Source organism: Rhinolophus sinicus, chromosome X (genome assembly GCF_036562045.2).
Source record: "Rhinolophus sinicus isolate RSC01 chromosome X, ASM3656204v1, whole genome shotgun sequence".
Taxonomy (NCBI): Eukaryota; Metazoa; Chordata; class Mammalia; order Chiroptera; family Rhinolophidae; genus Rhinolophus; species Rhinolophus sinicus.
Window position 1 is genome coordinate 7,616,854 of NC_133768.1, and position 576,716 is coordinate 8,193,569.

General features: G+C 39.1%; 1 protein-coding gene and 2 pseudogenes across 6 annotated transcripts; all 3 read right to left on the reverse strand.

The window, feature by feature from the left end:
• Window positions 1-67,027: 67,027 nt before the first annotated feature.
• On the reverse strand, window positions 67,028-386,493 carry MID1 (midline 1). Of its 6 annotated transcripts, none has more exons than XM_074323499.1 (10): window positions 386,331-386,493; window positions 165,776-166,491; window positions 129,395-129,490; window positions 106,256-106,363; window positions 97,249-97,397; window positions 89,680-89,807; window positions 84,485-84,628; window positions 74,338-74,499; window positions 73,020-73,227; window positions 67,028-67,785 (listed from the first exon to the last, which is right to left on the reverse strand). In XM_074323499.1, the coding sequence occupies exons 2-10, from the start codon at window positions 166,433-166,435 to the stop codon at window positions 67,437-67,439; spliced, it is 2,004 nt and encodes a 667-aa protein (XP_074179600.1). In that variant the 5' UTR covers window positions 166,436-166,491; window positions 386,331-386,493; the 3' UTR covers window positions 67,028-67,436. The 6 variants fall into 6 exon arrangements, with proteins under 6 accessions (XP_074179600.1, XP_074179602.1, XP_019601894.1 ...); XM_074323501.1 differs by lacking the exon at window positions 386,331-386,493 and adding an exon at window positions 263,890-264,011; XM_019746335.2 differs by lacking the exon at window positions 386,331-386,493 and adding an exon at window positions 262,948-263,079.
• A 19,997-nt stretch (window positions 386,494-406,490) lies between these two features.
• LOC109455007 (eIF5-mimic protein 2) lies at window positions 406,491-408,153 on the reverse strand (annotated as a pseudogene).
• A 149,483-nt stretch (window positions 408,154-557,636) lies between these two features.
• LOC109455011 (large ribosomal subunit protein uL29m) lies at window positions 557,637-558,058 on the reverse strand (annotated as a pseudogene).
• Between the last annotated feature and the right edge of the window lie 18,658 nt (window positions 558,059-576,716).

Here is a 576,716-nt window from a genome sequence, read left to right on the forward strand (position 1 = left end):
AGAGCACTGATTCCCTCACCCATCCTGACATGTGTAGAACATTTCTTCTCCCTTTGTTTACTGAGCAAAGATTGGCATTTTTCAAAGGGAGGGAAAGAAACAGGGAAGGATGAGGGAGAGGCAGAGAGAATAAGAAGAACGGTCACCAGCACATATTTCTAATTTTAACTCAAAACCTGCCACATCAAGTTTTGGTTGTCACAAATTAAAGGAAAATTCCAGTTTCTTTCACCGACATCCAGGAGAAAAGTAGCTTAGGGTATATATACATCATATCAAAGTCTGAAAAATGAGGGTAGCATTTCCCTTATCTTAGGGCTCAGCAAACTTTTTCTATGAAGGGCCAGATAGTAAATATTTCGGCTTTGTGGCCATATTTTTTGTTAATTTCAAAACCTCATTGGGTTAGCATCAAAAACTTTCCAAATAAAATCCAACCTGACGTTTTGACAGTTCAGACAATTCAGACCTGGCATTTCCCAATGTTCATATCAGGAAAATACAAATGAAAGACTTGTACAGAATTCTTCCCCACTCAAAACCAAAGCTGCCATCTTAAGTTATTATACCGTTTGGTCTTCCCATTAACTTCACGCACATCTTCCTGACAACCTTAAGATGGTGTATCTTAGTTCTTCCCGTAGGAGACATTTTTATTTTATTTGCAAAAGTAACATACATACAGACATATTTACAATAAACTGTTTTTTATTTTTAATTCAGACAAAACAATGAATAGGAAACATACTGGAAAGCTTAAGCAAGCATATTGAAGGAAACATTTTGAAGGAGGCCCGTTTAAGATTCAAATTGTAGGCTTGCTTCCTGTGGTTTGAAGTTCCAAGGTAGAAAACTGAGGGCCTTCATGTTTTCACATGTCATGATTTCTCCATAAATATAAAAATGTATTATTGCATTAAAATAATAATAGAGAAAGTAAATCCTTTCTCCTGATACTGGAGCCCTGCCCATCTTGTTCCCATGGCACAGTCAGTAGTAAAGGTTGAAGAGATAAGGGAAGGATGGGGTGGCCGGTTAGCTCAGTTGGTTAGAGCGTGGTGCTGATATCACCACGGTTGCTGGTTCGATTCCCACATGGGCCACTGTGAACTGAGCCCTCCTTAAAGAAAAAAAAAGTTAAAAAAGAAGAGATAAGGGGAGGAAATTAGCCTGTCACTCCAAGAAAGCAAAGTCTATGGATACACAGAAAATGGCTAATATTCACATCTTTTCCAAAGAGTTTGCTTCAAAGAGTAACATCCATTGGGAAGGAAGGATGAAAGTGACTTCTACTGGAAGCCAACTTGATTTTGTTTCATCTATTTATAATGGAGAGGTGTTTCAAAGAGGAGATTTAAAAGAAAAAATGTAGTAAATTATTGAAAGAATAAGCTGAAAAGGAACTTTCTGAGGTTTTGCCAATTTCCTTAATTCAATTCACTCAGTTTGCGTCAATTCTATTCAATAAAGTCAACAAACATTCACCAAACATCTATAATGTATCAGCCCCAGGGTTTCAATGACAAGTAAGACCTAGTCTGCCATCAAATGTCTCAGTCCTCGTGTGAAGAAACTTAACCTGAAGATCTGAGGTGACTTACTTAAGGTCTACAACTCCTCAATGAAGAAAGCAGGATGAACACCCTTACCTAATGACTCTTGCCTCAGCAATCTGCCACTCAGACTATTTCCTCCCTATGCCAAATCTGAGATAAATGCCAAAGAACTCACCCAGGCATTCATATGCTTCATCTATGCAATGCTCAGAAGAAACAGCAAAATGATCTTTGAAGTACTAAATATGAGAGGTGAGAATTTATAGGAAGGGAAAATGGAAGAAGGACTAAGGGAATAATAATACCTTAGAAATTTTTGGTGATTTAGACATCGGAGTCAGTTATATCTGATACGGTGGTTTCCCGAAAATAAGACCTAATCGGACAATCAGCTCTAATGTGTCTTTTGGAGCAAAAATTAATATAAGACCCAGTCTTATTTTAATATAATATAAGACCAGGTGTAATATAATATAATGTAATATGATATAATACTGGGTTAATATAATACAATATAATACTGGGTCTTATATTAATTTTTGCTCCAAAAGACGCATTAGAGCTGATGGTCCGGCTGGGTCTTATTTTCGGGGAAACACAGTAATCACTGAATTTCCTGACTTGGAAGAATTGTGGGTCTCAATAATAGTTACAATAGTAATGACGGTAGCCAGAATGTGAGTAGATAACACTTTTTGAGTGCTTGCTGTGTACCAGTCAGTGTTCTAAGGGACATACTTGAAAAAACTCATTTAAGTCTAAAAATAAAACTATGAGGTAAGTATTATAATTATCTCCATGTAATCATTAGATCTTGCCACACTTACTGCTGTGTAACAAACCTTCCCAAAACTCAGTGCCTTATCGTAACCATCTATTATGGTTTTTGAGTGTATGGGTCAGCTGGTGGTTCTGCTGGTCTTGGCTGGGCACGCTCTTTCATGTACAGTTGGCTGCAGGTCACCTGGGCAGTAGATCTAGAATGGTCTCAGCTGGGTTGACTCCATTACATGCTGACCCTCTTCTACATGTCTTTACTTCCCTTGTGCAGGCTAGCTGAGGCATTTTTCCATGCTAGAGGCAGGGGTGCGTGTGAGCAATGAATAGGACAAGAAATATACAAGAGCTTTTTAAGCCTGCTTGCATCCTGCTTTCTGAAGTCAGGGGGAAAATTGTGACCATGATTACAAACATCTACCATAGAGGTTAAGTGACTTGTTCTTTCAGTTAGGATATGGGTTGTTAGCCTGTGTATAATGGAAGTAAAAAAAACAACAGCGAATTATTACTACTCCATGTAATTGTCCAAGGATAGGCAGTTCAGGTTTGTATGTTTGGTGTGCTCAAAGAGGCCTTCAGGTGTCTGGGTGCTTTTTATCTGGTTTCTCTGCCTTCCTCTCAAGTGGTGTACTGATTTGCATGGTCTGAAATTGGCCATTACTTCAAAGTAAAGATGGCTATCAGGGAGGGAAGAAAAATATGCCTCTCTTCCCTCTTAAGAATATGAGTGGAAATCTCTGGAATTCCACTTTTAGTAATATGAACCAATCCTCCCACAACTAAAAAAGGTGTATGGAATATTTTTAAAGCCTAAGAAGCATCCAAGAGCTAATAAGATACTGAGAAATTATTGGTCTGACAACATAGACAGGCTGAGAACTCACTTAGATTAAAGGTGATACTAAACTGCAAGCACTAGCCTCAGGCACCTACAGGGATAAACATAGCCAAGGAAATATCACCTTAGTATTCAAATTATTTCTATGAAGAATATTTCCAATATAATGTCAAGCATCTGATCAAAGTTAACTAGCCATGTTAGGAGACAAGACCAAATGGGCAAGAACCAAAAAAACAACAGACAACAGAAACAGCCCTGCAGACTACAATGACTGGAATGATCAGATTCAGACTGTAAAACAACAAAAATCATTATATTGGAGAATAGAAAAATGGAATTTGGCACGGAGCCAGAATATGTAAAAATTGACATAGCAATTTTGTCAAAGAGCCAAATAGAAACTCTAGATCTGAGAAATACAGCAATAGAAAATAACAAGGTTAACAGGCAGGTTGAGAATAAGCTCAAAGAAGTAGTCCAAAATGAAGCACAGAGAGCCAAAGGATGAAACTCAGATGAGAAGAGAGACAGAAGATACTGACAAAGCTTAATATATGTTTAAGAGGAGAGAGAAGGGGAGGGGAGTGAGATTGGAAGAGATGTAATTTTGAAGCAATGAAGGCTGAGTAACTTTCAGAAATGATGAAAGACATCAATACACAGAAGCTCACTGAATCCCAAGCAGGATAAAAAAGAATCCACATATAAACACATCTTATTAAATTTGGGAAAACAATTAATAAATTGTATAAGTTTTGTTCTCATTATCCAGATCTTGGTTAAATAGCTACAGCTACTTGCAGGAGAAGCTGAAAATGTGGTTTTTATTACGAGTTTATTACCATAAGAGAGAAGAGAAACATCAATGTTGACATTCACCTCTTTCCAAGGTCACACAGCTAGCAGGTGGCAGACCAGATAGTCGATTCAGCATGGCCTAGCTCCATAGCCTGTACTCTCAGTCACTATGCTGTACAAGCATAAGACTTTGGTCCAAGGTTCAGGTTTGCAACCATTGACCACAGGTCAACATAGTGCATTTATTAAACAAAAAGACTATTAATAGCACAGTGGAGCTAGGATAACTAGACCAGGATTATGCTCGCAAACAGCTAGCAGTTCTCAAACATTTCAATGTTGTTCATATTCACTAAGAATATGCTGCCCATGATACAAGGTCTAAAAATGCACAATAGGCTGCAAATACACTAACTTCAGGAGGGTTAAATTTACATTGATAACTTTAGGCATCTGCTTAATGATTATGAACACAAAGGACAGGATTTCAGTCCCTTCACAAGTTAATCCTTTGCGTCTCAAAATAAAAGTCCCAAGAATGCAAATAGTAAGAGCAGAGATGAAAAGTTGATTTTTGTGTTTCAGCATCCGAAGTCAATTTTTTCAAATGTGACCTTAGATATATACCCAATAGAGTTGTATATTTTGTTAAGTAGCTCTAAGCCAAGGTCCTTAGCAAACTATGGCTACGGGCCAAATCCCTCCAGCCATCTGTTTATGTTGGTAAAGTTTTATTGGTACACAACCACATCCCTTCATTTATGTATTGCCTGTGACTGCTTTTGCACCACTGTGGCAGAATTGAGTAGTTGTGACAGAAACCATGTGATTTGTAAAGCCTGAAATATTGATTATTGGGTCCGTTTCAGAGACAGTTGGCGGATCTCTGCTTTGACAATTTCATGATCCCAGGCAAAGCTAAAGTCATCTTCATATTCAGCATCATTATAAAGGAACATCTGGTGTCTTTATCTCCTCTTGGCCTTCCTTATTTTCAGGTGGGAGATTTTGGACTGTGTGAAACCTTCTCATGTTTCATGAACCCTATGAGTTTAAGATAACGATTTGGGATATGGTTTTCAATAAATAAGCATTCCGTAATTCTCAATTTCTGGTTTTGGGTGTTTTATTTCTGAATTTAACTGTTTTCAAAATTGAATTTGGTCAAGCAGTTTGATAAGTGTAGGCAAAATAAAACCTTCCTGTACAACAAGAACTCAATCCCCTAGAAGGACTGTTTGGTACAGGTTTCTCCAAAAAAAAAAAAAGGGCATTTTTCTCTACAATGGGTGATTGAAAACCAAAGACACATTTTTTTAAGGTCAGACCATAAGGAATCATAAAATCAATATTTTTAACATTTATGGATTTGCTCTCATTAGTTTTTGGCAATAGACGACTCCTTGATTTTTGAAAAAGGTACGAAATAGTGCAGAAAGCTTCTGGAACATGAATAAAATATATATGTATATATTTTTATAATTTTAGTGTAAACAAATTCCAAACATATGGATTACATTTCCTTTTAAAAATAAAGGTTTTAGCATTTAATGGGAAAAGCGATTTGCAAAATATGCTTTGGATTTTGCCAAAACCAAATCACTCAAAATGTACAATTAACTCTAAATGAAACCAAATTCAACTGTCTTTGCTTTAAATGACATCTCCCATTGTTGTTCATGCCTTTCAGTTCCCAAGCTGAGAAAGGGAAGTCAGAATGTGCTGTGAAATGAACTGTTCTTCGTAAAGTCATGCATCAAAATGTAGTTGAGCGGGAGAGTGTTTCTCAGGGGAATATATGTGACCTTCTCAAGTGTAAATCTATTTTGACTAGTTATGATGTTTAAGAGGAATTACAGAGAGGAACTGACGTGTTTCCTGGTAAGGGATCAAGTTGTTAATTTCCACCAGCTATTAAATGCTTATTTTTGTCCTGAGAGCTAAGTAATCTGACAAAAGTCTTCTACATTTTAATGACCTTTTATATTTGTAATGAGAGCAGTAGAGCGGTAATAAATGTACCATTAAAAAATACATTAGGTTTTTTAGGGTTTTCTCTTAGATCATGTTTATTTGTAGAAACAAACATTGCTGTTTTAAAATCAAGCAGGACTGACTGACTAATTGGTAGAGTGATACACCAAGGAGTACTTTCCTACTTGCAATTTCCAGTTATTCGTTCTCTTTTGTAGGAATCAAGCTGTCTGTGGAGTAGGCACAAACCCAAACCAGGAGCCCAAGGCCCCTGAGAACTCTTGTATCTACCAGTCTCTGCTCTTAAAATCGTACATGTGCCTCCTTTGAGGAAACATAAAATTATAAATTAGGAGTGGTTTGGAATACGCAAGTGATTCTCATGAGACTTTAAATGTTAAATGGAACTTATGGTAGGAGAAGATCTACAAGCTATTTGCAAAGAGTTGAAGATGGTAATAAAATTGAGAAGCACATTATAATGATGCAAATAAATTCTTGGTTCTGGACAGAATGGGGAAAACAGAGGGACACTATTTAAATATTGAAATCTAGGAGCATAAGTAGAACAGATGCAAAAAACACTAGATACACAGAAGAATAAACAAGTAGGAAAATTATGGGAAAATAAAAGGAGGGAAATAAATGAACACTTCCCTTCCAGCCTTGTATAGCATATTACAGCATTCATTTTATTGTCTCACAAAATCTTTCATTTCTCAACGAATTATCCAGTAAGGAGAGGAATTTTATGTTTTCATATACATTTCTCCAACTCTTGGATGCAACAGAAAGGACACAATAGCAAAAGAAAACATGTAAATATGCCATCTCGAAGGTCAATTTCCTTCATGTTCCAGTAACATATTCTTATTATATTGGCATTTTTAGCATTCACTGTGACTAACAATTCTTCACACTATACATCCATCTGTAAATTGCTCGTTTCTTACAAACATCACTGTGTCCATTAATATTTAGGTTTGCTATTTTCAGTTTCCACCTAAACTGATCTAAATGCAGAGCCTACACTGTTGACAGAACAGGGCTGCTCCTTGTGGATCAAATGTTTTTGCAGTTCAAGGGATTGGTCCCAGCAGTCACATCGTTATTTCTTGAGTTGCCCATTATGTGGTTAAAATTTACATAAATATTAGGTACACTCAGTCCCTCCCGTGGCTTTTCCAGAAGGACCACATTCCTGTATATTTATTAACCACTTTCAAAGCTTCTTGTTGTTATAACTTGCAGAAAGGAGAAAGTCAAAAATATAAAGCAGTCTTAGATTTGTATAAATCAGTGCTGTGTTCATAGAATCTTACGAAGATTTAAAAAGTAAATGTATAACTGAAATCTAGAAGGCATTGGGGCAAGAGTAGCCTTCTCCATCTCTCTTTCTGGAAACCATCCATGGCTCATTCCTCTCTCTCTCTGGTAATACACATTTCTTCCCTCGCCTTTATTTTTAGGAGTTACTTTCCCTCCTAATATATCACGCATAACTCCTTGGTACCTTCCTCCAGAACCCTTGGCCTCTCTAGCTTAGCTTCTTACTTTAAACTCCCTTCTTGTTTTCTCCCCCATTTGCATTTATGAGGACTTGCTATTTTCCTCTGCCTGGTTTTCTCTTCCATTTCTGGTGCTTGTGGAGGCATCAATGCAAGGTTCACGAAGTTGTTTCCATTTCCTTCAGGGCCCACAGGAAGACTCTTGCATTGAGTGAGCCATGAGATGAGGTACACATGAGGGATTGGGGGCAATGCTGATGTTTGCTCCTTCCAGGCCCGGACTCTTGAAAGTCCTGCAGAATATTCCACTTTCATCCTCCCTTTCTGGATTGGCCAGTTAGAGACAACTCAGCAGTGGTTCAAGTCTCTGGAGGTTTCTGAGGCTGTAGGTGTTGGTGGAAACCCCAAATGGAAGGAGCTGGTTGAAAAAGAGCTACCTGAAACAGTTGTGTGACGGGGCACACCTGCCCTGGACTTTGTGTCAGCACAAAAACTTCTATTGTGTTAAGCCACTGAGATTTGGGGCTTTTGTTATAGCAGTTTGCCTGTGTTGACTATGCCAGTAATCTTGTATGTGACCTTCGAGATTCAGCTCATTCATCATCTCCTCTATGGAATCTTCCCTCTAGGGGCTTCTAGAGCAACTTGGTTTGCTATAAGGGTGCACAGCTTATTCAATTCTATATTTTACCTCTGCCTCTTCTCTCTTGAAGACAGCAACTTTGTTTCTAATGCTTACTGCAGGGTCTGGCACAGAGCAGAAAGACACTTAATAAATCTTGGTAGACATCGCCTCTCCTTGAACAAAAGGCATCACAAATGGGAGAATTTCGGGCATTGTGCCCCTTGGGGATGGAGTAGAGTTGGTGATAATTGAAGGTGTGGGGGGAATCAGCAACGTGTCCTTCAACACCATCACCTACTCTGTTTATCACACAAGGAATGCTTTGTCATCATTCACTTCATAGGGAGTATAAATAAAGGCAAGTTTACATAATATAATGATCACACTTACATAATCATTCATTCAACAAGTACTTGTCTTTGCCTAAGTGTTGTTCTAGGTACCAGGGGAAAAGAGATGAACATGACAGATCAGGTCCCTGCCTTCACCAGTCTATTTTCTGAAATAACATAATGCCTACACTTAGCATGATGTTATTTCCGAAACTCTCCTTTGCGTGAATTCTAGGGGTGTTGATCCGTGTATAAAGCGTAGTGTATGAGCCTTTCTGGGCAAAACATAGAGACCGAGCAAACAGTAGAAGCCACTGGAATTATAGACACTATAAATAAGGTATTTATATAATTGCTTGTATCCTATCTTCTACTCTTCATTTGTAAGGACTTTATTATTTGATTATAAAGGTCACATATGACTTTTAATTTCTCCACTTACATTTATTTCTTCTTTTAAATGTTTGAGAGCTTCTTGAGGATGAAGACTAAGTCTTAAATTCAGTTCAACAAACATTTATTGAGCACAACGATCTATTTTTTTTTGGAAAAAACATGGCAGATTCCTCTAAATTCATTTTTACTACTTACAAATAATTCCTGTCAAGTACTGCTTGTTTTTTTGTTTTTTTTTTCTGCAGACATTTTTGGTCCCAGATTTCTTTTCCCCATCTTTTCTTCCATACTTATTTCCACGACATTCTTTGAGTCCATATTTTTTTGAAGAATTTATCATGCAATTAGTAAGTTAAATCAGATGTTGAATGTCCAAGGGCAAATTTCTATATAAAGAAATTGTATGAAGAATTCAATTCTGTAATAATTCCTATTTCTTGTAAAGCATAACTTTTTAAAAAACCAGCTTTGATGCAAATAGTAACATGTTTACGTTCAGTTTCAATTCACTTCATTTTCCTAAAGTGGGACTTTTCAGAATGAGGACTGTGATGGCTACCGCACACCCACTCTTCAGCTTTACACACTTTGAGTGGAAAGGGGGATTAAAAGATGTGTGGGAGTTGCTCAGGGGAGTGGTCTAGAGTGCTGCAAGAAGAGAGTTTGCACCCATCTTAGGAAGAGGAATTGGGAAGTAGAGGAAAAGAAGAGAAAAAGTCACCAGAAGGAGAAGGAACTCAGAGGCTCATATTTGATACTGCCCTGGATACACAGAAAATAGAGTTACCAGATTTGGCCAAGAAACAAACACAAAAAAACATCAAAAAATGACAATCACAGAAAGTAGGATACCCAATTAAATTTGAATTTCAAATAAACAAGGCATTTTTAAAAGATAAATATGTCTCAAATACGGCCTTATGACATTGCTGGGATCTTACAGTTGCATGAGACATACTTATACTAAAAAACTTTATTGTGTACCTGCAATTCCAGTTTAACTGGGACTCTATGTTACCTGGTGATTCTAACTGAAACAGCACTCAGTGAAAAAGTGAAGAAATATTTTGGACATCCTTTGTGTGTGTCCGTGACAGGCTTTCTGTCCAGAGATAGTGCATCCAAAGGCGCATTTATCCTAGATATTGTGAGCTAGATTAGACAGTTAAGTATAGCTCACATGTGCTCCTATCCTTTGCTCCCGTGCTAAGGCATGTGTTGGAGAAAGAATCAAGAAGCACCATGGAAAGAAAACATTGTTTGGCCTTACACGCCCTCTGTGGCAGGCTCCCATTTCTCCATCTATCTATTCCATTGTACTAGTCCCTTCAGAATTTCACTGGAATCTTATTTGGAGAAAGTATCATGGAAGTTCTGTTCCCACAGCTTCTAAGAATTGATGGGTGGATTTATAGGAAGAATCTTATTCAAGAACAGACTTATCAACATGAAGAAGAGGATGAGGACTTCCAGGGAAGCTTCATGCAGTGTGCGCAACAGTCCTGTGATGGCTCTGAGGTGGGGCAGACCCAGCAAGCTTCCCAGTGTACCGTGAAGGCCCCCAGCCTGTTCTACAAGCATATGGTTGGCAAGAGAGGGGACACTTGGAAGAAACTAGAAGTGGGGGCCAAAACTTGTATGATGTTTGTGGGCACAAGGGCCCAGGCTGAAGGGGCTGGAAAAGTCAGAGGAGATGGGGTGAGCTGAGAATGAGTTCCCATGGGTCAGAGGCCAGAGACAGGAAGTGGCCTCCATTGGGAGATGCCTGGGGGAGTTTGGTGTAGCAGATGGGCACCCTATTGAAGCTTTTTGCAACGTTAGCACTATTAACATTTTGGACAAGCTGATTGTTGTGGGGTTGTCCTGTGCATTGCAGGATGTTTCACATCATCCCAGGCCTGCAGCAGCCAGGAGAGCTTGGTTTTGCTGTAAGTCACTGTCACTCTTGTTTAGTCAACAGGAAGACAACAAACCAGAAAGAGAACATCCGTTCTCGCATTCTTGAGAAGATAATCAGGCCACTAAGGACTTAATCCCAAGCAACTGGAAGGAGGGCATGGCTGACTCACCCATTGAAGTTAGTAAGTTTTATTGTTGGGCCAAGTCTTATCTCCCAAATAGGTCAACAACATTTTGAAGTCTCATTTAAAGCAAGCAAGCAAACAAACAACATCCGTCAACTTCACCTCTCTGAAAGTTTTGTTTTTATAAAAAGGATATTTTATCATTCAGATGCATTTTATTCAATAGATGCTTTTCCCAGACTAGATGGGTCCCTTCCCCCCTCACCCCCCCCCCATTCCACCATTGTGGGCTAGAGACAAAAGAAGGCTGCTGACACAATGACCCACAGCAACCATGGGTTACTGCCTAGCATCTCTAGTCACAGGTGTTTCCACAGAGACAAGGTTTTTGATTTAAAAGCATCTTTGTTCCCAGATTTATCCTCCGGGCTCCTTTAGAGAAAGCCTGCTTTATGAAACAAAAAACAAAGGTAGAGGCAGATAAAAGTCTGATACCATCTCTACCACCACAAAGTGGTTAGAGTAGGAAAAATGGGATACGTTACTCTAATTGTCACCAAAGATTTTAAACTTTGGCTAAGAGACCTTCGTCTACCTTTCTAAGCAAACTTGGAGAAATCAAAGTCCCTTGGTTCTTACATTTCCACTGCTGCTGTTTGAAATGTTTCTTGTGAAGGATAATTCTCTCAGATAAATGATAAAGTGGCCTTTAGGTGGCTAAAACCCATGTGCTGAGATGGAGGCCAGGCTGGAGCAGAGGCGTCAATGACAAACATTCCATACACAATAAAATCCAAGCTAGTGTGGCATTCTTTTTGTGGAGGACTCAATTGAAAATGTTTTGTTACATTGTTGGCAGCAGGGATGGTGCTGGTTTTTCTGGGTATGGAATGAAATTCAGAGCTCTTTTTGGATAAATGTCTTCAATTTGCTCAAGGATAGACTAGGAAGTTTAAGAAGAGAGAGAGAATGAAAATCTACACATACAAAGAGCAGTAAAAACAAAACCAGTCATCTTAAAAAACTAATCTCTCGTTTCAGAGTTGGAGTCTATTTTATTTCCATTAACAAGACAAAAACCAAATTATTGGCAGACAATTAGTTTTTTTTCCTCTCAAAATAGCATAAAACAAAGTCAAAAGAGAACCTTTGTACTTGATATGGTAGAACTGACCTGGAATTTCCAAGGCTAGTGCATAAGAAGCCTCGCCCAGTTCTCTAAGAATGCTTACTCTGGTGAAAGCCTGCCACCATGATGTAAGGAAACCCAAGCTAGCCATCTGGAGAAGATGCATGGAGAGAGAGAGACGACTGACCACGTCCAACAATCCCAACCATCCCCGGCACCATACGTGTGAGCACAAAGCCTCCAGATGACCCCAGCCCCAACCTCCATCTGACCGCCACCACCCAAGATGAGATAAGACTCTGAGCAAGAACCATCAGCTGAGCCCGGTCCACCCACACAACCACAGAGACAATAATACATGTTTTTAAAGCCATAAGTGTTGGGTGGTTTGTTGTGTAGTAATAGATAATTGGAGCTGTCCCCCAAAATAACCTCCACTTGCAGATTTGGTGGTAACCAGAGAAAAAAGATACAGAGGTGGCTGAGAGCCACAGCTTTACTCGCAGGCTGCTGGGACTGACTCTGTGGGTTCAAATCCTGGCCCTAGCACCTTGGATAATTACTTGTTTTCTCAAAACCTCAGCTTCTTTTTTATAAAATATGGATGATGACAATAATAGTATCTCTGAATGGTGGTTGTAAGGTACAAATAAATTCATGTACAGTACTGAACAGACTGCTTGTCAAAGGGTACATGCTAAATAAATTTCATCTGTTTTTATTATTAAGTAAAATGGCCAGTAGAAACCCAAAGACTTTTGGGGAAAATAACCTGTTTACTTATTTAAATAAATGGTCTCTGCATTAGGATAATTGGTTCTACTCTTTCCAGTGGGCTGACCAACTCTTTGGAAAAGAATCATCTCTAAGACGGTAAACTTGGAAAAGGAGCAGGCACATGCAAAGACAGTTTTGGAGAAATGATGTTCTCTCTGTCTATATGGGTGAAAAACTCAATGTTTCTTCTAAAAACCCACCAATAGAGAAGCAAACACAGACATGAATTTTAAGGTGCCTGTGGCAAAGTTAACTCTGCTGGGCCCTGGGTAATGTATACTGTACATTCCAGGAATGACAGTGCCTTGGAAATTTATTATGTGTAACATTTAATAAAGGGAAGAGTTTAACAAAACACCCTGGAGACCTGCGTTCTAATTGAGTATCGACTTTGATGTCTTAGAGCAAGTCCTTGGGACTCTGTCTTTTATTTCCAGCTACTATAAAACAGGGTTATGAGCACAATCGGAGCACCTTCAGACACTGAAAACTTAAACGGGGACAGAGGACCTGAACACATGGAAACTTAAAGAGAATGGCCAGAAGATGTGCTTGTTAACTCTGTTTTCCTCAGGGCAGTCAGGAGTCCTGGGTTTCAGCAAGGGCAGACTGGAGAAAGAAGCACGATAATATCCAAGAGGCATGGACACCTTCCAGCCTGTTACTTATTGAGGCTGGAATGTTCAGAGACTATAAAGGACCACCTTATTATCTTCAAAATGAAGTGGTATATATATGATATGTATGCAATATACCATATGGTCCATATGCCACATATATGGTTTATATCATGTAGTCCATATACCGTGTCCAGCTATATGGACACTGGGGTATCATTTAGAAAACTCCAATTGAAATTATGCCCATGTGGCTTTAATCAAACACAAGCCTTTAAAAATCAGTGGAGCCTGTGGTTGACACCTTCAGTAGATCTTTGCAATTCACCCTATAAAAGTTAAGCAACGAGAATTTTCCAATGGACAGAAAGGGTATGTCTGTTGGATATAATAATGACAGGGTGTCAACTGCAGAGAGCACTAGTCACATTTCACTAGGAGGGACCCCTTCCATTTTGGGAGAGTTGCCACCCCAAAGCAATTATTGACAACTACTTGGCTTTTCTCTAGTATTTATATTGGGATTCCTACCTCCTATCTCTTGGCTAGGCCTAAATCACCTTTTTTAGCATTCTAATTCGTTCCAAATTTGGCACATTGTTTTGTAGTCTCAAAGTCATGTGTCCCCAAATCATATGTGAATTTAGAGGTCAACTGATAGGGAGGCTGGAGTAAGTAAAAAGAACTTCCACTTAAAGATCTTCTGGAGATGGTCATTGCAGCCACAATTGGACCCTGAGACTATTATAGAGATTCAGAGACTGGAAGGTCACTGAAGGCAGGGCCAGACACTTGTCTTGTTCACAGAAGAATCCCCATCCCCTAGGACAGTGCCCAGCATACAACAGGTGCTCCATAAATACCTGTTGAGAGGATGGTGACTTGAAGGCAGTGTTGGGCCAGAGATGCAGCTGTTTGGGGGCAGGTGGAGAGATGAAGAATGTGTGACCTTCATGGGATCTTGTTTCCGAAACAATCAAGGACCAAGGGAGACAAAACAGGAGCTTCTGTGGGGTCTCTGCTATGAGCTTTGGGCCAGGGAAGGGGGACTCTAAGAGAAATTGTGTTGACAGACTCCTGAGGGTCTGCTAGGTTAGGGTTCTGGTGTTTGTGAAGAGAGAGTTTCATCCTGAAGTTAAGAAATAAAGAGCATTGTTTCTTCTGGAACATGAGCAGCTCCGGAGTGACCTTGGGTGTGGGAGCTGATGACCACCGATGCCTGATGTATGTTACACTGAGCTTAGTGGAAATACAAGACCCTTCCAGATCTCCACACAGCAGTAAAGGAGTCTTTGTTTCCTAAATGGCCAAGGCAGAGTGGAAACTAGGGAGAGAGGGTATTTATAAGAGAAGAGAGGCAGAGGACTTTATCACTGGGCCACCATCTTGGTTTAGCCACCAAGATACCCATAGTTCTTGTAAGAAGAAATACATTATTTAACTATGGCAAAAAAAAACAAAAATCTCCTTCCTCTTTAGTAGATGTGAGGGGGCTGTTTGTAAAGGGCCAGATTGTAAATATTTTCAGCTTTGTGGGCTATATGTCTCTGCAGTGACTATTTAACTCTGCACTACGGCATGAAAGCAGCCACTGACAATACAAAAAAGAGTAAGTGAGGCTATGTTCCAGTAAAACTTTATTTATAAAAATAGGCAGTGGGCCAGATTTGGCCCACGGGCTTGAGTTTGCCAACCTTTGGCCTACACTCTTGCTAGTCAAAGTGACCTCCATGGGCCAGTGATGTCACCATTGCCAGGAGTTTCTTAGCAATACATAATCCTGGTTCTAGACCTCCTGAATCAGAATCTGCATTTTAGCAGGACCCAGGTGATACACAGGCACATTACAGAGTGAGCAGCACTGAGCTGAATGGCATAGAGTTTCCTAAGGGAATGATTCTATTTTCCTCCCATCACTGCCCCTAAAATCTACTGGGCTACATGTACCTTTCCCATCCCTGTCCCACCAGATCAAATCTCAGGCACAGGCCCTAGTTTTTTTGGCTTCTTCTGAGTATATTACAAGTGTCTCATTTTCAGCTATTAAGAAGTCTGGTCCAATCTACATTGATATTTTGATAGCAAATGCAATTCAAAGGTTCTCAGCTTTCCCATCCATCGTGCAGCCTGCCCAGCTTGGAAACCTTAGTGAAGAAAAGGGGCAGGGTCTCTTTTTCCTCACTTCCATCTTTAGCCTTTCCATTCTCCAGCTGCCTGAAGCTTCTGCCTCTTCTCTCCTTTCCAGCCAGAGGAGGGAGGAAGATCAGGGAGCGAAGCCTTCTTCTGGCCTGATACTCTCACAGGCTGGTGTGCGGGCCTGTTTGGGCAGTCATCCAGAAGCTGGCTCTTTCTCATGTGGGATGTGGGCTACCCTCCTCCTGCGGGACCTCAGACTCTTCCTGGGTCCCTGATGCCAGCCATTCTCTCTCTAGCTTGTCGCTGATCGTGCACCCCCTCACAGCCACCTTGGGGCCACCACACTCTGACAGGCATGTCCTTGCGTAGATTACTCTGGTTGCGGCTACCTGCAGCCTCACTCTCTCAGCCTCAGGATAACAGCCTCTTTCCCCACCGAGCTCTGGAGGTGTAGGCTGTGCCAAGACCAGCCTCTGACTTTTCATCTTGAAACTTGCCCAGAAATAGGAGGGTCTGGTGCCAGTCTCTGTGGCCCAAACGCTGGGACAGGGGGAAGAACAGAGGTCCCTGAGGCGAGACTGGCTTCCACCGTCGCAGGAGACAGAGAAAGCATCCTGACCATTCTTCCAAAGGGGAGGAGAGCAAACTCGTGGCCTTTTCCTGTCCTTCTGTGTGCAGCTCCCTTCTCTTAGTGCTTGGGCTCCCCTTGTGTGGTGAGCAATGATGGAGGGTCACAGGGTCAGTTCTGAGCCACTTGGCAAAGCCTTTATGGATACTCTAGCATCACCTATTGTGTTTGGATCTGGGCGCCAGCCAGAAGTCCAGACAGGGAAATTCCCACGCAACAGTCTGTTAAAGTGAGTTAATTTCAGTCACTTTACACAGAGGAGGACAGGGGCCCTTAGTGAAGTTAAGTGCCTGGCACAGCGTTCCTGTCTAACATCAGAGGAGCCAAACATCTACACTCTTGACTCCAAGACGGCTCTTCCCCTCCCAAAGAGACACTTTCTTCCAAGCCTTCATTTTACATAGAAACAAATGAGCCCAGAGGTGCAAGTGAAGTTGCTTGTTTTCCAGCTAAGAAACTTGCCATTACACCATTTCTCCATATTTTCTTTTCTCTTTCTTTTTTCTTTCTTTTTCTTTTTTTTTTTTTTTTTTTTGTGTGTGTGGAGTGGAAGATTCAGCAATCAGATAAATAAGGGGGAAATTTTTAATTGAATCACTTAAGAAAATTCTGCCTTTTATATATTTTATTTGTCAAGAAACCAGGAGTGAATAGACAGGGAAAATTTTTACTCTATGAAAAAAACAGGTCTCTGAACAGAATATATGAAATGATTCCAATTTTGTTTTAAAAATATACTCACATGCATATAAAAGTGCCTGGACTAATAATATTAGGTTGGTGCAAAAGGAACTGCGGTTTTTGCCATTTTTTAACCTTTTAAACCACAATTCCTTTTGTACCAACCTAATACATCACTGCACACTCAGTATCACATGGTACCACTCTGTTGGGGATTTATTCCAATGCTCACATTACTTTTATAAGAAGGCATAGGCACATATTTATTTCGACAAAATGTAGAAAGGAGGGCTGTTTGTTTTTCACTTTTGTTACTATTGATTTTCCATTCTCTCTCATTTCAGCGTCAACATAGAGGAGAGCAGTAACCAGCTTTCCGAATTTGGACAAGTTCTCTTACCTGGGATCCATAATCTATGTCATGTCAAAGAGACAACTGTGAATTTGATGAAATATGATTTTTAGGGACATGTATGATTTCAGGAACAGTGATTTACCAAAACATATACATATATATATATATCACTTCAGGAAGAAAAAAGCCCCAAGTATGCTTAGGTGAATGTGGTGTTTATGTCGATTCTGTGATTGACAGGGCCTGAGGATTGGAATCTTCTGTGTATATAATGAAGCCACCAGGGGCCTTATCAGCCTTCACCTTTGATTTGCAGGGGTCAAGGTTACAACTGGGAAGTTTGTTGTTTCTCCTGAAACATTGATTTTTTTGGGTTCCTGATGGCCAGTTTGAAAAATCACGAACTCAGTCCAAAACCCACCAACAGTTTAAATTGCTATACTGAACGCTTTTAGGTGACAATCCAACTTGGCCATATTAAGCTTGAGATGGGTGAGCCCCCATAATATTGAGGGACAAGGACACCCATCTCATGACCAAACCTGAGTGCTGTTCTGCATATGTCCCACCCCCTCCCCACATCCTGTTCACTTGAGCTTCCTCCCAGCTGGAGAAAATCCACCTCATTCACCACTTCCAGTTCCTCCTCCACTGGCACCGACAGCCGTACTTTCGACCTCCCATCCCTAGTAGGAAGCAGTCCATCCTTGTTTTGTGGGTCTTCACACTTGTGGCTGCTTATTTGCATGTCCTACCTCTCCTATGATGTATACTTTTTGAGTTTGGGGACTACCTGTTATTAATTATTGGGTTCCCCAAACAGTTTAGCACAGGGTCTGCACAAACTACACACTCAGTAGACTTCCTCTTGAAGTCTAATTATGATTTTTCTGCAAGTTATGCGTGCACGTACTTTTAAAAAAATTTTTTTTATTAGTTTCAGGTGCACAAAACAATGTAATAGTTAGACATTTATCATTTATATCCCTCACACTGTGACAACCCCCCTCCCCCCATCCACTACCCCTGTGACATCGCACACAGCCATTACATTTCCACTGTCTCTATTCCTAATGCTGTACTCCATTTCTGGTAAATATGTATATATATATATATATTTAATTGTAGTTGACATTCATTATTGTTCAGCTTCAGCTTCAGGTGTACAGTGCAGTGATCAGGCATCTACATCATCCCTGAGCTGGTCTCCCTAATGAGACAAGTGTCCATCGGATACCCTACAAAATCTTTACAACATTGTTGATTACATTCCCCAAATTAACTTTCGTATCCCCGTGGCAATCTTGGTGCACGTACTTTTAAAAGTTGTATACTTTCACTGGCTTGATTTGAAAAGCAGCACCCCTCCCCCTTCCTCACTTCTTATTTCCTAATTCCCAAGGCAACAGCCTTAACTGACTGCAAGTTGATCTTCCACGCCTCTAGGTTACACGCTTATGTCACCACTTCTTTAGGGTTCACTTTCTGCGGTATCCATTGGCTTCCCATTTTGGAGGTTGAAGATTGAGCTCTCGTTTATGTCACCAGCTTGTTGCCCCCGCCACATACATGCACAGCTCTTATCCTCCCATCCTGGAAATATAGCCATTTGGTAACTTGTCAGATCAAGATTCAGAGTTTGCATGACCTTCACGAGGTAATGCTATTGACAACTACACTGGCCCAACTGTTTCTTCTCTCTGGAGGTACAAATGGTCTTTTCATGTCTCTGGCTGGCTAGGTTTTTAGGCACATATCAGATGCATTCTCAAGCACTAACTTGATTTTACATCTTTCCTATCATTCCTCTCAGGAAGTCTATCCATTTCATCTTAGGAAATTCTCTCACAAAGCTTCTGTCTGCTTTGTCTCTCTACCACCCTAATGTCTCCCTTCCCCAGAATATTAAGGTTTCCCTCTGCCCCTTCCATGCCCCAGATGTTTTGTTTCCTCTGTCTTCTTTCTGATTTACTCTGCTCTGTGCTGGAGTGTATCCCTTGGTTGCTATCTGAGAATGGGTATCTGGGACATAAGTTTTTTGAGACATCGCATGGCTGAAAATGTCTTTGCCCTTTATTGATAGCTTTTTCTGGCTATGGAATTCCATGCCAGATGTCATTTTGCCTCAGCAATTTGAAGGGATTGCTTTAGTTTCTTTTAGCTTCTGGTGTTGCTGTCAAGAAGTTCAGTGCCATTCTGATTCCTGATCCTTTGTGTGAAAATTGTTCCTTTTACCTCCCTCTCTCTATATGCTTTGACCATCTTCTCTTCATGCTTAATCATCTTTTATTTCCTATGTGATGTCTTGACGTGAGTCTATCATCAAACATTGTGCTGGATACACTGGGGAACCTTTTCAAATGAGAAAATCAAGCCTCTCGCTTCTGGGAAATTTTGTTGAATTATTTATTTGATAATTTCCAACTTCCTGTTTTCATTCTCTACTTTATAACTCCTATTTTTTGAATTTTGTGTTTGTGGACATTTTGTGTACCCTCCCCTTCATTATTTTTTCTTTTTCCATTTTCTTTAACTTTGTCTTTTAAGGCAATTTTGTAGCAGATTTCCTCAATTTTCCTTTTAATACATAAAGTCCTCTACCCATTTTTAATTTGATTCTTTTTTAAATATTTTGTTGTATGAGTTCTTTATATATTTTGGACATTATCCTCTTATTGGATAAATCATTGGCAAATATCTCCTATTCAGTCGGTTGTCTCTTCATTTTGTTGATGGTTTCCTTTGCTGTGCAGAAGCTTTTTAGTTTAATATAGTTCTATTTGTTTATTTTTGCTTTTGTTGCCCAAGAAGACATATCCAAAACAAATATTGCTAAGACTGATGTCAAAAAGATTACTGCCTATTTTTCTTCTAGGATTTTTATGGTTTCAGATCTTACATTCAAGTCTTTAATCCACTTTGAGCTCATTCTTGTATACAGTGATCCAGTTTCATTCTTTTGAATGTAATTGTCCAGTTTTCCCAACACCACTTATTGAAGAATCTGCCTTTTCCCCATTGTGTATTCTTGCCTCCTTTGTCATAGACTAATTAACTGTGTGTTGAGTGTGTGTGTGTGTGTGTGTGTGTGTGTGTGTATGTGTATGTTTATTTCTGGACTCATTATCCTGTTCCATTGATCTCTGTGCGTGTTTTTGCGCCAGTACAATACTGCTTTGATCACTATGGCTTTGTAGTATAGTTTGATATCAGGGAGCGTGATACCTCCAGCTTTGTTCTTTCTCAATATTGCTCTTGGCTATTCAGGGTCGTTTTTTGGTTCTATACAAATTTTAGGATTGTTTGATCTAGCTCTGTGAAATAATGGTTCCACTAACCCTTCTATCCTTAGCTCCACATTTGCACTTTTTTGCTGCAGTATCTGAGCCAATCAATTTCCTGAGCCTTCGGGGGCAGGGGTCCATAATACTGGTTTTTCCCTTGGCTTTCTCCATTGCTGATTTAGGTTCCCACTTTCTTGGGCCTGCTAAATGAATTACCATATCCATCTGCTCACCAGCTGCTGAAATTTTGTTCCTATTATCTTCTCTCTTTTCTTTGTTGTCCTGGGTTTCTGCCTTTTGTTTTGTAAATGTATGTATAGTCATGGGAGTTAAGAAAGTGATTTCAGGAAGGGGAAGAAGTACACGAATACTATATTCTAGTTCACTGTCTTTGATACAAAGGTGAGTCAATCATTTTCAAGTTGTAGAAATGTGAGCTATAATATAAATTTTTTTTGGGGGGACACCGGTAAGGAGCTGCCTTATATGAAGATTGTAGGAAGGAGCAGTGGTTAATATGTCCATTCAGCCTACATGTTTAAGTGTTAGTGCCTACTCAATAGCTATATGTTGAATGAATGGATGGATGAATATTGGCTATTTTGCATCATACTTTTGTACTAGCTTGAGTGATTTAAAGTCAGCTCATTTAAGTACTCCCCAAGCCAACCAATATGTCATGTTTCCACCAAATTATGCTGTCAACACCCAAAGCACTTGAAACAAAGGTGGGTGTGGGGAAGAAGCCTATTAGTTGCCTCCCACCTAGACTCTATGATAGTACCTTTAATGGATGAGTTGCTCTTTCCTTTAGGGTGTGGCTAACAGTGGTGTGGTATTAATGCCCTCTCGTGTTCCATGGTTGCGTCATGAGGGTCTGTCCTCATCTTTCCTGTCTGAGAAAAGCAGAGAAGGAGAATTGGGTCTCAGGGAAACATGTGACTATGGTGGATGTAACGCCTCAATGCCAGTGGCCTTGGCTTCAGACCTTTGTCTGCTCTCCATGCCCCACCCCCACTCCTGTCTATTACAAAAAGGATGGGGTGGTTCTTCACTGGCCCCTCCCTTTCACAGCTTCAGATTTTGTCCTCTCATTGGTTTACTTTCTCCTCGGGCCCAGTCAGAGGAGTGGTGCAACTGCTCTAAATTAAGGACACAAATTCAGCAAATTATAGTTGTCTTCTGACTAGTTTATGCTGACTGGTACAAAGTTATCACTGGTGTGTAATACACTTTATGTCCAAATGTACTCACTGCCTGAATCCTAAATATGATTCTTAACCTTTCTTCTTCCAAAAATAGAAAAAAAAATTTTGTAGGAAAATTCCTTTACAGACTTTCCTCATCTTCTGAGATGATATAATCCCAAACAGAAGTTTAAGTAAATATTAATCTTTTTATAAAATATTTCTCACATTATTGTAGTTTAAGTAATACAAATACTATGGAGGTTATTCGTGCTGTCACAAATATTCTAATTCTCCTCTCTCTCCTGGACTGCCATAAGATTTCACTTCTCTGACTGCCATGAAGGTAGGTGTGGCCAAATGACTTGCATTGGTTCAAAAAATGGGAGGAGATGCTTTAAGAGTCAGTGTGTAATTTCCCATTTATCCTTTGCCTACCTTGTTTATTACAGAAGACTGTCCAGATGGAGCTTCCATCAGCCTGGCTCCCTGAGTGAGTGCAATAAACCTATGCAAAGTTATGTCAAACATATAACACGAGAAAGAATGAGGTTTTTGTTGGGTGAAGCACTGAGATTCGGAAGCTGTTTGGTACTGTAGTACAATTTAGTCTCTACTGACTGACACAAACTTGATACTTGATGGAGTTTGTACAAGTATAATTCAGAAAAGTTCAAAAAATTCTCTCTCTCTCTCTCTCTCTCTCTCCCCCTCTATCTCTCTCTTATGTAAGACAGATACAAAGAAGCAAAACTACTTTGTTTGAAGCTGGTTGGAAGAGTCTGGAGACTCAGCTTGGCCTCTCCTTCCCTCCCTGTGTACACCCAAAACACCTTCTTACAATCTCATCTGAAGACAGTTTGAAAAATATTATCAAAGACCCCAAAATGAATATCAAGAACATGATGAGTTTTATGCTTCCTTCTTATCCAGCAACGATGTAAAAAATCCACTCCATGCCCACTAAATAATAAACTAAATAAAACAAATTATAATCAGGCAAATGAAATAAAAACTAAAACAATGAGAGTCTTTTCCCAGCAAATGTATCGTAATCACATACACATGGGTTCAGCATGAAGACAGGGTTATGTGTTTGCATTTCCATACGCTGCAGAACTTTGAGAACAGGACTGAATATCAGTGTGGGAACTGGGAGGCGCTATGTTAGCTTGTCCTGTCTTGGCTCTGCTTTCGTCTTCTCCTCACCTGACTGACTCTTCATCTCCATGTCAGCTCTACTGTCAGCTTAGTGACTACATTTTGGTCAAAGCTAAAGGTCTCAATGCTTGCAAAGCATCCTTCAATGTTAATAGTGTTCTAGTCTTTTTGAGAATCTGAATTAAACCACGGAGTAGAGAAAAAATAAGTCACATCTATACACTTAATATATGCATCAAATTGCTGGAGTTTCAAGGCCTTCCTGAACCTCAGCTTACAAAACCCTGATCAAATGGTTCTCCATATTTACCCAGAAAGATTTTGGCCTCTTGAAGATGTGTATATTTCTGTATTTGGTCAAGATGTGTGTGAAATAGGAACACTATATACAATAGTTTCACATATTGGTTAATATTTCAAGAGCATCTCAAATGGCAGAATTCTTTAATTCCATTATCTTTTTTATTGTGGTAGAACATACATAACATAAAACTTTCCATTTTAAGTGTACAGTTTAGTGGCATTAAGTACATTCACATTGTTGTGTAACTATTACCACCATCCATCTCCAGAACTTGTTTTCGTCTTCCCAAACTGAACTCTGTATGCGTTAAATACTAACTCATTTCGCTCTCCCCCAGCCCCTGACAGCCACCATTCTACTTTCTATCTCTGTGAATATGACCACTCCAGGTACCGCATATAAGGGGAATCGCACAGTATTTGTCCTTTTGTGACTGGCTTATTTCGCTTATCATAATGTCTTTAAGGTTCATCCATGTTGGAGCCTGTGTCAGAATTTCCTTCCTTTTTAAGGCTGAATAATATTCCATCGAGTATATAAACTACATTTTGTTTGTCTGTATATCCGCTGATGGGCACTTGAGTTGCTTCCACCTTTTAGCTATTATGAAAAGTGCGGTTGTGAACATGGGTGTGCACACATCTAGTCAAGTCCCTGTTTTCAATTCTTTTGAATATATATCTAGAAGTGAACTTGCTGGAACATATGGTAATTCTATTTTTAATTTTTGAGAAACTGTCATACTGCTTTCCACAACAACTGCACCATTTTACATATCCACTAGCAGTGAGCAAGGGTTCCAATTTCTCCGTGTGCTAGGCAACACTTGTTTTGTTTTGTTTTTTAATCATGGCCATCCTAATGGGTAAGAAGTTGTCCGACGTCTGACAATTAAGTTCGTGAACATGTTGCAACGATGTTGCTATCCTTTTTTTTTTATCAGAGGGATTATTCATTATGAATTTGTACCAACTGGACAGACAGGTAACCAAGTTTACTATTTGGACGCTCTGAAAAGGCTGCGTGAAAAAGTTAGACGACCTGAACTTTTCACCAACAATTCATGGCTCTTGCATCACGACAATGCACCAGCTCACACAGCACTGTCTGTGAGGGAGTTTTTAGCCAGTAAACAAATAACTGTATTGGAACACCCTCCCTACTCACCTGATCTGGTCCCCAATGACTTCTTTCTTTACCTGAAGATAAAGGAAATAGTGAAAGGAAGACATTTGGATGACATTCAGGACATCTAATGGCCATTCCAGAAAGAGTTCCAAAATTGCTTTGAAGGGTGGACTAGGCACTGGCATCAGTGCATAGCTTCCCAAGGGGAGTACTTTGAAGGTGACTGTAGTGATATTCAGCAATGAGGTGTGTAGCACTTTTTCTAGGATGAGTTCGCGAACCTAATTATCATGGCTCATATGTCACTGTGGTTTTGATTTGCATTTTCTTAATGATTAGTGACATTGAGCATCTTTTCATATGTTTATTGGCCATTTGTATATCTTTGGGTAAGTACCTATTCAAGTCCTTTGCCAAATGTTTAATTGTTTTTTGTTGTTGAGTTGTAGAAGTTGTTCATGTATTCTGGATATTAACTCCTTATCAGAAGGTTTGCAAATATTTTCTCCCATTTTGTGGATTGCCTTCTCACTTTATTGATAATGTCCTTCAGTGTACGAAAGTTTTAAATTTTGATGTAGTTCAGTTTGTCTATTTTTTTCTTTTTTTGGTGTCATATCCAAAAAATCCTTGCCAATTTAATGTCATAAACTTTTCCTCCCATGTTTTCTTTTAAGAGCTTTATAGTTTTAGCTCTTATGTTTGTAAGTTTTTTTTTTATCTATTTTGAGTTAATTTTTGTATATAATGTAAGGTAAAGGTTCATCTTCATTCCTTTGTATACGAATATTCAGTTTTCCCAGCTCCACTTGTTGAAAAGACTGTCTTTTCCACATTGAATGGTCTTGTCACTCTTTTCAAAATTCATCTGATTATGTATGCAAGAGTTTATTTCTGGGCTTTCAATTCAATTCCATTGATCTATATGTCTGTCTTTATTCCAGTACCACAGTGTTTTTGATTAGTGTAGATTTGTAATAAGTTTTGAAATCACGAAGTGTGAGACTTCCAAATTTGTTCCTCTTTTTCAAGATTGTTTTGGCTACTTGAGGTCCCTTGAGATTCCATATTAATTTTAGGATGGATATTTCTATTCCTGCAAAAGACATTGGTGGGATTTTGATAGGGATTGCATTGAATCTGTAGATAAGTGTGGGTAGTGTGGACATTTTAACAATATTGGATCTTTCAGTCCATGAACACAGGATGTCTTTTCATTTATTTGTGTCTTCTTTAATTTCTTCCTTCAGTGTTTTATAGTTATCAGTGTAAAAGTCTTTCACTTTTAAGTTAAGCATTCTAGTGCTTTGAGAATCTGAATTAAACCACAGACTCCAGAATACTTATTCTTAAGTATTTTATTCTTTTTGATGCTATTATAAATGGAATTTTTAAAAATTTCCTTTTTGCATTGTTCATTGTTAGTGTATAGAAACACGACTGATTTTTACATGCTGATTTTATATTGGACAACTTTGCTGAATTCATTTATTTCTTCTAACAAAGTTTTGGGAATGTTTATGATTTTCTATATATAAGATCGTGTCATCTGTGAAGAAATCATTCTTTCTTCCTTTCCAATGGACGTCTTTTTATTTTATTTTGGATATCTTTTATTTCTTTCTTGCCTAATGGTTCTGGCTAGAACTTCTAGTACTATGTTGAATAGAAACGTTAAAGAACATCCTTGTCTTGTTTCTGATGTTAGAAGAAAAGTTTTAGTCTTTCACCATTAAGTATGATGTTAGCTGTGAGTTTTTTAATATGTGGCCTTTAATATGTTGAAATTGTTTCCCTCTAGTCCTACTTTTTAAAAGTGTTTTTATCATGAAAGTGTGTTGACTTTTTTCAAATGCTTTTTCTGCATCAGTAGAGATGATCATGTGGATTTTTTCATTAATTTAATGTGATGTTTTACATTGATTTCGTATCTTTTTAAAACATGGGTCAAAAATATTCTCAATTAAAATCCAAGCTAAAGAAAGCTTTAATGTGTCATCTCATTGATATCTGGACATGTAAATGAGGCCTCTCCACTCTTATTTCTAAGAAGTCCCTTTGATTTCCTAGGCTTCTATCTTTTGCTCCTTATTTGCCTTGTGGTCTCCTCATGACAGTATATTTTGCAAGTGTAGAAATATTTACCTCTTGAGAAAGATGCAAATCTACAACCCTAGAATCATAGATGGCTAAAACTGAAAATGACTTTGGAGTTTATTTTGTCTACTTGTCACAAGGACACAGAGCTTGCTTTTTTTTTTTTAATGTGCTATTGAAGTATATTTAAACAGTCCAGGTTTCATATCTCATTATGTGTTTAAGGCTTGGTACATACATGAGAACAGAGAGAAAAGTGCTTACCTATATAGGACTAGTTATGAGTTGATTCAAAACTATTTAACTTCAGCTAGAATATGTCTTCTTCCCAGTTTTACTTCTGTAAAAGCTATTTGATTATTTTTGTACATCAGTATGCTAATCAAAAAAGGATAATTTACCAAAAAAGTTTCACTTAAATTATCTCATTGAGTCCATAAACAACTCAGTGAGGTAGATATTATAATTCCCAATAGACACATACAAGTCAAAAGAGTGATTACAAGATAGTGGTCAAAAACACATGTGCAGAGTTCTACAGAGGAGAGATATGATTACAGTTTGGGAAAGGAGTTAGAAGTTTAAGTTGTTATGTTGTACAGAAAATAGGGGTTAAAAATTTAGATGAAAATGAAAGTTTAAAAAGCGATTTATTGGTACCATTAGCATTATAATGGAAATAACCATATGAAGTCATGACCTTAAATAGAAAAATCATTGTAGCTCTCTCACTAAAGTGTCCTGAACGCCAAATGCTATAGGTCCTTACTATGTACTCTGAATGTCCAGATTTGGGCTTTTGATCCTATTTTCCATTAAAAGAGCATTTTATGACTATCAGATTTTATATCTTGCTGGAGAGGAAAACAAGGTAAGAGTGAAATATTTGTTTTTAGCAGAAAGTTGAGTCTATGAAAGGCTATGAGCTCATGATGAATACATATAAAGTGCCCCAAAGGAAGTTATAATAAAAAAATAAAGATGACAAGAATGGGAAATATTCCATTCTGTATTGATTTTATTATATAAGGGAGTATTCATTTAAAAGGGTGTTCTGTACTTCTGTTAAGCATGTGCTTATTTATAAAGCATCATTTAAGTTTTCCCCCCTATCTTTAATGGAAAAGGTCAGATATAGGCAGCTCTAAGTAAGCTAAATATTTTCAGAAAAAGTTAGAACTAGATCAAGAAAGATGAACTGATTGGCTCTGGTGGCCACAGTCAATAACCAGATAAAAGAAGATATAAAAAACCCACCCATTCCCCAAAGTGAGAATCTAACGATGACCTCATGCTTATGAACCCCACCGCTACCCCCCAATTTAGAATCTAACACTGACCTCATGCTTATGAATGGGATTAGTCTTGATAATATGAGATGGTTTTTGAAGTATTTGAAATAATAGGAAATAATGTATTTTGCATTTAAAGGGTAACTATTATTACTGTAATTATGAAACTCACAGAACAAGCAGTCCCATTTGCTCTAAGAGAATCCCATTTGATGTTGAGGTCAGCTGTTAAATTTGATGCAGGTCCGGTCATCAAAATGGCGGCATGAGGTGAGCCTCTGTAAACCTCCCCTGGAATTTACAATGAATCGAACAACAAAAACTCCACAAAGAACTCCCTGCACAGCAGACAGGCAAGACGAAGAGACCCACTATTGAATTCACCTCAAGGTGGGCGAATCGCGCTAACGGGAAAGGAGGGAAGGGAGAAGTGCAGAGACAGAGCCGTGTGGGCGCAGGACGCAGACCTAGCTCAGTGCTCCGAGCTCGCTGCATCCCGACACTACTACAGCTGTGGGAGAGGGAAGAACTTGGACTGCTAGGGCTCCGCCAGGGCTCCACAGGGCTGAGGGGACAGCATATAACAAGGCTGAACCCAACGCTCACGGCAGAGATCTTGGAGAAAAGACTGAGGGAAGAAGGCTGAAAACGGTGGTTTACGCCCTCACTGCCGAGCAGAGAACAGAAGCCTTAGGCACTGAGACTAGCTGCCCCCTCTTGACCCTGCCAGAGCTCGCCCCACCCCCACCTGCCTGGTGCTAGAAGCAGAACAGTAGCAGTGTCGGATCAAAAGAACAGAATATTTGCTCTTCTGAGAACTGTGGTCCTCAGACACAGATTCACAGCCCAACTAGTTCCGGCAAAGTGGAGGGAGCTGTGGAAGCAGGACGGGATGTGGTGCTGGTCGCCACCATTGCTCTGGGCCACCTCTCACAACTCACACCGCCCCTGGCCCCACCTATCTGGGCGGAACCCTGCAGGAGTAACAGAACTGCTGAAACACACAGGCTCTGAATCTGGCGCAGGAAGAGCTTTGGAACTTCAAAAGCTCTCCGTATACCCACATGGACACTGCGCCCTGTGACCCAGGAGAACTATTAACAGAGGAGAAGCCCATCTCCCAGGGAATCCCCTATTGTGTGAGAAGTTGGAATAGTGCAGAGAAAACATAGCACTACTGTGTGAGAGAGAAAAAAAGGCTGCAGTCGGAGAGAAAATAAACCATTCTACCAACAAGTACTGGAAAACAAAAGAAAGACCTCTTCCTATCAACCTGTTGCAGAAGCCACTCCTGTAGATGTCTAGGAAGAGAAATAATAAATCAGTAATTGCCATGAATAACCAAGGCAACAAGACAGCTCAGAAAGAAAGTGAAAAGTCTCCAGAAAAGGAACTTAAAGATATGGAAATATGTGACTTAAATGACAGAGAATTCAAGATTGCAGTTCTGAAAAAACTCAATGAGATGCAAGAAAACACAGAAAGGCAGTTTAATGAACTCAGAAACACAATCAAAGAACAACATGAGCGTTTTACGAAAGACATGGAAATTTTTAAAAACAACCAAATAGAATTTCTGGAGATTAGGAAATCAATAGAAGAAATTAAGAATGAAATAACCAGCTTAGGTAGTAGAGTTGACCAGATGGAGGAAAGAATCAGTGACATTGAAGACAGAAACCTGGAAATTACACAGATGGAAGAAGAAAGAGACTTGAGACTTAAAATAAATGAAAGAACTCTATAAGAACTTTCTGACTCCATCAGAAAGAGCAATATAACAATAATGGGCATACCAGAAGGAGAAGAAAGAGAGAAGGGAACAGAGAATATATTCAAACAAATTGTGATGAGAACTTCCCAAACTTGTGGACAGAACTGGATCCTCGAATCCAAGAAGCAAATAGAACACCTAATTACCTCAATCCCAACAGGCCTTCTCCAAGGCACATTGTGTTGAAGCTGTCTAAAATCAACGACAAAGAAAGAATCCTCAAGGCAGCCAGGGAAAAGAAGATGGTAACCTACAAAGGAAAGCCCATTAGATTATCATCAGATTTTTCAGCAGAAACTCTACAAGCCAGGAAGGAGTGGAACCAAATATTCAAACTACTACTGAAAGAGAGAAATTATGAGCCAAGAATAATATATCCAGCAAAGATATCCTTTAGATATGAAGGAGGAATAAAGACCTTTCCAGACATACAGAAGCTGAGGGAATTTTCTAATACATGACCAGCACTACAAGAAATACTAAAGGAGGCTATTCGACCACCATCAACAGGGACAATTTGTGGCAACCAAAACTTAAAAAGGGGGAGAGTAAAGGCCTGAACCGGAATATGGGAATGGAGAAAGTAAGCGTGCTGAAGAAAATGGAATACTCTAAATATCAAACTTTCTTTTACATAAACTTAAGGGTAACCACTCAAAAAAATCCAGAACTGAAATATATACTGTAATAAAAGAAGAAACAGAGGGAAACATCATAGAATACCACCACACAGAAATAATAGACAACAACAAAAGGCAAAGAAACAATGGAGACACAGCCTTACCAGAAAACTAAAGATAGAATGACAGGAAATCCTCACATATCAATAATCACCCTAAATGTAAATGGACTGAACTCACCAATAAAAAGGCACAGAGTAGCAGATTGGATCAAAAACTAAACCCAACCATATGCTGTCTCCAAGAGACACATCTCAGCTACAAGGACAAGCATAGACTCAAAGTGAAAGGGTGGAAATTGACACTCCAAGCAAATGGTACCCAGAGAAAATCAGGTGTAGCCATAATGATATCAGATGAAACAGACTTCAGGTGAAAAAGATAACAAGAGACAAAAACGGACATTTCATCATGATAAAGGGGACTATACAACAAGAAGACATAACAGTCATTAATATTTATGCCCCCAATCAGGGAGCACCGAAATATACCAAGCAACTACTAACAGAACTAAAGGGAGAAACTGACCAAAACACAATTATACTAGGGGACTTAAATACATCATTGACAGCTATGGATAGATCATCCAAACAGAAAATAAATAACGAAATAGCAGCCCTAAATGACACATTAGATGAAATGGACATAATTGACATATATAGAGCACTTCATCCTAAAACATCAGACTATACATTCTTTTCTAGCGTACATGGAACATTCTCAAGGATAGACCATATATTGGGACATAAAATCAGCCTCAACAAATTTAAAAAGATTGAAATCGTACCATGCATATTCTCTGATCACAAGGCTTTGAAATTGGATATCAACTGCAAAAAGAAAGCGGGAAAAACACAAATACATGGAGATTAAACAACATACTTTTAAAGAAGGACTGGGTCAAAGAAGAAATTAGAGGAGAGATCAAAAGATACATAGAAACAAATGACAATGAAAATACATCCTACCAAAATTTTTGGGATGCAGCGAAAGCAGTTTTAAGAGGGAAATTTATATCATTACAGGCCTATCTCAAGAAACAAGAAAATCCCAAATAAATAACCTCATGTTACACCTTAAAGAACTAGAAAAAGAAGAACAAGTAAAACCCAAGGTCAGCAGAAGAAAGGAAATAACAAAAATCAGAGCAGAACTAAATGAAATAGAGAACAAAAAGACAATAGAAAAAATTAATGTGACAAAGAGCTGGTTCTTTGAAAAGATTAAAAAAATTGACAAACCCTTGGCTAGACTTTAAGATAAAAAGAGAGAAGACACTAATTAACAAAATCAGAAACATAAAAGGGGAAGTTATCACGGACACCACAGAAATACAAAGGATCATCCAAGAGTACTATGAAGGACTATATGCCACCAAATTCAATAACCTAGAAGAAATGGACAAGTTCTTAGAAACATATAGCCTTCCAAAGCTGAACCATGAAGAACTGGAAAATCTAAACAGACCGATCACCAGTAACTAAATCAAATCAGTCCTCCAAAACCTTCCCAAAAGCAAAAGTCCGGGACCACATATCTTCACTAGTGAATTCTTCCAAACCTTAAAAGAGGATCTAACACAAATTCCGCTCAAACTCTTCCAAAAATTCGACAAAGAGAGAGTACTCCCTAACTCATTTTATGAGGCCAACATTACCCTGATACCCAAACCTGGTAAGGACAACACAAAAAAAGAAAACTACAGCCCAATATCTCTGCTGAATACAGATGCAAAAATCCTGAACAAAATTCTAGCAAATCGAATACAGCAATGCATTAAAATGATTGTTCATCATGACCAAGTGGGGTTCATCCCCGGGGCACAAGGATGGTTCAACATCCGCAAATCCATCAATGTGATACATCACATAAAGAAAATAAAGGACAAAAATCTCATGATTATATCAATTGATGCAGAATAATCATGTGACAAGACACAACATTCATTTATGATTAAAACACTTAATAAGATAGGTATTGAAGAAATATACCTTAACATAATAAACGCCATTTATGACAAGCCCTCAGCTAATCTCATAATTAATGGTGAAAACTGAAGCCCTTTGCTCTATGTTCAGAAACATGACAGGGCTGTCCCCTATCACCTCTGTTTTTCAACATAGTGTTGAAAGTCCTTGCCAGAGCAATCAGGCAAGAGAAAGAAATAAAAGGCATCCAAATTGGGAATGAAGAAGTTAAATTATCACTCTTTGCAGATGACATGATGCTATATATAGAAAACCCTAAAGACTCCACCAAAAAGCTATTAGAAACAATCAACGAATACAGTAAAGTTGCTGGCTACAAAATCAACGCACAAAAGTCCATTGCCTTCCTATATACTAACAATGAAATCTCAGTACAAGAAATACAAAAACAATTCCTTTTGCAATTGCAGCAAAAAGAATAAAATACCTAGGAATAAACTTAACCAAGGATGTGAAAGACCTATATGCTGAAAACTATAAGACATTTTTGAAAGAAATTGAAGAAGACACAAAGAAATGGAAAGACATTCCATGCTCATGGATTGGAAGAATCAACATAGTTAAAATGGCCATATTACCCAAAGCAATATACAGATTTAATGCAATCCCCATCAAAATCCCAATGGCATTTCTTAAAGAAATAGAACATCAGATTTGTTTGGAACCACAGAAGACCCCGAATAGCCAAAGCAATCTTAAGGAAAAAGAACAATAATGGAGGTATCACACTCCCTAACTTTAGCTTGTACTACAGGTTTACAATAATCAAAACAGCATGGTATTGGCAGAAAAACAGACACACAGACCAATGGAATAGAATTGAGAACCCAGAAATAAAACCACATAAATATGGACAGACAATTTTTGACAAAGAAGCTAAAAACATACAATGGAGGAAAGACAGCCTCTTCAATAAATGGTGCTGGGAGAATTGGATAGCCACGTGCAAAAGAATGAAACTGGACTGCTATCTGTCACCATGTACCAAAATTAATTCAAAATGGATCAAAGACTTAAGCATAAGACCTGACACAATAAACTGCATAGAAGAAAACATAGGTACTAAACTTATGGACCTTGGGTTCAAAGAGCATTTTATGAATTTGACTCCAAAGGCAATGGAAGTAAAAGCTAAAATAAACGAATGGGACTATATGAAACTTAAAAGCTTCTGCACAGCAAAAGAAACCATCGACAAAATAAAGAGGCAACCAACTGAATGGGAGAAGATTTTTGCAAACAGTGCCTCCGATAAGGGGCTAATATCCAAAATATACAAGGAACTCATGCAACTCAACAACAAAAAACAAACAACCCAATTAAAAAATGGGCAGAGGACCTGAAGAGACATTTCTCCAAAGAGGACATACAAATGGCAAATCGATATATGAAAAAACGCTCAACATCACTTATCATCAGAGAAATGCAAATAAAAACCATAATGAGATATCACCTCACCCCAGTCAGAATGGCTATCATCAACAAGACAAATAGTAACAAGTGTTGGAGAGGCTGTGGAGAAAAAGGAACCTTCATACACTGTTGGTGGGAATGCAGACTGGTGCAGCCGTTATGGAAGGCAGTGTGGAGGTTCCTCAAAAAATTACAAATAGAATTACCATATGACCCAGCAATCCCTCTCCTGGGTATCTACCAAAAAAATCTGAAAACATTGATCCATAAAGACACGTGTGCTCTAATGTTCATTGCAGCTTTGTTTACCGTGGCCAAGACATGGAAACAACCAAAATGTCCTTTGATAAATGATTGGATAAAGAAGTGGTGGTATATATACACAATGGAATACTATTTGGTGGTAAGAAAAGATGATATAGGAACATTTGTGACAACATGGATGGATCTTGAGAGTATAATGCTAAACGAAGTAAGTCAGACAGAAAAAGCAGAGAACCATATGATGTCACTGATATGTGGTATATAAACCAAAAACAACAAAAGAACAAGACAAACAAATAAGAAACAAAAGCTGATAGACACAGACAATAGTTTAGTGGTTACCAGAGGGTAAGGGGGGTCGGGCGTGGTAGATGAGGGTAAAGTGGATCAAATAAATGGTGATGGAAGGAGAACTGAGTCTGGGTGGTGAACACACAATGGGATTTATAGATGATGTAATACAGAATTGTACACCTGAAATCTATATAATTTTACTAACAATTGTCACCCCAATAAATTAAAAAGAAATTGATGCAAAGAGGGTAGCCGGTTAACTCAGTTGGTTAAAGCACAGTGCTCGTAAGACCAGGGTTGCTAGTTCGATCTCCACATGGTCCAGTGTGAGCTGCACCCTCCGCAACTAAATGGAAACAACTACTTGACTTGGAGCTGATGGGTCCTGGAAAAACACACTTAAAATAAATAAAACTTAAAAAAAATAATAATAATAATTTGATGCAAAGAGGCTCCAGTACAGGAATGGGTCCACCCTGTCTGTGTTCAGGAGATCAAGAAATGTAAATCTCTGAGAGCAAAGCTAACAAAAATCAAAATGGAGAAAATTGAAACAAGAAGCCGAAGAGATGATTTCTAAATGAGCTGCTCATATACTGAGCTGCGGATATACTAGGGATTCCTCCTACTCTTATCAAGTAAATTCAAATAAATAGATTTTATTTATGGTGCCAGAGCCAGGATGATGTTGCCAGAACACAGAAGGGATGGGCTATGTGGAGGTTGTCTATTAAAAATGTCAGCATTTTGCTCATGTGTCATCAGTGCTGGCGGGAGGAGATAGTGTTCTTACCATCCATCAGAAATCCTACTTCAAGGAAGGTGAAGAACTAGACCTTGCTGTATGGCCGCCATCAAGTTGTGCATGCCTAGATACTTGGTCTGAGTTGCAAGCTGGCTTCTTTCCCTAAACCAAGGGTTCCCACCTTTCTTTAAGGGAATATCCACACACATCCCAAAGCAACAGGAATTTACTCTGGCAAGGGATCCCACCGGTAGCAGGAGAATTAGAATTTCCTGGAGACTTATTTACTGGGTAAATGCCTTCAAGTGACTCTGACCCCCTCCTACTTGGGAGGAGTTAACCTCTCCCGTTGAGAATCTCACTTCTCACCAACCTAATTGCAAGAGCTTCAACTTCTGCAACAGTCAAAGTACTACTCCATGAGGCAGCACAAAGGATCTGGTTTCCAAAAGGAATTTTTCATGGTAACTTAAAGAATTTAAAATAGGGACATTGTGATTTCAGTGATTATAGTGGACTAATTAAATCATCTTCCTGGCTTCACTCTGAAGTCCCTAGTTACTTGGTGTAGATAAAACAATTCCACAAAATTCAGTTAAACTACTGAAGGACATAACTATTGTCAATTAAAACAGCTTGAAGTTATTTTTCATTTTATGAATCTGGGAATTAAGTAAAATGTATGAAATGCCAGTGATTCAAAGCAGCAAACTTTAAATTTTTCCGTAATGTCCTAAGCTAGCGATGACAAATAAATTTTATGTCTTGTGTCAAATCCAGTTGATTTCCATAACTGTGTTGGGCAGGATGCAGAGCTGTACCCTCGCCCAGGGAAAGAGGCTATAAAATCAAACTAAGGGTGTCTGTCCTGGGCACCGACATGCATTCTCGCACCATGCTTGGGGTTCTTTTCTGTGAAGTGATTAGAAATTACACTCCCTATGCTTGAATTGCTTCCAATCTGGCTTGGGAATTGAGACACAAAAAGGTGAGGAAATAGAACATTTCTCAGGCAATATAGACACTTTCATAAAGCTCCCCTGTGCCCCTGTTGTGGGATTAATTGCTCCTTTTTTGTTACTCCATTAGCCTTTTATGGGCACTGTTCCCTGACTACAGCTTTTACTGTTGTTCTTCCATGATGATTGCTCCCTCGTTAGTTGGCAATGCCCTCGAGGGCAGTGACTGCACTCCATTGCCCTGGGAGCCCTAGATACCCTGGTCTGTGCTTCCTGATGAGAGATGAATGGGGTGTAAATACCAGGCTTTGCTCTCAGTTACCAGGCCCCTCTCCTTCCCCAGCCCCCTACGCCCTGGTTTTCTGGGTCTATTTCTACAGTTGTCCCATTGAGTCTATCAGCTGTACTTGCAACTTCCAGAGAAATTCTTCTCTTTAAGATCCTCGGAGTTCAGTTTCTGTTGCTTGAAACCAAGCACCTTCCCGGGGAAATTCCTCCACAAACATCTGGCTTCTTCTCCCTTTATGCCTTTGCTCCCATCACCTTCCTCTATGATGTGGGGCGACGGGAGTCACATAATCTAAGAGCCAATGAGAACTCCCAGAGCATGGGATTTTCAGCCAGTTAACCCTGCGATTCAATTCTAGCTCTGCTGCCTACTATTGGAGCTTGGGCAAGTGAACTCTCCTTCCCGACATCCAGCTACTGAGGATGAAGTGGACACAATGTCTACCTCAGGGAGTCGCTCTGAGGATCACAAGAGATCATATGTGCTAGGCATACAGCTCAACCAGCACCGGTTCCCAAGCTCCCTAGGCCCTTTACTCAGTGAGCAATAATTGAATCGTCGCCTGTGTATCTTGAATATTGTGATCACTTGAGTCCTTTTTTACCTTCTTAACTGCTGATGCCTTATTTCCCTCACTGCAGGGAAAACGTCTGGCACCCCCCACACACACACACACCTCAGCCTCTGTAGAGTGTCCTGTCCACAGTAGGTACTCAATCTACGCACATAGGTTGAATGCATATTCACTTGTGACGCATATTCACAGCCACACAGTGGGCTCATCTTGCTTTACTGCCTTAGCATTTGGTGCCTGTTGTTTGCGGTCCTACTGACCACTCAGATTTGCAGTCCCCCCTCCTGAAGGGGTTTCTAGGGTGAACAATGGACTGGTTTCAGGGTTTCCCTGATGCAGATGCTTGCACACTGACTCTGGACAGTGTCAGTGGCCTCCAGCCAAAGATCCCTAGGAACAAACAAGCTTGCAGTTGAACAAGTTGGATTCTCACTTGCAGAGAGGGAGAACACACAGTTTGGGGACGAGTGGGGGATCTCAGTAAGAGGGTGCTAGAAAAGATTTATGCAGAAAACAGTTAAGAAAGCAAACCAGAGACCGCTATCCCTGCAAAGGCCTGTTTGCAAGGCTGGCTTGGCTTTCATTTGGGAATCTGGACTCGGGGATGGTCTCACCATCCCCTAGCTGATAAGAGTGGCTCCCTGTGCTGAAAGTGTCTATGCCCACACTGTGGTTTATGCTGAGCACCCGCTTTTCTAATGGAAGTCTGGAATTTTGGTACGTGGTAGGCAAGGGGTGCCTGTGTAACTAGCCCCCAATAAAAACATTGGGCACTGAGTCTCTAACAAGCTTCCCTGGTGACAGCATTTCACATGTGTTGCTATAGCTCAATACTGGAGGAATTAAACACATCTTGTGTGACTCCACTGGGAGAGGACTCCGGAAACTTGTGCCTGGTTTCCTCTGGACTTCACTCATGCACCTTCTCCCTTTGATTTTGCTTCGTATCCCTTCTCTGTAATAAATCTTAGCCATGAACATGACTATATGCTGAGTTCTGTGAGTCCAATTGAATCACCAAACTTGGGAGTGGTCTTGGGGACCCCTGACACACTTATTATAGGATTTGAACTTATGTGACTTTGGGAAGGGTATAAGGAAGCAGGACGTGGCTCTGGATCACGTGATCGCAGGAAGTGGGGGTAATTCTGGGACTGGATATCACAATACATCTCATCTAGGGGGAGGGATGATTAGAGAAGGCCAAAAAACTGTAATTGACAAAGAAGTAGCAATCATGTATATTAGCCAGGAGAGGGGGAAGTTTTGTATTTTGTGACTTAGAGAATGGTCGTGTTTCATCTGTGTTTAGATATGATTCCAGAGGACTCTTGTTTTTTTCTTGATCCATCATGTTCAATAGGACAGCATCCAAGGCTGGCTGGGGGTGCCTGACAGCTCCTAATGTCAAGGGCTCCTTTTCTTTTTCTCAACAGTAATTCAGTCTGAAATTGTCTCATCTGTAATGCCACAGCTTTCGTTTATATGGAAATTTTTCTCCATAATAGTTTAGGTTTCTCAAGCCTTTGTAAATATAACAGACCTCTAATTTCCTGTACCCATTGAGTGAAAAACCCTACCAATGGAGACAATGTTATTGGGTGAATCTCGACTCATAGAATAGAGAGAAATTATTTTACTCTTGGTAAGAACTGCTAACCACTGCCCCGGGCAGTAGGCTCTCCGAATATTCAGTTCAATCTAATTTCATGACTTTTGTCACTTGCAGTTATTTCAGCAGTCTTGTGTTGGCTGAGACATACAGTCCTGTGCATTTGAAGGTAGCACTGTCCAAATCTATTCACAACCCTTCCTTCCTTGCAGCCCAAGGTTAAGGTTGTGGCTCTGGCCATCTCTGCAGGCAGTACTTGTAAGATCCAGCACATTTTGTCTCTCGCCTGAGGCTCCACAGACATTCATCTGGAGGCCGGGCACACCTCTTTGCTCTTTGCTCTGGGTAAGCCTGCAACCCTAATGCCAGTGAGTCTCTGGCAGCACCAGCTCTGGGGCTGGCAGGCATGGGTGGGGTCCATGCTGCAGACCTATCGAGGAGCTGCCCACCCCCTCTGTTCACTCGAATATTGCACCTCTCCCCAGAGCTGCTTTCATCACTCCGGTAAGCCTGGGGAAGACTGAAGGGCTAGTAGCTAGGAAAGTATTCCACCATGGAATGGAAATGTTCAGGTCCCCTCTTGCAGGTAGTTGTAAGAGGTTTTTGAGAGGGTGCTCCCCGTTGGTTTTGGGAAGGGATCTGGTCTAGGAGCTCGGCCTCTTCCTGGAGGGGGCAGCATCTTGTCTATAGATCTGCATCCTTCACAATGACCTTTGTGACATCATACGGGGTGGGGTTGTGTGCATTCTGTTGACAGGCCCTCTTAGAGCGTTCCCCAGAGACGTAGGTGGCTGCCAGCAATTGGTGGTTCTCTGAGCTTAGGGTATGGGAACCCGGCGCTCTTTCTCTTCAGTGGGTCCTAACTGCTAGTTCCGAGGAAGGACCCCATGCAGCACTTCACAGACGTAATTCTAACTTCTTCAATTAGCACAGTGGAGGACAAAATCTTAATGTTAGGAAAGTGGTTACAGTGGTGGCAAAGCTTCTCAATTTGCACTGTCCAAAACAGTGGCCACTCGCCCTTGTGGCTACTGAGCCCTTGAAATGTGACCAGTGCATTGAAAAGTACTGCATTTGTAAAACACATACTGGATTCCAACGAGTTCACATGAATCAGGAACGTAAAATAACTCATTAATAATTTCTATATTGATTACATGTTTGTGATAGTATTTTTTTTTATTAAATTTATTGGAGTGACAATTGTTAGTAAAATTACATAGATTTCAGGTGTACAATTCTGTATTACATCATCTATAAATCCCATTGTGTGTGATAGTATTTTTGATATATTGGGTTAAATAAAATATGTTATTGAAATTAATTTTATCAGTTTCCTTTTTATGTTTCCTAAAGGTGGCTACTAAAAATTGAACACTGCCCATGTGGCTGCCATTATATTTCTGTTGGGCAGGGCTGTTCTAGAACAGGTGTTGGCAGACCATGACCCAATATCCAAATTCAGCTCACCTCCCGTTTGTGTAGATAAAGTTGTATTGGAACACAGCCATGTCATTTGTCTCTGTATTGTACAACAGCAGAGTTGAGTAGTTGACCCAGAGATCATATGGCCTGTGAAGCCCCAAATATTGACTATTTGGTCTTTTACAGCCAAAGTTTGTCGAGCCCTGTTCTAAATTATCAAATGAAATGCATTTTCTATTTGTGGACTTTATTGAATTTTTAATTCCATATTAAATATGTGTTATAGTCTTGTATTTCACAGAAATTGATGCATTTAGACTAATCCTATGTTAAGCTGGGTAGTTAAATAACCATAACCGCCCACTGCTCAAATTGGTGGATAGCAGGGGGTTTGCTCTAGTAGTTTTGTCACACCAGTAGTCTTACGAGAATTTCTGCTCACTTTCTCATCGATTATCCCCACCACACAGTGAAATTGCTATACACTCTGTACCCGGGGAAAATCCAGCTTACCACTTTCATATAAGTCTGAGTGACTAGCAGGGATTCATATCAAGATAAGTGTTCAACTATAATTTAATGTATATATATAGTCATAGGATGTGGAGTGCAGCATAGGGAATAGATTCAATGGAATTGTAACAGCTATAGATGTCAGACAGTTAGTAGATTGGGGGAGAGGGGGAGTTATCACTTTGTGAGGGGTGTAAATGTCTAACTAGTACATTGTTTTGTACACCTGAAACTGAAAAAAAAAAAAAAGAAAAAAAAAAAGATAGGCGTCCACTGTGTGTGAGCCATGATGGTAAATGCAAGTGGCTGTCTCAACCTGAAATCACAGGCTCCACGTACACATTGAAAGTGCAGTTACACAGAACGCAGTGTCCTTTCAGAAGGGAGAATGGAACCTTCCGCGCTATCATAGAATCGTATATAACAACATGTGCTCTGTTTTCTTGAACTTGTGCAGCAGAGCCAGTTGTGGCAAATGATTATAGTCCTCATTTCCCTAGTGACCTCGCATCTTTTTTATTCTTGTCAGTTTTCCTTGTGAACTGTTACCATTTCGGTGGGTGTGTATGTCACGAAAGCACATTCTGCGTCGTACTATAAAGATTACGGCTGTGAAGCCTCCTTCCATTACGCTCTAGTAGTGTTTTCTTGGAAGTCATTATGAATTTTGGTTCTTCCTAACCTTTGCCACTGGGGATCACATAGCACAGCTCAACGTTTCCGTTGCTGCGTTTTACAATGGTGGTAATGTAAGAATTTACTGGGCACTTTATATACAAAGACAAAAGCATGCCACTTTATGAAGCTATTAAACACCATAGATTTTCCCACGTGAGAGATCAAGCTTATTGTATTTCCCAAGTCTCCCAGCAGTTCCCCTCACAGCACAGCTCCATTGTGTGGGACGGTGTAGTGTGCCCAGCTGTCCCGGAGCCCAAGGTTGTTAGCGTCTTAACTGCAACCCAGCAAGATCACCACGGCATGGTCGGCAGAGAGGACGCGCCACTCTATCACCAGGCTTGTTACTGCAGGACACCTGGCCCCTATACAGGAAAGGTTATTATATTTCCTTTTGACAATGAAAGCTTTCAAGGGCCAACAATGCATTTTTTTTATAGCAGAGATTAAAGTTAAAAACATGACAGGCAGAGAGCAGTGTGCTTTTGTGTGTGGATATCCAGACATTTTCAGCCAAAGACAGCAATAAGCTGCATGACAAAAATTCCAACTTAAAACTCCCAGGGTTCTCCAATTAGATGCTTATCTTTTCTTTTATTGGCAAGGCTTCGTTTAAAACAAAATTTCTAATGGGGAAAACATGGTTTAACTAGCAAAATGCATTTGCTATGGAAATGGTAGGCCGCTGAAATATACAAGACATTATTTACGTAAAAAAATCATCAAATAATATACTTTTATGTTCATAAGATCTTAAAATTCAGAACCATTTCCATTTAGAGGGAGCGGTGGTACTCATTAAGGTAATTTAGTTATTAAAATCAATTGTGCTTTATGGAAATGAACAAAACATTTTTTAGATTTGAAGGTTTGTGTTTAAAAAAAATTAAGAGTCTTCTGAATCTGGAGGTATTTATTGTGTGGTTTTAGTCACTGATATAACTCTAAAAATATGTGAAGCTGCCTAGGAGATATAAATCATCCGACCACCAAATGTCCTCGTTTCTTCTTCAATTAGAAGAAGAGGTAACTTTCTAATGGTGGGCTGGTCGATGGGCTGGTCGCTGTGCTGACATCAGGACATACACATGGAAACTGCAGCATGCAGTGGCAGCTAAGTAAATATAAAAAGTAAGATGGTAGTCGTGCCTGGGGAAATCGCTATTGGGCAGAGACTTCTGACCTGTGGATGGACAATTCACCAATGACATGGAGATTTTGCTTCTAATGCATCAAGGTTTTCAAAGTGTCAGAGTCCACTCAACGACCTCCACTGCATCGTGTGCTTTTCATTTACTTTCACAGTCCGCCTGAGACCTGGACCCATTCCACAGCGAGCCTGTAGGAAAAGCAATCACACACTGGGTGTATTCAACAGTTGTGATTTTGTAATCCTCATCCACGTAAGTTTTCCTTGGGACTCTGTTCACGGTCAAGTCCAATGGGAATGTCTCTGAGGCAGGGAAAATGAACGCAGTTCTGCTGGCGCTCAGAATTGGATGGAGTTACAGGACCTGCTGGGTAGAACGGGCTCCTATTGACTTGCATTTGCTGACAGGACACCGTCAGGGGAATCAAGGTGCTGTCGGAAGGACAGACTTGGTGAACGGGAAATACAAGATGTTTTAAGGTCCATCTCCTGAAAAAATAAACTTAAAAGCGAGTGAAATGACGAAGGACCTGGCCCGATCCCTCAGCACTATTCAGGCGGCACATATTTTCAGCATCTGTCATAAAAGCTCAGAGTGTTATGAGGGACTCTAAGTTTAATGGTGTGTAAATTTTTTTTTAACTCGTTGTTTCTTAGCTGTTGCCTGCAAATGTGGAAAAGCTTTTTTTTTTTTTTTTTTTTTTTTTTTTGCATTTAGTTTTAGAGGCACAAAGAAGAAAATACAAAGCCCTAAATGCCTTGAGTTAAATGCAGAGAATTTTGTGCTCAGAAAAACATCCAAATGATGCCAGCTCTCCTTGGCTTGTGGAAATTTCCAGACCCCAGGTGCCCAGGGCCCTGATATTAATTTTCTTTGGCAGCTCAGACCTCCCTGCCTGTACCTACCTATAGTCATCGAGGACCCCAAATCACTGACTCCCTCCCCCTCAAAACTCCCCAGGTATCTGGTCACTGTTCAGTGGGGGCGGTCAGCCCTCTCTTGCTCACGCAATCACTCACAGACTTGGGAATGTGGGAATTGAATTCAAGAAGAAACGAAAAAAAAATAATTTTTAATTTCAAAGAGAATCCGAGATATCTCCACACTGTGAATATATGAATACTGTACAATTTATGAGGTGCTGGAAAATATACTACATTACACAGTCCAATTTAATGCAATCCATGGAGCTCCAAATGCCCTTTAGAGTGTTTGAAGCCAACATTTACAAATACAATTTTAAATAGAGGATAACTAAATGGGTGTTATTATTCTGTTCTGAGCCTGCTAACGAATTCTCAAGAACGTAGCATGAACTGGTTGTCAAGGTAATGTCTGGGAAGGTGGCAGAAACTGTCACTAAGCCAAGTGGAAAAATTAAACCCTCTCACCGTCATATTCCAGGAATTCTCAAGTGAAAAGAAATTCCTAGACACCTCTTGGAGCCCTTTTGTGTTCTCTTCTCTTTCATCCCTCAATCCCCTTTTCCATTCCCCATAGATGACCAAACGAAATAGAATGTTCCCCAAGAAAACTCATTTAAAGAAGTTGAGCTCAGGGTCAGTTTTTTATTTTATTTATTTTTTTTCCATCTACGAGTCTTTCTTTTAGTTTATATCCTCTGGGCTGATTCAAATTAGAAGAGTATTTTGGACTCTCTACGGAGGACACATGGTGGAATAACCTAAATTGGAAATGCATGTTTCATGATAACAGACATTTCCACTCTTGCTGGGCATTTCCAATTGCTGGAAAGCACCTCTGTGACATGAACTAATCCACAGACCCTCTGGAGACTCGGCAGAGAAACTGAGGCCATGAAAGTGATTACAGGGCCATTAAGCATAAATGGTGGAAAAGAAATTACATTTGAATTTTTTTTCATGTTCTGCTTTCATATAAATTACATAAGACAATGGAAAGAAAAGACCATCTGGGTTTGGATTTCATAAAATGAGACTCACATCTGCTTTGGTATGTCACATAAATATTCCCTCATTAGAGAGTTCAGTCTACGAAACACTTTTGGTCAAAAAAAGCATTAAGAAAAAAGGGGGGGAGAGATTGCTTTTCATGGATGCTGATTATTTTTAAATCCTCAGTTTTAAATATTAACTGGTGAACACCTCAGAGGATTGTATATAACTTTATTTTTAGAAATTAAAATATCTTACACTGTGTCTACTTTGCCAAGTAATGAGCATCGCTTTTTTTTTTGTTAAACAGGAGATTCGGTGCTTTTCTCAACAACAACAACAAAAATTAAGAAAAATAAGGAGACTTTTGTGTTCAGCTCAGGTTTTTAAAAGGGCTAAGGATGGAAAGGTGTATGTTTATAGATACATCCTTTTGTCCCATCGACATGAGATGAACGTTTCTAGCCATATTAAATTATTTAGCTTTCCAGCAATCTCTTTTGCCTCCTTCTTTTCTCACCTTCCATTTCTTGCCTCCATCTACTTGATATTGTTCCACCTCTAACTTCATGTGGTAGCAAGATGGTGGCAGCTGGTCTAGAGTTTTGTACCCTCTTAGGTTCAAGCCCATGGAAAAGAGTGAAGGGTGCCTTTTCAGAATCTTATTAATGCTGAATGGGTGATGTGCCTATCCGGAACTAATCAGTAATCACAAAGCCTGAGAAATGCGGTGTTCTGATTGGCTGAGGCCCAATCACATGCCCCATTCTTCAATCAGGGAAGTTTTACCCACAACTTATGGGTCAAGAATGAAGGAAAGATGATCCCTGTAGTAGGCAGTTTCTAAGATGGCTCCCAATGATCCCTGCCTCCTGGTATTTATATCTTTGTGGATTCCTATCCCCTTGAGCAGAGCTGGGTCTAGTCACTCACTTCTAATCAGTAGAATACAGCAAACTGATGGGATGTCATTTCTGTGATTAGGTTACATATGATAGTGACTTCTGTCTCTTATCAGACTCTATTGCCTTCTGAGCTGGCACATTTTGATGAAGCAAGCCCCATGTTGGAGAGGCCCATATGGCAAAGAACTGAAGGTGACTTCCAGCCAGTAGCCATTGAGGTCCTTAGTCCAACCCCCCCTCCTGGAACCAAATCCTGCCCACAACCATGTGAACTTGGAAGCAGATGCTTCTCCAGTCCGGCCTTCAGATGATATCCTAGCTTTGGCTGGTCACTTAATTTTAGACTTGTGACGGACTGAAGGAGAGGGCCCAGATATGCCGTGCTTGAACTCCTGACCTAAAGAAACTATAATAATAAGTATGAGTTGTTTTCTGCTGCCAATTTTGTGGCGATTTGTAATGTAGCAATAGACAACCAATATAGTACCCCAGACAGAATTGGGAGTACAGGCACTGGAGAAGGACAGTGTGTTAAAATGTACCTGGGATTTGTTTTTATCAGGTATGGTAACACACATGGACACAGAAATGATTGTCATGAAGGAAGAGGTTTGAACTCACAGATCTCTAAAGACAAAAGTCACCACATGTCACAAAGGGCCACATGGGGAAGGATCAGAGTAGGTCAGGAGGCAGAGGGGCAAGGGGAAAGCATGACCAAAGCCTTTATTGTGGTTTTCACAGCAAAGAAGGGATACGGCAGGGTAGACGGACTTGGGATTGGCTAGTTTGAGGGATGTAGGGCCTGCCCCCCGTTGCCTGGTGGCTGGCCCTGGAGTGATGCAGGGGAATTCTCTCAGTAATTCAGGCTGCTATAACAAAATACCCTAGACTTGGTGATTTGTAAAGAACTGAAATTTGCTTTCCACAGTTCTGGAGGCTAGAAGTCTGAGATCAGAGTGCCAGCAGAGTTGGGTTCTAGTGAGTCCTCTTCTAGGTTGCAGCTTCTTGCTGTGTCCTCACATGGTGGAAAGAAGGCGAGAGGGCTCTCCGGGGTCTCAATGATAAGGGCACTGGTCCCACTGTGGGGCTCTACCCTCAGGACCTTACCACCTCCCCAAAGCCCCACGTCCTAATACATCATACTGGGGGTTAGGATTTCAACATAGGAATTTTGTGTGTGTGTGTGGGGGGGGCACAGACGTTCAGTCTCTCCAGGATCAGCAAGGCCCCAGATGTCAAATCATCAGAACACACAGAAAATAAACAACATAGTTAATACAAGTAGGTGAAATCTGGGCAGCCCAAACTATAGCTGTTCACAACAGTACATTATAGGCATGAGCTCATTAATTGTCTCAACTGCCCTATGAGATGGGTAAATATTGCTTTCCCCCATTTTTGTAAGGTGGGAAGACTAAAGCACAGAGAAACGAACCTGCTCAAAATCACACAGCGAGTCAATAGAGCACCATGTAAATGAGACTAGAGGGAGGAGAGCATGCTGTCCGCAGAGCACGTTTTAACCTTAAGTGGTGTGAAAGAAGAGTGCTTACTAGTCTCTGCATAGTTTATATTATACTCAGGGAATTTGGTTCAGATCTTAGAGATTGTAGGTGCTGCACTAAACAGGAAACTTCTCTATTCGAACTGCTAATCTGTGCCAAGCAGCCTCACAAGGGATCTCAAGAATCAACTAACCCTGTTGGCCCCATACTGGTAAGAATAACAGGTCATTGTCACCCATTGTCAGCCCTGCCTTCCCTCCCCAGCTTACCCTTCTCCCCCTCCCCTGCACCCCCACCCCCCTCGACTGCCACTCGATGTTCTTTCCTGAGCAGTTTCTGGACCCGTCCTGATCAGTACTAAGAGTGTCTCATCAATCTCAAGACTGCTGGTGATGGGATCTGGAACTGGTTTTGCTTTCCTTGTCCCAGGTTCTAGGGCTGGGCCATTAACACAATGTGACTCCTCTGTCCCAGCTATGTTAGCACAATGCGCTTGCCTGGCTAGTGCCTGGTTTCCCTGACGAGAACTGCATTTTCCTGACCCAGTAGGGTCCCTGGGATGTGGTACAGCTGCAAAGAAGGGGTAATGCCCCCTTTCAGGGAGGTAACAAAGCAATGCAGGCATAGGGCAGGGGCTGGCCTGGTCTGTCTTGGAAAGGGATAGCTCTGCATTTGTTCGCCTCGCTCTGTCTTATTCTATGGTAGTTCCCAGTCTTATTTAATCTCTCCTATGACGTTGTGACCTTTGTGAGGTCTGTGGCTTTATCTATGTGTCCTGCACATATTTTTAATGTTTTAAAAATGTAAAACATAGTCTCGATATTTCTTACTTTGGAGATGGTTTTAGGAAAAATGACATTCCAAAGAAAGATAAGTAATCTCAGGGAAAAACAATAGCCTTTTAATTTTAGAAAAACGTTTCTCTTTTATGTTGCTTTTTTATATTTACCCTACATGATTAGCTCAATGAGCACAGACTCCCAATGATCTGCACTGTGTCTAATGATGACAGAGGTTTTGTTTTATTTAAAAACAAACCCTCGCACACAAAAAGGCAAAGGTGTCCATGAATATTGCTGACTACTTCTAGCACTTTCTGGAGCTCCTAGCCAAGATTAGAGTTATATTGCTTAGTTTTATTTTTAATATAATGACTGAAATTTTTCATTTCACAATGGAATGACTCCAGATATTATTTCTTAACAAAGAGTGGGAGTTGGCAAACTACAGCCTCTAGGCCGAATCCAGCCGTCTGCTTATATTTGTAAATAAAGTTTTGTTGGAACACCACTATGCTCATTTGTTTACATATTGTCTATGGCTATTTTCGTACTACAATGGCAGCATTGAGTAGTTGTGACAGAGACTGTATGGCTGGCAAAGCCCAAAATATTTCCCTTTGCCCCTTTATAGAAGGTGTTTGCTGACACCACACCTTAACTTGAAGGGCCGTTAATTAATAAAGCTTAAGCTTTTATTTTGTTTTATTTTATTTTATTTTATTTTCTGGTGCTCATTTCTCATAGAGCGATGAGCAATTGGTGGCTTTTCAGTTCATTTATATCATACCTTCCTCGAAAGAATTGTAAGTCTGTTTGCTTATACATCTGATCCAAGGCTCCTGAGCTCTTTTGCCAGATTCAGAGAGGTTAGCTGTCTTCATAAAGTTGCCCATACAGATGATGGTGGGAGCCCAGAAGAGACCTCAGGTTTACAATTCCAGGCAGGCCCCTTGTGATGATCATTTGTGTTTCAAGTTGCTACTGTTACATTGCACCAAAACCAATGTCAAAGGAAAATATTTAGTCAACCAGCTGGTTCTCTGTGTACCAGTTAATGTACAATAAATGATACCATTACCAAAATGTGCATCGATACCAACAATCATACTTCTAGACAAATGCATCTTTCAAGAGGCAGTACAACTGTCATCTAGTCCATGATGTCTTTTCTAAGTGGCTAAGTTAGAATTACATTTCCACTTTATACCCCCAGCATGTCTCCCGTAGGCCCAGGGAACCCACCTCAGCCTCATGCTTTAAAGGTCCTCCTCTGTATACACGAGTCCAGGATTCCGTTGGGCTGAGTGGATGTGGAGCCCTCTTCTGGACTATGCCCCTATACTCGAGACCTAGGGATTCCCTGCCCAAATGCCCAAGCGCACTTCCAAGCCTGCCTGGATTCTTCCCAATGTCCTTCATGGATCCACGCGCAGAGAGCAGACTGTGCTGGTATGCACATCTCCAGGCTTGAGAGCAGCGAAAGGGGCAGCTGTTTGCGGAAATGTTCATGTGGCCCCCTTGGATGTCCAGGTTGGGGTGTCCACTCTCATATGCCTGAGGCCCTTCGTGGTTTGTAGTGGGGCTGGAGACGGGAAGAGGAGGGCCTGTGCTCTGGACAGGCCTCTGTTGGAAACCTTGCCTGGGCCCTGCAAACTCTTCATGTCATCTAAAACCCATCCTTGCACTAACTGGTTTACAAGCAGTCTCTCCCTGCTAAACTGTAAACTCCTGGGATGCAGGAGCCACCTGTCCTATGTTTCCACATCTCTGGTACCCACACAGTGGTTGGGACATCTGGGCTGCTCAGTAGATAGTTGAGGACTGGAAGAGCAACCCCATGATGACACTAAATTGACAACCAAGTGGAAAGTCAGTGTTCTGTTACTGTTGCTACATAGCAAACCACCCCAAGCTTAGTGTCATGAAACAACCATTTCATATGTTTACAACTCTGTGGGCCTGGAATCTGGATAAGGCAGAGAAAGATGTCTTGTGTCTGCTCTGCAATGTCTAGGGCCTCGACTGGGAAGACTCAAAATCTGGGGTGACTCAACAGCTGGGACTGGAATCATCTGGAGGCTCACTCACACGTCTGGCAGTTGATTCTGGAATACCACATATGGCCTCTTTCTGTGGCTGCACGGGCTTCCTCACAGCACGGTGTCTGGGTTCCAACAGTGAACGTCCCCAAATAACCAGGCTTGGAAGTCACTGCAGTCACAGGCTACATGAGGTTCTAAACTAGACTCATCCCTTTGACAGGAGGCTAGCCTGAGACACATTTTCAGAAGAAAGTGTGGGACAGGAAATAGGATTGTGGCCAATCTGCCACCGTTAGGTAGATATTCTTTAAAAAAAAAAAAAAAAAAAAAATGAACACATCTACCGACCTACGGAGAGGGGAAGCAAGATTTTCAAATAAAACAAAACAAGTAAAAAAAAAAATTTACTTTTCACCACTCTAGCGTTTAGAGATATTGTGAGGAACCTATTGTGGTTAAAAAATATGGCCTGCCTCTATGAGGTGAGAGGACTAAAATGTGCTCCATTTAAAATAATGATTAGTGGTTCGTAATGCTTTTTTTTTTCCCACTGAGTGGTTGATCGTTTCATTGCATTCACTATGTCCCAGTGGTATAGAGTTACTTTTATATGAAGTACTAAAATAGCTTTTCAAAAATAAGACAGGAAGTTTCATGCTCTAATGAACTAATATAGTAAAATGTCAATATCATTAACTGGAAAAAATAGCAGGCAAATGTTTGAGTTAAACTCAGCTATGAAAGTTCTTTTCTTTGGGAAAGTTCTTGTATTGAATAATGCTTAATTTGACATTACCAAAAATTTATAGTCATCACCATTAATGCAGCAAAAATGTATGACAAATAAGGAAACACTGCATGTGAAGATTTCATGAATTTGTTGTCCAAGTGGTTTAAGTTTGGGGCCCATGAACAAAATACAATGATTATATGAAGTCTTCAGAAATTTAAAAATGTATATAAATTTAAAGTAATAGTGTGAATTCAAACAGAAGGAAAAATCTGAATTGGTAGAGGCCACACTAACACACCATTGCAAAAACCCAAACAGGGTATCCCACAGTTTCTTAAATTTTCACATGCAATTTGCTTTTTTAGATTCTGAAAGTGGATCTCAAGAAACTAGAGACATGTGCTTCCAAGGCTGGGTCAGAAGTGATTGTGAATGGTGTTCTTTAGAGTCTCCCTAAAGCCTTTCTTTCTATACCTCATCCTTCTCCTCAGCCCTCTTCGAGGGTAAGGAAATCCCTGTTCCCATTTTGCGTGGGTCTCAGAAGGGGGCAATCTCTTACCTCCCAAACATCTAGCCCCTTCCAAAATGCCCTCTCCAAATGCAGCTTATGGGTCTTACGTAACAAGCACTGGCCTGCCAGAATCTCCAGAGACCAAATTTACCTTGGAGATGAAATGCACACAAAGATGAACAAAGAGTACCTTCCAGTTGTGTAGCCCAGTGGTTTTCAAGCCCATTCTGCAGCACATCTTTAGTGCTCACTCGTGGGAAGTAAAGGGGCCATGGCAGGTGGAATTCCTACCCAAACGTCCCACCCAAATATTAGTTTGATGGCTCTGGGTTCATCTGTCTTATGGATCAGACTTCCTTGCAAGTTTGCATTTGGAGAACTTTTCTAAGTTAGTGTAGCACTTTACTGTTTACGTTCGCTTCAGTTGGTCCTAACAAATACCGCTGTTACAGAATGGCTTCTGGGCATCTGTAAATAATTTAGAGAAAGCTCATTTCAGTTTTCCATCTCCCACCCACAGTTTAGCCTAGTTAGACACTTTTTAGCACCAAACACTAAAAAAAAAAAGAACCGAAAGAGGTCAGTTGTCATTGGAATCCTGGGCAAAGTAATGGTGCCAAATGCTTTGGTACCAAAGTAGAAGAGTCTCAGGATTTGAATAGTCTTTTTCTTTTTTAAGTTATTGAAAATTATTTAATTGTTTAATTATGAAAAACATATAGACTGATATATCCCAAGTTAATGACACACATTGACCATGACTTGGCCCACCTGGACTCTCATTATTTTGCTTGTTTTATGAGACAATTTAGGGAAAGGAAAAAGGGAGAAGCATTAAGAAGGTCACATCAAATCTCAAGTTTCAACTCAAGAAGATCTTGTCTCTCTGAACAAGAAGTATGTGCACTGTGGCAGTCCCATCCTTTTACTGGGACCTTGTCCTTTTATAGTACCTGCCCACTAAACAAACAAACAAACAAACAAATAAACAAACAAACCCTCTTGTTCAAGCTAGCTGGCTGCTTATTCCTCTACCTCAAGCTAATCACTTTATCATAAGGAGGGAGAGAGGGATTAATATTCCATTATTCAAACACTTTATGTTACTTAGTGAGGCGGGCTATCTCTAATATGGCCCCCAATGGCCCTCACTTCCTCATATCATGACTTGGTATAATCCTTTCCTTCTGAGTGTGGGCTGCCCTAGTGACTCGCTTCTAACCAATAAATATGGCAAAGGTGATGGAAAGTCACTTCTATGAGATGGTAACCTGCAACTTGCTAGCCAGATAGGGGTGGCTGGTGTATGTTATCTCATCTGGGGTTCAGGTTTATATTAGTTGGGGTAGATTAACCGCTGTAACAAAAGGTGCTAACATACACATTGGCTTTAATGTAATAGAAGTTCATTTCTTCATCATGAAATAGTACTGGGCAAGTGAACAGGTTGGCAAGATGTCCCTCCTGCCTCCACACAGTCATTCAGAGCCCCAGGGCAACAGAAACTCTGCTATGTTTAACACAAAACTTCTGAGGGCACACTGGGTTTGAGGGTCATCTTTACTCTAGCGAGCTGGAAGGGAAAGAGTGCGTGGAAAACTTCCATGTAAAAGATTTATAAGCCACACCTAAGAATGAGGCATGACCCTTCTGTTCACATTCCATTGTCCAAATGTCAGTCGCCTGGTCACACCTCACTGCAAATGGCCTTTGGCTCAGTGGTCATTTTCTAGTGACAACTCTATACTAAGGAGGGGGCCTGAGAATTTTTGGTGGACATTTACACTTTCTGACATACTGCTTCTGGGAAATTAAACACTTTGGAATGGTTTGGTCAGATTAGCATTCAAATATGACATGAAACTTTTAATGTTTTAGGCCCATTTGGCAAGATCTATTGTTTCCCACCAATCCCTCCATTCTTGCTTTTTCCACCCAAAGACCATCCAACCAGACCATTAGCCACCACCTATGATTCAATATGGAAACTAATTCAGGTCTTCTGTCTTCCCATCCCAGGAAAGGGCGGAAATGAGATGGCCTACTTGACTGTACATTGAGGGGATTTCTTTTCTCCAGTGTCCCTCAGGGCCATCTGTAACACCAAGCCAGTGTTGGCATATCCCTCATAGACCTGCCTCTGAAGTTTCCCTCATCAGAGTCACTTCCCATTCTTGAATCATTTCTTCCTTTGGTTTCCTTGGATATCACATTTCCCTCATTCCTCTGTCTTCTCTCCTTGGATGCTCAGGGATTTAAATTTTTCCTTATAGACTTACAACTTCCAGTTTTCTATCTTTAGCCTTAATATACCTCCTTTGAGGTAAAAACTGTGCACTTGATATTTCCAGGTCCATGTCAATGGGCAGTCCACATCTCACATGGCCTCCTCAGTGATGCCATTCTGACTACTAATTTATGTTAGCCAACCTCTCCCACTCCTTGTCAAATGTCCACTTTTATTGTCTTTGTAACACTTATCATTACTTGACGTTACTTGTTGATTTATTTGTGTGGTTGTTCATTATCTATCCTAGATATACACACTCCACTGGTGCTAAGACTTGGTCTACCTCATGCAGAGCCTAGCACAGTACCTAAAAATAAGAGTTGCTCCATAGACATTTGTCAAATAAATACATGAAGAGTTTGTTTGGGTGGCCAGATGGCTCAGTTGGTTAGAGTGCGAGCTCTGAACAACAGGGTTGCCGGTTCGATTCCCACATAGGATGGTGGGCTGCGCCCCCTGCAACTAAAGATTGAAAACAGTGACTGGACTCGGAGCTGGGCTGCTCCCTCCACAATTAGATTGAAGGACAATGACTTGGAGCTGACAGGCCCTGGAGAAACACATTCTTCCTCAATATTCCCCAATAAAAATTAAAAGAAGAAGAAGGAGGAGAAGGAGGAAGAAGGAGAAGAAGGAGGAGAAGGAGAAGAAGAAAGAAGAAGAAAGAAGAAGAAAGAATGTCTCAAAAAAAAAAAAAAAAGAATTCATTGTATGGAGGTCCCCCTGAAGACATAGGAAGTAGTGGACATATTGGCTGTGTGAGTTGAGAATTACTTTCCCAACAAGACCACTCACCACAGGGGAGATGTAATTTCCCATCAGGATACTGGAGTGCTATCCTATTGGGGGGTCAGTGGTGAGGCAGGTACTTAATTAGTAATTATTGCAGGGAAAAAAACAGTGTTGAGTCACTAGACCCCTAGATCAGGGTGGGTAAACATTTTTCTATAAGAGGCCAGATGATGAATATTTTGGGACTTGTGAGCCATATGGTCTTTGTTGAAACTACTTAACTCTGCCATTGTAGAATAAGAGTAGCCATAGACAATATGTAAGCAAATGGCTGTGGCTGTGTTCCAATAAAGCTTTCTTTATGGACACTGAAATTTGAATTTCGTGTAAATTTCACATGCCACCAAATTTTATTGTTTTGATTTTTTTCCCACTTAAAAATGTAAAAACCATTCTAAGCTCAAGGCCATAGAAAAACAGTCCCTTAATCTGGATGGTCAGATAACTCAGCTTTGTATACTCATATGTTGGGATGTTTTTTCCAGCTCTCATGGCTACTTTATAAATAATGTTTCATAAAACATTTTCATGTAATCCTTGGACTTGAGTCTCTAGGGGCGTTCTGGATTGGGAGGAGGGAATAGGAAAGAGTCTCCCAGGCCTAAATGGTTAACATTTATATTGCAACATAAATTATCCTTTGCTCCAGATTGCCTGGGCTATCCATGTAGAATGATTAATGTCAAGATGATAAAATGATGCAGTCTCTTGAATTTGATTCCAGCTGTTCCCATCTTTGATATGATTTGTGAATGACAGTTGTATTTTTCACTGGTGATTAGTTAATGCTGGGAAGGACAGCCAGATGATAGCTGTCTAGAATTCTAAAGCCAAAGATTTACTTGGCTGGAAAACTGTTCAACAGAATATCGTTACAACATTTACCACAGATTCATTTAGTATTTGTCATTAGAAGGTGTTTAGCATTGGGGAAGCAATCTAGAGCCTGAAGAATTTCTTAGGCCATTTGATTATACCGTGATTATAGAACAATGGTAATCAAAAGAAGGCTTCCAGCCACATGATGCATTGCTCTTGTTTAAAACCCAAATGAACTCTTAGAGAAAATTTTCCTTTTTTTTTGAGAGCCCTTTATTGACTTGTTCATAGCTAGAAGACAGACATATTAAGTGTGCATCACAGTTTGGAACCCAAGTGTCAAAAGTTACTGGGTTTAGCCCACAATAATAGCAGTGACCATTTACTGAGCCAATTACAATGTGACAGGCACTACACTATTTTACACTCATTTTATCATCACACCAGTGCTTTTAAACATTTTGTTACACTGTTAGAATATTTGTCCACCTCCCAAGTCATTGGAAGGGCAGGTAGTTTGGTCTCTTGTTCTCTTTGCATCTGTGTGGCCTCATGGATTGTGAGTCTCTGTGGATAAGAATGGGATGAGTTTAACTCAGAGTTCCTCAACCCCACCACTATGAACATCTGGGGCTGGATCATTTTTTGTGGGGGACTGTCCTGTGTTTAGCAGCGTCCCGGGTCTCTACCCACTAGATGCCGGTAGCATCCCATTGCTGGCTGTAACAGCTAAAAATGTCCTTAGTCGCTGCAGATGTCCCCTGGGGGACAAAATCATGCCAAGTTGAGAACCACTGGTTTAACTCAATGTCCCCAATGTAGCACTGAGCATATAAAATTGTCCTTGGGGCTCAGCCTGTATTTTCACATCCTGCATGAGAGGCCATCTTGTAATGAGTTTCTCTTTACTTCAGGAATTGAAATGGGATCTGTGTCTTATCTATCATGAGTTTTGATTTGTGGAAAATAGTTCAATATGATGTTGGCAACAGAGACTGGGTTCTCTACTCTGGATCCAAGTTAGTATAAAGGAGGTGTCAAATTTTTTGATAAGTGAAAAAAGCAGATAAAAAAGGAATCTATCATCTATCTATCTATCAATCATCTATCTATCTATCTATCTATCTATCTATCTATCTATCTATCATCTACCTATTTTTCCTTCATCTCTTCTGGATCAACATTTCCATGAACTTCAGGTAATTAAACCAGTGTTTTCTCTGCGTGTGTGTCATGGGCATATCTGTGTTTTTCCTTTGTGCTATCCTTCATTTTCAAAACTGTCTGCAATAAATATATGTCATTTTAAAAATCAGATAAAAATTCTTTTAAAAAAATGGAGTCGCTATTCTACACTTAGATTTCTAGCTGGTGTTAACAATTTCTTCGGACAATGTGAGACTTAGCTTTCTGATCAGAACACTATTACCACTATAGCTCCAATGAAAACACTTAGGGAGAACTTGATTGGCAGATATAGAAAAATAATATTGGGTACTTAATCGTGAAAATAAAATTAGGACAACATCCTAAAAATTTGAAATGCTAGGGACCTGAAAAAATAAACCTCCCATCGCCAGTTTTGAGTTATTTAATATATTTATTAAAGAACAATGGAGGGCAGGAACAGCAGTTGCTTTGAATTACATGCTATTTGGGATCAGCAACAGTGGATTAACAAGGTTTTACTATGTTTCAGATGTTTGTCAATGATTGATTGTCTGCATTCATATCTACATATGCTTACCAGGCTTTCAGGGCACAAGGTCTCTGAGACAGAGGTTATGTCTTTTATTGATTCTGCGCGAGTTCAGACCACACTGGAGAGCCCTAATACGTTGGCAGCATATTTTGACCATTGATAACAGCGTGCAGACTATTTAGCTCAGACTCCCAAGGCCAAGGTGGAAACAGCCTGGGAACAATGCTTGCAAAGGCTTTTTATGACTCAAACGCCCCAAGCAAGCATATAGCTTTCCCAATCAGCAGAGGTACTTGGCTCCAGCCTGTCATTAAAATGTGGGCATGGACCCAGCCCTTAGGTCCGGGAAAGCAGCCCCGCTACAGGTCCATGAGCAGGCATCCCTGAACAGAGCAGGAAGCCCTGGCTGCAGGCCCCCTGGAAGCCGAGAAGGCTTCTTGAGTGGCCTGGATGCCAGCTCCCACCTGGAGAAGTTGGAGAAGTGATGGCTTTCAGGCTGAGGCCTGCAGAAGCAGAATTCCCAAATTCCCAGCCAAAGAACATAATCCTGAAGTGGAAAAACAAATGAAATTCATACAAATTGAACCCAACAATCCCCTTTCCTCTTTGGAAAGGAAATGGTTGGGAGATGGTTGTGGATGAACACTACACAGGGGTCACACTCCTTCCTTCTTCTTATGGCAGAAGCCCAAGGAAACTCTGCTCAGAGTTAACGAGGTCAGAAGGTTCAATCCATCTGAAGGTCCCTCTGATTCGCGGCATCCTCCGTGAGCCTCTCCATGCCATCATGACGGATTTCCTTTGGTTCTTAATTTTTGTTTAGCTTCTGGTTCTTTGACCGAGTGAAGCAGTCGGATTTCTTAACCAGAATTAAATTGTTAAGTCCCTATTGCACAAGGGAGGAAACGTTCTCAAGTAATTTTCATTCAGATGAAATGGGAATAAACCGGTCTTGAAATAGAAGGAAAGAATTAAAATAGTAACTCTATTCCCAGGTATGTGTTTCTCCCGTAGGAAACAGTGGTTTAAAGTTTATGGAGCAGGTTAATGAGTTGGAGAACCTTGCCTTTTGGCCCATGTCCTAAAATAAGACTTTTAAACACACTTCAAAAATATACAACACTCCTCATTAATGGCGAATAAAGAATTGGGTCTTGAATCAGGATGTAAAGGCAGAATGATTCATATAGTAATATGTAGCAGAAATGGGGTTTTTCAGAAATGAAAAATTTCATTGATTAAATGATTCCTGGAACACCATGGGCATTTATTTTGCTTTGCTTTTTTACTTTGTGTTCTTTGATATTTTTCAAAATTTTCTTCAATAAATACATATTACTAGACTGGAGAAAACAGACTAACTTTGAGAGTTGAAAAATTGATGCAATAGAAAGAGGGCCTTTCAAGAAATGGAGTTGCCTTCAAAAATCTGTAGGAAAGGAAAAACAATTTTTTGACTTTGCTTGAAGGTCGTGGGATGGATTTGAGGACTTTTATGATGGTTTTCTATTCTAATTCTGTTTCTCTCTTATGGCTCCAAAGCAGAGAAGCCTTTGTCCTCTTTTCTAATATTAAGTTAATGAGAATGTATGTAACTTGAAAAGACGACCAGCTACTGACTTGTCATAGTTGCTTATTTTCTCTTGCTGTCAGTTTTCATTCAACTGCATCTCTTGAATCACCTAAACCAGCATATTGCTTCTCTGTTCGGCATGAGACGCTGAATGCCGGAAGCACTACTAATCTCTGGGTTATATGGCAACAAATGAGAGTGGGTTAGACTGTCAGTTGTATAAATTCTTTAGCTCTTGGAACAAATTTGAACTGAGTAATATATAAATCGAACATTGATATTCTCCCTCCCTCCCTTCCTCCTTTCTTTCCTTTCATTTTCTTTCCTCCCTTCCTCTATCCTTTCTTCGCTCCTTTCTCTCTCTGTCCCTCCGTCCCTTCCTTTCTTCCTCTCTCCCTTCCTTGCTCCTTCCTTTCTTCTTTTTTGTAGAACATATCCACTGAAGACATACAACAAACTAGGGACTGTATCAGGCACCAAAGATCTTAAAAAATAATAAGCACAACCCTTACCTTCAGGAAGCTTATGTTGTAATGGGGAAAAAAAGTCCCTCAGAAATGGGTGGATTCTTCCAAACTGTGTAGAGGAGAAAGAAAAAAAAAAAGGAAAGAGAAGATACAATAGTTATAATCTGGGGCCACTGTATTCTTTCAAAAAGCAGGTCCCCCCATATTCTATGTAGAGTATGTTTCCAGCTATTAGCAAAATAAACAAACAAACACTAACCTCTATTACCTCAAGTTAGCCTCGGGAAGAGAAGTTTAATTTCCTGACAGCAGAGCAACAATGTGGCCATGACCGCAGGCGATGTCTTACCTTCCTATCTTGAGGCCTAATTTGGAAGGTAAAAGTACCAGTATTTCCTGTGCTGCAAGAAAGTCCAGAAATAATCCGTTTTTGCAGTGCAAAGAAATACTTTGAGAACTTAAGTAAATTCCTTTTAGGTATTTTTAAAAACACACGTTGTAATCTCAATTTCTTTTTTTTTTTTTTGCGGTAATAATCATTTTTATAATATTATCAGCAAGTGTACCAAAATTTCTCTACCTGAATTCCACATATGCCTAGAGTCAAATAGCTTGGATATTTGCTCATTGGTAGCTTCCAGATCTAGGGAGAAGCTGGAGGTGTTTACTCTTCCCACTTCCTTGTCACCTTCTCTCCTGACTTTACTGATAGCATGCTGTATATGCCCGGAATGTTGAACCAGTGAGCTGGACAATGGCTGCATTATTAAGAAACACTCCACAAGTGACCCAGTGTCCTGGGAGCAGAGAGGAAGCGATAGAAAATTGGTAGGAAAGTGACAGGAGAAGATTCTATGGACAGAAGGAATGTTACAATGATGGAACATTGACATAACACTATGATGCTATAACATTGATATTATGATTGAAGTGTTCATCTAGGTCAGCAGTTCTCAAACAGGAGTGATTGTGCCCCCCCCAGGGGACATTGAATCATGTCTGGAGACGTTCTTGGTTGTCATAGTTGGGAGGGGGTACTACTAGCATCTGGTGGGTAGAGAGCAGGAATGCTGCTAAACATCCTCCGGTGCATGGGAAGGCCCCATACCTAGGAATGATCCAGCCCCAAATGGCCATAATGCTGAGGTGGAGAACTGCTTTAGGAAGGGACAGCTAGAGAAAAGACTGAACAAAGGTGAAAACAAGGCACCAGAGGACTTTATCCACAGAATAAGTGAGGTGAGGAGGAAGAAGGATTTATGGAAAATATATTCAACAGATACTGGCTTTCTTGACCTGTGTGTCCATGAGGGTAGAAGATTGTACTCAGTAATCTCTTTAGGCCCAAAATACATATGCAAACAAAGTTTGTAATATCCTGCCTAAATTGAAAATGAAAACTTGACACCCAGACTGTAATTAGGAAGAATGAACAACTTCCTCGTTTTTACCCAATTCACCAGGGCATTTTAACACTCAGTCATCTCATTTCCTTCCAGAGCTGTAAAGGTGTCATGATTTCAATCTCTGCAGTGGAATTTTTCTGCAACACGGGGCCTGGCCATTCCACTTTGGTGATGTTTTTGACGGCTGTGTCCGACAGCATTAAGGAAAATTGTTCGCATTTGTGTCTCGGATGCTGTCATGAGCTGTGTTGATTTTCCTCCAGTCAGAGCTGTCCCTGAGGACTTCCTTGTTTTAAGGGCAAAAACCTCAGGAACAATGAGCTGTCTTTGAAAGTCGGCTGCCTCTGCGTGTGCAGTCACTCTCTGAAGTCATTCAGACAGAAGCCCAGAGTGGTGCTTCTGTGTTGTTCCAGAAGAGTCTCCTTGGCCTTGCTCCCCACTGGGAGCGGGAGGCCTGTGGGGTTTCTCTGGGCTTGTCCTCCATGCCTGGGAGGTTTCCCACATGGTTACATGTGAGGACAATTGTGCTCTCATCCTTTGCTCAGCAAATGTTGGCACTGCTTGAACAATTCCACCAAGAAAAGATTGATTGACCTGGAAATTTAAAAAATACATGTATTGCAAGGCCTAGCAACCGAGCCCAGGAGGGAGCAGGCAGCCTTCTGTTTTTGGCACCAAATCCAGCGGCATTGCTTAATGAGAACTGCCTGTCTAGCGGGATCAAGGGCTTGGGCTCTGCAGGCTGGTTGGCCCCCTGAACTCTGGGGTTGAGGGTTCATGCCCTGGCACTTCTGCTTCCAGTCAATCATTTGAAGGTTTCAAACATACCCCCAACAGCAACCTTCTCCATTTCAGGATGTCCTGAATGCCAGGTCTGGAATGCAGGGAGGGAGCAAGAGGCAACTGATAACAGATGCTGCAATTTGGACACCCTCCCCTCCTTTCTCTGTGTGGACCAATTCCCCAGGGGCCAAAGGTCAGAAGCCTTGATTGGGCTCATTGTTCCACACTGATGGCTGGACATTTATTCTTGTCTGTGTCTCTTGCTGCTTCTGAACCTGGCCTCACCAAGATGGACTCACCCCAAGGCTTGACATGGGGATTTAAATCAACACTATTCATCTTTGTCATCGTCTACAGTAACTTATTTATTGGGTGCCAACAACAGACTCCAAAAATCAGTAGGCCCAACCAAAAGGCTGCATAGCCAACTCCATTTGGATAGGCCTCCTCCGAATTTTCCATCTCCAGACGCTGTTTTCCTCAACTGAGTCTGTCTGTGCTCTCACTCTCATTCTTTTGGGGATCAAAGCAAATGTGAATAGGAGAGAATTATGCTTTATTTATTACGTGAATTGACTCCCAGGAAATGTTCCTTATTTGGAAGTCTCCTTTGTCTGCTGTTAATATAGCTACTCGAGCTTTCTTTTTATTTTTAAAGATTTTACTGGGGAAGGGGACAGGACTTTATTGGGGAATAGTGTGTACTTCCAGGCCTTTTTTCCAAGTCAAGTTGTTGTCCTTTCAGTCTTAGTTGTGGAGGGCGCAGCTCAGCCCCAGGTCCAGTTGCCGTTGCTAGTTGCAGGGCGCACAGCCCACCATCCCTTGCGGGAGTCGAACTGGCAACCTTGTGGTTGAGAGGACGTGCTCCAACCAACTGAGCCATCCGGGAGCTCAGCGGCAGCTCAGCTCAAGGTGCCGTGTTCAATTTTAGTTGCAGGGGGCAGAGCCCACCATCCCTTGCGGGACTCGAGGAATTGAACTGGCAACTTTGTGTAAGTGTGTAAGAGCCCACTGGCCCATGTGGGAATCGAACCGGCAGCCTTCGGAGTTAGGAGCATGGAGCTCTAACCGCCTGAGCCACCGGGCTGGCCCTGGACATATTAAATTTGACGTGCCCTTTAGGGATCCAAAAGAAGTCAATATATGGAGCTGAGCTCAGTAGAAAAATTAGACTCAGAGATTTAAATTTGGGAGGCATCTGCACATTGTGAAGAAGGAGATTATATGGATGTTGTTGCCTAAGGAGAGATTAAAGAACTAAAGTGGTCAACATCTCAAACACTGCTATATGTCAAGAGGAGGCCAAACATCGATGGGAATATGGACTGACATGGACGCCGTTTTTGACATCAGTGAGAGAGGACTGTTTTGGTAGAGTGAAGACATTGAATGCCTGATGGAGTGTGGGGAGGTATAGTGAGAAGTAAGAAAACAGAAGCAGAACATCTGAACAGCCCTTTGAGAAGTTTGACAGAAAAGAGGAGGTGAGAGAGGGCAGAAGCTGAAGAGAGAATAAGAGTAGGGAAGGCGTGAGACAAGCTTTATTATCTGAAATACTTTGCTGAAATTGAAGTTTTGAATGACCATAATCAGAAATTGAGCTTTGAGAATAAACAGACCATGCAAAAGAACCAGCGTTCATGAAATCATCTTTCTATGTCTCTCCTTAATTGGTAATTGGTTTTCGGCTACGACATATTTGCTTGTCAATTGTTATACTTCCTTTTTAATCATGCTTTTTAAATTCTCTTAGAAGAACATGGCTGAAAAAGAGCCAAAGAAGACCTGAATTGCTATCAATAAATCACCCATATTATGACAGGACAACTATAAGAAAGCTTTTTCCATAAGTCCTCAACCCCATGTTTATTTTACATTTTTGAATGTGCGTCCTACAGTAAGAACAATACTCGTGGGAATAGGGTTTGGCATGTCTCCCTTTTTTATGCTCCTGCTATAATCACAAGGAACTACCTTCTTCAATGTATTTTACGTCTATATTTTTAGAAATAATAATTTAAAAAAGAAGGTAGGCTACTCTCTGGAGTGTATGACATGCCCTTCAAGTTGACTTTGAAAGGTGACTAATTACAGCAGTGTCTGTTCCGTTTCAAAAGTTCAAATTAAATGTACTTCAAAACTCTTATTAAAGGGAATTTATTGTACACACCTGTCACTTGTGAGAAGGGCTGATTCAAGTCAAAAATTATGAAGGAGGCAAAGCTAATTATTAGAACTGGCACACCCTACTTTGTTGAATGAAAGAATCTTCTAATAACCCTTGAGTGGCCCTGTCTCTGTACCTAATTCTCCATGAGTTCTGTAAGTTCAGGATTGATGTCATTCAAAGTTTAAAGGGACTTGAGAGCTCGCTGAGGCCCAGAGCTGTGAGGGCACCTGAAGTCCTAAGTGGGTGAAGGGATAGTGAGAGCCTACCCTGTGGGCTTCGGGCTGCCAGTCCAGTACTGTATCTGCTACAGCAGGAGTGGCTAAATGACAGCATGAGCCAAATGCAGCGCCATGCTTGTTTCGTAAATAAGGTTTCATTGAAACACAGCCTCAGCCTTTCATTTACATATCCTCTATGGCTGCTTTCACTCTACAGTTGCAGGGTTGAGTAGTTGCCAGAGACAGTGCGGCCTGCAAAGCCTACAGTCCTACCTGACCTTTATAGAAAAGGTGCTGAGCACTGTGAGTATAGCAGTGGCTGCCCATCTTGGCTGCACTTTAGACTCACTTCATAAGCAAGTACAGGGTGCTGGGCCCACATTCTAGACCTCATTCCCAGTCTTTCAGGATGGGACCCAGGGATCAGCATTTGTCAAAAAGGCGATTTTAATGCTCAGCGAGGTTAAGGAACGCTGCATTACGTCATGCTGCCTCTAAAGCACATTACCTTGAAAACACATTTCAGGCTCTGAGTGTATTTTTATATGGGATACGAGACTGGATAAAGTCCTCCAGAGCGGCGCTTCACAAACTTTTGCTAGTATCAAAACCCCCTGGAGGGCTTGTTAGAACTCTACTTGCCGGTTCTGCCTGCCGAGATTCTGACAAGTAGGTCTGGGGTAGGGCTGCAGAACTGGCGTTTCCAAGCTCGCAGGTGGTGCTGAGGCTGCAAACCCATGACCACACTGCAGAGCACTGACTTAGGTCAAAAGCTTGTCTCTAATGAAAGAAAGTCAAGTCCTGTGAGCCAGGGTCTGGGGTTGGGGAATAGATTTATGGACCAATTGCCGGGATTGTTCCAGACGGCCCTGTAAAGACCCCCACTCCTCTGCTCAAATCACCCGTCCTCCTCGTCTTCAGCCTGCCTAGCAGACTCAAAATCAAGCCATTCTTGTTCCAGGTATCCACTCCTGTATAGCTTTTGTTCTTAAAATCCCTGCGTACTATTTTGAGTCTTGTAAAGTAACTCTATGTTGAATGGAGAGAGGCAGGATGGTGGAGCTGAGAAAATTTCAGGCATCAAGGAAAATGGATTCTATGTCGCAAAGTAGCGCAAAAGAACAAAAGCTGCAAAAATATTTGTGGAAATCATAAATGCAAAAACACAAAACGACGAGCAGGCAACAGACACAGGCAGAGACAGAGAGCCTTGGAACCACAAAAATGATTTTATTTCGAACCAGAAAGCAACAGCAACGGAGAGAATAGTCTGAGCTGAGTGAGGGCTTGGCAGTGTGACTCAAGTACCAGGGATTGAATTCGTTTAGGTGAAAGGGGCAGCATAGAGAACTGACTTTTCATTTACAAATTCGGCAAATCACAACCAGATCTTCATAACACTTATCAGTGGATTCCCATTTACACTGGCTTGGATTGTTTTTCAGATTTTATAACGCTTTTGTAAATATTTTTGAAAGTGAAGGAGCCATTGCAGTGAAGGTTTTGGTGTCCCCTTCTTTTTTTGGAATGTCAGGATGGAATCAATTACAGGAAAAGTAAAAAAATATTTGTGAGAGTTTTGCTTTAAAACCCCCAAAGAACAAGAGTTTCTTATCTGTGGCACTACTGATATTTTGGGCCGGACAATTCTTTGTTGTGGGGAGCTGTCCTGTGCACTGTGGGATGTTAAACAGCGTCCCTGGGCTCCACCCATTAGATGCAGGCAGCACCCTCTCCCAAGTTGAGACAACCAAAGGTGACTGCAGACAATCCCGAATCGCCCCCTTGTTGAGCACTATTTTAAAAACATCCTCACAGCCCCTTTATCGTCTTTGTATTCATTTTAACATAAGGGTAGACCAGATAGATGATCAACTTCCCAACACCAAAAGCACATCTAAGTGAGCATATTATACATGTCTCTGCAGGCAATGCACGTGCCTGGAGCCAAAATGGAATTCCACGTTCACTGGAGGGCGCTGGTTTGGTTCCTCAGGAAGTTTAGGGTCAATATAGCAGTACTATAATAAAAATGCCTGTCTGTCATCTGGTCTTTTCCTCTTCTCCAGCAGAAACCATCATCAATAGTTGAAGTCAGTTTTTGAAGTCATTTTCCTTTAAAGCTGTAAAGAAAATCTTCACCCAGGCCCATTCTCATCTAAATCCATTTAGCTTCCTACTTGAATTGTATGGCCAGCCACTTTGGACACTGGATCCAGGTTTCTTCATTTGTATCCACCAGGAAGAGAAGTAACACATTTCTGAGTTTTGTTATGAGGACTGGCTGTGAAATCTGTGAGCCCCAGTGCCAAATGAAAATGCTGGCCCTTTGTTCAAAAAGTACTAAGAATTTCAAGATGGTGACTGCACTGTTCACACAACTGTGATGTTGTTGGCACGTTGGTTGGCACTGCATCAATTTTGTTGTATTACTTTAATCGGCACTGCCATCTCTTTCTCTCCCAAATCGCGTGCTTCCTGTGAAGTAAGGACCTCAAAAACAAAATATCATAACCCCAATCCATTCAAAGAATTGTACTGCAGCAAATGTATATAGTGTATATTTTTCAGACTTTCAAAAAAATCCACAAGGAAATCTTTTCTACATCATTAATGAAAGTAAACAATGTGGTCTTTCAGCATATACATATTTTCTTGTAAATATGACAACATGGACATAGTAACTGCTACTATCCACAGTGTTTTTAAGTTAGCAAAGAGTGAGATTTCCACAACAAAATTATAACATAATCCCTCTCGTCCTTATAAAAATAGTCAAAACGTAACCTAAACAGCTTGCAGTGAAAATTTGAGTAGTAACTGCTTTATATTGAAAAACATTATATTCACAGAAATATTGTCCTTCTGGTAAATGCTTTACACTAACATCATAAGGCAAACTGTAGCATTTATTGGTACCTGGAGACTATGATTTAAAAAAACTCAGAAGCTGAGTTTTAGACTCTTTTATTTAAAACCTGTTAATGTACAAAGTGCATTAAAATATCCATTACCCAGCTACCAAAAACAGTATGTAAAAATTACTGAGACAACCCTTTCAGTTTATTCAGGGAAGGCAAATACACATTGTTTTTATATTGTAAAAAAAAAAAAAAAAAATCCCATTAAGTTTCCAGAGAATGTTTTTTTCCCCCATTGAGGTGTCCATCTTTTAGATGTGAAATTGTCCTAAGTAGCTATCAAAATATTCATCTGGGTATAAATAATATAGTAAATATATAGACTCTATCTGTTAAGAAAAAGGAAAGCATCTGCCAGTGAAGAGGACAGAAGCACTGGGAAACTACCCATGAAGTCTAGACTCAAAATCACATAATGTGATGCGAGTCCATGGACGGATTTCAGGGGAACAATTGGTTGATCTGGTTAACAACAAAATCACTAAAAAACAATGCCTAAACCCACCAGTCCATTCAGTCAAAATGGCCAACCTAGTAGCCCAGATAAATATTGTAGCAAATGAAATGATTTATAGATGTCATGCCCTTCGTCAAGGTAGAACCCATGCCAGATTCCCGGTCCAAGGATTGCTTGAGAAAGCCTTACTTCGTGGACCATTCCGACGTGTCAGATCAGCATGCCAAGAATCTCATCTGATATTCTATTAGCAGGTTCTATTGGCAGGTTCCAACGTGAGAACAGCAAGTTTGATTTTTTTTTTTTTTGTCTTACAACTCTATGGTAAACTATTCTAGAATATACAGAGGGACTTCTACATCTTTCAAGATGTGTTGAGGTCTGTTTATAATAACTTTTGAGGCATGTATACTAGTGAATAGTACTTTATGCAATGCAACGTCCCTTGTTATTACCAACTCATAAATATTAAGGGGTTTTTCGGGTCTTATATTTGGACATGGTAGTGGCAGTTGGGGCCATGTGTTGATGTCCTGGAGAGCAAAATCAATCCATAGTGATGCTGTCATTTGTGACAGAAAATGTTTATTTCCTCAGCACCAGTGACAAAAGAAAAATGATTTGGGTGGGGGGAATAGGATGGCTATAAATGTAATGAAGAAATTTCACAAGCCTAAAGAAACTATTAAAAAGAAGAATGAGAGATTTATATCAGGAAATAGAATCCTACTTCTGATAAAACACAAATCAGCTTGAATTTTGGAATAACCAGTAGGATTCAAAGCGACTATTTTCAATTGCAATCTCATTCTTAATGTTCTCCCAGAATCCTTCATCCTGGGAAAAGCAGGGTGAAATATGGCCAAAGGTTTCAGAACTTTTCTTTCCAACATTATCCCACTAGCCATCAGAGGGAATTAAAGATTTAGCCATGGCAGATTCCAAGCTCCAAAGTCAATTCTTTCCATTCTTTTTCGCTCTCCATTTGAGTTGATCCAGTAAAAGCTTGTGACATCACAGTTAAAACACCTCAAAATAAACCAGAGTAAGAAAGCCCACTTACTTCCCTACGAGGTTCAAAGCTATGTTTTATTTTTAAAGTAGTTGTATATTCTATTTGCACTGTTACAGACTGTGAAGAAATAAAGGCTGCTAACCGTATGGGCCTCTTATTGTGCAAAACCAAAAAATTCCTAAGAGGTGTAATCCTGGTTATGTTTCTTTCATAAATAATCTATAAATTTTCCTGTAAATACAAAAAATTGAAGAAATTATTAAAGTCTGTACTTAACACAAAACACAGTAAAAGGGAGAGCGGGGAAATCGCCCATTTGAGTCCTATCTTAGCTGATTTCCGGACACTTTTTTGGCGAGATTTAATCACACTCTGGAAGCTTGTGCTTTCTTTGTCCCCTAAATGGTGGCCACGACCCTTTCTATTCCCCAGAAAGTAGCTCCACATGGCCAGGTGCTCACGGCAGCTGCTCTGTGCAGTCCAGATGGTCTGGGATGGGAAGACCAGTTATAATGGTCAAACATTTGTTCCACACGGTGAAGGTGGGGCACACAGGCTGCGAGAATGTGATGTCGAAGGTGTAGAGGTGCATGGAGTTCAAAGCATCGTAGAAAGCGATGGAGCCGTTATCATAGTCCAGCAGGATGCCGACGCGCCGGAGGTGCGGGGCTGGCTCGATGGGGATTTCCTTGCTGTTGTGTCTCACCACCCAGTTATTGTGACAGCGGCACAGTGCCCAGGAAGCAGAGTTCTTCCCAATCCACTCATGCTTCGGGGCTGATTTGTAAGCAAGGCCAATGGCATACCTGCAGAAACGAAACAGCAACAACGAAAACAGTGAGCACGTCGTACATGTATGTGAAATCTTTTCTCTGGTCCTCAGGGGTCACAAGAATGTGATCCTCTGTTGTCCTTGTTCATTCTCTTTCACTGAAAGCTTGGCAAGAGTCCTGACACGTGTTCCTTATCTTCTTGCCTTCTAAACATACTCCATGTTTCCCCAAAAATAACACCGGGTCTTACACCATTATTTCCCCACAAATAAGACCGGGTCTTATATTAATTTTTGCTCCCAAAGGTGTATTAGGGCGTATTTTCAGGGGAGGTCTTATTTTTTCATGTACAACAATCTACATTTATTCAAATACAGCCATGTCATCTTCTTCTGAAACATCGTCATAATGTACTAAATGTGTCCATCTGGCTGACCATCTTAACTGGGGCTCGTTTTAAGGGTAGGTCTTATTTTCGGGGAAACACAGCAGCGAGCGGAAAGGAGCCATTGTATTTACCCACATTCCTGTTTTCAGTTCTGACCATTACAAAAGAATTTGAACTTCGTGTTTTGCTGCCTTTTTTACCCTCATGAAGACCACACAATGAATTCTCTAGACCAGTGCCATCCAGTAGAACTTTCTAAATGTTCTTCTCTGTTCAATATGGTAGCTACGAGCCACATGTGGCTACTAGGCACTTGAACTGTGGCTGCTGAGAATAAGACACTGAATTTTAAATTTATTGAATTTTAATGAAGTTAAATTAATTAAATGGCTGCCTGTGGCCCATGGCTACATGAACAGCACCATCTTAGACTTTTTCTTTTGACCTTTGAATTTTTCAGCCGACGCCATGTCTGTCATTCTCTACTTTGCAAAAGGCAAATGTGGAGAATAATTTTCATTTATAGGGTAAGTTCCTTGTCATCCCTCGGCCTGTTTTTTCATCTATACCACAGAGATAACGGCAGCCTCCATCTTTGAGGAGTAAAGGAAAGAATACATGTAAAATTCTGGGCACGAGGCCTGACATGGAATATTCTGTAACTGTTATTTTATTATACTTGCCCAATGACACATTACTAATAAGTAACAGAATCAGAATTTAAACCTAGGATGACTCAAAAGGCCACAAACTGAAACAACACCCTCTAATGCCTTCCCTCACCAGAAATTGTGTAATTCATCATGGCCAAGAGCCCTTCTGATGATATTTCCTACTACACTTTTAAAAGTTCTCCATGTCTTTGAGCAGATAGATATCCTGGTTATTCTAACGTTATTTCAATGTCCTCTCACTGCTCAAAAAAATGTTAAGAATTCTTTCTACAGTTTTCTAAGTTTCTTAATCTCTTTTCACCTCACTAAGGTATGCCTCCATAATATTTGTAGTATAGTATTTCAGTTTTTTAGATAAGCAAAACCCATCATTCTGAATCAAGAGTGAATGATTTAACTTTTTAATGTTATCGCAGAAACTAGTATAACTAGATGTTGACATATGGTACCTTACTGAATTCAGAGAGAAAAACTTCATTGGTCTTTGATAAAACGTGATTCTTTTAAAAATCACATGTTGGGTTTAAAATATAATTAAGAGTATTGTGTTTTAAAAAATGAATATAACATGTCATCATTGAATTAAAAGAGAATGGAATTGATAATCCATTAAGCCCAGTGTGGCAATCTGTCTGCCATCAATTCAGTCTCCCCTCTTCCCTCTCATAAATCCTGCCCTACATCACAGGGAGAATCTGGGGCTGCATTTTCCAGAATCTTCTTTGCATTAGGAGTCTGGGTCAGGTTCCGCCATTGTGATGCCCTTGTGCAAGATCCAGAAGTTCTATGGGGAGGGGAAACACTCTTTTCCAGACAGCACACAGCAGTGGTGAGGTTTGTGGAAGCTTCTGGGTGAGCACCTGGGCACACTTGCCTCTGGGCTGTGGGTAGCCTTCCAGCACCCACAGCTCATCAAGGCTTCGTGGACTGGGGCAGTTGCCTCCCCAACTTGTACTCTCAGCCCTTCCTGGGCTCCAGTGAGCCTCTGGTTCTCTTCCTCCTTGGAGTACCTAGAGTGACTTCTGGTTTTCTGCCGAACCCTAACTGAGACATTTTGGAAAGGGGTTTTGTTTTGCGATTTTAAGTATTTTCCCCATAGATGTTCTCTATGCCCTGGTAGATAATTTGGAACCTGCGTTTGCATCACAAAATAGCTGTATGTCTGTATTGTTTCCTTTTTGTTGCTGCACACCACTTTTATGTTTTATTAAAGAACTTTGACGTTTATTTCCCATTTGAACCTTAACTGAAGCCCCTATGAAGTAGCTGCTGCAGATATGACTGACTTCATTTAGCAAATGGGAAAATACAGAGAAGGTTAAAATTAGGAGCAAAATCCAGGATCTTGCCCCCTTCCCCTTGACTTCTGGCCCAGTAATCTCTGGGTGAACCCATGTTTAGTTAACACAATTTTATAAAATACCAAGTGCACATTAACAGCATTAGAGAGTAAGAAAATAACTACGTGTGTAGTCCATTAAGCAAGGGAAAATACCATTATATTATCATTAATCTGTAAAACTAGGCACATGTTTCTACTGAACTTGAAAGGTGCAGGCAGAAGGTAATGTTCCATTAAGTTACACAGTGAGTCTCAGAGAATTAAAAGAGTATAAAAATTGTGTTCCTCTGAGCAATGTTAACATGCCCATTGCATGGATCATAACATACATGTTAATTTAAAGTCAAGACTATATTTCATGAGAAAATATATGTTGTCATTAGCTGTTGCAAATCAAAGCGTCACAGTCATTTGATCATATGGGTCACTCCTTCCTCGGTAACACCTCTGAGGAAATATTAAGCTACGTTCTACATGAGAATTTTTTCTGAAATTGACAAAATCAGGTTTATGAAAATCCAAAGTGTGGCAATTAATTTAAAAAATTTCCCCCCTCATGGGTTGGTTTTGACATCTGGAGGGTGTTTTCAAGGTAATGTTGATCTGTGTTTATATAACTGGTCTGGTGGAATTTCCCGCACCATTCATCAATGGGAATGAGATCATAACGATCAGGTATCATTTATCATAAATAATTATTAATGGGCTTGTAATTATTTAGACACTGGATTCCATCCCAGATTAATATAACATGTTAATTAACTAGAAATGTTTGCTCTTTTGCACCTGCAAAAATTAATTGTATTTTCCTTTGGGCTTTTATCTTGCCCCAGTGTAGCTAAAAACTGTAAATGCCAGTATGGCCCAGAGCCAAGTAGGGTGGAAGCATTTGTTCTCCATCCTCCAACAGGATTTTAGAACAGGGAAAGGTTCTGGCAAAGGAAATGTGAGGATCACAACAGAAGAAAGCCTACTTGGTTGGCCAATATAGGTACCACTGTTGGGAGAAATGAGATACCCAAACTTGTAATTTCACTTCTGAGATTTCAGTTGACTTGTACCAATACTAAAAGAAATGTAGATGCAATGTATTAGTTAACATAAATTTGAATTGAAACTTTTTTTTTAAATAACTAAGAAGTGTTTTAGCATCCTTATCTCAAAAGGAACACTGCTATAACATTCATCATCCTCAGGTTATACCGTTTTGAGGTGTTTTCTTTTTTTAAAGCAAGGATTAAGCTATCAAGTACACCCCTGTAAGCCCTAAGAGTAATTAGAATGTTTTGAAAATATAGCATGGTGGTTAAGAGCAAGGATCAGCAAACTATAACCCACAGGCTAAATCTGGCCCTCTGCTTATTTTTATAAATGAAGTTTTGTTGGAGCACAGCCGCACCCATTCGCGGATGTATGTATGGTCTATGGCTGCTTTCCTACTCTAAGTAGAGTTGAGTAGTGGCACCAAAAATCATCTGGCCTACAAAACCAGAAATATTGGCTCTCTGGCCCTTTGCAGACAACGTCTGCGGACCCTTGGTTAGGAGCTTGAACCCTGATTGCAGAGTTCCTAACTCCGCTACGTAACCTATGAGCTTTGTGACCTTGTGACCTTGGATGTGTGCTTCAGCCATCCCCTCTGTAAAATGGGATACTAGCTCCTACCTTCGTAGGGTTGTTCAGATGAATAAATGAGTTAACATTTGTAAAATACTTAGACTAGTGCCTGGCGCATAGTTGTGGCTAGATGAGGGCTGGTTAAATGAAAACAAAATAGCTCCCATTTGGAGCAACAGCAAACAGGTATTTGTGAGATAGTTGGCCAGAGCAAGGGGTGCAGTTCGTGGCTGTGCAATAGGCAAGGTCAGCTTTGTGAGGTTAACTTGGCAAGGTAAACTGATTCCAATGTAGACTGCACCCTGACCTTCGTCCTTAGGCTTAGAGAACTCACTGGGCTGCAGTTACTGGACTGGATCTACCAGACCTTTTGAAGTGATTCCCAGTCTATGAGCACTGCTTCTCCCCAGCCCTTTGCTCTCAGCCACTTGCAGCAATTGGCCCAGTCTAGAATCACAAAACATACAGGCAACAGAAATTAGTTTTTTTAAAATGATGACGAATAATATTTTAGAGTAGGTATCGGCAAACTTTTTCTTAAAGGGCCAGAGAGTTAATATCTCAGTTTTGTGGACCATTGGATTCTGTCTTAACTGCTCAGCTCTGCTGTGTGGCTCAAAGGCAGCTATAGACAAGATGGAAAAGAATGGGTGTCGCTCTGTCCCATAAACTCTCACTTACAAAAACAGATAGCCCGCCAGGTTTGGCCCAAGAGCTGGGGTTGGCTGCCCTGTGTTTTAAGGCATGAAAGAGTTGTGTTAGCATACTAGCTCTCCCAGGGATCAGGACTCTTATCATCTTAGCTGCAATTCTTGCCATAAATAAAAAATGGATGGACTTAAAACAAGTTATTTTTCTTATTGACTGAATGGTAGATTAGATGATTGCTTGGCCAATATTCACCCCCTCCTTTCACCTCTGTGGGAGGAATATACTTCCCCACACCACTGGCTTTGGGTTTGGCCATGGGACTAGCCAATGAGAAGTTAGTAGACATGATGCAAGCAGAGCCTTGAGGTGTGCTTACATAATTGGGCTTGTTTGGTGAGCAATAATAAATGGCTGTTGTTTGAAGCCACTGAGTTTTGGGGTGTTTGTTATGCAGGATTACTATAGCAAGAGCTGACTGATAAAGCTTTTCTGCATATTATTCTTCAAGATGGACCCTGGTATGGGTTGATGCTTTGACAAAGTACAGAATGAGATGTGCCTTTCTATAATCGGGACAATAGATATAATTGCCTACCATGTGCTTCCACTTATGACCACTTCCCAGTAATGCCGGCCACTATCAATGAACACGTTTCCAGCTACGCCATAGCTCCCTTGGCTGGTGAAGCGTTCAGGTGTGTGACTCTTTTTGGATGATGACTCATCGCGTTCTACTGTCAAGTTATCATGGGACACCTTTAGCTTTCGATGTGCAGATTTGGGGTCCAGTTTAAATGGTTGGCCTGGAAAAAAGTTTATAAAACAAAAAGAGGAAGAGGAAAAGGATGTTGATTTTAACATGACCAACAATATATATTCAGAATCAGATTTTAAAAACACAGTCATGACATGTCACAAAGTTATATGCTACAGAGTTGACTTCAGTGTGTGCATTTATTCATATTTTTCCTACTTAATGTCCAAAAACGTTTTCTTCTTTACCAGCAGAAACACTGACAGGAGAAATCAGCATAATGATTAAAAGTATGTGTCTTAAACAAGTATATCAGGAGTCAAATAAAGGATTTGGGTTAAATGAGAGTCCTCCTGAAAAACAGTTAATTGTTCCCACTGACTGGCTGGCTACCCTTATAACAAGGCACCATACTGACACAGTCCAATTTGCTTTCTCTTGGGAGGTCTTATGCAAAGAAATGCCATGTTATAGAACATGATATTTCTAGATCAAAAAGATGTAAAGAAAAAAGAAGATAAAACAAAACACATGTGGGAAGGGACAGAGAGAGACGACAGTGCTACAAGACGTGTGTATAAACCAGATCATTCTTTGTTGTGGGGCTGTCCTGCGTACTGTGGGACGTTTCCCATCATGCCTGGCCTCCACCCACTAGCTGCCAGTGGCATCCACCTCAGTTGTGACGACCCGAAATGTCTCCAGACACTGCTAAATGGCCTCCAGGGGGCAGAATCACCCACAATTGAGAACCACAGACCTAGGCAGATGTCAGGAGTAAAATAAAGAACTGAAGAGAGTTATTCATTTGCTAATCGGCTACAGAAAACAACATTATCTGCCATTTACAGAGCCCCAAGTATGTGTTAGATTTCATATATTGTAATTCTCACAAGCACTCCTCCAGGATTATTTATTCTAAAAATGAGAAGTCTGAAGTGCAGAGAGGTTAATGGTCTCCCGGTCCTTAAGGGGTAGAGTCAGTTTTGGAACCCAGAGGTATCTGATACAAAATCCACTACTCTCCACTGGTTCTGTATTTGCTTTTTGGGGGCTGTCGGCGATGTCTGACAGAAGACAGGAAAGGAAAGGGGGAACAGAGGCAGCTGAAAGGAGAGCAGATGAGAGACGACGGCTGTGCTGAGCTCACAGCACTCACTGTTTGTCTTTAACTTTCCGGGCTCGCTGCTGCGGCTGCCGGCCTGGTTGATGGCCTTGACGACGAAGATGTACTTGGTACCGCTCTGCAGACCGTGCACAGTGTAGTGGTTCTGCTTGATGTTGGGTACGATCATCCAGCTATCAGCCGAGTTACACAGACCTACAACGCAAAGCAGACATGGTGCAGTTCTTTGGCGCAAGCATGGGCAACGTGGACATAATTTTAGGCGCTTTGAACCATAAGTAGAGTGCTTTGTCACCTCTTAGGGAGGCAACCAATAAACTTGAGTGCTTGGTGTCCTGCCTCCAGTAGGAGGTCAATCTGTATTCATTATTAAATATTCGTATGTGTGCTCTACATGGAAAAACCACTTAAAATTCTTATATTGCAAATTCTGTTCAGTCTCTATAGGAGCAGCAAAGGTGGTTCTGTCCGGGATCTGAAGCATGGATTGTGTGCATAATACGTTATTAGGTGCTGTAGCGGATGAGAAGAAAGCAGCGAAGTAACCACTGATTCTTCCCCCTACACCCTCACCTCCATTCTCATTATGATAATCATTAAGTTTTGGGGTCTCACCAATTCTGAGACTCACAGAAGGTGAGAAGAGACCTGATTATGTACGAGAAGTTGACCTAACTAGTGTAGATACAGTAGATTGCATTTTTGCCTCTATTTCATCATCCCAACCTGGATCCAGGTCTAAGTGACTTGGCAGTTGCTTCCTCTAAAGAGATGGGATATATTCCCTTATCACATGGCTTTGAATGGCCATGTGACTTGCTTTAGCCAATAGGATGAGGCCAAAATGACAAGGTGCCAGTTGTAAGAGTAGGCATTACAAGGTCTTGAGAGCTCCTGTTGGCACCTTGTGCCTCTGCCATTGCCATGGGGAGAACATTCCCAGCGGGATAAGAGACACAGGGAACAGCTCTACTGCCCAGACAATGCCCAGTAAGTGAAGGAGTGAGACCAGCAGAGACTGGCCAATTCCAAGCCAACTTCAGACAGGGGAGCTAAGAAAATGATCATCGGTGTTGTTTGTGATCCAGTATTAGTATGACTGTAGTTATCCGATTTAGGAGACATATTCCAAAGAGAACCCTGAAACTGTGGCACCCACGGGCAGCTCAGGACCCAGCGTGGGTCTTAGAAAAGCATCAATAGGGATTTTGACCAGCTGCATCACTAGTATGGCTGGTTTCAGAGTAGAGTGGGGCTGCTACTCTGGCTGCATTCTGCAGGATGTGGGTTAGAGAGCAGGCTGAGAATTTATGATGCTTGGAAGAACATGCGGGAAGCCTGTTTTGTTTTGCAGCTGGCTGATGCTGAAAACATCTCTTTGGTATTGGGCTCAACTCTCTTCTCTTACCCATCAATCTCCACTCTAATAGAACCTTTCCCCAGCTCCCTGGTGACTGGGCTGTCATGAAGTTTCCTGACTCTGGTGAATTTCCTTCACCAGTTCTTGGTAGAGGCCGGGCCCTCCACTTCCGGAGCGGCTCTAAACTCACTTCCCCCTCCTTCCCTTTCAGTGGATTTGCAAGTCAAAGGGTTAGTTCTTTTGATCTTGAGGCAACTTATACCTTACCACACTCTCAAGCAGTCCCTTAATCTTTCTTTCCTCTCACCTCTTTGAGAATCTAATAAAACATTTCTGTAGAAAGAAGTTCACATATGCATATCCGTACCAACCCACAAATATTTGCATAGCATTTCAAGGTATTCACACCCCGTGAAGTCTGTCTTTGAATCCTACTAAATACTTTCTCCAACTTTTGAGTTGAACATTGTTCGTAGTAGTCTCACAGTTGATAAGAACTTAAAAGTATTTTGTCAATTGTGAAAATTCACCTCATAATATTTGTATCATCTTGGATGCACAGTATTTTCAGGCACACTTCCGTGAGTCTTTAAAGCATATATGACTTTGTGAATTTTCTGTCACCTCTTTACATTTCCACCCGGAAACATTTTCACCAGGAGGGCTGCCAGATGACAAAGCCAGCATAAAGCAAGGAAATAATGTGAGACTCACAGAAAAGGTTGTGTGTGTGTGTGTGTGTGTTCATGTTTGGAGATAGAGCAGGGCAGCTAAGGCACCAACCACCCCCCACCCTACCCCCAATTTCCCCAACTCTTAGCTTTCTGTTTTCCTACAAATTCTCACTTCTACGAGACCCAGGAAAACATCCACAAATCGTTTAGTAACATGGGGCTCTCCGTACTACATGTCACTTTCGGTAATTTCTCACCTTACCTTCTTCTTGAACATGGCTGTAATAAACTCGACTTCTGGATAGTGCCACAGCCAAATAGTAGATTGTGATTCAACCAAAGAAGGGTTATTTTGAACTCTGAGCTCTGGGCCTCAAGAATCCTGTAACTCACTTTAGATATTTAATAATATTACAATAGTAATGAAACAAAAGCAATGAGCTTTTCTATCACCTAGGATAATCCACTCGTATTCCTAGATTTGTCAACAAAGATCTAGGAATGAAAACAATAACAGCATTCAGTAGAATCAATGATAATCCGATCAATGTCACTGTGTTTACAGTGTTCCCGTTTAATTGCATATGTTACAGTAAAATGACTATTGTGGTCAAAGAAAGCAAACGTAAAAATGTTTCAATAAACTTTACATCACTGTACAACCCAAAAGCTGGGTTTAATGTGGTGGGGGAATGCTTTCAGCAACATCATAAAGCAGATGTCTGGAATTGCTGCAAACTACAACTTGGCCTCCAATCCAAAGTCTTAACCCAACAAAAAAGACTTAACGTTTCAGGAACATTTTCCAGACAAAAACGGGACCCTGACTATCCTGATTATTTTGAAGAGGTCACTAATTTTTTCCTTGAATATTAAAAGAAAATGTTTATGAAGTAGTAAAATTTCATTGGATGGCTTTACACAAGGACAATCTACTTTCATGAATACTAACAACTATTACTGTTTAGGCTTAACTTTATATTATTACTGTTGCCAGGGTAATAATTGAGGAGTTGATTAAAAATGCCAAGAAAGCAACATCAACCATTTTCTTTTGGGGGCTGGAGTAAGTGGGGTGCCTTGGAGTACATCATTATTGCGTTGCTAATGTTGGTCTTGCGCCAGCACCACTTAACTTCTTGCATATGGCGCCAAGCGCAGACTTTTCTGCCTCGATATCCCACTGTGTCGGGACTATTGACCAGGTTTTATTCATCTCTTTATGAAACACCCACTAACTATCCTGACTGAAACTTCACTTTTCTCCAAATTAGTTTTCAATCATCTCTGAGGGTAGTCCAATGTTCACCTTCTCCAGTTCAGCTTGAAGTATTAAAACAACAATGGAACTTGGAAGATAATTAGTCCATAATGAAACTTAATTTAGTTTTTCAATTTTGTACACTTTTTTCTCGTTCACAATGGGTCAGAAGCATTTCCCTACATAATGCTGCTCATTACAAGATCCTAATTACATTTGGGATTTCATGGCCTTGCATAACAACTGTCATCTTGCCGTAAAACATTATGTATAAAACATTATGCAACATGGACACCCTTTGGAGAGGCTGCACACCAGCTTCTAACATCCTTTGTCTAACAAATTGGCCAGGAGTGAACATTCTTTTCCTTCTTATTTATAAAAAAGTATATGTTTAATAACTTTCATGAATGTTTTCAAAATGACTAAAATAAATGAAATACAGATAACTTCTTTGCCATGAAGGCTTGAAAAAATGAATCTTTGGACTTTTGCTGATAATAAAAGTAGGCTGCTGGGAAAAGGTCCCAATTTAAGATTTTAAATGATGTGTTAAAGGTAGTTTCAGAAAGAAAAACATGAAAAACATTGTAAAATTAAATATATATCTATTTGTTAACAAGAAATTCATTAACATCTATAATCACAAGTGTTAATAAAAATGAAAAATAAAAAATTAGTAATGTCATTAATCTTGCATTTGAATGTATGAATTTGATTATTGGGAACATGTTTATAAGATTAAAAAGCTCTATAGATGTCACGTAATTCTCTCTCACTAAAGTCAGTTGAGGGCAATTAACTAGAATTTATTGTGACAAGTGAAGGAACCATGAACTGGAGACAGTAGATTTCCTAGTGGCATAAGGAGCGACAGCCAGTTTTTGAGCATTTCCTCTTCTAATGTGCAGTAGAGTTAAACTATTAGATCTTGTCCTTCAATATAAGATCTGCAAAGAATATTCCTCTAAATGATAGGACAGATGGACAAACACCATTCAAGGAAGGCCTTTCGCATGAAAACTGTGTAAAATGCTATCCTGTAGACAATCCTGGCAAATTACACAATTGACCTTTATCATACGACAAAAAATATCAGCCTTTACACAATGCAACAGGGTGGGTATAGTCTGTATTTATTTTTGTAAAAATAATAACTTTCAATATCTATGTGCTACCACTATGGCAAACAGAGCTAAAGCCTTTACTTCTGACATCTTAACTCTGTGAGGTTAAAACACTACCTCTTCTTACAGATGAGAAAATAGATTCAGAGGACATTAAATCATTTGCCCAAAATTATAGAGCTAGTGAAGTCCAAAGTTGGGATTCAAATCCAGGTCTCCCTCAGTCACTACAAATATGGATAATATTTAAGAAGAAAATAATTTGAAAATGCTTGCATCTCAGTTACCTTTTCATCTAAATTCTTTCCTTGTTGCAATTTGATCCTGTAGGTATCAGGACATGACTACATTGGTTTAATGGACATTAAAGAGATGAACAAATCCCGATACTAACAAGCTGATGAGAGCATCCCAGTTAGATGAGCACCTGCAGTTTTACTGTTTTCCATCCATCCTGGGAGAATGGGCCTTTCTGGCACCCGTGCATTAAATAAGGCAAGTCCATAATCTCCATTAAGCCATCTGCATTTATTTTCTTGTAGCAGCCGTTTTCTGAGAACAAAACACCTTCTCTGGAATCAGCCAGCATAAAGCTCTGAGTTCATTATGCTCAACAGTGTTGCTGTAGTTAGATTTCTGTAGGCATGGCTCTTTCTCATCTATTCCATTTTTGCGTCTTGTTTTGGTATTATTTTCCATGCCGACAGCATGGAAGTCAAGTTAGTCACAATTAGCCAGCTGAGAAACTGAAAGTTTCAAGGAATAGATATCTCTCTTTAGTTTTGGGGGTGGGGTGAAGAGCTGGTATTCGTTAGGGTTCTGGCTCCACTTCCTTACTCCTTCCTGTATCCACTCCCTTTGCCATGTAACCTTGTAGGCTCTCTCATTCTAACTGGGCTCACTCATGGACTTGCTTGGCCAATGGCATGTCAGCTAACATGACAAAGACAGGGGCTTAAAAAGCACGTGTGCAACGGGGCCTGCCCTTCCACCTTCACCTCTGCGGTCACCAGAACGTGCTTGCGCTTGATCGCAGGAGAGAGCTGTGTAGCAGTTGAGTTGCCCCAGTTATCAGCCTGATGTGTGAGGGAGCCTACTCAAGACCAGCAGGACCTCCTAGCAGACCCCGAGCTGATTCCACACGCACGAGCAATAAATATGTATTGTTCTATGTTACTTAGGTTCTGTGGTTGTTGGCTATTTGGCAAAAGCCAACCAATACAGGGCCCACCGGTCCTGTCCAAATGCCCATGATAATTTGATTCAAGAAATTTCAGGAGAGAGATAACCATATATGGTGGAAACACGCTTGGGTGGCCCCCATGATTCCCACTCCATACTGGTCATAACTTTGTGTAATCCCCTTTCTTTGAGTGTACAGGACCTCTAACAGAATATGGCAAAGGGCAAAAGTCTCATTACCTTTATCTTTCCTGTGATATTACATTATATGGCAAAAGTGAAGGGAGTATGCAGGTATAACTAAGTTCCCTAATCAGTTGACTTTGAGTTAATCAAAAGGGAGATTATTCTGGGTGGGTCTGACCTAATCGAATGAGCCCTTTAAAGGAGGGTTTAGAGGTGAAAGACTTGAAGAGTAAGCTGCCATGAATTTCACAACTATAATGAAATAAATTTTGACAGCAACCTGAGGGAGCTAGGAAGTGGATTCTTCATAAATTGGCCATCCAGATGAAAATGTGGCCCAGCCAATACCTTAACTTCAGCCTTATGGACCCTAAGAAGAGGACCCAGTTAAACTGCTCAAAATCCTGACCCTTGGAAACTGAAATAATAAATGGGTATTGTTTTAAGCGGCTAAGTTTTGGGAAATTTCCTACACAGCAACTGATAAAATTTTTTCCTGAATCAAGCAAAAATAATTTCAGAGAAACATAACATTCCTTATGTGGGCCAAGAAGCTTCCTTTAGGTATAAAATGACTCTAAATGTTTCTTTTTCTGATTACATTATTTACTCATCAACAGATGTTGCTTCTTTCAATCCTCTGTGTTTTCAGAAACCTCTGTTTTTTTTAGTCTGACGCAATGCTTATTGATCCCAGTTCACTTTTTGCAATGAATCATCCCTCCATTTTTTCTACCTGCTCTTCTCAGACCTTCATGCTCTCCTTTCCTCTGCCTTGGAATTTCTGACCATCTTTTGAATTTCATCTTTTGCAAATGAATGTTTGATAAAATCTGGTTCAGTTTATCCAATATGCTAGAAATATCCATCCCACAACATTGAGGTAGTAATTCCTTAAGTGAAGCAAAAATAAATTATACTTGCTTCTTTTTGTTGTATTTTTCCTTCCATGCTATATAGCATAGTACTGTGTGGGTTAGTATGTTCAATTATATTCTCAGTATTTAGAGTGTAATCATGTAAATGCGATTTGTTTAACCCTGCTTTAAATCAGGGTTTCTCAACCTCAGCACTAGTGACATTTTGGGGCAGATAATTCTGTTTTGTGTGTGTGTGTGTGGGATGTTCCTGTGCACTGTGGGATATTTCCCATCATCCCTAGTATCTACCCACTAAATGCTAGTAGCACCTCCTCCCCTAGGTTTTGAGAACCAAAAATGTCCACAGACATGATCAAATATTCTCTGGGGGCAAAATTGCTCTCAATTGAGAAAGAGTGACTATTTAGTATGATATTAGTGATTATAATTTGTATTTCAGCTTTGTGGTGAAGCATAATCTTTCTAGACTTTAATTTCATGTTAAGTTTATGGCATATGTATCCTAGATCTGTGAAATATAAGCTCATACACCTGAAAAAATGCATTTAAAAATCATGTCACATCTCTGAAGGGCAATTTGGCAATGTCAACCAAAATTAAAGTGCAAATAATCTCTGTCCTAACAATTCCATCTCCAGAGATCAATTTATAGATGTAATTCCCCATGTGTGAAATGAGAGTCATTCAAGTATATTAACTGAGGCATAGTGTATAAGGGCCAAAGACTGGAAACAAACTAAATACACATCAATAGAAGATGAGATAAATAAATTAGGGTACATTTTTACAATAGGATACTATGCTGCCTCAAAAAGGAATGAAGTAGTTCTTCATTTGTGCTAAAATAGAACAGTCTCTTGGTACAATATTTTGTGAAAAAAGGCAATGTAAAGAACTGTGCACGGCAATGCTACCTTTTGTGTTCCTAAAAATGTATATATGTGTGTGTGAGTGTATGTGTATCCTTGACTATAAATAGACTGTGTCAGGAAAGGTGCAGGAGAAATGGAATTGGTGCAGTGGGTAACTCTGGACCCTAGGTGGCTGGTATATTAAAAACATCCAATTTTCACTATACATTTTATATATCATTAGTGTTCATGCATTACTTACTAAGATGAAAGATTTCAGAGAATTACTACTTCTTCATGAGTTGTAGCAGGGCATGTAGAACTGGGGTAAGGAATGATACCAGAAGAATCCAAAATCCTGGAAGGAGGGCGAAATGATGCCTAACCATGGCTATCCCTTTGCGTCTCAGACTTGCCCCCTAAAGCACTTCAAATATCTGAGGACAGTAATGATGTTTCCTGGAAATATGGGCCAGAGGTAGAGAAGGCTTTCTGGAATTATCTTCTCCTTTCCTTCTCCATTCTAGTGCCATTTGCAGGTCCTGGCTATCTTGGCCTCTGTCAGTGACTACAAATCTCCTGGTTCATGTTTCTGCTTCTAGTCTTGCCCTGTACTACTCCATCCTCCACAGTACCGCCCGAGTCGGCTTCTAATTGTACATCTGGTCACACTACTGCTCTGCATGACTCCCAAGCCCACAGGGTAAAATCCAAACATGGTGTGGCCTGGGTGGACCTCCGTGGTCTAGCTCATCTGTGGGTTAGGATTAAGTGACTGATGATTAAGAACATGTGCCTTCTTGAACCAGAATGGGTTTGTATTTCTCTACCTTCATTTCTCACTGTCTCCCCTTCCTCACTCAACTCTCCAGCCAGGATTAACTAGATGAGATCTCCCAATATGCCCTACCATGTTGTCTCTAGAGGTTTGCTTACGATGACACAGCTGTGTGGTGCTATCCCTTTAACTTGCTGATATTTACCCACTCTCTTTCAAGACTTACTTTAATCATCACTTACCCCAAGACCTTTTTGTTGCACCCACCATTTCTGCCCCCCCTCTATATTTCCTACCTACTCAGGCAGCTTACCAAAGCTGTTCTCAACGTTTCATTTTTTTTCCTCCTTTCACTCCAAAATTACACGTTCTTGGAAAATGGTGAGATTTTAATAAAAGTTTCCAAGGCAGGGCAATTAGGGAGTAGAAGGGCAGGGGTTTAGGGAGGGGAAGCTGGGAAAAGGGGATATAAGGAAGGCAGGGGAAACCATTTGTTGGTATGGGTCATTTAAACTTTAGTTGCTTAGAAGTGGGGTCTTTCTGCACCTTTCTTTTAATTAATCCTAAATCAAATTTCTATTTTAAGTATCACATGCCTTAGATTTACTTGTGCTAGGAAAGAACAGTGTAGTTAAGAGATAAAAGGTTAATACAATAAAAGTGCATTAAGTTGATACGGATTTATTTAAAACATTTCTTTGTTGAGTGACTGTTATTCTATTCTGTTCTACTTTGACATATTTTTATTTGCTAAATAAGTTTCAAACTTGCTTCCTTGAAAAGCCATTTAATCTGGTCCTGTGCCATTTACTCAACTGAATTTAAAGAACTCTATGGATAGGGAGGAGTGCTTTCTCTGTTACCATCTCTCTAGACAGATACTGCTGCTATGTGAGATCATCGAATTGTCTCCGATACCAAATAGCTCATGGGCCCCAGTGAGAGAGGGATCTCTCTGTTTCAAGTAAGGTCTGAAATTGTTCCCCGACAGGGGCCAATTACTAACATTCTAAATGATGGGCCTGCTCATCTCCGAACGGAACCATGTATTTGGTGTTCTTTGTCTATTCATTTTATTAATCCTTTTTTAAAAAAATTGAAATAACACCCAGAAAAGTACAGAAAATTAAATGTATGACACAATGACTAAACCATGTAACTCCCACCCAAAAAGTGTTAACCCCACGAACCACCATATACTTCTTCCCATTGGTGCCACTCCCTGGCCATCTCAGAGGTACCCATCATCCTGACTTTTACTTATAGTTTTCACACCTATGTATGCATCTCTAAATGAAACAGTTTATTTTTATCTTTAAGTTATGAATATATAAATGGACTCATACAGTATACGGTGGTACCTCGGTTTTTGAACGTCTCCATTGACGAACATTTTGACTTACGAACACCATTAATTTTATGGATCTATGGTATCATTAGATAGTAAAATTCATGCTAAATTTGCAGTTTTAGGGGTTGATTTTAAACGTCTGGAATGGATTAATCCATTTTGTATTACTTTCTACGGGGAAACTGTGCCTGTTTTCGAACAGTTCAGAACTCGAACAGTCTTCTGGAACGGATTACATTAGAAAACCGAGGTACCACGGTATATTCTCTTGTTTCTGGCTTTTATCTCTTAGCAGTATTTGTAAGATTCGTGTCTCTGGTTTGCTAGAGATCATTCATTTTCATCATTATTTGGCCAGTTATTTTTACTAGTATAGTACAAGTAAGTATTATTATCTTCTTGGTTAGAAAGGACAAACCAATAAATATTACACATTCTTTCCTTCCTTGTCTTCTCTGATGTTTAAATTCAGACATGCCATCTGAAAACAGTCACCAGACAGAGAAATCGATAGGGGTGCCATACTCACTAACAACATTGGCTTGTCCGGTGAATATGGTGTACTGGAGCTCGTAGGACACCACACTGAATTCATCGTCGGAGGTCCAGTGGACAGTGATGGTGTCATAGGAAGCCGTGCAGAGCTCTTCTCTAATTGTGGGAGGGTTGGGAGCTGTGGGCATCAAGAATGTTCATCAACGAAGAAGCAGACACCTCTGGCATACATTTCAGAGATGTCTGACAGTCAAAGCAGGCCTTTCTAAACAGGTCCATGAGGACTACTATTCTAGAGGTGGTGATCCCAACCCAAACAACGTTTGGTTGGCTTGTTATCACTGTGATTTTTGACGGGTAGTGTGACTTCAGCCTGCGAGTACGGACTTATCTCTATTTATCCTGAAAGCATATTTAGGAGGTTAAACAAACAGTACTCTCTCTTCCATGAAAGAAAACATGTTAAACAAAAAATAAACAAGATAAACTTTTGTAATTTCATCCACATTGGGGGGATGGCAAACCTTTTAGGTAAACGGCTAGATGGTAAATATTTTGGGCTTTGTGGGCTCTGTTGCAACGACTTAACTCTGCTTTTGCATCATGAAAGCAGCCAGAGACAATTTGTACTCAAATGGACATGGCCAGGTTCCAGTCAAACCATATTTATGAAAACAAGTGAGGGCTAGATTTGGCCTGTGAGCCAAAGTTTGCCAACCTCTGAGCTACATGATGCCACATACTTTTATATTTGAAATTGTACCCAATTGGAAAAATACTGAAGCTTTTTTTATCCCATGACAAATCAGCCAAATAACTGTTTGAAAATTTTCTTTCATTAGATGTTTTGGTGCCTTATAAAAAATATTAGTGGGGCCTTATTTTCTTCTCATATTTCAATTTATAGGTAATATTTCAAATTAAGAACATGATTAACAATCCATCATATCTAAGAAGTACATTTTCCTTTCCCAAGGAAAACATGATTCCTTGGCATTTGGTTAACTTTATTGCTGGAGAAGGTTGCTGTTTTATGTCTTGAACACATTCAGGAGCAGAGAAGTCTAAATCCTACGAAAATAATGATTTTAAGTTGACTTCTACTGGATTGATTTCAGTAACTGGTTTTATGAGTAGAGTTTGTGAGCAAGAAAAAGATGAAGCAGTGATTGCTTTGCACTAGCAATAATATTTTAGATCAGAGGTTGGCAAACTATGGCTAAGGGCCAAATCTGGCCCACTGCCTGTTTTTGTAAATAAAGTTTTATTGGAATACAGCCAGGCTCATTCATTTATGTATTGTCTATGACTGCTTTTGCGCAACAGCAGAGTTGAGTGGTTGTGACCATATGTCCTGCACAGCCTAAAAATTTACCATCTGGCCCTTTAAAGTCAAAGTTTCCCGACCCCTGATTTAGAGAATCGATCCAGGCCTTCATTTCCACTTTCTGCACACCAGAACCTAACTTCAAGAGAAGAAACAAACCTGCGTTCTACAGGTTAGTAGCAACCTTTGCCTACACTATTGCAGAGCTCTTTCCTGCTCTAAACTTTGATTAGGATTCATGAGTCCTAACCAAACCCACAGAGGGGGAAAGTTTATGAAAATGGTAAACTTAAAACTGATTATTTTAGTATTCTTCACTTTGTTACCTGAAGACATATATGCAGGACAAATATCATACAAAGGAAGTAACTTTTATGTCTGCTGTATAAGGTCAATTAGCCCCACTTTGTCTATTGGTTATTGAATAGCTATATGTGGCAGGCACGGCATTAAAGTTGCGCATTACAATAGGGGGTGCTCTACAGAGCCTTTAGAGCATTCTTTCTGGAATATGTATTTATACGTCTGTCTCCCAAAGTAGCCACATGCAAGATTTAGTGTCATGTGCTGACTTGGATGTGGATCAATCAGTGACACCAATCAGGAGATGCATTCCACGGGGGAGGCCCAGCTGCTTCGTAAAACATGCTTATTTTCTGTGTGGTCCCTGTTAGTGTGGGGTCATCCCTGCATAGATCAGTGGAGAAATACTTATTCTCCCATAATCTAAATAGTTCGTTGAATTATTTCTCCATCAATCATTGTGGAAAGATTGTGTTCTTTCTGCATTGCAATATATTATTAAATATAAAGAAAACTTATGTTCAAATTAGGCAAGTAGCTGAGAGACACATGGCAGTAGCTGCAATCAGGGAAGAAATGTCACCTCTCCAGGTTATTAATTTGACATACCACTTAGAGACATGTCATAGGGGGGAAAAATCTTGTTTTTACAGCCAGGCAGGCTAACCCTGTTTTGATTATAAACCCAATGGGTTTGTCCTGAAAAGTCAATACACAATTTACTGTAAATGAGAACAGCAGCATGCTGCCAATTTCAATATTCATGGAATCAGTACCAGAATTGTTATTTTCTTGCCTCTATCATAAATAGGACACACAAATTGGTGGTCTAATACTCCACAAACACTTCATTTCCTGCTTACAAATGTCTGATAAACTATTTGGACTTGGCAGTATCAGCCAAGCATCGTATGTTATGGCCACGATCGATGTTATGTCTAGAAATGGGTCAAATTTGTATTTGAAGTTGACAGCTAAGAAGGCATAATAGCAGGTACCCCATATGGTCTATAGTTTGGCATAAACAGCCATCGGGATGATGTATGGTGTTCACATTACTAGTCAGTGCAAACTACTTTCACAATTTCCCCTTTATTCAGTACTTAACATTCACATGGAGATTAGAATGGACATACATCATCGAAATACCATTCAACAATTATTGGGAAATAGGGAGGACATAGTCTTGTCAACAAGACACCAATTTTGTACAGAATGGCCATGTGCCCCGTCAACATTTTTATCAGTCTTTTCTGCCCTTGGGCTTGACCTTGTGACATGGATCTGGCCCACAGGACACAAGTGGAAGATTGCTAGATGGGTCTTTGGAGCAAGCCTTTTGTTTCCCTGATAAACAAAGACAAACTTGGCTGACAGCTTTCTGTCATCATTTCCCCTCTGCCCCTCTCTTTTTGTCTATAACTAGAGTGTAATGTTTGCAGGTGGAGCAGTCAGGTTGTGATCATGTGGCCAAAAGGCAACACAGTGAATATGGCAGAGTAGAAAAAGAGAAAGCGCCTGGGGTCTGAGGTCATCGCTGACCCATTGCCCACGCCTGGATCACATGCCTCTGTTCTCCTGATTCATGAATGAATACTCCTTGATGGGTTTAGTCACTGCTAATTGGGTTTTCTGTTGTTGCAACCATTCTCATTCCCAAATGATATAAGGAAGAAGATTTTTAATAGGATACCATCACGAAAAACAGTTCAGTCGGAGAAAGTCTAGACCTGCACTGTCTAATACAGTAGCCACAAACTACATGTGGCTTTTTAAATTTCAAAGACATTTAATTAAAGTTAAATAAAAATAAAAACTCACTAGCCACATTTCAAGTTTTCTATAGCTGTATGTGGCTAGCAGCTACCATATGGGGAGTACAGATATAGAATGTTTGTATCATCACAGAAAGTGCTAGTGGATTGTGTTAATTTAGATAAATCTCAGAGTCAAAAGCTTAAAAAGGGAGGGCAGTATATTCATAAATATTTGAAACTAAGTTTGGTTCTTTATGGTAAGTGCTTTGTGAGTCGATTTCTTTCTTCCTTAATACTGTGTTTTCCCCGAAAATAAGACCTAGCTGGACCATCAGCTCTAATGTGTCTTTTGGTGTAAAAATTAATATAAGACCCGGTCTTATATTTATATTATATTATATTATTATATTATATTATATTATACTATATTATATTATATTATATTATAGACCGGGTGTTCTAGTAAAATAAGACTGGGTCTTATATTAATTTTTGCTCCAAAAGATGCATTAGAGCTGATGGTCCGGCTAGGTCTTATTTTCAGGGAAACATGGTAGGAGTTGTATGGCTTGGAAGAAGAATTACATAAGATAAGTTTGTGGGATGACTTGCCTCTCTTGTTAATACAGAAAGGCTAAAAATAGTATCTTGGGTCCTTGTAAAGAAAATAACTGAGCTTCTGGGTATACAGTGCTCCTTGAATATAGAACTCCTTACTTTTGTATCCACAAACTGTAAAAATAAACATCACACAATGCTCCCTCTCTCCTGCTCCACCTTTGCCAACCACTTTCCCACAAACACACACACACAAAGAATTTGAGTTGAGAAGCTGATGCTGTGCTCAGTTAGGGCTGTGGTCTCTTGAGGACTACATGTCCTAAGTTCAGTGCACATCTGGCTTCCCTGTATATATGGAGACTTCCTGAATCCATAGGCACCAGTGGCTTTGGCTACCACAAATAAGGTCATTGAAACAGTCCACATTCTACCAGCAAATCATTTTAGTTCCCACTTTAGAGGATATTAGCAAAGAAAAATTTGGAAGTATGGTTAGAAACAGGAGTAGCCTGAGGTTTCTTTTATCGTTGTTGTTTGTTAAGCTTGGAGCCCCCCCCCCAAAAAAAAAAAAAAAAAAAAAAAAAAGCCTATCAAAAAGCAGAAGATTGAAACATGGCACCGGGAATTCAAATGTGATTTTGGGGATGTTTGCCATGGTGACCTTTGCCAAGATGAAATTCAGTCTTTTACTAGAAAGAGCAGAGGTCTTTGGAGGCTGTACAGATCTGAGCTTGGGTCTGTACTTCTGCTACTCCCTAGCTATCTGACCTCTAGTAAGATGGATGACCTCCATTATTTACAAACTGAGGATTATAATACTTTACCTCAGTTTGATGTTGTGAAGATTAAACAAGGTTACAAATACAGATAGCTGGAGCAAGGTACACACCACGTCCAAGTTAGCTGCCATTGTTTTCTCTGCCAAGGCACTGTGAGACTCAGATGCTTTGGTGACATGAAATGGAAAAGAGCCACGCTACCCTATGTATCTCTTTGATGGCCAACAGAGCTATTATTTGTGTTACCCACATTCTGAGAGTGAGGGAAATAGTGGAAGTATGCTTTTAATGATCCAGATTCTCTTTTTTCCTGTGACCCCAATTTAGTTTTGGACTGTTACTTTGGTTGAAGAAAAAGAGTACCAAAAAATATTTTCAGGAATATTAGACTCCATTCCTAAATCAAAAGCCTACATCTCTGGCTTTTAGCAAATTGATCTGGTGGCAAAGTATTTGTACAACTGAATATACACAATAGCAAAGGAAACACAAAAGACAATACCTGTAAGATAATCCAGACATTCTAGCAATTTCTTCTCTCGGGAAAAATCTAAGGCAAAAGTATCAAATGTGTCGTTGAGGTTGATTTCAGGAATTAGGACCTGGGATGAAGCAGTTGCCATGGAGACTCTGTAATTTAAACAAAACAACTTTTTAGAAATGTCAAGATGGCTTTCACCATACCTGCATAGGAATGAAAAAATACGAAGAAAACAAGTATCACCAAAAAAATCAGTGCTGTTTTTCCACACGAGTTTAAAAAGAATGTCAGAATAGCACAACTCAGCAACACAATGCAAATGAATTCAAGCTTAAAGAAAAGGCAAAGGGATTGGAAAAAACAGCAGAATGGCTTCCCCCTTCCTTTTTACTATCGGAAAAAAATTCCCCACGGAGGTGAAAGAATATTCATATTTCATGTTGCTGTGTATTTAACAGCCTGGCCCCATCACATCTAACCCAAGCGAGAAGCACATAGCTTCAGGCGTTTCTTCACACATCTGTCTGGGAAACTGTTTGTTCCTTTCAGACTCGACCCTGCTCCACTTCAAAGAGGACTCTCCCAAACTTCGAACTGCATAAAAGGCAAAGTGAAGATGAAAAAAGAATGTTTCCAGATATTGGATTAGTTTAATCAATTACTAACCTCTCTCTAAAATAAACATTAAAAAAGGAGTTGTGTCTGGCTCGTTTTCATTCTCCTCGTATTCATTTTCTTATACCATATTCCCAGCAGATGCCATGGAAAATATTCATGAGCTTTCTCACAAATCCTCCCAATGGATGCACCATTTCTCCTCTTCATTTAGGGTTGCTAGCTAGAGTTGTCATTTATAAACCATAAAGCAAGGTACTGGTAAGGATCAAGCTCCTGCTAGAGACTCTCAAATTGATTTGAAAAGTTCAGTTATTAATAGCAGATCATTTTGACTAATTAAAAAATGCAAGTAATTCTCTTGAAAACAAGAAAATTGTGGCAGGATGCAAACCACTTCTGAAGATATCAAACTAGGCTAGACTCGTAATCTTGTTGATTTTGGTATTTTGTTAAGTTCAGTACACACTAGCAAGGCTCTACTATGTGTACGGTACTGAGTAGGGCACTGGGAATTTTTGAGCAAGGAAACAACTTTGGAATGATTTAGCTCTAAATCTAGTTACTTATTTTCTAGTTAAGGGCATTGATGCTCATTTATACAAGGCCACAAAGCTAGCTGGCAGCAACGAGGAGGGGAATGCTAGCTCTGCACGCTTCCATTCAATTTAGAAAAATGTCAAACCTGGTTATGCCAAGAGATATATCTCCCCTTGCACTTCTTAGGGCTCTTAAAACTTCTGATTTTATAAAGATAATCTATCTTGGCTACAAAAATTACCCTTGTGGGTATATCTATACAATGGAATATTATTCATCCATGAAAAAGAATGAAGCACTGAAGACACATGCTACGTGAATGAACCTTGAATGCCTTATGCTATGTGAAAGAAGACAGACATAAAAGGCCACACATTTTATGATCTATTTGTAGGAACTGCCCAGAATAGGCAAATTCCTAGAGACAAAAAACAGACTGGAGCTCGGGGAGGGGGCAATGGAGAGTGACTGCATAATGGGTGCAGGGTGATGAAAATCTTTTGGAACTAGACAGAGGTAGTAATCGCACAAAATTGTGAGTGTGCTGAATGCCACTGAGTTGTACACATTAAAATGGTTAATTTTATGTTATGCAAATTTTACCTCAATAAAAAACTTACACCTGTGAAATGCTCAAAATCCTTAAAGTTTCTATAATGGCCATTTCTGGCGCATTTTCAGTGCTGTATAGAAAAGAAAGTAGAGAGGATAATTAATAGTATGATAATCGGAATGATATTAGGATCTATAGATTAAAGTTTAAAGAGGCATAAAGTCTGGAAAGAAACGTTTCAAGTGTTTGAATGAGAGTGGAGAATCTCAATTCACCATCTGACCCTTCCCCAAGAAACAATGAATAGAAGAGTTGTGATTCTGTTGGCTAACTATTGCACCCCAAGGAATTGCGCTAATTATCGTCACTAACAACTGCTAATTTAAACCAATGGATTAAGGGATGGTTGCTAGGCATTTTTCACAGATGGTGAAACTGTACTTTAAAAATGCTTTCCTTATGATCCATAAATACAACAACTCCTTAAAACTCAGAAAGATCCTAGGATTATTCAACAAATATTTACTAAACCCTTAAAGTATGCCATGTACTGAAGAGTTTAAAATATTTGCATCAATGCAGAAAAGTTAAAAGAAATGCTATAGCGCCATGTGAATGCCTCAAATGAAAATTTCAAAGTGAAACTCCAATAAATTCTGTTCCATGACGTCCAGTAGGAGAATTGCAATGAGTTACTCTGGAACAGGAGCCTAATTTTCGATTGCATGTCTTTGCCATGCCCACGGCACAGACGATCTCGATTGCTCTGAACAGATAAGCTTGCTTTAGCACTTCCTGTTTAGTGGCAGAAGACTGTTCAGGCTCATCCAAAATAGACTGAATTCCCAAGTTTCTCCTGATTCAATGGTCCACCAACAATTAAATAAAACATGCTTTAGTCAAATGACACTGTTAAAAATGCCTGCCATTTTGATGGCGAGAACTTTGGAGTGGGAATGGAAAGGATGAAAGTGCCTAAGCCTGGGAGGCAAAGACTGACAGCAAGACTCTTTGGAGATTACTGCAGTTTTTAACACCAACACGTTTTTTGACAGAAAGATATTTATCTTTGGCTACAATTTCAAATTTTTAATTGGAGTGACAGGCAAGGGGAGATCGGCCAAATTCAACATTTTAGGCCATGTTTTTATTCTCCAAATCCTTGTTACCCATCTTCTGGCCTTTCAGATAAATTGCCAAAATCCACCTGGGCCATCAGTGTCATGACACCTTCTCAATTCCTTGCCTTCACACTCATACCTGTGCTCTGTGTGTGTGTGTGTGTGTGTGTGTGTGTGTGTGTGTGTGTGTATTAAGCTCTTAACATATCGGGGCAAATAAGGGCATTGTGTCCCAGCTTGATGCTCAAGAGGGTGGACTGCACATTACTCCCTCTTTCTGTTTCTAGTTTGACGTCCCTAATCTCCACGACAGTTGCTAGCAGCAAATGAGTTCAGTTTTCCAGAAAGTGGATTAAGTCTAGAGCTGCACTGCTCACAGAGTTTCTGCCAAACAGCCAACCCTTCCCGCCTAATATCCTCCCCCCATGCCTGACCCCTGACAATGGCACTTAAATGGGACTCTCAGGTGGGCAGTATATAGTGCACATCACCATGGGGGAACATGGTGAGGTCTCACAGAAACACGACGTGGTTTACTTTGGTCAGCTCAGGATTTTCTAAATGCGTTTGGCTCCGGAATCTTGTTATTTTAATACCAATTACCACCCTTCAGAGCACACCTCAAAAACCATTCAGTTGACTGTTGGAGTTCTTGGCTTTGTATACTAGGAAAGTCTGATAGATCCTTGAATTGCGTGTTTTGGTGAGGGACAGAGGGGTCACCTTGTAGAGTCTGAAAAATGGATCCTGTTCAGAAGGAATCTTCCTTTACCATCCTCTTGACACAGATAATTTGCTACTAAAAGGGATTTTAATTTTAGATTTCTCATAAGTAGTAGGTCAACTTTCTTATGCTTGAATTTAGTGAAGAGTTTTGCTTATTTAACGTAATTTTATAAACACACATATACAATCATACCAAAGACCTGTATATTAGTGTGGCTTGAGAATATTGTATGTTATCTAATCCATTTGCATCCATTTAGTGAGTGGGAAGAAATGGAATTAGCATTTGTTGTGTGTTCACCTTGACATGGGAAATGGGCTAATATTTTTACTACATTATTTCATTTTTATCCCTGCAATAACCATGTTAGGTAGGAATAATTGGCCCTGTTTTATAGATTCATTCACTCATTCATTCATATCAGGCAGTTTGCTATGTGCTAGGCTACAGTGATGAAAACAAGATGGCTGTGGGTCCTGCCTGCTGGGAGCTTATGAGCAGAATTAGACTCAAGAGTTAAGGAGCAGCCCCGATGCTATCCATAATTACTTCTGGATAAGAACACAGAGCCAAACACTTGATTCCAAAGCATATGCATCTCCTACAACGTAAAGCTTGCGTCCCTTTTTCCTTTTGTGTTTTTTTGATGTTACTAAATTGAAAAACTTTTTGCAGTTTGATTCAGCTTGTAGGCGAACATATCTACTATAGGTGATTTAATGATGCAGAAAAATTGCATCCAAGTCTCACTTTAGGAAGGCCTGCAGCATTAAAAGTTTGTTCTGGGCTTTCCACCATTGAATAGAATAACAAAGATGGTTTACAAGTGTACAGGTGCCAAAGCTCAAGGCAGACACAACAGGAAGCAGAGAACCATGAGGTCACGTCCTAGAGAAGAATGTTAAGTGTTGAAGAATAGAGGCAGGTAGATGGAGACCACCACTGGAATAAAGACATACAAGGAGGGGTCAAGCTGATATACTGAAATGTGAAAACACAAAGCCAACAAACATTATGGAATATCTGTGATACTTAAGGCCCATTCTTAGGATTCATCAGCAGTGTTACCACAACTACTGATAGAGGTAGCTATCATGAGCCGCATTTTCTAACTAGAAAATAATTCACAAATAAATCCAAAGAATCATAGTTAAAAAGTGGCAGCTCTGGGATTTGGACCCAGGTTTCCCAATTCCTAGTCCAAGCTCAGTGCCATTTTCTGCATTCCAGTTACTGGAAAAAGAGAAAGGCTCAGGAATCAACCAAGAGGACTGACATATAGAGACGGAGAGAGAAGGGATGCAGAAACAGAGGGACTTCTAGCAAATTTTTATAGGCATTATGTATTCACACTCGATGGCAGTTTAGACTTCTCATAAGCAGTAGGCCAACTTTCTTATGCCTGGATTTGGTGACTAGTTTTGCTTATTTAATGTAATTTTATAAAAATGTGCACACCATCACACCGAGAACTATAATTTAGTGAGGCTTGAGAACATAGTATATTATACAATTCATTTTTAGAAAGACAAATCGGTCATGTTTCCATTCTTGATGAGATGGGCTTGTTATAGGCAGGGGTGAATGGGACCAGATATGATCTGCTGTATCTGAGGGAGAGCACATGTGGGCGTTCATGTGCTTGTGTTATACTTCAAATGTAGGTCTTCTTGCAGAATGTTCTATCTTAACTGTTATGGGGCCACATTCTCTCCCCTTGCTAGGTGAGAATTTTTTCATGTTATACTTGATCGAATTTTTAGGGATTGATGAAAAAGGCAGCTCATAGTAGCCACTTCATCTGGACATCTCATGATTTATAGCTGGAGGAAAGTACTCTTGGATCCCAGTTGGAAAACATGACGTAAGTGTAAATGTTGTCTAGTAGAATGTCCTGGGTATACTGGGGTATTAGTGCTGTCTGTACTTTTTAACTTTCAGATGAATATAAAGCAATAGGATACAGTCCAGATGAGAGCAGCGAAGAAAATTAAATACTTGGAAACTAAGAGTCATGAGGAAAGAAAATGGCTTCTCTTAGAGCAGTGGGAAATCGTTTTAAGGATATAAAAGGGATGGTAACCAGCTCTTATCTATGTGCTTTGGAAGAGATAAGTATCTAACCAGTCACAGAAGGAAATTTTTTCAAATATAAGAACTAACACAATGAAGCTGGTTGGATACTAGACCAGAGTTGTAAAAATACTGTATACAGGTAACCCCCATATAACATGGCACTTCTATAACACAGTTTCACTCTAACATGGTTCGAGAGCTGGGGAAATCCTTGTACAACACGGCATCCTAGAACACGACTTCACTCTAACACGGTTGGAGAATTAGAGAAATCCCCAAACAACACAGAGCATAATAAGAGCTTTTAAGAGCGAAAGATATCTCATTTGACATTTTTCATTCGAGCATGGATGTCGTATCAGATTTGACTGCAGAATTTTAAAATGTATTAGAATTTTAAATCCATTTTGTTCATGGAGTATTAAGTTCAGAGGATGAAGATACCTTGTCAAAAAGAAAACACCCTCGGTTAATGGTGTTTAGTAGTGATGACGAAGAAAACATTATTTAATACGTAATAATGTTATACTTTTGGTGAAAATTGCTTTAATAAAGATATTTCTCTTGATTGTAAAAATATAATAGTACATTTAAAAAATTTTTGGAACCTAACCCTTTTTGTACTAGTTCTTTGTTTCGTTTAACATGGATTCGCATAACACGGCATTTTTAAGGAACCTAACAGCCATGTTATACGGGGGTTACCTGTACTCCTCTCATTCAAAGAATAGTGAAAATGAAAATATCAATGCCCACCTCTATGTGATATTTTGAAAATTAGCAGTGTCCAATACAAGCAAGCACTTAACAAATGTTAGTTTTCTTTCCCTTCCTTGACGAAATTCAAGTCCTAAGATGGTACTTTTTTTTCTTAGGCCAGGGGTTGGCAAAGTATGGCCCGCGGGCCAAATCTGGCCTGCTGCCTGTTTTTGCAAAGGGTTTTTCTGGAACACAACCATGTTCATGTGTTTCTGTATTATCTGTATAGGCTGTTGTAGAGCTACAATGGCAGAGTTGAGTAGTTGTGACCAAGACCTTACAATTGGCAAAGTTGAAAATATTTACTCTTTGGTCCTTTCCAGAAAAAGTTTCTAGGAGAAAGACCAGCATGAATGAGCTGTCTGGGTACTTCTAGTGATAGGCTTCTATTATTGCTTTGGATAAGGGGCAGCTGACGCTGAAGAATAAAAAGTCAAGGCCATTGGCACTGACTGGAGATGTCATTTAGGTGGTGTTAGGTGCTTATCTTTGGCTCCACTTGAATTGCTATAGGTGTTTGTATCAGTGAAGACCAGTAATTTGTATGCCAATCAAGTATGGGTACTAAAGGAACACTCAGCCTGCCAGTTTTACTGCTGAGCTGACCATTCAAATAACGTCATTTTTCTGTTCCCTATCCTGGAATAAAGGATATTTTAAAAGAAGGAGGTAGGAGATTGACAGTTTGGTCCTTTCTCTCCCACGTTAGTTGGCCTTGACCTTTCCAGGAAAGGTGAAGCTTCTCAACGAAATAAAAACAGGTCTGAAAGAGAACAACACCTGGACCATTTTTCTTTAGTAGATGAGCCTGAGATAGAAGAAAAGATTTCCTTTTATGTTTGTGCCTTCTTTTTGATTCTTTGCTATCAAGTGTATGATAAGATCAGGTCTGAGAGTCACAATACATGCTGTTTTTGTGTCATCATAAGCTTTTCTCCCCTAAAAGTAGGCTGATTTTATTCTTCCTAACTGGAGGACTCTTGTTTCAAAGGCCTTGAACTCCAGGCTGCTACTGAAAAGGCTCTGACATGTCAAAGGGAAGCATCTTCGGCTGGAACAAAGCAAGTCAAAGCATCTATTCTCTCTGGTACTCAGCCTTGAAAATGAAAACAAAAGCAAGGCAAGGGCAAGGCCAACCAATCACACCCCAGACACAGGAGCCCAGCAGATGAGAACTTCCCAGCAGCCTCTGCACTCACCTCTCGGTGATATTCTTAGCAGTCTGTAGAAACCGCGCATGGTCATTCTCCTTCAGAGAGTGTTCTGCTTGGGAGATGAGTGATGCCGACCGCTCAATGCATTGTTTGCAGTTTGCAATCTGCTGAGCCAGCTTGCGAAGCCTCATCACCTTGAACAAAAGCATGGAGATGGTTACACAGGTGGGCTCGCTTAGTGAAAATGCATCAGGCTGGACCTTTCTGATGTGTGCATTTTGTTGCACGTTAGTCATCCTTCAATAAAAGTTCAAAAAGTAGGCATAGAGAGATATCAAAATATGGAAATCCCAGTTATGAGACTCTTGTCTTAGGTATTTTTTGTCTCCTTGGAGAAGTGTTGCTAATTTGTTTTATGAGGAAACACTAAATTGCGAATTGCTTCCCTGCTGATGGGGGAAAAAGGTGTTGCCTAGTGGTAAGTTACAGAGGGTCATCAGACCTCTTCCCTTGACTATTACACACAATTACTGTAAGTCTGTAGGGAACCCTGGAACTTTATCTCAGTTTTTCAGCTGTGCCATCAAGAAAATAAAACATCTCTACAGGCACAAATGTGTGGCTTAAGTAAAACCCATTTTCTAAAGAGTTCTTTGCAATCCGTATAATAAAATTGTGATATAAAAACATTAGGTATTACTATTTCCCACACTATCTAAAACTCACGTGTTAAATTAACAGACAGGGAGCATTTTTTCCATTGATTAATATTTTTCCTGTTGAGCAGATGAGAGAAAGCCAAAAAAAGCACAGCTGGGCCATTTCCCCTCACTGGGAACGTCATTTCCAGGCACTTTGTGCTTACTTGATAACTAAGAACTATTTTGATAAGCATTTCCCAGTCGGGATAAAAACACATGTTTGGTTCCAACCTCCATTCCAATTCCTGATTCTGTCTTGCTCGCAAACGACCCTCAAATGTAATCGACCATAACCTCTAGGGCAGGCCAAGATAAGTCCATGGTAACCCACTTGACCGTTTGCTCTGGTGTTTGAAATGTGCTGTGAGATGAAGCCCTCTGGCCAGAAGCCAAGATAAAATTAGACTGCTAATTGGAATTGCCGTACGCCTAGTGCCCCCATCCACACAGCCTGGGACAGGTCTTGGCCAGCTTTCTGATCATTCTGGAATGGAAAACAGCCGTGGGTGAAAGGGTAGGGAGGAGGCCAGTTAATCTGTCTTACAGACAAGGCTGGCTCAGGCTCCCTCCAGAATTCCTGCTAACTCCAAGAAATTCCTTCTTTCTCCAGGTCATCATTATCATCCCCATGCAACTCTAATCGAAGAAAAGGAAGGAAGGAGATGTCAGAGCTTGAGGCCTCTAAGGAACATCCAATTCCAGCTATGTCGTACTATAGCAAACAAAGGAAATGAATGCTGAATCGACAGGCAGCAGCCACAAGATTTCAGCCAAGAGTGAGAAAAATTCTTGAAAGGAAAGTTAGAGAAGGAAGTGTCAAACTTTGGGGCAAGCAGTATGTGATCTTAAGCCTGTTAAAAGACTTAACTCATTGTAATTCCAGTGACCATCAGCCGCAGAGTAACTGTTCATTAGTTGAATAAAATAACACCTATTTTACACCAAACAGAACTTAGCGTCTAACATCATTACATTCAGAGGTAAAGCTAAGAAAGGTAGAGTCCAATTCAAGATATTCAAACACATTCATAAGAATTTGTCAGAGGAAGGGAAAATAACTTAGAATCCCTAGAACAAACCAAGTGAATGGAATAAGAATCACACCACATAAAGAATGCTTTAAATTACATGGCAGAATTGAAGACGTTTAATACAATTCTAACAAGAGAAAAACACGGTCAAAATATTCCGTTAGAATAACTTCATGTCAATCACTTATCCTTTCAGTATGCCCACTAGTGACCGCACTGATAACAAATGTCGCAATGCTTGAACTCCATTTTCTTCTTGCTTTTCTTCTATCACGATACTGGAAATTAAAAATGACATAAGAGGAAAAGAAAAGAAAAAAAGCCCTAAATCACACATAAATTGAAGCAAGCCAAAATGAGAGCCTGAGAGCCTCCTTTGAAAATGTGGGAATGTTTTACAGAAAATAATTGTTGGCATAAATTTAATTCTAGTTCAGTGTACAGTTCCATTCGCTACATCAGAGGAGCTTTTAAACCTGGCGTGCACAACAATCAGCTGGGGATCTTTTTAAAAGAGAAACTAGTCGTTTGGAGTCACTCTGCAATATCCTAGGTAAGGAGCTGTAACTGGTAGAGCAGCAGGGATCAGCGTTTTAATAAGCAATGAACGGTTTTTGATCTGTAGGTGATGAATCATTAGTATGGTTCAGGACTAACATTTGTAGAACAAAACGGGAGAGGAGAGGAGAGGAGAAAAGAGATTAGTAGAGTGCATTTCTAGTACAAAGGGCAAGTTATGTTTTGTAAGATTTCTTTCGTGTGTGTGTGTGTGTGTGTGTGTGTGTGTGTGTGTGTGCTGAATTTGCTGTCATATGTATTGCTTACTGTGGATTTCAATTAAAAAAGAAAATGAAAAACACTGCTCTAAGTTAGGTGTTCACAAACTATGGCCTGTGGGCCATATCCAGCACACAACCTGTTTGTGTAAATAAAGTTTTATTGGCACATTAGCCACATTCGTTTATGAATCATCTGTGGCTGTTTTCACACTACAACCTTGGGCAGAAGTGAGCTGTTGCAACAGAGACCATATGGCAAAGCCTAAAATATTTACTATCTGGCCCAGCCCTTCACAGAAGTTTCCTGACTTAAAAGATTCTGATCAGATGGCCCTGATTTGAACCAAACTCTGTGAAACACCAACCTACGTGGTACAACACTTCAGAATCAGACACTGAGCATTTAGCAAAATACTAATTTCTTCATTAGAAAACACTTTTTAATGTATTATTTTTAAAATCTGATGAGATGAATAAAATATAATTTTTAAAAAACAAATAAGTAGATACCAAAACATAAGAAGAGTTTCTATACTCATATATATGGTGCTACTGCTGCATGGGACATTTTTCCGAGTCGGCACTATTCTTTTGTCCTTTGTTTGGGGACTGTGATTGCCACATTGTAATTTTTGGAATTCACTCCATACTCATCATGAAAATATTCTGTCTGTTGAAATCTCCTTTTAGTGAGGACATAGGCCTATTTATATCATTTTATTTGCTGTTGACATATGCTTTTCAAAGTAGCCCTTTATTTTTCTTTAAATGCATTTTAAATGCTTGGATATAGATGTGGGATTCTCACTTCAAAATTGCTGTGTCCAAACAATTGATCCTCAATTAACGGAAGTATCTGAATGGACAATGAGGCCTAAACTCAGCATTTCTATAAGGGTATAGAAAAGCCTGCACATTTAGTCCAAGTTAACTACCGTGTATTTTGGAGATTTAGAGTACATAAAAGCAGTGAAGAGAAAGACGCTTTTTCTCATTAGCTGCGGCCCTTCTACCCTAGATCTGTCTGAACAGAAAATGCACAAATTTGTTTAATCTGGAGTTTGCCATCAGTTTCTCTTGTGTTGACATGAAATGTATCCCCTACTACTGAAGAAATAAGACAATTCTTTCCCAGGGAGACTCTGCAGTTCACCTAAGTATAAAGGCTGTTCAGCTATTTATTTCAAAGAATGCACAATGTTCTGAGAGCAGGAATGACCAGTATGTATTCATGTGTAATAGCATCGCCTGTAAGGCAACCTCCCCAGTGAGAGGATTTGAGGTGAGCTTGTTCCCACTGGGTCTAATGGCCTTGCGATTGGCACCAGAGATGGAAGGAGACAAAGTAGATGAAATTTTGTGAAGTGGATGAAATTCACCTTTGTGGTCTCCACGAGTACACCAGTCCTTCCTCCAGCTCCCTACTTCCAAGTGCTGGTCCAAAGGCCCCACTGTCGCTTCTCTGAATTCAGTGTCCTCAGACTGTCCAGCCACCACCCTGGCCATCCCCATTAGGCTCCAAGCCCATACTTGCCCTCCCTGCCCAGCATCTCAGATTCAGGGTGTGGGTACCCATGCTCTTCTTTTTTTCAAAATGCATCTCTGCCACCACATGTCCTGCCCAGGGACTCAGCCTCGGTGAATTCTGGGGTCTGGGATCAACTAATCCTAGGTCATGTGCCAAAGCAGTAACTCAAGAAAAAGCTGAAGTGGGCCCTCAATTTTTCCAAGTAACGTTGGCTTTCCAATATTGCCTTCGGAGAGAATGTCCCTGAGCAAACGTGCATCTTTCAAAAAGTGATACATTTCAAACAGGCAGTATTAAAAGTAATATTGTACCTCTACATAGTACCAGCTTTACCAAATCTCAATATTTTCACAATACTAGCATCAGAGTTTTCAAAACGAAATAAGATGTTATTGATAGCACTGAAGCCCTTGTGTGTCCCCCTTCCTAATTTCATTCATGTCCCTCTCCAGAGGAAAACACCCTCTTGAATTCAGGGTTGAATGGAACTACATCAAAATAAAAGGCTTCTGCAAATCAAAAGAACCATTAACAAAACAAAAAGACAACCAAGTGAATGGGGGAAGATATTTGCAAATGACACATAAGATAAGGGGCTACTATCCAAAATATATACAGCACTCATACAACTCAACAAACATCGATCTGACTGAAAAATGGGCAGAGGACCTGAACAGACACTTTTCCAAGGAAAACGTACAGATGGTCAACAGACCCAATGAAAAGATGCTCAACTTCACTAGCTATAAGGGAAATGCTAATGAAAACCACAATGAGATACCACCTCACACCTGTTAGAATGGCTATATCAAGTGTTGGAGAGGTTGTGGAGAAAAAGGAACCCTCATACACTGCTGGTGGGATTGTAAATTGATACAGATATTATGGAAAACAGTATGGAGGTTCCTTAAAAAATTAAGAATAGAGCTACCATATGACCCAGCAATCCCTCTTCTGGGTACCGTGTTTCCCCCAAAATAAGACCTAGCTGGACAATCAACTCTAATGAGTCTTTTGGAGCAAAAATTAACATAAGACCCAGTCTTATTTTATTATAATATAAGACTGGGTCTTATCTAATCGAATCGAATTGAATCTAATATAACATAATATAAATAATATAAAATAACATAATGTAATAAATACCGGATCTTATATTGATTTTTGCTCCAAAAGATGCATTAGAGCTGATTGTCCAGAGGTCTTATTTTTGGGGAAACAGGGTATCTTCCCCTCAAATTTGGAAACACTTATTTATAAAGATATATGTACCCCTATATTCATTGCAGCATTATTCAGTGGCCAAGACATGGAAACAACTTAAGTGTTCTTTGACAGATGACTGGATACAGAAGATGTGGTATATACATACAATGGAATATTACTCAGCCATGAAAAGATGAAGTATTGCCATTTTCAACAACATGGATGGATCTTGAAAGTGTTATGCTAAGTGAAATAAGTCAGACAGTAAAGGACAAGAACCATATGATTTCATTCATGTCTGGGATATAAAACAAAAAGGAACAAATGATATACACAATAGCCAAGACATGGAAACAACCGAAATGCCCATCGGTAGATGACTGGATTAAGAAACTGTGGTACATTGATACAATGGAGTATTACACAGCCATAAAGAAGAAAGAAATCTTACCATTTGCAATGATATGGATGGACCTAGAGAACATTATGTTAAGTGAAATAAGTCAGATAGAGAAAGATAAATACCATATGATCTCACTTATATGTGGAATCTAAAGAAAAGAATAAGTGAATGAACTAATCAGAAACAGTTTTGGAGACACAGAGGAAAAACTGAGGGTTGCTAGATGGGAGGGGGGGTGGGGATAAGGGGGAAGGTGAGGGGATTAGAAAACAGTCGGTAACCACAAGATGGCCACGGGGTTCTGAAAATTAATTTGGGGAATGTAATCAATAATGTTGTAAAGATTTTGTAGGGTATCCGATGGACACTTGTCCCATTTGGGAGACCACCTCAGGGATGATGTAGATGCCTGATCACTGCACTGTGCACCTGAAGCTGAACAATAATGAATGTCAACTATAATTTTATATATATATGTATATATATGTATATATATGTATATATATGTACGTATATACATACAAGAAGCGGAGTACAGCATTAGGAATAGAGGCAGTGGAAATGTAATGGCTGTGTGCGATCTCAGAGGGATAGTGGATGGGGGGAGGGGGTTCACACAGTGTGAGGGATATAAATGATAAACGTCTAAGTATTACTTTGTCTTGTGCACCTGAAACTAATGGGAAAAAAAAGAGGAACAAATGAAAAAACAAAACAAACAAACAAAAACCTCATAGACACAGACAACAGAATTGTGGTTACCAGCGGGAAAGGGGGTGGAGGGAAGGATGAAGAGAGTAAAAGGGGTCAAATATAAGATGATGGAAGGAGACTGGGCTTTGGGTGGTGAGCACACAATAAAGTAGACAGATGTTGTATTATAAAGTTGTACATCTGAAATTCATATGTTATTAACCAATGTTAATACATTTAATAAAAACAAACAAGAAGAACCAAAACACCATATATATATATATAACCTTACATGACAAAAGGGACTTTACAGATGTTATTAAGTTAAGGATCTTGAGATGGAAAGATTATCCTGGATTATCTGGGTGATCCCAATGTACTTATAAGGGTCCTTATTAGACAACCAGGAGAGTCTGTCAGAGAAAGAGATTTAAGGATGGATATAAAGGTCAGAGTGATGTGAGGAAGAAAACATGAGCCAAGGAATGTGGGTGGTGCCTAAAAGCCGGAAGAGGCAAGACATGGAGATAATGGCCTAAAGCCTCCAGAAAGAAACAGTACTGCCAAAATCTTGGCTTTAGCCCAGTGAGACTAATTTTGGACTTCTGACCTCTAGAAGGTCAGATAATATATCTGTGTTGTTTCAAGCCACCAAGTTTATGGTAATCTGTCACAGCAGTAATAAGAAACTAATATGAGTATTGAAAGCTGATAGCTGCACATGACCTTGTAAAAGCAACAAATTACCTTCCATATGCATATTAATAATGAATTGCAGGTGTATTTCAGGCAGTCATGTGTCCGAGAACCTGGAAGATGCCAGGTATTAAGAAATGAACACATGTGGTGCATGATGCTGGAAGAGGAATGATATCCTGGAAGGACTCTAGGCTGACACTCAGTGCTCTTCTAAGTTGTACAATTTGTATGTGGGGAAACAGAGCTTCTCGGAGTCAGTCCTTGGCCAGGGAATAATTCATATTAATTTGTTAATTTGCTGTAACAGCTTCAACAACTATTTGATTTGATTTGAACTTTTTTGATTACTATCACAATGTACATGTATAAATACTTTTCAATCTACATAGACAAAGTAATTTAAACATTGTACATTAGAAATACCTTCAAAATTTTATAGAAAACAGAAGAGCACATACATTAGCTATTGTAATCTCTGTACTACTTAATATTTGATAATTTGATTTAATTATACATATTTTATTAAAGTACAGTTATGATTGGTAAGAAAAGAAATTCATGAACTTGTTGCATCTTGAACGAATGTTTCTATTTATAAAATATTTACAAACTCATGCTTTGAGGGCAAAGAAATAGGTAAAATAAAATGGATCATAAATATTTCAATATAAATGGGACTAATTTAAAAATAGAACAAAGTGGTGGATTCTAAAGTGATCAAAAGTTTCTGAATGAATTTTGAATAAGAAAGTGGCCATAAAGAATATATAATACAAATTTGTGAATTGCTTTTTCAATATAGTTTACTGTAAAACCACAGGAAATTTAAATGTACAAACATTAGAAAAGAAGTACTATTAATATATCCACAAAGGGGTATATGATAGAATGAAACTAGGAGTTCTGCCACCATGAAATTATACATGTCTAAATTCCCTCATGGGCATGGGAAATCACTTCATAATTTCTATATATAAAGTCTGATTCATGTAAATATTTAATACTGTGTTTTCAAAAAATTACAAATAGAATTACCATACGACCCAGCAATCTCTCTCCTGGGTATCTACCCCAAAAATCTGAAAACATTTATCTGTAAAGATATTATGTGCTCCAATGTTCACTGCAGCTTTATTTACGGTGGCCAAGACATGGAAACAACCAAAATGTCCTTCGATAGATGAATAGATAAAGAAGATGTGGTATATATACAAAATGGAATACTATTCGGCGGTAGAAAAAGATGATATAGGAACATTTGTGACAACATGGATGGATCTTGAGATTATTATGCTAAGTGAAATAAGTCAGACAGAAAAAGCAGAGAACCATATGATTTCACTGATATGTGGTATATAAACCAAAAACAACAAAAGAACAAGATAAACAACTGAAAGAACAAAAACTCATAGACACAGACAATAGTTTAGTGGTTACCAGAGGGTAAGGGGGGAGGTGGGTCGTAGATGAGGGTAAAGGGGATCAAATATATGGTGATGGAAGGAGAACTGACTCTGGGTGGTAAACACACAATGGGATTTATAGATGATGTAATACAGAATTGTACACCTGAAATCTAGGTAACTTTACTGACAATTGTTGCCCCAATAAACTTTAATTTAAAGAAAAACAAATAATACTGTATCCATTGCTAGGGTATAGCAATAAATGTGCAATGAACTCTTCCTCTCTGGAACCCACCTTCTCATAGAGAAGAGACATGGAAAACAAGGCTATGACAGACCAAAGCTCCATGCTGCCTCCTGGAGCTGGGTAATGAAGCAGCCCTTGCGTTACAGATGTGCATAGGAGACCATGACAATACAAAGAAAAGGGTGGAGGAAAAAATGGCCAACCAAGGGGCTTTGAACTACATTTTTAAAACTGAGTAGGAGATTATAGAAAATATAGAAAATGGGGATACTCAATATTTCCTAAGCTATTGAAATGCACGGAAGTAGGATATTTTCTCCAGGTACAGAATATGACATCTTCTGCCCTGGGAATTGTACCTTCCCTTCTTTGATCTTGGTTCCAATAATTTGCCGTCTTTGCTGAATGATCTCAATGAGAAGATCACACTCCTCCATCAATTTGGCTTCTTGACGTGAGGCATTGACCTACAGGATAGATAAAATGGTAAGCATTCATTTGGCCTTTGTTTTCAGTTTAATGCTCTTTTTAATGTAGACTAGTATGTTTCTGGTAACATTTTAGATGTGAACTCTTCTTCCAATTCTGCAGGGATGGAAAATATAGAACTTATATGTGTACTCCCTGTCTTGCATTCCTGGAAAACATTATTATCCAATGATAGCAGTCTTTCTGCTGAGCCAGACTAAGCTTCAGAACCCTTAACACAACATGCACATAGCTATTACCAGTTAGTTGGAAAGTGACATTTGAAATCGATTTGCAATTCCTGTTTATATATTTTGAAAGAAAGTGCAATTTTGGCCTATTAAACATAAAAAGTAAGTTTTAAAAAAACCCAAATCTTCATTTATAGAGGACAGATTACTATCAATGTCTTTTGGACAAATTTTACAAGAGCAAGGTAGCAAGGTTATATCACCTTTATTTAACTTTTGTTTTAAATATAGACATCAACTTTGTATTTAATCAGTATAAAAATCAAAAAAGAAAAGGATAGTTAAATATTTTATTAATCGTATGACATAATTTAAAATTTTACTTCTGGTATACTTCTGAAAGACCAAGGTTTTACAATGAAAGCACACCACTCTCCTAGAAAGGTAGATTATGATAGAACGGCTTATATTTGAAGTTTTGAAGACTCATTGTATGCAAGGGAGGGTGGGAATTAGCTCATTCTTGGCAACTGGGCTTGGGAAATACTCCGAGCATACCATTTCCTCCACCTCATGACAATTCCGAAATGCTTATTCACAAACAGAGACCCAGAAATCACAGCTGTGGGAAATGGAGATAGCCTGCAAGAGTTTTATGATTTTAACACAGCACAGGAGGAGCTGCAGCATTACAAGGAACGACAGTAGCATTGATTACTCCAGCATATCTCAGGGAGGAGACATGGCCCAGGCGTTAAGCACTTTTGATTTGGGATACTTTATTTAACTGGACTTAATTTCATTCTCTTTGAATGAGACAAACTGGAAGTAGGGTCAGGAGTTCAGGATAAAAATCTATTGGTGGATTTTCAGAGAAATTATGTCCTGTTTCCAGAGGCTAGAATTCCTTGACTTTCATTCCTGATCATAAGACAGCAGAGAGACTACTCAAGACATCTTATTGAGAAGATGATGGTTACTGGACATTTGCAGCAAACCACGAGGTCATGTCCTATGTCAGATAAGCACACAGACGTATTTGCCAAATGTTTCATGAACAAAAGAAAACATTACAAATGCACTGATGGACCAGTACAGAATGTGGAACTCAGCTAATATTTCAAGGAAGTTAATCACTGGGCTCAATTTCCCTTACTATTATTACTTTTATGTCATCATTTTTAGTTCCCCTTAAGGCTTCCCAAATAAATTTTGCTATCTCTGGAAACATTTACCCGAAACTCCATTACTCTCAAGAAATTTCTTATCTTTCCTTTTGACCTCAAACTGAATTTAATAACTGACTACAACCGAGCTACGAAAAGGATGGGATCATATTGAAATCATGGGCACATGATGATGGAGAAAGTGAAATTTCTGGAAAATAGCACCCTGCACTTGGAAAGTGCTTCCTAGCATGAGTTCTAAGAACTAAGTTGTACTTGAGCATACAAGCAAGATAAATCTAATAGGAATGCAAGCTCCATAAGCGCAGGGACCTTTGGCTGCTGTATTAAATGAGGCATCTATCCCAAGCGCCCAGTGCCCTATCTGGCACAGAATAGGCATTCAAAAACTATTTCTTGAATGAATGGATAGTAAAATGACCTTCCAAGAAGAGAAAAGGTAAAATGTAATGAAGCAAGTAGCTATCATGATACACGGCAAGCACTCGATAGGCAGGTATTCGATTAATTAGTTTTCTAGGACTGTGTAGACACAAAATTATATCCTATGGATTTTTTTTGGGGGGAGGGGAAAGCGTTGCCTTTTTTTACAGCCTTATTGGATATGTGTATGTTTCACATATCATAAAATTCAGATATTTATAAAGTATATAGTTTTGTGGTTTTTTAGTGTATTCAGAGTTGTACAATCATCATCGCGATCTAATTTTAGAACATATTCAACATTCCCAAAAGAAACCCCATACCCATCTGCAGTAACTCCACATTCTCACTACCCCCCTGCCTTCAGCCGTAGGGAACCACTAACCTACGTTCTGTCTCTTTATGGATTTGCCTGTTCTGGACATTTCATATTAATGGAATCAAACAATATGTGGTCTTTTTTGTTTGGCTTATTCACTTAGCATAATGTTTTCAAGATTCCCCCGTGTTGTAGCCTGTGTCAGTACTTCATTCCTTTTTATGCCAAATAACATTCCATTTTAGAGATATACCACATTGTGTTTATCCATTCTTTAGTAGATGGACCTTTGAGTTATTTCTATTTTTTGGTTACTATAAATACTATTGCTATGAACATTCATGTATAAACTTTTGTGTGCACATATGTATTCATTCTTCTTGAGTCTAGGAGTGGAATTATTGGGTCACATGTCAATTCTATGCTTAACTTTTTGAGGAGCTTCCAAACTGTTTTCCAAAGTGGCTGCACCATTTTATATTCCAGCAAGTATATTAAGCTTCCAATTTCTCCACATCCCTGTCAACACTTGAAATTGTCTTTTTAAAAAAATTCGTCCTAATGGATATGAAGTGTTATCTCATTGTGGTTTTGATTTGCATTTCCCTGATGGTTAGAGACATTGAGCATCTTTTCATGTACTTAATGACCATTTGTACATCTACTTTGGAGATACAACTATCCAGATCCTTTGTTTATTTTGTAATTGTATCATTTGTCTTCTAATTATTGAATTGTATGGCTTCTTTATATATTCATCAAGTCTATTATTATCAGATGTGTGATTTGCACATACTTTCTCCCATTCTGTGGGTTGTCTTTTCATTTTCTTGTTGGTGCCCTTTGAAACACAAAAGCTTTTATCTTGGTAATGTCCAATTTCTCTATTTTTCTATTGTCAGTCATGGTTTTGGTGTCATAGCTAAGAAACCTCATCCGAGGTCATGAAGAGCTATGCCTGTTTTCCTCTAGAAGTTCTCTCTCTTACAGTTAGGTCTATGAGCCATTCTGAGTTACGTTTCAGTGTGATGTGAAGTAGGAGTCCAACTTTATTCTTTTACTTTGGATATCCAGTTGTCTAAACACCATTTATTGAAAAGACTATTCTTTCCTCCATTGAAGTATCTTAGCACCTCTGTCAAAAATCAATTGACCACATTGTGCGGTCCTCAGGTTTTGATGTTGCTAACCTATACTGTGCTTACAGCTATTCTGCTTCTGACTAAATCTGATGAGACCCCACTAGTAATCCTAGAGTAGGTGTCATCAAATGTGGAGTAGTTGTTCTACTCATAGGACGGTATTAGGGAAGTCAAGGAATATTCACATTTCTAAGTTTCCCATTTTGTAAAATGAGGTGACTAACAACTGCTCTTTTAGCCACGTAGATTATTGTGGTAAATACATGGAATAATATGTGAGGAAATATCTAACATTATGAAGCCAGGGACAAATCTGAGGTAGTACTGTCTGCATTGAGAAGTAGTTTCGTTAATAGACTGATTTGGGTTCTTCCATGGTAGGAAAAGTATCCCAGTTGCTATGGTAATATGCGTTCAAGTTAATCCAAATTCTGACTATTCAATATTTACAATGGATAGATTTGTTTTACAAAAAAAAGTGGACTGAGATCTACTTTGTGGAGCCAAATATGTTTTGAGAACGTTCATATCACAATCAACATCACCCCAAATTATAAATTCCCAGAAATTTGGAAACATGATCTGTTAATTTCAGGCCAACTATTTTCCTTAGATCTTTCAAATACAGAGTTGACTCTCCTTTGAAATCAGGAAAGTTGAATCTCTTTTTCTACTTTGATGAAGCTTCCAAATTTTTGTAATTCTAGCATTCTTATATTCCAAAAGGTACAATAAAATAAGTTGAATGCTATCCTATATTTCTAAAATTCTTTTACTACAAAGAAGTTTTCCACAGTTTTGCTGTTTTATATGTCACTTTAAAAAAAGTTAATGATTTGATTGGACTTAATTTCTTATATGGGCTATTAATTCAAATATAGCAGGGTTTATGGGTTACTTGCAGTGTGTTCAGGTGATTCTAGATGCCAGGTTTAGTTTGGAAGCTGGCAGCCCCTGGTTATGATTTTAGCTTTCATTTCTGATTCACGTGTTTTGATTCTGAAATCACTAAGGCTGAGGGAACGTGCTTTGAGTAGGGCCAATCTAAGGCTGCAAGAAACAACCCCTAAACCTACACTGACAGACCTACCCTTCCTTCCACCTTTGTGTCTTCAGTCTCCTTCTTGGTCCCTAACCTAAAAGCAAGAGTGGGATGGAGATAATTAGGAATGATGGCCAGTGCTAGGTGACTCTGTATGCCACCTCTGGATGACAGTGGAAATGGAGCACTTGTCCTTCAGGGCCCTTGACATGGCAGGACAAAAGACAGCTTGAAATTGAGCCCTTTTCCCATTCCAGGCTCCTCGCTGCTACTGTGTTTTCTCATTTCAATTATACTCCTGAGTAAATATCACTTCAGCCCCTCATGAGGAGAAACTCAGCCACGTTCCCCTCATCTCTGCTTTGGCTTCACCCATGCATGGAACACGCTTCTTCCCTATATCTGGTGGTACAGCTTCTTTTCTCATCTGGAAATGCCTCATTTTCTCCTCACCACTGTCTTCTAGTCCTCAGTACTAACTTCATCTCTTTGCAAAATACTCTAAATAAATTCTTGCAAAGTTATATCCCATTTCAATTCTTTTGGAATTTCTTTCTTCTTTCGGGAGTTACTGTCATCTTTTTAAGGCCCTAACACCTTATTGAGGCTGCAAGTGCCAGAGCCCATGTCATGGCTACTCTTAAAAAACACTTGCTGCCTTCACTTTGAAAGAGCTGATACAACCATCGATTCATTCATCTATCCACTCATGTGTTCATTGGAATAAAGAGCAACTAGGTTCCCACAGTGTAGCAGACAGCATTCCAAGTACTGACCATACAGTGGGCTCCGAGAGAGACCAAGTTCTCATGATCACAGAGTTTACATATAAGCCTAGAGGAACAGGCTGAACAACTCAAGGCATAAATAAAAATGTCAGATCATGACAAGTGATCAAGGAAATGAAAGAGGGTAATGTACCCTCTTAATGAACATGCCTGAGAGTAGGGTCCTTTTATTGGTGGTCAGACAAAAATTCTGACAAGTTTCTTGAGGGATAAAAAGGAACCAGCTAAAAGATGTGGAAAGGGTGTTTACAAGCACTCCTGACTCTGCTTTTAACAGGCTCTAGTTCCTCACAAACTATGGTCTATCCTCATCACTCACAGATTCTGTATTTGCGGATTTGCCAACCTGCTAAAATGTTTTGAAAATGAATTTGTAACCCCCAAATCAATACGGCCTTTCCACATGTACTTGCAGATATGCTCAGAGCATGGGAAAATCTGGGTCACCCTAGGAGCACCCAGCTGAGGTTAAACAAGGACGCACTCTGTCTGCTTGTTTCAGCTCTTCTATAACCAAAGGACGAAGACAATAAGTGCAAGCAGCACTGGCTCTGCGGCCAGTGGCACGGGGTTGGAGTCCCAGTTCCGTCACCTGTTAGTGGGGCGGCCTCAGGCAAGTCGCTTAACCCTTCAGAACCTCCTTTTATCTTTTACGAAATAAAGAAAATAGAATCTACCAGGATGACTTGCTTTTAGGGTTGGGGATTGAATGGGAAGGGAAATTACGTAACTAAGACACAGAAGATCAGTCTTGCTCAGTAGGGAATGGCTGGCTAACCCACCCTCTCCTATTCCTAGGGTCATTTTGCTGCTTTTTTTTTGACAGACCAACTTTCTCTTCCTGTTACAGCCTAATGAAAGAGAAATTAGAAAGTTGGATAATTTAGTGAGTGTAGAAGGTCAACACTCATGTCTTGCCCTCCTAACCCTGAGATCTAATTCAGCACCGAGGGCCACTGGGCCGCATTGACACTCATCTCAGATCCCAACGATCAGTTGCAGTCCTGTGTAAGTTGCCACTTGGTGTACAGTGTATCTGCCTTTCCTAGAAATCCAGTTACACGTACTCATTCCCCAGATTAGTTAATAACATAAATGGCTTGGCTGTTTTCTCCAGAGCGCTTGGTTAGCAATGCCCAGGAAAAAGTCCCACTGCTAAGTTTTATGGTATAATAGCGTTACAGTATTTCACAGAAGGGGTGAGGTGAAGCAGACAATTTATTATTTTGTTCTTGTCATATATGTACAAACATTAAAGGGATTTAATTGCATACACACACTAAAAAGTGGACTATGTGTCTGTGAAATGTTCTTTAGCAGTCTGTAAACAGTTTCTAAGTATTTCTAAAATCTTGCTCTTTTCATTTGACTTGTATTCAACTGCAAAGCGAGATGTTCCATGCAGAGTATAAACATCATTAGACTTGAGTCATGTGTGGCCCTAATGTCTTTAGAAACATTTTATGGAACTCTTAGAAGGAATCATCAATGGGGAAAAAATATCTGGCAGGTTCTCACAGTGAAACTGAGCTTATTAATAAGCATTTTAGAAATCCTCATTTTCTTATTTCACAACGCTTTGTTAAAATGAAGTAGCCATCCCTAGAGTTTCAGAATAAAACCTTTTCATTCCTTTTGTGAAAAGGATACAGTGACTTGACAGGTCACTTCCTATTCATATACAGATGAAAACACTGAAGTGAGCATAGGAGAAGATAACCCCGAAGTGTTGGAGAAAGGAAATGTTATTTTAGGGTGTTGACGAAAGAGGGGTGCTGGCATTGCACAATTCCAGAGGCCACCATTCACTATGAATTCCATGAGAATGGTGCCCCTGGACCTGTGCCATCCAGGAGAGGCCTCTACCACACTGGCCCACCATTACTGCGCTCTTGAAGTTGTACTGTCAGACTGCAAACCCTTTGGTTTAAGACCCTAAACCTTGCTAGCCCTTGAAATCATTACTAACACTGGGGTTTTGGAATGATGTGTACTTTACAAATTTGCCTAAAATTGGTCCTCACGGCAAAAAGCAAAGCTGTACCATGATTCAAATTAAGGCAACCTTGAGAAAGGTAAAAACTCTTTTTTTGTCTGATGCTATGTTGCTGCTGTTGTTATTGCTTAAATTCAACAGCACTTTATTAATAAGAATGTATAATTTTCAGTCTGCATACAATTATAAAGGGATTTGTGTTATTATATTTTAATAACACTATTATTTCATATTGTTATATGTTATAATGTCCACAACAATCCCATCTCACTCAAAAAGAAAAACATTGGACGACTTAATTCCAACTTGCCTGGGGCTGGAGCAACTGAAACACAGCTGAGCTATGGATAAGCTGGACATTTGGTCAGGAAGATGAGGGCGCAGGGAAAACCTGCATGCGAGGGAACCCTATGCCCTGCCTTGGACTGCTGACCAGGTGCGAAGAGAAATATGAGGATCTGACGGGTTTTATTGCCAAAGGCAGCTGTGATGAACATTCCAGACCCTGAGGCAGAAGTTAGAGCTGCCAGAAGGAACAATGAAAGGGACTCTAATACTTGAGTTTGTATATAAAACTGAGCCAAGCAGAACTGAGTAAGAGCAGAGCGTATTACTGTGATTCATCTAATATGTTTATATGTAATCTTCACCCTGAAACTCTCTCACACCAAAGTCAGATATTTGTGGACCTAGTTCAAGTAGATGAGAAAGTGAAGAATGGCCAAGTTTCCAGGGTCCCTGTCTGTGGAGGAGAAGCCGAAGTACAGAACAATGTTTTTGAATATTTACTATGTTGATTTAGTATTGAACATTTTTGACTTAAAGCTTTTTAAATCCCATGAATGGCATCTCAGGAAAATAAAACGCGGAATGCTCTCCTAAAGCGCTTTTGGTGAGAAGTAACTGTAGTAACGGTACGGACAGATGCTACGTGTAATTCAGCCTTTATCACACAGTGATAAAGTGTGATATGGTGAAAAACGATTTGACCCAGAGGACACCCAGTCTACATATCGATTAACTATCCAGACGGGCTTTTGTTATATTTCTGCTATGAGATCAAAAAACAGTTCTCAAGAACCTCACGATAAATCCTCTTTTCTTGAGATTCCTGAGATTGTGAAGTTTGAATGTTAGATAAGGAAGCGAGATGCTATTAAAAATGGCAACACACGGTGGTGAGCTGGGCAATAAAAGTCTTGTTATAAATGAAACACAACTGTAACAATACGATAAAAGTCTCCAACAAGAACGCCACTGCTAATACCTAAAACTTTGAAGCTTGGTGGACCATATGGTCTCTGTTGTAACCACTCCATGCTACTGTTGTAATAAGAAAGCAGCCATTGACATTATGTAATTAAATGGGTGTGGCTGTGTTCCAATAAAGCTGTGTTTACAAAAACAGGTGAGTCAGATTTGGCTCTAGGGTCATAATTTACCCACCTCTAGCACAGAGGAAAAGATCATGGACTTTGCAATCAAAAAGCAGCAGGTGTGAAAAACATGTTACATTCCTGTCAGAATGTTTCCTCATTTGCATACTTCCCATGAAAATATCTGTAAACTATCTGGCACATAGTAGGTACTTGATAAATATTAGTTTTCTTCCTTCAAGGCATGAAGACTTGTAATTACTGAATTCATAGGATTTCAGTCTGAAAATGAAAATATACTTGCAGTATGGTTTTTACTTTCCCTGTGGTGTCCTGCTGACTTCTGTGACAGTTGTAATAAATGCTGCTCTCCCCGGGATGTTTTTCTCAGAGTACACTCAACTGAGTTCAATCTTACATTCTTGGCATTAATGCCCCGGACTTTTCTTTTCGTGTTTAATGGTAACTCTGTTTAAAGCAGTTCCAAAAAGCAACAGCAGAATGGAAGGTGTTGCTCATAATTCATTTAAAAGCAATAAACTCCTCCCTTCCTTTCTCTTATTAATTACACACTTTATAAAACAAATGCTCCACACCCTTCCGTTTGGGTTGGGCACACACACAAAAATTAACCTGTCATGGGCACTTGTCTCTGTCATGGGCACTTGTCTCTATCAAGTCTTTTTCATAAAGTTTCTGAAAAGTGATACTTTGGATCAAGTAATTTTCAACAAATATATCTGGCAAAAATTTGCCTTTAGACATTGTGGTGAGAAGTTAAAAAATAACTTACAGAAGAGGAGGGAGGTGATGTGTTTCAGGGAAGGGAAGTCATTTCTAGTGGAAAGAGGAAGCTTTTATCCTATGACCTTCCATGAGTCATTTTCAATCTTACATACCATTTCTCATTAAGTGACATTCTTTTCAGTTGTTTGCCATGATTCCTGAATAGAGAGGTACTGGAAAAATACAAAGTTGGCCACCTATGCAGGCTTGAGTTACTCAAGTATAGATGCCATTTGCTCCCCTGCAAAGTTATGAAAAATGAGGACTGGATCCCTGCTCTTTGGTATTTTTACAGTGTGTGAAATATACTTGATTGATAAGACTCGCACTTGGAAGTATAACTGGAAAATGTCAAGCTCTCTTCTGTCTTTCTGATGCATCCACAAGTGACATCTATGAAATCTCTTGCTTGGTTGGCGTCACTCTAGGATACCAACAGAAGCCGGTAGACTGAGTTTTAACTATCTTTGATGCCCAGTGTTTAATATTCACATTCATTCAAGTACAGTGAAAGAGAGAAGAGTTTAGGGAAGTTAAACACGTGAGCCATGCTCACGCTGGGGGAAGGGGGTTTGTGCTTTCATTCCATTTCAGAGGAGGTCTGCGGATTCTGTTCTCGAAGCAGGGCATGAGACTAGGATGGAAGTACAAGTGGTTGCCAGGAAACACTAGTAGTGGGGTGGGGAAGTGAGATAAGGAAAGGTATGAAGCCAGTGAAGTGTGCCTTACCAAGACCACTGTGGGCAACTGGAGATAAATCCCAATGAGTAACTTTGGTAAATGGTGCAGAACACTCCAGCTGTAATATCTCCCATCAGTGGCTGGTTGGAGGCTGTTGGCGGTGGATGGGCATTAACTCTCCTCTGGAATTAACTGCGGCAGGCAGAAAAAGCCCCCAGGCAGAGTCATAGCCTGCTTGCTGCTGGGAGCTCTCAGGCCAGGGACGTACTGACTAGTGAGTGCACTGACAGTTACAGACAGGCACTTACCTTAGAGAGGACGACAATCTGGATATTTTTTAAGGGCTCTAGTAGAGGTCAGAGGGCACGGGGGTCACATCCGGCCAATGTGTTCTATAGCTCCAACGACTTACGACTAATTGCACAGCTGAACAGAGTTTGCATCTGACAGTGCGTTCTATCCTAACCTTGGTCACTCCTGATGGGGCCACAATCTACCCACAAACGTTCATTTGCAACTGACCACAAATGCGTCTAAATCTGAGCAATGGCAGGCAAAGTTGCCTGGAAAAGAAAACACATAAAGTCTAGGGAGTCTGACTAAAACATATACATTTCTTTATCTTACCGCTTTTCCATCACTTCAACTCATTGTGAAATTATTGTCTTTCTAAAACGATGGCCTTATAGATTTAAGCCTCAATATGTACAGTTTCTGCAGTAAAACTGAATTTAAAAAAACCCTTGAGTTCGGGATTATTCCATTATCTGAAAGGTCAACTATATTTCTCTGTACTAACCTGACAGATGTTGCCTTCTCACCTTTCTTCCTGGGAAACAGAATGCTCTCTTTACGACTGTCAGGATCAGGGGGTGGCAGGGAGCCGGCATCCTGCCAGGTAATGGAAACACTGCTTGCTTTAATTTTATTACCAAGAACAAAGGCTTCTTATTGTTTAATAGAACCTCTAACGGCTGGCCTCGTGGGCATAGTTCTAATTTTTTGGAGACCACAAACAAGAGGAATTCTTTAAGACCATTTCATGGAAAACAGAAGGGGGAAAAAATCCTTTATTCCGCAAAAATTAAAGCAAACCTTTGTTTAAGTAGCCGGGCCTGACTCCAGGTGAGCACTGGTATGTCTTCTTTACATGGGCATTTGTTGGCATTGTTTACCCAGGCACCCGTTCTTTCCTTAAGATTAGCTTGAGGCTATGTCAGACATGGGAAAGAAAGCACCTTCCTTTAGGACATCATCCGTTTGGCATCATTATTTTCGTAGCCCATGCTAAATGAAGAAACATTTTGCACCCAAAAGAAACAAGCCAACACTCTCCCCTTGCAAACCCTATTTATAAAACTGGGAACCACACAAATCTTAATTCCGTGCTTATTATGACTCTGCCAGAAAACTAAATTTCTGATGCAGTCCCTGCTTGTCAGTGTCAAGGTGGACTCCCTTCTCCACTCAAAGTACAGGTAGCTAAAGCTACTGGGTTCCAGAGCTCTTTGCAAAAGTCTTAGTAGCTATGGAATGAAAGTGAAAGGAAATGAGGATGCTCTTATTTCTTTATGAAGGAGGAGGATGTGTCATGCAGGGTGTCATGTGGGGTTTGCTGGTCCTGCTCCCCGCATAAGAACGCAGGATATGGTGAGGCCAAAAAGGAACACCCACGGAGCCATAGACAGGGGAGTCATATCACTATATTCTCACTGGCGGCTGGGCGAGAAACACGAAGTAGGATCCACATGATACACAATCCACCGTCCACTTCTCTGCCTGCCAACCAACAAACCAACCAATGGTGTCACGGCAGTTATATCAGTGGCCAATTGGCTCACTGGTAACAGCTGATGGCCAACTAGTCACAGCTGATGACCATTTACTACCCGAGCCAGCACCTTTCCACATGAGGCCGAGGGCCTGGAAATTGCTCTCTGGGACTCTGTCCCCACCGGATGTTACTGGTGTACTGGTGACAAAACTGGAAGCAATCCTAGAGACTTGTTGAGTGCCCACAATATGCAAAGCAGCACACTAGGGCCTGTGATAGAAATGGGACTTCGCCCTCTTGAGTAAATGACTTGACTAGAGAACAATTAACAAACATGCATGCCAAGTGCACGCATAATTAACTGCTAAACCATAGACTGCAGAAGTTCTAGACCTATGTGGTCCAACATGGCAGCCACAAGCCACTTGGGGATTAAACAGTTTTTTTAAATTATAGTTTGCATACAATATTATATTAGTTTCAGGTGTGCAACATCATGATTTGACATTTATATAACTTATGATGTGGTCACCACACTAAGTCCAGTAGCCATTTGTCATGGTGGAAAGTTATTATAATATCATTGACTATATCTCCATGGGGTGTGTGTGTGTGTGTGTGTGTGTGTGCCCAATGGAATATTACTCAGCGATAAAAAAGAATGAAATCTTGCCATTTGTGACAACATGGATGGTCCCAGAGGGTATTATGCTAAGTGAAATAAGTTAGAAAAAGACAAATACTATATAATTTCACTTATATGTAGAATCTAAAAAACAAACAAAAAAACCCCAAATGAACAAATAAGACAAAAGAAAAACAAACTCATAGAAACAGAACAAATTGATAGTCACCAGAGGGGAGGGGGTAGGAGTGGGTGAAAATGGTGAAGGGAAATAATTGGTACAAATTTCCAGTTATAAAATAAATAAACCACTTGTGGATTTTGAGCACTTGAAATGTGGCTAATCTGAATTGAGATGTGCTGTATGAAATGCATGCATTAGTCATTTTTGTATTGATTACATGTTGAAATTATAATGTTCTGAATGTATTGGGTCAAAAAATGTAGTAGTATAATTAATTTTACTTATTTGTTTTACTTTTTTAAAATGTGGTTACTTGGAAATTTTAAATTAGATATACGGTTTCCATTATTTTTTCATTAGACAGTGTGGTTCCAGAGGGTTTCAGAAATGGGGCAATTGGTGTGTGTGAGTAGCTGGGGAAGGTTTGCTGACAAATATGGAAGTAGGACTGGTGTTTTTTTTTTTTTTTGAGATCAGAGGAAGCAAGAAGGGAGTTGGGAAACCCAAGGGTGAGGAAGGTGAGAAAGGCACCAGAGCAGAGGAAAAAGAGAGCATGTCTATAGGACATCAGAGAATTACAACAATATGCAGGGTGTAGTGGGCATGTATCTTGAATTGGTCACCTGGGAGTGGAGACAGAAACATCAGAGCCAGTTATATCTTACTGTCTCTTGCGAAAAGCCCTGTTGGGGTCAACTGCAGAGAGCAGGCTATGGCTGATCTCACATAGAGCCCAGCTAAGGCAAAAAGGTGAATTGGGAGGCTTAACTTTGGAGGGGGGTAGTCTTTCCTTGACCTCACCTTCTTCTCATTGACTCCTTTTGTATCTTTGACCGAGTGGGCCTGCACCATCTCTCTTTGAAGCTATCCATGTTTACTTGCTCTCCTAGGGTTTTCTCCTAAAATTGTGGTGGTGGCACTGGTGAAAGTTACGAGGGCGGTGGGAGAGGGGATGGGAGGGAAGTTGGAGACCACTGTCACTGTACAAGATGGGTGTTGCCAAAAGGACAGTGAAAAGCGAATCTCGCCTGGTCTAGAAGAGAAAAGACTGTAGAATTAAGATATAAGTTGTTGATTTTGAGTGAGAGAGAGAGAGAGAGAGAGAGAGAGAGAGAGAGAGAGAGAGAGAGAATGTGTGTTTGGGGATCAAGAGAGTCTGCTATTGAAGCTGTCACCCTATAAGCTATCTTCAGACCTAGGTTGACTAGCCATCCTACACGTGTGGAAGCATTTAAAAATGGTTTCCCCAACTTGATTCAAAGTGTCTATTTGGTCATTTTTTCTTTTGTAAAGCAGAAGGGATAGAAAGGGTATCCCAGAGAATCAAAACGAAAAAAATAGGTTTACAATGAAGGGATGAGAAAGACCCACTGTGACCTCCCTTGAGGGCTTAGCAGTGACCCAATGGACAGCTCTCTCATCCTGACTTCCCTCGGTCAACCCCATCCTCTAAGCCCTCATCCAGTGACAGCACATTCATTCTGGGTGGAGCTCCCTGTGTGTATCACCCATCTGCAACTGCCTCCAGGGACCTGTGGCTGCTGAGATGTGCCATCACAGAAACCCTATCCTGTGTACAGTCTTCTCAAGGGGGGGTCCTTTCTGTCCTTCAGGATAAGAATTTATCTGACATGTTGATCCAAGGAAATGTGCTAGTGACAGAGGGAGGAAAGAAAGAGGCAGTTGGTCTCTCTGCCTCATCAATAGCCATATGCTGTGTGCTCAACACAGGAGATACTCGAGAAAGATACTGTCCTGCTTTTCAAGGAGTCCAACCAACAAGGAGAAGGAATAGACATGCAGTTAAAGACCATGAGGATTTTTGCCCAAGGACTGTATATCAACAAATCAGTATGTAATTTTCCTTAAGCTTTTAAGTTAAAATTATGAATCTCATTAATCTACTCATAAATCCAAGAAATTTTATAAAACCAAGAATAATCACTCTCAGGGGTCCTTGAATCAATGTTTGATTAACTCAAGTTGAACAGACTCAACTCTATTAAACAATCAGTTCCATTAGTTGGTTAAGTTCCTGTACTGATTTTTTATGTAGGTAAAATTTACATACAAAGGAATGCATAAATCTTAAGGGACAATTCAATAGATTTTGATAACCCACATAACCAACAGCTTAATTTTCAGCTTAATCTTCAGTTTAACCAAGATATAAAGTATTTCCATCACCCGAGAAAGTACCCTTGAGCCCGTCTTCCAGTCAATTCTCACCCCCATGGGTAATCATTATTCAGATTTTTATCACCAAATTCTTGTAATATTTTAAATTGCATTTACAAACGTAACATATTCAATTTACTTTGTAAGTACTTTAAATGCCTAATGGGATAAAAACAAAACCCTAACAAGGTAAACCTTCCCAAGTCCTTAAGTATTATAGCTCTTAGAAATCTAATAAATTAAATTTACAAATGTAGTGAAGCTCAAGTTCTCTTGAACATTACTATTTTGGTTTGAAACAATTTTATGCTTACAACTTAAAATCACAGAGCTAAATAAATTACTTGTTTCAGATTGGAATCTCAAAGCTAACCGGTCAAATGTCTGTAATATGTCATATTCCTTTAAATGCTACACATCCTTAAAATACAAACATGTCTTAGTCCTAAATTGTAACACAAAATATTGACTCTATGGCTATTATTTAGGTCTTTATCTTTATACATAATGCTCAAACTTCTTGGGGAGGAGGAAAAAAAGAACTTCATTTGCTAAAGGAATGAAACTGATCACCTCACAGAAGTTGAGGTTACCAGGTCAAGGATTAATGGCCAAAGATTTGAGAATAATCCACGAGACCTGAAGGCTTATTGGTTCAACTGGTACCACAGATCTGGGCTCTGTTATGATTGGTTGGACAGGATTTCCAGTTCCCCAGCACATGGGATTGTTTCCTGCCATGAGAGTGTCCCTAGGAATCTAACTTTTTAATCATCTCTTTCAACTCTATCACCCGATTTGAGCAGCTGATGCTCAGTAACCACTCCAGTTGGTTTACTACTTGATTGCATTCAATCCATTTCTTGACTGGCTCATTCCTGTTCTGTTGGGCTTCTAGTCACATTCCTATGATCATCTGAATGACATTTACCTCAATAGGCTATTCGGGTAATTAAATCAGGAAGTGATAGTAGGAGCTCGGTCATTGTTTTTTGTGTACTTTTACGTAAGTCCTACCACCTTTGCTTTCTCTACACGATAGGCTATACCTTGTTGTGGACCTGTAATCACTTGACACAGTAATCATCTCCTAACATCTGCAGGGATGGGTGAGCGAGGCACCATCTTCCCAACTTGTTTAAATAGATGGAAGCCTTCCTTGAACTTGATCATAGCCCAATAAGGAGCTTGCCTAGTCAGAGAATTAGGCTTCTATGATAGTTTTCATCACCTCATATATATGAACTTGATGCTATATCTAGTGAAAATACTTAAAAGCATAGTAAAAGCTCTATCATAAATTCCTAGGCTGGGAAGTTACCTCACATGGTTGTAAAAATCTTTATTTGTGCTGCTCCTCAGTGAAAGCCCTTTACATTCAGTGGTAGCCTCGGGCTTTTTAAATAGCTGAATTTAAAATTTCATCTTTCTGTTCCAAACAAAAATAACCAGTGCTACAATTGTGCTCTTGTTAACGAACATTTTATATGCATGACTCAATTATTTTGCTGGGGAATTTCAAAATTAGAACAAAGCTCTTCAGTTTTCCCTATAACATTCAGCAATTAAAAAGAGAAATCAGTTGGGGCAGCCCGATGGCTCAGTTGGTTGGACTGCGGGCTCTGAACAGGGTTGCCAGTTTGATTCCCCCATGGGCCACTGAGCTGCGCCCTCCACAACTAGACTGAAGACAATGAGCTGCTGCTGAGCTTCCGGAGGGGCGGCCGGATGGCTCAGTTGGTTAGCGTGAGCTCTCAACAACAAGGTTGCTGGTTCAATTCCTGCATGGGATGGTGGGCTGCGCCCCCTGCAATTAAAGGTTTGAAAACAGTGACTGGACTTGGAATTGAGCTGCGCCCTCCACTACTAGACTGAAGGACAATGACTTGGAGCTGATGGGCCCTGGAGAAACATACTGTTCCCCAATATTCCCCAATAAAAATTTTTTTAAAAAAGGAGAAGTCAATCAAATGAAGGTAAAAGATGATGTGGCTCCTTTCTCTCAGAATCTGTAACAAAGATAATTTCAGCTCTATTTCCACTACAAGCAATTTTATATTCGTTTATTGAGAACAATAATTTAAACTAGGTATTAAGAAACAAAAGAGGTCGGTTCACTAACAAAATGATGGATCATGCTAGTCTCTGAATGGCAAGCATAAGAGCAATAATGAGATCCAAGCTTCTATCTGACAGTCACCTTCTCATCTGGGATCGTTCCTCTTGCCCCTCTGACTTTCTCACCTGGATCTATCCAACTACCACCATCTCATGTGAAAGCCAAGTTAGAACTATGTACGATCGTCATTTAAAAAATTTGTTACAACACATTGTTATTGTTTATATCATGCCAGAAAAATTTCTGCTGCTCCAGCCAAGCATCTAAATGTTTCTAGGCAAGGAGGCTGTGTGTAGAATAGTGTAAGGGAGATGTGATGAAGAATTCCTGGGGAGATTATTATGGGGAGAAACCACATTAAAAGATACATCAGTAAAACCCTGTTTTCTCTCTTTATCCCTACTGCTCATCCACTGGGCCCCCGATTAAGGCCAATTATTTCCCATCTAAGTATTATTAGCCTTAGAAATCTGCATTACTAAATTCAAATATGTCAGAGGGACGGTCTTCACAGATATGTACATACAATCATACTCCAATACGGGCCTCCAGGGAGGATTCTGAATATAATATAATAGTTCCTCCCATCCAAACTGGACAGATTAGCAGATAATGAAGGGTTTGGACCATGTTTAAAAAAATGTTTCAAAGCTGAAACATGAAAATGTTATTCCGAAAGTAATATCAAACTAACTAAGCCGCCTTATACTCATTCATTCATAAAATGAATCTCTTATTCTAAAATACTGGAAGATTTTCTACTGATGTCGTCTCATTATTCCTCATGAACATACCTAAGAAGGTAACAGGATCCAATGCCCTTTGTGAATCAGTTGTTTTTAAAGGCAAGAGCATCAAATCTAAGGGGAAATATTCAAGTGTGTGTTACAGACGACTTCCATAAACAGGTCAATTTAATCTCCACCGAGAAAAACTAAATTTGTTCCGTGAGTTGTCAGTTTTAGCAAACTTGGAGTAAACTGGATATATAGTCATTATACATAGGCAGGAGTCAAAACATGAATCTTCTCCAGAGAAGATGAACTCCTGTGCAGCCCGAGAGTTCCTTTTCTGCTGTCCTGGGAATCCTAGGATCAGCCTTTAGCACAGCGGCTCATCATCATCCAGTCTCTGAATGCCACCATATTTGCACTACCACATTACCATCCTTCCAGAGCCATTTACACAGACAACCGTGGATGACTGTGGGTTGCCTGATGTCCTTTAATGAAGCCCAGAATCTGACTCTAATTATACCGTGAGAGCTTTCTCACAAGGTCTCAAATGGGTGGGAGTCTAACCCTTATCTACAAGTGACAACGAATTACTACTTTGGACATTCAAGTTGGCCCCTAGCAAGATACACATCATCCAAGATCAGACACCTGTTCAGAAGGTGTTTGGATGTTGGTCTCCATCCAGTGGCTCCAGATGAAGCAATTGCCAAGGTTTCCATAGAGAAAGCATACTTTGACATAAAACTGCATAACAAAATTAACTTAAACATTAAAGTACATCTCCCTTTCTAACCCAGCAATCTTTTCCTTATTTCAAAGTTGACAACTGAATGCCTTTAGAGATTGGTGAATGACTGAAAATGTTTTTTAGAGGCCCCATCTGTTTTCCTAAATCAATTTTTACCATTTCTTCCAAGCTACCATAACACATCACCCACTTCCCTCATAATTTACAGAGCCCAACATCTGAGCAAAAATTGAATTAAATGGCACTTAATTTACCCACAAGAGGTTTGTCCCTCCACAAGTCACCTAGCATTGGAAAAACTCAGAGAAAGCCAGTAAGACAGCAAACTTTCCATTAAAAGAAAAGAAAAAGAAATAGTTTAAAAACAGTGTGAAAAACAATAGCAAATGAATTTTTTTAAAAAGTGATTACAAACAAGGCAAGATAAGCCAAAGGGGCTGATGCCAGGACTTCCATGGGGTGCTGGCTTAGAGGGTACCCTTCTAGGATGAGCTTGGGCAAGGACGGTGAGGTCAGCTGAGCTCTTATTTTCTGCAAACTGCTATGGCAATCAGTCACCCTTTTGTAGTTTTTCTTTCCCATCTCACTGTGGATTTAGTCACTTGGTCACTGGTAACTGCCCAAATAAACATGTACTGTGTGTCCAGGTGTTGTTCTCAGAATGTATAATTTTATTCATATCAGTGATTCTAAGTATTTGCTTATCTAATAAACTAGGTCCTCTGATTTTTGAAAGAAAAGGAGGACGAGATGATGAAGAGAAATAGTCCATATCTGATGTAGAAATGCTAAGTTCTGCCGCTGATTTTGATCACTTCTCAGAGGCTTGTCCTATACCTCATGTATAACTAACTCCAAACTCATCCCAAGGGAATTTTCTACTGTCTTCTTCTCCTGGAGAAAACAAAACCCAGTGACTAAAAACCCACGAGGTTTTAGATTCCCAGCCACCAAATTACACCAACATTTCTTGGGATATTGCTTTCAATGCCTCTACCTCCTGAGTCCTAAACTACCTTTATACTCTCCATAGTCTAGTTTTAAAAAGATTTGGTAGTTAACCTCCAAAAGCCATTTCATTTGCTTGCCCTCATTTTAAAAACAAGTTATGAAAACAATGGGGGTGGGGGAGACCTTGAAACTCTTTTCATTCTAAAGAAAAGCAGAAGTGAATCCCAGGAAGGAGGTGTGGACTTAGAAGGATGTGACATTTCCTCAGAACTGCGTGGGAACTCATTGCTTTCATTCACAACAATTGAGAGTTGCCTCTGTGCTTTGAGTTTTTTAGCTTCAGCTGGCATTGGGGATTATTTTCCCCAGGAATGCTCAGACCAGAATACAAGGGTACCTTCAGGAAGAGGAAAAGGAAGAAATACAGTCTAGGAACATAGGATGTGAACCAGGAAATTCTTTTCCACTGCACAGATTTAAAAGACTATCATGCTGATTGGTGCATATCAAATTCCACTACCGTTTTGGAGTTTACTAGTGCTGCGACGTTTTCCCTTGGACATGTGATCATTTTGTACTAAGACATCCATATTATTTTCCCAATAGCCAAAAATACCATTTCCTGAAAACACTTAGGGATGCCAATTGTAACTGTGAAAATTACACAGGCCTTTGTTTTCCCTGAACCCTCACTAAACCGTCAAGACCAAATCAAGTTCAAACTCAGATGCAATACCAGGGGTGCCAAAAAAATGTATACATGTGACTTGTATTCATCTTTTGTTATCGGTATCCATTGAGTATTACAATTTTAATACAGTTTTTTGCCATTCTCTGTATTAAAGTCCATCCAGCTCTCATCTCTCCAAGGCCAGTTTCTACTTATCCCCCCTCACATACCTTCTGTTTCTATAGAATGACCTCCTCGCTTTGTGTCCACACATTCTTCATTTTTCTATCTCCATGCCTTGGTCTACCCTGTAAGCAGTGCCTCTCTCACCCCTGCATATGCCCAAATGTTACCGACCCTTGAAGGGTGAGCTGGCACCATCGCCCCCAGAGCCCAGCTGGAAGAAATGTCTCACTTCTCTGAGATTCCAAAGTATATAATCTACTCCTTCCTGACGGCAATTAGTTTTATATTTTGGATGTATCATAGTTGTTCTTTTGTCTTAGTCAAGATAATAAGCTCCCTGTGGGCAGGGTCCTTGGCACCTAGCACAGAGCAGTACACACACACACACACACACACACACACACACACACACACACACACACACAGTGGATGCTCTCTACACACTAATGGAATGAACAAACTAGCGTGACACTTTAACAAACCAAAGTAACAGACCACAGGCAAAAATTTACACCCTCACCCAGAAATATCTGTTTAGTGAGCACAGCTCATAGATCAACAGTGCCCAGAATGGGAAGAGCAGAGTCGTGTTAAGCTAAATTATCTAAAACTTGGAAATTGGGGAAAAACAAGGCTGTGAACCCTTTTTGTATCATTTCAGAGCATGCCCCATCATGCCAGCCTAAGCAAGTGTCATCTGACTCTCCGGGCTGGGATGTAACAGTTTGACTTTCTAGTCACTATTGATTGGGGCTTAGTTTCTGCGAAGGTAAACGCTAGCTTCCAGAACTCTGATGATATGCAACTTATTTTGTCCAAAGGTTATGACTTTATTGCCCTTCAGGTCACTAACTAGTTTTGAATCTAACTTAGCTCTCTTATTCTACAGTAGCATTCTTTTCCCCCTACTAACCCCCTCCCCCAATGTTTGTATGTATCAGTTTCTGATCTGTTCCTTTAAGCCAGCTTTATCATCTTGCTGGTTCCTTTACAATGAGTTCAATAAATCTTCAATGTAGACTCATTTAATTATTATATGAGAATTGGGTGCTTAATTTTTTGAAAGTTACACTTTGAGAATATTAATAGTTACAAATAAGGGAACGTAAAATAGATACTGCTAGTATCATTATTTTTCTTGTTATAATTAATTTTCTGTAATTTTTATCTAGAATAAATTTCCCAAATACCAAATTTACTGACTGACAAATATTTTCCATTCCAAAGGATTTACACAGAAATGACAAAAGTGAAAGGAATGAATATCCTTTACTCCTTGTCTAAAATAACTTTTTTTCAGTTGGTATGCAATTTTATCTGGTTATATGAGTTTCAAGTGTACAATATAGTGATTTGACATTTTTATACCTTACAGTGTGGTCACCCCACTAATCCTAGTAGTCATCTGTCACCGTGCAAACTTATCATGATATTCTAATGGCATGTATGTGTCTATTTGCAAGTCTGCTACAATCAATTTTAAAAGCCTGTATCTCAACCAAATATCTAATCTTTTCAAATAAAAATGAAATCTGCTTATAAATTTCTCGAATGACACATCTATCATTGGGAATTACTGAACATTATAGAATGTAATTTTACATGTTAGGATGGCTAGCATGTTGTAAATTCAAGCCATACTAATATTGCATTAGGAGCAAGAAAGTTGCTCTGAAATCACTACAGGCCATAATGGAAACCAGACACTAATGCTTTAAGAAGTAACTAGCTGAAATTGAATGAAATAATCACCCAACCCATAAAGCATTTGTAAGATTTCCCCATAAAACACAGGTAATGGTTTTTACTAAAGAGAAATAATTCTTTCTTATTGTCCTGAACATCAAATGCCATCACATCATAAAAATAAAAGATAGCACCTGCATCATTCCATTTTGTTCATTCACTTATTCCTGTAATACATATTCACTTTACCCTACAATAATGAAAACATTATGCTTGTTCACTATTCTTTACAATGTTGTTTAATCAACAAGGCTCAAAATGTTCCCTGGAGAGATCATTGCCAAAAGCGAATCCATTCTAAGCAGTGGGTTAGAAAGATCTGGGTTCTACAACTTGCCCTTGCTGTCATTGCTGCCTGTACACTCTCGATCCCAACATATTGTCAGTTTCATGGGGACATATCTGACAACCAAGATGCATTTAACATACACCAGTAGTGGGTTGAATTGTGTCCCCCAAAAAGATATGTCCAAGGCCTACCCCCAGTATCTGTGAATATGACCTTATTTGGAAATAGGATCTTTGCAGATGTCACCAAGTTAAAGTGAGTTCATACTGGAGTAGGGTGACCCCTAATCCAATGACTGGTGTCCTGGTAGGAAGAAGATATTTGAACAAAGACACAGAGACGCACAGGGAGAAGGCCATGTTAGGAAAGAGGATAAGACTGCTGCAGCTACAAGCCAAGGAACTCCAAAAATGTTCTGAAACCACTAGAAGGTAGGAAGAGGCATGGAAAGACCCTCTCCGAGAGCCTTTAGAGGAAGCACGGCCCTACCAACACCTTGATTTCAGACTTCTGGCCTCCAGAACTACGAGAGAATCAATGTCTGTTGCTTTACACTGTCCAAGTTTGTGGTTATTTGTTACGGCAGTCAATACAGTGCCTTTTAAATCGTGCTGTTTTTGACTGTTCTTTGTAAGGATGACTAAAACCTACAATGATAAGTAAAGCTGTGTCAGGGAGGGTTGGGGTGGGAGCAGGAGGCAGGACAAAGCAGTGAGTGGGAGGAGATTCTCTGAGGTTCCAGTTCCTTCTAATTTCATCCATCTTATGTATTTAGCTTCTGCAGAAAACCTAATTTTAGAAAGATTCCCATTTTAAAAATATAAAGGCTGAAGGTATAAAAACCCGTGATCTAGCAATTTTCATATGAAACATACCACACAGAGCTACTCACCTCAACATGCTGACAAGTTTGAATGAGTTTAGCCAAAAGGGTCTCCAGTTCTGTGTTCCTCTTGATAAGGTTGGTGAGGTTACTCTCTAAGTTTTGCTGTTCAAAAAAGAGAGAAAAATATTATTCTGCATACTTTAATACTTTACTATACACAGAATTACTCATACTCAGGAAAAACTGATACATTTTTCAGAAACCTCAAGGAAATCTATGTAGTTTCAAGTATTTATAGATTTAAGCTGGACTTTGAAAAGTCACATTTAAAAGAACCTTTTAAAAATGTTCACATTTCATTCTTTTTGTTCCTGCTTCTTGCACTAACTCAGGCTTATTTAACTGAATCATTAGTTGTAAATGACTTCTGGGTCATGAACTAGGGAGAAAGGTGGTAATTCAGTTTCTATTCCTTTACCTGCGTCAGAAATGGTACTAAGATAAAGAACACATTCCTATATCAAATCAATGACTATTGGATTTTTAGAATTTACCATCTTGTGGGTAGGCTGGGGTCAAAGCCTTGGAGGAAGGTATGAATTGTCCAGCTATTGCTCACATTATACCCATGTGTAGGCGTTTATAAGAAGTCCTCATCATACATGTTTACTCACTCATAGTACATTTTACTGTACATGCTTTTATTCTTTGCTTATCAATCTATTGATACCAGATCAAATTTCTTTAAATGCTACATTTTTCATATCACTATCCTGCTTAAGAATCTAGAATTATTCCCTATTCTTTTAAAACATCAAATTTAAAGTTCCCCACAGTGACTATTAAATCTTATTTTCAACCACAATAACCCTCTATTCTGGGTACAATTCATTAAGAGTTCTCATTGCTTCTCATTCTGTGTGCTCTTCGTTTATACTATTCATTCATTTATTTATCCATTCACACGGGTATGTAATGAGCTTGCACTATATGTCAGACTCTGAGAGAGATACTGGGGAAACAGAAATAAAAACATGTACTCCCTGTCACAGGCAGTGGCTATGCAACTGGGAGAGAGATGCTGTAAACAAGAGAAGGGAAAGAGTCAGGGCTGCCTGGAGAAGGTTTCCAAGAGGACACAGCCTTTCCGCTGAGGTTGGAAGGATGGACAGGGAGTTTTTGGCGAATGAGAGCGGGAATTTCTTGGGAAGATGGAATGGAAGTGCAGGTGAGCACAGGGAAGTGTATTCCACGGGCAGGGACTAGAACAGTGTCACATTCCAAGACCAGGGAGGTGTGAGAGGACAAAGCATTAGAGCACTTCTGTGTTTAACATATAGACAATTCCACAAATACAATGAAGATGTGGAATGAAAGTACATTTCATGGAAAAGAAAATAGGTCTAGGCTTTATAATGCCATCTGAGAGAAAGGATTTGGAAAGAGTATGAGGGGGATTTTGAAAATCAACAATTTCATAAAGGTGATAATAGTTCGTTAAGCTGTGAAATTTATTTCTGAAAATAGTTACACTTTTTACTTTCCTAAATTTTAGATTTAGAAAGGTATATTCAGGAAAAGAATCACTTTTATTTCACACTTAAAATGAATATGTCAGAAGCAGACATTTCTGGTCATTCTTAAACAAGTTATGCTTATTAATCTGGTGTTTGTCCTATTAACTAATTTTTTTTTAAATTTCAATGACCACATTTTTCATTTCCAGTAGGTTCTTTACCACATCTTGTTGAATTACTTTCTGTTCCTGTTCCCAGGATGCAATTCCCTCCTTCACAGAAGCACAGATCCTGGTTTGACTCAGTGTGCCTCTCCTTCCTCCCATGAGAGTTGTCTGGCTCCAATTCCAGAGAAGGTGGGACGTACCCTTTGAGCCCAGTTTATACACCGGGAGCCCAGGCTTCCAGGTATACAGCACAGTCTGAGGCTCCTGCCATGTGCAAGATATACTCCACCATGTTCCTCCGCTCTCAGGTCCTCGGTGCCCCATCTCATCTCCACTTCTTGTGAGCGGTTCAGCTTCAGCCTCCCCTCACCATTCTGCATTTTCTTTCATTTCTGTTCTTTGGAGACTTTCCACTTAGGTTTAAGCTTGGTTATTATTCTTTAAAATCCACTTTAAAATATTTTATCTGTAATTCTCATGTGTTCCGATTTCAGAGGGAGGTTTTGTGCATATTTTAGCTGGACTGGAAGACCAATAAGAAGTCTTCAATTCTGGCTTTGAAACACTCAAAGAGTCACAAATATAAATATTTTAAAGGAGAAAAATGACCATTTCTCAGTTAAAGGATGAGACACAACAAAAAGTTGGAGAATGAACCAGACAGAGTGATTTAGGTGCAACTTAATGAGCTCATGTTTGCATCAAAGAAAAGCTTGCTTTCAAAGCTCTGAACAACAACAAAAGCCAAAAGCTTTCCTACTCTTTAGATTAAATGAATTGCAACCACTAATCACTTTATGGTCAAAGACTAGAGTAGAGAGTAATTTTGAGGCATGCCATTATTCAGTGTCCTTGATTTAGATATGACTACTTTATGGGATATTTGTCAACTTCTCTTGGTATGTTAATCTTACGGAATCCTTTTACTTTTCTTTTTGGCTGACCCCTCAGAGCAGGAAATTTCTAGGGAAATACATCATCTAACTGTTTACAGTTCAATTGTCATAGGTATGACTTTTCTAAAGCTAGTCAGTAAAAGAGAGCCAAATAAATATAGTCTAACACATTTAGATTTTACAAACATCTGCTTGCTTTCCCCTCCCTTTATTAAGTATACATCATGTATAAAATCTGTTTTTAATCAACTAATATGTAGACTAAAGCCTGTGGTTTAAACATATTGACCTATCTAGATCCTTTGGGGTTATTCAAATTTAAATAGTACAAGTGTTACTGAAGTCTGCAAAGATTACCGAGTCAGTTAGAAGTGTAATAAAGGGAAATGAAGCTGGGAGAGAGACTCTTTCCAAGAGGTACCAAAGGGACTGACAACACTTTTGAAGAGAGCCCCGGTAATGGGAAGGTAACAAAATCCAGTCCTCAATGAACCATGCATCCATAAGCTTCCACTATAGGGACTTCTGTGGAGTTTTCTAGAATTTAACTGTATCACTAACATCCTGTGTGGCGGTCCGCAGGTCCTATAGCCTCTTGATTTTGGTTGTGCTTTGTGCAAACGAGAGATAATATTTTTTGGCATAAGAGTCTTAGAACTAAATGGATATAAGTATCTACTTCCCTATGGATAGCTAAGGAATCTTACAGAGTATCCCCCGAAAAGTTTTAGTTTCCTGTTCTCACCTCAAAAACGTCACTATATTTACAACTCCTTATGGAGCTGAGCTTTGTAGAAATGCAAGGAGTCAGACATGAGTGACCACACGTGGAGTGAGGACACTGGAGCTACCATCCCAGCTGAATTCTGGACAAATGAGTCTTGGGCTCAGTTTTCCCATCCATAATGTGTGGATAATGATCAATCTACAAGTACCTATCTGTGCTATTGCTAAGATCAGGGGAGAAAATGAATATACACACCAGGGACTATACAAATGTTTGTTAAAATCATGAATTGCAGGATAAAACATTCAGTTTGGGGTCAGTACCAGACACTGCCTCAGGCAGTCCCCGTTCTCAAGCTCGCTGATGGCTTTTTGCTGCAAGCACCTGCTCCTTTTGGCTCCAGAACTTTATCTGACCCCAGGCAGGGCAGGCTGGGGTGCTGAGGAGAACACAGGGAGGCTGATGCCCCTAAGAGCAGCCCTCAACCAGTGACTACTGGCAGTTGGTGGATGAACAGCCCAGATTCCTCCCCTCCTGGATGGGACCACTCTGAGTCATGTTCCATCAAATCTCCCAGAGAGCCCCACGGGGAGGAGCCCAGGTTCCCATAGCAACAACCTGCCCATGTCCACGGCCTCTTTCCTTCCCTCCTGTCCCGCTTCTCTCCTCCCTTACAGACACCTCCCAGATCACCTCCCAATTTGAATTCTGAGTCAGGGTCTTCTTCTGGGAGAACTCAACTAACATCCTAATGCATTATTTTTAAGTATTCCTTCTTATGAGGAATAGCCAAATTAATCGATGATTTCATTGCTTTTGAAAAGGTATCTGCAAATACAAGAGATTGTTTTCTCTCCCCCCATGTTCCTTTTCTAACTTTTTCTAGAGATCACATATCCTTCAAATTCCAGGCTCTAAAACAGAACTGTCACTAGAACTATAACGTGAGCCACAAATGCAAGTCACATTTTAAATTTTTTATTAGGTTGGTGCAAAAGTAATTGCGGTTTAAAAGGTTAAAAATAATTGCAAAAGCCGCAATTACTTTTGCACCAACCTAATAATAGTCACGTTAAAAAAAGTAAAAAGAAACAGGAAAACTGATTTTAACAATATATTTTACTTGACTCATCCGAAATATTATTATTTCAACATGTGATCAACATCTAAAATTTGATGAGCTATTTTTTGTCTATTGCCACTCTCTTTATTGTGAAACCAACTCCATCAAGATTAAAATTACGTTGAGATAAATACAATTCAATGTATTTATGCTTGCATTAGTTAGACAATTTCAGATTGCAGGGAAGTTGATATTCTTAGATTACCCTAGGTATTAATGACTTGTTTTATACATGTTATTTGACATTTGTCTTCCAGAGTGAATAGATCATATGGCACGTCTCGAAATCTAAAATCACTTCTAACACAGGTCAAATTAAAAAAAAAAATTTTTTTCTTATAAAATTGAGGTGCAACTTATATACCTGATGAGCGATTTTACTCTCTCTCTCGTCACTAAGTCTTTGGGATCTGGTATGTGTTTTACACATAACACATCTCAATTCCATCAGCTATACTTCCTACACTCAGCTGCTATATCCAGCTAGTGGCTATATTATTGGACAGCACAGCATTAGAGTCTAGAATGGGGTTCAGCAAACTTTCTGTAAGAGGCCAGGTAGTAAATATTTTAGGCTTTGTTGGCATATGCTCTCTATCACAGGTACTCAATTCTGCTGCTGTTCTAATAAGAAAACAGCCATAGATAATATGTAAATAGTTGGCAGGGCTATATCGCAATCAAACATTATTTATAAAAACAGATAGTAAGTGACATTTGGCTCATAGGCCAAGCTTCCTGGGCCACCCGCTCTTCCCTCTGGAATGCATCTGCTTTCCTCGCCCCTCCCATCACCGCCACCAAAGAGGAAGACAAATAATTCAAGATGGTCCTTCTAAAGGTAAAGATGAAAGAGGCAGATTTGGGTTCTTAATATTAAGCAAAAGACTGGGTACAAGTCAAATTTGTGAAAGACAAAGTTGTAAAACATGTCGCTTAAAAAAATGAGGCTCCTTGATAGACTATGACGAAAAGAGGATTAATTTTTCCTATAATTTGTGTTGTTAACGTGTACTCTTCTAATGCATTTCCATGGACTCACACTCCACCTCCTTCAAGTTACGCAGTTTTTAGTGAGGCTTGTTTGAGTTGATAATTTAACACTGCTTAGGAGGACAGCTGATTTTAGACCAATCTCAACACGAGCCTTTAAGGCATGAATATGGACACCAGCTGAGAATAGTAAATCCAACTTAACACATGAGCTTTGTACTTCTACATACGCTACTACCCAATCAAATAGCAAAGTAAGCAGACCAAAATACCCCTAATTTTAGCCTTTGGAGACCTGTACCTAAGAGTCAGGTTGCAGGGAGTTAACGACCTGTCATTGAGCACTACTATTAAAATGCATGCCTGAAACAGGAGATTTCAGTAATTCCTTTCGGGTTTGTCCAGGCCTTAAAGAATGTTTGCTCTTATTCCGAAGTCAATGCTTCAGAATGTCTTTAAAGTATAATATTAAGTCTGGATACCTTTCAAGGCAAACACAGATCTGGCTTGTTTCATTCCATAATATTCACAGAGACATTCAGGAACTGTGTTCATAGCCCTGACACCCAACACCTCCACCCCAGCACGGTCAGGATATGAACACGTTGAGTGCCACAATCCGTATATTTTCTTCTAAGAAACTCTAATCACAATCCTTAATATGAAAACACACCCGTATTAACACATGCCACCTGCATAAAAGCATAAATTCTTTATATGTAACTAAACTCTTAAGATGTTTTAATTACATTGCAGGGGTTTAAGGCTATCTTCAGGTTCAACTCGTGACAGACCGCAAAAATGTGTGATTTATGCTGGTTTTATTTTTTAATGCCTTTTTTCATTGGTTATGATAGTTAACATTTGCAAATGCCCTGGCAAGACAGGTCGCCAAGGGAACTTAAAAAACATAATAAAACCCAACCTGCATACAAATTTAAGTCTAGTGTTCCATGGACTACAATTTAAGCCATTTTGACATGTGATACTGTATTTACCTTGTCAGGTTTTATTTGATATTTCTATATTAACTCCACAGAATCTGCTCCATATATTTATAAGTTCTATCATCAGAAGTTCAGTGTTTATTATTTTAATCTTGTAGTCAATAATACACAGAATAATTTTTAAATATAATTTATGGTCTAGAAGAGCATTCAAATTTTAATGAAGGTAAATAGTGTAGTTATATTCATTTAGTTATAATTTTAGCAGCTCCAATGACAACTACTAACTTACAGGTATTAGAGACGTGAATGGCTTTCCTGTTCACTCCTCATCCCCGGCCCTATTTCTGCCTATTATCAGAGAGGTGAGCAACTGACCGATAAACACATTTGTCAGTTTTGAGAATCAACATTGAGTGAAGGAAGCGGAATTACTAGGAACCTTTGAAAATCTCTAACTTAGGAATAATGATCTCCATTGCAAAATTCGTGCCTGGAAAGAAACGTTTCAGAGAAAATGACTACAACTGTTATCAATGGAATACATAGGAAGCAGTTCATAAGATTACAGCATAGGTATGAGCCACGAAGGTCTAATTGGACAACTCCCCTGCTGCCTTTCTCTACTCATTTGCCCCTGTTCAGGTTCTTGAATCCTTCTCACCACAGCACTCTGGGCTGCCACAGCGTATCTATGGGGCTCACTCAAGAGAGGCAGCCAATTTGTCAGTCAAGAATTAGATGGTGAAAGGATAATGGGAATCTTAGAAAACAGACTAATAGAAGTATATTATTTCTGTTCAAATGAAAGCTTTCAAGTTGGGGAAATATTTAATCTCCTAAACCAGGGGTCTGCAGACTACAGCCCATAGGCCAAATCCTGCCCGCTGCCTGTTTTTTATATGGCTAGCCAGCGAGGAATGTTTTTTACATTTCTATATGATTTTTAAAAATCAAAAGTAGCATAAAATTTTGTGACACATGAAAAGTATATGACATTCAAATTTCTGTGTCTATAAAGTTTTATGGGAATACACTTTCATGCATTTATGGGTTGTCTGTTGCTGCTTCTGAGCTGCAAGAGACAGAAAATTGCTGTCTCCTTAAAAAAAAATAATAACATCTTTAAAAAAATAATCCAAACACTTTTTATTAATTAATACAGAATATTTTCCTTGTTGGTCCAAACCATTTTAAAATTTTGATATAATTCAATTCGCTTAATAGCTTCAACCCTTGCTATCTATGAGAATGTAGGAATATGCTTAAAATTTCAATCATTCGGGTACTTACAATTCTACAGGAGAAGACCCTTTTTGTCTCTTTTTAATGGCTACCACAATAATTAACTTATAAAAGGAAAAAACAGCATTAATAATGGGTGACATGCAAAGTCTGAATAAACTCTGTCACGTTTTGCTCAGAGAAGCAGAAGATTCAGACTGGGAAAGAGTAAGAAAGGATCTTAAATTGGATCAATGTCGCTATAGCAAGAACATAGTCAAGCGTAAGTAAAGGAGGCACAGCATGAGGATTAATTAGTCAGTTCTTTCCATTCTGTGTGTAAGTAGGAAGTGTTGGGTTGTAAGTGCACAGCAAATGTGGAATTACTCATTGATTGCTGTTTCCATCAATTCTATTTTCCTTTGTTCTTAATCATAAAATACACCTCAAAGGGGGGCTTAGAACACTAGATAATTAATGTCTATAAAATCCCCTGATATTGATGGATGTCATACCCGTTGTTTGTATATGTCACTTCAAGCTTTACTTCCTCCATCACTAAGAGATTGAATAATTTTGATCTTAGCCCTTTTCCTCCGTCTTAAGTAGATGATGACATTACCAGCTACTCATTAACGAACATGTTCTGGCCTTTCTACTTAAATAGGGTTTTAACTGACACCAGGAAACATTTTTACCAGACCTGAATGTCTCATGGTGGATGCTTATGGTAGATGGAAATACATTTTTGTTTTTAAAATACTGTGAGAAGACCAAATCTTTTTCTAAGCCAGTACTTCAACACTGTAGATGCTTCAGACTAGTTGAAGTAAATATATTGACTACATTTCAAGCTACAATAGCTGAGCCTTTGATCTAATAATTTCACAATGGTAACCATGATTTGCTTTGTTTCTATAGCAATATTCATCTCCAAATTTTTAGGTTTTAGAGGAATATGCCTTTTTCTCGACCGGCTGCTAAAAATGATTATTAAAATTCAATACATGGTCAGCTTTGTTCTTGAATTTGTGGCATTCCCAGAAAGGGTTCGCATTGTTCAGAAAATTCATATCCCCATCTGGGTGGTGCAAAAAGTATTAAAGCCAAGGGAGGTTACAGTCTTTGGCTGAAAAAAAAAAAAAAAAGATTAAAATTCCTTTCCATCCAAAGTGGGTCTGGTCTGTTAAGAATTTACAAAATCAATGTTATGTAAGAGAATTCCCCATTTGGAGCAGCCGAGCGAATCAAAGAAGAATATGAAAGCATGAATAACCATCAAAAACAGAACCTTCTTTGGGTTTTAGATGTTTGGATCTCAAATTCCTTGAATTCATTGCATCCTTCGTCCCTGACTTCACTACCTTTACTCAGCCATTTCCATCGCATGTAGTAGGACTGATGCTGTCTTTGCCCAATCAAGGTGATTTTGACGGAGTTGAAATGAAAGAAACACGAAAGTTTATGGAAGGAAAGAAGATAATGACTGTCCACAGGTGAGTGGTTCCCACACGGGCCTGCACACTTCAGTCACCTGGACAACTGTATAAATACCATACTTGGTCTACACCCACTTCCCGGCCAGACAGTCTGAATTACTTAGACTGGGGTGAGGTCCAGGGATTCGGATCTTTAAAATTCCTCGGGAGATTCTAACGTGCAGCCAAATGCGAGAACTATTGCTCAAAATTGAGGAATCAGGTTGCTAAATTGTTGGATGTGTGATATAGTGAATAAAAATTAGTAATTTATTCAATTTACTAGTTTTACACTTTAAGATTTATACAGAATAAAAGGAATATTTTTGTAATGTAGCATATATATATATATATACATATGTATGTGTATATATATATATACACATACATATGTATATATATATATATATAGTAAATAGAGGAATAAAATTATATATAGATGTAGCTAGAAGTGTGAATTTATCAGAGGAAATCCTAGGAACTTTACAAAACAGTGCTTTAGCAAGAAACACTGATTATTACTGTTAAGCAATGCAGAGGGCTTTTTGGATTTGAAAATACAGGGGAATGCTTTGTTGAATCACTCAAGTATTCCTAATGTCTAAAAAGAACTCCTGAATGGTCACCTCAACTTACACTTTGCAACAGTATTAGTTAGTATCATACAAATTTGGTCTGTTGATGTTAACAGTAATTGTTTTACCAGAAATGTAACAGAAGTATACTACAGATGTTTATAACTCAACAAGATTTTTGATACAACAATAAATCGAAGATTTAGGGGAAAAAAATTTAAGAACTCTGATAACAAAAGAATAGATTCACTGCCCTCCCCAGATTCTTTTAAAGGTCAACTCAGGGAACACAAGTGCCCTGAAGACAAGAAACTCCTCTGTAGTCTAAAAGGTAAAATGCAACGCTCTGCAATGATGGAAACTATAATAATAACATTTCATTCCTTCCATCTTTGTCCATAGTGTTCTGTTTCTTTGATGGATGACCACCTGTCTGCTAGAAAAAAAAAAATTCTGGACAGTTACTTATTTAATTCGTAGTGCTTTACAAAACATTATTAGGCTATTTTCCCAGAGTTGGCTTGTGTATACATGATTAAAGACAATTTAAGGGTTAACGTATTTTGGAAATGAACTAATTTTCATTTCTCTGGAATGTATTTTAGTTTACATATACAACGTTTTGCTAAAGAGGAAGTCAAAGAATAAATGTCGCTTAGAAAAATTTTTTTAAAGCCATTTGCTTTTAACGCAGTGAGAAAAAACTGTCCAATATTCAGAGAACTGGGAGGAGACTTTCCAGGTGTAACAATGATGAATTCCAAAGTCTCATCCTGTCCTGTCTGTAGAGTCTAGAACTGAAATTAGGAGTTCTCGAAATATAACATGGCCCAGCAGCAGCAAGCAGCCTGCTGGGGGAGCTGGTTGGAAAGGCTGAATCAGAAACTGTAGAGGTGGGGCCCAGCAACCTGTGATTTAATAAGCCCTCCAGGGGATTCTCATGAGTACTAAAGTTTAGGAACCACTTACTGAAATGTAACATCCTTCGATGTGTGTGAAGGTGGTTTAAAATTTTTAAAGAGAGGAGAAGCAAACTAGGGGGTGGGTAACTCATCTTGTGCTACTCTTTCCATCTTTCCTTTCTCATGGACACCTTTGGATCCTATTACTCAGTCTTTGTCATCAACCCTGATTCTCGAGCCTTTCCCTAGTTCCTTCAGTCTCCATAGGGGAACAGGCGGCATAATGGAAGTAAATGCTGGCCAAGGCACAGGGGAAACAAGGCAGAGTTGGAGAATTTGGGAGGTGGGAGGTTAGGACCAAATATCATGGCAGAGGGAAGCTCTGGGAATGGATGTGCACCTCCATCAACCATGCTTTTTACCCCCATCACCATTGGCTATTCCGAATTGTTTTTTTCTGATAAAAACATAGATAGAACTCATATATTTAGAATGTTCCAGAAAAAAAAAATCAGTCTTGGTGAAGTTGCCCTGGTGTATTCTCAATTATTTATAAAAACAATTTTAAAAAAAATTTAAGTGGTGTTGAAAGTAGGAGAGGGAAGTCAGCCAGCAGAAGACCTAAACTCATCTGTTTATGATGAAAAAATAATGCCCGCGCCCCACCCCCACCCCCACTGGTTGGACTCAACGCACCTCTTTAAGGTTTGGCCTGACACAAAATGCATAAAGCTGAAAGCAAACATCTTAAACTTTGCTCTCAGGACTCTTTAGTGTGACTTTTGTCATTTGATTTTCAAATGTCTGTGACTTTGGTGGACTACTACGATAGGACACTTCAGAGAGGCAAAATGTTAACATGACATCAGAGACAGCTCAATAATTAAATGACGATAGTAAATCATATAGTGGCCTTCCACTAACCATTGTCTTTCTATAATGTGTTACTTTTATTTGAATAAGTATCACTTACATAGCTAATACATTTTTTAATCAAACATATTTACTATAATTAAAGGCAGATTTCAGTACTGAATAATTTTGACTGCAAGTGAGTTTCTCACCGGAACATGTTCTTTCCATCTCCAATTATGACAAAACAGTGACTTCATATATACACATTCCCTCAGCAAACATGAACTTCAACTTTCTCCGCTGTCTTGATACTATTCAAATTTTGATCTCAGACCTCAACTCTGACCTAAACTTTGGTCTCTCATTCCCACCTCTATACCAACTTTTAACTTGGATGATCCCCTGTTATTTTAAACTCAACTTTCTTAAACTGCACCATCTGCCTCTTTGGAATTTCTTCCCACTTTCTAGTTTTTACAAAGGACACTACCATTCTTCAAGTTAGAACTGCAACTTAATCTTAGGCCCTGACCTCTCTGTCACGCCTTGTATTAATCACTCTCTAAGGTTGGTTGTTCACAAAAAGATCCTTTGGTTTCAGCCTATTTTTCCTCCCAAGGTTACCATGCTAACCATCTTCCATGAATTGCTGGTTTTCATTCTTTTAATTTTTGCCCAGCCAATTGGGTCCACAGGTGGCCACCAAAGTAATCTTCCCAGCAAGCTTGTGTTACTATACCATCACATTCTCAAAAGCCCAAAAGCTGTCCATTCTTAAAGGATCAAGTTCAAACGCCTGATTTGGCATGCAAAGTCCTCAAAAACTATAGTAGGTTTAGAATTTCCTTAGTAGAAGCCAGCTACAATTACCATCGCCCTGCAAAATGAACACTCAACTTAAATGACACTGGATTCCTATTGACCAATAACTGCCAAGTCAGTTTCTCCTGCGCCCTCGGCTGGGTGTCTTTCCACCAACCTAAAATTTGTTATTCTCCCACAGCATCTCAGAATCTAGCAGAAGGCTAGTTGTGTAAATAGAAGCACCAATAAGAGTAAATGAATAATAGTAATGCAACTAAAGACTTCCTGTCTATAATAGAAATCACATAAAGCCAAATCTTAATTCTATTTCAAAATTAAATAGGATTAAGTCATACCTTTCTGAAGACATCAATACATATTTGAGACATCAAGCCAGAGTTGACTATATTATAAAAACACTTTGATTAAATTAGTTTCAGAAATTGCTCTCCAGCCAAGGAGCTATCTACTACTCAATGGATCAGGCAATAAATCTTACACCAGAGGTGCTGACAGGTGTAAGATGATTTATTGAATTGTAAGACAAGGAATTGTGAAACATTACTAAGAAAATACACACTCTCTTCCAACGCAACATTATTTTACTTAACAAAAGCAATTTAGGAGGAAACTATACTATTAAAATAATAGCAAATGCTTCCCGTATACCTCTAATTCTATATATTAAAAATAATCCAGGAATGAAATCATTAGATTGTGTTGCTGGCTCTAGATCAGACAGATGACTTGAAATGATCCATCTCCCCAAAATAAAACTCATCTCTGTCTGGTAACAATCAGAGAATTTACACTACCTGTGACCTCCAATACTGCTTCAACCACGTTAAGCACTGTGACTTTTATTCTTTTCTCTGATTTTCCTTTGCAATGTTATTCTAGTTTACATAGTGATAACTAAAGAAACTGAGCCACATATTTAACTTTCTCTTCATGATTAAGATAATTATAATGGTTTCCTGAATTTTGTCATTTAACCAGTTTCTTGAAAATCAACACTATTTGCAGATACAGTTTCCCCAGAAACCAATCAAAAATTAAAAAACAAACACCTGTATCTATGGGGACTTTCATGTTGGTTTAATAAAAAGTGGCATCTTTGGTGCTCATACAAAGGTAACCCAACATGCCCTGGGAGAGGCTGATATGATTATGGCACAACATATATGTGGGCCAGCTTGGAGGTATACCAATCAGAAAGACATGTTTTGTTTTGTCAAGATGGAATGATATTGCTAGAGAATTTGATACTCCTGCTCTTGGTTTCCCGCTCCCAAAGAGTACTCTCATCCTACATAAAATCCTAGGTCTGGGAAAGATACCCCCTTACAAGCCCACTCTAGGATGGGATGCAAAAGAGTTTGATTTTGGCTACAGCCAGAACCTGGGGTGAGAGAGAGGCTGAAAGATGGTGGGTAGAGGGATTGCTGGCTCCTTTTGGAATCCAGATCTGTTGCATGAATCTGAATGACTATTTAGTCCCTGAGCCTTTACAGAAGAAATCAAGGCCAGCAGTTATCGGACACAGCAACACCAGAAGTGGCTCTCTTACACTCCTGTAGTATGGATGATAGAGCCATTAAGCCTCTGTCTACCACCATCATGCAAGTACTTTACTAGATGGGAATGGAAGGTCAGATAGAGGCAGATCCCTGCATGCTGCCTGAAGACCTTTAGAGAGCAGACCCATTTAGAGCACCTTTGCAAGTTTCCATGGTCTGAGAAATTCCCCAATTCTTCATAGCACCGAGTACTTATGATATCAGTGCAAAGAGTTATGCCTGTGACCTTATTCTCTTTCCTGGGCTGCTAGTATTCCACACCAGCAGTTCTAGCTGTTGTCTGCAGAATGCTCAGCAGTCCACAGAAAGATTCAGAGCCACACTAGCTCAATTATACAGTCTGATGCATTGCTAGAAAGTATGAGAATCAGTTTGAACTTCATCATCTGAGACTCAGTATCTCACCCTTGGAGTCACAGGTCATGAAGTTCTATTATTCCAATGTAGATAGTTCCATCCAAGTTGAATATATGGTGTGGGTAATGGAACCCCACCTAGATAGTCAATTTGGTGAACGTTAAGTCAGCCAGTGCCAATGTTGTCTAATAACACACACTGAGACTCTCCCCGCCTCTTCTTAGTTAGAGGACTTCAGGTAGAAAAGACTCACGAACCCCACTAAGGAAAAGCATCATTAGGACAAGACCCTGTCTCTCTTTTTTCCCATTGGATTTAAAGTATCCAATGCCATGCTTGCTACATAGTAGAGTCTCAACAATTATTTGCTAAAGAAATGGGCAGACAGGTGAATGAGTGAGTGGGGAGTGGGCAGATGAATTCAAGGGCAGGTGAATTAGGGCTCCTACAGAGTTTGGGGAAAATAATTTGGCACTTTAGTACCAAATCCTGAGAACGAATTTAGGGGATGCAGGATAGGTTCTCAGATTACAGAACTCCACTGGTATTGCTTGGGAGTTGCAAGTTTTTCCAGTCCTCTTAAATGGACACTTCTGATTCTATTGAGAGCTTTCTGGAAGGATCCAATTACTTGACATTCTGATACTCTATGGAAGACACCAAAGGCAACAGGCTTATTTGTCTCTTCTACCCCCAAACCCTAATTCTTTCCTGTACGTGTGCTGAAAACAAGGGCCTCATTCCCAGTCTATATCTACTCTTTACCTAGACAGTTGCTGTCCCACATTAGCAGATGAAATTAATCTGCAATCCCCTTGTTTGTGGATTATAGATACACAGAAAATACTGAGTTCAGGTGCTAGTAAGAGGTTTTCCTTCCAGTAATTTACAGCTGGTTATTACAGCTTCTCAGTATCTGAAATCACTAAGTTTAAAACTTGAATCTGAAGAAAGTATTCTCCTGTGTACTCTGAAGCAGGCGATGTGTCTACCATCCCGTTTGATAATCAATTACATATATCAAGACTAAAAAACAAGAAGTTGTCAACTGAGAAACATTTTCTTCCCTTTTGTCCTAAAGTACAATAAGGGTTTCAACATGAGGAAACTGAAGTAGTTTTACATATTTTGCATTTTGTACTATAACAAAATATCTCCTAAACACATAAGCCTGGAATTGTAGTTTAGTGTCCATTTCAAGAAGTATCCTAGAAATGTAAAAGGAAAATTGCGAAAAAGAGTTCAAATCACAAAACAAAAATCTGAAGCGTGAACTTTCTGAGCATAGGTAGAGTAAATGAAGAGTCGGATAGACAAATTCGGGAGGTGGGTGGGAGGGTGGGGGCTTTAGGGGAGAAACACCTTACTTCAAAGACTTTTGGGACCCTCTATAGCTAGGTATTTCCACTAGCTTTTCCAAGCCTAATCAGACTCCCCAGAACTGTGGTTCATTTATTTCCAGGCAGCCATTTTTACCATTTGGCTCAAGAGTCAAATCTATCAGGGGAGTTTTATCACCACTAATAGAATCTAGTATGGACAATGTTCTTATGACATAGAATGGAATTTGGCAAAAATCAATGGCCATTTAAAATAGTTAACAAACTTCTGGATCATATAAATCAAATCCTTCGTAGAATTTTCACCTAAATTAAACACTACAAATGTACAGCTGGAAGGCATGTTAAAAAAAAAAAGAAAAAAAACAAAAACCTCAACTGTATACATTACAACCATTAATGTGTTTTGCAGATTTTTTTAAAGGCTGGGATGAATCCAAATTGACCATGTGTATGCTGTCTTTGGCAATCACATGGTTTTCCAAAACAATTATAAAAATAAAAGAAACATTTGGTCATTGCTACTAGTGTATGCAATGTCTCCATAGGGCACTTTGTGCTGTTGGAATAAATACTCAAGACCTTTAAAAATGTTGTAGCTCATTATTTACCAATGTCTACCAGTTGTAAGAAATAAAAAAGTCATGATGAGGGCTGGGGTGGGGAACTTAAGAATTAATTACTGTGGTGATTAACATCAGAAACAGTGTGTACACAAAAAGCTGAAGAATAAAAGGATTGAGCCTGAACCTCTGCTCCTCTAAAGATTTTCTTCAATTATTATACAAGTTTATAATGAAAAGTAAAATTTAAAAAATGATCATAGATTAAATACAGCAGCTAGGTCTACTGGATAGTAACCTCTTTAATGATAAAGGTATCTCAGTGCTGATCTTAGGGTCTTCCCATTCGAATACGATCAATAAATGTTTGAATGGCACTGGAATATATAGGGACATTGGCAGTGGGAGTAGGGAAGTACTCCATTCCATTCTCCTGCAAATTCCAAACATTTCAAAGATGCTCCAACTAGGTGACATTGCAAGGCACAGTCATAAATAACTTTTGAGTTTTCTTTTGGATAAAAAGAAAATGACGAATTTTTAGTGCAATTCAATTCCAGCTCATTAAGTGGAAGTCTCAGTTCAACTACCATATACCAAACATAATAATTTCCCCCATATGACACGATAATATCCATACAACAAAGTGTGCATACTTCGAATCCATTTTGAAGTCTGTAAAGTATCTGTCAGCTTTGAAGGATCAAACATTGACTGTAAGAGAAATGGGAAATCTTTGACAATATTCAATCTTGGAAAAATAACTTTCACAGCCACCCAAACTCAGCAACGGGAATGTACTCATGTTCTCATATCCTCTATGGTTCTATCATTCTCCGTAAGTTACTCTTGAGTTTATCTGATTGCAAAGCACTTGGTCATTCTCCTATCCCGGCTAGTAAAGTGGGCTAGGATGAGGTAATAACGCAATTGTTTAGAACTGGAGGAGGTGATTCCTTTTTCCGCACAGCCCTCTGCACTCTATAGGAGTCATAATAGTAACAATAATAAGAGCAGTAGAGTAGTAGTGGTAGCAGCCATAAAAGCTGCCTGAAAGTAGTATAATAGTAGTAATGATTATAGCAGCTACCATTTATTGAACATATACTATGTGCCAAGTGTTTTGCATATTTTATCTCTCACCCTTTTAATAATGCTGAAAGAAATGTCTTATTACCCTAGTCTTTATTGACGGAGAAACGCACTCAGGCTCACTTTCCCAAGTTCACACAGCTAGTGTGAATGCTGCAGCATGGCCTCCAAGCCCAATTCCATTTGATTCCTAAGCCTGCTCTCTCCCTACACCATCTGACTTCTGGAGTAGACTTATGTCTTGATTCTTATGGCATTATTCTTGAAAAAGACACCTAATTTCATTCATTTTGTTTGCTCCCTTATAACGTCTCTAGAGCATGCCTGATATGAGTACAACATATTGCACTAGTTTTACAAATTGAGATGCCAAAGAGAGTCAGTGCTTCAAAGCGGAAGATTGGGATTTGCAAGGTTGCACTTAAGGGAGAAAAGCAAATAAGCATGATTCTTTACCTAAGTGACACTGGTTAGGACGTAGAGGATTTGAAACCTCAGTCAACACTAACTGCACCATGTGGAAGAACCTCTTCTGGGAAGAGACGTGCATGGGACTGCATGCCATGACTTAATTAAAAGACCTTAATTTGGAAAATGCTTTTCTACCATGAATTGAAATCTTTATCAGAAGACTTTTCAGAAGGGAAATATTGCTCCGTTTTAATGTCCAGCTCACTTGAATGAAATAAAACCAATCCTGGGCCACTGACCTAATTTAGAATTTTGTAAACAATAACAGGACTGAATCCAACTTAGGAGTAGAAAGATATATAGTATTTCCTGTCATCATCCCTTAATACCACGGGTTTCTCCCAGACTTTTACTATGGGTTAATTGTTATTTAGCTCTCTATCAATTATAGGGAGATCTACTTAGCCTGATGAAGGCTTGGATTCAAATTTGTAAGGAAAGGATAACAGATGAACTCAGACCAGGTGAAAAATGGTGCTGTCCCGTAGCAAAAATGCAACATAAGTATAAACTCTAATTTGTGAAATACAGGCTGTCCTTTCAATCATTACATATGTACACCTTGACTTCAGGATTTTAACAAGAAAATATATCTGGCTATAAATGTGTTTGAGAGACCCAAGGTAGAGAACATTACAGAACGTTTCAGCCCTCCTTTCAAAATGTGTTGTTGTGAGCCCAGATGAATGAGACTTTCAACACATAGTAAGTAGGCCATCATGATAGTGGCTGACAAACTCCGAAGGCAATTTTGGGAGCCTGTGTCTTAGATGATTGAAATAAGAAGGTAAAAATATTGTTCTTCAGCCTTTGCTCAATCTACAATCATAGAGAGGCTCATATTTTCCTTCAGTGCATCTACTAATCCTTTTATCTGCCAAAAGGATGAAAATCACACTACTCAGGTCACAAATTAAAAGGGAGGAAAAGGCCCCTGATAAACATCTTCAAAAAGGGAGGCCTACCTGTGGTGACATGATGGTTAATTATTTCTGGATGAAGGAGGAGGGGGAGAAAAGGAGGAAGAAGAGGAGGAAAAAAAACCACATCCTAAATAATGCCACTTTACTGCCCCAAACAATGCTGGGGTTGTTTTGTTACTTTTTAAAAACTTTTATTTACCACTTTACAGTAGTCAATGATTCTCCTACTTAGTTTTTCTGTATTATTTTTATTTTGTTCTATCTGGCAGTGTTGGCTACTGGAGTAAATAAGTAATATATTTGAATAAGCTTATAGTTTAGACATCCAGACTTTTTAAAGAATTTTATTAAAATATAACTAACATACAATATTATATTAGTTTCAGGTATACCATAGTTATTCAACATGTATAGACCTAAAGAAGTGATCACTACTGTAAGTCCAGCAACCATCTGACACTGTTACACGCTATCACAATATTACTGACTACATTCCCCATGCTGTACATTACATCCCCATGACACATTTGTTTTATACTAGTCAGAACTTTAAAAAAAAAATACTAATCACTGAAGCATTATTTACAATAGCCAAGATATGGAAGCAACATAAGTGTCTATCAGTAGATGAATGGATAAAGAAGATGTGGTACATATATGCAGTGGAGCATTATTGAGCCATAAAAAAGAATGAAATCTTGTCATCTGCAACAGGATGGATGGACCTAGAGGGTATTATGCTAAGTGAAATAAGTTAGACAGAGAAACACAAACACCCTATGATTTCACTTACGTGTGGAATCTAAAGAACAAAATAAACAAACAAAACAGAAACAAACTCATAGATAGAACATTTTGATGCTTGCCAGATGGGAGGGGGCTTGGGGTTTGTGTAAAGGGGGGTAAGGGATTAAAAAGTACAAATTGGTAGTTACAAAATGCTCATGGGGTGTGAAATATAGCATAGAGAAGATAATCAGTAATATTGTAATAACTATGTATAATGCCAGGTAGGTACTAGATTTTTCCAGGTGATCACTTCGTAAATTATATAAATGTCTAACCACTGTGCTGCATACCTGAAACTAATGTAATATTGTATGTCAACTGTAACTGAAAAATAGAAAAAAATATTTAAAAAAAGAAAAAAATACTGAATATTGACAATGTATTTTAAATGGAACTCCCAAACAATAGCACATCCTGCGAGGACTTGCAATGGTAGTTTAAGACTTTACAAGAAAAATAACCAGGCCCCTTGAGGTTACATCCTCCATTCTGCCACGATGCTTGGGGCTTGCCTGAAATGTGCTGGCATTACACTCTCTGCTTGTTGTCTTTTATTGCATGGAATTTATTACTTAGGAAAAAATGTTAAATGTTTTAGGATAATAATTATTCTTTAAGCAGTAATAGCAAAAAAACCCCCCACATGAACGAATATTTACAATGAGTAAAATGAAGAATAATTGCCTCAATTTGTGGGGAAAAAAACGTGTTCTGAAATGTGTTGGTTTTGTTTCACGAAAATTATTTGAATTTCAGCAATTTATACATCATCATTCAAGGGTTTAGTAGCATTTAATGACCACACTGTGTCTTCTTTACAGCTGTTGCTTCAATGATGGTGTGAAATAAACCTATTTTTACGACATTTTCCATGCCTACTGTCCATCCCACAAGGACAGCCTCAAGTGCAGAGCTTACCTGGATAAGGGTCAGTTCAACCATCAGCAGCTCTCTTATCACCTAACACTTCCTCGTCAGAAGAAACGCTTGGTATTAACTCATATCACTTATCTCCTAGAACACTCCTTTGGAACACTGTATTTCATAAAATCACTTAGGGCTATAGAACTCTCAACAGCAATGGAAAAATGACTCTTCCCCTGAGCCTTGAGAATCAAAGATTAAGGCAGCAGTGAAGTTTTACTAGGGTGGAGTGAGCAAAGTGAAGAAAGTAAACTTAGATACAGCTGTCCTCACATTTGGGGAGAAGGGATAAATTCATCCTCCAGTGTGCCCTTCCCTCTTGCATTTCTCCTAACCTTAGACACATCTGTGACGAAGCTGCAGCTTGCAGCGTAGGCTACGGTCTATCAAAGGGTAGAATAATAATCATAGCACTAAAGACAATTTAGCGCTGTTTATTGAAGGTTTCTGGAATACTAGGCAATCTATTCAGTCCTATAGAGACACAGTCTATGTACTCCTCACATAAGCCATGAGAGGCAGTTATTAATAGACCTGTTTTATAATTGGGAAACTCAGGTTTAGGGACGTTCAGAAGTCTTCTCAAGGGCAAACTTAATCTGAGGCAGAGAAAAAACTCAAAGTCGGTGGGGCTGCAAATCGCCTCTAACCAAATATGATTAAGGAAAATTTAATAATGCCATGAGAATTACCGTACAAAGACTCAGAGAAACCGTTCATCTCAACCAATTTCCAGTACCTTCTAAAACTTGTAAGCCAATGACCATGAAAATCATAGAAATAGGCAAGAAGGGCGAAAATAACATGACATAAGCATAAAATGATGAAAATGACCTATTGCTATTATGCATATTGTAATTAGTATAGGTAATCCTCATAAATTATAATCACTATTATTTGTGTGGTCAAATGGAGTATTGGATTACTTTAATCTCCCATGTCCCCTCTAGAAGGTCCTTCTCTGTGCTGATATTATCTATGTCTCTCTGTAAAATGTTTTTATCTGTGATGTCCTTGTATAATGCCCTTCTCTAGAATGCCCCTTCAAACCTAGTTCAATGATGGCATCGTAGGGGGAAGGGCATCATAAAGAAGGGGATCGCAGAGATGGATAAGGGACACTTCCTGTGGGAGACAAATTGCTTTTGTTTCACCTTCTCTGTGTTTACCAATTCGGAGAGATCACTGACAGAAAGTGATTTCATCCTTGTAAATATGACGGTGATTTTTTTCAGAACAGGAAGCAGTTTTATCAAATGTATGGTTTAGGCACAAAATGGAAGAGATAGTGTCATCTTCTCTGAACAATACATAAACGTAGGTAACTACCAAATATAGATAAGTCCATCTCCAAGGAAAACGACCCGATTGGATGGCTTTTTATACTTCCAAGAAACCTATTTTTGTGAGCGCATTTTGGAGGAAGGGCTACACAAACAGGGAATAAGAGCGAAATGCATAGCTCTCCGTATTAATTATGATGGCTTCATTTCCATCACCTTGGCCTTACACTCTAATCACGCCCAAGGACCCCGAGGAGGCATCTCTAGCTATTAGATATAATATTCAAATTTGCTCAGATTTATTGAAAAAATCTAGTAAAATATCCCTTCTATAAGTCATCAGCACAATGATAAAGAATTGGAAATTCACAGCTGATTCTTTCACTGGTTGAAAAGAAAATCAGATCCCATTTTCCTTAGCAGAATGTTTTGTGTCCCTTCTTGCTTTGGTATTCTGATCATATCATCTTATTTTCTGATTTTCCAGTTGAAAAAAATCTCTTGGACAGAAATATTATTGATTGGCTTATAACTTTAGTAGAACGGAGACATTGTGGTGATTATTATCTTAAATTTGATAAATATCTTTAAATGACGACATCCCGTAAGAACACAAATAATGAAAATTTCTGTGCTCCCGACTAAGAGTATCTACACTAAGATACATGTCTTAACTTACATAAAGGTATTTATTGAACTTCTACAGAAAGTGCGTATGTTATAGACACTGCCTCAAGCAGGAAGACTGGATCAAGTGGGAGAACATTTATGGAAGGTTGGTCTGTTTGTGGTCTAGCATATGGGTTTCCACTCACCAGTTTTGAGACCTAAACCAGGGATTGGCAAACTATGGCCCGTGGGCCAAATCAACCAGCCACCTGTTTTTATACAGTTTCATTGGCACCCTATAACACTCATTTGTTTATGTGATGTCTATGACTGCTTTCATGCTAGGGCAGAGTTGAACAGTTCTAATAGAAACTATACGGCCTGCAAAGCTGACAATTTTTAGTAGCTGGTTCTTACAATGTTTGCTGACTCCTGCCTTTATGAATTCATCTGGGCCTGTTTCCCCATTTGTAATCGAAAAGTTGCGTAAGATTCAAGTTTTCAACCAATTGTGCACGTAGAATCACTTGGGGAGCTTTGGGAAGATCCCAGGGCCTGAGCCGCGCCCCAGAGGATCATATTCCATTTGGGCCCTTGCTCAAAGTGGTCTATGTGCAGCCAGGGCAAGAACCACTGGACTGGAAGATGACAACTGCCCTTCCAGCTCAGGGCTATCACAACATGAACCTCTTTAGAAATATATAGTATCTGCCTGTAGGAACAAACACTTGGAAATTATGCCTAAACAACTTTGGCCTCGGCATTGAAGACACATTTGATTTATGCCATTCCAAGTCTTTGACATCGGGAGTTTAGAATCTAGTTTTGCACAGATAAAGATGCAGAGCTATATAAATATAAACGGTTCCTTTGGAAGACAGATTTTAAAATAGACTAAGAGATTTAATGAGGAACTTTTGATCTATGGAAATAATTCACTTTGAATATATCACAATTAAAACTATTATACATCAAATATAAGCTATTTGGGTGAACATCTCAGCTGCCAGCTGGTTCTCTGCAGACTTCCCACTTGGTAGAAAGCCCCAGGCTGTCTCTGCTAGAGACAGCTACACCTGGAAGGTAGTCCTGAACATGATCTGCAAGAACTAGGAAATCTGGGGGATAGCAGATAATATCAACTGCACCTAAACCATGTTTTGGGAAGGGATTAAAGAATATTTAATAAGCCTTTGGTGGTTTGAATATTGCTGAAACAGCCTGAAGGATGGCATGTGCGGGCCCAGACCGCTCAGGACGGGCTGGGTGCCTAGGGTGGAAGAAGACTGCAGTGCACAGAGCCCCGGGGCCGCTGCCAGCCTGCCACTCAGGGCGTCCACAGATGGCGGGAGGGGGATTCTGCAAATTCTGCAAGGGTTGAACTTTCTCCCTCTCAAAATAGATCTGGTTTTGGAGGTCACACAAACAAGTAAGTGCCACTGATTGTGAAGCTGAGCACATCCTTTTGTGTTGCCGGGAAAACTGCTTTGGTTCAGTTCAGGATGTCTCAGCTTTGGCACCACTGACATTTGGGGCAAAATGATTCTCTGCTATGGGGACTGTCCTGTGCCTTTAGGATGGTTAGCAGCATCCCTGGTCTTGATCCAGAAGATGCCAGTAGCAGCCCCCTTGACCCTCAACTTGTGATAATAAGGCAATTGTGTACTGCTAAGTTTACCCTAAGGTCTTCATGAGTTCTTACCATCCTGCCTCAAAGTAGGGTTAAAGATACACTCTGTTCTGAGGCAGCAAGTAACAAAATACATACATAAAAAGTATATATATGTATATGTATATATATGCATATACCAGGGGTCCCAAAAAAATGTATACAAATGGACACTTTGGTCAACGTTGCTCAAGCAGTAGTTCGCTGTAATCAGAAATGTCTGGACGCTGATGGGAACCACTCTGAGCACCTCTTGTCATTGCAGAAGTCACACGTGACTTGTATTCATCTTTCATTATTGGTATATATCGAGTATTACAATTTTAATACAGTTTTCCTTTCTTAAAATGTGCATACATTTTTTTGGCACCCTCTGTAGTACTATTTTATCTTGCCCCTTGTGAATGGCAAATGTTTCATCACCTCTGCCTGAACCAGTTTTAAAAAATCAAATGGTCACTTTACAATCATTGGGGAGCAATTTGTAGATTCAGAAATGAATGCAGAGACCTGAAAGGCAATATTTTGCTTGCTTATGTATTCAGAATTCCAAAGAACGGCTGGTGGGCTATGGGTTTTCTTTTTATCTGATGGGCAAATTCTACCGACATAGTAGACACTACAATCTGATTGAATTATTAGGGCTGTTTCATTTGTTTCTGCAAGTATTTACTACTGATAAAATACCTTACAGCTTTTTTAAATGCTCTACTCATTGAAAAATGAGTCATCAGCGACAAAAGAACTATAAAATACAGACACTGGGCTTGAAAAATGAACAAATGATTGGGGAGGGAAGGCTTGTGCCCCAAAAATGTTTATAAAATAATATGGAATGCTATAATTATAAAGGGAGTGGTAAAGATAATGTGGACTGTCTGAGTTTAGAGAATTTTCTTAAAGCTAAGCTAGAGTAGCTCTTGCGGAGCGTAGAGTTAATAAAATGAACAATCTGGAGTAAATAGAGGAAGGGATGGAAGGATTGAGAAGGGAGATTATTCACTTTTACTTATATAAACTTTAGATTGTCTGACATCTTAGAAGAAACTTTATTGTCTTCCAGTTTGGAATAAAGGCTCGGGGCGGGGGGGAGAAGAGATGGAAATCTTCAGGAAATAAAACAGGAATGGGGAGAGGAACCACTATTCTTCGTCCAGGGCTTCCCAGGGGTCAAGCATAGCAGGGTTTGATCCGGAATGATTACCCCGTTTTACTGATGAGGAAATGAGGTTTAGAGAAGTTGGTTTTGTTTTTTTCCTTAAGCTAAGTTCATACAACTCTAAAATGGCCAGGCCAGGGCACCAGTTGAAATCAGGCGGCAAGGCCATCTCAGTCCTGCGGAATCTGCATTTTATCAAGAACCCTGAGTGGTTCCTGTCTACATTTATGTTTCAAACATCCAGGTCTAAGAAACTCATTTAAACCTACCATTCTGAGTGATAAACAATCCCAGAAAGACGAATGTAAAACAGACCAAAAAGCTTAGTTATTGACTAACAGTGGGGCCATTTTTATTTGTATCGATGCTTTGCCAAGAATAACTAAATATGAATAAGAACTCATTTAGGTCTCTTAAGAGACTTGAAATGTCAGACTCATAGACCAAGTCTCTGAATTTACATTTTTAACCAGGGCAAATAAATAATCGCATTTCAAGTGATGAAATGAATTTAGGGAACATCAGAGATTCATTCATTCCTTCATTTAACACACTTACGTATAGAGTAGCTGATGAATATTAAATAACTCAACCTTACTGTAAGTAAATGAAAATTATTCCACATGGATTTCCGTATCTCAACTTTGTATTTTTACTTCTTTATTTATACTTGAACAGAAAATAAATCATCTTCAATCACAGTCACCACTTTAAAGGAAATTTCTTTGCTCAGTCCAGGGAGCCCTTGTGTCAAAAGTTAAGACAAAAGTATTTTGTCTCTCCATCACCCAAGCTCTTTTTCCTTCTCACTAATTTTTTGAAGTGTGGCATGTTTGAGCCATAGTTCCTTCTGCCTTAATCATAGGTGATGATTAGTTAGGGGCAAGATGGGGTCCCTGGGTCTGAGCTCCCAAATTTCAATTTCTCTAACCATAGTTATGCTATTTAATTTCCCGTGGCCTCATGTTCTGCATAGTTAAGAAGGTTCCTATTTACTGAGCTTCTCCCACCCACTAGACACTGGGCTAGACACTTGGACCTATATATTATCTCATTTAATCCTCCCAAGATCCCTAATGAGCAGGTATTATCATTCCCATATTTTTGCAGGGGATACATGGTTGTCCAAGGATCAAATAATACTTGAAAGTGCTTTGCAAACTGTCAATCTGGAGATTTACAAATGCTAGTTATTACTCTTGGTAATAGCTGGTTCTTGGTGTTGAATCCACAAATACCCTTGAACCACATCTCAAAACAACTTAAAGCAGCATCTTGAAAGATAAGTCCTCCTCCCTCTACTACCACCTAGCCCTGGCCTGCGTGACTTTTTTCTAGAAGTATGGCAGCAGCATGATGGCCCTGCCTAATATGTTTCCAGATGAATTTCCAGAATAAAAAAGAAACTGGAACCATTTTGCTGAACAAACTGAACACTATAAATGGGTGAGACCCTTGTTTATTGGGACCATCTAGAGCTTGAGTCAGCAATCCAGGGGCAGGAAAAGCATCTCCCTCCAAGCTCCTTGGGTGGGGTTTATACGAGTACCCTAGGTCTCCTACGCCTTCCAGAAGCAACAGGTCATACTAAGCATGAGTCTGAAAGCCTGTGCATTTCACACCTGTCAGCCTTAAATCTGACGACACCAAGTAAGAGCAACTGAGCTCTGGACAACCACGTCAAGGGTCAAAGGAAGGGGAAATAAACTTCTCTACCAGGCCCGGACAGTCAGCCTAATCCTTAAGTCAGTAAAAATTCCGTAACAGATGCAGCAAGCCCACCAGCTGGCTTGGAAACACAATAGCACTTCCTCTAGTTGCCTCTCACAACTCTTCCCAGAGATGGGTCCTTCAGGGTGGAAATGACAAACTGCTTCTGAGCCTGGATATTTACCTGACCTATTAGCCCTGTTCAGGAAGGAAACAGAGACCTCTGAGGAAAGCATGTGAGGAGGGCTAACAGTCCAGCCCATGAACAGTAGACCTTTTGTAATAAAGGGTCTAGCCCAGATTTGATCATGGATCGGAACCCTCATATTTTGCCCTAACCTGCCACTCCAAGGGCATGTACAGTGTAATGTCACCGTTTGTCTTCTCTGAACATTGCTTTTCACTGAAATGTGTTTTCACTTCAGCTTTTGGAATTAGGCAATTTCCAGATAGCAACACCTAAATCAGCAATTTTTTATTATTATTCATATTAAAATCTATCTCATGGATTGAGTTTCATGGAACTCTTTTCATAGCCCTTTGATATACTCTTATCACAAGTTATAATGATGTCTAGACCATGGAAGCAACGACTTATCTTTGTTATTCATTTCTGCGTTCTCAGAGTTTACCCAGTGCTTACGTCATTAGCTATACACAAACATTCCTTGGGTGAACAAATAAAGGTTCTTTTCTTTTCTTTTTTTTTTCTTAAAAAAAGCAGGATTTGATAAAGCAGACGGGAGAAAAGATCATTTATAAAGGCACAAAGGGGATAGAAGCTTTTCATACTTTCCATATTGTTTCAGTAGTAAGAACCTAGTCTATGCCAATTCAAATAATCAGCATTATTTTCCTGGGGTCTTTTTCCCCACTAAGCAGTCAAGGAGACATAAGGGAGGAGGCAGATGATAACACTGCTGTCCTATGCACTCTGTCCCAAAGGCACAGAAGCACATGGAGAACAAAACACCCCAGGGCCACTACAATGGAGTTTTCCTCCTCCCCAGCCCTAACCAATACCGAAACCCCACTTTATTCCTATTCTAAGGGACACAGCTGCTAACACACGGCCCAAGGCCAGCTTGCTCCATCACACACCAAAGGCGATCTACAACAAAAAATACAGCTGGACGACGGAGCTTGTGATTGGCCCAGGTTGCCTGCGTTATCATGTCACCTGTATTTGTCTCATCTGTCTGTATGTCTCTGAATGTGACAGTCATGGCATAAAGCCGAATGTCAGCTTCTCTTTCCTAGGAAACAGTTGTAGGTCCCCCATCAACACCTATGGTGTTGATTCCATCAGCTAAACCAGGAACATGAAAGACTAGCTCGTCCCCCTTTAACTTCAAAATGGTACTTGTTTTTAAAGCCATTTCTTTCAGTTCACCACTCACTGCATCTTAAAAGTTCATTTTACTACTTAGCTTGTTTTAGAAAGAAGGACAAATCAAAGTTTCCACCCAATTATAATTCCCCTGAGGGTTGTTCAAAGTCAGCCAGAAACACAAATCGACCTCATAACCACCGAGTAATTTATGATACTGTCAGGAAATTCACGATTAGATTACACCAATGAAGTCTTTATTGTAACAGTAAATGCCCAGATATAATAATACCTTGTGTTCATGGAACGCTTACTATGTGCCAATCACAATGCTAAACACTTTACAAGCATTTTCTTTTTTTTGATGAGAAATGCAAAAGTTATCCTCATGGGTATGCAAATACCTTAAGTATTGTGCCCCAAAGTCTAAAACATAAAGTGAATAAGTTTGAAGTGGATTTTGTAAACGCACTTTTATCAGATTTTTCCTGAATGTTCATGTCACATACTGAGAATAAATCAAATCTTTAGCCACATTCACTTTCTCAGGCCACTCGCATCCTTTTTATTACTTTACGGGTGTCAAAAACTTTACCAGTCTTTCTAAGAATGACCTAATTTATGGTTGGTCAATGACATAGAATGAAAGAGAATTTTGAATATCACTGCCTTAAAAAAGAAAATATTTAGTTAACGTAATTTCAGCAAATTATAGTAGCTTTAACTTTCTAACGGGTCAAGACGAATTGTGCTTTTTCAAAACTTTTCAACTTAAATTCCAAAGCCATGCACAAATAGATACTCCTCACTTATGTGTACTCACTTTAAATATATTTAAATGAAATTTAATAGTTATCTGTATATTAAGACATTCAGGAAAAATTATCCTAAGAGGGAAATTAGTGAGCCCATTTAAGCTGCAATTACGATTCATTTGTTTCCATATGAGCATCTCCTTTCCTCTGTGGTGTCCCTGAGGTCATCTGGGTCCATCTATGTGAACTCAGCTCCTGGCATGAGGTCTGGCCCTTCCAGACAACCCAGTCTATGCTGGCTAACCTGTAGAAAACATCGACACGGGGATATCTTAGGGTAGTTTTTTTGGTGAGCCTAGAGGGATCATCCTACATCCATGATGGCGGCCTATAGCCAAGCCAGGAATGTGTTTCAAAATCACATAAAAATCACTGAATTTAGTCTCAAAACCTCCCAAGAAAACTCAGAAGTGACAGGACCACTTGAAAGGCAATGGTGCCGTGCTGGCACTGTTGGCTCCAGTAGGAAGTAGCTGCAGAGACACAGAACAAATTGGGCAGCAGGGGAGCTGTGTTCCGGTCTTAGTTGTTATCTTGCTACGTGATTTGGGGTAAGTCCTTTTACCGCTCTCACCCTCCATTTCCTTGTCTGCAGAATTGGGAGGAAACAACAGAAGCTCCGAGGCTGCTTCTGGCTCGAAAACGTTACTTAGGTTTGTAGTAGCCATTCAGAGGTGTGAACAAGCACCCTCTTTATAGTGAATCAAAAAGCCAGAAGAAACAAGCACACCTCATTGCCAGTGTGTCGCTGTACTAGGAAAGCAGGAAAAGAATCACATTAATGCTGAATCCAAGAGCCAATCAGCAATAACACCTCCAATTTCTTCTTCGTTTTCATGGGCAAGACAGTGGATCTCACACCCTGGCATGTTGAGAGCGTGGTAGGTTTTGAACTATGACAGATATGATTCACTTTGCTCAAATAGAGACCACAAAATCTAAAGTCACGTGAATGTCTGTGCCCCCTTCTGTTTCTTCTGTGCACACAGTGACCCTAATCCTCCTGATATCCTCATCTGACCTTACCTTCAGAAAACACACATCAGTCTCTCTCAGAAACAAAATTACTTCGGTGTTACCCTACAGAGAAGAGTAAAAATGCCCCAAAGCCTTAACCTGCCATTCAGAGACTTTCCAGATCTTCTCCCAACAGTCTCTTTTGGCCCCTCCATCAGCAGCCTGTGCTCTAGCTAGCATTGTCTAGAATCCCTCCACTGTCTTGCAGATTCCTGCCAACACGTCTCTGCTGGCCTCACTCCTAAGAAACACCACACTCTCCTTCTTTGATGCATAATCCACCGATCTGTCATGGCAGCTAAATCCTACCACCCTGAAGCCCGGTTTCTCGTCTACTCAAAACCAGACTCATCTCTTCCTCCTCCGAATCTTGAAACTCTCCTCTACCCCGTCAGTTTTGCACATGCCCATCAACAAGTGTGTCTATTCATTGTTGCGCGTCTGCCTTTTGCCAGGTGCTTTGGAAACAAAACTACAAAACACACGAAAGCAACAACATGGGCCCTTGTCTCACACACATATATTACAAGCAGTGGTTAAAAAATAACTGGCAAGCAGTCTACCTCCAGAGTCCATACCTTAACCATCACACCATTCGACCTCCAGGTTGCTAACATACAATTGTCATGTTCTAACGCAACCTGCAGGCTTCCTCTGTGCCAGGCCCAGTGCTGAGGGTACACACGAAATATTTCATTTTGTTCTCCCAAGTTTTTATGCAAGTAAGTATTAGGTTGGTGCAAAACTTATTGCTGTTTTTGCAATTATTTTTAACCTTTTAAACCGCAATTACCCTGTTTTACAGATGAGTAAAATGGGGCACAGGAATTTTAAGCAACATGCCCAAGACTTACATTTGTTTACACAGCCACATGACTAAAAGGTACCTTGTGTACTTGTCTGTGCATTTTCCAGAACTCTCTGAGCTTATCAAAAATGATTTCAATAATAATAAATCATCAGGCAAGAATATATTTCTCTCCTCGGATGAAGGATGGAAGAGGGGGCTCATAGGGGGGAATAGACAGGTGAGATGGGTAGAGGGAAGGGTTGTGGCCTGGGGCTCACTGTTAAAGACATATCCCTGGAGATGTTTTCTTTTGCTCCGTATATCATAAATCATTTTGTAGCAAACTGAAAAACTTAAGATGTAGGCTTAACATATTTTACAAATATTTGGACACTATTTTCATCATATGGAAACTTTAAAAACGTATGTAGTGCAGACTAAAGAAATGCTCCCATGAAACAAGCACAAGCAGAATTGCATTTTGAAGAGGCCAGTTAGAACTGGTGAGACCCCAAATAACCAAAACATTCTAGAAGACAGCTGACTGACTTAGCCACATATCCCAGTGGCATCCTGTGGTGAAACATCATAAGGTACATCTATATTTTAGATTAAAATTTGGCCTGGAATTACTGTGAACTAGTTTGAAAAAATATATAGGGTTACATGAGGGATGTCATATGTGATAAACATAAAACAGAATGGCTGATAACAGGGAATTTATAGCTATCTAGTAATTCAACATTGGTTCTTTTAAATCCTAACCTCAATCAAGTATTTAACTGGGAATCACAAAATGGTTATTTTCTAATTCTGTTATCCTTCTATATTAGTTGGAATCTTTCTGTAAGGAAGAGTTTTACCTCATTGACTAGGGCTATTTGGTTATCCTGAAATACTAAAAAGACAGGATAAATTCTGAATTTCTTCCCTTTAATGATTAATTTTCAGACTAAGAATTTGGTGCAATAACAACATCTAATGGTGGCAAATTAGGATCGATTTGGGGTTTCGACATTGTTTTTTTAGTAAAAGGCTTGGAAATGCTAAGTGTAATGGTCCTTTTTCCGGGAAGCCTTTCTCCATCTCGTAGGTCTGGAGTTGGTGCCCCTACTTTGGGCACAGCATGCCTCCCTCTATCACCAACAGGGAAAATATTTACCTATCGGAATTCTCTACTAGACTATAAGCTCCATGAAGGAGGGAGACTGTGTCTGTTCATATTGCCTTCACTTATTAAGCATATATTAACTTACTTTTTCATTATCTCTCAAAAAAACCTATATGCCGGATATGGTGATGGGAGGATAAATTAAATAATAGGTATAATAGGATTATCAAGTGTCCATCACATATTAACATGAAAGAAATATGGACTGTTCTGCAAATATTTGAGATCTAGTTTATGAAAATTCATGTAGGGTTAATAGTTGATCATCAATGAAGCAGCTGACAAGTATTTCTTGAGGATTAACTATCTACAAGACCCTGTGTGGTGAGTCTTAGGTGAGAGATGGATCTGTGTGAGCTGAAGGTCTCTGCCTAACTTAAGGTGATTAAATCATTAATAGAGACGTGGCATATGTTCAATTGACTAGATAACTAGGTATACACTGGAGTAAGTGACTGTTATAGGTTGAATTGTGTCCTTCAAAACTCCTATGCTGAAGTCCTACTCCCCAATCCTTCTTTAGGAATAGGGTCACGGCAGATGTAATTAGTAGTTAGGCGAGGTCATACTGGAGTAGGGTGGGCCCGTAACCTAATATGACCGGTGTCCTTATAAAAAGGGGAAATCTGGACACGCAGACAAGCACACAGGGAGAGTGTCTTGCGAAGGGAGAAGACAGACACCTATAACACAAGGACAGAAGCCTGGGCCACAGCCTTCCCTTACAGTCCTCAGAAGGAATCAGCTATGCCGACACCTTGATTTTGGACTTCTGGCCTCCAGAGCTGAGAGAATCAATTTCTGTCATTTAGGCCACCTCGTTTGTCATCCCTTGTTATGGCAGCCCTAGCAAATTAATAGAGTGATAAACAGTAAATTCTTCTCATAGATGAGAGTCTCTCAACCTGGGCACCATTGACATTTGGGGCCAGATAATTCTATGTGGTGGAGGTCCAACCTTCACATTGTAAGGTGTAGCAGCATCCCTGGCCTCTAGCTGCTGCAGGCATCACACACACACACACACACACACACACACACACACACACACACACACCTTTCACTGGAACCTGCCCTATACCTACTACTGTTTTCAAAGAAGAAACAAGTTATAGAAATTCTGAGGAAAACTCAAAATAGTCTAGCTCAGTATCCACTTACAACTTTCCCAATTGCAAAGTACAAGACTTTTAAAAATACAGAACCTTACAATCTGTAAATGAAACCCAAGAGTGAAATCCCAAGTCTTCACCTCCAGATGAGAAGGGCTACATACATAGGAAAGCTAAGCTTTAGGTGGAACCTTTATCTAACTATTACAAAATTCCAATGGGATGATCCATTGAAACAGGCATTATACAAATACACTCCCTCAGCCAATTTTCAGAGTCAGAACAGCAAGACAAGGGTTTGGAACTTTAGCATCAGCTAACGTGAAGTGGGGCTATACTGAAATTGAAGGGCACAGAAAGGTCAATTTTTCTCAGTTTGTATATTTTTATAGGTGTAACTAGAGAAAAGAAACAAGAGCTCCAACATTGTATGTTGGAACAGAAGAAAAGGAATTACTGCATTGTAATTCCTTGAAAACTCTGGAATGCATTATATTAAATTCTGTTATATGTTATGTGGTTCACGAACCAAACTTTTAATCCAAGTTTGGAGGACTGAGAGGCTTCTCAAAATTCAATTAAAATGATGTAAAAAGGTCCACATTATGATATGGTCCATTTAGAGACACGCATTTGGCAGGAAGAGTTTTCTCTTTTTCTCTTAAAATAGAGTTCAGGAAATGCTGGTTTAATTTTCTCTTTGCTTCAATGTTTTATGAGTGCTTTCTAATGTGTAGTCTCTGAAAGCCTTAGATTCCTGACATGATGCTCTTTCACATGATGCGAAAGGTTTTATGCGCAAGAATTCTACATGTTGGAATTTTTATGGTTTTTTTTTTTTTAATGCCTAGAAAAAAACTGTAATGTACAAAAGTGTATTCCAATTCCTTGTATAAACACATGTATGCTGAGACCTGAGTAAAAATGTCCCCTAAAGTTTAGTGTTGTTACAAGAAATCAGTATGTTTCCTAATCACTGTAGAATTCCCCTCTTGAAATAATGGACTTTTATTAACAGAAGGACAAAACTATTTTCAGATAGGAGACATCTGAGTCCTCACATATCCAAATCAGTGAAGCAAATCTATCATCTTGTCAATGAAAGCATCCTCAAATTTCTCTATGCTGTGTTTGTATTTCCACATCATCACAAACCTGTTTTTGTATGAGACACTAAAGCCTCAGAAAAATAAACTTACAGAACACATTTACTTTTTCAGACCAAAGTAATAATTACCAAAACTACACTTCTTGGTTTTGGTCCTTTCGTGATGCCATTACTTCCTTCAAAAAGCGACGTTCATATTGTATTAGGTTTTTCAAAAAAACAAGGAAGTAAATACGTTTATAAATATGTGATAATTGGAATACCATAGACACTCAAGTGTCATATATGCTTATGATTTTTTTATTATAACCTAACTGGCATGTTTTAAAACAAACATGCTGTGCTGGCATGTTATTTGTTTAAATGCTCATAAGCACATTTTGTGAAATGGCTGTAAATAAATCCTCCTAAGCATATTTTGTTGAGTGGCTGTAAATGTGTTTTGGTGCGCGGGGTGCTGTTTATATGCTTTTACTTCTGTAATCAGAAAATAAGGTATACCACATCGTTGATCGTCAGGCCCTCCAGTGACAGTACCAATGACCGCTAACCCACTGGCTTGATTAGACAAATGTGTGGGGCTCAGAATTGAAGAGTTTCATTTCCATCACCAAAGGGCTAGATCATGAGAGTATCGCCTCATAAATTTGGAGATGTGATACAGATAATTAATAATTCCTCCGTGACAATATACAAGTAATGAGAAAAATTTGACTACCAGGTGTAAATATCAAATTTGGGAGTTGTTTGACTATCAAACATCATGGTCGCATTTTAACACACAATCATTAAAAGGAAGAATGAATCCAATCAAAGGAACATTTTTGATAAAGGAAAAAAGATCTGGCATATTTACATTTGGGAAAACAAAAACACCTATGTCCAATCATCCTAAACATTTTGTCGCCAGTCAAAACAGGACAGGGAAGAGATCATCTTAGTTTCTAAAATTTGACAGCCACATCAATTTTCTGAGGAATCTGTTTCAGAGGCACAATTCATACATGCATCGCCTTTGCTATTACTGACTTTTGAGGTGTGTTTTTAGCTACTGCTGTGCACTGCGCTAGAAAACCAGTCATACCATCTGTCTTCCCTTGTCTGTATCACTAAATCCTTGGGCTTAACTTCCTCTCCATGTTTAAAGATGGATTTGCACCAGTCGTCATTGGACACTTTAAGTGAGGCATGCTGCCCAGGTGATGTTTTTGTTCCCCAAGTGACATCTGGAAGCGGGGATTCACTTCAGCATGTCAACTTCCCTCAGCATATCAAGAAATGGCCAAACCAAATCACAGATGTGGTCTGTTAATCCCAGTGTCACAAAATAAACTACGAGGTCCCAGTCGACACAACCATCTATTCGAGCTGAGGAGAAATGATAGGAACCATTTGTGAAAGGTGACGAAGTGCTCTGTGTGGTAATACTCTTTTGATCATGTGATTCATTTTTTGTTTGCTCAACAAAACGGTGTGTGTTTTTCCTGAGAGGAAGGACTTCAATCTATATTTACTCAAAGCTCTTAATTTATACTTCCTTTCCTTTTAATTGGTGCCTTGTGAACTTAAATTAGCTGGTGAACATAGTGTCTCACTATCAGAGCAAACTCTCTTGGCTGAGGTTGCAATAATTAGACCCACCGTCGTCTGAAGTTGAACAGACATCTGGAGACTTGGCTTATTTCCTCCCTGGTGCATTCTATCCATATTTAGAGAGAGATTTTTTAATTTGACGTATAGTCACATTAATTATCATTCCCCAAGCTGGAGTTAAGTTAATAATTTCATGTTAAAAGTGAAGTTCAAACAGTCTTGCCTATAACCTTACTGAAGAAAAAGCCTACACGAAAAGGAATTCTTTCGTGAAATCTGAGATGGTCAGAGCACTCTAGTTCACCAATGAGCTGGATATCATTTACACAAGGAATAAAAGGTCACATGTCCTCTAAAATCCCACATTTGCTACAGGCATTCCTCCTTCTATTCTTTTGTTTGTGCAGTAACCAGATATAGGTACAATACTGGTGACATTAGTTTTTCCTGATGAGTGAGGAAAATAAATGCCCCCCAAATGCCCGAAGCCAGATATTACCTGCTGCTGCTATTCCTTCTTCTTCTTCTTCTTCTTCTTCCTTCTCTTCTCCTCCCTCCCTCTCCCCCTCCTCTTTCCTAAGAGGACTGAAAAAGATCCAGATTTTTCAAATTCGCCCTCACCTTGACAACGCTAAAATTACAAGCAGCAGTCAACTTTTACAAGACACTCTTATTGTGTAACATTTATAGGCTGCCAAAAAAACATGCTAAAACGAATCAGATAACAAAGGTGAAGAGAAAAACTTCACCTGCCATGTAGCTAGCAGTGAATACTTTTTATTTCCATGACATTTGCTGGCAGAAAGGGGTTGGCTTAAGGCAGATTGGACTAACCTTCAATTTGTCATAGCGCTCACTCAAAGCTGCCACCTGATGATCTCGGTGCCGCCCAACCAGTTTACACAAGGCACAGATTAACTGGTCATCGGTCACACAGTACATATTCACCTTCTCATCCTCGTGCTCCAGGCACATCAGGCCCCGGATGTGCGAGTCCGGAATGGGCTCAATCAGACGATGGCCTGTAAAGGGCTTCTTGTTTGGGTGAGTGGCTTTCAGGCACTCGTCACAGTAGGACACTTCGCAAGTGACACAGGTCTTCACAGCGTCCTGAGCTGGATCCTGGTCACAGAACTGACAGAGGACTTTCTCGGCAGAGGTCATGGCGTTGGCGTCAAATGCCCGCTCTCGGCGGGTCTCACTGGGGGAATTGGGTCCGCTCACAGATGCTTTCTGGAACCTGTCGATGATATTCTGCAGGGTGACGTTGCGCTTGAGCCCGTCTAGACCTCGCTGGCAGAGCGTGATGACATGTCGGCAGGTGGGGCACTGAAAGGCGGTGATAGACTCCACAGACTCGTTGGTGGCACAGTGTGACACCAGGATACGATGGGCGCAGTTGAAGCAGAGGCTGTGTGCACAGGGTAGCAGCAGAGGGTCCTCAAAGAGCTCCAGACAAATAGGGCAGGTCAGCTCTGACTCCAGTGTTTCCATCTTCAGGCAAAGCTCTCCTGGGTCATCAGCAAATTCCAAGGAAGCTGATCAGCTATCTGGAAAGAGAATGTAAGATCTGATTAGGCACGCGGGGGTCAGCCATGGGGGACTGTCAGCTTTGAATGCATCTCAGAATGATTCCAAACACAGCTCATGGAACGGTAAATCTGTGTACCTTGCAAATAATTCTCTTTCTAGTCACTGGGCAAATAAGGAGAGGGGACAACACCTTTAGCCAGCACGCCAGCTAACATTTTCTCAAAGTTCCAATCCTTGAAAGCAGCAATTGGGAGGGGGGGAGTTTGGGAGGGGGACAATTTTGTTCTTTAAAAGGTCTTACTCCAAATTGGCAAGTTATTGAAACTGTAACTTTCATAATTTATATCTAATCACAATAATCGTATTGTGTCACAGCCAAGTTTTACCCTCCGTTGAAAATTAAAATGTAGAAACATTAAGAACTATAGGGTCTTTCATAACTTTGAATTTATGGACTTACATCCTTATGTATATGTGTTTTAAGGACTTTTTACTCTGCAATACCAAACCAGGCTTCAGAGAAGTAGAAAGGCACTTATTGTAGAAATGGGCATGGAATGTATATGAAATCAAATGCATGATTTCAGTGGAAATAATGCTTAAACATAGGACGTCGGCTTTCAAAATACATTCCTGAGAAAAAAACATTGACTTTCACAAAGTTGATTGTTACTCTTCTGAATATTCTTTTTTGTTTTAATTAAAGTTTATTGGGATGACAATGGTTAGTAAAGATACATAGGTTTCAGGTGTACAATTCTGTATTACACCATCTATATATCAGTGTGTTCACCACCCAGAGTCAGTTCTCCTCACATCACCATATATTTAATCCCGTTTATCCTCATTTGAATATTCTATTGTTTAATCCAGGCAATGGGATGGGATGTGGGTGGGCAGAGGGAAGCAAAGAAAAATATCTAAGGGCCCTTTTTAGTGGCTGCGGTGAGCTTGGGTACAAATGACTAACAATGATTTAATCAATTAGAACAAGGATTTTAGTGGCTATAATATTCATTTGATAAGTTACAACAGTGGTAATGATTACAGTTTGGAAAGCAGTTTAAGGTGGTTGCATTACTCCGAAGAGGCTTGCAAGGGCCACTGAGGAACCCTGCACAGCCCTCCTGGCCGAAAAACTCCCATCAAGGGCTTGTCACTGTCACCAGCGACAGGCCGGGCTGGCAGGAGGTCCAGCCTCACACTCAGAGCCCTGTTGGCCTGGCATGACCTCCGCCAGCTTTGTTGCTGCCCTCCAGGCCATCTTCGGGTGGCCCAGCTGCACGCTCCCCTCGCCATGACGTCTTGCTGCTTTTGTGAACTCTTGCCTGCGTTCCCTTCAAAAAGGGTAGGGGGGAGAATCCCACATAAGCTCCGGTTCATTAAGGGGGAAGAGGCCTCATGCTCATTAGCAGGCCTGGGAACCAAGCGTCTTTGAACCTTCTCCCTTTCATGACCATTAGCAGAGGTCTGCGGAATAGTGGCGGGCGTATTAGTCGCAGCCCACTGCCGACTGTGGGAGAATAGGGCGGTTGGCCCAGTGGACGCAAGGTTCAAATCACCCTCCGGGGGGTTTCTCAGCCAGATTTATGAGAAGGCTTCACATCCAGAGCTATGTTTCGTGATTCCAACAATCAACCTTTTTGTATTCATACCTCCATTTATTTACAAAATTCTCAATTTCTAGAATACCCTGACCCTTTCTGAAATAGCATCCCTCAGAAATACCACGTGGTGCTTGATTAAACTAAAGCTCATCTTGCTACCAAGCGAATGGTAACTGATCATTAAAAGTGTAGAGTATGTGCTGAGCTTATTAAAAATTAAAGAGCTGCTGGCTTCACAGAAGCCTGGTATCTTAAAAAACCTTCAGTTAATATTAACTACATAAGAAAGAATAAACGGGCAGCTGAGATTTGAAATATTAAAGCTGGCTCGTCTTTCCACAACCTGCAATACAACCCAACCACAGGGCTGTTGTTGTCAGAAACTTATCATCCCTGCTTGGTCCCAGCCAACTCATCCTACAGGTGGCTTGGAAGACATTGAAAGGTTTTACCTACTAATCATTATTTTGGTTAATCATGGAAAAATAGAATTCTCTCCAAATCTAATTTCTTCTCTCTTCCTATCACAAGGGTGTAAAGTAAAAATGTAGCCCTTTTCGTCTGCTCTGTTTTCATGTGAAACAAGGAGAACACTTGCTGATAGATCTCAGCAGAGGGATGAGCGTCCCTTTTATATCTGGACAGCTATGATAATAGTATTTTTAGGTAGGTGACAGGATTCCATCCCAGAGTGGCCCAATCAGAATTGCTAGAGGTGATTCCATTGCCGACCCCAATGGAAATGCTGGCATTTTATTCAACAGACATTTACTGAATGCCAGGCACTGAGCTGGCTCGAGAACCCAGAATCTGGCATTCTCATCATCCCACCTCTGTGATCATGGGCCAAGCCAACATTATCTCTTACCTGGATTATCACAACGCCTTTCTAAATGGTCTCTTGCCCTTCATTCCATAGTCTATCCCCTATTCAGCAATCCTGTTTAAACATGACAGGGCTTGCCTCTCCTCTGCTCTATTTTCCAGGGGCTTCCCATCTCTCTCATAGAGAAATCCACCAAAATAAAACCAGCCCCAGAACAGACTCAGACAGTGACCTCATTTCCTCCCACGCTACCCCTTGTTCTGCTCTGGGCCTCATGATTCCTGAAACATGCCAAGCACGTCCTGTCTCCCCCTCGCAAGGTCTTGGAATCCAGAATGACTCTCTGCTCCAGTGTCACCTTCTCTGTGAACCCACATAAAACCAGTTCCCCTGCTACCACCACAACCACGCACCCACACATTGTGGCAATCCTCCATCTCAGTTTGTTTTTCTCCATAACATTTATCACCGACATATTCTATTAGTTTGATCACCGCTCCATCTCTCCCCACTGCCACACCACTAGAATATAAACTCTATGAGAGGAGAGACTTTGCTTGGCTCTTTGTACCACCAGTGCCTGGAACAGTGCCTTGCACATAGCAGGACTCAAACATGCGCTGATTGAATTAATAAACATACTGAAGTTGGGGTTGAAACCAAAAGGAATAGAACATAACCACTGCCTTCAAGGATCTCTCAATATATTAGAACAGAGGTCAGCTGACTTTTTCTATAAAGGGCAAGATAGTAAATATTTTTGGCAGTGCAGGCCACACAGTCTCTGTTGCAACTGCTCAATTCTACAATTGCAGCATGCAAAAAGAGTTCCACACAATACGTAAAGGAGTGAGTGTGGCTGTCCTATGAAACTGTGTTCACAAAAACAGGTAGCAAGCTGGATTTGGCCTGCCGATCTTATTCTGCTGACCCATGCATTAGAAGATAGAGACACATACAGAGCCAAAATAGAAATGAAAATCACTCTTGGAGAGGTATGAATAAAATGCTGTGTGGGCAACAATGGCAATGATGGTAGAGAAAGACTTCGACAAGAATGTACAAGTTTCAAGTGCTAACGGGAAATGATTTGCAATGGGATTTCACCCTGACATCAATGGAAATGATGTGAGTTGAGTGCTTAGGGGCAATTCATGTAAGAAAGATTTAATAGCAGCTGCACAGAACTGGATCTTTTTCTTTTGTTGCCATAGCACTTGGCAGGGTGCTCTGTGCAAGTGTCTGTGCTGTAAATGCTAGTTAAATGTATTAAGTGATGACAAAATATCTCGATGCAAAGTGAAGTTCAGCCAATTTTCTAAATCTTTTTGCCTGTAGGCTGCCAAAAAGGAAGGGGATTTTTGATTTGACCTCTACAGTGGATCCCATTTTTCTACTTTCATCCAGATTTTGCCATGGTATAGATACCATTTTTGTTAAATTATTCAACAATATGTTACTAGTAAGCATGGATGCCATTCCCCCCCTTAAAAATTAGCATGGTTTATTTCCTAGCTTTCTTTAAAATATATTTTTTTAAGAAATGAAAATACCATTCATTCTTTCACCATATACTGAAGTCCCTCTAGGTGCTTGGTCCTGGGACAAGGAATGGTGACACCTGGCCCCTGCCCCAGTGGGGTCCAACAGGAGAGAGAAAGTATGAACAAATTGTTATGCAATAGAACAAAAGACAAATGCCAAAGATTGGGAGAAAAGGATGGGGAAGCTTCCTGAAGGAGGCAATGTGCAAGGTGGGTTTTAGAAGATAAACAGGGGTTCACCAAGAACAGAGGTGGGTGGGGATAGATTTGGAACTGAATGTTATCTTTTCTTTTCTGAACTCCCATAATTTAATTTCCGAGAGAGGGGAGGGGAGGGAGGGGAGGGGAGGGGAGGGAGGGAGGAGGGGGAGGGAGGAGGAGGGAGGGGAGGAGAGGAGGAGAGGAGAGATTGTTAGCTGTCTCTACAATGGAAGGAAATCACACTTGCATATCACTGTCAGGAAATCCTATAGCTCAGCTTTTTTCTGAATGGGCCGAATAGGACTCATTCAGAGGAGGATGTGGGTAATCATGGGAACCCCTTGCAACACACTGGGAATGGCAACAATTCACAGCGCATACCTCTGCTTGTCCAAGATTTACAGTCTAGAGCAGGGCACAGAATAGTGAGTGAAAGGAAAGAGCCGGAGGGGTGACCAGACGATCTAGAATGATCTGTAGCTCGGCTATTTGCTAGATGAGTGTCCCTGCGTGAGTGTCCACAGATGTTCCCTCCAATTCCTTCCAGCACTCACTGTGATCACATGCTTAAGCAGGAGAGTCTTTAGTCACAGGTGGCAGTTAAGCCCTGCATCCTGGGACACACTGAATGCAAGACATCTTTTCAAGAAAGTTTCTTACAGATTCAAGACCTCTGAGGAGAGCACATCTTTAAAATGGAAAACAACGTCGTAAATGTTTTCATACCTCTCCCTTCCTCCTTTCTGTCCCTCTCTCATTCTGTGGATCACCAAAGTTGTGCTTTTCTGGTTTTCCTCTCTACCAACTGTTGACTTCTCCTTCCCGCTAATCAAAGTTTAGGTGTTTTCTGAAGATCCAGCTTTCCTTCAAAAAGCCAGATTCATTTCATGTACTGCCTCTCTGATAATGACTCCTAGGTGTGGCTCTCACGGGGCCATCTCTTTGCAGAATCCCAGTTCAGCACTGACAGTTCTTTGTTTCATTTTCTGTAAGTGCCCCAACTCAGAGTGTGCATCTCATGGGATTTATCAGCTTCTGTCCCAAACCCGTCTGCTCTACAAGCCTCCTGGTGTCTCTTCCTGGTGCTTCCATCCTCCTGATTACTAACCAGTCAGAAAATTGCCATATTTTCTACTCCTCCCTCTCTGGTGGAGGCAGAATAATGGCCCCCAAAGATGTCCCCATCCTAATCCCCAGAACCTGTGAGCATGTTAGGTTACAGGGCAAAGGGAAATTCAGGGTGCAGATGGAATTAAGGTTGCTAAGCAGCTGACCTTGAGACCAAGAGATTAGCCAGGATCATCCAGGTGAACTCGGCATAATCACAACGGTCATTAAATGTGGAAATGGGAGGCAAGAGTAGTGTCAGATGATGTGATCTGAAAAAGACTCGTCAGACCATTGCTGACTTAGAAGGTGGAAGGAAGCCAAGGGATGTGGGCGGCCTCTAGAAGCTGAAAAAGGTAAAGAAACAGATTCTTCCCTAGAACTTCCACAAAGAAATGCAGCCCTGCAGATATCTTGATTATAGCCCAGAGAGACCTGTGTCAGACTTCTGACCTCCGGGTTATTTACCGCCATCGAGTGTGTGGTAATTTGCTACAGCATTCATAAGAAACTATACACTCTCTGTCCCCTAGATCCAAATCATTAGCCAATGCGTGTGTCAAGCCTTAGGAGTTCTTTGATTGGTTTCCTTCCCTCTGTTCTCACTGCCTGTGTTGCTCCAGATATTTGTTACTGCATTCCTAAACTAGTACCAAAAAACAAAACAAAATCAACTCCTAATTTGCTACCATGTTTCCCTGAAAGTAAGTCCTAGCCGGACAATCAGCTCTAATGCGTCTTTTGGAGCAAACATTAATATAAGACCCGGTATTATATTATATTATATTATATTATATTATATTATATTATATTATATTATATTATATTATATTATTATATTACATTATATAGACCCAGTCTTATATTATAGTAAAATAAGATCAGGTCTTATATTAATTTTTGCTCCAAAAGACACAGTAGAGCTGATTGTCCGGCGAGGTCTTATTTTCGGGGAAACACCGCATCTTACCTCCAATCTTCCGTCCTTCAGTTTCATCTTTGCAACAAGCTTCTGGCACCACAGCTTTTTCCTGTCATTTCTTAAAGGAGGAAAACATGGCACAGCCCCCTGCTGCCCAAAGTATGAATCCTGGCACCTTATCTCTTTTTTCAAAGCTTTGCCCAAGTTTCCCCAAAACTGCTTCTTCAACTCCCCTCACCTCCTATACCACAGACCCAGGAAATGGGACCATTTGCTGCTCTCAGCAACTGCCTTTGCTTTTCTTTCTAGCACAAATCATTTTTTCCTTTGTGAGGTATTTTTGCTTGTTTGTTTCACGTTTATTTTCTTGTTGTCGTTTTCTGTTTTCCTAAGATGAGAGCAGAATCTCCTAGAGGCCCAAAGAACCCTGGGCACTGTTGTATTTGGCAATTTCATATTAAACAAAGAATTGTTTTAAAAGATGGCTCTAAATAGTGTGACGTGTTTTAATAATGTTTGCAGTTAGCGAAGTAAAGCTTTTAACTGAAAAACCCAAAGCAATATAATTATCCTATTCACAAAATAACTGAAGTATATATTGAAAAATACTATTTCTTAGTATACAATAGAGTAATCAGTAATGGGACCCAGGTTTCAAGTTATATAATTCATCTCATTCTTTCAATATAGTCAGATTAGCTCTGGGACCGATACAGGCATGCATGCTTGAGCACACACACACAAACACAAACGTCATATGGAGATAACATTCGGTCTAAATTTGAAGCCAATCATTAATGGGTGGCCTGAGCCAAAAGACCACCTTCCCCTGAAAACTCCCCATGATAAACCTGGATGTAAGAAGCACGTGCCTTTTAGGGTTAAGGAAAATCAATCAACAGAGGTGGAGAGCTAGTTGATTTATTGCCATCTGAGTTTTTGCCATGAGTTTATGCCTATTATAGAACCAGAGGTGGAGTACATTTTTAAGGCCTGTGGAATAATGTTTTTTTATCTTGGATCAGCAGAAATACAGACTTTCAGAGGACTCACAACTTCAGAACTGTAAAACACTGGATTCTAGCCTCAGCGTAGGAGGCAGGGTTTGCGACGGGGACTAAACTCATCTCAGATAAACATAATCTCTCATCACAAAACATTATCTAACAGAAACTCTAAAAACTGGCTGCTACATGGATCTGGCTAATCCAGTTGCCTTGGCAGATGGCCGCGTGCTCCCTCTGGGCTCCAGGTAGCATCATTCTGAGATAACACGCTTACCAGGAAGAGGACTTTCCCAGAGGGACTAGGACTTTCGTTTGTCCAAGGTACAGGGTCTGGGAGGAAACAAACAGACTGCGGGAGAAAGTTCCCAGTGGAAGAGAAAGGACATCAGGACTTAATAAAATTGAGTTCAGACGTAGGGTTTGGGCTTGAGAAGGGAGGTGGGGAACTGAGGACGGGTGCCTTTACGGACTATTATTATAGACCAAGGAGATGGAAGTGAAGTGGGTTCACGTCTGTTGGGTTCACCTTTTTTGCCTCTTCTTTTAAAGTAGGAAGCAAAACTATTGACCTGGCAAGTCACTGCAGAGAAAACATTTAAACCCCTGCCTATGTTGTCACAACCCTTGCCACCGTCCTGCTTGGTAGCTCCTTTTAGAATTTCACAACTTTATTCCTCGTAGTCTCTCCTGACCTCTACTATCACACAATAAATATAACCTGCACTTTGAAGAAACACCTAGGACCCTTGTGAAGATGGCATGCATTGCAAGATTTAAACCGTGGCCAAAGTCAATGAGCAGGCTTTCTGATTCAAAATCCCAAGAGCATGGAAATTTCACTCATATATTCAATAAGTGACCCAAAAGTAGGAGTCTCCAGCCCAAATGCGTTCTATGAGTTCAATCACCTACTAGAATAAGGGGATATTCGATTGTCATGTCATCCACGAGCTTTTTTATTCTAAATTTCTCTTAATGGAGGGATTAATATTTTAATCATAGGGTATACCCATTTCTCAATGTTTCCCTGTATATATTCTATGTCATGTCTGTACAGTCTATGAAAAAATAACCATTTTTCTCATTTGTAGTATATGAAAAAAAGCAAGCATTCTAGCCACCAATAATTTTACTTTCAGTCCCTCACTTCGTACAGTTCTGAAAGCCATCACTATGAGCGAAATTAATGAGTCACAAGACCAAGGAATAAACATAGATACCAACACTGGGTGGCCTGTGATCAATTGTTAATACCAGGTGGCTTTCAGCACTGCCCAAATGATTCCCAAGGCACTTCCTCCATTTTTTACCCCCAAATATCCTCTGAGGTATGGGATCTAAGCTTGATGTTAAATTTACCAAAACATAACTGAGGTGACAAACACACTGTCAAAACTGTACAATGTTACACCAAGCCACATAAAAATGATTTGGAAAAGGAAACTCTTAAAAGTGTCTTGAAAAAGAGACAGCATCAGAAATGCTACGGATAAACTTAATTCTTTATGGTCCTAAATTTCAGAAACACAATCAAGTCAATTTCCTATCCCCTCTCTTCACATGGGTATTTAAGGTTTAGTTGATTGATTACCATCTGGATTTTTGCTATGAATTTATGCCTATTATAGACCCATAGGTGGAGTATATTTTTAAGGACTGAGGAATAATGTTTTTTTTTTTTATCTTGGATCAGCAGAAATACAGATTTTCAGAGGACTCACAACTTCAGAACTGTGAAATACTGGATATTAGCCTCAGTGTAGGAGGCAGGGTTTGCGACGGGGACTACACTCATCTCAGATAAACATAATCTCTCATCACAAAACATTATCTAACAGAAACTCTAAAAACTGGCTGCTACATCCAAGATGAATTCACCACAAACAGAGCATTTTAAATAATATCATACAAGCACTCAATGTCTGCATATTCAGTCATGATTTAGTATTTAACTTTGAGTTATAAAATCCACAGAATAAACATACTACCGAAATGCTACTTTACTGATTAGTACCCTGGCTGATGAGACGCAGGTGAGTCAGTAAACGCACAATAAAACAAGGCCATGAAGTGAGGGAAAGAGCGGCGAGAGAGATCCAATTGAATTTTAAAGGCATTCTGAGAGACTGGAAATTGATATCACAGCACAGGCTGTATTCCATCGGTGGATTATGACAGAGAGCAGTTAAAAATGCAAAGCGGTTCTTAAAGCAACAGTACAAATAATACATCAAGTAGGAACAGGTGGAAAAAAAAGTGATCCTGAAACAGTCTATAGGTAATGCCTCTGAAATACCACTGTGGTTAACCTCTGACTATCAGCACATTCAAACTCATTCACTTAATCAGTGACACTAGACTAAGAATTTCTGCCAACCAAATTTTAGGGCACCAGAGGGACTGATGGAAAAAAAAGTGACAAGCAGATAAACACAGAGACACTAGCTTCAAGTTTTAAAATAACTTAAACTAATTAGTACAATATTTTTAGTAACTTGTCATTTCACCTTTATTTGAAAGAGTGTTAAAATGTTTTACCTGATACCTAAAGTGAGAACCAGGGAAGACTTTCAACTTCACCAAACCTGATGGAATCCATGCAAATTGAACTAAACTGTTAACAAAACCTTTTCTGTACTTCCAAATCTGTCTATAATACGCTCATTTGTTAGTAATTGGATCTCTAGGACATTCTTTAAAATAATCCCATACCCTCTTGACCATGCAACCTGATTAATAATGAATGAACATTCCTGAAAAGAATCACTTGAAAGCATGGCAGATGTCTCTAGGGATATGAAAGCATTAATGATAAAAATTAAGGAGAAATGGGAGCTAGGTCACACTGTCTGATTATTTTAATTGAAACCTAGACTCCCAAAATTACTTTAAAAAATGCTTAAATACACCTTCTGGAGTTCATTTATACAAGCAGACAAACAAAAAGACACAAATGGCAATACAAAAAAGCAATCCTGAGTTAACCAGGAAAAATTGACCGATTCTGCTCTGTCTTAATAGTGAAGAAACCCCTTTAACAATCTCAGAAATGCAATTTTTTTCCCTACTGAACAGGTTAACAACAGGAAATAGCACATTTGTCCTTAATAGTTCTTTTACATCTCTCCAGATTCTTACAAATAGATCACCTTGAATACCCACCAATGGACTGCACCCTAGTTCTTTTTGAAGAAACATCGCCGTAGGCAGAGGATGGGAACCCACGAAATGACAGAAAGGCCACCGAGACCAGATGGTGGGTGGCAGGCAGTGCTGGAGCGGTCCTGTGTGTCTGTGAGAGCGTCAACAGTGAAACACAACAGGAAAATCGACGCGACAATTCCAGGAAGGCCAGCTCCACCTCATCCACCCAGCCAGGGTTGCTGAGTTGAAGAATCAAAACTCCCTCTTGCTTTCCAAATGCCTTTCCACGGACTCCGTCGTGATTTCCCTGTGCCCTCGCCCACTCAATGTTCAACTGAAATCAGATGAAAACACGGCTCAGGTCAGGTCGACACCCACTGCCTTGTACCCCAAAAATGATAACTTGGCACTGGAATCTGTATACCCTCATTGCTCACAGGGACCAGCAGCGGGTCAGTGTCCTACAGCTGAGCATTGGATGCCAGCTTTCCATATTGCCAACAGGAGCCCTTCTGCCCAGCTCCGGGGGTCAACAACGGGCGCTGACCTCCTGTGCATTTTGGCTCTTTCAGTGTCCTACTGAACACATGGTCGCATTATGCTCTGGATGCTGGCTTATTTTTTTTAAATAATATACTTATTATTTTGTGTCTATCTTCTGAATTAACATACAATATTTGGAAGAAGTTTTTAAAAATGTTAAAATCAGGAAGAGTGATCTCTTGTACAGACACAATAAAGCAGAGTCACTTTTTCTTCCAAAAATAGAGATCTAAATTGCAATCTACCATCTGGATAAACAACTGAAAAAATACGTGTGTATGAAACATGTACATATGTATATATACACAAACAAGTTTTACATACATGTACATGCATGCACGTATATATTATGCACACAGCATATCCTATATACATGTCATATGTGAATATATACATATAATACATAAACACACACAGCAAATCTATGTTGGGTGTCCCAAATTTCAGTCTCCAGAATAGCAAAGAAAGAGTGAATTGAGAATGGAAAGTAATCTTGTAAAAATCGATTTTCTGAAGGACAAGGGGAAGTTCTCTTCCTAAATGCAAAAAGCAATGTGTCCTGCGCACTGCACTTCTTTCAAGGATGTTGCTTATCACGATGCAAGACCAGAACTATAACTAAAGTAAGTCACCAGGAAAGTGTAAAAATACCAAACCAAACCAAAACAAACATGCTGACTGCAAACCTGCATAAGTCCATTTATACACCAGACATCTGGACTCCACCAAAGGTGTTTAAAGAACACTCTTGATAAAGGGCAGACAGGAGGAAAGAACTGCTTCCTCGTGTGGCAGTTTGCACATCGTGACGCCTACTTTTTACGGCATTGCGACAGCCCGCAGTGAACCAAAGCATGCTTTACATGTTTGGACATAAAAATGCAAACATATATTTTCTTGGCTTATGTATCCACACATCACAATTTGATTTCTCTTTTAACAATAAACAAAGGGATTGCTCAATTTCATAGACAGATGACTTCCCTGAGAAGTCCTCACTGCCCACAGGAGAGACATGCTTACATCATCAAATAGTATATGAAAAAACTTTTAATCAAGAGATTGAAAAGCATCGCTTTTGCTAAAACAACATTAAAATCGTCAAAATTTCTGAGACATGTTGGCATTGTAGTGGAAAATTAGCCTGAACGTCTCAAGTTGAAACATCAGGAAACAAACATTTACTCCACCCCTCAAAAACAAAAGAAAATGATCAACAACACAACCAAACACATTTTATAATCTTCTGAAGAGCGTAATCTGACAACCTTTACAGGAAATTTTCCACTGTCAGAGGGTCTTAGACATTTCATGTCTTTTACAGTTTATGTGAAGAAATAAAGCATGCAGTTTTAAAGGCAAATGGGACCTCTTACATTACATTGAAAATGACTAGTGTTTTCTAGGTTTATCCTGTACTGGGTGTCAGGCAAGAGTTTGCTTCTGAAGGCTGGGATTGCAGACTTCAAAGACAAGGAAGAGAGTGAGAACTTGAAGTCTGAATCGATCTGCCCGGAGAGGGGACCAACAGTGTGGTGGTGGCAGAAATGGAAGCCATGGGTGCTGGTGCAACAACCCTCCCTGAACACTTTTCCAAGTGTATTTACAGTTCAATAAGCATTTCTGTACACATTCATAGAACTACGTCCATGTCTATATAAAATCCCACGTGTCTGCAATGGAATTAGTTAAATATGTATGTGTCCATATGTATGCATACCTCCCCCCAACACACACACACACAAGCAAAAGCACCTTTGCCAAATTACTGGGGACTTGATAGAATTCATTCTTCATAGACCTCCTACATTTGGGAAACTTTCTTTCCTCCAAAAACAGAAACCTGTCAATAATTTATGTATTAAAAAACAAAAACCCGCCTACTCCTATCTGAAAAGAGTTGCCTAGAAATTAGCAAAATGACCTAAGAGGTCTAGTCTCTGAAGGACAGACCAGTTGAGCTGGATTTTTGCAGCAAGTAGATTCCACCTGGAAAAACACTTGTCTCTTGGGGAAACTTTTTCTTACTTCTTTTATAAAAAACCCCTCTAGAAGGCAGAGAAAGCGCACACTTTCCCCTTCCCACTTATTATCTTCCAGGAGATAAATGAATCAATAAATAGTTGCTGGTATTGCCAATGTGGCATTTCACAATTGTTCTCTGAACACTGGAAAGCTTAAGTTCAACGACAGGAACAACCAATCTGGTCCCATGACTCACCGAGCTAATGACAATGTTACATAGTAACTGATTCCTATTGTATGAACTGGACTGGGAAATTCTCTCAAATATGACAGCGCCTTTTCTCAAAGGAAATCACTTTTCCTCTCAACTTCAAAGTTAGTCACACACAAAAACCTCATGCTCACAATACCCTGAAGCTACTTTGCGATCTTAAAAAATAAAGAAAAGTAACCCTTATTCACAACTCCTGGTTAACTATTGTGAAGAGCATGCTTTAAAGATTTCCCGTGATCACTGAAGCCCTACAGTCAGGGAATGGAGTCTTTTTTTTTTTTTTTTGAAGGCAACAGAAAGAGGAGTGACTCTTTTGTTCTGAATTGTTATTGTAAAGCACCACAGCGAGAAGGGGGAACGACGGGAACATGGCAATGAAAAGGACAATTGCGCTGACAAATGAAAACAGGATATTAAGAACAGAGTCGGAACTGTGCGTCCCTACAGAACAAAGGCGGGTGCTTCTTGGGAGAAATTCGAGCAAACATACTTTGAACAGATTTAGATACTAATGGATGAACTAGTTTTCCAGGCAGCAAGAGATCTTTAAGTCAGGGGCAGTAAAATTAGGTTATCATCAAAACACAGACACACACAGTTTAAAGTAGCATAAAATTAAAAGTGCTTTCAAATCACATTAAATCACTCACTTTCCAACCCATGATCCACTTCTTGAAATTGCTAGATATGTTTGGCCCCATCTAAAATAAGATACTGTTTTTTAAATTAAATAACTGAGCTCATTTAGTATATATTGCTAAGGAAACGGAATTTTTTACAAAAAGAAAAAACATCTCTCAATTCAGAACATACTCTACCTTACACTTTTTAAATGAAACCTTTAAATAGAGCCTTCAAGAACTCCCAGAGAAGCTATGGAATGGCTTCTGTGTTAGAAACGATCATTGCAACTAACATGAATATAACAGAATGGTTTTGTCAAGTCATGCTTGTATCCTCTACTCTTCTTCTGATGTAAATGCTGCTAAAGCTGCTAGAATGACAATACATTTAATCAGATCGTCCTATAATTTATTGGATTTATCACATAAGAATAATAATAATTATTATTATTGCAGTCTCTAAGCCAGGGGTGTCAAACTTCTTTCAACGGTTTTTACCAAGGGCCATATGCGGTAAAATATACAAACAGCCGGGCCACTCACTCGAGGTGAAGTACGTATTGCCTCACCTGGTTTATTTAAGTAAACTAAATATATTTTTGGAATTTGCTGCGGGCCAATTAACATGGATTGCGGGCCAATGGCCCGCGGGCCTCAGTTTGGACACCCCTGCTCTAAGCTAACAGGACTCAGAAAAGTAAACAATACATCCTATCTTGTACTGAATCTAAAATTGCAGGGTATTTCCTCTTCTCTATGTTCTGCTACTGTTCTTTTTTTCTCTTTCCCCATCCTTTCCTTCTATTGTGAGATGAGAGGTGGCCTGAGAGGCTTTCTTCTTTTAGATAATGCATTTAATCCACCTTTCTCTTTGATGTGCTGTCAGAAATCTTGGGGTTAAGCTCTAAGCTCAATTGGCCAACCTGTCCTTGGTCTACTTTTGGAGTGAGACCATCAGTGTGGTGTCATGCAAAGAAACATGTACCTTGAAACCAGATAAACCTGAGTTCAAACCCTAGCTCTGCCATTTCCTAGCAAGGGCGGATAGGAGTCAGCTACTCAACATATCTTTTACTCACAGATACTCTGCATATCTTATACAGTTTCCTTATCTGTAAAATGTGACAATGAGAGCAATCTCAAAGGGTCCTTTGAGGGTTAAGTGAGGCAAAGTTTTAAAAGTTTAAAAGCGCTCATATCCTTCTTCTTCTCTGGTCCTGAATCACTTCTTCTCACTTTTCTCTGAATGTATTAATTATCTGTATTATTTTATTCATTACCACTGGATCGCCCACCACGATCTTGAGATTTCAGTCCTCTGCTCTCTGTCCCATATGAATCCTTTGCCAGAATTTTTTATTTTGCAGGAAATAAGGGACCCTGGCAGGGGTGGGGGCAAGCAAGACTATCAAAAACAGTAAAGGGTTTCAGATTTTTCCTATTTGAAAGCTACTCGGTTAGCCCACTAGTTTCATGGATGCTGGCAGAAGACACGAGATCCCTGAATCAGAGACAAAGGACACTTTTAGTCAGGGCAGCAAGCATCATGTATTTCATGTTCATATCAGTTCCCCTGTCCCCTCAAGTCCCACAGAGCATCCCAGATACACGCAGCATATGCAGGGGGTTTGTATCAGAGCTGCACAACCCCAGCTTAGGACACCTGACTCTTTTTATTATGGACTGATTGCAAGCAAACCTGCTGGACATTTGGCTGGGGAGAGACACAATGTTTATTATAATGAACAACAAAACAACCTGCCTTCTACCCTGGATGGAGACACTCTATCTTGATCTTCTGAGGCTGTCTGCTATACAAACATCCTTGAAAAGATAATCTGGAACAAAGGCCATCAGCACCTCAGCTCACAAGAGGTACAGAAACTTGAGAGATCCATGGAGAATTATTTCCCAACAGACACCGCTCCTGTCTCCTCCTGGAGATCTGGCCAACAGTGGTCACTAGAAATCAGATCACCATGAGGCTTTCTAGCAGTTATAGTAGAGGTGGTAAACTGACACTGAATGACCTTGAGCCATGGAAGATCAGAGGTAAAAGGAACCGCAAGAAAAGTGCTCCCTGCACCTCATCCCCTAATACCACCTGATGAACTGGGAAAACTGGCAGAGAGCAGGTAGGCCTCACACGTAGATTTTGCCCAAATAAACAAAGCCCTTAATAACTTCCTTATTAGTCCCAGCCTGTATCTGGTCTGCAACTTCAACTCTTCACTCTTAACCTAAACTCATTTTAAGAGTTTCGAAGAGTAAGCTAGTTTTGTTACTTTTATGACGTTAGAAATCTTACATGTACATTAATTTGGCTTTCTTTAACTAAGCATATTTTTTTTTAAATTTTAGAACTACTTTTGGAGTCAAACCAGAGAGAAAGTCATTTCTCTGATTATTCTTTCATTCGCCTGTACTTTTGAGGTCTTGTGGTATGCCAGGCCCTGCTCCCGACACTAGGAATGCACTGGTGAATATGAGAGAAAAGAAAGGCCTGCCCTGGGAGAGCTTACGTTTTTTTTTTTTTTTTTTTTTTTTTTTTTGACTTTATTGGGGAACAATGGTCAAATTGTTGTCCTTTCAATCTTAGTTGTGGAGGGTTCTGTTCGGCTTCAAGTTGTTGTTCTTTCAGTCTTAGTTGTGGAGGGCGCAGCTCAGCTCCAGGTCCAGTTGCCGTTGCTAGTTGCAGGGGGCACAGCCCACCATCCCTTGCGGGAGTCGAACCGGCAACCTTGTGGTTGAGAGGACGCGCTCCAACCAACTGAGCCATCCGGGAGCTCAGCGGCAGCTCAGCTCAAGGTGCCATGTTCAATTTTAATTGCAGGGGGCAGAGCCCACCATCCCTTGCGGGATTCGAGGAATTGAACTGGCAACCTTGTGGTTGAGAGCCCCGCGCTCCAACCAACAACTGAGCCATCCGGGAGGCAGCTCAGCTCAAGGTGCCGTGTTCAATCTTAGTTGCAGGGGGCAGAGCCCACCATCCCTTGCGGGACTCGAGGAATTGAACCGGCAACCTTGTGGTTGAGAGCCCACTGGCCCATGTGGGAATCGAACCGGCAGCCTTCGGAGTTAGGAGCACGGAGCTCTAACCGCCTGAGCCACCGGGCCGGCCCAGAGCTTACGTTTTAATAAGGGAAACATAAAATAATCCAGGAAATGGGTTGAACCACGATAATTTCAAAGAACCATACATAAAATGAAAGAAAGAAAAAAGGATGACATGATAGAAGGCAGAGGGGTAGATACAGGTCTATTTTAGTTAAGAAGATATTTCCACTCATATCTGTGCAGGCTTTCTTGATATTTTGGTTTTTCCCCTTGCCAATAAACAAGCAAAGACATGTTAATTTCAAGATAAAACTTTCCAGCATTTACGCAGAGTTGTGATTAATTTTTCAAGTTGTTAAATGCTTAATTTCAGATATGCTTAAGGAATGGTTTCTTTTTCAAAGACGTTAGAATCCAACTTTTACTACTTCCTACACGAAAAGACAGAGTGATGAATTATTGGGAAGCAGTGACCTCTTTATTTATTTTAGCAATGAAACTTGAGAGAGAAAAGCCATGATCACACGGTGAACCAAAAAAACAGGAACTATGGTACTTAGAATTCCCTGAATGTCTGAGTGTTTGATGGCAGGATGTTAACTTAAAGTTGAAAGTAACCATGGACATGCAGTTAAGGGTACAGGGAAGGGTGTGAAGGAAATTAAGAGAGACATTTCAAGAGTCATTGGTTTTGCTTTTGCCTCTCTAGAAGAAATTTCAGGAAGGAAAAGTAAAGTGGGGAAACAGGTACAGCCAGGGCTTCATGCCTGGAGGATCAAAGAGGAATTAAAACTAGAAGATCTCATTGCCTGAGAGATCTATTGTTTTATTGACAGTGACAACAATGACAAAAGGTATCTCAAAATAAATAAATTCATTGTCTAGGTAAAATTGCAACAGCAGCCGAAACATGGCGAGCTGGAGGGAGATGACCACAGAGGGAATTGTTCTGCGAGAATAAAGAGTTGCTATTGCAGCTCCAGCAGAAGCCAAGGGAAGAGCTTGGGAAGTCTGGTGGTGGGTGCCAGGTACTTCCTAGTAAAACAGATAAGATTTAGGAGAGGAGGGAGTGGCAGGAGCAAGAGGGGGTTATAAAACAAGTCATTCTCAGAGAGTGAATTACCCCCAACCCAAAGACTTTTTGACCTAAAAACCAAGATTTAAAATGTTTCTTTGGGGTCTTGACATCTGCCAAAAAATATTTGTAATCTATATGAAAACAAATTCCATAAATGCCACAAGGCTTCTAATGTCTTTTAAAAAATACTCTCAGGGCAGGCTAAACGCTGAAAGATTTTTCTTACATTATCCAAATATTTCCTTGTTGTATCTTTGAGGGAAATTATAAACGTAATTTATAAAACAGGAAATCAAGACATTGCCTGGAAATTAATATTAAAAGGCACAATCTTAGGGACTTGACTCGAAGCATTTTTGTTGTTGTTGTTTTTCTTTGTGTCTTATTTGTCTGTTGTTTAGGATTATTTGAGCCTTAAAGAAAAAAGTTGCATTTTAAGCTAGTAAGTGTGCATTTCATCTTGTATATTTTATCCTTTCACTGAATCAAATTATATAAGAAGCTGGATTTTTTAATATAAGTGAAGGTGAAATTGAAAAGACAGTACTTGAGATGCAATCTAGGGCTTTAAAAATCACTTATAAAAAGGTATCTGGCTTTAAGAACAGTGAGCTTTCAAGGTAGCTAAGATATCTTAAAGTGGGGTATATTTATTTTGATAATAAACATGAATATTAATTGGAGAAAGAATCACAATTATATGAGAAAGCATTGCACTAAAAAAAACTTTTTAATGTCTGATTTATCGTTTTAAGGTAAAGATCGGTGGGTTATCCCTTGTTACGAAGCTTCTTGAGCTTGTCCTTATTTAAATCAAGACACCTGGCATGATTCCAAACAGTTCTGTCAGTTGTCTAAGTCTATTCTTCCCATTACAAATTCCTCCAAGTGACTCCCTCTTGTAAACGGATGCAAATATTCCGTTTCACAACTCTATTCATTTTCATCCTTAGAACAGAGATTGGGAAATCGCTCACTGCCGGGGCGCTGGGCAAAGGGTGCAAGATGATGTCATGGTGACTTCCCAGAAGGGAGTTTTGTTGTGTGTAAGCCACTGCCAGGCAACTTCCCCAATCATCAACTGCCAAAATATCATGGTCCAAATAGGGGCGCTCTGATCCCCCTTCCCACCCCGCCTAGCAGCATCCAGAAGCAATTCTTTGCATGGGTGCTTCTTCATCGTGATGCTGACTGGCAGCTCCGAGGATTAAACTCAGGTCCTTTATGCACATTAGCCCCCTGGAGTGTTGAACTCCAAAACCTCTATTTTCTCCTGAGTCTACCCTGTATCTCACAAAACCCTAGTTAGCCACTGTGGTACATAGCCTTTCTTCCATCCTGGGTTATCAAAAGAAAACAAAACAAAACACCAGACCCTACCACAATATGATGGAGATGGTAATGATGGAGGGTTTGTAGGGTAGTGGGCAGATTCCAAGTTCTTTCATAGCTGAGACTTGGGAACCCATTTACTTCTGTATCATTAATACTTCACATTCGCGTTAGCACAGTCTTCTTACAATGGTACAAATGATCAACTGGCTGAATGAAAACTGTGTGCTGTGTGTGATTATATATATATATATATATATATATATATATATATATATATATATATATATATATATATGTATATCCATAAAAAAACAGCCCTCAGAACTGCTCAATGAAAATCAAGATCAGTGTCTTCTTAATCAAGCAAAATTTCCCACTTCTCGACTACATTAAAAAAAAAAATAGACCGACCATCTGGCCTGTCTGTTACTTGAGGAGTTTTGCTCTTCACTTCCTGGTGGTGATTTTTAGCAAAACATAATTTCACTTATAAATTATTTTTACCATGATGCATTTCCTTCTGTGCACCACTTTAAGAAACGAGTAGAAAGCATTGTTCTGTTTCTAGGAAAATACTTTTGAATTCTAAATGGCAGCTTTGAAAGGGGAAGGGTATGCTTTAAAGTTAGAAAGTGAAATTCACTTGTGCGGGAACTAGGATTACAATAAAAGTCAAACTTCAATGAATTGAAATTCTCTGGAAATGGGAGAATTCTGGTTAATTTAATTTTCTGGTTAACTGAACCCCAAATAGAAAACCTTCCTTTTTTTTTTCTTTTTTTTTTCTTTTTTTGGTTAAATCCTCATTGAAATGTTCCTAAAATGCTTGAGACCAGTTTACTTGCATAAATACAAACCATATACTGGATCTAATTTAAAGGTTCTTAGGGAATTCTAAATTTTATTGTTCCTTGAGACCATCATTATAAAGATCTTTTTATTCCCTTTCATCATAAATAGAGATTTAAGAGATTGAGCTGAGATTTAAGAGATATGTATGACCATGGATATTTACATTAATCCATAATATCACCCTCTTCCTTGTATTTCACAAATCTCTTGGAAAAGAATAATGTAGAAAACTGGTTAATAGAGAGGTTTTATTCTTTTGGAAAAATTCAGGTAAACTGAGGCTTTTGTTTGTTTGTGTGCTACAGAAAACCGACAAAATTTCCTCTTCTTTACCTGATTAATAAATGTAAAAATGAATAATTTTAATATAGTACTTCTAATCAATTTTATTTACACAAATTAAAGACCATGTAAATGCCTTTGATGTATATATTGAAACTCACTGAGAAAGCACGAGGATTTAGGTTTCATGGTGGAACATATAAGGGTGACCCCAAACTGGCCCCATATGTTCCCCCTTCCACAATGTGGTCTAGCCGTCACTTGGGCACCATGTTCCAATTTCTCATAGAACCGTGCCACCTTGAGCTACCAAATAATAACACTGTATTGAGTCAAGTTATTGCCCAACAGAAAGAGACCTCTAGTCTTACAGCAGGCTTCCTGCCCTTTGGTGAAGATTATTGTAGAAAGAATTCCTGCATTGGGTAGGAGATTAGAAAAATGTCAGCTAAGATCATTTCTAATTCTGAATACCTTGCACGGTATGTGGAAAAGAAGACTGGGGCTGCTGCTCTCTCTCTCTCTTTCTGAGACTCTCTATCTCTCTTTGAGACTCTCTCTCTCTCTCTCTCTCTCTCTCTCACATACACATACACACACACACACACACACACACACAGACACACACACACACACACAAAACCACTCTTTCTCTGGGGTAAGGGGTGTTACCATACACTCATCCTCAAAGCAGCACTAGGCAAAATCTAATGTTCATGGAGATCCTATTATTTGCCAGGAACTCTGTTAGCTACTGGACATGCAGTAGGATTTTCATAAAGATTTCCATAAAGGACTGAATGAAGCTGAAGGGATCAGCCACATCTCACTTACAGACCTACAAAAGATTTCCTTATAGGTAGATCAAGGATGCCAAATTTCATGGCAATGTTGTTGTTTCTGGACAATGGCATTTTGAAAATGGTACAGTGGGTATGCCCTAAAAATACGACTTTATTGTAAGGCATAAATATGCCCATTTATATATTAATTTTACCAACTAATATGTCTTGGGCACAAATGTATTGAGAATATAGGTACTGAGTAGATGTTTTAGACCTCAGTCTGCAACTCAGTATAGACTTTGCCTGCGATTGATGGGTTTTTCTTCTTGCTCATTTTGTCTTTGTATTTATACTGTCTTCTTTCAGTATCCTTTCACCAAGTCTTGCCCTGAAGAAGGGTCATGGCACTCAAACCACAGGCTTTTTTTTTTAACGACCCCTCAGAGAACATTATACATTTAAACCTTGGAGAGTTCTGCAGACGCTCCACGCTGGAATACTTAAAAATGATGTAAGGGACACGAGGCTGATTCGGCTCCAACACGTCACCAGTGATTTCCGGGATGACTGAGTCAATGTGATGTCCTGGGTCAAGAGTCTGGACAAGTGGCCCCATCCCATTTAGAACCGCCAAACACTCTCCTGGCTTATTTGTAGACACAGAATCAAGAAGTACGATAGATTGTTACCTGCTGACTCCATGTGAAGTTGCCCTTCCATTAAATACTTAAATAGCTTCCTAAGAAAAGGGCAAAAAGGTCTCATGATGCATTACTTAGTTAACAATTATACCCTGATAGGCAGTGTGCTGATATTGATTTTTCACTGCACAAAACAAATATCTATAAAAAGAATTATAACTTAATGGAAATAATAGTTATTTGGGGGAGTTGGAGACTTCTAGGCAAGAATAAAGAATGCATTAATTTACTTAACACCCAAATGATTGATTGATATGTAATGCAATTTACATAAGGCTTCCTTTGAATTTCCTATTTGTTTGGACCATTCCTTCATGTACCCAGAGTTGACTTTTTTTTTTTTTTTTTTAGCATCTACAACTTGTCAGGCACTTTATATAAACTGTCTCTAATCCCTACCCAAACCCTAAAAAGTAGGTATCATTTTCCCCATCCTGCAGACGAGAAAACTGAGGCTCAGAATTAAAGCAGGAAATCTGCCCAGGGCCACACAGCTAGCACACGGTAGAGTCCAGTTTAGAATCTGGGGTTTTCTGACTTTTGCATTGGTCATGAAGTCTTCAGTAGGATCCATTTAGGAATTTCACAAGCTAAGCACTCCCCAGTCTCCCTTAGAAGAACTGACATCTGGATCATATTGGCAAGTGGGTGCTTTAAACATGAGAGAAAATTAGGCAAAAAAACCTAAGACTGGATTACGTCCATGAGTTCACTCACCAATATCTCCCCAAGTACTCTTTTTTTATATATAACTAACTTGTCATCCAACCTTTCTACTCAGTGAACAATGGCTTGTGACCTCCCGGTTAGCAAGTTCACAGGAGAAATATATCAGTTATAATTAATGTTTACTAGAATAAATGTAAATATTTTAAAACATACAACAGTTCCAAGCACATGTGATTTCCATTTTATTTTATGAAACACTAAAAATCCACTTGTCCACCCCATTAATTATAACCTGCTCTCAGCCCTGACCTGTATATAATTCCCTCTGACGTAAATTGGAACAAGGTGCTCAGAATGGAAGCAGCCTACACCCCAACAGGGCTACAAAATGTCAAGTTCCCAAACCTCTCCAAAGTGTAACCTGACATTTTTCTAAGATTAGAGGCAGTTTGTGAATTTAAAAAGAGGGCTTAAAGACTCACCACAGTTAAATCCTACAGTAACTCCTGAAATATCCAAAGTAAACAGGACTAAGGGTGCTCTGGGGACACCAAAACCTTGCTAGGAGAGAAGAAACACTCTTTAGTAGGTGGTATTTCTTTGCAGAAAATAATGTACGTGCATTCAACCAGAATTAAGAAGAATGCAACAATAAACTTTGAGGCAGGAAGCCCTCTAGAGATCTAAAGAAGTCATGAATGGGCCATGCAAAATACTTCTCCTTTTCCTACATGTGAATGATTGAGTTTACGCTGCCCATTAATCCTAAATGTTGAAGGCAAAAAAGAGAATGGTTAACTTTTCTAACAGTATTTTTCTTGACACAATTGTAATATGTATTCATTTCTAACATTCCCCAAAAGCAAAACACCTAGAAGATCTAACCACTAAGAAGTAGCATTTGGTAAATTTATCTTTCTAGTCATTTTTCTGTACATCTTATCCACAGAAACGAGAACATACGTTACATCTTGTTTTGTGAGTTGTTACTTTAAATATAATATATTGGGTGATTTTCCAGGTTCAAAGACTCTTCTCATTTCTCAGGATTAATCTTAAGTACCTTTTAGTATAACTGAAATATTACTGCCACTTACCAAATCAAATAGATATGTAAGCTGAAGATTTAATAAATATTAAAATGTGAGCAATTTCTATTTTCCCATTACAACATGCACTGTCAATGAGAGTGATATTGCCCCCAAGGGGGAGAAAATTAGTTTTTAGTGGCAAAAAAATCTTATTCTTTTTATGTACAAAGCACAGATACCCAGAAATAAATATATAATATATTTGTAGCATTAATATTCCATGGCGGGGAGCGAGTCGAAAAACATGTTTAAAAAGACTCCTCAGGGCAACGATAAACGCAAACAGGTTGTAAAATACTGCGCTACAGCATCAGACTTGTAAATAGTGGCCTTTATGTGGCTGGAATTCAAAAGATGAATTTTCCATTTTAAATGTTTCATCCTTGAATGAATTTCAGCCCATTTCTGAGTTGGAGAAACTGAGGTTCCAAGAAGCAGATGTTTAGCGAGTCTAGGGCCCATGTGGTCAGGCCAGGCCCATCTGTATTATCTCTCTCCTTAAAGTGATATGCCCATTGTTAGCACATGTTAGTTATAGCTGCCATGTTCTTACTAAGGACTCAATGGGGTGTGGGGTTAGGAGGTACATGTTGAGTGAGAAGATGCTTTGAAGACAGGCGAACAGACTACCTGTGAAAGGACCAGCTCTTGCTGTGTGCTGCCCTCTTGTGCTGTCTTGGCCTCCAGTATGCCTCTTCTCAACACCCTTAAGTTGCCCTAAGCTGATGGGCCATCTGCCCTCCAATGTTTGTTGGTGTTTCTGTGACCACCACCACCCAGGAGGTGGTCACAGACAGAGGAGAATGCCCCAAAATACAGATTTCCTTGCAGGAAGAAGCAAGTGTCAGGAGGAAGAAAACACCATAGAGTTTGTCATCTGCCCTTTAACCCTGGGAGGGCATGGACCAACTGTGCACAAAGCTGTTGTTATCATAAGCAATACAGCTCAAATGAGCAAGGCAGCAGCTGGAAATCTTCCTCATTTTCTATGGTACGCAGAATTTCTAAAATGGTGGCCCAAAGATGTCTGCCTTAATCTCCAGAACCTATGAATGGCAGATATCACTCCGCTGATTGTATTGTGTTATATGTATGCACTGTGTTTCCCCGAAAATAAGACCTCGCCAGACCATCAGCTCTAATGCGTCTTTTGGAGCAAAAATTAATATAAAACCCAGTATTATATTATATTATATTATATTATATTATATTATATTATATTATATTAACAGCCGGGTCTTATATTATAGTAAAATAATACAGGGTCTTATATTAATCTTTGCTCCAAAACATACATTAAGAGCTGATGGTCTGGCTAGGTCTTATTTTCGGGGAAACACAGTAGCACAGTTGACATTAGGAGAGAAAGATAATCCAGATGGGCCTGGCCTGACCATACGGGCCCTGAAAAGCTGAGAGATTTTTCCACCTGATGGCAGAAGAGAAGTTTAGAGAGATCCTATGTGTGCAAAAGACTCAATGTACCCTTGCTGCTTTGAGGATGGAGACAGCCACATGACAAGGAATGCGGGTGGCCCCTAAGAAGAAAGAGTGGACCCCAGCTATGAAGAAAATGGGGACTCCAGTCCTAAAAATGCAAGACAATAAATTCTGGCAACCAGCCCAGTGAGCTTGGCAGCAGATTCTTCCCCAGGGCCTCCAGATCAGAGCCTCGCCCAGACAACACATTGAGTTCAGCTTCATGAGACCATGAGCAGAGAACACAGGAGGCCACCCAGACTTATGACCTACAGAACCATGAGCTAATAAATGGGTGTAGTTTTAACCTGTAAGTTTGTGGTAATTTGTTACACAGCAATAGTAAACGAATACACTCTCCCTTCTCTACAATCATACCAGTCATAGAAATGAGTGGCATTCTCAAGATGTTTGCTCTAGGTCATAGACCCTGGTCAGTGACAATTAATGCAAATAAAGTTTCCAATCTTGGGCCTCTCACTGACCTTCGCAACCCCTTTGAGAACCTACAAGCAATACTGCCACTCATGGCCTAGCTGTTGACTGCTGCTCTGATCAACTGTCCCTGGGGAGGAGTTTCATCACGTTCACTTCATGATCAAGTTCTCGGTGCTCTCCATCTTCCCGCCCTGGTTTATTTAGTGCTTAGCATCTTCCGCAGCTCATGCATCCATCTGATGTATTTATTTCACTTGAAATGTCCTTTACCTGCTTAGAACTTTTCTTTCTACATCTCAAACGTTTCATCTGCCTCTCTAAGTCCCCATGCCTTCGTTTTCCTATCATGGGCTGCTCAAAGGATTATGTTAGAAGTGGAAGTCTAAATACTCTTCCATGCATTCATTTCCCTCAATTTTCTGTAGGGAAAATAGAAGCAGTAATTGCTAAGTTATATGCTAAGGCGCAAAGAGAAGGAAGGGGATTAGGTATCAGATATGGCTTAACTGGAAGTTTTCCAAGTCTTTTATCAACTCTGGTACCTGCTGCAAGGTTTAAGTCTTTCTAGGCTTCATTTTTCTCATTTCTGAGAGTACTAGTAATAGCTAACTCATGGAGTTGCAAGGAGGAATAAAATGGTAAAGGTCTAGATAACAGAAACTGGAATATGAAAACACTTAATTATTACTGTGAGAAGAATTCAGGTGAGAGTTTGCATAAAATGCTTTCTATTTTCCAGGACATAGCTTTGTAAATAATCTCTTTATCTCTTCCATTATCACAAGAACAAAGCCACAGTAAAATTTAAAGCAGACTTCAGCCTTGACAATGAGAGTACTGTATGATATGGAAACAATCATTTGACAAGAGGATGTGGTATCTGTTACTTTATACATACATTATCGATATATACATTATATACACTATGCATATACTTTGTATACTTTATATACTTTATGTATACTTTATATACATTATGTATATACTTTATACATACCTTATGTATGTATACATACAAACATAAAGAAAAACTTTTAGGATTAGGAAGAAAGTTCTGCAGTTGCCATATTTGTTAGGATATTTCTGTTGGTTTTTCTGTAAAGTTGAATAAACTGTAAGCCCCCTGAGGCCAGAGTACATGTTTAATTCATCTTGGAGAGCTACAAAGTCTGCTGAGAACTGTGGCCTCAGTGGGTACTTGACTTATTTATGCATCAAAAAATCAGTTAAACAGTGAAATTTATGCTGAAAACTGTGGTGAGCTCAACATTTGATTTTTTCCCTCTGAATTCTCTTATGATCCTAGTGAATATGTTTCATTTTTCTTCAAATTAATACCTCTAAATAGTTCTAAGACAGAACCAAGGGGAATATTTGGGAGTTACAGGGAATAGGCCAGACCTTCCCCAAATCAACATGTTCCTCAACTTCTGACTTGTGCTCAAATCAGAAAATAAACCCAAAGAGTATAATATAAATGGCCAACATATTCCAACTGTTTTCTTTCTTTTGCATTTCTAGCTCATTACCCAGGCAGTACTGCCAGTGTCTCAGTGGCTGCATTCTGTAGGGGCCATTAACACCAACAGCCCCTTCATGGATTGGAAAACTGAGGACTTTTACTTCCAGATTTAAGGAACACACTTGCTGAAGAGTTTTCTTTCCGTAAATTACTTGTCATTAAAATAACGATGGATGCACTCATTAGTCAAATTAAAGATCATCTTTCTGCAAGTGTATCAAATGCAGATAAAGTATAATGAAGCATTGTTGGTAGTTTTTTTAAAAAAATGTGAACTTAATGAATAACTTTGCTGTTAAAATTCAGCAGCCAGGGGCAATGAAAAGTTCCCAGGGCTTTAAATTCACAGCCTTGGCAGACTTCTTAATGGCCTCTGTTCAAGATATCCATAGCTTCCCTGACTTAAAAATAAAATCTCAAAACCACACAAGGTAGCACTATTATACTCGAAATACTCTTTAGAAAAGATCCTATTAGCTGATTTTTCATAATTTGCTAGAAAGTTGACTGACTGTTACAATTTAGTGTCTCAATAGCTTGGCCTTTAAACATAACGTAGCATTATTTATTGCTTTAAGTTGTACATTGGCTTAAGGACTTTAACATGCTTCACACAAACCTGTTGATGACTTGGGCACCTTTCTAAGCCATTAGCCTAGAGCCGAGGGTCTGCAAACTATGGCCCTCAGCCTGTTTTGTGTGGTCTGCAAGCTAGAAATGGTTTGTGTGTTTTTAAGGGCTGAGAAAAAAAATCAAGAGTCATATTTTGCAACATGAAAATTATATGAAATTCAAATCTCAGTGTCCAGAAATAGGACATTTTTTGGAGCATTTCACCTCCAATTGTTTACCTATTGCTTATGGCTGAGTTGAGTTGTTTCAACAGAGACTGATGGCCCACAAAGCCCAAAATATTTGCTATCTGGCCTTTATGAAGAAGTTTGCTGAGCCCTGTACTAGATTTATATGGTATGAGGATGGTGCAAACAGCTTGAAACTTTGTCACCCAAGAGCATGGAGTTGTCCATAGAGCCTGGACGTCTCTGAGCACTGTCCTTATTACACTTCCACTTACACACTGTTTCCTAATTACTGGGGCTGAGGAAAGAGGGAAGTCACCAGTATGGCTGCATGAGTACTCTGCTTGTTCCCTTTAGAGATGGGACAGGAGTATTTGAAGCTGCGTATTTTAAAATCTACATAAAATTAGCAAGGGGTTCCCGATAACCACTAAGGACCCCCCCTTTTCATTAAATGCTGGTGCTCTGCTTATCATTTTAAAAAACAGCTTTACTGAAATATAATTCACATATCAGAAACTCATCCATTGAAAGTGTACAAGTCAGTGTTGTGCAACCATCACCACTAATTCCAGAACATTAATAAGACCCAGTATTATATTACATTATAATAGCCCAAAAAGAAATGCCACACCGATTAGCAGTCCCTGTCCATTCTCCCTTCCTCCTAGTTCCTGGCAACTACTGATCTACTTTTTGTTTCTATAAAATTAGCTTTTTCTGGACATTTCATATATATCATACAATATGGGTCCCTCTATGGCTGGCTTCTCTCACTTAGCATGTTTTTTAAAACCTCTTCAATTTTAACTTCACAAAAATCCCCAGGTTTAGAAGTATCTAATGAAAAGAATCGTTTAAAAGTAATGACTGTCCAATCTCCTTCAAATTTTTTGAAATGATAAAAATAGCCTACAGCCTTTTCTCACGGTCCACAGGAACACCTGAGTCTGAGCAATGCCATTTAGGACATAGCTCTGCCACCGTGTGCTCATTCTATCATTTCCTCAACAAATATTCACAGAGCACCTGGTATACGCCAAGAACTGTGCGAGGTGGGGAGCAAGACGTCTGAGTTTCAGATCTAGCTCTTCACAATCTTACTTTTGATTAGATACTGGCTTGCTCTGTCAACCCCTAAACATCTTATTGCCAGCACATTGTGTGTATTTTCCAGAATTCTAGTCTTTTATGTAAAAATGATGTAATTTCTTAGGATGTTCAAAAGAATTTAAGTTGCCTTCAACTTTCCAAATAGCTGAAGAAAGCTCCTGATTCCTCAACCCCCTCCCTTTTTCTACTTATCTGCTCCCTTTTTTCTTCTCTTCCATCTTAGGACTCCTTTATTTGATTACTATTGTGAGTCTTATAATACACACCAGCAAGATACTGCGAATATCCATGGAGTATTAGACAGAAAAAGGGAACAAAATTCAAACCTTGTCCATCAATGATTTTTTTCTTAGTATCTAGATGCCTGCCATTATGTTATTGCTCACCAACTAGCAAAGACTCAGAATTTCCACTCCAGAAGTAAGGTAGGCAAAGTCTCTACAATCCAGGCAGTGAGAGTTTAAAATAGTGGCTTTAAGATCACTGGGTATTAGAAGCCGAACGGTATCTCTTTCCTCCAATCAGGTGAGTGTCTCCCACAGACAGATCATTTAACTGTTGGACATTTGTACTTACTAACATTGCTTGATCCTAAAGGATAGAGTCCAAATCAAACACATCTGGGCATATTTAACCTAGAAAAATGCCCCCAGAAGGCCCTGTTAGCTTTGTCTTTGAAGTGCTGTCAGAGAACAGAGTAACTGCACATGTTCTGTGCTGTGTAGAGGGGGCCAAACATGGGTAAAAGCAATAGGGAGATACAGAGATTTTATCTAAGGACAAACTTTCTACCTATGAATGATGTCCCAAATCGGAATGGGCCTCGTGAGAATCCCTTCCTGTACTGGCATTCCTGGGGCCATTAGAAAGGGGGTGCTGGTGACATTATAGGAATTAAAAGAGGACAAGGTACAAAGAAATGAACCAAAGACCTTTGACCCCCAGTAATGTAGTCCGTGGCAAAGGTGGTGCTAAGAAGCCCAGTTGGGGAGATTTTTAGTTTAAAGTAGCTATGAGGGTTCAACCCCAAAGAGTGATATGTTTTTGAAAATGATAAAGATGATGTTTCAATGTCAATGGTAACATAATTTTAAAAGTATTTATGCAATAATTTAGCAAATGAAAAGCATTAGTTAGGTTAATGTTAGTGATTTTTAACCTGTCCAGATATTGACTATTATATCCTTTAAAAAAAAAGATATTTGAGCAAAAGGCCAGAAGTAGTCTTTGGAATTAAAAAGAAAACATATGTATTCACATATATAAATTTGAATAGTAAATACTTACTCTTTATATATAGATTCTTAAAATGATCATTAGACAAGAGCTCCATGATAAAACTTGAAATTTAAAAACACAAGGCAGTATGTGTTTTTTTCACAAGAAAATCATGAACCACAGGGAAGACTCTACCTTGACATTAATTATCAAGAACACAGTAATTTAAAATCTAAAAGCATTCCATTGCCTTAGGCTGGAACTAATCAGAAGTATTCTTCATTTCTTGAATTACGTTTTCTACTCTTGGTTCAAAGTTAAAAATCTCAAAATTAATGTACAGCTTGAAATGCTTTTAAAAGGCTTTGTGATCAGAAAAAAAAAGCATGAATTGCCTCTGCTACACATATTTTTAAGACTTATATTGAATATTACTTTCTTATCATGTCATAACTTGAGAGGCTCCAATAAGGTTTAGTATCAGCTAGAGTATTTGAAAATCCCTACAACTTCAATTATGATGTTCCATTACATGGAAGTGACATTTTATCGCAAGTAACCAATGTCACATTTTAAAAATTCACTTTTCATTAATTAATTCAGTAATCCATACATTCAGCAGATAGGTAAATTAGTTGTGTGCTAGGCATTGAGGAAAATGCAGACACTCTACCGCTTAGGAATATAACGTTCAGCTGCTGTTATAACCTCAGCCAATAAACACTTTGTAAGAAGATCTTGTACCCCTAAAAGGTCACCTTATACAATCCTTGCATATAAAAGAAGGCAAAGATGAGGACGGTTGGGGACCAAGGTGACATTATAAGGTTTATATCATGACACTGTACCTTAAAATAGAGCTTGTTGGGCAATGTTGGAAATTAGAGGTATGTTATTTTAGGTTCTAGCAACCCTTTGCTATATAACTTCAAAAACAAATGAACCTCTTATTCCGCTCATTTGCTGTCCTTAAGTGTCACTTGAGTTTAGTATGCTGGGACCCCAAGCACATAGAAAAGAACAAGAACACTTCAGAACACACCCTCACCTAGAAGTAGGGATATCTCCAGGCAGTTTATAAATCTCTGTTCCTGAGAAAGGCTTCACTCTGGCTTGCTAAGCATTCCTGGGGGATTTGTATTACAATACAATTCAATGGTGTAATTTACAGAAAGGGCCATTATAGCTGTGAATTATTGATAACTATTGTCTGAATCTTCTAGCACACTGTAACAATTTATATTCTGTTACTAATAAAAGGAGGTAAGGGTAAAAAACAAAAATGGAATTTAAATTGTATAAGTAATGTAGGAATATTTCATTTTTATACATGAGGTTATAGTTTATTTTTGTCTCAGGTAATTTATAATTTATATGTTAATATTAGATACATATTTTAATTCTAATACCAATACAAATATACTCTACTGTATTTCAAACTAAGATATAATAAATATAAAATATATTTTTACCTTGTAACTATAATTTAAGGTAAAAAATATGGAGCATTATATATGATAAAATTATTTTTACTATATAAGTATAATTTAAATTTAAAAAACTCTATTTTCTTTTGCCTGTTTCGGAGTTCTTTAAATGTCTTAAAACCTCTACCATTAGAAAATTCAGTGAAACAAACTGAAAAAGAAGATCAGTATTGTGCAAATATCTCTATGAAATTCTCTATGTGGATACAAATATACCTCATTTAAAAAAGATATTTTATTATCTACTCAATTTTATAACTGTTGAAATAATCATGATATCAAATATAAGTGATAAACCATCAACACAAAGTAAAACAAAACCATGTTTGCATGAAGTTTTGTTAATTACGTGTGTTTGTTTTTTAAAGTATTGAGTACAAGATCTTTAAGAAACAAGGGCTGATATCTTCCTTCATTAACCACTAGTCTTCAGCTATAACGTGCAAAAGCAAATTTAAAGAGACTGTGGTATTTATCAGAAGTGACCAGCTGGGCACCGAAACCTGCCTCATGGTGAGGAGATGCTGGTCCAGTTTCTGTGACCCAGTGAGCTACCTTGAAGCTTGAGCTTCTCCTTCTCTTCTAGAGAATCACCTAGACCAATGATTCTCAAAGCGTTCAAGGGTGTTATTTTGCCCCCAGTGGATATTTGGCAATGTCTGGAAACATTTTCGGTTGTCAAAACTTGGGGCAGGGGACCAAGGGGAGCTACTGGCATCTGGTGGGTAGAGGCCAGGGATGCTGCTAAACATCTTTTGATGCACAGAACAGCCCCACAAAGAATTATCTAACTACTAATTTCAATAGGGCCAAAGACGGGAAACCCTGACCTGGAAGGATCTGGATTGGGTGTTGGGGAACATTTAGAACGAAAGTCCAAAAAGCCTGTGAATGTGTGTGTGCGCGTGTGTGTATATACACCCATCTATACATATATTGGCAATGGAGATAGATCATGCTCCTGTTTAACTTATGCAAATGCAAAGGCAAGGGAATATGTTTGGGGGAGCGGGAGGGTAAAGAGAGGAATTTTAAATAGTCTTGGCAATTGGTAATTCTTCCTGATATTAAATGTGTCCATTCCCCAAAGTGAAGATGCATGAAGTATAGGCCTGCCATGTCTTCAGTAAGTATCAATTCTCTGTGTTTCTTAGAGTATAAATTGAAGACCAATCTAATGTTTAAAGATGTATTTTGTACAGCATTGAGGTTTTTTTATTCATCAATATTTTAGCCAGGGCTCAAGTGAAGATCCAGCAATCACAGGAAATTTTGATAATTCAGTCATGCACCACAATAGGCTCATTTGGGTGTGAGAATTTTACCTGGGAGGTACTAAACACACCTACATTGAATTATGAAATATTTCTTCAACTATTAAAAACCAATACAAATGAGATACCACTACACACCTACCAGAATGGCTAAAATAAGAATGGTAAGAACATCAAATGCTGGGGAGGATGCAGAGAAACTGGATCACCAATAAAATTGCTGGTGATAATGTACAATGGTTCAGCCGCTCTGGAGAACTGTTGGGTAGTGTACTGCAAACTAACCATGCACTTACCACATGACCCAGCAATCGAATTCCTGGGCATTTACCCCACACAAATGGAAATCACATAAAATCCTGTACACAAATGTTCATAGCAATTTTATGACAACAGCCCCAGACTGGAAACAACTCAACAGAGTGAATGGTTTAACTGTGGTACATCCATACCATCAAATAGTACTACTTGGTAATGAAAAGGATCAAACTACTGATACAGGCAGCAACTTGGATGAACCTCCAGAGAATTGTGCTGACTTAAAAAAAAAAAATGCTGGGGCGGCTGGATAGCTCAGTTGGTTAGAGCACGAGCTCTGAACAACAGGGTTGCTGGTTCGATTCCCGCATGGGATGGTGGGCTGCGCCCTCCACAACTAGATGAAAGACGACTTGGAGATGATGGGCCCTGGAGAGACACACTGTTCCCCAATATGCCCCCCCAAAAAAATAAATAAATAAAAATGCCAATCTCGAGGGGTTATATACTGTATGATTACATTTATGTAACATTCTTGAAGTGACAAAACTATAGAAATGAAGAACAGATCACTAGTTGCCAGAGGTGAAGGATGGTGGACAAGGGCAGGTGAAGGGTGCACAGGACCTCTTTGTACATTATTTTGCAGCTTCCTATGTATCTATAATTATTACAAAATATAAAAACTTTTTAAAAATCCTATTTCTATACCAACACAGCCCTGGGAAACAAGAGCGTCCAAATGGCCATATTCACAGCAGTAGAGTTGGTCAGTGTTGTTCTTAGCTCTTGGTAGTGGCAGCCCTATGCACCTCTAAAATACATTCTTTTCCAATTCTATCTTTTGTATTTACTGCTTTGCTTGGTATTTTTGTTTTTACTTTAAAGACATAAATACATGTACACAAGCATATATGCAATTTCATTTCTGAGTATAGTTTTAAATACAAGGTATGTAATATTGTAAAATAATCTAAGTGTTGTAAAGAATAAAACAGATAAAGAAGAAATGCTTTCTTGGATGATGCTACGTAACAAAGACTCTTTCCTTAACCAAATTTTAGTCAGGCTCCTCTGAGCCCTCCTCTTGACTAGGCCTTGACCTTGGCCTCGGTCCTTGCTGGGCCTGCACAACCCAGTGTTAACAATAGATAAATAAGTACTAAGGAGATAATGTACAACATGATGACTATAGTTAACATTGCTGTATGTTATACGAGGTCTCACAATTAAGTTCGCGAACTTGTTGCAACGATGTTGCTAAGCTTTTTTGATATCAGAGGGATTATTCATTATGAATTTGTACCAACTGGACACACGGTTAACCAAGGTTACTACTTGGAAGTGCTGAAAAGGCTGCATGAAAAAGTTAGACGACCTGAAGTTTCCGCCAACAATTCATGGCTCTTGCATCACGACAATGCACCAGCTCACATGGCACTGTCTGTGAGGGAGTCTTTAGCCAGTAAACAAATAACTGTATTGGAACACCCTCCCTACTCACCTGATCTGGTCCCCAGTGACTTTTTTACCCAAAGATAAAGGAAATATTGAAAGGAAGATATTTTGATGACATTCAGGACATCAAGGGTAATACGACGACAGCTCTGATGGCCATTCCAGAAAGAGTTCCAAAATTGCTTTGAAGGGTGGACTAGGCACTGGCGTCGGTGCATAGCTTCCCAAGGGGAGTCCTTCGAAGGTGACCATAGTGATATTCAGCAATGAGGTATGTAGCACTTTTTCTAGGATGAGTTCACGAACTTAATTGTCAGACCTCGTATATGAAAGTTGTTAATCATAAGAGTTCTCACCATAAGGGAAAACAATTTTTTTTTTTGTTTTTTTAAGGATTTTTTTTTGGGGGGAGTGTATCTATGTAGATGATAGATGTTAACTAACATACTGTGGTAATCATTTCACGATATATGTAAGTCAGATTATTATGTTGTACACCTTAACCGTATATAGTGCAGTATGTCAATCATAGTTCAATAAAACTGGAAGAAGAGAAAAATTGGTATAGTTATAAAAAAGTAATTCTGTTAAGTCAGTTTAGAGAGAATCCTCCACCCTCGATATCTGATAACCCTGGCCTGCCTTCAGTAAGAATCTTGTGAAGTCAGCTTAGCAAGACTCCCCCACCCTTGATGTCTCCTTTCAGTAATTTTCCATCACTCTATAAATTCCTGGCTGTCTGTGCTGTATTTGTATCTCTCTCCCGTTGCTATCTCCATAGTCCTGAATAAAGTCTTCCTTACTGTTTTAACAAGTGTCAGAATAATTTTTTCCTTAACATATGAAAACTAATGATACGTGATCATGTCCATCAATGAGATTTGGTACTGTTTTAGCATATTAGGAAAATTTGTCCTACAAAGGTATGCTTTTAGCAACGAATTACAGTTTTCTCATACTTTACAGGGATATTTTTATATATACATGCAAATGTGCATGCATTTGTACATGTGTGCACACACACACAGTATCTGCCTAAAGAGATGCCTTTATATCATTACATCCATGTAGACAGATATGCATGCCTCTATGTGTGTGTGTGTGTGTGTGGGTGTATTCAGAGGCTAACAAGTGGAAATGTCCATAAAACCCAACTTCTTTGAAACCTTAAGTTTGTTTCCAGAAAATGTAAGGGTAGCCTAACATTTCTTAATGCCTGATATGTAACCAATACTCTGTTAAGTGCTTTATATTTTGTTTTTGATACATAGTTCTTCATTTAGTCATTACATAAACCCTATGACTTGGTAATAGCATTTCCATTTTCCAGGTAAGAAAACTTGGAAGGCTTAAGGAATCAACCCAAGGTCACAGAACTAGGAAGTAGCACATTAGCATCCCTCCCAAGGGTCTCTCATTTTGTGCTTTCAAATCTACTGACTAGAGTGATTCTCTTAACTAAACAGTAGTTTTCACCGCTGTCAAAATAATGTCAAACACCATTGTGCTAAACCTGGCATTTTCACTTTTTTTCCCTTAAAGAAAGATGTCTTTGTTCAAATAAAATCTTAATCAGAAGCCTAATATTTTGGAAAAGCAGAATAAAACATCCGAATGCTTCTTGTTGAAATGGCAGAGAGCTAGAGGATGGCTCTTGCTCCCTCATCTCTTCCCTCTCCCTGTCTCTGTGCAAAAATCACTCTCCTCCTGCCACATGCAGTTCTCCTCTGTGGAACTCTGAGGAGCAAAGGTCGAAAGGCACTTCAGTGGACTACTACCGGGAGAAAATTCTCCATGGATCCCTGGCATTTTGCACACCTTATGAGCAGAAGCACTGGGATCCCTCAGCTTAGGACCCACATCTACGAAGCAAACCTACTACCTGCACAGCATCCACCTGTGCTATCCCATGGGACCTGGGAGGCAAAGAGAACCAATGTGAACATGAAGCTCATGCTACTTGCTGTGCTGTGAGTGTAATAAGGTCCTTTGTCTCTGACCCAGGAGTCTCATGTCTTCCGCCAACATCTAAGATACACTGGCAGGCTAAATTGTTGGCCTGCAAATAGGATAAAGTCTCAGACTCTTCACAATTCTTGATAACCACCATTCTAGAACTTATGTAACACACACTTACACAGTACTTACTTTGTATCAGGTGCTATTCTAAGTGGTGGACAAATACTAACTCATTGAATCTCCGTAACAAACTTGTAATACTGGCACTGTGACTGTTATTTCTATTTTGCAGGGGAGGTATCTGCAAAAACACATGATGAAGTAGTTGGATCAGTCGCATAAAATGATAAGCACTTGTTGTGTATATGTATAAGCACCAAATGATTTTCTTGGTTAAAAGAAAGAACATACTTTGAAACCTCAGACCCATGTAAAGGTCCTCCTCTAGTTGGTCTTGATCATAAAGCCTCAGTCTTCAAGAGGGATGATACAGAACCACCCTGAAGTGCAGAAATGTTAAAGTTGCTCTTATAAATGATGCACCCTGACATTTGCTTTCTGAGAGGAGAACTAGAGACTATTTCCCCAAAGTCTTTTCCAGGGTCTTGAGGATTTAAAGTGGAACCTCTTTACTTCCTTGGAAAATGGTCGCAATTCCAACAAACTGAGTACTGACAACATAAGCATCCTCCCAGAATTAGACCCCCAGGAGCAAGCTTTCAACACGCTGGAGGTTATTTTTGCTTTATAAAACTCAGCCCCTTGATATTCGCTGGCTAGAGAGTGGAAGAGAAAGTGATAAACAGGCCTAGAAATCTAGGCTCTCACATGAATGTTTACTGTGAACCAGCTCCACTTCCATTCACATAAAATCTTGAGAATTAGCTCTGTTACTACAGGAGTCCCTTTAGGATTATCTGTGACATACTTGGGGACAGTCAACAAGATACAGCACTCTGGTGAATGATTATAGATAGCCTAAAATTGAATACCAAGAAAAATCTAAAATGCAGGATGTGAAAAGACACCACCCCAGAAATACAAATGGCCTTGAAAAGATGCAAAGATGCTCAACATCACTTATAAGAGAAATGTGACGCTCCAGTGATATCTCTTTTCATGTATCAAGTAGGCAAAGGTGTACAAGTTGGACAATGCACTCTCTTGGGAAGGCTCTGGGGAAGCACTCACACACTGGGTAGGCAATTTTACGTATTCATCAAAATTAGAAACTGTGTGCACCCTTTGACCCAGAAATCCCACTTCTGGGATTTGTAATACAGACACACCTGCCCCACACAAACAGATGAATGCACACGGCTTTTCTATGTACATTGTTTTCATGACCAAAAATTGCACACAACTCACATGACCACCAGTAGAAAAAGCATCAAACAAATTATGGTATGTTGTCACAAGGGAATGCTATGCAGTTGTTTAAAAAAAAAAAAAAGAGGGTGGGAGAAGCTCTGTGTACTGTTATGGACAGATCCCCAGGATATATTTAAGTGGGGGAAAAATAGGGTGTACATAGTATATATGGAAGGCCACTATCTATGTAAGATAAGGAAACTATATTTGTACTTGCCTATGATAATCAGAAAAACTGCTGGGAGTCTGCCGTTGATACCTAGAAATGGATATCACTATAGGAGATGTATAGTATATTTCACAATTTTGGACAGCTTAGGAGTGGCAATGTTTATATATCAATTAAGGATTCCAGAAATCCTCTAAAGAAGTTTTTCTTCAGGATACTAGTATTCAAATTAGCATAAAGATCAGACATGGAATACAACACTCTGAGCTGACTGTATCAAACACCGTTTGAAGTCCCTTAGGATCACAGGACTTGCGCCTATCCCAATTACTTTCATACTGTTTCTTTAAATGATCCACACAGCTCATCAGCAATTTACCTGGTTAAAATTCAGTTGGTTTAGCAGGGCTTCTTAGGTTTCCTGCATTCAGACAGAGGATTTGCAAAAGAACTAACAACAAAAGGATTGAATTAGAAAACAAGAGCAAATGGTCGATTTTTAAAGGGGAACCACAAATACATATTCTTGTGGGCTTTTGTATGATTACATTTGTTAATAAGGAATGCTAAAACATGTGCACCAAAAACCGTTCAAGGTCCTTTGGTAGCAAATTATACTTGTAAATCTGATGTAAGTTGATCACTGGAAGAACTCACACTCTTTGAAGATTTGAATTCATAAATGTATGAAAGAATTAAATGGTTCTTTTCCCTGGTGATATAAAGTATTAAATGGCAGGACAAAAAATATGTTTGAAATCAACTGAGGAAATAATTCATTTTGAAAATTATTCAATAAAAATGTTAAATAGGAAAAATATGTTGGGCTAGTTTCTACCGGATGAATAAAGCAGAAATATGCAATGGGCAAAGTTAAGAATGATAAGCTGGGACATGTCCCATCAACCTCTTTGTCATTTTGTTTTGTTTTTGTCTTTCAACTATGGCAGTGTTGGGCTCAGTAATCTATTCCTTCCCCGTAAGACAAAGAAAGGAAGACTAATTCTGATCAGCAGAAAACTGGCTGGCCTCTTGGAGCCTTACGAGGGCAGAGGCCTATCAAGGAGAAATGAATGTCTGAACACTGCATCTTAGATAAAAATCCTCTTGGATCGTGCAGAAGACTCACTGGAAATGGGAAATACAAGTCAACGAGGACGAGTTTGGCTTCTTGGAGGTCAGAACTAAACATACAAAATTAATAAAATGATGCTGAAGTAAACAAGAAAGTGAAATTGCTCATCCTCGGGGATGATGTAACGAATATTGATGTAATTTCCAAGCAGAAAAGCACAACTAGGTCAAAGCATGTTGGCCTAACATAATAAGCATTTTTGCTCCCAGAATTTTACCATGTAGGCTGTGTCTGCAGGCATTAATGTCTTCTGTTATCAATGTGTGGGGCTGTCACAAACAATTCATGTCTTATCACTCTCTTTGTTAGTTAAACCAAAACAATGTAGTTTACATGTGAACCATTTCAATTCTGACAGCTGAAATGTTAGAAAGGGGAAATGTTAAAAATATTCAGAAAGTGTCTCCTCCAGGCTGAGAAGCATTAAGCAATAAATATTCATTGTTTAATAGTCTACTATCAAGTTTTTCTCTATTCAGAAAGCCAGTTATTACGACTCTTTTCTTCTTTCACTCAGAGCCACATAAAAAGGGCAGCAGCATCAATATCCCTTTAGAATTCCACCTTAAATTAAACATTGATCAATGGAAAAATACTGAACTTTGTTGAGTCACTCACTGAAGAGCCAGTTTTTCTAGTCTGCTTTCACCATATATTGACTAAAAGCACTCACACTTTTTTCTCCCTTCTATTTCTTCCCTTTCATTTTCCTGCACTATTTCTACAAAGCACAACTGCTTCATTCGTAGAGAAAAGGACTCATCTCACTCCTTAGACTTTCTTCTGTGTAAATGTAGTTTTTACTCTCTGACATTTTCACACTTATCTAAAGTCAGAGCAAAGGATATATATAAACAAAGAAGCACAAAACCCAAATATCAGACTATCTTACTACTTGAATTTTTTGGATTGTATTGTCTCCTAAAGGTGATCAGCCTTTCGTGATTCTTGACTCATTATAAACCACCAATCCATTCGAATTGTCTTGGAATTTATTAGCACATTAAATTAGCATGTGACCCAAACCATTCAAATTACATCTTACTAGAAGGCAAGTGGTACAGTCAAAAGAGAATAAGATGGGGAGTCTAGAAGACTCAAGTTCTAGATGTAAACTTGCTCATACCTTGCCTCCCGGTGGAAGGTAAAGCCTTCCTCTGTGCTAAAATTTCAACCCGCACACACTAAACTTTTCACTAGTACACTTTGTCTGAATTCTTAAAGCACCTCCTATGGAAGATTTGATCCTGTGTAAATGAACAGATTTCTAATATTAGGCGATTCCTTCCATTGACATGATGCTTTGTCTGGTCACTCATCTAATTATTGGTAATTCAGCAAGGCATTCAATGAATTCTATTTGTCCACAAACAGCTCCTTTCCTCTTCATTGTCTGGGGAAGACCACCTCAAAATACATACAACTGAAGTCACACTACACAACTTGATATATGACAGATAACATAGCCTGCTTCATGGACCCTTTGAAAATGTATTAGTTCTGTTGTCTTCCTAAACCATTAAATATCTCAGAAATTTTTATTTCATAATTTAACCATAACTCTCAGATGGTCTGTCACACCCAGAGCAGTGAAAACGCTTTGTCCAGCATGTGTCTTGAATTTCACTGTAGAAAATGTGGCTGCCATATGCATGGAGTAGAATGGAAGACTTCAGTCTTCTCCTAGAAACAATCTCTCAGTTGCTGAGTGACCTTGGGCATGCCCCTCACCTGGCAAAATAAACCAAGTACACATGCACCAAAGGCCTAAAAAACATCAGGTTGGGCCCAATAAGTGTAAACAGCAGATTCTCTCTCTTTGCTTTTAGGCTTTGTGTTATTGGAGGGCAAATCCTATTTCTTAACCATTTCTGTAGCCCCATTATGAGGAGTAAAAGCCAAGCTGCCTGCATGTTCTGGGCTGTATCTTTACCCAGAACACAATCGAATGAACTAGATGGCTAAGCAATCACGACATATTTTAATTTTCCTCAAGTTTCAATCTATTTAGTCCTTGTGTTCCCCCAACCTTTCTAATGCCCGTTCTTCCTCATATCCCCTCTGATCTTAAGAAGCACTTTCCATTCTCTTTCCTGCTAAAATTCATCTGGCACTTGCCTGTAAAATATTTAATGATTCTTATTGTGTGTCAGGCACTGTGCTTGGACCTGGCGATTTAAAGGTGATTAAGATGTAACTCTTGCTCTTGAGTAACTCGGTCCCAAGATAGGCCAATGATTAACTGGCAATATATACACCATTTCAATTACCTGTGTGGCTAAGAGGAAGCTCCAGCTCTTTCCTTTCCATATATTCTAATCCAAATAGTACTCAGCTTACAAAGAATCTGCTTACAACAACCCAAACCCACAAATGCCGTTCCTCCCCTCACATGACCCCCTGTGGTTCCCTGGCTGTCATTCACAAAGACCGCAGTGAATCCAGAGTTCAGGCAGGATGCTGAGAAAAAAGCAAGCGAAGAGCTCTGACCCCAGTGGCAGACACACCAGCAACTCCTGTCTGCCAAAGCCACAGCCTTGCCTACAAATGTCCCTGAAAGGGCAATCATGACTTTTGCAGCTCCGGGCTCTACTGCCTGCTAATATTTCCCCAATTACACATTCATCCTGAAGGTTAAAGGGCTAACAGTCATGAGCTTTAGCACAGCCATATTGCTTGTCTCCCAACATCTGCTTGTCTAGAGGAAATAGAAGTGTGGTTTGGGGGTGGAGGAGGAAAGGGTGGGAAGATGGGCAATTATGAAAACTCAATTCTCTGTATATTAGGATAGGCCTGGGAGAGACACTCCAGTGGGACCCAAAGGATATAAGAAGGATGGAGAAAGAAAGGTGAAAACTATTGCTAACTTTTCCTAGTTCAAATACTGCCAAGACCGGCCTGCTACCGAAAGCATGGCAACTCTTTCTCCTTTTATGTTCCACCCTGTATAACATGGAAGCATGGCCTCAAAACTAAGAACTTCCTCTGACATTCATCAGATTGGTTATTTTTTTAAATAGCGTTTTGAGATTGTCTCAACCATAGCATTATTTCTCATTGGAAAATGTTCTGAGGTTTCAAACAACAAACTCTTGGAGCATAAAGCATTTGTAGATTGGGGACTGCCTATGACTTATTTTTCACTATTAAGAATGATTAATAAAATTACTATTTAATAATTATCTTAACTAGGAATTCATAAATTTCTACAAATGGATATATGGATAAATAGTAACTAAATTTCACAAATACAAATAATTTCTCAAGTCTCCTAAATTCAGTAAATTTTTGGCTACCATCGATTTGTCAAGTAGATTCTTATCCATACAAATATAGTTATTAATGAGCAGGCATTTTGTCTATGAATAACTTACATTGTGCTATTGGTACAATAAACTGTATACCACATCAAAAGTTCTTTGAGGGGAGGGACCATATCAAAATCATGTTTGTAACCCAAAAGTGGCCCGGCTAAATGATAATAATCATTTAAAGGAGTTTTTCTGAATGAACTACTAAATATATTAATTCTGTAAGTACTCATTTCTGAGAAGAAATGAAGGAGAACCATTGTATTGTATCATCATAAACAGTATATATAAAACCTTCAAATCCAGTTGTACTGCAAATGATTGGCACCTCTCCCATTTTTTTTATTTATTTTTTTTTTTTGCCTCTTTTTACCCAGAACTTCTCTTTTATAGCACAAAGCAGATAAATTCTTAGGGTTTTTTTGTTGTCGTTATTAGGAAAGTCCCGTCAATTTTTTGAGCTCCTTAACACCACCTGACCTCCTGCAGGCATTAACCATCCTGATCTGTTAATGAAGTATTTTCTTCCAAAGGCAAAAAAATCTCGTGGATCCAAAAGGGTCCCTAATATTTTGTCCTTTCGTTCAAAGAAATTTCTAGAACATACCAATAATAAAACCAGGCAAAAACAAACAAAAAAAAAACCCTTGCAGAACTAAAGCCCTGAGATGAGTTTCATGTGAAATAAAAGGAGTTGATAATGAGCCAGAAAGAATCATGTTGATAAACTGCCCCATATCTAAATGGAGATTAGATTCCTGTTGGACCTAGCTTTGTAGCCCTTTCTTTAATCCCAGCGTATTTGATATTCTCTTCCTTGAATGAACTTGTTTTCACTGTGGCTCTGGTCACAAGATTAAAGATCGTTAACTAATTGTTCCAAATAAGCAGAGCAATTCTCTATGCCTCTGATCGCCCGGCTGCGGCTCCCAGCAGCGGAGTCCACCGCCTGGCCTTCCACCATAAACACTTCAAGCCTGACCTCTGCAGGTGGAGAACTGAAATGCACACTGTCCAATCAGATCGTGGTCCTCAAAATTCCACCAAGATCTGAAAACACAAACACTCACACTAAATACAACAGGGATACTGATATAACATGTTGGACTTGTCTTTCATTTTATAAGTTGCTTTTTGAAAGTAGCAACCACTTGATTAGAAAGCATTTAAATTATATTTGCAAAATACTCTGGTCATGGTTAGCCATTAATTATTTTTTGTCTATGGAGGAAAAATCCAAATGATTTGGATGAACTGGGATCCTCAAATCATGCGGATTTAAAAATGATTGGCCCCACCTTTTTCTAATCAAACAAATTACTTTTTGTCCAGTGACCAAATCGCCCCCACCTTTCACCAGCGCACAGCCCAGGTTGCCATAGCTACCTTGGATGTCTATTTACCACACAAGGGATAAAAGCCAGGAGACATCTACATACAGGCTTAGCCTTAAAACTTGCTGGAATGTCTGCGGATAACATGCAACTACCAATTAAAGGATTTGCTTGCAGCCTACACGGTCCACAGCCAAGCAAACTACGAACATACGTTATAACGAATGGCAAGAAAAGGCCAACTCGAAAAAACCAATGAGGATCTTTAATCTGACAGCAAGTCTTAGGGTTATAACACTCCCTGAAAAGGAGAGATAGCAGGGAAGAAATGAAAATTCTATCGTGTGTTGAAAATATTGAACCTTTAAACCACGTGCAAAAACTTAAAACATCTGCTGATATTTAAAATTCTCAGCTACATATTTAAAATTCCGGTTAGTTACAGTATCTTTCTATTTGATGTCACTGAAAGCTGCCTGATCTAACAGTTGGGATAAATGAGAACAGAAATGCCTTTTAAACTCTTACAGGCTTGACTTTCAAATGAAGGAAACCATAAAGCACACTTGGGATACTACGTGCTAGGTACAGAAGGAGAAAAAAGACGTGGAGGAGAGTTGTGTTTTAATCCTCGGACTAGCACTGGGAATGGCGAGCCTGCACAGGTAGTCTGTCTCTCCAGGTGGGTAGAATTCATCCTCAGACTTGCACCGAACTTGCTGTGTATCTTTGTACTTCATCTTTCTCTGTGTTCACCTCACCATTTGTTCAATGAGGATCAGATTGCCACCTCCTTCTCTTCTGGGGATGTGGCAGAGAATAAATAGACCGTGTTTGTAAAGGACTTTCTAATCCTCAAAGGAAAGATTCATACAAAGACATTCATTATTAAAGCAGATGTCCTTGGGCATTTTAATTCCAATCTAAAGAATGCAAAATGGGCTAATCAAACTGAGTCACAGCTCCCTTAGAATACCACCATCCTAGCCTTGCAAGAATTTAGCAGCTGCTTAAAGCATTGGCTAACTACCTCATTTTTTCCCTTCACTCTATAAGGCGACTGCAATGATTTGTTTTAGTCCATCAGAAACAGAGTGCGCACCTTCTCTCAGCGTGTTTTCCAAAGTCATCAGGATATTAAAAACACAAAAAATGTCTGGTAGGCAGTTTTGTCTGAAGAACTTGATTTTTTTTTTCAGCTCGAGAAAGAATTATTTGTTCTTTTCATATGTAGGGACAATGGGTGGCGTGCTATTTGGGGAGGATATTTGCAGTTGTGGGAATGCCACAGGCAAACCTGTTGTTTTTGGCTGGGCTTCTACAACAGGTGGCCATGCCTTTCCTTTTGCCTGGGAACATAGCAAATTCCTTCTCAAGGAAGTTTCAGGAAAGTTTCCCATTTATGATCACAGTGAAGAGAAAGCTTGGCACAACATTTTTAAATTGCTTCCTGATAAAGGCAAATAGGGTTTACACTTTTCTTTTGGCCTAACTCAGCATGACCTCAGGAACCCTCAAAGAATACTATCTCTCTATGCCACTCTTTCCACCAACCTGGCAGAAGGCAAAACTCCTCTGAATCTCATAGCCAGTCAGGGAGCTTTCTAATTCTGCTGGCAATTTCTGGCTACCCGCTGTGGCGAGTCAGTGGCAGGGGTCTCTTGGCTGCCACACCATTCATTGTTCAGCATTTGTGCCGCCCGCCCTAGGGACGGATCACTCCTCAGTGAAGAGATTGGATTTCATTGCTGAGCTGATGACACACGGACCTGTTTGATAGTTAACCCTGCAAACCCAGAGGGGCTGCAGGGCCGAGATGACAAATTGGCTGGTGGGTGTGATTCACCCTGCCTGGACGCAAGTTTTCCCTCTAGAGAAACTCAAATAGTTAGGATCAATCCACGCCAATAACTCCACCATCTTGCTCCCCTCCACATTCGTGCTCCTGCCGTAGTAGAACAATGTGTTACATTCCTGAAACGCTGGACTACCCGACTCTTTGGATGAGCAATGGCTGTTCCACTCTCCTTCTCCTCCCCTGCATCCCACCCTCTTTTTCAAGTACTGAACCGGCCAACATTTTCTTAGACATACGGAGTTGTGGGACTCAAAAGCTGCCCATTCATTCAATAACTAAGGAGTTACTACATGTGTGCCCTTAACAATTCACTACTGGGCTGAATTCCAATTCACGTGAATGCCACACTGAGCTAGGCATGGGAAAAATTGTGCCAAGTTCAGGACAGCATGCCTTTGGCACCAGGCACGGGGAGTGCCACTGCTCCAGAGGAACTGTGTGGGAACAGGGATTCTGAAAACTGAGCTCAGACACCATCAAGGAGAGGACAGGTGGCTCCGCGCAGGATCAAATGACTTCTTTGTTCCAGCCAAGGACCTTTGTCAAAAATGTTTTGCGTTCCTCGTTTTCTTTTTAAATCCTTTCCATTTAGGCTGCTCGCCCCTTTTCCCCATGCCATCTGATTGCTCGACAGAAAAAGAATGGGGTCAGACTGTGAGTTTGCAGAACTTAAAAAAACTGAGCCTCGGCTGCACAGTTGCCAGCAAGACAAGGGCAATTCATTGAAAACACACGAACTTGCTCCTCTGATTTTTCTGCACTCACTGAAGCTTGCCAAGCAAACGAGGGGGCAAGAAGGCAGAGGCTGTGTGCGCCTGACCATTCGGTGGGGGCTCTGCTAAACCCATTGCCCCAGGCCCCTAAATGAAAAATTTGCTTCCTATGCAAATCTGCAAATCACTTCCCGCAAAGAGTGCAGGGTGGCTGGTGCCCAACCCACTTAGAAGAAGAAAAAGTGAAGATGCTAACTTTTCCTACCCAGATTTAATCAGAACTGGCAAAAACAATCACTCCTTGGAATTCTCAGCCCTCGCCAGCCTACTGGTGTGTTTTTCCAGTCTTGTCTTTCCCTTATATGAGTATTGATCTTGATATTTAAATATTGACATAAGATTCTTCCATAACTTTAATTGCGTTGTAAATTACACCCTCTTCTTAGCTTCCTACACCCACTTTTTCTTTTCTTAACGGCAAAGCTGTAAACAGTGACTGGGCTGATAAGGAATTTTATCATCATGCCCCGGAGCCACAGAAGAAGCTGCTGGTTTAGAATTCTTTCCAACGGCTCATTTCAGTACTCCCTGAGCCCTTAGCTCACTACTTTCAGGGTTGTCTTCTCACGTCCAGAAGCAATATGCTTTCAAAACTGCTAGAACAGAAAAACAAATCTGCATTTTTCTGGAAGGACTGTCTGTGCTCAAGTAGAGCTGTTTCCACCTTCTCGGTAAGAGGCCGCGTGTAATTCTTTTTTAGGATATTCAATTGTCTTTATTCTAACCTAAGGCATAGGACAGAGGCTGAAAGCTCCAGATAGATCCTGCACAATACATTCCATCAACTGCAAACTGGAGTTGATTTACATACTCTACAAACCGCTTTTAAGCCCTTCACAATGACTGCCTGACATCACCAATCACCAGTAGAGGAAAAAGTGGGAAGGGGTGGTGAGGGGGCTGGGAGGGGTGGGGGGCACCTCAGAAAATCTGCTTCTTTCGTTCCCTTAGGAAAACGCAACCCCGGCTTTACACCAAATGGACCCACTTGGCCAGGCATCTATCTGCTAATCCTGCAAGCTCTCCGGAGTAACGTCCCAGGGATCTCAAGCAGCGCCCTCCCTCGCCACCCGCCTGTGCAGCCCCTGGAGCCTACCTGCCTCATGTTTAGAATTCCATGACCCATCCGGCAGGGAGTGAGCTGCCTCGAAGCCCACGCCTCGGTCGTCAGAGGGGAAACACCAAACCCAGCAGAAGCCCGCAAGACAAAAGCAACTCAGCGAGATCCACAGGCAGCAAAGAGCACGTTTTCTTCCGCTTTTTTCTTTGATCTGTTGCTACACGCTCTCTGCCCAAGACAATGTCAAGTTTCTCAAGCTTTTCTCCCCCAGCCTATGAAAAGTCGGGAGTAGGGAAGCGAGGACCGCCTGGCTCTTATTTCAAATCGGGTCTCAGAGACGTCGTAGGTGGGTGGCGAGGGCCCCCGGAGGCGCCTGGCCAATCAGGAGGGAGGGGTGGACCCTGGGAGCGGGAGAGGCTGCCTCTGCGAGGATTAGAGAGCTAGTAGCAGGATTTAAATGACTGGAAGCAGCTGGAAACATTGTCCAAAGCTCCAAAAGTAAAAGATGAGTTCTATTCTTATCTCACAGCTCGGGGTCGGCTCAAAGCTTAACTTGCTTCGGACCTTAGGGCCTTGCCGTTGAAGAGCTCCCTAAAAGCTTTTGGAGGGTACAGAGTTATTTCAGCCAGGAAAGTGCAACTCTCAGGACCCAGCCCTTTTTTAAAAAGGTTGCACTGAGGTCCTATTTTTGCAAAGACACTGGGAACGAAATTGTTGTACAGAACCCCTTAACTGAAACAAGTAGCAATCAAGGGAGGAGAGTGTCACCTGCCTCATTTTCATAGAGATGAACTGTCCATGCATGTAAGAAAAAGAAATCTTAATGGGAGTGTGCACACAAACCTGCTGAAATGCAGCAAATGAACAAGAATTTTTGTCTAGTGAGGCCCTGAGACAGAATTTTAGATAATAAAATTATTAGTAAAATAAACACTGATGTTCAAGAAGACACTTTAAAACAAAATAAGTGTATCTACCTTTATGGTTCACCTTATCTACAGGGTTGAGTTGGAGAACTTATTAACATTGTCTTAGCAGGATGGGAGGAAAGCTAACTGGTTTCGTATAAACTTAAACCCAGAGTTAAAAATAATTTCCAAAGTTTTTTTTCTTAACTCCATAAAAACAGTAACTTTATTCAACTCTTAGCCAACGTGATTTCAACACAAATCTACCTTTTGGATTCCAAAAAAATGCAAGCAGAGCAAAGACTACTTGGTATAGCCCCAGTGACATATTTTTTTCCCAAAGAAGTGGCCAAAATTTTGTGAGAATGATTCAATAAATATTTTTAAATTTTGGCATCAGAGAGAGAGAAAAAAAGCATCTTAGCAAATAATGAATCGGCAGCGTCAGGAGTGTCATCTGCGTGGCCTCAATAGATGTGAGCTCTGCCCAGGTCTATGAAAATCTGGCAGCCCCATATTTGGGACCGGAGGGCCATCACCTCATTGCAGCCACCATCTTAGTAGGCTAAGAGCACACCTCGTGACACAAGCTGACTTCAGTCCTCGTCCGTTATGTACTTCAGAGCCCTTAACTATGACCTCGACTAGGGTTTCTCCACCTCAGCACTATTGACATCTGAGGTCAGATCATTATGAGGGGGGGCGGGAGCGGGGAGCTGTGCTGTGCATTGTAGGGTGTTTAGCAGCATCCCTGGTCTCGGCCCTCTAGATGCCAGTAATACCCCCACAGTCACAACAATCAATAATAATCAATTATCAAATGTCCCCTGGGGGTCAAAATCGTGCCCCACTGATGTACCAGATTTGAAAAATTGGTTCTCAAATTGAAACAGGGCCCGGTTGGCACCCCCAGAGTAGAGGCCTCTCCAAGTTCCTGGCCTCACCTTAACTTGACCTATAGCTTAACAATAGATGAACCCCCTGTGGCTTGAGATCAGAATGTCCCCTGTCCCATCCAGTTCTCTGTTTTAGAAAATTACTCTGAAACTTATGATTAATATTGATCACAATCTCAATGGTCTAGCATTCTTTCCAGACTAATCCTATCATTGTTCCTGGGTTGCTGACTCCACCAGAGAATCCTGTGGCCAGAGGGAAGGACCCCCAGAACCATCACGCAGCCTCTGGAGGAATGCCCAGATTTTCCCTGAAACATTCCAGGCTGGTTTGAGAATGTTAAGGCACTTTTTGGAGGTGTTAACCCGCCGCCTTCTCAGACCACTGGTGCTCTGATAATAAACGCTTATTCTACAACCCAACTCCTGTGCCGGTCTATTGGCTGAGCGGTGCAGGCAGCACAAGCCCCAGACTTGCTTGGTCTTTGGTTTCAAAACTTGAATGTGCAATGAAACTTATAGGGAGATTGTTTGGTTGTTGTTGTTGTTGTTGTTTTTATTGGGGAATATTGGGGAAGAGTGTGTTTCTCCAGGGCCCATCAGCTCCAAGTCAAGTCGTTGTCCTTCAATCTAGTTGTGGAGGGTGCAGCTCAGCTCCACGTCCAGTTGCCATTTTCAATTTTTAGTTGCTGGGGGTGCAGCCCACTATCCCATGAGGGAATTAAACCCACAACCTTGTTGTTGAGAGCTCGCGCTCTAATCAACTGAGCCATCCCATGAAACTTGTAGGGAGATTGTTAAAAATGCAAGTTCCTAAGGCCCTGCTCCTATTCCAAGGGAATCTGATCAGTAGGTTTGAGGAGCCTGGGAATCAGCATTTTTTTCCCACTGCCAAAGGACTCTGGTTCATTTTGAGATGTACTGCACCTTTTCTTGCCTTAGGTATGCCCTCAGCCCTGGACACAGAGAGCTGCTGCCATTAAATATCCTTGGAGTTAAATCCCAAAACACATCTATTCATCACATTATCAATAGAAGCTTCTCAAGACTGCTTTTGCCTTCCGCTGTCATCACCTCAAAGGTAAATATGAGCTGGGATTGCCTCTTGTAATTACTGTGCCCTTTCAAAGTTTCCCCCATTTTTCTTCTCTGGCCCACTCCCCCACCATTCTACAAGGTCAAATGTCACCACTCTTTTGTGGTTTCCCAGATCGCCCTAGGACAAATTAATCTCTTCAATCCTCTATGCTCATAAAGCAGTTTACAGACACCCAGTGGTGTGCTGGTAAATGTTTAACAACCAGTTCTCGGAAAAAACAAAAAGCCAAGATTTGTTGTAGCCTCTGCCAGTTTCCATAGTGTAAATGCTCCCTGTCCTGTCCCAGTGAGGACACTGGACACAGAGTTGGAAAGAGCCATGCTGCATCAGGAGATGGTAAGTACCAGCGTGAGCAAACCACACGACACTTCTGCTGTTCCCCTGCCACGCTGTACTGTAATCTTATATTCCTGAGTCTGTCTCTCCTACTGACCTACAAAATTCTCAAGGGCAAGAATGGTGTCCTATTCACCTTAGTAAGCCCAGCCACTCTCATTGGACCTACTGTGCAGTAGGTGGGCAACAAACATGCGGGAAGAAAACGAAATGCAATGTACAGCTTCCCAGAGACGCAGAGACCAATCAGACTGCTGCTACTGCCACATTCAAAAGGGCAAGAAGCTCTTGGAAAAGTAAATGATTAAAGTTACCTTCTTACCATAATTAAATACCTATTCTGTACTCATGAATACAATAAGCATAGTGCTATCTTCCATCCTAACACTCCCACATCTGAGCCATATCCAGGTCAGAGTAAAAGAGAAGAGACCAGCCTTTGAAAACAGAACCTCAGTTTCATGGACGTATTTGTGACACAGTATGTTTTTAAAAATTATTTATTTCTTTTTCAGTTACAGTTGACATTCGATATTACTTTATATTAGTTTCAGATGTACAGCCTAGTGGGTAGACATTTGTATAATTTATGCAGTGTATTTTTTATGTTTTTATATGAAGGCATCACACACTTTTGTGTGTACATATTACACATCTTACGTATAAGATAATCTCTGATAAGTATGTGAAAGTTCATTGCCTCCGCTAAGAGACAGAGTGACTGATGATGGTTATTGCTATCATCCTCTCATGATGCATAAGGACAGAGATGCTGATGGTGATGTCATGAACAAACACCACTTATGAGAGCCTCCTATGAACCAAGCATTTTGCCAGGCACTTCACACATGTGCACCATTGAATCTCCACCAAAATACCAAAAAGCAGACATCACAGTTGTCAGGCTAAGAATGAAAAGACAGGATCACTGAGGCAAAGTTGATAACCCAAGGTCTTACTGTTATAAATTGCTGTATCAGGAATCAAACCTAAGTGTTTGGAATTAGAATTACTCTGCTTTTTGTTGCAAAGTATGCCATCTCCAGAAATGACTCCGAAAACTCCTAGGAAAAGTGAACACTGTAAATAAACGAACTCTTTCATTTCCAAATAAACAAATAACTTTTAAACATTTCCAATGAAATAAATGGCCCTTTAGGGGTTGTCCATTAAGTGAGATTAGATGCACTTACTGGAAACAGTGTAAGCAAGCTCACCAAAGGCACGCATGTTCTGTCCCACAGACTGTGATTAACAGCATTTGCAAGTGTCAGCTGAAGGGATAGTGCAGTGTTGACACATCTGCCTTAAAAAAGCAGCCTACGTGATAATCTTGTGTGGTCATGTGCAGGTTTGGTTCTAACATAAGATCAAGGGCAGATGGTCCTGGACAGGCCCTAGTGAACACGGGTGGACACTGGTATGGCACCTTAGAGGACAACTAGCAGTACCTGTGACACCTCTTTCAGTGTTCTATTAGGTCAAGCATATGGGATTTGTGTTTGTAATTTAAAAAAATGGCATCAGTAACCCTATAGTTTATTGAAATATGTGTCAACACACATCATCAAAATCAATGAAAACCAAGCTGGAGTTGCCTACTCAGCCACGTGGAGAGGGTGCCTGGTGCACGTGCACAGTCTTTGCAGACTATGCAAAGAGTATATTTATTCTCCTTCAGAGATTCCAGAAACCCAGTTATTTTATACTTATGGTGGCAGAGGAAAACTTGAGGAATACTGTATTTGAGGTGATTAGCAAAGGTAATTTAATTTGACAACAACACAAGTCCCTGCTTAGAAAAAAAGAGAAAATCCCACCGATCATTCTTAGAGGACATTACAAAAAAGAAACAAGTTTTTACTCATGGAGTACAGGTACTCATGAAGTTAGTTTTTTTCCAGCTGGTTGATGAAAGCCATGTGGCATAGCAGAGTGGGTCACAAATGCAATTTGGAGTCCATTTTCAGTGCTGATGTGGCCAGGAAACTATCTGATGGACTTCAGATAAAGCAATTGACATCTCTAAGCCCATGATATTTTCAGGGGACAGTTGGGCATATTATGGACTGAATGGTTGTGTCCCCCCCAAATTCACATGTTGAAATCCTCACACCCAAAGGGATGGTATGAGGCCCACCCACATTATCAGAGATAATCTCCTTTACTTAAAGTCAATTGATTATAGATGTTAACCACATCTAAACATTCCTTCACAGTAACACCTAGATTCGACTTTGACTGAATAACTGGGTACTATAGCCTAGCCAAGGGACTACTGTATATCCCTTATAATAGCAAGCATAGTGTATATGGTCAATTAATCAATAAATGCTTACTGGATTTTGTAAATAAAAATAATAATAACAATTTTTAAACGTCCATTCGTAGAAGGTTCTGTTTTTTATCAATAATAAAATTTTGCCAATAGATTTATTATGTGCTTCTCAACTACAACACGGGAAGGTAGGAGCTATAAAATTTGAGATAAAATGATTTCTAACTGACAATTCTATACTAAGTCTTACTATTCACCAAGTGTCAAGGTAGAATACAATTGTTTTCACGTAGACTCAAAAATTTTGCATCCCATGTACTCTTTCTTTGGAATCCACTCAAAGATGTGTTTTAGCAAAAGGATGGAATTAAATGAAAAAAGAAAAGCCAATTGTACTCAGAAAACAGAGAAACCAACACAAAGAGAAGCAAAGAAAACCCAAGATGGTAGATGCAGCAGTCTTGGAAAGGCCCTGGTCTAAATTCTAGCAGAAAGTGGAGGACTCCTGGAGGTAGGTCTAGGAGGGAACATGATACTGATAGATCACATCTGAGGATGAACAGGTACACATAAATATAAGCAAAAGGTGAGTCTAGTATTAACTGCAGGGAAAACAAAAGAATGCACGAAAAAGGAAGCATAGTCACAGACTACGCCTGAAATTGGCAGTGATCTCTGATATAGATATTGTGGCTAAGACTACTGGCAGACAATCCAGTATTCATCCATCTTCCGCTTGTTTCTTTGCAACAGAATTTCAATTTATTTGGGGCAGAAATGTACCCAGCTAATGAACATTTCCCAGCCTCCCTTGCAGGTATGGGTGGTCATATGAAACTGCTATGGCCTATGGAATTTTAATAGAAGCTGCCGTGTAAGTCTTCTGGGAAAGCTCTTAAAGGAGACGCACAGTTTGCCCTTTGCCCTTCCTGGATTTCCCCAGCATTAATATGGTTGCTGAGCCTGAGAGACAGGGGCCATTCTGTGACCTTGAGAAGGATGGAACACATAGTAAAACTGGAAAATAGGAAAGGTAGAAGGATCCCTGGATTCCTGATGACACTTTAGAGGCTCTGAACGAGCTCTGTATTTCATGTTCTGTGAGAAAAATAAATTGCTAATCTGTTTGAGCCAATGTTTTGGAATTTGTGTTACTCGATGAACACAATTCCTAACTGACACAATTATATTGGGAGGATGTGAGGTGAGGATGAGGGGGATAGTGTGAGATAATTTCTTTTTGATCACATGTAGGATGCTAAAGATAATGCCTAAAATTTATAAACCAAGAAATAGCAGTAAAAACATATTATGGGAAACATGAAAGTACATACCAGAGGAAATATTTATAAGTTGGAAGTGATTACTCCTAGAATGGAGTGGGATGGGATTGTTGTTTTTCATTACAAGTCTTTAATATACTTGTACTTTGAACATGTATTACTTTGATAAAAATTTAAATTAATTAAAAATAAACAAAGTATTCTCTGGTTATTAAATCAATTTATTTTCCTTAAATCCACTTCCTGTAAACTAGCAGTATTTTATGATTATCTGGCCCCTAGTGGACCAAAGAGTCAGGCTAGAGCATTCGAAAAGTTACATGCCTGATGGCCCATTCTGAACCCCAAGTGCAATGTTGCCACATCGTGAACATATGATCTGATTGGCATTTCCTCTTTCCCCCATCACACATTTAATTTACTCAGAGTTTATGACTTACTTGCCATGTGTAGAGAGAAATACAGATAATAGACACCCCTGATCTACACTGTTTTACACAAACATTTCTAGATCTCCAGGAATGAAGACTGTACGATCCAGAGGCCTTAATAATTCGTTAGACTAATCAAACACCCCATTTTCTTCTTATTTCTAATTGGCATCATTCTTGTTTTAAATTCTTTTTTTGTGGGTTTAAGTATGGCAATGAATAGTTGGTTACTGTTCTTCATATTATTACCATTTTACTTCTTAGCCTTCCTTTTTCATCTCTCATGTTTCTTATATATGAAAGGATTAGTCTCTCAAACCTTTAATATTCTAATGCCCAAAGCTGATTTTTAAATAAGCCTTAGAGATTAAAAAAATTAAATTTTGCGAATCAGATCTCAGTTTTTATATGTTAGAAACAAGCAAATCAGGCTGGTTTACTGATAATCACATGGACAGAAGGTGAACAGAAATTTTAATCAAAAGAAGCTTTGAACGGGATTTGCGCTCCCTGCTTATAAAAAGACAGTGCTTTGTCCTTTAGATTGGCACTTCTCAAACACACAGAATGACTGCTGAAATGGTGGTAGTTCTTTTCTGACTGGCGAAAACCCTCTCCCACTTCACACATAATATCTGCACTTGGATTTAAGGTGGTGGTAAAGATAAAAACTACTTCAGAATCATGGTTTACATGTCTCTTTCCTTTGCTAGACACAAGTCAGGGTGCTTTTAAGTCCCTTTTAATAGCCAAGGAAATAGTATTTGTCTTTATTTCCTTAAAACTAGATGGTGCATCAGGAGCTTTTTCTCTCCTGGGAACCACTTATGAAAATTCACACACACTAAGATAGGCTTTCCTATACTGTTCTGATGCAAGATGTAAGATAAATATATTGAGTCGTGGCAAGGAAAAAAAGTCAAGTGTTAGTATCAGTGCCTTCACTTTCTCCGTATTTATTAAAGAGCTCTAAATGTCTGAGAAACTGCATTCAAATGAGGCTTCATTTTATTTCTCCTTTGATTTATTAATTTACAAAAAGACGGGCTCATATTGCCCATCTGTTTTATTTTATAAATAGTGCTGCTATTTAAACTTATTTTAACGTGAGTGATTTAAATAACATCATACAATGAACAAGGTAACTGTCCTCTTATTTGTAGCCTTATCTATGTTGGATCAAAAAACCCTACTGATATTTCTCTTCAACTGTGTCTATGTGGGTAAAGACCACTTTGTTGTGGTCATCTTTAGAAAGCAACCAATTGGCGATGCTTATCTTTAAGTGAACGAAGTAATCTAACCCAATTAAAGAAATACAAAACCAGCTGATACACCACGCTCTGAGAGGTCGAACTTAGTTAAACCTTGAATTAAAAAGTGGATCCCTGCATTAGAGAGATGTGCTATAATAAAACCCACCAGGAGGTATTTGTGCTGAATGGAAAGGTTACAAATGAAAAGAATCCCCTGTCGACCATGGACTAGTTATGCATCAGGCCCTCTTGAAGATGCAGCAAGTTCATGGTTTGTATGGTATATAAGCAACTGGAACCCATCTCTGTCACTCCAAAACCCAAGCTTTTTCCAGCATGTGGTGCTGCCACTATCATCCAGATGAAGTTCTCCTTTGAAAGAGGTATCAAAACGCAGCATGCCCATGACTCGCCACAATGCTCCCTTACCCCCTGGGCCTCATACAGGAGTGTTTGGGATTTACCACTTCGGTTCTGATTTGGTTCTGAAATCCCCAACAACTGTCAGTCTACCTCCCAAAGTATCTCATACGGCACCTTCAAGATAATAATATGTCAGGAGTTTACCACTACATGTGAAAACAAACTGAAGCACTTTAATGATTTTTATTTACCTTTAACAGTTCTCCAAATTTGGGTTGTGTTCATCTGATCCTTTGTAGGTAGGGTTTCCAGGCGGGAATTCCCACCAGTTCTCAGGAATTTTTTTCGCTTTCCCCTTTCCGAATCCCAAGATACAAACTGTTTTCTGTTCTCCACGATGAATTGTTTCCACAAAGTGATGGCCGATACTACCAACCACCTGGGTTCAAGGAGCCGATTTTCCCAATTTCCCAACCAACTTTTCTTGGGATTTGGGAACGGAAAAGCGAAAACACTTCGTGAGAATGGGTGGGAATTACCGCCTGGAAACCCTATTTGTAGGTGAGGAAAAAAAACACACACATGCTTATTGATGAGGTCTCCCTCATGGAAAAAGATGTTGCTGTGCGCTATGCAGGGAAGGACATGGATTTTAGGGCTATTTCTCTAGGACTATGAATGAGATGTTCCTTCCCCATTCAGAATTTCTCAATGGCTTTCCCAATAGAATACATGTCTGTGATTCACAGTTAGGAATGCAGCCTGTGGAGGTTTTTTCTTACTCATGGCTAACTGCTGAATCAATGATTTAGCCATTGATTTCATTAGCAACATATACCGTGTTTCTTCGAAAATAAGACCTCGCCGGACCATCAGCTCTAATGCATCTTTTGGAGCAAAAATTAATATAAGACCCGGTATTATATTATATATTATATTATATTTATTATATTATATTATATTATATCATATTATATTATAAAGACCTGGTCTTATTTTATTATAGAAGACCAGGTCTTATAGTAAAATAAGACAGGGTCTTATATTAATTTTTGCTCCAAAAGACGCATTAGAGCTCATGGTCTGGCTAGGTCTTATTTTCAGGGAAATACAGTAGATACCTGTAGATCTCTATTAATTGATTTTAATCATTCTCAGGACATCCAAAGATCTCCAGTGTAAAGCCAACTGCCTCCTCTGAGAAAAAGAGGGCAAAGAGTTCTCATGCCTTAACCTTGTGCTAAGAAAAATGCAATGGTATACCTTTCCCATACTGGAATGGCCAATCACTCATTCAACAAGTATTCATTGAGTGCTTACTATGTGCCAGGCATTTGTTCTACTTGCTGGAGAGGCAGGCAGACAGGTACAAACAGGCCGAGGGCTACCCTCATGAGCATATCTACTAGTGGAGGGAGATAGCCAAGCAAAGCAACAAAAAAATACGGAGTGGGTTTGATGGTGAAAGAGGTTCTGGTAAAAGGGGTAGGGAGTGTTGGGGTGGGGTAGGGAAGTTTATATTTTTATAGGGTGACATTTCAGCAGAGTTCTAAGGAAGTGAGGAAGTATAACCACAGAACCAGCTCAAAATGGCCCTATCCTGTTTAGAGACACTGAGTTGCTTTTCAGAGACAACAGACCAAAACCACAAGTCATTCAGCCAAAGCATGTATGTGCAAGAGAGAACTTTGATCTCCAGCTGCACCCGGAACAAAAGTCACCCCCCACCCCCTGCGTGACCCCATGGAACCAAAGACCAGGACATAACCAGAACCTGAACACCGAACGCTTTCAGAAGCAAAGTATCCGTTGTTCAGAAGATCTGGTACTGACGCCCCTTTACCACAAATGGCCAGCTCCCAAGGTCCTCCAGTTAAAACGTGCCCCACTAGCACTTCTGCACACCTACCTATCCCCCCACCCCTTAAAAACCCTTCACCTAGTCCAGCGAATGAGATGGATTTGAGGCACCATTAGGTCTCCCATCTTCCCTGTTGGCGTCTTCTTGATCAATAAACCTTTCTTTACTCCAAACCCTGATGTTTTGAGTTTTGGCCTTTTGAAGCATTGGGCACATGGACCAGAGTTTGGTAACAGAAGCAAGACTTTTAGCTATGGCGATTGATGGAGCAGAGTTATCCAGGCAGAGGAAACAGTAATTGCAGAAGCTCTAGGGCCAGAGCAGGGAGCCTGTAAGAGCGACAGCAGTAGAAGCTGAGGTCTCAGGAATGTGAGTGTGTGTGTGAGTGAGTAAGTGAGTGAATGACTTGGGGGGCAGTGTTTGCAGATCAAGCAGGGTCTAGTAGATCACTGGAAGAGCTTTGGGTTTTCCTTGGAGTGAGATGAGGGAGACTCAGAGGTGTTGGAGCTGAGGAGTGACAACAGCCAATTGACTTTTTAGAGTTCAATGTGGTTGCTGGGTGGAGAGCAGCCCGCTGTGTGGAAGAAAAGTTGCTAAGAAGACGCTTTTGGTCAACCAGGTCAACCATGTAAGAGATGGTAGTAGATCGGGGACAGGGGTGGCGGTGGAGTAGGGAGACTTGGGTAGATTCTGGGTATATTGTGATGGTAGAGCCAACGTGATTTGCTAATAGAGTGAATGTCTAGGTAAAGAGAGGAGACGAGGATGACTTCCAAGTTCTTTGCTGGAACAGCTGGAAAAATGGAGTCACCATTTACTGAGATGGGGACAACTGCAGGGGGAGCTGTTAGCAGGAGGGACCACCACCCTGCTTCAGTCTCCTGTGGGAGGAGGAGTCTGGGGGCATTATAACACCGTCCAGATAAAAAGAAGGTCCAGAGTATGTGGACCAAGCCAAACGTTTATCCTATACATGGAAGAAAACATTGCTCATAAACACTTGATTTATGATTCCTGATTAATGCAGTGTATATAGCACTGCAGCTAGGAGCACTAATTCCAGAACAGCCTCAGTTCAAATATCAACTCGGTCACCTAGTAACTGTGAGAACATGGCCCATCTGCTGATTCTCCCTCAAAGTTGTTGTGATTTGAACCCAACAATTTGCTTCAAAATAATATGATTTAACATTTGCTGAGTGCTTACTAGACGCCAGACACCTGTGAGCATGTTTAATCTCCTTTACTCCTATGAGAATAGGTACTACTATTATCCCCATTTTCCAGGAGAGAAAACCGAGGCACAGAGAGGCAAAGTGACTTGCGAAGGTCACAGAGCTAGGAGGCTACAGATCCTGCTTTATGCCCTCAGGCTGACTGGCCCCGGAAAACATGCTCTTTACCACAGAACTATGCAAACACCACACACAGTAAATGCTCAAAAAATGCAGCTTGTACTAGGATCAGGTAACTACTAAAACAATAAACGTGTCCAATGGTCAGTTGTACGTTTGTACACCTCCACTTGTAATCATCACATGACTCAGTTTCCATCTGTGTCTCACTTTCCCCAGCACTACTTTGGGTACACAGTCTGTGTTCTTCCTTCCGTGGAATGCACAGATGCAGTGATAAGCCTTTGCTGAGAAAATCGGAAAAAAGCATTCATCCTTTAAAGCTCTCTTTAAAAACGCCCACAGCACAGGAGTCCTAAAGAGTCATAAAACCCATCACAAGCACGCAAATGTTGGTTTCTCACTGTCATTAATGACATTTATGACTGTGACTTATTTGCGTGTGTGCCAGATATGGAACAGGAAACAATTGCTCAGTTGCTCAGATACACTGGCAAGTAGCTCCAGGGTAGGCAATGACTTTCGATGGCTCTCAGTGTTTGTCCTCCATCCCACCCTTGGAGGTCTCGCCTCAGCCCCAAAGTGCTTGCAGATGGGACTGTCCTGAGACTTTGCACCTTATTTCTACCAATTATAGTCACATCGTCTGGCCTAATGAGTTTCTAGAGGTAGTTTTCATTTTATTTAGGGCATGTTCCCAGGTGTGTTTTTAATTAATCAGTGCTAGTAATAAAAGATAACAGGACCCCTGAATCTTCTGGCAAACACATTCCATAACCAAACGTAGTATTTGAATGCTCATGTATCTAAAAAAGTGTAAGTGGACTACACATGCCTATTTTTTCTTGTTTATCTTGAGCAAGTCAGTCTCTGACCTTCAGTTTCCTCATTTGTACAATGAAAACATTAGGTGTCTTGTCTGCCCATTTAAATCACTTGGAGGTGATTTTAAGGACACTGGTGTCTGGGGCCCACCCCAAGAGACTCTGGTTTAATTGATCTGGGCTGGGCCTGGGCAGGGAGATTTTTTTTTTTTTACTGTCAGTCTCTATGTGGCCTCTTCTTTAGATCCTTAGTTATAGGAATTCTGTTCAGCTAGCCTTCAGATGATTCTTGAGATTGATTGTTCTATAATTTAGTTGTAATTTTGGTGTGATCCTGGGAGGCAGCAGGCATAGCAGTTACCTAATCCGCCATCTTGGACCTTCTTCTCCAGGGAGATGTTTTTTAAAGCTTCCCTAAGGAATTAGAATGAGCAGTTAAGATCGAGAACCATAGGTCAGTCTAGATCAGTGGTTCTCAAATTGGAGCATGCATCAGGATCCCCTGGAGGGCTTGTTTAAACACAAGTACTGGGCCCCACCCCAGAGTTTCTGATTCAGCAGGTCTGGGGTGGGGCCTGGAAATGTGCATACCTGACAAGTTCCCAGGTGGGGCTGATGCTGTTTTGGAACCCAGATCCAGGGATCTGCAAACTCTGGCCTTCAGGCCAGATCCTGCTCACCACCTGTTATTGTGTGTTCCACCAGCTGAGAACGATCTTTAACATATTCAAATGGTTGAAAACAATCAAAAGAATTCCATTTTGTATCATGTGAAAAGTGTATGAAACTGTAATTTCAGTGTCCATTATTAAAATTGTATGGGAAGGCAGCCACACCCATTCAGCTATACATTAAACTAAGCCTGCGTGTTTCCATGCTTGCCTATGAAGCCAGTTCTGACTGATACTGGCTTCAAGCTTGAGGTGTTTACCTCCTCAAGTGGATCAGAATATGCCACCCCAAAATATGCCACTTTGGCATCAGGATTATTTTGAGCTAAAGGCAACTGAGAACCGACGGATGCAAGAAGAGTTCTCTGCCCCCCCCTTACCTGCCTAAAATCAGGGCACAAATTTCCCTTTGAGGAAGGTGCCCCTGCCCCCATACCACAGAGGGAAGAGTGACTCTTTTCGTGGAAGATGCGGTGTCGGCATCAAGATGAGTTTGTATAGACAGACCTTACTAAAATAGCCCTTATCTTCTCTTAGTTCCTCCATATATCTCCTGGTCACTTCCCCACCTTTTATTACCCCTTGAAGCCCAAATCCTTTTTTCCTGGTGAAAGGAGGCATATAAGCCCTTGAGTCTAATAGCTTGAGTTTCACTCCTTTTCTGTGAATTCTTGTGCATGTAATATTTTTTAAATTGTGTGCCTTTTATCCTGTGAATCTGGCTTTTGTTAGTTTAATTTACAGACTCCAGGGACTAAACCTAAGAGAGTAGAGGAAAAGTTTTTCCTTCCTGACACTCTTTACCCAAGAGATGGGAGAAGCTGAAATTGGCAGTCTCCTCAGTTCTAAAGACCCCTTTTCCTTACCTCAACTTGTCACCAGATGTTATCAAATGCTGGAGTCCCTGCAGCCTATGTCATATAACATGACCAAATGAAAGGCCACTCCATCAGAGAGAACCTCTTGGAAATAGGATGATTTAAGTCAGGTCACCTGACAAGAGAAGGATTGTGGACTTTTACATGATTCCCTCAACAAATACACATGAAATGACCACCAAAGATCCCATATGCAGCAAAAACCTCAGGATACTACCCACTGTGTGTGCTAAAGGAAGGATTTTTCTAAGAAAATGGTAGGCACACTATGGGCAGGAAGAAGAGGAGGGCTGCTATTTATTCTTAACTATCTAAAACTCAAAGTTATTTCATGGTATTTTAATAAAAGTCCCATACGTATGAACCCTTTGGTGATAAAAAAGGCATGAAAACACATTCGACTGGAAATAAGCACGTCAGTTGTAAAGCTTTCTTAAAAGCCCCTTCTCCTCCTGAATCATGCCCCTAATTAAATTTAAACCCAAGTAATATTATCCACAGTTAACTAATACGGTTTTATTTCTCCCTGTTTCTTTGAAAAGATGTGTATTCTTTCAGGTAACTATTCCCTTGACAAAGACGTTGCTATGGATACATTTTTTTTTTATAATTGAGTGCTGGTATTTTAAAGCTTGTGCAATTTAGTGAAGTATAACTGGCCTGAGGGTTATACTAATTTAAGTGCCTGTCTTTAATGCTAACAATTTTATCTTAATACAGTTTCTCTGTGCATTTGACATGTGGTGTTCAGGAGCGGTTGGAAATGGCGTAGGAGTTCCTTAAGGAAAAGCAAGTCAGACAAATATCACACGACCCACCTAACTGCAGTTGGATCAGTAGATGCTTCACTTGCCTGGAATTTGTCTGTTCTCGGCATGTTTAATAATGAGTCACGCAATGCATTTGCAGGGCTCCCAGGGCCAGGGCCACGTGATGATTTTCTGCACCTAAGTCCCATCTTTGTTCAGACAGGCCGCTAGTGCATCCCACAAAACTGACCTAATGTTACTTCGGTGGGACTTTTTTCTTTTTTTGGCTCAGCTCGAACGTGATATTTAGGAAGTCAATTATCAAGCATACAAATCGAGAGAGAAATATGCCACATTGAATCATGATGGTTTGGTAAGATATCACTCACAGGCAAATGACTTCTGGCTCTCTTGTTAGTGGGGACAAGCTGAAAAGCAGAACCTGCCACAGAGATGAAATCTAGCACTTTCATTGGCATTCCACCTTTGTCAAAGGATTTAGTGAAATATGCTCCAACTTACGTATTATGGCTGACATTATTCTACTTGAAAATATAAGCAACCATGTAGCCTACTTTAGTTGTGAACTTATTGGGGTAAGGATCTCTACCATTATGATTATACTGGAGGTGAAATATCAAACATTTCAAATGCTTCTAATGATCGCTCTACTCTATAACAGCACCAAACATTTAGGAGTGTTTCTTGGTCTCTTAAGAATTTCTTTTCAGAGCAAAAGAAATCTTGAAACTTTCACCTTTTACTATAAATATAAATTAATAAAATAGGTATTAATTTCCCTCAAGTTCAATTGATTTTTTTCTGTAATCTACAGAAAATGAAGCATATTTAGGAAGACATATACTTAAATTATACATTTTTCAGACACAGAAGTTCCGCCTCCCTCCCCCCAAAAGTCTAGAATTCAAGAGTTGCAGCATTGAAATTCTCCCAATCATCTATACATTGATGACTTCGTCTATCACAAAACTATTACTTTGGTATTTGCCATGGCTCTAAAAGTTCACATCTTTATGTGGTAATGTATTCTCATGGAAGTATGCTACCGAGAGTGACATATTTAACAATAACATAAAACCAGTTGTTTTCCATGGCTGATTGCTGTCTACCACAATCATGCCTTCCCTCAAGAAGACTGAAAGCAATTTCTCATGAAGTTACTAGTTTCACTCTTCAGTTAACAGTTTAAACGAAGCTTAGTTGTCCAAGATTAAATACAAAATACAATACAGGCACCGAAACCATTTTTAGTCCTTACTTAACTACAGATACTCCTCCATTTCATTTTTGGTCTGTTTTGATAGGTAAAGAGAAAGACTTAAAGGAGAAAGACAAAGATTTTAAAACCTGGAACAGAGGGAACAGCATGAAAGCAACTATACAATCCTGGTGAAATGTGGAAGAATAGAAACCATGTGGAAGTAAGTATTATGGAATAAAGGTTTTTAGAAAAAATCTTCAAAAATATTCTTTGAAAATACAGTGACAGAGAAAAAAACAATGAAAAATTAGCAAATGCCAGTAGGAAATTCTCTTCTTACTTAAATAGAACAAGATTAAGAGTTTAAAAATAGAGAGGAGGGCAAAGCATTAGTGTGTAGTTTTTGTCCTTTTTCAGCACCTCCTCTTCACTCTAATTAATCATTTACTCCAACAGCAGACCACCAGGGAACTACATTGCGAGAGAACAATTCAAAGCAGTAGAAGCCAAATCAGTCCTATAGGTTTCCCCATTGGGATTTGGACCCGGAGTGAAAGGAGGATAATGGTCTCAGAGCAGCCTCTGGTGGCTGAATGTCAAAAGCTCAAGAAGTCAGAGGCCACTTTACTGGTGTTCTTAAGATTTTGTGCCAATGGAAGTTAGTATTTAAACAACTTCAAGGCAGTAGGCCAGAACTGACTTGGTTGGAATTGAAATTAATTCATTAACCTCAAAGACCGTCACAAATGACGTGGAGATCTGATGCTGACAAATTGGGCTATTCTGACAACACGTAGCTCATTAAACAGTGCTAAACACAAAATTATCTCCAACTTTCCAATTATCCCAAATAAGTGATGGACCAGCGGTGACTGACACCTGAATTTCTCATCCTAAATTTTAAGCAATGGATATTTTAAGCAACTTAAATATTTTCAATTTTTAAAAAGCTCTGTGTGTGTGTGTGTGTGTGTGTAGATCTGTCCATTAGGAGCATTTGGGTACATTTTCTTGTCATAGCTTTCTCAGCTGGAAAACATTTGTTTAGGACAGAGGTCCATAAATTGCATCTGGTAGGTTCCCCATTGAGCCATCTCACCTGGGGTGTTTTCAAGGGCCCCCTTTCAAAATCCTGACTCTTATAATGCCACCTGTGGCAAACGTCCTTCCTAACAATGCTGCCATCTGCAGCGTCATGTTCCTGAGCACATCACATTTACACAGCAGGTTCAAATGTTTTGTCCAAAAAGAGATATTCTATGTTTCAGAAAACACTTGAAGGTTTCAAATAGAGTTATGGTGAACATCTTAAAACTGGTTTCAATAGAGGTCAGCTTTACTTACATTTAATAATTAACCAGCAGTTTCCCAGGGCCGCTAGAAGCCATGGAATTCTCATAGAACCACGTCAACCTGTCCAAAGACCCATGGTGATTTCTGTGTGTACAATGTTGAAATTACAAAGCCCACTTATTGCTCATTCACGAAGTATCCCAGTTCAATCAAATCTCAGCAATAGAATGATCTGGGCTCCTAATTAATGCCATCTATTTAAAAAGTACAAGGAATTAATGGCAATGTACCCATGTTAATTTCTTAGTCCCAATGAATGTACCATCGTGACATAAGATGTTATTGTTAGGGGAGCTAGCTGATGGGTATGTGGGAACTCTCCGTACTATCCTTGCAACTTTTCTGTACAACTACAAATGTTCTGAAATCGAAAGTTTATTTTTTAAAAAAATACAAAGAATAATATGGGTGAATGAATACAGAGGGGAAACAGGAAAGGATGGACAAAATTCTGTTATAGAAAAAAAGGATTACTCATAGGCAGTCATCTATTGTTGTTTGTTATGTAGCAGGCACTCACTGGAATACACACCTTCACAACATTAACTCATCGAAGTGGTACCCTTTAAGTGCATTGGTAAAGGAATACTATTGCCTACTCTGATTAACAAAAGAACCAATTCTTAAGGGAAAAAATGCCAGACTTGTGCTGCTTAAATTCCAGTAAGAGAAATTTCCTTTATCGTTCCTCTCAGTTATCGCCCTGTTTTCTCCTTCCCTAGGGTCTTAGGTCCACTCCAGATCCTATCTTTATTCCTTTCCTCCACGTTTCTTTGTCATTACTCATATGTTTGAGTATCAGAACAATTGAACATACAATGTTTGAATTTAGAGATCAATAAATTCCAATGCTCAAATATTTAAATTTAGAGATTTCTAGTACATCACATTATTTTCCAAATGCGAAAGCAAGGGGTGGTCGATGTGCCTGTGGCAAGGCAAGAACCCTAGTTAGAGCCAACCTTGGTCTGGCCATGAGGTCCCACTGTGAATTCTCTGGACTTGATGCGTTCCTCTCCAGCATTTGTCAAGTAACCTAATTAGTTAGTATCTCAGCTATTCTTGGCTCCAGAACAGGGCCCGAAGTTCCCAGGACAGTCACCGGCACAATTTCCAAGCATGACACAAAAATATGACTCCCTTCCAAACTCAGAATGTATAAGACGCACAGATCAGAAGCGTAAATAGTAGGTCTCCAAGTGCAGTTCCCTTCTAAACCTCTCTTGCTTTTCTTCTAATCCCAGTGACACTCACGGTAGCACTCATTTAATTATTGATCCTGTTTTATCTTGCATTAGCTTCTCGGTTGTTATTACCATTATTGAAGCCAGACATCTCTCTTGAACTTCTTCCCGAACTTTGTGGGTACAACTGCATGGCACTTTGCTCTAATGCTTTTTGACCACACCGAGCATGGACTTGAGGCAGTGCAGTGTGGCTGAAAGCACCAGTGAACAGGAAGTCAGGAGAGCTGTCTCCGGTTCCTTCTGCCACCGGCAAGCTTTGTGCCCTGAATCAACCTGTTTAACTTCTCAGGGTCTCAAAACCTCAGGGAGGCAGTGAGGGGTTGGACTTCACTCCGATACCACTACTGCTTACTGAGCACCATACTGGATGCCTCTTAGGCACCACGCCAAGTCCTCTCATTGCCACCTCTTCCTCCAGCCACCGCCATGGTGACCGTTTCTACATGGGCTTCAACCAGTTTCCCTTGGGTGCGACTGATGGTATCTTGCATCTTGGTGTAACAAGGACCTCCCTATTCATGCCTTGGGGCTTTTCTGACAGGACATGGGACTCATATCTCAGCTCTCCTGGATGCACAACCCAGAAGTGCAGAGTTGACTCCCATGGGACCATCCAAGACTAAGCCTCTTGTGCCAAGGATGAGTTCTGAGACACATTGGATAAGCTCCTCAGAACACTCCCTGAGACCAACCTCCGTTACTCATGAGAGGAGCCAACTTGCTCATGCCCTTGGCTTTCCCACTGTCTGTCACACACACACACACACACACACACACACACACACACACACACCCCGCCTCCCACAATGCTGCTCCTTGAGACCACTTGTCAGACAGACTTCCTGCAGGAGGCTGTGCTTCAGAATCTGCTCTGGGGTCCCAGACGAAGACAAGCGCCTACTCTACATCAGACATTTCCATCTTTTCCTGCTCTACATTTTGATGGCTCTGCAATTGCTTGCTGGCAGAGTTCAGTTCTGCCCAGTGGTCCTTGTAATAAGAACAGGCTGGGAAGAGGCTGAGTGGCCAGGATAACGAAAATTACTTCCAGCTTTTTGCTTGACTTCAAGAGGCCACCGGGCATAAGGTTCTGGTACAGTCCCAGGGTGTATTTGGCTACATCACAAGGCGACCTAATACAAGTGGAAAGGAAATATAACAGGGTGTAATTTAAACAGAAATAGGCTAATGAGAAAGACCCAGAAAGGGCTCTCTTCTTTCTTTCCACTCTCTAATGTTAAGGGAAGGACGTTTTCACCTTCATTTCTGCTCAAAACAAGAAAGTTCAGAAGAAAAATTTCTGAAAAACACATTTTTGATTGTTGCCCAAAACGGGAGAAGTGTGTTATCTCTTCTTTTAGAACAGAATCAAGAGACAGTAACAATTGTGGGGGGGGGGGGAGGGGGGAGAGTATTCTTTATCAATTAAGTGTGGAAAATAAGTTGAACAGACTTTCTTTTTTATCAATGGCAAGTTTTCTGAGCCTTTAAAATATTAATATAGATTGTAAGTTTTTGAGAGGGAGACTCAGAAAGCAACATTTCCCTAATATACTTTTCCACAGGCCATTTTGCATGCAGAACAAGAAGATGTGGAACAGGCTTAGAGTAATGAAAAGGAAGCTGTCTGTTTTGCACGATTTGAATAATGTCTTAATTGGAGGATGTATTAAGTTGGTGCAAAAGTAATTGTGGTTTAAAAGTTTAAAATTGCAAAAACCGCAGTTTCTTTTGCACCAACCTAATAATGGGTAAATACTTGAGTACTTGAGGTTTCTTCTCTCACTATGATCCTGACTATTGGATAGACACAGGACCTAACCTTTGCCTGGTGAATTAGGGTTTATAGGCATTGTCCCATCTTGCCCACAGCCTTAATCTAAACAACAACCCAGGAGGTAGGTAGAACAGGAATCCTTACTCTTAGTTGAGGAAAACAACAGGCAGCATTTTCCTACATTTAAATGATGGAGGAAGCAGAGCCAGGAAATAAGATCTAGGTCTTCTATTTCCTGACCCAGGATTTTAACCACTGCCACATCTATATTTTGACATTTTTATTAGTTTGTTTAGCTTTCCATTCTATAAAAGAGGAATCACTTTGTATTTTTACTTGCTATTTGGTCTTTTCCCAATATTGCTCCCACAAAATGAAATATATGAGTTTGGGAAAGGTCAAAATCATCTCTGTAAAACTGTTAAGAGGATTGTGTGTCTTTTAATTCTAACTTCAAATGGAGAATTAAACTATAGAAGGGTTGATGTAAAAAAGTGCTAATATTAAAAGAAAAAGCTGAAAGTAACAAATGATAACTTGGAAATAGGAGAATAAAAGGCATATACAACTCATGGAACCAAAAAGAAACAGGTAGAGTATAATTTGGGGGGTGGCTGTGGGATTAAGGTTGCATCTGATTCCATGTGTCCAAAGCACGTGGTGAACAATCAGAACAATTCCATCCCTCTGTGAGGGTAACCATGGAAAATACAGTTGTCGCCATTCAAGCGTGGTCCTGGGTGATCATTGAGCACCAGAGTGGTCTAACATGTAGGTAAAAGAGAAGTGGAATTACCACCAATTACTCAGCCACATTTTTCATCCTTCATTTTAAGGATTTCCCCCAGTTGTCAAAATTAAATTTTCCTTTCATCTTATACACATCACTGTGTGCCTATCATCTTTATGAAAAAGTCTTGAACAAAATTCCTCAATAATCTCCAGCCACAGACTTTATTCTATTTCTGATTTTTTTTATCTTCTCTGCTGGCAGAAAAATATGAGATTGCACTGCCATAGGCTCGGTTTTTAACGATTTCATACATGGACATGAAAGCAGCAACAATAAGAAAGATGTCTCTGAGGTTTTGCCTCTCTGTATATTTTACCGTTTGTTTTTGTAGTTACGCTATTGTTACAATGCCTCAGTGACTGTGTGTAACTTCTAGAAAACCTCTACTTCCATTTCTTCACCTACCTCTATGGTTATGGTATGAATTAAATGCAACCAATCATTAAGCCTTGTGCAAACTTGAAGTGTACTATTTTTTTTTTAATTGGGGAAGGGGGAACAGGTTTATTGGGGAACAGTGTGTACTTCCAGGCCTTTTTTCCAAGTCAAGTTGTTATCCTTTCAATCTTAGATGTGGAGGGTGCCATTCAGCTTCAAGTTGTTGTCCTTTCAGTCTTAGTTGTGGAGGGCGCAGCTCAGCTCCAGGTCCAGTTGCCGTTGCTAGTTGCAGGGGGCGCAGCCCACCATCCCTTGCGGGACTCAAGGAATTGAACTGGCAACCTTGTGGTTGAGAGCCCACTGGCCCATGTGGGAATTGAACCGGCAGCCTTCGGAGTTAGGAGCAGGGAGCTCCAACTGCCTGAGCCACCGGGCCGGCCGAAGTGTACTATTCTTGTATATAGGACACTATGCTAGGTATGGGAGACCCAAAGCTCAATAAGATGCTCTTTTCCCTTGAAGAGTTCATTCATAAGTCATTGGGTGAAAACTAAAGCCCAAGTAAGAAAGTACAATGTATCATCATATTGTGATCTATTGACTTAGTCAATTGACTACTAAGCAATGATATTTATAGGTATATACTACACTGGCCATCAGAAAATTAACTTGTAGTCCTAACCTCTACCCATATCTAGCTGTACAACCTGGAAAAGCCAATTAACCTGTCTGAGACTCAGTTTATCCATCTGTAAAGTGAGTGTTGAATTAAATAATTTCCAAAGCCCTTTGACTCAAACTCGTGCTCCAGTGTTTCTCATTTTATTGCTCATTTCTAATACTTATTTTAAAAGGTGAGACTCTGCCTGGCAGACTCTCTTGGTTGACTGCCCTGCAGCCATTGCCCCTTCATCTTTGCTAACAGCACCCTTCCCCGAGGTTTGTCAGGTCTAGGGTAGCAATATATGCAGGGAGGTGTGCTCTCTTCAACCCCAAAGGGTGAACTGTGATTGTCAGAGTTATTCATGGCAATCCCACGAGTTTTGTCAGTGACTGGTTTAGGCATGGGCATGCAAATCACTTTTGACCAATGAGATAATAAGGGGAGTCGGCTAGTAGGCTTCCAGGAAAGTTTCTAATACCTGATTGAAGGGAAAAAAGGGATGTGTGAAGAATAATTCCACTTCTTGCCTTTGGATATGGGGGAGTGAGAAGGTGATGCCTACCACTAGGGCAACCAGCTTCCAACCACTTGCTAGTGTAAGCGGACACACTGAGGATGGCAGAGTGGAAGATTCTTGATGACACTGTTATGCCAAGGAATTAATCCATCCTGGAACTCAGTGTGTGAGATTTAAAAAAAAGAAAAAGGAAAAGGAAATCTGTGTTGTGCAAGTCACCAAAAGTAGCCTATTAAAACACGCAATATGAAGTGCTGAATTATGGTCCTTTAAAATGTTTACTAACTCATCCACAAGCCAAATTTACTATTGTGAGAAAGCCAATTCATTTCAAACCAATAAGAGGATAAGATTAGTGATTCAGGAAGAGAAAAGTCCCTTAACAAATCTAATCTTCAATTTCCTCATCTGCAAAATAGAATCCAAAGTATATCTACCTCATTGAGATGGTGAGTACATATGCGTACGAGTAGTAAGCACACACTGTTTATTGTTAACTGTTTTATTATGCATGAGAAGACGGGTGACATGGCAGAGACAATGCTATATGGCCATCAAATTCTGTTATATTTTGTTTTTCTTCCTGGACACAGAGGAAGACCATTATTTTCCAGTTTCCCACATGAATAGGTTTCGATCATGTGACTGAGTTCTGAGTTGTGGAAAAAGTGATGCAATCCACTTGTGACCTGGCTCTTATTACCATCCCACGTGATCCTCTAGCCAGCTCTTCCAGTGTCATACCACTGTTAAATTTCAAAGCATGAGAGCAAGTTCTCAAATTGGCCACTAGGTGAACATTGAGTAGCTTTATTTTATTAAAATATTTAATAAGATTTACTTAAATTTACAATGATCTCCCTACACTCATGTTCCCTGCTTCATTTAAAAATGAAAGGTAAGTTAATAATTAAGAAAGCTAGCTCAAAAATCTGTATTATAATAAATATGGAGAAATGGCTTTAAAAATACCAGATCAAGTTTTGAAAATACGTGGACAAATTCTCCCCATGGAAGCGAAGCAGCCACTCCTTGTGAACAAGTCTGGTCCCACTAAATAGGTGCCCATAAGTAGGTATTATTTATGCATAGACATCTACTAGAGAGAATGCCTGTAAAGAAAATGATGTCCTTAGGTGCACACATTTTTCTTTTTCCTTTTCTCTAATACTGCCTGGACATCTTATCTTCTCCTGCAGCTTTTAACACACTCTCTGCATTTCTACTCCATCTGGCAGGGCTGGTTTAAAAGAAGATGTGGGGTTATGGGAAAATGCCGAAGGAGAAACCCATCTCTCCTTCTAGTTGGATCACATTAGAACGAGATGTGAGCAAGTAAAATGAATGTGCCTGTTTATGTCAACATAGTTCTTGTTTTATGAGTTGTATCATGTTTATAGCAACTTCTTTTTGTAAGAAGGTACAGTAACAAAGTTAAAATTTTTACTCATCTAAGTAAAAAAAAAAAAAGTGCCATGAAAATAATTTCTATGTAAATTACCTAAAAGATAAATAAGTCTCCAGTGTTTTCCACCCTAGCTGGTATTATAATTTATAATTCCATTATGTGGGATGCTATTGACTTAACATAGGAAATGATTTTAAAACTTTTGCTCAATGAAAACTAATGTATACTCTCATTTGAATTTTGATTTTGTATTTCACTTGAAATAGAGCTTAAATATGAATTTATTGGTTTTAATATAGCTTGCCTTTTAATTTTTGAACAGTTAATCCTAATGGGTCCACCTCACTGGAAGATTTAAAAAAACAATAGTCCTCTTCAGTAATGGTATGCACTTTATGACTTTTAAAAATACATATTAAAATAAACTGATAGGCTGTAGAGAAGAATACAGAAACTACATTCATGTTTAAGATAAGATTCTGAAAACAAAAGACTTCAAAGAAAGTTTACTGGAAACTATACACCCTGTCACTTGGGGGTAAAAGGTCATGCTTCTCTGTTGATAAGGACACCTTAGTGGAAAATTTTCAAGTACACTGTAAGTTATTTGGTCAAGTCACTTATCTCTAGCTTGATTTTGCCTCAAGAGTTTCACATCTAAGTGTGTGTTCTTGAACACATCCAGGGACAGAAAACTCATTCCCTTCCTTGCAATCCCTTCTACAGTTGGACAACTCTAGAAGTTAGAAGATATATTGATCAGGTAAATATGAAAAAGCTCTATGTCACACATTGCTTCTGGTATATAGCAATTTCTGTCAAATAAAAACATTACAGTGTGTCCTCATCCACCTTATTCACCGGATCTGGCACCGTGTGACTTCTGCTTCTTCCCCAAAGTCAAAATGACCATGAAAGGTAAATGTTTTGAATCAATTCAGGGCATCGAGGCAACCACGACAGCACAACTAAAGATACTCATGAAAGAGGACGTCCAGAACTGCTTCAGAAAGTGGCAAGAACGATGGGATAAGTGTGTTCAAAGCAAGGGGGCGTATTTTGAGGGGATTCATGGCAATGTGTCTTTTACTGTAATACATTTTTTAAATTTAATCATTCACCAGATTGTTTGATCACATCTTGTATAGTGTATCAGCGTCCAAAGGATGGAGATGAGCTCACAGATATTGGAGAGCATTAGCAGTGTCTGTTATGGAAAGCTATCCATCCACTGAGCTAGTGTTTCTTGCAATAACTTTTACCTATAACACTCAGCTTAACTTTGAGTCATATTGACTAAATTTAATTATGCTTTCACACAACAGCCCTACAGATATTTGAAGACAGTCATGATGCCTCTAGGTTCATTTACTTCTGGGCTATTCATCCAATTAGTCAACTTGTTCTCATATGATCTGTTTTTATGTCCCCTCATACTCTTTTACTTTTCTTAGCTCCAATTGGCAAATATACGAGTATTACTGCAAATTAACAGTATATTAAGTTCTGTTAACTCCAGTTGAACTTACTCCTTCTAATTGCTTTTCCCCATGGCTGCCAATCTACTTTTTTGCACTTAGTTTATTGATGAAAGCCTTGATACTCTTTTCATTTCCTATTGTTGGATTTGAATAACTGCGATTAGTCTAATGAGAACACTTTTGCTACTGTCTAACCCTTCTCTGGTCCTTTAAACACAGGTAACCATCCCTAAAAGCAAGTGGGCATGTAAGAGCCAGCCATAAACACGGCCAGATGTTCAGACCAAAATCTTTGTAGTTACCCATGGTTTATTCCTTTCTCTCAAATCCAACATCCGATTCATCAGGAAATCCTATGACTCTCACCTTCAAAACACACCCAGAATCTGATGGCCTCTTATTATGTCCTACTGTTCTGGTCCAAGCCACCATCATCTTTTGATTGCATTCCTGATGAAGCCTCCTAACCAATGTGCCTACTTCTACCCCATTCGCCCTGCACCACCGCCCTTGCCAATTTAAAAGCTGGGATGTTTGTGAGCTCCTCTGTTCAAAACTCTTCAGTGGCTCCCATCTCATACCGAGTCCAAGTAAAGTCCATGCAGCACGTACAGGGCTCTAAAAGGCCATTACTGCTGCGACCTCATCTCCTCCCAGTCTCCCCTGATTCACGCTGCTCTAGTTGCTCTGAGCTCCTATTGGTCCATGACAGACACCGCATGCTTCCATCTCAGGGCCTCTGCACTTGGTGCTCTCGCTGCCTGGGGTTCTCCTCCAGGATCACAGCATCACTTGTACCTTTACTTCCTTCAGGTCTCTGCTCAACTATTATCTTTTCAAAAGGCCTTCCTAGCCACTTTCTATGACAGGCCAACCTCATTCTTCTCTCTTTCTGGAGCGCCCTAACTCCCTGATCCCACTTGTTTGTCTTTACAGCACCTTTCACTATCTGACAGATTGAACACCTATTGGTTTATTTTCTGTCTTCCTCCATTAGTATATAAGCTGAAAGACGGCAGGGGCTTGTGTATTCACTTCCGTAGCCTCTGCATCCAGAAGAGAGTTAGACATGTTGTTGGTGCTCAGTAAAGCTTTATAGAGGGAGGCACAAGCGTTTTATTGCCCTGCCTGCCAGGTCTCCCTGGCTTCTGTTTTCCCAGCCTTATAAATTACCATTAAACATGTAAATTAGTGAATAATAGAAGCCTAATTAAGGTACTACCTAGTTCAGACTCTAAGTTAACTTAGGCAAGTTAATTTAGTAATCCACATGTTTGTCTTTTATTCCTGTCTTCTGACTTAGAAATCAACTCCAGTGCAATAACCGAAGTTCTCTCTAAAATAGTATGCTAGGTACTAGGTATTGTCAATGCAAAAATCATCACAGCACATTTCTCAGAAAATTGCTCCTAACGATTGGAGGTAAAGTCCATGCCTGCCTTAAACTTTTTTATACATTAGTGATCAAAAAGGTAGAAATAAAAACCTACATTTTTTTTAAAAAGGAAAACATTGCATTTCTCATGAAAAATCCAAGAATTGGAATATGAAAAATGAAATCATCAGAAAATTCCCCCAAATTTGAAAATAAAATTAATTATTTGGTTGATGGAGCTTAAAAAAACATGATAAGTTTTATAATTTTTTGCCAAAATCTAGTATCACTTTTAGAAAATACTTTCCAGCCATACCTTTTTCTTTTTAATAAAAACTTGTTTTAAATTTATTTTAAGTGTGTTTTTCCAGGACCCATCAGGTCCAAGTCAAGTAGTTGTTTCAATTTAGTTGTGGAGGGCGCAGCTCACAGTGGCCCCTGTGGGGATTGAACCGGCAACCTTGTTGTTAAGAGCAGCGCGCTCTAACTAACTGAGCTAACCAGCCGCCCCCCAGCCATACCTTTTAAGGTTTTGTTTACAGGAATGCAAAAGAAAATTGCCAAAAAAAATTTATGTTGTATAATTTGTTCCTGCCAAGCATTCTACTTGAATAACAGAAAATGCTACCAATATTTTAATAGAACGGTTCTTTAGCTTCAATGAACTATACCCCTTAATGAAGTATTAGCTAGATCTATGCATCATTTCTATGGTCATTCAGACAACAAATATTTATGGTGAGCATGTTTTATACACAGTGTTTGAGATGAGAAAAAGATTATTTTCAGCAGAGATAGGTCTGGCAAAGATGGAATTTCTGCTGGGTCAACTGAATCTTTAACTGGGGCATCTAGATATAGACTTTAATATAGTTATGATGATATCTGTTAATAGATATAAATATAACGACCAAAAATAATTTGGTCTTATCCTATATAATAAACAGAGAAAACACTTGTGTCATGAGAAGAACTTGCCCTTCCAATAGCATTAGCTATTTTTCCCTTTCTCTGGTAAGTCAGTTACTTATTTAGGAATAATTTATGGAGCTCCTACACGTGCCAGAGTAGACAGGGCACTGGACACATAAAAATGCATAAAATCCTCAAAATACCACAATGGAGTTGGAGGCGGTGGACAGTCAAAGGGCAACAATAGAAGCATGTGCTACAGAAGACTCACTCTCATTCACTCACTCATTCATTCATTCATTCATTCATTCATTCATTCATTCAACAGATATTTACTGAGTGCTTGCTACCGTCTTTCCCCGAAAATAAGACCTAGCCAGACCATTAGCTCTAATGCACCTTTTGGAACAAAAATTAATATAAGACCTAGTCTTATTTTACTATAATATAAGACCCGGTTTTAGATAACATAATATGATATAAGACTGGGTCTTATATTAATTTTTGCCCCAAAAGATGCATTGTCCAGCTTTAGAGCTGGTAGCCCGACTAGGTCTTATTTTTGGGGAAACAGGGTATGTGCCAGGCACTGTTCTAGTTGCTCGGGACACATCAGTGAAATAAACTGACAAAATCTCTGTCTCTGATGTGTTTCCATAGCAGGACAGAAAGAAAATATACAAAAAAAACCCCACAATAAGCAAGTGAATTACATAATATCTTAGAAGATAAACCCTGTGGGGAAATGGAATATGGTAAGGGGCATTGGGAGTATTGGTGGGTTTTATAATTACATGAGAAGTCGGAGAAGACCTCTTATGAAGGTAACATGATTCTCTCAACTCAGGGAACATGCATTTGAGGGATGACACCAGTATGCCATGGAAAAGCCTAAATTTTTAGACCATTGGATTGGATCAAAATCTGTTCCATAGTATTTAATAGTCTGAGCCAGAACTTCCTCCTCAACAAAATGGGGACAATAATATTTCATATCACAAATTGTTGGGAAGATTGCAGTAATATTTGCCAAAGTTTTTTTTCCTCTTACATGCCTGATGTATAGTAGGTACTCAATCAATTTAGACCCTGGACTTTCTTAAGCTAAGGACTATGAGATAGCATGTTCTGCATGGTTTCCATCTGTGGAAAGCCATCTGTGGAGGCACCCATCTTCATCCCCCAACATGCAGGCCAGGCCAATCACCTTTATTCTCAGAATTGTCTTAACTGGGCCTAAAACAAGAGGATACTTTCCTTTCAGGTTATGATGCAGTGAGGATGTGAGCCCAAGAACTGAAAGTGACCAGAGCTCCTGTGTTGTCAAGACAGCTGGCCTAGGAGATTGAAGTGGGTAGAGAGAGAACAGACAAGATGAGAAGCACAGAAGGTGTTCTATTACTGTGGTAGTCCTGATTCTGTGTGTTCTTAGCTTCCCTCCTCCAATAAATTGCAAAATTTGGCCACAAATTCAAAAAGTAGAATCTATCCACTCCTTGAGTCTGGGTGTAGCTTTATGACTTTTGTTGGCCAATGGGACATTAGTGAACATAAAGCTAGTAGGTGCTTAAAGTGTTTGTGCTCTGAGGCTTGCCCTCTCTTCCTGCTGGGAACTTTTCCACTAACATATGAAATGGTCCAGGCTAGCCATCTGGAAGATGAGAGACGTGTAGCGCATAGATCATACACACCATGTAGAAGCATCTTAGCTGATGTTTCCTAGACCCACCAGTCTCCACATGACCTGCCAGCTGACTGCAGACACATGAATCACCCCAGGTGAGACCAGCAGAAGAATCACCCTGCTGAGTCCAGCTTATTGCTGATCTACAGAATCATGAGCTAATGATTATTGTTTTAAGCCACAAACTTTTAGGCTTGCTATGTAGCATCAGATAACTGACACTCCTCTCTCACACACACACCCAACACAAACACACTTCTGATTTTTCCCCAAAAATAAAAGGTTTGTTTGTTTTTATTTTGTTTTGTTTTACCATTTACAACCAAAAGAAGTACTGACTACGATAGGCTTCCTGTGCTTGCATCATTGACTTGGTGCCCTATGAATTTAGTTTATTCTGGGACTTGAACTATACCCCTAAATCCCAAGCTTATCCTTTTACCCCCCACGTGGCCTTTACCCACCTATGCTCTGTCCTCACAAACTGCCAAAGAACCGTCTCGTCCCTTCTCTCCATGCTCAACACGTGCAGGTTGGGCCTCTTCCCATGGCCTTTGCCAAGGGTCTATACCTGCCACGTCCTGTTGGCTCTTCTCAATGCCAACTGCTTGACAATGTGACTCTCCATCTGTTACTGATGGTCGGACCTACTGCCACCACTCTGCACTTGTCTGTGCAGACTTCCTCTTGCAAATGCAAGAGCTATCCGCCTGCCAAATGCTGACAGCCAGCCTCCTTCCTGGACGCTCTGTTCCATTAGGCAAAGATTCCCACGCTCTTATTTTTCTGGTTGAATCCTCTGTCTGACATAGAGGTGGGCCCGGGAAGTTAGGCAAATCTCTATGAGCTCTCACATCCAGATGACAGTGTATACAGTAGTAGAAGAAGGTGGTTTTTGGAAAAAGACAAGTCATGAGGAAATGATGTCTCTTTCTGGTGGAACAATACAGACAAGGCCATCTGAGGGACACGGAATGTGCGTGTTGCCTTTGGGGCGGGTAGACAGTGAAGTTGGTTCCCAACAGTATGGACGAGACAGGCCAATGGTCTACTCATATTTCCTTAAGCCATTCCATGTCTGAGCCCAGTAGCCTGACGTCCAACTGGCATCCTCTACATCTTGTTGCCGGAGAGCTTTCTCTGGTGCTGGGGCCCACTTTTGCTTGCTCTGGCAGGCCAGAAGTGCTTAAGTCTCCCGCCTCTGGGCCTGTGCAGGCCTCCTTCGGTGACTGACCAGAGCAGTATGGAAATACCCTAACTCCCTCTCACTTGGATGGGATATCTAGAGGGGCAGTTTTACACTGGCTCCCAGAGTTCCCCAGTAGGATTAAGCTCTAGTTGCCCATAGTGATAATTTACTCGATAAAATACTTTTTATTGGTTTCTTTCACTCCCCTGTCTCTTACCTCCAAATAAATGACTTGCACTTGAAATTTTGTTTCAGGATCTACATCCAGGAGAATCCACACAAAAACCACAGCCCACCTATCGGATACCTTAAAGCACAGGAACTGGATCTATGAAGGTGATGGCAACAATTTAGGGGGAAAAGAGTATGTAAGGAGGTTAATAGTTGCTACTGGGTCCTGTTTGCCCAGGTGATTTGCCTGATAGTAGAATAACTGAACAAATTATGAACATAAGGGAAATTTTGGGTTACAACTGGATTCATCTATAACATGGGCATCAGTCACTTTGCCCAATATCCATAGGGCAATAAACTTTTGGAATTTAATTTCTTTTAATGTGAAGCTATTTACACATTACTTTGCAGATTTTTATGGGAGAATGATACTCTGATATGGTTCTTTGTCCAACAGCAAAATATAACTTAAAAAGCTAGCCAGGGGTGTTCCAATAACCATGTTCAAATATTTATGGAACATTGACTTTTTGGTCATAGGCTAAAGCACAGAGTTTAAATTGGTTAGTTCTATTGCCAAATGCCTTCAGACTTCATTGACTTTTTTGGAATTAGTACAAAAGCAGAGATTAGAGCCAAAACTTGTACAAAGATTCTGTGTGGTCCAGAAAATTATCAGTCTTTACTTGTACATATGAATTAAATATTGAATATGTTTACATCTTTTGGGACAATGAGCAATCAAGGTGTCTGAACTGATTGGGGAAAGACCTCTGGATAAATCTATGACATATTCTTCTATCAAAAAGTGGAAAAATACTTAATAGTTCAGAATGATAAACTTTCTAAGGAAAAAAAGTGACTCGGGCATCTGGGATTCAATGCTGACCATCTGAAGAGGGCTCTCTTTGCCTGCAGCCAGGATTGCAGTCATTACTTTGTCAAGGACTCTGAGATTCTTCAAGCATGAAAGGAAGGAGAGGGAATCAACCCTCTCTACTTAATGGGGAATGTATTAGAACTGCTTCAAACTAGCCTTGGCTCAGCTTAATGAAATCTCTCCATTGTTTAGCAGTGGCCCACCAAATCCACAGCATTCAAATGGCTGCCCTTCGACTGTAAAAAGCCTTGAAAATCAGAGAACTTACGAAACAAAGATTATTATTCCTCTTCCCAGGCTCACAAAAAGAATCCAAACTGCTCTGCCTTTGCAGTAGGCTAAATGTTAGAGGCTTCCTGACTCCGGAGGACAGGCTTTATCCTCACAATGGACAACTGAATGGGTCAAATGCCTATGAGATAGAGCCAGAAGTTTCTGCAATGAAAATCACCAGCCCTGCTGTGCTCGAGAAATCATTTCAGAGGATGGCAGAGTAAACAAGAGACACGAATTAGAGCCACTCCTGTCTGGTGTCGCTAATGTTTGTCCAGTGGAATTCCACTTGGAAGGCCTTCCTCCCCCTCCACCCCCTCACCCCCCGCAGATGTCTCCCCAGCTCTGCTTAAATGAATTTGCCTTCACTCGCTTGAGATAAGAGAATTAGAATTGCTTCCCCATTCCCCCATGCCTCGCACTCTGCACCCACATACAATCTTGGTGATCCCAAAACTCCTTAAAATATCACTGTAATATCCAACATTACTTTCTTTCTAACATTAACACGTGCATAAAATGTGACACTCACCCATTCTCTGTCTATTCATCTTCCTTTGGGCGGAAAAAGAGTGCGCCCAAACTTACAGTCTTTGGAGCACAAATCAATGCAGCTATGTAGCAAACAAAGGATCTCCTGATTCAAATGATATCAATGTCAAGTGCTGATGTGTGTAAATAATTCATTGTGTTTTCACTGGTGAGTCCAGTTTGATCTTTCATTGCTTGGCGACCCCTGGGGTCTGTGGGTCCCAGAGAAGCCACAGAGAAGAAGGGACATTTAGGATTTTTTATTAGCAGCTCATAACTAATTTATAGATTACTGGGGAGTCAGGTGCACAGATTCAGCATCTCATCTATCACCGTAAGCAGCTCCTATGTTAAGGGATGGTTACTTCCCAGAAATCAACGAAGGGGAACAGAGAAGAGGAAAGGGGACAAGGCACATATGCCATAGGAGGCACATCTTTCAGAAGAAGCACAAACGTCTCATGGTCATGACTTACTGGGCCAACAAACGATACAGTTCTCTATCTCCTAAAGATAAAACCCACTGTATGTTGCACAGCAAAAAACATCTCCAACTGTTATCACTGATCTTTACAATTCTTTATCTGGTTTTCCTCTCTGATTTGCCTTCTTCAGTGACATTTTTACCAGAACAACTGCATTAGATTCAAGCTTATAGAAAGAAAGTACTATTGCTAAAGGGGGAAAAAAAAAAAAGAGGGAGGACTTGCTTAACAGGAAAAGTTTATCATGCCAGGAAATGACCTTGAAAGAAGAGGAAAATAGTGGAGTTTAATTACAGCTTTGATAACATGTGCTGTATCTTTTGGACAACAGCATTGAGTGTGGAGCTCATTTCCTTATGATTTTCTAAAGTGTGTTGCATTATACGCACATGTTGATATGTGATAGAAGTGAAAAGTGCAAACACTAAAAGGGCCATTTACTACATACCTTCAAAGAAACCAACAATAACTTATGGATGTATATTACATTCCTGAGTTTTACACGGTTTTCTGGATAGCATTAATAGTTTTCTGCGAATGTACTCAAGAATTCCATTTCCATCACAGCCAAGTATGTATTCCCACCCTCTGACCCCTCAGTTGTGTCCCCAACTTCTATACAAAGCTTGTTCTCACAGAGCAAAGGACTGATGGGCTGCGTAAATAAAACCTCAACCCAGTGGAATCTGACACAAGTACTAGTGGAATAAAGAAATCTCTAAACATATTCATAAGGAATGTTTCTTTATGGTACTTTTCTATGTCTCAGGGACAGCACCGAAGCTGTGCCACATTCTGAAACTGTTGCTATGGCAAAGTGTCTTGTTTTATTGACTATGGAGCACATTGTTGTGTTTGAGTCATGTAAATGATCAGGGCACAAAGGAAAGGGCCCACAGCAGCCCCTGCTCAATCAGGACTGCACTGGGGTCTTTCCCCGCTGACACATGCCATTTACACAGCATGGGAAGGCATTTCTTTGAGAAAGCCTCCCTCCCTGGGTGCTGTGAACTGGTCTTTGGAGACATTTACAGATCTCCACATCTTTCAGGATCCATTCTGCAGGGGGGAAAAGAATACACAATAATGAAGCCCTTGCTTTTGTTTTAAGGCCAAGATATTTCTATAGAAATTTTGCATTCTCTACCTATTAACATATGTTTGTTTCCAAGCTGCTAGTCTTGTCTAATATTTCAACTTTCTATCAGCTTCTGTCACTTACAAGCAAAGTAGGAGAGTTTCTCTTTTGTTTCCCACTTATATCTCAAATATGTGTTTTTAATTAAGTATTTTACTACAGCATCAATTCACACTGATTAGACATAATTACAGAAACAAAATATGCAGAATACATTTTAATAACGCCTGCCACCTCTGAGGGAACAATGAGGATCTAATTTAATGATCTAAGTGTTGTTTGAAAGCAACACAGAGTTAAAAAAAAATAGTAATATATTTTGAAATGGAGCTTATTAGTATTTTTGGACACAAATGTAAGATAAAATGCACTATTATCTGGATTTCAATACTTGTAATTAAAAAATAACACTAAGGAAACATTTGTTTACATGAAGAATCAAATGACACCCTTTAATAATAAAAGCTTGATTCAACGAAAATAGTTTCAATTGTGACACTTGAGTACTAAAATGCTGTGATAATTTGTAGCCTGATTTCTAAGGGAAATTTCACAACTATGAAAATAAATTTTGGATAGTATTGTGTCAATGTCAATTTCCAGATTTTGATACTATGTGTGCTTATGGAGGGTGTTATGGGGGGGGGGGGGCGGGAAGCTGCGTGAAGGGTACCCAGGAACTCTCTGGACTAGTTTTGCAGCCTCTTGTGTTTGTTAAGCTATTTCAAAACACAAAAAAGCTGTAGCAAAGATCTATTTTTGATGCAGAATAAAAATGTATTTTTTCTAACTTGTCCCTGTAGAGGAATGTGCTGTCTCAGTAGAGCTTATAGAATCACAATTACAGAACCATGTGATGTATTATTACCCGCACTTGTGTGGGTGTCTGGAATCAAAGGGGTTTTGGACAATGAGCTAACTTTCTCAAGGAAAATCCTATTTACCCCATATTTTCAATTCATTCATAAAAGAATTCTGTAAACAATTATGAACGAGAGGTCTATTTGCTTTTACTGCTTCAGATGCTCTTCCAGTTGTTATTAAAACACTATTTACAATTCCCACAAACCTGGTTGCGTCATGGGTCTCTCACTTTCTTTAACTTCCTCATTCCCTTTTTAAAAACTTGGTAGTTAAAATCACAGTTTTGCACTCCTCCTCCTCCTTTTCATTAGCAAAGTTCAGAGATTTAAAAAACGAGTATAAAAAACAGTCCTTAGGTTTTCACAAACCAAAATTATATCTAATGCAAATGTCCGTTCATAGTTCATTTGGGTGTGTTTGTGTGTGTTTAATCATACAATGTCAGGATCAGGACACAGCAATCACCTAAGCCAACTTAAATCTTAAACATACATATAGTTGATATTTATAATACATACTGCTGGTTATATAATAAGCCTTTGCATTTCCATGGCATTCTTTAAGGGGTCGTGATAGCACACAGCTAATTTTATCTTAATAAAATTCTGTGAGTTTGCTAGAGGTCTCTACCATTATTCTCATTGAGAAAATGGGCAGTTAATGTCCAAAGAGTCCAGCCTTCGGCTTATTCTCGTAAGGCATGTTAATGGTGAAGTTGGGGATTAAAATTCAGATTCCATATCATTGCTCAAGGTACTGCATTCTGGGACACATCCTCTAAAGCCACAGTCATGCTTAAATGGTCTTGCTTGATTGATATCTGCAGTGGTACCACTTGGAGAAAATGTTTACTTAAAATGATAACAGAATTTAGTTATCGCTTCTTAAACTGTAACAAATAAAAGCATTTTATGAATGATCTAGGAACGCTGGGCTTTCTATCATAACCCCTTTTCTTTTCTTTTCAGCAGCTTCATGGACATACAATTCACATACCATACAATTCACTCATTTAATGTGTACAAGTCAATGTTTTATTTGTATGTTCACAAAGTTGTGCAACCATCACAGCAATCTAATTTGAGAACACGCTAATCTCCCATAAAAGAAACCTTGTATCTATTAGCAATCACTCTCTATTCCCTCCCCTACACTGCTCCGCCCCTGACAACCACTAATCTACTTTCTGTTTCTACTAATTTACTTAATCTAGATATTTTATACAAATGGAATCATACAATGTGTAATTCTGTGTGACTGGCTTATTTTACTTAGCATAATGTAGCATGTATCAGTACTTCGTTCTTTTTTATTGCTGAAAAATATTCCATTATATGGATATACTACATTTTATTTATCCGTTTGCCAGTTGATGAACATTTGAGTTGTTTCCATTTTTTGACTGTTATGAATGAGGCTGTTATGAGCATCAATACACAAGTTTTTGTGTGGACGCATGTTTTCATTCCTCTTGGGTCTATACCTAGAAGTGGAATTGCTGGGTCATATGGCAACTTTATGTTTAACTTTTTGAGAACCACCACACTGTTTCCAAAGTGGCTGCACCATTTTACATCCCAAGTAATGGTTCCTTTTCTTAATCTGAGCTGACAAAGTCACTCTGATGGCTTCTGTCATTTATCATAATTAGTAAACTCCAAAGTCTTCTCTCACACATTTTTGGGTCTGGCCAGGTAAAAGGTGGGAGAGTGTATTTGCCTCACCATAATTTCAGATAAGTGATCAGGAATTAGAATGGGAAACAAGGACATTAAGGATGTGTTGATCACTTCAACATCTAGAGTGTAAACCACCTTTTGGCGAGGCAGTTTAAACTTTCAGGTTACAACAAATACATACTGGCCATACAAACAAACAAGCAAAAACTAAATCAACCAACCAGTCAAACAGAAACTCCCAATGTCAGTGTTTGCTCTGAAGAAGTTGCGGATATTTGAACTGTTTTTATAGTTTTGTAGTTTTCAATAGAAGAGATAGTTTTGGCTATAAAGACATGCACACAAAAGCCCTCACACCTGCTTTTTGACCACAGACACACAACTATTTAAAAAAATCTCCAAAGATGTATGAATAAACCTTTTGTAATCTTGAGGATGCTTATGTTTCCAGACAGGGATCAATACAGACCCTGGCTTTTAAGGCAAGCTGGGGCACCTTCTGGAATTTAAAACACATGCTTGGCCCTTGACAAATAAAGTAACAGTCTGGACGTGAATTAGATTGGTTCTTTTATGCACAAACCTAGCAACACTCTGACTAGCTCTTTTTGTGTGGCCAGAAAGGTATGCGTTAGAAAAGGGATGTAAATATCCCCATCTTTTCTTCTTCACCTTGGTTTTTATAATATCCATCAGTTGGTGCTTTTGACTCATTCTTAGCTGTGTTCTCCATGGCCCAATTCCAGCTAAGCCAGTAGAAAGCTACAAAGGAAAATTGTGTGGCATGTTTCTCTTATTCCATGGTCTCTTCCTGTGTCACTCCCCACCATGATAAGCAGACAAATTTTCTGGTTGGGGAACAATCTCAAGCAGGGATAGCTGGAAGTTGCTGAGTGAAAACGGAAGAGATGAAGAGGAAGAAGGAATGAGTACAAAGAAAAAAAGATAGAAAAGAGAGAGTAAAAGAAGGAATGAGTGTATCATGAGACAAAGGTCAAAAGCAGGGAGGGTGAGAGAGACCAAAAAAACAAGAGAGATGCATCCTTGGGCTGAAGGTGTCCCGATATCCTCCTGGGATGATCCACATTCCCCCTGAGGACTTATGCCTTTGGTTTGTGCAATAATTCATTGGTAATGCTCAAATTGAGTTTGCAAATGACTTCACATCTCAGCAGGAGTTACCCATGGTTTATAGCTTCGCAAATTGAAACTGAAACTCAAAATGCCCTTGATAAACTGCAATATTGCAAAGCAAATAGAGGAAATCTCCTTTAGGTCATAAAGCAGCACACAAATAGAAAAACCAAATTATTTTTTAAAAATGGAAGGGGGAATAAACAAAGCTAGCCAGCTAAATAATAGCAAGCACTGATGATAAAAGCAAGTTGAATATGGAGGTACACTAAAGTTTTAAATACCTATCCTGGGGAAATCTGGCTATTCAGACTATTTTAAAGGTACTCCAACTAGTTCTGAGCTGCGCAATTAAAGAGGGGTGTGGAGAACTTGGAAAGAGTTCAGAGGAAAGCCGCAAAGACGATCAAAGAGTTGAAGAAAAGGACCTGAGAGGAAAGAGTCAGGGAGCTGGAAAAATTCAACCTGAAGAAGAGAAGGGTAAGAAGATATTTTAATTATGGTCCTCAGCTACAGGAGGAGCTTTCATAGGTCTCCATTTCCACTACGGATGGACAGAGAGGCAAGAGGCTTAAATATGCAACACAGGAGAGTTTTGCTTAGGTATAAAGAATTTCCTGACATTAGAGATGGTAAGTAATGAAATGGGCTCGTGATCATGGATGAGAATAAGGAATACCTTGCTCTAGTGTCTTAGAAAACAGATAATATTCTCATATATTTCGAGTGGATAACACACCTTGCTATCCATCATTGAGGGTAGAATGAAGGAGTGGGTATAGGCTAACATTCTAGAAGCACACACTCTGGCACTTTGGTTTTACTTCAGATTCGTGTATTCATCATTTGCCTGGCCAGATTTCTCACATTTCTAGGGCTTTACACAAAACGTCTTGTCTGGCATACCGTTTTGACATGTAACCATTTCATTTGTGAAAAGGAGCCCTGGAAAATATCTTTTGAAGAGCAGGGATTTGTTGAAGAAAAAAAGTCAGCTAAACAAGACCCACAGGGGTAGGATAGGGGTGGGGGTGGGGTAAAGCACCTCAGAGTGCATGCTGGGATTCAGGCTAATTAAGATGTTGACTGAATCTATGCTAATCATGTCCCACCAGACTCTGCTGGATTAGTATGTAAATTGGTAAACTCTGTTCTGAAATTGCCCTACCAGCTGAGGTCTAATTACTGACTAGACATAACAAATAATAATGGGATTTGTATTTTAGGATGTTTAATTATGGAAATACACGTCTGGAAAAAATACCAGTTGTATTGCACAGAAAGAGACTTCATAATGTGTTATCAAAGGTTTATGAAATTTTACACCTTTAATAAGAGCACCACTAACTGGGATGGGTGGGGAATCCTTTCCAAGATCTAGTGTTTGTGAAGGGGGATCAGAATCAGAATCACAATGATTAATTCGCTGCTTGAGTGATTTCCCCCAAAGCTTCTCAAAGACTAATTGTTTCATTGCTGATACACAGCATCTTGTGAGCTTTCAGTTCTATCACCAAAAGAACTGGAACTCATCCATGAAGAATAACCAAGACGCAATGGATTTAACCCAATGATTCCGTAGCATGCATTCAAACGGAATTAAAAGCAATAGTCAGGCTAATGATATTTGTAGGAAAGCCCCTAAAATTGTTTTTCTTCAGCAAAATTATTTTATGATATTGAAATCGTTACATTTATAAATCAGAAAATGGTTAGTCCCATTCCGATGCAAGATTTTATTTCAAGGTTTTAGAGAAAAGCAGCTTGAGCTCTAGCATTCACTGCATGGCTATCTTGCAACAGAAAGTTCTTTGCAACCATTTATTGCATCACTCTGTGACCCACCCTTTCTGAAAAGGAACTAACGTAGGAAGTTATAAATAGTGTTGTGAACAGAGATATAATACTGCCTGTATTTGCCCACCATATTGCCATTTCTCACATAATTTTAAAGGCATATGGGTGATCATTAAATCTTTATTAGGTTTTACATCATAAAATAAATTATTCATGTTGTTCTAATACATACTGATATCTTTACAGCCCTTCTGTCCATATTTAGCCAAACAAATCTCATTTGCATATCATTTTTATTTTAATTTAGGACAGTTTTGTTCCAAAAATATAAGGCTCACAAGCCTATTATGTTCCAATTATGTGCCAATTGCCCACACTTTTCTTGGGTCCACATAGTGCATTACTAATGAGGAAAAGTTCACATAATTAACAAAGATGGATGATTTCCTTTTACTTATAAGAAGTTTTAGAATATTCGCTCTTACTGTTGTGGCAAGAGGATGGATATTATCAAATAAAACTCAGTGAACAAGCTTGTGTTTCAGTAGCTTCAAGCTTCTCTGTATTTGAAGTTACACAAGTATATGGAAATTAAATTTGTTGATCACCTTAACTGGAATTAGTGAAAATAAAGCATTAACCTATCTTTGTGGTGCAGAACTACAGGGAAGAATAATACAGTATTACTGTGACCCAAGGATATCCTAATTTTGTAATGGAAATTCACTGAATAAAATAATTTTTAATTGAGGGCTCAGGCTATTTGCCTTTGCAGATCCTATTGGCATACTGATAACTGTATTTATTTAGGTTTCCACTGTGGATTTTAGCTTCTTTTTTCATTAGTCTTATAAATATAAGACACACTAGGAGATGTTTGATTCCTTGATGGTGGATGAAAATATCTGAACAAACTTTCCTTTTCGATATGATACTGAGTTCTTACCTTTAAGCACTGCTATTAAGCTTGCATGATGACATCTTCCTGTAGGCAATATATCACTAAAAACATTATTTTAAATGCTATTTCCCAATGCCCAAAGGTACCTGTCAGCAATTATGTATTATTTACTACTAAAACTAATCGTGACCTACTCTAAGAATTGAACCCAGGGTCAGATACTCTGGGATGATAATTCTAGCCCTGTCCCTTTCTTGTCATGAGTTTTGGGAGAAGTCAACCTGGGGTTAGAACATTGGTAAGGTTCACAGAAAGTGTTTTGCCAACACGTATGTAAGCAGCGTGTAAGCCTGAACAGATGTCATCTTGAAAGTAAATCTCTCAGCGATTGGGTAGCAAGCTATTGGGTAAATCTCATTATCTTTTGGAATTCTCACTTTGAAGCAAATTATACAATTGCAGAGAGTTATCCTTTCAACAAATGGGCTTTGAAATCCTCTTTCATTAAAGTAAGCCACAGATTATTTTGATGAATAGGAATATTGATCCCAAAATGTACCTAACTTTGGCCATGGTGATATAACCAAACTCTCTTAGTTTGCTGTTCCAAATGGAGAAATAGCATGGAGTCCTTCTCTAGCAGCTCTGAGCACTCATTTTAGCTAAGTAGGTCGAGGTGCAAGTGCGCGAGTTTTACCAGGCTAAGAGGCAGAAGCCAGGAGTTCAAGTCTAGATGTGTCTTACTCCACAGTAGAGAGGAAACTTCCTAACAAGAATTGCCAGGAACAACTGAAGTCAAATGTGTGCCCAACACACAGTGGATCCAAAAAATTGTTAAATAAATATCCAGTAGAAAAGGTTAAACAAATCAATATTCTATTTCATAAATTAAGGAGCAAATTTAAGGGGCAATGTCTCATATCTTCGTGGTGATCTAGCTATTATATATATACATAATATATGTATGTATGTATGTATATATGGTAACAAACATATTTAAGATATATACACATATAATATATATTATGTATATAATATATTATATATATTTAAGAGCCCATAGGCTTATGTTCTATAATGTTACATAACTTCTACAAAGATTATAGAATGGTTTAAAGGAGGTAAAAACATTTTTACATATATCTTTCTTGGAAAGGATGATTATTTTTAGAGACCACCTACACTGACACTCAAATCTTCACACCCACAGCACAGCTTCACCCAACAGACTAGTCAATGATAATGATAATGACAAACAACCATATCAAGATACCAGGACTTTAAAAAAATATAAACATCATTTTAGGATTCCTGAGGCATATAAGAATTTTATTCAAAGGTGGTTCTGTCTGGTACTTTGAACCCCCACCCTTTAAACACACACATAACAGAGTGAGAAATGAGACCTTGGGATTCAAATTTGATTCTGTCAGTCATCATGTTGTGACCTCAGTTAAGTTCCTTAACCTCTTTGCCTCGATTTCCCCATCTGTAAGGCTTCCAATCCCATTTTAGTAGGGATTAAATAGGAGAATGTGTAGAAAGTGCATAGCACATTGAGCCATTGGAGGAATGCTTATAACACCCCTGCATCTGACCATCTTGACCTTCTCATTACCTTGTTTTTTCCCACTTCCTTTTAGAAAAGGACTATGTCATCACTTCAGATTTATCCAGAGGGCCTTGGAACTATTTTGTCCTTGATCATCTATTTTTTATGACTGCAATATGGTTTTCTCCATGTGGATATAAATTCTCAGAGAGCAGGGAAATAAGATCTTTCTCTAATTGTGCCCCTATGCCCAGTCCAGTGCTCCATGAAAATGTTTCATTTTATCATGGATCACATCCTCCCAGTGGCCAGGAGTCTGTAGGAACTTGCCTCAGAAAGATTCACAGTGCATTTTGATAGCAGTAATTGTTATCCTTGTGGCCCTCCCCTGGAAATGTACAGATCGTTCTCATATTAAATATCCCATAAAGTTATAATTAACTGCTAAGTGAGGCAGTAGAGTGTAAGAATGAAAACCATGGACCTGGAGCTAGACTGTTTGGCTTCAAATCCCTTCCCTATACCTGCAAATTGCTCAAACATGGGCAAGTCTCAGTTTCTTCATCTGAAAAATGGGGTGATAATGATAGTAATATCTACCTAAGAGGTTTGGTATGAAGATTATCAAGAAGTGTACTTGGAATAAAATATAGCACTCAATAAATATGACTCACTGCTCTTATTATTATCGAGGTCTTCACAGATGGGTTTTGAGCTGCATGAGCGAAGAAGTACCTTTGGCTACCACTGTATCCCCAGCTCCTACCGTGTTTCCCCGAAAATAAGACCTAGCCAGACAATCAGCTCTAATGCGTCTTTTGGAGCAAAAATTAATATAAGACCCGGTCTTATTTTACTATAAGACCCGGTCTTATATAACATAGAATAAGACCGGGTATTATATAAGACCGGGTCTTATAATAATCAGCATTAGAGCTGATTGTCCGGCTAGGTATTATTTTCGGGGAAACACAGTAGCACAGTGTACACACCTTCTCAGTGTCCCCCATCCTCTCTACCTCCCCACTATCCACCCGAGTTACCCAAGTCACAAACTTCCTTTCAGCTGTCCTGCCAATGCACTTTTTAGTGTCTCTCAAACTCTTCCGTGTCCCCTCTTCTACAGATACTATCACAAGTCATGTTTTCAACTTCTCTCTCCTGCATTCTGGTTGGTGTCCTAGTTGGGCCTCCATTTCCATAAGGTTCACTCTGTAAGCTTTCTAACATGGAAACTTGACAATTTCACCTCTCCGCTTGAAATCCTTCATGGCTTCCCATTACCTACAAGATCACAGACTAAATAAATATCATGGATGTATGAGAAATATATAAAAAGGTGTGGCAGTCAGAATAAAGCCCCCCCCCCCCCCGCAAGATGTCTACGTTCTAATCCTCCAAACCTGTTAATATGTTATGTTACATGGCAAAAGGGACTTGGCAGGTGTGATTAAGGATGTTGGGATGGAAAGATTTCCTTGGATTAGCCTGGTGGGTCCTATGTCATCACAAGGGTCCTTGTAACAGAAGGAGGGAGGCAGGAGTATCAGAGTCAGATGAAAGCAGAGGTCCAAGTAATGTGGGGCCATGAGCCAAGGCATGCAGGCAGCCTCTAGAAGCTGGAAAAGCAAGGAACAGATTGTTCCCTTGAACCTCTGGAAGGAATGCAGCCTTGCTGACACCTTGGTTTTAGACCCATTTCGGGTTTCAGACCTCGAAGACTATAAGAAATTAAACGTGTTGTTTTAAGACACGAAATTTGTGGTAATTTGTTACCGCGGTGATAGAAAAAGCAATACACAAGGCAACTGGATAGATAGTGCTGACTAAATAAATGTGTTGAGGTCAATTAGTGGCTATACTATGAATGAGCCAGACTAATGCACTGACACATTTAGAAGTCTGTTTTATTAATGACATGCCATTGTTTCCTTTCCCTCAATTAATAGCTTTATAAGGGGACGGGGAGGCATTTTCCAGGTACCCCATCTTTTCCTCTACTCCCCTACTCTAAGGAAGTAAGGCTGAGAGGAGATGGAAACCCACATCTCTATACAAATAGAAGACTAGACAAAATTTCATCCCAGCTTGCTTGCAGACTGGGGTTCCCTGCTAAATATATGGTGAAACCCAGGGCAGGCATGGCCAAAAACCAAACCAAATTTGCTTCTCATTTCCCCTATCCAAGCAAATCTAATATGCTGCATTCTTCCCCCCCCCCCCACCACCCCAGTTTTACTGAGAAATAATTGACATATATCACTGTAGAAGTTTAAGGTACATAGCATGATGGTTTAATTTACATATATTTTGAAATGATTATCCAACAGGTTCAGCTAACATCCATCATCTCATATAGATACAATATTTAAAAAAAGAAGAAGAAAATGTTCTCCTTGTGATTAAACTCTTAGGATTTACTCTCTTAACAACTTTCCTACATATTGTGGATGGAAAAGGGGCCACAGGTTAAACCTGACAAGCTCAGGAGACTGAAAATAACCACATAGGGTGGCATGAACATAAAAATTCCTAACTAAGGTGGGCCATGGCGGGAAGTCACATCCTTGGCCTGTAGCTTCCTTGACAAAGGCCAACCTTTACCTTAAGTGAGCCTATTGTCTTTTTGCATCTAAGATAACTGCCCTTGGAATGTCAGTAATCCCTTTTTCCGGACCAAAACAGGAAATTAGAATCCCTTATTATTATTCTTGTTACCCGATTACCATCTCTCTGTGCTGTAAAAAGTGAACTATTAACTATCCTGTACCCACCTATGTGAAAGAAGTACCTGTTTCTCCAATTTACTTTTATCCAATCCCAGAGATTTCCCCCACTTTGCTTTCTCCCACCCCCTACAACCAATGGGTTTCATATAACCCTCCTCCTTTGATTCTACATATAAAATAAGCTGCAAACCGCCATTTTTCAGAGCATTTTCTCAGTTCATTGAGATTTTGCTTCCTGGCGATTGCTGTCAGTTTGGCTCAAATAAACTCTTATAAGCTTTCTCTTAGGCTGGATGTTTTTTCGCCAAAAATATCATACAGCAGTATTCACTACAGTGCTGCATTCTCTATTTTAATTTTAATCTAATATGTTGTTTCTATCTTGTCGATTCAAAAGCAGTTTTTACATGTAAACATGTTCAGCACCTGTCCAATCCATGCTTATATCTGTTGGTTGTCAGCTCATAAAGGAAGTTAGGGAACAGGCGGAAACTGTCAAGGGAGATTCTCAAGGTAAACTGTCGGGAATTATCAATTGATATAGGAATCTGGGAAGGAAGACATGGGTATTTAGAGAGCAATACAGAAGTGGCTAAAAAGAGCAGGGGACAGAGCTGGGTTGTCTCCCTTTGTAGTCACATGACATGATTGCATTCTTAAATTCTCTGGGCCCCGGTGTCCTCATCTTTAAAACGGGCATTCTAATACCTATTCTGCAGCATTGTTGAGGAGATTAAATGATGCCGTGTTTGTGAAGAAGCCAGGGCCGTGTCTGGAGCCTGGTGGATTCAAGGAACGTTCATTTCTTTCCTATGATGTCCTTTTCCTATTGCTATTATTATAAATTATGTACATCATTGTGATATATCATTTAACAAGACAAAAACGTTGAACAAAAACCATCTAACAAAAAACGAATAAATCAAGGCAGAAAATGAGAAGCAATAGTAATTTATAAACTGTAAACATTAAACTTGCTGAACTATTTTGGTCCATATATTCCCAACTTGTATAATGGCCAGATGAATTCATGAGAAATCTTACTTTTGAATTATTTAAATGCCCAGCAAAGAGAATAACACCCGGCGGGTCCTGTGCAATGGGAGAGGATTATTGATTACTTCCACTCCAAGGTCTAAGTAGTAAGTAACATTTTTTCATGTATTAATAATTCAGAAGAATGAGCATTTTTTTGTGGCTGTTGAAACCACATTCTCCACTGAACCTTGTGAACATGCAAACAATTGTTTGAACAGTAAAACCTGGTCTTTCCCCTCCTGGCCTTGGTTGCCTCTGCAGGGAGCCCCACCCAAATATAGTTTTCATGTCTAACAGCAAACGTGGGCCACACTAGTGACACCCAGGCACTCAATAAATACATGCCAGATGAATGAAAATCTCATAAGGTGGTAGTGAAAAATGACCAGCAAAAGTATTTTAAAAGATCAATCTGGAAAGAAAATCAATTGTAATAAACTCGACGCTCTCGGGCTCAAATATTATGAAGGTAAACAGTCTTTGGAACTGGAACGAGCATGCAGCAAAGAACAGTAAATAACATTGATCAAAACCTCCCAGGCGTCCTCAGAGTTCATAGAGAAATTGATTAACTGTTATCTCACATTCAGGATCCCCAAATTAACTGCCTGCATTCTGTAAACAATTCCTAAAAGCAAAGATAAAACTGTTGGGTTGAATTAGCATTTCAGTCGAAGAAGAATGGAAACTGAAAAATTGGCTTTCATTTTTTCCGCAAAGGATACTGCAGGCAAAAAATCAGCTCATTTTAAAGAAAGAGCATATATTTTTTTCAGGTGTTCATATTAATATCCACGCAAAAAAACAATTTAAATAGTTAGGTACTTTTAAAAAAACTGATTGGTATTACTGAAATAAATGCCACATATTTTCAATTTTTGAATATTCTAATAATCAGGTCATTTTAAGACCGCAGCGTTAAGTAGGAAAAACTCTATGGATCTAATTTCAACTGAAGTGAAAGTTGTAGACCTAGGTAATTAGTTGGTTTTGAATCATTTTACTTGATCATTGTTTTCATGATGCACAGATTCAATTGGAATAATACTAAGTATATTATTTGGTATATGTTAAGTTTAGAAACTAAATAGCTACCATCAGAACTGTGCATAGAGCAAGGCTTTTAGTTTTATTTTAATGAGGAAGAAAAAACTGCATAGTCAGCTACATGAGGCAGCGTCCAAACTTCCTCAGAGAAAAACAACAACCACAACAATGATTACCAGCCCTTCTTGTGGGGAGGGGAAAAGGCAAGCAGGGTTTGTAGGAATCTGTTTCTCAGCTCTGAGGACAAGCTTCTGGACCTGTCCATAATAGAAACAACAGCTGTCTGTCGCTTACATCTTCTTCACACATACTCCAACTCACAAGGACTGTGGTAATTTGCTTGAGGGATAATTTGCCTCAAACTGTAGTAATATATTTCTAAACTATTCAGGCTCAAGCTTCCCAGGATATAAAAAGGGTATTTGTGTGGATATATGTATGTATATATACATACATATATATATATATATATATATATATATATATATATATGAACAGGGGGTGTCAAAAAATGTATACATATGACTTGTGTTCATCTTTTGTTATCGGTATATATTATTACAATTTTAATACATTTTTTTCCTTTCTTAAAATGTGTATTTTTTTATATTTTGGCACCCTGTGTGTGTGTATACATATGTGTGTGAGTGTGTGTGTGTGTATACCTCGCCATACAAATATCCAAGTCAATTCTAAAAGTAACAGAATGGAACCGGGAGTAAGAAGTAACATTTGCCAAATCAGGCTGTGTGAGCCAGCTGATTCCTTGAAAATGCTGAAGAAGTGGCACCTATTCTTTCTGACTCTGGGACAGGTTCTTCGTTTTCTCTTTCTCGTTAGAACAATCGCTGAGTAACAAATAGAGAATCTAAAGTTCTTCACGACTAATGCAAACTTTCATTTCTCTCATTTCAGTGGAACTGCTTTCCCCTTATCTCACGCTGTCTGGCACTTAATGTCGGTACAACTTGGTGTATCAGTGGTGGCTTTAGTCCTCACATCCCTAGTTACAAAACAGGTGAAACGTGCAATGGCAAACATTCTCACAGGAAATAATTTGGAATTTTCCAGAAAGGCCCAATTTTCTCCTACCCCCATGCAGTTGTACCCCCAAACTAATCAAATTTAGATACACATGCTTTAAAATATGATCATCCTCTAAATGAATGCATTCCTATATGGAGTACAGTGTCTGCCTGTACATATGTTTTAAGTCAGATGCTCAAAGCGATGCTAATCAAGTTTGGGAAAAGTAAGATTATGCTATGGCTACCAGCCCTTTGTGCAGAAAACAGCGCCTTTCTCATACATTAGGCAGCGACAATGCAGGATGTCCCCAGAATCGCTAACCAATTTCCCTTCCTTCCAACAGCGGCACTTTAATAAAGCAATTACAGTAGCATCTCAGAGTAGAAGAAAAAAATGAGCCTTACCAGTTTCTCCTACCGTAGAAGGAAAACAAGCCCCCAGCTGCTCTGGGTTGCTTAGCGTCACTTCACTGAGGGGGACCACGAAAGCTAAAGTCTTCCTTCCCTTGGTTTGCTTTCTCCCCAGCAGCCTCTCCCAGGCTTTTTCTCACAAAGCACTCCTATTCTCTAATCCCCTCACAGGGAAAACCCGCGGACAAACCAAATGACTTCTGCAGAAGCGCCTCTCCTGGGGAGCAGGAGGGGAGGGGGAGGGGGGGCTGCTAGCATTAATTCCTGCGAGGCCAGTCCTCAGAGAGGCTTCGAACCGGCCCTCTGCGCTCCTCAGCGTCAGGACACAAAGTCCCACGCCCGGGACAGGATGGTCCCGGCAGGGCACAGAGATGCGCATCTGCTCCTTTTGCACCTCCCAATCGCCAGTCTATTTCTCAGGGATGGGAAAGGCGGCTCAGCCTAAAACTTCAGCCGAGTTCCATACCCCTTTATACTCCCTCCCAGAACGGAATAATTTCAAACAAGTTACGGAGCATTCAGCTAGAAGCTGCCCAATTTTACCTAGCACTTTAAGAGCCCTTGACAATTTCCAGCAGCTGTTTGTTTTGAATGTATCCCCAAACTGAAAATAAACCAAAACCATCAGATACGAAAAACATGGATCTACATGCTCTATCAAAGGTCTTGAAAAATTCCTGTTTTTACAAAACTGCCTCTTTAGAAGATCATGTTTTTAAGATAGTAAATTGCTAAGTTGAAGGCATGATCTTTCTAAAGTGTATCTCATCTTCTCAGAGGACAGGGTTCACCCCCTTGTATGTCAACAATATTCACACCTTAAAAATCGAAATCCCCTTCTAACTTGAAACAAATATCTTATGTGTATTTCAGATATGCTATAATCAATCTGGAATTTCCCCCCTTTCCCCTCGAAGGTTTAAAAAGAAGACTTACCTTTTGAGTGCGTCATTTAAAACCCCGAAATGAATAAATCAAAGAGGAGACAAGCAGATGGCACAGTTCTAGATTTTGCAATGAGAGCTGTTTGCCTTGGAGTCATTATTTCTAAGGCGATGCTGCTGGGCCTTTGAAACAGAATGAATCAGCTTCACACCACCAGCTCCACTACACACTAACACTTCAGAATGCCCAAACTGGGGCATGCCGCCTCTTTTCTGTAGTGACCCTGAATAGAATCAGAGGTGACGGTTTGATGGATGAGTTGCCCAAGAGACAATGTAATCTGTGACATCATGGTTCTGGCTGCACCCCCAACCCCAGGCCTCCATCCAGTCTCTCCTTTCAGGAAAGAAAATTGTCTCTGCTTGGTGACAACGCCATCTCAATAGCAAAAATGAGCCTGGGGCGCATAACAAATGCTGTAACTTATCTGTCCTTCTTAACTTCAATTTTTCTGACTCCCCTTTGATGGGGTAAGGGAAGTAGGTTGAGATATGAATGTACTCAGTAGAGAATTCAGACAAGACCAAACAAAAGTGCACATCTCAATATTCTAAAAGTTTATCACCTGACAACAAAATCATAACCTTCAAAAGGAACATTCTGGTTTTTTAAAATATCACTATTAAACACCTGCACGATACTGATGTAATTCTGTTACACACAATTTACAATAAAATTATATGTAAGCAACAGCAAAGATATTTAAGTATCTATATACTTTTGGACTTAACTGGAAATCATTTAATATAACATTTTTCTTGATTGTAAAAGACTTTCCTTTTTCTCATTATCAATTAATACATAGCTCTTGAATCAACAACCTTGGTCATTTTGCTTGATTCTATGTCGTAGTTGTTCTCTGTACCAGTATGCACCACTAGTCTTAACATTTAAAATAACACTTGGTTGGGGCTGGCCCGGTGGCTCAGGCTGTTAGAGCTCCGTGCTCCTAATTCCGAAGGCTGCCAGTTCTATTCCCACATGGGCCAGTGGGCTCTCAACCACAAGGTTGCCGGAGTCCCACAAGGGATGGTGAGCTGTGCGCTGCCCCCCCTGCAACTAGAAAACATGGCAACTGGACCTGGAGCTGAGCTGTGCCCTCCACAACTAAGATTGAAAGGACAATGACTTGGGAAAAAAGGCCTGGAAGTACACACTGTTCCCCAATAAAGTCCTGTTCTTCTTCCCAATAAAATCTTTATAAAAATAAAAAAATAACACTTGGTTAATCCATTTGAACTGTGAATACAAACTTACTTGCAAATAAAAGCTCTAATATCTTTACAACTCTCATCATCACCTCTATCTTTTTTACCTATTTAAATCTCAGATGTTCAGTACAAGGAGAATAAAAAATCCAGAGATGATATCTCTATCATCTATATCCATTATCGTCATCAATATCTCTCTATATCATCTATCTATCTATCTATCTATCTATCTATCTATCTATCTATCTATCTATAATTGATAGCTCTATCTACATAAAAATAAAAAAAATTACACGGCAAAACCCTGCCTAAGCCACGTCAAAACAAATGATGAATGAGGACAGAGCACCTATCTCCTTCATGTTTAACGAGTGCCTAACCTTTGGAAAGAGAAAAACCTACCACCCCCAAAAAAATTAGTCAATGGCTATGAAACAGAGAAGACAGATAATTGGTTGATAAGTGTATGGAAAGATGTTCTTTGTCACTTGCAGTAAAATCAATGCAAATTAAAACTACACTGAGATACCATTTCTTGCCTAACAGAGTACGCTAAATTCACAGGTCTGGCCCCATACACCATTGGTGAGGCTCTGGGGAAACAGGTACTCTCATAAGTTGCTGGTGGGAGTACAAAATACTACCACAAATACGGAGGAGATTTAGCAGTAAATAATATTTACAGATGCCTCTACCCTTCCACCCAGCAATACCACTTCTAGGCATCTTCCTCAGAATCGACAGTAAAGCATAAAATGTCACACCTTCAAGCAAAATAATGGAAACCACACAAATTCCCAGCAGAAGACTCATTAATCTACAGGACATCTACACAGTAAAGTACTATGTAGCTACAGAAAAGAATGCCAGTTCTCTGTGTACTAATATGGACAAATGCTCAAGTAATCAAAACAAAGTATAGAAGAGGGCATGGGGCTGGGAAAAATAAGGACAGTGCAGTGGAAGGACTAAAAGTCTATATATGTACGTGCCTGTATTTGCAAAAAAGGGAACTCTGGAAGGATGAACAAGAATCCAATAAAAATAGTTTCTTATAGTGAGAGGGAATGAATGGGGCTGAAAGAGTAGAAAGGGACGTGAGATTCCTCTGTGTTTATTCATCCTTTCATGTCAGGGGCTGGCAAACTATGGACTGAGACCAAAAAGGCCCACTGATTTTGTAAATAAAGTTTCATTAGAACACAGCCACACCCATTCATTGCATATTGGCCATGGCTACTTTCGTGCTTCAGTGGCAGAGCTGAGACGTTGCAGTTGCAGTTGTGGGTTGCGTAGCCCACAAAGTCAAAAATGTTTACTCTCTGGCCCTTTACAAAAAACGTTTGGTGACCCCTACTCTGTGCGATGAATTTTAGCATAGTGCGAGAGACAGTCTTAAGAAGATGGGATAGATGTCCCTGGTTTCTACTTTAAAAGATGTTAACTTAAGTTCAGAATACTTGTGTTCAAGTGCTGGTTGTCTCTGTCCTATTATTTAAACTTCTCTAGACTTGCTTTCACCATCTGCAAAGTGAGGACCCCTTGGCTTTGCTATGAAGATTAAATAAAACAATGAAAACAAATATGGAAGCATCACGTAAACTTGAAACTACTATACTAACCTTAGATATTATTATTATTATATGGGAAGGTGACAAGTAATACACAGACACATACACATTCACACATAATTAGTAAAGATAATTGATATTAGAATAGCCATGACACTTAAAAAAACTGTAGCACTTAACATGAAAACATTGCCTTTAAACTTTTCTCCACCTAACATTTTTAGGTAATAATTACATCAGCTATGGACACATGGTAACTCTCCGCTCTCATCTGTTCTCCACAACCAGTTAAGCCATTGCATCTGGTCCTCTGACAATATTGACTCAGGGGTAAAACCCTACTCAGGACGAGGTCTTCAGAATGCACTAGAATTATTTAGTCATCAGAAAGCTCTAGAAACTTTTAGACTTGAAGATATCTTTAAGTTTTTGCAGTTAAAATGCATCTAATAAAGGTCACCTTATTATGAAGTATGGTATGTGAAATGATGAAGTACATTAGGGTTCCACCTGGGGAGTATATGCGACAAATATGTAATCAGACTTAAGTGAGAGATTCACCCTCAAAATTCATATTTACATAATCACCTTGTCTTCTTAATTTAAATATTTGAATGCATTATCTTGAATTTAACAGTCAGAACTTCTTTTTGATAGAAATAGGAATGGTTTTTCCCTTAGTCAGTGATCTTTCATTTTCAGTTAATAAATTTCTAGTGATTGATTTTACCAAAGTACTTTAAATTTAACTATTTCTAAACCATATATATCTGTGAGCCTCTAAACTACATTAAAGTGAACTGTCCCAAACTTGCATCAAAATCACCTAGAATATGCATATCCTTAGACGTGCACTTCTATTTTTGGGAATAATATTGAGGAAATAATGCTGCACATACCATTATGTTCAGATATATTTTAATGGTGTTGATTTGCTAATATAAATATCACTTGCACACACATATATATGTATACACACACACACACACACATATGCTTATATTAGCAAAGCAACAACAACATTAAAACTCTAGTAACAATGGGAATGTCCAAAAATAAAATAAAAAAGGCTACAAAAGTCATGATATGGTCATTCAAAGGAATATTGCTATTTCTGTTATCTACTGCTCTGTAACAAACCACCTGGAAACTTAGTGGCTTAAGCCACATGCATTTTGCTCATAAATCTGTGATTTTAGAAGGGTTCAGCTGCTGTGGCTTAACGGGTGGAGGCTGGAGTCATCCAAAGACTCACTCATCCCACAGCTGGCAGTTGATGCTGGCTGTTGCCTGAGACCTTAGCTAGGGCTGTTGGCTAGAACACCTACACACAGCCTCTCCTGTGTGGTGTCGGCTTCCTCATAACCTGGTGACTGTGTTCTAAAGGTGAGTGTCCCAAGAGAGGGATAGGCAGAAGCCCTATCACCTTTTACAATCTCTCTTGGAAGTCATGTCTCCACATCACCTCTGATAAATTGAGGCAGTCATAAAACTTCACTCAGGTTCAGGGTGAGGGGACAGAGACTCCACTTCTATGGGGCATGACAAGGTTCAGAAAGTGAGGTGGGTGAATGGAAAGGTTGTCGCCATTTCGGAAACTACAATTTGCCATAATTATGCAGCCATTAAAATGACATAACAGATCCGAATGTATTGACATAGAAAGACATTCAAATGATAGTGAATGCTGAGTTGACAGAATAGCAAATATGGTGCCATCCAGTAGAAATAACACTAACATATAATAGATACTCAACATGTATTGAATAAATCTTTGTATAAAAATGAATTATGTGTTATGTTTGTGACTATACTGAAAACATTCTAAGAAAAGCTACATGAAAATGTGAACATTGGTTATATTTCTGTGACAGGATCGCAGTTTTAGTGAATTTCTAATATTCTTATAATGAACGTTCACAGAAAATTAAAAGGTATTTCAAAACGAACCTCAGAGGACAATAATCTGAGTTGATTGTCAGAAAGGTTGACCTAATTTTTTTTTTTAGATAATTGAGAGCTAATTAGAATGCTCCCCAGCAAAGCACTTTTTCCTTTCTGCTTATTGGAAGAATTTATTGTTTAGCTACCTATAAGCATCCAATTGATATAAACTATTTAAGGGATACAAAAAGAAAAACTTTGTCTTTCATTTGTAACAAAAAGAGCACTAGCAACATAAAATACATTTTAAGAAAAAAGAAGATATGCCATTAAAATAAATACAATTGCTCTCCAAATTACTCATGGGTAAGAATAATATTCTCATATTAATCACTGAAGTAGTAGGATATAGTTAAATGGGGACCAGGACATCAGAAAAGAAAAACTATGGGTACCTTTCCCTGAACATTCATATTTTTAAAAATGTGTGAAAATACAACTTATTTTTGGAAGCAAAATTGCTAACTTCTCATATAACAAATAGTTTGAAAGTGCTGTTCAGCCAAGATTTTAGAAACGATACATGGACAAATTTGAATGTAGAATTTCCTCTTGAGGTAAGAGAACTATAGTCAAGAGTGTCAAATTTGGGTTATTTGATGAAGCTGGATTAAACAAATAAACCTGATCGAATGAGAGTCATTTGTGTGACACTAGGAAAATATAGTTTTAACTGAATTCATAAACTGGTTTAAAAGTAATCAGCTTTTAATAAATTTTGCCATGTTTGTATTCAACAGTAGTCATTTCCTTTTACTTGACCCCAATTGAAATCTCTAATACTTTATGCTACAGCTCTTCCTTCGACCCTTGAAAGGTCACTCCTCTGAAAGAATGCCCGGGTAAATTCAGCCCTGATTCTCTAGAAACAAAAAGAGTTCCACTGTCAACTCTTAATGACAAAATCATTAACATCCTGAATAAATACAGTTCCTCTGTTGCCGGAAGCTACTTGACTCTGGTCCTCGTCTGGACTTGGATCATTATTCACTTGAAGCATGTACACGTGCACACACACATACATTTTATTCAGCCAAGGAGTCAATCATTCAATCATAAACTTACTCTCTCAGAAGCAAGTACTACTCTATGATGTCACATGTGTTGTAGGAGTGTGGAATACCAAGGCCCAGCCTTTCTGGAAGGCTGCCACATTCTCTGCAGAAGAGGAGCTGCACTTCATCTTTCTAAAAAAATGTTTGTTTGTAAGTTAATTGCTTTAAGTAACAATGCTCAATGACAAAATGTGGATATTAATAAATCTAAGAAAAAAGTCACTTATAATTAAAAATCGAAGTGATAACCACTATCTATGACAGCTTGATTTGATACACATATAGATAAATCAGGTCTTATATACAATAAGACCGGGTCTTATATTCATTTTTGCTCCAAAAGATGCATTAGAGCTGATGGTCCGGCTAGGTCTTATTTTCGGGGAAACATGGTAGAACATTCAACTAGTTGAATTGCATATGTATACATTTTTACATCATATCTTTTTAAAAGTGTCATTATTTTTTAATCTTTAACAACTTTATTCAGGTATAGTTTATATATCATAAAATTCATCCATTTTAAATGACTTTTAGTAAATTTACCAAGTTGTGCAAGCATCACAAAATTTAGTTTTAGAACATTTGTTTACAGTTTATTCCCATTCCTAACCTTAGCTCCAGGCAACTACTTCCTGTGTCCATAGATTGATCTTTTCTGGACATTTCATATAAATGGAATCATACAATATGTGGTCTTTTGTGTGTGGCTTCTTTCACTAAATAAACTGTTTTTGAGCGCCAATCATGTGGTAACATATATCATTACCCCATTGGTTTTTATTGCTGAATAGTATTGGTAGCTCTTCCTCAAACCTAGCATTAAAAACATTCAGGTTTAACCACTTCTTTGGGTCTTCATTTCTTTATGAAGGCTCCTGTGTCATGTAAAACTTACATTAAATACATGTGTATGTTTTTCTCTTGTTAATATGTTGTGTTTTTTTTTTTGTTGTTGTTACAGAGGCCCCAGCTGAGAACTTAGAAAAGTAGAAGATAAAGATATTTTTCCTCTTCTCCAAGGGTATTTACATTTGGTGGATTCATTCCACAAATAATTATCAAGTATCTATTATGTGCTAGTTCACTGTCCTAGATGATGAGCTCACATTAGCGCACAGGAAAGACAGAGCCGTTTCTGCCTTCACTGCGGTTGTAGTCTCCAGAGTTGGTATAGAGATTGTTTTAGGCTGAAGACATTCGAGATTCAACAGATACAGACAGAAGTCTTCCCAGTGCTTCCCTTATCTGACTAAAAGCAGCAACTTCTGAGAAATCAGGACAGCCATAAATTCCCTCTTCGGGGTGCTTTCTACTCCTACGAGAGAGACCAAGAGGAAACCTACCATACATCCCCTCTTGGGGAGAGTTTCCAGGTCACAAAAGCAGAAAGACTACTCGCCTCTGCACAAGTAAACATTATCATAAACTTTTCTTTACCTCCCATTTGTTCTCCTAAACACCCATTTGACTTTCCTAAAGAAATCTATGTGTTTTTCCCTCACATAGATGCTCTTCTCCTCAATCCATTTCCCTGCTGAGTTAGGTATTTCAGCCCCAAGTTCTAACCACCCCTTTGAGCTACTCATTACCGAGCACTCTCACGTGTTTGTGCATTGCACATATCAATAAACTTTGTTCCGTCACTAATCCGTCTGTTGTCAGCTTAAATTCGTAGGCCCCCAATCATTAAACCTAAGAGTGTAAGAGGAAAAGTTATTCCTCCCTAACAGGTTTTCCCCCCCAGAATGACCAACTTTTGTGAAGAATAAATAGGAATTCACCAGGTAGGGTGGGAGAGATGGTGGAGAGACTTGTACAAAGACCAAGAAATGAGAGAGAACAACACTTGGGGCGATGGAGTTGAAAGTTCATCGGGGCTGAAATGTGAATTTTATAAGGGAGAGTGAAGAAATAGATGCAGATGGAGAAATACGCAGGGGCTAGGGTGTGCTGTCCAATATGATAGTCACCAGTGTGGACGGAAAAGGGACCACAGGTTAAACCTGACAAGCTCAGGAGACTGAAAACAACCACATAGGATGGCGGGAACATAAAAATTCCTAACTCAAGTGGGCCATGGCTGGAAGTCACATCTTTCGCCTATAGCTTCCTTGACAAAGGTCAATCTTTACCTTATGTGAGCCTATTGTCTTTTTGCACCTACGATAACTGCCCTTGGAATGTCAGTAATCCCTTTTTTTCCGAGCAGAGCAGGAAACTACAGAATCCCTCATTATTATGCTTGGCTCCTTATTACCATCTCTGTGTGCTGTAAAAAGCCAACTATTGACTATCCTGTACCCACCTATGTGAAAGACGTACCTGTCTCTCCAATTTACTTTTATCCAATCCCAGAGATTTCCCCCCCCCTTTGTTTTCTCCCACCCCCTTAATCTATCTACCACCAATGGATTTCATGTAACCCTTCTCCTTTGATTCTATGTATAAAATAAGCTGCAAACCGCCATTTTGCAGAGCATTTTCTCAATCTGTTGAGACTTTGCTTCCCGTCAATTATTGTCAGTTTGGCTCAAATAAACTCTTATAAGCTTTCCTCCTCTTAGGCTTCCTTCTCTTGGATGTTTTCTCGTCAACACAGCACCATGTGGCTATTGACCACTTGAAATGTAGTGAGTCTGATTGAGATGTACTGTAAATGTAAGATTACACACCAGAGTTCAAAAACCTAGTGTGAAAAAAGAATGTTAAATATTTTAATAATTTTTAAAATACTGATTACATGTTGAAATGATAATAACTTGGATACATTGAATTAAATAAAAAATGTTAGAGTTGATTTCATCTATTTTTCTTTTATTTTTAATTTTGCTACCTGAACAAATTTAATTACATATGCACCTTGCATCATATTTCTATTGGCCAGTGCTCCTCTAGACCAGGGAGGGCCTGGAAAGCCGTTAGGATTTGTCTGTAGGACAATGATATATCCAAAAATAACACTGACTATGTAAGTGGTCTCTATCAACAATTTCACCTAACTACATCCTGGCTAATAATTGCATTGTCTGGAACAAACAGGAGGCTGACCTTTGTGGTAATCAATCCACGTAGTTTTCTGAAAACAGCTCTTTTGTGAAGTCATTACTAGAAATTCTCATCTACCTTTACTTTCTTGTACATTTGCTATCATCTCCCTCCATTTCAAGGAACATAGGGTACAGGGACACTCGTAGGTTCCCCAAACCATGTGTTCCATTTATAAAAGAATTGGGAGATTGGAGACTCCATTTATTTCAGAAGTCTACCAGGTGGTTTTGCTTTTTAGTTACAAAAAAACCTATTTCCTCCAAGAAATAGAAACAATGGATTAACAGGGATACTCTCAGTGGGTGAGAACGCTGATTTTATTCTACAAAGGGACACCACTGCCAGCTCTTAATGGCTTTCTAATGAGCCATCCAAGGATCAACATTCAAAGGACAGGATCCCAGACCACCAGGGGGCATTCCCTAAACTCAAATTACCAGTCCGAACAAAACCAAAAGAAACACCGAGAGAAAATTTAAAAGGTTGCAGCAGGGGAATTTGGAAGTAAGAATTGTCTTTCAGTTAGCAGGAGCTTTCAAAATAAGGAGAAAGAGATGATTTATACAGGGCTGCCCATGTGCACTCACCACTGACTTTTTTATCCCCCTGAAAAATCCACTTTAAGTCTAAAAAAAAGAAAGAAAAGCTCAAATATCTTTACTGATGGATGATTCAGTGTGTTTGTTTAAAAACACATGAAACTCTTATGAATTGAGTGAAGGCTTTGGTTTCTTCCTAAATATCTGGTGTGGTGTCTGCGAGTGCCCTGTGGTGGTGGTTTGTTCTTGGAGCCACGGTTCTCGGGAGGCAGGGGGTGATGCACACGGACACATGTTGCATAGTGATGTAAAGAAGGTTTTCTCCATCTTGGTACTACTGACATTTGGGGTTGTTGTGGGGGTGTCCCGAGCATCATGGGATGCTGAGCAGCATCTTTGGAGTCTACCCATCAGATGCCAGTAGCACTTCCCATGTCTCAGTTGGGACAACCAAAAATGTCTCCGGACTTTGCCAAATGGCCCCTGGAGGGCAGAATTGCCTTCCTCTCTTCTTGAGAACCACGGATGTAATCCCTTAAAATAAAGTACTTATAGATACATAGACTTCGAAGTATTGCTGTGGTTTCCCCCGGTTGTTTCTTACCCCTAAGTGCCATGATGCATACCTTGATATGTGTGTTTATAAAATCTTACTAATTGGACAAGGATGGAGAGAACACGTTTTCCGCTGAGCCATGACCCTGTCAGGCAGGCTAATTTTAGTTGCCATCTGGAGGGACCATTAACTGGGAAGGTCACACACTGACTTTATGAAGTGGTGAGTCCTGCCCCCATCATAAATACACTCTTTGAATATGTTGAAGAACTGCCTAGATCTTTTCACCTAACATCGTGCAGTTTTTAGATAGACACTTGTATGTAGATTAGATAAAGTGACTAGCTTGGTACTTTATAATAAAATTTCACAGTCATGCAGATGAAAGGTAAATGTATCCTATGATGTAGCAAAAACTGTGATACTTTCCCTTATATTTAAAATATTTCATATCTCATGGACTGGAAAATATGAGTAAAGGAAAAGGATACAAATGAAATTTTAAGTTCTTTACATTGAGGAAGGTGAGATTTCAAATAATCGATCAAGGGGGGAAATCTTACCTAGTAGCAGGGCAAAGAAACAGGGAGGCAGCTTTGAGATAGCACAGGGAAAGAATTGGATTTGCGTCAGTGCTACTCTATGATGTGAAGTCTACGCGTGCAGTGGTAATACTCTTTTCCGACATCAGTGGGAAAAATGACTTTGTAGACTTTAGCTTTAGTTTTTTAATGCCACCTACAAACTTCTTTGAAATGATGAAGACAAAAAAGTCATCTCTCTAGATAACTACAGAGTAGCTTGCAAGCCTGAACACAAACCATTAAGAATGCAGTCCTGGAAACTCCTTTTTTAGAAAAAAAAAACGAAAACAAAAACAAAACCCCATAAAATCCAGAACAGGCAGACCATTAAGCTGGAAGAAGAAATTACTATAACCTCACAGGCAAGAAGAAAAGCAAATACTCACTCTACAGCAGCTGCTACTGTGGATGCAAGCAAAGGTTAGAGCAACAAGGCTGTTTTCTAACAAAGTGTGAATCCCATTAGTGCCAAAGTGTTATCCCCTTCTTAGTCTTTACATCTCAGTCAGAACAGATTTAGGATTTTAATTCCATCTGCATCTCAAGGCTGGTAAATAGGACCCATGGAGACGTGCAAAAATGGTGAAGCCATTCAAAAGGCATCTTCGCAGCCCGTGTAAGACTGACATACACACAATAGGCAGTGGCCAAAGGCTGGCCAAACACTCCTTTAGCATGCTTAGGTGGACAAAATAGGGAGCTGGCCTCCCCCAGTTTCCCAGCTTCTCCTGTGGCCCTTATTGTCTCTTCTCAAATACACAGTCATGCCATTCTGTGATTGTCCATTAGAAATGGAGCACTGGGAAAAGTTTCTTTGGGGAGCTCAGAATTTAAACTTGTTCCATTTAAAGAAGAAAGGGAGAGTAGAGGACATGCGGCAGCAGCTACAAAAGTAAAACATCTGGAAGTTATCGATGACTTGTTTGTGTGCCCAATACCAAGGTGATATACTAACTTTAATATTGTAGTTCAACGCCCATCAATTGTTTATCATAGCAGTTCATCTGCAAGAATCTATAATCCAAATCCTTGCATTTGTTTTTTTCTGTATCAACATAGTTCAAGTATGTCTCTTAAGCTAGATTGTGTCATTGAGCAGAACCAAATGAAATCACAAAATCAAGTTACCTAGTCTCATAAAGAAAAAATCCAATGTAAGAAAAACTCATAGCTTGGCAAAGCTTTTCAACATGGTTGCAATCAAGTCATTTTCCAATTGTGTAAGTAAATAACATTGACCACATGATGTAGTCTGCCAGAAGTACATGGTTGCTATGCTATTTTTTAAATTAAAGGTGTAAAGCTAAGTGTTCAAATTTGAAATGATCAAATTGGGGTTCAATATTGAAATTATTGAGCTGAATGTATACAGTGAATGCGTACGTTGCAGCTCTGTGTGTCTAAAACGAAGAGCATTCCTATCTTGAGGAAAAAACGTTTCTGATTCCCAACTGCACAAAACTGTACTCAGTTGCCAAGAACAAGGAAATAAAAAAAAAAAACAATCCACTGGAAATAACCTTTGGTTGTTCACATTAACATGGAAGACAACTGTGGTTCAGAAATTCCCCCTTTTTTAATTACAGCAAGTAAACTATTTTGCCAACTCTCTTTGGGAAGCTCAATTTTCATCCTAGCTGACAGGTCTGAAAATGAAGCTGTCAAGAGTCCTATGTTGAAATTGTTTTTCCAAAAAGAATGTTTATTATAGTATGTCTCCAAAAATTGTGGAGAATCTGTTCAGAAGGATACATCTTCAAATTGAGTTTGATGCATAGTTTAATTATTGAAAGTGAAGAAGATCCATATGATAAATTCTTTTAAATAATTCAAATCATACGTGTATATACATCAAGACTTATTTTAATTATCTTGCTTATTTGCCTTTAAGCACACACCGTTTTCAGAATCCATGACTAAGTTGAATAAATACCATTGTGTTTTTTCCCCAACATTCATTTAACCACAAGGAAAGTTCATTGATAGTTATCAAAAATTCTATTGGACAATTTACTATTTTCTGCATTTAATGAATGTTATGCACTGAATGTTTGTATCTCCCTCAGAGTCATATATTAAAGCCCTACCCACCAATGGGACTGTGTTTGGAGATGGGACCTCTGTGGACGTAATTAAAGTTAAATGAGGTCCTAAGGGTGGGGCCTGATCCAATAAGGTTAGTGTCCTTATATGAAGAAACACCAGAGAGCTTGCTCTCTCTCTCTAATGCATGCACTCAGGACAGGTCATGTGAGGACACAAAGAGAAGGCAGCAATCTACAACCCAGGAAGAGACCCTTCCCCAGACACTGAATCAGCTGGCACCTTGATCTTTGGACTTCCCAGCTTCCAGAACTGTGAGAAAATACATTTCTGTTGTTTAAGTCACCTAGTCTGTGGTATTTTATTATGACAGCCAAGCTGATAAATACAATGAACAGCACAATTTAGGAGTACAGATATATTGTAGTTTGAAACTTAGTCACTACAATAGGATTCCTGGAGCAGACACAAAGTACACTGGGAATAAAGATGGAAAAGTAACCAAAAATCACAGCGTCAGCATTTTTAACCTTTAAATATGTTTACTATTTCTTGCTAAAATGGTACAGTTTGCAATATCCACACAATTGAATGTGATATTTAGCTACCAGCATATATGGTCTCACTAAGTAATAGCAAATCATAAGGCGATAATCATAAGTGTATTATAACTACAGTTGGTTTCTTTAGCCGTCGAAATCAATATTTAATACATCTTTTTTGCAACACAAAATAAAGGTGATGGACAATTCACAAAATAAAATAATATGTGGTCTAAGAATTTTAAAGGTGCTTTCAATCCTCTCTTCCAATACAGTTTCCTCACTCTAAAAGTGAGAAAGACCAAAAAGTGGAAACAACCTAAATGTCTACCAACTTGTGAGTGGATAAATCAAATGTGGTCTATTCATGCAATAAAATCTTATTCAGTAATAAAAAAAGGAACAAATTACTGATGTATACAATGACAGGGATGAATGTTGAAAACATTATACTAAGTGAAAGAAGCCAGCTATAAAGGATCACATATTGTATGATTCTATTGATAGGAAATGTCCACAAAAGGCAAATCTACAGAAGCAGCAAGTAGATTAGTGGTTGCCAGGGTCTGGGGGTGGGAACAGGGAGTGACTGTCCGTGGAAAAATGGGATCTTTATGGGCGATGGAAATGTTTTAAAACTGGATTGTGATGAGGGTTGCACAACTCTGTAAATTTCCTAAACTTTTGGAATTGCACACCTAAAATGAGTACATTTCATGGTATGCAAATTACATCTCATCAGGCTGTTTTATGAAAAATAAAGAAAAAGTGGTTTTGAAATGCTGAGAACCACACTCGAGGTCGCCCATCTAGCTTAAATGAAACCCAGGCCAAACTTTGGTTGGGTTTAGTAGCATCATGAGGTCAAAACCTCAGAAGACTCAGATCTTCATTCAGATTCATCAAAACTTTAGATGGATTTGGACCTAATCTATGAACACACGTTCTTTATCGTTCCACTTTCCAACGGGAAACTGAGTAAAGAAAAATTATAGTGGGTGGTTTCTCTAACTTTGTCTTTGAGTTTTCATTCGGTAATTCTGGCCTATGTAACATCATCTTTCTCTTGAATTACAGTAAACTTTTTAATTTTATATGGCAAAATCGAGAAGACAGTGTTCTATGAGGACATTACCGATATAGGTAGAGTACCATTTTTTTACGAAAAACGTACTGTACATTATTTTCAGAATCCAATACTCTGAATAATTTGTGGAATGACTTGGCTTTTCAAATATCTATTACTACTAGCATGAAAAGCAATGCCACTTGCTGTTGCTTTCATTATATGGAGATGACACCAAGTTGCTTCTAATGCACTCTCACCTGCCCCCAGTGTGTGTGTCCCCTACCCCCCAACACACACACACACATGATATATCCCACACTGACTTTGACCTTCAAACCTTGGCTGGCCCTTTACTTTGAAAGCTATAACTAACCCTTCGCGACCTCACTTTCCTCCTTCTTTCTGGGAAAACTTGACCTTTCAGATTCAGGTATGATATTCCCTTCTCTGGAACTCCATCTCCTCTTTCCCACCAACCTCACCTTTCTTCCTTGTAGTACATGAAGCACCTCTCTTCTGGGGATGTCTCTGTCTAGTTGTACTACTCACATTAGACTATAATTACACATGGAGCTGTCCGTGTCTCTAGATTGGAAAGCACAGGGATAACAAGGTTCTTATGTATATATGTATCCTTAGTGTCTAGGATAGAGCTCAACACACAGTAGCTGTTCAATAAACGTCACAAAAGGGTAGGAAGGGGAAGAAAGGGAAGGGAAGGGAAAATAAGGAAAAGAAATGGAAAGGAAGGGAAGAGGAGAGGAGGGAAGGGGAGGGGAGGGGAGCAGACGGAAGGGAAGGGAACGAAATGGAAAGGAAATGAGGAAGAAAGGAAGGAAGTAAACAATTAATGGCAATTGCTGTCTCCAGAATACCCTCCATTAAAGCATTTACTTGTTTTTGCACAATTTAGCTCATACTTAAAAAACCAAGAAAATATCAGGATTCCGCACATTTCTAGCTCAGCCTTTTCTCCTACCATGGTCCAGATGAGCCCCAAACAACTTACTATCCTTCACCTTGGGACCATTTCTCCTGTCATCGAAGGGAAGACACTACTGACTCTGACAGAGAGAGTGCCACCTTGGAAATCCCTACAAATCAGAGGGGGTAGTCTAGGTCCCCAAAGATTCTGCTTCGCTGCTGACTCTGAAAATGCTTCAGAATCTTCCCAGCTTATGCAGCACCCATGTAAGAAAAGCTCGTACCTTGGCAAAGACAAAATCCAGCACCCATTTATGATAAAAATTCTCATAACAAAAACATAACAAAGACCACATATGACAAATCCACAGATAACATACAGTTGAAAGCTGTGTTTTCCTTAAAATGAGGCACAAGACAAGGATCTGTACTTTCACCATTTTTATTCAACAGAGTGTTAGAAGTCCTAGCCATAGCAATCAGACAAGAAAAAAAAAAGCCATCCAAATTAGAAAGGAAGAAATAAAACTGTCATTATTTGCAGGTGACATGATACTATGTAGAGAGAACCCTAAAGATTCCACCAAAAAACTATTAGAACTGATAAGTGAATTCAGTAAAGTAGCTGGATACAAAATTAATATTCAGAAATCAGTTGCATTTTATATCAAAACTATCAGAAAGAGAAATTAAGAAAACAATCCCATTTATAATTGCATCGAAAAATACCTAGGAATAAATTTAACGAAGGCTGTAAAAGACTTGGAAAATTACGGCATTGAAGTAATTTTGGATGGAAAATTATGACATTGAAGTAAGAAACGGAAGAAGATACAAATAAATGGAAGCATATACTGTGCTCATGGACAGGAAGAATTGACATCATTAAAATGTCCATATTACCCAAAGCAATCTACAGATTCAATGCAATCTTTATCAAAATATCAATGGTATTTTTTCACAGAACTGGAACGAATAATCCTAAAATTTAGAAGGAATCTCAAAAGACCCTGGATAGCCACAGCAATCTTGAGAAAGAAGAAGGAAGATGGACGTAACACACTGCCTGATACCAAAGTATACTACAAGGCTATAGTAATAAAAACAGCTTGGTATTGGCACAAAAACATATAGATCAATGGGACAGATTAGAGAACCCAGAAATAAACACACGCCTATATGGTCAATTAATCTATGATAAAGGAGGCAATAATATACAATAGGGTAAAGGTAGTCTATTGAATAAATGGTAACCACTAAACTATTGTCTGTGTCTATGAGTTTTTGTTTCTTTAGGGTAAGGGGGAGGGTGGTGGTAGATGAGGGTAAAGGGATCATATATATGGTGATGGAAGGAGAACTGACTCTGGGTGGTGAACACACAATGTGATATATAGATGATGTATCGAATTGTACACCTGAAACCTGTGTAACTTTACAAACAATTGTCACCCCAACAAACTTTAAATAAATAAATGGTGCCGAGAAAACTGGACAGATACATGAAAAAAAAAACCCAAAAACTAGACCACCTTCTTACACCATATACAAGAATAAACTCAAAATGGATTAAAGACTTAAATATAAGACCCCAAACCATAAAACTCCTGGAAGAAAACATAGGCAGTAAACTCTGACATTGCTCTTAGTAATATTTTTTTCTGATCTATGTCCTCTGGCAAGCGATACAAAGGAAAAAAACAATGGAATTACATCAAACTAAAAAGTTTTTGCACAGCAAATGAACCATTAGCAAAATGAAAAAACAACCTACTTAATGGGAGAAGATATTCGCCAATGATACATCCAATAAAGAGTTAATGTCCAAAATTTATAAGCAACTCATAGAACTCAACACCATAAAAACAATCTAATTAAAAAATGGGCAGAGGACCTGAACAGACATACAGATGGTCAATAGGCATATGAAAAGAAGCTCAACATCACTTATCATCAGAGAAATGACAGTTAAAACCATACTGACATATCACCTCTCACCTGTCTGGATGGCTATCATGAATTAATCAACAAACAACAAGTGTTGGCGAGGATGTGGAGAAAAGTGAACCCTCGTGCACTGTTGGTGGGATTGCAAATTGGTACAGCCACTATGGAAAATGGTTTGGAGTTTCCTTAAAAAATTAAAAAGAGAACTACTTTATGACCAGCAATTACACTTCTGAGTATTTATCCCACGAAAGCCAAAACACTAATTCAAAAAGATATATGCGTTTATATGAGTATGTTCACTGCAGTACTATTTACAAGAGTCAAGATATGGAAGCAACCTAAGTGCCCATCAATACAGAAAGAGGTATGGGACATTTATACACTGGAATATTACTCAGCCATAGAATCAAATGAAATCTTACCATTTGCGACAACATGGATGGACCTAGAGGGTATTATGCTAAGTGAAATGAGTCAGACAGAGAAAGACAAATGTTATATGATCTCACCTATATCTTGAATTTAAAGAACACAATGAATGAACAACAAAACAGAAACGGATTCATAGATACAGAGAACAAACTGATTGCTGCCAGATGGGTGGGTGGTTAGGGGACAGGGTGAAAACAGTGAAGGGATTAAGAAGTACAAGTTGGTAGTTACAAAATGGTCATGGGGATGTAAAGTACAGCACAGGGAATATAGTCAACAACATAATTATGTGTAGTGCCAGGTGGGTACTAAATTAATCGAGGTACTCACTTGGTAAATTATATACAAGTAAATGTATAATCACTATGCTGTTCACTTGGAACTAATAGAAAATATTGAATGTCAACAGTAATTTAAAAATAAAATTTTTTAAAAAAAGTTACAAGAGAACCCAAATGCCATTGTCCTGGCAAATATTACTGAAAGAGAAGATGAGTTGAAAAATATCATACTCAAATAATGAAAGAAAGGAAGGAAAAGGAGAAAGATTACTATAACAGTCTTCTTTCCTTTATGATTTTATTTTGTTTTGATTCTCAAAACATTTTTAAATTTGATTTGCTAAGTCTTGTTAAGCATTGGATGGATGTTGGCTAAACTTTAATAGGAAATTTGAGGCTTTATTAAATCTCTTTGTCACTATGAAGTCAATGTTAGTTTTATAGCACTGTGGGGTGAGTTTTTTCATCTTAAAAATTGAGATGACTATGAAAACTGTATCCAAGTGAATAAACCTGATTTTTCCCAGGCAATAGGGCTGTAGATTTGCTCTGAGAAATCCATTCTACTCTTCCTAGAAGTATTGGGTCAGGTATTACCACCAAAGAAACAGGATACCACCCATAGTTATAAGAAGCTTAGAATCCAATAGATGAAACAGGGCAGGCACAAAGTTACCAACAAATACAGGTATTCCTCCTTTCTAGTAAATATTTAATGTTTACAACTTTGATTTTCAAGGCTTGGTACAAAATAATACAGGACCAATGGTTTTGTAACCTTCTGAATGCGCTGGCCAGAGTATATTACGTTAGATGAAAGCTCTGGAAAGAGGGATATTGCTACGTAGCTCAATGAACATTGTCAGTACCACATAAAAGGAGCTTTGTAAAACCAAAAGGAATCACATTCATACCCTTTGACTTTATGGAAGATAGTGAAGTTTCAGTTTTGTAAATATGCCAGTGTGTTGTGATGGAGAGAACGTGGGCTTTGGGGTCTTATGATCCCCACATTGTTTGTGCCTCTCAATAGCTGTGTGATCTTGGGCAGGTTGCTTGACATTTCTAAAATCCAGTTTCCTCTTCCATGAAATGGTGACAAAAAGTCCTTTTCCAGGAGAAAAGCCCAGGAAACATTGATTGCTTTTTTCTTAGTAATAATAAAAGTTCATATTTATTGAGGGCATCTCAGCCACTGCTCTGAGCATCCAAATTCTTTATCTCATTTAATCTTTACCATAGCTCCATGAAGTTGGTACTAACTTCAAAATTTTAATGAACCAAAACACCACCAAAAACACAGATTAATGACTGTCATTTCCCCATCGCTTGCCAGAGCCTGGCCAAGCTTGGTTTGGATGATTTACTGCTCTGTCATCCCAGTGCTTGTGGAATCCCAGTGTGTGCTTGTGTCACATGCATCATGCACGTGTCCTCCATGGAAGAGGGACCTGGAAGCATCTCACCCACACAGCTTCAGGCCTTTCTCTTGCAAGTTGTAGATTGCTTCTTCAGGAAACTTTCCCTGACCATCCTCTTCAAAGACCAGTTTGAGTGTCCCTGTTGCATACTAGGTTCTGCCACAGCATGGGGGATTTTTTCTTACCACACCACTGGAATTAGCTCTCTATTTTCTGCATTTCCAATAAATGTAAGCTCCCTCAGGGCAGGGACCCTTTTCTTTTTCCCCCTTATATTATTACTACACCCAATCCTGCTTTGCCCACTGGCCAAGTATGGCCCTGCCTGCTGATTTGCTATTTGAAAGGGGCTCAGTCCACTTACTCATTGAACAAATATTACTAAGTATTATGTTTCAGCCATTTTACAAATTGCTCAAGATGCAATGATGAGTAAAATACACATGGCACTTACCCACTGAGCTTACAACCTAGCCCAGGGTTTCTCAACTTCTGTGCTGTTGGCATTTGTTATTGAGGGAGTCGTGCTGTGCATTTTAGGATCTTGAGCAGCACCCCTGGCCTACACCCGTGAGATGCCCATAGCAACAGCACACACACACACACACACACACACACACACACATGCTGTGACAATAAAAAATGTCTCCAGACTTTGCCAAATATCTTCTGAAGAGGAAATCACCCTGAATTAGAACCGTTGCTCATGTGAAACAGTAATAAGAGTCTTATGCTTAAGGAATTAAGGGAACTACTCACCCTGAGACTCTTCTAAGACACTCAGCTTCTCCTTAAAACACAAACAAACAACCACCCCTGCCCCAGTCATGGGCCATAATGTAGAGCCCGACATGTAACTACCATCTCATAAAAAGATTTCACCTCATTCTGCCGAAAGCTTTTTTGGTGGCACTATCTTTCGTTTGGAAAAGGAAGTCAATAAAATTTGCTCTATAGAAATATATTTTATATCAATTTACCTGGAAGAGAGTATACCATAAATTACTATGTCTTCAACAAATATTAAAGGGATATAAAGATATAGTGAGTCATAATACAGCTGGGGCTAATTACAGTGCTATAATTGGGCTGGCGAGGAAAGCAATGAAATTGGGGAGGCTAGCATCAAGGGTTGCTAGGCCCAACACGTCCGGGTCTATTACAGTAATTTCAGGTTACTGGCGGTATTAGTCCAGGCAGGTCAACTGTTGCAATCCAAAAATGACACAACAGTTTTAATGGATGATCCAGCTTTTCGGGTCTTCTGGGATACTCCTCTCTACACTGGGACTCAGGGACTCAGGGACTCAGGCATTGACAACCTTGTGGCTCTGCTTTTCTTTAGGTATTTGGAATTCTCACCTTCATCACTCACAGAGGAAAGAGAGAGTGTGCAGATTGCAATGGAGGTTTTTATAGACCACGACTAGAATTCTGATATTCATTGATAAGAACTCAGTTACAATGACTACTGCTAACCACGAGGGAGGCTAAGAAATGGCGTCCAGCTATGTGTCCCTGAGGGAAAGGACACCTGTTTGAACATATAGCCATACTTTGTCAATATGGTCAAAATCATTTTCACTGCCCAAGAGCCACACCTTGTCTAATTTTCTGGTTTATAAAATCAGGATACTGTATACTGTATAAAGAGTCTGTGAGGACTAATGAAAGATGTGTAAGTTACATTCTTCCCAAAGACTTTGTGCTGTGTGTGTATCTGATATCTGGAGAATAATACACTATGCTAATTTATCGCCCCATTATGAATACATTCTTAATCCCTGGCAGACATCCTGATGTGGTAAATCCGTTATCATTCTCTAAGAAAAGGCGAATGTGCTATGTAGTACAAGTTCACGTCCCCAGCGATGGTGTAATATTTTCTTTTGCTCTCAATGTGTGAATTATTAAAAATAAGCTAGCTACAATGTCATCATTTTGGATTATATAAAAAATGGAGGCAGAGACAGGACTGCTTCCAATTTGTGAAGTTATTTAGCATTTAATATTCCCTTTGGGAAATCAATATGGTTTGGGGGAGATTATTTATATACCACTAGTCAAGTGTGGTTTAAATAAATGCACCACGTTGCTAGAGCTATGTGAATGAATCTTTCAGTGTCAAGACCTTACTATTGAAGAAAGAGATACAATCACAAATCAGCTAACTGGAAAATGGTGAGTAGAAATTATCTGGTCATTTTACTGATATAGATGAACATCTTAGATTTTGTTTTTCTAGTATTTCTTCAAATCATAAAAATAAATATCTGGGCATTCTGTACCAAGATAGTAATGTTAACATTTAGTAGTTACTTAAAATGTACATTCTCTGAAACTAATTTTATTTTAGGGGAGTGAAATGTGCGCTGGTGGTTCAGACATATGTAAATCATTCATGTTTTTTTAATCAGTTAGTTAGGTAAAAAAAGAAGTAATTGAATGGCAACAAAATAATTCCTACTCTTAAGTAGTCAGGATGCATTCCTGCATAATTCAGGATTCAAATTAGCTCCTTCCAAGCTTGATGAAAGTTTAAAATAATTCAATGTGTGTCTACCTCATCCATTTATCCTGATCACTAACTGGTTAACATAGGAGGATGGTTAGCAGGTCAGAAAGAAAAAGAGAAATGAAGAGAAGTCTACGGGCTCTGGGCTAAATCACACATCAGTCAATTTCTCCTCAGTCCACTTGACTCCTATTAGAGAGAAAACAGAAATTCCTGGAAGAAACAAGAAGAAAGTGCAACTAAACGGATTGACTTCTTCAAAGCGTTCCTGAGCATATTTTGGGAGCGAGGGCCTGCAAGCCTCACTTTGAACAGAAGGCCAACACTGGTTTTCCTTTTCTCCATTTAGCTGTCACTTAGACAACAGATATGCCCTGTTTTAAGTAAACAGAATATGGAACCAGAGGGATAAATTTGTCATTACATTTACAAGGGATCCCATACTTTATCCCGACATTCACTGTAAAATATATTTAACCAGTCACTTTTCCCTGGAGCTAGTGAAAACCATTTTGGTTTCATAAAATTATTTGCACATATTTAGGTTGACTACTATGAAACTGAAGATATCCGACCAATTTTGACTGGCAAAATGGTAATTTTCTAAGATTAATCTTAAGGCGTACCTTTCTAGGAATATATCCTTTGTGTAAAGTACGATATGTCCTGCTGAGAAACCCTACAATAAATCAGATGGGAAACAATGGAGTAAAATAATTCAAAGAGTATTATTTTGAGGCAATTTGAAACCTCAACTGTTTTGACCTCCAACACTCTTAGATGTGAGTACTCAAGAAGTTTTTAACCTAAAAACTGACAATGTCCACCAGTTACTAGATTGTGCCAATTTACAACAATAGCAATAACCAAACAGGTAGCTCAATCATTGGTTTCACAAAAGAAAATGAAATTGTTGGCTGATGGTACTTTCCCTTTCCACTGTTAGAAGTATCATGTGTGCAATGAACTGTGTTCTTGATACTGTAGAGTTCTGACTCTTTTAAGACCTGGGAGAGACAGAATAGCAGGCTTCAGGCGGGTTAGGCGAGTTTTGCCCTTTCTGGCTCATTTATCTAAGAAAGAATTTGGTGACTTGACAAGTTTCTGAAAGTGGAGGAAAATGATTTGAGTGAAGGCAGCCAGAGGCACTTAGCAAATTCTGACCACCATCATAGTTGTCACCCACTGAAATTTAAACTCGAGTCCAAATTTACACAAGTGGATTCACTTACATGGCACAGAATTCACATGCTATTTATTAACTATCACTGGGTCCTTTCTTCTGAATCGTGTACTTTTTTGGATGGTATAACATTTTGGAAGCTGTAATCCTCTTGTGACAGGTTATAAGAGCCAGGTAAAACTTTCTTATTTGGTTCTAACTTAGTATACTCATCTTTAACTACAATGACAATTTTGATTCAAAAGACAAACTTCAGGAAAGGAAGTGAAAAAGTCAGAAAGTCTGGAGAAGGTTGGGGGAGGGAGTGTGTGTGGGAGGTGGGGAGAGAGGAAGACAGCAGATTCTTCCTTTTCTAAAAGTTATTATTCACTTCTAAATGAGACAGCTCAATTTAACGGCCCTGAATTTATGGGTCTAACCATTGGGGAAGATTATGTGTCTGGAGTCCTCTGGGGGAAAGAAGCTACCTGGCGGTCCGACGTTTGTGGTCAATTGTTATTACAGGTGTGGGAACTCATTGCTGGCAATGAGAGAATTCCTAGGGCAGGAAATTCAGGTGGGGTTCACTGATGGGGTGGTCAGGAGGCAGCCAAAACCATATGCCAGGAAAGGGTTTCGGTACTAGCTACTGGAGCTACGGTAGTATTTTCTGCTCTGTTCTTTGCAAGAATGAAGCAATCCATTATTGGTGTCTTTACAGAAGTGCATGACTAATTTTATGTGTCCACTGACATTATTTTGCCCAGAAATTACACTAAAATAAGAAGCAGCCAAACTTTTCTTCTTTCTAGAGTGATAAGATTACTTGTATTGTATTAATAACTTACATAAATTACATAATCATGCAATTAATAAGTAATGGGCAAAACATAATGGGTAACAATTATTTCTTTGCAACCCAGACCCGTGTATCGTAAAATGACATATCTAACAACTGCATGAGTCCCTTAGAATAACTCATGAGAAAAGGCTGTTACTATATTAACCAGTTAGTGATCAGGATAAATGGATGAGGTGGGCACTCATTGAATTATTTTAAACATACTTTTTCTTCTTTTAAAATTACTCAAGTAATTCATTGCCATTGTTGAACTATTCGAAAATCCAGGGAAGGGAATCAAAACAAGTTATGAGCTAGACCACCTTCCAAAGTCAGCCACTGGTAGCAATTTATTATGTGAACTTCCAGAGTTTTTCCCATGTAAATATATCATACTTTACTACACCATATGATAAATATTTTATGTGGTATTATTCTATATATTCCACTCTATAATCTGCCCTTTTCATATTTTAACTCCTATATAATATTCCACTGTGTGTCTATACGATTCATTATTTCAACCAATTCATTTTTGTTGGTCTTTTAGATCGTTTACAAACGATCTAAGGCTCTAATATAGATTTGGCTCTAATATCGATTGTTATTATCAATACAGTCATATACTCACATGAGCAGATTTGTCCAATTACTTCCTTAGGATAAATTCCTAGATGTAGGATTGATTGGTATATAACTTTTTTGTGGAGGTTTTAATACAGATGATGAAGTGCTTTCCTTAAAACTTGTGTTTATTTTCAATCCCACCGACCATATGAGAGTTATTAGTTTCAAGAGTTTCCAGCCAGGCCATTCACTACTTTGGAGGGGACCAGAGCATATTTCCCAACATCCTTCTTTCTTTCCTTCTCTCATTCCTCCCTCTGACAAACACTGATCGATTGCCTACCACACTCAGGCATTGGACACAGTCTCTGATCACATTAGCCAGCATGAATGGGAGAGTAGTGATTTTGTATATTCACTTCTTTTGTCCACTTACATAATCCAGGTAAATATCATGAAAAATTCTAACATGTCGACTTCTAATCTCCTTTTCTCAGATGTTTTTCACATCTGGAAGTAACACAAAGTCTTGTCTTAGACCGTGTTCCTTGATTTCGCTTTGGAAATACTGTCATCATAACTGTGCGAGACAGAAACCAGCCATGTCCCGTCTTCAGGCTGAGTGCTGAACTCATTTTAAGTAGCTCTTCCTCTTTTCTCCTCTTCAGTGATAGTACTATGGTACTTCCTCCCCACATCTCCCCCCCCCCCAAGCCCAATGTCCAAAGCTGTGGAGAGACAAGAGTGCATGGGTTATTCAGAGCAACCTTCTTCAGTGCCACTTTCTCCCTCATGGCAGACTATTAATGAGCCATTTTCATGATACTCTAAGAAGCCAGGATGAACAAGTCTTCTTGTCAAGGAAAGTGACAGCTAATTAATGATAGTTTTCTGTATTGTGGTAAGTAGAAAGCCCCTAAGTAGCTTTTAAATTAGTGAGAGGAACTTCAGAGCTTACCCTAGCCCCAGAATAATCTGACAAGTCTGACAACCGCTAATGTACCTCTTTCAAGCCCCTGTAATGTTTGGGCTTTTATAGTGACTACTAAAGCCAAACAAACTACTCCAATAATTATAAATTAATAGAACACATCAAGGTGTACATGACGTGAAACATGATTAAAACACTCCCAACCATGTTGATCCCATATATAATATTTGGAGTTTAGGAATTCTGGCCATGTCTCCTCTTTCAAGTGGCCCAAAGTAAAATTATACTGTATTTCAATTGTGATTTTCTACTCTTTTCACGTATTTCCCCTCTTGGACAGAAAGAGAAGGAGCAAATGTTAGGATCATCAAGTTGATGAGGCAAAGGGTCAGGATGCAATAGGCAGTGGATGAAGGTTGTACCTGCCAAATGTTGAAAGTGAAGTTCAAGTGACTAATGGAAGTGCTCTTATGAATGTACTTTGAAATTCCTGTCTACATTTCAGTGACCTTGTGAATGATTTAATGTAGTGGTTCTCAACCAGCGGTGACTTTGTCCTACAGGGGACATTTGACAATGTTTGGAACATTTTTGGTTGTCAAATTGGGGTGAAGTTCTAGTGTCATCTAGTCAGTAGGGACAGGGATGCTGCTAAACATACTACAATATCCAGGACAACCTCCCACACCAAAGAATTACTGGCCCTAAATGTCAATAGTGCCAAAGTGGAGAAACCCTGATTTAATTTACTTCAAGTTCAGATTGTTAGATTCAAAGTTGACATTTAAATACTTATTTCAAGCATTACCAGCTATGACATGAGATTTTAACAAGATCCAACTCCAGCCTAGGTTATAGGTAGAAGTCTTCATTTTCATATCAGAACACTTCTATAGAGGGGCAGTGCCTCAGTTACATTCAAGTTCTTTGTAAAGATAGTAGCTGAGGAAAGAAACTATGAAGAGGATCAATGAGAAATGTGCCTTTTCTCTTTAAGGAACCACTGGATACATCTTTGGGTTCTAGAAAAAGTCATGAAAGGTTTGGCTGCTTTCCTTTGTAAACTGATTCTAATTGTCAGATGAGGGGTTAAGGAGGATTCCTGCTGATAGTAATTTCGTCAGACCAGCCAGAGTCTTATGCAGGGACTTGAAAGAGCCAAGAGACCCCTCTATGATGAGACTATAGCTCAGTGGTTCTCAAAGTAGGGTCTTTGGACCAGCAGCATCAGCATCACCTGGGAACTTGTTAGAAATGCAAATTCTCAGGCCCCACCCCATAGCTAAATGAACCAGAACCTGACTTTACACGTCTTCCAGGTGATGCTGACAATATTCTTAAGTTCAAAACCATTGCTTTAGCTAAAAATTGCAGAGAGACAGAGAAACAGAGAGAATTTCTTAAGGAAGCTCTGTGTCTGTGTTACTCAAGAACAAATCAAGAGATTCCCTTATCCTCAATAACTTAAATTAAAAATATAAAATCTGGTTTGGCTCATATACTGTGGGTGGGAATGTATGTTGATACAGCCACTGTGGAAAATAGTATGGAGATTCCTCAAAAAATTACGAATAGAATTACCATATGACCCAGCAATCCCTCTCCTGGGTATCTACCCCAAAAATCTGAAAACATTTATCCGTAAAGATATATGTGCTCCAGGGTTCACTGCAGCTTTATTTACAGTGGCCAAGACATGGAAACAACCAAAGTGTCCTTCGATAGATGATTGGATAAAGAAGTTGTGGTATAAATACACAATGGAATACTATTCTGCCATAAGAAAAGATGAAATAGTACCATTTGTGACAACATAGATGGATCTTGAGATTATTGTGCTAAGCGAAATAAGTCAGACAGAAAAAGTTGAGAACCATATGACTTCACTGACATGTGGGGTATAAAACTGAAAGCAACAAAGGAACAAGATGCACAAAGAAACAAAAACTCATAGACACAGACAACAATTTAGTGGTTACCAGAAGGTAAGGGGGGACGGGGGGTGTTGTAGAAGAGGGTAAGGGGGGGGTCACATATATGGTGACAGAAGAACTGACTCTGGGTGGTGAGCACACAATGTGATATACAGATGATGCATTACAGAAATGTACACTTGAAACCTATGTGATTTTACTAACCATTGTTACCCCAATAAATTTAATAACAAAAAAATCTGGGTTGGGATTTTCACTTAAAAGATCATTTCTAGTGCAGCCTATGATCTCATGGAGATGCAGACTTAAAGTCCACTAGTTGAGATGGTCCAGAGATTTTTAGAACCTAAATGTTACCATTTAGTAAGTTTCAGGCCAGGGTGCCATGGGGTACCTTCGTTTGATGAAGTTTCCTGGGCATGTTCCATCTTTTCATGCTGAAGAGGGCAATAGCTAATTCTTTCTATTACTTGTGCATTCATCTCAATTTTAAGCCTTGAAAAAACATCATCATTCATGTTGGCATTTTCATGCGCTGTGACAATAGGATTTGGAATGCAGAGGAAAGAAAATGCCCTGTTTCCAGTTAGTATTATAGCACTGCCCTGGTTTAATCGTCTTTTCTTCCCAGGGCACCACTACACTTAGAAAACTTAGAATTTTACACTCTGGCAGAATACCCTCTTACAGACTCCATAGCAAGATAAAGGGTTGATATCTAAAATATATATGAGGTGCCATAAAACAATATGGTGAACATTTAAATTAAAAAAAATCATTACAGTAAGACACATTGCCATTAATCATCCTCAAAATACTCCCCCCCCCACTTCGAACACACTTATTCCATCGTTCTTGCCACTTTCTGAGGCAGTTCTGGAAGTCCTCTTTCCTGAGTGTCTTTAGTTGCGCTGTCATGGCTGCCTCAATGTCCTGAATAGATTCAAAATGTTTACCTTTCATGGTCATTTTGACTTTGGGGAAGAGCCAGAGGTCGCACAGTGCCAGATCAGGTAAATAAGGTGGATGAGGATACACTATAATGTTTTTATTTGACAGAAATTGCCATACCAGAAGTGATGTGTGACATGGCGCCTTTCTGTTGTGATCAGAAAATACAGTGAATGCTGCTGCCGAGTGCCATCCAACAGAAAGGCAGGGATCTTCAATATGGGAAGCCGGGCATCAAACCTTAGTAAGTGTGTGACGAGTTTCAGCTTGTTAGGTGCAGTCAGTTGGGTGTGAGCTACGGTTGAGAGACGGTGTGTTTTAAAGTGTGCCATACCTATCTGACACCATACCTAGTTATTGCTTTTTACACCTTGTTGTCATGCAGCAGCCTACCCGTCTGTCCCCTTGTACCTACCCCTAAAGAACGGAGAGTCTGTGAGACTAATTCTTTCAGGGACTTTGCTTCACCTCTGTGCTTGTACCTTATGTTTCACTGTTTGGCACGGGAGGATGCCTGGTTAGCCAATGATGAGTAAGATTCCCCAAGAGGGAGACAACTCAAGCCAGGCACAGTCGAGTGAGGATCAACAGGAGAACCCATGGGGTTGACAGAAGTGGGCATAGACCCCCAGCTTCCTCCGGTTAAGGAGAGCTTCTGCCTTTGTGGCTGGATTCCTTCCCACAACCTGCTTGGGAAGAGATTCAATGGTGTAATAACATCAGTTCTCCAACTGTCCATTTCAGTAAGTTTCAGCATAAAAGTTTTTGTCCCTTGGGGAGGTACATCCTGAAACTACTGTTCAGCTGCTTGCAGGCAAAGGTAATTAGTTCAAATCAGTTTCTTAGTATAATGTGTGAAATTCACTGATGTTGGAGGAAACAACGTTGCTTTCTTGTGTGTGCATCAATAAAAGCCACAAGGTGGCCCGGTTCGGTTCGGGGCTCTTAGTCCTTTGAGGCTGTGAGACCCTTGGCCCCTGTTTCATAACTTTCTTGATTTCGGTTTCTTACTTTCTTAACCCTTCACTGCCCCTTCTCGTTTGCTCACTGCCTGTGTTGTGCTGGACGCAACAACACCTGAAACTAATAAAAAAAAATAGGAAAGAAAAAAAGTGTGCCGTAAATTATCCTCCATCATGACAATGCTCCGTGTCACACATCACTTCAGGTACATGGCAATTTCTGTCAAATAAAAACATTACAGTGTGTCCTCATCCACCTTATTCACCGGATCTGTCACTGTGCAACTTATAGCTCCTCCTCAAAGTCAAAATGATTCAGGACACGGAGGCAGCCACGACAGCACAATTAAAGACACTCATGAAAGAGGACTTGCAGAACTGCCTCAGAAAGTGGCAAGAATGATGAGATAAGTGTGTTTGAAGTGAGGGGGAGTATTTTGAGAGGGATTAATGGCAATATGTCTTTTGCTGTAACATATTTTTAAATTTAAACACCGTATTTAAAAAAAAACTATTTTTTTCTCCTGTCTTTATTTATTTATTAAAAAGACCTTTTTTTTTATTGGGGAATATTGGGGAACAGTGTGTTTCTCCAGGGCCCGTTACCTCTAAGTAGTTGTCCTTCAATCTAATTGTGGAGGGTGCAGCTCAGCTCCAAGTCTAGTCCCTGTTTTCAATCTTAGTTGCAGGGGGCGCAGCCCACCATCCCATGTGGGAATTGAACCGGCAACCTTGTTGTTAAGAGCTTGTGCTCTAACCAACTGAGCCATCCAGCTGCCCCTCTGACAGCTCAGTGGCAGCTCGTTGCCTTCAATCTAGTTGTGGAGGGCGCAGCTCACTGGCCCATGTGGGTTTTGAACTGGCAACCTTGTTGAAAGCTCATGCTCTAACCAACTGAGCCATCCCGCCACACCTTAAGCACTCACCCTATTGTTCGATCACACCTGGTAAGAAATTCATACAACTCAGTAACAAAAAGTAAAAAACCTGATAAAAAAATGGGCAGAGGACATGAAAAGACATTTTCCCAAAGAAGACGTACAAATGGCCAACAGACATATGAAAAACTGCTCAACGTCACTAATCATCCGGGAAATACAAATCAAAACCACTATGAGATACCACCACACACCAGTCAGAATAGCTATTAACAAAATTTAACAAATAAAGTGTTGGCGAGGATGTGAAAAAAAGGGAACCCTCGTGCACTGTTGGTGGGATTGCAGATTGGTGCAGCCCTTATGGAAAACAGAATAGTTTCCTCAAAAACCTAAAAATGGATATACCATACAACCTAGCAATTTCACTTCTGGGTATTTATCCAAAGAAAATGAAAACATTAATTTGAAAAGATACATACATCACTATGTTCATTGGAGCAGTATTTACTAGCTGAGCTATGAAAGCAACCTACGTGTCCATCAATAGATGAATGTATAAATAAGTGGTGTATAAATATATGATGGAATATTATGCAGCAATAAAAAAGAATGAAATCTTACTATTTGCAACAACATGGATGGACCTAGAGGGTATTATGCTAAGTGAAATAGGTCACACAGAGAAAGACACATACCATATGTTTTCACTTACATGTGGAATCTAAAAAACAAAACAAAACAAAACAAAAACAGACTCATAGAAGCAGAGACTAAAGGGATGATTCCCAGAAGAGAGGGGTGGGGGATGGGTGAAAAGAGGAAGGGGAATATAGTCAATAATATTGTGATAAGTTTGCATGGTCACAGATGGTTACTAGAAATAGTGGGGTGATTACATTGTAAGGTTAAAGATGTCGAATCACTACATTATACACCTGAAACTAATTTAACCAACATAAGATTGTATACCAACTCTACTTAAATAAAAAGTGGAAAAAAAAGGTGCTTTCTCCTTGCATTTTGAAAAAACTACTCTTAAAAGAAAATGAAAATACAATTAAAGGGTGAGAGGAAAGCCTCCTTTTGTGCCAGCCCTCGGCTCCAACAACCAGAAACATTCATTTGCACATTAGCAGCTCAGTCCCTGAGAAGAAGCATGCCTGGGTCTGAAAGAAGCTTAGAGTGAAGCCTGAGTTATTGAAGGGGAGAGGGCACGGAAGACACTCAGTTCCAAGGGGGCCCTGAGTGATGTGACTGTCGAGCCTGGAAATCTACACAGCTCATGAGGCCTTCATATCCAAATCAGGAATTCCTCTTTTAAAGGAGGTACCACAGATTCATCTTTGATAGTTGCTGATCTTGTGGAGATCTAGCACAGCAATCTGTTTTTGTTAATCAAATCTGGAACGTTCTAACATGGTTTGTCTTTCAATTGTATTAGTGGTATTGCTTATTTAACTGTAGCTCATGCTTCCAGATAGCCATGGATAAAAGCAAATCACATGTAACATGCCAATAGCCTCGTTTATAGTAATCCAAACATAATGAAAAGAGAATGAAAATGAAGCCATGTCTGGTAGAGCTTGAAAAGATTTTACATCCAAGGAGCCTGCCAAGATGTTAACATAAGGGAACAATATCATCAGACAAAAGGGAAAAAAAATAACTACTAAAGCAATTAGTGATAATATGTAGAATGCCAAGCTTTGTTTAAATAAAATAAAATTCTATCATCAAAATATGATGATTTCAAACAAGTGTTTATTGTTCTTTCATTCTAATCAAGACATAATATTCTCTTTTGTATACTGTACATATTGCAATTTTTAAAGAAATAATCTAATTGGCATGCATTAGAAAGTTGGTCTTTTCTCAAAAATGAAGTTAGGTGTTAAGAGGGTTTTTGTGTGTGTATTAAATAGGACATTTTCCATACATATGTGTGCTTGTGAATAGATAGACTTCTCTGTAATGAGAACTAAAGGACAGCTTTCTACACTGTGAATTAAAGAGTAATTAATCCAATACCGTATCCACAGGGCTGAGTAATAACAGATGTAAAAGGTTTGTGTGTTTCAAACTCAGAGACAAATTCACATAAAGTATAATTTTGTGAGTTTCTGGCTTATTAGATCTAAAGATATAGCATTCTTTGCTAATGTTTCAGCAACATCAATCAATCAACAAATATTTTCCATGGTCACTCTGTGCCTGAAACACAGGATCAAATTTCCCCTCATCAAAAGTTAAACTTGGAATATAAGGATTAGGGGGGCAAAAAACTTCCTTAACAAATGGTGCTAGCTAAAACAACAATTGTTTTCTTGGGCAAAGGAAATCAAATATAAAAACATATCTTTCTGAAAATTAAGGCCAAATCAATAGTTTTGCACTTAAAACAATACTTTCTTCTGTAGGGCACAGGCTGGCTATTTTGGGGATTATGCACAGAAATATTTTTCAAATCGCCACCCACACAATTATTTGGCTATCTGCTTATATGTCTGAGTAAATGTATGGTTAGAAAAAACATTTTGATGTTATCCTATGCCAAGTATAATTTTTAAAGTAAGCATCTTGCTGCATAAAAATCACATCATAGATGATGCTCATTGTTCAGAGATAGAGACAACGTAAATTTCTCGAAAGTTGCTTTCAGTCCTAATATTTTCTTTTGCCATGTAAAAAGATCCACCCCACTGATTTAACTCACTGAAGTACATATTGTTATTATAAATGCATGACAAATTATATAAACAAATGTGAATTTGGAGTCTCAGTCCTTTTACATATGTATTACATGATGCTGACCACTTATTTATTACTAATCAATGGGAGATGATAAATCTTTAAATAGTCCCCGAGGACACAAATGACCATTCCAATGGAGTAAAACAAAAATCTAAGACAAACATGAATTAATCCAATTGTTCTCCCCACCAAATCGGCCATGAAAGCAACACAAATACCTTCCCAGGTTGAGACACCTCCTGTCGTTTAAGTTGCAGCGTTAATGAATATCAGCCCTCAAGAGGAAAACTGAAATTTATCTTATCATGCCAGTTTGCATTATTTATTTATTCAAGCATAAAAGGAATTTCTGAGACGACTGGATATCTAGCTCTGAAAATGTACATGAACAAAGGGAGGCCTGGCAGTCAGAAACCCAGCCCAAATCGAGTCTTAGAATTAAGTTTTCTGAAGAGAAACCCCGTAGCAACCTTTGACACTGAGAGCCCGTTAGAACTGCAGAAGCTGCTGCCTTTGGAAAGTAAAACTGTTTTTTCCTTGCTAGTTTAATTTCCTCCTTATCAAAGAGATTGTGTGTCCAAGTTGAGGATCTAAAGAACCTCTTTGAGGGGTTTGCTGAAGTTATGGGGACCTCAAGAATGGATGGAGGTGTAATGGTGCCCTCTGCTGGAGAGAATCAGTAATGCTGCCCAGTAAGTTTACTGGGGCGGAAGAAAATTTTTTTGTTTTGTTTTGGTGGGGGTGTTTTTGGAACAAAAAGTTCTGAGACGTTCACTGCAAAAAAGTAGTTGCTTAACCCCAAACCACATGAAATTAGCTTGATTCTGAGTTGACAGTGGAATTTGAAACCAGCTGTATTTCATCCTAAAATGTTAGCGCTATAAACCCTTCATCAAACCTGGAGACAATTATTTTCTCACTATCTGGACAAGACCACATTTCTAGCGGCTGAATTTTTCCAGGGCAGACTTTGCTGTCCCATTTTTGTTTTGTAGAGGTCCCCTCTCTCAGACTTACATTAAAAAGCCTCATTCAAGAAGGAAGGATGCTGTGAGGTCCAGCCCCGAGCCACCCTGTGCGATTTCGCTATTGAAAATCATAAAAGGAATTTGTCACAAAAAGCACCCACCACATTGGCATTACCAGGCTTCTTAGAAATACATAGTAAGGCCAAAAATTGTTTTTTAAAAAGTCATTTGATAAGCTTCAGGAAAACAGTGGCATTTCATTATAGGTGTAATTTTTTTACTTCAGATCTCAGTTCTGAAATTGAAATTCTTAATCATTTTTAAACAAAGGGCCCCACATTCTCATTTTGCACTGGGCTTTGTAAATTATGTGGCCTGTCTGGTAAACATGCTTATTTAGCGTGGCGGTCTGAGCGCTGTCAGAGTAGGATGCTGGCGTTCCTAGGGAACACAGACATGTCTAAAATATCATGCTCATGTTGAAGGAGCTTATAGTCTAAGAAAGGAGATGAGACATGTAAAGGATAATGAGGACATGTAGCCGAATATAATAATTCAATAAAAGAGGTCTGGGCACTCGATAGTTCATCGGATGACGGTGAGATCATTTCCAGCTGGGAAAATCTGAAATGCCTCAGGAATGGGGTGTCATTTGAGTTAGGACTTTCAAACAGATTCTTTAGTACCTATTTCTTTGCAGGAAGATAGAAAAAAAAGAAAGAAAATAGATTAGAGGAATTTTTCCTTTTTGCCATCTGGTCCACTTTGTGGTTTTACCTAGTCACCCTAGTTGACTTGGGAGTTTTAATCATAGGATTCCAGGGCTCCTTAGAGTGTGGTCTTCCATAGAGAAAATGGTTTTAATTGTTAAAAATCGGAGGATGAGTTCAATTTGTGTGCCTCTCAGCAAGCTTCTTTGGAGATGTCAGATGAAACCAGTGGGGAGCTTCATTTTCTAAGGGGGTTGTTCCCTTAGGTTAGGACCTCATGGTTCTGAGACAATGGCTGTGAACTCAAAGTCTGTAGCATTGTGTAAGGGATTCAGCTCACATGTCCCTGCAGGGTGGGTTGATCATACCATCTCACTACAATAAAAGCAGCACTCTTTTTCCTCCCAGGCATAATGTCACTGTGACACTGAGGGTGCCAAACCCCTATCTAGAAATCTAATTGTGTCCACTTCAGGGCCCTAAAGAAGCTCAAGGAATAAAATCAGTCACCAAAGTTATAATTCGTTGTACCGGGAGGTCCAGATTGCATCTTTCTCAACTTCCACAATTGCCTTTCCAGCAAACACACTGCTTAAGAGAGATTTGGTTTTGAGGAAAGTGAAGAGAACACAAGGGTATTCTCTAAAATCTGATGTAAAAATTAGATATGTATTCTACTCAATAGGGATAAAGCTGCAGGTAACCAATTTCTTCAAAAATATTTTATATTGGCATGTTAGATATTCAATATGAAAATATTAGTGAATCTTTAAAATCTTTGTACATTAATGGACATAACCACATGCCCTGCTTAGGGTTAATAGTCTTAGAAAAAGATGAACACATTGCACAAAAGGAAGTAATACAGCCAATGAATGACCTTTGCAGATTATGGAAATATTTCTCCTTTCCTTCACTGTCTCACAGTTACTCTTAATATGTTCTATATTTCTAGAACCTAACTTCCTTAATTCTTAATGGAACAAGGGAGACGTTTTAAAAAATCCACTATGTGCTTTTAAGCCTCTGATTGGGGATAAAGCTATGTAAGCAAGGTATACAATAAATTACATGTTCTGAGATTTTTCTTTTAGCCTTGCCTTATCTAAACCTGATTTCTCACTAGATATTTAAATCAGAACCAGCAAGCAGATACTCTCTGGATATCAACTAAGTAGCATTTGTCATTTCTTACAAAATGATAATTTTGGCATGCCCCATATATAATGCAATTAACAGAAATCTCTTATTATTTTAAGAAGCTAATAATCTAATTCCCCATAAGGGAAAAACAGGAAACATTTAAATCGAATTATTTCCTTGCACTTTGTGACAACATCAAAACAGAAGGAGGCATTTCTAACACTATAGATTTTATGACTCAGGCTAAAATCGAAGGTTGGGGATTTTAGGTATCAATCTGTAATATAAAGTTGAGTTGAGCATTTCTTTCTCTGAGAAAAGAACAGAATAATAAAGATACATTTGACTAAAATTCAGCAGCCAAGGTTCGTTGAATGAAACCACCGTCTGGCAGAATTTACGAGAGAAAAATAAAATTGTGTAAGCAGCAGTTGGCTTCAGAAAGGAGTAGCGGAACAGAACCAAGTCCAAGAACAGCAGAGGCTACCTTTGCCCTCATTTCCCATCCTAAGAACTGTGGCACCATCACATGTTTCCCACTTGAGCGTTTTGGTCTTTATAACCACTGTACTGCGGCATTCTGGCAACTCGCTGACCCACATTTTTGGTGGCCAAATTGTGGTTAGTGTGGGCCAGAGAGCCAGGAACTGCTGACTAAACTCTTTCTGAAGCGTGTGGCTACACAGGAACCAATGGGCAATGCTTGGATTCCTCTTCTCTGCCTGGAGCACATGACCAAGTAGGACCGGGAAGGGATACGGTTAGCAAATGTTACAAGACTGCTCTCTTGATCCCGATGGAATGCTCAGAAGATCTGAAGCAAAGAACTAAGTCTGCATTCAAATCTCAACTTATGTACTGTCTCTGTTATGTGCCAGAATGAAGATGCATGTTTTGTCTATTGCATCATTGGTTTTAAATCTGCCTTTTAATTGTGAAGGACTAGCTTATCAGAGCCATGCGTTGATCCATATTAAACAAAAAGCTGTCTTACTTCTAGTAAAGTAGAGAGGATTTTGCAACTTCTTTCCAGACCCTAGAGCACTGTCATTTCATCTAAAGCAGTGGTTCTCCTACGGCTTTCCCTGACCAGCTGCGTCAGCATGGAGGAGGGATAGATGGATGGAAATGCAGATTCTCAGGCTTCATCTCAGTCCTACTGAATCAGAACTCTGAGGTTGGCTTCCGGTAATCTGTGTTTTGCCAAGCCTTCCATGGGATTCTATCACATGTTCAACTTGAGAAACACTGATCTAAGGAATCATTGCTGAGGTGACTTCTGTGGGAGTAAACAGTGTCTGCCTCCCCTGGGAAATGGGATGTTTGCTAATGCGTTACTAGGGAGACTTCAAAACTTTGTACGTTGCCCATGAAATCGGACCACTGCAGTTTAGTTGAAGAAAATAACCCATCTGCTATTCTATTATTTGACTTCCTCCAATTTGAATTCCCAAAGATTTTCAGAAAACCCAAAAACAGAAAATATAATTTGTCTTATTAAATAGTGACTCTTTGGATCATTCTTCATATATTGTAATCGGTTTTTGTGCAAGTGAAATGTTTATTTTGTCCTTGACATACATTTTTCAGAATTTATAGGCTCAAAAAATCTTAGTGTTGGAATGGATCTTTAAAAATCATCAACATGGGGCTGGCCCGGTGGCTCAGGCGGTTAGAGCTCCATGCTCCTAACTCTGAAGACTGCCGGTTCGATTCCCACATGGGCCAGTGGGCTCTCAACCACAAGGTTGCCAGTTCAATTCCTCGAGTCCTGCAAGGGATGGTGGGCTCCACCCCCTGCAACTAAAATTGAACACGGCACCTTGAGCTGAGCTGCCACTGAGCTCCCAGATGGCTCAGTTGGTTGGAGCGCATCCTCTCAACCACAAGGTTGCTGGTTCAACTCCTTGGGCAGCGCCCCCTGCAACTAGCAATGGAAACTGGACCTGGAGCTGAGCTGCGCCCTCCACAACTAAGACTGAAAGGACAACAACTTGACTTGGAAAAAAGTCTTGGAAGCACACACTGTTCCCCAATAAAGTCCTGTTCCCCTTCCCCAATAAAATCTTTTTTTTTTTTTTAAATCATCAACATACTTTTTTAACCCAGCAAGAAATTCAGGTCACAAGATGATGAGTATGAGAGTTTATGCAGAGAAATCTTCATGGGTTAAACGGGAGCAGGCGGCCAGCTGCTACGCTATGACTTCCTCTATTAGAACCTGAAATCAAGGGTCACATCTTATTTATCTCTTCCCCCTTTCCACGTCACAGTTCTTGCAACAGTGTTGGCACACTTCAATAAACCCTTCTTGAAAAATGATATGAAACAAAATGTGTGTGCCTTTTTCCTTGCTCCTACAGGAGGGAAAAAGGCATTTTCTTCCAGTCTGCCAGAAGGGATGAGTGAAGATGAAATATTACTTTAGTTTCTATTAAATAATAGGCTAATTCTTTTAAGCTACCAACCTAGTAGCCTATGATTGTATAAATGGATTCTATTAACAAGAGAGCCAGGACAACGAGCGGGAATTATCAGGACGGAGATCTGTTGGAAAGCCTCTTTGGAGATGTTTGTGCAGCACGTGTTCATTACTATGTCTGGGTCAAGTCAATTTTATTTAGCACCATAAAAACAGACTTAGCTTATGATATTTTAAGTATCTTAAACAAAGCAAGATTTATGCTATTGGGCGCAACTTTGGACCTTCACTGTACCAGGTTTTCCACAGGTCTAGAAAGGCAAGAAACTGTTTCTTTATGCATTGCGAGTGCAAAGTAGGAAGCCCCCTCCTTTCCCCTTCTAACATCACCGGGAATGAATAGGCAGCGTGTTTCCCATAATTCAGCAATAACTGGGCTATTATTCTTTAATGCTTCAGTTTATTAATGTAACCACTGTGTCATTCCTACCATGCCCATGTAATTAAATTACCCGACAGACACTTGATATGAAGCTCTCAATCCCTACAAAAGCCCAGAATTTCTATGCCCCTTTGTGAGTCCCTAATGAATGAGTGGCACAGACACTTCTGTCATCCATGTTCACTCACTGTCCCTCTGACTGCTCTCCTGTGTCATAGGGGCTTGCGTCTGCAGACAAACTGGGAACCGTTCAAAACTACAGGGTCACATTTCCAACAATAACAAGTGCTAGTCATGCTATCACCTTGCTCTCTCTTTGTCCAGCTAAACCAGAGGCTGACCAAATGAAATTCCCAAACCATGTCCGCCTGGGTGGATCAACAGTACATTCTGAAATCTTGGCTACTGAATACTAATCCTTCCTTAAGTCATAAGTATAAAGGGAAAAGAAACTGAAAAAAAAATTAAAGCAATTATTGTGTCTATCCTAGTATATGTCATCATGTGACTTTCTGAAAAGGAAAAAAAATTCACTTAAAAATTAAGTGTTTAACTTTTTAATTTTTCAAATGGAGCTATAATAATGATGGCTCATTCAGATGTTATCCCAAACCAGCTTGTGAAAAGGTACCTGTATTATTAATAAAATAATGGACTTTTCCTTAAATCACTCAAATGTACATTTCCAGCTGTTAATTTCAAAAAACAACTTACTCTAAATGTTATATAACTTGGACAAGAATTCTTTAAAATAATCAAAATAGATTGTATAGTAGGAATTCTTTTATTTCTAGAAATGGCACTTTAGAAACCCTAGATGTTTCTAAAGATTTTTAAAAACATTTTTATTGAACAAAATGTAATACAATTAACTTAGCATATATTTGTTATGAGGGTAGAGGGCATATTTGAATGCAAATCTTGCTTGATTTTTTTAAAAAAGATTTTATTGGGGAAGGGGAAGAGGACTTTATTGGGGAACAGTGTGTACTTCCAGGCCTTTTTTCCAAGTCTAGTTGTTGTCCTTACAGTCTTAGTTGTGGAGGGTGCCATTCAGCTCCAGATCCAGTTGCCGTTTTCTAGTTGCAGGGGGTGCAGCCCACCATCCCTTGTGGGAGTCAAACCAGCAACCTTATGGTTGAGAGGACACACTCCAACCAACTGAGCCATCCGGCAGCTCAGTGGCAGTTCAGCTCAAGGTGCCCTGTTCAACCTTAGTTGCAGGGGGCAGAGCCCACCATCCCTTGCAGGACATGAGGAGTTGAACCGGCAACCTTGTGGTTGAGAGCCCACTGGCCCATGTGGGAATCGAACCGGCAGCCTTCGGAGTTAGGAGCATGGAGCTCTGACCACCTGAGCCACCGGGCTGGCCCCTTGCTTGATTTTTGAATATTTAAATTACATGCTTTATATATGGCAGAAAGAATATGAGGAAATATAAGTGTATATGAATAAAAATTGAGATATAATTTCAACAATGATTACTCAGAAAGCATGAAATCAAAGTATATGAGGCTCAAATCAAGGAGACTGGAAGTGTTTCCTACCAGCCAACCTTTTAGGTCAGACACCTGAGAGAATAAATCACATCTTACTGGAATCTAGATAATTTAAGTGTGACCAAAACTTGAATAATAATTATTCTATTACTATGACCGCCCTATAATGTTGAAATTTATGTTATCTATATATGACTAGCATAATTTTAACTTATGTGATGTCTCAGGTATCCAAGTGTGCAGTAAGAATATTAAATTTAAATCTTGAAAATATTTGAGATGAAAAGAATATTTGTAGTTATTAGTAAGTATTCTGTTAGTCTCAAAAGAAGTTAATAAAGACCTAAGAAAGCATGTAAAGCAGAGGGGACAAGTAGGAAACAAATAGCTGGGTAATAGACCTGATATAAATAATGCCAATAACTGCATTAAATAGAAAGGGACCAAGCACAGCAATTAAAAGGCAGAGAGCGTATCAGACTGGATTTGAGAAAAAAAAAAAGATCTAATTACATGCTGTCTAGAAGAGATGGACTTAAAGTATAAAAACACAAATAGGTTAAATGTAAGAAGATAGAAAAACAGATGCCATGCAAATACTCAGCATTAAAAAACTGGCAGGGCTGTATTAATGTCAGATGAGATAGTCAATAAATATTGCCAGAGACAAATAGGAACATTTCATAATGACAAAAGGGCGAATCAGGATGACATACCAACAATAAATGTGTGTGTACTTAATAACAAAGCTTCAAGTGAAATGAAGAAAAACTCCTAGAACTGAAGAAGAAAACATGAATCTATGCTCATAGTTGTAGATTTTTTTATACCTCTTTTTAAGTAACAGATCAAACAATTAGACAAAAAATAAGGTCTTTTAAAAAACCCAAAATATTTGAAAAGTAAATATGCTGCTAAACAATTCATGAGCAAAGGAAGAAATCCCAAGGGAAATTAAAAAAAAATAATTTGAACTGAATGAAAAAGAAAGCTCAATATATAAAAACTTGTGAGACACAGCTAAGACACTGCTTAGAGGGAAATTTATAGAATTAAATGTTTATAAAAGAAGAAAAGTTTAAACTCAGTCATCTAAATTTACAACTTAGGTAGCTAGAAAAAGAACAAATTAAACCCAAAGTAATGGAAGGAATGAAAAATAAAAATAAAAATAGTAAACAATGAAATAGAAAGCCAATGAATAATAGCTATTTAACAAAGCCAAAAGTTGATTCTTTGAACTTATTAATAAGGTTGACAAACTGCTGGGCAACACTGATCAAGGAAAAAGAGAGAAAACATGAATTGCCTATATCAGGAATATAACATATTCTGCAGGCATCAAAGAAATAAGGTAATATTATAAATAATTTATGCCAATGATTTTGATAACTTAATTGGAAGGGACAAATTTGTAGAAAAACACAAGTTACCAAAACTGATACAGGATAAAATAGAAAATCTTATTAGGTCTCATAACTATTTAAGAAATTGAATTGAAATGAAAATTATTCCCCAAAAGAAAACACCAGACCCAGAAGGTTTTACTAGTGAATGCTATCATATATTTAAAGGAGAAATACTGCTAATTTTACACAAACTGAGAAAACAGAAGGGGAAGAAATGTTTCCCAACTCATTTTATGAAGCCATCATAAATCTGATAACAAAATATGACAAAGCAAATATAGTATAAGAAAAGAAAATCACAAATTGATACCCCTCATAAAAACATGAAAGTTTTTAAATGTTAGAAAATCAAGTCCAGCAACATGTAAAAAGCATATAATACATCATAACCTGGAATATAAGGTTAGTTTAACATTCAAAATCAATCAACCAATATAATTCACCACATTAATAGCAAAAAGGAGACAAACTGTATATCTCCTTTTTAATAAAAGCAGAAAAGGATTTTTAAAAATTCAATATCCATTCACTGATGTAAAACTCTATAAATTAGGAATCGAAGGGAACTTTATCAACCTAATGAAAAGCCTCTATGGAAAACCTACAGTTCACATTGTACTTTATTATGAAATAATGAACACTTTCTCTCCAGATCAGGAACAGGCAAGAATGTCTGCTCTAACCACTGATATTCAGTGTTGTACTGGCTATTATAGCCAGTGCAGTAAACCAAGAAAAGTAAATAAAGGACATACAAATTTAAAAGGAAGTAAACCTGCCTTTTTTCAAAAATTGCGATTGTTTTGATGAAAAGTTCTGAGGAATCTATAAAACAATTGTTTAAACTAATAATTACATTGAACAATGTCATAGAGTGCAAGATAAATTTAAAAATCAATTATATATTTATATAATTACAGCAGGATAAAGTACTGGGGAATTGATTTAAGGATATATGAGACCGAGATTGAAACTACAAAATATTGCTGAAGGAAATTTAAAAAGCTAGAAATAAGTGGGAGATATACCATAATCACGATTTGGGAGATTCAATATTATTAAGATGTCAATTCTCCTCTAATAGATCTATAGATTTAACACAATTCCTATGAAAAGCCTCTTTCTACAAAAGGCTGTTTTGTAGAAACAGACAAGTTGATTCCAACATTTATATGAAAATGCTAAGGCATTGGAATGGCTAAACAATTTTGAAAAGAATAACAAAGTTGGAGAACCCACCCTACTTTATTTAAAAACTAACTATAAAACTACAGTAGTTAGGACAGTTTGTTTTTGTCTTAAGGACAGACTGTGACCAGTGAAATAAAATAAAGTCCAGAAATATATTCACATATACGTGGTCAGTTGATTTTCAACAAAGGGGCCAATGTAATTAAATGGGGGAAAGGAATAGTCTTTTCAACAAATGGTGCTGGAATAACTGAAAAATCACATGGGAAAAAAAATGAACCTTGATCTCTACCTCACGTTACACACAGTTATTAAATTGAGATGGATCATAGACCTAAACTTGAAAACTAACACTGTAAAGCTACTAGAAAAAAACCAGAGGCAAACATCTCACAAAATTGTAGGGTAGGAAAATATTTTTTAGAGGGGATCCAAAAAACAATAAACATAAAAGAAAACAGTGAAAATTGTTTCATCTAAATTAAAAAAGTTCTGCTCATTAAGAGATGTTAAAAAAGTGAAAAGGCAAGGTATAGACTAGGACAAATATTATACATATATATGTATGTGTCTGTATATATAAATATACACATGTATCTGACATAGCAACTGTATTTAGAATATTCCTACAATTTGATTATAAAAAGACAATCAAGCCCCCAAAATGGGTGACACATATAAAGAGAAACTTCACAATGAAAAAATATATGAATTACCAATAAGCCCAGAAAAAAATGTTCAACATCGTCATTCGTCATCAGGAAAATGTAAATTAAAAGCACGAGATATCATTTCATACTCACTGGAATAGTAAAGATTAAAAAGACTGACAGCACCAAATGCTGGTGAGGGTATGAAGCAACCACCCGAATCTTCATACATGACTGGTGAGTGTAAAATGGTACAAGCACTCTGGAAAATCATCTTGCAGTTTCCAGTACATTTAAACATAAACCTATGCTGTTCCCAGCAATTCTGCTGTTAGGTATTAACCTAAGGGAAATGAAAAAACATGTCCTCACAAAGACTTACACATAAATGTTCAGAGAAACTTTACTCATAACAGCTCCAAACTGTATATAACCCAAAGGACCATCAAAAGCTGAATAGATAAACAAATTGTGGTAGGTTCGTGCAACAGACTACTACTTGGTCATAAAAAGGAACAACAAATTGATGCAGGCAACAACGTAGATGAATCTCAAAACATTATGCCAAATGAAAGAAGCCAGACACAAGGCATGATTTCATTTATATGGTAGTGAAGATGAGAACGTGCCTGTGGGGTGGTAACACCGTTCTTGTGGTTGGAGTCGTGCTTACATGGGCTATACGAGTAGGTTGATGAAAACTCATTAAGTTCTGCCCTTCTAATTTGTGCATTTCACCTTATGTCAGTTTTACCTCAAATGAATAAGTTTTGGTGATTCCCAGACCCTTTGCTCGCCTGAACCCAGAGGCAGCTATGGCTACATCTTTCTCGTAGCAGTGGCGTGTCAGTCACTGCCTTCCTGTTTGAAATCCAACATAGCAAGCTCAGGGGTCAACTGCTAACTGAGGCCACTTCCGGTTGGTATCTGTTCCTGTCTGTTCTCCACCAAAAGTCCATGAGGAATGGTAGGGATTCTGAAACACAAGCACTACACACTAAAATAGTAGTGCTAGTTACAATGCAGTTTCCAGCCTCATCGTTCTCGGTGTTTGAGCTGTGTACCTTTTTCCTACACTAAAAGAAAACCCATCACCTGCTCACTAGGAACAAGATAAGGGAATGTTTGTTGAAGTTGATGTACAGGTGAGAATCAAGTTGAAGTTCTGTTTACATTTCTCCTTCTTCAAACCCCTCTGCCTTTAAACACAAGGAATGCCTGCATATAATTCTATGTGCTCATTTAGGAGTTTTGAGGTACGCTGCCAGGGTGTGTGAGCTTCAACTATCATTCTAACTTCTAACAGAGTAAATATTGTAAATTAATTAAAATCAGTTGTCAAGGGTTAGCTATGATATCCTTAATCTAAAATTGTTGTCTTTAATTACTGTTCTCACACGGAGTTTGAAATCAGGGGAGGAGTTGTTTTTAAAACAACACTTCAAAATGGCTCTATTACTTTCTTTGAAAAGAGCACAGAAACATTTTGCCCATAATGTTCGCCAGACAGGCTTTTTTTTTGTCCAAGACTCCAACTCCTCCCCCAACGCCCCATCGAAAGATAACCAAAGATACGGCTATTCACGGTGCTGGGGTTTGATGGTGGAGGCGGATTGTTGCCCTGGAAATGTGGCAGAAAGCAGAAGACACATTGCTATATAGACTGAGAATGTCAAACTTATGAATTCGGAGTTTTGCTTTTGCCAGGGTGGCCCTTCTTTCCGTGCCACCAAAGGATTCTTTGAGCTAGGGTTCATTTCCTTTTACACATAGTGGTGAGAGCTACTTATGATATCATTTTTTATGAAAGTGCTCAAGCCTAATTTAAACATAAAGCAAGAAGTGGCATAGTGTCTTTAAGCAAAATCAGAAACCCCAAATTCCTCATTCTTTCCTCCTAACCATGGTTTATGATAACAGTCTCTTTATGTAATCAGGCATTTATATACAACCACAGGCTTTAGAGGATTTGTACATTTATGTGCACATTGTAGGTTCATACTCAGATATAGTTTGTACATATGTATGTGTTTTTGAGGAAGTACATGTATAGAGTTATTGTATTTATACTGTATGTGTGTGTGTATGTGTGTGTGTATTCTTACACAAATACATATGCATGTTCTTATTTCAAAATAGTCTCTGCATTTCCCTTCCAGATTTGGGAAATAAAGAGTCTTAGAATGTTGCTTTTCATTCTCAACAAAGAAGTTGAACAGAGCTTATGAAAACTTTATTTTGATCCTTTCAAAAATATGCTTAGGAACAAACATAAGCTTCAAGGATAAGAGTGATTTGATGGATTTTGTCATAATTCTTGCAAAACTGGTTTCTGCAGAAATGAGCAAATGCAACACATACACACACACACACACACACACACACACACACACACACCAGGTCCCTTGTTAATGAGAACCTATCAATGTTCAAAAGCCGCCAGAAAAGACTGTACTTTGTTTCAGCAAAGGCCCTGGAAGGACAAACATCATAGGCGGTCCCTGCCACAGTCTTAGAAATGCCACTTCTGTTGTGACGCTGATGGGAATGCACGAGACAGATGGGAAAGAGGGAGAAAGAAAAAAAGTGGGCAAGGGTGGGAGGAAGGGACAAAGAAGAGGGGCAGGATGGGAAAGAAGAAAGGAGGAGGAAAGGCGTAATGGAGTGCAGGGGAGGGTCAGAGCGGAGGGAGAAAAGTGAGTGCTGGAGAAGAAAAAAGGAGGGAAAAGCTTGACAAACAGATGGGACCAGAGGGGCGCAAGAGAGCAAAGGTAGAAAAGGACAGAGAGAGACAGACTGGCAGAGACTAAAGAGAGAGCAGAAATAAAACCGAGGGAAGGATGGAGGGACAAGGATGCTCTTAAAAGAGAAGGCGATAGAAAGCAAAATGGGAGGAGAGGTGCAGACTGGCAGAGACAAATGGAGGGACAGAAAAGGAGCAAGAGGGAGGCTGTGCAGTCTATCGGGACTGTGCTGGCAGCGAAGCCACTGGTCAGGGCAGCAGCTGAGAGCAGTATCAGTATAGCCCAGCTGTGCGGTTGGACAGTCCTGTGATTTCCCCCCAGGGCTGCTTCTCTCATGAAATGTGAATCTCAGAGGGCCAAGTTCAAGGAGCTCAGGTCGCCTCTGGAATCACTAGGCAGGCCTGATCTCAGAGCAAATGTCGATATCACTGCTCCAGCCTTCTTGCTGCCTTGGTGAGTTACATGGGGCATTATCTTTTCCTTCCTCCATTTAGGCTCAGAAGAAGAGCATACACATAACAGGAAAAGCTACAGTAAAGCCAGAGAGGGCTGGAGTGGGAAGCAAAAGTTGTAACCCTTAAGTAGAAACACCCACAGCAGTTCTTACTGCCTTGCACAAGGTCAAGGGCAGATTTTACCAGTCACACCATCTCCTGTTGCTAAACAGAGGGCGGCCCTGCCCAGGAAGGAGTAGGACTCAGACCTGAAAAGCAAATGACAGTGGCTCTAGTATCAGAACATTTGTCCGGAAACTTCTTTCTCCAGGAAGTCAGAGGATATAAACATACAATTTGTTTTGATATTAATTTTGGGTAAATCATGAGTAATACTTTAGTAGAAATACTTTTTTTAGGATAAGTATATCCCATGTAGAGAGAGGGAACGACAGGAAATTCTAGAAAGGGGGGTAAAGTGGCAAAGAAGAGGAGAGATACCGAGTGTCAGAAAAAGAGACAAATGCAATATTTGGGACACACTGACACTAGAAAGTTATTTGTTTGTTTGTCTGAAATACAAATTGAATTAGGCGTCCTGTATTTGACCTGGAAATTCTAGTTTCAGGTCTGTTTTTTTTCCCCGAAGTTATTTTCTTAACTTATTTTCACTGACTAATTCCACTGTCCCACCCTCCCTTTTTACAAGTATATCTATTGGTTAATGACAAATATTAGGATACACCTTCACAGTATAGCACTTTTTTTGCTAAATGCAAAAAATTTCCTAAACTTTTGTCCCACGTGCCAGGTTTTTTTTTTTGTGTGTGTGTGTGGTTTTTTTTGCCCTGTTTTATTTTGCTATTAATTTTACCATCTCTTTTGATTCAAGCAATATTTTGTCAGGCAAAAAAGCGGTGTACTTGCTTCTCCAAATAGCAGAAAACCTGATACGTGTTGGGAAGGGTGTCGATTGGTTGGATAAATTGAGTGAAGATCCAGGGAACAGAAGTAAGATTGGGGAGAGGCAGTCGAGGAGATGGAATCGCACAATTAGACATCCTATTTCTATGTTTGGGTGGCACAGAGTCCCTGTCCTTGAAAATGCCCAACAGGAGCTATATTACTGCCTTCCTGTAGTAGTGGTGGATGGGAAGTGACAATAAATGGCCTCTAAGCGTCCATCTAACTATGATTTCTCTGGTATTGATTTAAAAAAATGGGCCCATGTATAGAGTTAAGAGCCTTTTCTCTGATCCAATGAAAAACTCTATCATAAATCCTCATCATTTTGTGAAATCCTTCCTATCTGCCTTCAGAAGGAATCAGGAGGTAGCATAGGAAACTTGGGAATGGAACAAAATGATTAAGCTAAAATGTTATAATTCCCATCAAATATTCTCAGAGAATACCAACCAGGGCACTATACGGACTTTGGAATGATTCAGGTATGTCTCGGTGAAGTGCCAGTGGGGTGAGTGGAATGTGGAGGCTACACAGAGAAGGATAAAGTTATGGAACCGGTCAGCGAAGTGTGAGAATTTAAAATGAAGAGCAGAAAAATAAGTGGGGCAGCGTATTCTGACCATAGAGAAACAGAAAACCCATTGGAATTGAATGAGACATGTGCTGTCCCCTCCGCCTAAAATGTAGACTGTCTTAGTTGAACAGATAGCCACAGGATTCCAAACCTCAGGAAAGAACTAGTCAGAGGCTAGACCTTAGAGCAGGGGTGTCCAAACTGCAGCCCGCGGGCCAACTGTGGTCCGCAATCCATTTTTAATTGGCTCACAGCAAATTCCAAAAATATATTTAGTTTACTTAAATAAACCAGGTGAGGCAATACGTACGTCACCTTGAGTGAGTGGCCCGGCTGTTTGTGTATTTTACCGCATACGGCCCTTGGTGAAAATGTTGAAAAAAGTTTGGACATCCCTGCCTTAGAGGATAGGCTGTGTCTGTTTTGAATACTTTCATGTCCAACGTGTGGGCATTGACCTCCTGTCAGAGAGGGTTCCAAACTACAACCCACTAAGATGTATAGCTCTAGAAAATGTTTATACAAATGCTTACATGCTTGAAAATAAATTTTCTGTGCCTTTGGCACATAAGTTAAAGATATTTTAGAATTGCACCACCATCACTTTTCTTTCTTTCTTATTATCGAGACCTGGGATGCTATAAGGCATATGGGGGAAAGATAAATGGAGAAAATCCAGTACATGGATAGATATTACCTTATGTTTACGTGGCACTTCACACTTTACACAGGACTTGGGGTTGGCTACCTGTTCAATGGGAACCTCATTGTTATGAGGTAGGAATTATTGATGGCATTTTAGAGACAAGGAAACAGTAACCCCAGAAGTGAAGGCCCTGCCAGGGACCGGTATCAGGGCTTCTTTCTCACTCCACCAGATGTGCCTTCTCCAATGCCGTATGATCGATACAAAGTAAACTGACCTTTATTTGTGTCCAGAGAACTTATAGAGATTAATGAAAAGGGGAAAGAAATATAGTACAGTGCTTAATTACTGACTCCTGGAATCAATTCCTGTTCTATCATTTACTAACCATATGTCCGTGGGAAAGTTTCTTTCCTTTCTCAGCCTTAGTTTTCCTAACTCGAGAATGGGTTTAATAATAATACTTTCTTCATCGAGTTGTTGCGAGGATTAAATAAATCCATATATATAAAGTTCTTAGCATAGAAAAGGCCCCTACCTACACTTATTATTTTTAATATTATTTCAAGGTGTGGATTATAACTCTTTCCTTCAGTGTTGCAATCAGTCTAGGATTTTGTTTGTGGACTCTTGTTTTGTGGGTTTGCTCTAAGACAATCAGGCATTTTGAAAGAAGCGATTAAGAACTTCACCAGAAAGTAACTTATCTTACAGCTTAGTCAAAGAAAGCCATAGAAATATTTCCTAACCATTTCTGAGATCTGGGCAAAATGATCCGAAATCAAGGGTGAGATGTGGAAGCAAGCATATTAATAACTGACGAAGCTCAGCTTCGAGGAAATACACGAGAAAGGAAAAATGTTCATTGTGACTCTATGAAGGAGTATCTGGGCTTTGTCAACATCATTGTTGCTTGAATGACGCCAAATTTCTAAATTCCAGAAGATAACCTTGGACTTTTAAAGCTAGGATTTTGCTGATAGGATATTAGAAGATGAAGCATTTCATGATACCACCATTTGATTTAGGGAGGAACTATAGACTTTGGAAGTAAATCCAGACTACCAATTTCAACACTGAGAGGAATTCTGAAAACGTTGTGAGAGGGTGAGAAACTTACATGCTAGGGATTGTGTGCACACAGGATGTGTAGATCAAAGCTGGGCTCTCGGCTGAACCCTGAATGAATGCAAGTGATAACAACGTAGGACAAGGACACGTTTCTTTTCTTATTGTTTTCCCAAGGCATTCTTTTCCTCTTAGGTTGAAAGAAAGATTTCAGTCTTTGAAAACAGTCTTGGTTCCTTTTACAGCTATTAACAATCGAGAGAAAGGTAGTTGTTCCAAGCCTGTCCACTGGGGGACAGAGACAATTTTCTGAGCTTACATAGGAACACCATAAAATATCATTTGTAAAGATGTATGTACCCCTATGTTCATTGCAGTATTATTCACGGTGGCCAAGGCATGGAAACAACTGAAATGTCCTTTGATAGATGAGTGGATAAAGAAGATGTGGTAAATATACACAATGGAATACTACTCAGTCATAAGAAAAGATGAAATACTGCCATTTGCGGCAACATGGATAGATCTTGAGAATACCTAAGCGAAATAAGCTAAGAACAGCTAAGTGAAATAAGTCAGATGGAAAAAGTCAAGAACCATATGATTTCACATATGTAGGATACACGTAGGATGTAAAACTGAAAGCAACAAAAAAACAAGATAAACAAACATAAACTTTGATACAGACAACATTATAGTAGTTACCAGAGAGAAAGAGGTTGTGGGGGGAGGTAGAAGAAGGTAAAGGGAGTCAAATATATGGTGATGGAAGGAGAACTGACTTTGGGTGGTGAACACACAATGTAATATACAGATAATGTCTTATAGAATTGTACACTTGAAACCTATATAATTTTATTAACAGATATCACCCCAATAAATTTAATAAAAAACATAAAAGTGAATAGAAGATTGATTCCACTGCTGAGGGTAGGGAGGGGACATTCTACTAAATGAACAACTTGTGAAATGAATCATGTAAAACCATATCTCAAGAAGAAAGGGGATTTAAGAAGAAAAATATGTGACATTTCATTTAGATGCTTCATGTTTCTAGGAAAATGAGTTTGTGAATAAATGATTCTCAAGGTTACTATTGAGTGACTATCTGGAGGAATAAGTGGCCAAAAACTAGCTATATTCAAGGGAATGAAAACCATGTTATGTTTCTATAAAACTCTTGGCAACACAAATCAGTAGGAATAAGCAAACTTAGGAAACATCTTGAAGTAAGATGAATTTTATATTGAGGCCTCAATCTTCTAACTTAGTTCCCTTTTCCTCCTTTTGATTCATGTTACTACCACAGATCCTCTGTCACCCAATCTCTTTCTGTGGCCCAGTGTCTTCATTTTCTCCCTCCCTTTTGTATCCGTTATGAATTCCTCATCTCAGGTGATAGTCTGAAACTCTGGCATGTAAGTTGTAAAAACTGATACGAGATTACCATACTTTATCTCCCGCTTTCCAGAACTGCATTTTAATAGCAATGAAAGATTAATGCTAAAGTAATGATTTTACATGGCATTCAAGATTGTGGCCAGAAAGTGGGAAGATGGAATAAAGGGAGTTTGAGAAGGAAAGGACCAACGGAAGGGTATTCGTGAAAATATACTACATTAAGAAAAATCCCCTTTGTCCTGCCAAAGGCACTATGTACTTATTGTGGAAAGTAAAATTTAGTTCTTCTAACAACCAACTGAACTACATCTACTTTTCTCAAATAGCAAAGAAAGACAATTTTCTACAATACCTTATTAGGACTTTTCTTTGTTAGTACCTTAAAAACACTTTAAATGATGAAAGACAAATTGCTTGTGGTTTAAACAGCCAGAGGGCAAGATACTTTATCCCTGACTTCTTGATTTCTTCAAATAATTACAAATTATTCTCAGTAGAAAAATTAGACTCATTTTCTTCACAAGTCTATGAGATTTTCATGTCCCCACCCTAACATAAGTGGCCCTGTGGCATTTCAAATCTCCAGTCATTGGAACAATTGGTTGATTTTGGCAATCTCTATGACTAATGCATTAACTCCAACCTATCAAATGAACTAAAACGGAGTGTGTTTGAATATTTGGTCTACAGATAAGCCTATTGGGGGCATTCAAACAAATGAGGTGAACTTGACTTTTCTGGTCCTTTCAGATTATGTTCAGGGGAAAGGTTATACAACAGTTTAGTAGAGCCAAGCCAAAACATCCATTCCAAAAGGCTTCCTTTAAACAATATACTGGCTTTGCATTTTTCTAAATTTTGTTACTTGGAATTAAAAGCTTATTAGAAGCAAGTCTTCCTTGCAAACTGACATATTCAATTACAGTCATCTGTTCTAGAGAACAGACTGTGTCTAGACAGAAGAATACCACTGTGGCTTAGAAGGAACATGATGCGTTACAGCGGCCGAGTCTAGGGCTGGTGATCGTTTTTATGATCTGTGTGGGGAACACCATCTGATAAACTATTTCACGGCTTCCCAAATGCGTGTAGGTATGAATGACCTGAATGGCTACATCTGAAAACAACAACAAAAAAATGAGATTAAATGACGGCGATGTGGTGATGATGGGAGAAGAACACATACGCCAAAGATAAATATGAAACAGGAGCATTAAAAATGCAAACTAAAAGTAAACAAACAAAACCAGATTAATACAATTAAAGCCAAGATTCCAAGCTTTGTGAGAGAAAGAAAGAATTCTAGTCTTTGTTCCATGCTCCAGGATCCTCACAACTGTGTTTAGGGCGGGGTTTGTGGAGTTATTTATTCACATGTACACGGAGTAGGAACAAGCAGTTGGCTGGCTATAAGAAATGAAGCATCTGTCCTGGGAGGCTTCCTCCCAAACAGAACCACACTGAGTGCATAGCATACAAAAAGGAATAGGCTGCAGAAACTGGCTCTTACTGATAGAAACTTGTAAGAAAGCAGTCTTCGTGTTTTGAAATGTTTAGGCTTAAATGCATGTCTAGCACTTCAGCGAGTTACAACGCAGTAGACATGTTTAATCTTATGAAGAATCTCAGTTTAAATCAATTTCCCTAAAGATGAGTTTACACATGCTATAAATCACACATGCTTTGCAAAGCCATTGCCAATATGCAAGAAAAGGATCCTGCTCCCCCCAACCCCTCCAGCCCATGAAATTGGTCATCATTTTGTGAGACTGAAAATGCAATCATTGTCAATTTTCTGGTTTCCATGGCTTAGAAATCTGAGAAGGCAGGGGTTCATTTCTTACTAAATTTGCCCCCTAGGTTAGAGAAGGAAAACGCAAATGAAAGGAGAGGACGTGATGTATGGTGGTTGCTAAGAAACATGCAACTGAACACAGGCTGCTACTTAATAATGGCCAGAGTGGGTGTGAGCTGTGATAACATCAGCCATGATAGCTCTGCCTCTCAGCCCAGCAGGGGCCATTGCTGTGGGGAAAATGAAAAGGAAGGCAGTCTTGTTAGGGAAAATGTAAGAAGATCTGGGAAGGGAAATGAAAGCCTGAGGGCCTCCTCAGACTGAGATGGTACTATAGGCGGCTTGTGGGAAAAGGTATGCTCTGTTATTTTCTACTAGTAATGAAGGTACGTGGGGTCAGGAAGGATTCACACTCTGCTACATGATCACCTGGTAGCCCATAGCTCTTTTTTGAAAGACCTGGCTCTTGTGAGCTTATTTATCAGGACCCCATGAGCCAACCCAGGCTTCTGACTTGATCGGCCCCATCAAAAGGAGAAAGAGACTTTAGCCCTGAGCTAACTAGCCCCAAACAGCCATTAAACAGACATATTATGCAACTGGCATGATCAACACAGCCCAGAAGTTCAGAGTGTAGCCTCTGGGGTCTGGCTAACCTGGGTTGAAATTCTGGTCCTTCCGCCTGGTGACCTTGGGAAAGTTACATAAACCCCTTAAGCCTCGGAGTTCTCATTGCGTTGAACAGGGACATGATATTAATAATATAACTTATGCTTGTTTTTAGCCCACCACCACTTCCCTCTTTGATTCTACTAACAGACTCCCCTGTCTTATTTTGGGGAAATTCCCAGCCAACATAGGCTCTAGTGGGGGTTACAAATACGAATACTAATACCCCCCAAACCATCCCTACCTCAGCTACAGTAATTGGTCCAAGGATTTGGGCAATGACTCAAACCAGGCTGACCAGAATCCTTCCATTGGGATTTTAAACACTAGATCAGGGTACACGTTCACATTCGTCCATGGCAAACCCTTTCTTTCCAGTGGTGAAGCTGGCAAGGGTACTGGCAATCCCATTTCTGTCACATGGCTAAAGCTGGTCTCCTGAGGAGGAGAACGACACTGACAAGCAAAGACATGCAGGGATCAGAGAAAGAAGCTTCTAGATCATCTGAATACCTATCTCCAGTTCCTGAGTTCCCCGAGACCACCCTGGTTTCTACCTTCTAATGATCTAGGTAACAATTCGATGAGAAAATGCATGTAAAGCCTTTAGCACAGTGCCTGATGCAGAGTATTTAATAAATGTTTATATTATTACTCTTGAGTGGGGAAGAATCATACCTCCTCCCTCATGCTTGAGTGAAGAAGTTCATTGGAACAGCTGCTTCTCACCCTCTTTGGTGAGTGGTGTGTTCAGGATGGAGGAAAGGGGACATGATGTGACTGCAGAGTGGTGATCAGTTGTCCAGTGGCATGGCTGACAGAGATCACCTCCATTGTACACTTGACTCATGGAAGCAAGTTGCTGCAATTGTCCAGTTGTTCTAGCCTTCATATGGACTTATTCCTAATGGCAAAGAATTCCTGGTTTTCACTAAGTGAAATGTAAATGGCAAAATGAAAAAGGCTGGACAGAAGTATTACAAAGACGAGGTCCTGGTCCTGATTCCACCACTTGTTAGTTTAAGTCTAAGCATCACTTGGGGTGTGTGTGTGTGTGGAAATTAAGTTTACCCTATGTGTTTACAGCATTACTGAGAAGATCCCATCCTTGGACAAGTATACACTCTGGAAAGCTTGAGATATATGGAAGAATTATTCATATTTTCCTAGCGAGCACTAGAGGAACTGGTGTTGTGACAAAGGCCATTTCTACAGGTATAAAGAAGAAAGTTGAAGCAAAGCTTTAGTCCACCAATTAATGTACTAAGCATCTTCTGTGTGTTTACACTGAGGTCAGAGAAATAAAACACAATTGGTGTTCTTATGGAGTTCACAGTCTGTCCGCTGAAACACACCCAGAGACATGGACTAACAGCAGTGAACTCCCATAGGAAGAAGCAATGATTTATGTGTGGAAGGAGGCCAGGGAAGGAGAAACAAAAGAGATGATATTTGTTCTGAACTTTGATGTTCTCTAGGCACAGAGGAGCCAGGAAGGGCTCCTGAGCAGAGAGAATTATACTCATGGAGTCAGGGTGGCAAGACAGTGCAAGGTATGCTTGGGAAGAGCCAAAGAGCTAATGAGGTCTGTGGCTAGGACACCAGATATATTGGTAGCTAGAACACAAAGTATATAGCAGCCTTAATAGTTTTTTTCCCCCTGAAACGATCTAGTTGTAGCTGAGGGCCATTATGTCCCTTGAGATCTCACTATGATTGATTGATACCCTATAGCCATGCGTACAACCCACTTTCGAGCTTGTGCAAATCCAAAGCCAAGATTTCTGGGAATTCCTGATGGGTTAACATTTCCAGGCTGTTCAGCGTCCTTGATCCTGCACACTTGACCATTGCCTCTTTGGTTTTTGCATGAAATTCTGCCCCTTCAGTTTCCATCCAAACAAAATTACTCACACACCTAAATGCACATTCCTGAGTTTAGGAATCTTTTCTGAAGGTTTTGGTTTGTCAAATTGCACAGACTTCTACCATCTTTCTAGCCACACATTCTCTCTTCCATTACAGAGTTCTTTGAGAATCCAAATTATTCTTTTTGTATGAGGCAGAACAATGATCTTCCCTCCATTTAGGGGCAAAACCTATTTCTCCACTTGGCTCATACCCAGTGGTTTAGAAATTGATTTTTGTTGCTTGAGCAGGCATTTTAGATTTCACTGTCCATCTTATGTGGCTTATTAAAAATACTTCTCTAAGAAGAATTCTGGTATCAGCTACAAAGGTAATAATTTTTCCATCACTTTACAGACAAGTCATAAATTACTAAATACAAATAATGGGAGTTGCTATGGAGAGGACAAGAGGTGATGGAAAGAGGGAAGAAAAGGCTTGGTGAGAGAGCTGTGGTAGCACTGTTAATGCCATTGGTATCTGACTAAGTAGATGGACGGGAGCCATTCAAGGCTTTGGAGCTTGAAAGTTAGGTGCTCAATCTGGGTGCTAGTGGGGTCAACCTGGGGACAGGGTGAAAGGAGGATGTGATGGAGGGAGACTAGAGGAAAGGACAGCCATTGTAATAGTTGAGGACAGTGACAGTTAATGCAGTGGTAGCTGGAATGAGTCTTTTTTAGAAACGTGCAAGTCAGAGGATTAAAAAACATTCACAACCCATTTTAAAACTCAAATATGTGTGAATTTCAAGGGAGAGCAACTCTTTAAAAATCGCAACCTCCTGACGTCATTTAACTGATGTATAAATTTTCCTCATTAAGGCAAGGGATATGGTTAATAAGAAAGTAAAATCATAACTCGTGCATATGTTTTTAAAATTTTTCACTAGGCCTTAAACGCATTTCTTCGTGGAAGTCTTTCTACCTCATTAACTTTCCTGTTGTGTGTATTTGGAAATGACCCATTAAGTAGTCCCTCCTTTGAACCCTAAATCTGTGAGTTATTTTATGAGAAGCCATGTTTATGCATTTAAAATATGAAAACACCTTCTAAAAATTCCTCACATAATATCTAAGCTCCTTCAAAATTCAAAGCTGCAAACATTAGGCTTGATCTTACAGGGGAGAATGAGGAAATATTTTCTTAGGTATGTCAGTTCTTTAAGCTTCTGGGATCCATTTACTGAGCTGGAGATGAGATTCTGTGACCCAAGTTATCAGGAACTTATACAGTCTTGCTGTCCCCGGAACTAATTAATTTCTTTGACAACTGGCTCCAGTTTCTTCCACCCGGCTGGCCTCTCCCCTGCTTGTTGTCCACTGGGCCGCCCTTCAAACGGTCCTACTATTCTTTGGCCTCCACCCATATAACTGCCTGATGCTAAGACACAGGTCCAGGTTCAATTTATAGCACTCCCCCACGAGACAGAAAACAATTACATGTGAAAACTCACCTTTGATTTATTAGGTGCACTTTGCGAAATCTGAAATTAAACAACAAGTGAGTCGAGATCGTGTAAGTTGATATTCTAGCACTCACGATTTATATACTATCCTGAACAACCCAGAAGGATGCCTGAGTTATAAATAAATGTATATTTATAGGTTATTGATGTCTTTACATTGAGACAACTCTTCTCATAATTTTTGTGAGTTGACTATAATGTTGGGTAGTTATCACTTGAGTAATTTATTGTTATGAATTAACACATCCCTGAAAGCTATTGGGAACTATAATCATTATAATAAAGTGAATGAATGGAAAAAAAAGTAGGGATCAGGAAGATGTAAAATCAATTTCGAGGTTATCTATACACATGTTGGTAGTTGTACAGCATGTATGTGATGTCACCCCAAAAAATGGTCTCATCAAGAGTGTGCAGTAGATAGATAGTGGGTTATAAGCTAAGCAGAGGTCTGACCCCCAGTACTTTCAGCCTCATTAATTACATGTTCTAGAGAAACCTGTGACAGGGCATGTCAGTACCGTAGGGGGTAGTGGGAGACATACTCGGGTGCTGTCATAAGGTAAGCCAGTTTTTGCTGCTACTATTGCAAAGGTCCCTTCTTTCTACTGCTCCTCTGCAGTCAGCTCTTGGATCATGCATATATTTCACTTTTGCAGAGCAGATTATTTCTCGAAGGTTCTAGGGCTATCCTTGTTCATACCATGTTTCCCCGAAAATAAGACCTAGCCAGATGATCAGCTCTACAGCATCTCTTGGAGCAAAAATTAATATAAGACCTGGTCTTATTTTACTATAATATAAGACTGGGTCTAATATAATATAATATAATATAATAATATAACATAATATAACATAATACGGGGTCTTATATTAATTTTTGCTCCAAAAGACACATTAGAGCTGATGGTCCAGCTAGGTCTTATTTTCAGGGAAACACGGTAGCTGCACTATGTAATGTGAAGCATTTTGTATATCTTCAGAGCCAGAAATGCCTCTGCTAATAGTCCACTATTTTGCCAACCTCTTTCAACTTTTCTGAAATATCCATCACAGGGGACCTTTCTCAATATTTGACTAAACCTGAAAGAGCTTTGTCTCCATAGGACACTCATCAATCGCAGACATTATGTGAAAGAGGAAGGCACAAAGGGTCTGAGCAGAGATGTCATCACTAGAAAGAAATGAGCCTGCGGAGTAGACCAGGACCTCGCTACTTAAAGTGTGGTCCATGCCAGCAGCAGTGGCAGCTCCTGAGAGCTTGGCAGAAAAGTAGAATCTCAGGCCCCACCTCAGACCTGCTGAGTCAAAGCCTGCATTGTAATAGGATGATTTGTGGGCACATTACAGTTTGCGCTGACTTTGAAGAGAAAAGAGCAGTGTTGTTAGGAACAAGGATGGCCAAACCAAGATGACTAAAGAGATGATTGAAGAGAAACTGGCTATTTTGCCAAGGTCTCTTCTGAAGCAATATTCTACTCATTGGTTCACAAAGCAGATTGGGCATCTGACTCACTATTTACAAATACGCATTTCCAGATCACACCCAGAGATTCAGATTTCACTGATCTGAGGATGGACCCACGAATCTTCATTTTAGCAAACACCTGTATGATTCTCCTGGAGCTGGGTAGTATCGATCACTCTGGGTCCCTACTAGCTACTACCTACCACTGGTTCTTAGCTGCCAACAACATCAGGATCTGGTTGCTGAGTAACCCAGGAACAATCTCCAATCCATGGCCATCTTCAGACTTGTTGACCACGAAGACTTGAAATTATAGACCTGCATTTGCTGTTGGACTGACTGGAGTTATCCAAGACAGCTGATGAACTGTGAGTCTTTATTTAGAAGGGTATTTGTGAACACACATTTGCTGAGGGGAAATGCCAATGATGCAGAATGTGGGCTGGTCGTAGGGTTCTGCCCTCAGTATCACAGTCATGCTTGCTTGTGATGTTGTCACTTCAGCAGAAAACTATAAAATGTCAATGCAGGGTACACGGTTTCTCTCAAACAATTTCCTCACTTAAAACAAGGGTCTTTATTGCCTCTTGCCTCACATGAAAAGGGAATTTCAGGCCCCATGGCTCATCAGCCGTCAGCATTTGCCCTCTCTGTCCTTCTTTTGCAAAGGACTTTGCTTCACCTAGCAGTAAAGTTTGGAAACAGTCTTCTTCCCACACCCCCGCCCCAATGCCACTATAAGGAGGGTAGTGCAGGGACCAAGCATGTGAACTCTGGCCAGTCTACCTACTTTAAATCCTACTAGCCTTACAAACTGTGAGGCCCTGGGCAAGTTATCTAGAGTCCCTGTGCCTCAGATTGGCACCTTGCAAATGGGATAATCCTAATCACATAATCATAATCACTGTGCCACAGAGCTGTTAAGAGGATCAAATGAGAAAATGCAGGGCTATCTACCTAGTAGACAGCACTGTCAATCTGCTCCCCAATAGTCCCTTTACCTAGAAACATGTAAGAAGAGATGGAGGCCAGTTGCACAGATGCCTTCCTCCTTGGCCTCATGGGCACCCAGATTTCTGCATCCTCTACAGGGAAACTGACACCCAAGCGGGGACATTGTTTTGTAGCATAGCTCATTAAATGCTTTTCTGCCTTTTTCTTACTAACCTCACTTTTCAGAGTCTAGCGTCCACTACAGTTTTCTCCATTTTGTTTTCAAAAGAAAATTCTGCAAGATCTTTAACACGTCCAGTCAAAACACATCCGAACTTCCAAAGGCCCTGCCTCTATCTGCCCCCCAAGTACCCTTTCATCTGGCAGTCTCTGCCCTAGACCAGTTGGGAGGGAGGGATCCTTCTGCTGTGTAAGTCCTGCCCCTTCTTGCAGATGCTGGCTGAATCTGGCCTCTGTTGCCCCTGTTTGCTCAAATCGTTTTTGTGGTTTTAAGGGGAAATGGGAAAAGGACATGTGGTGAGGAGGGGAGGGTGGAAACAGAAATCTTAAAAGACAGAACAAATGAGCGCTGAGCCCCCCAGCCTCCACATGTAACGTCTGTGGGAATCACAAGATTGCAGAACGGTGGCGGTAGCTGGCTAACTGGGAGGGTGAATAGTATACGTGCTGGTTTGGCTGAAAAGACTGTCTTCCCTAGCAAGCAAATTATTGATTATAAACTGTTATGATTCCTTCGGAGCCATTGTGGCCAACTGTATTATTCCATCTGCCTTAAATGTCTGCTGTGTTCCCATGCCAAAATGCTTATGAAATTTCCACTGTAAAAAAAAAAAAAATGAGTAGCAAATTCATGTCTCAGTGCTCATATATAATTTCAGATTTCATTAATGGTTATTAAATACATGCCCTGAGGAAGGATAAAGTTTCTCGTATGAATGGAAAGAGAATTGAATTTATAAATAAGGTGACTGTTTTCAAGGACTATTCATTAGACATATCCAGGACACACTTAAAAAAAATCAAACTTTTAAATGAAAGGTGTTTAAAGTCTCAGAGGATAAAAATGCAATTTTGGAAAAACAAAACCCTGATCAAAAAATTCTAAAAATCCTTAAGTCTGAAACATGTTTCTTTGCCTGGAATTTAAAAATGAATTTGGGGGGAATTTTTAAAAAGTAAAAATATTTTTATATTGTGGCCAAAAGATATCCACGTTTAGAAAATATGGATGTACCAACTGATGGCTAGAATACTGGATGCTGAAAACAATGTTGAAAATTTTTTCTTGATCTCCTTTTAAGAACTACAAATATAAAAACACTTAAAGAGGCTATTTAAGTAATTTGACTAAGCAAAGCCCTTTGAAGTTTTAGGCTACTAAATCACATAACCTGGACAATACAGTCTTCATAGGAATTGTCAAAAGCCCAAGTAAGAAATTCAAATCCTTTTCAGACCTGTTGCAAATCTCCCCCAGAAGCTGTACAAACGGTACAGTTTTAGCTAAATGTGAATAAGTTGATGGAGAATGTTTGAAAGATACATCTATCTCTTTCAGAAGTTGTCAAAAGTTTGAAAGAACCAAGCAATTTGGTTTTTAAAAAAATATTTTGAGGGCAATGAAATATTTGCCTGAGTGCTGAATTCCTAAGGAGAGATACAGTTGAACTGAAGACACTTTTGTATCAGGTAAGTTTTCTGACATCTATTTACACTGAACTGTCTTATTGGAGGAGAAGAGACAAGATAATTTTGTTGTCATCTGCTGGCCTGCTGCTGCAACATGAGCCACCATTAGAGATGAAATCTACAGAATGCCTTCAGGAGTAATGAGTTCAAATTTCAGCGTTTCTCACTGAAAAATGAACCTGGTGACATTTTGTAGCCAAAAAAATTTAAAAAATGCTTTTCTAAATAACCTCAACACTAAACTGTTGAAGCAATAAAGACAAATTTTCTATTTGAATTTTATCTCCTAAGACCCCTGAAACGGAATTTTATCTTTTTAAACAAATAATTGCCCAACAGAGAGGGGCTGAGATGAATAAAATCTCCCTCCCACTCTATCTGTACTCATTTCCCGAGTGAGCTACACTGTGTGATGGAGCAGATGTGATTAGCCCGACCTGTGGGACCAGACCGCCACTTTGCATTGACCCTGTAATCTCCACGATCAGTCTCAGATCCAGAGCACGTTGCCCTCGGAAAGTTCACATCATCGCAAATGAAAAGTCTCATTATTCAAAACCAGTAATTATTCAGTTGCAGAATATATCAAACATAATTCTTATTTTTATTGCTTTCTAGGTATCCAAATTCAAAGAAGAGAGCCCCAAACATGGAAATGTTGAGTTTTACATTATCCTAAAAATATACCGGAGGTGCCAAAAAAATGTGTACACATGACTTGTATTCATCTTTTGTTATCGGTATATATTGAGTATTACAATTTCAATACAGTTTTCCTTTCTTAAAATGTGTATACATTTTTGGGTACCCTCTGTATTTTTATAAGTTTGATTCTAAGATACATGATTTTTTCTTTTTTTTAACCAGGCTGTTTCTCATATCAAAAGTGCAATGCCAGGGAATTTATAGGAAAAGTTTGGAAAAGCCATCCTAACATGACATTTATGTAAGGGGATAAGCATGAATTGCTAATGTAAATCCTATTCAGCTAGGTTATAAGGTGGACTGTGGTTGAAGTTTGTTTGTAGATTGATGATTTAAACAGAGATGCTTTGGGAAAATAAGCAAAAAGCAACATGATTCCAAATATGTCCTCCATTAGGCCGCAGAGCAGTAAAACGGATTCATAGGGAAAATTGTACAAAACAAAATTCTACTTCCCTCCCTGAAACAGTAATGAAAAGTAGAAAAAAAATAGAACAACAAAGAATATTGAATCATTTCCATTGTCCAGTGTACAGATTTTTTTTCAAGAGTTGCTGATGGGAGATAGTAACTAACCTGGCAACGTTCGTGGAAAAATGAATTTTAAAAACCAACAAACTAAATGTCAAATGATGCTTTTATAGAGCAAGGGGAGTTACCTGTCATCTCACAGGGAGCACGAGAAAAAGAACAGATTTATCTGTTTCTTAGCAAAGGCACTTGGTAAAAGGCAGACTGTAGCCTGGCTAAACCAGAATCTCACCAACCCCCAAGCCAGGGGTCCTTATCGACAGCATGAAAGCTCAGGTGGCAGCTGTGGAATTTCAGATGAACTAATAAATATGGAGTGAGCGAGCCGAGTTCAGGGGGAAAGAATGTCAGCAATTTACCAGTGGACGCCTAGGAGTGCTTGTGAGCACATTATGGTTTTCAGAGAAACAAAGTTCGAGAAATCTCAGAATAGCAGAAATGGCCCACTGACATACAGAACTTCAAGGACAAAATTGGGGTGGGGAAACAGCTGATAAAAGGAGAAATGGCTTGTTTCTATTCTCTGCTGCTAAATGCTTTCCCTTGTTTGCACATCCACACACCCAAAACTTACTACGAGGAAGCAGAAAAAGAAGGTGCACTTTGTAAGAAAAAAAAAAAATCTAATAAATGGAGTTCTACTCTATGATGTGAATCTGTCACTAATTTTCTAGGTGACATGATACCACCTTAAGAAATAAACGCAATATCAAGGAGATAACCCAGTTTCTCTCTGTGTGCACATATGCAGACACACAGTCATACGGAGACGCAAAATGAAAAGCATCTAGCACACAGAAGGTTTCTGTAGTCCATATCAATTAGGCTCCTTTGAAAGGAAAAAAAACCACGCTATTTATTTATGCAAGTGTTTTCAAACAAGTTTCTCAGATTATTTGATGAGTGTAATGAAATCATTTACAAGTGAGCAATGAAATTAAAAATCAGGACACTGGGTGTTTGGAGCAAAGTAGAGAAATTTCATAAGGAGCTTTTAATTTTAGGAGGAACATTTTGAATAGAGTATTAAGATTGATTGTGTCTAATTAAAATGCTAAATCATACAGTGAACAAAGAAAGACAAGTGAAAACACATAGGATCTGCAGACTCCTAGCGAGGGCCTTTGGGATTCCCCAGTCCAACTCCCTTCCTTCGCAGACAAGGAGCCCGAGGTCCCGGACATTCCTACCATGTGAAATCACACACACAAGCTTGGGTCAAGGCTATGTGTCCAGTCATTTATGCATATATCAGAAGGGGGAGGTATACACACACTCAAATACATAGACAGAGAAAGAAAGAATGTGAAAACAATGCAGTGTGAAGTTGTGGCAATGTATCATCGTCCAGGAAGAAAACCCACACACTGTGCATAAAACAGAAATTCATTAAATGTGAAAGTAAGCCTTCCTGTTGTGGGCTGAAAGCTTGGGTAGCAGATAAGGACTTTCAGATCAAGTAAAAATGACAAGGGGCCCAATTCACTTGTAAAGGATAGTAGCAACTTCCCAGGTGACTGACCCAAATCGCACTGTCAGATTATCTCTATGCTGTCCTCAGGAATTGGAGTTGCTTTTACCCTATTTGAAAAACCATTTCCTCCCTGAAGTCCTCAGACTGAAAGTTCACCTTGTTGTCATGAGTAAGCAGAGTATTTGGTCCCACTCATGACATTTTCTTTGCCTCCTGCATGTACCCAGACATTCTAGTGTGATGGTCCTCAGACTGGTTACGGAGCAGCAGCCACTGGAGGACTTGTGAGGTCAGATTGCTGGGTTCCACTTCCAGTGGTCCCAACTCAGTAAGACTGTGTGGGGCCCCAGAACTTGCATTTCTAACAAGTGTCTGGGTGCTGCTGAAGCTGCCTGCACAGATCACACCGGGGTGTACCACACTGCACTAGCACAACTGAGGTTGGTTGAAATTGGATTACTGAATTGATGGATGGAAATGATGCTCTTTTTTTGGACCACATAAAACAGGGTGTGTGTGTCTATTGCTTGCAGATGAAAGTGGTGACAAAGACTGAGGTTTCTAGCATTGCCATCAGGAAAATACTGACAAGCATCCATTAGAAAGATTTTCCAAAGAGGGGTTTAAATGATCTCCGTATGTAAGATCAATGGGATGGAACCTAAAAAAAAAGTTGTCTCGGTAATAAAAACTAAATGAGTAATTACCGTAATTGTTGAGATTTATGCTTGCAGTTCCAAAAAGTGTGCGGAGTTTTAATCAGGCATTTTTGGGTTAAATTCAGTATTTCTGAAACTACCTCATTAGAAGAGAACTTTTTAATTATTGAAAGTTTACATACGAACTCTTCCTTTTCAAAGAAAAGTATTAATAGTTTAAGCTGGCTGTTCTTATTACTGGATTTTACTTTTCAGCGGAAAATGGAACTCTATCAAAATGAGGAAAAAATGATCTGCTCAAGCTTGCTAGTCACAACAATGCAGTTATTCATAATGCAGGTTTTCTATTTGGACTAACTTTATATGTATAAGAAATTAAAATAATTTAAATACAGATTTGAGGGCAACTCAAAATTGTATTTATTAATCCTGGTCATGGTTGTAAACCATATTAATATACATCAACTGCTCTCATAATTCACTTTATATCTTGCATTAAGGACCAGTTTATCTACCAAGACAAGATACAAAGCTTCTTTGCCCCAAATTGTTTATTTGCTCTCTTTTATTAACCCTCATCTGACTCAATAGGTCATTGACAGAGTTTTGTCAGGTCTCCAAATGGCTCCATGTCTTCTTCAAAGCAATCTTTAATAGTACTTTTTACTATGTCACTCTTCTCCAAATGTAACTCAAATAGATTTAACATTTTGCTTCTCAAGCTTTAAGAAAAGCTGCAAAAATTTGAAGAATGCAAATCATAAATATCTATATAACAAGCAGATGAAGCAAATGATTTAAAATCTGTACACAGTTAATTCATTTTGTACTGGCAGGCAAATGATCACAGATGTTCCCCACACGTAACCTTTCCCATTTTGCATCTTTTGTCCTGTAAAACACTCATTTCTTTGTCAGAAGCTCCCAGATAGAAAAATCCTCCATTTTCAAGGGAAGCTGACAACATCTGTGTACATTATCATAATTGTGCACTGATGAGGTGGCTGAAACCATGCCATTTCTCTAGTGATCTACCTTGGAGATAGCTGACTAGATGTGCCCACACAGGGAACCCCCAAAACATCTCCTAAGTGCTGTTGCTTCATTTTGCACCGTGAATATTGGAAGGAGACGGGGGAGGTTCAACTTGCATGTGGTGCCTCCAGGATGTGGAGCAAGTGGTGGTAAAGGTTTTCAGAACCTTCTCCTGCAGCGTGAAGGGCCTGCGAATACAGACACACCCGATCTTATTTCCAAGGTGATGTGAGATAAGAAAGGTTTCTGGTGATCTGTGCCCACTGGCAAGGGAATTGCCACTTTCTCCCCCCTCTGCTAAGCCACCTGCTCTCCTCTGCTTTACCTGCTCCCCTGGGAGTACCTATGCTCTCTCTGGAGAGAGTGCCCAACCGAGCTTTCCACTCCTCCCGTCTGCCTTGGTTTTTCCTTCATCACCTCTGTCGTTGATGTCACTGTGTTGCCACTTGACACATGATTCTCTGTACCTATTTCATTTGAACAAGTCTCCATTTTCAACTCCTCTCTTCAGGGCCAACTCAGCACTCAATTCTCTAGCATAAGAAATGTCCACGTGATGGGTAACATGCAACTTAAGGAAGATACCAGAATTATTCTAAGCAAGTGAATTCAGCTGCTAGATATATCAGACAAGAGGAGGCCCAATGGGAATCTGGGTTGGGTTTGTCAGTTGACTGCCGAGGACATGGGCCCCTCCGAACGTGCTCCCTAGGGCCTCTGCTCGCTTCACCTAGGCCTCCCCTTCGAGTACACACAGCCTTGGGTGCAGTCCTCGTAACCCTCTGGGAAACACTTTTCTAAACCAATCTGTTTTCGGAGTTGAACGCTTTGCACCGAGTCAACCACCAGCCACACCTCTGACAGAGCAGTGCTCAGTGCATGCTAATGACGTGAGGCCTGCATAGTCAAGGGCGAGTGCAGGCTTTCGTTCTGGGGGAAATAAAAGTGCATACTGTCTTTGATAAATCCACAATCACACCATTTCCACAAGGGTTACTCGAAATACCGCTCGTCCTTCTCTTTTTATTCTTCTGCTGGCTTACTTTCTTAAGTTCCCCTCTCCCTAAAGGTATGAGAGGAATGCAATATCACTTACATTCTTCATTCCAAACTGTAAAATGAATTTTATTTTCTTGGCTAGGCTTCACATAGCAAAGAGAATGAAAAAGATTACATTACCTTTTTAAATTGTCCCCATAAACATCTCACAAATGATATGTGCTTTTGTGGCTGTATTATTTGCTGGGGGTGTGTTAATATGAAGTTGTCTTTATCTTGTCAAAAAAGAAAACTGCATTCATTTTTTTTTAACTTATCTGTACCTATTTATTTATATCTATATCTATCTCCTATATAGATATTTATATATCTATATCGATCTATCTTTTCAGAGAGGGAGAGAGAGAGACGGAGAGAGCGAGAGCTGGATTTTATTACAAGGAATTGACCCGCATGATTATGGAGGCTGAGAAGTCCCAAGATCTGCAGTCAGCAAGCTGGAAACCCAGGACAACTAATGATGTACTTCTTGTCTGAGTCTGAAGGCTTGAGAACCAGGAAAGCTGATGGTGTGAGTCCAGTTCCAGTCTGAATCCAAAGGCAGAAGAGCAATGTCCCAGTTCAAAGACAGGCAAAGAGCTGCATTCATCTTTACAAATCTGCAATGCCCTAAGCATCTGTTAGTCATTGGGAAAAGCCCATACTTGTCTGGCCTGCTCTTCCAATAGGAGGAGAATCCATAGAATATTCACACCAAGCAACACCTCTTGCCTTGAAACTAATTGTCAAAGCTTCACTATCACTTTTATTTTCTATTAATGACTGGATAAGTACCCGAGAATGGCAGGAAGTTATCTTATCACACAGCTGATATCAACCATTATTTCTTACTCAGAACAACTGACAATAAAGAAATGAGTCCTTTTACCAAAATGTAGACTAATACTTTCAAGTAAATTATTACGAGTCTAATTAGGTGCAACCTATGTTCAGTCCCTTCATTTCATACACACACACACACACACACACACACACACTTTTGAATCTTCTATAGGTGGAGAAGATGTTGCTTTCCTTAATGGGTACAGACTTATTTATTTCATCAATAATAATATATTCCACTAGGCACCAGCAGGGTCTTGTTCTCTAACCAAGTACAGGCAGACCTCAGAGATACTGCGGGTTCCGTTCCAGACCACTGCAATAAAGCAAGTCATAATCTTTTTGGTGGGTCTTGCTTTCAATTTGTAAAGAACGCAACATCTGTGAAGTGCAATAAAGCAAAGCACAATAAAACAAAGTCTGCCTGCCTGTACTCTATCTTACATGCTGGATACTTTCGGGGCAGAGTTTAGTATAAAACAGAAAAGGGTCCAAGGAACTCTGAGGTTGTGTGTCCAGGATCCTCCATGTGGACCTCAGATGTTGCTCTCATAAGCTCTTGGTGGAGAACAATAGTTGGTTGCCTCTTTGGTTACAGGGTAATTACAATGGAAAATAAGCACAATTCTGGGCCTGGCGTTCAGATAATCCAAACTTACAACATTTGGAAGAAAGCACTTTTAATTTTAATTAATATGTGAATGAAGGATTGGCACCAACCCTTCCTCTCTCCCTGTACCCCTGCCCTTTGCCATGGTACACTATGGGCAGAATATACTTCACTGCCACTTGACTTGGCCATATGACTTGTTTTGGCCCAGGGAATGAGGCAGAAGTGATCATTTGCTAGTGTTAAGCCCAGGATTCAAAAGGTCTTGAGTGTTTCCACTTGCCCTCTATTTCCACGAGAATGGTATGCCTGGGCTTGCCTGCTGGTCCCAAGAGAAGGCTGGCAGGCACTTGCTGCAGAGCTCTCCCCAAGCCAAGACCAGCTAAGCCGACACTTAGCTGATCAGCAGACTTGGGAGACATAATAAATGATAACTGTTTTCAGCCACTACATGTGGGGTGGTTTGTTATACAGCATTAACTAACTGACACATCATTAAATTACTACCCGGCAGGTTTGGTTTACAGCACTGATTAGTAGTAGCTCATTTGATTATTTTATTTTTAAATTTGATATAACAATACAATGACATTACTCACATAATCTTAAAAAATACACATTGGCTGTTGAGTCAGATGGCGGTATGTTCAAACAGAAGGAAAGCTCCCCCATCTTTCAGAGCCTCAGTTTGTGTCTCTGTAAAACAATCATTACCACATTTACCTTGAAGAGTATAAATCAATGGATAAAGTATGGAATTTACCCGGCATAGGGTGGAACAATAAATGTTAGCTATTGTTTTTATTTAGTACAATGTGCAAGAGAAAGTCTATTGAGTCACTATTTGTATGCCATGATTTTCTTCTTCTTTTTAAAATTTTTTTGCTCATTTTCTTCTGGTTTCACTTACATAACTCCTCTCTTTTCCTTGCCTTAGGTCTTTTGAAAAATTCAAGTATACAGTCTGCCACTCTTTTTGCCCAGTGCCCAAAAGGGACTAAATGTGTTAAGTCCCACTGAGCTATTTATATTGCTCTGGACACAAGTTTCATGTTATAGACAAATTTACAAACATAAAGTTCTTCTGAAAGAAAATCAAGCATAGCAGATCATTACATGTCTTCCTTACAAAGTGAATGTTCTTTTCTCTCCCCTGTCTTCCATAAACTCCCTCAAATAAGTATTGGATATAAGTGGTATGTTTTCTAATTAAACCCACAACCCACTGTGTATAAAGCAGTGACAACAACAAAGTGCTTGCCTTCCTTTCTGTGGTAGCTACAGAAGTAATCTTAGTTTGGGAAGGACTGTCAAATGAGTTTTCCAGGAGTGAGCAAACCTTTTCTGAAAAGGGCCAGATAGTACATATTTTCGGCTTTGTGGGCCACATGGTCTCTGTGGCAACCATTCAATTCTGCCTTCATAGTACAAAAGCAACCACAGACCATGGGTAAACAAATAATTACGGCTGTGTTCTAATAAACCTTTGCATACAAATACAGGTGGGCCATAGTTTGCAGACAGCTACTATGAAAACTAAACTATAAAAGTCATGATGATATTAAGGCAAAATTAGCCACACTCAAGTTCAAATATGTTCTTTAATATAACATCCATACTATATGTAAATATCTCTTGGGCTTCCTTTTAAATATTAGACTTTTTTTTAGGTTCTATGTAGGACAATTATAAGGCTGGGTTTTATTCATGGTCCAAAGTTTCCCAACATTTGCAGGACAGAAATTTTTAGTACAAATCCTTCTGGCAGGCTGATTTAATTCAGTTTCCATCTAATTATGGTGTTCTGTTATTTCTACACATACCAACATTGGGTCTATGTAGCACCAACATAATAGTATTTCTACCTGTTTGCATACTACTCAATCCTGTTTTGATGGTGACCCTATTGGACAATACACTATTTGTTTTTCCAAATAGGAGCCAACAGGAATATCCATGGAAATACATATTCTTCCCAAAGACTTCCACGTAGAATCTCTTTGGCTTTTGAACGCTCACTATTAACGTGTACTCTTAACACACACCATTGTTATTTAGCCCCTCCTTATGTTAAGAGGATCTCACACAAACCCTTATGAAGACTGGCTAACTAACATGCTTGGCCCATCAGAAGCATGTTAGGGAAAGGCACGCACGTCTATGGAGTTCACACTAACGCAGCTGCCCTGACAAGCTAAGAAAGCGTTGCGTGCAAGCTAAGTTTGGTATGCAGATGTTGCTGAATGGTTCAGGAAGACCTCCATGATAGCATCAAGCCTGCTGCAGAGTGAACCAACTAAAGATTAATTTTCCCTAGGTTTCCATCATTAACAATGTTTCATTTACCAAGATGGGTTTCCGCAATGTCGTTTATTTTGTCCAGTAATTTAGTATGTCCTTAATTTCAAAGGGTGGTATTCAGAGATAAAGCTAGACTGAGCAGTGCAGTCCTCCCGTGAAGTGACATGCAGGAGCCTCTCGTCTTCGAGAAGGAATGATTTATCATGTAGCATGTAACAGGTCAGGCCAGAGGATTCCCTTTCATCTTGGAGCCTGTCTGGATTCCCAGTTTTTAAGACTTTGTATTTTCTTTTACTGCCCAAATTTTGATTATTTTTGGTTCCAAAACATTGTAACCAAAAATGTTGCCAATTTGGGCTTTAAAGAAAAATTGCAGTTTATCATTGTTAATGCAAAAAAAAAAGATAGAGTCAGGAAATTCATGTGAAACTGGAATCCTGGTTTGGAAAATAAGCATGTAGAGAAATGTCAGTGTTTTTAAAAGCTCACTTCCTGATGCCATATGAAAATAAACGGATATTTTTAATAGCAGAATTTGTATAACAATTGTTAATACAAAGCTAAAAGCTGATACAAAACCCTTTTATCTAGGAAGCATATTATCTAATGTTATGGAAGCTGAAAGACAAATACGATAAAAAAATCCAAAACCAAAAAAATGGTGCTCAATTCCCAGCAGCAGAACATCTTGCTTGATGTTCTGAGCACGGAGCATACACTCAAACACCCAAGGGAAGACAGGCAGAGAGCAGATGTGAGGACATTGGTGGGATATAAGAAAAAGAACTGCACAAACATGCCACGAATGGTCCTATTGCTGTGTCTCTGTGTTTGTTGGACAGTTAGTCACTCCAGCTAGTAGTTCTCAGTGTGTGTGTGTGTGTGTGTGTGTGTGTGTGTGTGTGTGTAGGGGGTTTTTGCTCACCAGAGAACATCTAGTAATGGGTACAGACATTTTTGGTTGTCACAACTGGAAGGAGGCGGTTATTACGGGCATCGAGGGGCTAGAGGATGTGTAGGAGGCCACTACACATCCTACAGCATACAGGGCAGCTCCCAACGAACAATTACCTGGTTAGTGCTAAGGCTGAAAAACCCTGTCTGGCCTTGGAGGGTGTTTGGGGTGGGCGGGGGGGGGGGTCTATAGCAAACTGGCCTATCTATAGGGGCAGCAGGTCTGAGGTTCCAGCTGAATGGGCATGTGGGAACCTTCCATGAAGGAATAAAACCAAAGGATTGAGATTTATTTAGGATATGATGGAATGACTTCAAATTATCTTTAAAGCCAGACGAGAATGAAGTTGAGCCAAAATCCCTTCTCGGCAAAACACCCCCAAGTTTTTCACATGCAAGAAACCAGACCCGACTTGAGTCCCTTTTCCTTACATTTACCTAAGTCAACTTTCTCAGGCATAAATCAGAATTTTGGGCCACTAGTTCCCCCTCTAGAATCAGAATCACAGATAACACATTGACGGATGCCTTGAGTTGTTTTACAGGAACCACACCCTCACAAGACAGAAAACTGCTGACTCTCGTCGACCACAGTCATGTAAACCCCCAGACTATGTGGCACGGCGCAGCAGGGATGATGATCAGAAATCCTAAAATATCACTTTGTAACTTTAGCTCCAACCAATCGGAAGATACCCAGGAGCTGATCACATATTGAAGACCCTTACCCCAAGTTCACCCTGTAAAGCCAATAAGCAGACAGGGAGTTCTGTTTTTTGCAGCCCAAATTGCCTATTCTCCATTGTTTAGCATTTTACAATAAATCCTTTTTTGCTTTGCTATTACCGAGTGTCAGTGGATTGGCTTTGCTGAAAGGGGTGCCTGGCAAGCTGACCCTGTTTCGGTTTAGTCCGGTAACAACTTGATTTAAATATTTTAAGAATTTTTGCCAGAAAGACAATACAAATAAACCGACTTCTTTGAACTGAAATCAGATTAAAGAATTGAGTAAAGAAATGGATTTAGGGTCATATGTTCACACAGTGATTCTAAAAAAAAAAAAGTACAATCCCTTGACACTCAGGGCATGCACCCGGGATGGCAGCAGCGTCCATGTCCTACATCCGGGGGCAAATCTTTAACCCTTAAGCCACCATGTTAGCATCCTCAGTCAACACATGATGGAAACTCAATTGAGCTAATAAATGAATTTCATGGGGTTAATTCTTTTGTTTTAAATGTAGGAATACATTCAGTAATTGTAGTGCCAAGCTGGTTATGAGATTGAAAACATTTTTAATATTTAAGAGATTTTGGCATATCAGAAAAGGGCATAATCACTTAGTAAGTATTTGTCAAATGATTCAATGTATTACCCTTTTGATTTCACTTTTAAACATGAAATTGATTTTAGACTGGTGATTGTAAGTTGAAAAGTATAATAAAATGTATTGTTTGGTAAATAACATTGGACAGGTGAACTTTCGATTCTCTAAATAAGTATGGATATTTTAAATATTTAATAAACTTAAATATTAAAAAGTTTAAATGGCAAAAGCCTAATTTAAAAAATTTTTAATGATAATAAGTTGAAATAGTTAAAGCTTAAATGGTAATGAACTTAAATATACTTTTTTCGAATAAATTAATGCATGTATTAGATTTGTAAAAGTTGTTTAAGTTTTTAAAAAAGATTCTGCCACTTAGAGTTGTACGTTTGCTCAGTTAGATAGATACTTGAATAGTTAAACAGAAAATGGAATATATTAACTTTATAAATGTAGATTAAAATGTATAAAGAATTTTAGCTAATTAAGTTTAGAAATGACAACAATTGTTTGAGTTTAGATTGCTCAACAGAAATTGATTCAACACTAATCAAAACTCTCTTATTATGTACAAAATGTTACTAGAATTATAAGCAGAAAAATAAGATTTGTAAGTTGAACTGAAAAGCTTGAGGAATTTTTTTATAACTTCAATAATTTAATATCAATTTAAAGCCCACATAACTGTTAATAACCCTTTCTGCATCAAGAGAAAGAAGGAAAGAAAGTAAAAGCAAAAGCAAATGGCAGCCTTAGACTTTAGAAAATCATTAATAACAGCCAAACTCATCTTGTATCAATCAAGAAATAAGTTCTTGTTGAACAAAGGGGATGTATCAGAAAGGCACCATCACTTTCCAGGTTCCAAAGCTGCAGGATTTCTGGAGGGAGCTCCTCCAGGAAACCACAGAGGATTTTGTGGCCCTGGTCTGGTAAGACAATGATGCTGAGTATAGTCCCTTCTGGGAGCTTAATTACCATTAAATAGAATATACAGTCTGTGAGTTCTGCAAGGACCCTGCGACATCACAGGCCTCACCCTCCTCTTCACTCTCCCCTAGGGGTGAAATGGCCAGGGAGCAGAGAGCAGGGCCAAATCTCCATCAAAGATACCAACTTTTAATGGACGTTACCAACACGGTTACTCAGAACTTCTTCCCCCTCTGTTAATCTGTTCGGGTTCGTTCTGCATTATTTACCAATTTTTCTATAGCAATGGCCACAAACCTCAATGAGTGAGCAGATGAGCAAAGAGGGTTATGAAACAAAGTATATGGACACGCCACACTTCTGAGAACTGTCCAATAGTGATATGTGTGCGAGAGTGTACGTTTGTGTGCAGGAGGCGAAAGTGAAGGCTGGCAGCTACTCTTTTCTCTAATTTCCCATCAGTTTTAAAAAGGTGAAAATGATACCAACACTGTGCTACATATCATGACACGCAGCTATTAAGAGAGGCATATTCTATTTTCCTTTATTTCCTGAATTTAGAAAATGTAACCAAATGACCTATGAAGACACGTTATAACAACTAGAACTGGTATTTAGAAAGGGCTATGAAAGACTAGTAAGCTGAAAATAAATGCTAAACCCTCTTTATGCTATTGCTTTTAAACCAAACCAAACCAGGAGGCTCTTCATTTAGCACGAAACCAAATAGCACCATCTGCTGGCTGTTTGCGAATAGGTGTTTTCTAATCAGGGCCACCAAACAAAGCTAAATTGATAGAAGAAAAGAGAGAAGCGCCTTCCCTCCCCACTCTTTCCTCTGTGCCCTGCGACTCTTGTCACACGCTCTCTGAAACAGAGATGACAAGGCTTCCTTCTAAGAGAAAGCGTTCCCATTTCCACCGGGGCCCATTTTTTTTCTTTTTCTTTCTTTCTTTCAAAGAAGCACACAAGAACCAAAACTACGTTGGATTTGGCTTGGCCATCAACAAATCCATTTCTAAGCAAACAAAGATTGTGATTAACTCCCTCATTTTCTTTTTCCACTCCTGTTCTTTTCAATAAGGAGATTAACTACAAGCTCGCCAACCAATCCACACAAATATATGGAGACTTTGAATCTTTCAGCGAAGCTCCACAAGGCTTGGACAGAAGGAGGCAAAGATAATTGAGTTACAACTATTCTAGCATGAAGCATGCTGCTTGTTTCTACTCACTGGCTTCATGTTTCGATTCATTATGGCATCAGGGCAAACCGATTTTTGTGTAAACTCCTAGCTGAGATGATACATCTGGGCTTTTGACTGTCTTACCATTTCCACAGATGAGCTGGCATGAAAAATATTTATATTTTAATCAAATACAAATACACATGAAACAATCTTTTTAGGAGTTTCTTTTCCTGTGTAACGACAAAGTGAAATGAGGGAAAACACTGAACTGACTAATCAAATTCACCACTGCGAAGAAGCTCAAATGTCATCACTATGGCAACGTGTCAGCCAGGTTCCACCCGCATCTTTCCCCTCAGATTGGAAACTGTGCAAATTGCCCTTGCTAATGAATTACCAGGGTAAACACACTAAAAACAGTGAATTTTGGGGTCTTAAGATCGATCCCATTCATGAAGCATTCTAGCCTATTTTTTAGTTTTCTCTCTCCAAATTTAATTAGCCTTTGAGGATCTGCTTTGCACAATGGATTCTCTCACTTGCTTGCTCACTCTGTGCTTTCAGGGGGATCTCATGTCCTTGAGCCCTTTGTTCTGGGAAACGATAGTGATCATTTCCACTTTGGACCAAACTGGGCAAATCTCAGGTGATATAATGAGGAAGGTGAGTCCGGTGTGCTATATACCAGGGGCTTAATTTTAACGTATTAAGAAGGTATGCAAAAGATTCCCTATTCATTGGAAGATCACTTATTCAAAGATCTGAATGAGTTTCTGACTAAACTCTTCCAAGGCCAGTGTTTACGTAGGCAATTAATTAGTTTTAAAACTCAGGACAAAGAATGCTTTCATCAATTATGTGCCTCATATTCCTGTTCCTTATGAGAGAAAATTAATCTGCACAGTTAGTGTAAAATCTTCATTTTATCATAATTAACATTACTTTTTTTATCTGTTCTTAAGACTTTAGAAAATGTTTTAACATTATCTCCCTTAAGGTTCTTTTTACACTTCATAAACTTAAATTAGGATTTCTACATAGCTTTCGCGCAGGGAGGCCAAATCGACAAAAGCTAATTTTCCAAGAAGCAAATACACCAAATTTACCTATTGTAGATTTAATGATTTTAATAGTTTTAAATGGAATGTTGGATTTTAGTGACTGGTATATATTTTCTGAAAGTTAAGTAAACTAAGGGTAGCAGAAGAATCCTAAAAATGCTAAAAGTCTGGCAAAAGATAAGTCAATGTAAACTTGCCACATGAAAAACCATTTTTCATTTAAAAAATTGGCATTTTATATGTAACGGGACCGTTTCAGCTACTTCTGATTTCAGTCTGGATGCTTTCAAATGACACTCCCTGTTTTTTCTACTTTAAACAATTTATCTAATTTTTAATGAACTATCAGCCTTTTCCTACTATATCTAGCAATTCAAAGCAAATTAAATAGAAATTAAATTCAAATTGAAATAGATACAAGTGAAATTTTAAATACAGATTAAAAAACAGATCAGAAAAATCAGCATCTAAAATGAAGAGGTTTAAATTTAATTCAAATTATTTAAAATCAAAAGCAAAAATCGTATGTTACCAAAACAATTCATTATATGGTTTGATGATAGAATCTTCATTAAACTATTTTTTAAATAGTTGAGATTTATTGAAATATTTGATATGAGAGAGAAAATCATACAAAGGAGTGGAAAGGGAGTCTAGAAGCCCAGAAGGGACATATGAAAGGTTGAGTGAACGGTAGCTCAATTTTAAAATACATTAATTATAAATACCGGGGGTGCCAAAAAAATGCATACACATGACTTGTATTCATCCTTTGTTATCGGTATATATTGAGTACTACAATTTTCATACAGTTTTTTCCTTTCTTAAAATGTGTATACATTTTTTTGGCACCCTCTGTATGTAATTGGGCATAAAGGATTACAAAAATAAACTGGTTAAAACTCCTAAACATGCTGAAAGATGACTACAAAACCAAAGTACATTAAAAAGTCTTTAATTGAAACTAAAAACAATTCCGATATTTTGATTACTGATAATGAAATCATACATCTCTGAATGTATTTAAATGCTTTATTAATTATTAAATTGGTTATGTAGAAAATGTACAGTAACCCATCATCAGATAGTAAGGTGGAATAGATTCAGTAAAGCTGTTTAGATATTCTTTAGAATGCTCTAATGCCATTTTTTAATAAGTCAGGAAATGTACGTATTAGCTTTTGGTGAAATGACTGAGAGGGAGTGTGTGTGTGTGTGTGTGTGTGTGTGTGTATGCATGTGCACTTGTGTGTGTGTGTGTGTTGTGTGTGTGTGTGTGTGTTTTAAGTCTGGCTATTTCCTGCCTCTCCTCACTTAATCACTATGATCTGACCAGTGCAGAGAACAGCAGCTGTAATGACTTTTCCATTTTAGACACTAAGATTCTATTAATGCAGCCTCAGAGTACATTGTTTGGTCCCCACGTCATATTCTGTCTCATAGTAGAGCTTTTAGTCAACTGATACTGCCAAGTATTTTTCACTAGAACTGATGTTAATCCAAATCTCTGATTCTGCTGTAATGCAGATGACATTTTTTGAACTTAAATGTGAGATTTTTTTTTCCTGGTTACATTTCACCTTGTTTTACACATTATGTTTATGTTGTATTCTGTGTAGTTAAGTCTGCTCAGCTTTATTGGAAACCTCTTGAAAAATCAAGGAAGTGGCTTCTACATTCCCCATAGTCCTTTGCTCCATTTGGCACAAGGCAGGCTACATAACAAATCCCTCACTGAGGAGTGATACATACTTGCTGAATGTAGTCGTCCTGTCCCAGGGCACATACCTCAAAGACCTTCAAAGATTCCATTTACTCACCCTTTAAAATTAATATTTTCATGTTTCCTGCCCTCACTAATTTGACATCAAATTCTTGAAATGCAAGAAAAATGCACTCATAAATGGCATTTTTGTAAAAAAATTAATCAACAAACCATGCCAAGTTAATTAAAAGTTGAGATGAAAACAATCTGATAAAATCATTAATCTTCTTGAAAGTGTTTAATTAAAACAAAGTATATCTTCATTAACATGAATGTCACAAATATCTTAGTTACAGTGATAGCCACATAATTAACTCCAAGTTTTAGGTAGCTATCTAAAATAACAGAAACAAAGTTAAAATTATTTATATTTTGTTGGGGATTTGGGTGTATTTCAGTGATGTGTGTACCCAGCATTCTGAGAACTCACCATAACTCAAAACAAGGAAACAATAAGGAAACAAACAATAAAGAGGAGAAAACCTCAACAACAAAGAGGAGAAAATCTCTTATTCAATGAATAAGAGAAGAAATCAAAAGTTTTAAGCAGCCTTCCCCATCCCAAACACAGAATTCTAAAGGACGCCAAGAAATTATTGGATTTACTGGCGAAGTCTTCTGAAGTCTCTTGAGTAGTATTCCCCAAGTTAGCAAAAACTTTCTTGGAGATAATTATGGCCTCAATTCTGAAACCTGACAAACTTAAGAAAAAGTTTTAGTGACCAATGTCACTCGTGAACTTAAAAATGAAACATTGAAATAAAGTAATAAATAGAATCTAGCAATGCTTTGAAAGAAAAATGATCCCAAACCAGAAGGATTTATTTCAGAAATATTAGGATAGCTCAATAAATGGAAACCCATCAACATAGTATTCTATAACGAGAAAGTTCGTATGACTATTTTAAGCGATAACAAAAGATATTTTATAAAAATACACACTTTCTTAAAGAATTCAATAAGAATAGAAATCGTGTCCCTTAATGTGTCACTGCAGATCCACCTGAACACTGGGAGCCAATAGTAACATTCCAGTACTTTGCTGTCCAGTAGAACTTTCTGTGATGATCAAAATGATCTCTATCTGCACTGTCCTATACCGTAGCCATGAGCTATGTGTGGCTATTGAGCACTTGACATGTGGCTGTTGTAATTGGAGAACTGAATTCTTTCTATTTTATTTAAATTTTGTTCATTTAAATTAAAAAAGCCACATGTGGCTAATGGCCACGATAAAGTACAGGACAGTCATAGAGGGTGTTTCTTTATTCAGGTGGGGAGAGGGCGATAATGCACATTTTCACCATTATTTTTGGTGGTTTAGTAGGTGATGATATCAATCACTAAGAAATTTTAAAAAAGAATACTTTTTTTTTAAAAGCTATTACTTATTTTCCACCCCATTTTTATGGGTAAGGAAACCGAAGCACACGGAAGTTAAGTAAAATTGTCCAAGACGCAGAGCTAATAAATGGCTACACTGGGGTTTAACTTTTCCTCCACAGCCAGTACCCTTGCATTAAAACATGTCTGTGTGTATTCCCTTTCTCATCTTTCTTTTTCACATCTGTCCTGTTTATTTCAGGTATCTGCACATCTGATTTAAAATGCCTCATTTGGGATCACAGAGGTCATGAAGGCATAAAAGTAAAAGAAATGTCTACTAACTGTTGAAAAATTAGTTAAAGAGCTGAGAGTTGCTGCAGTATATAAGCAGGCCCAACTCACGTGCGGGTCCATAGGTGATGTTTAAGTTGGTTGTTTGGAGCAGAGAGCACATGTTCCATGAAACACAAATAATAACAAAGACATAGAACTCCAAGAGTAATTATTAACGTGCATGTTGGAACTCACACATGGAAATGAGCATTGGTCCGTGGGAAGAGCCATCTTGGAAGCTTAAATGTAAATTCTAGTTACACTAAACTTGTTCAAGAATTTCAAAATCACTGTTTTAAAAGTGCCTCCAGAGAAGTTTACAAGTAACAGTAAAATAAGCCTTTAGATTTTCTGTGAGCAAATGACAAAAAACAATATTGTGAAAAACAAAAGAAAATTTATTAGGACTACTTTTCAAAATTCATTAAACTTGAATTCTGATACTCCAGAAAAAGCTGCTTTGACCAGAAGAGAATATGGAGGTGGTCAAAAGCTTTCGTCAAATTCTGAAGGGGGTGTCTAAGCATTTTCAAGGGCTTTGGAGATTGGCATCTTTGGCTCTTTATTACATCTAAGTCCACTTCAAAACTCAACGACATTTATTTTCCCAGCTAAACTGTGATTACTTTTAACTCCTCTTCTGTTTGGCATGGATGATCTTGAAACCGTCTTCTAGCTCTAGAATGCTTTCTTTTTTAGCAAGAAGCAAATTACGATGGGTTTTTTGGAGGTTCTAAATGGTATGGGGCAGCAGGCCAGAGGATGGGGATGGGAATGAGGAGAATGAGAGTGAGGGAAGGGAGGGAGGGTGGAATGGAGGGAAGAAAGGAGAGGGAGAGGGAGAGGGGGAGGGGGAGGGAGAGGGAGAGGGAGAGAGAGAACACCAAAGAAGTTTTTACCAAAGTCACCAGGCAGGTGTTGGGAGTGAGGTAGGATGGAGAATGGGGATTATAGAGCATGTGTATGAGACGAGATTATCTATAATTAACTGAGCTGCAAGAAGGGCTGTTTGGATGGGAAGAGAAGAGCAAGGAAGATGGGCAAGAAAAAAAGAAAAGGGAGATTGTGGGCCAAGGAACATCACGTTAGATATTTCTCCACATTGGACACCAAAGACCACACAATTCAGATGTGCTTTAATGGCTCTCTAGCCTGGGAGAGGAGAGGGGAAGGGGGGCATCCATGCATTTTTACATACTGGTCAAGTCCAATGTTCATTAACGCAATCATGAAAGAATTACTTGTTTTTAGATATCACATTGAGAAGCCTCACGATGGAAGCATAGTACTAAGTATTACAAAATAGACTAATGCGGGCATTAATGAAGTCTCTGCATCAGACAGAGACCTTGTAAATTTCTTTCTACCTGTCAAGGAATTGTATTACGTGGGACCCTGCAAGCTAGCCTTGGCCTCCCTGAAATGCCCTAGATTGCCTGTTGTGGGTAATGAGACCCAAAAATGCCAGTCTGTGCATTCAGGTTGATTCAAAACCAGGTGATCTCCCCAAGGAGAAAGGTTTTTTTTCTGCTACTTTGATCAATGACAGCTTCAAAGGTTCTTAAACCTCAGGTTCCTCCACAAACAACTCCTGACAGGTAAATAATGGAGGGAGCCTGCTCTCTTTTGAATACTTAGTCATGAGTTAGAAGGGCCAGATGGAGAGAAAAGATTAAATTCCTGCAGTAACTGTCCAGATTATATAAAGGCATTATGGCCTGCCCTCTATTCCTTCTCTATCAGCATGAAGAAGGATTTCCAGGAGCCTTAACCCACAAGACAAAGGAAAGCACCATTATTTTTCAAAGCAGATCATAACAATAAATTGCACTCATATAGCACTTTGTGCTTTTTTTCCCCAGATGACTTTCTACTATCCTGTCTGGTCTTGATCATATTATGAGGTAGGGGAAGGCAAGTTTTCAAAATGAGAAAACAAAATTTTAAAAGTTGAAGCGATTAACCTCAGGCCACACCAAATAAGTTGGTTACAGATTCTAGACAGCTTACAATGCTTAATGTGTATTCCAGTATTTACGACAGCCAGAACATCCAATTTCAGGCTTCTCACCTGAATTAAATTTTTATTCAACATTATTTGAATTAAGTTCTTGCAGCCGTGATGATAAAAGAACATCCAATTCAGTCCCACACAATTACTGAGCACCTAGAATGTTCTAGATCCTATTTTTGTGGTTAGGTTACAATAAACTAGACGCAGCCCCTACTTTTCAGCATATTGTCCAGCCTGGGAGACAAGAGAACTGGGAAATAAACAGTTAAATGAGTTAGGTTTTCCCAGGTGGAGAAGGTGGCAATAGGCACACACATTTATTCACTTATTTTCAATGATTTACTCAATAAATACATATTAAGCAGCTACTAAGTGCTATTCACTGTGCTGCCATGTGTGGGGGCATATAGATGGAAAGGTACATGAGTTTATTTTCCCAGAATCTCTAGGAAATAAATACATAAGTAATAGCCAAAGGCCATGCAATGAAGTTATTTCTAGGACAAAGAGATGTGCATACAAGGAGCCATGGGATTACAGAGAAAGTTGCTGAAAGTCTACTTGGGGAGTGAGAGAAGGTTCCACTGAGAAGGAATCTGATGCGAGAAATTACATAACACCTAGTCTTGACTTTATGAACCTTATCACATAGCCAGAACAATAGCCATAGAAACAGAGAACTACCATAAAAGGTGATACACGCCACTGCGTTTGTAAACATGAGGTGCTGTGATAACATACTTCTAACGACTTCCTCTGTGTGAGCGTGTGAGGAAGGATCACAGTGCTGAGGACTGAGCTGGCCCTTGGAGCATGATCAAAAGTCTACCAGGTAGCAAAAGGAGAAAGCCATTTGGGGCAGATGGGAACACATAAACGCAGCCACAAAAGCACGAACATGCATGGTAATGGGATTGGGAATAGTGAGGTCTGGAGTTTGGAACCAGGATCTGAGATTTGATCAAATAAAAGAACAGGACAGGAGGCAGGAAAGCAAATTTGGATGGTATTTTATGAGTCTAGGGTGGAAAAGTAGAGGGTCTAAATTGAGGCAGTGATGATTAAGATGAAAAGATTGCATATTTATGAGGAGGTTCAGATACAGAACATGGAAGACCTGGGAAACTTCCAATGTAAGGGAGAAAGAGAGAAGGGAAGATGGCTGGGAAGCTCCCTCCTTCACCGGGTGAGTGACTGGAGAAGCATTCGCCGAGATAAAAGACAGAGAGAGGAATGGTTTGGGGATACGGTTGGCAGGATAATGGCCCCCAAAGATATCCATGGCCTAATCCCTAGAAACTGTGACTATGTTACCTTATATGGCAAAAGTGTTTTTGCATATATGACTAAGTTAAGAATCTTGAGATAGGGAGAATATTCTGGATTCTGGAGATTATTCAGGCAGACCCAGTGTAATCACAAAGGTCTTTTAAGAGAGGTAGGAGGGTCAGAGGCAGGGAGAGAGAGAGAGAGAGAGAGAGAGAGAGATTTGAAGACGACTCACTGTTGACTTTAGAGAAGATGGAAAAGGCAAGGAAACAGATTGTCCCCTAGCGCTCCCAGAAGAGAAATAGTAATGCTGAACTATTTTGGATTTTCTGCATTGGTTTAAGCCACTACATTTGTGGTAATGTGTTATAGCATCAACAGGAAACCAACACAGGGGTCAAACATGGAAATGAAGACTTCAATGTCATGTGTGTTGAGTTTGAGTGCCTGGGGTGCGCCCACTTGGAATCCAGACTAAAGCTGGAGTAAAACATGTTGAATTGGGAGTCTGCAGGATACAGGTCATGGTGATGCCAAGGTAGCGAAAGGGGTTGTCACTAGGTGCAAGAACCAGAAAGTGGCTGGGGTCACACCCTGGAAAAGAGCAACCTCAAAGGATTTCACAAGGGGAAAGGGACCAACAAAAGAGATCTGTGTCATAAAAGCCCAGGTAAGACAGCTAAAAAGGGACTCGTCAGTAAAGTTAAAGTCTATTTTGAGGCCAAGTGGAAAGAGCTTAGAGAAGAGGGCATCGGACTTGACAATATGGCAGGTCTTTAGTGTTGTTGGTAAAAGTACGGCTGTGGGTGGGAAGCCAGATCAAGTAGAAGAGTGAATAGGAGGTGGGGAAGTAGAGACAATGACCATGTATGATTTCTAGGAGCTTCTAATGAAAGTTGGGAGAGCAACAGGGAAAGAACCAGATGGGTTCTGAGGGAGAAGTATTTGAGTACTTGTTTGTATACTAATTTTTGAAGTTGGGGTTCACCGAGCATGTTGTAGGCTCAGGGGTAAAGATATTCAAGTGTAAGAAAGAAGAGGGAATGGTGGATAAACGCTGGATTCTCTGGAAGCTTCAATTTGAAGAGTAACAATTTTGAGAGAGCCCACCTTTATTCATGTGTTTAGTGTGAACACATAACATGAGCCTAGCTCCCAGTAGCCTTTCAGTGTCCATTACCTGAGAAAATTAGACATCTTCTCAATCCTGTGGCTTTCACAATTTATGTCATTAATTTCTATACAACACCAGGGCTCTGATGGTGGGAGGGGTAAGGAGGGGTAGAGAATTGGAAGTAGGGATTGTATTTGTATAAATTGCAGGGAGCATCAGGAAGAAGTAAAAAACTTAATCCAGGCACTTGGTCCTAAATAGAGATAAATCTTTTAATTTGCTTTGGGAGCTAAACTAAACTAATTGTTGAAACATTCATTTCAGCCAGGAGCATATTTTTAAATACAGTTTGGGAGGAGAGAAGCAATGAATTCAACCATCCTCAAAGAACACGGGTGAAGGAAGTGAAAATGAACCCCTGAGTTCCTTTACACAGGTTGAGTGTTTACAGTTAAAGCTGAGGCTAGAGTACTGAAAATGGCCTAGATAAGTCAGAGAAAAAAGAAAGGAAAAAACACACCATGTTTTTGCTTGAGTTAATCAAAACAACTTTTTAAAAACATCAAATCTCCTTTAGTGTGTGAACATAAGAGCTTTCAGTGATACAGGAAATAATGCATTTTCCACTGTTTGAAATGAATAAGGAGTAAGAGTTATGTTTGAAAATAAAATCTCCTTGCCTGGCATCATGGAAATTTGCCCCAAACACCTAGGACAGTGATACCCCTAGTGTATATCCTGTGATGTGCAGGACCCTTGAAAATAATACCCTCAAGCTGGTCACACTGCTGTTTGTAGGTTTCAAGCTGATAGATGTGTTACGGATATTGAACAAGAAAGAAAACCATCAAATTCCGCTTAGTGACCTCCGGAGATTTCCCAGAGCCTTTCTAGCGCAGTATACGATATCAGTTTGTTGTTAGTGAAGTCCCCAAAGACTCTATAACTCTTGTTTAATTCAAAGGTAACTTCACCATTTTGTGTGAGTTTTTTTGTGAGTTTAAAATAGGTACTTGTCTAATGACTTCCATTACTAGACCTCCATATGTAAGTCAATGGTACTCAGGCTGATCTTTTGGCTAATTAGCAATACATTCCAGTATAAGTTTGATCAGTGTAATCCACTGTTCTTGCAGGTGTGATTTTTGTATATATAAAACAACACATTTTTCTAAATATCAAGAGATTAAGTTACTGTATAAAGCCCTCAAGTTGTTTCAAGAACTCTGGACCACTCCTAATTCTGCAAGGTGTGCAGTACTTTTTATAAGGTGTTTTGGATCACTGGAATATTATTTATCTGTGACATTTTAAATGTCCATTTCACATGCAAATAATCTTCATATGAGTCACTCACCCAACCGGATGCTTTTCTGATGTGTGTAATAATGACTTACAAAGTACACCTCTGAAGCAATAGTCCACTAATAGCCTAAAGAAAAGCCACACAGATGACTGAGGCTTAAATCTGATTTGAGGAATAACAAAAAGGGTTTGTATCTGCTCCTCAGCGTAAAATGACTCAGGTACCTCTTATGTTTCCTATTTTGATGACTGCCATTGCCGCCCTTCTAGTTTCTTGGCATCGAAACCTCAAAGTCATCGTTCCATCTCTCCTCTTCCTCCCACCCCACATCTAATTAGCTGCACAATCCTGCTGATGGTATGACCTCGATGGTTTGTCATCTACCCTTCCTGTCTGCTGCCCTTCCCTTAGTTTCTTCTGCCTGGAGTTAGTCACGGCCTTGGAATTGGTCTCCCCAGATTTGGCAGTGTCCTTTGTCCATTACTACTTTCCATTGCCACCGTATTTCTCTTCCTACCATTTGGATTATAGCATTTCCTTGCCCAAAAGCCACGAGGAATCGCTATTACAAACAGCATGAAGTATAGACTCCTCAAGCCAATATTCAAACTACAACAGTAAGGTACGCGGACCAGCGTGGTCCATGAATCCTTGGTGTGCTTCACCATGGAGATACAAAGGGAAGTAGAGAGCAATCATTTAGAAACCTCTCTAGACATTCTTTCCTATATTTGTTTTGATTATATTCAGTGAAATGTGATTAAACATCTGTTAAATCTACTCATGTAGTTTTCAATTTGCTAAGTCTAAAACAATCATTTATTTTTTTGTTTTTTTAATTTTTAAAAATTTTCAATTACAATATTATATTAGTTTCAGGTGTACAACATGGCGATCAGACAGTTATATACCTTACAAAGTGATCACCCTGATAAATCTAGTACCCACCTGACACTATACATAGTTATTATTAATACAATATTGACTATAATCCTTATGCTGAAATTTACATCCCTGTGACTATTTTGTAACTACGTACTTCTTAATCCCTTCACCTTTTCCACCTATCCCCCCAAAACCCTCCCATCTGGCCATACTCTTCCTGGCAATTCATTTCTACTGTTGAAAATATATGGAAATCTAAAACTGATCATTTGAGAAGCACTGAATAGTGCTACACGAAGTGTGGTTCCCAGGCTGGCAGTATCCACATCACTTCGGCGCTTCTTAGAAAAGCAGAATTTCAGGTCCCACCCCAGACCTACTGATTCAGAATCTTTGGAGGTGGGTGCCAACAATCCATGTTTTAGCAAGCCCTGCAGATGCTCACTGAAGTTTGAGATACACTGATTAACAATTTTTCCACCACTCTTTCAACCCCCTGAAGCCCCTGGTGGCTATTAAGCACTTGAAATGTGGCTAGTATAATGGATAATTTTTAACTTTATTTTGTTTAATTTAAATCTAAATTGTTATATGTGGCTACTGGCTGCCATATTCGACCGCAATGGTCTGTTCCCTATACTATACCCTTAAATAGACAGTCACAGTGTCATCTCTGTGCTGTGTTTTAAGCTTTTCAGTCCATGAAGGAATATTTGTTTTCCAACCTGAGCACTCTCATAGTAATCTATTAAATTTCACCCATCTTTCAATATTTTCATGTCTTCCAAGAAGACCTCCAGGATTTTCTTTAAATTAACTTCCTTCTTTGTTTTCCTTTACAGTGCCTTTTCTTACTACTCTCTGCTTTGTGCCCAAGTCATTTAGGGATGGGTTCACCCTCCCTCAGATGGAGAGCTGTTGGCTTAATCATCTTTTATCCCATGACAGTACCTACCCGATACTTTGCAAATGGGATACATTCATCAACCATGTAATTAAATTAAACCTACGTGAAACCAGAAAGAAAAGTCTTCAACACCAACAATGCATCCTAGTGTTCTTAGAAGTCAGGACAGATCAAAATGTTAACATACACAATTTAGTTTAGAATAGGAAAAATGTTAAAGCCGCGGTGAAACATTTGTCACAGGATCAAAATACATTGTTATAAAAATAAACAGAGTGCCTGCCTCATCATTTCTTTAGCAGCAGGAAAGCATTTTCCTTTGGCAATCCTCTACCTCCATCAGAAGTGTTCCTTAACTAAATTTGAGATTAAAAACAGACTTGTAGCTTTTTAAAATAATGGCACTCCTATTGGAGAAATACATTCTTGATGATATAAAAGCAGTTTTCCCATTAATTTCAAAAAGATATTAGATTTCCAAATGGATCAATATTTTGTTACAAATGAGAAAAATAATGTTTATTTTTATAGAAAAGGTGAGAAGAAAACACAATTCATTCTGCTTTCAGAGTCCTACGTTTGATCTTATTTTTTTAAAGCTATAAAATTAAAATACATGAGATTAACCACACCAAACCAAACATTAAGGTGGTTAATAATTAAGTATATTCTGCCATCAATGTAATAAAGCTCGTTAGACTTTTATAGGGATTACATACCCACACTGACTCACAAATACAGCCCTCCAAAGAACTTATACTTCATACAAAGTGAATGGGAAACGTATGTTACTTTCCAACAATGGGCAATGGCAGCATTCATATTAGATTTGAAAACCTGAATGTCAAATACAATTGACAGTTTTCTGTGTGCCTCTCATTATGGGAACTTACCCACTACCATCAATGCCACTTCCCCTTACAAGTTGTATTTTCAAAAATTTTAGGTTGTCTGATTGTGCCACGATGGGAAAGCACACAATTCAACACGCTCCAAGTGTCCACACATGATACATTTGATGTTCTTCTCAATCTGTTCTGAGAAGCTTGGTAAGATGCAGGTTTCTAGGCAATACTTTCTAATTTATTGTGGGTACTTAATTTAGATGAACAATAGGCTGGTCGTCCAAGACAACACAATATATTTACCTCAAGAGTCCACCATTTATTAGAACATAATCGCAAAAAAATATTTTTAAGACATATGAATAACTGAAAAAAAGATGTCACACTACAAAATATGTAATCCTAGTTATGTAAAAAACGAAGTAAATAAATGTGAAAACATAGAAAACGAATGTGTACACCAAACTGTTAAAACTGGTTTTCCTTGAGTAAGTAATGGTGGTGGGGGTAAATATATTTTTCAGAAATCTACTTTATGGATTTTTCTAGTTTGAATTTTTTATAATAGAATGTTTCCATGTATTACTTGTGTAACCAAAAGAAAGAATTATTTTAGGAAAACAAAAAAGCATTTTATTTAAAGAAAAGCAAAAGGAATATTTTTTTTTCCTGACAGAGGATTTTTTCCTAAAATGTAGTGCAAATAAAAGCTAGTTAAAACATTTTTTTAAGGAAGATATAATAAAACATTAAACAGGGCTCCCTAATGACCTCTGATTAATTCTCATTAATGAGAATGTAGTGCTTTATAATTCAGAAATTGCACTTTACATTCATTATCACATTTATGAATTTAATAGTGAGCCAGATTTCACCGTCATCACTTTACAGATGAGGAAACTGAAACTCTGGCGTGCTAAACAATTTGGCTGATATCACCCAGGTAGTAAGTGACAGGGCCAGAATTTGATATAAATTCTGATTCCAAAGCTCAGGTGTCAGCCACCACATTCCCTCAAATCAAGGAGGTGTAGTTCAGAGAAATTGATTAACTGAATCTGACTAGAGGAATTAAACAACACAATTTACACAATTAATGATTTTGTAAAGTTTAATGGGTTTATTTGAAGCAATTATGCATGAAATAGTAACATTTTATATAGCCTGGGAGGTCTCTAATAACTGCCTTTCACTCTTTTTAGTGATCCTTTCTTTAATTAGAAGAACCAGCAGTGGGAGAAAAATGACCTAAGTTTCTTTGAATCTCAATCCCATGCTCACATTTGTGTCACAATTAAGGTCCAATTCATCGTTCATTCACTTGTTTCACAAACATGCATTGATCTCTAAATATGTTGCTGATTGTGTGAATAGGAAATGGAGTCAGGGAGGAGAATGCAGCATCATCCTTGTTTTCAGGGAACCCCAAGTCTCTGGGGAAACAGGTGCGAAAGAATAACCCTGTGTAGAAGACAAGAGCAAACCAGAGTATATGTTGAGCTGAAGTGGTTCTCAAGCAGGAGTGATAGTGCCACCCAGGGGATGTTCAATGATATCTAGAGACATGTTGGTTATCACAACCTGTGGGGGTGGCATGTAGTGATTGGAGGCCTGAGATGCTGCCCAACATCCTACAATGCACAGGACGGCCCCCGCAGCAAAGAACTGTCTGGCCCACAATGCTAATAGTACCAAGGTTTAGAAATCCTTTGCTAAGGCATATCACTCTTTCCAGATTTTAAATGATGAGATTTATAGTGGCTACACTAGAGGAATTTACAATTCCCTGATAATGAATGGATTAAAAATTTAAGTAATCTACTCTTAAAAAATGGTCTAATCCTACTTTCATCTTCTGTGAGTTTAAGACAATATAATTTTTCTAAAAGTGGGCTAATAATACATAATTAGGAAGGGTGGAGGATTCTCCATTTTTAGGGAAATGAATTCCCATTCTTCCACCCCAACCTTGGCCAAGCTCCCATTACCTCTCTCTCTCAGACTGCTGCACACCAGGATCAGGTAGTTCCCTTTTCAGCCCTCGTAACAAATCCCCACTGGGGATAACATTCAACATTGCTTCAACACCTATAAGGTGCCCACTTCATACCTCACCTTGTTTCACTCTGTTTTAGCCACAGTGATCTGTAAGTTCTTTCCCCAACTCAGAGGCTTCACACATTCTGTTTCCTCCAATTGGAAATCTATCTTCACTACTAAATCCTTGTTTCACATCATGACTTAAATATCATGTCTTAGAAAAGGTTTTCCCTAACTTCTTGTTTCCTTTGGTCTCCCACTTCCTTATCCATTTTCTACCCTTCTCCACCCTGCCTTGTGCCCCTAACCCCTGTGTGTCTGTGTGACTAAAGTTGGCTCCCAGCTGGATTTGGCCAAATTAAAGTATCGGTAAGAGATCTAAGGGCTGGAGGAGGTGGACGTCCAGGTATTTCCACCCCCTCTCCTATTTGGGTGCCATTCTGGGAGAGACTTCCTCCTACTAACACCAGAACTCCAAGTCTCATTAAGTCCTGGTGCCACATTCTGTTGCCTTGTCCATCCAGCTGATGCTACTTCCCAGTGAAGTTGGCATTTCTCCTGCGTTCCCTTAACCCTCCCCCACCTCTGGAAGTAACCCCTTCATTAACAAATTTCCATTTGAATCATGTAAAGTGAATTTTGTTTCTGGCCAGCACCTTGACATTCTTGCTCCTCAATCTAAATCAGTATAGATTCTTTGTGTTATTCTTCATATAGATTCCCCCACAGCCCTCAACCATTTTTCTCCTGAGCTCTTATCATATTTTATAAATGTGTGTATGTGTGTTTATATTTGAATTGTTTGTGTAATATCTGTCACCCGACCCAGCACAATTATGTATGGTCCACAGGCATCGTGGCTGTTTTGTCAATGACAGTTGAATGGCTAGATTAAAAGAACAGACAACGTCATTGTTGAAGATAGATATCTGAATTTTAATGAAATAGATCATTATTAAAAGACAATATTAATATAAAGAATTTATGGATTACTAAAATGACATACGTGAAAGAAAATGCGTGAAGCTTTAAGTGCATGCCTGCATGCATTTAGCTGACATTTGTTTGGCACCTTGCAGTGCCACATTCTTCATTAGGCATTGAGAGTAGAAAAGGAAACAGTTTCTTTTCTCAAAGGCTCATAGGCCAGTGGGGAAGACAGATATGCAAAGATAACGGGGCATATGAGAGACTTAATTCAGGGGCACAGTGGGGTCAAGAGAAAGATTGCTACCAAAGGGGGAAGGTTTACAAAGAAGGCATCTGAAAATTAAAAAAAAAATTAAGAGTGTGTTTCAATTTTGTTCGGAAAACACAAGGGCTAATATGACTGTAAATTCTTTGTTGTCTCTCAAATTCAGAGAAGAAAGGAAAGAAGCAACATCCAAGCCAAATAGGTTGCTTTGGGGGGAATGTCTCAGGCCAGATAAAAGGGTCCAGTTGGCATTGGCAGGCAAAGAAGCAGGGACATGAAAATTGCCTGGGTTTTACTCTAAGAACCCAGACACGTGGGTCCTGGTCATAATGCAATCGTGGAAGCCTCCAGCTAGAGTTGCTAGGAAAAGTGCATTTTCGGAGTTCAGGAAGGTTTAAGTAATTCACCTGCTGTCAAGCCTGATACACATGTGTATGCCACTGGGTGGTATGTATGAGTGTGTGTGATTATAATATGACATTTATAACCCTCAAGGTAACAGTTATGTCCAACAACATTCTTTCTGTCTTGAAATATTAAGAAATATTCTAACATCTTTTTTTTCATTGAAATAATATTTTTTTTACCTTCCTGTGTAGAGGAAAACAGTTATTTCAACAAATGCTTTTATCACCTTCATGATTTTGTCGATGAGTTGCCCCAGCCCAAAGAGGTCACGATGAGTTACAAATCATTCTGATTAGAACCAAATAAACACTGAGGTCCTGTCCTCAGTCAGACGTTTGACTGAGGTCAGCAAGCTTTTGCTATAAAGGGCAGCTAGTAAATATTTCAGACTTTGTGAGCCATATGGACTCTCTTGCAACAACTCAACAGTGTCGTCAGAACATGAAAGCAGCCATAGACAATACGTAAATGATGGGCACGGCCATGTTCCAATCAAACTTTGTTTACAAAAATAGATGGCAAACCAGGTGGGCTATATAGTTTGCCAGCCCTGTACCAGATATAGAGAAGGAAAGAAAAAATGAACTGAGAACAAGGAAGACAGCTCTAAAACAAGTGGGAAAAATAAAATAATCGATGGAAACACTGCAGTGGTACCAAGAGAAGAATATTCTCATTGTAAGATAATACTAAGGTAATGACGATAAATCAATGAACTCTGACTAATTGAACACATACTCTACCTTGTGATAAAATAAAACTTATTGGTAGAATTTCCTACCAACTACTATGCAAAAAAGAAAATCCGATTTTGAAAAGTATAAATAAATACATAGCTGAGAAATAGGCGCTAACTGTAACATGGATGAGCCTTGAAAACATTAGGCTGAGTGAAGGAAGCCAGACACAAAAGGCCACATATTGTATCATTCCACTTATATGAAATGTCCAGAATAGGCAAATCCATAGCGACAGAAAGCAGATTAGTGGTTGCCAGGGGCTGGGGAGGAGGAAATGGGAAGTGACTGCTAATGGGTACACGGTTTCTTTTGGGGGTGATGAAAATGTTCTGAATTAGATAGTGGTGATGATTGTACAACTGCGAATGTACTGAAAGCCACCGAATTGTACACTTTAAAAGGGTGAATTTTATGGTATATGAATTACATCTCAACTTTTAAAAAGGGACTAGGACATTCTCATATAATGCTTCCATCTTTCTGGAAGGCAATTGGAGGCAACATATATTAAAAGTCCTACAAAGGTAAGAAAGCAAAAGAAAAACAGGAGCTAAGATGTGGAAACTGAAGAGTAGCAAAAAAAAAAAAAAAAAAAATTGAAAAACTGAATAAGTAATTTAAGCAACTGGGATAGTTTCATATACATCAATTCGAACACAAAAGGGGCTCGCTCTATCATGTCTTGAGAACAATTAAAAGGTAACATTTTCCCTTTCCACATCCCTGGAAAATGGCCATGGATACTTGATCTGTTTATATGAATTAACAACAGATTTGCCCAGACATATGATGATTATCACTGGGTGCTAGGCTGGGAGTTTTGCTTTGCTGACCCTTCTTACAGTTCTGCAGATTACGCGTTATCAACCCCATCTCACAGATGAGCAACAGTTGATTATCAGAAGCCATGCTCTTTCCCCCAGCCTTCCTGAGCTCACAGGTCCCATGTGGACGGCGTCTCTAGCAGGAGGTGGTTGTCCGTGCACCCCACTGCCTGAACGTTCCTCAGATGTATTCCTGCCCGGAAGGGGGGTGCACATCAGGCTCTGTCCTCAAGTTCACAATGTCACCAGCTAGATTTCAGCCACAATCTCTCAACTGGTCTCCCTGCAATGTCTGCCTACAACTGCCAGAGGGATCTATTGGGAACTTCAATCAGCTCACACACCCCCTGCCCTTAACAAAAGCCAAGCCCCTCACGCAGATTTAGAAGGTCTAGATACCCGGGCTGTTGGCTGTCACACATGCTGCATCTTGCCTTTGCCCGTCTTGCACCAGCCTGCGGGCCTGCCTTCACAGCAAACCTTGGAGGCTTATCCTAGCCGGTCCCCTGCCTGGAATGCCCTTCACATGGCTGAGTCCTTGTTCAACGTCCCACAGAGACTGTCCTTGGCTACTGATTTAAGGTGGCAATAAGCCACTCTATTTTCATCTTCTGCAAAGCTCTTATCATCTGATATTTTCTCTTCCCTCCTTCCTTCTCTCCTGTTTTCCCTCCTCCTTCCTTCCATCTTTCTTTCCTCCTTTCTTCATGCATCCCTCCTTCCTTCTCTCCCTCCCTCCATCCGTTTCCCCCTTCCTCCCTCCTTCCTTCCTTAATTAAACAGAAATTCCTTTCTTTTTTTCATTGAAACAATATTTTTTTTACCTTCCTGCTTTCTTCCTCCCTCCTTCCCTCCCTCCCTCTTCTCTATGGGAATATGAGAAGATGAACTCGGCGCTGTTCACTGAAGGATCAACTGCCCCAGCCCATTTTAGGCACTCAAATATTTGTTGAAAGAATTAATGAATGTGGATGAAACTTGGCAAAGTTCCTCTGTTTAGCTAAATGATTAAAGGTCTAAATCCCACAGCACATAGTCTTGGCTTTGCAAAGGGCTAACCAGTACGTAGGGGCTCTAATGACCACAGACTTCAGAAGGTCCTAACACACACTGACCATTCACAACTGCCCCCACCCCCAAAGTTCCATGTCTGAGACAAGTTTCTGCCTGGAGAGAGTTTTTATTACCTACTCATAAAGCCCTGAATCATGTGGTTTACAGGGCAAGTGCTAATGCAGTCATAATTATATTGGTGTGAACACATTGTCATAGATAGGCAGCAAACATAGACACAGGTATTTAAGAGAAACCAGCTGCTCCCAACACAAGATCAACCGTCGCATAGAAACCAGTCAGCAGGCACACAGCTAAGGAACTTGAACTGAGTGACTGCAGGTGACACACCCTATAAATCACAGACTAAAACGACACTTTGCACCAGCACCTCCAAGTAACCAACTCACTACCCAGAGAGCAACACATTTTGGGGAACTCTACAATTAAGACATGGATACCACTTTTTCCCAAATGGTGACTGCCATTTCTTTTCTGTTTAATTAACCCAAGCATAAAATGAGTATAAACTTCAGTCTGTGGGTGATTTCCTTTCTTTTTACTTTGGAAGCAGATCAAGAAACAAGAAGGAACATGACTTCATTATAAATGCAGCACTTACCTAGGGTTTTTTTTTTCTTTCTTTCTTAATCTTTGAAATAACAGTTGATCCATTAAGAGACTGGAAGGTGAAAAATGTCAAGCCTTTGACCTTTTCTTAATTCACACACATACTGAGCCAATGAAAACATGCCCACCCATCCATCTCCTCACAATTAGTACTTTCCATGGACTCAGTGACGATTCTAAAGCAAGGATTCTAGGCCTTGGCACTAATGACATCTTGGATCAGATCATTTTTTTTGTGGGGGGCCGTCCCATGCACTGTAGGATGTTGAGCAGCATCCCTAGCCTCCACCCACGAGATGCCAGTAGGACCCACCCCTCAGCTGTGATAACCAAAAATCCCTGCAGACATCACCAAGTGTTTCTCGGAAGGCAAAACCATCCCAGGTTGAAAACCACTGTTCAAGACACTACATTAAAAAAAAAAAAAAAAAAAAAAAGCTGGAAGAAGAAAGATCAGCTAATACTCTCTAATTGTTTTCCTCGTTTAACATATGCTGACACATTTTATTTCTTGGACGCTCTGAATGTGTCCACATTCTGTACACCCAGAATGTACACATGCCGCCCTGGTATCAGGAGTTGCTCTATTCAAGTTGGTGTTCATCAGCATCTTTCTGAAATGCCACAAGGCCGGGACTGCTTTTGGAGGAAGACTCCCTGAAATTCAATGCGGGGTTTGATGCCTTCATCAAGAATGGGATGCCAAAATTACGCTTTTTAAAAACAACCAGGACCTGTAAATGCCTCTGAGACTCAGCAATATGTGCAGTTGCTGGAAGGATCTTAAAACTGATTTCAAACGAGACATTTAAAGATCATAATATTTGTACGAAGAGCTCTTTAAAGGGAAAGAAGAGAGCTGGGTTTAGTTTGAAACCAATGAAAAAACAAGTCGTTTGTCTCTGCCTTTTGCTAAAATAACTAACCTCTCTTAATGACGATGTATTTAGATTAACAACAGAAAAAGCAGAACGAGCCCTGGTATCGGCCTTACAAGATTTTACAGTTCTGAAAAGGCCATTAATCACAAACAATCTATAAAGACAACCTAAAGAAAATGTGTTCCAACTGCCTCATTCCCTTCTCTTGGTTATAATCCAAGAGTAAATCCTCCAAGTCTAAATCTCGCTACCCATAAAACTTCTTATCTGCCTTTACTCGGTAAAGATTATCAAACAAATCTCTACACACTGGTTTTCCCATGGAGGAATGAGGCTGTGAGTTTGTTCACCAAGAGGCACAAGGTGGGAAGGAAGAATAAGCAAGAAATCTAACATAAACCTTCATCAGCCGTCTAGTGTAAAGCTGACACAGATTTCGAAAAAACTTTTCTTCAGGGTTTTCGCAAATTTTATTCTTTGCCCAGGAATAATTTGTTATAACTGAAAACTACATTTGAAAAGCTGGCTACAATCATACATGGGTGGGTACTTCACATTACACAGAAGCTGATCAATGCAACTGTGTGATTTTGTCGCTTTCGTGATTTTCTTTTATAATGTTCTATGCTTATTGATTTAGCACCAGATGCATATTTGGGTATAATTTTTTTAAATGGTATTATTTCTGTTTACAGAAGGATGATAAGTCAATTAGTATCATCTTTTTAGATCGTATTTTTCCTTTCTGATGAGTTAATGACTTGCCTTGTGTAAGCCCCACATTTATCTTTAGGCTGAAGAGAAAAATATTTGACATAGTGCATGTCAATCTACCTTGTGGTTTTGCTTTAAGCCCTCTGTGAGTAGCTCGCATCTTGTGATCTATTTAATACCTTGCCTTCCTTACTAACAAAACCAAAACTAGGCCATATCTAGGGTGATCAGCTAGAAAGAATGTGGCCCGTCGGAGAGGGCGGGCGTGTACCCAGCATTCTTCTCTAAGAACAGCGTGGCTCACCGCAAATGTGGAGGGTGGGGTATGTAGAAAGGCTGAGCCCCCAGTCTAACTCTTGATTAGGAAACTTTTGAGCTTTTATTAACGATGATTTAAACACCCTTTCTTTCTGTAGGTCTCCCATTAACTAATTCAACAGCTGTTTGGTGGTGGCAGGGGGCAGGGGGGATATACTGACAATGATGGATTCAGTTTAGAAGAAAGAGTCTAAATGCTTCCAAATACCCTTTACGTCATTTCTAAAATAACTGATCATGAAAAATGAGCATCTTGTAGTTATAAGTCAAAGAAATTAATGATTTGAATACTATTTGAATAAAGCATGATGTTTTTCCTCTCATGCCCCTGTTCAATGAAGATACATGTATCAGTATAACCTCTTTGCAAAAATTTGGTCGCTAATTTTAAGGTGACCTAACATAAGTTAATCCATTTAAACTACTATACAGTGAATGTCTTGGCAGGCCACGCATTCACCGTGTTCTATCTCTTATTTTCAGGTGTGAAGTACTATTTCAAGGCTGACTATTTAAAAAGTATGAGGCCAATCGGAGTCATGTTTAGAGTGGGGCCTGATGAATCAGAGCACTCTTCAGCTAGCCTAAGTGCTCACAGAGCAAGCCATGGGAGTCGAGCGACCCATTCACAGGCTCCAATGGTCACATTGGCCCCCTTCATGGAAAGGGCCAAATTGACCATCCCCACCAGAATAGAAACTCAGCAATGACCACTACTATTTGCATTATTTTATTCAGTCCTCTATTCACCTTACGAAGTAGGTGCAATTTCTGTCTTTTTACTGAGAGGTGAAGTAATTTGCTGGAGTCACATAGCCAGCAAGGACCGAGGCAGGCCTTGAAGCCAGCTTAGTCCGAGCACATAGCCAATGCTTTTCCCACTCGACCTAGAAGACTACGTCATCGCCCTGAGGCAGAGAGCTGTCAGCTCGCATTGAAGGACATGCTGAATGGAACCACTGAAACGAGACCCAGGAATTGTTGGAGAGGTTTTTCTACACCCTGATGCCAAATCGGATGTATGGCTGATGGGACACTGAAGCATTAAAGGCCTTACCAGACAATGTTAGTACTTGTTACTAAGTATCATTCCTGTATGTTACTCCCTCGATGACACAAACAATATACAAAAATCCATGCTTGATGCTTTGCTACTCCTTAAAAATCTCACCAGTGCCGTCCAGTCAGTACTGCTTTCTTCTCCAGCCTCTGCCAATTACTTGTTCCTTATGCTGCCAGTTCTTTATATGGACAGAGAGCAGGCCTTGAGCATGGGGCTAACCTTTGAAAGTGCCTTCAAGTATCGTAACAGAGCTGCAAACAGGAGTACTGTGTCCTGAAACAGTACTTGTTCTACTGTTAGCGATGCTTAGACTCCAGCCGGCATGGCAGGGTGTTGCTGATGGGGCCTTACCAGCTGTGGTTGTGATCTGTAGAACTCCTGGTCCTCTCCTTTTAGAGCGATTCTTCTCTGCAGCTCCCCTCCCCACAATGTGTTCCCTCACCTTGCATTAAAACACGTCCTGACTCGTCTGTCTTGTCCACAGGACTCGAAAAAAGCAGATACATTGCCCATTATTTTGGATCGCCCAGGGGTCTGGCAACTGTGCCTGGCATGCGCTGGTGTTCCCTTCCTTTCTTCCCTCCTATTTTGGTTTATATCCTCTGAAAGTTCTCATCAGAATTCTTTAAATATCATTGATTTAAGCATCCACCCAGCTTTACCACAGCAATTTACCACTTTGATTCCTCACTCCACTTTGTTTCTACTATTGATTTATGTTCCCTTAGATTTCCAGGGCAAGTCAGAAAGGTGAAGAAGAAACATTAGACTTTGAAGTCACTAGTCAGCTATGTGGCGAGGGGCGTCTTTAATCACTATGAGCTTATAAGGATTCTCATTCGTATTTCTAAGGAGAGTCCAGCTGGGGAGAACAGAGGGAAGGGAAGAAACAGAAGGAAGGAAAAGAAGAAAAAGGGAGGAAGGAAAGAATAAAAAAAAAGCACTTATGGTCATTGTGGGAATTTTGGAGACTGTATTTTGTAAGCACCTGGCATGTAATTGCCATTTATTAGCTAGCAGCCATCTGTTTTTGCGTTTCTGAGTCTAAGTGTGAATACTATGGGGCCAAAGAGAAGATACACCACATACTGAAATAAGAAAAGATGTGTCTTTGATTGTCTTTTTTTTTGTCACATGATGGTATTTGTGGGTCAATTTTTTTCTTGCTGAATCTCATTGGAATTTTTCTTCACAAAGTGAATTCATGTTACATTTAGTTCTTACCGGTATTAGGACCAACCTTCTTAGATGTCTAATATTAGCAAGCAGCACTGAGTTTAGCTCATCAGATCAACACTCAATTCCAGGACAACCCTCTGCAAACTTCTGTCACCTGCCAGGCCACAATTACTAACATTATTGTGATGTAGCCATCTCTACCTTGGTTTCTGCAGATAACTCTTTAATATGAATTTTATTTTTCCCTATTCCCCTTTTCTTCCCTCAAGCAAATATTAGTGAGGAATAATTGACAAGCAGACATAAACACTTTCTAATCACATCATGGGCCTTCAATTTCTTTTAAAAAGAGAATTGTATTGAATTTGGGCAAGGTGATCAATTAGTGACTAGCATTCAGAGTGCAGTGGGGAAAATAAATACTGTAAAGTTTGCAGGAAGCTTAGCTTTCTAACTGTGCATACAGGTCATGGCATGAAGGGAGCAGAAAAAATATCTTAGGATAGTGTAAGGTCAGAATTGAATGTCTTGGGCTATTTTATAAAAATATTATGACTGGAAACCATCATTACCAAAAAGCATTCACGACTGAGTTAATTAATATGTGGTTCTAGTGAGTATTCAAAAAATCATTACAACTCAATATCCTTCTAGAACTTTCAGAAGCTTCAGGGTGGGGTTGAGATAACAAACAGACTGATTGAAGTCTCAATTACAGCCATGAAGGTGGTGAAGGATATTGCAACGCAGTGGACACCTACACCCACCATGTGGGAGACCAACAGGCACTTTTCCTACATCCTCACAATTGACAGGCAAAGCCAGTACCTTTATCCCCATATTTCCCAAAGGAGAAATTGAGACCTAAAGAAGTCAAGAAACTCTACCAAAGTCCAGACTTATTGGAAGTGGCTGAGCTGGGATTTAATCTCATTTCTGGCTCTAGAAATCTTCGATAAACCAGTCAAAATCATAGACCTAATTATGCTGTCCTTTAAAATACTATAAACATTGTGGCAGGCACCTCTATGGTGATTTCTGGTGGTCTCTACCTTCTTGTATTTATGATTTCATCTTTTACTTCCCCTTAAGTAACTTGCTTCTAACTAAGAGAATATGGCAATGTTGAGAGGAAGGACTTTTCTGATTGGTCAAAAAGATTGTGATCTCCATCTTGCCAGCAGATTCCCTTCCCAGTTGGCTTTAATGAAGCAGGCTGGTGTGTTGGAAAGGCCCCCATGGCAAGGAACTGAGGGTGGCCTCTGGCCAACAGCCAACAGGAAATGGACCCCTCAGTCCAATAGTCCTCAATGAACTGGATCCTGCCAACAACCACACAAGTGAGCTTGGAATCATCTTCTTCCCCAGTCGAGCCTCCACATGAGACCCCGGCTTCAGAGGACACCTTGATCACAGCCTCGTGAGGCTCTGAGCAGAGGACCCGGCTCAGCTGTGCCTGGATCCCTGACCCACAGAATCTGTGAGATAACAACTGTGTGTTGCTTTAAGAATCTAAGTCTGGGATAATTAGTTAGGCAGCGACAGATCACTAATACAAGGGCCTCACAGAAAGGCCAAATAAAACCAAGTGACTTGCCACATGTAGCCACCAGTTGGCAACCCACAAAAGACAACGATGCTAGTTTCAAAGTGAAAGACAGCTCAACTCCTCCACTATATCATACCCAGAAAATGGGCCAAAAACAATACAGTGAACATACTGCCCCTTGGGCCTAATCCCTTTGCTTAACTTCTGTGTCAAAAAGTACAAAACAGAAAGGGTACAACGACTAGGCAGAAAAACAGTGAACTAATACTGCATAAATTAATATAAGTGAACAAAGAACAAATACATAGTAAGTAACAGGAGTTTTAGAAATCACTTGATTTAACCAGGCTGGAGTTAGAGAGGATTCCAACCTAAATTGAGGTTTAAAACGAGGGGATGGCTGAGTTATCCCCCTGGGAATCGTTTTGGTATCCTGGCTGCTTAGGCTAGCTCTGTTGGGCTTAGCTTCGTTGTCAGGGAACAGTCCTTTGGATTAAAAAGTTTCCATCTTTTACAGGGTTTTTATTTTTTAATAAATGGTTAGTCAGAACTCAAATTCAAATTTTTGGCCCAATTACATCTAGAATATGAGAAATTATGTTATTTCCCTTGGCTTTAAAAATTAATTGAAGCTGCTTTGGAATTTTACAGATTGGCCTTTATGCTCAATATCAGTTCCTTTGTATAAATATTAGAAGTGACAATTTATGTTTGATGATTTCTATGCTAATGGGAAACCACAGCTCTTAACTTTATTAACAAAATGCAGAAATTTATAACTTTCTGTTCTGAGGTTGACACTTACTCATTATACTAAATTATGCCCTATCAGCACTATTTCTTAGTACTTAGAACACAGCCTTAGGGGTTAAGTAGCCCTGAGTTTGAATTCTGGCCAATTCACTCACTAACCACGTGGCCTATATCTCCCTGACCCTCAGTTTTATAATCTGTAAATGGGGATAAGTATGAAGTCCTTGAGATGGAGGTTTCCATATAAATTAAATGCCATAATGTAATTAAGATGTTTATATTATGCTTGGCACATAATAAGTAGCTGTTACTATGTTTTAAAGATTTTTCTCCTTGTTTTTGGTTTTCTGCAGCTTGAGTATGATATGGCTAGGTATAGACTTTTGGTATTCATCCTGCTTTGTGTTCTATGAACTTCCTGGATTTGTGGTTTCTGTAATTAATTTGGGAAAATTCTCAGCCATTATTACCTCAATTATATTTTCTGCTCCTGTCTCTCTTTTTTCTTCTTCAGGTATTCCCATTATGTGTATGTCTCACAGTCCTTGGATATTATGTTTCCTTTTTTTTTTCATTCTTTTGTTCACTTTGCATTTCAGTTTGGGGAAGTTTCTATTGGAATATTTTTCAGTTCATTGATTCTTTCCTTGGCCATGTACAGTCTACTAATGAGCCCATCAAAGGCATTCTTCATTTCTGTTACGGTATTTTTGATTTCCAGCATTTCTTTTTGATTCTTTCTGAGTTTCCATTTTTCTGCTTATGTTACCCATTTGTTCTTGCATGTTGTCCATTTTTCCCCATTAGAACTATTAGCATATGAATCAGTTATTTTAAATTCTTGGTCTGATAATTCCAAAATCTCTGTTATATCTGAGTCTGGTTCTGATTCTTGCTTTGTCTTTTCAGATTGTGGTTTTTCTTGCTCTTTAGAATGCTTGGTAATTTTTTTTGTCAAAAGTTGGACATAATGTATTGAGTAATAGGAAATGAGATAGGTTTTATGTTGATCTACCTAGGAGTTAGGCTTTGTTTGTTGTAGCTGTAGGTGTTAGAAGCTTCAATTTCCTCAAGTATCCTTGTTTTGTTTTGTTTCCCCCTCCTTTTGTCTTTGTGTTTCCCTAGAAACTCCTTCTTAAATAGAGTCTGAGAATTGCAGTTATTTCACTTGAATCTACTGTCACTATACAGGAGCCCCATTAATGTGGAGTGTGTGGGGGTGAAGGGAAACGTTCTATAATCCTATGATTAATTCCTAATTTTTTTACTGTGCTTCTGTCCCTGGGCTGTAACCTTCACAAGTGCATCTCAGCTTTTATTTTTCCCCTTAGGTAAGATAGGAAGACTAGAAGGGGCCAGAATTAGGTAATTCCCCTCCTCTCAAGCCAGACAAGGCTGTGGTAAATTCTTTTCCCTCACTGTAAAGACTTACAGATTAAAAAAAAAAAAAAGGAATGCTGTGGGTTTATTTCAAAATAGTTACTTTTCTCAATGGGCTTATTTCAAAATGGCTACTTTTGTGTTTCAGAATGGTTACCTGTCCCCCTCCCTGTGCCCAAGCACCAGGGGATTTTTTTTCTGATTTTCACCATGAGAATTTGGTGGGGATCCTAGAGGTGAAACCCACAAAAGTGTGGTGTCCCCACTTAGACTGAGTCCCCAGTGGTTTTCAACTCTCAAGCTAGTCCATACACAGCCACCAGCAATTCACTGAAGTTATGGTTTAAGCGTTACTACCAGTTACTGGGTCCAGTGCCTTCCGCTTCAGGTAAACTCTTCTGTATTCTCTGTATTTGCTTGTCTTTCCAGTTTTGGGGATGGAAGTTTGTCCTATGAACTCAAATTCTCTGATGGAGCTAAGAAAAGTCATTGATTTTTGTTTGTTCAGCCTTTTTCTTGTTGAGAGGGCAGAAGTGATCGTTTCTAAGCTCTTTACATGTTGGAGTGGATACCAGATGTGTCTGCTGTTAACATACTTTAAATTCGTGAACAAGTTACTCTTCTCAACTACAGAGATCATAAATCTTGATGTCTAGAACTCGAATTGTCCAAATGTGTTTCTATCATGGCATTCAGGCTCCTCACGTTATCAACCATAGTAGATCTTATTATATGAAATAAATCAGAAATAGTCAAATAACTGCTCCTTTTTGTTAAGTAAAAATGTTATTGCAGTTAATTCTGAAAATATTATTTTTAAATAATCAAAGTGGAAATTAATGAAGATTCAAATGAGTAGTAAAATGAAGAAAATGTGGACAATTTAATAATTTTTTTCCATAAAGCTAAATTTATTTAATGTAAATGACTGCTCTTCTAAGTTTATATCCTACTTATGTTTTTTTATAGTAAGCGTACATTTTTCATATTTTGTGTGTAAGAAAGTTTTTTTTTATATTATTCATGGCAAAATTTAAAGTTGGCCACTTATATCAGTCCCCTGCCATTAAAAAATCATATTGGTCTCTGAAATTTAAAGATCTGGGAAGCAATGCATAAGAAACGCCAGCACAACGCAATATAAAATATCACAGAGAGCTGAAGTACAGTGAGGGCTGAAGTACTGAGTGCATTCAGCCAAGAGGAGGTCATCGGTGACATTATTTGGGGACAGTTTTGAGAGAGCGATGAGAGTGGGAGGCAGGCTACAGTGGGGATAGACAATTCACATTTATCTCTAAGCAACTAAACTTGAGTGGCCACACAGAAGAAGTGTATATTGGCTCATTGCATACATGTAGTTGCATTGTGCTGGCTGTTAGGTTGCCATATCTTAAGACACATAGGGAAGGGAGATGACATACAGAAACTAAGTAATTTAAGCCATAGCTCTGAAGCAAAAAGGTTGACAAACTCCAAAAATACTCATTTGACTTAATAAAAAAAACCAATTTATCAGCTTTTTTAACCCTCTGCCCTCTCGTTCAGTCATGCCAATATCCCCCCAGAATGGAAGCTGGATAAACATCAGCATTCTGAGAAACTCCTCTCTGAGCATCTCTATGAAGGATCAAAGTAGTGATCAGAGATGCATGTTTCCATCAGCATTAGGGTCATCCCAGTCCTGCTCTGCCTGGCCCAGAGTGGAACGGATACCCGAGACTGGATTTTATGTCCTTTCCAGAGTGCGTGTGGCATGGAACAGTGGTCGCCTAGCCACCAGCCCAACTTGCCCTAGGAGCAGTTGTGTGGGAAGCACACCCACGTCCCCCGTGAACCAATGTGGACAGTTAATTGCAAGCCAGGGCACTGTGAATTGAACGATCGCTTATGATGACCTGACAAGCCAGTTCCCATGCATGTTTCCCTTCAGACCATAAAATTTCAGTGAGAAGGTTGTCTTTATAACCTGAAGGCCTAGAAACATTTTAAAACCTGAATTGGCCTATTCTTGGAGACTAGTGCTGAGCCTACTGGGATAACATCAATCTGCAGGTTTCCCCCAGCACTGAGGACATATTTCATACTATAATTGAAAAATAGATTTGATTTATATTCCATTGTGTCAGAGCCTACACTTGGGCCTCTCAGTGGAGAGGTCTGGGCAACAGGGAGATGGTCTAGTTTTGAAAAAAGGTACTCCATAGACACCTATGGAGAACAATGCAGAAATGGAGCCAGAGCGATCTTTTAAAAAGGATTCTGATGCGTCTTTGTAGATTCTGGGGTTAGACTGAGGGATGTGAGGCATGGAGAGCCCAGACACAAAACAGAGCAACTAGTGGCCTCCCATCCTGGACTAGCATTTGCTGAGTCCCACTACATGCCAGGCATTTAACATGAGTTCACTGAATCTCCTTAAAACCCCTGAGACTGGGTGTCATTATCTCTGTTTTAAAGAAGAGTAAAGAGAGTCCAGAAAGATGGGTAACATGGCTGGTAAGTGACTGAATGGTGATTTGAATTTGAACCCATGTCTGTCTTGCTCTGAGACAACATTATTTGCTGTTCTCCACAAGAAACCCTGAGCGCTCTCTCTCCCTAAACGGATGTCTGTTATCCTATGGGCTGAATTTCTCAAGTTGTGATGTTTTTTCCAGAAGGGCAGAGCATACAAACAAAATAACCCAAGACTACACGTTATTGACTCAGGCAGGACATTTAGGACATTTTCCTTTGGAGTTTATGTTGTGAACTGTTAGCATTGTTTTCTTTATTTTTTCCTCAGAGAATGCCTGGAAACCACATGTCTCTTGTCAGAGTTACCTTAGGAAACCCAAGTGATAATGGGAAGCCTTCACAGATTAGTAAATCCGGGGCAATTATCCCTCTAGTGCAGAGGTGGACAAACTTTCTCTGTAGAGGGTCTGATAGTGAATGTTTTGGGCTTTATGAGTCAGGCAGTCTGTCACTACTACTCACCCATACTGTTGTAGCCTGAAAGCTGCCACAGACAATACATAAATGAATGAGTGTGGCTATGTGCCAATAAAACTATTTATGGAGACAAGTTTGAATTTCATATCATTTTCACTTGTCACAAACTATTACTCTTTTGATTTTTTTCAAATTAAAAAATGTAAAAGTCATCCTTAGCTCCTGGGCTGTGCAAAATCAGGTGGTGACCTGGATTTGGCCCGTGGGCCAGTTTGCCAATCGCTGCTGTAGAGGATATTACTTTATTTTATTTTTTCATGTATGTTTGATAATTTACTGCCAGAAAGTTTACAAAAGTAAAAGAGAAGATCCACTAATAAATAATGAGGGAAAACTACTGAGCATAACGACATTTGAAATCATATTAACACCAGTTTTTAGTTGCTGGGGTGGCTCATAAAACACCAAGTTCTGTATTACTTAAAAAACCTTTTTAATCGAAATGTCTGTGGTGATAATTGTAGATTCACATGCAGTTATAAGAAATAGCACACAGAAACCCTGTATACTCTTGCCTAATTTTCCTTTATGGTTACAGTTTAGAAAACTGTAGTGGAACATCACCAGCAGAATATAGATGCTGATATAATCTATAGAGCTTATTGAGATTTCCCCAGTTTTACTTGTACTGGTAAAAGTAAAAGTAAAATATCACGCATTCTCATTTTATAGACCCAGGAACTCCAAACTAAAGACCTTAACTGACTCCAAAGGATCACAAGTTACAGAGGGGTCAGTGTGGGCTGTGCCAGGACAAGAAATCACTTCGTCTGCCTCGCCATTTAATGCTCTCATCCTACCACACCGCACTAGTGAAATTACAGCTGGAAGCAGGCAAAGGCAGGGTGTTTCTCATCACAGAAGAGAGGATATGATTGACTTGACTCTTAGGGACGTTGTGAGCTCACATCCAACTATCTGTCCTTGCCACAGCCTCCCTCCATGGGGTCTTGTGCGGTGTCTCCACTCAAAACTGGAAACTGCCTTATGGTACAGGCAACTGATCAGGGACAGCAAAGTGTGAACATGCAAACAATGTCTAATAATTCTCCCGGGTATATATGGGAACTAGAAACTCTAAAGTTCTGTGACTACAGCGAACAAATCCTTTTCATCAGGCCCCCGGGGCTGATGCAGCTGCATGGTTAACAAGTTGACTATACTGACCAGAGAGTTGAACTAATTTTGATAAGTTACAATTCCTCAAATCTAAAACCTTACCAGACAAGTTCTGAGGTCCTGAACAATCCAAAGAAGAATCTATTTCATGTCTATGTTAGAATGGACAATTTTTTTCCCCACTCTACCGGCAAAGACCAGAAGTTCAGATTTCCTACCATCTTTCACTCCTCAGAATCTCAGAGCTATGGCAACAGTGTGTCCATATCTTAAACAGGTTCTACTCAAAATAGGGTCATAGGATCAGCAAACTGCATCAGCATCACCTGCAAGCTTGTTAGAAATGCACTCTCAGGCCCTACCCCAAGACCGGGAGAATCAGAGTTTTTGCAGGTGGGGCCCAGCAATCTGTTTCTTTACTAGCTCTTTTGTGGAGACGCTGAAGCTCACTAAAGCTTGAGCAATGTCTTCAACCACTTCAGAACTATTTCAAGTAGACAATGGAAATGTAAGTCATAGCTTGCAAATAAGTTTAAAAAAAAAATCCAACAAAACAGTTTCAGTTCTTTTCTGTCAATTACACAGTCTTTATGAGGTCAATATTGATATAAGCATAAGCCAGAGTTGTTATTTCTGACATTCAACAGATCATAGCTTTCTTCACACTTGCTATATTTAAGTTATGTTTCTAATGAAAATGGTGAGTTTGTGCTTCTACTTAGCACCTATTTAAAATTCTTTATCAAACTGTAATTTCCTTGAGGGCAGGAGACATGTGTCTCCATAGGCTAATAAATAGGTGCCTAATAAATGGTGCTTGAACAAATGAATGGCTTGTATTTTATATTCTAGTTGCTTCGTCTTCTACTAAACCGTGCACTTAAAGGTTGTACAAGATGCTGAATTCTCGAAAATATTCTGACTGTCCTTAAGTATCCAGCAGATTTCCCCGAACACAATAGGTTTGTAAAAATCGTTAACTGGACAATAACAACCAACTAAACTACATCTTTGGTGCTACTGCATAGACTCCAAATAATATCACTATGGACATTATTTCTGTGTGCATGTGGGAAAAACTAATTTAATATGTGCCATTCAGAATGATGTTTAACAAGTATTACCTACAGAATGAAACTTGAGATCATGTTTGGGGAGGCTGTGGGTAAACAAAGGTAACTGTGACAGAGGTACCGTCTTTCAAAAGGGGCCCTCATGGAAAAATAAAGGAGAAAGGAGGCAATGGATACCCAGCCAGGTGAGCTGGCAGGCCCAGCTTCTGTTTCTACCACGATTTTTCTAGTTAAGAAACCAAACTACAGTCTCACCAGATGATCCAAATTCTGGCATTAAGGTAGGGCTGTCTCAAGCCCTTTGATGTTGAGCTTTTGGGTGTTTCTGCCTTGGTTATTCTGTAAAACTGAGAGTAAACGACCCTTCCACAGAAAGGTGTTATGACATAAGCCCTTTAGAAGGATCCGATGTGTGTGAAGGAAAAACACAATGTCTTTACTTAAGGCTCTAAGGTAACTTAGCAAGGAAAATCTGTGCACTTGAATTTTCGTACAGCTCATTTGAAAGGTCAGGAAACCCTAAGTGTTTTCCTCAGAGGTCTTTATTATAAAACACTACAGAGGGATACAATTTTGTCATCTACCTTTCAGGAAAACAAGCAAATACATCCTTCATCTGTGCCTCAGAATCTAAGAGGAGGAAAAGTAAAATTAAATGTTTATGGTAAGTAGACTTCAGCAATGAAGAACTTTGCAAAACTCCTACAATTATTACTAATCTCAGGATGGCTTCAACGTGGTTTTCTTTTCCATCAAAAGAACCATTTCCTTGATAGTGACAGGAAAAGGAAATGGTGATGGATATTAATTTCTTTCATTCAATATCACTGCCATTTTTGCATATTTATAGAAATAAAATTTTGTTGTTGATTAGGGTTTCTGCCCTCTTGAAATGTGTCTTCAGGACATGTATATTTTTAAAAGGACTAATGTGTTTCTGATCCAAGAGGAAATACAAAACCAGTCTGGGTAAAACATCATCTTCCAAACAAATTTCAACTTTGTATTTAATTTGTTCAAGCATTTCACAGAGAATTTGTCTCCAGGCAAAATTCTTAAAAGCTAGTTTTGAGCCAACCTACGTTGCAACGGTTGCTTGCAATCACTGAGTATTTTAGTACCATTAGTTCAAATTTATTTGAGTAATGTTTTACATGTGAAGCTTTAGGCCGATCGAGTCTCAGAAAGATTCTTTAAAGGTATAAAGCAGTCCATTGTGAACTGAATGGACAGGGTGATAGAGAATGAATGTCCACCTTCAACTCTGGCAGGTCACTGTCTCGACATGCTATCAATCCTTTTCATTAGCTATATTAACAAAGAGATCCTAAGTCTTGTCTAAGTCCACAGACCTCTGAAGGAAGTCTAAACAATTCTGAGTGATTTGGAGTAAAAGCAACATTAACCAGCACATTCAAAAGCTTTTTAGTGGGTACCCTCTCCCCAGAGGCAGTGTATTTTGTATTATTTGTCCTTCAGAGGAACAGTTCCATAGCTCACATAGTCATCAAATATTGGCCCGTCACTCTCAAGGGACTTAGTAGGGATGATAGCAGCCAGCATTTATTGAGCACTTACTCTTTGCAGAATACTGCACATACATCTTCTAATCTACTCTTAGCAAATGACCCAGGCAGGCAGGTGGTAAAAGAAACCAAGGTCAGGGAGTTAAGTGTTAAGAGTAGGAAGTCCAGATAGCAAGTAGCATGGCAGGAATGATAATTCAGGTCTGCATGGCTCGAAAGTTTGTTGCCCTAACGTCTATGCCATTCTGCACCGCCTCACAAGGCATTAAACAGCTCGTGATGGCTGTGGAAAACTGAGGGTTGTGAAAACAAAGTTGAGTTCTTTTCTACATCTTTCTTTCCTTAGGTGGGATGGGAAGCAACACATATGTATTAGTTTTATTTTGGTTTATTTATGGGGAAATAATTTGCATCACGTGAGCATCTGTGTGTTTGTGGGTGTGTGTATGTGCGTGTGTGTGTGAGAGAGAGAGCGAGAGAGAGAGAGAGAGAGAGAGAGAGAGAGAGAGAGAGAGAGACTTAGAAATACTGCAAAAGTTAGTTCCAAGACCACTCATCTAGTCTTTTCAACTAACTAAATGAAATTAATTTGAACTGTAATTATCTCCTTTACTCACATCCCTCCATTTGTGACTTATAGAATGCTATATTCTTTTTCTTAAACATTACATTGTGGTTGTTACATTTACTCCATGCAATGGCCTCACATTTCTCCATCCCATTCTTTTCCTCTTCCCAGTCATGAGGTAGTAGGTATGCTTTTCCCCATCCCTAATGGGTACACACTCATTTCCTTCCTTCCATTTTCATAAATTCAATATTTGGAACCCAGAGAGAGTAAGAAACAAATAGATGTTATGTGGAAAGAAATGATTATAACCTAACATTTCCACATTTGTTCTGTCTCGTCTCTAGGAGTTCCCAATTAATCTTTGTCTCAATTCTTTGGCAAATTTCAGGAACTCTCATAATCCTCAAATTATCATCTTCCAATATTCTTCCCTTGGCAATTCCATGGAAGCTTCCTGCCTCCATGCAATCCTAGGATCTGAGTAAGAGCCATATTTTATGGAATACCATGAGAGTACTCTTCCAGATGGTCTATTTTATAACATTCTACAAGTCAAAGGATGCAGTACGTATAGGTATGTCTTCCCAAGCCTTTTCTAATCAGTGGGTTAAGAAGAACCATTTTACTATTCATTATACCTTTTGCCAATCTTTTCTCATATCTGGGATCATAATTGATGGTTTTTGTTTTTCCCATAGGTAGAACCTTTGTTTCATGGCTCTCATTTTCTTGAGCAGTCCCATTGGCTTTAAACACTTAACAGCCATAAAAGTAAGATAAAATTGCCCACTGAGGGGCTCCGGAATACAGCCAATGCATTGGAATTAAAGTGACGATCGTTGCTGCTCTGAGCTTATCTGCACGGAGGAGACATAGATTGCACTTGCCAGGGTTATATAAATATGCTGGGATGGGCATAGCGAACCCTTGCAGGGCAAACTAGGCAAATCCACAAAGCTATGGTCAGTGAGCAAAACCCAGTAGGTCAACTGTCCCATATTTAGTAACTGAAAATATGAGGTCTCTTTTGACTTAATGTGCTAACGTGGAGCCACAAAAGACAACAAATTCTGCAGCAGGCCAGGGTACTTTAGTCATAATGTCACCCTTGAAAAAGGTCACAAAAAAGATATGATCTTTATAATTTTGGTGTACCTAATGGGCCAATTATCTATTAAACATTTGGGAAGAGTGATCGTTTCAGGGAAATACTAAAAGAGTCTTTAAAAATAGTCAGTTGATTCCAGTGATTTACGTCATAAAGAAACAGACCATTTTAAATAACACATGGGCAATAAAAGCAAGCAGATGTTTGCATTCTAACCAAGGCACTAATGGAGGTGCTATGGCACTGTATCAAAGTAAAGTTTGCCATCTTCAGAACTGCTCACTGGAGTTTTAAATGCAGCTGCGTAACTTTGCGTCAACAAGTGGTGAGCATTCCCCGACCACTCTCAGCCTCATTGCCTGCTGCAGTAAGAATTAATAATTCACTGTTAACATGCTGCGTCAAACTTGTTTCCTGAAATGGGCCTTGAAACGTGTGATTGACTGTAAGATTCTAACTTGCCATAAAAACAATTCCTCGGGTTGCTGAATTACAAACATAAGTTATTATGAGCAAAATCACAGTAAAAATAAATGAGCAAGTCCAAACCCACAAGAGACTGGATTTGGAATTTTGCGGGCAGGCTCCAAGCCTGGCAATTACAGAGTCAAGCACTGGGTACTTGAGTAAAGCTTGACAGTGGAAATGGATTCATATACGACCACCTCTCCCCGCCCCTCTCCTCTTCAGAAAGTCTAAGCATTTAGTAAATATTAAGGCAGGTACTGCTGCCCAAATAAATCACTCCTGGGAGAATGGGAGGCATTTGGAGGATTAACTCTTGAGGCCACTGAGCTATCGGTCAGTGCCCTAGAATAATCATTTATTAAATCAGGAATAGCCAACCTCCTCTGGGGCACCTCACAGTGTAGAAGCCCACCATTCCTGCTACGCAAGCCTTTTGGAGTAGGGACATTTACAAACCAAATAGCATTCACACTAGTATCGCAGAATAGAACTAATTACAGATTAGACAGGCTCTGCCACCTTCAGGGGTCAATTTCGCTGGGACAAAGCCCACCAGAACATTATTACACAGTCATTCTCTGGGACCTACTGCTTGGTTGGCTGTCTTCTCAGGTGGGCTAACAGTGGCCCCTTCGCCTTACCCGTACTCCCTTCTTGCGGTTTTCCACTTGCCCACCTTCATTTCTGTGCTGTCTAATCCTCCTTTGGTCAAGACATGTAGAGAGCAATGTCTTCTCAGCCATCCACCAACTCAGCCACAATGACCATTTTGGTCTCATTTCATACGTTTTAGTTTTTTAATGTTACCTCCTCAGTTCTTTCTTCTGTAACTCGTTTGCTTTAACTTTGCAAGTATTTCCCCTGGTTTCATTCTCACCCTTTCTTCTCTCTCTCTCTCTCTCCCTCCCTCCCTCCCTCCATCCATATATATGTATATAGTATTTTCTAGCAATATGTGGCTTGCCCCTTCTTTTCTTGATCCCTTATTTCCCCACCTGTTTGTCTGATGGGCTTTTGTTTATATGTGGAATGTGGGCTTGGCTGGGGATGGGAGAGCAGATTTTTGTTGCTTTGGGATCTCCCCCCCTCTAACATTTCCTACTTCTCTCTTTCCCCCCCTTTTCTCCTTTTTTCTTTTCCTTTCTCCCTGACCTATTTGGACTTCCACTTTTCTTCTGAATCACTATACTTGGTCTTAATAATATCTTCGTAATATCTTTCATTTGAACTTGAAAAAAATCAGTAGTAGCTTACCCTCTGAAATACAGAGAAAATTTCAAATGGACACATACATTTGTGTATATGTAATATACATAGAAATGTACATAGATACATACAGTGTTGCTTTCTCATCGATAGCAACGCTAGTAGAGAAACAAGAACTGGGTGTACTAATACTTATACATGGAAATATTTTACCAGAACTATAAGCCCTGAAAAGGTCTAGGAAGCAGCAATGAAAATTAATTTTATGATAAAAATAAATATATTTTGTCATATAACAATATATATGTTTCACTGGAATCACTAGTATTATATATTGAGATAAAGTTAACTTTGAAATTCCTGATCAACAGCAATAAATTATATGTAAGACACACACACACACACACACACACACACACACCATGGTTATTTTCCCCACAGAAGGCAGGTCATTTATAAATAAACTTTTGTATAATCTAAAACTCATATATCGACTTATGCTACCAAAATACAGCCTTGAGTAAGCAGAGAAACAAGTAAATCAAATGGACAAGTATATATAAAATAGGCTGTATCAGAGATAACACAGGACATATTTTATTAACTAATTTATGACCTACAATCTGTTGGCGGAGGCCTTCCTAATTTCAGTCTTTCCAAGCAGGATAAACAAACCAGAATGCCTGATGGTGTGTGAAGCTCACATCTTTATCTTTGCAAGAGCTTTATTTGGCAGCCTGGAAAGAGAAGTCCTCATCATTTTTCATTCATTGTAATGTTTGATGTGTTTTCTCTTTGCTGCGACCTTCACTCTGGATCATTCTCCTTCATTATCTGTGAACTATCGACAAATGATTTATTGGCAGGTAACCACATTCATGGCAAAGTGACCTCTTTCTCTAGTATGACACTGTCTAGCTTTGGATTCCTTCTCTTGCACCATGAGTCCTAAAATATCCAGACTTGGGGCAACTACTACCGTGTTTCCCTGAAAATAAGACCTAGCCAGACCATAAGCTCTAATGCGTCTTTTGGAGCAAAAATTAAGATAAGACCAGGTATTATATTATGTTATAAAGATCCAGTTTTATAGTCAAATAAGACCAGGTATATTATATTATATTATATTATATTATATTATATTATATTATATTATATTATATTATATTATATTATATATTATACCAGGTCTTATAGTAAAATAAGACCGGGTCTTATATTAGTTTTTGCTCCAAAAGACCCTTTAGAGCTGATGGTCCGGCCAGGTCTTATTTTCGGGGAAACTCGGTATTGCACATTCTAACTGCAAGTTTCTATGGAATGCTCCTACTTTGAACTTAGCAAAACTAAAGCCAAATGGGTCTTTATGAAGTGAAGTCGCAGCTTCCCTGGGAGATACAATTCAGATTTAGAATTGCCTTTTTAAACTGCCCTTATATTTTGAAATGCATTTGCACCAAAATAGTCCATGTAGAGAAAAAGATTATGAAGATAGGGGAAGGTAGTGGAAAGCGGAAGCTCTTAAAAAACTGCCTAGACTTCTATTTCAGATAACAGCTTCCATTCCTGCTTCCTTCTCCACTCCTCCCACATACCCAAATCTCAGCCTGGGTGTGTACAGTAAAATCTCCAATATCCAGATGGAGAACCAAGTACAGTCTAGTTATCTGAAAGTTCACCCAAACATTACACAAGTGACATGACAAAATGGAATGCCTCCCACTCTCTCCCACATGTTTTCCTATATGAGAAGTGTTTCTTGTGTGGAAAAATAACTGAATGGGGTTTTGATGGGAAACTTAATCTTCTTGATAATTCAGTGAGAGATAAGTACGCCTCTAAAATAGACTTAATAGTTAGTGTGTGTCAAGAACGAAGGGAAAGAAATGGAACAAGGCAACAGGAGAATTTTGGTAGTGACCTGGGTCCTACCATGCCAGACACCTGCAGAGAGGGAAGCTCATACCTGGATTCCATAGGGTTTATGCCCCTCATTTTCTTCACCTGCTTATTCCAAGGTTTTCCTAACCCTGTGGCTGCAGCTTTCACTGCCAAATGTCTCCCTTTAGTGAGAGAATATTTGGAAGCCAGAAAGGAATTTGCTGAGGTCACTCAAGGGCAGTGGAATCATGCATCATATAAAATGCTCTTGCTAAATCAATGCTGGAAAAACAGAATGGTAAAACCTTCACCCAAAGCCTACAGGGAGTGTGAAGTTAATCAAGTGTGCTCATCTGTTAGTGCAAACTCTCAGGTTACATTTTCCTAAATCCTATAGTCCTCTTAATAGTGATAAGGGATCTCAGCTGAGAAAAGCAATGTAGCTTATTCATATATGGGATTCCTTAATCCAGGTTGGGGAAGAGGAGGAGAGGTGGTTGGAATGAAATAGAAGGAATTCACCAGACAACTGAAGTTAATAGCTGCCCTGCACACTATCAACAAAGAGAAAACTTCACTTAGGTAAACTTACAGAGTGTTGAGATAGCAGCTGTCAAGACTCTTACGCACCACCCCACCCCCCAGGAAGTTATTGAAAATAGCTATTCTTTTCCTAGGCTTCACAACTGGTGAATTTGTGGAGTGATAATAGTAACTTGTGTTATTTTGATTGTCCGAAAAACTCTGTGAGGTGGATGTTGATGGTCTCCTGTTTAAAGATGGGAAAACTGACACTCAGAGAAACTTAGAATCACACAGCTAGTAAATGAATGAGCTAAGACTTGAATTCACACCAAGTCTTTCAGCCCCAAAGCTCGTGCATTCTCCACTCCATCAGGCTGCAAAGAATTCCTCTCCCTACCCCCAAACCAGGTCAACTTTCATTGTTCCCTGCATCATTAACGGCATTATTATCCCTCCAGTTAGGTGAACCAAATTCCTGGGAGATTGCTTTCACACTTCCTGGTCCCTCACCACTGCTTATGTCCCATTCTTGTCTATTTCACCTCTGAAATATAACTGAAATTCACCCACTTCTCTTCATCTCTACCACCATGATATCAGTACAAGGAGATACCATCTTTCCCTGGAACCCTCTCCCAGGCTCCTGTCTGGTTCACCCACATTCACTCCAACGCCCCTCTGATCTATTCTCCAGGTTGCTCTCTCAGTGTGGCCTTTCCAAAAGACAAATGTCATCCCTTGTTGACAACTCCCTGATACAGTCTGGCCATTTCCTACCCCTCCAAACACACTCTTTCCTCCTAGCTCTCAGTTTAAGCATCCCTTTCTTAGGGAAGCTTTCTCTGACTTCCCTCCCTATTAGCTAAATCCTCCCAGTACAACCTCATGGCAACATTGAGCTATACTGTATAGTTTTCATGCCAGGCTCACCTTCAACCTTGTTTGCATGATAGTTCATCAATGTTTGCTTCCTAAACTAGACGATTAAGTACTTGAGTGCAGGCTCCACTTCAGGTTTGGCATGTAGGGTGGTGCCTGGTTCAGAGCAGGAATTTGATAAATATTGTTGAATGAATGTTGAGCTTCTCCTTTTTGGTTTTCTCTCTTCTGCCGTCTCTCCATTCCTATATCCTCATCCCCATCCAATTGCTTGTCCCATCTTCACGGATCTTGCTCCCTTACATAGTCTTAATTGGAAAGAAATCCATGCCAAAGCAGTCAATATGGCTACTACAGATGTTGCTCTCTCTAGAGCCATAGCTTCTACTAGGACACTCTTTATACTTTCAAAGACAATGAAATCATTCTCTAGTGCTGAGATTTTAGGCATCCTGTGGGGTGGGGGAGATACACTCTTATTTCCTGAGTTCTCAGGGGACATCTCAGGCTGCAGTCATGACATAACTGTCATTTCCCACCCACCCTTTTCAGTCATAGAAGTATATATCGTTGTCACTTCTGTTGAGTTCTAGGCATTATTTGAAACAAGCCCTGCCCACTAGGAAAAAGTCACAAGCACTGGCAAAGCCTCTCAAAGACATAGACAGGAATGAGGGTTTCCCTCAGGCCAGGGAGAGATCCTCTCAGGGCTCAGGCAGCACTGGGAGAAAGTTGTCTGGAGAGATAACCAGGAGATCTATGGAACCCACCACGCGTGTGGTTCTTAAAGCACTTGCGGACATATGTTAGAAGGGTTCAGGAATTACCTCACTGAAAAGTGCAGTAAGTTGGTGGATATTCCTGGGGGTACAAATGGACAATTGCATTCCCAGATAGGGCCATTTCAAAACGGAATATCGTTCTGGTTATTACCTTTCGGTAGAAACTCAGAGACAGTATAGAAGCTCTTTTTTAAAAGAAATGCTGTCTTTTGGCACAAACCATGATGGCATGGTGTGGGAAAACACACACACACACACACACACACACACACACACAACACACACGACAACTCTAATCTTAAAAAGTTTATCTTACCTCTATTTTCCATTTGATGTATGCACAGGAGGAATAAATGATTTTTAAAAAATTGGTCTCAAGAAGCCTAAAAGAATTCTTTCAATAAATGTTGTATAAAATACATAAATGCTAAGAAAACACTGCATCATAGTCTAATTGGAAGTATTGTTTTTCTTCCTTAATGTTGTATCTAACAATGGATATCTCAAGTTCAATGAGAGGAAATCAGAAATAGTCACTTTATCTATTATCTGCACTTCAATAGAGCCATTGCTATGGACTGAACTGTGTTCCCCATCCCCCGATTTCTAAAAGCCCTAACCCTCAGTGTGAAGGTATTTGGAGGTGGGGCCTTTGGGAGGTGATTAGGGTTAGATGAGGTCATGAGGGTGTGGCCGCCATGATGGGATTAGTGCCTTTATAAGAAGAGGAAGAGAGAGATTGCTCTCTCTCTACCATGTGAGGACACATGAGAAGGTGGCTAACTGTAAGGCGGGCAGAGAGCCCTCATCAGACACTGAATCTGTCCATACCTCGATCTTGGACTTCCTCGCTTCCAGAACTGTGAGAAATGAGTGTCTTGCATTTAAGCCACTCAGTCTATGGCATTTCGTTACAGCAGCCCAAGCTAAGACAGGTGCCCGGCCCATGGCACATATTCTCTCCACATCATAGGAACCACATCAGATCAAATGTTACATTCCACTGGGGTACGATGTGGTAGGTGGGGCGTGGGAGAAAGAGAGTGGGATCTGAGGGTAACCTTGGGGGCATAACGTCCTTAGAGAGGTCCAGCCTTAAGAATCCTGGAAAACAACTGCTATGAACTGAAGCCAGAAAGATGTTCCACTTGTGAATAAAACAAGTGGCTTTTATCAATAAATTCGGTAACCAGCCCAGTCCCTCCCACTGTTGCTGTTGGAAAAGCTTTCAAGTTGTAAATTAATAAGTACAAAGTGAGTATTTCTTGTTTTGTTTACAAAATATATTTGTTTTGGGAAAATACCTTAAAAGGGGGAAATGGAATTTTGAGATACCATAGATTGTTACAGAAGGAAGGAAACTTTAGAACAAGGGTCTCAAACACAAAGCCCCATAGGGGACAAACAGGTAACAAAAATAAGCAAAAAGGACCTGATAAAAGACATTAGAAAGTATATCATACTTCATTGAAAAGCGAATTTTAAATCAGCGAGTGGGCAAAATTTCATACGGGCCACCGGTGTGTGTTTATTACTCCTTCAACCCCTTGTTTGTTCAAGATGCCTAATCCGCTCATACCCATTTCAGATCCAGCTAATACTTATTAATTGACTTCATGCCCAGCATTGTGCTAGGTGCTTTCACAGGCATCATCATCTTCCGTACTCATAACTGTTCCACGAATTGTGTATTTATGTCTCTATTGATAGATGAGGAAATTGAATACCAGAGAATTTTAAGATGACTCGGCTAAACCCACTGTCCACTGCTTTGGAAGAAACTTGGGAAATACCGCTATTCTTTTGTTTCTTAACTTTAAGCCAAGTATATCAGTTCGAGTAAACTTGTTATCCGTTCTCTAGTAGTTTATACACTGTTTTGTTCCCCAAGGCAATACATGATGAGTGTGTCAGTACAGATCTAAATAACTGCACAATTAGATACTCAGGGGGGAAAATAATTTGGGTTTAACTAACCAAGGCCTCTTTTGCAGAACAATACCTATAAATAATGCAGCATTTCCTGGCCCAAGCTCTTTGGCCAAAATTCCAATTCTGTCACGTGTTAAAACTCAAACTGTCAAATTGAGGAGGTTCTGCTTAATTTCATTTCTGTCTCAAGTTTAGACAAGTGAAGAGCAACTCATGAGTGAGCGTGAGCATATGAGTACCTATAGTTTAGAGCCATTCTTTATGAAGATCCAGCTATTAAGTACCAAGCCTATCTGAAAATACCACATCCCACAAAGCACTGCTATCCATTTATATTTTCCTTTTAAATAAAAAATAAAGTTGGCTCAACCTTTGCTAATATTGTATAAAGTAAGTCAATTTCTTTGAAAGGTTCACCCACAGAAGATTCCCTTATATGTGATTGCAAGCAATTAATTAAAAAATGGAAATGTACTTTTACGTTTAACTAGAAGTTCTAGTCCTGTCTGTGACCTCGCCAGCTAACCTTTCTTCAAATATAAATATAGTTTAAATTGGTTTTGCCAATGCCCTAGACACTTGGAAAATCCTACTGGTGCATACCAGTTATTAATTCACCGTCCCTAATTCTATGCCTTACATATATAACCTTAGAAGTGACAGCAGCTTTGCTTGTCTGCTTCATAAGAATTGTCACTGGAACTTGTACCTTAATCATTTCCAGTGATTAAAAGTGAGTATAAAAGCTCTGGAGTTACCCGGTACTCTGGAAATATCTCTTCTTCATGTGGTGCCCTACAAACTCCTGACAACCCAAGAAAGTGTGGACTTGAAAATTATATTAACATCATCCAGACCTCTGTCATTATAGATAATCTGCAGGGAGCAAGGTGGCGTCTTTCTTCTCTAAGCATATCGAGTTCATTGGCCTCTACCTGACATGTTCTGACATGGAAACCCTCTGGTCACTGAAAGCACGAACATCACAACCTGTGTGTTACCTGCTTTGCGCCCATCAGTGGGGAAGCTCTGATTTGAAGAATGTCCCTCAGAATGACCAGCCAAAAAGTGAGTAGTCGAAAAAGTTTGTAGGACATTATGCTTCATATGCTGCACACATTCAGGTAATGAGATTTCTTTTTGCAGAAATGCTATCGGTTGCACGACTATTTGGTTTAAATTCATCTGTCTCCTATATACCCGCTTTTCCTCCAGAGTACTTAGCATAGGACTTCAAAAGGCACTCAATAAATATTTGCTGAATGAATGTAACAGGAATTAATAATACAAAATGTTTTTGAAAAGGTAATTGATGTCAAATGGTAGGCAGAGAAAGCCAGAGAAAGTTCACCAGGAACAGGAATGCTGTATACAAATTTGGTACAGTGTCCAAGGAAAGAATTTACACTTAATAAATAACTTTGGAAAGCAGGTTGTTTTATGTCATTGCCTCTGGACGAGGCCACACTGGTGGTGGGAGAATCCCAGACAAACACACCCTGATAGCAGTTTGAGAAAGGGAAGTATAAACGATAACTAAATATTAGAAAGGATCTTATAAAAAAACACTTCACTATTAGCTTTTCAGATCTTTAAGAACAGGACAACACACACCCCTCTTTAAATAAAAAGGGCAAACTGGATGACATATAGAGGGCCTTGATGTCCCACCATAGCATGAAAGACAATAAATATTAGTGTATTTTTCGTCACAGTGAGCCCCAGCGTAGCAGAATTTTGACTTGCACGATCTACACTCTGGGCCTGGATGGTCACAGCGTGTTAGCTTTCACACATCCTGACAGATAGAGAACTTGATCCTATCTGTGCGATATAGTGGGGCAAACTGAGGAAGCTGTGTGGTCCAGAGATCACCTTCTGAGGGCTACCTCCAGCCCAAGCAGAATCTGATGGCCCAGATGCCAAGAGGACTCAAGCTCTGGGTATGTCTGTAACCCACTCATCATCTACCAGTGCTCTGTGGCCCACCCATTGGGAGGCTTTGTCTTAAAGAATTTTCCTCAGGATGACTGGCAGCCAGGTGAGTTTGCAGCAAACCATTCTTCACATGCTACACTTTGGCGGGGAGTCACAACACATATTAGCAGATGAACATATTAAGGCTCTGAGAAGACTGGTGTTTCTTTGTTGTTCTCCCCTGCCTCCCCCCCGCTCCTCCCCCTCCCCGTACTTTCCAATCTCCTTTAACCAGGACACTCTCTCACCATCTCATAGGTCTAAGCAGCTGCAGAATGGTTAACCTTCCACCAGAGCACACAGCACCAGTGACTCAAAAGGCTTAATGCAACACCACCATGTCCTAAGTATCTTTCATTGCAGATTAGCTCGGACCCTGAAATAACTTTAATCATCAAGAAGAAATCCTCCTGGAATGCTATGAACGCCCAAGTGTTAAATACAATAATCACCATTATTGCCCCCCAATGAGCTGCTGAGGAACCGAGGATAAGTGGATTCTGGAGCTGGGACTCCCAGTCATGTACAATAATTCATATGCCCCTGGCAAGGAGAACTCCAAACATGAGATTCAAAAACCCTATGCTTAGCCCCGGCCTTCCCCACCCCAGGAGACTTATCTATCTTTCTGGTTATATAGTCCCTTGGCTGTTGATGTAATTAGTATATAATAACTGTGTACATATCAACTCACAGGAAAAACGGCGGACGTGCTGGTTGATTTGGCTTGAGGCCATCTCATCGGCAGGGTGAGACAACCCGGTAGAAACATCTGTTATTAACCGTATATTTTAAAATAGTGTTTTGTGTCTCCTGGGTTACTGATTCCCACTGAAAGCAACACAATATCAAGACTCCTGTTTTACTGAGCAGCAGCTAGGAGCTAACAAGCTTTAAAACATTTGCAATAGTCTCTGCAGCTCTGCTGCTTGTGCTATGAAGAATTTTATTTCCTAAAACATTTACTGTATCACACACACTGCTTTTCTAGGTTTCAAGCTCATAGAGGTGAGCAGGTTTCATTTAAATGGTGTCACTATGAAGAGTTAAGGTTTTTCAAGTCAAGGGCCCCGAATAAAACTGGCTGTAGCTTTTGTTTTTATGAATAAGCACTTGCCGTGCCCTCTATTCAATCAGTAGCCTCACTAGGGATTGGACTATGACTTGCAATTTTTTTTTTTAAAAAAGGGGCCATTCTCTCAAATCTGCTTGTTTGCGCTGAGTACTTTTCTTGAAATTAACTTAAGAAATCAATTTCTTAATATGAGAAATTCAAAATCGGGTGCTCATGCCACAATGCTGCTTCCTAAACTCCTAGGACGAAGTCCCTGTGTTGGACAGAAAATGACAATCTTTCTTTGACAGATGAGCAGTCAAATTTTCAAAACATTTATCCAAGCTAATTCAATGAAGAAACCACCTTGGCATGAAAAATTAAAAATGAAAAAAATAAAAATGTACCTGATTCCAAATCACTTTTGACAGCTCTGCTCTATATATATAGAAAAAAATCGACTTTCTTCACAAGTTTTACCTGTGCCCCAAAACTCAGTTGGGATAGCTTTGCCTTCTTTCTCAATTGTCCCAAGTAGAACAAAAATGCCCCTGCAGGTCTGTGAAACCCTTGCACATGTCCATGTTTAATTACATTCAGATTGAGATCTTTGTATACATATAGGATATAGCCAAACTTTAACTCAATCGACCGCAGCGCCTTTGACATACAGCCTTTATTCATCCTTCTCGCCTTATGTATAAATAGACATGCGCGACTTGTCAAAATGCAAGCCCGAACGTCTTTACATTGTCTAGAACAAAGAGCCCAGCTTGGCTTCTTTCTTTCCTCAGTGTCTCAGAAGTTGTCCTTTATTCCATGTGCAGGATGCAAAGATTTTGCTGCTGCATGAATGAAAAATGATACCTTCAGACTGCCTTTTTCGTGACAAATTGCACTTCTGCAGAATATCACACTGCCTGTGGTTGTAAGAACCCCACTTAGATTTACTATTACTTCCTCGGGGACTCAGCCTTCTCGCAAAGCACCCCAAGGCTCATTTCCAGGGTTTTAGAGTGCAACAAACATGAGAAAGTTTGCTCATCGTGATGGTCTAGAAACTCTTCGCTAGTAAAAACACCCTCTGGAATGTGTAAAGTGCTAAAATCCTTGCCTCTGTGGACTCTGGGTGTACAAAACAGGCAGGAAAGTTGTCTGGAAGTATCTGCGCAGCATTGTGTTTGCTCAGGAAGGAGCTGTGGGGTGAGAGGCTGAGCTAAGCTTCTCCCTCTGCCTCCTGGGTGTGAGCAGTGAGGCTGCCACTTAGCAGAAGCAAGCAGAAAGAGATCGGTAAGACTCACCGGCTTCCCCATTTTTCCCAGGACGGGGTTTTGTTCCTCAGCTGTGATCTGGATCTGGAAGAGGCAAACCTGTAGGTCCTCCAAGCAGGCTGCCTGGGATCAGCTGGATGGCTGGAGCGTTCAGGAAGCTTGCTCTGTCCAGCTCCGAATCACTCCCCCTCTCAGGCTGTGTGCTTACACGCCTCCCAGTCAGCGCAAAAATCCGCCAAACTCAGGTCAGCCGAACAGGTTTCCTTATATAGGTAAACATGAATTGCATTCCTGGTGAAAGAACTTAACTAGGAATCCTGTAACCTGGTTAACTCTACACAAGCCAGACTGGCTCAGAGTCAGTCAGCCAGTGTAGGGTTTGGTTGCAGTACAAAGGGATTTGTGCGATTTAATTAAAATCATCTTTATCCTGGCAGTCTGTAAAATTGGCCCTTCTAGTGTAACTGTGAGTCAACAGCTAGTATTTTGTATCATGAGCTGTGACCAACCTTACATTATCTGGAGGCATTGTAGGGAGAAAAACCAAAGGATAGGATATTATCATTTGTCTTTTATGTTTTTAAAACTAGGGCAACTTATCTTGAAATTATTTTCAAAGAAGTGAATAGAACATGTGACAGGAAGAGAATGTGAACAAACTTCTATCAATAAGGCTCAAATATTTTATTTGAGCATAGTAAGTAATAGTTATTCAACTTTCCCAGGCCTTTAGTAGATAATGCAATGCGATCATTTTGAGTCTACTCCCTTTATAATGTAGTAATTGCTACTGCATTCTTTGATGGGCAAAATGACACATAATGGCATCTATTTATTCCCTGTAATAACCCTCCTGAGCCCATATAGTGAAGTGTTATTTGATGGTTTCAGGAAAGAAATCTAAGACTGCTGAATTTGCATAATTATATGTAAAAATTTTAAAACAACTTCCTGGACTTACGAAGATAAGAAAACACATTTTAAAAAGAATTCTGGGGAAGGCCTAACTCTAGGTTCAAAACACAGCTTTTAAATGTAAGTATGTAACTTAAATCAATTGTCCAGTAATTGGCTCTTTCCCCTACATTTATCTACCGCTGAGTAAAGTAATAGTTCTTTTTAATTCTAACCAATTCCATGAAAGTCTTACTATAAAGTAGAGACTCAAAACTTTCTAATACCTGAGCGGTGGGGGTGAAGACTGCCTGCTGAACAAAACCCGTCTTAAAGTGAATCCTTTGTCCCCATTTCATCCACTGGCCGACTGCTCCTTGAGTAGTGACAATCTTAGTAAAAATAGCTCAGTGCCATGGTTTAGGTCTCTGCTCGGGAAAGAGAGACAATGAATGTTTACATACTGCCTAAGCCAGCACGGATACAAACAAATCATAGAGAGTTTCTGTTAAGAGCAGTAAAGTGCACAAATCACACTGTCAGGAAGGGTAATTAATCTTTGAATAGCACTTTACAAATGGGCAAGGATTTTCGCATACAATTTCTCTTTATATCGCCACAGGAGCACGATGCAGTGTGTGTTATTGTTTCCTTTCCATGATAACAAAATTGACTTGCAGAGATAAAGTGATTGGTCCAAAGTCTCATGATCAATTTGTAGAAAAGCCAAGATTACCAGATCTTCTAGAATTTAACTGCAATGGAATTTCCAAAACTAGAGTCAACCTGACGAGGCAGAAGTCCATTAACATGGCAGTTTTCCATGTTCAAATATAATTTTTAATAATCATATATCCAGAGAGTTTAAATGCAATATACAAACTGATTAAAATACTCTTTATAAAGTCATAATTTATTGCTAAAATGAGTGCCTTTAAGTAACTCCAGAAAGGTCATAAAATGAGATAGGAAGTATATTTTTATTGAATATGAATTTGGGTTATAAAATATTATGAAAGTATAACTTTGCAAATATTGCACACATCTTTCTGTTCACAGTGCACACATTTCTAGTGTATCAAGTTAAGACTCATCTTGACTCCCCCACTGGAAGGAATATTAGTGTTTTCTACTTATTGGGTTTTCATTAATCTTAAATAAAACTCTGTGTGCCATGCCAGGTAAATGGCTTTCACTAATATAGTCCATTTATGATCCTGCACCCTTTACGTTCTCATAATTCCCACTGAAGCAAGTTCTGTTTATGCAGGAACTTTAGACTTTATTAACATGTTGATGCAAGACGAAGAATGCATTTTTTTTCCAAGTCAGGCTAAACCTTTAAGTGCCTTAAGCTGGCCTTCAGATTTTTTCTTACAATTTTAAGCAAACAATCATTTAGGTTTTAAACACAAAATATCTTGGGCAATAATTATTGAATTGGAAGGTCAAAATGAAAATTGGATCTCAAAGTAGCATATTTCAAAGAGGGACTACAACCCTCTGCTAAATCCATTTTGGATGCCTCAAGAAATGGTTTGGGAAAGGCTGGGTCACTGAAGCAGTATGAATTCAAACTAACCATAGAGAACCCCAATGAGAGAGTACTTACAGCTGAATAATTACACTATGCCAAAAAATAGCACTTATGGGAAACTAAATAAAATACAAGACCTATTTGAAGGGGAGAAAATCTCATTGTGGTTTAAAGAAAACATCAGTGGGCAGATTTTAGAAATTCCCAATGACATGTAACTAATGAGTAGTTGAGCTATAATTCAAATCTTGGTCCACCAGACTCCAGAACCCTTGCTATTTCTACTGCATCCTGGGTATACTACACTATTCAAGAAAGAGAAAATGCCTTAGGGTCAGAATGTACTTCCATTTTGGTTCCATCTCTTGGTTATGTGACCTTGGGTAAGTTACTTAACATTTCTGAGCCTCACCCCCAAAGTGAAAATCAAATGGCTGTACAGCTCACAGATTACTGAAAGATTCTGAGATTTAAAAAAAATATCATTCTATGTATACTTATTGATGCTTTTAATGATGTTTCCCCAAATTTCTCACAACACAAGAATGTTTAATTGAACTTCCACATCAATGTAGACATATTAATTGACAGATTTCCAAGCTGATACTCTCACTGTAGTTAGCACAGATTACTCTCACTGGCCAGAGGCCGGCTGACCATTATGAGACTTGGTGGACCTGGGCTGAGCCAAATAAATACCAGGAAATGGCAAAAAGCGATACATCTGTCATATCATGACAATATCCTTTTATTGACCAACTGAGAAGGACCAGCATGTTCATCGGAAGAGCATCCTGAAGATACTCAGGAAGCTGGACGTTCATGGAGTTATTTTTATTATTAATTCTTTATATACAAAAGTGATGAAAAACGTAAGAATCCTTAAATATCGTAGTCAGTTATCTATCTACTAATCTATTATCAGTTCACTTCTATGCAATAAACATTTAATTGGTGGGTATTATGGATAAGGGTCTATGAAGGATACATACAGAAAAGGATACACAGAAAAGAATGGTCCCTAGCTTGAAAAGAGCTTTCTAGAAAAATGTTATGGTGCTCAATAGCTGTATCAGACAGGATGGGTGAAGTTATGCTCTGGTAACAAGCAACCCCCAGATCTCAGTAGCTTATAACAACAAAGGTGTGTTTCTCACTCATGCTACATGTTTACAGAGATCAACGGGGAGGAGTCTCCTATTCATAGACGCTCAAGAACCCAGGCTGATGAAGGTTCCTTTCAGTGCATACTTCCACCGTTGCTGAGACAGGAAACAGGGACTTGGTGAATCATTACTGCCTTTCAAAACTTCACTCCATAGGAGACACTTAAACTTCTGTGCACCTTTCAGGCCATAGTGTTCTCTGGCCCCAGCTTAACTTCAAAGAAAGAGAGAGGACTAGAATATATGACAAATAAAGACATGACAGATACGGCAAACCATTTGGCATATTCAGTACCCCTTCTGGCATAAGGACTGGCAGTTTAAGTTTGAAAATTACTGACTAGATGCAATTTCTATAAGAGTGGGAGCTTAAAAGTGGACTGAAAGATTATTAGTGGTTCCGGCTGAACCTTGAGGGAAACAGTGACATTTTAGAAGGATGTCCTGAGGCAGGCTCTTCTTAATATTTCTATCAGTTACTTGAGTGATGATATAAAAGACAAGTTGATTTAATTTGCAGATGGTGCCAAATTGGATAGCTAACACCACAGAGGATTGTATTATAATTCACAATGACCTTGAAAAGTAGGGGAAAAAAATGATGTTAAGAAGGAGGCTTGTGTTCAATAGTGATAAATAGAGAATTGGAATGAAAGGGCTACAAAATACGCTATAGAAAAACTATATTGAGCTAATATTAGTCTGTAAGGTAAATATATACTGGAAGTTTAGCACTTTTACTTGTAAAGCCTTTGGTATGGTGGTATTAACCATGTAAGCCCTGGAAAATACACATTCTTAGGGTACTGCTTCATTGGGGATCCACATTAAAAGAAATAAGATATCAGAGCAAATTCAGAAACAAAAGCAGACATTTCCAAAGGACTAAGTACCCTAGGTCAGAAGTCAGCAAACTTTTTCTGCAAAGGGTCAGTAGTAAATATTTTTGACTTTGCCAGCCATAAGGCTCTTCGTTGCAACTACTCTACTCTGCCTGCCAGGGTGATCTAAAACAGCCACAGATAATATGTAAATGAATGGGCATTCATTCACAAAACCAGGAAGCCAACCTTGGGCTATACTTTGCAGACCCCTGTTCTCTACATTATGTGTCCCAGAATGTCCAAGTACTTAAACCGATTGCAAGTGCCTAGAAGGCAAGAGGGACCCTTATTTTGGCCATTTTCCTATTGTTCAAGTTCCTTTAAAAGTGCTTTCCACACAGGTGCTAGTGAAGAAATTGGTGAAATAAACTAAATTATCCAAAAAACATACTACACCAGCCTCCTTATTAAATATTCAAAAAAATTAGAATATGTAATTCTTTTTTCCCCTCCTTTTAAATTAGTTTCAGGCGTACAGAACAACTTAGTGATCAGATATTTACATAACACACAAAGCGATAAACCCAATAAGTCTACTACCTACCCGATACTGTACATAGTTATTAGAACACTAGTGACTATACTACTCATCCCTGTGACTATTTTTTTAAAATTACAGTTGACATAGAATGTGTAATTCTTGAAAATGCCATGGAAATAAAACCCAAACTATAATCTACCTTCTTAATTTGTCAAATATTTATCAATTATATTGTCTTTTAGGTACAAAAATTTTTATGATGAAAAGATATAACACCTAGAGAAGGATTACAATAATGAAATTAAAGGAAACAAAAATTTGTGAAGCAGAATATATGCACATCCACTTCTAATTTTTTCCCAAGTTCTTTGTAACTAGTTGAGGTCGATGAACCAAATGTCGTCCTTATTAGACACAGGTGAAAATGGAGACAAGGAGAGGTTAAATCAATTGTCTAATGTTAACAAGCCAGTAGTGATGGAGAAGGAAATAGGACCGGGTTCCCTGAATTTAAAATTCTAGACCATGATAAACACCAAGTACATAGGAGCTGGGAGAATAAAGAGCCCACATGGAAGTCCTGTGGTGTGTCTTTTTGGTGCCTCAAGGAAGGTCCAGCACTCTACACCCCATCTCTCCTTCCCTCCCCATGTGGCCCCATACCCCCGCCCTTTCCGATCTGTGGACAAAAACTGAGGGTATGTACAAGTTCAGTGACTGAAAGTAACCTCATAGAGTAATCTGAATATAAATTCCTAAACTGGGCAGGTCACATGCGTAGTCATGCCCCAGGCATATAACTTTTTTAGTAAAAGGTTTAAGCCAGTCCTGTCTATTGTTCTTGTGCATTCAGGTTAGGACACCTTTGAAATGCCAGAAGTAATCCTCTTTTCCAGACCCCTCAAAAGTGTAACCACACTCAAGGGAGCACGTAATCTTGCTTTCTCCCATCTTCATGTAATCTTACTTACCTTCCCTCCTGAATTCCAAATGCATAAAATACAAGCCAAAATCATCTTTTAAAAATATACCACTTCTCTGCTTAAAACCTCTAGTGGTACCCTCCTATAATTAGAATACAATCTAGTTTCATACCATGGCCCACAGAACTCTGGCCCCTAATATGACCTCTGCCAGCCTTTCCAAACTAATCTCCTAGCACCATGCCCAGCCACACTTGCCTTCTTTCTCTTTCCCCAACATACCCATCTTGTTCAGACCTCAGGACTTTTGCATATGTTCTTCCTACTGCCTGAAACACCCTCCCTAGCATGGTAGACAGAATAGTGGCCTCGCAAAGATGTCCACATCAGAGTCCCTGAAAACTGTGAATATGTTATGTTAAATGGCAATGAGAAATTAAGGTTGTAAGTGGAATTAAGTTTGCTAAGACTGACTTTAAGATAAAAAGATTATCTTGGATTATCCAGGTGGGTCCAATATAATCACAAAGTCTGTACATGTGGAAGAGGGAAGCAGAAGAATCAATGTCAGAGCAATGTGATGTGAGAGACTTGACTAGCTATTGGTGGCTTTGAAAATGGAGGAAGGAGACCATGACCCAAAGAATGTGGGCAGCCTCTAGAAGCTGGGAACAGAGTCTCTCCTAGAGCCTCCAGAAGGAATGCAGTTCTGTCCACACCTTGATTTTAGCCCAGGGAGATCTGTGTTGGACTTCTCACCTTGAGAACTGTAAGATATATTCGGGCTGTTTTAAGCCATTAAATTTGTGATAACTTATTACAACAGCAATAGGAAACCAGTACATCTGGCATCTTCACTGCTAAGACCTAAACCCTCAGAATCTATGCAAAAGTCTTCTCTAGTAGGAGGCCACCCATGACAACCAGAACTGACACCAGCCATCCCACCTCCAGTGGTTCCGTAACAATTTACCCCTTTTATTTCCTTCATAGCTCTGATTACCATCTGATATTACCATAGTCCATTCACTGCAAAGCCAAAAAAAAAAAAAAAAAAAGGAAAAGAAAAAGAAAAGCCCCACCTTGAAAAAAAAAGTAGAAAACAACGATAAACTTGAAAAAATAAATGTGGTGGTTATTTTATATTCCTCGGAACAGGAATGTTGGAGAAAAAACCAGGTTTGGATTAAGTAAAGAACATTTATGTTGGATGAAAAGACATTCTTGACGGTAGTTGGAGTAATTGCACAATGAAACAGGCTGCCAAGAAGGGCCATGGAGTGTTGTGGCAACACTCACAAAAGAGATTAGATAACTCAAGTCAAGAGAATAAGTGGAGCTCAGCCTAGAGCATTTACTTGATGACCTGCTTGTCCTTCCTCCAGCTTTAAAATGTGTGTAGCACAAAGCAATGAATCACAGGACAACATCTGCATGTAATTGCATTTCTGTTCCAATAATAAATGTTTCAACTGCTATGCTATTTACGAAAGCTGTTATCATAAAGAGCCAAGTTGGGGAAATTTGAAACACAAATGCTTATCTTAAGAAACCTTTCCTTTGCAATTCAGTGTCCCAGTACCCAAACACCAAATTTGCTGTAGTGTATGAATTGTCCTGAGGAGTTTATTTTTGAAATTCCATTTTAAACTGAGTTTTAGGTATTTGATTCCCTATAAAAAGCATTGTCTGTCACCCATGGTTTTCTTAATATTTTTTGAACCCAAAGAAGAGTAAAGCCTAGAAATTGTTCACATTTCCCTCACAGAGCTATCATATGAATTTTGGACCCATTGTCAATGGGGGAGAGAAAATGTTTTGCACCTTCTTTTTAGTCAAGAATGTTTACTTTCAAAATAGAAGACTAGAATTATAGATTTCCACTTTTCCACTTCTCCCTGCCCCGCCCCCAACTTCCACTCTCACAAACCACCACCACCTCCGGGGATTTTTGGCCTTTACATTGCTTGCAAAACGCCAGGACAGTTTAAAATTATTAACAACCAATGTAGAAAAAGAATAGGAAATAAAAGAAACTTTTATTTCCTCAGATCAGCCTTGTCCTGTCACTTCCTCACAGTGGCAGGTGATTCTTCTGTATGCCTTGGCATAAGAGAAGCCAACTTCTCCACTCAATATTCCACAACCCTCCAGTGCCACCAGCAAAGACTAGCAATCACTTTGGCCTTTTAAACTTAGCTTTGAGGAAATGCGTGTTCCGCAAAATAAAGCAAGTTGAATTTTTAGACAATTCACTTTATTTTAAAGGTAAATGCACTTATTTTTTATTTTATTTTTTAATTACATTTATTGGGGTGACATTGGTTAGTAAAATTATATAGGTTTCCAGTGTACATTTCTATAATACATCATCTATATATTGCATTGTGTGGAAGGAGAACTGACTCTGGGTGGTGAATACTTTGCATCTTTCAATTGTGTCTGTTGGCAGAGTAAACTTCATTGCTTTGGGTAAAGCATGAAAACTCGGTCAAGCGACGGAGAAAATAAAACCACAGCTCTTAAAAGACTACCTCTTTCCATTTGGCTAGGCAGGTGTTTCAAGATGATGTCGTTGAGAGGTTCTCATTTAATGAGATGGCAAATAACCATGCAGGAGGGGGAAATCCTCAAAGAGTAATGAAAACACACAATTTTACAATAATAATTCTAAACCACCATCCCATTTCCCAAGGACTGTATTTCTTCACTCTTAAATGCTTAGTTCTCACTTCATTAGCACTGTTTAAAACACTACAGTTGAATATCAAAACCAAATGAAATCTTAGAAATTTTTTTAGTAAGATGAAAATATATCATAGTTTTTCAAAGTTATTTTTAATTAACTCTTTCAAATCCAAATCGATAACAGTGGTTGGACTATCAATTGGTTAGCATCTAGGCTGCCTAAGATTTTTCTTTTTCCCACCCAGGGGCCCTGACCCACGGTATAGATGAAGATGGAGACAAATATAGCGATAGTCATTCATTCATTCATCAAGTAATATTGGGTAAATACTATGTGTCAGATACACATTGATATATTAGGATAGGAATTGAAGCTTGGAAGAGTTTCAAAAGTTATGTTTTAGTGGAACATATAAAATATTCCATTTTCTTACTTTTAAATTAAGAGCAATGTGCATTTAGTGGTATTAAAAATCAACAAGAACACATTACCAGTGATAAGTGACAATAGCACGTAACCCTGTTATGATGTGATGAGAAGGGCACCTTAGATTTGTGGTATTTTTGCAAACCCATAACCCCAATCTAATCATGAGAAAACAACAGATAAACTGAATGTCTTAGCCCATTTGGGTTGCTATAACAAGATACCACAGACTAGCTGCCTTATAAACAACAAAAATTTATTTCTCACAGTTCTGGAGGCTAAAAGTCCAAGATCAGGCTGCCAGAAAAAAGATATTTGTGAAGAAACTAGAGGAATCCAAATAGAGTCTGGAATTTAGTTCATAGTAACATACAGATGTCGGTTTCTTAGTTTTGACAAAAGTACCACAGTAATACAAGACATTAGCATGACATAAAACCAGATGAAAGGTATGCAGGACCTCTCTGTGCTTTCTTTGAAACTTTTTTGGTTAATCTAAAAGTATTCAAAAACTTAAAAATAATTAAAGAAAAAAACCAAAACAAGAACAAAACAATATACCACATGAATTTTATATTGTGGACAAAGAAGGAAAAACAAGATGGAGGAAAGATCCATCCAAGGACAGAGACAGTGAGGCAGTGACATGCAAAGAGCAACGGAGAGATAGAGAGATAGACTGGTGTGCTCCGGGAAGGTGTTAGAATTCCACCGTCTTGTTACGTGGCTCCCTGTTATCCTGTTAAGTTCTAGTGATCAAAGAAAAGGACATATTCTTTAAAAGAACTGAGAAACTTGACACAGGTTGGAAACATATCAGAATGCTGAGAAGCTTCTCTTCCTTTTTCTATTCTCAAACGTTAGGTGTGTTTTTTTTTCTCTAAGTGATTCTGAAAGTTTTGCAGATGTGTCAATGGGTGGCTTTGGTTTAGCAAGATTTTCAGGAACCTTGGTAAGGCTGATCACCAACCTTTTGACGCTGAAAGCTGTTGTGTGCCAGAGTTGTTCTCTGAGAATACCATTCTCTCTAGTGTCCGATGCCAACAGGATATATTTAGAATTGGCCCTGACTTCATCCTAATAAGAATTCCTATTTAGCAACCAATCTAGTTTTTGGTCTACCTGGGAACAGATATAATGGAAAGCAAAATAAAAGAAAAGAGTTTAAAAAAATCGCTAAGGTAAGGTTAAGTTTTCACAGTTCCACATTTTAAATCTTTGGAGGCTCTCTTCTTAAAAAAAGAGTTCCAGTATTTTACAGAAGTTTTCCTGATCATTTAACCCCACAGTTAGTGTGCAATTATTCATGCTAAGAATTTCTTAAGACCAGTGTGCACACACACTTTCCATGGTGTTTTTCTAAAAAGAACTTGAAACAGTATTAACCGTAGTCAGGATAGTCTTGACAAGGTTAAGTGTAAGATATTAACAGCCAATCAAAGGTATTTGATTAGTTTGTGCCCTAAATCAGTAGAAACATGTATTGCATGGATGGGATACTCACACCCAGGTCTCCAAATCTTTTATTGATATCACTCAGCGAATCCATGTACCATACATATTACATGGAAGAAATCCCGTGTTTCACCGAAAATAAGACCGGGTCTTAAATTAATTTTTGCTCCAAAAGACTCATTAGGGCTTATGTTCAGGGGATGTCATCCTGAAAAATCATGGTAGGGCTCATTTTTCGGTCAGGTCTTATTTTCGGGGAAACACGGTCTCTAGAAACTGATTGAGATTTTGGTAATGGTTGGCATGTTGGAAGTGGGAGAGTAAGGATGTAAATCTGCAAAGATATCTCAGGGGACTACATATTTCATCTTGAATTCGTTTTCTATCATAAATGTAAAGTTCTTGTGAGCTTGGATTTAAACTTTAAAGCAGCAAATTACATAAACTCTTTAACAAGAGCCAAAGTTCTAAAGTGCCCTCTTATATTTGTTTTCCTTTTCCACTGAAACAGCATACCAAATCTGAACCTGATTAAGTCTGCTGAATTTGTTATCAGTGCTAGGAACTATGCATTCTGTACAGAAAATTAACTGTACCTACAAATGCAGGTTTTGGTGGTTTTACTCCTAAAACAATTGCTGTTTAGAAATGCAGTAAGTTCTGGGAGAGGCCAAACTTCATTTTTCCCAATAAAGAATTGGGGTTGTACATAGGCTGGAAACAAGGCTGGGATTTTAAGGTGTGAAGACACATAATGAATTTAAGTTAGGCTGTAAGTTAGGCAGATGTCCTGGTCATTCTCTGCGGAGCACAATGGCTGACACTTAGTATATGTCTGTCTGTCTATCTATCTATCTATCTATCTATCTATCTATCTATCTATCTATCTATCTATCTATCCATTTAGCTATCATCTCAAAGTTTCTCAAGCTCAGCGCTGTTGACATTTTGGATTCGATAATTCTTTGGGGTGTGTGTGTGTGTGTGTGTGTGTATGGAGAGGGGGCCTGTCCTGTGCACTGTGGGATATTGAGCAGCATCTCTGGCCTCTATCAACTAGATACCAGTAGCTCTCCCTTTCCCAGTTGTGACAACCAAATATGTGTCCAGATATTGCCAAATGTTCTTGGTGGCGGGCAGACTCTCTCTCAGGTAAGAACTACTGATTATCTCTATCGCTATCTTTAGCTCCACCTCTATGTATCTACATACCTATAGAAGAAATAAATGAATGAAAGGATTTTATAGGAAAACATCCAGGCTTCAACCTGGCATGATCAACTGAGAAAAATTAGTGAATTTATTGCACATGATAACATGCATAATATACATCCATTATAATAATAAACTACACTATGCAATGAATACAAGAGGATATTTTGGGATCCCCTATGCTTTGCTCCCCTATGTTTCCTGCCTTATTACTCTTCTCCCGCATACCAGGTAGCAACCAATTTTTCCTGTGCACACTGCTTTCAGATACTGCTTAGAACACGTAAGTCAACTGATTTGCTGAATCAAGTTAATAAACTTGTAGAAGATCATAGTAATCTGAAAACCGAAGCTCATTTCATATATAGAAAGTAGGTTTTTTGAGGGGACAATGGTTTTTTTTTTATTTAAAAAACTTTTTTTTTTAAATATCAAAAGACGGAGCCGCAGTGGATTCAGACCAAAGAAATTAAAAAACAATAGACCAAAGAGATTTGGTTTCTGAAAGCAAAGAAAAGTTGTGTCTAATTTTCCATCCAGATGACGGGAAAAGAGCTTTGTGGGGTGCCATGTCCCATGAGTCCAGTGACTTGCACACAGTAAATACTCAATCGTTATCATCTAAAATAAATCATGGAACATTTTTAAGAATACATAACTGGTATTACTTCATGCTAAACTTCAATCATCAACATAATTAGAATAACTTGGGTCACTTTATTTGCATCAAAATCCCTGAGTCTGCTCTTTCATTATGTATCAGACTCCTCTGCGCCACAGCTGAGTAGGACACAGACATTGAACTAGGAAGTAAACATGATGGTGCCATTAAAACTCTTTAAGGCTGTTTGATTCCATCATCTGTAAAAAGGGAGAGATACTAATTTCTAACTCTTAGTTTTTCTCTGAGGATGAAATGAGATCAATAAGAGCAAGTGTCTTTTTCTAAATGTTTAGTCATTTGCTTAAGGTCCCTGGAGACTGGCTTCCATGGTCAAGAGCTTCCAATGCAGTAGCAAAATTAATTTTTCCCATGCTTGAGTCAAGAAAGTGCATGTGGAAGCCTGCTGAAAAGAGTAAAATGTGATATAATTGTAGTTAAAGTGGCAGCAGAATATGCCCTAGTCCTTCCAGTTAATTATTCCATCCTATTTCTTCTGAAACAGCAGCAGGATGCCCTGAAAATATCTGACTCCCTTTGAATCCTGATCATGGTTTATGGGCTCCCAGACCACCTAATACCAGGAGGCGGGCAGAATAAAGAGCAGCTGCAGCCTGAAGTCCAGAATGGCCCTGGCTGACCTGGCTTATCTACCCTTGTCTAACTTTCAAAACAGGGTGGACTTGACTATTTCCTCCTGGGTTGGGTGACTTCCATTGACTTGACCCCTGGTGTAAGTGACTTCTGTGGCCTCATTCACTTACTCCCTCATTCATTCACTCATTCTTTCCCTGATGAACTATATTCAAATTACAGTTAAACAATGACACTGAGGCTTGTGGAAGATCAAAGCATAATTCAGAAATTCACTGCGCATACAAATGTGTGTGTACACGCGTGCGTGCGTACATACACACACACACATAATACAGATTGTAGGTGACATAAGAATTCAACTAAGATCTCAGAAGTTGATGAGAAAAAGATTACAAATAAGAAGCTTATGCAAGTCTTTGTTGAAGGACATCTAATCTGGTCTTTGAGGCATGGACAGAATTTAGGCACGAGGCGAGTGGCTATATAGGTGTTCATTTTATAAACATTTGTTAAGCTGAACATATATGCTTCACTTCAAAATATTTTGGCAGACACTTTAATCATCATGCTTCTAAAGTTTGCACTACATTCTCTGCTCCTCTGACCATTCCAAAATATGGTATCTGAAATCTATATTTTAATTAGGCTGAGAAAATTATTTTGTCAAACCACTTCTAACAATAATTGGGGTATACTGATGAAATGGAAAACCAGGATTGGGATTCATCCATCTAAGTCATCTAAAACCCTGAAACCAAGATAATTTTCCCAAAGAAATAGAATCTATAGCTCTCTTTGCCTTTTTTGACTCAATATTTCCTCTTGTAACATATGGATAATATTATTTGTCTCCCTGAGGTGTGTGGCTATTATGGGAGTTACGAAGGCAATTTGTTCAAGTACTTTAATGAGCCTAGTGCATTTGAGATCAGTTCAGAAGAACTTTCTTCCATGGGCAGGCTGACCAAGGGTTCAGAGACTAGTTCATCCATCACAGCATAAAGGGCCTTAGCAAAATCTACTCACCCACAATTCCTTGGGGGAAATTGACAACTAGATCAGTGAGTGGCTTGGAGGGCCAGGGATGGCTGTGGGAAGGACAAAGGAGAGGTGGAGGTGGAGTGAGAAATAAAAGGGAGAAAGTCCAGGTACCAAGTGAGAAAATGTTTCACTGAATGAGGGCCTTGGAGGGTAAGAGATTAGAAATGAGGGGACCTAAGGGTTAAGACTAAGTATGGGGATTTGTATATTCTACTTATGTTTCAAATCAACTTATAATAAGTGACACAGACAAACTAGAACCATTAAAATAAGGATAAAAGTAAGAACAAAATAATGAACCAAGGGAAGCGGTTGGATTAGAAAGCAAATCATCACAGTTATAACTGAACACAATTATTAGCACCAAGAGCCCTGGTAGCCATGGCAGAAAAAGAAAGAAGACAAATTACATGTTTGCATGGTATAATATAAAGAAAGAGACAAATATTTTACCAGGACCAAGACATAAATATTTTATTCGATGGCTCTTGTGATAGGCAGTATAACGGTCCTCCAAAGATGTGCATGTCCTAATACTCAGACCTGTGAATACTACTTGATGTGGCAAAAGGGACTTTTCAGGTCTTATCAGTTAAGGGTCTTGAGATGGAGTCTCCTAAATTATCCTGGTGGACTCAATGTAATCACAAGTGTCCTTACATGGGAAAGAAAGAGGTAGGAAGGTCATAGCAAGAGAAGGAGATGTGATAATAGAAGCAGAGGTTTCAGTGATGCCATTGCTGGAACAAGGCCATGACCAAAGAATACAGGTAGCCTCTAAAAGCTGGAAAAGGCAAGGGAACAAAATCTTCCCTAGAACCTTCAGAAAGAACCAGCCCTGCTGAAACCACGATTTTAGCCCAATAAGGCCATTTTCAGACTTCTGACCTCTAGAACTGTAAGATAATAAATGTATGTTTTTCAAGCCACTAAATTTGTGGTAACTTGCTACAGCAGCAATAGGAAGTGAATACAGGTCTTTTAAAAAAATAATGGATCAAGAGAAAAATCAGTGAAGTGTAACTTTTAGGACACTTCTGTTGAGAATAAAAATAACATGGCTGAGTTATAGAACTTTCTGGTGAGGCTGACTAGATGTAAGCATAAAATTAGAGGATTTGGAGTGACGATTTCTAAACCAGGTACAACAGAATCATCTGAGATGATGGTGAACATTACAGATTCCCAAGTCCTTCTGCAGTCCTGCTAAATAGATTCTGTGTGTAAGACCTGAGAATTTTTAACAAGCATCATATTAGTTATCATTGCAGCAAACAAATTACCACACATTTAGCAGCTCAAAACAACACACATTATTTCACAGTTCTTGTGGGTTGGAAATCTGGGCATGCCTTAGCTGGTGCCTCTGTTTCAGGGTCTTCTAAGACTCTTGTCAATTTTCTAGATGGAGCTGGTGTATTGTCTGAAGGTTTGACTGGGGAAGTATCCACTTCCACGCTCATGCAGGTTTTTGGCAAAATTCAGTTATTTAAAGGCTGTTTGACTGAGGTCCTAGGTTCCTTGCTTGCTATTGGTTGGAGGATATCCTCGGTTCCTTTCCAGATGGGCCTCTCCAACATGGCAGCTTGACTTATCAAAGCCAGCAAGATAGAGCTGCTAGCAAGACAAGGATTACAATCTAAGTAATGTAATCATGGAAGTGACATCCCATTACCTTTGCCATATTGTACTGGTTAAAAGCAAGTCACAGTCCCACCCACATTCAAGGGAGGGGATTACATCACGGTGAGAACACCAGGAGGAGGGGGATCATTGGGGGTCTCTTAAGAGTCTGTCCACCACAGCATTCCAGATGATTCTTGTGCAGAACCAAGTTGGGAGGCACTAAAGAATAAATGATGATAAGGAATCAACCATTTCAGTTGGGCTTTTGACAGGAAGTGGGTGCAAAATAATTTAAGACTGTGAGCTCCAGTGATGTCTCACTTGTGTCCTTTCCATAACAAATGTTATGGGTTAGCATAGTGTCTGGACCTTGGAAATAGCCATTATCATTACTCCCAGGCCCCTCTATGCTGCCAGCTCAGTTGCTCACTGTCCCTGAGCTGACCTCAACATCTCAGGGCCCAGGCTGGAGGGAGACGGGTGAAGAGACAAGGGGGGATACATTGACATGGTAAGAGTGGGTCTCTGAAATTCATGAGTTTTGATTATTTTTACTTTCTTGTCAAAAAATGTAAATTTTGCCCCATCACAGTATAAAGAGAATTCATTTCACAATTTACACAGCTGATTTTAAATACTATCCTATTTCAGGCTCCATCACATTTTCCTCAGATATTGAAATGATATTCTGGCAGAAACGTCGACATGTGCTTACCAAGCCCTCCTGGGCACAAAACTAAACAACATTTCCCAGCCCCTTGCAGTTAAGTGAAGCCAGGGAATGGAGCTGGCCTGTGACAGGTAGCTTGGTTCCTAAAGCCTCTGTGTTTGCAACATTTTGCAAAGGGCCATAAATATGCATGTCCTGCATCATCCAATAGAAAAGCCACGGGACTGTCTAAAATTGGAATGTCGCATGGATTATAAAATAATGTTAGAGATTATTTCTAGAATTCATTATAATGCTGTATTTGAAATGCCTATAGATTAAAACACAAACACAACGATATCTCGTACAGCTACTTCAGAACCTGTGGAATTTGGGAATTAATATGTATGCTAATTTTTAAAAGTACAGTTCTTAAATTTGTTGACATAGAGTGTTTAAAAACATATAATATCATTAACTTAGGCTGCACATATGCAGAGCTTTGGAATATCATCTAGATCAGTTATAAAATAATTATTCAGTAAAAATACTTAGTACTTACGCAGAAAATGTTCTTAGTCGACATTCAACCAATGCTTACTTACTTATTTACTGAATGAATGAACACATGAACAAATGACTGATACGAGCATCACAGTATTAAACCTGAATGATATTTAAGATTATGAAGTGTATGTCATGCATTTTCCTGAGTAAAACAAATCAGACACTATTTGTCACACATATGAAACAATTGTCAAGTTATTAAATGTTAACTGATGATACACTTGGCAGTTTGGCTGAAATTATGAATTAGATTCTGATATGGGTCCCAGTTGCATATTCCTCAGTTTGAGGAGTGTCTTATGCCAACTCAGGCTGCCATAAAATAAATACCATAGACTGGGTTACTTAAATAACAGAAATGTATTTCCTCACAGTTCTGGAGGCTGGAAGTCCAAGATCAGCGTGCCAGTATGGTTGGCTTCTGCGAGAGCCCTCATTCTTGTTTACTGATGGCTGCCTTCTCACTGTGTGCTCACATGACAGAGAGAGAACAAGTTCTCTGGTCTCTAATTATCAGGGCGCTAATCCCATCATGGGGCCCTACCCTCATGAATGCACCTAAATCTAATTACCACCCAAAGGCCCCATCTCCACATACCATCATATCGAGGGGTGGGGCATCAACATATAAATTTGGGAGGGGTGCACAATTCAGTCCATAGCAGGGAGCATAGTAATGAGGTCTTGATTTAATTTTTAATGATCCAATGAAAACTTTGGTAATCCGCCTAGAATTTTGTTATACTGAACTCATATCATAAGACCCTCACAGTCATGGCTGTGTAACAGGGTTTCTTGACTTCATCACCATTGATATTTGGGGCTGGGTCATTCTTGGTTGTGGGGAGCTGTCCTGGGCCTTGTGGGATATTTGACAGCATCCTTGGTCTCTCTACACACTAGATGCCAGTAGCCTCCCCCCCCGAGCTGTGGCAGCCAGAAATGTTTCCATTCATTGCCACATGTCACCTGGGGGACTCAGTTGCCTCATTTGAGAATCACTAGTGCAGAAGAATGAGGACCACTAGTGCATGTTTGCGACGGCTTCAGCAGGAAGCTGTAACCCCATGACCTGGACTCAGTTGCAGCTATCAACTTCTATCTGGGTGGGATTCAGGATATTGACCTTCCTTTTCATCTTGGCTCCAGACCTCTTCTTTACAAGGTATCCTGAAATTAACCAATGACCTAGTCCAATTTATCCACCCAGTTTATTTTTTTATATTTGTTTAATTTTTAAAAATTGACATAAAATTGACATGTAACATTTTATAAGTTTAATGTGTATAATGTGTTGATTTGATAAATTTATATATCACAATATGATTATCACCATAGCATTAGTTATGGTGGTAAAATTAGACGTGGTACCTCTATCAGGACACATAATTACCATTTTTAAATCTATATGAAAATTTATTGGGGTGCTATTAGCAAAGTCTAAAAAGGCTTCCTGGGGGAAGGTGATAATGAGCTTTGTGAGATACTTAATTAGAAGTAAATCAGTCACATGCATTTCCTCTCACCACCATCATTATGCCATGTCAAAATATCCTGTGGCATTTTTGGTATTTGGAGTTTTCATAAGAATAGCATAATAAATATCTCTAGGACAAAACTCTCAGAATAATAAAGATTAAGAAACTTATGATCAGCTCTAAACACACATTTAATTATGGCATCTAAGAGGAGACTTATCCTTAGAAACTGACACAAAATTAGGAAAATCAGTGAACACTTATCCAATCATTTTTACAAGTTTAACATCTGTATTAACAATTACATATTTGAAGCCTTAGGCTGACACTGGCAGCTGAGTTCCAAAATTACCACTTAAAATTCAAAATGAAAATCTGAAGTCTTTTCAGAAAGCATTCCCTTTCTCTCTACTGTTCACAGGTGACTTATCCATTTACTAAAATATTGTAATAAGTAAACACTACATTATCATTATGAAGAAAAAAACTCTATGATCCGACAAAGATCATAATGTAGTCCTGGAAGACTATACACACTCTCACTATACAGTATATAATAAAACGGTACAATTTGAACGGCAGTAACATGCAATGACTTGGTTGTAGAAATGCTAATGTACCTTCTGCGATATCAGAATTTTGTATAGGTGTTTACAGTTTGCGAGTTAGAAGGACAAAAAGAGCAATTATTTAATGCTTACATAGTAAAGACACTTGAATGCACCACATACAATTACCACTGGGCATTAACATGGAATTTACAAAAATAAAAAATTAATAAGACTGACCTATATAAACTGATAAGGATGGACTTTAGTTTTTAAAAAAGTCTTTTGAGGACTACAAATTACAAAGTAAAAGCAGATCACTACGTAGAAACCTAGTGAATACATTTTGCCTGTGCATGAAAACTTTATCAAATTATTCATTTAACAATTTCACCCCACTCACAATGGTATCAGTAAGAATGCTCTTCTTCATAAGATTACTATATACCGTTATTTCAAATTATGCTACATGTTACTCCTTCCAGGTGAACTAAACACCAAATTCTTGGCTCATAAAAATGGCACCTTTGAAAGGGGCAATTTCCACTCAGTCTCTGGTGGCATTATTCCAGGCTAATTTCTTTCAACGATCAAAAAAAAAAAAAAAAAAAAACAACTTTCAAAATGTTCACTTTTAACATTAACTCTCTCCACCAAAACTGTGGTCACATTTTGTTTTCCACTGACTACATATATAGATGGGTGACAGCAAGAAAAGAAAGACAAAACTTAAAAGGCAGCCATTAAAATAAATGGATCAATTGTATAGAGCTGGTATTTGTTTGGCTCATGGCAAAGAAAAAGGCAACTAGGGTTAATAGCCAAATACTTGAGTCATTAGTGAATGTGTTAAGAGAAAGAAGCTGGTCCTATATGACCAAGTAGGAATGTATTATTATCATTGTATTCCATGCTTTACATCAAATACCCTAAGCCATTAGGAAATACGATTTATATTCAGAGTCCCAATTACAATATGCTGACCACTTAACATTTTCAACAATTTACTGGGTTTAGTATAGTCATTTCCTTTACCCACACTATTTCACGAGTCCTTTCCTATCCATCTAAGTGTATGACAAGTGTTAAATTCATTAAATGACAAGACTTTTGTAAGGTGCAGTTGAAAATGGTATGAAAAGAATACCCATTTGTTTTGCCTGGAAAGATGCAAAGTGAATGCGGAAGTTTCTCAATGGGAAAAAGCTCGACTTTCTTCTTCCCACCACCTCTGCCACATACAATTTCCCAAAGATCTAATTTTCAAGCTTATTCTCCATGGCTTCACTAAGGAATGAAAACCAGAGAGCAAACAATTGAGCTCAAGGACATCTGGGGTTAAAAATGCCAAAAAATATTAACATGTAAGCAATGGTCCATATACTCAAGATTAATGTTAATGAATTCAATTACTGTATATGAGAGTTTCATTGATGAGGAGGGCTTTGGGCATACCAAATTATCACACAAATCATTGCCTTTTGAGAGTTTGGATACTTTTACAGTTTAATTTGCAAACAGAATTTTTATAACAAATTATTTTTAACCAAATCATATTTTGAAACCTGTTTATATAGAAAACCCAGGGAAAAAGTGAACTGTTCATTGTGGAAGGCCTTAAATTACATTATTACAGTAGAAAATACAGGAGGTAGAAGATAACTGGAAAGACTAATGCAACATTAGATTCAAATCTATAGCTCCTGTAGCTACTTAAAACATGGTTTTAGAAACTAAACCCAACATTTCCAGTAACCATAGAAACAGTTAAAATAAAATTCACCATGAAAGCCCTTATATCATGCGTGTTATAGGGAGATAGGAAGATGTAAGAACCAGGACACGTGAGACATGACATTTTATCTACAACTCCTGTTTGCTTTACTGAGGGTGTAGTTTCAAGATTCAGTCAGTCACCTTCTTCAGCTTGAGCCTCAGATTCTTCTTCAGCATTTTTGAGCCACTCTACAAACTTTTTCATTTGCTCAAGGAAGACACTTTTCCCCTTTGCAACATGTGCATCTTTATACCACTTCAGAATGGGCTCTTCACTCAGGACTTCAGCTTTATAAATAAGCACCACTCTTTTCTGAAAGGCTTTCATGAAACAAATGTTGTCATAGCAATACTCCTGAATCTTCAGTAAGAGTCAGCTCGGACTGACCTTGAGTAGGAAAGGCAGCAAGTAGAGGGCTGTGTTGTTTCAAGTGCTTGATGGCTTGCTCTGCTCCAAGCGCCTCCTTTTTTTTTCTTGGTTCCATTCCAGTTACAGTGCTCATTACACTGGACCAGACTATTCCAGTGACAATGAGTTTGGGGATGTTGGGTTGTTTTTATCCCCTTCTTGATATACAAAATCATATCCTTAGATGGATCACCACGGGCCATCTGTTCCTGAAGTTCTTTCTGGAGTTCCTTAGGAGCTGCTATGGTTTGCTGATTCTGAACATACTCTGAAAGCTCTTTCTAACCTGCCTTAGTAAAATACTCTGTGAGGAGTTCAACGCTTTGTTTATCGGCAGGAAAAAGTTCCATCAGTCTGTTGTTATCCATTCTGACTTTCCCAAAGACTTGCAGCTACTGCATTGATGTCTTTTTCATTTATCCATGATTTAAAGAGCTTTACAGCAAAAGCTGCTGAAACCCCTTCTTTAACCTAATTCTCATTACAAAGGCTATGAAGAATGGGTGCATTAAGTGTTCCATTAGCCAGAAGAACCCTAGTCAACATAGCAGGCTTGTTCCTCTCCGACTCCACAAAACCCTTTAAGAACAGCAGCAGCTTTTTTCCTTCATCTTCAAAACCTTTCTCCAAGTATTTGTAGTGCCTGGTTAACTTGTTAAAAACCTGAGCAAATGCTTGCATGGTCTCTAGGTCTTCTTGTGTTGCGAACACACACACATCTGCACACATCATCTCATCTGCCAGGGTACCACCTGGGGCCAGCATTCCAGCGGCCACCAAAATGTCAGGGTGTTTCTGTATATCGGTGGTAATCACGTTTTGCTCTAGAAGCATCAAGAAACATTGCTAATGCTTCCAAATAACTACCAGTTTCAGTTAAGCCTGGAATGATATAGTCTTGAAACTGAGTAGGGTCAAACCTCTCTTTTTCATCCTTTTTTCTAGTTTTAAAATGCCAGCCTGATAGCCTTGGCTTTTGCTGCTTTTGCTTATTTATATAAGACACCAGAATTTAAGGTGAAGAGAAAAGAGAGAAACGCCCGATATGGTGACAATGCAGTGGTCCCTCCTCTCCAACCGGAACTCTAACATTTCTTTTTTTGTGGTGGGAACAACTAAGATCTAGTCTCTTAGCAACTTTGAAGTTTATAATACAGTCTTGTTGTCTATAATCACTTACCGTGTTTCCCCGAAAATAAGACCTAGCCAGACAATCAGCTCTAATGCATCTCTTGGAGCAAAAATTAACATAAGACCGGGTCTTATTTTACTATAATATAAGATCGGGTCTTATATAATACAATATAACACTGGGTCTTATGTTAATTTTTGCTCCAAAAGACACATTAGAGCTGATGGTCCAGCTAGGTCTTATTTTTGGGGAAACGGTATGCTGTGCATTAGGTTTCTAGGAATTATTTATCTCCTGGTTGCAAGTTTGTATCTTTAAACAACATGTCCTCAGTTCCCCCACCCCAGCTCCTTGTAACCACCATTCCACTCTGTTTTCACAAGTTAAGCTTTTTTACATTCAGTGATATCATACAGTTCGAGGTCAGACAATTATGTTCGCGAACTCATCCTAGAAAAAGGGCTATATACCTCATTGCTGAATATCACTATGGTCACCTTCAAAGTACTCCCCTTGGGAAGCTATGCACCGACACCAGCGCCTAGTCCACCCTTCAAAGCAATTCTGGAACTCTTTTTCTGGAATGGCCATCAGAGCTATTGTCGTATTACCCTTGATGTCCTGAATGTCATCAAAATGTCTTCCTTTCAATATTTCCTTTATCTTCCGGCAAAGAAAGAAGACACTAGGGGCCAGATCAGATGAGTAGGGAGGGTGTTCCGATAGTTATTTATTTACTAGCTAAAAACTCCCTCATAGACAGTGCCGTGTGAGCTGGTGCACTGTCGTGATGCAAGAGCTCCTTTGGGACCATTTTTGCACACACCTTTCTTATGCCAAGATTTACAGTTAAGATTTTCCTGACTGTTTCTCTATCTGTGTTTACTTGGTCTGTTATGCTTCTCACTGTCAGCCGATGATTTTGACACACAATTCGACGAATTTTTGCAATATTTTCATGAGTTCTGCTCCTTCCTGGCCGCCCTGACCTTTCTTCATCAGTGACGCATTCTCTCCCCTCAGAGAAACATTTAATCCATTTGTACACTGCTGTTTTCTTCATGGCATTATCCCTATAAACTTGGACTAACAAGTCCCTGATTTCACTTCCACTCTTGCCAAGTTTAACAAGAAATTTAATGTTTGTTCATTGCTCTAATTCAAGCTCAGACATTCTCGCAATGGCACACAGAAACACACAACAACAATAATGAACACCACTCAGCAAGACACCGCCACACGTTCACATGAACACAGCTGTGAGACACTAATATACCAAGGTTATGAAACCTTACTGGGCTGTTTGTGCAGTGCTGCCAATGTAAACACACTGTGGCAAGCTCATGAACCTAACTGTCATAACTCGTATTTGCCTTCTTCCTCCCATCTGGATTATCTCACTAAGCACAATGCCCTCAAGGTCCATCCATGTTGTTAAAAATGGCAGGATTTCCTTCTTTCTCATGGCCAAATAATATTCCAGTGTATACATGTACTACATCTTCTTTATCCATTCATCTGTTGTCAGACACTCAGTTTCCATGTCCTTGCTATTGTGAATAATGCTACAATAAACACGGGGGTGCAGACATCTCTTTAATATCCTGTTTTCATTTCCTTTGGATATGTAGCCAGAAGTGGAATTGCTGGGTTGTATGGTAGTTCTATTTTTAATTTTTTGAGGAATCTCCATACTGTTTTTTTCTCCCCATAGTTGTTGAACCAATTTACATTCTCAGCCATCCATCCATCCAGTTTAAATTCTGGCCATAAGGACAGGACTTTTTTCTTCTTCATCAGAATAACAAAAGTGTAAAGTTTAATTCTCACCTAAATATTGGGATCTGGAAGAGTTACTTCAAAAAGAATGTGCTAATATACAGACTACTTTTAAAATTACTTAGATTGGAACAGATATTAAACATGATGCATTTCATTGTCTTGACATCGACAGACATTAAAAAAAAAAGCACCTGATGAACATAAGCATTCATATATATCTCCTTTCCCAACAGAATCTTCCAAGTAAACAATCTCTCTTGCCTCCATTTAAATGAGACTTTGATAACGTTTCACTAAGCTCTCCGTAAGATTTTTAGCAACATTTACATTTTATTTTCGGTACTATAGGAATCATTTTTTTTTTCAGGGAAACTAAGGCTTCCAAAAACTTGCTTAAGGGAAACAGCTACAAATGCTAAAGGTTAGTATTTCAGAAATAAACTGAGGAAACTCTCTTATCCTCAGAAGCAAATAGAATTAACTCCTGAATTTGCTACCAAAAATACATTGTCACTGATGCTCCCCGTGGGTAAAATCAAGTCTGAAGTTCCACAAAATAAAAGCATTATGCAGTAAGTGGGCAGGAGTGGTTTAAACCAAGAAATACAAACAATTATGCCTCTACACAAAAAGAAAAGCTCTCCAAGTCTCCAAGTCACTCTCAAGTGTTCACTCACGGTGACTCAAGTTTCTTTAAGTTTCCGTGTCCTGATTTGCAAATGCTATTGTCGACAAAGTCTTTGCAAAACCAGAACATAACATTCTATGCTTATTCTCTCTCAGTAATTCTCTAATAGGTTTATTTGGGACCAAGATATGTTATTTCAAGCTGCCAGGTCCTCAGCACAGCATGAGAAATCTGGGTTGTCTTCCATCTGCCTCTTAAATCTTTTCTCTGAACAAGGATCCAGTAATCCAATTTGAGCTTGCAATGTACTCAGTGCTCTATCAGGCAGTACAGAATTCAGTTTGCTCACTTGCTTCTCAAGTACTCGGGCTGAAAAAGTCTTGTTATTGTCAAAGCAAACCATGTGTTTTGAAGACATAAGGAACTTAAAGAATAAGAAAGAAAACGAGGCCCTATTTCTTCAATATGTCATCTCTCAGTTTTTATTATTAGAAGGACAGCAGAACATGACTTCATTTTCAATACAAAGTAGAACTTTCAAAAGAACGGACTCTGGGTGGTGAACACACAATGTGATATATAGAGGATGTATTACAGAATTGTACATCTGAAACCTATGTAACTTTATTAACCATTGTCACCCCAATAAACTTTAATTAAAAGAAAGATCTTTTACAAATAAGGAATTTTCTCAGCTGCTCCATGGATGACTTTCAAGGGTACAGGAATAGTATGTGATGCTACCGAGAGGGTGCAATGATCAATAGTTAATACAAAAGCTTCCTTCTTGCCACCCTAACTTGCCCATGTTAAGCCAGCCTCCCAGCTAAAACCACATTAGAGTGCCAGCATATATTTATCCCTCTCTTGACGAAATTCTTAGCTTACATTGTTGGCTCAAGATATTTTAACCAGAAGAAATATTTGGCTTTAAATCAAGTGTCCCAGGTCTCAGCTTAAAATCAGTGATATGCTGAGAGCATTTCTATGGGGCAGCACTTCACCACATCTGCCTACCAGCTGCCAGAAATGTATATACCTAGAGCAAATTTTATATCAGAGAGGCAGATAATTTCAATCTTTTCGAAGAGAAAAGGCAACACAGAGAAAAAACTGCCGAAAGAGAGCAGGAAAATCCCTTCCTTACCCTGTGCTAGACCACCCCCACCCCATCCCAAGTCTTTAAAAGTCATTCTACAATTCAGAACTCCAAGCTCAGACTTCTCATGTTCTTGTGGCTTCTGACCTTTCAGCTGACCCACTGATAACCCAGCATAAGAGAGATTAACTAACCATATGCTGAAAGGTTCAAACATCCCTTAGGGGGTATTGAACTACATGGAGAACTCTATGTCCTGGCAGGGGAAACACAGTCTAACCCAATTTTCTTACCATTCCATGTATTTCATGGGCCTGGGAAAATGAATCTTCTTACTTGTTTTACCAAACTCCATCAAAACAAGACTAGGTGTCGCCCAAACAACTAATCAGAGCCTGGATTTTATTGTGGCTCGAGGGGAAAGCAGAAAGATCATTGACATTTTCTTGGCTCTAAAGCTACATTAGCAGACTTCACCACCCAAACATTCCTCAAGGGATCCCAAATGTCACGATACTTGATGTGGAAAGGGGTATTAACTCAAGGACCCAGATATCCTCATTCTTGTTTTGAAAAATTGATTGACACATATGAGGATAGTCATCCACACAGACATTGTGCTACACTTGTTCTTAGTGCCTCCTTAGAGTTGAATCCAAAATATTGAGCTAACTCTCAAAGCCCCCTTCTGATGCCAGAAAATCTGTATGCAAGAATTCTACGCATTATCATCAGCAGGGAGCTGCTGCTCAGTCTAAACGCATTGCTTTCTGGGTAACCACCCCTCTAAACCAGGAGCTCTCTGTCCTCCAACAAAGCCAACATCCAACACCAGGATGGCAAAGAGCCATAGTGCCTTTCTCATAGCCTCTTGGTCAAGGTGCCAAGTTTTCCAGTCATCTCTCCTAATCATAAGTGGCATTACCAGTTTCAACTGCTTCTCTACTTTCCATTCCCACCACCTCTATTTTAGTTCTGGCCACCATCTTGTCTTCTTTGCATTATCACAACAGCCTGTTTTATTTTGTTTTGGTAAAAGTTATTTACATAACACAAAATTCACCCCCTCTATGTGTACATTTCAGTGGTTTTTAGTAAGTTCACCGAGTTGTACAACCATCACTATAATCCAGTTTTAGAACATTTCCATCACCACAAAGAGATCCCTCTTTACTATTTACAGTTAATCCTTGTTCCTACCTCTAGCCCCTGGCAACAACTACTATTCTCGTCTCTATAGATTTGCCTTTTCTGGATATTTCATAGAAATGGAACCATAAAATACATGACCTTTTGTGATTGGCCTCTTCCACTTAGCATAATGTTTTCAAGGCTCATTCATCTATGTTGTAGCATGAATCAGTGCTTCATTCCTTTTAATGGCTGAATAATATTCCATCGTATGGATAAACCATATATTGTTTATCAATTTACCTACGGATGGATATTAGGGCTGCTTTCACTTTTGGGTTACTATGAATAATGTTGCTATGAACATTCACATACAAGTCTTTAAATGGACATAGTTTCGTTTCTAGGATTGCAATTGCTGGGTTATGCAGCAATATTTTTGTGCAGCAGTCTCTAAACTGTTCTACTTATGTCTTGACCCACTCAAGACCTTCTGTCTTCTACAGCTAGAGTGATCTTTGGAAAGTGAAAATCCAGGCATTGTTTAGCCTAGTTAAAACACTCCAGAAGCTTCCCATTGTTCTTAGATTAAAACCAAAACTGCTACATTGTTTATGGAGTCCTGCTTGATCTGTTCTCACATCTATAGCCTCTAATCCTGTTTCTCCATTTCACCTGGCCACTTCCCGCTCTCTATTTCAGCCGGATTAAATTTTAGTTTTCTAAACAGACTGTGATCTCTCAAGCTTAGCTTGGGCTTTCCCCCCTACCTAGAACCCTCCTTACCTCTAGGGTTGTGGTTAATAAGGCAGCTTTGGAGTTAGATACCTGAATACACCAACTAAAGCTGGTTGGGCAAGTCACATCTCTGTGCAAAAAATTCTCCACCTTTACATTGAGGATTCATAATGGATCCTGACTCATGGGGTCCTTGGAAGGATGAAATGTCTTACAATGTGTGAAGGAGCCCTTGGAACAGTTCTCACTGACAGTGATGGCCAATGAATTTTTCATGTTTTGGCTTAGATATGACTCCTTGTAGAAGCCTTCACTAACCCCTTATATATGGGCTTGCTCCTTTACATGTTTCCATAACACTCTGTTCTTGTTATCATATGATCGATGCCATCATATTGTCATTCACTTGTCTGTCTTCCTGTGGCAGTTTCTGAGATTTGTAAGGCAAACTAAACCACTTCTATCACTTCTGTCACATGCATCTCACACAGCATGGCTCACAGTAAGTAATCATTAAAATATTTGCTGAATTGAAAAATTGGGCTGTTCTCTATGTCCCATGCATTCTCACCTTTGTCTCATTTTCTCTTCTCGAGAGACCTCCATGAACTGTCTCATCTAGACTACTGACCAGAAGCAATTTGATTGGGTTTGGCCAAGAGGAGGCTCTGGCAAGAGACAGATGGGTGGGTGGAAGAAGAGGTCATGGTAATTACCTTCCTGCTTCCAACCTGCTGTGGTACTGCCAGTGGTTGCATTCTGCTACAGGCACAGCTCCTGTCAGGTCATTCCACTTCTACAGCTCTAGCTCTATCTGGTGCCCCAAAGAACATCCCCTTCCCTTCCCCCTTCAGACCTAGGAGTGCGACCAGCAGCTCCCCACTCTTGGTAATCTCTTGGTGCTCTGCTATCCCTCCATTAACTCTTCAACCCTGTCCAACCCTCTAAAGAATTCACTACTCACTCTCCGTATAAGCCCATTTGAGTGTGTCATCTGCTTCCTTTTGGGACGCTAACTGGTACCATGACTGAGCATAGCCATTATTGCACACTTCACATTCTTGCTGGGGGCTCGGGTGGCAGAAGGGTTGGGGGACTCTTTGCTGTGTTTTGTGGGAGAGGTGCTGGTGGGAAAAATATGATTTCACTATTAAAATAGCTTGCGATGTTTACAGTTCTTATTTTTATATGTATACATGTCACTTGCCATATGCTCAATGGTTTCCATATGGAGTGTTCTTAAAGCATTTTACTGGCGGATCTTGCTTTCCAGTGTACTCTGTAGTGAAGACTGGGTAGCAGCACTGAACTTGATTAATGGAAAATCATAGTCCACCCAGAGTGCTAAGACACTTCAAGTATCACGATTCTTTCTAGTTCCAGATAATGGTACGTTTCCCAGACTATTATTTTCTAGTTCTATTTGAGAAACCATGCTGGATATGTTATACCATCGGCTCCATTATAGGAATAGGCTGTAGACAGCCAAGTATCAGACGCTGAAACCAGGGAAGATCTGTAGGTCCAAAAACCACCTCCCAGACACCTGTGTCTCTTCTGTTACTTGTCAACATTTGTTGAGCACACACTTCTTACAGAGCATGGTCTTATTTGCTCAGTTCCCAAGAAACAGGAGGTTTGGATTGAACATTCAAATCATTTATCACTATTGCTTTGTTTCAGAAAGGTGTCTTTTTGCATATGAACTTAGAGTTATAAACCATGACGCACAGGACTCAGCATTATTACCCAATTTGTATGATTTAAAATGATTCTCTAATATGATCAAAGCTCAGATTTCAAGAGCTCTAACTAAACAACTTTGTTGAAGCCATCAAAATTTGTCATGAAGTAAATGTACGAGACTACACAAGGGGATGGATGAATTTTTAAAAGTGCATATTCCAAAAAGATAGCTGTGTTGGTTTCCTATGGCTGTTGTAACAAATTACCACAAATTTAGTGGCTTAAAACAAAGCCAGCGTATTATTTTATAGTTTGGGAGGTCAGAAGTCCCAAATGGGTCTCACTGGACTAAACACAAGGTGTCAGCAGGGCAGTGTTGTTTCTGGAGGCTCTGGGGAGCATCTGTTTCCTTGCCCCTTCCAGCTTCTGGAGGCCACCTACATTCCTTGGCATTTGCCCCTTTCTCCATCGTCAAAGCTGACAATGGCTGGCAGAGACTTTCTCACATCTTATCACTCTTACACTGTTTCCATCCTCACCTCTTCTCTGCCTCTCCTGCCTCCTTTCACTTATAGGCCCTATAATTACATTGAACCCACCTGGATAATCCAGGATAACCTTTCCATCTGAAGGTCCTTAACTAAATCACATCTGCAAAGTCCCTTTTGTCATATAAGGTAACATACGTACTCATAGGTCCCAGGGATTAGAATGTGGACATCTGGGGGGCGGACACTGTTCTGCCTACTACAACACCTATTAAATAACTACATACAATTCTAGAAATGTTTGTCTTTGTTGTTATAAATAATGAAAAATGGTAAAAACAAAAACTATGATAGGAGTATTTTTAGTTTTCCCTAGGGCCATAAAGAACCCTGAGACACATTCTGTTGCCTTGATGTCTTTGCATAGTAAATGTGGATAAAAACAACCACTTCAAAGGGTTTTAATTTTTGAATTTTAAATTACGAATACAGGCAAAATTACTGATGTAGAGAAAGCACTCAAAAATAGTCTTCTATTCATTATATGCCATTTATATCTATATATGTTATTTTCCCTGAGTTAGGAAGCATAAATATTTCAGAGGAATAATTATGAATGTTAAGGTTTCAGATGTTATTTTGTGATTTGGAATGCTCCAGGAAATAATTTCAGTTTGTATCCTCTCATCTTTAAAATTAACACAGAGGAAACATATTTTTTGAGACTACATGTAATTTTCACTTAAGTAGTTTTGGGTTTGGCTTTCTGCAAGATAGGAACTAGAAAGAATTTTTGGTTCCTGTGGTGAAAACTAGGAATTCTTCCCCAAATTCATAAGCCAACCATCATATGCGATTATCCATTTCAATATCTGAGAAGGAAACTGGAAGATTTGAAGGTCAGGTTGTACTTCTTAACACTGTAAGGATATCAGAGCTGTTCGTTCACAACAGTGAAGTAAATGGCTACCGACAAAACTTACATAAATTGAAAGGTTAAAACTTACATTAATCAAAAGGTTAACTGATTTCCAGGTCAAGGGACAAGGGTGGTGCAATCAGACAGGGCATCTGCTTTTGTGGTCCTTACATTCTAATGGAGGATAAGAGGGAAATAATACACCAATAGATAAGTGAGCCAATACATATGCAAGCAGTATAATTCCTAGAAGGGTATATAAATGCTATGGTGACAGTGATAGATGCTAAACTAAGGAAAGATGTCTCTGGAGAGGAGACATTTGAGCTGTCACTTGATGTGAGCAGTTCATGCTATAGGTTCTTAAAAGCTCAGATCGCTATGGCCTCTCTCCTCATCTCCATAGTGGGGTATTGTACTACCGAGGGTAAGCAAGTTAAGCAATTGGAATACAGGGAGAAAAGATCAGAACTTCCATTTGTATTTATTTTTATCTAGGAAATAAGGAAGAAATTAGAGGGTAAGGGGGGAGGGAGGATAGTAGAAGAAGGTAGAGGGGGTAACCATATAGTGATGGAAGGAGAACTGACTCTGGGTGGTGAACACACAATGTGATGTATAGATGATGTATTACAGAATTGTGTTCCTGAAACCTATGTCATTTTACTAACCAATGTCACCCCAATCAATTTTAATGAAAAAAGAAAGAAATGAAAATTTGCTAACATTTAAGTTTCTACGTTGGCACCCTACACTTGGTTCCTATGACAGTAGTCACCTTCACTCTGGAGTAGTACAATGTATTACCTTTTATGAAAACCTAGTTAAGTGCATTTAGAGATTATATTATCTAATTGTAACTAGAATAAACCTCACACGATGGACTCAGGGCTTTTAAAGTTTTCTGTGAGGATACCATGGGTTGAGGTAATCATATTATTGGAGTCCCAAGTTAATAATAAGAAAATGTCAGAAGCAACTCTTTCCATCATCCAAGCAGCCCATCGTCAGCCACCTTATGCCTCTTTATTCATAGCCGAAGGTAACTCAGAACTCAGCCACAAATATTTAACATTATCAAGAAATCCATGTAAAACATGTATTGACAACACTTCCATTATAGACCAGTCTTACCCAGACTTCCCATAGGATGATGTCATCACAGGGAGCAACACATTTAAAAATACCCTTTACTTACTTGTCTTTATTCCATTATGTGTTCTAATATACAAAATGTATCAGCCCCTGATTCATCTGTATAGTTTATAAATCGATATGCATATATTTAGAATCCGTGTGCGTTTATCGTTACTTGTAGGCTTGCATAATCAAACACACTTCATGAGCACCGTCCTAAACCATTTGATAGTTTATGGCCCTTGTCAGGGACTGTCAGCAACCACATACAGGACAACCCAGCTCTGAACTCTGAAACGGATTTTCAGGAGGGTGTGAAGGTTTGAGCATAACTAAGGTGCCAAGAATCACATAATCCAGCAGAATCTGGGTGGAGTGGCAATTCTCTAGTGCTTTGGAAGGAACATTCCAGTTCCAGCTAGAAGCTGCAGGGAATCTGAGACGATCCCTGAGGCAATGATATAATTCCTGTGCCTTTGGTTCATACAGGAGAGTGGCCAAGATTCCTCTGCAAATCCATTCCTCAAAAAAGGGAGTTCTGCGTGTCTACGGGGTCTGATCAGTGACAAGTTTTCTGTGAGTGTGCGTGTGCTCATGCATGCACACACGTGCACCAAAATGACACCACCCGAGGCTTCCTTTGGCCCCTTGTGATTTCATCAAACACCTTTGAATCACTTTGATGCTTGCCTTATTTGAACATTGGATAAAGGAATTCATAAAAGACTGTTACTTTCTTTGGTCAACAGCCAAGAAAATCCACAATATAACTGTGGGCACCTTTAGAATGAAAAGAGTTAAATGTATTTTTAAGTGTACGTGTGTGTTTTACTCTAATGGCACTGATGAAATAATTTGCAATTTTGTTTGTCCTTAAGTATAGGCATTGGATACATCAAGTTTTCAGATGCTCTAACATAATCAACTGCTTGTGGTAAAAAACAGCTGGTAATCTTTAAGGATTTCTTGGTGATCAGATCATGGATGCTTTGACATGCATTCCCAGAGAAAAGGGACACTAGAAATTCAAAGGTGCCCCAGACCTTCCATGTTATATACCACATTTATCAAAGTAATAACTGTCCTGTCGAAGGATTTTTCTCTCAATCCCTTTTCCTGCTACTTTTGTCCCGTCTTCAGCTAGATATACACACCCATTCCTTGGAACAGAGACTAACTCATCCCAGAAACATGAATGGGGTGGCCTTACCTAAGACTTATCCAGTGATCAGTATTTTAAGAGATGTGGTGCATTTCATTCCTATTTTTCATCTGTATCTATACCGTCCCAGGCTTTGGAGTGTAATACCACATAAAGAACATTAAATAAAAGCATCCTGGGTGTGTAAATGTATGTGTGAGTGTGTGTATTTACATTACGGTGCCCAACATCTCTGAGTAGATGGACACCTTCATGGAGGTTCTCTTAGGAAGTCACTGCTCCAGGCATTTGAGCTGTGGTGGTAGTGGTGCTGGTGGTGGTGGTGGTGGTGTGTGTGTGCGCGTGCACGCACACATTGGCAGAGGGTGAGGGAACAGGCTTTCATAGAAAACTTTCCCACACTATGAGAAAGAAGATAGCGTCGAAGACTCTTGAATTACTAAACCAATACTACTTGAGGGCCCATACAAGGCACATGAAACTTATGAAAGTGGTTTGAATAATCCATGAAAACTCTACATTTGGACCTGATTATTTATTCCTTGGAAAATCTGTTCTATCCCTTTCTTATTTTTACCAAATCTACCCTGAAGGTAGATTCTGGATTTGAGGTTCGGGGAATCTGTGAGTTCCAAATCTATTTTAATAAAAGCATTTCCAGTTCTAAGCAATTCAGGGGTCAGTGACAAACTATCTAAGTAGGTGGCAGTTCAGCGTGGGACCACACTCTGGGACCACACAGATTTGATCAGCTTTGAGGAGGAAAGGGATAGGGATGGAGCCTCTCAATCACTTTGGCCTCCACTTTCCTCTCCCCAGAGACTGACTCTACTGAGTCACTTCAATCTTTGAATATTGAGGTCCTAGTAGATTTCCTCTGCAGCAGACAGCTTCCCAGGGGCCTTTGAAAGCCCAATGTCCTAAACCAAAAACACAGAAACTCAAGTATCCCCCTCTCTTGTCATCACAATAAACATGTACCACAATAGGATGGTTTAATTTATTTTCCATGTGGAAGATTTTATTAAGTTTAAAGTAGACTGGGTACACAGTTCTTTCCTGCAGCTGCAGTTTATGATGAGGGTAACCCAAAACACATGACCACACGATAAAACAATGTAATGCAGTACTGCAAGAATTCCAAGTGGACAGAAGGTTGGAAAGCAATCCTTTGTGTAAATAAGAGCTGGCCTTACAATGGTAGATGCTTGTAGATTTAAAACTCCAAAGAAATACACACTTTCCCCAGGATTTCATTGTTAGGATAATAATCATGATTCCAAATGCTTTTACACAAATATTGTCACATGAAGGGCCTGGACATCCGTCATCCTCTAGCACCATCTATTTCAATGTAAATCTGGAAATCTCTGGAGAGACTTTTTATTTTTATGAAGGTAAATTCAAAAAAGAGTCCAGCATTTCTCTTCTTGATCTGGTTGTCAGGTCACCGACCTACTTCCTTCCTTCTGATGTTCGCCCAAATGGAAGAAACTTCTTACCATGTTTCCCCGAAAATAAGACCTAGCCAGACCATCAGCTCTAATGCATCTTTTGGAGCAAAAATTAATATAAGACCCAGTCTTATTTTAATATAATATAAAACCAGGTCTATAATATATAATATAATATAATATAATACAATATAATACCGGATATTATATTAATTTTTGCTCCAAAAGACGCATTAGAACTGATGGTCCGGCTAGGTCTTATATTCGAGGAAACATGGTATATGACTTTTGCAGGTTCCTCGTTTCCCTGCAGCCCATTGCCTCTTTTCCTGGCCAGTCCAGACACATGTCTCCAGGCCCTTCAGAGGATGGAAAACATGTCCCCCTCCACCACCACCAGAGACCTGATCCAGCACTGAGGAAATTTACAGCATGTTCTTTCTTGCTCACAAGCATAATCCTCTCATAATGCATGAAATAGTAACAGATAAAAATACCATTTTAGAAAATGTTTTGGATGACAAACGCAGGAATTGGACGAGGCATGAAATGGTGTGATTTACTGGAAAGAGGATATGGTTTTCAGTTAGAAGGCTTGATTCACGGTCCTCACTCTTCCATGCACCAGCAGGGGGAACTTGCGCAAGTCATTTGGTCTCTCTAAGCCTCGTGATCCTTCTCATCTTAAAAAGGACCAAGAACAGCTCTCCTACCTTTTCATAGTGTGTTTGTAAGAATTGGATTATTTGTAAAGTGCTGTACTTGGGTTCCTTACTGGTATACAGTCATTGGTTACTGTGCTGAAGAAAGTTGGAGTAAAGAGGTACTTTTTAGAAATGACTTGGTAAAACCAGCTCATTTTCTTTCTTTCTTTTTTTTTTTATTAGTTTCAGGTGCACAAGACAAAGCAATACTTAGACGTTTATCATTTATATCCCTCACACTGTGTGATCCCCCCTCCCCCCATCCACTATCCCTCTGACATCGCACAGAGCCATTAAATTTCCACTGTCTCTATTCCTAATGCTGTACTCTGCTTCCTGTAACAATATACATACAAATATATAAATATACATACATATATATTTATATAAAATTATAGTTGGCATTCATTATTGCTCGGCTTCAGGTGTACAGTGCAGAGATCAGGCATCTACATCACCCCTGAGGTGGTCTCCTAAATGGGACATGTGCCCATCGGATACCCTACAAAATTTTTACATTATTGATTACGTTCCCCAAATTAATTTTCAAAACCCTGTGGCCATCTTGTGGTTACCGACTATTTTCTAAACCCCTCACCTTCCCCCTTATCCCCACCCCCCCTCCCATCTAGCAACCTTCAGTTTTTCCGCTATGTCTCCAAAACTGTTTCTGATTAGTTCATTCACTTATTCTTTTATTTAGATTCCGCATATAAGTGAGATCATATGGTATTTGTCTTTCTCTGTCTGACTTATTTCACTTAACATAATGTTCTCTAGGTCCATCCATGTTGTTGCAAATGGTAAGATTTCTTTCTTATTTATGGCTGCGTAAAACTCCATTGTATAAATGTACCACTGTTTCTTAATCCAGTCATCTACCGATGGGCATTTCGGTTGTTTCCATGTCTTGCCTATTGTGTATAGTACCAGCGCATTTTCTGGATGAGTGATCTGAGGCACAGAGAAGAGAAATTCAGTTTGCCATGCTTACACAGTGGGTGTGTTTTTAAGATACAAAAGAATGACCTGTGTACTCACTATAATAATTTCCATGATATCTATATGGAACCAGTTTATAGAACTTGACAAGAATATTTCTTCTCCAACCACTTCTTTCAAACATTCTTTGTTCCAGCTCCCTTTTCCTTCCTCAAAGATATCCCAGGCAGATCCTTTACTAGCCTGCTCATTCTTATATTTGAAAATACCCAGGCCAGCCCAGTTTAAAACTTCAGTCTCATATTCAGTTTATCATGAACTCTTCCTCTGGGCCCACAGTACTGTACCTCGGCCTGAAGGGTTTAGAATAGGGGGAGAGCTTTTATAAATTCTTTCACACAGCCCTCTTCTGGGTTCTTTTTCCTGTTTTGTGTCACAGGCTGGGGGTGGGTGGGTGGGTAGGGGTAGTGGTACCTGGGGCAGACATCCCTGATAGAAGAGGTACATTTGTCGCCTTCTCTGTTGACTATTCCTGCTCCTCTGCAGAGGCCCTGTGCATGCATGAACACAAATGCTCCCTCTGACCTGAGGCTCATGGATATATTTTTCCAGAGTCCCCTTGGGATGGATCTTCCCACTACACAGTTCTCACATGTGAAAGAAACACTTCAGCTTGAATCTATTTCAAATACTGCCTTTGATGCTGACCATACAGCTTCATGTTGCCAGGGCCCCCTTGCCTAATAGGCAGCCATCATGGGTGAGGTGATGGCTTAATCCCAGCTACCTTGCGTTGTGTTTGTTTGACTCATAGGAAACCCAACTATCTTGGCTTCCTCCAGAGTGAATGTTCTTTGGTCTCTGTCTTGCTCTCTCTCCAGTGATTGTCCTGTCCCTTAGTCCCAGAGAAGAAATCAGCAATCTGTTACATAGACAAACAGTCAACTATGGAGTGAGATGCCACCCTCCCTCTCTAAGAATGATTCTCTAGACCGTTCCCCATCACTTGACTTACTCTTTAGAGATATTCTCTGATGATTCTCCAGTGCAGTCACAGACTTATACCTATATAGGTTGAGGGAGGTGGTGAGGAGATTGCAGCAATGTGGGGGCCTCCCAACTCTCATTAAGTTCTATGGAATTTGTGACTAGACTGTGGGAACATTTGGTGCCTGTTGCTTTTATCCCGGTGTCTTTATCTGCTCAAAGCTGCTGTTGAGTCCCTCTAGTTATTTTTCATTTCAGTTATTGTACTGTTCAACTCCAGAATTTCTATTTGGCTCTTTTCAAGTTTATTTTTTATTTAAGTATAGTTGGTATACAATCTTATATCGGCTATATTACTTTCAGGTGTACAATATAGTGATTCTACATTTTTTATACCTTACAATGTGATCACACCACTATTTCTAGTAACCATCTGTCACCGTGTAAACTTATCACAATATTATTGACTATATTCCCTGTCTTCTTTTTACATATTCCCCCACTTCCTCTTTAGTCTCTGCTTCTACGAGTCTGTTATTGTTTTGTTTTGTTGGTTTTTTTTTTTACATTCCACATATAAATGAAACCATGTGGTATTTGTCTTTCTCTGCCTGACTTATTTCACTTAGCATAATAACCTCTAGGTCCATCCATGTTGTCACAAATAGGAAGATTTCATTCTTTTTTTATTTCTGCATAATATTCCATTGTATACATGTACCACTTCTTCTTTATCCATTCATCTATTGACGAACACCTAAGTTGAGTCCATTATCTTGGGTACTATAAACAATGCTGAAATGAACATAGGGGTGAATATATCTTTTCAAATTAGTATTTTCCCTTTCTTTGGATAACTACTCAGATGTGGAATTGCTGGGTCATATGATATATCTATTTTTAGTTTATTGAAGAATCTCCAGACCGTTTTCCATAGGGGCTGTACCAGTTGTAGACCCGCCGACAGTGTACAAATGGGTCCCTTTTCTCCACATCTTCGCCAATATGTGTTATTTGTTGACTTTTTGATAATAACTATGCTGAGTGATGTGAGGTGGTATCTCATTGTGGTTTTGATTTGCTTTTCCTTGATGATTAATGATGTTGAGCATCTTTTCTTATGTCTGTGAGCCATCTCTATGTCTTCTTTGGAGAAACGTCTTTTCATGGTTTTTCTGCCCATTTTTAGATCGGATTGTTTATTTCTTTTATTGCGTTGTATGAGTTTCTTATATATTTTAGATATCAACCCCTTATCAGATATACCATTTGTGAATATCTTCTCCCATTCAATAGGTTGTCTTTTTGTTTTGTTAAAGGTTTCCTTTGCTGCGCAGAAGCTTTTTAGTTTGAAGTCACATTTGTTTATTTTTACTTTTGTTTCCCGTACTCGAGGGGATGTATCCAAAAAGATATTACTCAGACTGATGTCAAATAGTTTACTTTTTATGTTTTCTTCTAAGAGTTTTATGAAAATGATATGACACTGAAGAAAGAAATTGAAGAGGACACAAGTAAATGGAAGGATATACTGTTCTCATGGGTTGGAAGGATTAATAGTGTTAAAATGATGATATAACCCAAAGTAATTTACAGATTCAATGCAATTCCTATCAAAATACCAAAGTCATTCTTCTCATAACTAGAACAAATAATCCTAAAATTTATATGGAACCACAAAATTCCCCAAATAGCCACACCAATCTTGAGAAAGAAGAACAAAGTTGGAGGTATCATGCTCCCTGATACAAAATTATACTACATGGCTATAGTACTCAAAACAGTATGGTACTGGCATAAAAAATGACACATAGATCAATGGAACAGAATGGAGAGCCCAGAAATAAATCCTCACTTATATGTTCAAATAATCTATGACAGAGGTGAAAATATACACTGGAGTAACAACAGTCTCTTCAACAAGTGGTATTGGGAAAACCGGACAGATACATGCAAAAAGAAAAAGAAAACTGGATCACTCTCTGACACTATATAGAAAAATAACCACAAAAATAGGTTAAAGACTTAAATGTAAGTCCTGAAACTATTTGGCTAATTTATAGCTCTTCATTAATATTCTCTATTTGGTGAGACATCATTCTCATACTTCCCTTTAGTTCTTTAGATATGGTTTCCTTTAGTTCTTTGAACATATTTAAAATAGCTGACTTTAATGTAATCATATCAATAGATGCAGAAAAAGCATTTGACAAGATACATTTATGATTAAAATATAATCCATTTATGATTAAAACACTTAATAAAATGGGTATAGAAGGAAAGTACCTCAACATAATAAAGACCATATATGACAAACCCTCAGCTAATATCATACTGAATGGTGAAAAACTGAAAGCTTCTCCTCTACGATCAGGAAAAAGTCAGGGATGCCACCTGTCACCACTGTTATTCAACACAGTATTGGAAATTCTAGCCAGAGTGATCAGGCAAGACAGAGAAATAAAAGGCATCTGAATTGGGAATGAAGAAGTCAAATTGTCACTTTTTGCAGATGATATGATTCTTTATATAGAAAACCCTAAAGACTCCACCAAAAAACCATTAGAAACAATAAACAAATACATTAAGATTGCAGGATACAAAATAATGTATGAAAATCTATTGTATTCCTATATAGTAACAATGAAATTTCAGAAAAAGAGATGGAAAAAAAAACAATTATTTTTGCAATGGCAACAAAAAGAATAAAATACCTAGGAATAAACTTAACAAAAAAAATGTGAAGGATCTATACACTGAAAACTATCAGACATTATTAACAGAAATTGAAGAAGACACAAAGAAATGGAAAGACATTTTATGTTCATGGATTAGAAAAATCAACATAGTTAAAATGGTCATATTACCCAAAGCAATATACAGATTTAATGCAATCCCCATCAAAATCCCAAAGGCATTTTTTAAAAAAGAAGTAGAACAAAAAATCTTCACATTTGTATGGAATCATGAAAGACCCTGAATAGCCAAAGAAATCCTAAGGAAAAAAGAACAAGGCTGGAGGTATCACACTCCCTGACTTCAAATCAAACTACCAAGTGACAATAATCAAAACAGCATGGTATTGACAGAAAAACAGACACACAGACCAATGGAATAGAATTGAGAACCCAGAAATAAATCCACATACATATGGGCAGCTAATTTTAGACAAAGGAGCCAAGAACATACAATGGAGGAAAGACAGCCTCTTCAATCAATGGTGCTGGGAAAATTGGAAAGCAATGCACAAAAGAATGAAACTAGACTGTTATCTGTCTCCACACACCAAAATTAACTTAAAATGGATCAAAGACCTAAACATAAGACCTGAAACAACAAATTGCATAGAAGAAAACATAGGTAGTAAACTTATGGAACTTGGGTTCAGGGTTTATGAATTTGACCTCAAAGTCAAGGGAAGCAAAAGCAAAAATAAATGAAAAAAACTGAAAAACTTCTGCACAGCAAAAGAAACATCAATAAAACAAAGAGTCATTCAACCAAATTGGAGAAGACATTTGCAAACTCCACCTCTGATAAGGGGCTAATATCCAAAATACATTAAAAAACTCATATAACTCAACAACAAAGAAACCAAACAATCCAATTTAAAAATGAAATGGGTGGAAGACCTGAACAGACACTTCTCCCAAGAAGACATATAAACGACCAACAGATATATGAAAAGATGCTCAACTTCACTAGCTATTTGGGAACTGCAAATCAAAACCACAATGAGATACCACCTCACACCTGTTAGAATGGCTATTATCAACAAGGCAAGTAATACCAAGTATTGGAGAGGTTATGGAGAAAAAGGAATGCTCATACACTGCTGGTGGGAATGTAAATTGGTACAGCCACTATGAAAAACATTATGGCGCTTCCTCAAAAAATTGAGAATAGAATTACCATATGACCCAGTAATCCCTCTTCTGGGGATCTACTCAAAAGATCTGAAAACATTTATCTGTAAAGATATATGCACCCCTATGTTCATTGGAGCATTATTCACGGTCACCAAGACATGGAAACAACCAAAGTGTCCTTCAATAGATGATTAGATAAAGAAGACGTGGTACAGATATACAATGGAATATTACTTGGCCAGAAGAAAATATGAAATACTGCCATTTGCAACAACTTGGATGGATCTTGAGATTATCATGCTAAGCGAAATAAGTCAGACAGAAAAAGTCAAGAATCATATGATTTCACCGATATGTGGGATATAAAACTGAAAGCAACACAGGAACAAGACAAACAAATAAAGAAACGAAAACTCATAGACACAGATAATAGTTTATTGGTTACCAGAGGGTAAGGGGGAGGGAGAGTGGTAGATGAGGGTAAAGGGGATCAAATATATATGGTGATGGAAGGAGAACTGACTCTGGGTGGTGAACATACCATGTGACATATAGATGATGTATTATAGAACTGTACACTTGAAACCTATGTAATTTTACTAACCAATGTCACCCCAATAAATTAAAAAAAAACTAAAATTATATATATATATATATATATATATATATATATATATATATATATATATATAAAAGAGCTGATTTAAAGTCATCGTTTAGTAAAGCCAAAATCTGGCTTCCTCACAGATAGTTTCTGTTGACTGTTCCCTGGTTCCCCCAGTGGATGGTCCATACTTTACTATTTCTTTTTGCACATCTCATAATTTTTGTTGAAAAGTAGACATTTGAAATAATATAATGTAATAACCTTGGAAATCAGATTCTTCCCTTTCCCTGGGATTTGTGGTTATTGCTACGTTTGTTGTCATTGTATTTTTTTTTTTAGTGACTTTTCTGAACTAATTGCATAAAGTCTGTATTCTTTGTCATTTGTGGCCACTAGGGTCTCTGCTCAGTTAGCTTAGTAGTGAAGTAATGATTAGACAGAGATTTCCTTAAACGCCTGGAATCAATAAGTTACCCAGTCTTTGCTGAGGAGCTCTGTGTACAGGTTGGATCACACCTTCAACACTCAGCAAAGCAGTTTACAACTTGCCCTTAGCCTTCATTTCTTGTTTGCACAGAGCCTCAAAGTCAGCCAGAGGTCAGAGTTTAGTGTCTCTTCTCAGGTCTTTTTTGAGCATATATACAGCCCATGAATGTTGTTCTCCAGATCCCAGTAATATGTCGGAGTCTTTCAAATCTCCCTATGGACACCTCATTCTCCATCTTTTCCTTTAACGTTTTTTTGGTTAGCTTATTATATGCCTCAACTGTTATCTACTGCCTGAGGAAGCTGAGATGTTCAACAAATGCCTCTAAGTGTTTTAGACAAACATCCCAGTGCAAAGGCTGTTAGCACTATGTAAGCTCTGAATCAGGGAAAATAAAGACAGCTGTGTGAGTGGAGCCTTCCAGGCAAATGACAGACAGGTCAGAGACAGTTGTATGGGAATGAGGCTCGGAAAGAGATATAACTCGATGTTTTTCCCCTACAGTAGCTACCAGGCTGCTGTTTTCCACCATGACTGTGGGCTGTTCACAGCTGAAGAGGTGGGGATAGGAACAGTGCAATTAAAATGCCACAAATCTCACTATTCTTACCAATATTCAGTCATTTTCCTTGAATAAATGCTCTTGGATTGTTGCAAGCCTTTGGTTAATTTGCAGAGTTCTGAAAAAGTTCATTCTGACCATCTTTTGCCAGTGTTATCATTTCTCTTATGGAGGAGAGAATCTTTGGAGGGCCTTCCTTTGCTGTTTTCACTGACATACAGTTCTCCCTTGGGGTCTTTAACAGTAACTCCGACATGAGAGAAATGGATTTCTTCAACAGCCTGTTACATATGCTGAGCATATATCTGCTTTCATTCTGTTATACAAAAGCAAATGATCCTCTTTGACTTCATTCATATGGCCGCACAAAGATAGCAGCTTTAGGTCACGGGTAAGAAGGAATAATGATTAACAAATGCGTTAATTAGTGTTCTATTTATACACTATTCTTCCTTCTTGCCTCTGCTTTTATTCTGGTCGTGGAGACGTCTCCTGTTCATGCATATCTGGGTCTCCTCTCCCTTAGAAGTACGGGATGATATTCACTTAACAAACCCCTTGCCCTTGGACAGAGTCATGTGACTAGTAATAGCTGACAGGCTGTGGGCAGAAGTCACTGTGTCATTTCCCAGCTGGGGAATTCAATTGCTGTTGTGAGACCCTGCAACACTCTCTTCCCACTGCTGTCATACCTGGTGACGTTCCACATGTTGGTACTTTATTAGCCTGGTTCCAGAGGTAGGATGACATGGAGAAGCACCCTTCACGGACATCTGCTATTTATCAGGCGTGATCAAAAAATAAACCTCATTGCGTTACATGACTAGGATTTGGGGGCTGTTTGTTAGTTTCGTATAATCTGCACCATCCTGATTGGTATCTTACTTCAGTTCATGATTTGAAGACTGCCCTACCTACAGTCCTCTGGCTTGGCCATCTGCACCACTTTTACCACATATGTCACATTCAGCAGCATCAGCATCCTCATTTGAAACAATGACAGGAGGCAAGGGGCTCATACATTTTTTTTTCCTTTCCTCTGAGCCTCCCACTAACATATGAAGCTACAACGCAAACCATGCTGTGTTCTATATTTAACTAACATTCTCTTTCTGTCTCTCCCTAAGAGAGAGATTTGACATGGAACTCAACTATCTAAAATTAAATGATGAAAATATACACATACTCAGCGTTCCAATGCCTCTTTACAGCTTCAGCAAACCACCATCATCTTGGGTTTCCTTTTGTTGCTCTGTAAAGCAAAGACGAGAGTGATATTTCCCAAGGTGGTTATGAGAATGAGCGTGTGTGGGTGTACGGGGGAGTGTTAGGGGAAATGTGGAGTATTTTGCATAAAGTGAGCTGTAATTGAAAAAGGCACTTTATTCTAAGGGAGCAGTCAGGAGAACTATAGACCTCCAGAGCATGCTGGAATCTGTTTTCTATTTTCCCACGTTTGTTACATGCTAAACTGTTTGCATCTCTATTCCCCACTGAGATATTTGGCCCCAGAGAAACATGAAATTGCTATACTTATTTATTGATTGAAGAATAGTAGCCAATCCAATAAGAAGAAGGACCATTCTTATATCAGCCTGAAAAACTAATAAAAAATTGTGCTTCTGCAAATTCAAAATGCTTTAATTTTTTAATATCTCCTTATTTTACTTATAAAGTAACTGGCCACTTTTCATCAAAACTTTAATACATTTATACAATATGGAAAATAATTAAGCCTTATAAAAGGATGTACAGGAAAAACGGCATTATTTAATTTTTACCCCACGCATCTAGGTTCCAGTCCTTCCCAGGAGCAATTCTTGTTACTATTACATGTTCTATACATATGAAAATACAATATGAGGTGTGATCAAGAAACATGGTAACAGTTTAAAAAAACGTATTACTGTAAAAAACATTGTCATTAATCCCCCTCAAAATACTCCCCCTCGCTTCGAACACACTTATCCCATCATTCCTGCCACTTTCTGAAGCAGTTCTGGAAGTCCTCTTTCATGAGTGTCTTTATATCATCCTCCATCATGACAATGCTCCGTGTCACACATCACTTCTGGTATATGGCAATTTCTGTCACATAAAAACATTACAGTGTGTCCTCATCCACCTTATTCACCGGATCTGGTACTGGGTGACTTCTGGCTCGTCCCCAAAGTCAAAATGACCATGAAAGGTAAACGTTTTGAATTGATTCAGGACATTGAGGCAGCCATGACAGCGCAACTAAAGACTATCATGAAAGAAAACTTCCAGAGCTGTTTCAGAAAGTGGCAAGAACAATGAATAAGTATGTTCAAAGTGAGGAGGGGTATTTTGAGGGGGATTTATGGTAATGTGTCTTTCACTGTAATAATTTTTTTACATTGAAACATTCGCTGTATTGTTTGATCACACCTCGTATATGGCATATGCAATGTATAAAACCTACCCCCTCTCTATATTTATCAACATAAATGGAAGTAGAGCATGCACACTGATTTTAACTTTGCTTTTCTTATTTAACAATGTTACCTTGGCCATCGTTCCTCTTCAGTCCATATAGACTTACCCAGTTTTTTTCTAATGCCTAAATAATATTTCATTGTACATTTAGGATCTAACTGAACAGTGCAGTTGGCCAAACTGGAGGGCTGTAGGTGGGTCTAGCTCAAAATCATGAGATGCAGTAGAATATCTGTTCTAATGGCACAAGCTATGCTGCATTAACAGACAATCCCCAGATGATGGATATTTATATTCTTTTCAGTCTAAGGCTATTGCAGACAACGGCATGAGTAACTTGTTTTACCTTTGCGTATATGTGCAAGTGTATCTAAAGGATAAAGTCCCAGCAACAGAGTTGTTGACATAAAGAGTATGTACATTTTCTTTTCAATATTTTTATTTATATACAATCAAATGCACCCCTTTTAAGTGTGCAGTTTATGCATACTTATGTTATTGCCAACACAACTAAGATATAGAACATTCCATTTTAATAAGCTTTATTAGTATTGAAGTATGGTAAGGCCAATAGATCAAGAGATGACTACCACGGAAAGGATGGTTTACTACACTCATAGTTCCCAAGAGAGGGAGTACATATCACGCCACAGGGGACCACAGGGGCAATCACTGAGGGTGAGGTAGGAAAGTTGGTGGGCAAGAGAGAGAGGAACTGCAGGCACAAGCCTTTGTGGTGATTTCCACAGGAAGCAGAGGGGAGGGCAAATGACCTTCATCAGTTATTAGAGAGGTTGCAGGTTCTGGATTGGTTCGGTTTGTATTTGAGATGATTGAAATCAGAACAATGGATATCTGCCATCTGCATAAAGGGCAGATGTTAAAGCATCAAGTTTACTGAATCCAGAAATATGGTTAATACAATATCCATTACTGCAAAGGTTCCCTCACAACCCTTTGCAGAAAATCCCTCCCCAACTTCTGGTTCCAGGCAACCACTTACATGCTTTCTATCACCATAGTTATAAATGGGATCAAACAGTATGCATGCTTTTGTGCCTGACTTCTGTTGCTCAGGATAATGTTTTTTAAATTCATTTATGTTGTTTTGTGTATCAATAGTTCTTTATTTTATTTTTTAATTAAAGTTTATTGGGGTGACAAAGGTTAGTAAAGTTGCACAGGTTTCGGGTGTACAATTCTGTATTACATCATCAGTACACCACATTGTGTGTTCACCACCCAGAGTCAGCTCTCCATATTTTTTTCAAATGTCTTTTGTGGGCACAGGTATACATTTTTCTTGGGACAATACCTAGGGGTGGAATTTCTAGGTGAATGTTAAACTTTATAAGAAACTGCCAAATGGTTTTGCAAAGTGATTGTGTCATTTTATGCTCAAGACAGTGTATGAGAGTTTTAGTTGTGTCATATCCTTGACAATACTTGATATGGTCCCTTAGGATGTACATTTTGATAAACATTGTTCTCAAATGTGTAGCAGATACTCCTAGTTGAACCAACAACTGTTCCTGTCTTCTTTCTCCTATGCCTCACATTGTTAAGCTAACACTTCCTCAGTCTCCCTTGCAGCTCTGGGTGGTCAATATATCACAGTTCCAACCAGCATAATATAAATCAAAGTCTGCTGAAACCTATCTAGGTAAGCTTTTATTTACCTAACAAAGGGACAGATGTGATAGCACGACCCCTCCCTTTCTCCTCGCTTCGTACTGACTTGATTGCAAACATGGTCCCTGGTGTTGTGATAGGAATCTTGCAACCCCCACGAAGTTTATTGGGGTAAAGGGAAGGGAAGGCAAACAGAACCACAGCAAATGGCAACCCAGAGCCCCGAACCAGCACTCACCTATCTCCAAACTTCAAATTATGTGAGAAAAGTAAACCTGGATTTATTTAAGCCATTGTGCCCCAGGGATTCTCTTATTTGCAGGATATCAGACTAACATTTCTCACATTCTTATCATTCATTTAAGCAATACCAAAGGGGATCCCCAGGTGATACCGCTAGTTCAAGAGAATGTCTGTTTCCCCACATTTCTCCCAACATATGGCATGGTTTTAACCTTTAGTATTTTGTTGTCTTAATATACATTTACTTAATTATGGCTGAAGTTGGAACTTCATTTGCTTAAAAGCTATACACTATCCTTTCTGTAACTTGCCTGTACATGTCATTAGAGCATTGATTTATAAAAACTCTTTATATCTTAATAAAACCAGCTATTTATTTGCCATATTTGTCATTTGTCTCTCAACTTTGTATATGGTAGGTTTTTTGTTGGTCAGAAATTTTTAGTTCTTATATAATGTATTTTGAAGTGAGATGTCCTATAGTCAAATGCTGGTTTTGCTCCTTACTAGTTCTATGATTCAGGGGCTATTCTACACTCAATTATCTATGTTTAATATATTTTATATATCTCTAGTATAAGCTGTGCTAGGATTTGAACCTAGGTCTACAAAACTCATGATCATTTTACTATGCATCAAAGTACTCTAAACCCTATAGATTGACTGTACATCATCTCAGACCATCGGCGTGCACAATAGTTAGTCCATCATTCTCAGGGAAATCACACCTGAAGTTGTAGAGAAGACTGTTTTCTTATGTATGCACACTTCCAATCTTTGTGAAAATGCAGCTCCCTTATGCCTTCATCTGTAGGTAGGTCCTCTTTCTAAGAGATATCACACCTAAAGCACTGAAAAAATAACTGGCTTTCTTTGGTTTATGGAAAGATTGTATTCATACTTCTAATCTTTTCTAAAAACGTGGCTCCTCTATGACTTCACCTGTAGGATATGTATAGATATATCTAAACTGGTCTTCCAAGATCAAATTGTATCTCCCTTTTGATGATCTCTACTAAAATAATTTGTTTCAGTTTGTGAAATTTTTCCAATGTCATTACCAATGAGCCCCAAAATGTTATCAACAATTTGAATTATTATTAACATTAAAATGTAGGAACCATGGGCAATCCACTTAGTGTGTGCTTGCCTTCCTCTCTATGGCTATATAAGGCTGGCCATTTCATTTTTTTAACCTACATGAAATTAGAATTTTACAGTACATGCCAAACAAAATCAGTCTTTTCCTCAATCCCATTTCCATTTCAGACTGTGATTTTGCTTTGGCTTACATTTGAATAAAGTTGGCATTTTTACCTCTTTTACATCTGGAAATTCCCAGTTGGCTTTGTCATGTTGTGAACTGAAATAGTAATTCAGTTGGACTGAATTTGTTTTGAGGAATAAACCACCACTTTTTACATTTTCTCCCTTATAATATATTGATTTGCAAGATATGCCGTGAAATATATACTTGCATATGTATATATGTGTGTACACACACACACACACAAACTGAAATTTAAAAAGAGCAAGAATTGCATGCATGGTTCAGCTTAGTGTTAATTAGATTTCTTCATTTAGGGTAACTCCAAGGAGTTAGAAGCTGAATAAAAGCAAACTCAAGACAGAGGACAAGCAGTAAATATATATGTAGATTGTGGAAAACACAATTGTCCCCATCCCTTCATTGCTTTTAGAAAATAAGCAGTATTTTTTAAAAAATGGCTCCAGTATGCAATTTTAAGAAGAACATATTCTGATGAATCAATAAGTACAAATAAATTTGTCAGATACCCTATGTCCATGTAACTCTTAAATGTTTGAAACAATGTGACAGCGATCAAAGATGTCTGTCTATAGGGATCCTGCTTTTTCACCACCTTTGAAGGTAAGCAGGAATGTAATTTGCCAGCCAAGAATGGCCACCCTGCTGATGGCACTTTCTTCCTTTGTTTGAGGGTAGAAGCAGGGCAGGGTGACTAATCATTCCATTTACCCAGAATTGGGGAGGTTCCCAAGCTGTGGGACTTTCAGTGGCCGGGAAAGTCCTGGGAAACCATGATGAGTTGGTCAGCCTAGAGCAGGGAAACCTGTCTTGGATGTTACAAATTGCACCCATCTGGGTTTGATATTGGAACACATGACTGTCCTTCATGTGCCCAGAACTGAGATCATCCCTGGAAATGCTCACAGTTGTCTAATTGGAAGAAAAAATTCTGAAACCACAATAAAACCTTAAATGTTTTAAAAGTTTTAAATGAGTGCTTATTTTAGTTTAATGTCTCCAGAGTAATCAGGATATTGATATAAACATAATATATTCTAAAAACAAATTCAATTAGAGAAAACCAACCCTCCGTAAGATAAACGTCAAGTCTAAGATGCACATTGACTTTGTGTTTTGCTATGAGGGGAAGAGGGACGTTGGTGGAATGGGTGAAAAGGCAGTATAATATAATGTTCAGAAAGCAATTTAAAAAGTACCTTCTTTTATCATCATAAGCAATGAATTTTCTAAGACAATGAAATGCTTATTTTATGTGAAAAGTCACCAGTGGCTGATATCTTGGTGGCAACTTTCAAAACAGCTATACCTGAATCGGCCACTGTCGTCTACATTCATCTCTGCCCAGAATTGGGGACTATATCTATATGCATCTGGTATGAAACAAAGACCTATGAAAAGGAGATACTTATATTCACAGATTAAATATGAAGTACTTATAAAACAACTAGACACCTCTCTGCTTCTCCTTCATAGTTGGCCATTTTGTAGGAAATGTTTTGGTTGAGAACTTCCTATTTACTTTTGAGTTGATGGCCCTGTTAGACAATATGCCCAGATGAGGGATGAGAGGGACCTGGCTGAACTTCCCGTTTTATTCTATAAGAAGAGTCAGGCTGTAACTCAGATGTCAGCCCAGGCATGCCTGCCCTTTTGATTCTCATTAGATTGGTTGTATCTTCTTCCCAGGTGCAGTAGAGATCCTCTTGGGATTCACGGAGGTGGGTGGGGCTTGGATTTCTTCTAGGTGTTTCTGACTCCAATTCCTGTTTCTGATGAATTAGTTCAGTGTTTGGACCACCTCACTGTTCTGAGCTTATCCTCTTTGGTGGCCATGGGGTTGCACCACTCAGATCTCCCTTCAAGAGAATCTGCTGCCAAGAGTGTGGTTAGCAGACAGCTGCCAGCTGCTGTACCTACAGATCTGCCATGGCCTTTATGCTAAGGCTACACTGCTTCAGAGCTGCTCCCAGCCAAAGACAGAGCATGAAAGGGGACTAAATCCAGGCCTCTGTCTGATGTGGATTTTCTAATGGGCAAGCTTTACTCAGGGGATCCCATCAGCCAGGCCACAATGGTCTCAGAGCTAGCTGCACTGCAGGCTAGGAAGCTTCTGTCCCAATCCACCTTCCTTCCTTCCTTCTTGCCCCTCACAGGTATTAGAGGGATAAAGGCTCTCCTGGCCTATTTCTGGTCTCTCCCCCCATCCTTATCTTTCATCAGCATCTTCTCCATCTGTGCATCAGCTTCTTGAAGAACCCGAATAACACATAGTTCTCATTGCCTTATGCTAGTTTCCTCTCAAAGTACCAATGGCAGAGGCTCTGTGTGTAGTAATTTTTATTGAAGGTTAGAGGCAAAGGACGGTGCTTACCCTGTTGCACACCAAGTGATGTAAATCCGAATCTTTAGCATCCTTGTCATTAAAATCTTTTGTACCCCACCCCCTCTTAGAATTTTCCATAAACTCTTTTCCCACAGGTTCCAACCCCTTGCCACATCTTCCACATTCACAGCCTTGCCTCATTTCTTTGATCTCCATTCTGCATTCATTACTTGCTATGCCCTCTAGATTTATGATTTGATGTCGGGTAGCGTGATACCTCCCATTTTGTTCTTATTTCTCAAGATTGCTGTGGCTATTTGGGGTCTTTTATGGTTCCATATAAATTTTAGGATTATATGTTCTAGTTCTGTGAAAAATGCAATTGGTAATTTGATAGGGATTGCGTTGAATCTATATATTGCCTTAGGCAGTATGGACATTTTAACTATATTAATTCTTCCTATCCATGAGCATAGTATTTGTTTCCACTTATTTGTATCTTCTTTAATTTCTTTCTTCAGTGTCTTATAATTTGCTGAGTACAGGTCTTTTACTTCCTTGGTTAAATTTATTCCTAAGTATTTTATTGTATTTGAAGCAACTGTAAATGGGGTTGTTTTCTTAATTTCTCCTTCTGATAGTTTGTTCTTAGTGTATCTAAATGCAACTGATTTCTGAATATTAATTTTGTATCCTGCTATTTTACTAAATTCATTTATCAGCTCTAATAGTTTTTTGGTGGAGCCTTTGGGATTTTCTCTATATAGTATCATGTCATCTGCATATAATGACAATTTTACTTCCTTCTTTCCAATTTGGATGCATTTTGTTTCCTTTTCTTGCCTGATTGCTGTGGCTAGAACTTCCAGCACTATGTTGAATAAAAGTGGTGAAAGTGGGCAACCTTGTTGTGTTCTTGATCTTAGGGGGAATGGTTTTAGCTTTTCCCCATTGAGTATGATGTTAGCTGTGGGTTTATCATATATGGCCTTTATTATGTTGAGATATGATCCCTTCATTCCCACTTTGCTCAGAGTTTTTATCATAAATGGCTGCTGGATTATGTCAAAAGCTTTTTCTGCATCTATTGATATGACCATATGATTTTTATTTTTCATTGTGTTAATGTGGTGTATCACATTAATTGATTTGTGGATATTGAACCAATCTTGCATATCAGGAATGAATCCCACTTAGTTGTGGTGTATGATCTTTTAAATGTATTGCTGAATTCAGTTTGCTAATATTTTGCTGAAGATTTTTGCATCTCTGTTCATTAGGAATATTGGCCTATAGTTTTCTTTTTTTGTAATGTCTTTGTTTGTTTTTTGGGATCAGGGTCTCATAAAATGAGCTTGGGAGTTTTTCCTCCTTCTGGATTTTTTGGAATAGTTTGAGGAGAATAGGTGATAATTCTTTTTTGAATGTTTGGTAAAATTCACCTGTGAAGCCATCTGGTCCAGGGATTTTGTTTGTTGGAGCTCACTGATTACTGATTCAATTTTGTTGGTAGTAATCAGTCTGTTCATATTTTCTGTTTCTTCTTGATTCAGCCTTCAAAGATTGTATACTTCTAGAAATTTATCCATTTCTTCCAGATTGTCTAATTTGTTGGCATATAGTTGTTCATAGTATTTTCTTAACTTTTTTTTATTTTGTATTTTTGTAGTGTCTGTTGTCACTTCTCCTCTTTCATTTCTGAATTAACTAATTTGGGTCCTCTCTCTCTTTGTGTTGATGAATCTGGCTAAAGGTTTGTCAATTTTGTTTATCTTTGAAAAAAACCCAGCTCTTGGTTTCATTGATCTTTTGTATTGTTTGTGTTTTTTTTTTTTTTTCTCTCTCTCTATTTCATTTATTTCCCCTCTAATCTTTATTATTTCTTTCCTTGTACTCCATTTGGGCTTACTTTGCTGTTCTTTTTCCAGTTCCCTTAGGTGTAAAGACAGACTGTTGACTTGAGATTTTTCTTGTTTCTTGAGGTAGGCCTGCACTGCTATCTCTTATGTCTTCTTATATAGAAGATTTACAGTTTTAGGCTTTACATTTTGATCACATATAGTGTGTATGTGGTATGAAATATAGATCAAAGTTCATTTTTCCTCTTTTTGGATATGGACATCCAATTGTTCCATCACTATTTTTTGAGAAGACTGTGCTTTCTCTACTGAATTTTTCTGCACCTATGTCAAAATTCAGTTGCCCATATATATGTGAATCTATTACTGGATTTTCTGTTCCATCAATATGTGTCTGTCTTTATGTCAGTACCACACTGTCTTGACTACAGTAGCTTAATAATAATTCTTAAAATTTGGTAGTGTTAACTCACCTTTGTTCTACTTTTAAAAAGGTTGTTTTGGTTATTTTAGTTTCTTTGCATTTCCATATGAATTTCAGAATCAGTTTGTTAATATCTATGAAAAACCTGCTGGGATATTGATTAGGATTGTATTTAATCTATTGATCAACTTGGGGGGAAGTGACATCTTAACAGTACCGAGTTTTCTGGCCATTGAACAAGGCATATCTGACCATTTACATTGGTAATTATTTAATTTCTCCCAGGAATGTTTTATAATTTTAACTGTATTTGTCTTTTACATATTTTGTCCAATTTATCCCTAAGCATTTCACACTTTTTTGCTATTATAAATGATATTTTCATTTCAATTTCCTATTGTTCCATACCAGTATATAGAAGTACAATTATGTTTGCATATAAATTTTTTATTTTGCGACTTTGCTAAACTCACTTATTAGCTCCAGCAGCTTTTTTTATAGATCCATGAGATTTTCTACATAGGACATCATGTCATCTGCAAATATAGAGTTTTATTATTTCCTTTCCAATATTTATTCCTTTTCCTTAATTAAGCTCTCTGTCTACACTCTCAAGTACAAATGTTAAATAGAAGTGATGAAAATGGACACGCCAATCTTGTTTCTAGTTTCAGAGAGAACGCTTTCAGTGTTTCACCATAAGTATGATATTAGCTATGCGTTTTTCATAGATGCTTATTATCAGGTTGAGGAAGTTCCCTTCGATTCCCATTTGCTGAGAAGCTGTGTCAGAAATGAATGCTGGATTTGGACAAATGCTTTTTCTGTGTACATTAGTATTATGGAACATAGTTTTCTATTTTTCAGTTTGTTACTGAATCACACTGATTAATCGTCCTATTTTACGCCAACTTGCATTCCTACTAGGATTAACCCCACATGGTCATGATGTATTGTCTTTTTTATGTATTGTTAGTTTTGGTTTGCTAAAATTTTATTTAGGATTTGTTTTTGAGAAGCACTGGTCTATCACAAATCAAGTATTCTAGAAATGCTAGTGTGCACCCCTCTTCTATGGTTGCTGTTTTTCTGGAGAGTGATAAATAGAACTACAAAAAATATGACCAGCAATGTGTTTAAGCACCTGGGCAAATTTAATTACCCTGTTATGAGTTGTCATAGGAATTTAGGTGAAATTACATTTAAACTGAAGTTGAACTTCTATTTCTTAGCTACATGAAAATGATGAGCACATGCCCCTTCCTGCCTGTAACAAAGGGTTTCTGGAGCTGAGGGTTTACCCGCAATCTCAAATTTCTTTCTACCTTTCTATTTGCAGTGTCAGACATATACAAACAGCAGAAAAGCCCACCTTTCAAAACCACGGCAAATGGGGCACCTTTACATTCACACAGGACAGACTGGTCAGGCTTCCAGTAGAAAGAACTGGGGAACCCATCCATATACATTATGTTCTGTTAAACCTCACACTTAGAGATCCATTCACCTTTGAGCATACAATATGTCCAATTCACATTCTACATAAACCAGGCTGTTATGCAAATTGACAGAATTCTAATGCCTGTAATCTTCTACCCCATTCTTATATGTCAAGCAAAACCAGAGACAACCTGACTGATGCAAGAGCAGATAATTGGACTTCAGTTTGAGTCCTCTGTGTCATCACCTCCCAACATTTCTGAGGTTAGTGTCATGGGCTGTGCAACACAGCCATTCAAACTGTCCAAGCCGAAAGGAAAAGTATTCCTTCCTGTTATCAACCACAGACTGTTTATGCAACAGCTAGACAGACTCCTGGGCAGCAGATGAATATCGGGAGGCCTGGGAGAACCGATACAGCAAAACAATCAGCAGATGCTTGTGGGTACAGGAGAGACTGTCTGTTGCGCCATAACATATAATGTAATATAATCTAAAACCTCTGTATAGTAAACAATGTTTAAGCTTAGCACATTTGTGTCTAAGAAACTTGAATATATGCAGTTACATTCAACACTAGGCTGAAGCATTCAGAGTGTGACAGCAATTTAATCCCAGTGGTATCAAGTACCCGCAAGGCAGGCTTGGTTGATCTTCCAATTTGTTTTCTGACCATCTTCTGAATGACCCCATTTGGGTTTCAAAAGAGACTATAATTTAATCTAATATTTCGTAATCAACTTTAGGCACGGTTGACTGGAAGTACGTTTCCAAAATGAACCATTGCCTTACTGATTGCCTAATTCATTTTCCTTCTCTTGGTCTCTATTTGCTGTTATTATATTCTAGGCAAAAATAGGATGGAAAATTAGTATAAGTTTTGATGACTGGGGTATACTGCGAAGAAAGCTCTGAGCTATTTCTCATGAGCAAATATTTGTAAATTTATATTGGTTCTGGCATTAAGTGAAAACGAAGCATTATCCTCCATTTCTTATGACCAAAAGATTTTGAATGCGTATTCTTTCATTCAACTTTTTTTGAATGCTATCTGGGTACCCAATGCAATGCTTCTGTTTTTTTAAAATAGTAAGGCCTTTGCTTGCAAAGATAATCTCTTACATTTATTTTTTTAGACATCAATATATCGAAGACAGTGCGAGGCACATTATAAAAGTTCCATAAATAGTTTTAAAGAATTTGAAAAACTGTGTATTTAGGGCAACACTCTTTGTTGTTTGGACATTCAGTCCAATGGTTTCCTTAACTCTTTCTTATTTTCCCTGATTTTTATCATAGACAAGTCTTTCATTCACTCTAGCAGTAAGTAGATTTTTCTTTTAAATAAATAAATGAATACATAAATAAAGATAAAATTTTTATAAATTTGTATGTTATATAGTATATTTTTTGTATTTATTTACATATTGATGTATTTATTTATTTATTTCCTTTTGAAAACATAGTTGGCCATAATCATGAAAGAAGGCCATTGCCAGAAACCACACTCTGTTGAGCATTACTCTGGCAGAACTTTCTGAGCTCTGACCTCCCTGGAAGGAGGAAGTAGAATAGCAGAAAGGCTGAGCTGACAGTTCTAACGATGATCTTTTCTCTTGCACTTGGAAGACAGGTTGAACCATGAACACACATATCTTCAAGCAGAACGGTTTGGGTTACAAGAAGCAGGAGAGAATGGGATGCAGCCCATTTTAGCAAATGAGGTTTGGAGGGAGGATTTCGGGAGAAGTAATCTGGACAACTTGCCCAGTGCCTCAGCCCAGGGTTTAAACACTCCTGGTGTTTGAAGTGTGAATGTCTGGAAGGTCAAAACACTCACATTCAAAATTCATTGCAAAAGGAGCACTCTGAAGCCACATGCAAATATTGTGTTTGGGTATGTGCCTCTGTTCCTCTCCACTCCAGAGTTAATAAAGAGCCAACAGAACTAATATCTCTGCCCTTATTCACCTAAGTACCGGCTCTCCCCTTGCATTACTTATCATTCGAAGCAACAAGATGCTGCCAATCTTATGGCTCTGTACCACCTGACCAGTCCCTCGGGAAATACTCTCAGGGCTGAAGTCTGTCAACAGTAGACTAGTCTTAATAATCTACAATCGGCGAGTCATTTATTTTAGATATCAAGCAAGATGAGCAAGACACAGAGACGGAGGCAGAAATAGGCACGCTTGCCACAAAGTCAAGGAAATGGAAAGGGAAGAGCAGCATCTGCTGAAAGCGTTGGAGGAAACATCAAATACAAAAGAATGACATGCACCAGGCAGAACAATTCAAGCTGAAAGGGAAGAAGAATGTCAGAGGTTCTCAGAAGGAGCAGAGCTGGGATCATCAGTCAGGAGGAAAGAGAAGAGAATGCTGAAAGAAAGCGTTGAGAGAAAACATGACTCAGTGAATGACTTGGGACTCAAGTCTCTTAACCTCTGCATGTCTTAACATCTCTCTTGGTACTCCTCCGGGAGAGTGACACTGGAACATTCTGAAGTCTATAAGTCTAGGAACTGAAGAACAGACGGAGCCTGACTTCCAATGATTCTACTTACAATTTTTCGACTTTGCGATGGTGGGAAAGCGGTATGTATTCAGTAGAAACGGTACTTCGAATTTTGATCTTTTCCTGGGTGAGTGATACGTGGTACGATACTCTCTCGTGATGCTGAGCAGGGGCAGTGAGCTACAGCTTCCAGTCAGCCACGCAATCATGAGGGTCAACAACCGATATTCTACAGAGTGGTACTAACTGCATTTTCAACTTACAATATTTTCAACGTATGGCTGCTTTGTTGGGACATAACCACCTCACAAGTCGAAGAGCATCGCATATACAGGTGTATCTTTAATGACAACAGTGCCTTATCCAAACTCTAAATTTAACACAACATTGCTTATAGGTGCAGCCCTTGTGTTTGATTTCACTAGTTTCTTCATGAAAAAAAATTTCATTTGGAAACCAACTAGTGAGCATGAAACAAAATGAATGTGGTGAAAGTTGTCAGTAGACTTCCACATGTGTGTCAATAGGTGTGAAAAGGACTGTCTCACTTGTTAACACCTCATTTTTGGATCAGCCCCTCCATAAATACCCTTCTCATACCTCAGAAAGAACAAGAACAGAATATATTTAAACTGGGCTTGCTGGATAAGTCCAAAGCCTTGTCAGGAGATCTGAAGCCTTGAAACCACAGTTTCACAGTATATGAGTAAAGTGACACTCAAATGTATTCCAACTCTGCAGTCTGTTATTTAAAGGAACCAGGCTTTTATCTCTTCTTGGTTTTACTTATTTGTTTTGCTTCAATTTAGTGAAATTTCTTCATATCTGGCAAATGTCTGCACAGTAGAGGGGAAAGGGAAAGAGATGGAATGGGGAGAAGGAAATGATCTTGAGACGGATGCGGGGAGTTCCAGAAATATTTTTTATTTGGATTTCCATACCAAGCCAATGGTAATGAGGACTTGTTACATGCCAGGCACTGGGTGAGGCATACAAGGCACCATGCTAGATGGACATCAAAGAGAGAGCAAAGCAACACAACAGCTTGGCAGACACACTGACTTTAAAACCCATTTGCACAGGCTTAAGAGAGCCTCTTGTCTCCTGGGGAGGCTTTGGCATGGCCAGAAGAAAACATCAAAGACACTCCAGACTTCAAATCCCTTCCAAGGGTGTGATCAGCAGGACAGGAAATGGGAAAGTCATCCTAGAAGGGATTTGGAAAGGAAGGGGCTTATCCAAGGACACCCCTGGCCCTCAACATGAGCTCTTGCCATGTGTACATTCAGCAGACGTGATACGGTGAACAGCTTGGCACCCAGTCAGTAGCAAGTCTTGCCCTAGCCCCCCACCAAGAAACTGCAGGGAACAAGGCGAAATGAGAAAAGATACTTCAATAAGAGTGTTTTGTCATCTTCATGGTCAACTTAACATTTTCAAAGGAGCCCATGAAACAAGAAAGCCTGCATTCTAAAACAACAGAAGCATAAATAAATATCCAAAGATAGAAGCCCAAAGGGATAGGAGAAGACCAAATTCAACCAAGACAAAACGAACAAGTAGGCTTTGCCTGAAATACTATCTGGCATGCTGGACTAAAACCCCTGGTAACCCAGTGGGGGCGCTTCATGCTTATAGTACCTCAATATGACCGAGGAGCCAAAAGTTGCCAACAAACACAAGGGAAGGCCTTTAATTCCATGTCACTGGGAAATAATGACAGACTATGAAATCCACCCATGTGCAGACCCCAAACAAGCCTGAAATTTCACATGCGGCCTGCCACTGGAGTAGGATGGTAAAAACAAACTCAGCCAAGCTTTTCTTCAATACACAAAGTTCCTACAAAAGCAAGGGGTAGGAGGTTCCTTGCAGAGATAGGAACGTTAAAGCAAATGTGTGGGATACATGGGATGTATACTGATTGTTTGTGTTATGTGAATGTTGATTAAACCAAATAATATACACTATATACAAATATATATATAACATATTTAGATATGTGTAAGTACCTTATATTAATACAAATAAGACATTTAAGATATATATTTTAAGTTGAACAAAGCTGGGATTTTAAAGCAAGCCCACAGCATGTGGGAAAGTTTTAAATGAGCCCCCAAGCCCAGTAATCGTTTCTTCTGCATGCCTAGTTAGTGAGGTCCCACGCATGCAGTTTGCAGGCCGTGCAGAATAATAGTCAAGCTTCGAGTTTCTGGAGTTAAACCTTCCAGCCTTAGAAGGCAGCTTCACTGCCATCAGTGTGACTTAGGAAAGTTCCTGAACCAGACCTCAGAATACATGGGCACAGTATCAGTACTTACCTTATACGGCTGTTGTGGGGACTAAGCAAGATCACATATGTCTTCTTGAGCCTGGGCCCTAGCACATATTAGGGACTCAATATCACACATCTATTCTAAGCTCTGTGCTCCATGCCCTTTATAGTATCCACAGCGACTAACAGCACAAACAGTAACCGGCAGTATTCAGTACATGCCTGCTGTGCGACTTAGAAATGAGGGTTCCGTAACTTGTTCGATTCCCCAAATCCCACAGTATTAACGGACATATAGAAGAGGAAATTTCTTCTCTTTTTTTCTGTGTGGCTACTTCCACCGATTATGTTTTCATCAGTTATTAAACAAATGCATATTTTCTGTGTACCTATTTTTTTCTGTTTAATTTCATCTTCTTAGAACACAGTAAATGTCTATTCCTTGTCATTTGTACTAAATCTCATAAATAATTCTCCTAGATGTCAGCAACATAGTCATACCTTAGAACAAGGTTCTTCAAGATTTCGCCAGGGAGCAGGTTCTCCAGATGTGAACAGGCACCCCTATTTAAAAAAAAAAAAAAAGAATTCTATATTACAGTTAATTTGAAAAAATGGTGAATTAAACAATGTTACCCAGGCATGCAGGATTTATTATAGCTTTCAATAGGCTAATGTGTACTATGGATTTCTAAGTGGTAAATATAAAATGCCATGTTTTCCCAAATCACTTGTCCATACAACCCCTTTTCCAAGAAATTACCTCTTTCACAGAACTATGACCACCTGACAGAACTAATGCTCTGTCCCAGGCACTTTGGGACACCCGTTCTTAGAGGGACTACCAGAAATCTATTGATTTTACCCTGGAAAGTGGGGTCACAATCGCATGAGGACACAATCACTTTTCTACTCAGATGATCTGTATATCAAGCAATCGTAGCTCTAAAATGTCAGTGGCCTGAGGCTTTGCTGGATGGGAAGGCATCATTTATCTTCTACCTGTCCCTCTATAGGCTCTTTCTGCCTCTATAAGCTCAGAAAAGCCAAATTCTTCAAAAGGTGAATGTGGTACTGTTTTTAGTCAAGGCCAGCACTAGTTCTGGAAGTGTGTTATTCTAAACACATCATGGGCGGATACACTGAAAGACAACCAAACCTACATTTGTATCATACTTTCCACAGTTATTTAAGCCTGCATTCCAATTATGTCTCTTGATCAGTGTTTTCCAAACTTTAGGATCATAATAATCACCCATGGTTCTTGGAATAAATAATGATTTTGGGTTCTACCAGTATCGAACATCCCTGCCTTGCCATTGGGTGGCACTCGGCAGCAGCATTCGCCTATTGATCACACCTCATATTTTGAAATGCTTCCCTGGTGAGGCTTATGACCAAGCATCTTTGGGAAATTCAAAGTTGGCTGCACATTACAAATTTTCTTCTTTTTGTTGTTGTTGAAAATACCAGAATCCTAAACGAAACCTACTGAATCAGAATCTCCAAATGTGGGCCGGGTATCTGTATTTTTTAAACATCTTAAGAAATTTGGAGAGCCAGTTCTCTGAAGGGAATGCTGGTGTCACACCTCAGGTTCATGTACTGACAGAGCTAGAGATGGAACTGCAAGGCGGCTCCTCCAACGTGAAGTCCCAGGCTTCTTCTGTGAGGTCACTTAGTACTGGCCAGGAGGTACCGACCAGCATGGCACGTGGTACAGGGGAGGAGCCCACATACATGCGGAATGAGGAAGGAAGGGATGCCAATAGTAATATCTAAAAATGAACAAACACATTTCTTTGAAAATAGGCAGAGTTGAGAACAGGAAATTTGGCCCAAAAGCCCAATGTGGTTTGATCCAGGGACACTGCTCTAGAAAATATGACCATTCTACTTTGCCTTCCAGCATATTCTACAGTGTAAAATAACTCCTCAGGCTTTCTGTACATGACATGAAATACCTTCCCAAACGTCATCAAGCAGTTTTCTGACGGGTGATGTGGTTTCCCAGTATCTTTCAATTTCTGTTTGGTCCCCCACTCCCTTGAGCCTGAGTCTATTTAGAAAGAGCTCTCTACAAGGGCCATCCTTCTCAGTGGAAAATGCATGGACCTTGCTAAAAAGAAGACTCACAACCGGCGATGGAGCATGGGACACTCACCCCGTGCTAGAGAAAGGAAGCAATCTCAGCACAGGTAATGGAACTAATTAATTAATCATTCTGTCAACCTCAAGAACCCTTTATTTGAAGAATTTGCAAATATGGTAGAGGCATTGGGAAGTAAAAAAGGATTAAAAGAGAACTTCTGGAGCTAATTTTGTTAACATGATTCCTACAAGACACCCCTCAGGAACCCAGATGCAATTTCTTTTTAACAGATCATCTTTTCTTTTGGAGATAACTATAGACTTACTGCAGCTTTTCAAAGATAGTACAGAGAGATCCCATGTACCCTTCACTCAGCTTCTCCTATCCTTAACATCTTACGTTACCATAGACATGTTTTTTTTAAATCAAAACTAAGAAATTAACTTTAGCATAATACTATTAGCGAAAGTACAGGACTTATTCAGATTTTACGTTTTCCCACTAACGTCCTTTTTTTGTTCCAGGATCCCACTCAGAATTCCACATGGCATTCAATTATCATGTTTCCTTAGTATCTTCTGATCTGTGAAAGTTCTTTTTTTCCGGACTTTGACACTTTTGAAGAGTACTGATTTCTTCATTTGCAGAACGCCTCTCAATTTGTGTTTGTCTGATATTTTCTCATGATTAGACTGAGGCTGTGCATTTGGGGCAAGAATATTGCCGAAGAGATGAGCCCTTCTCAGTGTATCATACCTGGGGGTACACGGTGTCCAAAGGTTTTACGGGTGGTTACCTTTGATCACCTGGCTAACGTGGTCTCCAGGATTCCCCACTATGAATTTACTAATTTTTCCCCTTTGTAATTACTAAATATCTTGGGAGAGATACTATTTAAGCATATCCTGTTTCTTCTTAGACTACTATTCACTCATTTTAATAACCATTGGTGGATTTTGTCTGAGGTAGTTACCACTGTGGTTTTCTAATTTTATTTAGAACTATTTTATTTGAAATTCTATTTCCATCATTCTTTCTACTTTTATTAATTGGAATTCTTCTGTAAGTAGGAACTTGTTCCTTCTTCCCCATTGAAGACAAGAGATTGAAAGGACAGAAACAGGCCACATAATTTTAGGTAGACCAGTAGGACAGCATGCACTGGGTCTTCAGAACATGACGCTATACCCCCCCGCCCCCCAACCATGGGTTTCTACCCGGAAGACAAGCTCTAGTTGGAAAATCCTAGAATTTAAACTTAAATGTAGAGCTAAGGCAAGGATGACAATGTTGTGATAATATGAGGAGGGGTTATTCTTGATGGTGTCCATCTTTAGAAGATGGAAATGCTAGCTAGGAAAAAAAGAATTTCTGGGGTTCAGAGAGTATTGGCAGAAAAGGTTAAACAGGTTGGTGGCAGTTGGAGGCTTGGTCAAAAACCAAATCACTACAAATAGAGTTCAGACAAAAGGTGGCAGGGCCAGTGAAGAAATTCTAGAAAAAAAACATAGGCCAACATCTCATGGGGATTAGGACTGGGCACTGAGGAGTCTCCGTGAAAGCAAGGAAGCCAGGCAAATATGACAGACCCAGAAAATAAAGTATTGCCAGGTATAGTCAGCATTGTTCTCTGCGAAAGGCCAGAGAATAAATATTTTGGGCTTATGGGCTGTACGATCTCTGTCCAACAACTCAATTCTGCAGCTATAGTGTGAACGCAGCCACAGGCAGTATATAAAGGAAAGGGCATGGGTGGATTTGGCTTACAATGAGTCAGATTTGGCCTGTGAATAGTAGTTTGCCAATTGTGAAATAAATGAAGTCAATAACGCACTTAGGGACAGAATGTCCTTTGGGCTCTATACCCAGTATCTCTTGGTTGGTCCTGTCTTAACTTAAAAACCTCCCCAAGGGGCAGAGAACTAAAAAAAATGGCTATGGTCACTTCAAACAAGGCATAACAATTGGGGGATTCTTGATAATGAGGGGTCTTAGAATTACCCTAGTTATTGCTTTATGTCTAGATAGAAGGGTAAGCATTATTTTGGAATTTAACCAAATTACTTATGTTTATAATGCATTCCCCCAAATTAGATACAGTATATACTTTTATTTGCAAGTTAAATTTAGACATACTTTGAGTTTTCCCAAAATATTTTGAAGGAAAATTGAACGTAAGCCACTATTATTATCAAATGTCCTCTTCACTTGGAATTTTTTGATATGAGTAATTTGAACCATGTTCTTGCCTTAAATGATTTCAGTAAGTTGAAATAAAGGAAACACTAACATTCTCTCCATCCTTTGATTCATCTTTGGCTGAAATTTTTGTTTAATGTTCTCCTTAAATATTATACCTTTGAAATTTAAGCCTTTATAACATAATGGTGGCTAAATAGAGGAGGATGAACCAGAGGAGAACTTCAAATTATTTCACTCTAGGAGAGTTAGAAGATATAGAAAACGTTCAACTAACCCTTTTAGGAGTTAGTTAGATATCAATTCTGTTTTCCTTGCACCGTCTGGGCTAGTCTTTAATCTTTAAAATCCCTTCTCTATAACTGCAATCCCTGTGAAGATAGTTCTGTATATTTATTCTCAAGTAGCATAAAAACATTTTGGAATTATTTGCTAACTTTAACATATTTTATAATTTGAACAGTTTTAGATGTTGTACAGATGCAAACATAACGTAAGATAATAAAAATGCATGGCCATTTATCTGGGGGACGAGTAAAAAGACAAACATATCTTTCAATATTTTCGGTTTCCATAAGGTCTTATTAGTTCCCTGGAAACCTAATTTCAAACCTGTGTCATACATTGCGGATTTGATTGGAAGTAAGAGAGTCAATTTCAGTAAACTATCAAAAAGATGTTTTCACTTTTTAAATTTCATTAGACTGAATGTTGGTGTAAGACAATACAAAGGTCCATGTCTCAATCTATTACATATTTTGTAACATTGGAGTTGAAATATTAAACAAATGGTTTTTCATGTAAGAAACTTGTCAGCAATTTGCTTCTACCTTGTGAAAAAAAAATAAGTTTCCCACCCCCAAACCGGTAAACACACTGGAGAATCATTTGAGTCTTAGGGCTATGAATATTCTGATTATTATATTCATGCATTCCTTTGGGCATAAATTAAGTAGGCCACAGGGAAGCTGGAGGATGACCACAGCTCGACAAATCTTATGGTTCAGCAGATGTGGTTGTAAGATACGGCTTCACTGAAAAATATTCCCCGCTAAGCAATTTTAGGACTCCACTCTGAGGTTTTGATTTGAAAACTTGGAATTTCCAATAGAAAAGTAGTGGGCTTACCATCATATTGGTCTTGTGATACAAAAATATTTAGTTGTCTCAAGTAAGCAATAATGTGAACCATCAGAGTATTTCAAATTGCAATATTTCTACCAATCTGCAAGTCATGAGCCGAGAAAGGTTTTCAGCACATGCAATGGCCCTCCTTATTTCAGTTTCTTTTTTGTTGACTTCCAGATACCCAGGGGCTTTTCTTGGTGTATATATGAGAAGCCTTCATGTGGGTCATTCACTTTGAAAGATCAGCTCAGTATTTGAGTAAATTATTTGAACAGTATTTTTCTCTGATTTGAAAAATAATATGTGTATTCTCAAGTAAGTACAGAACTATTGAAATGTTCCAAGGTTTTAGAGGAAATATAACAGCCACAATCATTTCCTGGGCTGTGGAGCTGAACACCGTCATTTATAATATACATTGGGAAATTCCATAATATCATGAAATGCGCAGGAATTGAGTAAGTACCTAGACACGCGGGAGAATAGGAACAAGGGGTTTCAGAAACAACCTAATGTCAACCTCATGCTTCAAAGGTTTGAGTTAATAAAAATTGAGTCAGAGCAGCAATACTACTTTGATCTAGATCAAAACTTCCCACTCTAATTCCTTGGCTGTGAGAGGAAAGTGAATTTCCAGATTTCTCTTTGTAAAGGAAAAAAATGTGAAAGATGCTGACATAATTCTTCAATGGTTTTAGAACTTGTGGTTAAATTTATGAAACTCTTTGAGTTACAATCTAACATTTACATAAAATGGAGGGGGGCTGATGAAATTAACATGTCTAAAAATTACAAAGGAAACCTCTAAAAACAGGCAGGATTGCAGTATCTTTCCCTCAAGGGGTGCTCGTTCCCCACCTAGGGGGTAATTCCTACTGGATGAAATAGTTAGGCTACACAACTTCTTGATTTATTCCAGTTTCTTGCTTACCTTCCCAAGGAAATTCAGAACATCACTTAGAGGGTTTTTTAAATCTATCATTCTTTTTTTTCAATTACAGTTGATATATAACATTATATTAGTTTCAGGTGTACAGCACAGTGGTTAGACATTTATATAATTTATGCAGTGATCCCCCAATTAGTCTAGTACACACCTGGCACTATACATGGTTATTACAATATTATTGACTATATTCCCTATGCTGTACTTTACATCCTCGTGACTATTTTGTAACTGCAAGTTTGTACTTAATCCCTTCCCCTGTTTCATCCCCAACTCTCTCTCCCATCCAGCAACCATGAGTTTGTTCTCTGTATCTATGTATGTTTGTGTTTTGTTCATTTATTTGGTTCTCTATCAATCAGTAGTCTTTGGTTGCTCAATCATGACCATATTTATTTTTAAGTGTTCCTGCTGACTTGCAGTGTCCTTGAAAATGACCATATAAACTTAACTGTACCCATTCGTACAAATGAAAATGAAGATCATGAAAAAGAAAAGCTGTATTCCCACTGCCTAAGAAGTTGGCAGTGTTCCCTCACTAAACTGTCAGCTCCATGCAGGTAGGGATAGTAAGCATTTGCCCTTCAGGATGTCATGTGCACTTGTATGGTGGTTTGCACATAAAATAGTAACTTAATAAATGTTGCAGTTTTATTCATGACAACTGGGTTATCCCACCCTAATGCAGTGTGTTTCCGCTACTTATCATCATTTATACTTCAAAATGACTTTTCTAGTTAGGCAGTATTACCCTCATTATATGAAGTCCCAAGATCACATAACAGGAAAGCAGAAGCATCGGGATTAGAACCCAAGCTTTCTTGTTTCAAGTTTATTACTCCCACCCACATCAGCTAACTGAGACAGTACTCAGTGGACAGAAGCAATTTCAAACTCTTTTCTCATCCCAGCCAATAAAGGATAATACTTGTGTCTCCTCATTTTTACCTGAATATCTGACATACAAATCCTTCATAAACACAAGGAAGAGTTTTGAGATCCGTTATTTGTTTCAATTTTTGAAGGAACAGAAAAGTCCTCAGTTAATTATTTAGAGAAAAAGCTTCCCGATCCCCATTCCAATATTTTTCTAATCACGTTCCTGGTTGGAACAAAGGCACTGAATTTGGAACCTGAAGCTCATTTCCTGTCTAAAATGGTTTTCATTCATTGAATGTGAACACTTGTTTTTTATTGCAAAGTTGTTTACAAGGCTGAGCTGCTGGAATTAATTTCTTTTAATGAACAAAAGAGTGATGGAATATTTAGCTGGAAGGAATTCACAGAGAGCTGCATGCAACTGGCAAAGAGTTTTAAGGAAAAGTTTTCAGTTGTAATGAAGGCTACTCAGTCCAAATTGGAGGAACATGCAGGTAAAATTCTTTTAATGAAAGAATTCAATAACTGACAGAAGGAAGTTCGATAACCTCTTAAAACTAAACAGAGCTTGTTCTCATCCAAAAGAGTCATTCATTCAGGAAATATTAATGCACATAACATCCTTGCTATGTGCCAGGCATCAGGATTGGTTCACTAAGACTGATCTGTACCCATAAAAGATAACCAATAGTTTTATGTTTTTATGAAAAGTGGCAAATGACTGTTATTCTTAATGGTAATTCATTGAATTGAAGTGAGAGCAAATTATATTCAGAACCCAAACAAGTAGAACAATAAAATCAACACTTAAGGCTGAGATAGGCTGCACATATACAAGTCACTTGAGCTATAGAATATATGCATCGAAAGAAAGTGTTCTTTTTTTAATTCGTGAAGTTTCAGTCTTTTTATTTAAATTGAGATGCAATTCATAACCATAAAATTCATCATTGTGAAGTGAACTATTCAGTGGTTTTCAGTATATTCACAGATTTGGGCAATCATCACCACTATCTAATTCCAAAACATCTTCACTGCCCCAACGACAGAAGAACTGTACTCTTTAAGCAGTCACTCGCCATTCCCTCCTTCTCCCAGCCCTGGCAACTACTAATTTACTTTCTGTCTCTATGGATTTGCCTACTTGGGACATTTCATATAAATGGAATCTTACAATAGGTGACCTTTTGTGATTAACTCCTTTCTTTTAGCATAAAGTTTTTGAGGTCCATCTACCTTGTCACATGAATCACTTCATGCCTCTTTATAGTGGAACAGTATTCCATTGTTTAGACAGACCACATTTTGCCCACCTATTCAATTGATGGACATTTGGGTTATTTGCATCTTTGGGCTATTATGAATAATTCTGTGATGAACATTCATGGACATGTTTTTGTGTGAACACGTTCCTTTGGTATGGCCAACTTGGAACCAAAGAAAAGCAAGAGTCAGAAAGGTACTTAGCACTGTGCCAAAGGCAGCAAATGTATCAGTAGTCTGTTCCTTTTTTTGCTGAATAGTATTCCGTTGTATGAAGTCACCATTGTTTGTTTCTTCATTACCAATTGTAGGATATTTGCATTGTTTCTAGTTTTTGGTAAGTATGAATAAAGCCATTATAAACATTCACATACAGGTTTTTGTTTCAATATAAATTTTAATTTCTCTTAGGTAAATACCTAGGTGTGGGATAGCTGCAGCATATGATAATTTTTGCTTAACTTTATAAGAAACTGCTAAACTCTTTTCAAGGAGACCTGACCATTTTGCATTTCCACCAGCAATGTATGAGTACCAATTGCTCGACATCCTTGCCAACACTTGATATTTTCAAATTTTTTGTTTGTTTCTTTTGTTTTTAGCCATTCTAGTAATGTGGTATGTCACTGTGATCCCTTTAAGTTTTGATGTTCTAAATTATCCGAGGAGCGTTTTTCTACATTGTTTATATCCAGCAAGTAATTGTTTTGTTATTACTAGTGTTTGTTTTAAAAACTTGCACAGAAGTAGAGTGAACATAAAAATTGATCACCCAGCTTCAATGATTATCATCATCTTGCCAGTTTATTTCATCAAGCACCATCACCAATTTTTGTTTTGTTTTTTTTTCCTTGAGTCCTTTCAAGCAAATCTCATACTTTATTTCATTTCACTGTTAAATATTTCAATATGAATCCCCTGAATGACTTTGAAAATAAAACAAATATAATCACAAATAACAAAATTAACAATAATTCCTTAATGTCCTCTAGTATTTAGTCTGTGTTCAAATATCCTCAATTGCCTCAAAAATGTCTTAAAAAGTTGCATTGTTTAAATTTAATTTGCTTATGACATGAAGTGGAAGCTAAAAAATCCGAGGCCCTACTTTCTCCAAATGATTGAGGTTCCACTCAATTTTCAGAAATAGTTTGAAGTTAGTTCAGATTTTACCCAAGTTACAGTTTTGCTATTCCAAATTATATTTTTATTACACAGCAGCAATTTGGGGTTATAAGGCAGATATTAAGGATACAGAATTGGCATATCATTTAACCCACAGATCAAAACACTTAAAAGACGCCTGCCACTATTAGACAGTGTGGCCAATTGATTCTGTTGGCAGTGAATACGTGGGTTGGCACTACCAGCCCAGGGCAGGGTGGAGAGGACAAATAAAGAGGTGGGGACATGGGAAGGGGTTTTTTATTTGGCCACCAGACAGAAGGATTTGCTTCTTTCACGTGGCATTGTTCCAAACAAGGTTTGTTCATAGTAGGCCCTCAACACAACTGGAGAATTAATAAGACAGCCTATCAAGAGAGGTGTGTGTGTGTGTGTGCGCGTGCGCGTGTGTGTGTTTTGCATGAGGGGCTTCAGCCAAATATAATTGGGTTTTGTTTTGGAATAAAACCCAAATAAAGATATTTTTGTCATGCCAGTTTTAACTTTCACTTTATTTAGTAAATAGACAAGACTTTATTTTGCATTGGTTCCATTTTAGTTCACAGTTGAGTCATACAAAAATTCAGAAATTAATATGTAGATTTGATAAGCAACTTGGTGTGTTCTGTTCTAATTTAAAAAACTTAATATCTCAGTTTAAATTCCTGGTTGTAACGAGACTTTTCTTCAGTCCAAACCATAGTGCTGTGTTGTATGGCTCCTTACAACCCGAGCTCTATTTCAACATTTGCACAAATGTATTTGCTTGCTCTATTACCATTTAGTCCAGATAACAAGGCTCAAGTAAATGTAGCCTGCACAATAAGAATATAATCACTGTTTAAAATCAAACTTCAGAGCGGGTCAACATGGCATAATCTTGTGTCTAAGTGATCTGTAATTTGCCTCTCCAGATAGTCATCTTGGCCCTGGAGCGGTTTAAAAGGTAGTAGCTGCCAAAAATTGTTAGCCATTAAACAAAGGTTTGCTTTTCTTTTATGTGGCAGGAACAAAGGTACACTTTCAAATCTATGTCTGAAAACTGTGTAGGTTTTCAAGAGTCCCATCCACTCTACAACTCTTGCTTTTCATATCCAGAACAAACCTTTTAAAAGTATTCTGGTGCGGGGTTGGTTTGTTTTTTGTTTTTTGTTTTGCCTTGGCTGGGTGATCTGAGCCAAGGTATGTGGGTTTTATTTCTGAGGGCAAAGTTGACATAAAGAAAATTTAGAAAACCTGAGCGAGTCCTGAAAGGAGGGTGTATTACACTGGAATGTATTCCATCAGTTGCCAGAATATTTAAGAACATGGAGTCGTCATCATGGGGAACGTCCCCTTCCTGAGTGCTGAGGGCAGTTTTCATCATGGACAACATTCATCTCTCTCATTGAACCATAGTGCGATTTTAGCAGTCCACATATTTGCCTTTCATGGCAGCTAAAAAGTAAATATTAGCACTTTTGCCCACTTTTCAATTTCAGAATGTTAGACCACTGCGTTACTTCCAGCTTCAAAGAATTCTATAGCTTCATTTTCAAGGCAACTCTAGAAGACATGGCATTTCAAGCACCAGGGGACTTGAGACTCCACCTACAACCTCTCATGAATTCAATTAGTCACCATTAGAACCTGAACATCTAAGTTTCTACTTAGTTGACTGGTTGACTGTACTCAAAGCAGGTTTTTCCCAGGGCCTTGTGTCTTTTCACAATTACATTTGGTTTCTGCCAAGTTCTCCTTTTGGAACTTAGAATGTCTTTTTAGACCTTCACACGTGTAAGGACAATGCCAGGTTTTTCATTAGTGTAACAGACCCATTTGCCAAAGCCTTTGGAATATCACGTTACTTATCCAATTCCTTAGTGTAAACATGTTGGCAAAGTCATTGCTTCATTCTACCTATTAGAACTGTGTTGTTTTTTAAAACTACCAGATGAAAGAGACAAAGATACTTGAAGTGATGTTTTATAACCAGGGTTTTTCAACCTCCTTGGTGCTATGAACATTTGGGGCCAGAAAATTGTTTGTTGAGTTGACTGTCCTGTGCACTGTAGCATGTTCAACAGCGTCCCTGGCTTCTACCCACTAGATTCCAGTAGCCACCCCAACCTCAGTCATGACAACTACAAATAGACATTGCCAAATATCCCCTGGGAAACAAAATCACCCCCTGTTAAGAGCTATTTTCTAACCAGCAAGCTAGGTATTTAACTTCTGTCTTTTGGATGATGTATTCATTAATGGACTCTACAGTCATCTACTCTGTAAGGAGTGGTGCTGGACGCAAGGTGGTACTAGACATGACCCTTGCACGATGCTGGTCCTCACAGAGCTTATGGACTAGGCAAGGAAGTCCACAGTCTAACCTCATTCCTAACATCTCCCTAGTAAGAGTCCTGAGCCATAGCCAGTAACAGGCTAGGACCCGTTCTGTGACCTCACATCTAGCCTTGGCTCGTGACCTCCCTATTTACCCCAAATCCCCAAACCAGAGCACCTGTGTGACCTAGATGGCCACTCCAAAGAATCATTTACTCTTTTGAGCTCTTTTGGGGTACTTGGTTTGTACCATTCATTACCTACTGTCCTGTCTATAGAGGCTATGTACAGCTCACATTTTCTTATTCCTAGTGACTAGCACCTCCCTGAAATAGATGCCTGGTTGGTTGCCTGGATGGATGGTTGGGGCGATTATTGTGGAGCACCTTGGCAGCCCAATTAAAGAGTCTGGAGACAATTTTGTTTCTGAGTATGAGAATGACATGATCAAAACAATTACTTAGGAATATCATCCATGTGACACAGTGCTGGGAAGACTGGAGAAGGGAAAACGTGAAGCCATAGAGATAGTAATGAAATTATTTTATATTCTTCCTATGGATCAATTGAAATACATTAGCAGAACAATGGCAACATGAATGAGGAACAAAAGAACAAAAAGGAGAACTATTTCAAAGAAAAAACGAATACGATTTTGGAAGAGGAAGTGATCATTAAAAAGGAAAAAGATGTCAATAGACTCTGAGGTTCACAGTGTGAAAATCTGAAAATACAGCTTCTCCAATTAGAAGTACTGAGAGGAATCAGGGAGGTTCTGACATACCAAGGTCATCATTCTTCATGTAACTTTCCTCATTTGAAAGTAATATTCTTATGAACTTCCTACTCTCACATTAAGTTCAGTAGTAATCTAAGTGCAACCAAATTAGGAAGTCAGATGATTAATTCACTTCATGAACAATATCATATAAAAACAATGATGGAAAAGCAACCTAATATGGATAAAAGAAGACTTACAGGATCCCTCTACTGTTGTGAGGAGAACAGGCTGTGGTGGGGCTAGAGTAGAAGAAGGGGTACCATTTTTGAATTTATTTATTTATTTATTTATTTATTTATTTATTTATTTATTTATTTATTATTTCTTTTTAGAGCACAGTGTTTTGTTTTTTTAAACTTTTATTCATTTTAAGTGTGTTTTTCCAGGATCCATCAGCTCCAAGTCAAGTAGTTGTTTCAGTCTAGTTGTGGAGGGCGCAGCTCACAGTGGCCCATGTGGGGATGGAACCAGCAACCTTGTTGTTAAGAGCACTGTGCTCTAACCCACTGAGCTAACCAGCTGCCCCGACCATTTAGGAATTTATTAATTAGACCCCAGGGTTAGAGGTGGGGACTCTGAGAAGAGGTCAGATTCGGGATATGTTGTGAAGATTGAGCCAACATAATTTGCAGATAAATTCAGTATAAGACGTGACTCAGAAAAGACTCCAAGTTTTATGGCATGAATTACAGAGTTGAGGAATTTAGGGAAGCAGCCAGTTTTGGAGGATATAAAAAAATTCATTTTTTAACATGGTAACATTGAGGAACTTGTTAGCTCTCCAAACACAGATGTCCAGTAGCCATTTGGAAATAGGAACCTAAAGTTGGGTACTTGGCTAGAAATAAAAGCCTGGGGGTGGAATTGCACAGGGTTCTTCCTGCAGGCAACAAAATCCACTCAAGCTAGCATAATAGAAATGGGATGTGACATAGTCCCAAGAATTTCTGGGTGAGACAGAATAAGACCTGGATGTCATACAGTCAGAAACAATGCAACCATGACAAACATCCAAGCACATCACAGGAAAGTTCTAATGGAAATACCACTGCTGTTACTGCCCACTGTGTCACTAGGGACTGGACACTGGAAATCTACCTGGCTTGCCTCAAACAAAGAAGATGCCTTAGCCATCCTGAAAGGTGACCCTGTCTCTCCTAGCTATGACTGCACCCAAATCTTACATGTGTGCATTTGAGTTGAGGAAATCCAGTCACGTGTCTCCACTCTAGCTACAAGGAGAACACACAATTTTAGCTTTACAACCTGTATAGTATTTACAGGGAAGCTAGGGGGGCTGGGAATGAGTGTTGAATAAGTTAGCTTACACACACCTGCTTCAGGGAACCATTGGTGTGTAATGGGATTTACAGTGACGGTACTGGGTAAAGCCACCTGGGGAGAGAAGAGGGACAATTTCTGGGAGGAGTCCTTAGGCACCCTGATACCTAGATGTCCAGGAAGGAGACTGAGAAGGATCAGCCAGCGAGGAGGAGAAAAACCAGGAGAGTGTAGTGTCCTAGAAGCTTGAGGTATAAGTGATCAACTGTGCTGAATGGGGCTTTGAGAGAAATGAAGGACAGAGAACTGACCACTGAATTGGAAAACATTGAGTTCGATCACGACTTTGACAAGAGCCACTTCAATGGAGTGATTAGAATGGGTGCAGAAGAGGTTTGGAGAGAGTGAAGTGGAGACAGTATGTATAAAGTGGCAAAGATGTGATGCTGGGAGTTGGATGGGGGAAAGGGACCAAGGCAAGATCTTTCAAATGGGAGATATTTAAAAATTAAAAATAAAAAGAAAAGGCATAACTTAGCCACATTTTTAAACAACCCAACCAAGTTGTATATCTTAAATTGTTTCTTCCACAGACGTTGGTTTGTTTCCTGACCTTTGCAAACACTGTGCTTTTAAACGTTTTTCCTAACCAGTTTAATGCCCCCATGGGGGATGCCAAGGGATTTCTGTTTATCAGCTCATTGTGCTCCGAGTCAATGACAACCATCCTTTCACAAAGAGAATAAAGTCTCTCTGATCTTGTTCACAATTCTCCTGAAGCCCTTCTTGTTTCAGCTTTTGCTACCTTTAACTAACAAACTCATCAGAAAATACCACCTTTGTGTTATCCAGAAGAGGAGGTGTTTACTTTAGAAAGTGCTAGAATATGAAGGACTTGCTGTAATAATATGTATCTCTTCATCTGCTGAAACCCAGCTACTATGAAAACAGAATGAGTAACAGCTTCTATTCAACACTCCCAGCCCTCCCTAAAGGGAACATGTCTGAAGGATTAAGTGATTTGGTCAACTTTAGTACATTTTAATTTTCATAATACACTCTTGACAATTCAGGTGTCACAAATCCCTCCATTGAAGTTGTCCATTGGGCACCGCTGTCTTTTCACAAACTGTTTTTAGTTAGCATTGCCTTGCCTATGGAGATTAGGTTTGCTGCTATAACAAATAAGAGAGGATTTTGAAAAATAACATTAATTTGACAATTTTACAAGTATTCATTCAGACCTTTAAATATTGAATGGATCAGACCAGCCGTTTGGTTTTTTCATCATCTGTTATTAAAAGGAAAACTAAAGGGCAGCTTGCTTTTCTTTCACTGTCTATCATAATTTGTGATCCAGTTCACTTTATAACTCCATTTCCTCATGCCCCTCCCCAAGTAGTTCTTTTGTGCCCGTTATCTTAGACTCTGGCAGCTGCTGATCCATTTTCTGATCCTACAGTTTTGCTTTTTCCAGAATGCTGTATAAATTGGATCATATAATATGCAGCCATTTGAGACTGTCTTCTTTTACTCAGTATAATGCTTTGGAAGTACATCTGTGTTGTTTCAGTAGTTTGTTCCTTTTTATTGCTGAGCAGTGTTCTATTTTATGGATGTACCACCACTTATTTATCCATTCACCAATTGATGAACATTTGAATTGTTTCCAGTTTTAGGTGATTATGATACTTTCATGTTCAGTTTTTGTGTGTGTGTGTACCAATGGAGAGAAATGTATGGAGTACGACTGCTGAACCATAAAATAAATGTATAGTTAAATTTTATCTATAGTGGTAGTGGTAACCATTTTATATTCTAACCAGTAATTTATCTTGTATTCTGAAAACTTGTGAAAGTCACTTATTAGTTCTAAAAGGTATTTTTGTAGATTCTTTTTCTTTTCTTTTTTTAAATTTATTGGGGTGACAATTGTTAGTAAAATTACATAGATTTCAGGTGTACAATTCTGTATTACATCATCTATAAATCCCATTGTGTGTTCATCACCCAGAGTCAGTTCTCCTTCCATCACCATATATTTGATCAATTTTTGTAGATTCTTTGGGTTTTTCTACGTAGTCAATCACGTTGCTGGAAAAAAAACAACAACATTTTATTTATTCCTTTTCAATCTGTGCCTTTTTAAAAATTGCCTTATTTCACTGGCTAGGAAATGATGTTAACTAGAGTGGGGAGAATAAACATCTTTGCCTTATTCCTAATCTTGGGGAGAAAAAAAATTCAGTCTTTAACAGGAAAGTATGATGTTAACTAAAGCTGTTTTTGTTTATTCCCTCTATCAGAATGAGGAAGTTCCTTTTTCCTCTAATTTGCATGATAAATAGATATTGAATTTTGTCATGATTTTTCTGCACCTTCAAGATGATCATGATGAATTTCACTGATGTTTGAATGTTAAACCAAACTTCCATTCCTTGAATAAGTCCCATTTAGTCATAATATAATTTTTCCATTCCTGCATTTTATTTGCTAATATTTTGTTATACATTTTTGTATTTATGCTGACAGAAGATATTGGTCTAGAATTTTCTATCCTTCAAATGTCTGTCTGTTCTTGGTATCATGGTAATACTGCCCTCATAGTTTGAATAGAAATGTGTTTATTTGTTGGAAACTGTTTAACTACAAATTGAATTTCATCATGTAGTACAGGATTATTTAGGTTACCCTTTTCTTCCTGAGTGAACTTGAATGGTAAGTTTATGGCTTTTGAGCAATTTTTTTCCCATTGCATCTAAGTTATCAAATGTATTAGCATTAAGTTGTTCATGATAGTCCCTTATTTCCCTTTTGATGTCATTAGGACCTTTAGTGATGTTCCTCTTTTACTCCTATACTATTAACCTGTGAGTTCTTTCTTTTTCCTTCAGTGGTTTGGCTAAAATTTTATCAATTTTTATTGATTTTTTTTCCAAAGGGGCAGATTTTGCTTTCATTGATTTTTCTCTCTTCTTTGCTTTCAATTCCACTGATTCCTGGTCTTATCTTTATTGTTTACTGTTTATTTATTGCTTTCAGTTAAATTTACTCTTTCTTTTAATTTATTCACATAGAAGTTTAGGAAATTGGTTTGAGACTTTTCTTTTTAAACATTTAATGCTATAAATTTTCCTTTTAGTGTTGCTTTTGCTGCATTCCACATATTTTATATGTTATTTATTAATTCTTCAGAATATTTTCTAATTGCTTGTGGCTTTTTCTTGTCTCATGTATTATTTCATCTCCAAATACTTGGGGGATTTTCCAGATAGCTTTTTATTATTGATTTCTAGTCAAATTACATTTTGGTCAGAGAATAGGTTTTATATTTTAAATTCTTTTCAGTTTGTTGTGGCTTATTGTATGCCTCAAAATATGGTCTACTCATATTCTGTGTTTATCACACTTAGTTTCACAAGTTTCACTATAGAAATATTCATATGATTGATTTCTTTGGGCTTCTTCAGCCTCTACTGTAGGTGTTATATAATATAGTATATGCACCGTATAATCTTCCTAAAATATGAAAAATTGTGAATTCTAAAACACATCTGGCTTCAGGAATTTAGAATACGAAATTGTGGACTAGTTTATTGGTTATATTATCATCTATATGATTCAAAACATGTTTATATTGTTTTTAGATGATCATTGACATGAAAACACATAAATAAAATTTCATAGAATTTAAAGAATCTAAAGAGTATTTCCCTAGACCATGATTGCCAGACAAAAACATAGCAATGATAAATTTATGATATCATAGTGTTGAGTTTTCTTTGGCTGTAATTGCTTTTCTTAGCAGAAACCTCCTTTGAAATACTAAACTATCTGACAGGCAAATTTGGGTAACACTTCTTGTTTTGGATTTTCTTGGACATGATCAGAATTGTCAAAGGTAATCTTACTGCTTTTCTGTGATAAGTACTAAAAATTCTAAGGAAATCCCTGAGGAGATGGGAAAGATAACAGTTCATGACAAATATCAAACTCATTCTAGATCAGAGCTATCTTGCTTACTGAAATCCTATAATTGTCTATTGAAACTATTAAGAAAATTGCTTACTGAAACCAAGAAAGTTGGCAGTTTTAGAAGAAATTATTACTAACACGATTCCTAAATCTGTAGTAATGAACCAAAGGCAAGAAGTACATTTAAGTGTCCTTATAATTGCAAACCTTAGCTTAGACTTAAATGAATAATGCCAATCTTTATTAAAAATATTGTGAATGGAAATGAAAAATCAAGGGGGCCTCAATTGTGTAGTATGTGGAGAAAAGCCTGAGATCAGCTAGTAGGAGTTAAATTAGTAAATTCAACAGACACTGTAGGTCAGCCAAACTGATGGGCAGGAAGAAGACAACACAGGGAGAGAACACAGGCAAAGCTATGACATAGTTTGTAGTCTTTCAACCACAAGAATTTGAGGAACCAAGAGAATTGTGGGAAACTGACTAGATATAAAGGTTGATGCCACAACTGCTCTGTACATTTTCCACTCCTGGTTGCCCAGGAACTAAGATCCACACCCCTTATTTCAATGACATTGTAAAGAGAAAATCACATGCTACTAAGGAGAACAGTAATTGGGGGTAGAACAGAAGATCATCTGGTTAGTTCTATCTTGATAAAATCTTGAACAGGCAGTTAGGTTTGATGTTAGTAAGGGGAAGAATATTAAAAGTTACTTTTAAGTGGGTGTTGCTTCTTCTCATGGAATCTCTGTGGACTCCATGTTAAATAATAAAATGATGTGGTTATTCATTTAAGTTGAATTACATTGTCGCTCTTGGATCCCTGCTTAGGAGGAAAAGACCAGGAAGCTAAGACCCAGGACTAGAACCAGATGGATGCCCCATCTCCTGGTGCTCTGTGCAGGGCAGGCTGTGGATGTCAGTTCCTCTATTGATGGAATGGCCCCCTCTCCTTACCCGTGGGCTAGGGAGAGGAGGTGGCACATAGAAAGTCAACAGGGTGTACACTTACATTGTACCTAGATTTTTACAAAAAAAAAAAAAAAAACACAAAAAACTAGATCAGGGCTTTTCAAGAACGAGTTACGACGCTCAGTGTTTAGTAGGAATGTGACAGAAAATCCTTTTCTGATTCCACTTTCATTTCAAATTTAGGAAACATTCACACTTACCTCCCTCAGTATTTTCCATATATGAATCAAACTTCTGGGGCACAATGGAGGTTTAGTTAAGTAAAAGGTAGGAACGCATAACGCGCTTTGAAGAGAGAAAAAAGGCCAAGCCCATGCCTCAGACAGTCATGAGTAGAATTCTTAAGCCCTGTGGGAAATCAAGCTGTGCATTATTCTGTTCTAGCATTGGCTACTCTTGGTTGCATTAAGAGACCACTTCGAGTAAAAGCAAAGTTCAGCTTTCCAAGGTGAGCTGTACACCTGAATGCTCTTGAAAGTTGTCCTTATTTTCTTTTCTTTCAAAACTCTACAGCCTGCTGACCAGGTAAAATAATAGAACATATGGTCTTTATTTAATTCCTTAGTGCTTACCGCCAACACAAGAGGAGTGAAGATCTCTTGGCTGTCTTCAATGCTTTCCTTTAATCTTACTTTATTTACTAAGAGCTAATAAAAAAATCTCAAGTGCTTAACTCTCAAGTGTTGTTTTTCTTCTGGGCATTGGTATTTGACTTGTTTCTTGGCCTGAACCCCACCCCCACCCCACTCTTTTTACTGCTGAATGTGCCATTGTGAACCTCCTTTTTAATGCTGCATTCATTCTCCTTAATCTTTTTGCCTTTCTTTTTATTGACAAGTTAAATATCTCTTTGATATTTTTTCAGCTTCTAATAGCTTGTTTTTTTCCACTCTTTTTCAAATTACTCTAAGTTATTTTAAAACATAATTATATTGGATTTCTAAAAGTAAAACAATTTAATTATAAAACTAATAGTTATATGGACAATTTTGGAAAAGAGAAGAAAATCATTTAAAATCTTACTGCCCAATTGCCATAGCTCTACTTATTCTCTTTTAATGTAAGTATTGCATTTGGCATACTGACAGTCAGAGTGTGTATAGAATTCTGCCCCAAATGTCTTTCACGCCACATTACCCTATCAACATGGTTCCATGTTTGCTAATTCTACTTTGTAATGATTAGTTTCGATATTCTAGTGATATTGCATGAATTTACTTAGCTGTCCTATCAATAGGACATTTAGAATGATAATATCTTTTTTTAAGGCTGTGTTAATACTGAGAGAAGCTTTGTAAAGCAATAAAACCTGCACAAAATTAACATGTAAGGGTTAACAATGTTTGAGGCTTCAGATGTGAAAATGACAAATCATAAAAACTTTGTGACAAATAATCCAACAAGAGCAACTCTCTGTTCTATCGTTCAAGACATACACAACAGTAGATTGGGGAAACGAGCATAGGTATGACCCTAGTATCAGCATTCATTAAAAAAAAAAGAATTACTAATGCAATCATCCATCTTCATATAGTCAGTTTCCTGCCATATCTTTTCTGAAATTTATCCTGGAAAATGTGATTCTTCGTAGATCCAAATTCTAGGTCAAACTAATTACATCTATATCAAAACATTTAGGGCGACCAGAAGGTTCAGTTGGTTAGAGCGCGAGCTCTTAACAATAAGGTTGCCGGTTGAATTCCCACATGGGCCAGTGAACTGCACCCTCCACGACTAGATTGAAAACAAACAAACAAACAAACAAACAAACAACGACTTGACATGGAGCTGATGGGTCCTGGGGAAACACACTGTTCCCCAATATCCCCCAATTAAAAACAAACATTCAATATTTGTACAACATACTTATTTCCTTATTAATTACAGAGAATAGCCTTTTCAATATCTTGCCACATTTTAATATTCACACATTCTAATATTGTATTTGGAGCTTTTTAAAAATTGAATTGCTCTTCTAAGAGGTTTGTATTTCTCTATAGACAATTAAAACTGAGAATAAGAGCTTCATAAATCTGGATGCCTCATTACTATCAAGTCTAATCACCTTGTTTTTTGATAACCAAGTAATTGTAAAATAGACAAAAAACATGTTCTTAGCTGTCTGTAAATTACTCACTGCACTACCTCTTTTTAAATATTGTGCTTCTTAGCTTGGATATCAATTTTTTCTTTTAAAAATTCTTTTAATTTGTTAATAAAACAAAAATCCTCAAGATTCTTGATACAATCAACTCCTAGTCAAACACATTTTTCCAATACCAAAACCCTTTAATAGTCTACTAGATAATTCCTTTTCTCTTTCTCATTCTATTTTTAATCTCTTCCCCCTTTAAACACATTTTTTTCTTAAATTCTATTTTATTTTATAATACATTAGTATGTCTGTTTTGTTTCTGTGATTGGTGTTGCCCTGGATATCATTTTTTTATTTTATTATCTTTTGGATATCATTTTTAAAATCCCTTTACTTAAAAATATTTTGTATCGTTTTGTTTTACGTGTTTCTCTTGTGAGCAGCATATGGGTATATTTTATTTTTTATCCAATCTCATAATCTTCATGTTTAATAAGTATATTAATGTTTTTGCATTTATTTTTACTGACCAGTTAAATTAATTTACATTGTCTTCTTTTTCTTTATGTTCTTTTTTCTTTGCTACTATTTTTGTTTTCCTTTTCTGACTTCTGTGGGATTAATAAGTTTTTAAATCTGCTCTTTTATATCTTCTTTTAAAAAGATATAATTTGCATTTATATTACTTCAGTGGCTATTCAACAGAGCAAATCTAAAATTCCCTAACTTAAGGTTATTTGGTAGTCCCACCCTTTTCCAGGGCACAGCAAGAACTTTAATGCCTGAAATATCCATAAAAAGTTCTACCCACATATTCCTCTGGTTTACATTTCTTTGTGCAGAAACCCCTCACTCCTTGCCACTTTAGTGAGGGTCTCTCAGGGGTAAATTCACTTAGTCTTTGTGTAACTAAAAATGTCTTTATTTTTCTTTTGCATTTGAATGATAGTTAACTGGGTATAAAACCCTAGGTTGACATTTACCATCAGCACTTTGAGGCTATTAATCCATTATCTTCTGGCATCTATTTCCAATTATGAAGAAATGTTCAAGTCTAACAGATAACAGTCCATTGTCTGTTTTTTCTCTCTGGCAGCTCTTAAGACCTTTTGTATATTATCCTTCATGTTCTGTAGTTTCATTACAATGTGTCCAGGCATGGATTTGTTTCCATTTATCCTCCTTGGTATTTGGGGCATTCTTTTAAATTAAGGACTAATATCATTCTTCAATTTAGATATTTTTCAGGTATTATAACTCTCAGCTCCCCAGTTTTCTGACATGATTTGGACAGAGGTGGGGGATTTGTGGTATCTTGTTACAGCCTGGTGAGGGTGGAAGTCTAACCTCTGCAGCTTGCCTTTGCTGTTGGGGGTGGTAGTGTGGCTGCAGTCTTTTCTGTGGTGTTTGGCTGGAACAGAGTGGTTAGTGTCTAAAAATTCTTTATGTTCCCAGTCTGCCTTTTCCCTCTTTGGCCAGAGAGAAATGGTTTTCCTCAGGCTTTTTAGAAATCTGTGTCTGTTGGCATTTCCAGGTATCCAGTCTGGACTACATAATGCAAAAAGAAAACCTCAGGTTTTGAGGTGCCTGGTCAGTCTGTGTTCTTTTCTCCACTTTTCAAAATGTCAGGCTTGTTTTATGTGTAATTTTCAGTTTTTAGTTATACTTAGCTGGAGAAATAGAGAAATGTCTATTCCACCTTCCAGAAAACTAAAGTTATGTATTTTAAAGTCTTTGTCAGACTTCTCTATAAAGTGGGAGAAACTTAAATAATTATTAATATTTTTGGCTGTGTTCCTTGTATTAGATTTCTTCACCTGTTTTTGCATTTTGGTTTGCAAGCTCATTTGGAGAGGGAGATTCTGCTTTATTTCTTTCTTACTTTCAATGATCACCTAGCTTTTTCTAGTAATATTGCTGTTTCTTTCTCCAGACCCTAGACCTCAATTCTAGAACCAGGTTTAAAATGTAAATCAGGGACCCTGCCCTTTGCAGTGAGCAAGTTATCACAGACCTGGGCCTCAAGCCATTTAATGATTTGGTTAAGCTCCTAGCTGATCAGCTATGACTGAGTTCTCCCACTGGCTGGGCCCACAGGTAACTGTGAGTTATAGCCCCAGGCAGTGAATGGCAGAAAGGTTTTCAGCCTCCTTTAATTAGTGAAGGAAGAGGATTTCCCAACTCATCCCTAGCTTTAAGCAATAAGCATATCCTAGTGCATCTCAAGTGGAGATGGAGAATCAGGTAGTTCTTCAGTCTCCTTTACTTTGCAGAAATCCAACTGTCTGCTATCAGACCCAGATTCCAAGAGGTCTCTTCACCTCTGTCTGCCATTGTGCTTTTCTGTTATATTTATGGACTACAGAAATGTTTACTTTCATCATGTGTTCTTTTTATTTTTTTTAAAATCTTCTTGGTACATCATTGCCACATGCTGGGAGCAGAAACTGCACACCAAAGCATGAACTTACTGGGCCACTGAGATAGAAAATGTAAACCTTTCTTAAACATGTTTTGGAAACACTTGGGGGAAATAGTTTATATAAGATAACAAACTCCAAAATCCAAAATTAGCTCTGATTAAGTTAGTTTCATAATAGAACCTGTTTTTTAAGTGACATCATCTATTTATTAGCCATTTTGATGTATAATTATGTAGTTTTCTTCTATCCCCCTTCACCTCAACCCATCATCCAAATATGGAGAAATGATAACTTTCTGTTAAATTGTTATTCAGTATTATTGGGTAAATATAAGTCAAATGTTTACTATGATTAAACTAACTTTCTTGTTAACTTTTTTCTAGTGCTAATAATTGTCTCATTTTCCTTTGCTTACTTGTCTTTTTACCTATGGCTAATTCTTCCAGTACCATATAATATTATGGCAATACAGATTTCCATGTATTAATAATCAAATCTCTCAGTTTAAAAAGTTACCAGTTTTTCCTTTTTGAATTCCTCCTTAGTACCCCAAATCGTTATGTTCTATTAGGGCTATTTACTCTCTTGAACTCTGACAGTTATCTTTGTAAAATTTCTCTTTACCACAAACCTTCTTCTCTTTTCTGTGTTGCATCTCCTGTGTCTAGGACTTCACTCTTTCTTGGTTTACTGTAGTAGGGCCCATGTTCTACAAACTTCCTAAGAACAGATGTATGAGATATCTTTATTAAAACAAACAAACAAAAATCTTTGTTTCATGCTCATTTTAAATGAGTAGTTTGGCTAGTATAGCATTCTACATTGGAAATTATTTTCCCCCAGAATTTTTAGAAGTCAGTGCTCCATCTTCTTCCAGCTACCAGAGTTTCTAAATACAAAACAATGTTCATTTCTGATCTTTCATATAGGAACTGATTTTTCTTCCTGGATTATTTTAGAATTTTCTTATCATTTGTGTTCTGCAATTTCACAACGATGTTCCGTGATGTGAGTCCTTTTTATTCTTCGAATTATACTCTTGTTGGGTCTTTTCAATCTGGAGATTCATGCACTTCAGTTCTGGAATACTTTCTTGGATTTTGTGGCAGAGACAGCTAAACTCCCACTGGAATTTTGTCTTTCCCCTTTGCTACAGTCTGAATATTTGTGTCTTCTCAAAATTCACATATTGAAATCCTAATCTCCAAGGTGATGGTATTAGGAGGTGGGGCCTTTGGGAGGTGATTAGGTCATGAGGGCAGAATCTTTATGAATAGCGTTAGTGCCCTTATAAAAGAGACTCCAGAGAGCTTGCTGGCCCTGTTTGCCATGTGAGGACATAGCAAGAAATTGTCAATCTGCAACCTGGAAGAGGGCCTTCACCAGAACCCAACCATGCTGGTACCCTTATGGACTTCTAGCATCCAGAACTGTAAGCAATACATTTCTGCTGTTTATAAGTCACCCAGTCTATGGTATTTTGTTATGGCAACCCTAATGTACGAAGACATAAAACAGAATTTTGTGTTTCCCTTCCAGAATACAGTTCCCTCCTTGCATCCAGGCAGGCGAGATGATAATTTTCCCCAATGGACTAGAAGAAGAAGTGATGTGCTTCTCTGGGCCAAGTCAGTGAGGAAAGTGCTCTGTTCTCTTTTTCTCCATTGGTCAGATGGATGCAGATAATATCAAGGTGCTGGGATGGCAGAGGCACAGATAGAAGTGTCATATGCCCCTTTGTCATCATGGGGAGAGAAGCAGCTTGGTGGTGAGTAACCAGGAGTGTTCACCTAGTATGTGAACCAGAAATGTACTTTAAATGTATTAAGCCACTGATGTTTAGTGCTTTATTTGTTATAATAGTCAGCCTTCCCTGAATGATACATTTCTTTAAAATGTTCCCCCTACTGCTTGTTCTGCTCTCAATTTCTGGAATGTTGATCAGTGAGATTCATTAGACTTTCCAGATTAATATTCTAATTTCTTATCTTTTCTCACATTGCAGCTCTTTGACTTTTTCTTTCACTTCTACTGAGATTTATTTTTATAATTTCTTCCAACCATTCTATTAAAAACATTGGTGGGCAGGGGGAGAGGGAAGGAACTACCATATTTTTAATTTCCAAGAGTATTTTTCTGTGATTCTTCCTCTTTTAGAGTATATAGTTCATGTTTGATTCAATATTTTCCTTATCTCTTTCCAATATTTCCTTAAAAACCATAACAATTATAGCTTTTAAAATTACTTTCCTGCTTTTAATATAATTTATTTCCTTTCTGTATGTGTGTATTGGAAGCTCAATGTCTTATGATCCAGTGCTGCCATGCTTCTTTAGATTGAGGCACTAGAAATCTGATTGAAAGCTCTACATGGGACTGAGAGCAGTGATATGTCTTCACAACGAGTGAGCTTCCTGTAGGATAACTGGATGGCCCACTAGCTTCTTCACTGGATGACTTCCCACCATGTACCATGGATTCTGAACTTGGTCTTGATGTTCTGGGAGCCATGCAGAGGCATGGGACTGGGTCGGCGTGTGGAATGAGGTTTCCATGATTTTTAATGCACGCTTGCATTTCACCTTACCTCCATCTTAAAATGTCCTAGGTATTCCCCCAGTCTGAAGCCTCTCTAGTTCAATGTCTCCATGGAATAAGACTCCAGATCTTATTACAAGGATTGCAGAGAAATAATTACCTGATAAGAAAGCTAACACTAGATTGCAGAAGCAGAGCAGGGTTGGTCTATTGGGATGGTCCACACTGCCAGAGTTTTACAGATCAAGTGATATATTAATGACTACTTTGGCCAAGATGTAGGCAACACAGGAGTGATGGTAACTGGGGTGTGGTTTGAGGTCCCATCTAATTGACTTTCCTATTGGGTAGAAGGATACCAGCAAAAGATAACCTGAATTGCCAGGGTATCTCACTCTGGGGTTTTCCTGAAAACAGAGCCTGAGATAATGACTTGAGTGGAGGCAATTTGGGAGGTGATATTTGAAACAGAAGTGAGGGAATGAGAAGAGAGACAGGGAAAGGAGAAAAAGTCACGAAAGAAGGAATTACTGAGTTTGTATAAACGGTGTGGGCAATTGGGGCTCAAGCCCAATCAAGATCATCTGGAGAACTAGTAGAACAGATCTCAGGAATGTCACATCATACAAAATGGAAGTCAAGTAATTTATCTATTGACTCTCACTGCCCCTTATATAAGGGTCACCCCGGGGAGCATTAATATTCCCTTACACTTCAGGGCAATAGCTGTTCAAGGCCTCTCTCCGCTGCTTTGGAGAGAGCCCCTAGCAGCCAAACAAGGAGATGCTGAACTGAGATGTAGCATGCTGGCAGAATGTTCATCCCAGCTGCAGGAGATCAGTTAGACTAAGAGCAGATAGTGAAAGACACCATGAGAATCTGCTACTCGGCAGCGGTGCAAGGAGATGACATAAGTGACCAAACAGAAGAGAGAAGAATCTGCCCAGCTCAAGAAGACCAAGGTGAGAGGGTTCAAGCAGAGATCCAACAAGGAACCCTCAAAAAGGCCCACATGACAATGAACAACCTTTAAACATCCGCCATGCATAGAGAAAGCAAAGCCAGCTCCAAAGGGACCAACTCCATTCCCCCCACCTTCCATTTCCTACTCCCCGCTAGGCCCAGATTCTTTAGCCATTTGGCCAACGTGCTGGGGGATTAGGGAGGAGGAGAAATCCAAGTCCATGGCCCCTTTCTCCACTGGAGGCTTCAAGCCTGGGAAAGTGATGAAGTGCTCCCTTTAAATCAAGTTTAGAGTTTTCATTAATATACTGGGTTGGATACTGATTTGTAAACCAAGACTGTTTGCAACTCTCTATAACCATAAGAACTACATGTGACCCAAGAATGAGCAGAAAAGTTTTTATCTTGGAGAAGGGAACTTTGAACCCTTCCAAATAAAGTTCCATTGGGGGTGTGGGAGATACATAAAGTTGTGTTGTGATTGCAGCATTTGTTGTCCTCATTTGAGCTACACGTATCAGGCCATTTTAATGAAATGAAATTCATCTTTGCCCTTTTTTCCCCTGGGGGACCATATTTTCCAAAATGAAACAGGGTGATGAAGGATACGGCAGACAGGAAATTTGGCCTGAGGCTATGAGAAAGAATCCAAACTGATTCGCACTGCTCACAGGGTTGGTGTGGTCCTGAGCCTGCTGGCCCCTCCTAGTCATGTAATACTGTCTTTCTAAAATTCTGTGCTCTAGTCACACTGAGATTCTTTCACTTCCTGTAGAGCACCGTAACGTAGTTCCTCCCCAGTCCTCCAGATTTGTTCTTTCTCCCCTCCTCCCACAACCCACCTCCTCTTTTAGGTCCACCTACTTCCTCATTATTCACTAGATCTCAACTTAAATGTCGCCGCCTCCAGGAAGACTCTACAATCATCCAAGTTTACATCACGTATCCTTCCAGGTGCTGACATGACTCCTGCTGCCCCAACTCTCCTAGCACCTTATCACTACCCTATTTACTTGTTTACTTCACAGTGCACTCTTTGCCCTCACCCACTACCATAATCTCTGTAAGAGGTGATCTGTCCGGTGCATGTCTGCAGCCCCAGAAGCTAGTACAGTGTCTGGCATATAGTGGGAACACTTGTTAAACGAATTAAAGCCACAGAATTTTTAAAAATTAGCTTTCAGAAAAGAATAAAATGAAAAGACACTGGAAATGTCTAGGAAATTTCAGGATTTACGGTAACTATATATTATATATCCCTTAAGAGAGTGTTTCTCAAAGTGTGGTCCCTGGGCCAGCAACATCACTAGGGAGCTTGTTAGAAATGCAAATTACCGGCACCTCCCTCCAATCAGAAACTCTGGGGAAGGAATCCAACATCTGTATTTAACAAGCCCTCCAGGGCACACTCAAGTTTGAGAAACCCCTGCCTTCATATTTAAAATGTCTCTCCCTACATTTCTCCAAAGAGGACTTACAGATGGCCGATAGACATATGAAAAGATGTTCAATGTCACTAATCATCAGAGAAATGCTAATAAAAACTGCAATGAAATACCACCTCACTCCTGTCAGAATGGCTATCATTAATAAATCAACAAACAACAAGTGTTGGCGAGGATGTGGAGAAAAGGGAACCCTTGTGTACTGTTAGTGGGATTGCAGATTGGTGCAGCCACTATGGAAAACAGTATGGAGGTTCCTCAAAAAATTACAAATAGAATTACCTTATGACCCAGTAATTCTACTCCTGGGTATTTATCCAAAGAAATCTAAAACACTAATTTGAAAAACTATATGCACCCCTATGTTTACTGCAGTGCTATTCATAATAGCCAAGATATGGAAACAACCAAAATGCCCATAGATAGACAATTGGATAAAGAAACTGGTACATTTATACAATGGAGTATTACTCTGCCATAAAAAGAATGAAATCTTACCATTTGCAACAACATGGATGGATCTACAGAATATTATGCTTAGTGAAATAAGACAGAAAGACAAATACCATATGATCTCACTTATATGGGGAGTCGAAGTAACAGAATAAACAAGCAAACAAAACACAAATAGACTCATAGATACAGAGAAAAAACTGATGGTTGCTAGATGGGAGGGGGTTTGGGGGATGGGGAGAATGTGAAGGGATTACAAAGTACAAATTGGTAGTCACAAAATAGTCACAGGGATGTGAAATACAGTATGGGGAATATAATCGATAAATTTGTAAAGATTATGTAGGGTGTCAGATGGGTACAAGACTTATCGGGGGATCACTTCATAGATTATATAAATACCTAACCACTGTGCTGTACACCTGAAACTAATATAAAATAATATTGAATGTCAACTATAATTAAATATATATTTGTATAGTCACTGGATGTAACGTACAACATAGGGAATATAGTCAATGGTATTGTAACTGCTATATACGATGTCAGAGGGGTAGTAGACTTGGGGGGTAATCACTTTGTGAGGGGTATAAATGTCTAATCATTCTGTTGTTTTGAAACTAATAAAAAATTAAAAATGTCCCTTCCTGCAAAGCACTTAAGTCATATTTAGAAGGAGGAGATAGTGTCTATTAAACATCTCTGAAAGTTGAGACCCGTATGATCTCCTTTTTCTCAATGCCATTCAAGTTAAGCATCTAAACTAAAGACCGCCCAAGATGGTCCATTACTGGAGGACTCAGCTGGAAAGGATTACAACTGAGCAGCACTGTCAACATCTCCACCCGGGGTTCCAGGTGCGTGCATCTGGTACTCCTGGCTAGGAAATCACTGCATTACTTGCTTCATTAACTTCTACATTTTAACAGTCTGACATTTTAAACTGCATGGCTGGGCTTTTAATCAGATGGGCCCATCTCTGTGCCTATCTTGGCATGACAAAGTTACTTCGTGGGAGAGTTGAATTAGCAAGGGTGTTAAGCCTCGGCTTTGTCCAAAGGGAGAGGAAGTGACACTTGAAATGTTTGGTCAATCCATATGTGACCTTAAGATGTGGAATTAAAGTCTCCACATGGACAAAAATAGTGAAGAGCCATATAGAAATCATCCAGAACCTTCAGTATTTGCTGATTCCTTCACCCAAGGAGCATTTATATTCTTAAAACCCTATCAGGTTCAGGGAGATGGGAAGTCTCGTATCTTGGAGCAGATTTTACTTTACAAGGGTCATCAACAGGACCAATGGGACAGACCTACGATATGGCGAGGACAATAAGGTTTTAAATGGAGTGGAAATAAATACATACATACATACACACACCACAACACAAACAAACAAAACAAGAAGAGCCAAGGAAAGGAAGAAAAAAAAGTGAGAAATTTTCAGTTCAGGCTAACAAAAAACATAAATAAACAAATTACGTGCCAGATACTGCGTTGGAGAGGAAAAAAGAGAAGAGCCAAAATGCTCACCATCTTAGTGCTGAATGCTGTCTATTTATCCTCTAGAGCAGCTCTGTCCAATATGGAAGCTCCCAATCACATGAGGTTATTTAAATTAAAATCAATTAAAATTAAATAAAATTAAAAACTCAGTGCCTCAGTCACAAAAGCCACATTTCAACTGTTTGGTGGTCACATGTGGCTACCATATTGAACAGCACAGATTAGAACACTCCCATCACCCTAGAAAGTTCTGTTGGACACTGCTGCTCCAGAACTAACTTTCAGATCAAATTTGTACTTTTCCCCATCCTTCCAGGGATACCTAAATACATAGACTATGGAAAACCAAAAGGTAAATGGCCAAGGATGGAAGTAGTGTTGCTTTGTCGATGAATTAGAATTCTCCCTGCAATTTGGCACAAACGTGGCCTACTTCGTCTACACATACACATCGAATGTGTGTTTGAGAGCATACATTCAATGCGATTCAACATAATAGATGTCAACTTGAATGCCTGCTCTGGGCAAGACACTGGGTACCACCTGAAAAGTAAAGATACATAGAATCTAGGCCCTATTCTCCAGGGGCATATTTGACAGACTGTGTAAGAACAGGACACACTATAATATAAGAAAAACAGGTATGTTAGGAGAGATATAAACTAAAGCACAGGTCTCCAGTGTTGCTGTGTATATCACAATAGCCTTGTTAAAAATATAGATGCTCCAACCACATCCACAGAGAGGAATATCCTTTGGTTCTGGGAGAAGCTTCCAGCATCAGATATGTACCTCCTTCACGGAAGCAGACACCTGAAAGATGACTGTTGGGTATAAAGAGACAGGGCAATCTAGGAGAATGAATTGTCCTATGAGTCAAGAGAAGGAAGACTGACAAACTGGCTTTGACACAAATATTTGTGTATTGTTGATCATACCACATCAGCAACTTAACTCATGACTATTGTCAAAACATCCCATCATGATTTGTTTTTGAATCTTCAAAAGCCAAAAGAATAGTTTAAATCCTTGAGTAGGAAAATGAATTCAGGAGTTAGTGAGAGCTGAATACAATTAACACGGAAACCAAACCCTGAAGTCACTAGAATAAGTCAAAGGCCTCAAACCAAGCAAAAGACAATATAGGCAATCTTTTGGGAACAGATAAGTCATGTATTATACTTACCAAGCTATTCATTCATATAGGGAAATCAGCAATCCTTAAGGGAAGAGCAAATGTTTTTACAGAGAGAACAACTTGGGAATATAGGGAAGCACACCTGGGGAACAGAATATGTACAGCTGAGAGCATCTAGCAAAGATTATGTCCCGAGATGTTGCACTTACCAGATGACAAAAATGCTGAGAGTCTTCTCCAGTGAGCAACACTTTGAGCCCACACTGTCAATAGATATCTTCTGGCTCATCTGTCGGCAATAATGACTTTAACATCAATGCCTGATTGACTTGGGCCAGTGACATGGATACACCACCTCTGTTTGAGAAAAACCAGAGAAATCAGCATTAAGTTTGTAGATGACTTTGATAACATCATAAACTAAAAAGCACACATTGTGTTTCCCCAAAAATAAGACCTAGGCAGACCATCAGCTCTAATGGGTCTTTTGGAGCAAAAATTAATATAAAACCCGGTCTTATTTTAATGTAATATAAGACCGGATCGTATATAGTATAATATAATACTGGGTCTTATATAATATAATATAAGACCTTATATTAATTTTTGCTCCAAAAGATGCATTAGAGCTGATGGTCCGGCTAGGTCTTACTTTTGGGGAAACACGGTAAGTATTAAAAGTTTAACTTGCATTCTCATCCTGGATTTCTTTTTTGTCCACCTATTCCAGGATATTGCAAACTCATCCCTTTTCTTTTTCCTTTCTCTTTTCCTACCTCCTTCCCTCCCTTCCTCATTCCCATCTTTTCTTTATTCATTTCTTTTAAAGATTGGAGATGAAGAGGATTGATCTTTCTTAACGGGATAAAGCAGGTAAAGACCAAGAATGTTGATTCACTCAAGGCTGTCTTAATTTCCTTTGTTTGAACATATCCCTTCACCACCACCAGAATGCCTTCTTTAATGACAAACAATTTCCTGCTGTACCAGATTCCAAGACCTTAATCCTTGTGAAGGGCCATGCAAATGTTAGATTTGTAAGTCATATGCAGTTGTTCCAAGGAATTTTTATTGAGTTTCGTTGGACATGCAGGCTAAAATGCAATTTCTGGCTTTTATTAGACACTAAAAGTCTATGTTTCAACTAACTCAACAAAGAAAAATTTGGGTGCAATACATAGCAGATGGAAGGAAAGACCATCATGTAAAACTATACTGGTTGTACACTGCTCAACTCCAGGAAAACCATTTACACAGTCTTTGAAGTCAACAGTGTCCCCAGGAGCTGTACGGTGTACAACCCGCTCAATTGTTCACGACAGCCTTAACAGGAAGTCCTCTACATGATTATCAATAGGTCATACGCTCACTCAATTAAGTACTTATTAGGTACTTGTCATATGTAGCTTCTGTACTAGACTCTGATAAGCAAGACTGATGAAGTCTGTGTCCTCATGGAGCTAATACTCTATTAGGAGAGTAAATAATTAAGCAAGCACTCAAGATTAAAGTGTGGCAAATACTGTAAACAAAGAAACATGGAGTGCCATGAAGGGAAGAGAGACCCTTTGGGAAGAAGTCAGGGGAGATTCCTAAAGGACTTGATGATTATTTTGAAATATTAAAGATGAAAAGGAATTAGATAGGCCAAGTGCGTGGCTATGGTTGGGATGGAGAGGTGGAGGATTGCCTAGAAGACAACATTCCAGGAAGAACATTACGCACGAAGAGGACTGAATGCTGTGTGGCACACTAATCAGAAGCTACTCCCCGATGCCAGTTTGGTTGGAGCCAAGTGCTCTCGTCCTATCAGTGCCCATGGCAGAGCTGAGGCATGGGTCCTGCTTGGGGAAGATGTCACCTGGACAGCTGTGCTTAGTGACACTTGTCTCCAATTTTATGCTTTGTTCTGAAGTGATTGGGGTACTTTGCTCCCCAGTCAACAGGGAGCCCACTAGGAACAGGGAGCATCTTAGCTCCCAATATCCTGTTATTCTATCTTCACATGTGGTAGGTGTCCAGTAAATATTGAGAGAAAATAATTAAACCATCATCTAACTTAAGGTAAATCAGTGTGAGGTAAAGACTTGGGAATTTTATTTTTCCTTTTCCCAACCTTTCAATTAAGTTAAACCAACATAGACATCTAACCCGGGCAGACTCTGAGCCTGGATTTTCTGATTTCAGTTGTGCTGTTAGTGAACACATAAGAGCACTTTCCTGACATTGTAATATGACAGAAAAGGACATTTAAACAAATAATGATATTCACAGCAAAAGACTCATGATCTCATGTTTTGATTCCAATCTTATAAACACTTGAAAGTAGCTTTATAGGTGTCTTGGGCTAATTCTGAGAGAGTGTATAGTTCTTGTGCAGTCATTGGAAAGAAAACACAGTATCCTGTTCCAATAAAAGTTTCAGACACGGCAGTAAATCAGGCTTGCCTTTCAGAATGCAACATTAGGCCATCGGTTTGGGCATAACATTTGGTAATATCATTGAGACACTGAAGGCAACCATCATAACCCACGTGTATCCACAGTTCAAGGGCAGCTTCATGTTGAAGCCAGAACATGAGGATGGCATGCATTTTTTGACCTGGTGTGGAGAAGACTGTAGAGACCCATAGGCTGAAACCCATTAACAAGACAAGCCCTGGCCTTGACACTAGGAGAGTAGCTTTTCTGAAAGCTAAAAAATCGTTTTCGTATCTCCACTGATAAGTCTGCAATGACAGTAGGACAAAGTTCTCAATTTATTTCATCCAACTTAAAAACTTTAAAAATGTTAGAGTGCAAATATGTGCATTGACTTAACAAATTGCACCATTCCTTTCTCTTCTTTGTGACAAGGTGGTCAGCAACAGTGAGGACAAGTGACCTAAGAAAGTGGGCTCTCAGAATTTGGCTTATATGTTCAGCTTGCATTTAAATTAGGAGATATTACTTCCAATATTCTCCTGGTTTGGGGATTATAATTTCTCACAAGATCTGGTTCCAGAATAGTTATGCTACATTTGGTCATCCATGACCAAAGTGGTACAAGTTAGAGAAATACTGGCCTCTAGATTTCTTTGGAGAACAAATTTAGATTTAATGCTGCCAATACCCATATTTCTTGGGAGAATTATGCTAGAATATTTTATTTCACCTATGGGGATACTCACTAAAAATGAATAAAGTTACCCATGCAAAAGCCTCTTATTTACTGTATATTCTCATTACTTTAAATTCTGATGATCTTGGATTACATTGGGCTGTTACAACACTTAATTTTTCATGGTTTCTTGAGGCTTTCCACAAAGTAAATACACTTTTCAGGTACAAATAATTGATATGTTACAATAAAGATATAAATATCTTTACAGTCAAGCATCTTTCTGTATTTGCTTTGCACATAGTTGTCCAGTGAATATTTCTGAATAAAAGCATGAATAGTTCTATAAATATTTATTCATATCAAGCAGTCAAAATATATCAAGGCTAGACTGTGACTTGGATCATTTTCAAACAACATACTTCCAGTTGCAAAATGCAGTTCAAACCGCTCAGCATTTCAGTCCACTCTTGCTCTGGTCCCTAGGTCTATGTTCTCTCACAAACCAGCCCCGCTCCCAGGAACAGTAACATGACTGGGGTCACCTCAGTGGGTGGCCCCATTCTCCGGGCTACGTGAATGTTTACATTGCTCTGCAGAACCCTCAGGAACTCCATTCTTTCCCATGGCTCCCTACAAAAAAAACCCTTCTTCATTACACCAGTTTCAATCCTGTGCTAGTTTCTAGAACCAACCTCTATCTTCATTGGGAGGAATTAAGAAATTCTGGTTTAATATCTAGAATATCCTTTCATACTTGCTTGGCTGCAATTTTGGCTCTGAATCTTGCCCCCTGTTCTTGTAACTGGGTTTCTCCTTTGCTCCCAGGATGGTCACCTCACCTGCTTGGGCTCAATCTGCATCTCAGTCTTTGGAATGAGCTCAGCCTCCTTAGGGATGTACTGTCTTCATCCCTTTTTAGTCTCTTATGGTGGTGGAGGGCTGTGGTCTCTTGCTCCTCATGTACTCAGGGAAGAACATTCCTGAAATCTCCTGCCTGCCTGCTGCTAAGATTGTCAAACATCTCCACTGCCAGTGTGCTCATCCCATGTGTCACACCCCCCACTGGCTCTCCTATCCCCAGTTTTCTGCAGCCATGGTGGCTAGACAGTGATCCACCCATGTGTAAGTTCACATTCTCTGATAGTCAAATGCTGAGATAGGATGAAATGAGCAAGGATTTCATTAGGAGACATGCCTGTGTGAAAGGAACTACAGTAGAAAATGGAGACGGCCAGGAGAGCATTCAGATGGTCATGCTCAACGACTCCCAGAGGAGAGAAGCAGAGAATGTGGAAGCTCCTACTCTACCCTTCTGCCTTGGGAAGGTTCGAGAAAGCTGTCAGGGCATCTTAACCAAAGTCACCAATCAAAAGGGTACTGGGTCTCTCAGGCTCAGGCCTGCCTTAGTATCCCCTCATCATTTAGCCACTGGGAGGGAGCAGTCTGTGGGAGGGGGCCTTTGGTGCAAACCCATGACAGATTCTAGAGTGCAGCGGCTGGGGCCCTCCGTCAGTTACGTTCCCTATGGTCACAGGTCTGCCAGGCGCATGCTCATGGCCTACACCACCTGTCAGGCTGGACTTTCTTCTAGCACCTGAAGTTGTGTCTGTACCCCAGGAGCTAGCCCCACCCTGCAAGCACGCTGTTTTACCTCCAGGTCCCAGCATCAACCAGCCTGCCCCATCCGCCGGAGTCAAGAGACTTCATGCGTTATCACAAGTAGCACTTTCATGTGTGAATTCCCTCTTGGCATTTCTCAGCAATTTATATGTGTTTTTAAAACCCAAATTCCGAGAAAAATTAGTCGAGACATTGAGGAAATGAAAAAAGGTGTTATAATTCTCCTCTGAGAATTAAAACTGAACAACCAACATAGAGACATAACTGGCTTGATGAAAGCCACTGACTGACACGAAGTCAAAAGTAAGAGCAGGAAACTGACGCATGGAGTCAAAGAACAAGTTCGGCGTTTCCGGAACTGATCGGAGCACTGAAAAGGGGTCATGAGCTAGTCATTCAGCTCTCCTTGCAGCTGTTGCCGTGTTATACATGTGTGTTCGTTGCAAGTACATTAACTATTAATAAGTTTACATGTATAGTATACTTTATACAAATAATATGATTGGTGTTCAAGAAATGATCAGTTTTTGAAGCAAAATCATTCCTTCAACTGGCAATTTGCATGTGTGATTCTGGGTAGTGTTAACTTAATAAGGAGATCTGAATGTAAGGTTATTCAGATGCTACTCAACAACACTTGGCAGCATTTCCAGTGTTTGCATATTTGTTAGAAGCCACAATTCGCTGTAAATAATGCTAAATTAAAAATTCCTTATTTAGTTAACCATTTTAATATCTATTACAATTAATAAAGAATACAAAAAATGCTGGAAGGATTTTAACAATAAAGAACAGAGAATAACTCATGAAATTCCCCAGAATTCTAATTTCTCACTCCAATTCCTGAAGATTGGAAACACTGAGACATGAAGCTTGGGGATTTTCCAGAACTGAGTCCAATTACTTTTCAAACTTAATCTCACTGCTCCTTCACAATAAGGAAAATAATCACATCTTACAGCCTTCAATAGTGAATCTTCCCATTTTAGAAAAAGACAACACCGTTTTCTTTTAAATTATTTGTCCACTACAGGAAATGGCAACCACGTGGCTAAAAAGGAAAGTGATATTACAATTTAAGAAAAAGAAAAGAACATCATTATAATATTTCTGCAGAAGGCTTCCTACACTCGAACTTTGATAAATGTGTCATCTCTCCAAAGAACTATTCCTGATTCTACTCCAGTGTCTTAGTTGGTTTGCACCACCAAAACAAAACATCACAGACTGGGGGGCTTAAGCAACATTTACTTCTCACAGTTCTCGAGGCTGGAAGTCCAAAATCAAGGTGCCAGCCAATTCAGTTCCTGGGGAAGGCTCTCTTCCTGGCTTGCACCTTGTTGTGTCCTCTCATGGCGGGGAGACACAGAGAGACAGCAAGCTCTCTCGTGTCTCTTGTTAAAAAGACACTTTTCCTATCACTAGTGCCCTACCCTCATGACCTCATCTAATCCTAATTACCCCCCCATCTCAAATACCATCACACTGGGGGTTAGGACTTCAACATTGTATTTGGCAGAGACACATTCAATTCAGCCCATAACATCCAGAATGGCTTCCCCAAGACCAGAACCAGCTCATGAAAACAAAGAGTCCAATGGGGAAGAGGGACTGGGAAGTTCTCACCCCTTTTCCCTGGCGCCTCTTCTTCCCCTGCAGACACCCTCAGTGTCCTCATGGGGCCCCTCTCTGGGATTTGGGCCAGGAGTGAAGGGGGTAGCACACTCCCAGGTGTTGAGGGCAAACTGTGCACAGGGGGCTCCACAAACATCAACTTTCATCCTTCCTACATCCCTGGTGGGAGCCATCCTCCATTTTACAGAAGAGAGACTTTGGGGTTCAAACAGTTTCAATAATTCACATGCCCATGTCACACAAACAGTAAGGACTAGACCTAGTTTTTTTTTTTTTTTTTTTTTTTAAAGATTTTTTTTTTTTTTTAATTGGGCAAGGGGAATAGGACTTCATTGGGGTACAGTGAGTACTTCCAGGACTTTTTTTTCTAAGTCAAGTTGTTGTCCTTTCAGTCTTAGTTGTGGAGGTACCATTCAGCTTCAAGTTGTTGTCCTTTCAGTCTTAGTTGTGGAGGGCGCAGCTCAGCTCCAGGTCCAGTTGCCATTGCTAGTTGCAGGGGGTGCAGCCCACCATCCCTTGCAGGAGTTGAACCAGCAACCTTGTGGTTGAGAGGACGTGCTCCAACCAACTGAGCCATCTGGGAGGCAGCTCAGCTCAAGGTGCCATGTTCAATCTTAGTTGCAGGGGGCGGAGCCCACCATCCCTTGTGGGATTCGAGGAGTTGAACTGGCAACCTTGTGGTTGAGAGCCCACTGGCCCATGTGGGAATTGAACCGGCAGCCTTCGGAGTTAGGAGCACGGAGCTCCAACCGCCTGAGCCACTGGGCCGGCCCCCTAGACCTAGTTTTTTAAAGATATAATTCAGACACCACAAAAATCCACCCTTTCAAAGCATGCCATTCAGTGTTTTTTAGTATATTCACAAAGTTGTGCAACCATCATTACTATCAAATTCCAGAACATTTCATCACCCCCAAAAGAAACCCTGTACCCATTAGTAGTCACTTCTCAATCACCCTTCTCCCAGCCCCTGGAAACTGCTTATCTGCTTCCTGTCTCTATGGATTTGCCTATTTTGAACATTTCATATAAATCGAATCATGAAACATTTGTCCTTTTATGCCTGGCTTCTTTTACTTAGCATAATATTTTCAAGGTTCATCCATGTTGTAGCATGAATCACTATTTCATTCTTCTTTACGGCTGAATAATATTCTATTGTATGGATACACCACATTTTATTTATCCATTTATCAATCGATGGACATTCGGGTTGTGTCCACTTTTTGGCTCTTATGAGTAACAATGCTACCTTATAAACATTCATGTACAAGTTTTTGTGTTAACATATGTTTTGTTTTCACCTCTCCTCAGTATATACCTAGGAGTTGAATTGCTGGTCATATGGTAACTCTATTAACTTTTAAGGAACTGCCAATTGACCTAGTTTTGGTCTGTCTAGTTTGGGTCCTTCTTCCCACATCAAGTAATCATCACAATTCCACTCAACCTTTGCTACCACACATTCTAAACACCCAGAGACCTTTAAAAATATACTGAAGACCTGGTGACCCTTGCAAGAGATTCTGACTTAATTCATCTAGGGTGGGACTCAGACACTGGTGTCTTTTCAAAGCGCTGAATGGATTCTACGAGGATGCCAAGGTTAAGAACCATCACATTATTCATTACATATTCTAGGTCTGTGGACCTTTCAATTGAGGTTGGCCTCCCTACTGTTAATAAAGAGAAACAACTAGCTAAACCTGTCTGGGCAAGTGTTGCCTGTCTCTTGACCACATCGCATTTTAAGAGAGTAAAGATACACAGGTTCCTGGCAGAGGATCAGACTTGCCTTGGAAGTATGGCCAGATCATGGCAGGCTGGCAGCCCCTTTGGGCCCAGTGTGCATCCATGGTGGTAAAAGCACATCCTCTCCCTTGAGGTCCAGGATAACATTGTCTTCTGTTCACTTCACAACAGCTTTCTGAGGTAATTATGGTGCCACCCATTTTATACATGAAAATGCTGAAGCTTGGAGAGTCAGAGGACGTTACCCAAAGTCCTCGGGTGGTAGAGCTGGGATCTGAACTGAGGACATCCTGCTCTGGAGTCCTCGGTCTTAACTGCTTTGTGATAGACTCTATTCCAATAAACAACTTTAACAATGAAAAGAAATATTTCTTCACCTTAATTACTGCAAAAATATCACCAAATACAGTACTCCATATGACCCAAACCAAAACATTCTGGTGAGAAATGAACCAAAGAGTTTAAAATTTGCCAAAGGCACTAAGAAAATGAATACTGATATCAGAAAATTCCACATATCCTAGCTTCCAAACTTGTGTACCTGACCCTAGGGCACACAATGTTTTTCCTCTGAACCCATGATGGACATATTTAATGTTTCTTTTCTGCTCTGAGGATGGGATTCTGGTAATGTACCATATACGATAACATCATTCTGAATCTGGGAGGGGTTTTGAAGGTTGAAAGGCTTGCTACAAGTTTACCAGTGCAGTGCAGCCTGGGCTGCTGTCTCCTTCCACCAACCAAACCATATCAGTTTCAAAACTGTCTCTCTCAGTAGCCTCTGGTTTTATTTAATTTACTGCACTTGGAATTTGATAAGTTCTTGGCTAGCTTTCGCATTCTTTCGCATCCTCGTAATTCACATATTATCTTTCAGCTTTCAGTCCTTTGAATCTTCTAGTTACTCCTGGAGAAAAGCTGTTTTAGCATTTTTATCCAGTTAATGCCTCAAAAACATAGTCAGAGTTAAACACAAGGATATATTCTTACCCTGAAGTGTCACTGTGGTCCAGACACTCTTCAGTGTCCGACATTTTGGGAGGGCCAATTTTGTTCATGGGCCCCGCTAGGGATCTACAGATGAAGGAGAGTATCCTCACCCTACAGGAGCTCACATTTTTGTGGGAAGGACAGACAACAGCCAGTTACAAAATAAGGTAAGCATTCTGACTGAGGTATGGATATGGTGCCATCCATGTCCATGACTGAGGCAGCTTGCACAGACTTGGAAGCCAAGGATGTTTTTTAACTGGAGGCTGTGGAACATGATAAGAAAAGAAGAGGAACAACCATGTTCTAGGAGGCAGGAGGGCATCCCCAAAGCATCAGCTATGAGGCCACCCTCATGTGACTGGAGAATAGATTAGGGGGCATGGAGTGAAGAGATATCCAAGCCATGAGTAGTTCCTGTTTAAAAACGAGTAGTCGTCTTCACAGCACTTGAAAGGTAGGTATTACTATTTACCCATTTTGGAGATGAGGAAACTGAGGCAGAGGGAGGTCACAGTACCCAATAAGGGATGAAGCTAGGATTCAAACCCAGGTAGCCTGAGTCAGAGTCCACAGTTTAATTCTATCAGGCTGGTGTGGAGAGCATGTATCAGATCCTGCATGACTTTGAGAATTCATTCATTCAACACATATTCACAGAATGCTACTATATGCCAGGCATGACGATAGGCTTGAAGACAAATGAGGCAAGGCCCTTGAGTTCTCCCCTTAAGGCAATGGTGTAGGCAGGGCAGTGGGCAGGCTACCATTGAATGAAGAGGAAATGGAATGATAATGGGATACTGCCTTCTAGTGCTAGCGTCTAACAGGAGCAAATGCTGTGAAAACAGGAAATACTAAAGCAAATGAATTCAGGCAAAATCATGAAAATAAAAAATTAGGCTCAGCATTGGATCTAATAAAGGTAAACCTTCTAATGTGTAAGTGGGCAAAGATTAGTAAAGAACATATTGTTGCACAAAGAAGAGATGCAATATAGTCTGGAGATCGCTGACGCCAAGATAAAGGGAATACAATTTCCTATAAAGGGTTAAATGGAGCAGACGGCAGGGTCAGCTTGCTGGGTTGGCAAGTGGCACCCAAGGGACCCTGAACATAACTTGGGTCTCCTTCATGGCTTCTCTTGGAACATTTGAGAATGTTGCCAGCACATACTAGCACCTGGAGGGCAGCCTGAAAACTCTCTCTGGCTGACTGAATGAAGCACTGACCTAAAGGAATATAGTTCTGAATTCTTCCGGGAACACACTCAATTAGTATACTCTGGTCTCAAGTGATAACGACTCCAGCAGACTGGGCATGAAACACGAGACCTCATCCACTCCCAGCTGACTGACTTGCCCCAGAGTGAACACCCCTCGCCTCCCTGCATCCTGCAGAACTTGCCAGTGACGGGAGAGGGGAAACTATGGGCTTAGCAAGTTTTCCTCTAAAACTCCTTGAACTGAAGCACAGACAACACTTTGGGAAACTCTTTCCAAAGCAGTTTTTTCGCTTCTTTCCTCCAGGAAGTTAAGGCACCTCATGCTGGTGTAATCGAGTTTCCCTGGGAAGAAGCCGCTGCCCCCTGGGTGGTCACTGCTGCTGACAAATTAAATGCAGATGTTTGGCCGGTCGCCTCCCCATGCATCCTGCTCTTTGTGTTTTTCCTCTTAGAGATGAGAGTGGGTTCAGGATGTCCCTGACGCTGGACCTATGTACTCATTAAGAACATGTCCGTGCAGTTTGCTGTTATACAAATCTCTGAAATTAATCGAACATCCAGTGAATCCATCAGTCACACCCCATATTGTTTAGCCCTTCTTCCAGCCACTGCCCCAGCCAATGGACAAAGAGGCTGTGTCCCTTCTTATTTGAGGAATGATCACGGGGAAACACAAATTTGTGAAATGTAGATTTTTAAAGCTATGTTCTTATTTATTGTTTTGAGAAACAAATGTCTACAATTTTAACCTTTCCAATGAAGTCGGGGGTAAAAGGGTAACAGTTGCTTCCCTAACATGGGCTATAAGGCAAAGGTTTGCTAGTGCATTCACCTAGTATTAGTCATTTTTGAGAAATTATGACTGTGGAAAAGAATAGGTTAAACTTATAAAACTCACCTTTACAAATATCTTATTTCTTCTATTAAAAAAACCCCACATTTACGCTCCAATCTGCCTCCAGCTACCTCGTCCTTTATTTCCTGCCATTTATAACACAACTCCTCTAAAGAATTATCTGTACTGCGAGCCAATTTCTCTTTTCCAATGCACTTTATGCTACTTCAATTTCTTTACCTCACTATAAAATCCATTCACATGAAAACCTCCCAAACACAAAACAAATCCGCTCTGCTTCTTTCTGATCCTCTACTCTCTCATTTTAGGGCCGTGTTCTAATTAGGCTTGTACATCAGTTCAAGTCTGGCTTCTTGTACTAGCTTGTGGTTATGCTCTTCCATGGTGGGTCCTTAAACAGGCCAATAGAATCATAGTGAAAACACTATCTACAACTTCATTCTGCAGCACAAATATTAATCTATTGTCAGCTATTATTTGCTGGCAACAGTATCTTGTATCAACAAGCCTGTCCGAATCTGGTACAATGCCAAAAAAGCATCATGATACACAATTAAAATACTATATTTCCACTCTTTTTAGTCAGGGCCAGTAAACAGAGTGTATGTCCATGTGTGTGCTGTGTACTCTTCAAGTACACAAATGTCACTCAGTCATCTTGCACTTCTATAATTGTGCTCACTGAGTGTGCTGCTTCCCTAAGTGATAATAGTAGGTTACGGTGATGGATTGGTTTGCAAGTGCATTCACTCTCCAACGGTAAACCCTGTCAGCAACTTTTGAGTAATTATGGGGTGGAGAGAGAAATAAGTCAAAATTTTAAAATCACCTTCAAAACAAGCAGTTATTTCTTCCATCACCCAATCCTTCTCCAGATACTGCCCCATTTCTCGACTTCCTTGTACAAGAGTCCTTCAAAGCATTTTCTCTACTTCCTGTTTCCAATTTCCTGCCTCTCAATCTCTTCAGTCTCCTCTGATCAAGCTTTTGCAGCCAACACTTTCTAAGGCTATTCTACTGAAGGTTCACTATTCACTTCCACATGATTAAATCCAACCCCAGTTCTCAGTCCTCATCATTAATGGCTCATTAGTAGCATTTTACAAAGCTCATCACTCTGCCCCCCTAGAAACACTTTGTATACCTAGCTTCTAGGACACCACAGCATTCTTGTATTCCTTCTGCCCCTCTGGCTTCTTCTACTAAGGCTCCTTTGCTGGTGTCTTCTCCTCTCCCCAACTTTTTTTTTTTTAATGGAGGAGAAAATCACATAACATAAAAGGAAACACTTTAGCTAATCCCCAGGGGCTTCTCGTCAAGATGACAGAGTAGGTAAGTGTTGTGCTTGCCTCTGCCCACAACCACATAAAAATTACAACTAAACTACAGAACAATTACCATTGAGAATAGCCTAAAGTCTAGCTAAACTGAAGCTCTACAACTAAGGACATATAGAAGAAGCCATGTTGAGAATGTCAGGAGGGGCAGAGACACGGAATGGTCTGGTCCCACACTCAAGTGTGGCCATTAACAATCAGGAGGGATATCTTGGTTGTGGAGGTCCTCTCTGAGGAGCGAGGGTTCTCAGCCCCTCCCCAGCCCAGGGTTCCAGTGTTGTGGAGAGAAGTCTCCATAAATTCTGGCTGTGAAAATCAGCAGAGATTGTGGGTGAGTGAGATGGAGGGGGGCTGGAATCCCAGGCGCTCCTCTTAAAGGGCCTGCGCATGGACTTATTTGCTGATGAACTCACTTACTCTGATCTCCAGCACTGGGTGGCAGCTCAAAAGGTACCAGGGACATTAGGGGAGGAACTGAATTGTCTGGCTGCAGGTCAAAGGCTGGAGGGGCAGCTTTCTCCCAGACACAAGTACTGGCAGAAGCCATTGTTCCTTTGTTGAGACCTCCCTTCACTCAGCCTGCACGCATGAGCAGGTACCATATCCGAGTCTCCATTGACCTGGCTAACACCTTTTGCCCACTCTGATGATTCCCTGAGACCCTGCCCCCACTCAACTTGTGGACCTACCCAAACTGCTTCCAGTGGCTTTTCCATACAAACAGCCTGTATTGGCTCAGGCTGCAGACTTCCCTAAAATCTTTCAAAGGTTCAAAAACTCCAAACAAGCAGCATCTGGCCTTGGTGTGCCCCATACCTCTTGCTAAGCAGCTCCAAGCCCATCACTAGCAGCAGCTAGCCTCAGTTCCCAGCTTAGCTTTTCCCAGGCACCTCCAAAACCAGCACAAGTGGCGGCCATCTTCAGATCACTTTGTAGCTCATACCAAGTAGCCCTGGACAGGGCAAAGGCAGTGGCTGACCTTGGCCTGCACCAGAGCCATTCCCAAGATTGCCCCACAACCAACATACCTGGTGGCCAACTTCAGACCACATAAGAGCACCACCAGTCAACCACCTCTACAAATGATACATCCAAAGGGTGACTCAGCAGGCACCAGAGCCCCATGAAAGTGAATCCTGCTTTGTGGGGACAGCCCCTGAACAACAGCTCCTCCACTGTAGTCATGGCCAGTCCTCACAACCAACCAGCCTGAGGGTCAATCTCTCCTATTGACATGCCAACAGCAATCAAGGATCTACAACAGGGAGGGCACACACAACCCACACAAGGGACACACCTGGAGCACCCGGCTCAGTTGACCCAGGAGACTAGGCCACTGGGCCCCACAGAACACGTACTACATAAGGCCACTCTACCAAGACTGGGAGGCATAGCAGCCCTACCTCGTACATAGAAATAAACATAGGGAGGCAGCCAAAATGAAGAGACAAATAAGAATGTCCCAAATGAAAGAATGGAACAAAACATCAGAAAAAAATATCTAAACAAAATGGAGACAAGCAATCTAGCAGGTGTAGAGTTCAAAACACTGGTTATAAAGATGCTCAGTGATCTCAGGGAGAACTTCAACAAAGAGATAAGAAACATAAAATGGAAATAAAAAACATAAAAAAGAACTAGTCAGAAATGAAGAATATAGTAACTGAGAAAAACACCCAATCAGAACAACAACAACAACAAAAGAACCCTCAAAATGAGAATAGTTTAAGGGGGCCACTGGGACAACAGCAAACATATCAACATTCACATAATAAGGGTACCAGAAGGAGAAGAGAGAGAGCAAGAAATTGAAAACTGTTTTGAGGAAACAATGATGGAAAACTTCCATAACCTGGAGAAGGAAATAGACATATAAGTCCAGGAAGCTCAGAGAGTCCCAAACAAGATGAACCCAAACAGGCCCACACCAAGACACACCATAATTAAAATGCCAAAGGATAAAGAAAAAGACAGAATCTTAAAATCAGCAAGAGAAAAGCAGTTAGTTACCTACAAGGGAGCTCCCATAAGACTGTCAGCTGAAACTGATTTCTCAACAGAAACTTTGCAGGCAAGAAGGGAGTGGCATGAAATATTCAAAGTGATGGAAAGCAAGGACCTACAACCAAGATTACTCTACCCAGCAAAACTATCATTTAGAATTGAAGGACAGATAAAAATCTTCCCAGAAAGAAAAAGCTAAAGGAGTTCATCACCACCAAAGAAATGCTAAAGGACTTCTAGAAGAGGGAGGAGGAGGAGGAGGAGAAGAAAAGGAAGAAAGAATAATAAAATGGCAATAACTATTAGGTTGGTGCAAAAGTAATTGCAGTTTTTGCAATTATTTTTAACCTTTTAAACCACAACTACTTTTGCACCAACCTAATACATATCAGCAATTACTTCCAATGTTACTGGATTAAAAGCTCTAGTTAAAAGCTATAAGCTGGCTGAATGGATAAAAAAACAAGACCCATACATATGCTGCCTACAAGAGACTCATTTCAGATTGAAAGACACAAACAGACTGAAGGTAAATGGATGGAAAAGATAGTTCATGAAAATGAAAACCAAAAAAAAACACACCAAAAAACAAAAAAGCCTGGGGTAGCAATACTCATACCAGACAAAACTTTAAAACAAGAGACAAAGAAGGACCCAACAATTCCATTTCTGGGTATTTGTCCCAAGAAACCCAGGGCACTGACTCAAGGGAACATGTTCATCTGTACTCATATGTTCACTGCAGCATTGTTTTGTTTGCAGTGGCCAACATATGAAAGTGGCCTTTGTGTCCATCGATAGATGAATGGATAAAGAAGGTGTGTGTGTGTGTATATATGTATATATTTGTATGTATACATATATATGTATATATATGTATATATTTGTATGTATACATATGTGTGTGTGTATATATATATATATATATATATATACATATATATACACACATATATATATATATATATATATGATGGAATTGATGGAATATTATTCAGCCATAAAAAAGAATGGAATTTTGCCATCTGTGGAAGCATGGATGGACCTAGAGGGTATTGTGCTAGGTGAAATAAGTCAGCTGGACAAAGACAGATACCTTATAATTTCACTAGCATGTGCAGTCTAAGGAGCAAAATAAATGAACAAACAGAACAGAAACAAGCTTATAGATACAGAGAACATTTTGACTGTTGCCGAATGGGAGGTGGGCTAGGGGATGGGTGAGGGAGGGGAAGGAACTGAGAAGTAGAAATTTGTAGTCATAGAATAGTCATGGGGATATGTAGCATAGCTTAGGGAACATAGTCAATAATATTGTAATAACTATGTATGGTATCATATGGGTACTAGATTTATCGTTGTGATCACTTTGTAAGTTATATAAATGTCTGATCACTGTGCTGCCCACCTGAAACTAACATAATATTGTATGCTAACTGTAATTGAAAAAAAACTATTTAAAAAAATGAACCATTTTAAAGTGAACAATTTAGTGACATTTAGTACATTCACAATGTTGTGCAACTGCAACTTCTATCTAGCTCCAAAACGTTTCAATCACCACAAAAGGAAACCCTACACTTAGAGAGCACTCACTCTCCATTCTCCCACCCTTTAATCCCTGGAAACCATTTATCTGCTTTGTGTTTCTATGGATTTAACTATTCTGGCCATTTCATATAAATAGGATCATATAACATGTGACCTTTAGTTTTTGGTTTCTTTAATATAATGGTTTGAGGTCCATTTATGTTGTAGCATGTGTCAGTACTTAATTTCTTTTTATGGCTGAATAATACTCCATTGTATAGACAGACCACAATTTGTCTCAACTACTGATGGACATTTGAGCTGTTTACACATTTTGGCTATTGTGTACTGGACCTTTTATTGTCAGAGTGCTCTGGGACTCAGCCCTTCTACCTCTTCTCTCTTTTTCCCTTTCCACATCACTCTTCAGTGGATCTCTTCCAGTCATGTGATTTCATGTAAGGTCTATATGCAGTATATCTCCAACTCTGAATTCTCTTCCAAATTCCATACTCTTATAATTTAACTGCCTGTTCAACATCCATCAACATGTCCAATAGGCATGTCAAATGTAACATGTCCAAAATGGAACTTTTAATATTCCCCCCCCCACTGCCATTTTCTGCCAATCCTCCTCTACCTTGTCTTTCCATCTCAGTTAATTACAACTCCATCCATCTTTGTGCTTTTTCCAGGGAGCTTAGAGACACCATTGGCTCCTCCCATATTCATCAGTATTGATTCATCAACAAATCCTATCATCTGCTCTCATCACCTCCACTCTGAACACCTAGGTCCAAACTACCTGGTCCAATCTCATCTAGATTGTTACACTGGTCCCCTGGCTGGTCTCTCAGCTTCTGGAAAGACTGGGTTTTATAACACACACATATACATACACACACAAACATCAACTCCTCAGGACTCTCTCTTTTTGTATGTTTTCACACACTGTCAGCCTGCATCAGACTATAAAAAGTTTCTCGGGCAAAAGCATTATGACCTTCCAGGAGAAGTGTAAGTCTATCCATTATCATCTGGTGAGAACATTCTCAACTGAAATAAGCATGGAAGAAATGACTTGGATTTATTCATTTTTACATGTTCTTGTGTTCTGGCTTTATTTTCCTTGCTTCCAACTCTTAAGGAAAAAAACAAAACATCAACATAAATTAAGTTCCTTAGGTCCACTCCAAGGGAAAGGAATAAATTCTTCTTTGTTCAAATTTGAGGGTAATCTCCCTTCATCCATTTTAATATATGGACTAACTCTCGATTCCCTGCCCAGCTTCTATTCCATGTATGTGAATCAGCTCCATGTTGCATAAGAATTTAAAAGGGCAATAAATTAACTCTGTTGAACCCCATTCACAAATAGAAGATAGCATAGGAGCACTGAAAGGTTAAATCAGGGTTCGATTAGCATCAAACTATTTCTACTTGTCAAATGTATAATTACACCAGTATTATTTTCAAGAAAACAACATTTGTGATGTAATATCGTTGTCAATTTATCTTGCTTTAAAGTTGTGGTTTTCAACTGGGGCAATTTTGCCCACTAGGAGACATTTGGCAGTGTGTGAAAACATTTTTGGTTGTCACAATGGGGAGCAGGTAGCAATGGGGAAGGGGTAGCACGCCCCTTCCCTACTGTGACAACCAAAAACGTTGTGTAGAGGCCAGGGATGCTGCTAAACATCCTACAGTGCATAGGACCGTCCCTCACAGCAAAGAATTGGCTGGCCCAAAATGCCAAGAATGTCAAGTTTGAGACACTCTGATTTAAAGTTAAAATGTTTATCATTCCATGGGACCAGGGGGTATAAATTCAATTTAATGAAATTTAAATTTTATGAGCAGATTTTTGGTTTTCAGACTTTGGTGCCTTTTATTGAAGGCATAGGTGTTACATTTTCATTTCTATGTAAATTAGTATATGTCACCTTTGAAGTCATCCATGTGGCACTAACCCAAGTTCTGGAAATACTCGGAGAAAAACTCAGTAGCAACTAATTTCCTGAAACACTGATCTAGCACCAAACTTCTCCAGAGATGAGTACAAAAGCAAGAGGTGAAGTGCATTGCACATAGTAGGTGTTGACAATATCTAGTGATTTATCGACTCCAATTCAGAATGTGTTTGCAATTCAAGTTTCTGGATGGTTTGTTATTTTCTACATTTATCAACCTGATATAACACTAAGATTCTTTTGGGCCCAGTAGGGTCCCCCAATTTCTATAAATGAAGGTGGTGTGAGATGCTTTAGAAAGATTTTATTCCAAAATGCTCAAATCAGCGTCTCTCTTTCTATTACAAGTACATAAAGGCATGGACATAGGTACAGGTATGACTGTGTAACCCTTGGGGACATCTTAAATTGGAAATCCCACAGGTATTGTATTCTCTACTTTAAGAGGCTGACTAAAACATTATTAGCTTCCAGAATGTGGATACTGGAAGGACTAATGAATATGTAGTACAACCACTCCTCTTTTATTACAAATGAGGAAAGAGAAGCTCCCAGAGGCCATGAGACTTTTCCAAGGCCACAGAGCTGGTAAGTGGCCAATTCCAAACAAAAGTTCTGCTCTTCTGTTAGAGTATTCTGAGATTTTCCCAACAGACTAATCTTTCTTTGCTTGATTTGCTGGGAATCAAACTTTCCAAAAGTGCTGTGTAAAATTGTGTTGTCTAATTTATTTTAAGTCTATAAACTTGATATAATTCCCTGAGCAAGTTATTTATTCCTATCCTTTTATCTGAAATTAAAATCCTTCCACTAAGTGTACAGCACAATTCTTTAAAGTGAGCAGGAAATTATTATAATACAGATGTAAAAATGTAATATATAATACTTAATGCATAATAACTGTGCAGTTTATGATTTTTTTGTCATAAGGGCTTTTAAGAGTTATATCACTTTTGGGAGATTTTTTCCCCCCAGAATATTAACTTTTTCACCCCCCAAAACACTAAATAAACTATAAGAAGTGATATGTCAACATTATTAATTTAGGCAATGACATACTCACCGATTTACTTCACATAACAATTTTTAGCCAGAGAATACAATAAGATGGAAGAAACTTCATGTATACCATGTTTCAAGAAACCCAAAGAATTTTGCTTGGTCCTTACACCAAGCAAGAGGGCTGAACAGGTTGACGGCTGTGGGCCACATGTGCCATTTCCACATTTTGAAGCACAATGACATTTAACCTTAATGTTTCTCTAGAAGTATATTTCTGTGCTACGACTTTATTTGTAAGTTTATTTTGAGCATAACGCAACCATAAGTAGAGAGGTATTTCCAAACTCCCTATTCAGTATTGCATTTGTATAGCCCTTTCTAACTGCTAAAATGTCATCCAATATATAATTTAATGCTTATGACAATTCTGTAAACCATGCACTATGGCCTCTGTGTAGAGATGAGGTCACTGTGAATGGTAAACAATGAGCTCAGTGTCCTACAGGTAGCAATTTATTTGCCAACAAATCATGCTTCCCCCACCACATTCTTTTTCACCATGTACATTAGATATTTTTTAAAATATGTTTTTAAATCTCAAGATCCATCCATGTTGTCACAAATGGCACTACAGCATCTTTTCTTATGGTAGAATAGTATTCCAGTGTGTACATACATCACATCGTCTTCATCCAATCATCTATCAAAGGGCACTTTGGTTGTTGCAAAATAAGTCAGACAGAAAAAGTAGAGAACCATGTGATTTCACTGATATGTGGGATATAAAACTGAAAACAACAGAGGAACAAGACAAACAAATGAAGAAACAAAAACTCATAAACACAGACAATAGTTTAGTGGTTACCAGAGGGTAACGGGGGAGGGAGGTGGTAGATGAAGGTAAACGGGATCAAATATATGGTGATGGAAGGAGAACTGATTCTGGGTGGTGAACACACAATGTGATATATAGATGATGTATTACAGAATCGTACACCTGAAACCTATGTAACTTTACTAACCATTGTCACCCCAATAAACTTTAATTTGAAAAAAAGATAAAAAAACAAAACACATATTTGGAAGATTTTTATCAAAACATAGCTAACGTATAATATTAGTTATATTATACGTTTATATATTATATTAGTTTCAGGTGTACATCCTAGTTATTCAACATTTATAGACTTAAAGAAGTGATTACCATGATAAGCCCAGCAACCATCTGACACCGTACCACGCTATCACAATATTACTGACTATATTCCCCATGCTGTACATTACATCCCCATGACTTATTTGTTTTGTACCTGGAAATTTGGGCCTCTTATTCCCCTTCACCTTCAAAAGGTTGAAAAATTGGTAAGGAAAATGGGTCAGAAAAAAATGACTTTTAAGAAACCTTTATAACATTTTAGGTACAGAATTTTTTTTTTAATTAAAGTTTATTGGGGTGACAATTGTTAGTAAAGTTACATAGATTTCAGGTGTACAATTCTGTAATACATCATCTATATCTCACATTGGGTGTTCACCACCCAGAGTCAGTTCTCTTTCCATCATCATATATTAGACCCCGTTTCATGCATTTATCTATTTCGTATATATTTAACCAATTAATGGAAATTTTTGTATTTAACGGTTCTTAAGAATAAATTAAAGTTGTTATGAAAGGACAGAGTTGAAAATGATTTTGAATTTTTATCATAAAGCCTAGTAGTCAAGCACCCTCCACACTTATAATTCTACAAGTCACCTTTCCATTTTTTCCAGTAGACTAATTATTAGAACATTTGATTCCAGATCTTCTCTTTGCCTATCTTCTCTTTGTATCTTTTCCTGCCAGCTAAATACTGAGTGTTGTAACAGACACTTCAAAAATGCCTGGAGTCAGGTCTGTGACTTTAATAGGACGCTCTAGCTGGAGCTTTTTGTAATGAAAACCAAATAACTCTGCATTCAAATGGAAATGGAAATATTTCATCTTGAATTATCTTTATAAGATGATTCCAGCTTTTACATATGAAAATAACAGTTGAGATTTTTATCTGTGAATTTCTCAGGAGCTCCATTTTCAGACTATGTGGTCTATTTTAAACACCATATGGATTATGTACTCTACAAACTGCTCTGCACTAAAAAAAAACCACACACACACACACACACACACACACACACACACACACACACACAAAGAACTGCAAACACAAACCACCCAGTTCTAAAGTCCCAGCTGGCACTTCTGTTACCCATAAGTGCTCTTTTCTGTTTATGTTTCTTACACCCACACGTATATATGTTTGCAGTTGGAATCCTTCACCCTTGTCTCTTAAAAATTCCTTGAGCAATAAGGCGGCCAAGAATGGGTCTTTGCTCCATTTCTGCAGGTCGGTATTCAGCCCAGCATATGTGTACAAGGTCAACACGGCAGGCAGAAGGCTGCCAGGAGAACACATGGTCCAGAATCTTCTTCAGCTGTTAACAAGAGTCCCATGGAAATAAGGGTCCTAAAGTGTGGGGAGTCCAGACTCCTCACAGCCTTTCATGCTGGGAGCCTTCCCTGTTAACATCCGTTGTGAATATCTTGGGTGGGTCAGTGGAGTACGGATTCTTTTGCAGTGTGTTTAAGTATGGAATTCTTCCTTTTCTCCTCCCTGTTGAACAGGAGGGCTGGTCCACAGAACTCACTGGAAACTACTGCTAATGTTGACAGCTTCAAGGAACTTCTCAGGGTCTAACACTATATCCCAGGGCACGAGTCTCAAGTAGGACGTGCAGACTTCCCAGATGGTGGCTGGGGAAGCTATTTTTAAATTAGTGGAGCTATTGGTACATGTCAGGACCAACCACACAAGTGGTTGCCTGTTTCAACCCTGATAATGTACTCCCCTGGGACACAGTCACAATGCCACACATCTACGAGTGACAGCAATGATTTCAGGCATGATGACATAGGAGAGGCAATGCAGAAAATAGATAGACATTTTAACTGTGTCACTTAGGGTTTAGGAATTGCAAATAGTAGCAATCACTTTTGTCCCTTTGCCCCCCAATATGCGATGATTTCCTTGAGAGCAGGCCCACCCAGGTTGTCCCTAGTTCTTGCCCTGGGCTCTAATACAGAGTCTGGCACATTTTTGCACTCAATGAATAGTTGAATGAATCAGTAATTCAATGACCACCAAATTTGGGCATTCTGGTCAGTTTTCATATTTCTCCTTCCCTCTCTACAATTCCAATCCCCTTTTTCACAGATGATCATAGGAATCTGTAGATATAGGAATCAGAGAGGACATCTAGTTAGTTGTTTGTCCCCAGCCTGAAAGCTACCTACATTAGGTAGATTATTAGCATTCTTATATTTAAAAACTCCAGTAAGGGACTTCAGGGCATCCTTAGTACTCTGTTCCAAAACTGCATGACACTCAAGGCTAAGAAAATTATCTTCAATCACACCGTCTGTCTTGTGCAACTGTCTAAAAGGCACTTGAGGGATGGTGACCATTTCCCTGGAAGTGTAAAGTTCAACCATACTTTCCCCTAAACATTTTGTCAAAACCACCAAAGAACAAGACTTTTCTTGCTGCATCATTAGATGAAGAACATTCTCTGGAATCTTATTTCCATTCTCACCTTAAAATACACACGCACACACACACATCTGTATGCATGTGTGTGTGTTTACATGTGTGTGCACATGTATTAATATCATCTGCCTAATCATATAGGTTCAAGGCTTTAGTCATTTTCATGTCCTCCTTCTCTTGTCCTTTGTTCATTTAATTAGCCACTGAAATTGATCCATACTGTTCCTGAAATGACACATCCTTTGGGTCTTCTCCAGATTTCTACTGTTAGTTCTGGCCTTCCTTCTCTTTCATTTAGACTGTACGGTAGGCTCTAAGCTAGTAGAGAGGTAGTTCCAAACTCCCTATCCAGTATTCCTTACCTATAGTCCTTTATGACTGCTAAAATGGTATCCAATATCCAGAGGGTGCCAAAAAAATGTATAAACATTTTAAGAAAGGAAAAAACTGTATTAATATATACCGATAGCAAAAGAAGAATACAAGGCATGTTTGACTTCTGTAGTTACAAGAGATGCTCAAAGTGGTTCCATCAGCATCCAGACACTTCTGATTATGGTGAACTGCTGCTTGAGCCACGTTGACCAAAGTGTTAACATCGCTTAAAATATGTATACATTTTTTTGCACCCCCAGTATTATTTAATGCTTATGACAATTCTGTAAACCATGCACTATGGCCTCTGTGTAGAGATGAGGTCATTGTGAATGGTAAACAATGAGCTCAGTGTCCTACAGGTAGTAATTTAGTTGTCAACAAATCATGCTTCCCCCACCACATTTTTTTCACCATGGACATTAGATATTTTTAAAAACATATTTATAAAGACTTTTTAAAAAAATGTAGCTAATATATAACATTATATTACTTTCAGGTGCACACCATAGTTATTCAATATTTATGTACCTAAAGAAGTGATCAGCATGATAAGTCCACAGCCATCTGACACCGTCCTACGCTATCACAATATTATTGACTATATTCCCCATGCGGTACATTACATCCCTGTGACTTATTTGTTTTATACCTGGAAATTTGGACCTCTTAATTCGCTTCACCTTTTCCCGCCTTTCTTAATTTTGCAGTTACAGTTCACATTCAGTATTATTTTATATTAATTTCAGGTATACAGCATAGTATTTAGACATTTATATAATTTAACAAGTGATCCCCCTGACTAGTCTAGTACCCACCTGGCACTATGCATGGTTATTACCATATTATTGACTATATTCCCTATGCTTTACTTTACATGTCCATGACTGTTTTGTAACTACCAATTTGTACTTGTCAATCCCTTCATCTTTTTTATCCTGCCCCCAACCCCCTCCCATCTATCACCTGGATAAATCTAGTACCCATCTGACACCATACATAATTATTATAACATTAATACCTATATTCCTTATGTTATACCCTAGATCCCCATGACTACTTTGTAACAACCAATCTGTACTTCTTAATCCCTTCCCCTTTTTCACCCACACCCCCAACCCCCTCCCATCTAGCAACCACCAAAATATCCTCTGTATCTATGAGTTATTTCTGTTTTGTTGTTTGTTTATTTTGTTCTTTAGATTCTATATAAGCGAAATCTAAAAACATATTCTTAAAAAATAAATTTTGAAAGACTGCTCAATGGGAACTTAGGTGGGAAAAGACAAAATTTGTCTTTATATATCATTCATAAAGCTATTAGCCACTAAAATCTCAAAATCAGGATTTACTGATCAAAATTAAATACAATCTACTGAAAACCAGTGAATTTACACTATGGAAAAATGATGAGGTACATTTTCGTGAGTTCCTAAGGGCATGTGAAAAGCAATATATTACCGTGAAAGGATTCCGATATTCCCTATTAGGATTTAGGGATCTTGCCAAGTAAAACTATTTGCTGGGTGCATACACTGTATTTCTCTATGCTTTTCTCCCAGCGTAGGATGACTCTTTCCAGTATCCCCAGCCTGCCAAAACCTGCCCAGCCTCCAAGCCTCAGCTTATAGGCAGGCCACTCCTCTCCTCTACCCCCAACCTTCTTTGCCACCCTAGGTTGTTGTTTGCAACTCTGTTAGGGTGTTCATCAGACTGTAGCCTATACCACGGTTGTCTAGGTACATGCTCTCCACCCTTAGTCGTTCATACATTCACTGATTTAACAAATAACCTTTCAGCGTTGCTACCATGCCAAGCCTATTCTGGGCTCTGAAAACAGAAAGAGTAATAAGAAAACTTCTGCCTAAACAGTGCAATCTTGTGCAAGCCACCTGCTGTCTTTGCTATGTCACATATCTCGATGAGCAGTGCTGCTGCAGCCAATCCAGCATGTCCACCTTCAGACTCCACTTTCCAGAGTGCTGTTTACTCTTCTACCTCTCCAGTGTACCTGACACTGTAAATCCATCAGAAAGAAATCTTGCATTTCAGCCTTGTATTAAGCATCTAATAGCTGACTGCACTTCAAACGGAATGGTTCTTCTATTGAGAAAGAGGTATCCTTTACATGAGTCTAGCATTCCATTCACCGATGAAAGAAAGTGTTGTCTAAACATGCCTTTTCTCCCTGAATTCTTCCCTTAATTAATTATGTAGCTCAGAGTAGCAAACGTAGTAGAGAAATCTGTCATAGCTAGAGTTCTTTTTCCACTAATGAACTAATTAGAGCTTATGTGTTACACTTATATATGAGAATGAGTTCATTTTACAAAGTGTCCTGAGTTCAGTAGTGACAAGAGTCCATGGCACCCTTAAACAATTCGGAACAATTGTTTGAGTGCTTTGGTGCTAATTATAATTGTAATTGTCAGTTCATCATTTATATAACAAACCCTTCTAAGGGCCTCTTTCCACAACCAGTGTAAACTAATACACCAAGGAAAACAAAGAAATCGAAGGGAACAAAGACAAAACAACTTTCAGAACTTACAGTAGACCCTGGAAATTATAGACGCCACCATTATTTTATGTCTCAGCCAATTCTTTCAAACCAGGATTTGAGATGTTCTCAAGCAAGTCCGTAAATTGCAAACAAAAATACGAAATTGAGGCCATGGAAGGAAGTAGAAAGTAAATGTACAGTATTACATTTGATAGAACTAAACAAGTATAACTTGGGAGCTTCCTGTTGGCCAAGGCAAAAAGAGAATAATGACTGAGTTCTCCTCAACAGAATGGACCACATATGTGTTTTCTCCTTGGCTGAACTCCTCAATTGAAGATTGGCTGGTAGCTTATTCATTTTTGCTTCCCAGTTTGTTAAACTGCATTTCCCTTTCCAAGTAGCGGTCTGGGCACCATTAAATTTTACTAAGTTTCCTCTGTAATTGAAGACAGTATTGTGTTAATAGCTTATAACTGGGATGCCTGCCTTCCCTCCTGGCCCCCTGTAATCCATTCTTCGGAGAAAAGTTGGAGTGATGCCTCGTGAATGTAAATCAAAGCATGTCTGTCACATGCCTGCTATCCCCCCAAGGCTTTCCATCACAGTTAGCATAAATTCCAGACTCCTGTACTCTGACACCCATGGACCTACACGATCTGGTCAATGCCTCAGCTCTCCCCTCCCTTCCCCATGCTCAACTCTGAAGCAGTGCGGTCATCTGTCTCTGAAGCACACCAAGCTCTTTTCTTCCTCTTGACTTAGCTCTTGCTGTTCCCTCTTCCTGGAAACCTCTTTCCCCTGATTTTCACATACCTGCGTCTTCATTCATTCAGATTTCATGCCGATATGAAATTCTCAGAGGCACTTTCCTGAGCATCACAGAACCAGTCTGTATCACTTTTTACCACACTACCAGGTCATACTTTCTTCAGCACACTTACCAGCTGAAGTGACCTTGGTCCCTATCTGTGTTTGTCTGTGTCATCACACTAGAGCGTCAACTCACAAGAGAAGAGGCCTGGGCATGTTGCTTCCCTCTCTATCCCCAGAATGCAGAGCCGTGAATGACACAAGGTGTGATAAACGAATCAATAAAGGAGAGACAGTATACTATAAACTGAATTTATAATATGACATGAAAGAGAAGTGTAAATGTAGTTAATTCCCTTCCCAAACTACCTGGTTATGGTCCAAATCAGTGTATACATCTAATGCAGGGCTCAGCAAACTTTTCTGTGAAGAGCCAGAAAGTAAATATTTTAGGCTTTGTGGGACATACAATCTCTGTCTCAACTACTCGACGCTGTGGTGACAGCACAAAAGCCACCATACATAATATGTAAACAAATGGGTGTGGCTGTGCTCTCACAAAACTATATTTACAAAAATAGGCATCTATTGAATTTGCCCTGTAGGCCATAGTTTACCAACTGTTGATATAATGTGTATATCACAATTAGTATCAGAAAAATAATAGTTGCCGTCAAAAGTAAAACCAAACAGAAAAAATTCAATGTTAAAAAAATCCAGAAATACTAGAGTAAAAATTCTTCCATCTAGAAAAAAAAATTAAACCAAGAAATACGTGAACCCATGACAACAATAATAAAAGAAAGACCAAGTAGTAACAATGCCAATGGCCACGTCATCGTTTAGGCCACACTCACAGGCTTCACCCCGTGATTGAGAAGAGATGACCCTCTTTCTAGAAGATGCTGGTGAGATCACACTTGGAAAAATGTAGACAGGTCCAGGCACTTCACTAAAGAGAAAATGGAAAAAAATGTCAAAAAAAGATTGGGAAGCATTCACAGTCACTGGCGTACATTCAGAGGCATGTGGCCAGAAGGAAGGCTGGGGAAGCTAATGGGTGGAGAATGATTAAGAAAGCCCCAAGATATGTAAACAGGTGGGATAAATGAAGGCTACAGAGGACATGCAAAAGTGGTTATGTAAGAATATTGCAAATACTGTAGAAAGAAGAGGTATATGCTCTTCATCTAGCTGGAGATTTGAAACATGAAATAGAATGAAATTTGGAAAACACATATTGAAGCCAAATTTTCTTATCAGGGTTGAGAAGAAAAATATTCTTTTAAAAGTCTCTTCCAGTGATTCAGAAAATGTTTCCAAGAATGTATTTACATGTATTTAACACTTGACAGTTTTCACAGTACATTTGGACACTCCATTCTCATTTGATCATTGAGGCAGGCAAGAAAAATTTTATTATCCCCATTTTGTAGATTACATGGAGGTTCAGAGAAGTTAGTTATTTATTAGCTAGGAAGTGGTGATAAAAAGCCTAAGCTTTGGAGATCTACATGGAAATTATTCAAGTTCTGATCTGGCCATTTACTAGTTTAAGAAAGAACTTTCTCTAAACATTTACATCATCATGGACTCAAAGAATGTTACACTTGGAGAATTGCTGGCTGGACGTTAGATTTACCTGGAGTGATTTTTCTTTAAATGTAGCAATGCTTGGGCATCACCCCAGATCAATTAAATAACATTTTCTGGTAGTGGGATTCAGACTCCAGTGATTTAAAAATATTGCAAGGCACCACCAAAGTTAAGGCTCACTGATCTAGTACAGAGGTCAACAGACGTCCTCTGTAAAGGCCAGATAGTAAATATTTGAGGCTTTGCTAGCCATATGGTCTCTGTCACAGCTACTCAACTTGGCTGTTGCACAGTGAAAGCGGCCATACACAATATATCAACAAATGGGCATGACTGTATTCTAATAAAAACTTTACCTACGAAAACAGGTGATGGGCCTGATTTGGCCCAAGAGCCATGATTTATCAACCCCTGATCTAGTAGAACCTTTTTGTGGGAGAGAGGCTGAGAGACATTACATATTTGGCCCTAGGCCTCATTGTTCATCAGTGACAAACTCCAGGCTCAAGTTCTGCTCTTCTGCCCACTGGCCTGAGATGGTCCCATTACCAGCTCTCTCTTGGACTCTCAAACCATGACTCTGGACATGCTATGCTTCTCTTTTCACAAGCTTAAAATATTACTCTCAGAATAACATATCAATCATTTAGTGGGAAGAGGGCTGCCTTTGCACATAGGGAGTTGTGGTTTTGAGTCCCAGCTCTTCCACTTATTAGCTGTGGACCCTCTGGCACTTCTCTCAAACCCTGAGTCTGAGTTATAACCCAGGGATGAGATTCCCCACAGAGAATGTCTGTGTAGAGGAAATGAGGACTAAATGACCTGACACCATGCTTGGCACATAGTAAGTGCTCAATAAATATTGATTCCACAACCTTTACTATTTTAAGATTCATTTTTTTACACTTCATGTAGAAAAAAATTTGCAAACACTAGAAAATTAGGAAAAGTTAAGCTTTTCACCAAAATTTAGTCTCACCATCAGAGAGAGGAGTGGGGACATATTGAAAAGGGGATGGAAAGAAAGGCAACGGAAGTACGTAAAGAAGTGCCCCAGAGATTCTGATGGTCAGGGTCCTGTCTGAACTCACCACCAACTGAGAATCACTAGCCTAAATTTTGAATAATTTCCCACCATCACAGAAGTTGACACGAGATGAAGAGTGTGCAAATTATTTTCCATTCAGAGATACAATAAATGGAGTGTGGGTTTGTTCACTCCATCATTCTAAACTTGGTTGCTTGAATATTAAACTAAATCTCAGAATTCATTCTTTTCCATTGAATATAAGGCACGGGGTTAAGTCAAATTGTGAATTCTGGATTTAGCTGACATGGTAAGATTGACCTATACTGAAAGCATTAGTGAATTTACTGACTTTTCAAAATATTTCATGGTGACCATCAAGCTACCTATTTTCCCCCATAGTTTAGATGATTTGTCATATATTCTAAAATACTGGGACGGTCTGTTAGCAGGAATTGTTAGTTGACTATACAACACGCATTCCCTTCACTCCGTGCTAAAGCGTCCCTATTTCATCCAAACATCCCTTGCTCCCACGCCATCATGGGTTTCATGCTAGGGAGGCTGAAACTATTTTCAGCTCCACCCGTGGACCTGATTGATCTGAGGTAATATGTTAGTCCTCTCACCAGTGACTGGATAGAGAATAGGTATGTGATCTTATTATAGCCAATGAGAGCTGAGAGAAAGTCAGGTAGGGGCTTCTGGGAAAGGTTGCCTTCTGAGAGGGCAACAGGAAACTGTCTCTCCTCTCTCTTTGGAAAGCTACCTATTTTGTGTCTGTAGGTGATGCCTGGAACCTCTGCTGCCATGTTGCCTGAAGTTAAACCTATCATAAAGATGACCCAGGCAAGTGGTGTTGAGAACCTGAATTCTTGATGACATCATTAAGTCATAGAATCAACCACTCTGAACATGCTCTATCTATGAATGTTTCTTTATGTGAGTTAATACCTCTGTTTATGGTTTAAGTCAGCTTGATTGAGAAAGTCTTAATTCTGAATGCAGGCTATTGAAGCCTTTTGTCTGACGCTACTTCCTTGATGCATTTCTCTCCCACCTCTTCTAAAATCAGTTTTCAAATTAATCTTTCAAATTACAAAAAAAAAAAAAAAAGCATAGAGTAGCGGCACTGATACATTTAGTAACCTGATGCTTCAAAACAAAAGCAAATAGTCTGGCATTTTCAAGATTTTAGAAGAGAAATGTCCTTTATTAACAAATTTCTGCAGGCAAACCTGAAGGCTGGATGGCAATAAACCCAGAGACAATATCCACTAATCCTTAGGGAAAGCAATGTCTTTGGAGCTCAGACCACTAGAATGCACACATATTTGCCAATCTTGTACACAATTCAAGGAATGTTCTCTTTAACCCATCACTTCTAATTACAATCAAATGTTCACAAGAACAACCAAACAAATGAGAAAAACTTGAAAATACAGCTGCAAAATAATATAGGGTATAAATTATTTCTCTCATCTCTGTGCTTGGACTTCCTGTACTTATTCATCCCACAAATATTTATTGAGCTCCTACTATGTGGTAGGTGTAGGGAATATAAAAATAAAAAGGGAAACATCAATCCCTTAAGGGGACTCAGGCTATCAGCACTGTCCAACAGAACTTTCTAGAATGGTGAAAATGTTCCATATCTGTACTGTCCAATACAGTAACCATTAGCCATAGTCCTTGAAATGTGGCTCTTGCAATTTAGGGACAGAATTCTTAATTTAATTTTAATTAATTTGAACTTATATAGCCACATGTACCTAGTGGCTACCATATTGGACAGTGCAAGTCTAGATGGTAAAGCAGACAAGAAAACCAAAGGTGACTGACATGCTGAGATCAATACCACAAGAAAAAAAAGATGTATATGGCCCTACAAAGTAGGACTCCAGGAGAGCACTCAAATCATTCAGCCTGGGGCTAGAAGGCAGGATAAGAAAATACATTTTAAAAAGTTGACCCTTGAATCGAGTCCTAAAGAACAAAGAGAAGTTAATCACTAAGTCCACTTTCTGTTTCTCTGATATTAAAAAATTGTATTAGAATATTCTACTTTGTAATGAAATTAACACATTCCATTTTATCAATCTAACCACCTCTCGTTCACTAGTTTACTTCAAGTATTTATTTCCTTGCATCAAGCATATTCATTATATACACACTTTAGAGCTTTCCTGAATCACTCACTCTACATTTGATCCAGAGGGACTTATACTAAACATTTTTCTGTTAAATATGGAATACAAAAACACCCACAAGCCAGTTTGAATTGGGTATCTGCTAACTTGCTGCTGAGTGCAAACTACCAAAATAATTTTATTTGACCCTATTCTATGAGTGTTTTTCTCTTCCATCTATTCTAAAGATTGGTTTTCAAATTACTGTTCAAAATACATATTTGACAAAATTATATCTGTAGTGATATAAACAGCAAGTGTGTGGAAATTCCTTTTTCTTTCTGTCATTTAAAGTTCAAAGACATAGTCTTTTCTGACTCTCGAGCTCTTTCTGAAGCCATGAGGCTCACTTGCCTCCTGGATTAGCGCCGAGTGCCAATGTCTGTGAATTGATTCCAGGTCCAATCATGCCCTCCATGTTCCCTAAAGACAACCTTCTGTCTATCCCCAAGGAGAGGATCTGGGAACATCTGAGTTGCTGAGTTCAGCGGGCTTTAGAAGACGAATAGGTGCAGAATGCAGAGGACAGAGGGGGTAGGGGTACTGCTGCCTGCTGTGCAGAATCACTGGGAGACCCTGACAACAAAGAAATGGAGTGTTAGTAAGTGCTGGGACTCAGGAGATAGTAGGAGGAGTGGAAAAGCCTGAGGCAGAAGTGAGGAGACATAGAACTAGTAGCTTAAGCATACTGGAGGGACAGAGAGGGCCATGGCTTTAAAGGAGGTGACTGGACAGATGGTGTAAAATGTGGAGGAAGAGACTGCTTCACTTGGGGGTGGGACTCTGTTGGATTTTAGGAGCAGTGGGCTGTGGGAAATGCACATCTGGAGGCCAGTGATCCAGAATTCAGAGACATGACTGAGAGGAGTGACAGAGATGAGGAGAGGGAAGTAAGGTACAACTCAGGGAGCAACCACATAGATGAAGTGATGCTCTTGCAGGTTTCCAGGTTGTTGAAAAGGCGCATGAGACCCCTGATGAAGGAATTAAATGAGACAAGTGGAGCAGGAGGGAACCTGGGATGGAGGTGCGTGAGGAACCACAGGTCCGTGATTCCCAATGAACAACAGGCAATAAATTCTAAGAGTGCCTTACTCCAGGAGAGAAAGCATAATACAATGGTTAAGACCTCTGTTGCCATTGAACCTGTTTTGGAATCCTGACTGTGCCACTTCCTGGCTGTGTGACCTTTGGCAAATCACATTGTCTTTCTGTGCTAGTTTCCTTCTCTTTCAAATAGCAATAGCAACAGTGCCTTGCGTGTGGCATTATAAGGATTAAGCGATTAACAGCTGTAACACAGGTAATATACGGAAGAGGGGGAAGAAGGCAGGTGCTCATGGAGAACTGGAGATCTTCACGACTGGACGACTGAGAGTGATGGTGGCAGGAGGGACAGGCATCAGAGGTAAGGTGGAGATGGAGGCCCATGAAGAGCTGGAGGTTGAGGAACTGGCAGACGAGCATGTTGGGAATGTTCTCAACATGAATGTTGAAGTAAAGGAGAGTGAAGATAAGAGAGTAGAAGGAAGATTGTCAGTCTTCCTTGTAGAAGACTGTTGGCACTCAAATTTTCAACATCAACATATATTATTGATCAAATATACCCGCCTCTGTGGTCAACAGTTTATTTACCTTTACCTCATCTTCTGCTCACAACAATTCTGCAGTCAATGTTTTCCTCCTCCTCTTTAGAAAAGAGAACTTGGCACTCAAGTGTTTTATGTACAATGCCAAAGCTGCCACACACTGGACATCAGAACGGGGCCCTTAGAAGCTGGATTCATCTAACTGCAGCTATGATGGGGAATATGAGAGCACAGGATATAGGCTGGACCTCTAGGGTGGAGGAACTGTGGAGCGAAGATAGTGATGGCGCCGGGAAGGCAAGGAAGAAAGAGGAAGACGCAATCCTGCAAGGCTGAAGGAGAGTCAACACTGCTTTCTGTATTCCCCCAAATTAAAAGAGGACCAAATAGTTTACATCACATTTTTCTGTTATTGCAGTTATTCACTGAACTGAGAAAGCCTTTCGCTCTTCACTTTTTTTGGAGGAGAGCATAATCATTCAGGTTGGGTTGAGTGTCTGATGAGGTTTTACGTAGTCTTATTTCCTAGTCTGAAAACATATTCCCCATGTAATAGTTCCATATTCCTTTTGGAATGTGTAGGTTGATAGCCCCCCTCTCCCTCCTAGCAAGCTGTCGTCTATGATATATACCATTTCATCCCTGTAGCTATTGGGAAATGCATTTCTGGACACCAGTCTCTTGGCAATTGATGCATCATTTTTCCATTAAAGAGAGTACTCATGCATTCACCAAGAATTGCAGGCTTAAAGGCTTGGTAATGATCTCTGGTTGCTTGTCAAGCAGAATTTCTATGTGAACATGAAAATGCAACGTTAATATGATTTGCAACCTTTCCACTGGGTTCCTAATTTCCTCCACAAAGCACAGTGATTTTTCTCCATGCTTAAAATCCATGACAGGTGCTTACTGCATTTGCTCTTCTTCTAAGCCTGACATAGGAAAAAGTTAAAAGTGTTCTAAATGAGTAATCCCCCTACCCTACAATCTTTTAACTCTGATTTATTCCTAAACTGAAGGTATTCATCACTAGTTGAGCTAAAATAAACTAACTCTTATGACATATAATTAAATTATTGGCAGAAATAAAATCTAAAATTCCTCCAGAGTACTTCACATAAACATCAGCAGAATAATTGAGTTGAGGTAAAATATTTTGCTGAAAGGCCAAAAAGAAAAAAAGAAAAAAAGCCACCTGAAGGAATTTGTTTCTCTAATCTCTGACAATGTTTAATTTTCTTTTCATGATAATTACAGAAAAAAATTTCACTTGTGAGTAAAATCCTCTTTTCTTTCAATTCTTCTTTGCCTCCCTTCCTTTTCCACATCTTTACCAGAAACAGGAAATAAAAACATTAGGAAAATGTTTAAACTCTTAGCTAAATGATAGCCTCTCAAGAGCTGGTTAAAAGTAATTATGCATTTACCCAGTAGTAACAGTTTCAAGAAAGGGGGAGTGTTCTATTTCCATTCTGCTCATCTGATTTTCCTTTTAGTTGGCCCAAGAACATTCAATTATCCAAAAAACTTTGTTACCAGGGCACATTAATTTGGGAGAACAGTGATTTCTGAACTCCCAACGAAATAGCATTGAGCAACCGCCGAGTGTGTATATACCCACATGCACGCGTGTGCATCTGCGCGCCACTGAATCACTGCACTTTTGCCCATTCAAGAATTTGTAAGGATGACTCCAGCTCTGTCTTGCTTGGGAGTTTGTCCTGTATTTCTGTCACTTGATATTCCAAAATGATACGGTCATTTCGGAAGCCAGAATTGCAGTGTCCACACCACATGGAAAATTTTTAAGCCAAGGTTTTCAGGGTTCACCACAAAATGAACAATAAGTCAATACAACAGTGGTTCATGAGGCAATACATTTTTCTTTCAAGATTTTGTGGTATCATTTTCATATTTACTTCTAAGTTTTAAAAATTCTCTTAAACACCTTTTCCCCTATTCTATGGAGCAGCAATTTTTAAATTATATGGTGGCTTACTAAGCTCCTCTTATTTTTCTCACACTCCCTTCGATTGTGCCAGGATTTTTCAGGCCACTCTCCTTTCTGGATGCAGAAAGAAAAGAAACGTTGGAGTTGGATTAGGAAAATCTGGAATCAACCACGACTCTGCACTTGGATTAGGAAAATCTGGAATCAACCACGGCCATTTATTAGCCACATGGACGTAGGCTGGTATTGCAGTCCCTCTGAGCCTAGTGGGCTTATGTGTAAAACAATGACATAAACACCAATTGTGCAAGTGGAGGATTAAAAAAAATAGTCGTTTGTAGAAAAGCTTTTTTTAAATTTAATTTATTGGGGTGACAATTGTTAGTAAAATTACATAGATTTCAGGTGTACAATTCTGTATTACATCATCTATAAATCCCATTGTGTGCTCACCACCCAGAGTCAGTTCTCCTTCCATCACCATATATTTGATCCCCTTTACCCTCATCTCCCACCCCCGACCCCCCCTACCCTCTGGTAACCACTAAACTATTGTCTGTGTCTATGAGTTTTTGTTTCTCATTTATTTGTCTTGTTCTTTTGTTGTTTTTGGTTTATATACCTCATGTCAGTGAAATCACATGGTTCTCTGCTTTTTCTGACTTATTTCACTTAGCATTATACTCTCAAGATCCATCCATGTTGTCACAAATGTTCCTATATCACCTTTTCTTACCACCGAATAGTATTCCATTTTGTATATATACCACAACTTCTTTACCCATTCATCTATCGAAGGACATTTTGGTTGTTTCTGTTTTCTTGGCCACCGTAAACAAAGCTGCAATGAACATTGGAGCACATGTGTCTTTATGTATAAATGTTTTCAGATTTTTTGGGTAGATACCCAGGAGAGGGATTGCTGGGTCATATGGCAATTCTATTCGTGATTTTTTGAGGAACCTCCACACTGCCTTCCATAACGGCTGCACCAGTCTGCATTCTCACCAACAGTGTATGAGGGTTCCTTTTTCTCCACAGCCTCTCCAACATTTGTTACTATTTGTCTTGTTGATGATAGCCATTCTGACTGGGGTGAGGTGATATCTCATTGTGGTTTTGATTTGCGTTTCTCTGATGATTAGTGATGTTGAGCATTTTTTCATATGTATATTTGCCATTTGTATGTCCTCTTTGGAGAAATGTCTCTTCAGGTCCTCTGCCCATTTTTCAATTGGGTTGTTTGTTTTCTTGTTGTTGAGTTGCATGAGTTCCTTGTATATTTTGGATATTAGCCCCTTATCAGAGGCACTGTTTGCAAAAATCTTCTCCCATTCAGTTGGTTGCCTCTATATTTTGTCGATGGTTTCTTTTGCTGTGCAGAAGCTTTTAAGTTTCATATAGTCCCATTCATGTACTTTAGCTTTTACTTCCATTGCCTTTGGAGTCAAATTCATAAAATTGCTCTTTGAACCCAAGGTCCATAAGTTTAGTACCTATGTTTTCTTCTATGCAGTTTATTGTATCAGGTCTTATGCTTAAGTCTTTGATCCATTTTGAATTAATTTTAGTACATGGTGACAGATAGCAGTCCAGTTTCATTCTTTTGCACATGGCTATCCAATTCTCCCAGCACCATTTATTGAAGAGGCTGTCTTTCCTCCATTGTATGTTTTTAGCTTCTTTGTCAAAAATTATCTGTCCATATTTATGTGGTTTTATTTCTGGGTTCTCAATTCTATTCCATTGGCCTTTTGTCTGTTTTTCTGCCAATACCATGCTGTTTTGATTATTGTAGCCCTGTAGTACAAGCTAAAGTCAGGGAGTGTGATACCTCCATTATAGTTCTTTTTTCTTAAGATTGCTTTGGCTATTCGGGGTCTTTTGTGGTTCCAAACAATTCTGATGATTTTTTTGGTTCTATTTCTTTATAAAATGCCATTGATTTTGATGGGGATTGCATTAAATCTGTATATTGCTTTTGGTAATATGGCCGTTTTAACTATGTTGATTCTTCCAATCCATGAGCACGGAATGTCTTTCCATTTCTTTGTGTCTTCTTCAATTTCTTTCAAAATGTCTTATAGTTTTCAGCATATAGATCTTTCACATCCTTGGTTAAGTTTATTGCTACGTATTTTATTCTTTTTGCTGCAATTGCAAAAGGAATTGTTATATGTATTTCTTTTTCTGAGATTTCATTGTTAGTATATAGGCATGCAATGGACTTTTGTACGTTGATTTTGTAGCCAGCAACTTTACTGTATTCGTTGATTGTTTCTAATAGCTTTTTGGTGGAGTCTTTAGGGTTTTCTATGTATAGCATCATGTCTTCTGCAAAAAGTGACAATTTCACTTCTTCACTCCCAATTTGGATGCCTTTTATTTCTTTCTCTTGCCTGATTGCTCTAGGCTGAAAAGCAGAGATGATAGGAGACAACCCTGCCGTGTTCCTGAACGTAGAGCAAAGGGCTTCAGTTTTTCACCATTAATTATGAGATTAGCTGAGGGTTTGTCATATATGGCCTTTATTATGTTAAGGTATTTTCCTTCTATACCTATTTTATTAAGTGTTTTAATCATAAATGGATGTTGTATCTTGTCAAATGCTTTTTCTGCATCAATTGATATAATCATATGATTTTTGTCCTTTATTTTGTTTATGTGATGTATCACATTGATGGATTTGTGGATGTTGAACCATCCTTGTGCCCCGGGGATGAACCCCACTTGGTCGTGATGAATAATCTTTTTAATGCATTGTTGTATTCGATTTGCTAGAATTTTGTTTAGGATTTTTGCATCTGTATTCATCAGAGATATTGGTCTGTAGTTTTCTTTTTTGTGTTGTCCTTACCAGGTTTTGGTATCAGGGTAATGTTGGCCTCATAAAATGAGTTAGGGAGTACTGTCTCTTCTTCAATTTTTTGGAAGAGTTTGAGCAGGATTGGTATTAGATCCTCTTTGAAGGTTTGGTAGAATTCACTAGTGAAGCCATCTGGTCCTGGACTTTTGCTTTTGGGAAGGTTTTGGATGACTGATTCAATTTCATTACTGGTGATCAGTCTGTTTAGATTTTCCAGTTCTTCATGGTTCAGCCTAGGAAGGCTATATGTTTCTAAGAACTTGTCCATTTCTTCTAGGTTATTGAATTTGGTGGCATATAGTCCTTCATAGTATTCTTGGATGATCCTTTGTATTTCTGTGGTGTCCGTGATAACTTCCCCTTTTTCATTTCTGATTTTGTTAATTAGTGTCTTCTCTCTTTTTATCTTAGTGAGTCTAGCCAAGGGTTTGTCAATTTTGTTAATCTTTTCAAAGAACCAGCTCTTTGTCACATTAATTTTTTCTATTGTCTTTTTGTTCTCTATTTCATTTAGTTCTGCTCTGATTTTTGTTATTTCCTTTCTTCTGCTGACCTTGGGTTTCACTTGTTCTTCTTTTTCTAGTTCTTTAAGGTGTAACATGAGGTTATTTATTTGGGATTTTTCTTGTTTCTTGAGATAGGCCTGTAATGATATAAATTTCCCTCTTAAAACTGCTTTCGCTGCATCCCAAAAATTTTGGTAGGATGTATTTTCATTGTCATTTGTTTCTATGTATCTTTTGATCTCTCCTCTAATTTCTTCTTTGACCCAGTCATTCTTTAAAAGTATGTTGTTTAATCTCCATGTATTTGTGTTTTTTCCTGCTTTCTTTTTGCAGTTGATATCAAATTTCAAAGCCTTGTGATCAGAGAATATGCTTGGTATGATTTCAATCTTCTTAAATTTGCTGAGGCTGATTTTATGTCCCAATATATGGTCTATCCTTGAGAATGTTCCATGTACACTAGAAAAGAATGTATAGTCTGATGTTTTAGGATGAAGTGCTCTATAAATGTCAATTATGTCCATTTCATCTAATGTGTCATTTAGGGCTGCTATTTCGTTATTTATTTTCTGTTTGGATGATCTATCCATAGCTGTCAATGATGTATTTAAGTCCCCTAGTATAATTGTGTTTTGGTCAATGTCTCCCTTTAGTTCTGTTAGTAGTTGCTTGGTATATTTCAGTGCTCCCTGATTGGGGGCATAAATATTGATGACTGTTATGTCTTCTTGTTGTATAGTCCCTTTACCATTATGAAATGTCCATCTTTGTCTCTTGTTATCTTTTTTCACCCTGAAGTCTGTTTCATCTGATATCATTATGGCTACACCTGATTTTCTCTGGGTACCATTTGCTTGGAGTGTCAATTTCCACCCTTTCACTTTGAGTCTATGCTTGTCCTTGTAGCTGAGATGTGTCTCTTGGAGACAGCATATGGTTGGGTTTAGTTTTTTGATCCAATCTGCTACTCTGTGCCTTTTTATTGGTGAGTTCAGTCCATTTACATTTAGGGTGATTATTGATATGTGAGGATTTCCTGTCATTCTATCTTTAGTTTTCTGGTAAGACTGTGTCTCCATTGTTTCTTTGCTTTTTTTCTTGTTGTCTATTATTTCTGTGTGGTGGTATTCTATGATGTTTTCCTCTGTTTCTTCTTTTATTACAGTATATATTTCAGTTCTGGATTTTTTTTGAGTGGTTACCCTTAAGTTTATGTAAAAGAAAGTTTGATATTTAGAGTATTCCATTTTCTTCAGCACGCTTACTCTCTCCATTCCCATATTCCGTTTCAGGCCTTACTCTCCCCCTTTTTATGTTTTGGTGCCACAAATTGTCCCTGTTGATGGTGGTCGAATAGCCTCCTTTAGTATTTCTTGTAGTGCAGGTCGTGTATTAGAAAATTCCCTCAGCTTCTGTATGTCTGGAAAGGTCTTTATTCCTCCTTCATATCTAAAGGATATCTTTGCTGGATATATTATTCTTGGCTCATAATTTCTCTCTTTCAATAGTTTGAATATTTGGTTCCACTCCTCCTGGCTTGTAGAGTTTCTGCTGAAAAATCTGATGATAATCTAATGGGCTTTCCTTTGTAGGTTACCATCTTCTTTTCCCTGGCTGCCTTGAGGATTCTTTCTTTGTCGTTGATTTTAGACAGCTTCAATACAATGTGCCTTGGAGAAGGCCTGTTGGGATTGAGGTAATTAGGTGTTCTATTTGCTTCTTGGATTCGAGGATCCAGTTCTGTCCACAAGTTTGGGAAGTTCTCATCAACAATTTGTTTGAATATATTCTCTGTTCCCTTCTCTTTCTTCTCCTTCTGGTATGCCCATTATTCTTATATTGCTCTTTCTGATGGAGTCAGAAAGTTCTTGTAGAGTTCTTTCATTTCTTTTAAGTCTCAAGTCTCTTTCTTCTTCCATCTGTGTCATTTCCAGGTTTCTATCTTCGATGTCACTGATTCTTTCCTCCATCTGGTCAACTCTACTACCTAAGCTGGTTATTTCATTCTTAATTTCTTCTATTGAGTTCTTAATCTCCAGAAATTCTATTTGGTTCTTTTTAAAATTTCAATCTCTTTCGTAAAATGCTCATGTTGTTCTTTGATTGTGTTTCTGAGTTCATTAAACTGCCTTTCTGTGTTTTCTTGCATCTCGTTGAGTTTTTTCAGAACTGCAATCTTGAATTCTCTGTCATTTAAGTCACATATTTCCATATCTTTAAGTTCCTTTTCTGGAGACTTTTCACTTTCTTTCTGAGCTGTCTTGTTGCCTTGGTTATTCATGGCAATTACTGATTTATTATTTCTCTTCCTAGACATCTACAGGAGTGGCTTCTGCAACAGGTTGATAGGAAGAGGTCTTTCTTTTGTTTTCCAGTACTTGTTGGTAGAATGTTTTATTTTCTCTCCGACTGCAGCCTTTTTTTCTCTCTCACATGGTAGTGCTATGTTTTCTCTGCACTATTCCAGCTTCTCACACAATGGGGGGATTCCCTGGGAGACGGGCTTCTCCTCTGTTAATAGTTCGCCTGGGTCACAGGGCGCAGTGTCCGTGTGGGTATGCGGAGAGCTTTTGAAGTTCCAAAGCTCTTCCTGCACCAGATTCAGAGCCGGTATGTTTTAGCAGTTCTGTTTACTCCCGCAGTGATCCACCCAGATAGGTGGGGCCAGGGGCGGGGTGAGTTGTGAGAGGTGGCCCAGAGCAATGGCGTCGACCACCACCACAGCCGGTCCTGTTTCCACAGCTCCCTCCCCTTTGCCGGAACTAGTTGGACTGCGAATCTGTGTCTGCGGTCCACAGTTCTCAGAATAGCAAATATTTTGTTCTTTTGATCTGACACTGCTACTGTTCCGCTTCTAGCACCGTGCAGGTGGGGGCGGGGCAAGCTCTGGGGGGGTAGGGAGGGGGCGGCTAGTCTCGGTGCCTAAGGCTTCCGTTCTTTGCTCGGCAGTGAGCACTTAAACCACGGTTTTCAGCCTTCTTCCCTGAGTCTTTTCTCCGAGGTCTCTGCCGTGAGCGTTGGGTTCAGCCGTGTTATATGCTGCCCCCTCAGCCCTGTGGGCCGTAAGCTGAGCCCTAGCAGTCCGAGTTCTTCCCTCTCCCGCAGCTGCAGTAGTTCCGGGAAGCAGCGAGCTCGGAGCACTGAGCTAGGTCTGCGTTCTGCTCCTGCACGGCTCCATCTCCGCACTTCTCCTTTCCCTCCTCCCCCGCCCGTGCGATTTGCCCACCTTTAAGTGAATTCAGTAGTGGGCCTCTTCATCTTGCCTGTCTGCTGCGCAGGGAGGCCTTTGTGAAATTATAGTTGTTCGATTAGTTGTAAATTCCAGGGGAGATTTACAGAGGCTCACCTCATGCCGCCATTTTGATGACGTGTCCAGATACATTTCTGTGATGGGGAATATTTGGCAAAAGAATGCATTGACCTTCTCCTTCTAGGAAGCAAGGACACTGTCTCAGATATAAGCACTTACTGCTATTAGGACAAACTTCTCCCCACTCTGATGGCCAAAAATCTCATTTTCTCATTGTTCAGAACTAGCCCAGGCCCATTCCCCAGAAGGTAACTGCACTCCTATCGTTTTGGATCTCACAGTCTACTGATAGCATCTCCCTACAATGTCATATTCTCTCATCTCTCTGCCCCTTGCCTTCTCCTCCCTGCCTCTTATCCTTAAGGCTCTACCTCCCTTCCGGACCTTTCCAAAGGAATGTAGGTTGCTCCTTCTCGCACCTGCCATGACTTGGGGATGGGGTGAGAATGACTCGCAATGAAATATTCCTTACTCTCCTCTGCAGGTTCCTGCCCCACCACCGACACAAAATATTCCTAGTTTTTAAGTCTTTTGCCACATGCTTACTCACCTTCCCTTTGCTGGTTCATTCTGGGACATTTTCCCAGGCCCTTAAAGACACTGACCATCCACCACAGTCTTCCCTTTAAGTTGACATCATCCTTTAAGGCTCTAACAACCCTATTGAAGCCCCTTCTGACACCACAGTTCACAGATCCTTGTCCCTTTGGGCACTAAGAACTCATTTCTTTGGCACTTCCCTAAAGAAGCATCATAATGCACTTGACCATTTATTGTTACCAGGATCTCAAACTGTGAGAGCCCTCTAACACCGGTAGGCCACAACCTTCTGTCCTTTCAACTCTTTCAAATCCTAATCCCTGCTCCATCTCCTGCCCCATAATAACATCCACTTCCTTGACCCCTTCCTGCTTTCCCAGTGCATCACCAACTGTGGTTGGATGAAAAATGCTCCCCCTGGAATGAACAATGCAATCCCTGGAACCTATGAATATGTTACCTTATATGAAAAAAGGGACTAATAGGTGTGATTAAAATAAGGATCTTGAGATGGGGACAGGTTCCTGGATTATACCGGGGCCCTAATGTAATCACAAACATCCTTATAAGAGGGAAGCATGAGGACCAAAGTCAGACAAGGTGATATGAGAATGGAAGCAAAGGTTAGAGTGATGCAGCCATAGCCAAGTAATGTCAGCAGCCTCTAGGAACTGGAAAAGACAACCAGTTCCCTTGAAGCCTCCAGCAGAACCAGCCCTGAAGACACCATGATTTCAACCCAGTAAAACTCATGTTGGCCTTTTGACCTCCAGAACTGTAAGATAACAAATTATTTTTCATTTAGTCTACTAAGTTTGTGGTAATTTGCTACAGCAGTGATAGGAAACTAATACACCACCCACCCTGCTGAATAGCCTGTTGACCCAGTTCTGAGAGTGCCAATAGTCAAAACTTTCCGTTTTGCCCTTATCTTCACCCTAGAATTCCTCTCCTTTGGGACTTTCCTGGATTTCTGCCTTGCCAATCCCTAACGTTGATTGACTTCTGTCCCAGTAATGGACTTGTTTCATTCCTGCTCATCAATTTCTCCATGATGTTGGAGCAAATGCCAAGGTAGTTAATTAGGATCATTCATACATCTCTGGATTTTAGATTTTTTCCCCTCAAGATTTCTCATGAGTGGCTTACTAATAGATGATGCAAATACTTCTACTCTACCTGGAACCCCAATCCAAATCCACCCACTTCACTCTTGGATAAACTCACCCTTTCTGAGAGATTAAACTCATCTCCAGCCTTTCACCTTTTCTTTTATATTTAGCTACTTCTTTTTCTTCCCCCATCTCAAAATCAGTGCCCTTTCTCCTTTGCAAATCTACACCCCCTCCATGTCTCCTGAATCTATGCCATCCTGAATATTCCCTGACCTCACTGTATCCATTAGCTTCTGTCATTGGGGCACATAAGCAGGGGTCATGAGTTCCACCCCTGTAGGCAGGGAAGAACCATCTGAGCCATCCAGGATAAATCATTCTTTAGATTTTTCCTGAAAATCTCCAGCACTAGAAATCCCATATCTTCTTTTATTTCCTCTGACAGTGTTTTCTTGCCTTAACTATCAAGAAGTTCTGAAGTGAGAGAGAACATTCAATTGTTCTGCTTTTTAGAGAAACACAGAAAAAATGATAGCTACAATGACATTGCTAAGAATTCTCTGAGATTGTAGAGACTACAAATATTATATACCATTGTCTCCATAAATATAAAATGACTTTTTTTGTTTTGTTTTGGAAAATAGAGTCACTCTTCCCACGTGTCTGAAAGAACTGTGTATTTTATGTAATAGGCACTCACTAAATGTTTATTGAACAAATGGTCAAAGCAACTCATTAAAATGCAAATTTTCCATGAGCTGAGCATCAAGGGCCATAACTTTTAGTCCAAATAGCTGGACCTGACTTCAGGTAAGAATCTCTCTATCTCTGTTTCTATAAGTTGGTTACAAAATATTATTTTCATCAATGTATAACCTTTATCATATAGCTTCCCACTATTGAAAACAGAATTATGTGCCTTCCGCTGACTCTAATATATTCTTGTTATAGGTTTCAAAACCTCACATAATAATTCCAGCAATTTTTGCTGGCAATTGAAGCCCATGGATGAAGAGGAAGAAGCATAAAAGGGAAAAGTTATTAAAAAAACAACTGACTCTGCATAGATGTTAAAGATGTCAACATTTTTGGGGAAAAGAATCTTGCTTATTTTAAAATGTCTAAAATTATTCTAGCCAAATAAATACAGAACTAAGCTCTTGCAGAAATATAATCCTTGTGGAAAAGATACAGATTTTTTCATATAGCTGTTTATTTTTTGCTTAAATTAATTGCATGTGTATATAAAGTACATAGACCTATATTTTAAAAACATATTAAATATATTAACCTTCTCAAAATTTGTATTTTCAATCTATGAATTTACATATATGTGAAATATACAAACCATTTCAATGATAGTGTCAGAATACATGTAAAATCCCAATTTATGAAAATACTTTCAAGATATGTAAATAAGAGGAGCAATGTGGATTAATGAAAAGAAAGTACATGTATGAGTCAAACTGATCTGGATTTGAATCTTCATCACTTACTATACTATATTTAACAAGTTCAATCCCATTAATACCAAAAATTGGGTATAATAAATTCAGAAAATATGAATGAATGATAGACATCACTTAGTAGGGTTAATAGTCAAATATTTGATATAAAAAAGCTTTCTAAATATTTCACCATGATTATAAATCAAAGAGAAAAGATAATTGTTCAGGAGATGTACAACCGTCTGGAAAAGAAAACATTCCTAAGAAAACCCTAACGTAACAGGAAAATGGATTGAAATGAATAGATCAATAGATTAAAAGACAGATTACTGATATATTTGCCTTAAAACAATTTGGACTAAAAATGAAGCTGTTTCCTAAAGTGAAGCTTGGATAAATTTTAACATTTCATCCTGTCATAATTATCATATGCTCTTTGATGAGAGAAAAATAGGTACATAATTTGGAAATCAAGAACTGACATTAAAAAAATGGGAAAATAATAATGTAATTATCATCTTTCAGGGCCATTGTGGGCTTAAATCAGCCTCTCCAAAAACACAGGTTTCCCTTCTTCCTTCTGTTCAAGGACTGTGTCTTATTCTTTATTCCGCAAGAGTGTCCAACACAATGCTTTGAACAAAGTAGACATTCAGTGTTTGTTAAGTGAATCAATATCTTGAAAATCAACTGACAATGTACATTATCTGTTTTCCTCCACACTAAGAGAGAACCACCCCCACCCCAAATCAATCAAGTTAATCATTTCCTCTCACGTAAGAAATACATCTCAATTTCTTTTGGAGAATCTTACATTTTGAGTTTGTAAGTTTCTTCTAAATTATTTGTCTTACATGGGGCTTGACAACAATGTGGCTAAAAAGAAAAGAGATACTAAAATTTAAGAAAAAGAAAAACATGTTATTTTAGCTATGCCATTGCACAGAAGTTTTCATACACTTGACCTCAGTGAACACATGTCATCTCCAAAGAGCTATTGCTCATTCTATTCCAGAATGGCTTTGCCAAGACCAGAACCAGCTCATGAAAACAAAGAGTCCAATGGGGAAGAGGGACTGGGAAGTTCTCACCCCTTTTCCCTGGCATCTCTTCTTCCCCTGCAGACACCCGCAGTGTCCTCATGGGGCCCCTCTCTGGGATTTGGGCAGGCAGTGAAGGGCGCAGCACACTCCCAGGTGTTGAGGGCAAAGTGTGCACAGGGGGCTCCACAAACATCAACTTTCATCCTTTCTACATCCCTGGTGGGAGCCATCCTCCATTACAGAAGACAGACTTTGGGTTTCAAACAGTTTCAATAATTCACATGCCCTTGTCACACAAACAGTAAGGACTACACCTAGTTTTTATTCAAAGATATAATGTATATACCATAAAATGCACCCTTTAAAGTAAAATTCAGTGGTTTATGGTAGATTTACAGTGATGTGCAACCATTACCATTATCTAATTTGGGAACGTTTTCATCCTTCTAAAAAGAGACCCCATCCCCATTACTAGTCACTTCTCACCTCCAGCCCTAGTCAACCACTAATGTACTTCCTGTCTTTGTGGATTTGTCTATCCTATACTTTTCACATAAATGGAATCATATAGTATATGGATGATTGTTTGTGACTGGATTTTGTCACTTAGCATAATGTTTCCAAGGTTCATCCATGTCATAGCATATATTAGTACTTTGTTTCTTTTTTTCTGGCTGAATAATATTCTCTTATAAGAAAAAAATATATACTTTTTAAGCATTACACTTATAGACAAAAAAAAATCTGTGATGATGAAGGTCAAATATCATGTTGCAGCAAGATAGATAGATATACAAAAAAGGAAACACCAGTTTTCAACTATCACATTGGGCAAAATCTAAAAGTCTTACAATACTCTGTGCTAGTGAGGCTGGTAGGAGAAGAGAGCGCTCCCACTGACAGCCAGCAAGGAAATGGGGACCCCAGTCCTACAACCACAAGGAGTCAGCCAACAACCTGAAGGAGATCGGTAGCAGATTCTTCCCATAGGCCCCCAAGGAAAGCCCAGAGGGCTGACACCTTGATATCAGCCTTGGGAGCCTCTCATCACAGAAATCAACCAAGCCAACTTGGACTTCTGACTTCTGACAGAACTACGAGATTTTGTGTTGTTTTAAGCTGCTGTGTTCGTGGTGATATATTACAGCAACAATAGGCGATATATATATATAATCATATATATATATATATATATATATATATATATATATATATATATATGATTGTATTACTTGTCTTTTTACTATAAATAAAGATTTAAAGTTAATGAAAATCCAAATCGACCTCACTAAGATAGTTAAAAATAAGGTTAATTTTCCAGGAACATAACTACCTAGTCAAAAGTTCATGGTAGTTTTTTGTTGTTTTGTGTGCCTGCATTTATATATTTTTAGTCTGAAAATCACAATTTTGATTAAAATAATTCCTTGGGCAGCAAGTCTGCCTTGTAAAATTTGAATGGCAGGCTTATTTTGCCAAGGCTCTCTGTCTCCTAAATCTAGAATCTTCTTTAAAGACTATAATGCCAGGATATAAACAGTTTCTTTAATTCCTAGAAAGTTAGTTAAAACTGCTCATATTAAATCGATAGACACTAAAGAGACAGACACTTGGCTTAAAGGAGAATGTTTGCCTAATTGAAATGTCTGAAGGTTAAGCCTGTACTTTGTCTAACCTTTAACTACATGATTCTTCCCTTTGGTGTTGGGTATGTTCCAGAGTTTTGCTAAAGGATTTTATTGTTCTTACATGGAGAAAAAAAAAAAAGACCAAATAAATTATCTTTAATACAGAATTAAGATGAACATTCTAAGGACACCATTTCTCTTTATCATTTAGCTCTTTGTAGCTAAAAACTTTTTATAGAAACAGAAACTTTCCAAATTTAACTACCTTCTGAGAGGAAAAGGGAAAATATATTTCCTTTCTAATTTGTTTAAAAAGTTAAATTAATCTCACTGTTGAGAAAAATCAACCAATTAATCTCATCGTTAGGTAAAGTCTACTTCTTTTTTAAAACCATCTCTCCTCTTATAAGACCTGTGTCCAGTGCTGGCCAATGTCTACTGCAATAGTTCTCAACCAGGGTGATTTTTCCTATTAGGGCACATTTGGCAATGTCTGGAGATAGTTTTGGTTGTTACAAGTGGGGAATGCTACTGGCATCTAGTGGGTAGAAGCCAGGGATGCTGCTAAACATCCTACAGTACACAGGACAACAGAGAGTTGTTTGGCTCTCAAATGTCAGTAGAGCTGAGGCTGAGAAACCCTGGTCTAGATGGATCTAGAAGGATGAATCAGTAATAAATAAAAACGTGAGGTTCTTCATTTAGGAGAAGTAGTGAAAGCCATGTTAGTACCGGATTGTTATGAAAGGGAGAAAAAGCAGAGAGAGGGAGGGAGGGGGAAGAGAGGGAGGGAGGGAAGGGGAGAGAGAGAGAGAGAGAGAGAGAGAGAGAGAGAGAGAGAGAGAGAGAGAGAGAGAGGAAGAAGAAGAAGAGGAAGAGGAAGAAGAGAAAGGAAGGGAAGGGAAGGGAAGAGAGAAGTTCCTTTTTCCAAAGTTTCCCAATAACTGAATTGAGTATAAATTTAAATTTATTAAAAAAAATTAAAATTTAAAGTCCAGTTCCTCAATCACACTAGCCACATTTCAAGGGATCGATAGCATATATGTTAAGTGACTACCAGGTTGGAAGCATAAATTCACAGTATTCTTAGGCAATAGATAACATTTAATACATGGCAAAAAGGAAGAAAGGTGGGGAGGAAGGAAGGGAGAGAGTTGACAACTGTCCACATTAAGGAAAAGGAAAGAGGAGGCAAAACACAACTGATGAGAGAGATGAGAAGACAAGGAGAACGGAGGGTCACAAAGGTCAGGAGACATTGCTATGGAAGACTTAATCATTAAATCTGACTGGTACTGGAGGACTGCTCAGTGCTCACTAAGGGAAGGCCACGACTTTCCTACTGGCATCTCATGGGTGATCCCCAAGATCTAAGCTTTAAGTGAGCAGATGAACTTTACAGAAAACTCAAGGCTTGCAGGAGTAGAAAAAGACATTTGTTTCTATTTATTTATGTTTATTTTACTTATTTGTTTTCTTGAGTTTTTTGGTTGTTTTCAACAGAAAAAAAATGGAAAATCTGGTTATGCTGACAGAATGACCACCAAACCATCTCAAAAAAATCACTGTGCTGAAAATTCCCCCTTGGAGGTAAGTATAATTTCCAATAATAATTTTAGGAATATTCCTGAATTTTAAGCAATCACATTTCCAGAGGCATTCATCATGTATGATGTTGAAATGAATGATGAACTTTAAAAGGCAGCAATGGAAGAAATAGGAAAGAGCAAAGATGTGTCATGACAGACCAAAGCTGGGATCATCCATGCCCTCGTATTCCCAATTACTACCATGTTTCCCCAAAAATAAGACCTAGCTGGACCATTAGCTCTAATGCATCTTTTGGAGCAAAAATTAATGTGAGGCCTGGTATATTATTATATTATATTACATTACATTACATTACATTACATTATATTATATTATATTATATTATAAAGACCGGGTCTTGTATTACATTAAAATAAGACCGGGTCTTATATTAACTTTTGCTCCAAAAGATGCATTAGAGCTGATGGTCTGGCTAGGTCTTATTTTCGAGGAAACACGGTATGTACAGATGCGAAAGTTGGACAGTGAGGAAGGCTGATAGGGGGAAAAATGATTCATTTGAATATAGTGTTGGGGGAGAGCTCTACGGAAACCCTGATCCACCAGAAAGATGAACAAGTGGGTCCTAGGGCAAATTAAGCCTGACACATCACTGGAGGGAAAAATGACAAAACTGAAGCTGTCCTCCTTCAGGCACATCATGAGAAGACAGGGCTCTTTGGAAAAGACAATAATGCTGGGGAAATAGAAGGCAGCAGGAAAAGAGGGAGACCAAATATGAGATGGACTGACTCCATAAAAAAAGCCATAGGCTGAGTCTACAGGAGCTGAGCAGGGCTGTGAGGACAGGACACCGTGGACGTCACCCATTCATAGGGTTGCCAGAAGTTGGAGCTGACTCAATGGCACGTCACAAGAACATGAACTGTCTCGTGAAAAAAGAGAAATAATCTAGTACAAAGAAGATGCTCTTCCCTCCTTTTTGCTCTTATAGCCAGTTATAAAGTCCAGCTCACACAATAACCAAAAAAACAAAAGTCAACTAAATCTAAGTAATTAGACAACTGGGGTGAGAGAAATATGGAAAGGGGGAGAGAGTTTGGGTTAAATTGGTGTCTGGCATGAAGAGAATCAATTGGTAAACTGATAAGTGTTTTTTTCTGAATAGTATATAGAACTGAAGTCTGATTTTCTCATTTGAAACCAAACTGGATTTGACATCACAACTAATTCTTTGAGTAAACCGTAAAAATAATCTATGTGGCTGCCTGCTTCCTCCACCCTGAACGGTTTTGTTGGTTGCAACGCTGAACTGTGAACTGTCATACCAGGCCTGAGAAGCCATTCCTTTACGCGGAACCAATACAGCCTTGAGGACATGCCCTGTGACTCCTTGCAATGCATGTGAGAGCTGGAAGGTCACTATGGAGCAGCAGACATGAGTCACTCACACAAGAACTTCTGCCTTTCGTAAAGTGCAACCACAGGAAACAATAGAGTTTAGATTTCTAGGAAGACGTCTTCTTATCCAGTTGCTAAAAAGGGAACACTTTTCCCCAGGGCCTTGAGACAATTTGTTTCTAGCATTCTCTGGGCTTTGGGTTGGAGAATCTAGCTGAGTAATAACTAACAAATACCGTAATGCGTCTACTCCTTTTAAAGTCTCTGACATGCCAGCTTAGGAGCTAGAATTGAAGTCCAATGCCATATGCATTGCAGCCTCTGTCAGTTGGTTAGCTTTGCCTTGTGTCACTGTGCCTCGTCCTGAACAGGTCTACATGAAGGGGTGTGGATATATTTGCAACTACTGGAAAATAAGTAAAGACATCATCCTTCTGATGTGAGGCCTGGAGTATCTTCCATATAAAGGGAGAACATTCTATTATTCTTGGTGATAAAAAATAGATACGTAGGAGATATTCACATAAACAATTCTACTTGAGCGCTTGAGCTGGCTGATCTCACCGTGCTATGCTCTCCCACTGCTTTTGCACGTCAACAGCTCTCAGTCTGTCTATCTACTCCCTTCCTGCCCCCCTTCAAGACTTTGGGCTGACACACACTTCTGTCTCTCTAATCCCTTCCCATCCACCATCTTGTCCAACATTTCAGAAGGACACTGCAGGATCTTGGCATTTAACTTGTGAAAAGTCGCCAGGCCTAACTGTATCAATGTCCCTACTGAATGCTCATACAATGAAATGATAGTTTAGTAGGAAAAACCCCACTGCTTTTGTAAATGCTGCGATAATACTCATTACATCCATACAGAGCAAGAGAAAGGAGCTCAGGCTTAATCCATTTTAATCTCAGTTATTTCCTAATATAAAAGACTGTAGGCCTTTTCACATTCTTTTGGAAGGATTAGTGAAGGCAAACATGAATAACAAATTGACATTTCTGAGTTCTGGAAGAGCCAAAAGCAATACAAAAGGAAAGCAGACAGATCAAATTTCTGAACAGAATTATTTTTCTAAGCAGAGTTTAAAAGTTAACATTAGGAACAAATGTTAAACAGCTCTGCACAGTTATTTTTCTTTACCTGGAACACATTTTGCCAAACAGTTAAACTGACAAGTTAGAAAGACACATCTTGATGTTATAGAGACAAAGGAACTCTCTCTATGGGACTGGCATAATAAGATAATTTTTTTTAAAGAACAGTATCTTGGATAACAATTTTTATATCCCTCTAGTCACTTTATTGTCTGAGATGCTCCAAAACTAATGGTGTATGTGTATATATATATATATATATATATATATATATATATATATATATGATAAAATATATATATACAGGTGATAAAATATATATATATAGATGATAAATATATATATAGGTGATAAAAAAATTGGTGATAAAAAATATATACATATTTTTTTTAGTGAAGAGTATGTTGATTCCCATCAAATCGTTGAGTATAAATGTCAAAAGAGATTTTGAAATAATCTACTTTGGTCTCTTCATTTCATAAATGAGGAAAGCAAGACCCAGAAAGAGTCTCTAAGTCATCGAATGCCATAAAACTAGGGATCTACGACAATTCAGGACCAGGACCCTGGTTTGCTGATGACTCATCGAATGATCTTTTCATTTATTATGGTCCCTCTCCTGCAGAAGATTATATTTTATTGTTATATAGTACTAACTACATAGTATTGTTATATAGTACTGTTATATAGTGTTATATAGTATATATTTTCTCCTCCATTAGAACCCCATTCCAATTTGCTTTGATGTATCTTGACTCAAAATAGCAAGGACAAATTGATGCTTATGGCCCTACTTGTCTTAATGCCTCACAAAGTCACTGAGAAATGCTGTAAAGTCAGGTCTACCCAAGCCCTCTGACAGTAATTCATATCTAACTAATAGAATTATAAAATGAAAAGATCCCTAAGAGACTAGTTCCATGATGAGAGGCCGGATCCTAACACACTCCATCATCACCCTTAATCCTAGAAAGGTTTAGTCTAAACCCGGGTTTCTCAACCTCAACACTATTGACTTTTGGTACCAGATGATTCCTGGTGGTTGAGAGCCGTCCTGGGCACTGTAGGATGCTTAGCAACATCCCTGGCCTCCACCCACTGGATGCCAGTAACACTCCATCCCTGAGTTGTGATAACCAAAAATGTCTTCAGACATTCCAGATGTCCCTTTGGGAGGCAAAATCACCCCAGATTGAGGATCACTGGTCTAAATCCTTCAGCACCTCTATAAACCTTGACACAAAATAGGAACAAAAGCAGAGATGAAAAGTGGGGTAAAAAGGAACTCACTGGCACCTCTGACTATGAACCTTTCTTGGCTCTAAAGCCATTTAAATGTTTTGGTGAAAAAAAAAAAAAGGAAAGTTGTTTTAACCAACCATATGCCTTTCCTCACTCCCACCACACTATTGCCTTCAAGTGTGTTTTTGTGGCCATGAAAATAGAGCCTGCCTTCTTGTAATTATACTATTATTCTGTAGCAAATTTCGGAAACAGCCAATTGGTGCACTTCCAACCTCCAGCTCTCTCTTCTTCTCCCTTCCTTAGCCAGAAGGTTGGAGAGAGGGAAGGAATCAGAGAAAAATGCCTCATGGGCTCAGCTCTGGCCTTGTTCAGATGCCTGCACTCAGCACCAGCCTCTCAGGTCTCCAGGACCTGCCAACCGAACCTTCAAACATCACCTTGGCTCTGCCCCAACTTCATGCCACGAGGTGCTCATTTGCTCAGCATTTTCACATAAGACCACAGAACTTTGGTGAAAGATGGTCAGAACTCAGCAGTAGTGATGTGGTGAAATGGGTAGGGAAGAGATAATCCCCATTCTTACTCCAAAAATATTTATCATCGTTGATTCATAGCTTGGCTCACTGCTCTTAACATGCCAATGGCAGCCATGCTGTAGAAATTTAAGAGAGATGTTTAATAGGTGCGGTTCTTACGCAATTTCTTCTCTGGCTTTTTGTAGATCAAGATATACATAAGAAAATGCCCAAATCTGAAGTGTAAAGCTCTATGAATTGTTGCATATGTATACATGCGTGCAACTGTCTCCCACATAAGATCTAGAACAATTCCATTGCCCAGAAGCTTTCCCTGCCTCCACCCAGTTAACATCTACCCTCCTACCCCCCAAGGTAAGCAATACTCAGCGTCTATCAATGAAGATTGGCTTTGTCTGGTTTTTAGCATATAAATTAAATTGCACAATACGTACTCTTTGTACCTTTTTCACACAACATGTTTCTAAAGTTCATGTATATAGGTTTGTGTTTCAGTGGTTTGTTCTTTTTTGTTGCTATGTAGTATTCTATCATGTAAATATACCACAGACCCTGTTAATGGATATTTGTGGGGTTTTAAAAACTATATTTGAATAACATGCTATGAATAACACTGCCAAGAAAATGCGTACAAACCTTTGTTTGGATATGTGCATTTGTTTCCTTTGGGTATGTAACTAGGAATGAAACTCTAATATTACCAAACAGAAAATACCAATCGTTCAAGCTCATTTTTTTCTATCAGTATAGAGACTTGAAGGCCACAACAACAGTCATCCATTCATGTTGCATAAAGGAAAAATAGATGAAGTATTTTTATTAACGAATCAGGAAAAATATACAAATATACGAAGGCAGCTAACCGTAGGGTGAACATCAAATTTGCCTAAACTAGAGAAATTTTCATAGTGGAAGGGAAGTATTAATATTTGCATTGGGACCATTTAACCTGGACTTTCCTGAGAAAACTGGAATGTTGACGAGGTGTGGTTACTCGTATGGTCACTCGAGGTAATTGTAACTGAGAAGATGAAAGCGAGGGCCAGGTACCTAACGCCAACTTTAGAATTAGCTTTCTTTTTTCTTTTTTTTGACCTTGGCCAATTTCCTTTGTCCTTTAATCATGACATTGGTCAGACTCTTCTTCACTGAAATTTTATAAGTACTCCATAAATAGCAAGTCATAAATCATAAACCTCAAAGTCAGTGGTGCTGTCTAGGAAGGACTGAGGGCTGGAATGCAGACTTCCAGGGTGGAGACGTATGCTTTCAAGAGCTTGGCTATACCCGCATCTAAAGTGCCACTCTATTAATTTATGAGGTTCTCTCTTCTCTTTCATTTTCTCTTCCAGCTCTGGATACATTCTGATTTAAAGTAAGTTTAGGCTAGCCACATATGCTCTATGTTATTTCACTGAAAAGAAGTGAACTGCAAATTACATCAGCAGTTCTGACACATTTGGCAATATCTTTCTTCTTCATGCTTCAGTCACTGGACTTTGTGATGAGAATCCCAGAAGCCCAGTGTGACAGTGCCTGAAATCTTCACTAAATCAAATATCATGAAATTGCTTCATCAAGCTGACTCTCATCATTGGAGGGAAGAAGGTTGAAGTGACCCCATTGAAGCTGATGTGTTCATGAACACATGGGAGAACCATGAGGCTTTATTTCTACCGTGTTTCAAAGTTTGAAAGCAACACAAGACAATAACCACAAAGTAGCAATGCCTTCTGACTATAAAGGACTACCAGTTTTTAAAGGCATTTAAAACTACCTTTCTCAAAAAACAGAGATAGAAAATCAAAAACTAAAATGTCTCTTGAAAGGAAAACAATACATACTGGCTACCTTTAGAACGTCCCCACATTCACTGTATTGAAATGATTAGTTGCACAGAAAGAGGCAATTTAAGTGGAATGATGATGTTCTGATATTAAAGACATTGTGTTTCCTACTGCAGAAAAGCAGCTATTCCAAGATAATTCACTGGGAGTCATAGCCTGTTACAAAACCATAGGCTAGAAAAAGGACAAGAAATATAGCATGAGATTAAAAAACCAAAATCTTATTTATGACCTAAATTCCTTGTGGACAAACCCTTATTTTATAAAATTATCATTATCTTAATGCCGTTTTCATCGTTTCTAACAAAGTATAAAACCTTTTTGGCTAAGTCTGTCTCTTCTAGCTGATATCTAAAAATTAACCAATGGGGTCACATTTTTATTTTATTTTAAAATCTGTATCTATACTCCTGGACATCTAGCCCAGAGAAATGAAAATGTATGTCCACATAGAAACCTATACACAAATATTCATAGCAGCTTTATTTGTAATAGTCAAAAAGTAGAAACTACCCCAACATGCATGTAAACAAACGGCTCCGTCCATACCATGAGCTACCACTTAGCAATGAAAAGGAACAAACTCGTGATACATGCAACCATTTGCATGGATCTCCAGCTAATTATTCTTAGTGAACAAAGAACTCAAAAGGCCACACACTGTCTGACTACATTTGTATAAAATTATCAAAACAGCAAAATTATATTGTAGAGACGGAAAACTGATTAGTGGTTGCCGAAGGTTTGAGATAGTGAGGGGAATGGGTGTCACTAAAACGGAATAGCATGAAGGAGGCTTGTGGTCATGGAACAGCTTTTTATCTTCATTGTGGTGGTGATTACACAATTTACAGATGTGACAGAACGGAACTGTACACACATTGTACCAATGTCAGTTTCAGGACTTTGATACTGTAGGGCATTTATATAAGATATAACCACTGGAGGAAACTGAGTATATGGTATATGGGAGCTCAGTGTTATTTTTGTAGCTACCTGTAAACCTAATTATTTTAAAGTAAAAAAAAACAGCTATATCTGAATACACACACACGCACGCATGCATGCACACTCACTCACTCACTCACTCACTCACTCACTCAATCACTTACTCATACACAAGTCTTGTCCCCTACCTTTGGAGAGTCATTACCTCCTGGAAAAAATCCATCCTAAGGTGAATTTTCCTAATTATAAAGTAAAATCAATAGCAAAGGGAAAAGTTTTTATGAATTTCTGACACCCAAATTAAACCAATTTGTGCTAAAGCAACACCTAGTCACATTAAAATGAACCCAATCATGTCAACATTTAACACAAGTTGTTATAACACGAAATAACAAGGAAATGGTCTATTAATTCCTCACTAACAGTTGTTATCTGTGCATGTCCACACTTACCTAGCAGTTAAGTATTGTGCATGGAAGCCTGTAGTCATAAAGCATGCATTTGTTTAAGTAGCTGCACAATTTGTTAAAAATAAAAAAGAATACCAACGACAAAGCTATCAGTGATAACAATACAATGTGCGTGAGATCATCACTATTCTAAACTAGGAAACCAGGCATTTTCTTGGAGGAAGAGACAGGAAGAAGCACCAGCGGCCGTGTGGCTGCTCTCCTTCCACGGCACACAGCTGCCCAGGAGGCAGGGCGGATCCAGCCCAGCCTCCTTGTGTGTCAAGAAATGTCCATAAATGTAAGTAGGACTATTAGACCAAACTCCTCTGAAAAGTCCCATTCTTCTAACCGGAATAGCATAAATTGAAAAGAAAGAAGGCTGAAATGGCATATGCCTAAGTCTCCAAGGTAACTCGCAAATGGATGTTAAAATTAGGAGGCTGTTTGTTCTTCTTTTGTCTTTTTTTACATTTTCAATGTTCATATTTCACTTTTAAAATCTATTTAAAGGTATACACACACGCACACATACGTGTGCGTGTGTGTACATATGTGTGTGCATACGCACCCTCAATGGTAATGCTTACCAGGGGTCCTTGATCTGAAACTATAGTAGACACTTTTGCTCCCTTCAGGTCCCCGAGGTCCTTCTCACTCTTTCCGGGCCGCCTCCCCGGGTTTGGGTGCATTTTGGCCTCCAGAGATGGCACTGAGCCCTGCCCTCGAACTATGGGAGCACCTTTGGCTGCACCATACCCTGACATACCTGGGAGTTGACTCCTCAGCTCATGACTAACGAGAGAGGAGCATGAAAACGCAGCTGCCTTGCTCCAGAGGAGAGGGCAACCTCAGAGGCAGAAGCTGCTCTCCCGAGCTACTTGGGGGCATCAGGAGGAGGGTGGGGCTCTGCTTCCCATTGCACCCCTGCTTGGCTTTTGCCCTCACTGCCTGCTTGCCCTACTCCCCCAACCTGCCTTCATCTGGAAGCATTTTCTTAACCACTTACATATAAATCCTCATTTTAGAGTCTCTAGGGACCAAACTTTTTTTTTTTTTCACATTAAAACTTTTCTGAAGTCAAGGAGTATCTTACAACTGATAGGAACATTTAATGCAGCTTTTATTCCTAAAAAAGCTACTACTGACTGGATGTTGCATCTTATAATTGATGACATCTAAGACTATAAGCTGTGTGGGGGCAAGGTGGGTCTATTTGATTCTCCAGTGTGCATCTAATGCCCCAAACATTGTCTCAAACATATTTTACTCAATACATTTTTGTTAATGGAAAGAAAATATATAGTTTGATAATCTGTCTTATATTATAATTCAAATTATGAATTTCCTTGACAGCATGTCTGTATTTATATTTCCCATAATACTTAATACAAAGTCTTGTCCAAATTCAGCACCAACAAATGTCGACAATACTTGGAAGAGAGATACAAAAATTTTTGCAGAGGGAAAAATATAAACAGGGAAAAGCAGAGGAGAACAAAAGGAAGGCGACAGAAGAGACTGGAGAGAAGAGGGAAAACAATGGACTAGAGAGGGGTAAAATCACTAATTAGAAATGTGAAGTGGTAGATGCAAGTCAACGTTCAAGTGAAAACAAAGAAGAAATTATGAAAACAAAAATGGCTGGGAATAAGATGTGAACAGGAAATATCTGATTTACATTGAATTTAAGCAGGAAGGGTCCACGCAGTTTTCAAGACCAGCAAATTAAGATCGGGAATAGATTTCTCACAGTGTGCAAAATTCTCCATCCAGCAAGTGTGGACAGGTAGTAAGAAGATGCCTAACAGTGCTGTTACACGATGCTTTGCACAGCTCACCACAACATCAGGGACTTCCAGGCACATTCACAACATGGGAAGACTGCAAAAGCCAAGCTGGAAACACTGGACATTGAACTCTTTGGGCCAACCAGTGAGCACTCAAATGCCCTTCCATCTGTCCTGCACCAGGGCCATGCATCAGGACTGAGTCATCCTTCTCTTGTGTTCTTTAAAGACAGCGAAGCAGACACAGGGGTGCTATTTGCAGTTTGGTGAGGACCTGATCAAAGGTAAGGTGACTTTTGAAGCTGTCCTGCATTAAGAGGTGTCTAGATAAGACAATAGAGTAGGGGAACAAAAATACACCATTTCAGTGGGAACAAAAGTATCGTTATCTGTGTTTGTGTTAAAGCACATATGTGTCCACGTGTGCTGTGATGTGTCTAATCACAGTTGGCAAGTATTACTGTGGAATTTGCCGAGTTGAGAGAGGCAATGTCATTGTGGGGAATTAAGTCAATGTAAAGGATGTAATGCTTCCTTTGATACACAGAATTCAACTCATCCCAATGAGCTCCCCTTTTATCTGGGATGCCCAAACTCCCCATGGAAGGGGCAGAAAGAAGGGACAAGGTGAAGGAGACAGGAAACACAGGGCAGGGGAGACACAGCCATCAGGAACAAAAATTCATAATCTATGGATGAGAATGGGAGAGGTGCAGGCATGGGCAAGGCCTCCAGTGGCACCCCTACCACCTTTGTTGCTCACTCAGGAAGGGGGAAACAGGAGAATGAGCATTGGAACATCAGCCTGTCCTACCCAGGGTCTCCTTCCATCCTTCCCCACCTGGTCCATCTCTCATCTCTCAGGGCCATCTCTCACCCAGACTCTGTCTAGAACCCAGGTGGCCCACTCAGCCCAGCTGATTTTGTGCACAGGTCTCTATATGCTCGTCTGAGAAGAGCCAGCCATTGGCATGGCACATGTGGCTAGAGCGAGTAATGAGGCAGTGCTAAGGGAGGCAAGCAGAGAAGTGGAGTCACCTAAGAAGAGATGTCTTCCACTGCAACCTCTAAATCAGTGGTTCCCAAACAGGGACATTTTTGTCCCGCAGGCAACTTTGGGCAATGTCTGGAGACACTTTTGGTTGTCATATTCTGTTGGTTTCTAGTGAGTAGAAGCCAGGGATGTTGCTAAACTTCCTGTAATGTATAGGACAGCCTCCCACATCCAAGAATTATGTGACCCAAAATGTCACTAGTGCCATGGTTGAGAAATCCCGGCCTGAAAGAAGCCACTCCTAAAGGTCAGCTGGGTGATGCAGAAGCAGCCAGATTACATGGGCAAGAAAGACAGAGCTGACTGGAGCCAGGCATGTGGTATCTCTGGACTTCAGAAGGACTCAAGGTGATGAACAAATAGGAACTCAGAATTATGTAGTTGAAACATCAAGGGCTTCTCAGTCAGAATCCAGAGCCCACCTCTTCCCAACTGCATGAGCTCAGGTATTACTAAATGTTTCTCATTCTCAATTTGTTCATCTACAAGACCAGGGTTCTAACATCTGCTCCATAGGACTTTGCAGGTGTTAAAGCAGATATTGAACATGAAGCACATCTCAGGAGGCACTCAGCAAAGACGACGTCCTCTCCTTTCCTTCCTCTGGATAATTTCTGAATGAATGTCATCGAGGTAGAGGGAGGAAGGGGACAGTCCAATCCTCTTCCCACAGTGCAATATTTTCAGGGTTCCTTGATCCCCCTTCACTTCTTTTCTTTTTTCTTTCTCCTCTGCCTCCTTTTGAGAATTGAGATTTCCCACCCATCAGTGATCACAGACTCAGGCAGGGGCTTGAGGTATCACTTTTTTTTTTTTTTTTTTTTTTTTTTAGCTTGTAACTCAAGAAGACATAGCAGACTGAATTCACCAGGGATCTATGCACAAAAGAGACCAAGAAGCCTCTTGGAAAGTTACTCATCCTAAGAGGACAAAGGGTCAACAGCAAAAGTGTGTTTCAAAGATGACAGGTGAGCGTTGAAAGAAAGGGGTCATTCTGAGCACTGCATAGGTCCTCTATTCGAGCTGTTCCCAAGTTCAATCATTGTTCAATTCACCCTGCCTCTCTGGACAAGGAAACACTAAGAAATATCTACTAAAACCCAAAATGTTTCTGGCAAATGTCCCAGGGTTACCACAGCACAAAGGATCAGAGGATCAGTGACTGTGGAGGAGGAGCTGGATTGTCGGAGGCATTGATGGCAGTGGCTGCTTCATTCTGATGACCATGATAGTGACATGGCGGCCCCTATCCAATCTTGACAGATGGCATTGGTTGCAACTTCAGCAGCAATGGTCTCAAGAGACACCAGCACTGGAAGTAGCTCCTTTGGGGCCACTAAGAACAATCAATTTCCTCCCCACAGAGACCCAGAGCATGGGCGGAGAGAAATGGTATGCACCCCCCCAGTACCAGAAAGACACACTGGGAGAGTACGGGGGCACAGCCCCCAGAAACCACCAGCGCCCTGGAGGGACGACTCAAGCAGTGGAGGCAAACACTGGTTTCTTTTTATTCCCCAGAGATACAAATATAGTTCAATAACTTTCTGATTATGAAAATAACACTCATTTTAGAAAGGTTGGAAACTTCAACACCAAAAAAGAAAAATGGCAATTGTCAGTCATGCCACTGCTAAAAGATGACCACTGCTGAGGTTGCAATGCATTTCCTTTGCTCTTTTTCTTTGCTAGGGATATGTGTACGCAGTTGGGGATATGTTGGAAGTCCATTTCCATGCCCATCATTCTTTTCCCAGCCCACACTGAGGTGGTCCAAGAAGTCAATGCTGGGGGAAGACTTGCCATGGCCTCTGCTTCTCCAGCTCCCATGGAGTGTGGGGAGTGGAGTTACTGTTCTAATAACTTAGCTGAAACCCAACTGATACTTACAGGTTACTGTATACTCACTTCTCTGCTTTTATTCAGAAAATATTAAGTTCAAATCTTTCCCCTTAGGGTGAGGGGAAGTGAAGCTGCAGTACATTGACTTGCCATGCAGTGCAGCAGGAGACCATGGAGAGCCCAGGCTCCCTCCCTCACCCAGACAATCACGCATACAATCTCTCTTGGAATGAGACAGCCTGGAACACGTGCAGTAGAAATAAAGACCTAAGGACGAAATAAAAGCCTAGCTCTTTATGATATATTAGAGGAATGCAAAATATTAGAGCCAAGGCATTCACATTGAATCTCTTACATTCCATTACTCATATCTGAAGCTCCTTTTCTTGTTCTTTATGTCCTTCTGGGACAGGACGTTCATTCTAAATCAAAACTGTAAAACTAAACCATTTAAAAAATATGCATGCTTAGCAAAAGGATTCTAAAGTTTAAGAATCATTTTTAAAATCAGATTTTTCAATTCGATTCAATAAACATGCATTAATATGTCAGCCCCAAAGTCTCAAACTCCATTCATTTGTAGGTACTAAAGGCCCCCAAGAGGTGAACCCATTCTAGCCCAACCCAAATTAATCCAGCCTCCAGCCCTTAATATACATATTTTTGATTGCTCACTATGTGCTGGGTTACTGGGCAGAGCTTTTTGAACTCTTGTCTAATACGTTCTACAATTAACATACATTTCCCTCTTTACTGTAGACAAGAAATATTTCACTTTCTTCTTAACTCTCTTAAACGCATATATGTATGAATGTATAACTCTCCTATACACACATACACAGGAAGATAAATTGCACTTAAAACGTGGTTCAATGTTGAGAGGCAAGAGGAAATATTGGGGACTATGGTGGCTCAGAATGATCACTGTCCACTTAAAGATTCACTACTGATCTTGGCTGATTGATGCCTATGGGCTTGGGGGACCAATGTCAAGTTAAAAAAAAAACAACACCCACAAATATCTGAATTTTTAATTTAAATCTTCCTTTTCTAAAAATTTAGATTTTTAAAAATACTGTGTAGGTCAAACAAAAAATGACTAAAACAAGAAATGTAGTCTCATACATTATTGAGAGTGTGCATGAATTGGTTCAATCTCTATGGAGGGCGATTTGGAAATATCTGTCAAAATTAAAAATGTACATTCTTCCTGAGTCAGATATTCCAGTGCTAAGTATTTATCCTGCAGAGACACTCTCACATGTGTGAAATAATGTGTGTTCAATATGCATTGCAGCATTGCAAGACTGCAAATCATATATGAGTTTTGACAATTAAGTTCGAGAACTCATCCTAGAAAAAGTGCTACATACCTCACTGCTGAATATCACTATGGTCACCTTCGAAGTCCTCCCCTTGGGAAGCTATGCACCGATGCCAGTGCCTAGTCCACCCTTCAAAGCAATTTTGGAACTCTTTTTCTGGAACGGCCATCAGAGCTGTCTTCGTATTACCCTTGATGTCCTGAATGTCATCAAAATGTCTTCCTTTCAATATTTCCTTTATCTTCGGGTAAAGAAAGAAGTCATTGGGGGCCAGATCAGGTGAGTAGGGAGGGTGTTCCAATACAGTTATGTGTTTCCTGGCTCAAAACTCCCTCACAGGCAGTGCCCTGTGAGCTGGTGCATTGTCGTGATGCAAGAGCCATGAATTGTTGGCGAAAAGTTCAGGTCGTCTAACTTTTTCACGCAGCCTTTTCAGCACTTCCAAATAGTAACCGGTTAACTGTCCAATTGGTACAAATTCATAATAAATAATCCCTCTGATATCAAAAAAAGATTAGCAACATTGTTGAAACAAGTTCACGAACTTAATTGTCAGACCTCGTACATGCCCACCAATGTAAGACTAATTAAGTTACAGCACACCTAGACAATAGAATTCTATGTCATTATTTAAAAATTGAAGCAGCTTTATGTAGAATGATTTCACAGATAGAGTACCAAGTTAAAAAAACAAAAACACAAAAACAAGGTGCAGAACACTATATAAATATGCTACCATTTGTGTAAAAAAAAAAAGGGAGTATACATAAATAATTGTCTATGTTTCAAGATGGCCAAGGGCCACTTAATCTCCCTCAGACTTGCATGAGAGAAAGAAAAACAATCTGTTCAACTGTGGACTCAGGGCTTTTGAGCACTCTGTCATGGACTTCAGGCAGTTATAATATTAGGAGCACACACTCATCCCCTACTATTATCTTCCTGCCCCCGCTTCCAGATGGGCACCCTGCTTCCAATTTCTCAGTGCAGCTGGAGCCGTCCCCTAAATGACTAACCGAAGCTGTAATCATCAGACTTTACTATTTCTCTTTCCCTGGATGGAATTCTCCTCTGGCCTTCCCTGGCCACTCCCTCCCTTGCCACTGAATACTGCCTAGGACATGGACCGCCCACCCAGAATGAGTCCTTCCTTTGCCATGCCTCCATGGGCATCAAGGAATGGCTTATTGTCTCCCTCTTTTGAACCAAGCCCTTCTATGACCTGCTGAGAGCACCAGGCCCAGGTGGCAGGAATAGTCCATGGACCACAAGAACCACATTACTTATATGGTCAAATAAATCTTGCAAATGCTGCATACACTTGTGCATTCATAAGCACACCAGCATAGTAATGACTCTGAAGACTGCAATGTAGAAAGAGGATTGTCCTTTCTCACCCCACATTTGCCCAAGATTATTTCAGTAATAAATTTTCCCTCTTGTTGTTGTATGCCTGTGAACATCATGCAAAACTAATGTTTCTCAAGTATAACACACTTGGGAAAATCTATTCTGACCCGAGTCCAGCTTCCATTCTTTTCTCCAGCTTGCCTTTTATAGAAGATACACCAACTACCTTCCCAAACAAAGCCACAAGGTTATGACTAACCACAGAGAAGGAGACTCAATAGGAGAGGGAGAGAAATCCAATAAGGAGGAAAAACTAAATGTTGAATTCTATAATTTCATGGTTATGTTCATTTCAGACAGAGAAAATGAACCTGATCGTGGAAAGTAATAAATCGGAAACCAGGAGGCAAGTGGGTGGAAGAACGGACAGGAATGTTGAAGGCTATAGCAGGCAATGTGTCATAAGTCAGGAGCTTAGACAATACAAAATGCCTCAGAGGAGATCAAGGTCACTGGTTCCACTCTGGACAGCCCATCAGAAGCCATTAAAGAGCCACTGGAGTGAGACAGTTACAGACTCTTCCCCAATAGAAGTTTCAAAGATGACTACTTCAGGTTTGACTAATCTGAATCCCCAGAGGCCGACACGACTGTGCATGTTTCACACCTAAGGGGAGCCATTAAGATGGCAGACACTGTAGATTTCAATATTTATTGCCATAACTTTCTGGCAGACTTTTTGTAGCAAAAGTTTTATATTATGAAAATATAGAAATAGATTATATTTCTAATGCATGCGAAGGTGCCATATGAGCCAGCAGCCCTTCCTCAAAGGTCTACTCAGTCTGAAGCCATCTCTTCATCACGTGACCTGCATCCTACACCTGGCTCCACTGGACAGTTTTCTACACCCTTCTAGGTCTAAAGTCCTCATCAGCTAAATGAAATTTGGTTCTAGATAACCTTCCAGTTATTTGAATATACTACACACTTTCTCACCTCTGAGTTTTCACACACGCTGTTGGTTCTACGTGAGATGTTTGTCCCTAACTCATCATCAGGCTGACCCTCCAAATCCTTCAGGTTTCAGCATAAATGCAAAATATGCCGAAGTCCTTTACTTCTACTACTGTTAGGTTCCCTACCAAAAGCTTCCACAGACCATCTATCATCCGCCATCATAATTCACATCACACTTCACCATAATGATTTATTTCAGTGTTCGGCTTTCTTTCCCACTAGACTTTAAACACCACGAGGATGGGAAACATCGCCCTTGCTCAGGGCTGTCTCTTCACTGCCAAGCATACAGTAGGAACTCAATAAATATTTGTTAGACGAAGACACGCATGATCTCAAAATTATAGGGAAATCAACAAGTCTCATTTTAAAGAACTTTTTCTGGATCTAGTATACCTCTTTATTTAAATGTATTCAAGTAAGCCAAATTTACTTGTCTCCTGGCTTAAGAAAGTCCATTCTTAAATCCTGATTTCTTATCTAAAAAATAAAGTGTTTTACAGGTAGAAATATATTCCTGTAACGTTGTATATGTTTTGAGTATGTGAAAATTGGTTTCTATTTAAATTTTACTCAGCAACCTACCCACTGGGTTACCTGTTTAGTAAATTCAGATTAATTAGGAGTTTTTTACTTGAAAGGAGAGGGCTCTTGCTATCAAAAGGGGAGTGGAGTTGAGCAAAGCTCTCTTATTATTAATATGGAAATATTTCAGTGAAAAAGCAAGATAAAGAACACCAGCAGTGGTGTTTGCATGAGGCCCCCTATAGCCTCACTGCACCCCCCAAAGGACTTCGTGTGTGGTGGTCATGTCCTGGGAAACCAGAAATGGCCCTGTCAAGTAGGTGCTCTTATTGGGAGCAGGGCAGTGTTTAGGGGAGAGACCATGCATCCCTGAACCAAGCACAATTCACCACCCATGAGACAAGACTCAGCACGGGCATGTGTTTGGGAGCACAGACTCCGAAGCTGGACCGCCTGGATTCAAATCCTAGCTCTGCCCTAACTTCCCCAGGGCAACTTGGATAAGTTACTTAGCCTCATGGTACCTCATCCCCACATCTGTAAAACGGGAATCATTTTGTCTACTACATCCTAGGGTCCTCACACAGGTCAAATGCTTCGATGCATTCAAGTGCTTAGAAGAATGTCTATCATGGTAAGTGCTCCACATATGCTAGATAGGACTTCCATTTCTTTTATGGGACTGAGAGGGAGCTGCTTCTGTGAGGTACAGAGCAGCTAAGGCTCTCCAGCTTAGTCTGAAGCCGTGGACAAAAACTGAAATGGCAAAATTTCTTTGGGTGGGGAAGCCCACAAGTGCTGAGCCCGTTTAGAGATCAGATTAGATCGCTTGGGATTCTCCAAATTCTCTGACTTTGGTGTGGGCAGTGGCAGCAAGAAAGAAGACAGAAGGCAGGGTGAAGACACCAGTTAACACAGGCGGGGTGGCAGAATGAGGAACCAACAGCAGCCAAGAAGCAGAGATGGGAAATACCAGGAGACAAAGACCATTAGCCTCCCTGGTCAAACGTTTGCCAGGCTTTGCTCTGTAGGTGCCTTTTGGAGAACAGGATAGGAAGTGCCTCGTGGTAGGAGGCAGCCAGAGCCCAAATCCTGTATAATTGTCCTCCACTTCTTTAACTCAACAGTGAAAATCCCATTGGACAACACAGAGGCGCTGAGCTGGGAGATGAAAAATTAAGTTTCTCTATCAGTAAGTAATTTGTTAGCCTATTGTTCTCACTTCATAGTTCTGTACCATTTCCTGCCATTAAATATCAGAAACTAATTTTCACCTCAAATTGTAAAAAGGTTTACACTTTTGCATTTAGAGACTACTGATACATTACTAACTTGTCAGGAGTGATGTAAAGTGATATATATATATATATATATATATATATATATATATATATATATATTATATTTATGAAAAATATACTGAGGGTGCCAAAAATGTATACACATGACTTGTATTCTTTTGTTATCAGTATATATTGAATACTACAATTTTAATACAGTTTTTTCCTTTCTTAAAATGTGTATACCTTTTTTTGTCACCCTTTGTACATTACACACACACACATACACACCTCTCAAGAGGTCATTTAGAACAGGAAGACACCATCATTAACTTCATTTATAATAGTTGGTCTATTATAATCTGGTTGTTCCTTTCACAAAACATCTGTGACATTGTTGGAACCTGTCATTAAGTCCGTTGGCAGCAGACTCACCTCTAATCTTGGCCAGGCACTCACTTCTTACTGCCCTGTTTTCTCACCCATCTCCACACGCTGTACCTGAAAATTGTGGCTGGCCTTTCATATGTAATTAGAGCTGTGACTCTTTGCCAGGCAATTTCTCCCTCCTCTACTAATTAGTCCAGTTTTCCCTTTAAGGCACGTAGGAACTATCAGTTAAGTCAAATGAAAACAATAGGGTGGGTGATGTCAGTTTTCGAAACTGTTGATTACTTTCCATATTATATCACATGGTCATGAGGATTACCCTGCACTTATGGGTAAACTATTCAGCTACTTGTTAGCTCAGTCCAGACACATCCAGGCCTGTCCTGGTTAACTAACCTTTTAAGCCATGTGACACAAGAAAAACAAATCCTTTTCCATGAGGTGTTAAACCAAATATCATACTAAGACCTTCCTTTCCTGGTGGCTTTTGTAGTCACTTTTCTCACAGGACAACAATTCCAATACAAGGATTTGGAACAAAAAGCAAGAAAAATAATGGTTATCTTGAGTATCACTTAAGAAGCTAGAGTCATATTTTGCAAATATAGCATTGGCCCATTTTTCAAGTATCCTAATAGGGTGATAATGGAATGAGAAACTTGTTGGTAGTGGCACCGGTTGTTCTAATGCTTCCAACATACCAAGTCCATAGGATACCCTAGCACAAGGAATTGTTGCTTCAGATGTTGGCTGTGGGACATTTGCTGTATCCTCTTACTTTCTTCTTCAAAGGTACTCAAAAATTATGGTCCAATAATCAGCAACATCAGCATCACCTGGGAACATGTTAGAGAGACAAATTCTTGGGACTCACCCCAGAAATTCTGGGGGTAGGAGGCAGCAGTCTATGTCTTAATGAACTCTTGGTGATTCTGGTGTATCTTCCTCAGACGGAACTCTGAGCAGATATGGGCAAAGCCAGTCTGCACAGATTTCGGTGGAATCCTTAAAGCTCACACTGTTACTATGAGTTTTAGCTCACAGAAAGCAGTGTTAGGATCATTGTTAGTTCCATGAAGAAAAGGAAGAAGGAAAAAAATGCGCCAATTTCCTGGTAAATTTCCCCAATGGTTTTAACAATCTTTACCATATGCAAAGCATAATGTTCTCAAAGATTAAATACCACTCTTGGGACTTAAAGAAAAGAGGAATAGAAGACCATACTTGGGAAAAGAAATTTCTCTCTTTCCTGCTATGGAAGAAATATAACACTCATTAGGTCATTCCACAATGTATTGCATTGGTTTCGCAGACAAAGAAAACTTTTAAGACAGAGTGGCCAAAATGATTTGGGACACCTTTTTGTACTGACTTTTCCAGTGCTGACACACAGCTTCTATCAAGAAGGTTTTCCTAAAGAGATTAACCTAATTACTAAAATTCTCTTTGCTCCAATCACAAAGGAAGGGGAGGGGAGTTCAGGTGAAACTGCCTTGAAAAGAGAGCGCCAGACTTGTGCACATTCCCCACATTTGTGGCATTCTTGGGGCCATCAGACCACCCTTCATGACAGAAAAGAAGACTGAATGGAGGCAGCACAAACAGCAATTATTCAAGACATTTCCAAGTGGATATATCACAAAAACACATTTCTTTAGAGCCATTAAGTGGCAGTGAGGATAAGGGAGGGCATAGCAGCTAATGGAAGAGCAAGAACTGAGCAAGACTCTTCCTGAACTTATCAGCAGGAGAAGGCTTTGAGGGGATAGAGATGCCTGGGCACTGAGGTCATCTGACCTCAAGCAGTGACCCCGCCACTTCCCACCCTTGTCTAAATCCAATTGCTTATTTGGATTAGTTCTGCTACTTTACGATCGGTGCTTTAAGGAAATCAAAATAATTCAGTGTGCTAAGTGAAATTATATGACCAGGAGTAGCCAGGTAATTTAACAAGGAGGCATAGCCACTTTGTTCATTAGCATGGACCTTCATCAAATGATTAAATCCCTCATTGCCCCAGTGACCTGATGTGTCCAGTGGGAATATTATCGCCAACTTGTTGCTAGACGACTCCTCAGAGAAATGGATGAGGAGAGTTGGGTACTTCTGCATAGTATTCTACAAATTTGCATGCATTTTTATTTTTTAATTTGAAGAACACATTAGGAATCGTCGATATTCCAAGCCCTTGTCACTGAAATTGAATTAGGAAACCACTGAGCCAGTAAGCAAACATCATATTTTGCCTAACACTGGATGTTAAAAGGAGACCAATCACATGTTTCTATTACCAGCAGAGCTCTTCTTCATTCAGTGTGTGCATATGTGTGTATGCGTGTGTGTGTGTGTGTGTGTGTGTGTGTGTGTGTGTGTAGGAAACAGTACTTTAAGCCAACTAAAAGCCTGGACAGTGCCTAGGAGTCTGAGAAGCTTGAGGTAAGCAAGAGTGACATAACACCATTACATGGATTCTTTGGGAATAAATATTCTATAGCTACCGAGTCTTCAGATAAGGAAGTCTCTGAGCCAATAGGACAGATGCCATGTCCTTGGTCATCAAGGTGGCCTTGCAGTCACTATGTGCCTACTAAGGGCATTTCAATCAGCTACCTCTGACCCCTTCCCTAAGCAGCACCAGTCCTTAGGGCTTAGCCGGCTGGGGTTGCTGTGTCATGGCCCAAGGGCAGGCCAATTAAGATTCATTATGTCACATCAAGGGAAGAATTCCAAACACTGGGCCCTCCATCAAGAATGCAGCATCCTCACCCTCCCATTTGAAGCCCTGAGATGTTTTCAGTAAAAATAACCTTAGCTAATCATAACTGCTAGGGAGGACAGAGATAATCTCAGTGAGGTCACAAGGAGCTAAAAAAAAAAAGTCTTTAGAGATCAAAGAGCTATACTAAGAAGGGGTCAGAAAATTCAGGATACAATGACTCATATCCTTCTGTTCTTCAAAGCCTCAGATGGGGCTGGGATACTGGGATGCTGCGATGGGGGAATCTATCCACAGGTCAATCCTTATGCTGAATCAATTCCTAGTTCCACATTTTACTGTCTCAAACAAATTAGTAGTATGTAGCTAAATAACGTTCAAAACAGAGAAAGTCATCATTGTGACAGACTTGTAAAAGGCAGTTGCAGGAAATTGCACAAAATAAGCAGAATAAATATTACTGGAGTGAACTGGATGGTTTATGCAACAACCACCTGATACTCCAACTTTCTTTCAAATTTCACTTTTCCTCCCCTCTCTTTTTTGCCAGATGAATGTACTTCCAGCTGGACTTAGGAGAAGCGATGGTGTCAAACAACGACTTGTTAAGAAATACACACCTGTCATAAATGCAAGACTCTCTCAGGGGATATATTGAATTGCATTCCCTGCTTCCTATGAAAAGGTGCAATGAAAAAATGAATTAACTATCAACTACCAGATGTTTCTAGCATCTCTATTAGTTTGGGAGAGATGAAACAATTGCTGCATTGTACAGATGTATAACTCACATAAACATAAGTATTTAGGATGTGGGCAGAATACTCAACTAAATGTGTCTTGAGAATAATTGATCTTTGCTTTTTGGCAATGTTTCATAATAACAGGAAGAAATATCTTCTTGAATTGACACATTTTACACGAACACAAAGAATAAATGGACATTTTTCTAAGGATACAATCCTATGGATATACATTTTTAGTTTGACTTTTCTTCATTGCATCAATTATAATTATCTTGACTTCCTGTTGATTCTCATACATGTATATTTCATGATTTGAAAGCTTTCTAGTTACATAAAGTTCTAAGTACTGTGAATTCAATTCTGTGAAGAACAAGAATGGATTCCAGTGAGGACAGATGGTGTGGTCAATGGTGTGGTAAGCAGAGAGCTGCCTGCACTTTAAAATTATTAAGGGAGAATATATACAAAATATTTGGGTTACTTTTGACTTCAAAATCAAACGTTCAAATATATGGAGCAGTTATTAATATGTCATTCAAGAAAAGGGACAAGAGGATATCATTGCAACAGCCTCAATCTCGGCCTCTGGCTCCACATTACTGTGTCTCTTCAGCAGCTGGGCTTTGCATTCAGCCCCTTGTTACCTCAGTTCCAGAGGAGGACCACAGAATGGAAAGCCAGGGCGGGCACCATTTTGTGTCATGTAGTACAGCGCTCACAAACAGGCTTTACTTAGACTTGGCTCATAGGCCAAATCTGACGGATTTTCCCTAGTGGCTGCCTAGGCCCTTTCTGAACGATTCTGAGATTGTATCTGGGCTTAGGCAGAAAAAGGGTTGGAGTCTATTAGCAAAATTTGCCAGTACTCCAGAAAGAGAGGGTGGCAGCTCATTGGCAGGAATTTTCCAACTTGGAGCCTGGTAGGAGTTAAGAAAGTGGGCTTTGTGATCAACTAGACCTTAGTTTAAAACCACAGCTCCACTACGTACAAGCTCCGTGTGACACGCTGGGAAATTTACTTACCCTCCCTAAGATTGAATCATTTTTCTCTCAAGTAGAGATAACAATGAAAATTACCCAAAAGGTCTATCGTAAAAAATTAAATGAGATAACGCATATAGAGTTGCTACCCTTTGATGCCATAGAGTAAGAGCTACAAGAAGGAGAACTGTGGTTACGGCAGTGATAGTAGCCCTAACAGCAGTAATCGCAGCAGTAGCACAAGCATCAGCAGTAACAGTCTCGTAGCAACAGTAGTAGCAGCAGTAAAACTAGTAGTAGTTTAAGGACATAGACCTGAAATTTTTCTGGTATGGATTAGAGGAGAAAACTAATATGAAAGAGACAGAGAGAGACAGAGAAAGTGAGAGAGTTGAGAGAGGGGCGTTCTAACTAGCCAAGGAAACAGGAACTAGAAACCATCACTGGAGATTATGGCCCAAAGGTAATCATCCTTCAATTGAAGTGACCCCCTCAGACCCAGAGAGTTTTACCCTTCTCTCTTGGGTGCTCTCAGTACTGTGGGATGTGCCATATCGAGTGGACTAAATCCATGCTGATACTCCTGCGGTGAAGGGTGTGATTTGAATTCACTGAGTAAAGTTAAGTATCAACCAAGAAAGAAATGAGGCAGTTATAAGTGGTCAGGTGCTCCTAAAAATCTTTGAAAGGTAGAGAAACAGAAATGGAGGGAAAGGCACCATCCCTTGAGCTGATCCCTCATCCCACTGGTACCAACTCTATGACTCCATTCTTTGAGCGGCACACAAAGGTAAATTCTCAGGTGTTTTGGAGAGTTGAAAGCACGTCTGGAAGAGGAAGGAAGAAGGGAACTGATGAGCAGTTGAATGCAGGATATTGGAATCACTAATTGCAGCAGAGTGGGTTTGAGAGGATCAAAGGTTATGGATCTTTTACAAAGGCTGTATGCTGCAGTAAATAATGGTACCTTCAATAGGAAAAAAGAACTAATTCAGAGGGAGGAGTTTAAAAATTGTAAAGAGCACTGTTGGTGGAATAATAAAGAAATAGCAGCTATAGGTCAGAGACTTTTATTCTGGGAATAAACCTTTGAGATCATTTAATCTAATCCCATCATTTATAGATGAAGAAATACATGTCTTATGGATAACAGACCTGTTGAGATCACATATTAAAACAAGGATTTATTGTACTAGAAAGAGGGAGAGAGTCCAGAAATGGATATGCAGACTTAGGAGTTGTCTAGGTACATGCAGTAATTGAAATCATGTGTGATGATACAGTGTACCCTAGCAGAAAGGAGAGACACATTTCAGCTTCCAAGCAAAGCATGTAGAGAGTGACACACCCATAGTGAAATGGCCAAATGGACACCACCCAAACATAGAGAGCTATATGGTTAGAAGTCTGTGAATAAATAGAGGAAACTGGACATTTATATTTCACATTTTTTGTCATATCAACTGAACTTTAATTATTTTTTACTCTTGGGATGAATCTTTCTGCTTCTCAAACATTGTTAAGGAAATAAAGGCAGGTTCAAAATCTACACAGTGTGATACTGTTTGGCTAAAAACTGTAGATATATACAGGAAAAAGAATATCATAAAGTTTGAAAAGTTTTGTTGGTCAAGCATCAAAAACACTTAGATCAAGGTGAGCCAAACACTTATGATTATATTACAGAAGGAAAAGTTAATTCATCATTTTTGAAAGCAAAGATATACGAGTTAAAAGAGTTTCAATATTAAATAATGTGGATCTATAATCTCAGATAACTCCAACAAAAATCATGAAATGCATGTAAAAAGAGGAGGGAGAACTAAAAGCAAGCTAATGACTTCATCTTACATGAGATTCAAATAATTGTATTTCTTTTGTGAAACTGACAGAGATACATAAGCTGCATTTTTTAAATTTAATGGTAACCATTATAATGAAAATGCATTTGGTGTTTCTAGAGGAAAACAGCCTAGGAATTAACTAATAATGAACACTTACTATGTACCAGGCACATTCAATATATTTATTTATATAACCCTCTTAATAACCCTGTGAATGGGTGCTATTTTTATCTCCACTTTACAAATGAGGACATTTGGCACAAAAAATTAAGAGCTACTAACTCTTAAAATGTTGAAATGGGATCCAAGCTTCGGCAGGTACATGCTTGAGCTAATGATCTTAACCACTATTCTACATGTGCATCAAAAGATGGAAACCAGCGGATCCAAGATGGCAGAGTAAATAAACACTATGCCTGCTTCCTTTTGTGAACACATCAAAATTACAACTAAATTATAGAACAATCAACCTGGAGAACCATTTGAAGTCTGGCTGAACAGAAGTTTTATAACTAAGGATATAAAGAAGAAGCCACATCAAGACTGGTAAGAGGCGGAGATGTGAAACAGGCTGGCCCCAAACCTCCATGTGGTGATTGAGAATCAGGAAGGATATCTCAGCTGCAGAGGTTCCCCACGGAGAAGCAAGGGACCCGAGCCCCACACCAGGCTCCCCAGCCCAGAGTACTGGTGCCAGAAAGAGGAGCCCTCACAACATCTGGCTGTGAAAAACAGGGGGGATCCCAACCATCCACGTGGGACAGAAGGCTGTGGGAAACCCAGATGTCCTCTTAAAAGGGCCTACATACAGACTCACTCACGGGCGCTCACCCTGGGCTCTGGTGGAGGGACAGTGACTCAGGGGGTGGTGGAAACATATGGGGGCAGACTAAGATATAGGACAAGGGCTGGAAGATAGTCACTATTTTCCCTGTGTGGGATCCTTCTCCCATGCAGTTGTCAGGTGGGTGCCATCTTTCCTGTGTTGACCTCTCCCCCATAGGCCAAACCTGAATCTGAATTGGACTGCTGAGCTCTGCTGCTCCACCCCGCTGACTCACTGGGACCCCTGCCCCACCCAACTTCCCCAACACCAGGGGCACTTTCTCAGAGAACAGCCAGCCCTGCCCACACTGCACTCTTTCTTGTAAAACTATTGGAGGCCGGCAGGCCTCAGGTGGGTGGCAACTGGCCATGGTGTGCTCTGACACTTGCTGAGTACTGTGTTACCCTGAAAAGAAGACCTAGCTGGACAATCAGCTCTAATGCATCTTTTGGAGCAAAAATTAATATAAGACCCGGTATTATATTATATTATATTATATTATGTTATATAAGACCGGGTCTTCTATTATAGCAAAATAAGACCAGGTCTTATATTAATTTTTGCTCCAAAAGACACATTAGAGCTGATGGTTCAGCTAGGTCTTATTTTTGGGAAAACACGGTAGCTCCAGGCTCAGCACTGGCACCAAACCAGAATCTACATTAACCTGGTGACCACAATGCTTCCCACTCTAGTGACTCCCTGAGACCCTGCCTTACCCAACTTGCATACCACGTGAGGCTTTATCAATGGCTGAACCTTAAGGGATCCAGCAAGTGGCAGCAGGCCTCGGGGTGTCCTGGCTTTTTGCGGAGCTACCCCAGGCCAAGTACTGGTGGCAGATGTCCTCAGTTCACAGCGTGGCCTCTCCCACGTGCCTCCAGGTTTAGTACTGGCAGCGAACAACTGCAGATCACTTTGTAGTTTGTATCAGGTAGTCCCCGGCTAGTCATAAGCAATGGGTGACATGGGTCTACACCAGAGCCCCTTCCAAGAGGCCCCATAACCAACATACTTGGAGGTTGGCTTCAAACCACAGCAGAGCACTGCCCAATTAGTCCCACAAGTGGCACGCACAAAAGGAAGTCTCAACAGGCACCAGAGCCCACTGGGGCAAATCCCAATCAGTAGGGTAAGAAAATGCTAAAGGAGTTCATCACCACCAAACCAGTATTAAAAAGAATGTTAGAGGCACTTTTTTAAGACAGAAAAAGGAGAGATCAAAATTATGAATAATAAAATGGCAATGGCTACATATCTATCAACAATTACTTTCAATGTAAATGGATTAAATGCTCCAATCAAAAGACAAAGGAGGGATGGATAAGAAAACAAAGCCTTACATATACTACCTACAACAGACTCACTTCAGATTAAAAGACACACACAGATAGAAAGTAAAAGGATGGAAAAAGATATTACATAAAAATGGAAACAAACAAAAGAAACAAAAACAAAAAAACAACAACAAAAAAAGCTGGGGTAGCAATGCTAATACTAGACAAAATAGACATTAAAACAAAGGCTATAACAAGAGACAAAGAAGGACCCAGTAATTTCACTTCTGAATATTTATTGGAAGAAACCCAAAACGCTACTTCGAGGGGATGTGTGTATCCATATGTTCATTGCAGCATTGTTAACAATGGCCAAGATGTGGTGGCACCCAGGTGTCTGTTGATGGAAGAATGGATAAAAAGGAGGTGGTGCATATGTGCAATGGAATATTGCTTGGCCATGGAAGGGAATGGGATCTTGCCTTCCGCAGCGGCACGGATGGACCTGGAGGGTATTGTGCTGAGTGGAGTATGTCAGGCAGAGAAAGACAGATGGAATGTGATTTTGCTTTTATGTAGAATCTAAAGACAATATAAACAAATAAACAAATCAGAAACAAACTCATAGATACAGAGAAAATTTTCATGGTTGCCAGATGGGTGGGAGGTTGGGGGGTGTGGGTGAAAAAAAAAGGAAGGGTTTAAGTACAAAGTGGTTGTTACAAAGTGGTCATGGGGATGTAGGATATAGCATAAGGAATATAGTCAATAATATTGTAATAACTATGTAAGGTGTCAAATGGGTACTAGATTTATTGGGGTGATAGATGGTAGGGGGTTGAGGGCAGGGTGAAAAGGAGAAGGGATTAAGAAGTGCAAATCAGTAGTTACAAAACAGTCATGGGATGTAAAGTAAAGCATAGGGAATATAGTCAATAATATGGCAATAACCATGCATAGTGCCAGGTGGATACTAGACTAGTCAGGGGAATCATTTCTTAAATTACATAAATGTCTAACCACTATGCTGTACACCTGAAATTAATAGAAAATAATATTGAATGTCATCTGTAATTGAAAAATTTAAAAAGGGAGGGAAAGGTGAAGAGGATAAGAAGTCCAAATTTCCAGGTATAAAGCAAATAAGTCATGGGGATGTAATATACACAGCACAGAGAATATAGTCAATAATATTCTGAGAGCATAGTAGGATATCAGATGTTTGTTGGACTTATCATGGTGATCAGTTCTTTAGGTATATAAATGTTGAATAACTATGGTGTATCCCTGAAATTAATATAATATTGTATGTCAGCTATATTCTTAATAAAAATCTTAAAAAAAAAGGATGGAAACCAATAGGGAATAGGGACAACAGAAAATATTTTTAAAAACATAAGTTAAAATATTACAAAATCAAACATATTAGGATAAAAATAAACATAAATTTATTAAACTCATTTAAAAATATTTAAGCAATAGCAGTATATATTATTTACTAGAGATTTAATACACGGGAAAATGATGTAGAAATATTAAAAATAAAGGATGGACAAATATGTATCAAACAATTAAAAGAAAAAATAGAAAGCATTAAATTCAGATATTGATAAATATATATAGCAATACTACACTCATCAAAAGTATAATCCACAATAAAATATAATAGTTTGGATCAGTGTTGTCTACTAGAACTTTCTATGACAAAGGAAATGGTCTATACTTGTTCAGTCCAATATGGTAGCTACTATCCACATGTGGCTATTGAGCACTTGAAATATAGCTAGAGTGGTAGATGAACAGCATTTTTTATTTCAATTAATTAAAATTTAAAAAGCCACATATGGTGAGTGGCTATATTATTGGACAGCACATGTCTTAGTATATACGTAAGTAGTAAAAGTTTGCTATAATTAAAAGGAGAGTTTAAAAGAAATATGTTTTAGTGTCAGATTAGAAAACAATCTTGAAATAGTAAATAGATCAAAAACAAATACGAATATAGATAACCTGAATAATATAATTACTAAAATTACTTAACAGTTACATATTAGAATTGTGCCCTCTACAAAGAACGTGTATCCACACTCATGAATGTTTACAAATGGTCACACACACACACACACACACACACACACATCCACATATACACCATACACACACAAAAAACCCCTATTTTTAGATTTCCCCAAAGTAGAAATTTCACTGGCTACAACGCAACAAACTAGAAATTTATAACAAAATTTTAGTTAAATACACACCAAAATCAGCAAGTTGGAAATTTTAAAGCATTAATATAAATTTGTATCAATTTATAAAGTAAAATAAGCTCTACAATGAAAGCTAACTACAACACATCAAGAATTACAGGTTGGATCCAAACTATACATAAAGGTAAATTTACAGCATTAAATTTTATTGATATTAATAAAAGAAGACAATGAAAATAAATAAGTTAACTGAAGAAGAGAACAAGATAATAAGAAAAGTCAGTGAAAGGATATTATAAAGGTAAAAGGCAAAATTAATGAATTAGAAAATAGAAGAAAGCGCTAATCAAAAAACCAAATACCTGGGAAATAAAAAAATACAGAAAATAATGCAGAATAAACCCTCAGTCAAGTTTTACTAATAAATATTCACAAGTATCAAACACAAAAATGTGAAAATGAGAAAGGGAATGCACAACAGTCACAGAGATGATGTTTAATATATTATAATTACATACTAACACATTTTAAAATCTTAATAAATGGATTATTTCTAGTAAATTATAAATTACAAAACTGACATAAGAGGAAAGAGAAAACTTCTGGTTATAACCATAACGCTTAAAATTTCTTCCATGGTTATCAAAAATCATCTCCCCAACAGCTGAAACTAATACAAAGCAATACTGAATGTCAACACCAAAAACAAAAAAAATGGACAAAATATTATCTTCCCTAAAACCCATCATGTCTAAAGAGGTCTTCAGATGAGTTCTATCAAATCTTCAAGAGACAGAATACTAATGCTCTAGAAACATTAGAGACCATAACATATATGTAAACATATGTCTGACCAGGAAATATGTAAACATAAGGCTGATCAGGAAAGATTACAGAGATTTTATATCCTAAACCATTATGAATTCCATAGGTAAAAGTCAACACTGAATAGAAACAAATCGAAACAGTGTATTAAAACAACTGCCATATATTATTAGAATGACTCACCTTTGAAAACATGGCATTTATCTAAGATTTACTACTAGGAATTTTATTATTTTGAATAAATAATTGAATATGTCAATGGAGGAAAATGTTATTTCAAGTAGAAGTTAAGGGGTATTTTGTTAAATTCAAGATTTATTCCCCATTTAAAAAAATCTTAGAATCTGGAAATATATGACTATTTTTGTAACATAATAATTAACATCTGTGTTAATTATTATTAGGAAAACAGTCTATCTCACATTTAACTGTCTGCACAAACGCATTCTCATGGAAATCAAAAGCAATTAAGGACGCCCAATATTAACACATTATCTAAAATTGTCTTAGAAGTTGTAGTCAATGTACTAAGAAATGAAAGAAAAAAGATATTTAAAGATATTCCCATAGAGAGGGAAAATTCTTATTTTGTGATTGACTTTTATCTACCTAAAAATGTAAAAATGAAAGAAAACTAATGTTGGTACAAATAACAGAGTATAGTAAAGTATCTTAATAAAGTACCTTGACAAAAATATAGAAATATAAAATACTCTTCTACATACCTCTAGTAATAAAATAATGACATAAATATCACAGCTATGAGGAAAAAACCCAGATTTAATCTAGAATTAACACGAAATGTAAACAAATTATTAAAATAAGATTTGAAAACATGAAAAGGCATTCCATTTCCTTGATGGAAAGACTAACAAAAAGCGGTCAATTCTTACTATAACAAACTAAAAAGCTTCTGCATAGAAAAAGAAACCATTGACAAAATAAAGAGGCAACCAGCCAAATGGCAGAAGGTTTTTGCAAACAACACCTCTGATAAGGGGCTAATATCCAAAATATATAAGGAACTCATACAACTCAACAACAACAAAAACAAACAATCCAATTTAAAAAATGGGCAGAGGACCTGAATAGACATTTCTCCAAAGAGGACATACAGATGGCTGATAGAAATATGAAAAAATGCTCAACATCACTAATCATCAGAGAGATGCAAATCAAAACCACAATGAGATATCACCTCACAGCAGTCAGAATGGCTATCATCAACAAGACAAATAATAACAAGTGTGGGAGAGGCTGTGGAGAAAAAGGAACGCTCATACACTGCTGGTGGGAATGCAGATTGGTACAGCCACTATGGAAGGCAGTGTGGAGGTTCCTCAAAAAATTACGAATAGAATTACCATATGACCCAGCAATCCCTCTCCTGGGTATCTACCCAAAAAATCTGAAAACATTTATCTGTAAAGACATATGTGCTCCAATGTTTATTGCAGCTTTATTTATGGTGGCCAAGACATGGAAACAACCAAAGAATCTTCGATAGATGATTGGATAAAGAAGATGTGGTATATATATACAATGGAATATTATTCTGCCATAAGAAAAGATAAAATAGTGCCATTTGTGACAACACGGATAGATCCTGAGATTATTATGCTAAGTGAAATAAGTCAGACAGAAAAAGTCAAGAACCATATGATTTCACTGATATGTGGGATATAAAACTGAAAGCAACAAAGGAACAAGACAAACAAACAAAGAAACAAAAACTGCTAGACATAGACAATAGTTTAGTGGTTACCAGAAGGCAAGGGGGGAGGGAGGTGGTAGATGAAGGTAAACGGGATCAAATATATGGTGATGGAAGGAAAACTGACTCTGGGTGGTGAACACACAATGTGATATATAGATGATGTATTACAGAATTGTACACCTGAAATCTGTGTACGTTACTAACCATTGTCACCCCAATAAATGTTAATTAAAAAAAAGAATAAAGATTTAAGAGGCATGTTCCAAAAGAAAGCTGGTACACATTAAACAGAATAGACTTGAGAGCAAAAGAGGTTTTAAGGTAAAAATTATCTTTATAAAAAGATAAATGAAAAAATTTGCCAGGAATACATAAAGATCCTGAATATGTGTGCATCTGACAGAGTAGCTTCAAAGTATATAAAGCAAAAAGTGAAAGTTAATAGAAAGAGAAATTGTGAAAATGATACACACAGTAGTAGATTATAAAATAACTCTCTCAGAAACTAAGTATATAACAAGGAAATAGAAGATTTGAATGACACAATTAACAAGCCTGAACTAACTGAAATCTCCCTGTACCCCAAAACATCAGAGAATTCAGGTTCTTTTCAAATATTCATGGCACATTTATAAAAATGACCATGTAATAATAGTTCACAAAGAAAATCTCAACACCAAGGAATCACCATCATACCGCTTATGCTTTCTAATCATTAATTCTGTACGACACTTAGAAATTAATCTTTATTTTATTTATTTTGTCGTTTGACTAAAAATGCAATTTCTTTATAAACCACCTAACATATAGATACTTTCATATACAGTCTGCTATTCAAGAAAAACAAAATGGTAAAAATTAAGAGTTCAGACATCTTAGACAAGACTTGACTTCTGGGCTTCAGAAAGATGTGGAAACTTTTCCTGAAGAAATTTTGCTTTCTTTTTCTCTAAACATTTCTTCCTTGCTTGGATGCAGGCTTGTTTCTCACCTCTCAGTCTGTCAAAACGTTCCACATGGGCATTGGAAAGAATCGTTTCCTATTATACCTTTCATTTAGGTGTCAAGGCATAAGTCACTGCTTAAACTTGTGCCAGATGATTGTTCCAAAGATGTCTCTTCTCCAAGCACCAGGTCTAGTTTTTTCCCGAGCAGTCTGAAGAAGTCTTCGGGTGTCCTCTCTTTCCTGGACAACTTTATGTAACGCACCCATGGATTCTATGACCTTTTCTAACCTCTCCAGGCTTGGCATTGGCAATATCTGTCACCTGGCCTCCTGCTCTAGAGCAGGAAGCATGATATATAGATGATGTATTACAGAATTGTACACTTGAAACCTATGTAATTTTAATAACCATTGTCACCCCAACAAACTTTAATTAAAAAAAGAAGACAAAGAAGCATGTTTCTTTCTTTCATTAGGACTCACAAAAGTTCATGTAAATCTTCATTACTTTTGTTCCTTTATGGGTCCATGAAGCTCCAGCTTTCACTTTTTCTTCCCCCCAATTCTTTGGGTCATCAAAAAATTCTTGTAGCCCTTTGCTTGACAACGTGGTATGAAGCAATCCACACGGGTGTAGAGATGTGACATTTGGTGTACGAGTATTCTTCGGCAACAGATTAAGTGCAAACCCTATGCTACATAGCAGGGGCCTGAGGATTTGTTAATGCCCTGGAAGCCTTCAGGGTGGCCGAGACTTTTCTGCAAAGAATGGCCAAACTGGCTGTCGTCATTTTTTGTATATGTAACCAAACTACGTTTTGAGAAATTAGTCTTCAAATGATAGAAGAAACATAGTAGGAATCTAAAAATCACACATCTAATTTCCAATTACACGTACCGTTATCAGCCAAAATATACACATTTGCCTCTACACCCTCCCCAAACTCCACTAAATTTACAAGGCTGTAAAAGGGCCAAAATTCACAAGGATAAAGAAATATGAAAAAAGGCCCTACCCACAACATTTTGGAAGCTGAAATACAGATGGAATTTGCAATGGCAATGAGAAACCCCCAAAGCAAGCCAATTCATGCCACAGAACCCTGGAATCGCTTAAGAATTGGAGCCACTGGTTCCCTTTAAAATTGGCTTACAGGCAAGGCAGAAAATATTACAATTAGTTGCATTTTAAAAAGAAGCTAAAGGCATGTACGTATATCTTCCCTCACCCAAGGAATCTGGAAACTAGTCTCATTTTGGTAAAAGATTGCATATATATTCTCAGGAGGTGATGGGTTGAAAGTGCTCTGGACTCAGGGATGGTCAGAAAAAAGGGTGCTATTGTGTAGACAGTGTAACGAAGTAAAATTCTACTGACTGATGAGTGAAATTCCACTGAGAAGTTTTCAGCCAGCATTAAATACCCCAGAAAGGAGTTAGGGCACTTCTCCCTGGGGCAAGAATCACAGATCCTGAGAGGTGGAGGCCCCTCACGAAATAACTCACTGCAATGATCTCACATTGAAGTCGACCACTCTAAAAGCCTCTTCTCCCCCAACACCCACGCAGGAACCCAGAACTACCAATTAGCTCCTTTTAATAAGCTGGAAACTAAGGCTCCCTAGACCTTCCAGAAAGCCTCTAGCATCAAAGACGGAAATCAATATACCGAAGAGGAACCAAAGAAGACAGAGCAACGTCAGGGAAAAGGACACTTTAAAAGATTAGAATATCATCCAAGAGATAAGAAAAAATATGGCATTCATGAAAGAAAGACCGGATGATCATTTGAAAAAGAAAGAAATATCGGACTATAGAAAGTAAAATCATGATAATAGAAATTAACACTTCTGAGAAAGACTGAAAATTCAAGTTGACTATATTGCCTAAAAAGTAAAACACAAAATTGAGAAAACAAGAGAGAAAGAGTAAAACATTAGAGGATGGATAAGCATAGAAGACCTAAAATCCAAATTACTAGAAATTTCAGAAAGAGAGTGCAGAAAATAAGACAGGGAGAGAAGTATGTAAGAAATAATACAAAAATAAATTTCCCAGAACTTAAGAAGTTTCCAGATTGAAAATTCCTGTCAAGTGCCCAACACAATGGAGCCCTTTAGTCAGGTTGAGCACTGCTGTTTTATTATATGACTATAAAGTAACATACCATTAACTAATTAATTATATCCCAGTGAACAGTACAGACACAGTACTGTTTTCATGGACCTACTAACAGTCTAGCATCATGGTACATGGGAAAAGCAGCCCAGGGCATCTTTGTATCCTTAAAGGATCAGCTTTCCTATGTCACCATGGGGAATATTCCTAGAAATGCTTGAGTATTAAAAATATAGTCACAAGAGTCAAAATGTGGAAGGAACCCAAAAGTCCAATGGAAAAAACGATATATAGCTGTAAAATGGAACATTATTCAATGTTAAAAGGAAGGGAACTCTGACACTGGCTATAACATGGATGAACCTTGAAGACTTCATGCTAAGTGAAATAAGCCAGTCACAAAAAGCCATACTGTATGATCCTGTTCATGAGGTACGTGGAGTAATCAAAGTCACAGAGACAGAAAGTAGGATGGTGGCTGCCAGAGCCTAGAAGAAAATGGGGAATGACGAGTTATTGTTTAATGGGGACAGAGTTTCAGTTTTGCAAGATAATCAGGAAACGGATGGTGTAATGGTTGCACGACGATGTGAATGTACTTAATGCTACTAAACTGTACACTGAAAACTGATTTATCAAATACATGGTGATGGAAGGAGAACTGACTCTGGGTGGTAAACACACCATGTGACATATAGATGATGTAATACAGAATTGTACACCTGAAACCTATGTAACTTTACTAACAATTGTCACCCCAATAAATTTTAATTAAAAAATGATTTAAATGATATATTTTGCTATATACATTTTACAATTAATTTTTTAAATAAGGTATTAGGGAGCTATTGGGAAGTTAAACATTTCAAATTTTATCTTTTTTTAAAAAAGAGAAATATAACTTCCATTTAACATTCTCAGCATATGCATGGTGGATGTATACATACATATAAACATTTATGTGTGTATAGCATTTTTCATTCAATATTTAACTTTGTGTCTACACTTCACACTTACCTGAAGCACATAGGTCTTCATGAAGATAATCACAAGACTATATGCAGTAACTCAGACTGTAATTTTCCTAAAAATGGCTTTGAGTTCATAGTGGTCAGAATTATACTTAGTATCGTTTGCCTTCTAATTACATGGACTAACGTCAAGGACTAATGTGCAGCAATTAAAAATGAAAGAAAAAAGAAACGCGACGGTCATAGAAGCTTTGCGTTCTTTAAATAGAATGTTAAATGTGCAATAGCATGTGCTCAAAACACAGGGCCATGAAAAAGTGTGCCTCCTTTAGTTTTCTGCTGAGATGCATCTTCTTATCTTTCTCCTCTCTGCCCCTTATCCTCTTATCAGGTTGGAAACCAACTTTAAAAAGTTATCTTCTTCCCCATCTGAGGCTTGAATGAAGGTCCTTACTGGTGAGTCTGCATCTATTTATGGTCTCTAAGTAGGGAGATTTTATGAGTTCCCTGATAACTCGGGTCTGTTTTAACTCTCTCTTCTCTTAAGTAATCAAAGTTCTTCATTTCCTTCCTGTTTGCCTTTAGTGGGAAAGGATGCAGTTGAAATTTGTGTTTTAGGTTCAAGTAATGTTTTAATGTGCTTGCTGAAGAAACAGTTGAAAAGTAGATTAAAGAAAACTTCAAAACTATAGCCTCATACACTAGATGACCCCATGCATGTGAAATTCTAGAAAAGGCAAAAAATTAGTGACAGAAAGATCAGGTGTCTGGGGCCAGAGATGGGGTGAAGGGATTCACTGTGAAAGGGCATCGGGAAACTTCTTGACAGGGGAGGCGATCATGGACTGCACAGTACACAACAAGTCACCTACTGTACACTAAAAATGGGTGGATTTTATCATGTGTAAATGATACCTTCATTTTTAAAAAGTGCTTTGTTAGAAAGAAAAAAACCAATCAGCCTGTAGCTCACTATTGAAACACAATCACTATTAATACATTGATGTGTTTCCCAACAAAGAATATCATAGATTTTATTTCTTCATTTGTAAATGTAAGTGAGATCAGATAGCCTTTTTGTAGCTTTTTTTGAAAAACAAAACAAAACAATTTAATGTAAGCATTTTCTATATTACATGGTCTTCAAAATCACATTTCATTGGCTATCTAATATTCAATCAAGTGATAAAAATGACTCAATGGTTAAAATGACTTAATCATATTGTTAATAATACTGTTAGTCATATTGCTTGCCACCAATTATTTACTTATGCAACCAGTACTGAGAAGAAATTTTTATACATACATTTGTTTCTTCAAAATTTAGAAATATATTTTTAGGGTATATTCCCAGAAGTATAGTAGTGAGCAGAATGGTATAAACATTTCCAAAGCTCTTGCCAAACTCTAGATTCTTGCCAAAAGAGGCATACAAATTGACACAGCCTCCAGCAATGCTTAATGCCCTTTCCACCCCTCCAGAATTAGATACTACCATTTTAAAATCTTAGACTTCCTAATGACCTCTCTCTCTTCACAGCCTTTCAGTCATAATGAACGCCTCGAATTTTTTGTGCTGACTTTTTCAAAACTTCTCCTTCTTCTTTTTGTTCTTGTCTTCATTCTCCATTTTCCTGTCTTTCTTCCCTCCGCTCATGTGCCCCACCCCCTCTTTCCCGGACTCAACTTGTTTCTACTGCAAGTGGATGTTTTCTATCTTTATCAAGTGGAACTCTCGTTAGAATATAAATTTGGAAAGGAAGGTTTCACCTAAGCCAAAACAGAGTTTAAGACATAGAGACAACAGCTCTTCCCTGGAACTTAGTGCAAAAACAGTCACACAAATCAAATGCATTTCAGAGACTAGATGTCAGAAGCCAGAGACTGCAGACTGTCTTAGGGACAGGGAGTCGGGGAAAGCAGAGTCAGGATTCAGACTCGAAGGCTGTCATTTCCTTTCTTAAAAAAGCAAAAATCTGGGGATAGAAGTCACTGGGCCCTAGTGAGAAACAGGCACACAGTAATCAGGTAAAGGAATACATAAATTCAGAAACTGCCCTTCCTAATTCTGACTCCAGGGCCAGTCATTTCTTTGGGTTTTCTGGAAAGCTTCAATTTGTCCACTACACCCACTTCTTTTGACCTCCACTCATAGCAGTCTTTTACTTTCCCCACTCTTGGGTTTGTACTGAAGGCTGCTGAAAAAGTACATAATTGCTCTTGGTTACTATTACAAACCTATATGCAATCCATTGTAATTCTTCTTGAGATTCACTGTAAAAACCACCAGGGGAATTGCCAAGTAAATGTAGGATGAAAGAGCATGAGATCTATATCGGTGGTGACTTCTTATAACAGCAAATGTGGGAAGGGTCCCATTTCTCTTTGGATCTAGAAGGAGGCAGAAGGAGAGTGTACAGATGATTCTAAGTAGGATGAGACAAAATGGTAACAGCACATTAAAATGGAGAATGCTTTCCTTCTCCTGGCATTCTCCAAGATGAAGAAATATTACGTGCCAGTAGGAGAGTCCGGGGAATTGAGTAACAATCACAGACAAGGAGTCAATACACTCAAGAGCTAAAGATGTAAAAGTAGGGACTAAGCTGACTACGGTCTCTTGAGGCTATTGCCAATGCTGAAAGTCATTTGAGGGACTGTGATGAAAATTTCCTGGTGAGAAACCATCGTTGATAACTTCAATCAAGTTCTGGAAAGCAAGGTTTCTGTCCATGTGCTAAATGTTTCAAATCATGTAAACACGTATAGTTGAATGTTCTTATTTGGGTCATCTCAGTTTCATTGCCTATACCATGGCACGCTGTACTGGGATTGTGTGTTCGGGTTTCTCTCGCTCATAAACTCCCTGAGCATCATGGGTGGCTTAGCAATCCTTTGCATTATTCTCTTCTCTGTATTTAACATGTAGGCAATATCTGGCATATGGTAAGCACTTAATAAGTGTTCATTTTGGGAGAATGAGTAAAGATTGAAGTCCTAATTCAAATGTTCTTTATCCGCAAATATTTTAGTGATTCTTTTAGCTGAATTCTCTTTTACTCAATACTCACTTCAAGGAAAGATTTTAAACTCTGATGCAATAATACAGATTTGTAATGCACAAAATATCTAGCCAATACTAAAAACCTTTTAATAGTTTGAGGTTTTCTAATATGCCCTAGGAAAATGGGAACTCTAGTGTGACGCTTCCCAAGAATGACCAAAACACAAGCAATGTGACTTTGAAATGAAAACATAGTAGTGGGGAAGTGTCCAGAGAGGGGACCTCAACTGTAAAAGTCATTTACAATGAGTTCTGTTTGTTTTGTTAATAACCATGGGATTTGCATCGATGTTACTTTGCCTTTCCTTTGACATCATAAAGTGATCTCCATGGACCTGCTGACAGCTTCATGAGCTGATTGTGACAACAGTCTATGTCCAACGAGAAGGAACGGGCGAGTAGGGAGTACGTATTTTTATAATTGAGCGTAAAGAGAACAATGAATAAGTTCCTTTTCTATCTTTGAAATATACATGGTTAAGTTTTTGAAAAAGGATTTGGAGCCAATTCAAGGTATTTAACGCTGATCTTTGATAGTCACTTAGTTGAAATTAATTGTTATGGATCAGTAGTTCCATAAATGGGACAATTCACGTAGAGCTGAATAGTGGCTCTCCACCCCAGTTCCCCAAGTTGTGCAATTGCATGCTTGTGCAGTCTTATAGAGAAGACAATATACTAGGGGGATGAAAGTGAGGTAGGGGATGCTTAATGCAACAAATACCTAATATATTAGAAAACAGTCAAAACACATACATCTTAGGGCCGCTCTGATCACTGAGAATAAATGCAGAAAAAGAAACTCAATTTTAATATTCAAATCCACTCTTCTCTTCGCATTTTTACAGATGAAATAGTAGAAAGAAAATGAGAAACTTGACACTGAGCCTAAATCGTCCATTCCCTCTTGCATAACAAACCTCTTTTAATTTGATAGGAAAACCATGCAAACTTCCCTGTGCTAAATGCATTCACTGCATTCCTGAATGTTTTGTTAAGGAGCAGAAAGAATCCAGTTTAAATTCCTACAACAGTATGTTTATCACCGCAGGTTATACATATTGAGAGCATTTCAGTACAACATAGATAACTTACTTTCCAATTATGACAGCCCAGGTTTAATTTCATGGTAGACTTGGCGAGCAAGGAAGGATGGACCAGCATTCATCTGTGGTCTCTACACAGTTGTTGGCTTAACTTCACCGAAGTACAGGGCGAATTATGAGGGGGCATTAATTAATGTCCAAAAGACCAGGTGGAAAATGGATGTTTATTCAGTGAAACTACTATTTTCTCAGTCTGTTTCCACAGTGTGTGAATAAAAGTTTTCTCCAGCAAATGAAGAAAAGAGAGCATTAAAAAGAAAATGTCTGTTCTTCCAAATATTAGGCTGAAATTCAAACACTTCTAATAAATTTTGACAGTGTTTATACATGTTTTTAATCTAATTGTTTATATAATCTTTTTCTTCTAAAATGATTAATCTGTTAATGCATGTGCTTTGGCAAATAGCAGAATTGTGTTTTTACAGCTACGATCGCACCAGTCTATGCATAATTTTGACTTCTCCTTTTTCTGACAATACTTCAGTCTTTCGAGTAGATTTCTCTCCCCTCACCCTTTCATCCGTCATCCATTCTTTGCTCTAGTTTCCTTCCTATTTTTCTTTCATTTCCTTCCCCTCATCTGTCTTCCTCCATCATGTACAGTAGTATTACAGAACTGTGATATACTCTCATTTATAAAATATCCTGCACATTAAATAAAATAGAAATAATAACTTCATTGGGTTCTTGTGAGGATATATGTAAAATGCTTAGAATAGTGCTGGGGACAGAGGAAAAGTCGTGTAAGTATAATTTAGAAACAATTATCTAAACTTTTGGTAGCTATTAAGTACAATTTATAGTCCTTCCTCTTCATTTAAAAGCAGATGAGTGAAATGTCTAGCATTTCTCTTATAAAAACAATCAGAATAACTTTCTCTTTATTCCTTAGTCTCCTCTCCTGTTTTTAGGAATTCCCAGCATCCCCAACTTTTTATAGCAGTGGTTGTGCTATTGTGGGTGACAACAAAAGCTCTAGGCTTCACCCCAGAAAACTGCCCACATACACAAGGGCTCTCCTCAATCTCTTTAGTCCATCTATTGGCCACTTAGTTGTCCATAAACCTTATTTGAGAATATTTGCTCCTACTCTGACTAGTTCCAGATTACACAAATGGAAAACAAACGATGTGCTTATGACCACACCAAAGCAGGAGGGGCGGGGCTCTTTGAAAATATTTGGTTACTAATATTTCCATAATAACTAAACACAATAGTTCCCTTGGGATGTAAAACATACTGGGAATGTTTTTGCACTATTTTAGGGGTTGTCATTATTTTATTTTGCATCACATTGGAGGGGTTCATTGCATGTCAGGACTGAGATCCATCCGTGCCCTGCCTCAGGACTAAAAGTAATGTGGAGAGCTGAGATTCTGCAAGTTTGTGTTCTGGAGTTTGCGTTCTGGTTCTCTTCTTTCGTTTCCTTGCTTTGGATGAAATATTACAGTTCTCAGAAGGCTGGCTTCCTTGGTTTTAAGAAGGTAACATCACCTGCCTCTCAAGCTCACTGAGGAGAATACAAGATTATTGTCTTCAGTTTTGTGACACTTGTAGGCTTCCTCCTCTTGCTTTTTTTAAACACTAGAAGTTTGCTAAGTGAACAGATAATGGTGAAGCCTGCCGCCTTCATTATTTTAAGAGCACATCATGTCACACCATGGTTTCCATGCCCTACTGATCCCATATGAATGGCAGGTTTTGTTTTATTTTGTTTTGAATGAAAAATTTGAATTTAGAAACATTATCAAGGCATAATGCTGCTATTCTGAGAATGGACACCCTTAAACAACAGAACTGAAAACTCCTTGGGTAAACTTTCTTTGACTTTATACGAGAAGGTATAGAGAAAGAAAATCAGAAGGGGTAAGAACGAAATGGTAAAAATGGATGTAATACACCTGTATTCCTTTATATTTTTTATAATAGAGAACAATACAATTGGTATTAATCCACTGGTACTTTAAAATTTCCATTTTAAACACAAATTCTCATTCTTTTACCCTTATTCACGTTTTCCTACTTGCTTCACAATCTCATAGGTGAAGAAATAAAATATCACATCTGGCAATGGTTTCTCATGGCAACATTTTGTGGTATAAGCTTCATACTACTTGATTAAAAATTCCACACAATTCCATCTGCTTATGCCATGTGCAGCAATTAACCTTTTGTAAATAAGGCGAGTTTTCTTATAAAAGAATTTGGACTGGGAGGAAAAATTAATATTTGCTTAATTTCCATCCACACCCTATGCCAAAAATGCACTTATTTTTTTCTGTACTCTTAAATATTTCTACAAAATGCATTGATTAAATATCCACTCAGAAAACCTAAATATTGAGATGGATACCTCTAAGAACTGCCCAAACACTTTTGAACTCCACTTCTACCAGGTACTGGACCAATGTATCATGCTAGAGGCAGACATTTGGGTACATGAGATTCTCCTTTCGGGGGACAGAGGCACACATGCAAAGGTTGAACAATGCATGCATGCTAGCATCTTGCAAAATCATCCCCCCATATCTGTGTATAAGGATTTTCCCCTCCTGCTTCCCTTCTTAACCTTGAGGGTTACTATAGTTCTCTCTTCCTGTTTCCCCATCCTTCCTGTGACAAAACCAAAGACACTTGCTTTTGAAAATTTCCCTATCTCAAGCATTCTAAAAGAGACACATACGTTCTGCCTTTTCTTTTGTTTTCCTTCTTTCTTTTTCCTTCTTGTGGTGGAAGGATAACTGTTAAATGATTTTATTTGAGACACTGAATTTTTAAACCACTGAAATATATATGAAGGACAAACTATTTCCACCTAAAACATTTATTGAGCATCTACTATATGCATAAACATGAGGCACTGTGAACAGAAACATGGGGTAAATAGAATTGGTGCCCTTTACATGTGAAATGTCTATTGGGAGAAACAGATGCTTAAATAAGTTATCATAACATGAATATACTCTCTAATCAGGTATGTGCCCAAAAGTGTTCTGGCACAGAGGATGACATGACAAATTCTGCCTGGAATGAAGGGGTATCAGAGCTATAACCTCACAAAAGAAAGACGTGGAAATGAATGTTAAAAGGTGAACTTTCCTAATAATGGCAGATAGATCACTGGAACCACCTAAGGAAAAGCTGGACAATGTATTAAAAACAGCTGATTTAAGGCACTGAACAGCTAACAAGGGAGTAAACAATTTTAAGCTCAAGGAACTGGAAACAGACAACCACAGACAGGTAAGCCTGACATTTGGGTGCTCCTTCTCCCTCAGGGACATCTGTCCAGTCCAAAAGAAGGGACTGGAGAGGCAGAGAAGGTGAACAGAACTTCTGACAATCTCCTGGGTCTAAGGAACCAAATTGGTAGGCCCAGATGACCAAAGTAAGTGGGAGCCTGCTAACCATGCCAGGCTGTGGAATGGGGCCTGGAGGTGCTGCAGTAGAAGAGTCAGAGTAAACTGGAAAAAACCATCCCTCACAGGGACTACAATCCACATGCCAAATGCATGGTAGTATACAATAAATAAATGTTGAATGACTGATTAAATGATCAGATCTGTGACTCAGGGAGGTGATAGCCCCTCTTTTTGGCAGCTGCCCCATCAGAGAACATAGAGTGGCTGGACGGCCACATGGCAGAGGCAAGGGAAGGGTCAAGTCCCCAAAGAATGTGAATCCACAAAGTTGGGGATCTAAAGTAGGATGATTTATGCGAGAAAAGAAAGATGGTCGAAGGGATATGCAGCTGGCATCACTATCTCTAGCCAACTCTGTCCTACTTGGAAAATGAAAGAGAGGAGGGGAGAGAAGGAGAGAAGGACAGAGGTTAGGAGGTGGGAAAATAACTCAATTAAGATACAGGGAAGGTGATGTCAAAAAATGGCAGCATGAGGTGAGCCTCTTGAAATCTCCCCTGGGATTTAAAACAAATTGAACAACTGTAACTCCACAAAGGACTCCCTGAGCAGCAGATGGGCAAGACGAAGAGGCCCACTATTGAATTCACCTAAAGGTGGGTGAATCGCGCAAGCACGGGAGGAGGGAAGGGAGAGGTACAGAGACGGAGTGGCACAGGCGCAGGACGCAGACCTAGCTCAGTGCTCTGAGTTTGCTGCATCCCGGAACTACCGCAGCTGCGGGAGAGGGAAGAACTTGGACTGCTAGGGCTCTGTTTATGGCCCACAGGGCTGAAGGGACAGTGTATAATACAGCTGAACCCAACGCTCATGGCAGAGACCCAGGAGAAAAGACTGAGGAAAGAAGGCTGAAAATGGTGGTTTAAGCCCTCATTGGTGAGCAGAGAACGGAAGCCTTAGGCACTGAGACTAGCCGCCCCCTCCCTACCCTCCCAGAGCTCCCCCCACCCCCACCTGCCCGGTGCTAGAAGTGGAACAGTAGCAGTGTCAAATCAAAAGAACAGAATATTTGCTGTTCTGAGAACTGTGGTCCTCAGACACAGATTCGCAGCCCAACTAGTTCTGGCAAAGGGGAGGGAGGTGTGGAAGCAGGACTGGCTGTGGTGGTGGTCGCCGCCATTGCTCTGGGCCACCTCTCACAACCCACCCCGCCCCTGTCCCCACCTATCTGGGTGGATCCCTGCAGGAGTAAATAGAGCTGCTGAAACACATTGGCTCTGAATCTGGTGCAGGAAGAGCTTTGGAACTTCAGAAGCTCTCTGCATACCCACCGGGACACTGCGCCCTGTGACCTAGATGAACTATTAACAGAGGAGAAGCCCGTCTCCCAGGAAATCCCCCCATTGTGTGAGAAGCTGAAATAGTGCAGAGAAAACATAACACTACAGTGTGAGAGAGAATAAAAGGCTGCATTCAGAGAGAAAATAAAACATTCTACCAACACCTACTGGGAAACAAAAGAAAGACCTCTTTCTATCAACCTGTTGCAGAATCCACTCCTGCAGATGTCTAGGAAGAGAAATAGTAAACCAGTAATTGCCATGAATAACCAAGGCAACAGGACAGCTCAGAAAGAAAATGAAGAGTCTCCAGAAAATGAACTTAAAGATATGGAAATATGTGACTTATCAAGATTGCAGTTCTTAAAAAACTCAACAAGATGCAAGATAACACAGACAGGCAGTTTAATGAACTCAGAAACACAATCAAAGAACAATATGAACATTTTACCAAAGAGATTCAAATTTTAAAAAAGAACCAAATGGAATTTCTGGAGATTAATAACTCAATTGAAGAAATGAAGAATGAAATAGCCAGCTTAGGTAATAGAGTTAACCAGATGGAGAAAAGAATAAGGGACATCGAAGATAGAAACCTGGAAATTACATGGATGGAAGAAGAAAGAGACTTGAGACTTAAAAGAAATGAAAGAACTCTACAAGAACTTTCTGACTCCATCAGAAAGAGCAATATAAGAATAATGGGCATACCAGAAAGAGAAGAAAGAGAGAAAGGAACAGAGAGTATATTCAAACAAATAGTCGATGAGAACTTCCCAAACTTGTGGAAAGAACTGGATCCTCGATTCCAAGAAGCAAATAGAACACCTAATTACCTCAACCCCAACAGGCCTTCTCCAAGGCACATTGTATTGAAGCTGTCAAAAATCAACGACAAAGAAAGAATCCTCAAGGCAGCCAGGGAAAAGAAGACGGTAACCTACAAAGGAAAGCCCATTAGAATATCATCAGATTTTTCAGCAGAAACTCTACAAGCCAGGAGGGAGTGGAACCAAATATTCAAACTACTGAAGAGAGAAATCATGAGCCAAGAATAATATATCCAGCAAAGATATCCTTTAGATATGAGGGAGGAATAAAGACCTTTCCAGACATACAGAAGCTGAGGGAATTTTCTAACACATGACTTGCACTACAAGAAATACTGAAGGAGGCTATTTGACCAGCATAAATAGGGATAATTTGAAACAACCAAATCATTAAAGGGAGGGAGAGTAAATGCCTGAACCAGAATATAGGAATGGAGAAAGTAAGCATGCTGAAGAAAATGGAATACTCTAAATATCAAACTTTCTTTTACATAAACTTAAGGGTAACCACTCAAAAAAAATCCAGAACTGAAATATATACTGTAATAAAAGAAGAAACAGAGGGAAACATCATAGAATACCACCACACAGAAATAATAGACAACAACAAAAGGGCAAAGAAACAATGGAGACACAGTCTTACCAAAAAACTAAAGATAGAATGACAGGAAATCCTCACATATCAATAATCACCCTAAATGTAAATGGACTGAACTCACCAATAAAAAGGCACAGAGTAGCAGATTGGATCAAAAAACTAAACCCAACCATATGCTGCCTCCAAGAGACACATCTCAGCTACAAGGACAAACATAGACTCAAAGTGAAAGGGTGGAAATTGACACTCCAAGCAAATGGTATCCAGAGAAAATCAGGTGTAGCCATACTGATATCAGATGAAACAGACTTCAGGATAAAAAAGGTAACAAGAGACAAAGATGGACATTTCATAATGGTGAAGGGGACTATACAACAAGAAGACATAACAGTCATCAATATTTATGCCCCCAATCAGGGAGCACCGAAATATACCAAGCAACTACTAACAGAACTAAAGGGAGAAATTGACCAAAACACAATTATAGTAGGGAACCTAAATACATCATTGACAGCTATGGATAGATCATCCAAACAGAAAATAAATAACGAAATAGCAGCCCTAAATGACACATTAGATGAAATGGACATAATTGACATTTATAGAGCACTTCATCCTAAAACATCGGACTATACATTTTTTCTAGTGTACGTGGAACATTCTCAAGGATAGACAATATATTGGGACATAAATGTAGCCTCAGAAATTTAAGAAGATTGAAAACATACCAAGCATATTCTCTGATCACAAGGCTTTGAAATTGGATATCAACGGCAAAAAGAAAGCAGGAAAAAACACAAATACATGGAGATTAAACAACATACTTTTAAAGAACGACTGGGTCAAGAAGAAATAAGAGGAGAGATCAAAAGATACATAGGAACAAATGAGAATGAAAATACATCCTACCAAAATTTTTGGGATGCAGTGAAAGCAGTTTTAAGAGGGAAATTTATATCATTACAGGCCTATCTCAAGAAACAAGAAAAATCCCAAATAAATAACCTCATGTTACACCTTAAAGAACTAGAAAAAGAAGAACAAATGAAACCCAAGGTCAGCAGAAGAAAGGAAATAATAAAAATCAGAGCAGAACTAAATGAAATAGAGAACAAAAAGACAATAGAAAAAATTAATGTGACAAAGAGCTGGTTCTTTGAAAAGATTAATAAAATTGACAAACCCTTGGCTAGACTCACTAAGATAAAAAGAGAAAAGACACTAATAAACAAAATCAGAAATGAAAGAGGGGAAGTTATCACGGATGCCACAGAAATACAAAGGATCATCCAAGAATACTATGAAGGACTATATGCCACCAAATTCAATAACCTAGAAGAAATGGACAAGTTCTTAGAAACATATAGCCTTCCTAGGCTGAACCATGAAGAACTGGAAAATCTAAACAGACCGATCACCAGTAAGGAAATTGAATCAGTCATCCAAAACCTTCCCAAAAGCAAAAGTCCGGGACCAGATGGCTTCACTAGTGAATTCTACCAAACCTTCAAAGAGGATCTAATACCTGTCCTACTCAAACTCTTCCAAAAATTGAAGAAGAGACAATACTCTTTAACTCATTTTATGAGGCCAACATTACCCTGATACCAAAACCTGGTAAGGATAACACAAAATGGAAAACTATAGACCAATATCTCTGATGAATACAGATGAAAAAATCCTAAACAAAATTCTAGCAAATCGAATGCAACCAATACATTAAAAAGATTATTCCTCATGATCAAGTGGGGTTCATCGCAGGGCACAAGGATGGTTCAACATCTGCAAATCCATCAACGTGATCCATCACATAAACAAAATAAAAGACAAAAGTCATATGATTATATCAATTGATGCAGAAAAATCATTTGACAAGATACAACATACATTTATGATTAAAACACTTAATAAAATAGGTATAGAAGGAAAATACTTTAATATAATAAAAGCCATATATGACAATCCCTCAGCTAATCTCATAATTAATGGTGAAAAACTGAAGCCCTTTGCTCTACATTCAGGAATACGACAGGGCTGTCCCCTGTCACCTCTGCTTTTCAACATAGTGTTGGAAGTCCTTGCCAGAGCAATCAGGCAAGAGAAAGAAAAAAGGCATCCAAATTGGGAATGAAGAAGTTAAACTGTCACTCTTTGCAGATGACATGATGCTATATATAGATAACCCTAAAGACTCCACCAAACAGCTATTAGAAACAACAAATACAGTAAAGTTGCCGGCTACAAAATCAACATACAAAAGTCCATTGCATTACTATATACTAACAATTAAATCTCAGAAAAAGAGATAAAAAAATAATTCCTTTTGCAATTGCAACAAAAAGAATAAAATACCTAGGAATAAACTTAACCAAGGATGTGAAAGACCTATATGCTGAAAACTATAAGACATTTTTAAAAGAAACTGAAGAAGACACAAAGAAATGGAAAGACATTCCATGCTCATGGGTTGGAAGAAAAATCATAGTTAAAATGGCTGTATTACCAAAAGCAATATACAGATTTAATGCAATCACCATCAAAATCCCAAATGGCCTTTTTTAAAGAAATAGAACAAAAAATCATCAGATTTGTTTGGAACCACAAAAGACCAATAGCCAAAGCAAACCTAAGAAAAAAGAAAAATGCTGGAGGTATCACACTCCCTGACTCTAGCTTGTAGCACACGGCAACAATAATCAAAACAGCATGGTATTGGCAGAAAAACAGACACATAGACCAGTGGAATAGAACTGAAAATCCAGAAATAAACCAACATAAATATGGACAGATAATTTTTGACAAAGAAACAAAAAACATACAATGGAGGAAAGACAGCCTTTTCAGTAAATGGTGCTGGCAGAATTGGATAGCCACGTGCAGAAGAATGGACCTGGACTGCTATCTGTCACCATGTACCAAAATTAATTCAAAATGGATCAAAGACTTAAGCATAAGACCTGACACAATAAACTGCATAGAAGAAAACATAGGTACTAAACTTATGGACCTTGGGTTCAAAGAGCATTTTATGAATTTGACTCCAAAGGCAAGGGAAGTAAAAGCTAAAATAAATGAATGGGACTATATCAAACTTAAAAGCTTCAACATGACAAAAGAAACCATCAACAAAATATAGAGGCAACCAACTGAATGGGAGAAGTTTTTGCAAACAGTGCCTCCGATAAGGGGCTAATATCCAAAATATACAAGAACTCATGCAACTCAACAAAAAGAAACAAACAACTCAATTGAAAAATGGGCAGAGGACCTGAAGAGACATTTCTTCAAAGAGGACATACAAATAGCAAATAGACATATGAAAATATGCTCAACATTACTAATCATCAGAGAAAAGCAAATAAAAACCACAATGAGATATCACCTCACCCCAGTTAGAATGGCTATCATCAACAAGACAAATAATAACAAGTATTGGAGAGGCTGTAGAGAAAAAAAGAACCCTCACATACTGTTGGTGGGAATGCAGATTGGTGCAGCCGCTATGGAAGGCAGTGTGGAGGTTCCTCAAAAAATTAATAGAATTACCATATGACCCAGCAATCCCTCTCCTGGGTATCTACCCAAAAAATCTGAAACATTTATCCATAAAGACAAGTGTGCTCCAACGTTCATTGCAGCTTTGTTTGCGGTGGCCAAGACACGGAAACAACCAAAATGTCCTTCGATAGATGAATGGATGAAGAAGTTGTGGTATATATACACAATGGAATACTATTCGGCGGTAAAAAAAGATGAAATAGAACCATTTGTGACAACATGGATGGATCTTGAGATTATAATGCTAAGCGAAATAAGTCAGACAGAAAAAGCAGAGAACCATATGAATTCACTGATATGTGGTATATAAACCGAAAACAACAAAAGAACAAGACAAGCAAATGAGAAACAAACTCTCATAGACACAGACAATAATTTAGGGGTTACCAGAGGGTAACGGGAGAGGGGGGAGCAGGGCTCTAGAAGAGGGTAAACGGGGTCTAATATATGGTGATGGAAAGAGAATTGACTACGGGTGGTGAACACACAATGTGATATATAGATGATGTAATACAGAATTGTACACCTGAAATCTATGTAACTTTACTAACAATTGTTGCCCCAATATACTTCAATTTAAAGAAAAAAAATACAGGGGAAAACAGACATTCTATTAGATACAATCATAGTTTCCTACAGTTGTTCAGAAAATGTATTCCTTAAATCCACTGTGATATTAACTAATTGTGCTAATATCAATTTCATTTTGCACCATATTGGAACTTGTTTCATTTTAACTATGGTTTGTGGAGACCTCTGATCTCCCTTGATTCCCAACTTCCCTTTACATCCTCATTATTTAAGCGTTCAAGTTTTCAAATTAAACTTTTTTCTTACTTTGTTGAATTTTTTTCCAAGTTGTAAAAACTTAGGGTTTCATGTTGACCACTCGGAAGAAGTGGAAGTTGTTCAAATCTGTTCATGTTTTCTTGAAAAATTAGAATTGTTAGTGAACAAAGGCCAAGTTTCCATTTTGTAGATGAATGATAAATGAGGCAAGCCTAATCAATTATATATATATATATATATATATATATATATATATATATATATATATATATATATATATGTCTTTGCCTCTTGTCCGGCTTAGAAGGACAGACTGACTGCCCTAAAAAGTGTAGTTATTCAAACAGCAAACCTGGTCTTACTGAACTGTTTTCATGGATGCCATATGTTTATAAATATAATTATCCTCAGTTTCTTCCTCTTCTCTCAAGCTGATATTCTGTATGGTATGCATTAATGTAAAATTGTTTACAGAGTAAATAATCAGAAGTCAGAAAATGCCCAATTCAAGTTCTTAGGAGCAATGAGAACTTGGCCATATTATATACCCTGGGTAAATTATGACACAGTTTTTACCACATGAACAGAACTGCATTGAAGGTATAAATTTACAAGGGAAAGAGGAATAGAAAAATTACATTCGGGCCACAACACCCACGTAATCAGTATGTAGAACCTTTGGAATTTCCTGACAACTGTTCTAAAATTTGGACTTTGGACATAGATATTGTGGTAACAGTATTTGCATTTAGTTTCTATGGGATTATTAAAGGAAGAAAGCATTCTAGAGAAATCTTCAATCTAGCTGTCCCTAACCCAAAAGTTCTGAATTCATGTGTCTTTATGGGATTGCACTGGAACAAAAAGGAAATCAAAAGATTAATGTCTTTGTGGGCCTTTATTCGTTACATTTGTATTGAGAATTTTCCCTGAGAAATGAGGACCATTCGGCTAAAATGAACTTTTAATAATTTATCATTCAGAAACATGTAAGCACAGATATGTGTGCTTTAAAAGTTGTTTTTGAGCAAGAAATAAATGGGTGAAAACTGAGTGAAAAAGTCTGAAATGGGAAAGTATCCTTCTCATTTTTCCCCCCAACCAAAGCCTTAATGATTAAAGAATCAAGTTTTCACAAGGGTAAATCTTTAGCACTTATTCTTGCTCCATATATGCAAATAATAACCACATGTAATAATGTGGTTTTCTAGATAAAGCAAGATCAATTATTTTGTATCTGCTGAGAATTAGAAATCACTAGCTATCTAAAAAC

What these genes read in the sequence shown, in the direction of transcription:
- MID1 (XM_074323499.1), bottom strand. Translation starts at nt 166,435, where the DNA reads ATGGAAACACTGGAGTCAGAGCTGACCTGCCCTATTTGTCTGGAGCTC. An exon ending in CCAAGATCAAAGAAGGGAAG is followed by an intron (nt 97,398 to 106,255) that starts GTACAATTCCCA and finishes CTTTTGTTCAAG; the next exon opens with GTGATGAGGCTTCGCAAGCT. An exon ending in ATGTCTGGATTATCTTACAG is followed by an intron (nt 84,629 to 89,679) that starts GTATTGTCTTTT and finishes TGATGCCCACAG; the next exon opens with CTCCCAACCCTCCCACAATT.